Below are 576303 nucleotides of genomic sequence, written 5' to 3'. Positions count from 1 at the left end.
ACATGACTTCATGTTGTAAAAAAAAATTTTTAGTTATTATCAGTTTTGTGGAGTAGCCGAATTATTTAAGTGTGAGTGCACGAGTGTGGTGTGAACAGAGAGCTTTAATTGTGAGAAAACCTTCCATGTAATTTTCATGAACATGTTTATGAGAAGTTAGTTGCTGTTGAGAGGTAACAAAGTGTGGAAGTTAGAACCGTATGAGTACTTTGTACCTGTGATAGTCGCAATTGAGGTGTTATGATGCATGTTTTGTCTGCATTTTGTCTTACAATGTATTAAATTGTTATGTGTGTACAAGACACGGTTGATTTGTGATGTTATAATTTAGGGTTATTTATATTTATTCGTGTCACTGTTGTGTCTGCTTGTATTTGATTTACAAACGAAACATCTTTCTATGCTAATGGTGGAAAAAAAAGCAGTGACCTGTGACTGCAAATCAGCGTCATGCGATAAAATAAATTAGTCCACTGCATAGATATTGTGCTGACAAGAGGGACAGAAATTGGTTAAGCTCCTTTTCCTCTTTATATATTGCATTTAAATCTGTCTCATTATTTTCTTTGTAGAAGTATTATTGTACTTTTTTCAGAAAGTGACAGGTAAATAAAGATTATGAGGTGTGAACATTGCCACCCTTTATTATTCAATCCTTGTGTTCGCCTGAAAACTTACATGAAAGCTTCTCTACAGAAAAGTGTTGTTGAAATTGTTCAAATTAAAGACCATGAAACATGCTAAAACTATTCTTGGGGGAGCTGCAAATAACAGTTCTTGTTAATCAAGAATACATACTGAGAGTTTGAAAGTCAACTGATTTATCTGTATTATTGAAATTTGAAACTAAAATTTGATGTCTTAGAATATTCTATTAAATAATCCATGAAAATTCTTGACGTGGTGAAAAAACTAAAAACAGTAAAGCCGAAGAGCACAATAAACTTAAATTTTGAAGCTATCTGTTCAGCGGTAAACCATTTGTGAGAATTGTTTGGGAGTTATGCAGAAATAATAGCTGTTTTAGTCCTGGTACCGTTTTTAAGGGGTCTCATAGTGGCACCTAATGTTTGTTCGTAATGTACAGTCGTAGGTTTGAGGAAACCACTTTAAAAAAATTGTACATCATTGCAAGCTCAATTGAACGCTGACAAAATTAATATAATTAGGTGTGAAATTTACATAGAGAATATATTATGTACAAACCTGAGAGTGTTAAGCTCTTTACGTAGGGGTGTTTTATACGTACAGTAAAGCCATTTTTGGAAGTTTTGTGATGTGTAATTTAAATATCTTTAAATTGATGTTATGCCAAATTAATGTAAAAATGTAATTTTGTTGATCATTGCTATACCTGCAAAAGAACTTAAATTAGTAGTAGATGAAATTATCGAAAAAATTCAATACTCGTGCATATTTTTGTCATGGTATGATTTCCAGTGGTAGTCTTATTTATTTGTGAAGTTGAGTGTAATGGTATGGCTAATGGAAGCACATTAGAGAAAAGGATCAGAAAGAGCTGTGAGCACTGGGTATGGAAAAAATAAAGTATTGGATGGTTGCAGTTCCAGATATTGTACTGGAAAGTAACCCATTTTTAAAATAATTTTATCTGTCAAGGGCATCACCATCATAAATGAAATATCATGTTTATATTATGTTAAAATTGTACCCTGCTCTTTTTACAACACTCTGTAGTAGGATGTTATTTGTCAATGATAGGAATTTTCTTTATCCATATTACATAACCAGTACAAAATACCAGACATTACTTGCATAAGATTCATTTTCATGAGGACATTCGAGAGACAGGTATCTCAAAAGCTGAGTCTCTTCATTGCACAAAGAATTATGTGACATGACCCTAAAACCAAGATGATATATCACAGTTGCTTACTTTGTCAGCAAGTGTTGAGTTACTTGTCAGAAACTGAGTAGCTGTTATGTTGTTTGATTGTGTCCTATACAGTGGGTCAACTTTGATGATTCTTTTTTTTTTTTTTTTTTTTTTTTTTTTTTTTTTTTTTTTTTTTCTTTTTTTTTTTTTTCCATTCTGTTATGGTGGAACATGAAAAAGGTATAAAACATATTGATGTTTTGCCCCAGATTTGGCTCCATTGTAATAGTCCTGTTGAAACTGTTTCCAATAACTCTGGCTTGAAACTCGTTTCCGAAAACTGTTCTAAATTGTGACTTAGCTGCTTGTACATCACATGTATGTAAGATGTTCAAAAATGCTTTTCATTTTTTTGAGCTTATGACATAGATATTAAACTGAATTTTGATTTGGGAACATATGTAAGCAAAAATTCTCACAAATTACTGTAGTGCAACATATGTCCTAGTCATGAGCAATTTTAGTATAGTTGGCATTTTCGTGACTGCTTGTAAAGTCCAGTTTGCATTGTGGTTCACTCGTTAGCCTGTCTTGTTGCTGAACAACTTTACTTACAGTTTCATGCGTCACAAAGCACATCAGTGGTGCACCCAACCTTCAGGTTGATGATTCTTACACTCTTACTATTTACCCTAAAGAACTGGAGTGTGTCATACCAATTATGTTAGAGAAAGGAGGTAAGCATGGCTGGGCAAATTACAGAAGGGCACATTTCATTATATGTAATTGACTGATATGATATAGCAATTTAGGCACCAGATTTGAATTTGTGAGGAGCTGGGATGTTTATAAATGTTGTGCTTTGCCATTCCCCGGGTGCTGTGGACATGTGTAAACACACCACTTAGGTTTCCCTACTGTGCTATTGATGTCTGTCTGCATGCTAAGCTGCCAACCTCTCACTGCTGCGGATGAGTTACTTCCGTGTCTCAGTGAATAGAAAAGTTTGAGTATTTACCATGTAACATATGTCTCTCTTTGCATACTATCATTTGCAAAAAGCCTTGTTGCAATATCTTGAATCATTTATGAAATAAGACTATTGTTTTGACCATGTGATTCACGATGTGTTAACGCAAAAATGGGCTTGTCGCATGCGACTGTCCTTTGGATTTAAATATCAGTAACTTGAAAACAAAATGAAATGTTCTTCTCTTTATAATATATAAAATTTTGGTATCTTATCTACATTTCATTCACTGAAATGTATGAACTAAAATCAACCATACACAAAGTTTACACAGTGCGTTTTTACGTCTACAAATTCTTTAAAATTTCATGCATTGTTTTACTGAGTTTGATATAGCACAGTAAGTATGATGTATAATGGAAATAAATTCAGCTCTTTATCAAGTGAAGATCTCAGACTGTAAGATTTACAGAAATCAGATTTTTTTTCATCTAATAGTTTTCTCAAAGTTGAGTAAGTATTTCATATCTGTCACAACACACTCTCTCAGTAGAAGCACCAGCATTTGGTGAGCAGTATAGCCCTCAGGGTAAAATGCAGAGTGCACCAAAAGGGGTTAAATAGAAGAAGCCGAAAGAACAGAGTGAAGTTTGTTTCACTGGTATTGTCCAATCCTAGTTTTTGCTCAGCCCTTATGGCTTCATTGATAGAATGTTAAACCCTTATTTTCATTCCTCTTTCTCTTGTGTGTGAAGTTTGAGAGGAATTTGGAAAGTAACTTCCGCATAGTTATGAAGAAAACATTAACATGTGAAACAACTTCCCAGTGTACATAAAATCTGCAACCTTAACCACGCTCTTAATTTCCTTAGGTATTGAGCACTTCTACCAGTGGACAAGCCGCTTGTGTACAATTTTGTCATTGAATACTGGTACTGTAAGACATCTTAAAATCATGGTTATATCAAGCTGCCCCTTATTTGCAAAACATTGTAAAGATGCCAGTTTTTCATGTTATAGAATAGGTAGTCATTTGAGGGTGGCTTGATGATGGCTGGTTTTTCACGTTATAGAATAGGTTGTCGTTAGAGGGTAGCTTGTAGCTATCAATTGGATCACTGCTAAGACACACCAAAAAGAGTTGAAGTCGGAAAATAGGATATGTGCAACCATTTGTTTCATTCAGTTGTGATATACTCGTACCCTTCTCATCAATTTTCCTTTTTATTCTCAAAGTAAATTTGTAGGGTCACATCGTCACCTCAGCACTTGGCATAAAACAAAATGAGCCAAACATGCTGAAAATTTCCTTAAAACATAAAAATTTAAGAAAAGTTATATTGTTAATAATACACACAACTTCTGTAAGATAAATGAGTTTTTGCTTAAAACTTCTATTTAAGAAAAACACGACATGAGTGAACATTGAACTTTTTTTCCCTCCAAGAAGTAATTTGTTAACAGCTGGCTATTTTTTATTATCTTCAGGAATCTTTTAAACAAATTGTTTCTGTTCCAGGTTTTATGAAAATATTATTGAAATACTGGACAAGTTTGATACTTCTTTCTGCATCAAACTTTTGTCTTTTGAATTTTTTCAGTTCTACTTTCATAACCTCTATATTGACAGGTCCTCGTTGAGTAAGTTGTTGCTGATGTAAAATATCCTCCTGCAGATAGTTTCTGTTTCAGTAGTTACCAGATACAAGAATTCATTGTTTTTATGGGAAGAAAAATAATTTTCATGATCCAGACTGTACCATTTCACTTGCACTCCCCTCCACTTTCTTGTGCTTGCAGCACAAGTTGTGCTGTTGAAACATCACCGAATGAAAGTAGAGTCACAGTGTCAAGAAGTAAGTATCAATATTGCTGTAAATGTTCCTCCCCCACCCCTCCTGACATCTTTCCTGATTTCCAGAAAAACATTTAATAGGTTTTCAATTGACCTATGAATAGGAAATCGTGGTGACCTATTTTAATTCCTTTCAGTGACAGAAAGTCTGGCTCCCACATCCATTCAAGGAAAGAGTTCTGCATATGAGGGAACTGAAATATCTTGAAGGAAGCAGAGTAATTGCAAGGTCATGATTAAACCACTTTTTTTTTTTGACAGGCACCATTTAATGAACCTGTGTTGCTTGCTGTCTTATCACAATAAAATGCATGAATTTTGTTGGTTGTAACTCATATTTTCCAGTGTTTAGTAAACACCCATGATTTTGCTCTTACCACTAAGATATTGGGGTGCCCCGGAAATGTACTCTGTAATTTTTGCTGAACAATAACAGCTGGCTTTCTGCTGCATTAGCAGCATCACTGCTCACTGATAGAAATTTTTTGAGTCCCCAAGTCACAAGTGTCAAAACATTCCATTTTGATCTACACCAGAGGCTGGTTGCCCTTTTTGACACTGAAGCGGTAGAAAATTTTTATCTTCTTATTTCACCTGTTTTAAATCATCTTTGAGACTTGTCAAAAAGATTGTCCATAATTTGCACTTTTTTTTACCTACAATTCTTATCAAATTTCCATTCATCATAGAATTTGAGTAACGTATCAACACTGTGATTAGTTCTTCTATAGCATTTTTATCAAAAAATGGAAACTTTTTGAATCGTTCATCGTGCTGTCTCCTTCGCTGTAAGCTTTACAACTTAGATTGTAAAATTTACTTATATTGTGTATCATGTAGCTACATAACTAAAAACTAATATTTACAATTATTTAAAATTGCAAAATAATATCCAGGCAATGAATTTTACCTATTGATCCCTCTATCTGTTGGATCGCCAAGGAAAGCTCTTGAACTACATAGTGGACATTGTGCTTTCCAGTGCCACTGTCACAACATGGAGAAGTTTTTTTCTTCCCCTTGTGCAGAGAATTGGTGTACCTGCTAGTGTTGATTCTTACTTGGTTATGAAGCAAACAGATCTTGGGTGACACTTAAAAGCCGAATGCCTTGATCAGTAAACATTCTTCTGTCCTAACAGTAATCTATCATATGTCTCTCCAGCACTTATTAGTATTAAAGCTGCTGCCAGTTATAAATCATGCAGTTTATAGGGGTGGGTGATGGGAGTGAAGCCTCCCTTTACCGGGGGGCGGGGGATGTCTGCATGAGCAGGGAGGTGATGACATTTCTGTAGCTTTATGTACTCTTGTACAAGTGTACCTTATGGCTGGGAACTGGGAAGAAAATGGTATTTGGCTAAACCAGATAGTGACAAAGTAGGTGTAGGTCTTATTGCATCAGATATAAGCTGCATAGCATGTTTAAGCTGTGTGTTGATGTTTTGTGTGAGTACTATTCATCCAAGGTATGGGGCGGGGCGGCAATATTTGGCGAATGAGTAAACCAATCCCCGGGCTGAAAACTGGTGTGTTGATGCCACAGAGTTCCTGCAGACTGTTATTCTGAATTTTTATTTTGGCAGCTGTTTATGATAGATCATGTTTGTAACGGAGTGATCTAGCAAACATGATCCTCAGATACTACAGTTTCTGTGATATATTAGTAGCCTTCCTTCACAGTGACCACAAGCTCTTTGTTGGTCAACTTGTGTAGGTGGAATATTGAGACTTCTGTTTCAGCAACATTTGGCAGCAACTTTCACTCATGGAAGTATTCACCAGTAATTTCAAGATCTCTGTGCCTCATTGCTAGTGCCCTGTGGTTACCATAGCCAACCTTTTTCTGATGCGGTTTCAAGCATGCTTGGTCTCTACTAACTGAAGAAGAGAGAGGCCAGGACAGAGTCTTATCACCCAATTGTTTACCTTCATCTGTGACCTTATCTTGTTGCCCACTTGGAAACATTGGTTACTGAGCATTTAATTGATGAGACTGTCAAATTTTTAGGCTTGGGATGACTTATAGAAGTTTCAATATGATACCTTGGCTCCAGACAGTATTAGATGCAGCTGTCAAATCGACTTCTCAATTTTCAAAGCTAGCTTATATGAAGGTTATTAGGGAGAGGACTTGTTCTGCTCAGCTACGTTTAGATCTGATTCCTGCCACAACTGGTGTATTCTTTCCAGGAACTTATATAGATTACTAAGTAAAGTTAAAGTCAATAACCTTCTGGCTTGTCATTTGGTTTGTCTTATTTCAGTAAGGCTACAGCTTCTCGTATAATTTCATATGGTATGCTGCCCAATTGCAGAGCATTTGTGAAGAACACAGCCAACTACCTGTTCACATACTTGCCACAGTACAAAAGAAATTCTGCCCAAATGCCATCAAAGCCTGGGGAATTCCCTATTTTTGTTTATTTTATGGGGGCCATTACTTCTTCAATGGTGAATGGTAGAGAAAATTCAGTTTCAGCTTTACAATCTGTTTTAAGTGCCTTTAATTTCTTGTTAGCCGCAGTAGTATGTGCTCAGACTTGAGGAATTCTGAAAATGGGTCACGGTGTTGGCTGCTTCTTGATTGTGGGTAACAGCATCATATGAGGTCTGTTAGGAAAGTATCCAATTGTAGGCCAGGAATAAAAACTGGCTTACCTGGAACATTGGACACCTAATCACCCTCAAAGTAGTTTCCTTGGGACTCCACATACTTCACCCAGATTTGCCACCATTGTTGGAAGCATACTGAAAAAGCTTATTTGGAACTGAGTTTAGCTCAGCTGTCATTGCTGCCATATCCTCTCTTGTCGGAAATTGCATTCCTTTCAATGGCCTCTTGAGTCTGAGAAACAGCCAGAAGTCACAGGGGACTGTATCAGCAGAGTAAGGAGCCTATTGAAGCACAGGAATCTGGTTTTTCACCAAAAATGTTGGAATCAAGTGCAAGGAATGTGCTGGAGCATTGTCTGATGATGACGCAAATTTCGTGCTGACTGCAAGACTGGTCTCTCACGCTGCATAGCATCATGTAGGTGACGGAGAACATCCCTGTGTGATATGTACTTGTGCACCACAATGTGAGAGTCAAAGAAAGCAGTCAGCATCACTTTGATGATCCTGTGCACTTGGTGGGCCACCAAGAATGCTTCTGCTGTGATGACTGGGGTTTTGTTTCTGGCTCATACCTGTATGCCCAGGACTCATGCTTTTGCTCCGATATCAGCAGCTTCAGGATGAATTTCACTGACACTCTCTTCATGGCAAAATCTTTGGTCACAATGGAATGTGCCAAAAAAAGTGCTGATGCCTGCTTCTTCCACAATTTCTCTGACAGTTGCATGATGGTCCTACATCAACACAGCAGTCAGACTGACTGGTCATGACCTGGTCATTTTGGCATGTTGATGGCTGACCAGAATGGGGCTCTCTCTCCACCAATGTGCAGCCATCTTTCAACCAATTGTACTACTCCTTAATCTGTCTAATGCCCATAGTATCATCATTGAAAGGCATCTGAATATTCTGAATGGTTTCCACGTGGCTGATGCCCAGTTTCTAGCAAAATTTGATGCACCAGTGCCGCTCTGGTTATTCTGTCAATTCTCTTGCAATGAAAAACTGATGTGAGCACTACATACTATCTCACTCAACTGCTGCTTCCCAGCATCTGATGCTATTGACAGGTGGTGAAAAATTCACGCATGCGCATGAAGGTTCAAAGTCGACTAGATTCAAATCCAATCAGAAGAAAAAGTTGGATACCTTTCTAACACACTGCATATGTGTAATCTTGTGGGGTGCCACCACTTAGTTTTGTGAGTTAAGACTAAGATTTCCTAACTGATCTATGGAAGATTAGGTATTCAGTAGGTTTAGTCCACTTTATACATTAGCTGTGTCAATGATACTCAGCAACTTGTCTACTGTTTCACATTTGTTACTTTCACTTTTGTGTAGGTTTTTCCACACTTCTATCCAATCAAGAATAGATACCTTGCAGTAACCTCTTGTAATGCACTTCTTTGCTGTACTAGTTGTGGCTTCAACAAACTGTTTGTAGTATGGACTTGATTGTGAGATCCAGTGTACATGATTATCCAAATTAATTTTTCCATTCATAATTTCGAAAATTCTATCATGGACTAGGAAATAAGCTTATTAAAGCAAAACTAATCCCAGATTCAAGAAACATTGGGTGGTATTGGTTGTGTGAGAATGAGAGAAAGCAAAGATCAGGATTGTGATCTGTTTTCTATGTTCCAGATTATAAAGTGTTCTGATCCTTAGCATCAAAGATTAGGTAAATATTGTGCTCTTTGCCCAAGTCCATCAAAGTGTGTCCATTTTCATTACTCAGCCTATAATTTCACATTCCCCCCCCCCTCCCACCCCCCCCCCCTCCCCTCCCCATGGACCTTGCCATTGGTGGGGAGGCTTGCGTGCCTCAGCGATACAGATAGCCATACTGTAGGTGCAACTGCAACGGAGGGGTATCTGTTGAGAGGCCAGACAAACGTGTGGTTCCTGAAGAGGGGCAGCAGCCTTTTCAGTAGTTGCAGGGGCAACATTCTGGATAATTGACTGATCTCGCCTTGTAACACTAACCAAAACAGCCTTGCTGTGCTGGTACTGGGAACGGCTGAGAGCAAGGGGAAACTACAGCCGTAATTTTTCCCTCGGGCATGCAGCTTTACTGTATGGTTAAATGATGATGGCGTCCTCTTGGGTAAAATATTACGGAGGTAAAATAGTCCCCCATTCGTATCTCCGGACGGGGACTACTCAAGAGGACGTTGTTATCAGGATAAAGAAGACTGGCATTCTACGGATCAGAGCGTGGAATGTCAGATCCCTTAATCGGGCAGGTAGGTTAGAAAATTTAAAAAGGGAAATGGATAGGTTAATGTTCGATATAGTGGGAATTAGTGAAGTTCGGTGGCAGGAGGAACAAGAGTTTTGGTCAGGCGAATACAGGATTATAAATACAAAATCAAATAGGGGTAATGCAGGAGTAGGTTTACTAATGAATAAAAAAATAGAAGTGTGAGTAAGCTACTACAAACAGCATAGTGAACGCATTATTGTGGCCAAGATAGACACGAAGCCCGCACCTACTACAGTAGTACAAGTTTATATGCCAACTAGCTCTGCAGATAACGAAGAAATTGAAGAAATGTATGATGAAATCAAAGAAATTACTCAGATAGTGAAGAGAGACGAAAATTTAATAGTCGTGAGTGACTGGAATTCGGTAGTAGGAAAGGGGAGAGATGGAACCGTAGTAAGTGAATATGGATTGGGGCTAAGAAATGAAAGAGGAAGCTGCCTGGTAGAATTTTGCACAGAGCACAACTTAATCATAGCTAACACTTGGTTCAAGAATCATAAAAGAAGGTTCTATACATGGAAGAAGCCTGGAGATACTGACAGGTATAATGCTAAGACAGAGATTTAGGAACCAGGTTTTAAATTCTAAGACATTTCCAGGGGCAGATGTGGACTCTGACCACAATCTGTTGGGTATGAAATGTAGATTAAAACTGAAGCAACTGCAAAAAGGTGGGAATTTAAGAAGATGGGACTTGGATATACTGAAAGAGGTTGTACAGAGTTTCAGGGAGAGCATAAGGGAACAATTGATAGGAATGGGGGAAAGAAATACAGTAGAAGAAGAATGGGTAGCTTTGAGGGATGAAGTAGAGAAGGCAGCAGAGGATCAAGTAGGTAAAAAGACGAGGGCTAGTAGAACTCCTTGGGTAACAGAAGAAATGTTGAATTTAATTGATGAAAGGAGAAAATATAAAAATGCAGTAAATGAACCAGGCAAAAAGGAATACAAACGTCTCAAAAATGAGGTCGACAGGAAGTGCAAAATGGCTAAGCAGGGATGGCCAGAGGACAAATGTAAGGATGTAGAGGCTTATCTCACTAGGGGTAAGATAGATACTGCCTACAGGAAAATTAGAGAGACCTTTGGAGAAAAGAGAACCACTTGTATGAATATCAAGAGCTCAGATGGAAACGCAGTTCTAAGCAAAGAAGGGAAAGCAGAAAGGTGGAAATAGTATACAGAGGGTCTATACAAGGGCGATGTACTAGAGGACAATATTATGGAAATGGAAGAGGATGTAGATGAAGATGAAATGTGAAATATGATACTGCGTGAAAAGTTTGACAGAGCACTGAAAGACCTAACTCAAAACAAGGCCCCGGGAATAGACAACATTCCATTAGAACTACTGACAGCCTTGAGAGAGCCATTCCTGACAAAACTCTACCACCTGGTGAGCAAGATGTATGAGACAGACGAAATACCCTCAGACTTCAAGAAGAATATAATAATTCCAATCCCAAAGAAAGCAGGTGTTGAGAGATATGAAAATTACCTAACTATCAGTTTAATAAGTCACAGCTGCAAAATACTAACCCGAATTCTTTGCAGACAAATGGAAAAACTGGTAGAAGCCGACCTCGGGGAAGATCAGTTTGGATTCCATAGAAATGTTGGAACACGTGAGGCAATATTGACCCTATGACTTATCTTACAAGCTAGATTAAGGAAAGGCAAACAAACCTCCGTTTCTAGCATTTGTAGACTTAGAGAAAGCTTTTGACAATGTTGACTGGAATACTCTCTTTCAAATTCTGAAGGTGGCAGGGGTAAAATACAGGGAGCGAACGGCTATTTACAATTTGTACAGAAACCAGATGGCAGTTATAAGAGTCGAGGGGCATGAAAGGGAAGCAGCGGTTGGGAAGGGAGTGAGACAGGGTTGTAGCCTTTCCCCGATGTTATTCAATCTGTATATTGAGCAAGCAGTGAAGGAAACAAAAGAAAAATTCGCAGTAGGTATTAAAATCCATGGAGGAGAAATAAAAACTTTGAGGTTTGCCGATGACATTGTAATTCTGTCAGAGACAGCAGAGGATTTGGAAGAGCAGTTGAACGGAATGGACAGTGTCTTGAAGGGAGGATATAAGATGAATATCAGCAAAAGCAAAATGGGGATAATGGAATGTAGTCGAATTAAGTCGGGTGATGCTGAGGGAATTAGATTAGGAAATGAGAAACTCAAAGTCGTAAATGAGTTTTGCTATTTGGGGAGCAAAATAACTGATTATGGTCAAAGTAGAGAGGATGTAAAATGTAGACTGGCAATGGCAAGGAATGAGTTTCTGAAGAAGAGGAATTTGTTAACATCGAGTATAGATTTAAGTGTCAGGAAGTCGTTTCTGAAAGTATTTGTATGAAGTGTAGCCATGTATGGAAGTGAATCATGAACGATAAATAGTTTGGACAAGAAGAGAATAGAAGCTTTCGAAATGTGGTGCTACAGAAGAATGCTGAAGATTAGATGGGTAGATCACATAACTAATGAGGAGGTATTGAATAGGATTGCGGAGAAGAGAAGTTAGTGGCACAACTTGACTAGAAGAAGGGATCGGTTGGTAGGACATGTTCTGAGGCATCAAGTGATCACCAATTTAGTATTGGAGGGCAGCGTGGAGGGTAAAAATCGTAGAGGGAGACCAAGAGATGAATACACTAAGCAGATTCAAAAGGATGTAGGTTGCAGTAGGTACTGGGAGATGAAAAAGCATGCACAGGATAGAGTAGCATGGAGAGCTGCATCAAACCAGTCTCAGGACTGAAGACCACAACAACAAATTTCACAGTTCATGATGGCTATTGAAGCCTCCCCCCCCCCCCCCCCCCCCCCCCCCCCTCAAAGACATATTTTAGGATGATTTAGAAAGCTAATTGATGTGAAGAAGCTTATAAACATTAACTACAGTCATTTTGCCTGTTCTTGTGATAACTTCATGAGTCCCACCAGCATAACTTATAGAAATAAGATACGTGTTCTCTATATTTTATCTGACATGTTGCCACATCATAAACACTTTCATTGGGAGCTCCCAGTAGGCCATAACCAGATATTTTTCCTCTTGAATTAGGCTGAGATTCATTTGCTGAATGGGTTTCCTGGATTTCAACTAGATCAATTTTGTTGCAACTACGACCTTGTGTAGTATTTGGCACTTTGCTATGTTAATGCTGTCATTATTCAACTGACAAGCTCTTGCAAACTGTGCTATCTTTCTAGAGGGATAAAGTTGACTCATTCGTGGTCTGATGTGTGATTTACCACACTGTAGGAGAAAAAAATTTAGAACTTGCTGGTTTTGGTGTAATTTGGGAATATGCGTACGAGATCGATATTTATATTTATGTAATGACCAACTGGAAGGTGCTTATGTGTTCTAATGAGCCTCTTCATAAAATTGACACACTGTTTGAAACAATATTTGAGAAACCACCTACGAAAGACAACTCCATATATGGTTACAAAACACTTAAATCAAGCACGTAACATAACATAGCATGGTAACGTACCTTAATTAAAACTACTAAATGACTGACAATTCAGCAAGTCAAGTGGTAGAGGCCAGCTACCAGCCAGTCGTAGTTCTTTCTCGAGCGCCACATGCTCGTTATTTTGCCCATTTTGTAGGTAGATGCAGAGCATTCCCTAATGTGGCTGGCTGCATGCCGGCAACACTGCCCCATGCCACTGCAATCTGTCGGTCAGAAAGTAATATTAGTCAGTGTAGGTATAGTGTAAGTCTAATGATAGTAACAGTATAAGTTTGCTTACTAATATTTATGAAAAATTGCATAACATAATTCACATGATAATCTTTTATGTTTTCATATTAAATTATCACAAGGTATTGATTCCACATATTCATTAAATTGATGAAAACATGCCCATTACGAATAGTGGTTTCTACAATTGCAGATGAAATAACCAAAAAAATCTGATAAAATGACATTCCAGGCAAAAATTTCAGAACTTCATGGTTGTTTGGGTCATCTTGCAGTTATGCAACGATTATTTCTTTGTTGACGGAATGAGATCAAGTAGTGGGGTCCCTACCTGAGTCAGCAAAAACAGAACCCTTATAGTATCACTTTGCTAAAAATGCTTTTTCACAGGAACTGGTAGATGAACCAAGTTTAGATGTATGCACTAATGTCTACAGCCCCTTGGTGATGTAAACAACTCAAGCTTCTGAGTTACTGCAATTAAAAGGTTCAGCCTTTTTATACGTCACATACCAGGGTTAAATGAAAAGTAATGCCTCCACCTTCATTAATTGGGTTTGGATGGGAATATTTTAATAAATCAAATGCAGAAATAATCATTAGAATGTGATCTTTAATCACCAATATTCACTTTTCCATATCATCACCAGCCAATTGGATACATTTCTGCCAACGATGAAAAAGTTTTCTGAAGCTGTCACGGAAGAAGTCTACACACTGTTTCTGCAACCACAGTTTCACTGTTCTTCCGATAGCCAAGCAAAGCAATAATTTGACCCACACGTTCTTTTGAAATGGCAACTGTGCTTGCAATTTCTCTCTTAGTGACGCAACGATCGTCCTGAATCAATCTGTGAACATTTTGCTTGTGAAACTCAGTGGTTGCTGTCACAGGACACCCAACTCTTTGTCTGTCATGCAGGTCAGATGTTCCTACCTCAAGCTCTTTAAACTTACTCACCCAACGACGCACAGTACTCACATCAACACAGGTCACTATAAACTGCTTTCATTCGCTGATGAATTTCCTTTGGGGTGACACCTTATGCTGTCAAGAATTGAATGACTGCATGTTGCTTAAATTGCACAGACCAACTGTCTGCACAGGGTTCCATACTTTACACTGAACAACACAACCATGCAATGCTAAGGCTTCCCACCAACTGGAGCGGTAGAGTAGAGGCTACGGAACAAGCCAGTACCAGCCACACCAATGTCGCCAACTGTTGAAGAGTTACAAAGGTGGAGGCATTACTTTTCAGTTAACCCTCATATTTTGATAGAAACAAACTCAATCGTCAAAACCTACAGGCTACTTCTCATTGACCTGGCAGCTTGAAATTTGGCAAGAAGCAAGGTTGAACAGTAAAAATAAAGGAAAAAACTGAATAGTGTTAATTTGTGATTAGATCACATGAAAGACATTTCTTTGTCATTTGTTATGTGACTTAAAATGGAAACATTCTTGGAAGTCTTGAAATTTGTGGGACTTATACTATGCCAGTTTCAATGTTGACAACTGGCAAAAATCAAGATTCTTGATCCTACATAATTAAGTTTGCACAGAACCCTCATACTATGAGTCTTATTCACACCAGCCCAATTTTTTTATTGCTAATCATTGTAGTTCTTTATTGTTTTGTTGTGTTATATTGGATGGATTGGTTGTTCCACTTTCCATAAATTGGATCAGCAGTCTGTTACCTCTTCCAAATCACATATTCTTCAAAGAGAACATGTGGCATTTCACAGGTTTCCATGGTGAACTTACATAGCATATGCTGTAGGCTCGTTCATCTGAGGCGGCTGTTGCTGGATCTCTTCTGTCTGCAGGAACTCTCGAATATTGCTGAACGCGCCCCCCCCCCCCCACCCTCCTGCTTGGCGATTAACGGGCTCTTTATACAACATTGAGGCTGTTTGCTTCCAGATGATACGTGATTGCGTCACATTTTACGTCCAGCTGAAAATTACTCCGTGTGAAGTCAGCTGTTTTTCAATAAATGTGACCTCTTAATAGATTGATGAAAGTGGATAGCACCGTGTGCCTCTATGCAAATCGCAAGGCTTACTGCTAATATTCGTACTTGGCTGATTTTTTTTTTTTTTTTTTTGGGGGGGGGGGGGGGGGGGGGGCAACCTTTCATGATTCAATCATTAGAATAATCTCTGAGGTTGTTGTTCAGCTTTATTAATGACTATCTTAGTAAAATCAAATTTTAATCACTTTTTATGTAAGGATTTACTCTTTTACTCACTATAGAACATTGCCGAATTTTAATTCAATGCTGAGTATTGAAGATTGTTTAGTTGTGCACGAGGTCGTATTGAGATAAAGAGAATAAAAATTTACGATCGACAATGGCTTTTCTCCTATCTTGGCTCTCGTTAATACGGTTGTTGAGCACGCTGTTCCAGATAGAAATAAATCTGCAGAATGTTGTAATACTTTCAACTATTTGTTACGTGTTTCCCAAATTTCTTTTTGTAAGTATTTCATTTGCTGAGGATGTAATTTAAATAAACGACATGTATCTGTATGTTCTTCCAAAAATCAGGACTACAAAGTAATAAATCTACATATGAAATGAAAATCGATCATCTACAGTACAGAACAACAGGAATGATTTGGTCTGTGGATTTGTTTGCTAGCCTGTCTTGGAACTGAAACATCCGTGTTCATTTCATTTGCAGAAGTTTTATCAGTTATAAATATGACTTTAAGCACCGAGGCAGTGTTTTCCCTCTGCTGCATCAGGATGTTGATTATTTCTTACATGGGGTACGTTTCACACAACATGAGAATATCTGGTACTGTAGCTCTTTCAATCAAACTTTCTGGAGGAAATGTTATTGTAGCTTTTATTGCACCAACTACATTGTGGATATCATTTACTTTGTTTAACTCATGCACCACTCGATTGAGACAGTGAGAGGAACTGTGAACGAATATCGCTTTTGGGCAGTCCTTTCTAAGTTTTGCTCATATGTCTCCTTTTCCTGCCATCACATAGTAACTGTCAAATTCGTAACCAACTGAATTCTTCATATTTATTTCAAACTTTTGACAAGATTCTATAATTTTGTTGGATATATCAACTGCACTACAGCTGACATAGGTAGAAATCTGATATGTAGTTCTCCATTAGTATGTTCAGGAATTTTATTTCTAGAAGTTGTTCCTCTACCTCTGCAATATCAAATGTTTCATCAGTTAAAATTAAGAATCTATCAGTAACAGTAGCCACTTTGTTACCTTGAATATTGTTTTTACAAGTATAAATAATATCATTTGGGGTTCTTACACAACAATATTTGGAATTTTTACTGTCCATTTCCAAGTGATTTCTTAAAACTTCATTCCCTGCTTCAACTCAAAAATACTATAAATTCTAGAAGATCCTAGTTGAACTTGATTTGCCCTGACGAGGAATGTTTTTGTTCTAGAAAAAACTACTGTCGATACAACTGAATGCAGTTTTTTTTTCTTTTTCCTTCAATGAGCGATGTTGCGGACTTCAATACTGCAAAATTTATGCCATGACGATTTGTATGAGTTCATTCAGCAGCATGAAAATCTTTATGTTTTATAAATGTAGTCATTTTTTTTTCTTTATTGTTATTCCATCGCCCCTTGCCCCATGTGGGCAGTGGTACAAAGTACCTGTACTCCAACGAGTAAAACTTATGACTAACTTAGATGCTAAAACAAAAAAGAAACAAGGAGACATATGTACCATGAAATTAAGATTATGAGGAGAATGTAGGTAATATAACACTGACTTGATGGATTGTTCAAAAACAGTGATAAAAATGTGGACAGACAGCACAGTTAAATACACTTGAAAAATACTTGAAGGACACTAAACACCAAAAACGACGAAAGATACACTGAACACTAAAAAAAGATCACTATCCACTTTCATTAAAAGCCGGCCGAAGTGGCCATGCGGTTAAAGGCGCTGCAGTTTGGAACCGCAAGACCACTACGGTCGCAGGTTCGAATCCTGCCTCGGGCATGGATGTTTGTGATGTCCTTAGGTTAGTTAGGTTTAACTAGTTCTAAGTTCTAGGTGACTAATGACCTCAGCAGTTGAGTCCCATAGTGCTCAGAGCCATTTCATTAAAACTTGAAAAGGACCTGCCCTGGGACAGTAGATTGCGGATAAAAGGAAAGGTGGATTTGGATCGAAATAGGAGAGAGGGCTGAGGACTGGTAAGAGGTGGTGACGAGACAGTGGTGGCTGTGGGGTACAAGGAGGGAGGGGTAGCTGGCTAAAAGCAGTGCAGGTCTGGGCGTATGGGACCCTCAGCAGAGAGGTTCGAAAAAAGGTGACTCACTATGAGGTACAGGAGTGGCACGAATATGATTCACCAGTGGCTGTAATCATTAAAAGACATCTCTACAGGATCCAACTCAAATATGTGTTTGAATGGATAGAGTTGATACCAAATTTGGGACAGCAATTCGGACAGCATTTCTGCCTGAAAGCGTAACACTATCATGACCTGTGCCTGTAGACTGAAGACCACTTTTTACGCAGGGTAATGGTAACAAAGGCATTACGATTGTGTTCTTAATAGCGCAATCCTTACACGAAATGTATATCTTGGGCTGTAGAATCCCTCTGTGGTCAGCTTCAGATGTCATTTCTCAATAGTGTTCCTCCATGGACTTCCAGTTGTCCTACTTGGCGAGTGTAATCCGACAGCTGAAAAAAAAATTACTCGCCATACAAAGTGACTCTCATGATCAATTTAATTAATTAATTAGCCAGTCAAATTGATATCAATGATGTGCCGCCTGGTGGGTGGAAGAGATGGCTAGGGCGCCACGGAATGATTCTTGACAAGCGGTTTCTTTCTTTTTTTTTTTCTCTCGTTGTAGCGATATATTTTAATGAAATTTCAATCTCCCACCTACACAGTACGAGACAGGCTCTTTCGGTTTGTTTCGTAAACGCTAGTATGATATAACATCGCAGTGGTAAAAGGGGTCATGGTGTACAAAACAGCTACATTCTCTTGAATTATAGTTTCTTGTTGTCAAACGTAACATGAATGTGTTCTTTCCCGGCATGTGTGCCAATGGCATGAAATATTGACTGAAATGTGATACACACGTGCATGACAGTTTATTTGCAGACACTGAACGTGAGAGATGCTCTCGGGTCGTGTAATTTGTTCATCAAGCTGAAAGAAATTGCAAAATATAGATTGTTTTTCTGCAGTCGAACGTAAAAACTATACTGAGTTTGCTCATAAAACTAAAAGAAAATGGTCTTCGCCTATTTTCGTGGAAGGAAGACGTTTATTATGGTCGCAAATATGTTTTCCTTTTTCTTAAATACATGCTCGATGATATATGTGTTGATGTCAAATGAAAGTGTTTTCCATCACAGAACGAGAGGCCTATAGGAGGCGTTGTTGGCCTGCCTAGTATGGCTCTGAGCACTATGGGACTTAACTGCTGTGGTCATCAGTCCCCTAGAACTTAGAACTACTGAAACCTAACTAACCTAAGGACATCACACACATCCATGCCCGAGGCAGGATTCGAGCCTGGGACTGTAGCGGTTGCGCGCTTCCAGACTGTAGCGCCTAGAACCGCTTGGCCACTCCGGCCGGCGCCTAGTATGTGTCAGGTCGCCACTGCAGGTGTGCTCCCTAACCATTAGGGGTGGCTGTGTCACTATACTTCAAATGAATAAGTTGCATTGAGACGGCCGTCCCTTTATCTCTATATACACAACTGTGTTGGTGCAGGAGAGTCGCGTTAAGGTGGCGGCCATATGGTGGAAGTCCGAGTGCTGCGGGTCATCTGGACTGTTCTCCAGATGGGCGGGGTTATGCTACTAAATTTCCCTTTTGTGCTAAGTGGCGCCGCATCAAGGCATTTCACGTATATCACGAGAGACTGCGGAGAGTAGCGGAATGCCTAGTGCAGCCAGCGGCCTTAGAGGGGTGGTAGCGCGGTAGCGCGGCCGCGAGACGCTCTGCGGGGCTTCTGGCCGTCTTAAGAAGCTTCTGTCCCCCACATAGGTGGATGATGTGAAGCGGGGGGGGGGGGGGGGGGGGGCGAGGGGAAAGGGCCTCGATATTCGGCAGTTTGTGGACGCCTATCGAGGAGAACGCACGTTCAACTACCGCCCCCTTTGCAGTCTTTTAGGATGACGATTTTCCCCAGTAAATGTACTGCATTTTGGCCCGTTCATTACGAGTGCTGGTTTTTCACTACAATTTCGAAGTGTAACTAGAACTGTGTCGCACTGTTTTCCATCAGTTGTGAATGTGTATTGGCTTCGATTACCTGGGCTGTAGATGCTTTTTGAGCAGCCATCTGTAGCGAACTCTGATGTCAAATAGCAATAGATACTGTATACTTACAGGTAAAGCACTAAAAAAACTTCTCTGTGTCCAACACCAGCATCTCGTCAGAACATTGTTCCTGTCAAAAAGAATAAAGATAGTACCTTACACCTCTGCCTTTTTCCCACCAGCTTGCAGGTGAAGGGCAGAGTTTGCGTGTGTCTGTCACTAGTTTGGAGTGATATTGCGAAATTTTTTCCCAGCACCCGTCCTTGTGTAGCATTATGCATGTAGTTGTGTAATTAGACCCGATTTTTGTGATTAATTACATAATTAGGATCGATCTTTGCGTCAGTTTCCTGACCAAAATGAATGAAGTACACCAACACCTAACCTTCCTCTTCCGCATTTGGACAATTTCCGTGTGTTTTGGGGGGGGGGGGGCGGCGGCGGTTGGACTTGGGCTTTCCATCCATTAGGATCAGGGTTCGAGTCCCAGAAAGGGCACCGATATTATTAATTTCCTGTCAATTCCCTGATTTTTTTGTGGGGGGGGGGGGGGGGGGGGGGAGCGATGTGTGCACAGCCCTGGGACGAAGAAATTCCCGCCAAATTTCGAAATCACTACGAAAGTTCGAAATTTTCGGCAAAATTCTAAATTTCCGCCAATAGGGTAGGTTGAGGGAGGGGTGGGGGTGTGGGAGGGCTAGGGCACACTTGCAGGCTGAGAAAAACACGTGATATCATTTGGGGGTGGGGGGTGAGTGGGAGTGATTAATTGATCAATTTAATTAATTTGCATATCAATTTCATATCAAAATTGCACTGACAATCCCACTACCCTACTACTCACATTGACCACCATTCCACGTCGAATATCATCTGCCACAAACCACCACTCACCGTCATTCACTGCCACTGGGGCCCCCACGTGACACAGGCACACAAAATAGTCCAACTGGGCTATTAGTTTACTACTGAATTGCGAGTACAACCATATTTATAAGGTATGACTAGAAGATCACGTGACTGGAAGTTCTGCCATCTTCGACCTTTAGAGTATAAAAGGAGGTTTTGGGAGCCACAACCATGCAGTCTTCTGTGGTAGTGGAAAGTGTCGGCATGGATTCCTCCAAAGTGCTAAACATCCCTCAGTTTTTAGGTAGGAAGATAGGGGCCAACGATGAACGCTTTGGTTTGTGGTTATTACTGGAGAACATGGACAATCTCGTTACTGGTATTGGTGGTATAAATTATAGCGAAAGTGCATGCTCCTTGGCAAGAAAAATTTAAATGTGCTTAGAGCCATTACAGAACCGTTCTGCACTAAAATTATGGTTGTTAATATCTGTGATCAAGTGGAATGCCAGGAGCAATTAGAGAAGGGGCAGTCTGTAATGTTAAAGAAGTAGATGTATGGATCGTTTAACTATTATGTACATAATAAATTCTTCAGGTTTGGCACTGCGAGACATGGTGTCAAAGCGAAGCTGCATGGGAACAATACTATGACAGCAATAGGAATATTGGGAAAAATGGGTAAGGAAGCACTGGAAACCATATTGAAGAAATATGAAAACCCTTTGGCTATACCATATAATGTGGAATTATCTGACATTAAAATGGGTACTCTAATGGAAAAGCTGCGTCGAATGTTGCACAAGTTTGTGTAGACAACATTCCCTTTTGTATTTGGGTGTAACAAATGGTTTTGTTGGGATTTTTAACACAATGGGTATGTGCGACTACTTAATATCAAACAACAACTTTTGCATGGAAGGAGACAGCCAGGGAAACAGCTTTGCGATTGTGGAAGACGTTAAGACATTTGGGATTGAGATTTTAATGTGGATGAGCTCCAAATGTAGACCAAAGACGTATAACAAATTTATATATGACAAATCACAAGTCCAGGAGTAAACAAAGTATCGGTAACCACCCTTAGAATTTATAAAGTGTCCAGACACCTGACTATGAAAAACTATTAAGTCTTCTTTGACTGAGGAGCACAGCATTACCAGGCTGGAGGCAACAATATATAGAGCTGCAGAGTGGATCGTGTGTTTGACCTTGTGGAAGATTATTTAAGTACATTAGACTCTAACAGGTTAGGTTAGTGTTGTTTAACGTCCCGTCGACAACGAGGTCATTAGAGACGGAGCGCAAGCTCGGGTTAGGGAAGGATGGGGAAGGAAATCGGCCGTGCCCTTTCAAAGGAACCATCCTGGCATTTGCCTGAAACGATTTAGGGAAATCACGGAAAACCTAAATCAGGATGGCTGGAGACTCCAACAAACAGTATTTACAATGTGCGCCTATGTATTCTGTGCTGTCACATCCATGTGGTGTAAGCAAACAAATAACTTTCAGAGCAGCTACTGAATGGTGTTTAACAACGTTGTGCAGTTGGTCTACAGAGTCAGAAGAAAACCCATAAATTTACTGGTGTACAAGTAAGTCTGCCAGCCTCTCAAGACCAAGAAAAACTTAAAAGTTATGTTCTGTTTCCATACAGTTTTAGTTGTGTATCAGTAAACTATACAGAGTTCATTAACACTAAATCCAATGACAGTATACATGTTATACAGAAGTGTTATATTAAAGCAGGAGAAACATATTTTTCTAGGATACTGTCCACAATACCATCAAACATAGATATTGCAGGAGAAACATATTTTTCACAATATAGGACACTATCCACAATACTGTCAAGTATAGATATTGCTGAATTGGCTCTAGTTCCCACACACAATGTTATTCCACAAGTGTTAAGGAAAATAACTAATGTGTCGAACAAACTTAAACCATTCCGTATTAAAGAAATCACTCTCCTAAGTGTGGTTAATGTGTTATGTGGATGAAAAAGAAAACTGGAAGTGGAGGGCATCGAAGTCAAGAAATGGAAACTAGAGTAGATGGCAAAGAAATAGAAAGAAGGAACGAAGATTGGGTTTAACGTCCCATCGACATCAGGGTCATTAGAGACTGAGTGCAAGCTCGGATTGTGTCAAGGGTGGGGAAGGAAAGCGGCTGTTCCCCTTCAAAGGAATTGTCCCAGCATTTGCCTGGAGCGGTTTAGGGAAATCACAGAAAACCTAAATCTGGATGGCCAGATACAGGTTTGAACTATCATTCTCCCATATGCATATCCAATGTGTTCACCTTTGCGCCACATCACTTTGCAGAATCGCCCAAAGAAGAATATTAACTGCAATTGGAAAAAGAAGTACGAAGGTCGTACCAAAAGTAACGCATCCTATTTTTTTGTGGTGACTTTGGCTGTCATCACTAGATATCATTGGTGTAGTGCTAATGCATGAACCTTCCTCTTTTATTTGCAGGTGGTTCTGTTGTTCTGTGGTAGTTGGCAGTATTGGGACAAGGATGGTACGAGCGCACTCTGCATTGTTTCCAGATATATCGAAGATGGCAGCGATGACTTCATCCAAGATGGCAGCGTGTAGACTTGGCAACAGCACATGACGTCATACAAGATCACGAATTTTAGTGGGAAATTTGAATTTTGGCAGGAACATAAGTCAATTGGGCTAACTCCGCTAACCTAACCCCTCCCTCAGAAAATGGCGAGGACTTCAAATTCTATCAGAATAATGCATTACACCACAGTTACCTCTATTAACCTAAGGAAATGGTGGGAAGATAGGCCACTTGGACTGCCCCACTAACCAAAGTCATCCGACTGCCACATCATCCTATGAACTGCCGGGAAGTTTGAATTTTGGCAGGAAAATAGGTCAATTGGGGTATCTCTACTAACCTAAGAAAACGGCGTGAAAGAAAGGGCACTTGGACTACCTCCACTAACCTAAGTCATCCGACTGCCACAACCTCCTATGAAATGGTGGGGAGTTTGAATTTTGGCCAGAAGATAGGTCAATTTGCATATCTCTACTAACCTCAGAAAATGGCGAGAAAGAAAGGGCACCTGGACTACCTCCACTAACCTAAGTCACCCAACCGCCACCTCATCCTAGGAAATGCGTGGGGGAGGACTCAGCTTGTGCTGGACATAAGTCTTTATTATTTTGCATGCACCAGTCTTTATTTAAACAATTTGATACAGTACAACCACCCAAGGTGTTCTCAATTAGGTTTGGACTCCAACTGACATACTACACAGTACTACCACCAGAGGATGCTGTCGTCCTTTCTATGATGTAATACAAGATGACAGTCATGACGTCAGCCGATGACACAAGTACTGTTATCCAAGGTGGTGGGAAACAGTGTGTTGAAAATGAGGTCTGGACCTAGTACACAGTACCCCCACCAGAGGGCACTGTCATCATCCATTCTGTAACAACCCAAGACAGTGGGGGAATATGGTGGGAAAAGAACTCTGCCTATGCTGGACATAAGTCTTTATTTTGCAGGCAGTGCCTCCACCACGAGTTCAACTGACCTAGTACACAGTACTGCCACCAGAGGGTGCTGTCATCTCTCCTGTAACGTAATCCAAGATGGTGGTCTGGAGGGGGATAATGGAGCGAAAGTGACTCAGCCTGCGCTGGGCTGCTGGAGGGGACTAAGGAAGGAGTGTACTTTATTTGTTTTGGAACAACTCATATTTATTGCATCGATACATAATACATGCTCTGATATGCTTGGGGACATGCCACACAGCCCACAGACCTGTAAACTACTCCTAAATAACGCTCTGCAGACACGCAAACAACTACTAAATTACCTAAATAATTTCAGTACAGACACGCAAACACCTCCTAAATAATGCAGTATACTGATGTACAAACACGAAATCAACTCATAAACTGTCCAAATAATGCATAGCACAGCCTACAAACCTACTAGCAAAATAATGCAACAGTCACGCAATCAACATGTGCAAGCACTGTCCACCACCCCATGTCCACTAGACTGCACAGGAGGCTACTAGCAGCCCCCACAGAGTGATGTGGCTGTCAGCTATGAAACCATGCACAGGTGCCCTCATGCATGAGGTGGCGACATCCCTTTCATACTTGACACCTGAGAAATTCCTCTCGAAAATACGTGATCACCTAGGCACCATTGCTGACGCGACTGGATGGGAGCGAAGACCTATTTGCAGAGGCCACCGCTGGACACAAGCACCCTGAGCCATTGCTCTTACGCCGCTGCTGCCTGCAGCAAGCAGGTGAAAGTTGCTTCTATTTCTGGGTATACATCCTGACACCTCTGGGCAGCACGTGTGTTTTACCATTGCTGATGCGATGCCTGGGGATAATGTCGTCACCGAATAGCACAGAGTGCACTGTTCCTAGCGCGACATGTGAGATGCATCTACCTGTGCATAACTGCCCAGCGTGACCTAAAAAATGTCGTGACGTGCGCATTCGTATCTACAAACCTTTGGAAGCACATCAGACAAGGTTCTCAATCTTATACTGATGTTACATGGCTATGTAAAATCAGAACCAAGTCGACATTTCGGAAATTGGATAGTGTCCCTGAAACACTTAACGCTCGCTTTCTTGATGTCTCCGATTGTATGCATAGAAATTCTTGCCCTAACAGTACCTGTTTACGAAAATAGCGCAGAATAACATCGAATGCAGTCTTCCTCGCGATTCTAATGTGGTACCCTGTCCATCACATGTTACCCTTCCTGTGTTCCCACCGCTATGTAGGGACTCCTATATCCCAGCACAACAGAATGTCTTGTCAATGGGTTGGGTTGTTTGGGGGAAGAGACCAAACAGTGAGGTCATCGATCTCATCGGATTAGGGAAGGATGGGGAAGGAAGTCGGCCGTGCCCTTTCAAAGGAACCATCCCGCCATTTGCCTGGAGCGATTTAGGGAAATCACAGAAAACCTAAATCAGGATGGTTCGGACATGGGATAGAACCGTCTTCCTCCTGAATGTGAGTCCAGTGTGCTAGCCACTGTGCCTCCTTGCTCGGTTTCTTGTCAATGAGTCAAACATTATGATCAGCTCTTATCGAATTTATCTGCCAAATTACTGACGCCACCTATATCGAAGCACTGTCTGGATTTTCTTTCTTTCTGCAGACAATACTTTCAGTGGGAAAAAACTATTTTACACACATCGCGATATTGCACCAACAATTAAACCCTGCAAATTGCCCCTACCTATCGTCAAATACAGAAAAACTCGTACTCAATTACACTGCTCTCCCACTGAAGACAGGAGTTGAATATTAGAGTGTGAAACTGATCTCCAACCCAGCAATATATCACCGTGTACTGTGGCAATGTAGTAAACACAATTCCTATCCTGCGCCATATAAAACCATCCCTTTTACATCATTTGTACATGTACTGCGAAGACAGACTGCACCGTATACACTCCTCGCAGTACTAGATATTTCTCTGTGAAGTCAGCGATCATCCATGTCCGACGGGTGACCACAGCACCCTCAGTGGACCAAAGTCACTCTCAGAACTGTTCTACAAATTCGGACTCACTCCTCCACAGCAAAAACGCGTTACTGTTTCTGGTCTGGACCTGCTTGCTTGCTTGCTTTTCTACACCCATCACCAGACTCTGTGATTACAAGAACACATGTATTTTCGCATGGTTTGCCAAAATATTATACCATTTTCGCGGTACTTCTCGATATCAAGCACACAGCTGTCGCCTCCCGATCCCTCACGCAACATAATTCCGAAGATATAGACGGAAAATTATTTCTTTACAAACCCACAACTTTAGCGCTTATCCTGCCTGCGAAGACCTTTACGTGAGAACTCGAAACAAATAAAGGAAACTTATATTTCACTCATGAACGGGCATGGCTGTGTGTGATGTCCTTAGGTTAGTTAGGTTTAAGTAGTTCTAAGTTCTAGGGGACTGATGACCACAGCAGTTGAGTCCCATAGTGCTCAGAGCCATTTTTTTCACTCATGAATACCGATGTCCATAATGTAACAGATTCCAAATCATCCCTATAATTTACGTTGTCAACTAATGTGTTTTCAAGTCTAGAGAACCATCAAATGTGTCTTTCACCTGCTTCATGCACACACCACAATCCATATTCCCTCAACTAAATAAAGGCGCGAAATGTGCAGGAGCAGTGAACCGAACAATTTACAAGGGGGGAGATAACGGTCCAGTATGAACACATGCACTATGTTTGAAGTTTGATCCTCCAGCGGGCAGACTGGGTCCTGGAGCCTTCTGCAACACATGCATATTACACAGACATACAGAAAACAGAGGAAACGCTCTCAAAATGTGGAGGTGGCTGGATACAGTGGAGTACAGTGCTATACTACACCCCGCGATCAGTGCATTTGGGCTAGGTGTTGGCAGCTGTGCAACATTTACAAGCAATTTTAGAACACAGAAAGAGAGTTTAGGTCGTGATCTCATGGATAGAACTGACATAAAATCGATAGAATTGAGAAAAATGACGGGGAATAGATATAAATTGACGGAATATACACCGAAATGCGGGGAATTGAGGAAGTACTTGCCTGTCTTCTGGTTCACACAGAACAATTCGTATATGTGAACAAGTATGTGGCAGCAAGAGGAATCCGAGAAAACGTCGACATGGAAGCAAAGGGAATCAGGGAAGCAGCAATTTTTTTTTGTTGAGGTAGCTTTATACTGTATGTCTATTGAGGTACCAGTGATACACGGGAGTTGACTACTGTATTTGATGCTTTTCAGGACAGAGAACCATTCACCTCTAACTTACTTGCATCTGTGTTAAAGGATAACAGAGAATGGACGGGGTTATCGATTGAGATGGAGTTGTAACGAGGTATGATATAATGGTGAATTGAAGATACATTCTAGAGAAGGAGAAGTTGCTACAGGTCAATTTTCCCACTGTTCTGTCAGGATGCATCAGTCGCGTGACATAGCCTGCGTTCGACTCGTACACAGCCACGTGTTCTGTATGTGATTTAAAGCACCGTCTACTTGCGATCGTTAACGGTAAACCTGTCGGTCTTCAGAGGACTTCCATCTCATGTGTGATGAAACGTGACACATTCCTGTAAACGAACTTTGATTTATGTCGTATACTCCATCCCCCTGTCGCACATTGGGTGTAAAATCGAGACTTCAGCTTCATAAATAAGTTAGTGATCGATGCTTGTGAGGAACTGCAATCCCCGTGTATACATTTGCCCGACAGATGTGCTATTTACAGAGTTAGTGGCGGAATGACTTCTAATTTCCACATGTCGGATGCTTCTGCTATGCGTTTATCTTTTTCCTTGTAAGAGCTATTCGCCATTACTAACGATCATTCTGTGATGTAGGCATAGTATAATTTCCTAACTGTGATCAGATGTGAACAGTGGTCTCTATACATCCCCGGAAAGCTATATTGTACTTGTATCACACAGAGCCAATGTTTTAAGGAAGTAGTTTTTCCGTTTTACCATTCGATAATATAGTTTACCGTAGAGAAACCGAGAAGAAGGATGTATGTCATCCGCTTGAAATATATTTCTTACGTTGGAATATTAACAGAGCCACATTCCATACGACTGATAGGTCGGAAACGCATGCGGTCTAACATTATAGCCCGTTTTAGGTGCAGAACGTTGTAGCCTTAGGAGTACGTGTGTTTATGTTCTCTCTTACCAGTACCTTCCAACTACTGATCCTAGACTCTAGAACAATACTTTAGAGTTGGTAGCTTGGTTGATTTACGTAAAAATGCGTCGAACTCCATCCGCCTGGAGCTCCATCGTACATAAAAATCATCTGTTTCTTATTCTTCGTAACTGTCTGCTACTACATCACGCCACTTTGAAATATGCTACTATGCGTCAATAACGAGTGCTAACCTCCTCAACATGGGCACATCTCGAGAAGTCTTGTGCACTTAGATGGGTGAGGACTCGGAAAGCACCATTCATTCACAAGACGTGGAGTGTAGTGCCCTACTTCTGATCGGTTGCAGATCAAATCGGTAGCGGTGTTGCAGGGCAGTTTGGTCAATGACAGTGTGAGGAGGATCTTTCACTTTCTAATTTTACCCTAAGACATCGAGAATGCTCTTTGACTCCCATATGCAGAGAGATAGATCGTAAATGCTCGAGGTGTTAGAAATATGTAGAACGTTGTCTGATATACTTTCACGGTGTATGTGTTCGATAATTAACAATGAATGGACATACTGCACAGTCATCTATCCATGTTCGCAATGACACTAGCAATGTGGGGAAGGGGTGGTTTAGCTATGATACTGAAATTGGGAAACATGCTGTTGCATTATTGGTCGGTGTCGAAATTACTCTAAAATAGCTAAAATTGTTTGCACTATCAACTGTGATGCTTATTATCAGAGTACATCGATGGGTTCTTTTCCACCCTGGCACGTTGTTGCTTACCACGTAATGATTAACTAACATCGTTTGTTTGAGTTGGAGAAAGAGTTTTAGTGGATGGACAACACCTGGGTGGATAGCACCAACACAGTGATCGTGTATATGACTGCAATATGATGAATCAGTCGAAACGGAATTGTAGGGATGACTTAAAATCTTTAGAACAGGCTCTCACTTTTGATTAAGGAAGAACTAGGCCCAATTTGCACATATAATAAATTTTATTATAGTGTAGTTCCTCAGCACATGTTCACATTCCTTGGTACTCAAAAAAAATATACTGTACAATGTACATTCATTCTTTATCCTTTAGCAAACAAATTTTGAAATAAATACGATCACTGTCAAATTCTCTTTAAACCATTTCAGTAACACCAAAAATTTAAGCAAAGGCTTTCGAAGTGAACTCAGAAAGAAACTCGCCTCACAACCAGGTTAAAGTTTACCTTTCCCTCAAATAAAATATACTAAAAAAACTCAACGTTAAAAAGACACCAGCATAATTGCATTTAAAAAAAGTATTTACCCAATTAATAAAATTATTGAATGTTCAACATTATCTTAGCAAACCTTGAACAAAGCAAAATTTCCGCAAGCTTAATTACCACACATTTAAGCATAAGCTACTCAGACAATTATAGCTCAATGAGAGTGCTAAATTACAGGAAGAAAATACAATTTAGAATTTTACAGTCCTGCTCTGGACACATGCCCTTCTTGCTCTCCGAACGGATCCACACGACCCACATACTCCTCCGTGGCAAGGTACATAAACATTGAAACCAGAACAAGAAAGCCTTCTAGAACACACAGAAATCTGCTATTAGAAACATTTCTACCCACTGCCTTATACTTACGTTGCAGTCTTTAACATGCAAATAAAACACAATAAAATAGTGGCCATACAATTAAGAAAACAACCCTGCAACTTAATTACGAGTTAAAAACCTTTACAATTACACATCTCTCTTTAACTAATAAAAAGAACATTCACTGATATACACATACGAAAACAAAAATGCCTCTTTCGCAACCAACTAGCATGTCCTGGCTTAGTCGAATATTAACTAACGACAAGTAATGAGCAGCACCAGTATCATAATCTGAATCTGAACCGAGAAAGTTTTTATACGACGAACGAGCTGGCGCAGTTCTTTAATTTTTGCGATAACCACGGTTGTCGTTGGAATGATGCTCACTAGAAAGATTATCAGTAAGACTGAAACTCCAGCAGATGGAAACGGAGCCCCATAACCAACGTCTGAGGGCCGGAGAGCAGATCAACCTCAGGTGTTAACACCGAGGCAGTCCAGCCGTCACTCGCTTCTCTCACACACTGTGCTCCAGCCGCAGCGCACGACAGTTGCGCCTCCTGGTCGCTCAGTTCCGTCAGCCACCACTGCTTGCCTCGGACATGCCCTATATACCCAACCAGCGCGAGACAAAACCGATACTGGCTAGCTTACATAGTCTTTGAACCAGAGGAGATAGATTCTATTACCTCGATGTGAACACATCAGGAATGTAGTGTCATCAGCTATTCCATGACTATGACAGATGAGTTTAAATGTAGAGCTCATGAATCACTTTCAGACTGTGCTGGTCTGATAATAGACGCTCCTGCGATCTTGGTATTTGTCCGGAAAAACCATGTGATTCGTTGGTAATGCCATACCTCGATTTATAAAGCCAGTGTAGCTTTTAACATGGATACTTGTTTGCACCTGTAGAACCAAGACTGCTTGTGACAGTAACAAACAGTAGTTGTTGCGATTGGGTTTCTTAACATCTGGCCGATTACACCTCTCTTTCTAAGACACAGTGGTAACACTCACAAGAAAAACTTTCGAGACATGTCCACCTATCGCTGATTTTCTCTCAGTATTATTTTGTATCATGTGGAATAATTTATTGGTCAAGTATTATACTTAGTAGTTGTAGGGGATGCGTGATAGGTTCACCTTGAGTGTCAGGCTTATAAAGTATATTTTTGTGTTCCGACATGTGCAAAGGAGATGACTGTGGAATACTGTGACACCAGAGGGAGGAGTATGTCAATTCATAAGAATGGTAGAGATATTTCTATTTCCATAGCCATGGGCATCAGCGTGATGTATTTCTGATACTTCATTCATTGTAAAATATCATTCATTTAAGACCAAGATCGTAACATTTAATTGTAAGTATACCAATCAAATATATATGTGTCCAGCTTCATAGGATGATTCCGTGTATGCGTGGCCTGTGGTGGGAATTATTCACATTTCCAGCTAACGGTAGGGTCTGACCAAATGAAGAGGCCTTCTGGAATGTGGGAATGTAGATGACTTAACAGAGTAGTCTTCTAGACGACTGAATGGCGAACTAATACTTAATATGTGTTGGATAGCTTTCGTGATCGCATGGAAAATTGAGAAGATTGAAAATGGAGGTGTGTTTGCGCCGGGCCATTATTCCCCCCCATGTAAATTGTTCAGTTCACTGCCTCTGCACATTTCGCGCCTTTATTCAGTTGAGGGAACATGGTGTGCTGTATGCATCTAGCAGGTGAAAGACATGTTTGATGGTTCTCTAGACAAAAAAATCCATTAGTTGACATTGTAAATTACAAGGATGGTTTGGAATCTGTTACATCATGGACATCAGTATTCGTGAGTGACAATCAGTTTCCTCTATTTGTTTAGAGTTCTCACGTAAAGGTCTTCGCTGGTGGGATAAGCGCTAAAATCCCGGGTTTTGTAGAGAAATAATTTCCAGTCTATATCTTCAGAATTATGTTCCGCAAGCGATCTGTAGGCTACTGCTGTGTGCAAACCATGTGAAAATACATGTATTCTTGTAATCCCAGAGTCTGGTGATGGGTGTAGAAAAGCAAGCAAGCAAGCAGGTCCAGACTAGAAACAGTAACGCGTTTTTGCTGTGGAGGAGTGAGCCCGAATTTGTAGAACAGTTCTGAGAGTGACTTCAGTCTGCTGAGGGTGCTCTGGTCACCCATCGGGCGTGGATGAGGGCTGACCTCACAGGGAAATATCTAGTGCTGCAAGGAGTGTATACAGTGCTGTCTGTCTTCGCGGTATATGTACGAATGATGTAAAAGGGATGATTTTGTATGGCACAGGATAGAAAATGTGTGTTTACTACATCGACACAGTACACGGTGATACATTTCAGGGTTGGAGATCAGTTTCGCACTCTAATATTGAATCTCCTGTCCTCAGTGGGAGAGCAGTGTAATTGAGTTCAAGACTTTCCATATTTGACGAGATGTAGGGGTACTTTGCAGGGTTTAATTGTTGGTGCAATATGGCGATCTTCGTAAAATAGTTTTTTTCCCACTGAAAGTATTGTCTGCAGAAAGAAAGAAAAGCCAGACAGTGCTTCGATACAGGTGGCATCAGTAATTCGACGGGTAAATTCGATAAGTCAATCATAATGCTTGATTCATTGACAAGACATTCTGTTGTGCTGGGATATAGGAGTCTCTACATAGCGGTGGGAACGCTTGTGTGTGTTGAAAGCAGAAAGGGTAACATGTGATGGATGGGGTACCATGTTAGGACCGCGAGGAAGACTGCATTCAATGTTATTCTGCACTATTTTCGTAAACAGGGTCTGTTAGGCCAAGAATTTCCTTGCATACAATCTGAGACACCAAGAAAACGAGCATTAACTATTTCTGGGACACTATACAATTTCCGAAATGTCGACTCGCTTCTGATTTTACATTGCCTTTTGACATCAGTATAGGATTGAGAACCTTGTTTGATGTGCTTCTGATGGTTTGTAGATAAGCACACGCATTTCGCGAGGTTGGGTCAGTGACGCCAGGCAGTTAAGCAGGGTTAGGCATGTCTCGCATGTCGTGCTAGGAGCAACGTACCCTGTGCTATTTGGTGACTTCAGTATCCCCAGGTATTGCATCAGCAATGGTAAAACACACGTGCTGCCCAGAGATGTCTATCATATGGGGCCGGCGTGAGTGCGCATTTGAGTTATGTGATGTCAGTATAACACTCGGAGAACTCTAACTGTATAGCCAAAAATAGAAGCAACTTTCACCTGCTCGCTGCAAGTAGCAGTGGCGTGAGAGTGATGGCTCGCGCTGGCTTGCGTCTGGCAGTGGCCTCTGCAAATAGCTCTTCACTCCTGTCTGGTTGCGTCAGCAACGATGCCTAGGTGATCACGTATTTTCGAGGGAAATTTCTCAGGTGTCAGGTATGAAAGGGATGACTCCGCCTCATGCATGAGGGCACCTGTGTATGGTTTGATAGCTGATGGACACGTCACTTTGTAGGGGCTGCCGGTAGCCTCCTGTGCAGTCTAGTGGACATGGGGTGGTGGACAGTGCTTGTGCACGTTGAATGCATAACTGTTGCAGTATTTTGCTAGCAGGTCTGTAGGCTGTGCTATGTGTTATTTGGACAGTTTAGCAGTTGATTTCGTGTCTGCACACCAGTGTACTGCATTATTTAGGTGTATTTTACATGTCTGTACTGGAACTATTTGGGTAATTTAGGAGTTGTTTGTGTGTCTGTAGAGCGTTATTTAAGAGCAGTTTACAGGTCTGTGGGCTGAGTAGCATGACCCCTAGCATTTCAGGGCATGTGTTTTATATCGATGTGATAAGTATACTATCTTTCAAAATCCATCTGTAAATAAATTGTTCAAAATAAATAAAGTACATTCCTTCCTTACTCTCTACAGTAGCCCAGTCCTGGCTGAGTCATTTTCGCTCCATTTTCCCCCTCCAGACCACTATTTTGGATTACATTACAGGAGATATGACAGCACTCTCTGGTGGCAGTAGTGTGTACTAGGTCAGTTGGATTCTAGATCCCATGGTGGAGACACTGGCTGCAAAATAAAGACATATGTCCAGCACAGGCAGAGTCCTTTTCCCATCACATTCCCCCACCATCCTGGGCTACGTCACGGAATGGACGACAGTACTCTCTGGCGGCAGTCCTGTGTTCTAGGTCCAGGCGTTGTGGTGAACACACTGTCTGCCGCCATTTTCCTCTGCCATCCTGTATTACATCACAGAACAGATGACAACAGTGCCCTCTGGTTGTGGTACTGTGTACTAGGTCCAGACCTCGTGGTTAACACTCTCTTTCCCGCCATCTTGGGTAACAGTGGTTGCGTCATCAGCTGACATTGTGACCGCCATCTTGATTATGTCACGGAATGGAAGACAGCATGCTCTGGTGGTGGTACTGAGTACTAGGTCAGTTGGAAAGTGGACCTCATTGAGAACACACTGTGTGGCTGTACTGCATCAAATTGTTTAATTAAAGACTGGTGCATGCAAAATAATAAAGACTTACATCCAGCACAAGTTGAGTCCTCCCCCATGCCATTTCCTAGGACGAGGCAGCAATCAGATGACTTAGGTTAGTGGATTTAGTCCAAGTGCCCTTTCTTTCTCGCCATTTTCTTAGGTTAGTAGAGCTACGGGAATTGACCTATCTTCTGGCCAAAATTAACACCTCCCGCCAGTTCATAGGAGGATGTGGCGGTCGGGTGACTTAGGTTAGTGGAGGAAGCCCAGTTGATCTATTTTCCCACTATTTTCTTAGGCTGGTAGAGATAACTATCGTGTATTGCATTATGCTGACGGAATTTGAACTTCCCACCATTTTCTGGGGAAGGGCGTTAGGTTAGTGGAGGTAGCCCAATCGACATATTTTCCCGCCAAAATTCAAACTTCCAGCCAAAATCTGCCATCTTGGATCACATCATACACTCTTGCCAAGTCTACCCCCCGCCATCTTGGATGATGTCACTGCCACCACATGGATATATCTGGCAACAATGCAGAGTGTGCTCATACTGCCATTGTACCAATACTGTTGACGCCATCAGAAGTGTGTTCCAATATGGTGTATCATATGGACTCGCGTATGAAACAGCGATCTGTGATTGAATTTCTCACTGCTGAAGAAACTGTGCCGATTGAAATCCTTTGACGCTAGCTAAAGGTGTATGGAGATGATACAATAGTCGTGATCAATGTGAAGCGATGGATGCCGCCTTTTTAAGGTGGTGAAAATTGTGTGTATGATAAGCCACAGCCCGGTTGCCCTGCACAGCTGTCATCCCTCGCAATGAACAGCGGTTTGATAAACTCATCAGTGCTGATCAGAGGATATCGACCAGAGAACTGTGTGCAAAGCTGAATGTCAGCTGTATTGCCTTGGAAACAATGCTGCCACATCTTGGATATCGCAAAATCTGTACGAGATGGGTACGGCGGCTGCTTACAGAAAAAATAAAAGTCATCAAATGAAAATTTGTCAGGACCTACTGGACCGATACAAAGCAGAAGGCGACACTTTCTGAATACCATTGACACCGGATATGAGATGTAGTGTCACCACTAAGAACCAGAATCCAAAAGGCAGTCCATGGAATGGCGACATGCTAATTCTCCATCAAAGACGAAATTCAAGATCTGCAGGCAAAGTGATGTGCACAGTCTTCTGAAATAGCCATGGTGTGGATCTTTTAGATGTCCTGGAGCCTGAAGAAACTGTCCATTCAGCACGCTACAAGACGGCACTAACTAAGCAGAAGTCCCGAATTTCCAGGGTAAGGCCAGAGAAGAAGGCTAAGTTACGCTTGCAACATAATAACGCCAGGCTCCACACCAGTTTTGCGACTATACAACTCATTGTAAAATCGGCTGGACTGTCTTACCACATCCATAGTAAGTCCCGATTTAGCGCCTTCATACTTACGTCTCTTTGGGCCTTTGGAAGATGGACTATATGGTGAACATTTTCAAGACCCAGATGCTGTTGTCAGTGCTCCAAAAAAGTGGTTAGCCTCAGCTGGTTCCGATTTTTACAAGCGCGGCGTGCAGGCTCTGGTTCAGTGTTGGCGAAAGTGCATAACGAATGGTTGTGACTGTGTGGAAAAAGGACATAGCCGAAATATTGCTCTGTTTAGTTGTGCTGTTGTGATTTGTGCATCTCCTGTAGTTTTCATGAATAAAGATGGGAGCATTACTTTCGGAAGACGCTCGCAGCTGTTGTACGAGGTGATGTCTAATTGCGGCTGGTCCTGGCGGTGGTTCGAGTCCTCCCTCGGGCATGGGTGTGTGTGTTTGTCCTTAGGACAATTTAGGTTAAGTAGTGTGTAAGCTTAGGGACTGATGACCTTAGCAGTTAAGTCCCATAAGATTTCACATACATTTGAACATTTTGATGTCTAATCAAGGTTTACAAATGCCTTTAAACACAGTGTACGAAGAAATCTGGCCACGAATATAAAATATCTGCATGGGAATAAAAATATCTGCATGTACAGTAAATAGCTCTGGGAAGTGGCCACGTGTTAGACTGCTGGCCGAAATCAATGGTATCGAAAATATTTTCTACATTAAAGGATACACGAAAACTTTTCTTATAAACTTCCATTCCCATTTGGGCTGGCTTTAAAAAATGGATGATTATATCTAAATGTGGCGAACTGATGTTATGCACGTAGCAATAGAGCAGGCATTTGTGCAGTTTAAAACCGATGTACATTTAATGGACACTTGTTTGCAAAAGTTGTAAACTTTAAATTGTATGCAGAAATTCCGCAGGCCTGTGTAGGAGAAAAGCTGTTGACGTACACACGGGAAAATGTGGAGTGCTTTAACAATAGTTTCATGGATCAAATAAGAAACAAAATTAAATTTTCTGAATGCCCTCGTCTAGAAGAATTGCAAGAAGGAGCAGAGTGGATTCTTACAGCCATAAAGGATATAATTTACAGGAACAAAAATAGGTAGGTATTAACAAATTACTTTCTGGAGAAAGATATATCTGATTCAGACGTGTATTTAAATTATAAGTTAAAAATTAAGCTAGATATTATTTAAACTACACTCAACAAACATAAAGAAATGATTGATTTCTGTGAGTAAATATGTAGAGAGAAATTAATAAAGATTTTGTATGAGAATAATTGTTTGCCTTATTGGCTAACCTGCCAAAAATCCTAAGACATTTCCTATTTACAGTGATTTCCATGCAGTTATTACGGGTGGGGGAAGTGTGTAATTAGACGATCTTGAAAAGTTGCCAACACCAGGTAGCTGAAAGCGTAGCGACCCCATTTTCATACCTATATGAGAACTTACTGCAATCTTTTACTGCATTCACCTTCGAGTCTGTTACTTGAATCTATAGAACCAACGTAGTACTAATACTCTGTCCACGAGGATTCGCGACTTTTAGAGCTACCATAGCGCATTTTCATGCAAAAACACCCTTGTAATTAACCAGATAGAGAAAGCTTTACCACAGGTAGGTTAAGCAAACAGGGGACTTTTACATCATATTGCCGCTAAAATCCAGTCATTTCTGTTGTAAATACATCTACCAAAAGTCATACACTCTGGTGTCACCTCAGTATTATCATCTTTCACCAACTGCCGAAGAATTTCACCACCGCCTGAGAGATGTTAATTCATCATCAGAATGTCCAGCCCTGGTGTTAAAAGTACAACTCGACAACCAATTCGTAACAAAAACTGGGCAATGCCAATGGATGCCACATACAGGCTTTCATGCAGCCCAAGTGTTAACTGGAAATAACGATAAATTCTTGTTGGTGGCGCGGTGTAGTGAGATTGGGTTTTGGGATATATTCATTGTAATCATCACCGACTCTTTTAAAAAATTCATTTGGATAAATAGTGCATGAACTTAGTAACTTTGTGATGTAGAAAAGAAAAGGATATAGGCAAGCAGTCAGCAGGAAAAAAATCATTCCTTATGTGTAGACTTCGCCACTCGTATATTGTGGTGTTAGGTATGTTGGGCACTTGTATATTGTGGTGTTAGCTATGTTTCGCGCCGATAAACATAAAATCTGAGCACCTGTTCAATATAGTATGTCATAAACCCAACTGTGGATTTCATCAATGTATGTGATGGATTCCAGGTCTCTGGACACATATTTCTCTTTTGCTAGCAGTTTTTTTTCTGTAATTAGACTAGCTGATCAAAAGTATGCAGACAACTATAGTGGAAATTAATGTAGGGTGTGTACAGCCTTCGCCTTCATGGCTTGAATACTGATGGGGACGCTTTCATTGAGGCATCTGAATTCACACGGAGGAATGGCAGGCCTTTCTTCCTCAGGAGCACTGGGGGTCTGGAGCAAAGTCAACGTTCTCACTCAGCCCGAAGGTTTTGTACTGAGGTCAGGTCGGAACTCGGGGCAGGCCATTCCATTTCAGGAATGTTATTATCCACAAGCCATTGCCTCACAGGTGCTGCTTTTTGACAGGGTGCACGGTCATGCGATTGCAAACTATCAGCACCTCAAAACTGTACCTCTGCTGAATGCAAAATGCAAATCCGTGAAATATGATCATATCCTTTCGTATTTGGCGTTTCCTTCAACGCAATAAGAGAACCACACCCTAGCAAAACACTGCCATTCCATATCATGACCTCCTCTGTACTTCGCTTTTCCACTACACATGATGCCAGGCCACATTCTCCAATTACTCGCCAAACCTAAACGCTTCTATTGGTTTGGCATAGGGTATAGTGTAATTCATCACTCCATATCATTCAGTATAGCGTGGTCCATCACTCGAGATCATTCATTTCCAACAATCCACTGTCCATTGGTATTGCTATTTTCACCACCTCAAGCATCAATTAGCATTGACTACAGAAATAAGTGACTTATGAGGAGCTACTCGACCATTGCGTCCCACTCTTATCAATACCTATGCACAGTTATTGTGTTAGATGGACTGCTGGTAAGATTCAGACTCTCAAACATAAAGTTGGAGGTGTACACGAGGGACTAGAGCCACATTACCGGGCGCTTCTGAGATTGACCAACACATTCAGTCCTACAGCTTGCATGCAACAATATTCACGGCATTCGAATTGGGATACGGTGTGCATTTTGTTCGTTAAGTGGTGTAGGAATCAAGGGTTGTGCTACTGTGAAACACTCTATGCTAGCAGTATTTCACAATGTGTCCAATGGATTATAAGAATATCACACTATCTATTGTGTGACAAAACCGAGTCATTTCATTATCAGCAACATTCTCGTTTTGTGTAGCACTGAGTAAAGATATACCATCAAATCTGATATACATTTATTCAGTTTAGACACAAACCAAATCAGTCAGTTTCCAGGTCATATCTGACATCATATTTTCTCCTAACTTTCATTGAAAACATACAGTAGCAAACTGTCATGTCAAAGCACTACTTTCAAATTTTGCCAAGATGTCAAGTTTTACTGTGATTATAGCTATTAAGAATAAATTGTGCATTTTGTAACATGAAAGCAGTTTAGCAGTGCAGAAAATTATTGTAGCCATACCCTTAATTCTTATATTTTAGCTTGACTGCTACTGTATAAGAAGCTGCTGTGTTAGTGGGATTTACAGACTAGCAGTTAATGCTATAGGAGTGTGACGTGATCATTTGATAGTGACAGCGGTGATGATGGCAGCTGCCACGTATTGATGATTATTTTCCTACAGACTGAACGTATTTTGTTTGAGGTTTTGGTTCAGTTAGGAGATGGTTTGACACAATGTTTCTCCCTGTAAGGTGTAGTGTCTATAGGGTAGGTTGGTTGGTTGGTTTTGGGGAAGGAGACCAGACAGCGTGGTCATCGGTCTCATCGGATTAGGGAAGGATGGGGAAAGAAGTCGGCCGTGCCCTTTCAGAGGAACCATCCCGGCATGTCTATAGGGTAAATTCACCACTGACAAATATAATGAAATATTTCAGGGTCAAACAATATCTTACAACGAACTTTCATCATGACCTGATCTATGTGGATGTACAAATTATAAAGACAGATAATAGTACAGACATGATGAGGCTGAGGTTACATCATGCTTCCAGCAGCAGCTGTACCACTTCTGCAGATTTGTGATGATCGCAAATAAACCTGTCAGTTGAGTGTATGATTGAACAAACAATATGCCATGTAATGACGTGATATCACTTTTTCAATTATTTCTCTGACAGTATTTATGTGGGGTTCGAAAACTGGGAGAAAGCTAGATTGAATCCTAGATGGGCTCTTATTCCTAAACTTATGGCAACAGTTGTTTAAAGTCTGATGTCAGAGAGGTGGAGTGAATACTGAATGATGGTCGGCAGTGAATGATGGTGTGTGGTAATTTGTGGCAGATGATGTTCGATGTGCAGTTATGATCAATATGGAATGTTGGTCATCGACACTTTCATTAAATATGGCCACACTTGATGACAGACATACGAATGGACATGTGCAAGATCTGTGAAGCAACTCCGCTAGGACGAGTGGTGCGATTATGCACTAGAGTGGCCGGCACGAAAGTAGAGTCCTCAAGGTCATGGCCGCTGACTGCTGCCAGCAGGGGCTGCTGGCTGTGATTCGCCCACCACTCGGCTTTGTTGCCATGTAGGCACCGTTAGCGGTGCGGTAGATCAGAGCAGCTCAAAGCTAAGTGTTATTGTACTATATCGAGTGTTCACATCTGATCTCAATGTCTTTAGAAAGGTGCTTTGAAGTGTGTTCGGTGGTGAACAAAAATGCAGTGGTATTCCTCTGGTCGGTGTGCATAAAAGGCGGAAAGACATTCGTAAACAATCGAAAATTATCATATCGAATGTACTCAAATTTTTTACTGATATGGCCGACAATGAAGAAGCGAGGAATAACTTAAATTTTGCGCAAATTCATAAACTTACTGCTAAGGCGTGTGGTGTCTCCAAGTCAACTGTAGGCTGTATTAGTAAATCTGTGTCATTAGCAGAATCTCCAGACATGAATGAGTGTTTCGTCTCTCCAAGAAAGGGATACGAACGTGAACGGAAATCAACCGACTTGACGATTTTAATAAAGAGCTCGTGCGTTGAACTGTACTTGGATATTTCGATAGAGGAGAGTATCCAACGGCTAAAAAAATACGGACTGACCTTCGTGAAAAAATTAATTACTCGGGCTCAGAGACCTCCGTTCTTCGTCTTCTCCGCTCCATTGGTTTCCGATTCAAGAAGTGTAACGACGGAGGAAATTCTTAACGGAACGCAGAGACATTGCAGCAGTAATAGCGAAGTTTTTGCGTACAATGCATGATGAAGACACCAGGCCTATCTGTAGTGAACTTGGATGAAACTTGGGTTTCACAGAAACACACCAATAAGTATACATGGCACGACTCCAAAGGAAACGGCGGTTTGAAAGTGCCTACTGGTAGAGGAGGCTGATTAATCATCGCCCACGCTGGTTCACTAATCACAGGCTTTATACCAGAGGCCAAACTTGTTTTTCGTATGGGAAAAGTTCTTGCCAATCCGATTACCATTCAGAAATGAATGGAGAAGTTTTTAAGAATTGGTTTATTCGACTGTTGTCTGCACTGGAAGAAGGGTCAGTTATCGTGATGGATAACGCCAGCTACCACTCCATTCAGATAGAAAAGCTGCCACGTTCAAATTGGCGCAAGGCAGATATTATGGAGTGGTTAAAGAGAAAGAATGTTTCATTTTGAGTCGATGAAACGAAGACTGAACATCTCTCTAAGTAAGAAATCGTAGGTGCCAAAAAGACACGAAATCAACTGGAAACGAAATGGGACACTACGTGGTACGTCTACCATCGTATCACCGCCAGTATAACACCACTGAATAGATATGGGCCGAAGTAAAGCGAGAAGTAGCGAAAAGAAATACTACTTTCAAACTTGCTGATGTCGAGAAGCTAACACACGAAGTTCTTGACAATGTTACTCAGCAGGACTGGGAGAGGTGCGTAAAACATGCAGAAGCATTGCATGAAACTGATTTCTTGAACCACGGTTTAAGAGAAACCATAGTGGAATCTGTGATAATACACCTGGCTGAAACAAGCGACAGTGAATCCGAAGACCAGAAGATCCTTCAGTTCAGGTAAGTGCCACCGATGTAAAAAGCTGACTTGATTTAAATGTTTGTCTATTCATTGCAGTTACAGAAAACATACTGCAAATATTTTTCGCTTACATTAGACGTCTGATAAATTTATCACAAGTGGTGGCGATTAGTTTACTCGACAGTAACTGTTAATTAAAATAAGATTGTCAGTTCTGCATTAATTAACGACAGTTTTTCCTGAAAACCTTATCGAATGACTTTACATTCGGATATAATCTTACTGCATTCGATTTACTTGTGCATTCGAAATTTAACTCTTTTCTTTCATAGAAGGATTTACTGGCTGTTTCGTAGTAAGGGTAATGCAGTTCATAAAATTACAAGACATTGTGGTGCTTCTGTATCTTCTCTCCGAGAAGAGCATAGAAATCTATGATATTTGACGACTTTTACAAAAAGCTAGAACGTAGAATTGTATTACTTTGGTATGAAAGAGGATAGTGTCCGGTGGCTAGAGAAATACAGGATAGTGTCCGTGGCAAAACTGATTATTCTGGCCAGTCACTTCAGTGCACTATCTTCTCCCTCCACTTTGTTTTTAATTCAGAAACTGTAATGTGATGGACGAAATTTGTAACACAAGACAGGGACATTGCAGTAGTAAGAACAAGGTTTTTGTGTACCAAGCACGTATTGCGTGCTGAGAGTAATAGGCTTACAGCAAATGTAGATAAATCTTGGGTTTCACAAAATCTTTCGAACAAATATTTTTCTCGAATTCAGTGAAAATATTGGCTTCAAAATAACTACAATTATTTTTGCGCAGCGTATATTGGCGTTTTGAGTGATGGATGCAATGACGAGGGATATGTATTAGCAGCCAGCAAAATATTTTTGGGAAGTAGGGAATATTCTCGGTCATATTAAAGCGAGCTGTCCGAACAAAACTCTTGGCGACAACCTACAACGACTCGTGCGCTGCTGCGCACGGAATATCGTGGATGTAATTTGCCTCTCTACGTGATACGATACAATAACGATGTCTGAAATGTTATCAAAAATCATTTTGTAGTTTTCTTAACAACATACTAGCAGGAAGTTTCTTCGCAGTCCTACAGAACGAAAATTCATCAGCGACTGCAGCTTTCGCTACGCAGTCGGCACAGTGTCACACCTCTTATAATATTTTATTTTTTATCTCAGAATACTTTTATGTTTCCGAAATAAAAGACACAGCATATGCATCTGTAAACTTTGAAGATGTTCATATTTTTTCCAGTCCAATTACATTAGTGATTCTGTTACTATCACAGGTTGAAGTAAAAAATTATTTTCCTCCAAAATTTCTTGTAACGTTAGTTTTCATTTTTTCCCCCTAGCAGGTAGTGAGAATTTTCTTTTGGAAAGTACTCCATCATATTCTAGACTAAAAATGGAGTTGCCCAATGTTTTTTTTTAATTTTTACGAACATTTGAAATTATCAATGTAAAAAAACTGGCAATGTTGTAAGACGGCGAGATGACCTTGAAGCCCCATTTTCGTGCCAACCACTATAGTGATACCCCAGCCCCTGTCAGATGCTGCCCACGACTTGCAGCAGTTGCATGTCAGAAAAAAATACAAGACAGTAGATTTAGCCTTATTACATGGAAATCCATTTGGAATGTAAAGGATAAACTGGATAAATTTAAAGATATTTTCGAGTCACGTGAAATGCACCACTTCATAACAGATGTTTATGTTGATGATCTGTAGCAGTGTAATTATATGTGAGTATTATGCAGTCTATTTGCATTGCATCTCTGCAGTAAGTTTTTTGATCTAGATGTTTATTTTGATGATCTGTAGTAATGTAATTGCACACTGAGATCTTCATGTAGGTATTGCATACACGCATGAAATTTTCAAAAATTAAATAATGAAGATGAAGGTATACATTACACACAGCCTTCTAGACCAAGCCCTGTCTTGTCTCCCTAAACTGATTAAATAAAGAGTATGCAAATTTAATTTTTTATATAAATAACGATTTTATTATTATTTTGTTCTCTGCAAGGTAATCAACATTAACTTTAATTCTGAATTTTCCTCCGATTTTGTGTCATGAGAGCCTTCCAGCACTGCAGCTCAGCACACACTAATGAGCGATTTTTCTTGCAAATTTTTTGTTCTGGGAAGTATGTGGAGAGATGAGTAGAGGTGGGAAAAACCCTTGATGTCACAATTTTGAGTGTCCTCTGCTGGCAGTTTTGAGAATGAGGTCAGTTGGTCTCATGTTGTGGAAGAGAACAAGTCACTGCAACCACATCTGTTTGGCTCCATACAGCATAGCGCCTAAGAATAATATTATCTACCTGCCGGATAAGTGGCAATTACTTCTTGCACTACTAAACCGCCAGCAGTTACCGCAGGTGGTGGGCAGCCCTGGGTAACATGTGTTTTCTGGCACCGTGCATCTGCTTGGAGCTGTTATCAGGCGGTGCCAGTATTACTATAGACTCCATTTGCAGTGCATGTTATCTGTGTTGGTGTACTGTTTCCAGGATCTTTATAGATGCAGCTTAGACAGTGTTTTTGATATCTTTTTTCCCAATATGTTTGCAACTTTACATATGACGTTTTGGTACCATTTTCTGCAATATTTCTGGATCTTTATAGGCGAAGTTATTGTTACCATTTTTTGCAATGTGTTACTGGAACTGTAGATATGCTTTCGATTTCTTTAGACTGGTGATCTTCAGCAGTGTAATCACATAATTAGCGCATGTAGTTGCTGGACAGAGTATTACATGCACCTTCCTGAGCTTTTCCCACCAATTTCGAGTGGTATTGGAAAATTTCCCAACAGGATAACACCCATAATCTCAAAACAAAGAATAAACTACCCTATGTCCTTCCACACTGGCAGCTTAGCACAGACTGTTTCCTGCCTTTTCGCAAGTTGTGGAAGGGAGGGAAGAGGGAAGAGGGGGATGAGGGAGTGGGGTGAAGGAAGGGGGGAAACTCATGACATCATCCTGTGACGTCGTCAGTTCCAAGTTGTCACATCTAGCGACACCAAGTTGAATAAATTTGGCAACTGTGTAGACTGCACCAGCTTTGGTTCTACCCCACTACTGGCCCTGCTCATAAAGCTCCAAACATTCTCAAATGAGGGAGATCTGTTGGCCTAGCTGGCCAAGATATGCTTTGGAAAGTATGAAGACAAGCAGTATAAACTCTCACCAAGTATGGGAGGGCATTACCTTGCTGAAATGTATGCCCAGCATGGCTTCCCGTATAGGGCAACAAAACGAGGCATAGAATTTCGTCGGTGTACTGCTGTGATATGAGGGTGCCATGGATGACAACGAATTGGGTAGTGCTATGAAAAATAATTCACCCCCCAGACCATCACTGCTGGTTGTCAGGCCGTATGGTCGTTGATAGTCAGGTTAGTATCCCATGGGTGTCTGAGGCACATCCAGACAGATCTTATTGTTGACTGGAGTTGAACCATGTTGAGTAATGAGTCTCGATTCGAACTTAGACCTGATGTCCATGGAAAACGTGTTTGGAGACACCCTGTACAATGGTGTGGTACAAAGCTGAATGTCACCTATCATAGTTTCTGACAACCAGTGTGTTATTAAAAAAAACTCAACAGATGGAGGTGTAAACTGTATATGACAATGAAGCACTTGTCCCAAGTGTAACATCCTTGCACTATTTATTTTACAACGTTGATTTTATTGTCTCCAGAGTCATGAACTGGAATACCTTTCACAGTTCGAGAAGTATAAAATGTATCATCCCAGTCTCAGCTATCTCAACATCTGAAAAGACCCAGAGGCTTAAATTATCTCCCTCTGCAATTGAAGTAGACCACATAGGTCAACGAAAGTCAAGCAATTTATTACAGTAGATTCTGCTCTAGATTTGAATATGATCAGTCCCATTCCATCAGATATATTCACACCTATATTGAAAAATATACTGTGATCCTCCCCCCCCCCCCCCATGATCCATGGACCTTGCCGTTGGTGGGGAGGCTTGCGTGCCTCAACGATACAGATAGCCGTACCGTAGGTGCAACCACAACGGAGGGATATCTGTTGAGAGGCCAGACAAACGTGTGGTTCCTGAAGAGGGGCAGCAGCCTTTTCAGTAGTTGCAGGGGCAACAGTCTGGATGATTGATCTGGCCTTGTAACACTAACCAAAATGGTCTTGCTGTTCTGGTACTGCGAATGGCAGAGAGCAAGGGGAAACTACAGCCGTAATTTTTCCCGAGGGCATGCAGCTTTACTGTATGATTAAATGATGATGCCGTCCTCTTGGGTAAAATATTCCGGAGGTAAAATAGTCCCCCATTCGGATCTCCGGGCGGGGACTACTCAAGAGGTCGTTGTTATCAGGAGAAAGAAAACTGGCGTTCTACAGATCGGAGCGTGGTATGTCAGATCCCTTAATCAGGCAGGTAGGTTAGAAAATTTAAAAAGGGAAATGGATAGGTTAAAGTTAGATATAGTGGGAATTAGTGAAGTTCGGTGGCAGGAGGAACAAGAGTTTTGGTCAGGTGAATACAGGGTTATAAATACAAAATCAAATAGGGGTAATGCAGGAGTCGGTTTAATAATGAATAAAAAAATAGGAGTACGGGTCAGCTACTACAAACAGCATAGTGAACGCATTATTGTGGCCAAAATAGACACGAAGCCCACGCCTACTACTTGTAGTACAAGTTTATATGCCAACTAGCTCCGCAGATGACGAAGAAATTGATGGAATGTATGATGAGATAAAAGAAATTATTCAGGTAGTGAAGGGAGACGAAAATTTAATAGTCATGGGTGACTGGAATTCGGGAGTGGGAAAAGGGAGAGAAGGAAACATAGTAGGTGAATATGGATTGGGGCTAAGGAATGAAAGAGGAAGCCGCCTGGTAGAATTTTGCGCAGAACATAACTTAATCATAGCTAACACTTGAAAGAAGGTTGTATACATGGAAGAACCCTGGAGATACTAAAAGGTATCAGACAGATTATGTAATGGTAAGACAGAGATTTAGGAACCAGGTTTTAAATTGTAAAACATTTCCAGAGGCAGATGTGAACTCTGACCACAACCTATTGGATATGAACTGTAGATTAAAACTGAAGAAACTGCAAAAAGAAGGGAATTTACGGAGATGGGACCTAGATAAACTGAAAGAACCAGAGGTTGTACAGAGTTTCAGGGAGAGCATAAGAGAACAATTGACAGGAATGGGGGAAGGAAATACAGTAGAAGAAGAATGGGTAGCTATGAGGGATGAAGTAGTGAAGGCAGCAGAGGATCAAATAGGTAAAAAGACGAGGGCTAGTAGAAACCATTGGGTAACAGAAGAAATATTGAATTTAATTGATGAAAGGAGAAAATATAAAAATGCAGTAAATGAAGCAGGCAAAAAGGAATACAAACGTCTCAAAAATGAGATCGACAGGAAGTGCAAAATGGCTAAGCAGGGATGGCTAGAGGACAAATGTAAGGATGTAGAGGCTTATCTCACTAGGGGTAAGATAGATACTGCCTACAGTAAAATTAAAGAGACCTTTGGAGAAAAGAGAACCACTTGTATGAATATCAAGAGCTCAGATGGAAACCCAGTTCTAAGCAAAGAAGGGAAAGCAGAAAGGTGGAAGGAGTATGTAGAGGGTTTATACAAGGGCGATGTACTTGAGGACAATATTATGGAAATGGAAGAGGATGTAGATGAAAATGAAATGGGAGATACGATACTGCGTGAAGAGTTTGACAGAGCACTGAAAGATCTGAGTCGAAACAAGGCCCCGGGAGTAGACAACATTCCATTAGAACTACTGACGGCCTTGGGAGAGCCAGTCCTGACAAAACTCTACCATCTGGTGAGCAAGATGTACGAGACAGGCGAAATAACCTCAGACTTCAAGAAGAATATAATAATTCCAATCTCAAAGAAAGCAGGTGTTGACAGATATGAAAATTACCGAACTGTCAGTTTAATAAGTCACAGCTGAAAAATACTAACGCGAATTCTTTACAGACGAATGGAAAAACTGATAGAAGCCGACCTCGAGGAAGATCAGTTTGGATTCCGTAGAAATGTTGGTACACGCTAGGCAATACTGACCCTACGACTTATCTTAGAAGAAAGATTAAGGAAAGGCAAACATACGTTTCTAGCATTTGTAGACTTAAAGAAAGCTTTTGACAATGTTAATTGGAATACTCTCTTTCAAATTCTGAAGGTGGCAGGGGTAAAATACAGGGAGCGAAAGGCTATTTACAATTTTTACAGGAAGCAGATAGCTGTTATAAGAGTCGAGGGACATGAAAGGGAAGCAGGGGTTGGGAAGGGAGTGAGACAGGGTTGTAGCCTGTCCCCGATGTTATTCAATCTGTATATTGAGCAGGCAATAAAGTAAACAAAAGAAAAGTTCGGAGTAGGTATTAAAATCCGTGGAGAAGAAATAAAAACTTTGAGGTTTGCCGATGACATTGTAATTCTGTCAGAGACAGCAAAGGACTTGGAAGAGCAGTTGAACGGAATGGACAGTGTCTTGAAAGGAGGGTATAAGATGAACATCAACAAAAGCAAAACGAGGATAATGGAATGTAGTCGAATTATGTCGGGTTATGCTGAGGGACTTATATTAGGAAATGAGACACTTAAAGTAGTAAAGGAGATTTGCTATTTGGGGAGTAAAATAACTGATGATGGTCGAAGTAGAGAGGATATAAAATGTAGACTGGTAATGGCAAGGAAAGCGTTTCTGAAGAAGAAAAATTCGTCAACATCGAGTATAGATTTAAATGTCAGGAAGTCGTTTCTGAAAGTATTTGTATGGAGCGTAGCCATGTATGGAAGTGAATCATGAACGATAAATAGTTTGGACAAGAAGAGAATAGAAGCTTTCGAAATGTGGTGCTACAGAAGAATGTTGAAGATTAGATGGGTAGATCACATAACTAATTAGGAGGTATTGAATAGAACTGGGGAGAAGAGGAGTTTGTGGCACAACTTGACTAGAAGAAGGGATCGGTTGGTAGGACATGTTCTGAGACATCGAGGGATCACCAATTTAGTATTGGAAGGCAGCGTGGAGGGTAAAAATCGTAGAGGGAGACCAAGAGATGAATACACTAAGCAGATTCAGAAGGATGTAGGCTGCAGTAGGTACTGGGAGATGAAGAAGCTTGCACAGGATAGAGTAGCATGGAGAGCTGCATCAAACCAGTCTCCGGACTGAAGACCACAACAACAACAACAACATACTGTGATTGTGTGGCTCCACTCAGAGCAACCCATCCTACAAGCGCCAGAAGTTCCTTAACAGAAGAGATTTATTCAGTTTATCAGTAACGCACTTAATGGAGAGAGAAGTGAAGTAATTTTCCGGCCATTCATTAATTCACCACCAGCTGACTACAACACACTTATACGGATTTACAATGTGCTGTTGACAGACAGCAGCAAGGTGCCACATTTAACAAGAAAAGTTCTTTTCCACCGACACTACAAAGGTAATTAGCAACAACACGCTCACAAATTAAGCACTTGTCAGTCGTTGTTTATAGGAACGTATTTCACTCAATACATCACTTAACAACTGTAAATAAGAACTGATTTAATAAACTGAAAATAATTCCCCTGTATAAAAACGAGCTCAGTGAAGTTTTTTGTCTACTCACGTAAGAGAACTGGAAAGGACATGCTGGGGAAGTATACTCTGCCTGTAAACAGAAAAGCGAGCAGCGCTCGTGGTGAGCTACAGCTGTCGTGCAGAATGACTAAGAATCATTTTCCCTTCTAGCAGTGTAGAACAGTGTGCATATATTTACATAGATTCTGTACATAGGCATTTATTGCTTTAATTAGCATTATTAGTAACTCAAATCTGTACTATAAGTAGTGTTAACGAACTTTGTGGAAAAGCAGCACCACTGCGGTGCCAGTGATTCGAAAGGTGCGCAGCGGAGGATCGGTATAACTTTTTGAAACGCCCCATGATTGCTTCTTGTAACGGAGTGTGAGGGTGGGGAGGGGGGCGGGGGGGGGGGGGGCGTTAGTTGTGGAGTGGGCAATTACCTGCTCGCTTTTCAGTCTGCAGACTTATGACAGAGGAAGGTAAATGATCGCCTCCCGGTGGCGTACCTTCCCTCGCACTTCTACCCTCCAACTCCTGCACACTGCTTCACCCCCCAGAACACAGTTCATCCCTTAATACGGCTCTACTGCTCGTAAATGTGAGACACGCACTTAATATTTCATCTGAACCCATTTTATTTAACAATAAACGTTAGCTTTATAACATTAAAATGCTATTTTTAATAATCTACGATTTTTCAATCCCCTGCAACACGGTAACTATTAGTCCTAGAGAAAAAAAAAAACGAATAGGATCTTAATATGTTTGTCTGCATGGCCAACTTCCACGGCAGCTGTCAAAATCAGTTATTACTGGTTTCCCCGTCTTAAGCTTACTTCAATTAATTGGGGAGAACTGTACACCAGATGTGTTTCGCTTTAATTTACAAAACGTCTTCTGCGGCCATTGGTGTTTCTGCCCCTTCTTTACATATATTCCAAACTACTACTTCTTCCCTCTTTGTTAGCAGAGAAGTTTGGAGAAAATGTAAACAAAAGGCTGAAACACCAGTGAACAAAGCAGACCCTTCTGAAATTAAAGCGAAACGCGTCTAGTGTAAAATTCTCTTTAATTAATTGCAATAAGCTTAAGTCGGAGAAACCAATAACAATTGAATATGACCTTTTTGTAGGAAATTTAATGACCAGTAGTTTAATTTTATACTGTGAAATATTTTCGCTAGAAGCACAGTTTTCAAGTTATTCAAAAAGATGATAAAAAAGTGAACTTTAAATATCCCTTACCCGCACACCCTTAGCCAACCGGTGGGGATTTTTAGTATGTACTTGATGACGCTTCCTTCTACGGCTGTACGAAAATTTGAGACCATACAACTCTTCCGTAGTTTTCCCTCGTTGACTGGATTAATATTCGAGTACAGACCCTTTAAATTCACCCAGCAGTGTTTCGTGAGAATGTTGTCGTGTTTCCTCCAGTGATTCCTATGTCAGTTTCCCGAGAATTTCTGTTACACTTTTGTATGCGCTATACCGACCTATTACGACCTTAACAGCGCGTCTCTGAATTCGGCTCCTGGGGCAGCAGTATACAGGGTGTATAAAAAGAACCATCCGTTTTGGCACGTCTATATTTCTAAGACTAATAAACATATACAATGAATTTGTTTCTTGATGAGCGGGAAACTCAAAAAGTTTCTTTTTTTCATACATTTTCATAGGTGTTCAATGTGCCCTACTTGAGATTCACGGTACATATCAATGCGGTATTCATATTGTTCCCGCACTGCAGCGAGCATGTCTCGAGTTACGGCTTCCACAGCTGCTGTTATGCGATGTCTCAGTTGATTCATTGTTGTCGGTAACGGAGACACATAAACAGAGTCCTTTATAAACCCCCACAAGAAATAATCACATACAGTTACGTCTGGTGACCTTGGAGGCCAGTAATGTAAGGCTGATTATTTGGTATAGTGCTGTAGGAGGAGTAACCCGTTGACTTTAAAATTTCCCACACTTCTAGATGCCAGTCTGACGGTGCCCCATCCTATTGGTAAACGAAGGCGTTCGAATCAGTCTCCAACTGTGGAAAAAGAAGGATCTCAAGCATATCGAGATATGTGTTTCCTGTATCAGTGTTCTCGGCAGACAAAAATGGACCATACACATTTCCCGTGAAACTGCACAAAACACATTAAAATTTTGGAGAGTCCCTCACATTATGACGGTTGACCTTTCCATTTAAATGGAATGTTGCCTCGTCACTGAACACTAAGTGTGGAAGAAAACTGTCAGCGCCCATCTTGCCAAGACCGAAATTACAGAACTCCACACGTTGTTGTTTGTCACCTCCACGAAGAGCTTGCAGTAGCTGAATTTTGTATAGTTTCATGTGTGAACGTCGACGTAACACACCCCAGGCGGACGTCGGGGCACGTTGAGCTGTCGAGCTGCTTGGCGAACGGTTTTTTGTGGATTCCTTGTGGATCTATGGCAGATGCGTTCGACGCCTGTGTCAGACACTCGGGGATGGCCCAATGATTTGCCTTTACACAAACAGCCCGTTTCTCGGAATTGTTCATGCCATCGTCTACTGTTCTGAGCTGTAGGAGGATCTAAAACCATGCCTAGTACGAAAGACACACAGAACAGTTATTACTGACCCGCACTGGACAAAACGTAGAACACAAAACGCTTTCTGTTGTTCCGACACCATTTTTATTAGAACTGAAGTTGGCGCACACCGCTGCTACCTAGCGGGAATCATGTAAAACTCGAGAGTTTGCTCTTTCTAACAGGACACTGCTCACGCACATATCTCAAACAACATAATAATTATGATTTTTTAAAAATCGGATGATTCTTTTTGATACACCCTGTTTTTTTCGCAGACAGTGAATCAAACGTAAAGCAATTGTGGTTAAAATTTCTGGATGCTTGATGTCCACATCTCCACCTTCCCATACCCACTCCACACCAAGCTATGCTAATGGTGTCTCAGACAAACAGTATGTTTGCTAGTCAGTGAGTCACACGTGTACCAAGTTTGACTGGTATTTCCGCAGGCGTTCCCAACTCTAGACATGCTGTTCCGCCGGCCGGGGTGGTCTCGCGGTTCTAGGCGCTCAGTCCGGAACCGCGTGACTGCTACGGTCGTAGGTTCGAATCCTGCCTCGGGCATGGATGTGAGTGATGTCCTTAGGTTAGTTAGGTTTAAGTAGTTCTAAGTTCTAGGGGACTGATGACCTCAGAAGTTAAGTCCCATAGTGCTCAGAGCCATTTGAACCATGCTGTTCCTCTATTAAAAAGACGTTGTATTGACGTTTCACCGAGCCGAGTGGTAGGGCCCGGCGGCCAGCCAATCGCATTTGTTGCTCTACCACCACTTGCTCTTTGTTGTTCCTGTTTCGCAGGTGCATGCAGAGTCTTGGCAATTGTGACTGGCCAACTCATCCGTTGTTGGGAAATGTTTGTCAGTTTGATGAATATGTAGAGATGATAAAACATTATGACTAGCACTCGTACATGAATTTCCTCGCCACAGCCACACTCTGGGAATCTTGTATACACTCTCAGGTCTTATACAGGTACGTCGTTTCTCCCAGACGAGAGTTAAGGATCCGTCCTCTGAATTATTCATCATTTTTGTTTGTAGTTGTTGCAGCGATTTATAGTTACGGCTATCCGGCTATTTTGCTTTGTCTGACCTCAGGAGAAGAGAGCGGGGAGGGGGGGGTGGGGCGTAAAAACAGTTCATAAGCCTCATTAGTAGCGTTTGTTCCTTTTGTGTCTTTCGCGTGCTGGTTTCCCCCGAACGGGCTATTCTGTTTCATTCAAACTGCATATCTGAGTTAAATAATCGCGTCCTCAGCAGTCGTTACAGGGGACGCCGATCTTAATTTACTTCTCTCGGCAATTTCCCACATTTCCTCTGAGGAGCTCAAGCTGCTAGGAATCGATGTCTTTAGGGTAACGATGTATGAAATTATAATGATAAAATGTGACACAGTGGTAAATCAAGCGACTCCTGAGGGGAAAAGGCCCAGATGATATCTTCCACGAGGTCTTTCACAGTTACATTGAACGCAGTTCCCTACAATTACTGCAGGTATATGTTGAGGTGGTCCAAACAATAGCTGTGAGTCAAACAGAAATTTTAATGATAAAGGAAAGTATGCTGAAATTTTTCTTGTATTTGCCTTAAGAATTATGTCCGATACAACTATAGGAAATACACAACAATTATATTCAATTACGAGTACTTATGAAACCACTCAACTCATCTGGGTGCGAAGAAATGTGAACTATGGTTCTGAAGACTATTATGCCATATATAGAAGCCGTATTCTGTCACCTCCGCAACGTGTCTTCCAGGTGAGAAGTCGCATACAACAAAGGGAGAAACGGGGAATTTGTAGACTTACAATTCAGTTTTCTAACATCCAGTTTTTTTTAAAGCCATTATAAAACAAATGATACTCGTACATATTGTTATGATTCACGATTTTCCTTTATGAAAAGATCATCAACAGCAGATGCACTGAATAATTTTCTATGTATATCACTTATACTTTGTGCTAGACAGTAAGTCAGATGTGCAACAAGTTTGGCCTGATTAGTGGAATGAGCCCTGACAATAACCTCTCTGAAGTCTTCCAGAGTTAGATTTATTGCCCTTCCTTGCAATTATTCCAGTCGGATGTTGATATTGTTCCGATCAACAGCTGATGTGTCATATCGAAATTTTAATGATAAAAGTAAGTAAGCTGAACTTTTACAAGTAGCCATTTTAAGAACTATGTCTGATAATGCTGTAGGAAATAAACAACAATGATAGATTGAGAACAGTATGTATATTTTTCTGATTTAACAAAAGCAACTGACTGAGCATACTGTACCACAATTTTGCACAATTTGGAGTATTGCAGAATTGGGAGGAAATTTCATCGTTAGTTTCTTTCATATCTAGTAAGCAGGAAATGGAACGTTATCCTCTAATCTCAACAAAGAGTAAACGGAGATGGAATCTGATTTGGTGGCTGTAAAGTGGAGAGTTGGATATCATACAAGTGTCACTGCAGAAGAGGTGGAATGTAACACAAATTGTTTAGCAGATAAGGCAGAAGATGTTCAAGCGTTTGGCTTACAAAGAATAGGTTGTCACAGAAATGCATCAAAGTACGCTGCATACAGTTACCAACATGGTCATGTTGTAAAAGTAACATTGTACTGTCACAAAGTGGCTCTCTTTGGCTCCAATGGTCCTACTTACATTGAGACACTGAATTAAATAAACACAAACACACCGAACGATTGCTCTTTTTGTAGCTGTCTCACGTAGGAAAATTGTGGTCAGTGAATAAGGTACGAAAGTCAAATGAAATAGAGAAAGAAAATGAATCATCATTCAAATACCACTGTTAATACGTTTATTTGAGTTCATGCTCCGGATTTCTATCTCTCAATGTCATTATCAAGTGTTTCATGTGTCATTATGTCAGACAGCAAACATTAGGCAAAGTGATAAAGCGTAGCTAAACGTTGTAGTTTCCACATCCGACAAAACATTTGATAATAAGATGTAAAATCTCTGAATTGGTAGTATGAATGACCTCTTAGTACTGACTGCGACAGGATCATGCCTTCCTAGATTATTTCAGTCTGTAACGTGACGAGGCTGGAGAGAAAGCTCAGACTGTCATTGGGGGTTATTTGTGAAAGCTGGAGAAACCAGGTAAGACTCCACTGTTGCGGGAACAGCCAGAAGTGTGTACAATAACAGACGGTCTGCCAAGAGCGTTATGGAAAGGCTGGAGCCGCGGAGGAGCATAACAATTAGTTTAAGCTATTGAAGAATGACAGGGATGTTTCCCTTTCGGGGAATTCGTTCGACACAGAATCACTATAGAAAACTGTTGATTGTGCTGTGTATATACAATCGGAGTCTGGGTAAACGGAAATGAGTTCTGGGGAGGTAGGGATGATGAGGGCGTACAGACAAAGTAGGGATTAGCAGGAGTGACCGTCTGGTATTAAATGGTGGGCACTTACTGGTAAAAGCAGAGAGGGCTGCTTACAGCTGCAGATGGCTGATGCTAAATGTTGTTACGAAATATCAAGACTCTGAACAGAACAGACACTATAATAACTTAGAATAAGACAAGGAATATTGATGCAGTAAGCTTAAGAGTTAAACGTGAGTCAAAGAAAGGCAATGCTGTGTACAAAAGCACTAACTGTAATTGCAAGCATCACTAGAATCTGCATCGTAAACCTTTACATACTACAATAAAAAACAACGCTGTCTTACAACGTAGACCTAGTGTCAGATAATGGCATTGCACAGTAGCCATTATCACTAGTAACAATACAAATTACATTGTTATTAAATATGTTATGATAATAAGTGTCTACATTAAGTGTGTCAGACCAGAAAGTACTCTGCACACACACTTATAAATGAAACAGTATATCGTTATTACGAGGGTTGAATGAAAAATAATGCCTCCCCCATCGTTATTTGGGTTTGTATGGGAAAATTTTAATAAATGAAACACAGAAACAATCGTTAGATGTGATCTTTAATTACCAATATTCACTTTCCCACATAATCACCAGCCAATTGAATACATTTCTGCCAACGATAAACAGGTTTTCCGAAGCCGTCACGGAAGAAGTCGACACTCTGTTTCCGCAACTACAGTCTCAAAGTTCTCTCAACGTCTTCATCAGAAACATAATGATGTCCCCGCAGATCGTCTTTCATTATCGGGAACAGGTGGAAGTCAGACGGTGCTAAATCATTCTCGTAACTTGAGAGGAGTTCCTGGCAAATTTCAAGACTGTGTGCCTTCATTTCAGGAGTCAGCATCCGGGGTACCCATCATGCGCAGATCTTCCGATAGCCAAGCAAAGCAATAATGTGACCCACACGTTCTTGTGAAATGCTGATTGCCCTTGCAGTTTCTCTGTGAGTGATACGACGATTGTCCTGAATCAATCTGTCAACATTTTGGTTGTGAAACTCGGTGGTTGCTGTCACAGGACGTCCAAATCTTTGTTTGTCACGCAGGTCAGATGTTCCCGCCTCAACATCTTTAAACATACTCGACCAACGACGCATAGTACTCACATCAACATAATCATCATAAATTGCTTTCATTCTCTGATGAATCTCCTTTGAGGTGACACCTTCTGCTGTCAAGAATTCAATGACTGCACGTTGCTTAAATCGCATTGACCGACGGTCTGAGCAGGGTTCCATACTTTACACTGTAACAACCCAACCGTTCAATGCTAAGGCTTCCCGCCAACTGGAGCTGTAGAGAAGAGGCAACGGAACAAGCTAGTACCTGCCGCATACCAATGCTGCCAACTGTTGATGAGTTACGAAGGTGCAGGCATTACTTTTCAGACAATCCTCGTAGTATATCAAATTAACTGACTGAAAGTGCAATAAGCACACATTCTTGTCTATGTAAATCTTACATCTACACTCCTGGAAATTGAAATAAGAACACCGTGAAATCATTGTCCCAGGAAGGGGAAACTTTATTGACACATTCCTGGGGTCAGATACATCACATGATCACACTGACAGAACCACAGGCAGATAGACACAAGCAACAGAGCATGCACAATGTCGGCACTAGTACAGTGTATATCCACCTTTCGCAGCAATGCAGGCTGCTATTCTCCCATGGACACGATCGTAGGGATGCTGGATGTAGTCCTGTGGAACGGCTTGCCATGCCATTTCCACCTGGCGCCTCAGTTGGACCAGCGTTCGTGCTGGATGTGCAGACCGCGTGAGACGACGCTTCATCCAGTCCCAAACATGCTCAATGGGGGACAGATCCGGAGATCTTGCTGGCCAGGGTAGTTGACTTACACCTTCTAGAGCACATTGGGTGGCACGGGATACATGCGGACGTGCATTGTCCTGTTGGAACAGCAAGTCCCCTTGCCGGTCTAGGAATGGTAGAACGATGGGTTCGATGACGGTTTGGATGTACCGTGCACTATCCAGTGTCCCCTCGACGATCACCAGTGGTGTACGGCCAGTGTAGGAGATCGCTCCCCACACCATGATGCCGGGTGTTGGCCCTGTGTGCCTCGGTCGTATGCAGTCCTGATTGTGGCGCTCACCTGCATGGCGCCAAACACGCATACGACCATCATTGGCACCAAGGCAGAAGCGACTCTCATCGCTGAAGACGACACGTCTCCATTCGTCCCTCCATTCACGCCTGTCGCTACGCCACTGGAGGCGGGCTGCACGATGTTGGGGCATGAGCGGAAGACGGCCTAACGGTGTGCGGGACCGTAGCCCAGCTTCATGGAGACGGTTGCGAATGGTCCTCGCCGATACCCCAGGAGCAACAGTGTCCCTAATTTGCTGGGAAGTGGCGGTGCGGTCCCCTACGGCACTGCGTAGGATCCTACGGTCTTGGCGTGCATCCGTGCGTCGCTGCGGTCCGGTCCCAGGTCGACGGGCACGTGCACCTTCCGCCGACCACTGGCGACAACATCGATGTACTGTGGAGACCTCACGCCCCACATGTTGAGCAATTCGGCGGTACATCCACCCGGCCTCCCACATGCCCACTATACGCCCTCGCTCAAAGTCCGTCAACTGCACATACGGTTCACGTCCACGCTGTCGCGGCATGCTACCAGTGTTAAAGACTGCGATGGAGCTCCGTATGCCATGGCAAACTGGCTGACACTGACGGCGGCGGTGCACAAATGCTGCGCAGCTAGCACCATTCGACGGCCAACACCGCGGTTCCTGGTGTGTCCGCTGTGCCGTGCGTGTGATCATTGCTTGTACAGCCCTCTCGCAGTGTCCGGAGCAAGTATGGTGGGTCTGACACACCGGTGTCAATGTGTTCTTTTTTCCATTTCCAGGAGTGTATGTTTAAATAAATAATAATTAGTATCAGGAAACACAGTATCAAATAATGTTTCACGTAACATATGTAAATTAAATGTAGAATCATTAGCGTGGGAATAATGGACTAGTTCCATTTACATTTATATTTCCAGTTCGTTTTCATTCCATTTCAACTGCACACGATGTGTGAAAGTGTTGTAAGAAGTGCGTTATGTTGTGGGGAGCTACTTGAGATTCCACTGGCTTAGGTCTGATAGGGCCGGTGGATGTGGTGGTCGGATATATGCTCTTTGGAGCTGCTGGAAAATTCAAGGAAACTGTTTCTGTTATGGCCATCGAAAAGAGAAGCCTTATCTGATTTTTCTGATGTGCGGCTGGATATTGGGTTACAACAATTGGAGACGTGCTTTTTGCGATTAGGAGTTCAGCAAAGTGATATATTCTGAAAAGGGGCTTGTGATTGTGACTTCGGCTGTTGGAGCACGTGACTGTATTTCGTTATATGTGGACTTCGGTTTACGCGTCTGAGTGTGGATTTAGAAGAAATGGTGTATAAACGCACTTAGTAATTTGAGCATATTAAGTGGAAACTACCATCACTCGTGTGCTGCTAGAAAAGTTACAAATGGGGCATTCTTAGTAGGTGAACTCATATTTTATTTCACGAAGGAACACAATTAAGTGGGAAGCTATATCTTGCTGAATAAACCAGTTATGTAAAATAGAAATCTGGAGAGTAGCTTGTGTTATTACTGTGACTTCCCTGATCTTTTGTGTTTAACAATCTTTAACTCGCATGACATGTCGGCCCTTAAACATTTGACTGCTGGGTCACCATTGTAGTAGGTGGATCGGCTGGTTACTGCCATACCATGGTGTAAAGTAGATGATGTATGGCTCAACCCTGAGACAGCTACAAGCCAAGTTTTTAATACACAGAGTCGTGAATTAGCCGAAGGAAGTTCAGTCGCAAGCTGCACTAGATGTCAAATTTCGCTACGATCAACATAATTTCATTTTAACTATTTTAAGCTTGTAAGTAGGCTGTTTATGTTTTCTTATTGGTAGCGCCACGTAGCGCTCTGTATGAAAATCACTGGCTGTGCTGTGTGCAGTCTGTGGCTAGTTTGCACTGTTGTCCGCCATTGTAGTGTTGGGCAGCTGGCTGTGAACAGCGTGTAGCGTTGCGCAGTTGGAGGTGAGCCGCCAGCAGTGGTGGATTTGGGGAGAGAAATGGCGGAGTTTTGAAATTTGTAAGACTGGATGTCATGAACTGCTATATATATTATGACCTTTCAACACTATTAAGGTAAATACATTGTTTCTTCTCTATCAAAATCTTTCATTTGCTAACTATGCCTATCAGTAGTTAGTGCCTTCCGTAGTTTCAATCTTTTATTTAGCTGACAGTAGTGGCGCTCGCTGTATTGCAGTAGCTTGAGTAACGAAGATTTTTGTGAGGTAAGTGATTTGTGAAAGGTATAGGTTAATGTTAGTCAGGACCAATCTTTTGTAGGGATTTCTGAAAGTCAGATTGCGTTGCGCTAAAAAAATATTGTGTGTCAGTTTAAGCACAGTCATGTATAATTTTTCAAAAGGGGACGTTTCATATGGCCCTTAGTTTAGCATCTGAGCTCAGTAGATTTAAGTTAGCTTAAGATGGGGTAGGCCATATGTGAGAACGAGTTGTGATGAACTGGAATAAATGCATTGTGAAGCTATAAGAAAATGGTTTGGCCAAAAAAGAATTTTGAAAGAGGATGTGAACAGAATATAGAAAGCACGCTTGGATAGGATTTTTTTGGTGGAAACAAATGTTGAAATAAGAGGAAAGATCTACAGAACGAAGGTTTGGGTTGGACTGCAGTACCAAATGTCACACTGAAAACGAACCCTGTCTTTCCTTTTGTATTATTTCGCTATGTTTTTGTGTACCCTTGTGTATTTGTGTTCTTCCTGTCTTTATGTGTTTAGCTAATAAGATTTATGTTGTAGAATTTCTCTAACGTTCAGCTACATTCACTCTGATGAGGAATACTGTTATCCTCAAATATAATTTGCATTTATAATATTTTATTTTCTTTGTAAAGATGTTTAGACATTATTAATTCTGTTCTATTTCAATTATCATGTGTGAAATTGATGTTTCGAAAACTATTCTCATTATTTTATTTATTTACTTATTTCATAAGTCCTGTAACACTGATGTATATGTTTATTTCTATTCTTTTGTAAAGTCTGTGTTACTACAAATGTTATCTGTACTGTTACGTTCTTTAATGATGTATTTTGTACCTTTGTAATTGTATTCTTATGTTGTAATTGTATAGACACCAGTTCTTCAAATTAAGTTACATTTCACTGCACACGTTTCTGTTGGTCATAGTAATGCACAATATGTGAGAAGTAGGGACTGTTAGTGTTTGCACGTGTGTTACTGATTCAGCAAGGGACTGGATAACAGCATTGCTGGTTCTAAGGACAATTCCAAAAACTTTGTGAGTGCACAAGTGGTGGTTATGGACTTGCTATATTATCCGCAAGACTCTTCAATGGTGATTGTGCACCTGCACAGTCACAACAGATGGCTGCTGGCCATCTCTACAAGGACTACAGTGGGTCTACACCTTTGCTGACTCACCAGTACCATTATTTCTACAAGGGCTGCAGTGGGTCTGCACCTCTGGTGGCCCACCAATACCATAATCTCTACCAGGACTACAGTGGGTCTGCTCTGTGATGACCTACCTACCAATAGTCTTCAAAACTTCGAATGACTCTGTTGTGGGTTTGCTCTGTTGTGGCCCATTACCTGTCTGCATGTCAAGAGTCAGCACTGTCTTTTCGTTGGAAGGACAACACTATTTCTTCAAGACTGCATGGAAATCCACTACTTCCGTGTGCATTTTCTTCTACTGCTCAGACTTTGAGAAAAACACTGCTATTTTACTGTGGTGAACGATCAGGGCTGTCTACACTCCTGGAAATTGAAATAAGAACACCGTGAATTCATTGTCCCAGGAAGGGGAAACTTTATTGACACATTCTTTGGGTCAGATACATCACATGATCACACTGACAGAACCACAGGCAACAGAGTATGCACAATGTCGGCACTAGTACAGTGTATATCCACCTTTCGCAGCAATGCAGGCTGCTATTCTCCCATGGAGACGATCGTAGAGATGCTGCATGTAGTCCTGTGGAACGGCTTGCCATGCCATTTCCACCTGGCGCCTCAGTTGGACCAGCGTTCGTGCTGGACGTGCAGACCGCGTGAGACGACGCTTCATCCAGTCCCAAACATGCTCAATGGGGGACAGATCCGGAGATCTTGCTGGCCAGGGTAGTTGACTTACACCTTCTAGAGCACGTTGGGTGGCACGGGATACATGCGGACGTGCATTGTCCTGTTGGAACAGCAAGTTCCCTTGCCGGTCTAGGAATGGTAGAACGATGGGTTCGATGACGGTTTGGACGTACCGTGCGCTATTCAGTGTCCCTCGACGATCACCAGTGGTGTACGGCCAGTGTAGGAGATCGCTCCCCACACCATGATGCCGGGTGTTGGCCCTGTGTGCCTCGGTCGTATGCAGTCCTGATTGTGGCGCTCACCTGCACGGCGCCAAACACGCATACGACCATCATTGGCACCAAGGCAGAAGCGACTCTCATCGTTGAAGACGACACGTCTCCATTCGTCCCTCCATTCACGCCTGTCGCGACACCACTGGAGGCGGGCTGCACGATCTTGGGGCGTGAGCGGAAGACGGCCTAACGGTGTGCGGGACCGTAGCCCAGCTTCATGGAGACGGTTGCGAATGGTCCTCGCCGATACCCCAGGAGCAACAGTGTCCCTAATTTGCTGGGAAGTGGCGGTGCGGTCCCCTACGGCACTGCGTAGGATCCTACGGTCTTGGCGTGCATCCGTGCGTCGCTGCGGTCCGGTCCCAGGTCGACGGGCACGTGCACCTTCCGCCGACCACTGGCGACAACATCGATGTACTGTGGAGACCTCACGCCCCACGTGTTGAGCAATTCGGCGGTACGTCCACCCGGCCTCCCGCATGCCCACTATACGCCCTCGCTCAAAGTCCGTCAACTGCACATACGGTTCACGTCCACGCTGTCGCGGCATGCTACCAGTGTTAAAGACTGCGATGGAGCTCCGTATGCCACGGCAAACTGGCTGACACTGACGGCGGCGGTGCACAAATGCTGCGCAGCTAGCGCCATTCGACGGCCAACACCGCGGTTCCTGGTGTGTCCGCTGTGCCGTGCGTGTGATCATTGCTTGTACAGCCCTCTCGCAGTGTCCGGAGCAAGTATGGTGGGTCTGACACACCGGTGTCAATGTGTTCTTTTTTCCATTTCCAGGAGTGTACATGGACTGTGAGCAAATTTTAGCTTTTGACCAACATTGTATCAATAAGTGTGTGCATTTGATATCTTTGTTATTGTAATTATGAAAAATTTTATCAAATCGTTATTGGCCACTGCCCAAAACAATTTGTAAATTTTTTTGTGGGGAGCATGTGGGGTATGTAAGTAGGCTGTTTATGTTTTCTTATTGGTAACGCCACGTAGCGCTCTGTATGAAAATCACGTGGCTGTGCTGTGTGCAGTCTGTGGCTAGTTTGCATTGTTGTGTGCCATTGCAGTATTGGCAGCTGGATGTGAACAGCGCGTAGCGTTGCACAGTTGGAGGTGAGCCGCCAGCAGTGGTGGATTTGGGGAGAGAAATGGCGGAGTTTTGAAATTTGTAAGACTGGATGTCATGAACTGCTATATATATTATGACCTTTGAACACTATTAAGGTAAATACATTGTTTCTTCTCTATCAAAATCTTTCATTTGCTAACTATGCCTATCAGTAGTTAGTGCCTTCCGTAGTTTCAATCTTTTATTTAGCTGACAGTAGTGACGCTCGCTGTATTGCAATAGCTTGAGTAACGAAGATTTTTGTGAGGTAAGTGATTTGTGAAAGGTATAGGTTAATGTTAGTCAGGGCCATTCTTTTGTAGGGATTTCTGAAAGTCAGATTGCGTTGCGCTAAAAAAATATTGTGTGTCAGTTTAAGCACAGTCATGTATAATTTTTCAAAAGGGGACGTTTCAAGCTGCCTGCAGCAGTGACAGACTTCACGAAGCTTATTACACGGTTCAAATGGCTCTGAGCACTATGGGACTTAGCATCTGGGGTCATCAGTCCTCTAGAACTTAGAACTACTTAAACCTAACTAACCTAAGGACATCAGACACATCTATGCCCGAGGCAGGATTCGAACCTCCGACTGTAGCAGCAGCGCGGTTCCGGACTGAAGCGCCTAGAACCGCTCGGCTACAGCGGCTGGCGCTTATTACACCCTGAGGAGCACAATATACACATTTACTCACAGAAGCAGTCACTGCAGGATAGTTCTGTAAATTACACTCGGGGCTGGTTTAAGACCCAAGCGACTCAAGGTCCCACCGTAGGCACCAAGCTGAGAAGAGGGACGTGCACCAGGAGTGCCACAGTTGTAAGGCTTCTGTGTAGCATGTATCAAAATTAGAAGCGGTCGTCTGGGGTGCCAAACTGAAAGGTGTGTCCAACTGCAAGATTTGTATACTATGTGTATAAAAATTAGTAGTAAAAACTATGACGGATGGAAGTGTATGGGGAGGAAGGGGGAGGGGGGGTAGGGGAGGCCCAAATGACGAGATGCTTGTGTGGAAAGATGTTCTCGTGTTCTCGAACTGGCCTTGATTGTGCTATAGTTCGACTGCAGTTCTTGTATACGAAACTGACATTGGAAGCCAGGTACAGTAGTATTGAAATCAAGATGTCAGTTTCATTCTGGCACCGGAAACCAAGCATAGATCAACTGCATTGATTTTTAATATTAAGTCTGTGCTACAACACTGTCTTTCATAGTCATGTAATTGACAATGAAGCTTTTGTTGGACAAAGGTTTTACGTTTGTGAAATCTGACTGGGTAACATTACTAAAAGAACCTGCGACATCCAGGGTCTTTTCTTGAATACTGAATCCCATTGTTCTCGTGTTGAAAGTGCGTCTTGACCTGTCCTCCATACCCAAAATGATGTTAATAATGTGCTATATTTTACATGATGTCGAGCCCCAGCTGAGCATTTCATCGCCATCGTGGTGACATTACTGTAAATTTTTGGTGTAATTTTCATGAAAAGGTTATTGTGTTAAATAAAAAGTATTGGTTTTAGAGTTCCTAATTATTATTAATCACTTACATAATCGTCACCAAACATTTATGCACAGAGATATACTGATTGCATTATCTTTTTCAATCACATTGGGCTGTTCAGAATACATTGAAATGAACAGAGGACTGTGCCTGTTATTTACTTGGGACACTCACTACTCAATTCCCCCCCGTCCCCCACCCCTCATGAATCGGACCTTGCTGTTGGTGGGGAGGCTTGCATGCCTCAGTGATACAGATAGCCGTACTGTAGGTGCAACCACATTGAAGGGATGTCTGTTGAGAGGTCAGACAAACATGTGGTTCCTGAAGAGGGGCAGCAGCCTTTTCACTAGGTGCAGGGGCAACAGTGTGGATGACTGAGTGATCTGGCCTTGTAACAACAACCAAAATGGCCTTGCTGTGCTGGTACTGCGAACGAAAAGGGAAAACTACACCCATAATTTTTCCTGAGGGCATGCAGCTCTACTGTTTGGTTAAATGATGATTCCGGAGGTGAAATAATCCCCATTCAGATCTCCGGGAGGGGACTACTCAGGAGGACGTCGTTAGCAGGAGAAACAAAACTGGCGCTCAATAAATCGGAGCGTGGAATGTCAAATCCCTTAATCAGTCAGGTAGGATAGAAAATTTAAAAACGGAACGGGATAGGAAAAGTTAGATATCGTGCGAATTAGTGCTGTTCGGTGGCAACAGGAACAAGACTTCTCGTCAGGGTTTTAAATACAAAATGAAATAAGGGTAATGCAGGACAGCTACTACGAACAGCATAGTGAATGCATTATTGTAGCCAAGATAGACACGAAGCCCACACCTACCACAGTGGTACAAGTTTATATGCCAACTCCGCAGATGCTGAAGAGATTGATGAAATGTATGATGAGATAGAAGAAATTATTCAGATAGTTACGGGGGACGAAAATTTAAGAGTCATGGGGTTCTGGAATTTGATAGTAGGAAGAGAAGGGAATGTAGTAGGTGAATGTGGATTGGGGGTAAGGACTGAAAGAGGAAGCCACCTGGTAGAATTTTGCACAGAGCACAACTTAATCATAGCTAACACTTGGTTTAAGAATCATGAAGAAGGTTGTGTACGTGGAAGAGGCCTGGAGACACTGGAAGCTTTCAGATAGATTATATAATGGTAAGACAGAGATTGAGGAACCAGGTTTCAAATTGTAAGACATTTCCAGGGGCAGATGCGGACCCTGATCAAAATTTATTGGTTATGAACTGTAGATTAAAACTGAAGAAACTGCAAAAGGATAGGAATTTAAGAAGATGGGACCTGGATGAACTGAAAGAACCAGAGGTTTTAGAGGGTTTCAGAGGGACCATTAGGAAACAATGGACAAGAACAGGGGAGAGAACTGTGGCACCTCGAAGCCAAGGGGTCCAAGTATAAAAAACATTATTTCGAGATAATTGAAGTTAAATTAAAAAAAATCCAGTAGGTAATATTTGGAGTCAGGTAGTTTTGTTTACATTACCATGTATCTCAAGGATATAGTTCATCATAAAAGCATATTAAAACATTATTTTAATTATATATAAACATATTTTTATATACTGAAAGTTGACCATGTTTTGCATGCTGCACTTGGATCTCTTGTACACTTGCACTTGGACACTTTGCCTTCTGCATGTAGGTCAATAATGAAATCGTTTTGAAAGTAGAAAAGCACTTATCTTTATTTTTAAGACCTAAAAACTGGTATTACAAACAATAATGATCAATTAAAAAACATACGATCTAAAAGATGGAAAAAAATACAAATTTTCATTCATCGTCGTCAGTTCCATAAACATTGTCCAGAGCTTCATCTTCTTCATCTCCATCGCTTAGTTCCGCGTCTTCATCACGCTGACTTGCTGCTTGGGTTTGAGGCCGTGCGGCTCCAAAGGGATTAACTCCAAGTAAAAGGGATGATGGATGAGTGATACAAACTGGAGTATCTCAATCAGGTCTTTTATTTTTTGTGGTTTTAGTATAAGCTTTATTGTTGTTGGTAATAGAGTTGGGAGCTTTGCAAGTTGTTTTCCAGTCGCGCTTTGTTTCAGGCTAAGTTGACTGTATGGCTCCAGGTATCCTGCCTAGAGTACTCTTCTTAAATTTCAGAATTTGCATTTTGCTGATGCCTTTTACCTTTTTGGGGAAAACATTGTTCAGGGCATCAATATCGACAAAGTCCTCATCTCTCATTTTAGTTACACTAAACTTCCGATTTGCTGATGCTACAAGGTTCACCCAGTCGTCTGGAACGTACATGTCTCTGTTTTTTTTTTCCTTTTTGATCTCTATGTGCCCAAAGTCTCGGTCACAGTCATTGTACGAGTGGCCAGGGACAAAGTAACGCTGGGTGACTGTCTCAATGCCTGTGTTTCTTACTAAGTACAACCAAAATTTTGATGTCAAGTGGCTCTTATTCTGGCCTCCACAATTGTCGGCAAATGCCACACAGTTTCTAACTGGAGGCGTTGGTGCCGTGCTTTGAAGGTCAAAAGAAATTGATGCTTTAGCTTTTGCCTTATTTTTGGAGCTTTTTTCTTTTAATCCTTTTATAGCTTCAGCTTTTCTCAAGTGTAATTCTTTTTGTTTCATCGCCAACTTTTTTCCTTTTTCTGCGTCATGCAAAATTTTTGTTTTGTTTTTGAACTTGTCGCAAGTGACACAAGTATCTGTGTGAGGCCCACAAATATAATAGAAGAAGAATGGGTACCTTTGAGAGATGAGATAGTGAAGGCAGCAGAGGATCAAGTAGGTAAAAAGACAAGGCTTACCAGAAATCCTTGACACTGAATTTAATTGATGAAAAGAAAAAAATACAAAAATGCGGTAAATGAAGCAAACGAAAAGTAATACAAACGTCTCAAAAATGAGATCTACAGGGAGTGCAAAATGGCTAAGCAGGGATGGTTACAGGACAAATTTTTGAATGTAGAATCATATACCACTAGTGCTAAGACAGATACTTCTTACAGGAAAATTAAAGAGACCTTTGGAGAAAAGAGAACAACCTGTGTGAATATCAAAAGCTTAGATGGAAAACCAGTCCTAAGCTAAGAAGGGAACGCCGAAAGGTGGAAGGAGTATATAGAGGCTCTATAAAAGAGCGATGTACTTGAGGGCAATATTATGGAAACCGAAGAGGACGTAGGTGAAGAAGAAATGAGAGATATGATACTGCGAGAAGAATTTGTCAGAGCACTGAAAGACCTAAGTCGAAACAAGGCCCTGGCAGTAGACAACATTCCATTAGAACTACTGATGGCCTTGGGAGAGCCAGCCGTGACAAAACTCTACCATCTGGTGAGCAAGATGTATGAGACAGGCGAAGTATCCTCAGATTTCAAGAAGAATATGATAATTTCAATGTTAAAAAAAGCAAGTGTTGACATATATGAAAATTATCGAACTATGAGTTTAAGAAGTCACGGTTGCAAAATATTAACACGAATTCTTTACAGACGAATTGAAAAACTGGTAGAAGCCGAGCTCGGGGAAGATCAGTTTGGATTCTGCAGAAATGCTGCAACACGCCAGGCAATACTGACCCTACGACTTGCCTTAAAAGATGGATTAAGGAAAGGCAAAACTACGTTTATAGCATTTATAGACTTAAAGACAATTTGACTGGAATACTCTCTTTCAAATTCTGAAGGTGGCAGGGATAAAATACAGGAAGCTAAAGGCTATTTACAATTTGCACAGAAAGCAGATGGCAGTTATAAGAGTCGAGGGACATGAAAGGGAAGCAGCGGTTGGGAAGGGAGTGAGACAGGGTTGTAGCCTATCCACGATGTTGTTCAATCTGTTCACTGAGCAAGCAGTAAAGGAAACAAAAGAAAAGTTTGGAGTAGAAATTAAAATCCTTGGAGAAGAAATAAAAACTTTGAGGTTTGCCGACGATATTGGAATTTTGTCTGAGATACCAAAGGACCTGGAAGAGCAGTTGAACGGAATGGACGGTGTATTGAAAGGAGGATATAAGATGAGCATCAACAAAAGCAAAACGAGGACAACGGAATGTAGTAGAATTAAATCAGGTGATGCTGAGGGAATTAGATTAGGAAATGAGACAGTTAAAGTAGTAAAGGAGTTTTGCTATTTGGGGAGCAAAATAACTGATGATGGTCGAAGTAGAGAGGATATAAAATGTGATTGTCTATGGCAAGGAAAGCGTTGCTGAAGAAGAAAAATCTGTTAAAATCGAGTATAGATTTAAGTGTCAGGAAGTCCTTTCTGAAAGTATTTGTATGGAGTGTAGTTATGTACGGAAGTGAAACATGGGTGATAAATAGTTTAGAGAAGAAAAGAATAGAAGCTTTCGAAACGTGGTGCTACAGAAGAATGCTGAAGATTAGATGCGTATATCACGTAACTAATAAGGAGGTACTGAATAGAACTGGGGAGAAGAGGAATCCATGGCACAGCTTGACTAGAAGAAGGGATCGGTTGGTAGGGCACGTCCTGAGACGTCAAGGGATCACCAGTTTAGTACTGGAGGAAAGCGTAGAGGGAGAGCAAGAGAAGAATACCCTAAGCAGATTCAGGAGGATGTAGGTTGCAGTAGTTACTCAGAAGAGGCTTGCACAGGATAGAACAGCACTGAGGGCTGCATCAAAACAGTCTCTGGACTGAAGACCACAACAATAACAACTACTCCCTTCTTTCATGCTCTTTTGCAATCGTTAGTTTTGGTCAGTTCTGTGATTGCATTATCGACCTCTCTTGGCTCCTTGACCCAGCTCTCTCTCCCGTCCCTCTGGGACCTTCCGCACCCTCGTGCGATCCCTTTAGTGCGGTGTCTCCACTTGCCCGACCCGCTATGATCACGTGGACACCATGCAAGGGTTCACAGAAGCAAAACATGCGTTCCTCAGCTGAAGTCTGACGGGCGAGAAACTATCCTAAACGTTTCATTTTCACCGCGATTCTTGTTGACCAAAGAATTAAATCAAATGTGCAATAACAAATTCCGGGGAAATGTAGGAACACGCCAGACAATACTGTCCCTGCGACTTATGTTAGAAGAGAGGTTAAGGAAAGGCAAACCTACAATTATAGCATTTGTAGACCTGGAGAAAGCTTTTCACAGTATTGACTGGAATGCACTCTTTGACATTTTGAAAGTAGCAGGGATAAAATAAAGGGAGTAAATGCCACCCACATGTGCAGAAACCAGTTGTCTCTTAGAAGAGCCGAAGGGCATGAAAGAAATGATGTGTTTCAGAAGGAGTGATCCCAATGTTATTCAATCTGTGTGTTGAGTAAGCAATATAGGAAGCCAAAGAGAAATTTGGAGACGGTATCAGAGTTCAGAGAGAAGTAACCAAAACTTTGAGGTTTGCTGATGACGTTATAATTCTATCAAAGAGAGCGAAGGACTGAGAAGAGCAGTTGAGCGGAATGGACAGTGTCTTGAAAGGAGAATATAAGATGAACATAAAAAAAGCAAAACAAGGTCAATTGAACGTAATCGAATTAAATCAGACGATGCTGAAGGAATTCGATTAAGAAACGAGACAATAGAAGTAGTAGATGAGTTTTGTTATTTGTGCAGTAAAAAAAACTGATAACAGCCAAAGTGAGGAGAATATAAGATGCAGACTGGCAATGAACAGAAAAGCGTTTCTGAAGAAGAGACATCTGTTAACATCGAATATAGATTTAAGTGTTAGGAAGTCTTTTCTGTTGGTATTTGTCTGGATTGCGGCCCTGCATGGAACTGAAATATGGACCATGAACAGTTCAGGCACTTTTGATGGGTAGCACGCGTAACTACAAAAGGACACTGAAGATTAGATGGGTACCTCGTGTAACTAATCAGGAGGTAGAGAATAGAATTGGTGGTGGTGGTGGTGGTTAGTGTTTAACGTCCAGTCGACAACGAGGTCATTAGAGACGGAGCGCAAGCTCGGGTTAGGGAAGGATTGGGAAGGAAATCGGCCGTGCCCTTTCAAAGGAACCTTCGCGGCATTTGCCTGAAACGATTTAGGGAAATCACGGAAAACCTAAATCAGGATGGCCGGAGACGGGATTGAACTGTGGTCCTCCCGAATGCGAGGAGAATAGAATTGAAGAGAAGAGAAGTTTGTGGTACAACTTGACTAAAAGAAAGGATAAGTTGATGCGGCATGTTCTGAGACCTGAAAGGACCACGAATTTAGCATTGGATGGAAGTGTGTGAGGTAAAAATTGTAGAGGGAGACCGAGAGATGAATCCAGCAAGCAGGTTCAAAAGGATGTGGGTTGCAGTAGTTACTCGGAGATGAAGAGTCTTGCATAGGTCAGAGTAGCAAGGAGAGCTGCATCAAGCCAGTCTTTGGATTGAAGACCACAACAACAAAATTAAAAATTAATAAAATGGCTGTTAATGAAATCTGTGATGACATCTGAGCTGTTTGAGGATATGGTGACCTTAGATACCGTTGCTCTTAAAATACTTGTTTTCATAATTCTCTACATATATTTGTGTCGACTTAAGTCTAAAAAAAAAAATTAATCTTTGAGTCTGGAAATTGACACAACATGATAAAGCAACGCGAACACTGAATCAAATTGACGTTCAAAGAAACTACATAAAACATGACTACCGCACGCAGTGCCCTGCCTCTCTAACCAGAAATAATTTTAGTGAACCATAACTGATCTATCCCACAGTTCTTGCACAAAATAAGTGACGGCCTTGCAATGTAAACACAAAATGCGATATCTTCCTTAAAAGCTTGGCTGTAATTCATTTAGAAAGCAAAAAGAAAAAAAATTAAATACTTAATAGGAAACTGACAACCAGGAGTCATATCTTCCTTTGGGTCAAGTACAGAACTTTCTGTTGCGAGGAAATTGAGTAACAATTTCCTGGAAAGTAGAGTAGGTGGCTAATGTGATTTAACAGAATGTGTCCATCATTTGATGTGATGAATTTGTCAGGCCAGTAGTAGCAAAGGAAATAGTATTTTCTGGAGTGGATGCAGATAATGTGGAGTTGCTTGTATGAAGGTGCTAATTAACAAGATGGGTGTATAGAGTTAACTTAGATTAGAAAAAGGGTTTTTAACTCATACTTATATATTAGTCTGGATGTGGTGTGTCTCCACTAAATGCCATAGACAGCATTATTTTTGGAGGGCACCACACGCCAGGCAGCAACAGCGTGGCACCTCACATACGAGTATCGCCAGGCGTCTCTTAGATGGCACTCATACTAGGACCTACTTTATGCTTTTGCACGAGTCATTCAAATAGGCCTTTCAAACATGTCTGCCATAATAGAGAGAGAGCTCAAAAGCGGAACTATTTTCGTGCATCTGCGGTAAAGTTCACAGAATGACATACGGAGCACGTTTAAGGCCGAAGCAACACGAGGTGCCGCTTGGGCACCAGGCCGAGAGCGGCGCCAGAGCTGCAACAGTTGGAAGATTTCTATACAGGACGTACCACAGTTAGTGGTGGCTAGGGGCGCCAAGCTGACAAGGATACCTAGAGCACCATTTGTGTACAATGCTTATCACAGTTAGCAGCGAAAACTGACACGAGTGAAAATTTGGGAGTGCAAAGAAAGGGGGAGAGGCGGGTTCCAAACGATTACTCACTTGTGTGCAAAAAATGTCCTCGAAGCGGCCCTGATATATTCCGAGTACATAATTTAAGCGTCCACACACCGACACTCAGGCAGTTCTCATCAGTTCAACAGTTTCAATTCAGCAAGCAGGTCAAGTTCTTTAGTTCTACAGTTGCCTACAAGCAATCTTCAGTGCTGACGAGTTTACTCCGAGTGCCGAACTTTAGTCACAGAGACAGTCACAGCGTTTACTTATTGACAGACTGAACTCAAAATCTGTAAACTGCAGTTCATACTGAATTTCAGTCAAATCGGTTAGGACACATCTGCTGTGTTAGGTTAGGTTATGTTTAGAACTTAACTTCAGTGCCATGCCTTCTCTCCAAGAAAGAGTTGAGTATACAACGTGTTCCAGAATGAGGTTTTAAAAATTTGAGGACAGGTTCCTTGCACCAAAACAAGATAAAAATATCCTGTAAACGTGCATGCTTTAAGAGCCATGAGAATTTGTTCACACTCGATACCATGAAACAAATCTCTTCTGCCAAAAGCTCTTTGCTTTCCATATTTTGGGAGAGGTAATATGGACCAAAGCAAGAATAAAATGCCCATAAACATGAGTAAGGGGGCCACTTGACAGATGTATCAAAGATGGCGGCGAAGACGTGGCAACAGTGCATGATGTCATCCAAGATGGCGGCGATGACGTCATTCAAGATGGCGGATTTTGGCGGTAAGTTTGAATTTTGATGGGAAAGTGCCATGCCCCCTCCCCCCCCTATAAAAATGGTGGGAAGTTCAAATTCCAACAGGATAAAGCACAACACCTCTACTAAGCAAAGAAAATCGGGGGAAGATAGCTTACTTGGGCTACCTCCACTAACCAAAGTCACCCGACCGCCACTTCCTCCTATGACCTGGCGCCAAGTTTGAATTTTGACAGTAAATAAAGGTCACTTTCCATTTCCCTACCAACCTAAGAAAATCGCGCGAAGATAGGTCACTTGGCCTACCTCTAATAACCTAAGTAACCCGACCGCCATCTCTTCCAAGGAACTGGCGCCAAGTCTGAATTTTGGCAGTAAAGAAAGTTCACTTTCCCTTTCGCTACCAACCTAGGAAAATGGATGCAAAGGAAGCACACTTCGACTAACCTCAGTCACACGACCGCCGCCTCTTCCTAGGGATTCGTGGGAAATGGAATCAGCCTGCAATGGGCTGCTGGAGTGAGGAAGGAGGTATACTTTATTTATTTTCAAACAATATATTTAGGGATGGAGTATATTTTATTTACTATTAATAACAGTTTTGATCACGATTTATTTATTAAGGTCTCCGGTTTCGACCAGTACTGTGGTCATCTTTACACCATTGAGTAGGAACCTCTTTCTGCTGGAGAATTCTCCAGCAGAAAGAGGTTCCTACTCAATGGTCTGAAGATGACCACAGTAGTGGTCGAAACCGGTCACCTTAATAAATGAATCGTGATCAAGACTGTTTTTAATAGTAAATATTTGTAACACATTGATCACTGTCACTCCCATAATGTATTCAAAAGTAATGGAATATATTTTGTCACATTGACAGAGAACACGCACTCTGATATGCCACACAGCATAACAGACCTGCAAACTACTCCTAAATAACCCATGTATAATGCTCTACACACATGGCTGCTAATTGTAAACACTCAAAATAACGCATTGCACAGACCACAGACATGCATACCACTCCTAAATAATGCAATACATTTACGTTCAGAGAGCCAAACAACTCCTAAATTGTCAAAATAATAATCCATCTAAAAGACTCTGCAAACACCCTCGATAATCGTCAACTGTCGAAATCATGCACCAGTCTTTATTTAAACAATTAGAGACAGTACCACCATCCAGTGTGTTCGCCAGGAGGTCCGCAATCCAACTGACCTAGTACACAGTACAGGCACAAGAGGGCCCTGTCGTCCAAGATAGCAGCCATGACATCAGCTGATGATGCAAGTACAGTTATCCAAGATGGCTTCAAACAATGTGAGAAGGGTCTTTAACTCTCTAACTTTACCGTAAGGCAGTGGGAATGCTCTTTGACTCCCATATGCAGAGAGATAGATCGTAAATTAAACACTATGCTCAACGTGATTTTTTTTTTAATCTCATTTTTGTTCGCTATTGTTCGTTGCATCTGCTCGGGGCGGACGTCGTAAGACATCCGTTTAAGTTCGTTGTTGATCGGTTAGCTCAGTTTTTTTTTATTACAGAGGGCTGCTAACCCTCAGACCGAACACGCTGAGCTACCGTGCCGGCTAGGTGATAGAAATATGTCGAGTGCTGTCTGGTATACTTTGATAATTTATGTGTTCGAGAATTAACACTGAACGGATCTACTGCACAGTCATCTATCCATGTTCGCACTGATACTCGCAAAGTGGAGAAGGGGTGGTTTAGCTATGATACTGAAATTGTCGAAAGATGTTGTCACATCACTGGCCGGTGTTGAAGTTACTGTAAAACTGTTCGCACTATCAACTGTTTTGCTTATTATTAGAGTACATCGATGGTGTCTTTCCCATCCCATCCGTGCAGTGGTTACCACATAATGATTGACTGATATTACTTGTATAAGTTGGGAAAAAGTTTTGGTGGGTGGAGAGCAACTTCTGGGGTGGATAGCACGGAAACACTGATCGCGTACATGAGTGCAATATGAGGAATCAGTCGAAAGGGAACGCAGAGTCATTAGCTATTCCGTCAGTGTGAGAGATGAGTCTAAATGTATAGCTCGTAAATGACATTGGGACTGTAGTTTGGAGACCTCCGCCAATTCGTCAAAACTCTTTTATTTAAATTCTTTTATTTAAAATCAAGTGATGTCTGGTATGTTATGCTATCCGCCGTGAGAATATGATTTACACAATGCAAAGTCTAGTTTCCTACGAAATTCTTAATGTCAGTTTAGAACCTGACACTGGCCTTGAAGTCGTGGCAGAAAAACGAAATGTTTGGCATTGTACAAAAGCGTGTTAGAAAACAGTGTTTGAACCAGGACCAGAGGAAGCGTCTCTTGCGACTTAGTGTAGTTTGTGGGATACGATCATTCGTCTAAGTGATCAAGCTTTAAAGTGGCTTCTGCGGTGCCTGTATATTTAATAGGCGGGAGTAGCAGCATCAGTTTGAGGTTGTAAATTCGCTGAGGGAGGAGATATACCGTTAGGAATGCTTGGATGGACGTACACCACGCTATTTTGTGAAGCATCGCGGAATCTCCATCTCCGCGCTGGAGGCCCACAGCAGCTTTGCGTTGGCATCGATGCCTAGATGTCTTCTAAATCGGATGAGCTTTCATAGTTAGTAATTTTTCTATGTTGCAGGGTAGAGAATAACGATGATAGCATGTTGGGCTGATTGACTGGAATGGACGCGGATCTGTAGTACTTGTATCTAGTTTGGGACGTACCACATTGCGCGCATTTCCTCCGAATGGTCAAAACATGCTCCTGTTGCACTAACTCAGGTCGATCTGTTTCTACAGGGGTTGCAGAAGGTGGTGGATATGTCTTTCTCCTACTTCTGCTCAGTTCCGACTTAAATTGGAACGATCACATGTGCGAAGCTGTAGAAATGGGAGCAGTTGCAAGAGGCATAGGGATTGACTAAACCCATGTTGGAAATTTACTGTAGCGGCTAGGTTCAGGAGAGGTGACTCGTTTTGAGATGTGCGAGTGCCAGAAATATGATTAACTTGTGGGTGTGAGCAGATGCATGTATGTGATTGAATGGAGAGACCTGATTGCAAATCATTAACATCATTTCTAGTGGATAGCGTACTACTAGAGATCTGAGAAGATAGTGTATATTTTTCTTCTTACAACCTCAATTGGCACATCGTCTACTACTACTGTTTGTGTTCCTTCTCAATCAGTCATCGCCTACAACTCAGTGGATATATTGCAGAACCTCTGATATGGTATCGAGGCAGAATGGACTACGAATAGTATAGAATTACCGGTTTGATGGAGTGGCAAATACCGCTTACGTACCACATTCCTTAGCCGAACCACTTTCAAAATGCAGTAATTTTGTAACAAGGTGGCATTGTGGTCTGGTAATACGCATTCCTACAATCACTGTCACGGTATTTGTCTGGAAAAAAAAGTCAGCACATTCAGAGGTAATGTCATACGTCGATTCGTAAAGCGAGTAAAGCTTTTAACATGGATACTTGTGTGCACCTGTAGAACCAAGACCACATGTGACAGTAAGATGGTGTAGTTGTTGGGATCGAGTTTTCTTCACATCTGGTCGATTACGTCTCTCTTTGTAGGATACAGTGGTAGGATTCGCAAGAATAAAAGTTATGAGGGATATACAGCCATGGCTCATTTTCGGTCAGTATTATTTGGTATCATAGGCAATCAGTTATTGATGTAGTATTATACTTACTAGTAGTGGCGGGTGCGTGATATGTTCGCATTTGAGCATCAGGTTTATAATGTCTGTGTTTGTGGAATTGAAATGTCTATGTCCAGTCGTAAGGAGTATATGGATTTGACTTGGAGTACTGAGATACCAAAGGGAAGAGTATGTCCAGCCGTAAGGAAGGTACGGATATTTCCATATCCAGAGCGACAGCCATCAGCAGGGTGTATTTCAGATACTTCGCTCATTGTCGAATGCTGCTCAATTGAACACGAGATCTTAACATTTAATTGTAAGTATAATGATGAAAGATATATGCGACCAGTTTTCCAAATGGTTCAAATGGCTCTGAGCACTATGGGACTCAACTGCTGAGGTCATTAGTCCCCTAGAACTTCGAACTAGTTAAACCTAACTAACCTAAGGACATCACAAACATCCATGCCCGAGGCAGGATTCGAACCTGCGACCGTAGCGGTCTTGCGGTTCCAGACTGCAGCGCCTTTAACCGCACGGCCACTTCGGCCGGCCCAGTTTTCCAGAATGATTTCGTGTATGCATGGCCTGTGGTGGTAATGATTCACATTTCCTGTTAACGGCGACAGCCGTCCGAATGCAGAGGCCTGTAAGATTGTAGGAATGTATCTGAGTTAACTTTGGCCTCGTCTAGACGAACGAATAGCGAACTAATACTTAGTATATGTTAGGCGGCTTTCGTGATCAAGTGGAAATTTGAGGATATTGTGTATGGAGGTGCGTTTGCACTGGACTGTTATTCGCTCCCATATAAATTGTTCGGTTGACTGCTTCTGCACATTTCGTACATTTATTTAGTTGAGAGAAGATCGATTGTGTTGTGTGGAAGACATGTTTACCTGTTCTCTAGACACTGGAAAGAGTTTAGTTGACTTGTAAATTATAGGGGTGATTTGGAATATGTTAAATCACCAACTTCGGTATTCGAGAGTGGAAATATCAGTTTCCTCTATTTGTTTGTAGTTACTCAGTGGTTTACAGCATGCTGCACCTCCTTGGAGTTTGTAGAGAAATAATTTCCAGTCGATATCTTGGGAATTATGTTGCGCTAGCGATCGGTATGATGCCGCCTAGTGCTTGATATGGAGAAGTACCACGAAAATGGTGTAATATTATGACGGAAATAAGCGTGTTCTTGTAATCCCTGAGTCTGGAGATGTGCATAGAAAAGCGAGCAAGCGAGGAGCAGAAACAGTAACGCGTTTGTGCCGAGGGGAAATTAGTACACGTTACAGAAAAGGCTGACGGTGATTCCCTAGGACTGAGGAGCATCGTGACATATAGCCGGTGTGAGTGTAGGTGTACCATAATTTTTAGCAGGTGCTGTACAGATATAAGTGATAACTTCACTGTTTCTGTAAAATGTGTATATATTTTGTTGTAAAGTTCATTTGGCTTACGTTATGTAAAATGTGTATATATTGCATTGTAAAGTTGATATCGTTTATCTTATGGCGTGACTAGAGAGGATGACTGTGTGTCCTGTCGTGAGGGACGTATAGATTCAGCACATCAATAACTGTGAGGGTATGAGAGAGATTTTTTACGTGGAAAATTATGTGCGCTATAGATACTGAGTTTTGTTCCAGAAGCACAGTTGTCAAGTGGAGACATTACCTGTACATCGATCGGTGTCAGACTGTGGCAGCAATTGTAACATTTAATTGTAGCTGCACTTGTAAATATCTTCCTGGCTTCCAATATTCTTCTGAGTCTCGTATGTATTTGATGATCTGTAGACAATTTTGCGGGTTTATCTGTCAATGCAATTTACCGGTCTGTGCAAAATAATTTTACCACTGGAAGTCCTATCTGCAGAGAGAAAGAAAAGGCGGGTTGTGCTTCGATACTGGCGGCATGAGTAATTCGGCGGGTAAATTCGATAAGAGCCAATCATAATACTCGATTCATTGACATCCTTTGTGCTGTGATATAGGAGCCTCTACATAGCGGTGAGAACATTTGCGTATGTTGAGAGCAGGGAGGCTATCACGTTAGGTACGCGAGGAAGACTGCATTCGGTGTTATTTATGTAAACAGGTTCTGTTAGAGCAATAATTTCTGTGCATACAACTGAGACATTAAGAAAGCGAGCGTTAACTATTTCTGGCACACTATACAATTCCCGAGAGGTCGACTTAGCTGTAATTTCTTAGAGCCATGTGATGTAAGAATAACATTGAGAATGTTTTAGATGGCGAGTCGACACGCGGAGAGATGTCAATGATGCTGGGTGTGCTGGCACGCTCAGCAACTAGCTCTTCGCCAGACCGTGGGGGAAGGTTCACGTCGGCAGCGTTGACCACACGTGCACGAGGCCCTGCTTGGAGCACCTGCTCTCTGTAAATAACTCTTTGCTCCCATCCAATCGTGTGATCTACAGCGTCTCGGTGATCACGTATTTAGAGAGAAATTTCTCAGGTACCATGTATGAAAGGGATGTCGCCGCCTGATGCTTGAGGGCAGCTGTGCGTGGTTTGACAGCTGACAGGTGCGTCACTTCGTGGGAGGACTGGGGGTGGCAGAGGGTGCTTGCGCGTGTCTGTTGAATGCAACAATTTTACGAGCAGGTCTGTAGGCTGTGCTATGGGTTACTTGAAGAGTTTACGAGTACTGAGCATGTCTACACATCACTGTACTGCATTATTTAGGAGTAGTCTCCAAGTGTATACTGAAACTCCTAAATTGGAGTTGTTCTCGTGTCTGGGGAGCGTTATTTAGAAGTAGCTTACAGGTGTGTGGGTTGTGTGAGATGGCACTGAGCACGTCAGAGCGTGTGTTTTGTATCAGTGTGATAAATATACTCCATCCCTAAATAAATTGCTCCAAAATAAATAGAGTGCACTCCCTCCTTACTTTCTCCAGCAGCCCAGAGCAGGCTGAGTCATTTTCATGCCATTTTCCCCCTATAGACCACTATCTTGGATTACATCACATGAGGGGTGACAGCACTATCTGGTGGGAGTACTGTGTACTACGTCAGTTGGACTCTAAATCTCATGGTGGAGGCATTCCCTACCAAATAAAGACTGGTGTCCAGGATAGGCAGAGTGGTTTTCCTGCCATTTACCCCAACCTTCTTGGATCATATCACGAAACGAACGACAGCGCCCTCTGCTGGTGGTACTGAGTACTAGACCTCGCGTTCAACACACTGTTTGAAGCCATCTTGGATAACTGTACTTGCATCATCAGCTGATGTCATGGCTGCTATCTTGGACGACAGCGCCCTCTTGTGCCTGTACTGTGTACTAGGTCAGTTGGATTGCGGACCTCCTGGCGAACACACTGGATGGTGGTACTGTCTCTAATTGTTTAAATAAAGACTGGTGCATGATTTCGAGACTTGACGATTATCGAGGGTGTTTGCAGAGTCTTTTAGATGGATTATTATTTTGTCAATTTAGGAGTTGTTTGGCTCTCTGAACCTAAATGTATTGCATTATTTAGGAGTGGTTAGGGTTAGGTTAGTGTTGTTTAACGTCCCGTCGACAACGAGGTCATTAGAGACGGAGCGCAAGCTCGGGTTAGGTTCAAATGGTTCAAATGGCTCAGAGCACTATGCGACTTAACTTCTGAGGTCATGAGTCGCCTAGAACTTAGAACTAATTAAACCCAACTAACGTAAGGACGTCACACACATCCATGCCCGAGGCAGGATTCGAACCTGCGACCGCAGCGGTCACGTGGTTCCAGACGAAGCGCCTTTAACCGCACGGCCACACCGGCCGGCTCGGGTTAGGGAAGGATGGGGAAGGAAATCGGCCGTGCCCTTTCAAAGGAACCATCCCGGCATTTGCCTGAAACGATTTAGGGAAATCACGGAAAACCTTAATCAGGATGGCTGGAGACGGGATTGAACCGTCGTCCTCCCGAATGCGAGTCCAGTGTGCTAACCACTGCGCCATTTAGGTGTGGTTTGCATGTCTGTGGTCTGTGCAATCCGTTATTTTGAGTGTTTACAATTAGCAGCCATGTGTGTAGAGCATTATACATGGGTTATTTAGGAGTAGTTTGCAGGTCTGTTATGCTGTGTGGCATATCAGAGTGTGTGTTCTCTGTCAATGTGACAAAATATACTCCATTACTTTTGAATACATTATGGGAGTGACAGTGATCAATGTGTTACAAATATTTACTATTAAAAACAGTCTTGATCACGATTCATTTATTAAGGTGACCGGTTTCGACCACTACTGTGGTCATCTTCAGACCATTGAGTAGGAATTCTCCAGCAGAAAGAGGTTCCTACTCAATGGTGTGAAGATGACCACAGTACTGGTCGAAACCGGACACCTTAATAAATAAATCTTGATCAAAACTGTTATTAATAGTAAATAAAATATACTCCATCCCTAAATAAATTGTTTGAAAATAAATAAAGTATACCTCCTCCCTCACTTTAGCAGCCCATTGCAGGCTGATTCCATTTCCCACGAATCCCTAGGAAAGGCGGCGGTCGTGTGACTGAGGTTAGTCGAAGTGTGCTTTCTTTGCATCCATTTTCTTAGGTTGGTAGCGAAAGGGAAAGTGAACTTTCTTTACTGCCAAAATTCAGACTTGGCGCCAGTTCCTAGGAAGAGGTGGCGGTCGGGTGACTTAGGTCAGTGGAGGTAGGCCAAGTGAACTATCTTCGCGCGATTTTCTTACGTTGGTAGCGAAACAGCAAGTGACCTTTGCTTACCATCAAAATTTAAACTTGGCGCCATTTCATAGGAAGAAGTGGAGGTCGGGTGACCGAAGTTAGTACAAGTGCCCTTTCTTTCGCACCTTTTTCTTAGCTTAGCAGCGAAACCCCATGTGATCTTTGTTTAACATCAAAATTCAGACTTGACGCCAGTTCATAGGAGGAAGTGGCGATCGGGTGACTTAGGTTAGTGGAGGTAGCCCAAGTGAGCTATCTTCCCGCGATGTTCTTTGAATAGTTGAGATAACCGTGGTGTGGTGCATTATCCTGTTGGAATTTGAACTTCCTGCCATTTTTCTAGGGGTGGGGAGGGGGTGTGGCACTTTCCCGCCAAAATTCATATTTACCGCCATATCCGTCATCTTTAATGACGTCATGGTCGCCATATTGGATGACATGATGTGCTGTTGCCAAGTCTACATGACGCCATCTTGGATGTTGTCAGTCATCGCCACCATGTTGGATACATCTAGCAACAATGCAGAGTGGGGCCATACACAGGTTGGCCCGATACTAAAGTGTGATCTAAGTTGCATACCTTAAGAATTACGAGCACTTGTGCATCTTCGCTACAGTGAAACACATCTCTTCTACTGAAAAAGTGCTCATAGCTCTTAATGTATGCCCTTTACAGCTCATACTTACTGGAAATTTTTTTCTTTTTTTGATGTAAGGAACCTGTCCCCAAATCTTAGAAATATCATTTTGAAACACCCTGTATTTTGATATATATTATTTCAATAAATGATTTTATTGTTTCTCGTGTGTTTGCTAGTGATTCTGTTTTAGAAATTTCGCCAAATGAAGAGGCTGTAGCGAGTATGCCAGCTGACCATTCCTATTTAACTTCAGATATCTGTGTCAGGATTCAGGCTACCTTTATATTGGGCACCTACTTATGATGAACACTACATAACTGGAGACGAGGGAAAAGCAGAAGCAAAGTCTACCCAATAACAATCGTTGGCCCTAAAAAAAACCGCCAAAACTGGAGACAAATTTCAAGAAAATTTTAGAATAGTACTTCCGGCACTGCAATAATAACTGACAAACAAATTTTTTGTGGCAACATTTAATTAAGTGTGGCCGTTTACGTGGACTGCTAATGTCGTTTTCCTGTCAGGGCGATTTACGTGAATTTTGTATTTCGTCCTAAATTATTTTTTTCAGACATGGCCTAATCAGAACTACTGCAGCCGATGATTCTTCTATCACAAAAGTTTCCTGGAATCCAAGGGTGCCTGTGGCGTGACTGACCATACTAGTAACTGAGGATCAACGTGACTAAGAAACTTTTTTAAGATTGAAGAATGAAATGTTCAATCTGCAGCTGAGTGTACGCTGAAACGAAACTTCCTGGAAGATTAAAACTGTGAGCTGGGACCATGGAGCTACCTAAGCACGACTCACGACCCCTCCTGACACCTTCACTTCCGACAGTGCCTCGCCTGCTACATTCCAGATTTCACGGAAGTTCTCCTGCGAAACTTGCAACACTAGCACTTCTGGAAGAGAGGACATTGCGGATACATGGCTTAGCCACAGCCTGGGGGATGTTGTCAGCTTTTAAAATGCCACCACCAACGGCAATCAGATAAAAACTGGAAGCATTGGCTGGATTATATCTCCTGGCCGAAACAGTATTTCATGGTGCATCAAGTATCAGTTGCTTTTCTTGTTGCTAATGCAGATCCTGCTGTCTTTCAACTAGCGAAAACATTAACCCACGGGAGCTGACCCAGTGACTGTGTCGTGTTCAGAAATTAAATATAAATTGGAATCATATTTTAACGTTCAAATACATGCGGCAGCCGCTAAGCATAGATTGTTTTTTGTTTTTTTCGATGTTTCAAGAAGCCGAATTAAGATTTTAAGGAGTGACTTGCACAATTACAGGAATTAACTAGGACTATAAATTTCAACGCGATAAATAAAAGTATAAACAGTCATACGCAGAGTTTCTCATTCAAAATATGCTGATAATGCTCTTGTCAGTCAGTAAATTAAACAAAGACCTGCTTATCTTAACTAATCCGCCGTTACAAGACTGTCTGCCATTAATTTGGGTACAGCGCACTACATTGCATGGACAACCACTCCATAGCGTGGACAACTCTGTTTTTGCACTGCAGTGGCAAACGCGTCGTGACTGGGAACGTAATCAAAACGACGACGGAATCTGCATTCCGAAGTCAGGACATTATCTAAAGCTGTAACATTAAACAAATCAGGCAACGACATAAGACACTTAGCCATACAAAACTGATTCAGAATAAAAATTTAAATTATGTTTACAAAGAAAATGCAAAAGTCAATAAACTTTCACGATCAAAACTTAAGGTGAATTCGATCTTCTCAGTGAATAACAAGGCTTTATCTATCTACGTCTACGCCATACTCTACAAGCCACCTAATGGTGTGTGGCGGAGGGTACCTTCGGTACCACTGTCTGACCGCTCCAACCCTGTTCCACTCGCGAATAGCGCATGGGAAGAATGAATGTCGGTAAGTCTCTGTATTGGTTCTAATTTCTCGAATATTTTCCTCGCGGCCAATAAGCGAGATTTATACAGGGTGAGTCACCTAACATTACCGCTGGATATATTTCGTAAACCACATCAAATACTGACGAATCGATTCCACAGACCGAACGTGAGGAGAGGGGCTAGTGTAATTGGTTAATACAAACCATAAAAAATTGCACGCAAGTATGATTTTAACACAAACCTACGTTTTTTTAAAAATAGAACCCCGTTAGTTTTGTTAGCACATCTGAACATATAAACAAATACGTAATCAGTACCGTTTGTTGCATTGTAAAATGTTAATTACATCCGGAGATATTGTAACCTAAAGTTGACGCTTGAGTACCACTCCTCCGCTGTTCGATCGTGTGTATCGGAGAGCACCGAATTACGTAAGGATCCAAAGGGAACGGTGATGGACCTTAGGTATAGAAGAGAATGGAACAGCACATTACGTCCACATGCTAACACCTTTTTATCGGTCTTTTTCACTGACGCACATGTACATTACCATGAGGGGTGAGGTACACGTACACACGTGGGTTCCGTTTTCAATTACGGAGTGGAATAGAGTGTGTCCCGACATGTCAGGCCAATAGATGTTCAATGTGGTGGCCATCATTTGCTGCACACAATTGCAATCTCTGGCGTAATGAATGTCGTACACGCCGCAGTACATCTGGTGTAATGTCGCCGCAGGCTGCCACAATACGTTGTTTCTTATCCTCTGGGGTTGTAGGCACATCACGGTACACATTCTCCTTTAACGTACCCCACAGAAAGAAGTCCAGAGGTGTAAGATCAGGAGAACGGGCTGGCCAATTTATGCGTCCTCCACGTCCTATGAAACGCCCGTCGAACATCCTGTCAAGGGTCAGCCTAGTGTTAACTGCGGAATGTGCAGGTGCACCATCATGCTGACTGATACCACATACGTCGACGCGTTTCCGGTGGGACATTTTCGAGCAACGTTGGCAGATCATTCTGTAGAAACGCGATGTATGTTGCAGCTGTTTGGGCCCCTGCAATGAAGTGAGGACCAATGAGGTAGTCGCCAATGATTCCGCACCATACATTTACAGTCCACGGTCGCTGTCGCTCTACCTGTCTGAGCCAGCGAGGATTTTCCACGGACCAGTAATGCATGTTCCGTAGATTCACTGCCCCGTGGTTTGTGAAACCCGCTTCATCGGTAAACAGGTAGAACTGCAACGCATTCTCTGTTAATGCCCATTGACAGAATTGCACTCGATGATTAAAGTCATCACCATTTAATTGCTGATGTAGCGACACATGAAACGGGTGAAAGCGGTGACGATGCAGTATGCGCATGACACTACTTTGACTCAGTCCACCGGCTCTCGCAATGTCCCGTGTACTCATGTGTAAGTTCATGGCAACAGCAGCTAACACACCAACTGCACCCGCTTCTCCTGTGCGGGCCTGTTACGGACCCGTTTGCGTGCTATGACCATACCTGTTGCATACAGTTGGCGGTAAATGTTTTGCAATGTGCGGCACGTTGGATGCTCTCTGTCCGGGTACCGTTCTGCATACACCCTGCAGGCTTCAGCTGCATTTCGTCGACACTCGCCATAGATGAGCATCATCTCCGCCTTTTCAGAGTTCGAATACACCATGGTCACAGTTCCTACAACACTACACTATCACAGACGCCTGGTAACACGGTGTACTACAGTTGGTCTGCGTGCGGAGACGAATGCAGAATAACAATAGCAGCAAGCGCTACATGCGGACACTGCGACAGCTAGACCAAACCACAACAGTGCACTACAGCCACACTCGTAAACACGGTCGTCATCGTAAACATGTCCCTGCAGATGCTGCTCGCCGACCGTGGCCCGTGTTTGTTACAACACGCAACTGAACGTCGGAGGTTTCAAGCGTCAACTTTAGGTTACAATATCTGCGGATGTTTGGTTCAAAGGGCTCTGAGCACTATGGGACTCAACATCTGAGGTCATCAGTCCCCTAGAACTTAGAACTACTTAAACCTAACTAACCTAAGGACATTACACACATCCATGCCCGAGGCATGATTCGAACCTCCGACTGTAGCAGTCGCGCGGTTCCGGACTGAAGCGCCTAGAACCGCTTGGCCACCGCGGCCGGCATCTCCGGATGTAATTAACATTTTACAATGCAACAAACGGCACTGATTACGTATTTGTTTATATGTTCAGATGTGCTAACAAAACTAACGTGGTTCCATTTAAAAAAACGTCGGTTTGTGTTAAAAAACATACTTCCGTGCATTTTGTATGGTTTGTATTAAACAATTACACTAGCCCCTCTCCTCACGTTCGGTCTGTGGAATCGGTTCGTCAGTATTTGATGTGGTTTACGAAATATATCCAGCGGTAACGAACGTTAGGTGACTCACCCTGTATATGTGTGTGTCGGGGGGGGGGGGGGGGGGAGTAATATATTGTCTGACTCATCCTGAAAAGTGCTGTCCCGAAATTTCAATAGTAAATCTGTCCGCGATGCACAACGCCTCTCTTGTAACGTCTGCCAGTGCATCTTCATAACATTCTCTCGCCAGCTAAACGATCCCGTGACGAAACGTGCTACTCTTCGTTGGATCTTCTCTATCTCCTCTATCAGTCCACCTGATAGCGATCCAAGATAGATGAACAATGTTCAAGAATCGCGCGAACAAGCGCCTTATAAGCCACTTCTTTCGTAGATGAGTTACATCCTTAAGATTCTTCCGATGAATCTGAGTATGGCGTCTGCTTTTCCCACTATCTGTTTTATGTGGTCATTCCACTGAAGGTCACGCTGGATAGTTACACCTAGATATTTTTGCGGCAGACGCTGTCTCCAGCTGTTTGTCATTAATAATGTAGTTGTACGGTAGTGGATTTCTTTTCCTTCAAAAATCAAATGGCTCTGAGCACTATGGGACTTAACATCTGAGGTCATCAGTCCCTTAGAACTTAGAACTACTTAAACCTAACTAACCTAAGGACATCACACACATCCATGCCCGAGGCAGGATTCGAACCTGCGACCGTACCTGTCGCGCGGTTCCAGACTGAAGCGCCTAGAACCGTTCGGCCACTCCGTCCGGCTTTCTTTTCCTATGTATGCGCAATATCTTGCATTTGTTTACGTTCAGGGTCAACTGCCAGAGTCTGCACCATTGATCAGTTCTCTGCAGGTCATTCTGCAAATTCTTACTATCTTCTGGCGTTGCTACTTTGGTATAAACAACTGCACCATCTGCGAATAGCCTTAAAGAGCATCCGACGCTTTGTAATAGATCATTTATATATACTGTAAACAGCAACGGTCCTATCACGCTTATCTGTGGTACTATTACCTTTACATCTGTCGATTTAGTTCCGTTAAGAGCGACGTGTTGAGTTCTATCTGCAAGAAAGTCTTGAATCCAATCGCAAGTCTGCTCCGATACTCCGTAAGCTCGTATTTTTTTTCATCAAACGGCAATGCGGGACGGTGTCAAATGCCTTACCGAAATCAAGGAACACGACATCAGCCTGAGCGCCGTTGTCCACTGCGCTGTGGATCTCATGGAGGAACAGAGCGAGCTGAGTTTTGCAGGATCTCTGTTTGCGGAATCCATGTTGATTTTTATAGAGGAGAAGTTCATTTTCCAAGAACGTCATTATTCTTGAGCATAAAACATGTGTCATAATTCTACAACAGATTAACGTCAACGATATAGGTCTATAATTGTGTGGATCTGTCTTGCGGCCTTTCTTAAAAACGGGAATGACTTTCGCTTTTTCCAGTCGTTAGGTACCTTTCGTTGCTCAAGTGATCTACAGTAAATTACTGCTAGAAGGAGAGCACGTTCTGTCGCTTAATATTTATAGATTCTTATAGGTATCTCATCTGGACCTGAAGCCTCTCCACTACTAAGCGATTGTAGCTGCTTTTCAATTCCGCTCTCGGTTATCTCAATATCTGCCATTTCGACGTTCGCTCGACGATTGAGAGGAGGGACAGTGTTACGATCTTCCGCGATGAAACAACTTCGGTAGACCGAATTCAGTATTTCGGCCTTGTCTGTTATCTTCCGTTTCGGTACCGCTGTGGTCGCTGAGAGAATAACTATGTGATTTTAAACCACTTACTGATTTTACATACGACCAAAATCTCTTAGGGTTATTACTCAGGTCAGTTGACAACGTCTTACTTTCAAAATCATTGAACGCTTTTCTCATTGCTCTCCTTACGCTCATCTTCGCTTGGTTCAGCTTTTGTTTGTCAGCTACGTTTTTTCTTCTCTTGAATCTGGTAGATCTATCCCATCCCTTAAAACCTTACTCAGAACATACCTGTCTTGGGCATATTGGACGACGTCTCTGAATTTTTTCCATTTGCCCTCCAAATCTACGTCATCTTCACCGAATATTTCATGCTGATTGTTGAGATATTCTGAGACTTGTATCCTGTCACCCTTGCTGAGCAAGTATATCTTCCTACCTTTCTTAACATTCATTGTAGGCTCCGTCGTCATACATGCTGTCACAGCCTTATGATCATTGATACCTCCCTCTACGTTAACTGACTCGATAAATTCAGGTCTGTTTGTTGCCAGGAGGTCTAAGACGTTACCCTCACGACTTGGTTCTCTAACTATTTGGTCAAGGTAATTTTCGGGCGAGACATCCAGAACAATGCCACACGATTCCCTGTCTCTGGCACCAGTTTTAATGGCATAACACTCCTAGTCTATACGTTGCAAGTTGAAGACACCCTCTATTACAACGGCATAATCAGGAAAATTACTAGTGATGTACTGCAAGTTCTGTCTGAAGCGCTCTACAACTACGGATCCTGTCCAAGGTTTTCTATAAAAGCACCCGATCACCATTTTTGACCGTTCTTTGATACTCAGTTTCACCCAGATTAATTCACATTCGGAATCCGTGATAACCTTGCGAGATTTTATCGAATTTTTTACTGCAATAAACACGCCACCTCCATTGGCGATTGCCGGTGGCTGTGGCCGAGCGCTTCTAGGCTCTTCAGTCTGGAACCGCGCGACCGCTACGGTCGCAGGTTCGAATCCTGCTTCGGGCATGGATGTGTGTGATGTCCTTAGATCAGTTAGGTTTAAGTAGTTCTAAGTTCTAGGGGACTGATGACCTCAGGTGTTAAGTCCCATAGTGCTCAGAGCCATTTGAACCATTTGAACCATTGGCGACTAACGTATCCTTACGATAAACATTCCACTCTGAACTTAAGATTTCGTTTTGATTGACACCTGGCTTCAACCAGCATTCTGTACCCAGTACTACCTGTGCATTATAACCTTCAGTAAGCGACATTAATTCTGGGACCTTTCCTTGATGCTCCTGCAGTTTGCTAAAATCATATTAATCTTTTCTATTTCTGATCTGCGAGGACCAATATTCTCTGAGGTCGCTGTGGCTGATTTAACAAGCAAATTGTCTTTGCTCCCAAGAGAGGGGTCCTCTAACCTAAAAAAGCCCCATGTGCACGCCACACGTAGTCCGCCAACCTAGTTGCCGCTCCCTGTGTGTAGTGCACGCCTGACCTATTAAGGGGAACCCTACAATTCTGCACCAGATAGCGGAGGTCGAGAAATTCGCATCCGATACCGTCTCACAGTCTTCTGAGCCTCTGGTTTAGATCTTCCACTCTGCTCCAAACCAGAGGACCGCGATCAACCCTGGGTACTATGCTACAAATAGACAGCTTAGCCTGCAGGCCGCGTCCGTTGCTAGTTGCCTTCACCAAATCAGTCAGCCGCCGAAAGGAGCCGAGTATAGCTTCAGAACCCAAGCGGCAGGCATCATTCGTGCCGACATGTGCAACTACGTGCAGCTGGTTACACCCAGTGTGCTCGATATCTGCCGGCAGAGCCTCCTCCACATCACGGATGAGACCTCCCGACAAACATACCAAATGCACCCTGGAATTCTTTCCCCTCCTAACATTGGAGCTCCCAATTAGCATACCCCCCCCCCCCCCCCCCTCTGTACTTGTCCGGACTGGGCAAGAAAATCGACTGCTGGCCCAACAGGAGAGGCATCCCGTGCTGGCTCACAAGGGGAGGCCGCCAACTGTGAAATTCAGATTCGATTCATACTGCCCATAATAAAAACTCGTGGCCAGAGGTGTAATGTGGCAAAGCACCAAGACGCACTTCTCAGCCGTTGTCGAGAAAATCGACAGTTAAAAGAAACTGTTGCAGTGAAACACTCTCTTCGATTAATAATTTTCCACAGCGTCGTGGCGCAGCGGTAAACGCTCTGGTTTGTAATCCGAAGGTCGCCGGGTCGAATCTCGCACCATGCAACTTCTTTTTTAGTATTTGTTTTTTGTAATTCAAATGTATATATATATATATATATATATATATATATATATATATATATATATATATATATAATTCCCGGCAATCAGTTGCAACAATTATGCATATAATAAGTTGTTGAATGTCGTTTGTCGTGGAAAAACTGGCGACTTCGAACATCATTATGTTTTCCGCAAACAAAGTTGTATTTCACAAATGTTATTAATTGTCTTCATAATGTTAACCACGTATAGTTAACGGAAGACGTAGAAACGATATTCCGAAACGAAAACGTATAGCGTAAGTCAAACGTTCGAATTAGAATAGAGACCCCACGAACACTAATTCGCTGTGGCAGGTATGAAATATAAACTCCGTTACTCGCTCGTTACACTTGAAGGAGAGATGTTGAATGGGCCGAAACGAGCCGCCGCATAACAGCGTAGTTGCCTGCTAACTTCGAAAGAAGGTAGATGCGGTCCCTAGCGCAACTTATAACATCGTCGAAAATCAGTGCGGACGGGAGAGCTTTGGTACACACTGTTAAAAAAACGGAAAAATGGAGGCGGTACAATTGGAGAGCGATCCGCCTTCACCAACATGCATAAGCAATTCATTAATATATATATATATATATATATATATATATATATATATATATATATATATATATTTGAATTACAAAAAAATAATAATAAAAAAAAATTGCATGGGGCGAGATTCGATCCGGCGACCTTCGGATTACGAACCCAAGCGCTTACCGCTGCGCCACGAAGATGTGGAAAATTGTTAATCGTAGAGAGTATTTCACGGCAACGGTTTCTTTTAACTGTCGATTTTCTCGACAACGGCTGAGAAGTGCATCTTGGTGCTTTGCCACATTACACCTCTGGCCATGAGCTTTTACTATGCGCAGTATGAATCGAATCTGAATTTCACAATTGGCGGCCTCCCCTTGTCAGAGTTATCATCAACACTGGGAAGCGCCTCGTACCTGTTGTTAAAGACGTAGGGAGCCAGCCGCACGGCCTGCTCCCTCTTTCACCTTCTGCCCAGTGAATGACGATCCCACCACTGTCTGCCACCCACTCTGGAGTGAGGACGGACTGGTCAGAATTTGCGTGTTGGGAGCCGGAGCTACGTCTGAGTCACCAGGGGATTCCAGTGGCGCAAAAGGTGTCGCAGGTCTAGTCACTGGCGCCCCAATGTCACAGCAACTTCGAGCATTAGCTTGAAACTTGTCAACGGTAGTCAACGCATCTTCCAGCTGTTTACGGAAGTAGTAAAGCCAGCTCATTTGTAGCACATTTTGTTAGTGCGAGTTGCCTACATCAGGGGCAGGTATGCACTAAGGAGTAAACCTATTGTTCTCCTTTGATTGACAGGTACTTAACCTATTGTTCTGCTAAAAGGATCCTTCCTTTTAATTGACAGGCACTTATCCTATTGTCCTCAGAGCATCCTATTAGTCGGTCAAATCGATGGAACATAGTTCAAACAAAAGATCGCTAGTAAAAAACACATCACACCACTCGATGCCCGACGCCAACACCGCCAACTCCGCACAGGTCCCCAGGAGTCAGAATGCACTGGCGCCCCCCTCGAATTGACGACGTGCTCTTCAGCTGCCAGGGGACACCTTGGTGTCACTTCGGGTCCCACAAGGATGAGTCGACAGTATCTCTTTCATACTTGACACCTGAGAAATTCCTCTCGAAATGTGTGCTCACCTAGGTGCCGTTGCTGCCATGGAGATGCACAGCTGCAGTGCAGGTCGAGCACGGAGCGAGATGTTCCAGTGCTACCCAGAATAGCACAGGGTGCATTGTTCCTAGCGATCCTAACGGGACAGCCCATTTGTCACTGAATTTACCTGTCAAACTGCTGCTGCAGCCGGTGTGTGAGCACTGTCTGCCATTATTTTCTGCAGATGATACTTTCAGCGATAACATAATTTTTGCATAGATCGTTAAGTTACACTGACTGTTAAACCCCACAAAGTTGTCTATGGTCACCAAATACATACAAGACTCACAAGAATATTGCCAGGAACATATTTACAGTGTAACTACAATAAAACATTATGATTGCTTAAACTTCACCTCCTTAGCAGCACTCATCTTCAGCAAAATGGTTCAAATGGCTCTGAGCACTATGGGACTAAACATCTGTGGTCATCAGTCCCCTAGAACTTAGAACTACTTAAACCTAAGTAACCTAAGGACATCACACAACACCCAGTCATCACGAGGCAGAGAAAATCCCTGACCCCACCGGGAATCGAACCCTGGAACCCGGGCGCGGGAAGCGAGAACGCTACTGCACGACCACGAACTGCGGACTCTTCGGCAAAACTACCGCCATTTGAGACATGCACAGCCTTTATATACATATACATACATAATGCAATAGGGGATAGGGTTTTTTTACAAATAACAACAAAGACGTATGGTGAATAATTTTTGTCTTGCTTTATTCAGCTCACACAAATACAATATAGTTCTTGAGGTACAATATAATTCTTGAGGTACAATATAGTATTCTTGAGGTACAAATTGACACTGCTATTCCAATGCAGAAATTCTTTTAACTTACACCCTACAAGAGTAACCCAGATAGGAAATTTTCATTTTTTTATATAAATCTACGCTAAAGACTAATACAGGGATACTCTCTTTACTACCACAACTAAATTCCACAGCACCAGTAGCATAGCTTTTACAATAATTCTGATGGACTGCGGATGCTTAGAATCTAATTTCAACAGTCCACAATAGCAAAGGTTTTATTACAATAACAATTCTGATGGACTGTGAGCTATATACACTTAAAAACTATTCTGGCTTGGATGGCTAGCAGCAGGTGAAAGACTTAACAGCTATACTCTCTCTCTCTCTGTCTCTGTCTCTCTCTTTCTCTGTCTCTCTCTCTCACACACACACACACACAGACACACACTATCACTCAATGAGATTCCTCCACCCCTTCTCTCGGTACAAATGGCCCTTTTTTTGTCATGAGGCGACAGACTGATTTTAGACTGCAGCACAGTGTACACCTCGTGTCCTCTCGATCGAATACTGGTCTGCCGTACCATATGCGGTGGTTGCGGTGCAGCACTGCGAACGTCACTGCACAGGTACCGCAAACAGTCTTCGATAGAGAGGGCTCTCAAAGTCATACAATGCACTCCCTTAGCCCACCTCTGGGTGGCACCTTCCAATGTGTGATACGCATATATTTTGGAGTGTAGACCTACAAACTCCACAGTCAGCAATCCATTCGCCTCATCTTTCACAAGGCCGGTAACTTTCTTGTTCTGAGGAATAATACCATAAGGATTATTGGCCATGTATGAGGACATGTCAAATTCATTACCATGACACCTAATTACTTCATATGTATTGCAGTTCTTCACCCAATAGATGAGGCTATCTGTATCCATATAAAGTAATTTAGGATCTGCGAAATGAGTTTTCGCAAAGTCATAACGAAAGGGGTACATGTGGAGTTTGGATAGGTCTAATATGCACATCCCCACATAAATATGTTTCGTAAACTCTACTGCAGTCTTCACCATCTCCGCAGCAACACAGATCTTATTGAATATGGTGACCCGCTTAAAATTTGGTTTAGCAATGCAATGCATTTTCTTACGCCATAACGTCCATCCCATTCGGTCCTAATCAAAATTTGACGTTGTTCCGTCAAATTCTCCATTGTTTTACCGAAAATTGAATTATTCATTAATTTATAAAAGTCTTTCTCAAAGAAGCTCTCTGTCTCTTATTGAAATCAATATACTCCTTCAACCAGGGGGCTGCTTGAAGGAGATAGCCTGGTTGATTCTAACCAGCTCCATACCCAAGCTGGGTATTGCTGAAGATTATGATAATGAATAATATCCCTCTACTTATCCCCAGTGTTGTCATCAGTTTTGGTGTGGAGCCTCCTTGCGGAACTAGTTGCTCTGGACACAGCACCAAATCGGTCTGCACATCATCAAATTAATAGAGTATGTGAGATCTGCCTCCACCACATATCCTACATCAGAATCAGCTGCCATACCGCCAATGATTTTTCCACATAATCCCTTGCATTCGTCTTCAGACCACCATCGAAACTCACGAATTGGCAGTGATTGCTGCATAGTGTGCTCATGTAAGTTATTTACGTCCCTCGCTCAAAGAAAAAAAAAGCATGTCAGCATCGGTCAATAATTCAATGCTGCACTCCGTTTTCTTGAGCGTTGCATCCCAAGACAACCCAGGTGGCGTGTAATAAAAGGCGGGATCCAGAGAATATGTGGTCATGAATAGACCCCAGGATTTCTCGAAAAGGTGCGCAAGCAAGCACACGTCTGTGTACATGTAAAGCTGTGCGTACTCTCCTAAAGTGGAGATGTTGAATTCCCTCCAGACATTCATGGCATGCTCATACTCTGCATCCTTAATGGCATTACCTGTAATGTTTCTGGAGAATGCAGTTATGTGGGGTAGCCTGCTTTCGTTGAGTTTTGCCATACTATCCACATACTCATATGGGAAAACCCCCTTCCTTGTCACAAGTTGAAACTTTTCCTCGTTGGGAAATTCAGCTCGAGTGATATGCATATCCCTCCCGAGGTAGAGTTTCAACGAGTTTCTGAAGTGGTGCCTGCATAAAATGTAGCGCATCAAAGAAACGGAGTGTGATTCTTGGCGTCATTCGTTTGGAGAATGAAATGTATTTCTTGATGCTCTCAGGTCGGACACTGACCTGATTTTTCTCCCAACTGAAATCAGCCAAGTGCTCAACTAGAAAGTGAGCATCATACCTGCTTAAATTGTGAAAGAAAACAGATATGCATCTAAGTAGCTGGTGCTTCAAATTGCACGCGTTGTGAGCTGCACCATGGAACATAACGATAATACGACAGTGGTCCCTACGAGAGGTTTCCACTTTTCTGTCTAACGGCAGCCAACAAATACGACAATCAGTAGCGTCATTATACAAATCTCCATTCTCCTTAGATTTGGTCATGGGCACATTGTTGCTGTAAAGCTTATCAACCTCCTGCAAAAATTTTTCGAGTTCAGTGAGCAACCAAACCACAGGGCTGTCCCCGACATAAGATTTGTAGCGGTTAAGACCGGAATCATACCACGACACAATTTGGTATGCTGCCGCGTATGATGTTTTTCAGTAAAGGTGGTATGTGGCGCTGTAGGGTCACCTTCACAGTGGGTCACAGGAGCGAGGAGGCATTCAAAGTCGGCGTACACTACAAATGGGCATCGCACCTGGTGGTGAGCATTCTTAAACTTTATGAATTTGTTGTCCTCAGTAGGCATAATAACAGGTCCTGATTCTTTGGATGCACAGTCTACCAGATGCGCAGCTAATTACTTGTCTGATGAGAAATAATCGAAGCACCTTAAGCAAATACGTTGCTTATGTTTATGTTTGTTTATCTGGGTGGAGAGGAGTCGGGACATGTCATTGATCCAAACGTAGTGATAATTATCACCTTCAGAGAAGAGCAGCCTGTTTACATGCAGCTCACACTCACTGGTAAATTTTGAGAAATGGAGGGGGCCGACGACGATATGCTTGTCTTGCTCACCTTACTTACTTTTCTTCTCCGGGTCATAAACATGCACCGATATGCTGGTATTCTGTGCCTCAAATTTAGGTATGTCCTGGATGTTGACGGGTAACTCTATACTATAAAAGTTATAACACTTGTGAATGTCAATGCGTCTGCCATACTGAGTTGTTCATTGAGGATTTTGTCTGTAATTTCTCTCGCAAGCCAGGATTGACCGTGCAAAACAGCCTGATCGTTTGTATTTACGACATTAATGCACACATGCTTACACTCCTGGAAATGGAAAAAAGAACACATTGACACTGGTGTGTCAGACCCACCATACTTGCTCCGGACACTGCGAGAGGGCTGTACAAGCAATGATCACACGCACGGCACAGCGGACACACCAGGAACCGCGGTGTTGGCCGTCGAATGGCGCTAGCTGCGCAGCATTTGTGCACCGCCGCCGTCAGTGTCAGCCAGTTTGCCGTGGCATACGGAGCTCCATCGCAGTCTTTAACACTGGTAGCATGCCGCGACAGCGTGGACGTGAACCGTATGTGCAGTTGACGGACTTTGAGCGAGGGCGTATAGTGGGCATGCGGGAGGCCGGGTGGACGTACCGCCGAATTGCTCAACACGTGGGGCGTGAGGTCTCCACAGTACATCGATGTTGTCGCCAGTGGTCGGCGGAAGGTGCACGTGCCCGTCGACCTGGGACCGGACCGCAGCGACGCACGGATGCACGCCAAGACCGTAGGATCCTACGCAGTGCCGTAGGGGACCGCACCGCCACTTCCCAGCAAATTAGGGACACTGTTGCTCCTGGGGTATCGGCGAGGACCATTCGCAACCGTCTCCATGAAGCTGGGCTACGGTCCCGCACACCGTTAGGCCGTCTTCCACTCACGCCCCAACATCGTGCAGCCCGCCTCCAGTGGTGTCGCGACAGGCGTGAATGGAGGGACGAATGGAGACGTGTCGTCTTCAGCGATGAGAGTCGCTTCTGCCTTGGTGCCAATGATGGTCGTATGCGTGTTTGGCGCCGTGCAGGTGAGCGCCACAATCAGGACTGCATACGACCGAGGCACACAGGGCCAACACCCGGCATCATGGTGTGGGGAGCGATCTCCTACACTGGCCGTACACCACTGGTGATCGTCGAGGGGACACTGAATAGTGCACGGTACATCCAAACCGTCATCGAACCCATCGTTCTACCATTCCTAGACCGGCAAGGGAACTTGCTGTTCCAACAGGACAATGCACGTCCGCATGTACCCCGTGCCACCCAACGTGCTCTAGAAGGTGTAAGTCAACTACCCTGGCCAGCAAGATCTCCGGATCTGTCCCCCATGTTTGGGACTGGATGAAGCGTCGTCTCACGCGGTCTGCACGTCCAGCACGAACGCTGGTCCAACTGAGGCGCCAGGTGGAAATGGCATGGCAAGCCGTTCCACAGGACTACATCCAGCATCTCTACGATCGTCTCCATGGGAGAATAGCAGCCTGCATTGCTGCGAAAGGTGGATATACACTGTACTAGTGCCGACATTGTGCATGCTCTGTTGCCTGTGTCTATGTGCCTGTGGTTCTGTCAGTGTGATCATGTGATGTATCTGACCCCAGGAATGTGTCAATAAAGTTTCCCCTTCCTGGGACAATGAATTCACGGTGTTCTTTTTTCAATTTCCAGGAGTGTATTAGCTATGTCTTTAGGGAGCTTGATATGGCTTGATCGCCCGCCGCGGTGGCCGAGCGGTTCTAGGCGCTCAGTCTGGAACCGCACGACTGCTACGGTCGCAGGTTCGAATGCTGCTTCGGGCATGGATGTGTGTGATGTCCTTAGGTTAGTTAGGTTTAAGTAGTTCTAAGTTCTAGGGGACTGATGACCACAGATGTTAAGTCCCATAGTGCTCAGAGCCATTTGAACCATTTTGACCCATAGCTTGATCTTCCATTTACCGGATCGTAGACATGTGTGTGGATGTCCAGGTGTAGAATTCTGCTGAGTGCTTTAGCTGACCCTCTCACTTTCATCTCGGAAAACCGGTCCAATGGATTTATGAAACCACCCGAGTTAGCGTTCGAGTGTGGATCCGCGTCCTAACATCTCTCAGGATATGATGTGCAGCGGACCCACACTCGAACGCTAACTTGGGTCTACAGTTATGTCCCCCACATTGACTAAAAGTGGACGTAAAATTATCGTGAAATTTTACGTTCAGTTTTGTCGAATAGGAAAAATTTCACAACCAACTGGACACAGGCAGCGCTCGCAGACTCGTCCAGCGTGGTCAGACTGGCACCGACCTGTCCAGCGCGCTCAGACGAGCATTCACCTGCTGCTGTGGTAGCATGCTTCGTTGCTATTGGCTCCCTGAGGGAAGTGGTGGGTTGATGGGGCCGAGGGTATATAAAAACCATTCTACCCCCAGTCGTCCTCATTCTTTCGTCAACCACTGTAGTGTGAAGTCGATCTTGTTCTCGCTCGTGCGTCAGTTTGCTCCTTTCTTGCGTGCGTGTTACCAGTTCAGGTACAGAAAATGAAACGTTCAGCAGCGGCATCAAGCACCGTCGGTAGTGGCAGTGGCGGCAAACAGCAGAGACCGTTAGAGCAGGATGGGGAATTGCGTGGTAAGTATAGCTTCAAATCAGAACTGTAACTTTTCTCTTCCACTGAGAATTTCATAGTATTGAATCCATTTCTTCTTCTTATTGTTTCTGCGCATATCCACCCACACAAAATCGTGGACTATATGAACTCTGTCATACAACAGCAGACACAGTGGCACCAGCTGTTCCATCAGCGGCAGTAGCAGCATCGGCAGCATTATAAGTATCTATGCCATCTTGGTAGTACTGGTCTGAGCGAGTCCGTAGATTATTTGGAGAGAGATCAAAATCGATAACGATAACTTTTTTTTCACTAAGACTTTCGTATTGAATACATGTCTTATTGTTCCAGCATATATCCAGCGGGTAATTGATGAAGCTGAGAGGCAACAGCAACAGCAGTGGCATTAACAACAGTCATTGCAGCTGCACCAGCAGCAGCAACTGCAACAACAACAGTGGCTGCAGCTGCAGCAGCAACAGCAACAGCAGTGGCATTAACAACAGTGATTGCAGGTGCACCAGCAGCAGCAACTGCAACAACAACAGTGGCTGCAGCTGCAGCAGCAACAGCAACAGCAGTGGCATTAACAACAGTGATTGCAGGTGCACCAGCAGCAGCAACTGCAACAACAACAGTGGCTGCAGCTGCAGCAGCAACAGCAACAGCAGTGGCATTAACAACAGTGATTGCAGGTGCACCACCAGCAGCAACTGCAACAACAACAGTGGCTGCAGCTGCAGCAGCAACAGCAACAGCAGTGGCATTAACAACAGTGATTGCAGGTGCACCACCAGCAGCAACTGCAACAACAACAGTGGCTGCAGCTGCAGCAGCAACAGCAACAGCAGTGCCATCAGCTGCACCAGCAGCAGCAGTGGCATGAACTGCGGCAGCAGCTTCAGTATAATCGTAAGCAGTATATATGTCCTTCATTGTATATGTAATTCATTGTGAACAACGAGTCTGAGGTTGTTGTAGATGATTTAGAGGAACCAAAATCGATAAATGTTACTTTTTCACTATTAATTTCGTGTTCGTTAAGTATATGTCCTGTATACGCAGTTTCTTTCTAAAATTTTTCACCGTTTGCGTAATATGTTGTAGCTGGTATTGTTGTTGTAGATGATTTCGAGGATCAAAAACAATAAACGTTCGTCTTTTCTTTTCATAGGAATTTCGTATAGTACTGTGTATAGGTAATTAAACTCCACCGTATATGTAATATGGTGTATATTCTTTGTTGTAGATGATTTATTGACATATGAGGACGGGGGACAAAGAGGGGTATGTACTGGAGATATCCAGGAGCCATGGCAGATCTCATGTAAGTATATATTCTAAATATATACACATATATATTTTGTTCCCTATAGTTTCTGTGTGTGTATGTTTTGTTATTATTACATCATTATGTTTCAGGTGATATAGGGGAAATGAATCTATGGATCTTCCCAAATTCAGGCGAGGACGAAATGCCACAGTGGGTGGATGAGAGGGAGGGAGACCTTCGTCATCGCGAGGAGATGAGGGAGATGCAAGGAACTAGAGCGAATCAGGTAAAATATATATTCACACTGCTTACAAATAATCAGTATCCTTTCTTTCTATGCAGTTGTAGCGACAGCTGGCGATGTCTAGAACCTTGTATTTAATTTTGTTTTTATTATTCTACAGCAGTCGACTCAAGAAAAAGATTCCAGCAATGCGCCGTGGCTCGGGTACCGGGGACGGCGAAGACTATAACATCTAAACGAGGTCCTGTGAGGCATGCTTCACCTATAAGGGCACCGCCCGTCACCCCGCGGGAAGCGGCCACCGCCACCGCCACCGCCACTGCACCTAGACCCGATCCTGCCCCAGCCGCGACTGCCACAACATCGCTCTGGCGTCCCTGGGCCACCCTCCCGGAGGCTAGCGGCTTAGGGCTGCAGCAACAACGCTGCTCGCAGCGGCCCAATTTCGCAGCGTCTCCTCCTGCGCCGTCACGTCCTCGCCGATCACGTGAGGTACAGCACATACCCCTGTCCACCTCGCCAGCTCCATCGACTAGTTGTAATTATAGTATTAGTAATACAGAAGATCCTATGGCTAGTGGCAGTTCCCTCTCCCATCCTTTTAGTGAAGGACATCAGGTCAGTGAGACCATACCGCAGTTAGAGTACAAAGTTAGATGTATTTGAGGAGCGAATCTCGTTCACGAGGATCGAGAACCCGGCAGGAGCATACCGCGACCCTGTTGGTTTTCTAAGAGCGTGCCTTCCTGTTGTGGAAATGGAGCTCCTCAAGGTATTCAATAATCTGCGGTATCCCGCCATTAGATGCAGTGCGGTGCTTTGCATCGAATTATCACCCCCCCCTCCCCCTCCCCCGCCCCCCAAAGTTGAGTCTGGTGTTGAAGAGACAACATTTCACTATCTTTGGAGGGGAAATGGCCCGATAACACGGAGCACGTCAATCGCCGAGTGGTTTCGTAAATCCAACTTAAGTGCTATATTCGACCGGTTTTCCGAGATGGAAGTGAGAGGGTCAGCTTAAGCACTCAGCAGAATTCTACACTTGGACATGTCTACGATCCGGTAAATGGAGGGTCAAGCTATATCAAGCTCCCAAAAGATATAGCTAATAAGCATGTACGCATTAATGTCGAAAATACAAACGATCAGGCTTGTTTTGCATGGTCAATCCTGACTTGCGAGAGAAATTACAGCCAAATTCCCAACCAACAACTCAGTACGGCAGAGACCTTGACATTCATAAGTGTTATAACTTGGATGGTATAGAGTTCCCCGTCAAGATCCATGACATACCTAAATTTGGGGCACAAAATAGCAGCATATCAGTTCATGTTTATGACCCGGAGAAGAAAAGCAAGTCAGGTGAGCAAGACAAGCATATCGCAGTCGGCCCCCTCCATTTCTCAAAATTTGCGGTGAGTGTGAGCTGCATGTAAACAGGCTGCTCTTCTCTGGAGGTGATAATTATCACTACGTTTGGATCAATGACATGTCCCGACTCCTTTCCACCCACATAAATAAACACGAACATAAGCAACAAATTTGTTTAAGGTGCCTCAATTATTTCTCATCAGACAAGTTATTAGCTGCACATCTAGTAGACTGTGCATCCAAGGAACCAGTACGTGTTATTATGTCCACTGAGGACAACAAATTCATAAAGTTTAAGAATGCTCACCTCCAGGAGCGATGCCCATTTGTAATGTACGCCGACTTTGAATCCCTCCTCGCTCCTGCGACCCGCTATGAAGGTGACCCTACAGCCTCACATACCACCTTTACAGAAAAACACGTACTATATGCGGCACCATACCAAATTGTATCGGCATATTGTCGCAGAAGAAGCCAAGTAGCGCAGTCGCCATAGTGTAATGGTTATCACGCGAGGTTGTTGCATGGAGGGTCGTGAGTTCACAACTCACATGAACTATAAAATTTTAAATTCTATATTTGGTTCGAGTACATTCTAGAAGTATCCACAAATGGCAACAATAATTGTACTAGAATGTTAGGTAGCTGTATTTATATACCGTATGTGTTCTGACCGGAGGCAGTTCGCTCCGCGCTCTTGTATGTGCAAGTGCTGAATAAACCTTCGTTAAGTGAAGTTAGTGTTCGTCATTCATCTACTTAACACCTCCCTCTACGTGACATTTATTCTGGTGGAGGCGCTAGGTATTGGAACCCATGGTACCTCACACTATCGACGACACGGTGGCTCCCATCAGGCCACGACAGAGCCGCCGTTTACGTGGCGAGAAACCCAAGTTCGAGCCACATTCAACAGATCGCAATCTATCGGATACAGAAGAAGAAGAGGACATCACGATGACAGCAACTGTTTGCCACCACATGAGACATCCTTCCGGGTTTTCTGGTGACGATGGCCAAGATCCAAACAAGTGGCTGGAGGTATATGAGCGTACAGTCAAATTTAACAAATTTGGCTAACGTATTTTTCTACTTGGAGGGCACTGCGAAGCAATGGTATGAGAACAACGAGGAGAAGTTCACAAGCTGGGAAGTATTCCAGGCGGGAAATGCGCAAGTATTTCAATGACACGCAACGACAGAAGTGCAAAACTGAAGATAAATCAAAGTGCAGGGCACAGCGTCCAGGATAGATCGGCAAACTCGTTCATTCTTGGGAACTAGTTCACTGGTGATCTTTCTTTTTTGGGAACAGTTCATTTTTACTCGTTCATCGTTCATTTGTGGTTGGTATATGGTTCCTATGAAGAACTGAAAACTAGTAGTGTAGGTGACTGAAAGATGGAGGGCACCAAGAGGGGGCACTTGCATCCCCCCTGGAGTACAGAGTTTTTGTTCATTACATAATTCACACACACTTATAGAAGTAATTTCCGTGATTCTGCAGAACCTCTCTTTTAGCCAACTGTAGCGTTGCGTGGCTGATAGCAGGGAAATAATATAGGGTGGCGCACGGAAAACCGGCCCCGAGTACAGACTGCTCGTCAATTACGCACGATTTGTTGCCCGTTACGAGCAGATACAACAAACAGATAAACATGTAATAATTAGGCAGTGAAGAAATAACAAATAAGCTAACGCAAGCAACAACTGCGAAACAATAGATGACGATTGTTGGGGGACAATGGGCAGTCTAGTACTCGGGGCCGATTTTTCGAGTGCCAGCCTGTACCACTGAAATAATATTGTAGAAGTTATCATATTCTCTTTACAAAATCTGACAGCAGACACTCGATTATGGAGCGCAGGCTTCATTCGGCCTACCTTCCATAGCAATGAACATGCCGTTTTCACTTGGATCAAAGAAAGACGGAAAATAGCCGCTCGTTTGTGCCGTACCGACTTCCTTCACTGCCTTTTTCGAAATATTGTGGAGTTGCGTATGAGGCGTTTCACCGTCGTGGAATCGAATTCCCCGTCACAGTTTTCTTAACGTAATCAGCAATAGCTGAAGGTAGCGCTCCCTAGAGCAATGTTTTGTTTAACAGAATACCGTGTGCGTTTCGCGATGCCTTAAATTTTTTTTCTGCTTTATCTCTTTCGAGAAAGATTAGTCAAATGTTTTTTATGGCTGGTTCATTTTTGTTTCTAACCAATGGTATTCTCATTTCTGATCGTTTCATACTACAGATTTTTCGCTTTCAGTATCAGTTTGACGTTACTAGTACTTGATAAAAATATGTTTTCTATATATTTTGCTGTTTTATTTCGTAACTTACTGGTCATTGCATTATAAATGTTATCGTAAAATGATATAATGTTAGATCGTCAACTTGAGAAATGTGTCATTTCTAGAATCATATTAATAACGCAGAAAGGTTTACTTCAAAGAAGGTAACCGTGAATCATGCCTGCCTTATAGGTATCAAAGTAGTCTACCCATAACAAATACGAATATTGAGTCGACATCCATCATTTCGCGGAGAGCTCTGGTGGCATGACACATCTCAAAAGTGATCAATTAATTTATATCAGAAATGGCTATTTTAGAGCCTTTCACCCCTCCTTGGAAAAATTTCTGCGGACACTCACGACTAGTAGCATTGTACCCTACAAACACTACGTTTTACAGTGTTGGATAAAAGTTGTAGAAACAGTTTTTTAGAATTACAATTCATAAATCTTTCTTTCATGACACAGACTCATTTCCAACAAAAAAAAAGTATTACAGGTACTACAAAAATGGTAGTATTTGAATAAATAATATACATTTCATAAACTCAAGTAGGATCAGACGTTTTCGAAACACGTGCTATTAAAAAAATTGGTGACTTGAGCGAATGTAAAGGAGATTAGAATGAACTTAAAACAGACTGCCCTGCAATTCCTCCAAAGGATTACCAACCCAATTTGAAATGTGAAAATGGTACAGGGGACTATTTGTATAAATTCATTTCACTTCATTGTAAAACTCTATTTAACAGCTTTTACAACACATATGTACAAACTTAAAACATTGCCATCGATAAATATAATTTCTGAAATTTTTGATGGCCCCAATCGACTTCTTTTTTCAGTCAGTGTTTGTTCTGCTTTCGGAAATATCCTCTCTGAAGTGACTGAAGTCGCTGGTACGCACAGCCTATTTAGGGCCAATGAATATAAATGTGGGTGAAGAAGTTTCCTACGTTCCCACCACAACAGAGGATCACCATCCCTCGGGAGCAACATCTCAGAAATGTATTTGTCCATTTCAGTTACAGCCATAGCCTTAAAATCACAAGTTTGTGTTGTTTTTGCCACTTCGTTGTCAAAGGCTTTCCACAAATTAAAACTTGTTAATGTTGGAAAAGATGATGATGATGGAAGTCCCTTTGAAATGGAACTCTCCGCGAAATGATGGATATCGACTCAATAGCTTTTTCTTGTGCTAATAGTTGATGGACTTCACTCACGATTCCATCGTATGCCTGCATATACTTCGTGCTTCCTGCTGTGAACACGTTTAAAAAAAAATTAAAAAAAATCTTGAATGAAGTAACGTCGCTTGGCCAACAACATACGACGTATTAACAAGCTGCTCTTCGGCAGCCTTTATCATCGTCTCAGACATTGCAACTATTACGGGGGCAACCCTTCCTGGGTTTTAAACGTAGGCATGAAGTTTAAAAGCGTCCAGGTTAAAACCTCCGTTTTGGGCAACGACACAGTTTGCTTAGCGCTCACCGCTTTAGTTACTTCATAAAAGATTTGAAGTAACGTAATTGAATGTTCTATGGTATCCCACTCCTCTGGAATCGTTTCCGAGAACAGCTAAAGCGGAAATTATGGGCAATTTGTTTCCAATAACACGTACTAGCATGTCTAAAAGTGAGTTCCATCGCGTGAGGACTTCTTGTTTTAGTTTCAGTATCGGCAGATTCATTTGCACTTGCGTTTCCTTTAGTTTATTCATTGCAAGTGAACTTTTTTTGAAAAATTGAACGATACATTTAATTTTTTCGACCACTCTCTCTGTTGGTTTTATACCCGATTTGAGAATTAAATTTATAGTGTGGGCAAAAAAGGGGATGTGAGCCCATTTACCAATTTTGACTGCAGCAACCATGTTAGCTGCATTGACGGTTACAGCTGCCACTATTTTGTTGCTTATTCTCCAGTTGGTCGCTTATCTTTGTAGAAAATTACCTATATTTTCTGCAGTGTGTCGAGGCGAAAATTCCAGGCAACTCAGTACATTCGAATGAAGTCTCGTGTTATCATCCATATAGTGTGCAGTAATCGCAATAAAACTTTGATTGGTCGAGGAAGTCCACCCGTCAGTTGTCAGAGCGACTGCTGTTGTCGAATTCAGTTTTCCTCGTACATTATCCCGCAGTTGACTGAATAGTTGTGGCAGCAAGCTGGTCCAAAGGGTTTTCCTGCTTGCAAGCTGGTAATTGGGGCAGAGCAGGGAAACAAACTTCCTAAATTCTTTGTCTTCCACAATGCTGAAGTGATGATATTCCTTACAAATCATTTTAAGCAACTGTAAGTCGATTTCTTTGTTTTTATAAATTGAGAGGGGCTTAATAATACTGACAAAATTTGTCAAAGATGACTGTCCTCCTCCTATTGAAACAGGTTCAAAGGTGGCAAATGCAGGCATCCTGCTGACCAGATTGTTCGACGATAGCGAATCAACATCGCTGACAGATTCGCTCACAGAGGACTAGGAGGTAGAGGCTGGGGTGAATCGCTGGCAAGACGCAGTTGACGTCGTAGCACTTGTTTCTGCAGATGTTGACGATGGAGACCTAGATCGAAAATCCGTCCTCTCCAGTGGCACTGTGGGGTGTTTCTTTATAAGATGCCTTTTTAAATTAGCCGTGTAGCCTCCAGCAATATTAATGATGACTGCAATATTTGCATTCTCCTCTATCCACCTCTATTTTCTTGTAGTGATACTACAATACAGACGTTGAAAATCTTTGCATCTTTAATATTATTATAATTTCGTAACTAATTCACCTTAAAAAGTTACCTTGAAAAGTTTTAAAGAGAATCTCTGTATGCATTGTACAAACCATTACAAATAAATATTGATACGTAAAATTACACATTATTAAAATAGTTGGAAATTGAATAGTAGGGAATGGTGTCGATAAAGTCAATGATAAAAGATTCGAAGTATAATTATGGTTGCTCTTATGACAATTTTAAAAGTTATGTTTTTTTTTTCTTGGGCTACCACCCTTCTCTCTCCTTTCGCCAACTGGGTTCCATTCCATGTAGGAACGAGCTGTGAAATTTGAGCTCAATGAGATAAGAACCCTTGACCACAAAAATTTGAAAACCTTGAAAAAATATTACGTCCACCCAAGTATTACTTCTGCACGACTGCATGATAAATGCCGGCCGGAGTGACCGAGAGGTTCTAGGCGCTACGTCTGGAACCGCGCGACCGCTACGGTCGCAGGTTCGAATCCTGTCTTGGGCATGGATGTGTGTGATGTCCTTAGGTTAGCTAGGTTTAAGTAGTTCTAAGTTCTTGGGGACTGATGACCTCAGAAGTTAAGTCCCATAGTGCTCAGAGCCATTTGAACCATTTTTGCATGATAAATTCATTAATTGCCTAATGTAGACAGGTTGTTTGCTTAGACTTTCTTAGCTGAATGCGGTTTTCGCATCGCAATATTCGTGTGAGGGGGCAGTGACTACAAGCAGACAAAGATGTTACTCGGTGGCCACATGGCCAGGTAAAGACTAAAGGCCGGTTCCCACTAGGGCTGCCGCGCGTCAAAACGGCGCGTCAGCGGCGTGGTTGCCATGGAAATGGCGTCAGCGGCAAGGCGCGGCGGGCTCTGCGTCGCGGTTTGACCATGTCGAACCGCTTCCGCTGCCGCGTGCCGCGCTCCAGGTGCGCGCCGCCAATCACAGAACGCGCTGAGCGTGACGTCAGGTACGGACTCCCGGGCCACACGAACTTTCGCCGAACCGCTGGCGCGGACGCGGCGGCAGCTATGAAATACTTATCATCCGATTCCAAGGAAACTATTCGGTAGAAAAATTTGATTCTTGGGCATGTTACAGCCTGATATCTTCTCTCGATAAAGGACCGAATTTCTTTTCGTTATTCGTCGTGGTTACTTGCTGTATCGCATTTACGCAAACCTTTACACGAAATTTTAATGAGTGTGCAGAGGTAAAAACGCATTGCGTGGACTTTGCGTACAGTTCATTTTAGGTAATACATTATTGCGTATGAAATTTAGTCAACATATCGAAATTGTTTTTAAAGCTGAGAGCAGATCGATAGCTATCACCGTTCTCGAGATATTGTCTGATATGTCGGCGGACGGGCTATGCCGTGACCGCGCGCGGGTTGCTCGGCGACGCGACCGGTACTTCGTCCTGCTCGTCGTAAACCATGTGGTTGTATCAACCGCAAATTTCGTAAACGGTTCAAGAAATCGAAATTTTTTTTTTCTAACGATAACTCGTGAAAAGTCACGTATTTCGTCGCATGATAAATATCCTAAATCTGTTTATCTACCAAGATATGAAAGTAACTACAGTTTTTCAGAAGGGATAGATGAATTTTTTTTAAATGGCATTAATAGCATGTCGAATGAGAAGTTAAACCGAAACTAATTTGCTGGTATGTCATAAGATGTAATTTACTAAATATGTAGAGCTATTGATTATTTCCTTTCTTTTTTCTTTATCCAGTGTACTTTACTGATTCAAGACGCGTTTCGCCTTTTACTTTAAGGCATCTTCGGTGGAATCTAGAATGGCTCAGTTTTGTTTTGATCTGTGATACTTGGAGATTATAAAACAGTTCACATCTTTGTTTACGTGAATGATTACTTACAGTGAATTGAGTTTTTGGCGGACATATACGTTTCCCCTCACCTGCTCACGTGCTGGAGGTTGAACTAAAACTTAGATTATGGAACGTAAGCACATTTTCATGTTCGCTCTTTTTTCTTCTGTCACTAGCAGTAGACGTTTTACCGAAAACTCTGATTTAAAGTCGTAACTACAGTGTGTTCACCTCATGTCCCTTCCTGTCTGGTTTGTTTATGTACATGTTGCCAACCTAAAGAATTATATGCTGAAAACTAATGTTTGTTTATTTTTGTTCTCCTTATATCTGTATGTGTGTGTGGCTAGCCAGTGATAGTTATAGAAAGTTGAAAGTGAATCCAGTAGTTGTCAGACAGTGGTTGAAAGATTTGGTGTTCAGCTGATTTCAGTTTTGGTTTAAATGTTTTAAGGAGTGCATGGAAGAGTAAATTCACTGCTTACATTAATAGATAAAATAGTAGAATAGTATTTCAACAGATGATTATTATCAGAATACTATCACCCAACCCCTTTGTCCTCACTCTTTGACGCCCCAGAATACGCCCTGTCAGCTAACCCCTATTGTCGTCAAAGTTGTACCGTAATTTCCTCTTCCTCCTCTATTTAATTCCGTACCTCTTCTTTAGTCACACGATCCTCGTATCTAAAGTTCAGCATTCTTATGAATCACCACGTTTTGAAAGCGTCCATTGTCTTCTTGACAGAAGTGTTCATCGTCCACGTTTCACTTACATACGAGGCTGCACTCCACACAAATACCTTTGTAAAATAGTATCCAACCATTAGCATTTATATTCGGTGTGAACAAATTTTCTTTTTCAGAACGCTTTTCTTGCTATTGACAGTCTTCAGTCACGTTTGCGTCTGCACCAGGAAATGCCTTACAATTTAAAATCTGGTTTCGAAAACTGTTCCAAATATATATTATTCTTTCGTGATTCTTAAGCAAGGTGCTGGCGATGATTACATTATGCTCTGTGGGAAATTCTATCAGGTGGCTTCCACTTTCATCCCTTCCACCTAGCCTTTGTGTTCTTACTGTTTTCGTGTACCTGCTACCGTATCACATTTTAAATTTTTGTCTCGCTTAACTATCTGAATAATCTCTTTTGTCGTACATTGTTTCAATGTGTTAGGAGATAGTGAACAATCGTGAACGGTAGTCATGAAATCTGTTTATGGTGAAATGAGAAAACATGAATAATGAAATATGTGAAAGAGTACATTGTACAGAAAATGAAAAATTGGTATGTCTTCACCCAACTTCGTCTTTCCTTCATGTAGGTGTAAGATATAGCTAATCAAACGCACCGCGCGTTTCAGTGGGTCCTGCCCCGTACCTCAGTGGCTGTCCGTCATTGGCTACCGCTAGCGTCTGCCGCTTCCAGATGGGAACGCCAATTCCGCGAGCCGCCGCGTCAAAGCGGAAAATGCTTGCCGCTGCCGCTGCCGCACGACGCGCTGCCGCGCTCTAGTGGGAACCGGCCTTAACAGATAGGCCGGCAGGCTCGGCGCGAACGGAAGTACGGCTTTACGGAACTAAAACCTGTTTATGACCCAGCACGGCCGCCCCAGAACACAGTCGCCTTTCCTTTTCGAGGGAAGACCGTAGCAAGTGCAACGTCTTTGTTTTCTGTTCGTTAACGTAAAATAATTCACATTCGCAAAGGAATTACTCGCATTAAATAACTGGGGAGTAATGAGTCGTCTTTCAAACCAACATTAATAGTTTTCTTTTGTAATTTGCTGGTGTCTACATCACATCGTCTGCACATCAAACTGCCATACTAACTGTGCGGGAACTGAGGATTTATTTATATAAATCATAACTTCCGGCACAGTTACTAAGAAGCGGCATACTAAAATTAGAAGCTTGATATCAGCAACAGCGACAACTACATAAGGATGCTGGAATATCGTCTTAACTTTATATGTGAAAAGAAAGAAGATGGGGGAAGGTTTCGTGAATGGAGTCAGTCATCAGTTATTTGAGAATTTCTGAGAGAGCAAGGGCAGTCGGGCAGCCATTAACAGACGAGAGTGAAACGAATATGAAATTTTACAATTACGTTTTACTGTACTTAATATGAACTTTACACAAATATATATGAATATAAAATAAAAGCGAAATCTATTACTAGTTCAATGCTGATAATTGTGTTTAACGTAATACGGAAAAGATTTCAAAGTCACTTCTCTACGTTTTTCTTGAATAAGTGGAAAACCTTTGCCTCTAGCGAAAACGTACCCCGGTATAATATTTAACTACATTAAATTTCCTACAAAAAAGGTCCTACTCATTTTTTCTAGCATTAATAGTTTGCGTGTAGAGAGCTGGAGAAGAGAACATGAAAATCTCACGTGACGCGCATGGGCTATAGCTCATTCTTGTAAACCTGTTGGTGGCTGTTTCCCAACTTAATAGACCAGAAGTGTCAAGTATAAAATTCTTCGTCTCGACTTCCTCTACACAGCTATGCTACGTTGTAAACAATAACCGTTTACGCCCTATATATACTTACGTTGTCTCTGAGTTCCTAGGCGAAGTAGAGACTTAATGGAAGAATAAATAGTTTTAAAATAAAATGTGGTTTTCTCATCATACTTGCCTCACACGCTTAGTGAACATTAGGTTTTTATGTTGCATTATTAAAGTTAATGCAGCAGTAATAGTAATTAAGTTCGCAGTAATAAAGTTTGTGGTTTGAAAGGTCCTTCTGAGCAAATGTTTTTGAGATAATAGCTAAATACGGTTTTATGGCACTCTATGTCTTTTCAAGTGGAGAGGCACCCCTTTTCCTATTGAGCCAAAATGACCCACAACCCACTTTTTTTTTTTTTTCAAAGAAATCAAACTAGCAGGTAATGCAAATTGGAAACAACCAAATTTAAAAATAATTAGAGCCTTCCTAAATGTAATATTTTGTACATGAAAGATACACGAAAATCGTTTTATATGATTTTTCTTACACTACAAATTAAGCAAATTATTGAAAGTTAGTTGCTAAATCAAGTCGATGAAGCCAAAAAATATACGAATAATAAAAAAAACTTGTCATGTTATAAGTAAAGTGCAAGAACAGTTTGAAACACATGTAAAATGAGCGAGTGCAGTGAACGAAGCGAACAACTGGATGCGGAATTAATTAGGTGCTGTCGGCAGTGGAACTGCGACAGGTGGTCATGTGAAGAACGAGGAGTGCGGCCGAGCGAGACCGAGACTGAGACAACCGGGGGACTGAGGCTGAAACGAGAACTGCCGAAGTGACCGCCGCGACCGAATGAACTAGTGAACTATGAACCGATCGCCAGCCAGTGTGGCCGTGCGGTTCTAGGCGCTCCAGTCTGGAACCGAGCGACCGCTACGGTCGCAGGTTCGAATCCTGCCTCGGGCATGGATGTGTGTGATGTCCTTAGGTTAGTTAGGTTTAATTAGTTCTAAGTTCTAGGCGACTGATGACCTCAGAAGTTAAGTCGCATAGTGCTCAGAGCCATTTGAACCATTTGAACTAGAAGTAGACCAGCACGGCCGAAGTGAACTATGAAAGACAGTTCCTTGGAATTCGTTCCTCGATCCTTTCCTCCATCTTGGTGATCCGTTCCTTTAGACCCATTTGTTCGCGAACTACCCATCTCTAGTCCGCGCAGTACAGACACTTGTCAAGATCTAGGGACTGTGCGAAGAGCAGTGGCCGATCGAACCCAGTGAAGAAGTCTGGACGCATATTGCAACAGCTGTGTCATAAGGGACCATCGGGAACCGTTTGATTCAGCAGAATGCCTCCGGCCAGGCTACCACTGATACCAAGACACCACCAAGCATGGGTATTGTTGTGTCGTATGGTGATGTTTGGCTTGTGGGGCGCTCAACTGCGCGATTATCAGGTCCCGTACGAAGTCCCAATTTTTGCACAGTCCAAGATTTGCACGGTCCAATCGAACAACTGTCACGAATGATGATGATGATGAAATGATGAAGACAACACAAACACCCAGTCCTCCGGACAGAGAAAATCCCCAACCCGACAGGGAATTGACTCGGGACCCCGTGATCCAGAGGCAGCAGTGCTAGCCACTATACCACGAGCTATGGACTTCTGATGTCGTAAAACAGTTGACTGAGAGTGGAATGGCGCCCCGTTGTCTTCAGTGAAGAGAGTAGGTTCTGTCTGTGCGTGAGTGATAGACGTGCACGTTTACGGCGTAGGCCTGTTGAGCTGCCTAATCCAGAGTGCATTCGCCCACAAATCACAGGTCCCATCCCAGGCTTCAAGGTGTTTCTGTAGTGTCCGCTACACTGCACAGGCTGCTATCCCCGCGCTACTGCCATTGCTTCTTCTTGTTTCAGCAGAACAATGCACGTCCACATACGGATGCTGCTCGTTGTCGTGAACAACAATTGCCTTGGCCAGGAGGATCACCAGATCTCTCGCCAGCTGAACATGTATGGGAGACGATGAATTGGGAACCTACTCGTTCGTCAGAGACTGCAAGAATTGCAGAATTGCGAAGGTACAAGAAGCTTGGGAAAATCTATGGGAGGATGCCATTCGGCACCTTTATGGTCGAGTCGAGGGGCATGAAAGTGAAGCAGCGGTTGGGAAGGGAGTGAGACAGGGTTGTAGCCTGTCCCCGATGTTATTCAATCTGTATATTGAGCAAGCAGTAAAGCAAACAAAAGAAAAATTTGGAGTAGGTATTAAAATCCATGGAGAAGAAATAAAAACTTTGAGGTTTGCCGATGACATTGTAATTCTGTCAGAAACAGCAAAGGACTTGGAAGAGCAGTTGAACGGAATGGACAGTGTCTTGAAGGGAGGGTATAAGATGAACATCAACAAAAGCAAAACGAGGATAATGGAATGTAGTCGAATTAAGTCGGGTGATGCTGAGGGAATTAGATTAGGAAATGAGACACTTAAAGTAGTAAAGGAGTTTTGCTATTTGGGGAGCTAATAACTGATGATGGTCGAAGTAGAGAGGATATAAAATGTAGACTGGTAATGGCAAGGAAAGCGTTTCTGAAGAAGAGAAATTTGTTAACATCGAGTATAGATTTAAGTGTCAGAAAGCCGTTTCTGAAAGTATTTGTATGGAGTGTAGCCATGTATGGAAGCGAAACATGGACGATAAATAGTTTGGACAAGAAGAGAATAGAAGCTTTCGAAATGTGGTGCTACAGAAGAATGCTGAAGATTAGATGGGTAGATCACGTAACTAATAAGGAGGTATTGAATAGAACTGGGGAGAAGAGGAGTTTGTGGCACAACTTGACAAAAAGAAGGGACCGGTTGGTAGGACATGTTCTGAGGCATCAAGGGATCACAAATTTAGCACTGAAGGGTAGCGTGGAGGGTAAAAATCGTAGAGGGAGACCAAGAGATGAATACACTAAGCAGATTCAGAAGGATGTAGGTTGCAGTAAGTACTGGGAGATGAAGAAGCTTGCACAGGATAGAGCAGCATGGAGAGCTGCATCAAACCAGTCTCAGGACTGAAGACAACAACAACAACAACAACATAGTTGTTATCACGCGAGAATAGACGTCGCCGTCGCCGGCAGAGAGGGAAGAATGGAGTTGCACTTTGTATTGATGCGACGGTTTCGGCATCCTTTATTGTGATACGTGTGTTTCATTTGGTCTATCATATACTCCTACAACGATTAACCATCTGTTACGTCACTTGTCAATAAAACGACCTAATCCTTGAGAATATGGTTCCGGCAATATAATACCAACGTCGCTCTCCGAATCGGTCCCCGTATTGCTGGAGCGGCGGGATATCAAAATTTTAATTTAACATCTTGTCGACGATGACGTCATTAGGGACGTAACACAGTCTCGGATAGGGGAAGGATCAGGAAAAAAATCGGCCATGTCTTTCCAAAGGTACGCTACCGGCATTTGTCTGAAGCGGTTTAGGCTAACCACGGAAGATCTGTGTTTGGATGGTCGGACAAGGAACCGAACCACCGTGCAGTGTCATATAAGTATCTACTTCGGTGATTACTGTGAGGGGTTTTGTCAAACAGTTAAATTCACTTACAAACAGAATGGACGATCCCAAAATAGAAAACAAGTACTGTCGGTGTTCTACAATGCACGAGTCTCTTCTCGCATAATAAATGTTGTTTAGTTTTGTTTTGTATTAATAATAAAATGTAAAAATCTATTGAATAGTGCAGTTGTACAATTTTTTACAACATATATGGAATGGCAGGAGACAATCGAGAACCAGAAATAAATAAGTGGATGGTAATGTGTTACATGTAGAAACTGGAAGCATATTTTATATTCAAGGTTCAGCATGCTTCCGTAATTTTAATAGGGTGCACAAATGGAAGCTTACCTGTCTGAGGCACTTGCTAGTGAGAGATTTCAGAAAAAAATTGTTATAGTGATATAAACCACGTATTTTACATTATTACAAGAGCAGTGAGCACATAGTAGAAAAATGGAAAAAAAATAATTGGGGTAAATAAATAATCAAGTCATTCAAAAACGCCCAAAGCAACAAAAGGCAGTGGTAAATCTACAAAAAACAATGCCCCCAAAGGTAAACTAGAAGTTAAATATTAAAGAAGTATTTTTTAAAAAACAAATGTCCTATTACCCTTTCCTACTAACATTATCGCAAGATCACTCTTTAACGTGTGCCGTCATTCTATACGCCCAACGAACTTCACACTTCAAGAGTTGAAATCCCATTTTTATCATTCGCAATTAGTAACTTCAAAGACACTTGGGTAAATGACATTTCGGTATATGATTCTTCATCGTGCTTGTAGAAGACTGTCAGATATTTGACATTTACGAAGGTATGTGAGTATCGGTATTACATCTTCTTGAGATAAATATAATTCTCATTTGTACGGAATATTCTCTTTGAATCAAGATAACTAATTAACGGTAGCAATCCTCGAGCCTCTTCCGAAACTATTGATCCGCTTGCTTATTTATCGTCTTCCTACATTTGAGTACTTTTGTAAACTCTGTGTGTATCGATCGTAAATCTTTATCCGAAGAGACTTTGCTTTGGTAAACAGGTGAAAGTTTCTGTCGGTGTTACAAATACGCTTAATTACGTCCCTGTGATCCACGATTCTCTTTAATCTGGCCACTCAGCAGAGGACAAAGTTTGTCAGAGTGGTTGTAGCGTTATGCCGGGAAACGTTTAATATTAACCGACTGTTGTCGCTAGGTATCGCAGATGAACGAGGACGAGATATATTGGCGGCTGGGGGAGTGTGGGGCAGCGGCATTTGTTGAGCGGGGTCGGACGGCAACTTGGAGACGGCACCACCAGTTGGTGACAGAGACAGTAACAGCATTTGGCCGCAGGCGATGGAGACTTCGCGGAACGATCACCGGGAGATGGAGTCTGGGAGGTTAGTCTTAGTCATGGAGAAAAAATTCTCTTTGCTGATGACAGAAACATTGTAGTCACTGAGAGAACGAGACAATTCCTTACAGAGAAAGAAAATTACACCCTCAAAGGAGAATGCAGCTGGAGAGGACAGCAGAAGAAAGTGCTGACCCACGAGAGCGTAATTTTGTATTTATATTATACGTTGTCTGTATTCAAAGAAAATAACACACATACAAAAAGACAAAATAATTAATCTCGGAGACACTTATTTTTAGTTGTACAACTGGAAGAACACGTTACAAGAATGTGGTGCATACGAAAAAACAACAAATACCGGGATCACACTAATCTTTTTCTGAGGTTAACAGATTTTTTCGCAGACCTTTTCAAGTGGTCAATATACAGGGTGGTCCATTGATCGTGACCGGGCCAAATATCTCATGAAATAAGCGTCAAACGAAAAAACTGCAAAGAACGAAACTCGTCTAGCTTGAAGGGGGAACCAGATGGCGCTATGGTTGGCTCGCTAGATGGCGCTGCCATAGGTCAAACGGATATCAACTGCGTTTTTTAAAATAGGAGGCCCCATTTTTATTACATATTCGTGTAGTACGTAAAGAAATATTAATGTTTTAGTTGGACCACTTTTTTCGCTTTGTGATAGGTGGCGCTGTAATAGTCACAAACATATGGCTCACAATTTTAAACGAAAATTTTGTAACAGTTAGGTTTTTTAAATTAAAACACAGAACGTAGGTAGTCTGAACATTTTATTTCGGTTGTTCCAATCTGATACACGTACCCTTGTGTACTTATCATTTCTGAGAACGCATGCTGTTACAGCGTGATTACCTGTAAATACCACATTAATGCAATAAATGCTCAAAATGATGTCCGTCAACCTCAGTGCATTGGCAATACGTGTAACGACATTCCTCTCAACAGTGAGTAGTTCGCCTTCCGTAATGTTCGCACATGCATTGACAATGCGCTGACGCATGTTGTCAGGCGTTGTCGGTGGGTCACGATGGCAAATATCCTTCAACTTTCAGATTCGGTAAACGTGCGGGCCACGGCATGGTGCTTCGACGACCAATCCACCTGTCATGAAATATGCTATTCAATACCGCTTCAACCGCACGCGAGTTATGTGCCGGATATCCATCATGTTGGAAGTACATCGCCACTCTGTCATGCAGTGAAACACCTTGTAGTAACATCGGTAGAACATTACGTAGGAAATCAGCATACATTGCACCATTTAGATTGCCATCGATAAAATGAGGGCCAATTATCCTTCCTCCCACAATGCCGCACCATACATTAACCCGCCAAGGTCGCTGATGTTCCACTTGTCGCAGCCATCGTGGATTGCCCGTTGCCCAATAGTGCACATTATGCCGGTTTACGTTACCGCTGTTGGTGAATGACGATTCGTCGCTAGATAGAACGCGTGCAAAAAATCTGTCATCGTCCCGTAATTTCTCTTGTACCCAGTGGCAGAACTGTACACGATGTTCACACTTGGATGATGTCGTCCAGGATACCGAGCAGCATACATAGCACATGCCCGTTGGGCATTTTGATCACAATAGCCATACATCAACACGATATCAACCTTTTCCGCAGTTGGTTAACGGTACATTTTTAACACGGTTAATGTATCACGAAGCAATATCGTCCGCACTGGCCGGAATGTTACGTGATACCACGTACTTATACGTTTGTGACTATTTGAGCGTCATCTGACACTAAGCGAAAAAAGTAGTCCAACCACAGCATTCATATTTCTTTAGGTACTACATGAATATGTATTAAAAAATGGGGGTTCCTTTTTAAAAATACGCAGTTGATATCCGTTTGACCTACGGCAGCGCCATCTAGCGGGCCAACCATAGCGCCATCTGGTTTCCCCCCTTCAAGCTAGACGAGTTTCGTTCTTTGTAGTTCTTTCGTTTATGCTTATTTCGTGAGATATTTGGCCCGGTCACTATCAATGGACCACCCTGTATAATGAAGTTACATCGAACATAAAGAAAACAAATTCCATGAGTTGTAGTTTGAAGAGGGAAAATACCATATTAAAATTATATGTAGATGACGTGTCTGCTGCGTTGTGGTCTTCAGTCCAAAGACTGGTTTGATATAGCCGTCTATGCTACTCTATCTTGTGCGAGCCTCTTCATCTCTGAATAACTACTGCAACGTACATCCTTCTGAATCTACTTACTACATTCATCTCTTGTTCTCCCTGTACGATTTTTACCTCCCACGCTTTCCTTCAGTACTAACCCGGTGATCCCTTAATGTCTCAGAATGTGTGTTACAGCCAATCCCTTCTTCTAGTCAGCTTGTGCCACAAATTTCTTTTGTAACCAATTCTTTTGAGTAAAACTCCTCCCGCACAGGCCATGAAGACCTAAAGGCTCCGACCGGCCGCCGTGTCATCCTCAGACCACAGGCGTCACTGGATGCGGATATGGAGGGTATGTGGTCAGCACACCGCTCTCCCGGCCTTATGTCAGTTTCCGATATCGGAATTCTTTTGAGTACCTTCTCATTAATTACTTGATCGACCAACTAATCTTCAGCATTCTGCTGTAGCACAATATTTCAAAAGCCTCTTTACTCTATTTGTCTAAACTGTTTATCGTCCAGGTTTCACTTCCCTAAATGGCTACACTCCATACAAGTACTTTAAGAAAAGACTCCCTAACACTCAAATCTGTACGCGATGTTAAAAAATTTCTCTTGTTCGGAAAGACTTTTCTTGCCATTGCCAGTCTACATCAGTTATTCTGCTGCCCAAATTGCAAAAATCATCTACTACTTTATGTGTCTCATTTCCTAATCTAATTATCTCAGCATCACCTGATTTAAGTCGACTAAATTCTATTATCCTTTTTTTTCGGTGTTCATCTTGTATTCTCCTTTCAAGACCCTACCCATTCCGTTAAACTCTTCTTCCAAGTCCTTTGAAATCTTTGACAGAATTATAACGTCAAGGCAAAAGGCAAAGTTGTTACTTCTTGTCCCTGAACTTAAATTCCTACTCCAAAGTTTTCTTTGATTTCCTTTAATGCTGCCTCACTGTACAGATTGAATAGCAGTGGGGATAGGCTGCAGCCCTGCCTCACTCCCTTCTTAACCACTGCTTCCCTTTTATGCCCCTCGACCCTTATAACTGTCGTCTGGTTTCTGTACAAGTTTTAAATACCCTTTCACTACCCGTAGTTTACCCTTGCTACCCTCAGAATTTCAAAAAGAGTGTTCCAGTCAACATTGACATAATCTTTCTCTTAATCTAAAAATGTTACAAACGTAGATTTGCCTTTCCTCTACCTATTTCTATTCTTCTGCAAATAATTCGTGTTAGTATTTTGCAATCATGAGTAATGAAACTGGGAATTCAGTAATAATCATAGGTGTCAGTAGCTGCTCTCTTTGGAATTGGAATTATTATATTCTTTTTGAAGTGTGAGGGTGGTTCACCTGCCTCATACACCTTACGCATCAGGTGGAAGAATTGTGTCATGGATGACTCTCCCAAGGCTATAAGTAGTTCTGACGGAATGTCAACTACTCCCAGGGTCTTGTTTCGACTTAGATCATTCACTGCTCTATCAAATTCTTCTCGTAGTGTCCTATCTCCCAGCTCACCTTCATCTACGTCCCATTCCATTTCCATAATATTGCCCTCAAATTCATTTCCCTTGTGGAGACCTTCTGTACAGTATAGTCCTCCCACTTTTCAGCTTCCCCTTCTTTGCTTGGGAATAGTTTTCCATTTGATCTCTTGATAGTCATGCAGCTGCTTCTCTTTTCTCCAAAGGCCTCTTTAATTTTCCTGTGGACGGTATCTAGGAATGAATATTAATTCTCAGATGAAGTCCTGTGAACATACAAAAATACTTATAAACAGAATGACATCATCATGTTACGCCCTTAGAGCTGCGTCATCTTTGTATAACAGGGTTTCTTATTAACAAACAATTGATCACTGCACTCCGTTCTTAGCTATGAAATTCTTTTCTGTGGAAAAAATGCATAAAAGATGAAAACAATTTTCAAAGTACAGAAAGGGCTCATAAGAATAATAACCAAAAATAGTAGTCAGGTTCATTGTAAAGATCTGTTCAAAACACTGGAGATTTTAACTACATTGTGAGAGTGCATTTACGAAATCAGTTACGCACATCTAAAATAACCGTGGTAATTGCCGCAAAATCAGTTCTGTACATGACCATGACAATACTCAAAACAGCGTTTTCTATCCAGGAATAAAATTATAAAATAAATTCAAGAGATTACTGAAACGTATTTACTTAAAAAGGCAGCTAATAAATACCTGTTAAGCAATACATTCTACATAGTGAATTATTACATTGTAACACAGACGAGGAGATGGGTAACAATTGTAAGACAAGTACTAACATCTTATCCTTTTCTGAGATCAACATCTCACTCATTATGAGGGGATGATGACTCAGTTTGCAGGCTAGCAAATGAGAAGTTGCAGTCACAATATAGAAACAGAACATAGTCAACTAATGGTGTACGTAATGTCATATTATGAGAAAAATATGGGCATATTGTGTGTAGCTTGTGCGGTGATCGGTACTGAGAAATTTATTTATTTATTTCGAGTCAAAAACATTACAACAATATTTACAATATATACAATATAACAAATCAGGTCAAATCATAAAAGAACAAACTAAACGGTATTAGCCCAAAATTGTGCAACGGCAGCAGCATTGTCTGAAACATCAACAAGCTCTTGTGTGGAACATGATACAGGACATCTAGGACAGTTAATTAAATGTTTGGTTGTCTGTTCTTCTCCGCAGTCACACAAGGTGGAAGATTCCTTCATGAAGCCCCATTTAAACAGATTGTCCTTAGTTCGTCCGACGCCACTCCTGAGCCGATTTAGAGACTTCCACACTGTCCAGACTTGATTTCCACCAGGAGGAAGGGTCTCAGAAGGAGTCATCCAATCGTTACTGTCGGATTTTGCTGTCCACTGAGATAGTCTGGCTGCTCCAGTCCGACCGGTGAGGGGTGTAGTAGTTCTCATGAAGCTCCTCCTAGATTTGAGTCTACTAATTGGTAGCTGGTATCCATGTAGCAGGTGATCGGTGTTATGATCTGCTTTATGTCTCTCAAGTTTGGCTGCGACTTCACGCCTTATGTCTGGAGGAGCAATACCTGCTAGTTTATGGAGTTTATCAATAGGTGTAGCTTTGAGGCATCCCGTTACTGTCCTGCAGGTTTCGTTCAGGGCCACATCAACCTGCTTTGCATGAGATGACTTGTACCATACAGGACATGCGTATTCAGCTGCGGAATAACACAAGGCCAAGGCTGATGTTCTTAGTAGTTTGGGATCTGCACCCCAAACGCTGCCAGTGAGCTTCCGCAGGATGTTGTTACGAGCAGCAACTTTCTGCTTGGTGTTAGTGCAGTGTTTTCTGTAGGTCAACGTTCGATCTAAGGTGACACCCAGATATTTGGGGTAGAAACAATGTTCAAGCTCTTGATCTTCCCAAAACACTGTAAGTTTTCTATAGGCCTCTCGATTGCGTAGGTGGAAAGCACAAACTTGAGTTTTAGCAGGGTTCGGTCTTAAGTTATTGACTCTGTAGTACTCAGATAGGTCCTTGAGAGCAACAGTAAGCTGGTTTTCTACTGTGTCAAAATCTCTGGCTTGTGTGACTAAGGCAAGATCATCTGCATAGATGAAACTCTTTGTAAGAGAAGGTTGAGGCTGGTCATTTGTAAATATGTTGAACAATATGGGGGAAAGGACACTACCCTGAGGCAAGCCATTCCTTTGACTTCTCCATCTACTCTTTCTTCCTTGGAACTCCACATAGAATCGCCGGTTTTCCAAAAGTGTCTGCACAGTTCTGGTGAAATTAATGTCTCTAGTGATGTAGTAGACTTTGTGCAATAATTGTCGATGTTGAATGGTGTCATATGCTGCTGTGAGATCCACGAAGACAGCCCCGGAAATGTATCCTTTTTCATATCCCTCTTCAATATGTTCAGTCAGATTAAGGACTTGTGCTGTACAATTCTTTCCAGGTCGGAAACCTGCTTGTTGAGGTATGAGTTGTTTTTCAACAATGGGAGTGAGTCTATTTAGCAACATTCTTTCATAGATTTTATACAAATGGCAAAGGAGCGAAATCGGTCGGTAGTTCTTGGGATCAGCTGCACCCTTTCCAGGTTTTAGTAAGGGAATAACTTTAGTTTTCCTCCAGATGGCAGGGATCTGTTTCCGCTTCAGACAACCATTATAGAATTGCAGAAGCCATCTTTCCGTGATGGGACCAAAATGTTTAATTTGCTCAATCATTAGGTCGTCTAGACCAGGCGCTTTACCATTTTTGCATTTCTGAATTGCGGTTCTGAGTTCTTGTAAGATGAAGTCATTTGATATATGGTTGTTTTCACGTTCAGGTTCTCTTTTGAGTTTTGTTCTATCTTTAGAACAATTGACCCTTCCATTCTGAACTAGATGATGAGCAATTTGATCTGGTGCAATGTTTGCATAGCCATGATTGTGGACAGGGTCGTTGTTCAGGCGTCGCAGCAACTGCCAGGCTTTCTGACTGCTTTTAGACATATCAAGGTTCTCGAGTAGCTCTATCCATCGTTCTTTTTTGGATTTGGCTAAGGCTGAGGATAAATTTTGGCCAGCAGTTAAGGTTTCAATGCTGTAAGGATTATCATTGAAAAGTTGGATATAGTTATGTAGATGCTTCACGGATTCTTCTGTCAAGCCAGGTATGTAGTTAACTCGACAGCCTCTGGGAGTTGAGAGTCTTGAGCATCTTTTCACGGCTTCTACAAACTCATCATAGTTGGAAACTGAGGGTTCTATGCGTGAAACTTCTGAGTCAAGGAGATCAGCAAACTTCTGCCAGTCTGCTTTCTTGAAATTGTATCGCCTTCGGAATGATGTGATTCTAGGAGTAATGGCTGCAAACACTTGGCAGCCTATGGGGCGGTGTTGAGTATTTGGTATCGGATTTAGAACAGTTTTTCTGCATTGGTGAGCTATGTTCTCGCTAACAAAAATTAAGTCGGGGTTATACCCACGTTTCCAACGCCCACTGTTAAAAGATGGTGGGAGTTTATTATCATGGACAAGATTAAGATGGTTGGTATCAGCCCAAGTCAAAACTGCTTCACCATTACTGTCGTCCTCAGCATAACCCCAAACACTGCTATGACTATTGAAATCTCCAACAATAAAGTGAGCTTGTTGATTGGTGTAGTTGTCTGTAGGTGAAAATTGGAAGACTGCTCCTGGGGGTTTGTAAATTGACGACACAATACAACCATTCAGTTCTACAGACAGTATTTCAATATTGTTGAATTCTGTAAGTGAGGTAGAGAGAACAGCTATATCGTTCCTCACAAAGATAGCACTGCCATATTGTCTATGGGGTCGCTCAACTGCCAGTTTCATCCCAAGGATTTTTGGTCTTCTCATGGTGTCATCTCGATGGGTTTCTTGTATACATAAAATATCACACCTAGGTTCCTTGGCAATATGTTGCAGGAGTTCTTCTTTGGCAACAGACAATCCTTCTATGTTGATTGATACAATCACAAGGTGAGGTCTTGATAAAGACCTTTGGTTTCCATTCATAGTGAAACCTATAATGCAATGCTTTTGGAATGCTGACGTTCAGTTCAGTACTGGAGAATCTAGTCCAGTACCTATGCAGGGGCACCACGTGCAGGAGTCAGCTTCACCCCCGGTACTGAGAAATGAACGAATAGAATTTGGTTGCTCTGTTTTAAAGAGACGATCCTTGAATTCAGGTGGATGGAGTCTGTAGCCTCCATTCGGAGAACCTGGTCCTGCATGCCTGTCCGGCCACTATAGTGTATGGGAGAACGTGTTTCCGAGATCTGGTGAAAGGACGCTTCTGCCAGTCTGGAGTCAATGGGCTGATGTTTCCCTAATCCTCCTAAATGTTTCGTGGCTTGAGCCGACTGGGGCCGCTGAAGGCCTTGTGATATCTCACGACGACCGGTGTTTTCCGGCGACTGTTGGAAAAGAACGGAAAGTCCTCATGGGTATCAGCACAATACAGAAGCGCAACCAGCGGGAGAAGGAAATGGCTAATGAAAATGCCTACCTTCTGCTCCCGATTGTGATTAGCAGAAAGGTCTAATTGTTAAATAATTTTGTGAGGCATTTTGGAGCTCACGAAGTTGGAAGTAAAACGACAGCTCTAGTGAGGGAAGGGGTTGAATCGTTGGCCCTGTGGGGCGGAGCTGAGGTTTCAAAAGCGTTGCGTTTGTGAGATCGGTAGTAAGCGATCCTCAGTAAGCAAAGAAGTTGTTCCTTTGCTATGGAAAATTGAAAGAGTTGACAAGGCGCGATGCTGTGCACAAGTGCGAAGGGCTCAGCTGTTTTCCACTTTCCTGTGACATAGTGAGCGAACACTCTCACGGTGGGCAGCGGCTTCACATCAGTACCTGGAGACATCAGCTACCTGCAGTTGGTATCTGCTAACAACGAGACGGCTTGAGGAGAATAAACTCGATTTGCTCGAGTGGAAACTGGAAGTTGCTGTTTTCGCGTGTATCCTTCTCCTTTTTTACTATTATCCTGTTTTATTTGTGAAGAAGATGCTATAGACTGGTTGTAGATGCCGTATAGACTTGCGGTGCTAGTTTTCAAATACAGTGGTGAGATATGAGAATCTTTTTATTGCTACAGGGGACTAAGTAGTGCTACAGGAGTAGTTGAAAGCGAGACTGGCGACACTCATTTAGAATAACAATATAAGTTTGGCACTGTAGAGAAATAATCCGTGTTTGCCAACAAATGGTTACAGGCAAGTCAGCAGAGCAGTAACTCGCGTGGTTTGTGATGCGCGCCGACCATCGCCTAGAGTCTTTATACACCGCTGAGGAAGCTCCCAGGACAGGGGAAAGGAAAAATGAAATTAGCCCAGAAAATACACTCTAAAACAAGGGAAGAAACGACGCACCACGAAAGAGATATCCGAATGGGACGGAAATAAGTAGATGTGACGTACATATATAGAGAAACAAATGATTACAACTTCAGAACAATTCGATGGTTTATGCAAGAGAAAGAGCTTCACAAATTGAGCAAGTAGATAACGCGTTGGTCCACCTCTCGCTCTTTTGCAAGCCCCTTTCTGCTTGGCATTGATTGACAGAATTGTTGGATGTCCTTCTAAGAAATTCAATTGGCGCATTAGATCATCAAAATTCCGAGCTTTTTGGAGGGCCCTGCCCATAACGAAAAACAGTTTCAATCAGGGAGAGATCCGGCGACCTTGCAGGCCAAGGTAGGGTTTGGCAAGCACTAAGACAAGCAGTAGAAACTCTCGCCGTGTGCGGGCGGACATTATTGTGCTGAAATGTAAGCCAGTATCACACCACTGTCCAGCCCGTCTCCAGACATGTCTTCTGCGACCATCGAGGCTCATTTTCGAAGCGGGGCTCATCAATGAAGACAATTCTACTCCAGTCAATGAGATTGTAAGCCGAAGACGAGACGCCTTGGCCAGTAATGTGGCCGGATCTCTCCAGAATTGAGAATGTTTGGAGCACAATGGGCAGCCCCCCCCCCCCCCCCATTAAGTTCGGAATTCTGACGATCTAATGCACCACTTGGATAGAATTTGGCACGATATCCCTCATGAGGTCATCCAACAACTTAATCAATCAATACCAAGCCGAATAACTGCTTGCATAAAAGTCAGAGGTAGACCAACGCGTTATTGACTTGCTCAATTTTTTTGAAGCTTCTTCTCTTGAATAAATAATCCATTTTTTCTGGAATTGTAATTATTTGTTTGCTGTATATGTACATCACATCTACTGCTTTCCGTCCCATTTCGATAAGTCTTTCGTGGTGCACCGTTTCTTTTTTTTCTTTTTTTCTTCTTAGATTTAATTTATGAGACTGACATGGAACAGACCCTTGTTAATGAACAGAACTGCCCAGCACAGAAAATGCTGGAAACTGTGATTTAGATGCGACAATTGTCTGCGCATGCGTATCTCCCGCACGCTCTTTGCCGAGCAGTTCGCTATGTCATTATGTTTGAGTGGGTGAGAGGAGCAGAGGTGCCTTTGAGTGCGACACAAAATGGTGCTCACGATAAAATAGCACATGTTCATTGTGATTCGTATAAAACGTGTGCGGAACTGTTTGTGCAAGTGTTTAACAATGGAACTGTTTTGACGAAACCTTCAGCAAAGTCTGAAATGCAGAACTTAGAGGCAAAATGGCGCGACCCTGACTTTGTAGCGAATAAGAACGTAACAACCTGAAAAGGGTTCGAACACCAAAAAACATGGCTCGAGTGAAGGAAAGCCCTGAACAAAGTCAGACATCACAATACTGTTCATCTGTGCAAGTAAGAATTAAGAGATAGTCCTTTCAAAACATTGTTAAAGAGGACCTCCATCTGTTTCTTTACCAAATTACTTTGTGCATTAGTTAAAGTCTGGAGGCGAACTATCGCGTGTTGAGGCCTGCCGCTTGTTTCTAAATGAGGTGGAATCAGGACTTTTGGATGCTCAGTTTTTCATTTCGTCAGATGAGAAATGGTTTCGCCTATCTAGGTATGTGAACTCTTAGAACATGTGCCATTATGCATTAGGAAATTCCGGTCAGTACTTTGAGGACCCGTTGCATGATGTCAAGATTGGTGTTTGGTGGACAATGTTTGGCGTCTGCATCGTAGCTTGATTCTTTCACCAAGTTGTTAATGCTAACTGGTATGTCCAGAAACGGTTCAATCCGTATGTGGATCAACTAACAGCAAATAAACAATTGCATGGATATTTTCAACAAGGTGGAGCAACAGCACACATCGCTTTGACCATCTTGTCACATGTGCGTAAAGCGAGGAGAGGATACCCATCATAGGTAGTGCAATCTCCTGCCTACTTCGATTACCTGGTCTTTCACCTTGTGATTTTATTTTTTGGGCAAATTGAAGGGTCAGGTGTACTCAAATGATCCTCACACGCTGGAAGAGCTACAGCAGAGCATTGGAAACGCTACTGTTACCATCCCTCAGGCGGAATTGCTACGTGCGTTTCACAGTTTGATAAATTGAGCACGGCACTGCATCGACGTCAAAATAGTGGCAACTTCCAGAATCGTCTTTGAAGCTCATTAACAGAGGTGAGTCCTGCGTCAGTCCTATTGTAAATATTTTCCGAACCAGCTTTACTCGTATTTTCCTCAGCCTGTATAGGAAGACCACGGCCGACTTTCTGCCCCAGCCTTCTCATTTAGACCCGCGAATATGTAAATGCTTGTATATGTGAAAAGCAGCTTTTCTTCTTCTACACCTATAAGATTACTCTGCAATTCACACTTAAGTGTGTGCACAGGATTCACGGAACCATTTTCAGACAGTTTCTTCACCGTTCCACTATCGAATAGCACCTGGCAGAAATGAACACCTAAAATGTTCCCTTTGAGCTCTGATTTCTCACAGTTGTCTTTACTTCTCAAGCAGATGGCAGTTTGTAAGCCACATATCCAACCGTTGGTGACAGATGTGACAGCAAAAACGGCGAATTTTGCGTTAAAAAGCAGTTATTTATGGTGCGTGTATGCACACGTTTTGCGCAGTAGTGTCGACAGCACGCATGATGCAAAAGATGGGCCGAATTGTGCGTGACATAAGCTCACATCCTCCGCCATCTGCCGCACAGCGGGTACGTAAGCAGTAAGATCATAATTCTGCTCACAAATAGGCGATCAGTAGATTTGAGTGGTTGATTGTGAAAGACTCGGATTCCTGTATAAAAGCAGCATGCGGATGTACAGCCCTGACAAGCAACTACTTGAGTATATAGAGAAAATTTCGTTAGAACTGTGCACCGTAATTGGCAATGCGCGTATAGAATCCACTCATTCCCATTGTCTTGAACCTTATAGGGCGAAGGGTGACAAGATGCCGACTACAAGCTTCCGAATTTTTTTCATCCTCATGCTTTAGACCTGATGCCTAAAATAACAGGCTATACTTTAGAGCCATCATTATAGTTTTCTTTACAAGTATTGATTTCGTAGTTTTCCTAAATGTAAAATTTACGGCAAATTCTTTATATTTTTTTGAAATGATGTCAAATTCGTCTTTTTATACTCATTTCCGGGCAATATGACGTAAATAGGCGAGTAATCTGGCGAAGGAAAACACAACTAAATAAATATAAATAATCACTTTGCACACATATGCTTTGCGCTTCGCTTCTGCCACAGTGAGCCCAGAACAAGTAGCAGAGGCCCGTTTATGGTAGCAAGAACACAAATACCAAGTCGCTGATTTACCATAGTCATTATAGATTTCAGGAACTCCTTCTCCAACGAAATCACGATGGCCACCTTCTTCAATGTAGTTGACTGATATCGAGGAATCTAAGGAAGCTTCCAAAAAGAGTTCCTTATCACATTCCTTTTTTTCTCCCCATAGCCCCCTGTTTGGCATTATTATTTTCAACTCTTTTCTTTTGGTTTTCTTCTTTCTTATTCTTTTTGGCTTTCTTTTCAGCTTGTTTATTTTCTAAAGCTCTTTTGACAGGGCTGCTTGTGGTGTACAATGAGAGGAACTCTCTGCTCTGTTTCCTTTCTTTTGGAGCAGCGTTAGGTAAAGGAGGTAGGGCAAAATAGGATGGTTCTACACAAGGTGGTCCAGGTATTGCAGTTTCATCAGATGGTCCAGCTAAGCCTACTTCGTTGTCTTCTGCGTTACCTCCAGAGGCATCACTACTTCTCTTTCACCCAGACTAACCACTGAGGCATTATGTCGTCTGTCTGTTGTCATGGATGGCTCAAAGTCAGAAGCATCGAATATTTCCGAATTTAGTGGAACTAATCGACTTGCTTTAAAGTCTTTTATGGCATTCCTTATTGTAACAACCTTGATGTATGCTACATTAAATAACCCAGCAACCAGTATCAACTCAGCAACATCTTTAATAGTTATCAATTATCCTGGCTCTACCGTTAAGTAACCACCACAAGCTCAGCTGTAGGCTATTTTATATAGGCTATAGAATGCCGTGTTCAGCGTTGCATACGATGGCTGGTAGCAGGGGAAAAACAGTAAACTAATATCATTTTCTCGACATGAATTGATAGTTTTCAATGTAACATGTGATCTGTGGTTATTCATCAACAGAAGAATTTGGTTTTCCTTGCTAGGCCTTACACTTTTTTATGAAATGTTATAGCAACTTGTTAAAGGTTTCAGCTTTCATCCACATAGATTCATTACACACGTCAAAAGAACCGGCTGTACAGTGTTCGTAAAGAGCTGCTGCATACACACCCTGGGGAAAATGAAGAAAGGCGGGGACGTAATGACCAACAGCACTAAAACTACGTATTATACTGATGCTCACACCCCTTTCAGAGAAGATAGTTTGATAACTCTGCGGTTTCTCTTTGGGCTTAAAATACTCAAATTTTTAGTTGGAGCAGTTGAGCAGCCAGTCTCATCTACATTATAAATCTGATAAGGCCCATATTTTTTTCAACTAAAATCTGTGAGTGTAGATTAAGGAACGCTTCAGCGTTCGTTTTATTAAAAGTATCCATTCTAGTTGCAGATGTAGCTTCTGTGGTGTTCTGAGGGAAAAGTTGAATTTGTCCTTAAAGCTCTGTATGAGATCTTTTTTTTTTTCTGTGTTGAAGCCGTGTTTATCTTCAGTGTTTCGGCGCAATTACAGGCGACTTTTGTAAACTGTTCCCTTGTTAAGCTGAATGCTTTTCTGTCCAAGTCGTGGACGTATTCCTTGTGTTTTCTCTGCCAATCAGTGAATGTACAGTGAAACCGACCGGCGCTAGTCAAAAAAGTCTGAAAAAACTTTTTTTTAAACGTAATACATTAATTATATACCCACGATATTTAGTTCCTTTGGTGCCTGAATAACTTAAACTGTACTATTACAGTTAAACATACTTATTTCTGCCATTATTTCTTGACGTAGCGCCACAATCTGGTTTCAGGCATACTATTTTTTCAAAATCGAATATACCGCTGCAACCATTCGAAGTTCTTGCACAGTAAAGGTAGTCGATTCTCATGGCCCTTGCTGACTATAAGTCTTCCTTTTGTACTTGTTACCCACTCTGAATCCTGAAAATTAAACTGAAAATCTTATTAAAATGACTAACGGATTGTTCGTGGAAGATGACGAGTTCGTCGTCTTGTCCTTCTAGTAAATTCGTCACCTTACGAGAAGCGGCGATTTATAATCTAAACCTCAGAACAACACTTCGTTAAGTTTTTTTTGGAGACTACTGCATGCATTAGAGAAACAGCGTACTTTGTAGTCTACGGAAAACCAGAAATCAGGTTGAAAAAATTTGTAACACGTGCTCCAGACGATATTTCGATGCGCTGAAATATTACAACGAACATGAGTGTAAACACAAATGATGGGGGTTAACTTTAGTTCGTTTTGTAGCACTGCCCACTAGCAAGACACGTCTTTCAAGTGTTGCTCTCTCTAGGCAACCCCATGAAATTAATGATTCGTCATCTTACCCTCCTCTCCCCTACTGAACGAGAGACCCGCCCTGGCTTTTTTTTGTTTTTCTTTATTGAATTTAGATTCCCTCTGCCTTGCAGCAGCGTACAGCGTAATATGCCGCTCTGCACCCTACAGAAGAGTTTAAAAACATAATGAGTAGAGAATAAAGAATAAAAACAGGCGATAAAACGGTCTGGTTAAAACTGTAACAGGGTGAAAAGTGGCATAAGTTAAAATGTAAAAGCAAAACAAAGGGTTGGGTGATGCTGATTAAAACACATAGAATTAGACAGGCATAAAAAAAACATGGTGACAGTCTGGTTTCTGTACGCAAGAGTTAAAAAAAAAGAACTCCTAGTGACAGGATGGTGTCTGTTCGCGACACGCAAAAAACGGGACACACATCACTTAAACACTGCACTATAAAGTAGCCTCGAAGGCAGCTTGGGGTGGGTGGACCCGGACAGGAGAGGGGGGAGGAAGAGGGGAGGACAGGAAAAGCAAAAGGGGGGAGCTGATTGAGGGAGAGGACACAGAAAAAGGGGGGGCAAGTCGGATGTGAGAAGGAGTGGGGAAGGCTGTGGAGGGGAAAGCAAAAGGACTCGAGGGAGAGAAAGGAGTCAAAGAGAGGATAGGTGGGGAAAAAGGAAACAGGATGGAAGGGGGAGGGGGAGGTGAGGATGAGAGTTGACAGGAGGGATAAATGGAGGGAGAGAGGGCATCATCTGTGAGGAGGAGTTGACGGAAGCCACCTTGGGAAAGGAGATGAAGGGTGTAGAGGTGGAGGGTAGGGGAGACACAAAGGGGGAGGCACGGCAGCGGGTGGGGGTTGGAGAGGAGAAGAGCAACCAGGGGATGGGGGGGATCAAGTCGGCGGGAAGTGTAGAGGACTCGGATATGTTCGAGGAAAAGGAGCAGATGGGGGAAAGGAAGAAGGTCATAGAGGATCCACATGAGGGACGGGAGGCATATACGGAAGGCAAGGCAGAGTGCATGGCGTTCGAGGATCTCGAGGGACTTACAGAATTTGTGTGTGTGGGGGGGGGGGGGGGAGGGACGGATATCCAGGCGAGACTCATAACAGAGGATGGGTCGGATTAAGGATTTGTAGGTGTGGAGGATGGTAGAGGGGTTCAACCCCCATGTCCAGTCAGAGAGGAGTTTAAGGAGATGGAGGGGGTTGTGAGTTTTGGATTGGATAGAGTGGAGATGAGGGATCCAGGTGAGGTGACAGTCAATGGTGAGTCCAAGGTATGTGAGAATGGGGGAGAGGCAGACTGGATGGGCGCAGATGTAAAGGAAAAATCAAGGAACTGGAAGGAGCGAGTGGTATGACCTATGATGATTGCCTGGATCTTGGAAGGATTGAATTTGAGGAACCACCTGGTTTGGGGAACCTCAGAATAGGGGAGGTTTTCCACAGGTTGGGGTAGAATCTGGTGGCAAGGATTACACCTTGTGGCAAAAAGGTCAAGGTGATTCTGGAGAAGCGTTGGGACTGTTGAAGGGCAGGAGCAAGGGCAAGGAAGGTGGTGTCATCAGCATACTGCAGGAGTTGGATTGGAAGGGGGGGGGCGGTTGGGGCATATCTGATGTTTACATGAGGTAGAGGGAAGGGGAGAGGACAGAGCCATGGGGCACACCCAAGGACAGGTAGAAGGTTTGGTAATCGGCGTTATGGATAGGAGGGGCAGTGGGAGAGGAAGGGGGCAACCAGATGGACATAATTGACAGTAAGGGTGTAAGTCTGGAGTTCAAACAGGATACTGGGATGCCATGCACGGTTGCAGGCCTTTTCGCGGTCTAGGGAGACAAAAATGGCAGAGCAATGGGAGTTAAGCTGAAGGGAGAGGAGATGAGTGAGGCATAGGAGTTGGTTGTCGGCAGAGAAGGAAGGTCGAAAGCCACATTGTGTGATGGGAAGGAGGTGGTGTCGGTGGAGATGATGATGGATGTGCCGGGTAAGGATGGATTCCAAGAGCTTGCTGAATACTGAGGTGAGACAGATAGGGCGATAGGAAGAGGCATCAGATTACAGATATTATAGGAGGGGGAAGAGGCGAGGTTAGGGCAGTTCTTCAGAATGGTTCAATTGGCTCTGAGCACTATGGGACTTAACTTCTACGGTCATCAGTCCCCTAGAACTTAGAACTACTTAAACCTAACTAACCTAAGGGCATCACACAACACCCAGTCATCACGAGGCAGAGAAAATCCCTGACCCCGCCGGGAATCGAACCCGGGAACCCGGGCGCGGGAAGCGAGAACGATACCGCACGACCACGAGCTGCGGACGGCAGTTCTTCAGGAAGTGGGAATATTTTCATTGTGGACAGGTAGGAGGGCTCTTGCAGGCGGTAGTGACATGGATTGGAGAGCGGAACGGGAGGGGTCAACTTTGTGACGCCACGCATTAGCCTCTCCACAGGTACCACCAAGCATGTACACCCAGCAAGCATGTACACCCAGACAAGTTGTCTGGAGTAACGATATTTTTATTCGTGGCCTAACGCATAGAGTTATGATTAAAACTCAGATAAGAATGTAAGGTAACTGAATATCATCAGTTTCATTTAACTTAAACGATTTAAAGTTTGTTCTTATCAGCTTAATATCGGATACGCCCTGCATCGCATGTCACTTGGGAAGTCAGCAAAAGTCCTTGCTCATACTAGTGCCAGCTCCCGCTAGTGGCAGCTCTTGCAAGCCTGCGCTGCCCTCAGGCAACCTTATGCAATTTCAATGAGTTCAGCCATTCACTGCTAGATGGCAACGGCATCGTTTTCATCATAGTTACGCGTATTTCCACGAAATATTTATAAATTATTTACACAAATCTTCCTCATGGAGCAGAGCATATATTAATGAAAACCATATCAAAATCCTTACAGCAGTTCCTTAGATTAGCTCAAACATGGGGAACTTTGAGTTGTGTATGTACAAAGGAGAAGATAGTATATGAAACGTTTCGGCATAGCTGCAGTCAAGTTGTTTTGGAGGAAGGAGCAGCCTGCGGTGGATCTGGCAGGTAGGTGGGACTGGCACACGGTTGTAAAACATGAAGTCTCTCTCCAGGTAGCACCGTATACGTATCAGCCGGACCACTTACTAGTCAACAGGGTTCAGAGGAGAAATTTGGTGATTGCGATTTCGTGAAAAGATCTCGCCCGCAACGAAAAACGCTTTTCTAAAAACATTTCTCGAATATTCAGCCGGTGGAATATCCGAAAAATACTGCAAATTTTCCTGCAGCGGGAGAATCTAAAATCACACAAAAACGTTTTTGTTTTAATGATTACCACTCCTGCTCGCTTATCATACCAGTTACACACTCTCCCCTGTTTGGTGATAGTAACTCGTCTTTGAGCAATGTCGATCTCCTCCATAACCCTTTCTGGTAGAGATCCCGTAACACGCTTCAATACAACAGAATAGAATCGATAAGCAGTGTGTAGGCAATCTCTTTAGTACATGTACTTCAAAGTGCTTTGCAAATATAACGAAGTCTTTGATTTACCTTCTTCGTAATCTTATCTATGTGATGCTCCAGTTTAAGTTGTTCGTAATTGCAATCCCTAAGTGTTTTGTTGAATAAACAACCTTTAAATCTGCATGATTTATTGTGTAACCGAAATTTCTCGCATTCATGTAGAGGACCTCACACTTTTAGTTGTTCAGGGTCAATTGCCACTCGTCGCACGATACAGACATCTTGTTAAAATCATTTTGCTCTTCTGACAACTTTATTAGACAGTGAGCGGTAGCATTATCTACGAATAATCTAAGAGGGTTCCTCAGATTGTCTTCTACATTATTTATAGATTTATATAGATTAAAACATCAAACGGCGTACAAGCTTCCTCAGAGGACACCAGATATAAGCGAAGTTTCACTCTGTACCATGACGTGTACAAGATATTTGTAAAGGCAGTTCATTACATGTTCAATAGATCACTTGAAGGATTTTTATATCGAAATGCTGTGGAACAAGTGTGTTTACAGAATATGTACACACTATTAGTTTAGATGTATTACTACATACTGGCCATTTAGAAGTTCATAAATAGTACATTGATCTAGATTTAACAATAATGAATGTGTAATTTTTCTGTCCTACTCATGCAAATAGGCTTAAGACTGGGCTGGCTTTTGCTACAAGATGCGACTTTTTAAATAAAAATACGTCTCTGGAGCAGAAGGAATTACCTGGGAGAAATGATTTTAGGTTAGATACAAAAATTGCTTTACTAACTGTCAGTCATTTTATGTTGTTGCGCAAATCATCAAAAAAGTTTGCTGGTGTATATTGAACTCTTTTCTGAGCCACTGACAGGTTTAATAAGGAGTAATATAAAACCTTTTTTCTTCTAGTCTTGTAGATATGGACAGCACTGTTGTTGTTGTGGTCTTCAGTCCTGAGACTGGTTTGATGCACCTCTCCATGCTACTCTATCCAGTGCAAGCTTCTTCATCTCCCAGTACTTACTGCAACCTACATCCTTCTGAATCTGCTTAGTGTATTCATCTCTTGGTCTCCCTCTACGATTTATGCCCTCCACGCTGCCCTACAATACTAAATTTGTGATCCCTCGATGTCTCAGAACATGTCCTACTAACCGATCCCTTCTTCTACTCAAGTTGTGCCACAAGCTCCTCTTCTCCCCAATTCTATTCAATACCTCCTCATTAGTTATGTGATCTACCCATCTAATCTTCAGCATTCTTCTGTAGCACCACATTTTGAAAGCTTCTATTCTCTTCTTATCCAAGCTATTTATCGTCCACGTTTCACTTCCATACATGGCTAACTCCATACAAATACTTTCAGAAACGACTTCCTGACATTTAAATCTATACTCGATGTTAACAAATTTTTCTTCTTCAGAAACGCTTTCCTTGCCATTATCAGCCTACATTTTATATCCTCTCTACTTCATCATCAGTTATTTTGCTCCCCAAATAGCAAAACTCCTTTACTACTTTAAGTGTCTCATTTCCTAATCTAATTCCCTCAGCATCACGCGACTTAATTATACTACATTCCATTATCCTCGTTATGCTTTTGTTGATGTTCATCTTATACCCTCCTTTCAAGACGCTGTCCATTCCGTTCAACTGCTCTTCCAAGTCCTTTGCTGTCTCTGACAGAATTACAATGTCATCGGCGAACCTCAAAGTTTTTATTTCTTCTCCATGGGTTTTAATAGCACTATTCTTCGCAAATTGCGGTGGTTTATTTAAGACAAATATCATTACCGAGTGTATACAGAGTATTTTCAAAGCCTTTGCATCGAACGTCTAGGTGTGATAGATCGCGCCATGGGGAACAACTTTCGCCAGAGACAAAATGTTCGCGTCCTTTTGCAATGGTTACGCCCCTGAGAGATGGCAGGGCACAAGCACACTGCGGTGTGTGTATGCCTCTTTGTTGCCTATTATCCAGTCATTTGCTTCGTATGAAGGGAGATAAGAAAACGAAAATTAAAATTCCTAATCCACCACTAAAATATCTTTCTCCGGTCCTTAAGATTTGTTGACAGCAAAGTGGCAGTGGTGCATCGGAAACAAGCTACATGACTCCCTGGAGAAGTTCCATACGTTGACCATAGGCGCGTTACTTGCTCGGGGACAAGTCGGCACGGATCCTTTAGTACTGAATAGCGACACAATTTCTGTGGGGTAGGTAGTATGCAGTACACCTGGTTTGTAGTGTCTGCTATAATCCATTTATGATAAGAATAAAACTGATGTAAGCATTGCACTGTGTATTCTTCCGCGTTTGTTGAAATCTCATTGGATTTCCGTTTCACGTGGAACTGCAGCCAAGCTGTCTCGAGTACTGTCAAGTACGATAATAAGGGTACTTGTCGTGCTGTGCGTTACGCGCACGTCGACTCGCGATAGTACGGGACAAGAGCTTTACCGGCGCATAACTTGGACAGCATTGGCCTGTCAGCTGGTACAGCTAGCCTGCAGTGACGAGCCAGCTGCAATTCACACGTAAAAAGAGACGAGCAGAGGAGCAATGCGGCTACGAATGCCATTTAATTTTTAAGCAGAATGAAATAATACACTGCAAATCTCCAGCAATACGTTCCGTAGACGTCTAGACGAAAAGCGCAGCACGTTATAGGTTTTAGCTAACGTACAATTGTAATTAAAAACAAGAGCAATGAAAATAGGGTATTTTTTCTGCGTAAGCTGTGTGTAACGTAAGAGAGTATTGAAGGATTTCACCGTACAGTTAAATATTGAAACCACTGAAGGTATTACTTACAGTCAGTCGTCTGGTAATCTCTTAGCTCCTTTCTTGTCCGAATCCGAGAAATACATTTCAGTTCTGGAAGTGTCACCTGCTACGTTGATAACGAGCCTATCAACAACAGAATCCACGAAGCCAAACAGGCGCAGCATTTTCTCTTCTTCTTTTATGACGAACCGTTCTATATCCCACCAGCGCTCGGCGGTGATATGTGAAAAACCTGCGTGGCGGTGACGTGTGAAAAGCTGCGTGCGTTAGTTCCAGTACGTCTACCAGCTAAACAGTTTGTTTACTTCTCGGGCCAAATCCCATAGCTTGGCTCCAGATCAGTTCTGTTAGGTTCATATTGTAATGGTACAGTAGCAAACGTAAAAATGCATTTGTCTGATGTACTCCATACTGTGAAAATGATGGTTTTTCATGTTTCTATGATACTTATCTACATCTGTGGTATAAGACGATGGACATAGTCCAGATAAAGAGGATTTGGTTTTCATTTGCCTTAAAAAATTAAATTGTTTTGTTTTCTTAATTTAAGCAAGTTTTATGAACGGGAACAGTCTTTCATCGATAATTAAGAATTTTTATTTGAAATGGAAACAAATTTCGCGTCCAATATGTAATTAGAAACAAGAAGACGTGCATTATTCATAAAAATGATGATGAGTTTTATAAATATGAGATGAAGGTATTTCAAATTGAACGAGAAAAAAATATGATACTGGGGGGGTCCCGTGTTCCACGCTCGTGTTTCACTACGAAACAGAAAGCAGCCTCAACCATTTTCATACTGCGCATTAACAGCGCGACAATCAGAGCACAACGCTGCAGAGGCTGTGACTGTACACGATTTTTGAAATAAAAGCTACGTAGTTGATGGCTGTTAATACATTTGAATATCTTATAATTTCATTTAACGTAACTCAGTAATAAGATATCTAATACATAAGTAGGACCTACTTCCAAGAGTGTAACAACACCAGTGTAGTGTGCTACAGCTTCTGACCAATCATCGCGTTTGTGTTTGTTTACTTCAGGTTTATTCTTATGATGAACGGTTTATAGTACGGTGAAATTTATTGTTCCAGAGTCGGTGAATATTAAAGCACGCCTAGCGTCGCTGGAAAGTGTCAGTGAACATTTTCTCTCTAAAAAGTTTTGTTCCCCATGAAGAGATCTATCGCTTCTAGACCTTTGACGCAAAGGGTGATTCATTTGACCCTACCGATGTTGTTTTACGCAACCGCAAAATTACATATATGCCTTTCAAAAGCCATGCGCGAGATTTTCATATTCTCTAGCTCGCCACACGAAAGCTGTTAATCCTACAGAATAAATGAGTAGGACTTTTTTGTATAAAATTTAATGTATTTAAATTTTGCACTGGGATACGTTTTCGACAGAAGTCACACTCAGACCCCACCGGCCAGCACTTTTAGTATGATGTTCATGGCAATCCCTCCTACCTCTCTGTAAAAATGTTCAACCTTTTCTGGTCTTCAGTGACTGGCCTTATTACTCCACTGGCACATTAGATCACTTATTAACTGTAAAACTGACGCTCGTGTAAATTTTATGTAACAATTTTGTTAATTTTAACAGCTTGAAAGAAACAATTATAATGTTTTATTCGGGCCTTCTGACTACCAAACTACCGTGCTTGTAAGGGTTAAGTTTGTCTCGAATCATCAAAGTAAATAGTTTTAGCGTAGCTTTTATAAAAGTTGTTCCTTTCATTTCTCTGATAGGTACATTTGAATCAACAATGTTAACGAAACAGCCGACTGTGCTGGTGGCGTAATAGCCCAGGCAATAGAGACCGAAAAAGATCAAATATCGGGAATAATTCGTACAATCGGAAGAGCAGGAAATTTTTGTACATTGTTAGGAGGGAGTGCCATGAGCAACATACTATAAATCCTGCCTGGTGCTGGGGTGGAAGTGCGGTTGGAGGTCACTTTTGTACTTTTTTTTTTATAACTCGAAAACAGTGGTCTCTAACGAAAACACATCATCCCAGGACAAAATTTAACTACATGTAATTTCCTACGAAAAGGTCCTGCTCATTTTTTCTACAGGACTAAGAGCTTACGCGTAGCGAACAACCAAATATGAAAATCTCGCAAGTGATTTTTGAAGGCCAGATATAGAATTGAGGGTTGCGTAAAACGACATCGGTAGAGGCAGCTGAATCACCCTTTAGATTGTGATGGTGCAGTTAAAATGCCTGAAAATGATAGGCGGATGAACAGAACTGTGACTGCTACTGCTACAGCAGGTGTACAAAAATATGGAAACAGCAAGATAAACCCAACACATTACCATAGCTAATACGATATATGAAAACTGCTGGCATTCAAAACAGCTAAGACAACCTCCTGTTGTCTCGTGAACGGTAAAAGCAGGTTCTGCATTCTTTTCAAAAGTATCTTATACCACTCCGACTGCAAAATTGTGGCAACTTCAGGTAACGATGATCGACATGGATAGCGATCACGCACCCTTCTCTGCCTTAGTAGACCACAAAGGCTCAATAATATTGACATATGGTGACGGCCGTGGCCTGGGAATATGCGGCAATTCATCCTTGTTCTCACGTAACCAGTCCTGAACTATTCGAGCTGTCGTCTTGAAGCACAGCATGGGGGAACAAACACTGCACCATCAGATGTACCCAATCAGCCAAAATGGTCACATAATCCTAGGTCAGCGGTGCGACCTCGCAGAGCAACCATGGGGCCCATGGAATACGACGATATGGCTGCCCAAATCCTCACCGAACCCCCGCCATGTTTCACTCTTGGAATGTAAACTCGGCCAGAATTTGAAAACAGTGTGAAACAAGACACATCTGACCAAATGACGTTCTTCCATTACTACATGTGCATCACTGATGTATGGTTTTGGAATTCCAGTTCGAACTGCAGTTCCCTATTGCTGGAGCTCCTTTCGTGTTGTTCCGGTGCTGGCAGGCATGGCGAGTGCGACATTCAGTTCAGCAATGACTGTTGCAGCAGTTGTTCTCTTTTCGTTCGTCACAATCCTCTTCAACGAACTTCCGTCACTATCACTCAACAAGCGCTTTTGTCCGCGTTGTGACCTAGCTGAAGTTGCTTTACATAAATGACGTAGTAAATGGTAGTATTACCGGTAATGTTGGTAGCATTTCTAGGGCAAGAAACATAAATGAATGTGCAACAGAGAAGTTGGGAGGCTACGATTCCTCTTTGTTTGTTTGTCTGTTTGTTCTGCACATAATTAGAACCGCACACCAGTCATTGTAAGTCCATTGTTTACTTTATATCCTTACAGAATATAAACTGCATTTTATAAGTAACAAAAATTAGTTGACCACGTAACTTCTGCGCTTTCATGTAACCAAAGCACTTATTTTTTGTGTAGGTGCACTTTACATACTCAAACACAGGGTGCACAGCGTGAATCATCTAAAGCTTGCACTGCAAATATTGCAGAAATGGACAGAGATACCGATGTGCGGTTTTCACAGAATGGATTGGTGTGCAGGAGCTCGTATTGTTAGCCAATCAAGATATTGTAATAATATTTAGAATGTGTATTTTTTGTAGAAAGCCGGCCGCGGTGGCCGTGCGGTTCTAGGCGCTCCAGTCCGGAGCCGCGCTGCTGCTACGGTCACAGGTTCGAATCCTGCCTCGGGCATGGGTGTGTGTGATGTCCTTAGGTTAGTTAGGTTTAAGTAGTTCTAAGTTCTAGGGGACTGATGACCACAGCAGTTGAGTCCCATAGTGCTCAGAGCCATTTGAACCATTTTGTAGAAACATACACTGTTCTAAATAGAAAAATGCCTATTGACATTAATAAACTAAAAAGTCCGCCTCCGGTAGCTGAGTGGTCAGAGCGTTAATCCTAATGTCCCGGGTTCGATTCCCGGCTGGGTCGGAGATTTTCTCCGCTCAGGGAACTGGGTGTTGTGTTGTCCTAATCATCGTCATTTCATCCCCATCGACGCGCAAGTCGCCGAAGTGGCGTCAAATCGAAAGACTTGCATCCGGCGAACGGTCTACCCGATAGGAGGCCCTAGTCACACGACGTTTATATTTAATAAACTAAAAGTAGGGTAAATTAGAAGGACAGTGGAGTTTGTTTCAGGGTTCTAGTGCGAGTCCCTTACGAGATATCGTATTTCGAAAAGTTCCCACGCTCACACTTGTACAATATCTGTGACAGCACACACTAAAGAACAATAGAAGTGTATACACCAGCTATGTGGATTATGAGCAGTAACGAGAGAACTGACAATTACAGGTTGTGTTCAAAATGACCACCGGCAGTGGCAATACACCATTTCAGTCTGGTATGGAACAACTGTTGCACATGTGCCAGCGTTTCAGCAGAGATGTCCAAGTAGGCTGCAGTAATATGTCGTTGCATATCATCGGGTGTAGTCTGTATGCCGTGGCAGACTGCGTCTTTCAGCTTTCCCCCTGCAAAAAGTCTACAGGCGGCAAATCTGGGGAAAGGGCTGGCCAAGGCACTGGTCCTCTGCCTCCAGTCCAACGATCTGGAAACAGTTCGTGAAGACGTGCTGTAGTACTTCGTGCACTATGGGCTGGACTGTCATCATTATTCAGGTTGAATGGCACAAACAAGTGCCGATGTGGAAACTTTTCAAAATACGATATCTCGTAAACGACTCGCACTAAGAGTCCTGCAACAAACAGCACTGCCATTGTAATTTACCCTACTTTTAGTCTGTTAATGTCATAGGCATTGTTCCATTTAAAAAATGTATGTCTGCACAAGAAATATACTTTATAAGTATTATTACAGTCTGTTTATTGGCTAACAGTACGAGCCGCTGACTACCAATCTATCCTGTGAAAAGCGCACATCCTTAGCACTTTCCATTTGTACAATATTTGCGGTGTAAGTTTTAGGTGATTCACCCTATATATATAACTATTATTGTTATTTTGTACTCGACAGAATGTTCATCATATCAAAGACAAGCGTTTCTACTTATTACTGGTAAATGCGGAAGCTGCTTATGAATAAGAGAAACATGTTTTATACATGTTCGACGGACTATTGAAGAGATATTTGATATGTTTTTGTGTTCTGGTTTTTTTTCTGTTTCATCTTTTTGTTGAGGAAATAGCGTTTCTAGCGCTGTATGATAAATCCGTATCGTTTTGTTTGTTTTTACTACAACATCCCTCTGTTCCACGTTACAAATCAACAGTTGTCGAATAAAACCTGATTTAAACACTGACAATTTCAATATTACTATAGATACTATATTTTTTAAAGTAACTGATATGAGGGTAACTATGTAGAACAAAAATGTTCCTTAGGTTGCCGGGTCCTATATATATCCTCATTCAATTTCTAGATGGTTCACCATTTCCAATTTTTAGGGAAATCTAGCAAGACACTGATCGCATATGTAAAGAAAGAGATCGGTATGAGGTAACACCCAATAGGTATGCAGTGCACTTAATGTACAAGCAACACGGGTACAGCTGTAACTGATCAAAGCTAGCAAGAAAACTACCATAGTCTACACTCACTTATGATAGCCTAATGTTGTCTACGCTAGTTTTACAACTGTAATTTACAGACAAGGACAGAGGTATGGAGTCCAGTCTATGTTCGACGTCATCATGCAATAATCACTCACAGATGGCAGGTGGCAGCAATAGCAGTGGAAGAAATATAAAGGGTGTTGGAGGATGCAGAAAACAGTGCTATGGTTACAGAAATGCGGAAACAGAGGGATTTATCTGCTGTCCAAAAGGATATGGTCATTGGCTTTCGGGTCATGGGTGGAAGCATTTTCGAAACGGCTAAGTTTATAAACTGTTCGCAAGCCACTGTTATTAAAGTATACAGTGCACAGCAAAATGGCGCTTATCCGAAGCCGACGCTGAAGCAACTTTGGTGCATCACAAGCCGCAGATGACAGGCACGAATGATGGCTGCGGAGATGTGTATGGGAGAATAGACGTGCAGCTGTTGAGCAAGTGACTACCCAGATGAACCGAGGGGATAATAACGGCGTGTCCTCGACGACTGTTCAATGAACATTGCTGCATATGGTCCTCTACAGCAGCTGCCTCATTCAGACATCCGTGGTCACCGCCGTTCATAGTTGACGAACGCTGAAATTTGCACGCCGATACGGCAACTGGACGTCGGCTGAGAGGCGACAGGTGACGGCAAGAAAGGAAGAACGAATTGATTGTTGGTGTTAATAACGATCATCCTCCTTTACCTCCTCTGCAGATGACGTGTCACTGAGCACATTTGCTCTGTGCATGCAGTACACGTGAGACGGGTAGTTGTTTCCACTGCACTGTGTGGAATACGAAGGTTCTGTTATAGTTCACTAACCTGCTGTCTTCAAGTTGATGGCCGGCCGCGGTGGCCGAGCGGTTCTAGGCGCTTCAGTCCGGAACGCACGACTGCTACGGTCGCAGGTTCGAATCATGCCTCGGGCATGGATGTCGTAGGTTCTGTATCTTGAGGCTGAAACTGACTTTTAGTGAGGTTCTGTTCTGAAATAATGTATTACTTCTTTGGGATGCCATTCGTGTATTTTAATATAGCCACACGAGAAGACTACATGATCTTAATACAACACCTTCTGATACAGTAAAGTACATGATCAAACACAATGTTTACGAAAATGTATCTTTACACTATTTGTGGCACGTGTCTGTGTGTGCCTCATGACTACCGGAGTGAATCTTTTAATACTGAATACTGGCAAACACATCCTGCGGGGAAAGACAACATCTTCTCGACTGCCTGATCAAGAGTGACGATCAGCCCGAAACACTTCGCACGCCGTACCCGAAAAGGCGTGACCCGAACGCTTCCGAAGCACTTCGTCTGCAATTTCGTCAGTCTTTTGTTTTTGATTTAAATTGTTTTTAATAATTCTAAAATGACTGATTGATAGTCAGCTGTTGAGAGATATTTATATCAAAAAGTGAAGTCATTCCAATGAGTAGTTTAACTAATAATAATAACTATACTTTAACGTTTTGGCGCCCTTGCTCCGAACACAGCAGCTAATCACAGAGCAGTAGCATTATGCTGGCGGTCTTTCTCACGGGAATGGTACCGAATCTAACATCTGTCACAGGTACCTCACACCACATTTCGTCATCTACAGGATGCGTCAAAAAAATGTATACACACTTTGAAGCGTCATAGAAAATTTATTTCCCGTTCTACGATGTTAAAATTCTGGAAATGGAAAGCTTAAAGTCCAATTGGAAAAATAAATGTACTTTGCAAATGTGATTAATGTTCAAACTGGTGGCCTTCAGCATCAATACATTTCTGAGTACGAGTCACCACTGATTCCGTACATCGTACCAAAGTGTCGAATGAGATTTCTGTGCACACTGCCTGAATCTCATTCCAAAGTGTGTCCAGGTTACGTGGTTTACGTTTGTACACTTCATCTTTTACTGTGCCCCATAAGAAGAAATCCAGCGGCGTGAAGTCTGGAGAGCGTGCAGGAAACTCGATTGGTCCCCTGTGTCCTATCCACTGGCCTGGCACATTGTGATCCAGGTATGCTCGTTTGTCCCTATGATAGTGTGACGGGGCGCCATCTTGTTGGAAATAAAACTCATCATTACCGTACAATGCACGAATGGCAGGGAATGTGGAGTCAGCAATCATTGTTAGGTACGTTTCTCCAGTAACAGTACTTTCAAAGCAGAAAGGCCCTTGCAGACAAACCACACCACACATTTACACCAGGCAAATTCACAGCCTTTTCAACTGTAATCTGAGGATTATCTTCAGTGCAGTACACACAATTGTGCCTATTGACAGTTCCATTGAGTTCGAATTGGGCTTCATCCGACCAAATTATGCTACCCATAAATCCCGGTTCACGTCTCACCATCTCCTGAACCCATTCACAAAATTCTAACCTTCGATCTGGATCGTCGTCACTTAGCTGTTTCACCAGCCTTGGAATGTACACACGAAACTTGCCTTTCTTCAGAATGAGTAGCACGCTACTAGCACATACATTACTCTCATGTGCCGCTCGCCTTGAAGATTTTTTAGGCGAACGCTGAAACAGCTCCAAGACCGCAGTTGTGGAATCATTACTTGTAGCTGTACGAGGTCGCCCTGATCGAGCTTTATGCACATCACACACTGTTCCACGAATTTCGAATTTGTCTCGTAGACGTGTAATTGTTAACCTCGAAGGTGGTTCTGTACCACACTGACCTCTCCACTGCCTTCGAACCGCAGCTACATTCTCAAACTTTGTAACATCCCCACAAAAATTTAAAAGGAATGTAATGACAATACTTAATAGAAATGTGAGCCAAACGTAACCTCCCTGCAATTAAATTTAATGACAATAAAAGTGAGAATCGCAATCTGACTCAAGTATAAGTTCTTCATAAAAAAATTAAGGTCCATTCAGTGATAATGATTATTCAATTAAACCGAAATATCGGTCTTTGGCCCTGTGCAAAAAAATCAAAATTAAATTCTTACCTCATTGCAACACCTAGTCAAATTTCTGCTCTTGTTGTTGCGCACCGCTTGGAAGAACTGCATTGTAAATAATAATATTCCTTTTTTTGTAATCTAATTGAAAACTGAAACCTTTGTTTAGGGGAAGTGGAACGAAATAGTTACTTCAATAAAAAATGAAAATTTTTATGTAAAATTGCTTTTGAAATCAAAGTTATTATTGGGGGCACTTGTTGAAAATTAGTTACAATAATTAAACTTTACATTATCCGATGATTATCTTAATTAACAGTATACCTCATTCAGCATCTTGACCAGTGTTGTCGCCAGACCACATCACGCAATCCCACTGGACTGCTACCACTGACCGACCGCTCTGCATGATGACTACTAGCGTACTGCACGCCACTGAACAGAGCTACTGCTCGCGACGCCTACTGACAGACTACTGCCCTCAACTAGACAGAGCTACAGACTCGCAACGACTGACTGACAGACTGAGAACCGCTCGCAACACTCGCGCGGTCAAGCGCATACTCTCTGGTCACAGATGCTACAATGCCTCGCCATCGCTGCAATGTTACATACGTGTTTCATAACCCTCCACTGGGGGGGGCAAAAATTTGGCAGCGATGGTGAGTCATTTGGACTTGCCAAGCGCGGCAAAATTTTTCTTTAATTAACAAAATTCTACAACTTACAGAATATTTAAATGTTGTGCACACGCACTAAGTACAAAATATATCAGACAAAGACAAAATGTGAGTACAAAACATAGTAGCAAATCAGAAAAATGTATATACAAATTATTTGACAGATAACAAAGTGCACAGGCACTGAAAAAAAAATTCTTTAGCATATTCAGAACAAATAAACAGACTGGCAAAATATTATGTTGACAAGTGACATGAGTGCCCATGCACTGCAGTTGAGAACATATCAGTAATTGATGAAATGTATGTACAATTAGTAACAAATGACATAAGTGCATTCGCATTAAAGTATTGAATATACATAATAGTAGAAATCATATTGAAAAATGAGAAAAGTGTACAGGCACCGAAGTTCAGTAGAAAACATATTAACACCTAACAGAAGTGCACATGCACTGTAGTTCAGAAGATAAAAAATGTATATACAATATAAAAGACAAAAGTGCACATATACTGTACTTCAGAACAAATCAAAAAAATGTCTTTAGCATTTTGGCAATAAATAAACATAATAGCAAAAAAAATCATGTCGACCAGTGACATAAGTGTACTCGCACTGGAGTTTAGCGAATTGAAAAAATGTATAGCCATGAACATAAATGATGTTAGCAAAAAATGATTTCACTATGTGACAAGAATTAGGATAGGAAAGGGAAGGATTGCATCATGGTTGTAGCACTTTAGATTGCACACAGCTGTTCTGAAAGTCCATATCTTTCCACAGAAGTACAACACCAAGTGACACAACTTGAAGTTCTTTTCCCATCAGAATTTATCAGCGTAGCCAAGACACTGAATTGTCGTAGTAATATTCCATGTTTTCATTTTGGAAGTACATTAGGTACACCAAACAGTGGGACCATAATAACGTCTTCATCGCTCACGGTGGTGGACAGCATGTCGTGTCAACACCACGCTTTTACAAGGCACGCCAACGTAGAATTAGTGCAGAACCAAAGATAGTGCTCCATGATCACTAGGATAAACAGGACAAATGGACATCGCAGTAATTCAGGGTAGTTAGCTCATGAGGTGAAGGACATTAAGTCACATAATTTTGTCAATTACAGTAGTAGTTTGCGGCATTCATAGCCCAGTTATTGAACATTTCTGTACCATGTATGTAGTATTACAGAAAAATGTTCATTAATTGTTTTACATAGAATCAGTAATCTTCTTTTCCTAGTTACAAAGCATTATTAAATAATCGCATTCTTTTCCAGTTACAAAGCATAGCATAGTTAATTAATCATTTGTCATTCCAATATAGTATTAATCATTAACCTTCTCCTAATTACAAAGCATCATGAAACAATCGCATTCTTTTCCAGTTACAAAGCATAGCATAGTTAATTAATCATTTGTCTTCCAATAGTAATAATCATTAGCTTTTTCCTAATCACAAAGCATTATGAAACAATAGCATAGTTAATTAATTATGTGTCATTCCAATCTAGTAAGAATCATTAGCCTTCTTCTAATTACAAAGCATTATTAAACAGTCACATTCATTTCCAATTACAAAGTATGAACATTGAAAACAAGAGCTAATTAATGGCATAATTAATAACAATTCATTAAGTGACACTAATTATTGGCACTCAGTGGCCATCAGGTATCGAATAGTATAAAGCATTGTTCCTCATTCAGTATTATTCAGATCATTACGAAGTCATTATTAAAAATCAGTTAATTATAGTCATAACATTAATAATCATGGAGATTATAAGTAGTCTCATTACAATAACAGTGGCAATTACTAGCCAGTTACTAAGCGTTATTTTATATATATGTGTATTTTTGTTGTCTCATTAAGAAGACATTACTCAAGTGACATACTATTCAGAGCTAATCAGTATTATTCAGAATTTTCTCAAACTGGTATCACTATTTGGGACTGTTAATACATTTTTTTTTGTTAGCAATGCATTGCGTTGGGATCGATAATTAATTGCTGAGGCATAACACTTTTTGCTTTTGACCTATTGCTGCAAATGAGGATAGGTAACGTCATTCGTCATGAGTCAGCTGTAGCAAGGTTATGTAACAAGGCAGTATATGTGATTACATTTATAAATGGTAAACACAAATGGGTAAAAAAAAATAAAAATGCAAGTACTAGAACAGGTATAATAAGTAACAGTTTTAGTAAGTATCATGACAAGCATCTCCTGGAAAAAATACAAAATGGATTATTGACCTGAAAGAAAAAACGCACACTATGCTGAAAAGTAGTGAACTTCGAATTAACAGGTAGTGAAATGTGTATAAAAATGTGTTCCATAGCTGTCCTTTCCAAAACTTTCCGTCATCCTACTATGCAATATAACACCTGCTGTCAAAACAAACTGCAACAAATACTTAAATAACTACATAGCATAAATATAAAACTCCAACATTATCCTCATCTGTAAAGAAAAAACTTCATTATCAATCACTTCATTATCCATATTATCATAACTTCACTATTATCATCACCTGTAAATAAAAACTTCATTATTCATAATACCATATCCTTCATCATTATTCATCAGTATTCATTATCATCTGCAAAAAATCACTTCATTACTCATTATACAACTATTCCTTATCTCTATCATATTTCATCACTAAAACTAAGATGTGTAGTTCAGTCTGACAGCCTGCATCAATCACCTTGTATTCTGAAAGAAAAAATTAGTTAAGACTGCTATTCTACGATGAGTATAGTATATTCTTGTTAATGCTTGTTAATCCTGATCCATTTACTCTTCCTCATAAAGTTATTGCATCTTCTTTCGTTTATTCCGTAGGTGAAATTCCCATTTCTGTTGAATTTATTTCTTACACGCATCATTTCTTTCTGAAATTGATGAACAGAGATTAATGTCTTGCATTTAAATCATATACCCACTAAATAATGACTGGTTTATGGTAACATAATTAACCATACAGCATAACATGACAGAAAACGTAATATGTCAAAGACATTGACAGTGTTCAGATGCAAAATGTACAGATAATATCACAATGCAGCAGCAAAAATGTAAAACAGTCACGATGTTGAGATGTCATAAGGCAAAAAATGTCAAAGTCAACAGGTGTGTTATATCTTAACTATTTCACAGTGCATACAAACAAAACTGGAGTACAATCATATACACAAAAAAAAAATGGAAAATGTGCACAATCTGATGTGTAACGACAAGAAAAGCGACCTGCTAACCTTACCTTGCCGGGCACTTGCCAAGAAAAAATGCGATAATCATCAGTAATTAGTCAGGTGAAATAATTGCATAAGTAAATGGCATCATAGTGTGTTGAATCATAAAGTGTCTTCATTCAATAAACGGTTTAATGTTTGAGATATGGTGGTTGCCTTTCGATTTTCTAGTTCTCAAAGTTTCGACGTGTACAACATTGGGGTGAGGGATGCTGCGAATCCGATATGGACCTGCGTATAGAAGTTCAAATTTGCTGCACTTACCTTTTAATTTACTGGATAAATAGTGTGTACGTACTAATATCTTCTGTCCAACGTGAAAGTCTCGGCGTCTACAAACCTGTTTTTGCTGTCTTCTCCGGCGCTCTGCGGCACGTTTGATGTTGTTCAGTGCAATGTCAATTATTTCGTGGTGTCTTAGTCGACGACATTTAGGGAAGTTTACTAATTCTTTAATTTTGTTTGGTGGTTCAACGTTTTTCAGTATAACAGACGGAGATAACATAGTGGATTCATTTGGAATGGAATTAATTACTTCTTGGAATGAGAGTATGTGTGTATCCCAATCAATATGTCTTTTGTGGCAGTATATTCGGCACAGCTTACCAATTTCTTTCATTAATCTTTCACAGGGGTTCGAAGAAGCATGGTACTTGGATATATAGATCGGAGAAATGTTTCTGGCTCGTAACATGCGTGTCCATACGCTACTACGAAATTGAGATCCATTGTCAGAAATTACTTTCATCACATGCCCTACATGAAATAGAAAATGTTTTACAAATGCTTTCGAAACAGTTTTAGCAGTAGCTTTACGTAACGGAGTGAAAGTAACAAATTTTGAAGTGAGCTCAACAGCGACAAAGATGTAGCAAAAACCTCTGTTAGTTCTCGGAATCGGACCAAAAATATCTACAGCGGCCATGTGTCTTAATTTAACAGGTATAATGGGATATAATGGAGGAATATGTGAAATGGTGTCTGATTTAGCTTTCTGGCAAATTTTACAAGACGCTAAAACTCGTCGTATACGTTTCTCCATGTTGGAAAAATAACAGTTCTGTCTCAGTATAAGAAAACATTTTCGTGCTCCGTAATGTGCGTAACTTAAATGAGTGTACCAAATTAATTTGTTAACCAGTTCGTCAGGAATGCATAATAACCAATTGTTGCTGTCAGGATGAGAGCGGCGAAACAGAATGTCATTGCGTACAGTGTAGTGGTTCCTAATCGTAACATTTTTCCTATCTTGCCAAAGGTGTTTAATTTCTTTCCACACATTGTCCTTATTTTGCTCTTGCGCTATGTCCTGTAGTGACGATGAAATAAAGTTTTCAAATGCGACTTGCTGAATGTACATGACACTGAAATTTGTTTTGCAGAAGTTGGTTGCTACGTCTTGCTGATTGTTGCCGAGAGAACGCGATAGTGCGTCTGCTATAACATTTTGTGTGCCGGGAATGTGAACAATCGTAAAATTAAATTCTTGCAAATAAAGTTTCCATCTGCTTAATCTGTCGTGAGTAAATTTAGCTGAAAGCAAAAATTGTATTGCTCTGTGGTCTGTGTAGACGGTGGTATGTCTGCCATAAAGAAAGTGCCTAAATCTCGTAAAAGCCCATACAACACATAATGTTTCCAATTCTGTAACAGAATAATTTCGCTCAGCAGGTGACAGAATGCGGCTTGCAAATGCGATGTTTTTAATTACTGTTGAACCATCTTCTTCAATTTCCTGGAAAATATGTACGCCTAAAGCGGTGTTGGAACTGTCGGTGGCAATGGAAAAATTTCTAGTAAGATCTGGGTGCGATAAAAGTGGTGCATTCAACAAAGCATGCTTCAGGTTCATGAATTCAGAATGTGCTTGCTTATCCCAAGACCAAATAGTGTTTTTACCTGTCAATTGGCATAGTCTAGGCGTGTCTAAAGCGGAATAATGAATAAATTTACGAAAAAAGTTAATTAAGCCCAAAAAACTGCGTAATTGCTTCTTCGTCGTAGGAACGGTAATGTCACGTAGAGCTTGAAGTTTTTCCGGATCAGGTGCAATGCCTTCTGCTGAAATCACGTGTCCAAGAAATTTTATGGAAGTTTTGCCAAAGTGCGATTTACTGAGGTTAACTGTAAGTCCTTGTGCATGAAAAGTTTGTAACAGTTGTTCAAGAATCATATTGTGTTCAGACCAGTTAGCTTCTGCGATAAGAATATCGTCTACGTACGTCGTGATTCTGTCTTTAAGTTCTGTCGGAAGTATTGTGTTCAAACCGCGAATAAAAGCTGCAGAAGAAATAGTTAAGCCGAACGGTAATTTGCAAAATTGATAACAGTCGCCGAAACAAAGAAATGCTGTGTATATTCTGCAATTCGGATGAAGTTGAATTTGCCAAAATCCCGATTTCAAATCTAGTGTAGAATAAATAGCAGTACCGTGAAATTTCTGTAAAAGTTCCTCTAGTGTCTGTGGTCGATCAGTTTCATTAATAATAATGTCATTAATGTGACGTGAATCAAGTACGAGGCGAAGTGAGCCATCTTTTTTCTTAACAATATGCAACGGGTTTATGTACGGACTAACTGCTGGTTCTATAATTCCTTGATCAAGCATATCCTGCAATTCTTTTTTAACTTGTTCTCTATGAATATACGGAATAGGATAATGCTTAGCTTTAAATGTATCGTGCTGTTTGACTTGAAATTCATACATAAAACCGGACATAGTACCAGGAATGTTGTCAAAAACTGGAGCTTGCTGTAAAAGAATTTCGTGTAATTGCGTTCGTTCGTCGTCTGTAGTTGCACTGCTTTGTCTAACTTTATCGGAAATCATTTGCATTACGTCGTAGTCAGCTTCGTCTGGAGTATTATAGTTGTGTACGTACGTATCCGTGAACAATGTGGGATTACAGTCTATGTTACGTGTTGCGGAAATGACCTCTGTGTGGTTAATTGTTTGCTCTTCCGCAGATAGTGAGTGCTGAAATTCTATAGCAAATTGTATATTTTCATCCTTTAACATTAAATAAGAATTCTGAAAATCAATGACTGCGTCGTGTTGTACCAGAAAATTCGTACCTAAAATTATGTCTGTTGTCAATAAAGGAACAATCCAAAAATTAGAGTGGAAAGTATGACCTCCAATACAAAATGATAAATGCGTCTGTAATTTAACGTCTACACCTTTACTCGATACTGCTCCTTTTACTTTCGTCTTGCCTAAAGGTAATGTCGGATACGTATTCTCTTTGTTGCACTCGTTGAAAGTCTCCTCATTTATTACTGATATAGGTGATCCGGAATCAATTACCGCTGAAAATTTCGATGAACCAATTTTAATTTCGATAACAGGATGTGAAATAGTTTTCTGAACAAATGGTCTTTCCTGCAAGAGAGTGTCTCTGATGTCGTCAAAAGTAATTACATTTTCGTGAATAACATTTTGCGTGTCTGAAGTAGTGCTTGTATTATTGGAAGATGCGATCTGTACAGTATCTAGTCAGATTCTATCTGACGTGTTATTATTATTAGGAGGATTCTGCGGCTTTCAACTATTTGAACTGTCCTATTACTTCTTCCAGACGTGTTACGCTCTGGATGGTACCTACTGTCGGGTTCATTCATGAGAATAGGTTCTTGCGTATGATTTTGCTGTTGGTGAGACCGACTGTGGTTATATGTACGCTGATAATTGTGCTCATCGTTTTTACGTCTGTCGTAATAGTCATTCCTATACGGTGCATTACGATAGGAATTGAAATACTGACTTCTTTGTACGTAGTTGTTTCCTTGCTGCCGTACGTTACTATTTCTTGTATCAGGGACTATACGTGCACGCGGCGAAACATTAAAGTTTGGTTGACCTTGTAGACTGCATTGTTGGTTAGGTATGCTAAGCGGTTGACTTTCATGCTGTTGTGGTGAAAAGGTCTATTGTTACCAAAATGTAGTTCCTGTTACTAATAATTTTACACATACTGATGATTACGATTTTATCTGTTATTAAAATTACGGCAGTAGTTGTCATTACGGGAGTGCCTACTGAATATTGTCACATTCGGTAAAGATTTGTCATATCCGGTTTTCATTACATATTTTTCTTAATTCTAGGTAGAGCAATAGTTAAAGAGCAATTTTGATAGATATAAAGGATAGAAGAAGAAAAGCCAGCAGTGCAGAAAACTAAAGATGAAACAGCACTACTACAGCTCGGGGCCCTATGCTCGCTACGGCACATATTCATTAAAGCGTAATGAATCCCCTGAGGTCATTTACGCACTGCAAATAAATTTTAGCTTTTGTGTTACACGCAATAGCGGTAAAAATTCAAAAGCAAATTGTTGTATTCTTGCTAATTCCAGTTTCTGCATAATACGTAATGCTGATGAAAATGCAATAGCAAATTGTCGCATCTGGTTCAAAGCTAGTTTCTGCATTACACGCAATAGCGGTGAAAGTACAAAAACAAATTGTCGTATATAGCTCAAAGCGTGTACCTGTGTTCTGTCATTATTAAATTCTTTACATTTTCTTACAAATACAAATTGCTTATTATCAACGCTCTCGCCACTGAATTTGAGAACTCGTTTAGGCTTGTGTGTGAATCCGCTCGTCTGTGTCATTTCGGATTTCAAGTTGCGTAGCTTTTCAGATTTTAAGTCGCGTGGTTTTCGGATTTTAAGTCGCGTAGTCTCTGTAAATTGTTCACATTATACACGCTGCGTGAGTCAGACAAATGTTCGCAAAGTGGCAGATTCTGTGACGTATTGGTGACTGAAACAGTTTTTAATTCTGTTACTGTAACACTTTCGTCAATTTGGTTGTTGTGTCGTTCACTTTTATTAACAACTTCCGTATTCACAGTGTGTAAAACTTCCACTGACTCTAAATTAACTTCGTCGCGAATCTGTACTGCGTTTTTAGGGCATTGTTCGGTGACTGCATTAATTTCGTGTATCTGTGTTTCGTTCGCAGAACATTGTTCAGTGACTGCATCAATCTTGTCTTTATGTGATTCTGTTGTGTCTACACGTGTACCACTTAATTCTTGTGCAACAGTGCCAACTTCTTCATTACTGTTATTAGCACAAGTCTTAGTATCCACACGTAATTGTCCTCTATTATCATAATAATGCGCGGCAATGGCTTCAATCTGTTCATTAACCTGTTCATTCCGTTCACTAAGTTGTTTGATTTTTTTATTAATGTTGTCTTGTTCTTCATTCGATTGTTTATACCTTCCATTAATTAATTCACTTTGTTTGAAACCGTTTTCCAGTCTTTCAGCCATTAGTCGTAAAATTGCTATAATGTGATCCCGGCCAAAATCATCTACTCTGTTATCTGTGCTGTTTAATGGTAGATCTGGAATTGTTTCGCTTTCTGTAACCATTTGGTTATTTTGAGATTTACAAAAAGGTTTGTCAGTCAAATGTATACTATCAGTCATTGTTTCGGAATTAAATAAATCTGTCCTACTTTGTGTGATCTGTTCATTTTCATTAGACAAATTTGTCTGCTCGTCACGTGAATTTAGTAAATCGGTTGTGTTAAGCAGGGCAGCGCTCATTACAATAGTGTGCCCCGCGTCATCAATTGTCGTCAAATCAACACAAGACACCATCGAGTTCGTTTGTTCATCATTAAGGTCTACATCATTACTAATTGTTAGAACGCACTGATTGTCAGTGAACGCAGGATTGTCATCATTACACTGCGTGTCATAATTACTATCGGTCACGCTGTTTAAGTGGGTAATTTCATTCAAAATACCTCGCGATACACTATTCACAGTCTTTCGCGGCATTTTTACAATAGTCACAATTGTTCACAAAAGAAATAAGCACAGATGCAAAAAGCAACAAACACAAATACAACAGAGTAACGAATTGCCGTTGACCTGTAGAGAGAAAGTCACAAGATTAGTAAAAGCGTTGCGCCAAATCCTAATTATATCTAAGCAAATAAGAGCAGATATCTGACTGTTGCTCAAAAGACTCTCAACGAAATACGATCCTGGGCTGGGTGTCGCCAAGTGTAACCTCCCCACAAAAATTTAAAAGGAATGTAATGACAATACTTAATAGAAATGTGAGCCAAACGTAACCTCCCTGCAATTAAATTTAATGACAATAAAAGTGAGAATCGCAATCTGACTCAAGTATAAGTTCTTCATAAAAAAATTAAGGTCCATTCAGTGATAATGATTATTCAATTAAACCGAAATATCGGTCTTTGGCCCTGTGCAAAAAAATCAAAATTAAATTCTTACCTCATTGCAACACCTAGTCAAATTTCTGCTCTTGTTGTTGCGCACCGCTTGGAAGAACTGCATTGCAAATAATAATATTCCTTTTTTTTGTAATCTAATTGAAAACTGAAACCTTTGTTTAGGGGAAGTGGAACGAAATAGTTACTTCAATAAAAAATGAAAATTTTTATGTAAAATTGCTTTTGAAATCAAAGTTATTATTGGGGGCACTTGTTGAAAATTAGTTACAATAATTAAACTTTACATTATCCGATGATTATCTTAATTAACAGTATACCTCATTCAGCATCTTGACCAGTGTTGTCGCCAGACCACATCACGCAATCCCACTGGACTGCTACCACTGACCGACCGCTCTGCATGATGACTACTAGCGTACTGCACGCCACTGAACAGAGCTACTGCTCGCGACGACTACTGACAGACTACTGCCCTCAACTAGACAGAGCTACAGACTCGCAACGACTGACTGACAGACTGAGAACCGCTCGCAACACTCGCGCGGTCAAGCGCATACTCTCTGGTCACAGATGCTACAATGCCTCGCCATCGCTGCAATGTTACATACGTGTTTCAACTTCCAGTACCACTTAATTATCTGCTTCCGCACTTCAAAGCTCAAACGCACGTCCGCCATGTTGCAGTTACTTCCTTGCCACTGCTGCCACCTGTTCATGAAACATAACATTACTTTCTCACAGATATTTAACCTTGTAGAACGGGAAATAAATTGTCTATGACAGTTCAAAGTGTGTATACATTTTTTTGACGCACCGTATATATACTTCTTGTATCTCCACTGCTCTGGGAACAGCATCTTGGAGCCTAATATGATGGTTGACTAAGCCAGAAATATTACAAGGTGTCCTGTTCAGATAAATTTCGTTTAACGGTGGTGTGTACGGCACGAAACGTCTGAAAGCAAACACTCCGGTCACTTATCTTACGGAAGGACTCACCGTATGAGCACCGACAAATTGCCCACATTCGCATACACTTACCCCCTCACAGTGCACCCACAACTAGTCAGAACACTGTTATGACCACCACTGAGACTTGTAACGTATTGAGAACACTGCACAGGTGTCGTTCGCTATGAAAGTGCAGGCTCGGCTAGCACCTGCACGGACTTCTCGCGGTGTTGGCATACTTTTGTCTAACCCCTGCAGGTGTGGAGAGGAGCGCGTGGTGACGTGGCGCGGCGCGGCCGGCTCGGTGCTGAAGCACAACGTGCGCTTCCTGTGCCTGCTGGGGGTGTGGCCGGCGTGCCGCGGCAGCGCCTACCACGCCTTCAGCGCGCTCGTGGTGGCGCTGTGCGGCACGCACATGGCCTTCGTGGTGCTGGGCGTCGGCCAGGGCTCGGAGGACCTGCAGGAGACGACGCTGGCGCTGACCAACGCGTTCGCCGTGAGCGGCGGCGCCGCCAAGGTGGCTCTGCTGCTGCGCGGCCGGCGCCGCTTCTACGCGCTCGTGCGCCGCCTCGACCGGCTGGTGGCCGCGCAGGCCGAACACCGCCGCGCCGACGCCCGCCGCCAGGCCGCGTTCGACGCGTTCCACAAGAAGGCGGTGCGCCTGACGTTCCTCCTGCACACCTACCTCTTCCTGCTGTCCTTCGTCTGGTTCCCGATGCCGCTGATCGCCCAGCGCGGCGAGCGGAGGCTGCCGTTCGTGCAGCTGTCGTGGCTCGACACGAGCCAGCTCGCCGTCTACGCGGCCACCTACACCCTGCAGTGCGCCGGCACCTTCCTGCTCGCCTTCGCCACCGTCAGCGTCGACTGTTTCTTCGTGGCCATCATGGTCCACGTCTCCGTACAACTGAGAATTCTATCGTCCCGCATAAACGCTTTGGAACTTCGCACTAACCTCGCCGGGTCGGCGAGAAACTTCGAAAGAGACGTGAGTGTGGAGGCGTCGGATATTCAGCGAGACATGTACACAGAGCTTCGCTTGTGTATTCAGTATCACCAAGATATCTTAAGGTATGTTAGTAAGTAATTTTTTTATTTATTTCTTTACTCGTTGCTATTTACGTGTAACAAGCACCTAGGAGGGAAGACAGGTATGAACTTTCACAATATGAAATTATACAGGGTATTACAAAAAGATACTGCCAAACTTTCTGGAAACATTCCTCACACACAAATAAAGAAAAGATGTTATGTGGACATGTGTCCGGAAACGCTTAATTTCCATGTTAGAGCTCATTTTAGTTTCGTCAGTATGTACTGTACTTCCTCGATTCACCGCCATGATTTCATTCGGGATACTCTACCTGTGCTGCTAGAACATATGCCTTTACAAGTACGACACAACATGTGGTTCATGCACGATGGAGCTCCTGCACATTTCAGTCGAAGTGTTCGTACGCTTCTCAACAACACATTCGGTGACCGATGGATTGGTAGAGGCGGACCAATTCCACGGCCTCCACGCTCTCCTGACCTCAACCCTCTTGACTTTCATTTATGGGGGCACTTGAAAGCTCTTGTCTACGCAACCCCGGTACCAAATGTAGAGACTCTTCGTGCTCGTATTGTGGACGGCTGTGATACAATACGCCATTCTCCAGGGCTGCATCAGCGATACCATGAGACGGAGGGTGGAAGCATGTATCCTCGCTAACGGAGGACATTTTGAACATTTCCTGTAACAAAGTGTTTGAAGTCACGCTGGTACGTTCTGTTGCTGTGTGTTTCCATTCCATGATTAATGTAATGTAATGTAATGTAATAAAATGAGCTCTAACATGGAAAGTAAGCGTTTCCGGACACATGTCCACATAACATATTTTCTTTCTTTGTGTGTGAGGAATGTTTCCTGAAAGTTTGGCCGTACCTTTTTGTAACACCCTGTATATTTATTACCTAGTAGAATTTAAGTAGTTAACCATTTGCTTCAATCAATCCGATGAACTTCTGCTGTGTTTTTGCCTCGCAACATTAGTGTTACTTAATGAAATAAAATTAATCTCGACTACTGGCCATTAAAGTTGCTACACCACTAAGATGACGTGCTACAGACGCGAAATTTAACCGACAGGAAGAAGATGCTGTGATATGCAAATGATTAGCTTTTCAGAGCATTCACACAAGGTTGGCGCCGGTGGCGACACCTACAACGTGCTGACATGAGGAAAGTTTCCAACCGATTTCTCATACACAAACAGCAGTTCACCGGCGTTGCCCGGTGAAATGCTGTTGTGATGCCTCGTGTAAGGAGGAGAAATGCGTACCATCACGTTTCCGACATTGATAAAGGTCGGATTGTAGCCTATCGCGATTGCGGTTTATCGTATCGCGACATTGCTCCTCTAATTGATCGAGATGCAATGACTGTTAGCAGAATATGGAATCGGTGGGTTCAGGAGGGTAATACGGAACGCCCTGCTGGATCCCAATGGCCTCGTATCACTAGCAGTCGAGATGACAGTCATCTTATCCGCATGGCTGTAACGGATCGTGCATCCACGTCTCGATCCCTGAGTCAACAGATGGGGACGTTTGCAAGACAACAACCATCTGCACGAACAGTTCGAGGACGTTTGCAGCAGCATGGACATCAGCTCGGAGACCACGGCTGCGGTTACCCTTGACGCTGCATCACAGACAGGAACGCCTGCGATGGTGTACTCAACGACGAACCTGGGTGCACGAATGGCAAAACGTCATTTCTTCGGATGAATCCAGGTTCTGTTTACAGCATCATGATGGTCGCATCCTTGTTTGGCGACATCGTGGTGACTGCACAAAAAAATGGCTCTGAGCACTATGGGACTTAACATTTATGGTCATCAGTCCCCTAGAACTTAGAACTACTTAAACCTAACTAACATAAGGACAACACACGACACCTTTCTTTCTTTTTTTTTTTTTAACGTAATAAACTTTTATTTACAAAATAACAAATACAGTGTTGAGATTCGAAGGTACTTTCAATATCTATTTCTGTTAGTTATCGAGTCTTTTTCTTTTCTTTTCTGATACGTAATTTTGTTGCAATTGTCTGTTTCGTTATATGTTGCACGTTTGCAGGTTGATTTACACTGTTGCACTGATTTGTAAGTCAGAGGAGCAAAATATTTCATTTTTTTCAGTTTTGTTTGCATTTTTGTTAATTTTATGGGTTGTTGATTCAAACACTTCTAAGTTCTTTGAATTTAGGTAGAGTTAAAGGTCTGGTGCCATTATGTGGGCCGGCCGCGGTGGTCTCGCGGTTCTAGGCGCGCAGTCCGGAACCGTGCGACTGCTACGGTCGCAGGTTCGAATCCTGCCTCGGGTATGGATGTGTGTGATGTCCTTAGGTTAGTTAGGTTTAAGTAGTTCTAAGTTCTAGGGGACTGATGGCCACAGCAGTTGAGTCCCATAGTGCTCATAGCCATTTGAACCATTTTAGCCATTATGTGGCATGTAACTATTTGTAGAGTTGTCTTATTGGCTAAGGCTTACATCTAGGAAACAAAGGACAATGACAAATATGTATGAACGAATATTATATATATATATATATATATATATATATATATATATATATATATATATATATATATATAGCGAGGTGTCCACGAGATGGTGGTTGAGGGGAAGAGAGCGAGAGAGAGAGAGAGAGAGAGGGAGAGAGAGGGAGAGAGAGAGAGAGAGAGAGGGCGATAAGGAACACATTTGAGACATAATTTTAAAAAAAAGAACTCTATAAGTGGACAAACAAATTCTAGGTATGCTTAACATGATTAGATAGGAATTGCAGAGAGATGTTTCTTTTGTTAGTGTACTCACATAGTCATGTTCAGCGTAGCGAGTGATGTTTCGCACATTTGTATGAACGCTACCTGGGTATGCGCTATATGTGTAGCCGTAGCACTCATCTAATAATATTTACACTTATATATATATATATATATATATATATATATATATATATATATATATATATATATATATTCCATTTGAGACGACGATATTTTCGTCGTGTCGCACTATTTTGCGTTGCAGACACTGCGATTGCACTGCACAAATTTTACACCGCACTCACTTTTAGCACACAACACTTTGGGGGCGTTGGGGGGTCTCTGCATCAGCGACGACGGAGGCGTGGAGGGCTAGGGGGGCCGTGGTGTGGCGGCGTCGGCGTCGGCGGCGGCACCCAGTCATCACGAGGCAGAGAAAATCCCTGACCCCGCCGGGAATCGAACCCGGGAACCCGGGCGCGGGAAGCGAGAACGCTACCGCACGACCACGAGCTGCGGACATGTGAATGCACATTGGAAGCGTGTATTCGTCATCGCCATACTGGCGTATCACCCGGCGTGATGGTATGGGGTGCCATTGGTTACACGTCTCGGTCACCTCTTGTTCGCATTGACGGCTCTTTGAACAGTGGACGTTACATTTCAGATGTGTTACGACCCCTGGCTCTACCATTCATTCGATCCCTGCGAAACCCTACATTTCAGCAGGATAATGCACGACCACATTGCGAGGTTCCGTTTGGGCCTTTCTGGGTACAGAAAATGTTCGACTGCTGCCCTGGCCAGCACATTCTGCAGATCTCTCACCAATTGAAAACGTCTTGTCAATGGTGGCCGAGCAACTTGCTCGTCGCAATACGCCAGTCACTACTCTTCATGAACTGTGGTATTGTGTTGAAGCTGCATGGGCAGCTGTACCTGTACACGCCATCCAAGCTCTGACTCAATGCCCAGGCATATCAAGGCCGTTATTATGGCCAGAGGTGATTGTTCTGGATACAGATTTCTCAGGATCTATGCAACCAAACTGCGTGAAAATATAATCACATGTCTGTTCTAGTACAACATATCTGTCCAATGAATACCCGTTTATCAACTGCATTTCTTTTTGGTGTAGCAATTTTAATGGCCGGTAGTGTATTATAACTAACGTTACTCTTCGTGAAAATACGAGAGCGAGACGGTAGACTAACTAAGAGGAAAAAGAAAGACGATAGAGAATGTAATGTAAAAGAAGTTCCCACTACCTTAGCCGATCAGGCGGGAGACCTTGAAAAGCTTCAAGCCCTGCATTCTCGTTCGCCTGCTGCTCTTAATGTACGAGGGGCCTTCAATAAGTAATGCAACACATTTTTTCTCGGCCTATTTCGGTTTAAAAACTGCGGAATTTGTTGTAAGACATTGTGTAATATTCCCGCTTCAGCCTCTAATACAGTTTCATGAAGTTCCGATAGGTATAATCTTAAAAATAATGTCTGTGACGGGGGAGGAGTTTAGTGTTTAACACCCCATTCACAACGAGGTCGTTAGAGACGGAGCACAACCTCGGAACAGGAAAGCATGGGGGAGGAAATCGGCTGTGCCCATACACAGGGACAATTCCAGCATCTGCCTGAAGCGATTTAGGGAAGTCACGGAAAACCTAAATCAGGATGGCCATCGCCGGTTTGAAACAGCGTCCTCCCGACTGCGAGTTCAGTGAGCTAACCACTCCACCACCTCGCTCGGGGTCTGTGATGGAGGTGTTTATCAACAAGAGAGGTGTCATCGACTTTCTTTTCCCGGAAAACCAGAGCATCGCAGGTATTCGTAGATTCTTGCACAACGTCTACGGAGATCTGGCAGTGAAGAAACACACGGTGAATCGTTGGAGCAGGCGTCTGTCGTCGTCGCAAGAAGGTCGCACAAACCTGTCTGTTCTCTCACGTGCTAACCGGCCACACACAGCTGACTCCTGCAGTGATGGAACGTGTGGACACTCTCATTCGAGCTGATCGACAGATCACAGTCCTTGCCGCCTAAGAGAGGACCATAAATAACCATGAAGGACCATCTGTGTGGAATTTCTTGCGCGTTGCTTTTTTGTCAAAGACCATCACGGGCAATGATACGTGGGTTCATCACTTTGAACCGGAAACAAAACAGCAATCCATAGAGTATCCCACCACCGCTCACCCAAACAAAAAGTTCAAAGCAGCTACCTAAACCGACAAAATCGTGGCGATGGTCTTCTGGGACTCAGATGAGGTTATTCTGTTTAACGTGTGCCCTCATGGTGCAATAATTAGGAAATTGGAGAAACGGCTTCAGCGTGTTCGTCAGCACAAAAATGCTAACGAACGTGTCCTTCTCCATGACAAAGTAGGCCTCACACAAATCTGTGCACCCGAGAGCAGTTCACAAAACTTCATTGGACTCAATTCACCCTACAGCCCGGATCTCGGACCTTCCGACTTCCAGCTGTTGGGCCCAATGAAGGATGCACTCCGTGGCACGCAGTGAGTGGATGATGGGGATGTTATTGGCATAACAAGAGGCTGGCTTTGACGTCGGCCAGTGGAATGGTACCACATGGGCATACAGGCCCTCTCAGAAAGGTGGTATAAGGCCATCACAGTGAATGGAGATTAAATTGAAAAATGCTGTTTTTTAGGAGAATGAGTGGGGAATAATATGGTGTATTGGAATCCTGAATAAAATCAAAGTGCTTTCGGGGAAAAAAATCTGTTGCATTACTTTTATTGAACGCTCCTCGTGCTAATGCATGTCTAAGGCCGATGATGTAATGCCATTTCTCTAGCGCTAATAATACAGTACAGAGATCTGAAGCATAATGTATCAGTTGAATATTTGTTTTTGTTTTGATTAGGCCTACATGTTTTCCGTGGCAAATGTTGGCTGTAGACAATTATGACCTAGTCTGTCTAAACTAAATTTACATTTAGTGTTATCCACATCTGCGTCCGTGTCAGTAATTTCATCACTTTGAATACGAGCGTCCTTCATTCGTGCTCTTCGGTTTCGTTGTCTGTATGGCCAAGACTTCCTATAAACGCTATAAAGGTCGCAAGTTCTGAAATGCCCGTCATTTGTGTCCTAGTAAGTTGGCATTACTCTGTGTCGCCCGATTTCCATCTGTTTTCTTTGTGGTTAATAAAGGGGCACTTCACGACAGAACAGCGAGATGTTATAGTGAAAATTTATTACAAATGTAGTGACTGTTTTGCACAGTGTGTTCGCAAACTCCGCGGAATGCTTGGACAATGTAATGCACCATATAAGGTAACTGTGATGAAACTGGTTCTTGAATTTGATAAAACGGATTTTGTAGTGGTCATCAACCCTCGAGACGTCCTCGTGTTACACGTTCTATTTAAAACATAAGTAGAGGCACACTGTGCATACGGGCAAGAATAAACTCGGGCAATGCTTTAGTTTAGCTGACGTCAACATTAGCACTATGTCTTACCACCAAGGTCATTCCAGGAATCCTACCATGCTGAGGCAGTAGTGCGTGTTATATTCTGCTGACATCAGCATCAGCACTTCCTTATCTTCAATGCCATTCGTTTCCATGCTGGGCCGACTCCCACGCGCACGCTCAGCACCCACCTACATACAGTGCAGTAGAGAAACTGTGATCTGGTGATGTCACGACAGTGATTTAACATGTAACGCTGACGTAATCGCCAAGTACAGTAAAGTATCAGAATTGCATAAATACCGAAAATGTTGTCAACTAAGTTTGCACAGTTGACTTCGGAATATTCGTTTAAGGACTGGCTCACCAATCATTTCGGTAAATTCCCTTCAAAGCTATACATAATTCGCCATGGAATACTGGAATGAGTAGAAAACATTTTATTATAAAATACAAATCATGAATTAGGAATACATACTTGTTGAACGTGAGTTTTACCTTAAATACTATCCCACTATCGAGAAATAAAGTCAAGTCCTGTACCATATACCAGTTCCTTACTGTCACCAGCAGACAGCTGTACTGTAGAAAACGAGTCTAGTTCGAATTTTGCACCACAAGAGACGGCTACCCGCACTGTAGAAAATGTGCACTGTTTCTGTGTTGTATCATGGGTTCCTTACTGTCGCCAACAAATGGCTGCACTGTAGGAAACGAGATTTGCACTGCGAAATGAAGATAATTGTTCCTGTTGTGTACAGTGCTTGGTTTAAGACGCAAAAGAGCCATAAATTAATTATTTTCCACGTCCATGATGCTTCTCAAATGCTACAATTTTCTTTCCAACCAATCTCCACATCAGTGATGCTTGTCAGGTGTCACATTATTTTAAACTGTCTATAAAATTACGTCTGAAATGTGAAGAAAGTACAAACGTTGTAATGCAGATTTCCACGAATACACAGTCGGCAAATTAATGCCCAAAATTCTAAAGTATATATTCTAAAGCTAGATTTCCATGCTTAAAACAGTAAAAATGTAGAAGGTAGGCCTAAGGAATATATGTGGTAAAACTAGCCTGACCAAGCTTATGACGGCAGAAAACGACGTGTTAGCTAAAATACTACACTAAGCAGGCAAGCACACAAGCAAATTAACAGTCTGAATGTAATTAATTAGGCCTACTCTTGATGTAAGTCACAGCACACCCTAAAATTAAATATTTCAGCATTTAAATTGTTCCCAGACACCATTTAAAAGGGACAAACATAATGCATCATATTATTCACTGGAAAAAATATAATCAATGATATTCATTGCTAATTATTGATATTATTACAAATGACACAGGCCTACTGGAGGCTTTGTACAATAACAATTTTCGCCGAAGTTTGCAATCAGAACTACGGTGGCAAGTCTCTCTAAAAGCTTTATATACTATATATCCTATATTATTTTGCACATTTACGAGTACAATAATCTAAAATATCTGCAAAATAAGTCGGCAACGTGAAAAGTGCAATGTTCCTACATCAAACATCTAAGACCTAGTTGAGGTCAAATACAAGAAAAAACTCTGTATTAACTCAGTCACCTATCCACTTTTATGACATCACAATATGCTAAAATGCGTAAGAAAATGTAATGTTTATGTTGCAGTAGTATCTAAATACGTAGAGTGTGTGACGTGGCATTTTCAAAGACAATGTCAGAGTCTATACCACGGAAATAAATAAAATTACTTACCATTTATTGTGAGACATCTCACACTTTGCAAGCACATTGAAGCTCCAAAAATTAAACATTGCTGCATCCAAATTGTCTGTGTAACTCATTAGAATGCGTGTTTATCGTAGTATTTAGGATTTTTTTGGAAAATTCGTGCAAAAATAAAGTTATATTATATGTAAGGTTTAGTGCACCTTGCAAGCACAATGAGCCATTAAATATGCTTAACGCCTGATATTCTCTGTTAGAACACCGTTGTATGACCAACGACCATTGCTGTACATGCTAAACAAATGCCGCAACATAGATTAAAATGATATTCTCTATAACGTGCAGACATGTAGACGCAAATGCGGAAATAGTTGTGTTCTAAAGTTTAGTGGGTCACAACTGAAAATGACGTCAGAGATTCTACCAATCCTTGATGCTGTCACAGCTGAAACATACAGTTAATAGCAAGTCCTCAACCATATTCTTCATGTTCAGGCCTAAATAAGCAAAGCTTAAACAAAATACATGTAAATATTACGAGGTATAGATATTAAACATTGGAGCGTGACAGCATGATATTGCTGGTTTGCAGAGACGATGATATCGACGTGTAATACGCAGAAAAGAGAGACGAAATAATGTGATTATACAGCAGCAGTAGCGGTGGGGAATTACCAATAACTGTCCATACAGAGTAGTTGGAAAGGAAGATACAAGTCGTCGTTTACAGGGACGAAAGATTCTATCCATTCCGCAATGGCCTCCAACCTGGTAATGTCATGTTCTTTAACCAAGGAAAACGTAAAAGTTTCCCATAGTCACATGTCTGGACACCTTATAAAATCTATAAAGTGTTTACCAATAACTTTGATTACTTCTGGGCTTGTGGTTTGACATTTAAATATATTATATAAGTACTACTCTACCGTTGGATGCCACCCACGTTTAACAGTCAATCCCAACTGTCTTATGGGATAGTATGACCCTAGGTGTCGTTTTATATGCGAGATGTCACCTCCAAGGGAACATTTGGCTCTATCTAGGAAACTTTACAGAACTACTAAAGCATCATGGTTCCTATGACTGCTACATAGCGACAGATTTATAGAGTAGAATAGTATGTGAATCCGACGTGTGGTTAGTATACATTAATGATGTCACAGCATATTCTGCAAATTTGCGGAGAATAATAATTTAACGGAATAGTTTAATGGTAAATTCCGCGTTTTGTGACAGAGTGCTAAATCGCGACTGACAGACTGTGGCACTGGCAGTTTTGTGGAGAACAAAGTTCCCCCCAGGTTTAATATAGCACTTCTGTGTCGTATTTATAGTAGTCGTAGTAGCTTATTATAGCAGTATGGAGGCAGAATATAGTTAATGGTTTACCTGTAAACCTGTAGACAAACAGTAAAAATGTTGCTAAACATCACACAGCGCCTTTTCTGTAAGTTATTCGTTGATGACACCACATGGGAGCAGTTTGCGGAGAGTAGAGTGAAGCATATCGTAAATATTATTTTATGGTATTTAATACTCTTAAGGAGTCTTGCACAGTGTCAAAACGCACGATCTATTCTATTTCCACCCTCTCCGCATATAGAAATATTCAAATCTGTGTTCTGCAGTTTGTGTACTGGAATAATAAGGCGGTGAGCACGGTTAGTGTGCTATGTACACGAAAAAAAAAAGAAAACCGAAAACGTAGGACCTCGGAGTCAAGAAAAAAAAACCTGTAGTATATGGCATAGACAACAGCCGAGTCGATGCGTTGCTTGTAAACACTAAAAAACAAGACCACTAGCCATATTCTACATTCTAGCACAGTAAAGTGATACCTGCAGCATAAAAAGGTCCATATATCTACTTAAGTATAGCTTTTAGATGTCTTTTTGTATGCGGGATGTCACGTCCAAGAAAACATTACGCCTTATCTAGCGAAGCAAACTGTTTTTCTCGGAAGTCACCATAGCATGCGCTAACTATAATATATGGTGCCATATAACAATTTTGTTGTAACAAGATAATGCGTGGAGCAATCGGTAGCATAGACTCCACCATAAGGATTCTACAACACTTGATTCTGCGGATACTGGTTCAGCACTATCATTGTCCAAAGAATGGAGAGTTTTTCCTACGATTTCGAGCGTATATGATGTTCGAACAGTAGGAAACAGTTCGAATTCATTTCTCTCCAACATAATGCACCGTATTGAGGACAAAAAACAACAGCGCAACCCGCCCTACACATGCTTAGTGGTACGTTAAACTACTAGGGAGCTCGTGACTATGAGAAGCCTACAGGTCATGTTTTTTTAGACGTTTCGGTCAGTTTAGAACCACACGTCTCTGCGTGTCTGAGACGTGGCCTATGCTGTAGCAAACATTTTGGTATACGAACACGATCAGATCTGCATATCGGTCCACAAATCAGCTTAAATCATGGAACACTACTGGCCATTAAAATTGCTACACCACGAAGATGACGTGCTACAGACGCGAAATTTAACCGACAGGAAGAAGATGCTGTGATATGCAAATGATTAGCTTTTCAGAGCATTCACACAAGGTTGGCGCCGGTGGCGACACCTACAACGTGCTGACATGAGGAAAGTTTCCAACCGATTTCTCATACACAAACAGCAGTTCACCGGCGTTGCCGGGTGAAACGTTGTTGTGATGCCTCGTGTAAGGAGGAGAAATGAGTACCATCACGTTTCCGACTTTCATAAAGGTCGGATTGTAGCCTGTCGCGATTGCGGTTTATCGTATCGCGACATTGCTGCTCGTGTTGGTCGAGATCCAATGACTGTTAGCAGAATATGGAATCGGTGGGTTCAGGAGGGTAATACGGAATGCCGTGCTGGATCCTAACGGCCTCGTATCACTAGCAGTCGAGATGACAGGCATGTTATCCGCATGGCTGTAACGGATCTTGCATCCACGTCTCGATCCCTGAGTCAACAGATGGGGACGTTTGCAAGACAACAACCATCTGCAAGAACAGTCTGAGGACGTTTGCAGCAGCATGGACTATCAGCTCGGAGACCATGGCTGCGGTTACCCCTGACGCTGCATCACAGACAGGAACGCCTGAGATGGTGTACTCAACGACGAACCTGGGTGCACGAATGGCAAAACGTCATTTCTTCGGATGAATCCAGGTTCTGTTTACAGCATCATGATGGTCGCATCCGTGTTTGGCGACATCGTGGTGAATGCACATTGGAAGCGTGTATTCGTCATCGCCATACTGGCGTGTCACCCGGCGTGATGGTATGGGGTGCCATTGGTTACACGTCTCGGTCACCTCTTGTTCGCATTGACGGCTCTTTGAACAGTGGACGTTACATTTCAGATGTGTTACGACCCCTGGCTCTACCATTCATTCGATCCCTGCGAAACCCTACATTTCAGCAGGATAATGCACGACCACATTGCGAGGTTCCGTTTGGGCCTTTCTGGGTACAGAAAATGTTCGACTGCTGCCCTGGCCAGCACATTCTGCAGATCTCTCACCAATTGAAAACGTCTTGTCAATGGTGGCCGAGCAACTTGCTCGTCGCAATACGCCAGTCACTACTCTTGATGAACTGTGGTATTGTGTTGAAGCTGCATGGGCAGCTGTACCTGTACACGCCATCCAAGCTCTGACTCAATGCCCAGGCATATCAAGGCCGTTATTATGGCCAGAGGTGATTGTTCTGGGTACTGATTTCTCAGGATCTATGCAACCAAATTGCGTGAAAATATAATCACATGTCAGTTCTAGTATAATATATTTTTCCCAGGAATACCCGTTTATCATCAGCATTTCTTCTTGGTGTAGCAATTTTAATGGCCAGTAGTGTATATTAAAGTAGGTGGTGAAACGCCTTACATATTGGTAAACTGTGGGGAGTTGGTCGACTGACTTGTGTCCCTTGCGACATGCGTATCCACGTAAGAGCACTTGGCGGAAGCACGGCTTTGTATACCTAGTCGTCAGGCGACGGACTACACACTGAGGTCAAAGTAATGGGATAGCGATATGCACACCTACAGATTGCGGTAATACCGCGTACACAAGGCATAAAAGGACGGTGCGTTGGAGGAGCTGTCATTTTTAAACTCGTCTGAAAAGATTTCCGACGTGATTATAGCCGCTCGACGGGAATTAACAGACTTTGAAGGCGGAGCTAGACGCTTGAGACATTCCGTTTAGGAAATCGCTAGCGGATTTAATGTTTCGAAACCCACAATGTCAAGAGCGTGCCGAGAATACATCAGTTCAGGCATTACCTCTAACCACGGACAACGCAGTGACTGACGGCCTTCACTTGACGACCGAGAGCATCGGATTCCGCGTAGAGTTTTCAGTGCTAATGGAAGAACAAAACGCGGTGAAATTCTCACAGAAATCATTATGGGGCGTACGACGAACGTATCCGTTACGACAGTGCGGCGAAATTTGGCGTATGGACTATGGCAGCAGATGATCGACGCGAGCGCCTTTGCTAACAGCACGACATCGCCTGCAACGCCTCCGCTGGGCTCTTGACCTCGGAACCTAGACGACTGGAGAACCGTGGCCCAGCAGATGAGTCCCGATTTCAGTTGTTAAGGTCTGATGGCAGGGTTCGGGTGTGTTGCAGACACCACGAAGCCATGGACCCAGTTATCAACAAGGCACTGTGCAAGCTAGTGGTGGCTGCATAATGATGTGAACTGTGTTTAGATGGAATGGGCTGGTTTCTTTGGTCCAATTGAACCCATCACTGACTATAAATGGTTATGTTCGGCTACTTGGAGACCATTTGCAGCCATCCATGAACTTCAAATTCTCAAACAACGATGGAATTTTTGTGGATGACAATGCGCCATGCCACTAGGCTACAGTGTTCGTGATTGGTTTGACGAACATTCTGGACAATTCGAGCGAGTGATTTGGCTACCCAGATCACCCAACATCGAACAATTATGGGACACAATCGAGAAGTCAGTTAATGCATTAAATCCTCCACCGGTAACATTGTCACAATAATTATGGACGGCAACAGAGTCAGCATGGCTGAATAATTCTGGAGGGGACTACCAACGAGTTTTTATGGCCATACCACATCAGATCGCTGCAGTATGGCGGGAAAAGGGAGGTCCTATACCATAGTAGGATGTATCCCACGACTTTGTCGCCTCAGTGTCCAGTATATTCGAAGTTGCACGCTTAGGTACATGTGCCGTTCCGGCCCACATTTTTAACCTACCAACGTTGAAACACATACGCGTGTTGGATGTCTAAAGTGTGCATTAAAGTATTCGGTAATTATGTGCAGGTTCGTGCGGTACCTGGACAGCGTGATGAGTCCGCTGGCCATGACACAGTTCATCTCCGGCGTGCTGCTGGCCTGCGTCGCTCTGTTCCAGGCCACACTTGTAAGTGCTTTACCGTAACTACTCAACTAACACTGTCGTACCTACTAAGCAAATACTATGTTCCATACTTCACCGTTTTACAGTATTTAATAGGCTTGGATTCGCCAACAAAGAAGAGATTTTTCATCTCGTATTTCGATAGCAATCAGAACTGTTCATTTTTCATTGCAGTACATTTATTCTTGCTGTTTTAAAACTCATTCCCTGTAAGGTTGTCTGTGCTGAATATGCAGGGTGAGTCACTAACTATTGCCACCTAGAATAACTCCTAAAGTGTGATAGTAGCTGAAAAGTTTGTGGGACAAATGTTGCATGGGACAACGGGGACCACAATATAACGCTGGATTTTTGTTGCTAGGTGGGGTCGCGTCAGAGATATGAAGGTCAACTTTTTTTTTAATGAGGTGCTATAGTTTGGTACTTATTTTCTGATAGCGGCTATCAAGACGAAGCCAATGATGTGTAACAGTAAGGTCACTGAATGTCAACGAAGGTCACAAAGGTGGCATGAACGTCCATTTACAGGAGGTGATCGAACTGATGACCATTGGTATCGATCCAGTGCTGCAATCTTCTCATCATGGAATGAGTGGTATTCCTTATCACTTCGTCACTTATCGAAGCACATGCTCTGACAATTCTCTCTCGTATATCGTGAAGCCGGCCGAAGTGGCCGTGCGGTTAAAGGCGCTGCAGTCTGGAACCGCAAGACCGCTACGGTCGCAGGTTGGAATCCTGCCTCGGGCATGGATGTTTGTGATGTCCTTAGGTTAGTTAGGTTTAAGTAGTTCTAAGTTCTAGGGGACTAATGACCTCAGCAGTTGAGTCCCATAGTGCTCAGAGCCATTTTTGTATATCGTGAAAATAGTAAATATTCGCCGAATACGGCGTATCCATTGACATGTAAACACTATTCGACGGTTTCTCAATACAACACTAATAGGAACCGTAAGACTAGTATCGTCGAATCAAGCTAATGTAAATGATTTATTCCTTCAAAGAACAAGTCGATATGCTTCTCATTTACGGAGAATGCCAACGAAATTCAGTGAGAGCTACAGACTTATACGCTGAAAGATATCCTCAAAGTACTCACCCTACACGTCGTACTTTTAATTATGAGCATGATAAATTGAGAACAACTGGATCTTTAACGCATCGGAAACATATCCGGCAAAGGAAAGTTACTAACGAGGAAACGGAAATTGGTACTCTTGCAACTGTGGCTCGAGATCCTTGTGTTAGTTCGCGTCAAATCACAAGGGAATCTGGCATGAGCCACAGGAGTGTTGTTTGTGTTCTGCATCGCCATAAGTATCATCCTTACCATATCAGTCTCCACCGAGAATTAACTGGTATGGATTGTATGCGTCGCATTGAATTCTGCCGTTGGGCTCAACTTCAGATCCAGAGGGATTACACATCTATTAATTTGATTTTATTTACTGACGAGGCTACATTCATGAATCATAGAAATGTTAATTTTCATAACATGCATTATTGGGCAACTGAAAATCCATGTTGACTGCGGAAAGCTGCACACCAAAACCCGTGGTCGGTGAATGTATGGTGTGGGGTTCTAGAGGACAGAATCATAGACCCCAATTTCATTGAAGGAAATCATAATTGTAGGAAGTAGACCACATTCCTGCAAGAAACATTAGGTCTATTACTTGGAGAAATACCTTTAGGAACAAGGAACAGAATGTAGTATCATCACGATGAGTGTCCGGCACATTTTTCGCTGATAGAAATGAGTTTCAGAGACTTCCCAAATCGTTGGATTGGACGCGGAGGAGGTGTGCTGTGGCCAGCTCGTTCGCCAGACTTGACGTCTCTGGATTTTTTTCTTGTGAGGATTCGTAAAAGACATTGTTTATAAAGATATTCCAATTACACCTGAAGATATGCAAGAGGGAATTGTCAGAGCTTGTGTTTCGTAAGTGCCGATGTGATAAGGAATACCACTCAATCCATGATAATAATATTGCAGCACTGCACTGATACCAATGGTCATCACTTCCAACACTTTCTGTAAATGGACGTTCATGCCAACTTTTTGACCTTCGTTGACCTTCAAAGACCTTACTGTTACACATCATTAGATTCGTCGCGATAGCTGCTATCTGGAAATGAGTACCAAGCTATAGCATTCCATTTAAAAAAACAAAGTTGAACTTCATATCTCCGAAGCGACCCCACCTAGCAACAAAAAACCAACGTCATATTATGGCCCCCCTGGTCTCATGCAACGTTTGTCCCACAAACTTTTCAGCTCCTATCATACTTTCGGTGTTATTCTTGGTGGCAATAGTTAGTGATTCGCCCTGTATATTACTGGTGGAGGGACACCGCGTAGGTCATGAAATTGATGGAAACACTTTCTCCAGCTACACTCTTACGAAGCCTGTCATCTCGTCCGTTTGTTTTTGGGTCGTTCGTGAAGACTAACAGGAACGTCTGCCGCCATCTTAGCTAGCAGCATGTTCTGACCTCCATCGCCACGGTGTTAGATGAGTGTAGTGTAATCATGGTAGGACTCCGGTCACGTCGCTAGAGGATGCACACGGCTACCTGCGATCGCCAAAACTACGCGCGCACGCAATCTGCTCAGCGAGTCGACTGCACACAGCTTGCCGCTGCTATTCTGGTAAAGGCACGTTTACGCGGACAATAAAAATTGCATATTACCAACAACAAATCCCGACAATGATGTCTGGCAACATTGCACGCTACAGGAATTTCAGCCACATGTTCGGCAACAAAAAAATTGGAAATTTGTGGTAAGGTTTTACGGGACCAAACTGCTGTAGTCATCGGTCCCTAAGCTTAGGCACTATTTAAGCTAACTTAAACTAACCTACGCTAAGGACAACACAAACACACCCATGCCCGAGGGAGGACTCGAACCACAGACGGGTGGAGTCACGCGGACCGTGACGAGGCCCCCTTAGGCCGCGCAGATACCCCGCACGGCCTGTTCGGCAACACTGCATGCCAGTGTGGCCCGACAGTGTTTGCAGCATCATGTTTCCGGGCCAGAAGTGTTCGCTTACACGGGCCACGCCGTGACCGCCAAATGGACAGGAACTAGTGGAAGGGGGTGCTGATCTTCTGCATAATATGCATTCCAAAAAGGAAAAAAAGTTGACAAGGAAAATAGAAATCGAGCCAAAGCTATTGCGTTCCTTTTTAAGCGAAGTGCTTCCGAAGATATAGCTTTTTTCAGGATGCTGAAACACGATTTCAGTATATCGCTTAAAAGTAATGCGTCCGAGAAATCGTAAGATCAATACATGACAGACTGTATACCAGTTGCTATCAGACTGGCGATCAACTTTTATTTTTTGGCTACTGGTAATTCATACAGAAGTTATCTAACGGATATTTCTCATCGCTAAGCCTCTTAGCACAACGCGTTTGCAATGCTTTGGTAACGAATTCGGTAAAGTAGTTTCCAATTACAGCCAAATATTAATGTTAATATTTTATTGTGGTTCACCAGTACATGGACAGAATCATGAATGTAAATACAATTTTCTCTCCGTATTGCAAATCATCTACTACAGTGGTAGGAAGGAGAAGGTCCTTTTCCAGATTTCAGACTTTGTATATACTGTGTCACCTCTTGTGTTCCATAGCTCTGGTCTTAGACGTTATAATTAAAGTGCAGCTACTCAAAGAGTTCCAGTGTGGGCTGTAGTTATCGTATGGCAGAGAAACTTGGTACATATTACAGTGCGATAATGCGGAACAGATTTACTCTGGAAAAAAATTGTTCCAGTTTTAGCCACCAGGTATAAATCTGGCGTTGTGAGTGCAAGAAAGACGCACGAACGGGGCATGGGCAGAACAGGTCAGACATGTGAGAAAGGCTTAAAGTTGATTTTATTATAAACTGCCGCATAAATAATTTGTTCCGTATGAGCACCGGAGACGTAGAGGAGATGCTACACCCATAAAACTACTTGATCAATAATTGCTCGCAGCAGTTCTGGTGGAATCTGAGCAACGTGTTCCTGTATGCTGGCCTTCAGATCAGGTAGAGATCGGAAGAGTCCCCGGTAAACGCGTTCTTTTTGATACCCCCAGAGCCAACAGTCACATGAATCCAGATCAGGTGATCTTGCATCTGGAAAACCCCTGGAGACAATACGTTTGTGAAAGATAGCATTAAGCATATCTTTCACTGTGCGAGTTATATGAGGTGTCGCCCAATCTTACATGAAAACTGTGGCTTCCATATAGCTGCGCTCTTCCAAACAAGAGTCCCATGCTGTCGAAGGATTTCTCGATAGCGTTAAGCTGTCACGGTACACCTGGACAGCCTCTCTGAGTGTATCTTCAAAGAAGAACGGAGTGAGAATAAAGGTGCTTCTGAATGTTCACCACACAGTCATATGCGGCGAATGCAATGGCTCTTCGTGCACGACACGTGGTTTAACAGCACCCCAAATTCGGCAGTTCTGTGTATTCACTGCACCCACGGTACTCCATAGAATATTGCCTGGCCACATGTCATCAACTTCGATCTGTGCCATAAACAAAAGAGCAAATTCAGAAGTTTGCTGCGGATCGTGAGGTTTCAGCTGCAGATTTTGTACGTGTACCAGTGTAAAACAGACATCAATACTTTCCGTACTGTTGACCAAGGGATCGACAATTCTCATGTCACTCCAGGGGGCATGCGCTGTGTGGTTAGCTACAGCAGCAGCAACCTCGTCAATAGCTTCCACCGGCATAGGACGCCTTCCTCTTCCGGGTGTCACGCCAAGCTCACCAGTGTTTTCGAATTTCGTTATCATCTTCTTTCAGCCATTTCATGACACTGAGCCCCTCCTCGGACCTTTCAGTCGGCGATACTTTCTCAGTGCTGCCAATCACAAAGAACAGTTTCACTAACAGCGCATAGTCTCTCTTCTCGATAGCCATACTGTTCATTTACGTTTCGGCTAGTCAAATGGCAGCGTGGGTGTCATAAAGTCATACAAACAGCGCAAATCTGTTCCGCATTTACGTATTAGAATATCTACCAAGTTTGGCTGACATACGGTAATTACAGCCAACACTGAACCTCCACAGACGAAGGAAAATGATATTGCTTAACTGCTCAGATTACGCGCCGTGGGACTGCAGCGCCGTCGGCTTGAGGAAGAGGAAGCAAGTATGACGGAGAGGGAAGCAGTTACAGACAAGGACAGAGAGATATGACCGGGCGACACGAAATATTCTCCACACTTGGCAACACCTCGACAATGGGCATCTATCTGCTACACCGTGCTCCTTGAGCAACACTGCCCGGCCATACAGCAAAGCAGTCACACTAAAGCAATGTTGACGGCAACGCTTTTGCGGAGAAACATTGTCACAAAACATGGCCCCTGAAAACGCACATTAGAGTTGCCGCTCATGCCGCTCTTTGCATCCGAAACACATTCATTCTCACGGTCGACTAACGCCTCCCATTTTTTCTCAGATCAATTTCCCACTCTTTCTAACCAATTAGAAGTCTGTAGGGTCAGACGAAATTTTCCTTTATCTTCTATATTGTTCTTTTATGAATTCGTAATCCCATGGAGGACTAACGATTAGCCGGCCGCGGTGGCCTCGCGGTTCTAGGCACTGCAGTCCGGAACCACGGGACTGCTACGGTCGCAGGTTCGAATCCTGCCTCGGGCATGGATGTGTGTCATGTCCTTAGGTTAGTTAGGTTTAAGTAGTTCTAAGTTCTAGGGGAGTGATGACCTAAGATGTTAAGTCCCATAGTGCTCAGAGCCATTTGAACCATTTTTGACTAACGATTGCAACGGACTATCCAGGATTGTTGACTGACGTTTCCCACTCCGTACCGGCTGCCTCGCATTTCTTTTGTATGTATGCTTAACTCATAAATATAAAAATATGGTTTAATTTGTACAAAATTTACCCTGTCCCTAACTCGGCAAATACTTTCCGGCTGAAACACCTGTCGTAGGTTCCGTGTTCCCATGCCACCAGTCAATGCGACAGTAGTTTCATTCAGATAAGATATTATTTATCTGGAGACAGCGGAAGGCGGCTACAAGGAAGGCAGCAAGTCCGATAGTCAGCATCAGTGCTATTCTGCCATTTCATTTTACTATCTTTTCAATGTGATTCTACTGAGGCAAACGTACCCACCCTTCATCAAAAACTCGCCTCTTGAGTGGGCGACTCAGTGACGAGTCACTCACAAATCAGTCAAGTTTATATACAGTGAAACAGCCACAACAACGTACATCCACTCACACAAACACACACACACACACACACACACACAAACACACACACACACACACACACACACATAAACACAAACACACAAGAAGCGAAAATAGCCAAAGAAGTTAATAAATATGACGGCAGATGAATGTGGCTGGCTGATAATTAAAAAAATGGACGAATCAGCCGTTCTGTAACATACTAAAGCCACCAACCTAAACGATTTGTGCCCAGAGGGCACACAAAATTTTTAAATGCCTCGGCGCCAACGAAATTAAGAGCGCTGGTCCACATTTATGTTTATTGCTGCCCCTTCTTCAAAATAGACAGTGCATTTTGTTACAATATAATGTCCTGAAATACGTACGCTATGTGCCCCACAGTTTATTCCAATACATCGTGGCGCTGTGCCACAGCAATCTTCTGTTGTGATTAATATTAAAAGACTGTCCTAGGTTAAAAAAAAATGGTTCAAATGGCTCTGAGCACTATGGGACCTAACATCTGAGGTCATCAGTCCCCTAGAACTACTGAGACCTAACTAACCTAAGGTCATCACACACATCCATGCCCGAGGCAGGATTCGAACCTGCGACCGTAGCGGTCGCGCTGTTCCAGACTGAAACGCCTAGAACAGCTCGGCCACACCGGCCGGCTGTCCGAGGTTGCAGAACGCTCTTTATTGACTCGAAAATGACGCGGTTCACCAGGGTAGAGCATCATAACGTTATTTCGTACGATGTGGGTCATCAGTCCTAGCAGCACAGAGCAAGGCCACATTTATGAACTGCATACATGGACCCGGAACAAAATGGCGGTGATCGATCCGTGGAGGAGAACGCTTCTGCTGCAGCTTATTGTCCAACACTTTCAGCCACTCTTGCTCCCTGTGGCTCATGATACTGACTCAAAAGTGTCATAAAGCTTCGCAGGGGGTCAGCAGATTGCACTGTGTATCAGTGATAAGACGATACAGCTATTGTGTCTGTTTACTCGTTACCATAGATGCCTTAACGCCCAGCAGAATGCTGCGTTTCCCCGCGTTTGCAGCAAGAAAAAAGAGGCGTGTATAATTGAACTTTTTCTCTGTTAGATACATCTAAGTTGTCTGGAGAGCTCTCAGACAAACGGAACAGACGAGAGAGTGCTGTCCCATATCGTTTCACAGGTGCTCCAGTGCCTTCACTATTTCATATAAAGGTAGCTCTGCACTGGATACTGTGAATATTTCAGTCAGGCGAATCCTGATGACAAGCGGAGGGAAACTACAGAACAACCAAGAGATTCCCCTGCTCGAACCAATGATTGTATTGCTGTCGTTGAAATACATCAAGTCATCTCCCACTCCTAGTGATACGATGAACCGTGTCCCTCCATGCACTAGCGGGCATTATTTTCGTCCTCATTTCTTCCAGAGCCATTTGTGCTTTCGGTCGTGTCGTCTATCAATACTTGGTTTTCCTCTACATCTTTAACCTTCTGTTCTTACGACCATAACAGCTTTTCCTACTCAGTCTTCTGCTCTCGTGACATGCCCAAAACACATTAATTTCAAATGGTTCAAATGGCTCTGAGCACTATGGGACTCAACTGCTGTGGTCATAAGTCCCCTAGAACTTAGAACTACTTAAACCTAACTAACCTAAGGACATCACACACATCCATGCCCAAGGCAGGATTCGAACCTGCGACCGTAGTGGTCGTGCGGTTCCAGACTGTAGCGCCTTTAACCGCTCGACCACTTCGGCCGGCAGCCCATTAATTTCATCTGCAGTATTTCAACCTCCAATATATACACTGACGGCAAAAAATCACAACCCCAAAAAATAATTAATCGTAATGAAATTTCAAGAATACTGTTGTCTGGGTAAAATATTTAAGTGATTGACATTGCGAGATGTCAAATGCTGGTGCATTAATAGCCGGTTTAACCACCGGAAATGTTGAATTTAAGGATGAAAAGGTTCATGGTCAGATAATGGGATGGAGTTCCATTCCTGTTGCACTTGGTCGGTCAATACAGGGACGGTTAATGCTGTTTGTGTATGACAATGGAGTTGTCATCTCGTGGTGTCCCATATGTGCTCGACTGGAGACAGGTCTGGTGATCAAGCAGGTCAAGACAACTTGTCGACAGTCTGTAGAGTATGTTGGGCTACAACAGCGGTATGTAGGTGAGCGTTATTCTGTTGGAAATCACCCCTCGAATGCCGTTCATGAATGGCAGCACAAATCGAATCACCAGATTGACGTACGATTTTTGAGTCAGGGTGTATGGGATAACCACGAGAGTGCACCTGCTGTTACGAAATCGCACCCCAGACCATTACTCCAGGTGTGTGTAGCATGCAGACAGGTGGGGTGCAGGTCCTTAACAGGCCTCCTCCTGGCCAACACATGGACACCAGTAACACCGAGGCAAAACCAATTTTCATCAGAAAATATAACAGACCTCCACCCTGCTCAATGGGCTCTCGCTTGACACTAATGAAGTCGCAAATGGTGGTGGTCTGGAGTCAGTGGAATGCACGTTAAAGGGCGTCTGTTTCGGAGCTGTCTTTGAAGTAACAAATTGTTGTGCCACTATGGTGCCAACTGCTGCACAAATATGCTGTTGCAGATGAAGTACGATGCACCAGAGCCATACGACGAACACGACGGTCTTCCATCTCGGTAGTGCAACGTGGCCGTCCTGAGTCCGGTCTTCATACGACCGTACATTCTCGTGACTACTGCTGCCAGCAAACATGCATGTACAGGGGCTACATTCCCGCCAAGTCTTCCTGCAATATCGCAGAAGGAACACTCAGTCTCTCATAGAACTATTGCACGACCTCGTCCAAACTCAGTGAGGTCTTAATAATGGCGTGTCTGTCGCCTTAAATGCATCCCTTACTAACATGAACTCACTACGTCCAATTTCGAAGGTAACTAATGCTCACAACCGTTACAGCGTGTGTTTCAAACAAACCTGATTTGCATCCTCATAGTGGCGCTACTAGCGCTACTCATATGCGAATGACGCGAAATTTGAACAGACATCATCTTTCAGATGTAGATAAACACCTACCAACTTTGACTTATGTCGCATAACTACTTTATGGTGCTGCGATTCTTTTTTTTTTTTTTTTTTTTTGCGCCATTGTACTTCTAGGACTGTTTTATATGTTACTTTCTCAGTCGATGAAATCCTCAGCCGCCTGCTTGCTACAAACCCACATTTCAAAAGAATCGAATTTTCTGCAATCTTTTTTGTGCCCACAACTTACATTCATACGAAACTATGGGGAAGATCAAAGTTTCAGTCGTTTTTATTTTGGACAGTAGTGTCAGTTTCCTTTCCTTCATCAACTAGCTTAATTTAATTGCAGAGGGTTCTCCTATTTATACTAGTCTTATTTCCTCAGTGCACGGGCTGCTTTTTGCTAGCGTAGATCCAAAAAATATTTATCGACTTTTTCAATAATATCTCTTTCTACCAACACATTAGTCTTTATTTCTGTTGTCAAGATTTTTGCTTTATTCAAATTTACCCTTGGGTCAAGTTTTCGCTTCCTTTCCTTTGAATGACAGAAAGACTGAATGCGTCTGCATATTAGATTTTCATAGTATCTGGTGGCAGGAAAACTTCTTGTCTGTTACTGCGGCAGTTTGGCCAGCTCTTGTGTAGGCTTGGAATGGGGCAAAGAGGTTTCGTTTCTTCTGGTTGAAGTGCTGTTGTGCTTAAGTTGGCAGGGTGCAGAAAGAATTTTTCGTGACGACTTCTGCTACATGTGCGGATCCCAATTTGGTTTCGTAGCTCTACACTCATTCCTGGGATTTTGAAAAGAGAGGTTGCTCATCGGAGTTCGTTTGCAGAAGTGAGTAAGGTAACGGAGTTGGTGTAATTTTCAGCATGGCTGAGGCATTAACCCATTTATAAGAAAACTTTTCGGGTTTTTTATATGTTTTATTGGTATGGATTTCTGTAGTTAGGGCCACTTGAAAAACGAAGCAGCCTCCAGCTCTTCGTTTTCAGTTCTTGTTCTACTCGTATACTGGTAGGGCTTAAATTACATTGGCTTCACGTGCGTGTAGTGCCTTACATGCATTACCGATCTGATTTACGTTTCGTATTGTAAATTTCGTTCAATTTCACGGCTTGAGTTTTCCGTGTATGCATTAGGCCGGTGGAGCAATCCTTTTGCCGTGTTTGTCATGCGTACTGTAGTTCTTCTAGTTTTTTTTCTGTTTTCTGCGTGGTGTTAGTGTGAATGCGGAGTGCGTGTGTGATTCCTTGCCATTGAGTTATTCCTGTTTTATAAGACCCTAATGATTTATAAACCGATCTGGCAAGGCGTCTTACTATTCGTTGCACTTCTGTAATTATTTAAGACAGGCACCAGCAACCATTGTGTTCTTAATATAAATGTGCAGCGCTTTTCTAATTGTTTACGATAAAATAAATGTTCAGTACAAGTTATATGGAGTTTCACTATTACTGCTAGTAATTTATCTCACACATCTCAATCTTTGCTCCGTAGGATACATCCTATACTATTTTCCCTTATGCATATGTACAGAGATCTATTCATTTATTTGCTTATTAAAGAAAGTTTTATGTTTTTAAAGTAGTTAACTTAGGAACGGATTGGCTGTTTGATTAATGGTATGTTTAGGTTATGAGTCATCTACTTCGAACCATGCCATACCCAAAGAACTAAAATTTTGAGTGTGCGCTATTTTCTGATGAGAGGCCTACCCTCTGTTTATTGAATGCAAATTTATTTACTGTTGACTAAGAAAAGTATGTGCTACTGAAGATATTTTGAATCAACGCTAAGACTTATCCAGCAATTGCACCACTATATTATTTAAACTATTAATTTTAAATAAAATATTTGATATCATCTATTATTTTATTTTATTCTGAACTAAATTCACATAGAACCCAGTTTAAATTTAGGCTTTAGCAACAGATACAAGGTGCTACCCAACGTTGATAATACTCCTGAGGAAGCACGGGATGCCTCTCCTGTTGGGCCAGCTAGTCTTTGCAAGCTCCAACATTAGGACCGGCCGCAGTGGCTGAACGGTTGAAGGCACTTCAGTCCGGAAACGCGCTGCTGCTACGGTCGCAGGTTCGAATCCTGCCTCTGGCATGGATGTGTGTGATGTCCTTAGGTTAGTTAGGTTTAAGTAGTTCTAAGTCTAGTGGACTGATGACCTCAAATGTTAGGTCCCGTCGTGCTTAGAGCCATTTGAACCATCCAACATCAGGCGGGTAGTGGAGCGCCTTATGGAAATGACATTCACGGTGGGAAAGAATGCCAGCGTGCAATCAATATTTCTGTCGGGGATCACGTCAGAGGCAAGGAGGTGGCTATGGAGTGCAATGCAACCGGCTGTAGATAGCGGGTCATGTTGGCACGAATGACGCCTGCCGCGTAGGTTCTGAGGCCATCCTCGGCTCCTTTCGGCGGATTGCTGAAGACAACTAGCATCGCACGTGGAGGGCATGGGAAGCTTACTGTTTGTAGCATCATACCGAGGGTCTATCGCGGTTCTCTGGTTTGAAGCAGGGTGTAAGATCTAAATCAGAGGCTCAGACGACTCTGCAATGGTATCGTATGCAACTTTCTCGATATCCGCTATCGGGCGGAGAATTGTAGGGTTCCCCTTAATATGTCAGACGTGCACGACACACATGAAGCTGCTACTAGGGACGCGGAGCACAAGTGGTGTAAATATGGAGGTTTTTTAGGTTAGAAAAACCCCTTCCCATTAGGATCAAAGACGAACTGCCTGCCAAAACCGAAGATACATCAGCCGCAAACTGTTGCATCTGCAACGCAGATTGTGTATCTGAGTACCGTTTGAATCTGTTTCGGCACGTAATGCAGTGTTTGACTGCAATATAGTGGTTTCGTTACTGAAACTATTACGTCTGCTACGCGTAATTTGTGGCTGTGTAGCATCTGTTGTATTTAAAAACAAATTATTTTGTACTAATGTCTCATTATCATTTGGCATTTCGGAAGTTGACTGTTCGCCAAAAGATTCCATATTATTACTACTCTCGAATGTCTGTTCACCTAATGTTTCACTATCGGGTTTTTCACACGTATTATTTCTGTCTATTCCTGAAAAGTATTTCTCTTCAGTATTTTCCACACTTTTATCACTTTGAGAACGAGTGATTATTCTGCGGGACATTGTCTATAATTAGCACACGCAACAAAATATATCAGTGTTTAAAGCGGATTCAACACTGGACAAACACTTTTCAACGCAGAATCAATAGAGCAAACAGAATTGCCGATGGGCTGTGAATTAAAGGCATACACAAGGGCGTACCCAGGATCTGAACTGGTGGGGTGGGGGGGGGGGGGGGGGGGGGAAGGGTGGGCCAGGTCATACTAGTCTTAGGAAACAAGGACTCGAGACAACATACAGCACTTCTTATTAAATAAAACAGTAAACCAGTGAAAAACTGCTTTTAATAAACATTTTAAATACAAGAATGCACTTGTACAATCCGAGAAAACATGCAGCATTTCTTATTAAATAAAATGGTAAACTAGTGAAAAACTGCGAATATCTTCTGGGGGGGGGGGGGGGGTGGCAGCTGCCCCCCCCCCCCCCCCCCCCCCCCCCTGCCCCTCGCCTGGTACGCCCATGGGTATACAGTTTAGTATAAGCGTTGCGCCACTTAACACTAACTTATTCATATAATTGTCAGAGTCAGTATATTCATTTTCACAGTAGGTTCACTAAAGAGTCTTATGATTGGATGCCGCCAAGTGAAACCTTCCCGTCTCCTCTATATCTCTTTTGTTACGCAATAACCATCTCTTCTATATCTCTTTTGTAACGCAACCTTCCCTTTTACAATAAGCTATGAAACCTTCCCTTTGGATTTCTTCCTCTTGCTTAATAATAACAAATGAAATGCTCCCTTTGAAATTTATTCTCTTTCTCAATCTTCGCTTACAAATTTAATTGCTGCTTATTAAAAGTGATTTTCTGATTATTTCGACGAAACATAGAATGTGTCGTCTTCGTGGCCCTCAGTCGTTATCTGCAATAACACAAAACTGTTCCTTATATTTTTTACTGTTACTGGATCGCCATCTGACCGCTACATCGAACTGCGACATGAATATACTTACTCTGGTTTACTATATTAACTGCTGGTGGCCTGTCATAATAAGTGGCTGTATTTATTACCAACCCTGACGTTATTCTTTAATAGCAAAGCTGAAGTTATTCTTTAATTAATTTGACTGAAGTTACGTAATTCATAGCTACACTTTTTCTTGACAACAATAAAATTTTTGCAAAGTTTTACGTTGATGGTTTTTGGTATGGATTATAATCAGTAATGCAACATTGCAAAAATTAATTATATTCTGAAAACGTTTCTTCAAATATTTACTGCCGGTAATGAAATGATTGTACAAACGTTCAAATGGGACTTACTTTTTACAATAATCTGACAACTAGCATTGGCGGCCGGAGTGGCGAGCGGTTCTAGGCGCTTTAGTCTGGAACCGCGAGACCGCTGCGGTCACAGGTTCGAATCCTGCGTCGGGCATGGATGTGTGTGATGTCCTTAGGTTAGTTAGGTTTAAGTAGTTCTAAGTTCTAGGGGACTGATGACCACAGCAGTTAACTCCCATAGTGCTCAGAGCCATTTGAACCAACTAGCATTGCGCAAACATACCTTCAGTAGTCTTGAGTTTCGCAAAGAAAATAATTCAATAATATTAGTTCCTCTTATGATAATAGTTAGCTGATGCCTCTGTACATCCGTTTATAATCTCTTGTAAATCATAGCTGGTGGCTGGCAGGCACACTGCTCCTCTCAACCCCTGCAGACCTGCTACCAAGTCGCTTCACTTCTCGCTTACTACTGACTTCCTACGAACGCTAAAGTGCTGTCTCTCCTGCCAACAATGCTTTCTGGTGCAGACAATCCCTGCTACCATTACAAAATGTATCAGTGCGCGGTCTTTTCCGCTCTTTTCCTAAAATGTATCCATGCGCTGTCTCTCCCGCCCTTTTTAAAATTATATCAATGTGCGGTCTCTCTTGCCAACAATACTTTGGTGCAGACATTCCCTGCTACCACAATTATTCCCAACATAACAAATATTTCTACTTAATTCTATTAATAAAATATAAGCATCTTTCATAAATTGTGGTTTGACAATAGACAATAGAAATATACACGTCTTACAATTCCACACAGATTTTGCGAAAGAACTTGCCCCCCTACTAGCAGCAGTTTATCGTAGATCGCAGGAGCAACGAAGGGTACCTAGCGACTGGAAAAAAGCGAATGTCATCCCCGTTGTCAAGAAAGGTAGCAGGAAAGATGCACATAATTGTAGGCCTGTATCGTTAACGGCAGATTGTTGTAAAATTAAGGAACATATTTTATGCTCATGTATTATGAAGTTTTTGGAGAACGAAAATCTGTTCTATAAAAATCAACATAGATTCCACAAACAGAAATCCTGCGAAACTCAGCCCGTTGTGTTCCTTCATGAGATCCATACGCTGCAGACAACAGCGCTCAGTTTGATGCCGTGCTCCTCGACTTCAGAAAGGCTTTTGACACCGTCCCGCCATGCCGTTTAGTTGAAAAAATACGACCAGAGTTCGACATTCAAGAAGTCCTTGCAGATATTTATTTATTTATTGTTCCGTTGGACCAAATTAAGGAGAAGTCTCCATGGTCATGGAACGAGTCAATACATGAAATTGCAACATGATAGCAGAAACGGATAAAATGAAATACAAGAAACGCATTCAGGCGACAATTCGTAAGTTTAAATAAAGAAAATCAACAATGTAACACCGGAATTTGCTTAATTTTTCAGCTCTTCCAGGAGCTCCTCGACAGAATAGAAGGAGTGAGCCATGAGGAAACTCTTCAGTTTAGACTTAAAAGCGTTTGGGCTACTGCTAAGATTTTTTAGTTCTTGTGGTAGCTTATTGAAAATGGATGCAGCAGAATAGTGCGCTCCTTTCTGCACAAGAGTCAAGGAAGTGCATTCCACATGCAGATTTGATTCGTGCCTAGTATTAACTGAGTGAAAGCTGCTAACTCTTGGGAATAAGCTAATATTGCTAACAATAAACGACATTAAAGAAAATATATACTGTGAGGGCAATGTCAGAATTACCAGACTATTGAATAGGAGCGACAAGAGGTTCTGGAACTTACAACACACATAGCTCGAACAGCCCGTTTTTGAGCCAAAAATACCCTTTTTGAATCAGAAGAATTACCCCAAAAAATTAATACCATATGACATAAGCGTATGAAAATATGCGAAGCAGACTACTTTTCGTGTTGAACTGTCACTTATTTCAGATACTGTTCTAACGGTAAATAAAGCAGCATTTAGTTTCTGAACAAGATCCTGAACATGTGCTTTCCACAACAGCTTACTATCTATCGGAACGCCTAGGAACTTGAACTGTTCCGTCTCGCTTATAATATGCCAATTCTGTCTGATCAAAATATCAGTTCTTGTTGAATTGTGAGTTAGAAACTGTAAAAACTGAGTCTTATTGTGATTTAGCATCAAATTATTTTCCACAAGTCACGAACTTATTTCATGAACTATATTATTTGATAATGTTTCAATATTACACACAAGATCCTTCACTACCAAGCTGGTGTCAACAGCAAACAGAAATATTTTTGAATCAGCTGTAATACTAGAAGGCATATCATTTATATAAATAAGAAACAGCAGTGGCCCCAGCACCGACGCTTGGGGAACGCCCCACTCAGCACGTCGCTCTTCAACGGAACAAAATCATCATATGAAAATGCAATATCGGGATTACCCCAAGGAAGTGTGACAGGACCGTTACTCTTTAAACTGTAAAGCGTCGGAAGCTTTTTAACACTCTTTGCAGATGCGGTTCTTCATAAGAAAGTAGCAACGCCAGAAGACAGTATCGATTTGAAGAATGACCTGCACAGCATTGATGAACAGTGCAGTCTCTGGCACTTGACCCTAAACTTAAATAAATGTAATACATTGCGCATAGACAGAAATGAAATCCACTACTGTACAGCTACAGTATGTACCTTAAAATATCTAGCACTAACTGTCCAGAGTTACCTTAAGTGGAATGACCACATAAAATAAACAACAGGGAAAACAGATGCCAACTGATATTCATAGGAAGAATCGTTAGAAAATGTAACTAATCCTCGAAGGAATTGGTTTTCAAGGCACTTGTTACATCGATTCTTGAGTATTGTTCATCAATGTGGGATTCTCACCAGGTAGCATTGCTAAAAAGAGGCAGAGAAGATCCAACGAAGAGCGGCGTATTTCGTCACGGGATCGTTTAGTCGGAGAGAGAGGCTCAACAAACTCGAATGGCAGATGTTTCAGGAGAGGGGCTGTGCGTCACGGAAAGGTTTAGTATTGAAATTTCGCGAGAGTATTTTCGGGGAAGAGTCGGACACTGTAGTATTTCCTACCATATACATTTCGTAAAATGAGCACGACGATAAATGAGAGCGAATACAGAGGGTTACCGACAATCATTCTTTCCACTTGCCATTCACGAATGGAACAGGGAAGGGGAGGTCAGTTAGCGGTACCAGAAGTACCGTTCACCGCATACCGTTAAACGGCTTGCGGTGTAGTAGATGTAAATGTAAAGGTCTTCCTCCACGCCAGCGTGGGCATGAAGCAAACCTGAGCCAAAGAGATCCTTTCCTTTCATGGTCCACGCCATCTTGGGGCGGATATCAAAATTATTTTCATCTTAGCATCCGATGGTCCTATGCTTCAGAAACACATCGGTGGGTCCAGAATACCTAGCAAACTTGATTTTATAGGGGAAATTTACATATTAAGTTCACCAACTGCTTTAATATGCACAGTCTGTAATCGACCTGTGATCTAGGTCGTGCGATCTTTAATTTCCCATTCTGTCTGTATCTTTATTTAAATTTTATGTCAGTGGAACATTTCGGTACTGTTTTCTTGTAAGGGCAGAACGAAACAGTCACTATGGCCTCTCCATCAATCCATTTGGAGACGTCCAGGAAAAGTCTCTGGTTTATAGTGTGTGTGTGTGTGTGTGTGTGTGTGTGTGTGTGTGTGTGTGTGTGTGTATGTGAGTGAGTGAGTGTGTATTTTAGTAAAAGTTGTGTATATATTTTAGTGGCACCCTAACATTTCCCCATTTTATCCACATCCATCTCGCAGCATTTCAGTATGTGTATCAAATACCAAGAAGCTGAACGCCCCAAAATCACTTTCATCGTAATCGACGGATTTTTTTACGTCTGTTCGTCGACGAGTTCATATATATATAATACAAATTTGGCCGTTAAAGACCGTGAATACAGTTATTTCTTGCACTTCTGGGAAGTCTTCTTTCTCTCAGTCCACACTTCTTTCATTCTTGCGCTGAAGGCGGCTTTTCTCTCTTCAGACCATTTAGTTCCACAAGTCTTCTTAATTTTCACACCGAAACCCGTGAATGAATTCAGTTTTTTTCTAAAAAGGTTTCTGTTAAATATTGTTTCCTGATCTATGTCCATTTCTTTTAGATCTCTTTCTATGTTGATAAACCATAAATTTTTATTTTTTAGATTTGCGATGTACGAAAATATTTGTTTTGTAAGCCTATTCGGGTTCATCCTCATGATGTGAGCATAAAAGGAGCCTCTTCTTTTTCTAATTTCGTCTCTAATTTTGCTGCACTTCGTATACACTTCTTTGTTGCTTTTTAGTCTGTATACAGGCTTGCCTTGATCATCTGTTATTTTCCTGTGTCCAAGAATTGTCCTCACAATTCTTCTTTCACGATTTTCTATCTGTTCTGCGTATGTAAAATTTGCCAGTGTTTCTGATGCATATAGTATCTGCGGTCTAATGACAGTCTGGTAGTATCTGAGTTTAATGTTTTTGGACATACATTTTTTTGAATACATTTGTCCGCAGTAGTGAGTTCCTGTCTCTAGTTTTTGTATTCTAGCCCTGCAGGCTGGATGACCTTTTGCCACAGGCTGAATTAGTTCACCAAGATATTTAAAATGTTTAGATACCTGTATTTTCCCGTATTTCGTAGTTATTTTCTTTGGTGGATTTTTGATATTTGTAATGATTTCTGTCTTTTCAAATGAAATTTGCAAGCCTGCTTTTTCAGCAGTTTCTTTAAGTAATTCTATTTGTTTTATTGTGTCTTTTTGTGTGTAAGATAAACAGGCGAGATCGTCAGCGAAGGCAAAACAGTTGGTTTCAATGGCTTTGTAGCACTTCCCTCCAATTTGGACTTTCTCAACTCCATGTTTTTGCGTGAGTTTTCTCCATTCTGCTATGACTTTATCCAGAACACAGTTGAAGAGTACCGGGGTCAGCGCATCTCCTTGTCTGACGCCGGTTTTGACCTCGAAATGCCATGAAATTTCTCCTTGGAATTTTACTTTTGATGTTGTATTTGTTAATGTTTCTTTGATTATGGTTATTGTTGTTTCATCTATTTCATATTCTCGAAGTGTTTTGATGAGTGTGTGCCTATCGATTGAGTCATAAGCTTTTTTGAAATCAATGAATGTTATGAAATATTTCTTGCTCCTTGTAGATAAATAGTTCATTGTTGTTTTGAGGTTAAAAATTTGTTCGGCGCAGGATCTTCCTGGTCTGAAGCCAGCTTGATATTCTCTAAGTTTTCCCTCTATAATTGGTGATACACGATTGAGCAGGGCTTTTGATAGAATTTTGTATGGGACTGGGAGAAGCGATATTCCACAATAGTTATTAACATCCCTTTTGTCACCTTTTTTAAACAAAGGGTGAATTAGGGCAGTTTTCCAGTGACTTGGGATTTTCTTGGTTTCCCATACTTGTTCAAGTTCTTTGTGTAGTGCTTCTACTGATGTTTCTCCCCCAAGCTTGAGCATTTCTGCTGTAATTGTGTCTTCTCCACATGCTTTCCTGTTTTTGAGATTTTTGATTATGTTTGTGATTTCCTCTCGTGTTGGAGGTGTTGAATGTGTTGGTAATGTTTCTGGTTGCGTAAAACTGAGAGTCTGGATGGGTGTTTGGCAGTTTAGGAGTGTCTTAAAATATTCAGCCAGGATTTCACAGTTTTCAGTATCGTTGGTGGCGAGAGTCTTATTATTTCTCATAAGGTTTAGGCAAGGGGACTGGTTTCCTCAGAGTTTCTGGTTGAATGTTTTGTACCAAGCTGCCGTGTTGCATTTCTTGAAATTCTCTTCGATTGAGTCCAGTTGTTGTTTTTCATATTGTCTCTTGGTGTTGCGAATAGTTTTCGAGGCAAAGTTGTTTTCAGTTTTATGTGAGTTCCACTTTTTCCAGGCTTTAAGTCTTTCACGCAGAACTTCATTACAGTTGCTGTCCCACCACGGGTGTCTCGGTTTCCTCTTTTTTGGAAAGGTTGTTTCTGTTGCCTCAATCAAGTTGTTCTGAAATTCTTGGAGGTTTGGGAAGGGGAGAATGTCTTTAGTTTTTTCTGAAAATCCTTGAGGTTAGAGTTGGACTTAAGGTTGTAATTTCTCAGGGTTGTAAGATCAAAATTTATTTTATTTCTGTTTTTATATTCACCGTTTCTGCTTTTCTGTTTGTTTTGTGAGATCAGTTTAGTTTTTATTTTCGTGAGATAGTGATCGGAGTCGAGGTTTAGAGATTTTCGGACACGTGTGTTCAATATTTCTTTTTCACATTTGGAGGAGATGGCAACGTGATCTATTTGAAATTCTCCGATACTCTTTATCGGAGATACCCAGATTTTTTGTTTTCTGGGAAGATGTTTAAAACGTGTTGACATTAGCTTGAGTTTAAACTGCTTACAGAGCATAATTAACCTTTCTCCATTTTTGTTGGTTCGTTTGTGTGCGGGAAAGTTGCCGACAATATCGCGGAATTTCTTTTCTTTTCCAATCTGAGCGTTAAAATCTCCTAGAAGTATTTTTGCGTTGTTTTCTGGGATTTCTGATATATGATCCTTAAGGTTTTCCCAGAATTCATCTGTTTCTTCCCTATTTTTAGCATTATTTTTGTCATTTGTGGGAGCGTGAACATTGATTAATGTGTATTTTTTATTTGCACATCGAAAAGTGAGGAAAGATGTTCTCGATGATGTTGACCAAAAATGTTCGACAGAGTTCAGAATTTTTGTGTTTACAGCAAAAGCTGTGCCAAGCTGAGGGCATTTCTTCATTACAATTTTTCGAGGTTTTCCTTTAAATATTCTGAATTTGTTTGATTCAAATGTGTTTTCATCAGTGAAGCGAGTTTCTTGTAGCGCCACAATTTGTATGTCTTCCGTGTGTAACTGGTCTGTAAGGTGCTTAAGTTCTCCCACTTTGAGAAGGGAGTTTATGTTGAGAGTTGCTATGTTGAAGATTTTTCTGGGTTTAATCTTGTTGGATTTGCATGGTGTTGCAGACTCCCCAGAATCCATGGGTCTGCTTGCGTCGTTGCCGACGGTGGATTGGCCACCTGGGGTAGTTTCGTTATTGAAAGACATTTCCATCATGCGTTAAGATTGTAACTGTTGAAATTCTTCAAAGTTGGGGAGATTACTTGCGTAACCTACCAGGAATACGACTAACGTTGTTAGCGTTAGGAGGTTTCTTGAAACAGCCGCCTATAACATGAGGAACAGACGCTGCCCACAAGCCGCCCAATCTGGGTACAGACGCTTGCAGTTATAGATTTTTGGTTTCTCCGCTCTCTCAGCCGTTGGGAGTTAAAAATTCCTCATCCGCCTATGAGACCATTGACCGGTTTTCACCCGCAACCCTAGGCAGGGGCCCTCACAGGGTGCTACCATCCGGAGCCAGATGGACCCAGGTTTTTTTACGAGGTTGTTACTCCTCCCCCTCCTCCTCCCTCATCACTTGTAAGATGAGGATCCGGGCTTGGGACCGGCAATGGAGGAGTTTTATATATATATATATATATATATATATATATATATATATATCAGGCTGCGGAGGACGGGGATCCGACAGCGTCCTCTTGAAAGAAACCATCCCAGGTTGCTCCATTGGCGATTTAAAGAAAACGCAGAAGACCTACAGGGTGCGGCTCTTAAATCCGGCCAAATTTCAATTTGAATTTCCCGCCGAATGATGATTGGCATTCTTGAAAGCCGTAGGCACCTAGTCAACAGTCAGAACGTCAAAACGACCGAGATGTTACGGACAAATGCGGAATACAACCGAAGACCCTCGATCATCGAAAGTCTTTGGGCTGGGCGTTCGCCCACTGAAGTAGCTCGATTCTTCGATTACCTGAGATCAACTGTTTATATATTGTAGCCAAGTATAATCCTTCGGAGAAGTCAGAGGAAGGTTCTGCTATCCCGGCGAGGAAACCTCATTCAAGGAAAGGCGTGTCATGAATTGCGGCCATCATCGAAATGGCTGAGGCGCTGATGTCGGAGGACCCCCGGCAATCGCTGAGGAAATTGGCGTCAGTATTGAATATCAGCGAGCGGACAATGCGTTGGTGGCAGAGGAGGACCTCATATGAGCCATTTAGTCCAAAACTGGCTCTCGGATAACGTTGATATGTCCTGGTCAAAGGCGTTCAGGCCCCCGAATAACCTGGATTTCAATCTCCTCGACTACTATGTTTGGAGCATAGTCGAAAGAGTTACCAGTAAGACGAGGCACCCTAATGTCGCATCTGTACGCACCGCTATCCAAGCAGCATTCGCGAATACAGACAGCACTGTCTTGAAGAGTGCATGCGATCGCTTCAGGACAAGATTGGAGGCGGTCACTGCGGCTGAAGGGGGTTGTTGTTGTTGTTGTTGTCTTCAGTCCTGAGACTGGTTTGATGCAGCTCTCCATGCTACTCGACCCTGTGCAAGCTTCTTCGTCTCCCAGTACTTACTGCAACCTACGTCCTTCTGAATCTGCTTAGTGTATTCATCTCTTGGTCTCCCTCTACGATTTTTACCCTCCACACTGCCCTCCAATGCTAAATTTGTGATCCCTTGATGCCTCAGAACATGTCCTACCAACCGGTCCCTTCTTCTTGTCAAATTGTGCCACAAACTCCTCTTCTCCCCAGTTCTATTCAATACCTCCTCATTAGTTATGTGATCTACCCATCTAATCTTCAGCATTCTTCTGTAGCACCACATTTCGAAAGCTTCTATTCTCTTCTTGTCCAAACTATTTATCGTCCATGTTTCACTTCCATACATGGCTACACTCCATACAAATACTTTCAGAAACGACTTCCTGACACTTAAATCTATACTCGATGTTAACAAATTTTTCTTCTTCAGAAACGCTTTCGTTGCCATTGCCAGTCTACATTTTATACCCTCTCTACTTCGACCATCATCAGTTATTTTGCTCCCCAAATAGCAAAACTCCTTTACTACTTTAAGTTTCTCATTTCCTAATCTAACTCCCTCAGCATCACCCGACTTAATTCGACTACATTCCATTATCCTCGTTTTGCTTTTGTTGATGTTCATCTTATATCCTCCTTTCAAGACACTGTCCATTCCATTCAACTGCTCTTCCAAGTCCTTTGCTGTCTCTGACAGCATTACAATGTCATCGGCGAACCTCAACGTTTTTATTTCTTCTCCATGGATTTTAATACCTACTCCGAATTTTTCTTTTGTTTCCTTTACTGCTTGCTCAGTATACAGATTGAATAACATCGGGGACAGGCTACAACCTTGTCTCACTCCCTTCCCAACCACTGCTTCCCTTTCATATCCCTCGACTCTTATAACTGCCATCTGATTTCTGTAAAAATTGTAAATAGACTTTCGCTCCCTGTATTTTACCCCTGCCACCTTTAGAATTTGAAAGAGAGTATTCCAGTCAACATTGTCAAATGCTTTCTCTAAGTCTACAAATGCTAGAAATGTAGGTTTGTCTTTCCTTCATCTATTTTCTAAGATAAGTCGTAGGTTCAGTATTGCCTTACGTGTTCCAACATTTCTGCGGAATCCAAACTGATCTTCGCCGAGGTCAGCTTTTGCCAGTTTTTCCATTCATCTGTAAAGAATTCGCGTTAGTATTTTGCAGCTGTGACTTATTAATATAATAGTTCGGTCATTTTCACATCTGTCAACACCTGCTTTCTTTGGGATTGGAATTATTATATTCTTCTTGAAGTCTGAGGGTATATCGCCTGCCTCATACATCTTGCTCACCAGATGGTAGAGTTTTGTCAGGACTGGCTCTCCCAAGGCCGTCAGTAGTTCTAATGGAATGTTGTCTACTGCCGGGGCCTTGTTTCGACTTAGATCTTTCAGTGCTCTGTCAAACTCTTCACGCAGTATCATATCTCCCATTTCATCTTCATCTACATCCTCTTCCATTTCCATAATATTGTCCTCAAGAACATTGCCCTTGTATAGACCCTGTATATATTCCTTCCACCTTTCAACTTTCCTTTCTTTACTTAGAACTGGGTTTCCAGCTGAGCTCTTGATATTCATGCAAGAGGCTCTCTTTTCTCCAAAGGTCTCTTTAATTTTCCTGTAGGCAGTATCTATCTTACCCCTAGTGAGATAAGCCTCTACATCCTTACATTTGTCCTCCAGCCATCCCTGCTTAGCCATTTTGCACTTCCTGTCGATCTCATTTTTGAGACGTTTGTATTCCTTTTTGCCTGCATCATTTTCTGCTTTTTTATATTTTCTCCTTTCATCAATTAAATTCAATATTTCTTCTGTTACCCAAGGATTTCTACTAGCCCTCGTCTTTTTACCTACTTGATCCTCTGCTGCCTTCACTAATTCATCCCTCAGAGCTACCCATTCTTCTTCTACTGTATTTCTTTCCCCCATTCCTGTCAGTTGTTCCCTTGTGCTCTCCCTGAAACTCTGTATAACCTCTGGTTTAGTCAGTTTATCCAGGTCCCATCTCCTTAAATTCCCACCTTTTTGCAGTTTCTTCAGTTTTAATCTACAGTTCATAACCAATAGATTGTGGTCAGAGTCCACATCTGCCCCTGGAAATGTCTTACAATTTAAAACCTGGTTCCTAAATCTCTGTCTTACCATTATGTAATCTATCTGATACCTTCTAGTATCTCCAGGATTCTTCCATGTATACAACCTTCTTTTATGATTCTTGAACCAAGTGTTAGCTATGATTAAGTTATGGTCTGTGCAAAATTCTACCAGACGGCCTCCTCTTTCATTTCTCTCCCCCAATCCATATTCACCCACTATGTTTCCTTCTCTCCCTTTTCCTACTCTCGAATTCCAGTCATCCATGACTATTAAATTTTCGTCTCCCTTCACTACCTGAATAATTTCTTTTATCTCATCATACATTTCATCAATTTCTTCATCATCTGCAGAGCTAGTTGGCATATAAACTTGTACTACCGTAGTAACCATGGGCTTTGTGTCTATCTTGGCCACAATAATGCGTTCACTATGCTGTTGGTAGTAGCTTACCCGCACTCTTATTTTTTATTCATTATTAAACCTACTCCTTCATTACCCCTATTTGATTTTGTATTTATAACCCTGTATTCACCTGACCAAAAGTCTTGTTCCTCCTGCCACCGAACTTCACTAATTCCCACTATACCTAACTTAAACCTATCCATTTCCCTTTTCAAATTTTCTAACCTACCTGCCCGTTTAAGGGATCTGACATTCCACGCTCCGATCCGTAGAACGCCAGTTTTCTTTCTCCTGATAACGACGTCCTCTTGAGTAGTCCCCGCCCGGAGATCCGAATGGGGGACTATTTTACCTCCGGAATATTTTACCCAAGAGGACGCCATCATCATTTAACCGTACAGTAAAGCTGCAAGCCCTCGGGAAAAATTACGGCTGTAGTTTCCACTTGCTTTCTGCCGTTCGCAGTACCAGCACAGCAAGGCCGTTTTGGTTAGTGTTGCAAGGCCAGATCAGCCAATCATCCAGACTGTTGCCCTTGCAACTACTGAAAAGGCTGCTGCACCTCTTCAGGAACCACACGTTTGTCTGGTCTCTCAACAGAAACCCCTCCCTTACGGTTGCACCTACGGTGCGGCTATCTGTATCGCTGAGGCACGCAAGCCTCCCCACCAACGGCAAGGTCCATGGTTCATGGGGGTAGGTGAAGGGGTTACATCGAATAATGTTACTCTTGAAAGGTACCACTACTTACATGTAAAAGGGTTTTCATTTTCATTTGTATTTTGTTTTAATAAATTTGCTTTAAAAAATATTTCATTTGTCTGGATTTAAGCACCGCACCCCATTCACCTGGATAGCTCGACGGTTCTCTCGGGATAATTACATCACATGCTAAAGTCTAAGATATTAGCGAGTAACTAATATTGCTAACCGAGTCATTTGATTTCAGCAGCAGTAACACTTTTCTACATCTATATACATACTCCGCAAGTCACTGTATTGTGCGTGGCGGAGGGTACCTTGTACCACCACTAGTCATCGCCATAATGATTTCGTGTTGTTAGAGCCTACCGATAGCAAACTGAACAGCCCACCTATGAGTTGCTTCGCTGTCTTCCTATAATCCTACCTGGCGTGTATGCCAAATACTCGAGCAGTACTTGATAATGGGTCGCACTAGTGTTCCATACGAGGTCTCCTTTACAGATGAACCGAACTTTCCTAAACTTCTTCCTATAAAATGAGGCAACCATTCGCCTTTCTTACCACGTTTTTCATACGCTCATTACAGTTCACATCTCTTTGCAACGTTACGCCTAGATATTTAATCGACATGACACTGTCAGGTAACACACTACTAATGTGGTATTCGAACATTACGCGATTGCTTTTCCTGCTCCTGTGGATTAATTTAATTTTTTTTTTTTTTACCATTCGTCGCACCAACTACACACACAAAAAATTTTTACATTACCCCGGTTCCCAGAACTCCTGAAGATAGACGTATCACAGACACAGTTCTTTTGACTGTTCAGAGATGTCACTAAACCCGCCCAAAGATGTAAACAACCATGCTTGAGCAGCGCCTATTAGACGGAGGGGGTCCGACGGCCGACCAGTTCGAGTCATTTGTGTTGTCAGTAGTTCAGCCATGCCTAGACGGTCAATACCATGGTTCGATCGTGTCCGCATACTTACTTTGTGCCAGGAAGAGCTCTCAACAAGAGAAGTGTCCAGGAGTCTCAGAATGTCAGAATGAACCAAAGCGATGTTGTTCGGATATGGAGGAGATAGAGAGGGACAGGAACTGTCGATGACATGCCTCGCTCATGCCGCCCAAGGGCTGCTGCTGCAATGGGTGACTGCTACCTACGAATTATAGCTCGGAGGAACGCTGACAGCAAAGCCACCATGTTGAATAACGCTTTTCGTGCAGCCACAGGACGTTGTGCTACGACTCAAACTGTGCGCAATAGGCTACACGATGCGAAACTTCACTCCCGACGTCCATCTTTGCAACCACGACACCATGCAGCGTGGTACAGACGGGCCCTACAACATGCCGAATGGACGCTCAGGATTGGCATCACGTTCCCTTCACCGATGAGTGTCGCATATGCCTTCAACCAGACAATCGTCAGAGACGTGTTTGGAGGCAACCCGATCAGGCTGATCGTCTTAGACACACTGTCTAGCGAGTTCAGCAAGGTGGAAGTTCCCTGCTGTTTTGGGGTGGCATTATGTGCGGCCGACGAACGCCGCTGGTGGCCACGGAAGGCGCCGTAACGGCTGTACGATACGTGAATGCCACCCTCCGGCCGATAATGCAAGAATATCGGCAGAATATTGGGGAGGGATTCGTCTTTATGGACGACAATTCGCGCCCTCATTGTGCACATCTTGTGAATGACTTCCTTCAGGATAATGACATCGCTCGACTAGAGTGACCAACATGTTCTCCAGACATGAACCCTATCGAACATGCCTGGGATAGATTGAAAAGGGCTGTTTATGGACGACGTGACACACCAACCACTCTGAGGATTCAAACGCCGAATCGCCGTTGACAAGTGGGACAATCTGGACCAACAGTGCCTTGATGAACATGTGGATAGTATGCCACGACGCATACAGGCATGCATCAGTGCAAGAGACCGTGCTACTGGGTATTAGAGGTACCGGTGCGTACAGCAATCTGGACCTCCACCTCTGCAGGTCTCGCTGTATTGTGGTACAACAGGCAATGTGTGGTTTTCATGAGCAATGAAAAGGGCGGAAATGATTTTTATTTTGATCTCTATTCCAATTTTCTGTACATGTTCCGGAACTCTCGGAACCGAGAGGATGCAAAACTATTTTTGGTTTGTCTAGAAATTTGTCTAAGACATCTTTTATTCTCGTACAGGCACTCAACGATGACACCTCTCCGGTCACCATAATATCATCGGCAAACAGCCGAAGATTGCTGCTCACCCTGTCCATCAGATCACTTACGTATATAGATAATAATATCGGTCCTGTCACACTTCTCTATGGGACACTTCTGACGATACATAGTCTCCTATGAACACTCGCCATTCATAACAACGTACTGAGTTCTATTACTTAAGAAGTGTTCGAGCCGCTCACGTATCTGGAAACCTAATCGGTATGCTCATAGTTCTTGGACAGTCTGCAGTGGAGCACCGTATGAAAAGATTTTCGGAAATCTAGAAATATGGAATCTGTCCGTTGCCCTTCGTCCACAGTTCACAGGCTATCATATGATAAAAGGGCAAGCAGTGTTTAATACGAGCGATGCTTTCTAAAACCTTGCTGATTTGTGGACAGAATCTGTCCCGTATGGAGGAAATTTATTCCATCCGAAATGAGAATAATTCAAGAATTCTACAGCAAACCAATGTTAAGGATATTGGTCTGTAATTTTGTGGGTCCGTTATTTTACCTTTCTAATTTACGGTAGTCACCTGCGCTTGTTTCCAGACGCCTGGGACTTTGCACTGAGCGAGAGATTCACGAGTAAAGCAATCAACATAAGGGACCGATGCCGGTGGGTACTCTTCAAAAACCGAACTGGGATACCATATGGACCTGGCGACTTAGTTGTTTTCACCTCTTTCAGCTGTTCCTGTACGTCAATGATGCCTATTACTGTGTCCTCCGTAACTGAGTCAGTTCAGTGCTCAAACGATGGTATGTTTGAACGACACGCCTGCGTGAACAATATCTTAAATGCGAAATTTAATGAATGTGACTGGCATGCTGCATACCACGGATGTTAGTCTGCAGTCAGTTCCTTAATCATAATAAACCAGCCGGCCGAGAGAAAATTCCTCACTTACGAGTTCTTGCACTTTAAACAGTGCAGTATGTATAAGACGGCAGTTGGTGCCTGTATCCTTCTACAGACACCGGCTATGACTTGTGCTCCTCTTCTCTCTCTAGAGCCCGGACGTCAGCGCTGTGTTCCGGTGTGCGGCGGCGCTGCCGACGCCCACGATGCAGATCTACCTCTACTGCTGGGGCGCCGAGGACGTCGTGCAGCAGGTCAGCGGTGGCGGCAGCTTGTTCTGCTCCACTTCAAGCGTCTGATTTTGGGACTGTACAGATAGTTATTTATAAAAAAGAAAACAATGTTATTGACGTTCTGTAGATTGTAGCGACAATGATAAATGTGTAACACGGCCTGCAGTTAATTTCAGGGTGCAGGTCATATGTAAAAACAGCAACAAATGAATTATCAATATGAGAACACCAGTCACAGTGGTAGGTAGTGCAACCCTGCAAGAGAGCAACCTCCCAGGCCATCACTTGCCCCACACCATTCCTGAGACCAATCAGCCTATACGGCGTCACTATCTTTGTTAGATGCTCTCATAATTAATTGAAAACTGTTTCTTTTTCCCAAAAATAAAAATTGACCAGGTGCGAGTAGGGGTCGCGTTCTGAGAGTTCCGTGCAAATTTCGTTACGTACATAGAACCCGCCCGGCTCGCCGTGCGGTCTAACGCGCTGCTTCCGAGCGGGAAAACGTGCCGGTCCCCGGCATGAATCCGCCCGGCGGATTAATGTCGATGTCCGGCCAACCTGTGGATGGTTGGTTTTTAAGGCGGTTTTCCATCTGCCTCGGCGAATGCGGGCTGGTTCCCCTATTCCGCCACAGCTGCACTGTGTCGGCAATTGCTGCGCAAACACCGTTTCCACATACGCGTACACCATAATTACTCTACCACCCGCGCGGGATTAGCCGAGCGGTCTTAGGTGCTGCAGTCATGGACTGTGCGGCTGATCTCGGCGGAGATTCGAGTCCCCCCTCGGGCATGGGTGTGTATGTTTGTCCTTTGGATAATTTAGGTTAAGTAGTGTGTAAGCTTAGGGACTGATGACCTTAGCAGTTAGGTCCCATAAGAGTTCACACACATTTGAACATTTTTTACTCTACCACGCAGACATTTGGGGTTACTCTCGTCTGGTATGAGATGTTCTTGGGAGGAGGGGGGTGGGGGGGGGGGGGTCCAATGGGGGCCGCACCGCACAATAACCCTGGGTTCGGTGTGGGTCGGCGGTGGGCTGGGTGGACTGCTGTGGCCTGTTGTGGGGCTGTGAACCACTGAGGACTAAGGCTGGACGAAGCCTCTCCGTCGTTTCTAGGACCCCGGTTTAATACATTACAATACGTATACAGACAGTTCATCCGTCGGGGAACCAAGTATCTTGACGATTTTACCTCTTATTGACATTGATATTGTGTGGCAGCGGGTGGATTAATAGAATAAATGCTTTCTGTTTATGCTGTTTGCCGTTCTCAACTCTGGCTCTCTAACTACAATATTGGCAACCAGAAAGTGATTAGCAAAACGTGAAGCCTGTAATTAGAATTCCTAGTGCCCACTTCATCTGAGAAATACATTTATAGCTGCAGCTTATAGCTCTGAGGAATTAGGAGATTGTCTGGTATTCACAATCAAAAACCATTCGCTCTAAAATGTTCACATTATTCTGAAAGTCACAGACCAAGAAGAAACCACACAATCCAACTACCAGAGCAGTTCAGAGTCTAATGCACTGATGCCACTATAACTGTTCAAATTAAATGTTTAAGTGAATGCTCGCCATAATTTGATGATAATGTTCATCAAACGCCACGCTAATAATGGTAGAATGTCTGTCCTGCGGCGGCACGTGAAAATACGACATACGCAAACTAAAGATAGATCATTAACGTCATCCCAAAATTAACACTTCACTCGAAAACGATTTCATGGTTACGTGTATCCCGAGTAACTTATTACTGCATCCGAGGCTGTTTATATCAACGATACCGACGCGACGCGACTCCCGGTACAGGTGGTGCGCTAATCAGCGTCTGGAGAGAACTGGGGCCTTCCTTTTATCGCGCAGCGTTCTTACATATCAAGCGCGGTGCGAACGGCTAAGGGAACGCCTGATCAAATCTACTCTCCCGACTAGCCGCTGGGCTAGTAATGCACCACTTTAAGTTATCGAATAAATCATTGCTTCCTTTGCTGATGGCCAATGAAGCTTTCAATTTAATTGTGCAATCAGCACACGAGTAAGTAATCATAATAATAGTTTGACATGGCTAAGTCAAATATTTTGGGCGAGAGAATTAATTTAATTACACTACACGCAGTAGACGAGCTCTGAACTTGCTCTTTGGATATACACTATAGTTTTATAGTTATTCTGTTGAAACTTCTCACATTTTTATGATTATAGCGGATCTCCCTTCTACTTAAATTTAAACATTCTAGCTTTATTTATTCGCCTACTTAATCTATCTAGCTCCCTTAATTTCTAAGACAAAAACCAGAAAATCATGAATTTCAACTAAAATTTTAATTTGTGAGATCCAGAATACTGTTTCTACTAAATTATTATGCAAAAGGAATCTAAATATAAATTTTTGAGTTTCTAGCTCTTTTCTGTTGCGCCAATGATTTTTACAGAAAAACATCCAAATTTCGAAAATGGTTAAAGTTATTGAACTGATATCCAACACATATTGATTTTGTATTACTCCTGACATGCTAGAAACGTTTCAGGTTATTTACTTCATTTTAAAGTATTACGCAATATTTATGACGTTGGAGCTAGTTACAGCAGACTAGGCTGGCACACAATGGAAGGACTGATGTGAATTTTATAAGGCATGAGTATGCTGCTTCCCTACAATGTGACAAGATATCATGTCTGAGAATTTTGAGGTTTTCCTGGGCGTTTTAATTTTAAGTTTGAAGTCGAATGGCAAAAGACTGAGAGGCACCCACATGCCTTGCTCACACTGTGGCTTCAAGCAGTCAGGCCTGCAAGATGAGTGGTCTGCCAAGCGAGAGGATTCATTCTTATTTATCGAGTAATATGAATTCTCGTACTCTCAATTAAGTTACAAATTATCCTCCTGCATGAATAATACGCAATGGAAACGCACATCTGACTATCAGTAATTTACAGAACTCTTTTCTTTTTGTCTTTTATTTAATGGCTTTTATCAACATGTGGCCACCGCACTGAATATGAATGGCGCACACATTATAAATTCGGGACATCATGACAACATACAATTTGAAGGAAAAGTCCACCAATCTTTTTCTTTTCACTATCTTATTTATTCCGATAAATTCTATAACCTAAACACACAAATTCTATAACCTGCAACAATAACACATGAGAAATTCCGCCCAGTGGGCATGGCTTTACATTGCTGATTCTCTACCTTATGATCTCGCAATTATTTAACGCTACAGTGCACTTTCTGGATAGGATGGTGGATCTTTTATTATATCTCACACTTCGACTCTCACAATCATCATCACGAAACTTTCCTCCAGATCGAGCGGTACAGAAGGAACAAGCATAACCCACTAATCTTTTGAAACTACCTTGCTACTCTCCCATGCAAACCACACATACCAAAATTACATGACATACACCACACTACAACATGGAATACAATACAATAAATAGTCACAACACTATCACTTTCAGCTTTCCCACTTCAATTAGTATTTATCCCAGTTTCACACGACACTGCCCCACTTTGTAATTCTACTTTCCTACTATTAACTCTGGAAATATATGCACGTCTTCCTGTGCAATGCAACCCAAGTGGCATTGCTGGATAGACGGCCGACTCACCTTGCTTCTCTCTCAGAGTTTTAATCTAGCGTCACACGGAATCATATCACGCAAAGTAATATTAAGAACATATTCATCACACACGCGAGTCCTCAACTGATACCATGGACGAGTACTTCTCTTTATCCTTTGTCTCATACGCAGATTGAGACTCACACAGTACTCACCACGTGGAAGTACTCGTCTCTAATTTCAAGTCCTGCACACGCCATTTCTTAAATATTTCAACTTATGGTACACACACTATTTCTTAAATATTTCAACTTATTGTACACACGCTAGTAATTCAGCTTAACTTAAGCACACGGAAGTATTTCAACTAATTGCTACACGTGGTTTCATTGTGACCGTTGGTCACTTCTGAAGATTACTATGATCCCATTAGTATTACCTGCCTGACATTTAATTCTCCCCACAAAAGTTCCTGAAATAGAGAAATTATTATTTCTAACTACTCTTAAATATTCCACATGCATACCATGTCTCCACTCTTTTGTCTTTGCGGAGCACAACTAAGACAGGTCTTAACAGCACAAGATCCAGCGGCAGAGTACCGAAACATGGCCGTTCTTCAGGTCCTCTCACACCTCTGTCGAAGTGGGGGAGCACCTTGCTACCGTATTGGTCAGCCACATTTCAGGTGCTCAAAGCTCAGGTACATTTCATCTCTTTGGTCCCACCAAAGGTGGCCAAAGGATCGTCTCAAAGATGATCATATATTCACATTCACTATCTGCGGTTAGCAGACGACCATACATTCATTCATTTCACAGATCTCACCAAACTGGATGTAGGGATTTATTTTGAGGGAGTGCACATGTGATCAATTAAATAAATAAATTGTCATTCTTTCCCACAATGGTATTCGGCTTCGCTGTATTAATTGAAATTGAGTTATTATACAAAAAAATGTGTTGTTCTGACAAAAATAATGAAGTATGTTGTACCTATTTTCAATGTCGGCCGGTACTGTACCCTTTCAAGACAAAAGAAATATTGTTTTCATGTGATTTAGTTACAAATTAACACTTCTGATTTTTCCTCTACTTGTACTGTGAGACCTTGCTTCTTGCCAAATTTCTGTTATAGGTCAACAGGAAGTACCTTATAAGTTTTAATGAGTGAATTTGCAAGTTTCTAAACATGTGACATAAATAGCCTTATCTTTTGACCGCATTGACTTAGAAGCTTACGTTTCTTACACCACCAAGGGGCCTCAAACCTTAGTGTCTTTTATAAATTTCATCTTTATACGTCTACCCATTCCTAAGGAACAAGAGTCTTAACAGACGGACGAACAGACAGAGAGTCTGACAAGAAATGATAAAATTTTGTTTTTCGTGGGAATAATTACAAATTCACAATATTTGAATTTTTTCCTTTAGTTTTATAGTGAATATTTGCACCTTGCCAAATTTCATGATTGTGGATCAACTGGAAGTTTTTGATTAGTGAGTTTGTGAGTATCAAAATATGTGACGTAAATATCCCTATCTTTTGACTGCATTGACTTGGAAGATTCAATTTTTTACACTTCCAAGGGACAGTGGACCTTGATACATGCCATAAATTTTAACTTGATACATCTACCCGCTCCTGATAGAAAGGATTTTTAAATCGCAGAGACGGCCAGTCAGTCAGACAGACAGACAGACGGTTCTGTTTGAGATACGGAATCCTAAAACCAGTTATAAACTACATGAGCAGTCAGCAGCGATCTTACAGTCATAGGGAAGAGAATGAGGACGATCTCTGGCAGAAACCCAAGGGAACTTCAGATCATGCGCCATATAAATTGCTGCCATGCAAGATAGTGAGCGATGGGAAGATCCCACCATGGTTCAATAATAATACCAGGAAGCTACCACGAAAGCAGAGTTGCATGCCAGATTCAAATTAAGCTGAGATCTCGCTGACGACGTCATAATAAGCATAACAACAGCTACATGAGAAGCATCCAGCTCGATGGCTGAGTTGTCAAAAGAAATCTAAAAACTTCCGTCCATTGTAGAATCAGTCAACTGAACGAAGACATTCGTCCAAATGCTCGTTGATAATGACGGCACCGAAACGGAAGATGAGGAACCGGAAGCCAGAATACCGAATTCTGCCTTCTGAAACTGCTTCACCGAAGAAGACACCAGCAAATATATTTTTACTATTACCCTGGTGCGAAATGAAGGATACAGAAATAAGTGTGCGTAGAATTGAAAAAGAGTCCATATCGTCCGGTAGAGGAATGGCCACAGATTCTGATCTGGTGCCGGTAGATTTTACACTGACTACGAGGAGAAACCGGCCTCCCTCTTCTAGGCTCAGTTTATCATAAGCTGTAGGAACAACGAAGCGCGTGACGCAGGTCGTTTGAATGTATAAGAAACGTCGCAAGACGGATGCGCACGATTATAGACCTCACATCAGTGGAGTCAGTTTCTTGTAGAATTATGGAACTCACGATGTGCTCGCGTATGATGACTTTGCTGGAGGCTGAACAACTCTTATTTGTAGAACTGTAAAGGTAACGACTAAATTTTGTACGGTATGTGTTCGGTTTTGTCGAGACTTGTTGTGGTCTTCGGTCCGATGACTGGTTTGATGCAACTATCCATATTACACTATCCTGTGCTAGCCTTTTCGTCTGAGAGTAACTACTGCAGCCTACATCCTCCTGAATCTGCTAGCTGTATTCATTTCTTTATCCTTTACTATTTTTACTCCCTACGTTTGTCTCCAGTACTAAATTGGTGATCCCTTGATGTGTCCTACCAACCAATTCCTTCTTCTATTCAGCTTGTGCCACAAATTTCTTGTCTCCCCAATTCCATTCAGTACTTACTCATTAGTTACGTGATCTACCCATCTAGTATTCAGCAGTCTTCTGTAGGATAGTATCTCAAAAGCTTCTATTCTCTTTCTGTTTAAACTGTTTATCGTCTATGTTTCTTTTACATACATGGCTACACTACATACAAGTACTTTCAGAGAAAACTTCTTGACACTTAAATCTATACTCAATGTTAACAAATTTCACTTCTTCAGAAACGCAAACGTCGAAGTTTTTATTTCGTCTCCCTGGACTTAAATTCCTACTCCAAATCTTTCTTTTGTTCCCTTTACTGCTTGCTCAATGTTCAGATTGAATAACATCGTAGATAGGCTACAGCACTGTCTCACTTCCTTCTCAATTACTGCTTCTCTTTCACGCCCATCGACTCTTATAACTGCCATGTGGTTTCTGTACAAGTTGTAATTAGCCTTTCGTTCCCTGTATTTTACCGCAGCTACACTCAGAATTTCAAAGAGAATACTCAGTCAATATTGTCAGAAGCTTTCTCTAAGTCGAAAAATGCTAGAAACGTAGGTTATCTTCTAGGAGAAGTCGTAGAGTCAGTATTGACTCGTATGTTCCTACATTTCTCCGGATTCCAAACTGATCTTCCCTACGATCGGCTTCTACCAGTTTTTCCATTCTTCTGTAAAGAATTCTTGTTAGTATTTTGCAACCATGACTTATTAAACTTATAGTTCGGCGGTTTTCACATCTGTCAGCGCCTGTTTTCTTTGGAATTGGAATTATTATATTCTTCTTGAAATCTGAGGGTATTTCGCCTGTCTCACACATATTGCTCACCAAATGGAAGAGCTTTGTCATCACTGGCTCTCCCAAGGCTATCAGAAGGCGTAACGGAATGTTGTCTACTCCCGGGGACTTGTTTCAACTTAGATCTTTCAGTGCTCTATCAAATTCTTCTCGTAGTATCTTATCTCCCATCTCACCTTCATCTATGTCCTCTTCCATTTCTATAGCATTGCCCTCAGGTATATCTTCCTTGTATAGGACTTCTATATACTCCTTCCACCTACCAGCTTACCCTTCTTTCTTAGGACTGGTTTTCCATCTGATCTCTTGATAGTCATGAAGGTTGTTCTTTTTTCTCAAAGGTCTCTTTAATTTTCCTGTATGAGGTTTCCCCTAGTGATTTATGCTTCTAAATCCTTACATTTGTCTTCTAGCCATTCCGGCTTAGCCATTTTGCATTTCCTGTCAGTCTCATTTTCAGATGTTTGCATTCCCTTTCGCCTGCTTCATTTATTGCATTTTTATATTTTCTCTTTTCATCAGCTGTATTCAAGGTCTTTTGTGTTACTCACTGATTTCTACTGGTTGATCCTCTGCTGCCTTCACTATTCCATACGTCAAAGTTACCCATTCTTCTTCTACTGTATTCCTATCCCCTGTTCTTGTCAATCGTTCCCTAATGCTCACTCTGAAACTCCCAATAACCTTTGGGTCTTTCGTTTTATGCAGGTCCCGTCTCCTTAAGTTCCTACTTTTCTGCAATTTCGTCAGTTTTAATCTATAGTTCATAACCAATAAATTGTGGTCAGAGTCCATATCTGCCTCTGGAAATGTCTTACAATTCAAAGTCTATCTTACCGTTATGTAATCAATCTGAAGCCTTTTAGTGCCTCCCGGTCTCTTCCACGTATACAACCTTATTTCATGATTCCTAAACCAAGTGTTAGCGATGATTAAATTATGCTCTGTGCAGAATTCTACCATGTGGCTTCCTCTTTCATTCCTTTCCACCAGTCCGTATTCACCTACTATTTTTCCTTCTCTTTCTTTCCCTGCTATAGAATTCCAGTCCTCCGTGATTATTACATTTTCATCTGCCTCGACTATATGAATAACTTTTTTATCTCATCATACATTTCTTCAGTCTCTTCATCATCTGCGGAGCTAGTTGTTATATAAACTTGAACTATTGTGGTGGGTGTGGGCTTCGTGTCTACGAGCTAGTTGTCATATAAAGATATACTACTCTGGTGGGTGTGGGCTTCGTGTATATCTTGGCTACGATAATGCTTTCACTATGCTGTTCATACTAGCTTTATCGTGTTCCCATTTTCTTATTCATTATCAAACCTACTCCTGCGTTACTCCTATTTGGGTTTTTACTTACAACCTTGCATTCACCTGACTAGAAGTCCTATTCCTCCTGCCACCGAACTTCGCTAACACCTTCTATATGTAACTTTAAATTATCCATTTCCGTTTTTACATTAACTAACTTACCTGCCCAGTTAAGGGATCTGACATTCCACGCTCCGATCCGTAGAACGCCAGTTTTCTTTCTTCTGATAACGACATCCTCTTGAGTAGTCCCCTCCCGGAGATCCAAATGGGGGACCATTTTAGCTCCGGAATATTTTACCCAAGAGGACGTCATCATCATTAACCATACAGTAAAGCTTCATGCCCTCAGGAAAAATTACGGCTGTAGTTCGTCCTTGCTCTCAGCCTTCACAGTACCAAAACAACAAGGCCGTTTTGGTTGATCTTACAAGGCCAGATCTGTCAATCATCCAGGCTGTTGCCCCTGCAACTATTGAAAAGGGAGCAGACTGTTCTCTGGCCTCTCAACTGATCCCCCTCTGTAGTGGTTGCACCTACGGTACGGCTATCTGTATCGCTGAGGCACGCAGGCCTCCCCACCAACGGCAAGGCCCATGGTTCATGGGGTCGGGGGGATCAGTAAGTTGAGACATACTGACCGTTATTAATGATGTAACCGTACACAGAAATACTTTTTGCTATCGTAGGAAGTTGTGGGTGTAACCATAATTGTGAATGCGGCATCTGAGTGGGCATTTTTTTTCTTTCCTGGGTAGATTTTTCTCTCTTATATACTGATGACCAGTCTCCATGGCTGTACTGGCAGTGATTATAACAGCTGAAGCTACAAGAATTGAACTCTTTGTGATGGCAAAATATTTTTCAATTGAATCGACAAACCACTGCAGGCGGTTACGGCATTTCTATAGTTCAGCAGCCAGCCTCCGAAGTGGCAAGGCAGAGCGATGCAAGTATGCCGGCAACCGTAGCGTGTGAAACTGGAGGATTACGAATACTCTGACTGAAACTCAGTGGGACACAAATTGCTTGAGGGAAAGAAAACATAGTGCGGAGTAAAATATATTCTTCCGCTTAAAACAAGTAGAGGAATACGGAGTAAACACTGAGTCAATTCTTACGGGAAAGAAGACAGACGAGTAGGGCATAGTTTCCGTTACTCCGAATCCGCTGTGGGTAACGAACTGGCGGAATACGAAAACTACCGACTTGGCCCGTCCGTTTCTCTATTCTTTGCATTAAAGGTTGTTGCGAAAAAGGCAAAGGACATTTAACACAGTTGGCGTTGCACATATTCTGCACGCTCTTAAATGCGGCTTACATATACGTCGACGATAATCAAGATTGCTACACAGGCACAAATATTCGTAAAAACAGGTACAGTTTTGCTTGTAACGGTTTAATTACATTATACAAACTCGCGGCTAGATCAAAGATAATCAGAAGTAGCATGAAACAATTACTGTTATTGCCCGTTAAATTAATTGTTGCTAAGAGAGAGGCGATGTAACCACCAACGTAGCGTAAGGATTTGTATTCAAGATAAATAATTTCATTGATATCACACTGGCTTCATTTTAGGATAAGCGTTTTCCTGTCAGTTATAAATTTAAATGCAAACTCAAAGATATCGTGAAGCAGACCTAAGCCTTGTTGCCTACTGCAGTTTAAATCTATCCATGCAATTCCGTAAAAATTCTCATGAAATGAGCTTTGAAAATATTAATGCTTGAAAATATTATCAGTATGGATGACATCGGAAGTTCACTGAGGCTTTTTGCAGATGATGCTGTGGTGTATCGAGAGGTTGTAACAATGGAAAATTGTACTGAAATGCAGGAGGATCTGCAGCGAATTGACGCATGGTGCAGGGAATGGCAATTGAATCTCAGTGTAGACAAGTGTAATGTGCTGCGAATACACAGAAAGATAAATCCTTTATCATTTAGCTACAAAATAGCAGGTCAGCAACTGGAAGCAGTTAATACCATAAATTATCTGGGAGTACGCATTAGGAGTGATTCAAAATTGAATGATCATATAATGTTGATCGTCGGTAAAGCAGATGGCAGACTGAGATTCATTGGAAGAATCCTAAGAAAATGCAATCCGAAAACAAAGGAAGTAGGTTACAGTACGCTTGTTCGCCCACTGCTTGAATACTGCTCAGCAGTGTGGGATCCGTACCAGATAGGGTTGATAGAAGATATAGAGAAGATCCAACGGAGAGCAGCGCGCTTCGTTACAGGATCATTTAGTAATCGTGAAAGCGTTACGGAGATGATAGATAAACTCTAGTGGAAGTTTCGAGAACATATCTTCTCCGAAGAGTCAAGCAGTATATTGCTCCCTCCTACGTATATCTCGCGAAGAGACCATGAGGATAAAATCAGAGAGATTAGAGCCCACACAGAGGCATATCGACAATCCTTCTTTCCACGAACAATACGAGACTGGAATAGAAGGGAGAACCGATAGAGGTACTCAAGGTACCCTCCGCCACACACCGTCAGGTGGCTTGCGGAGTATGGATGTAGATGTTGATGTATTCAAAGTATTTATTATGTTAGCTTGAGGGTCAAGCCCAATATTTAATATTTTAATTAAATTCCTCGTAATGGCCGCCTGTGAGCCATTACAACATAAGAAAGCCAGATGGGCAGTCTTCTACACAACTCATTTTAAATAACTATTTTCAGTTAAATATTTCAACAGGGATGGAGAGGTTTTGAATAAGAACAGGAGAAATTCACTTTTGACCATATATTGTAACGGAACATTCATACATCAAACACTTAGTTCATCAGAGCAGCTAAGCAACTTAATTCTCCAACAGCAGAGACAAAAGTAGTATCCGATCTTTGAACCAAGTCTTTTCTAACTTTAATGAGATAAGATTCCATGGCTACAAATAATGTCTTTACATTGTATAGTTACTCTTTGATACTAAACTCCTTTTTTTATTTAACCATTTTAATGCAAGAAATATCAAATTAATCAGTTGAGGTTTTATGCTTATATGGCGTATTAGCTAAGGTCTTTATCGGCAGAAATACACTCAGTTCCGTACTTTCTTCACACTTCACATTTACACGCCTGATATAGGTTTAATTTAATTTTTATAGGGCTTTCCAGGAGACATCACAACTGCCTGCGACGAAGTGTTTGAGGCGGTAACGAAATGGTACTTCGAGTCTCGTGGAATATTCGTTATTCGGTAACGAACACATACGACATGCAAAAGCTCTGCCAGTGTACAGGGTGAGGCAGTGAAACGGCACGATTTTGTAAAACCACCAAAGATTTATTTACAAGTAAAATCATAATAGTTGAACATGGATCTCAAGTACAAGAGTGGAAATTAAAGATTTAACTTAAAAACAATCATTTTTTAAATATGGTGTCAGTGAGGTGTCGTCCTTGGTTTTGCACACATTGTCTAAGCCTGAGATGAAATTGTCCCATGACGTTTCGTAGCATCTGTACTGGAATGTTGTTAATTTCCTGTTGAATTCGCTCCTTCAGGTCTTCTTTTGTTCTTGGTGGATTTTCCTGGAAGACTTTGCACTTGAGGTAGCCCCAAAGAAAAAAGTCTGGTGCCGTCAGATCTGGTGAACGGGCAGGCCAGGGGAAGTCGCCATTCCTGCTGATTAGACGTCGTGGAAATGCAAGTCTGAGCAATTCCATTGAGACATTAGCAGTATGGCTTGTTGCACCATCTTGCTGGAAGAGTGTTTCAGCATCTGGATCATGTCGATCAATTCCAGGCAGACCAAAAATGGTCAACATGTCAGCATAACGTCCAGAGTTTACCGTCACTGTGTTGCCATCTTCATCTTCAAAAAAATAGGGCCCCACGATTCCACGAGATGACATTGCGCACCAGACTGTTACTTTTTCAGAATGGAGAGGTTTTTCATGAAGTTCGTGCGGGTTATCTGAGGACCAATATCTGAAGTTTTGCTTATTTATGTACCCACTAAGATGAAAGTGGGCTTCATCACTCATCCATAAGTTATGCACTCTTTCTTCATTTCGTTCAATAACGTTAAGCATTGACTGGCAAAAGCATATACGGTTATTGTAGTCATTAGGTTTAAGGGCTTGCACTACCTGAATTTTGTATGGATGATAGTGAAGGTCACTCTTCAAAATCCGTCTTACTGATCGATTGCTGAGACCAAGTTCTGCGCTGTGCCATCTCGCGGATTTTCGCGGACTTCGTCCCAACGCTTCGCGCACATGATTAATGTTCTCGGGTGTCCGGATTGTTTTTGTGCTGCCGCCTCTTTTCTTTGTTGTGCTAGCAGTAGCTTCAAAGGTTTTAACCCAAAGGAGAATGGCTTTCCTTGATGGCACGGGAGCCCGTGGCGGCAGGTTGAATTCACGACGAAAGGCGCGTTGTGCACCAACCACACTATCCGCGTTTTTGTAATATGCCTTTACGGCATGTGCACGTTGCGCACTAGACCAACGCTCCATGGCTACTGAAACTTCCACCACTCTAGACGCACAAGGTCACTTCCCCCACTCTCGCAACCCCCCTCCGCGCCCGACAACCACTATCGAAATCGTGCCGTTTCACTGCCTCACCCTGTATAAATCAAAATGGTTCCCGCAAGGCCCATTCGCATGAAATCCAGTTTGTTCTGTACATCCATGAGATCAAGAAGATGTACGTTGGTGGCAGTAGGATCGTTTTGAAGACAGTCGCAGACACTGGTTCCCTAAACTTTCTCAATATCATTTCGTGAAAAGAACGTCGTCTTCCCTCCAAAGATTCCCATTTCAGTTCAAAAAGTATTTCTTGAACTTCTTGTATGCCCAGAAGATATTGAAAATTGTGAAGTAATAGATATTAATCACAGGGATGAAAAAGTTACATTTAAAGGATTATAGATTTGCATCAGTTTCGTGTAGAGTTCATATGGAAAAAGGAGTTCCAACGTATGTAAAAGTTGGACACACAGTCAAAAATATTCAGACAAACAGTTTTTGTGTTGATCAGAATCTAGAAGCATGTGCTTGAGGGTTGTTATTGCACAATATTTCTCTGATAATTGTAACGATGTACAGATCCCCTATAGGAAACTTTCATCTATTTATGAGAGATTTAGATGCATTATTGAGCTACTTGTCAGACAAGAAGAAACAGTTAGTAGTATGTGGAGACTTCAATGTAGCTTTCTTAAAAGATATGGACAGGAAAAACGAATTAGAATTATTATTTGGATGTTTCAGTCTAATTTCACCAGTCACTTTTCCAGCTCGTGTATAGCAAGGTAGTAGGACACTGATGGATAAGATTTTTATAGACAGTCTAAGGCTGAAACAATTAATATGCACCCAACTGCTAATGGAATATCTGATCATCATGCACATTTAATGGAAATAAACAATATGTCACTTCACAACTCTGAGGCAGGTTCATACAAAGCAGTGAGGTTTATTGATGAGAACAGTATACAATGTTTTAAGAATAAGTTAAATGGGGTGTAATGGAATGATGGGTGTATAGAAAGAGATGCTAACGTCAGATTCAATTTAGTCCATAGTACACTTGTGTCAATATTTGAAAGCTGCTTTCCAAAAAAATTCTCCAGAAGATCTATTAAAAAACAAGTAAGCTGTGGATATCTAAGGGAACTAAAATCTCATATGAGAAGTAGAGGGAAATTTATATAAAGGCCAGAGTAAGTCAAGACCGGATATTACATGCATACTACAAGAAATAGTGTAGTATTTTAAGAAAAGTCATTAAAATGTCCAGAAGTATGCGAGTCCTGACTTAAATAATGCAGATAATAAGGTTAAAACTATATAGGATATTGTCAAATGGGAGACAGGACAGCCAGTGTACAAGACACCATAACAATTAAACTAAATTACAACATTGTGATTGATAATTCACAAGTTGCAAATAATTTCAACAATAACTTTCTAAATGTTGCAGCAAAAATAAGATTAAATTGTTCACTTGAAAAAGTAAGAGCATATCTTAAACTCGTCAGTCCACAAAAGAGGCACTTTTTCCAGCTTAATAAGTAACGTATGCAATGCACCACTGGCACAGAGAATATTTGCAGACGGTTTCACAAGAAACGTGACAAGACAGATTTAAAGAGTTATCGTCCAACTTCCTTACTGAAATCTTTTTCCAAAATATTCGACGAAGTAATTACTGAAGTGTAGTCTCACACTTAAGTGGAAACAGCTTGGATTCCAGTAGGATTGCTCGACTGAAAATTTTATTTATATATTCGCTGGTCAAATAGCACAAGCCCTAAATAATAAAATATGGCCAGATGTTATTTTTTGTTGTCTTTCCAAGATGTCTGATTATGTAGATCATGTTACTCTCTTAGAAAAACTCATGTTCTGTCGAACTGAAAGCATTACGCAAAGATGGTTAAATCATGCCTAACACACTGAATGCAAAAGGTTGTGCTCGATAATTAAAACCACCTTGAAAGCGTAGAAAATTGTTAGTGAGTGGGGATAAACCACAAAGGGAATGACACAGGGTTCAATTTTGAGTTCACTTCTATACCTTATATGTGTGAACGACCTACCACATAATATTCAGCAAGCAGAAATCGTACTTCTGCAAACATTACTAGTGTTATAATAAATTCCATTATAGAGAAAGCAAGAGAAGAAATGGTAAATGACATTTTTAAAAGAATTATAAAGTTGTTCTTAGAAAATGAATTTCGCCTAAATATTGAAAAAGACCCACTACATACATTTCTGTACAACAAACAGAGCCATACCAAGAATTGGTGGAGCACATGAGTAGAAGTTAGTAAACAGCGCAAAATGCTCCACATTTTTGGGTATAAATGTGAATGAAAACTTGAACTGGAAGAAACATATTACTGAACTTGAGTTCCTAATCTCGGAAACAAACTAATCAAACTCCTAACATATTTTACATATTTCCATTCAACAATGTCTTATGGAATAATTTTCTGGGCTAATTCATCACTTAGAAAGGAAATATCGATTGCACAAAAGCAAGCAATCAGAATAATATGTGATGTTAACCCACGGACATCACGTCAGTCACGGAGATAGGCATTTTAACTGCACCATCACAACACATACAGGGTGTTTCAAAAATGACCGGTATATTTGAAACGGCAATAAAAACTAAACGAGCAGCGATAGAAATACACCGTTTGTTGCAATATGCTTGGGACAACAGTACATTTTCAGGCAGACAAACTTTCGAAATTACAGTAGTTACAATTTTCAACAACAGATGGCGCTGCGGTCTGCGAAACTCTATAGTACGATATTTTCCACATATCCACCATGCGTAGCAATAATATGGCGTAGTCTCTGAATGAAATTACCCGAAACCTTTGACAACGTGTCTGGCGGAATGGCTTCACATGCAGATGAGATGTACTGCTTCAACTGTTCAATTGTTTCTGGATTCTGGCGGTACACCTGGTCTTTCAAGTGTCCCCACAGAAAGAAGTCACAGGGGTTCATGTCTGGCGAATAGGGAGGCCAATCCACGGCACCTCCTGTATGTTTCGGATAGCCCAAAGCAATCACACGATCATCGAAATATTCATTCAGGAAATTAAAGACGTCGGCCGTGCGATGTGGCCGGGCACCATCTTGCATAAACCACGAGGTGTTCGCAGTGTCGTCTAAGGCAGTTTGTACCGCCACAAATTCACGAAGAATGTCCAGATAGCGTGATGCAGTAATCGTTTCGGATCTGAAAAATGGGCCAATGTTGATATCGATCGACATTTTTCGAACAGGTAGTAGCTAGTCTTCAGGCAACGCCTTGTAATGTCCTTCAGCTGTACGTAGTAGAGTCTTGGAGGCATGGATTCTGCAGATTACAGCTCTTATGGGCCTCTCGAAAGCTGAGCTAGCAGATGCTGAGGGTGTCCTACCAACTTCCACATGATTTTCACGTTACGCTGCTTACATCAAAGGGGTTTCAAATGGTTCAAATGGCTCTGAGCACTATGGGACTCAACTGCTGAGGTCATTAGTCCCCTAGAACTTAGAACTAGTTAAACCTAACTAACCTAAGGACATCACACACATCCATGCCGGAGGCAGGATTCGAACCTGCGACCGTAGCGGTCTCGCGGTTCCAGACTGCAGCGCCAGAACCGCGCGGACATCAAAGGGGAATGAGCAGAGTGTCTGGAACTTCGCTGTCGAATCCCTGCCTCTACATGTCATTGATGCTTCATTAATCGACGTTTATTAATAACGCTTAGGTAGTAGTTTAGACAGTTTTTAGAGCACCATACCTTAGTCGCTAAAAACGGAACCCTTATAGGACCACTTTGTTATCCGGGTGCTTGTGTGTGTGTGCCTGTCTCTTAAGAACCACTTTTGTCGGGAACAGGTAGATGTTATCACGTTGAAATTTATGTTACCCACTAAGAACTATGGCAATGGCAACTTGATGGTGTTAAAAAATTTAAGGTTGTAAAGCAATGCAGTCGATAGATAAAGCCATTTATGTCACGTATTTTGATGCAAACTCACTCGTCAAAATCAGAGGGTACTTCCTGTTTATCTGCGATCATGAAATATGGCCAAAAGGAAGGTTCTACAGTACAAGTAAAGGGGAAAAAATCCGAAAATGGTTGATTTGTGATTATAGCACACGAAAAACTTTTTTTTTTGTCATTTGTTATCCGATTGTTTGTCTGTCCGTCTGTTAAGACCCCTTTGTCTCAGGAACGGGTCCATGTATCAAGTTGACATATATGTCACATATGCGTTGCGTCGAGTGTCGATAGCGGCGCAAGAAATGTCGACCACAGCAGAGATACTGCACAGCAAAGCAGTATCACGAGGCGCCAATGAGATACTAGGAAGAAGCCTTGCCTCCCGTGCTTCCGAGGCGCCTCCGCCCTGAAATAGCGTCGCCAGATGCCAGGAGGGCAGTTCTGTTCTAGGTCGGATCTGCCCACCTCCAGGAAGTCCCTGTCGGAGTTACGTCGTTGTGCCACCTATTCGCCGTGGCACAGCCCGTGTCAACCGTCTGGGAGCGAAGAGATTTCCATCTCCTGTGAACCGCGCCTACGCATCAACGCTATTAGAATTGTGTCAACAAGTGTCTACGAACTGTAGACTGTAGGGAAGCCACAGCAGCACGACCATTTCAAACTTCTTTCAATTCACTATTCATAATCGTGGCTCATTTGGTCTATTCTGAACCGCAAGTCCACGTGTGCAGCTTCACAGCTACAGGCGAGCCTGGCGAGCAAAGATAAGTTTTGTTGTAATTAATAAAGTATTACTTATTCTGAGTGTTCTGATTAATTGTATTAGTACTAACCACCTCAATGTCCAAGAAGTCGAACACAACGACATACTAAAGGCTACGGTCCCCTGGCGGCGTAAAAAAATTTGAAGCTGCTACGTTAAGGTAGTCAAAAGATACGGCCATTTGCGTCAGATATTTTGGTGACTTGCCAGTATCGATATCGACAACAGGCAAAGATCGTCCAAATTCTCGATCCCCGGGACCGTTGAACTATCTACATATATGATTAAGTTTGTACAGGTCCCTCGGTGCGCGAGTCCTACTCGTACTTATCCGGATTTTTATTGTTTCTGTCATTGGCAATTCTATCCGCTGTAGTAATAAGTTTGTAAACGTCTCGCCAGAGAGCACTAGAATACAGTGATAATAACGTTAAGTTTCACGGTTTAGCGGGAGATTCACGAGTGAATAGAGGAAACACGCGAGCGAAAAATGTCTCGTTGGCGTCATTAGCATATTTCCTTTTGGGAGTGTATTGCGCCTGAGTCAGACTAGCCCGGATAGCAGTCCGTGTTTGGCCACCGTGGCGTGCGGAAGTCCGTTACGGCTGTGTACAGCGTGGCGCATGTTCACAGCGGAGTGTCTTTTGTACTACAGGGTGTGTCACCTGAACTGTGAGACCTTGAACTTTAGTTTTCAGTGGTCCACAGAGAGGTCTAATCCTCTCGCTTTCGGAGATGGATGATTAATGAGGTCAAGATGCTTGATGTAGGTCTTTAGATTGACAATACGGTGGATAGTGTGTGTGCAAAATGCATAAATAGCGAGTCTGTGAATGAATAGTCAGGGACACCAACGGTAGGGTAAAATGTAAGCATAATGATGGACCTGACAGTTTTGAACACGACTGTCTTTTCAGCAACCGTATGCAAGTTTCAGCGGAGGAGTAACGCAGCCAACTGGTTGCAAGTAGCTGTCTAATACATTGCCCTACGTTTCAGTAGAATGAAAATTTAAAAGCCGTAAAGTTACACTGCGGGAAGGCTGTACAAGGTGTACGTCACAAAGACTGGGATCTTTTTAATTTTTCACTTGAAGATGTCTACTCTAAACTCTGACTATTGCTTTCTCACAATGTAACTTTACTGCTTTTAAACTGCCATTCTGATGAAAGCATCCTTAGAGTTTCGAAACCTAGGTCAATATATTAAACAGTTATTTGCAACCAGTTGATTGTGTTATTTCTTCGTTGAACGATGGCTCTGTTAGCACAGTATCAATAACGCTCGCAAGCCTTGGCTTATGATGTGTGAGAGAGTATAATTTATCATTGAAAGTGACCCTCAAAAAGACCGGAGGAATACTTACTTTATGTGGGACTTTTTGCGGTAACAGAGAAGAAGAATGGTCAGAAAACAATGGCAGTAGAATAAATAACTGAAGTGTAATTGTAAAAGCACATATCCTCTTATGTGACTGTATGCCGTCATAGGGCGTATATTGTGTATGAAAACCACCATCAAATATGCTCTATAAGCGATTCCATTAAAAATCTTAAGGGGAAATTGTAACTGTACAGTTGCACATTGAAAAACGTCCACTTGAAGTAATAGCATATGCAACTCTTATGTCAGAGTGGAGTGAGCCCATTATGGGTACATTAGGGTCTGCCAATGGGAGAACTGTAAATGAGGAAGTTACAGGATCCATCAACGATCAGCAAGGGAACCGAACGGAGAGCAACAAATGTGATAACACAGTTAACTCAACTAAGAAGGCTGGTAGCAGCATCACGTGACAAGGAACGCCAGAATGCACCTATGGATGTGGAAGAGAATGCAGAAGATGGCAGTGAGCGTCAGTAAAACTACGGTCGCGACAAGGGAACGGAATAGAGAGCGCAATAACGAACGATCAAAGTAAATCAACAGACGAAACTGCTGTCACCGTCCCTGCCAATTTACGGCAACAAGAACATCAGAATGCGCCCCTGGAAGTGGAAAAGGATGTGCAGATGGCAGCAAACGTTGGTGACTGAAAAACATTGAAACTAGGTATTCCGATTACGCAGAAAACTAATGCGATGATGAATCTATGACCGAAGTAGCCACCATGATGGAAAAATACGTGGAAAATGGACGCCCTATCAGACAGTATTCGCCATATTTCTGGCGAAAGCACAAACTAACAACAGCACCTTGTTCAAAACAGATACGGCAAGCAGCGAAGAAGTAGATCAAAGAAACACAAACTCCAATCTATAATCTCAAGAAACATAAAAGGGGAAAGAAGGGTAATAATATTCCGCCGATCTCTGTGTTACATGCCAAGGGATTTCATGAGCTGCGAGAAAAAGCCGGCGAGCAAAATATTGCATCCTCGGCAGACGAACCACGGGATAAAGTCTAACTTCGACTGTGCAGTAGAAAGCAATGATACTCTGTGTCTTAGGTTTTCAAATTGACAATACTGTAAATAGAGTGTATGTAAAAATTATAAAAACAACGATGTTTGTGAACGAATAGTCAGGACAACCAATTGTAGTGTCCAATTTAAGCCTAATGATGGGGCTGTTAGCACAGTTTCAGGTCTTAATATTGAAATAGTTTGTGTTATTCACCGAGAGTAATGGAACTCAAGTGAATGTGTGAAACACGGGCACACTTTTCTTACTCAATGTGAGTGTTCCAGCGGTGAATGGAAGTGTGGGTCATGGCATGTTCCACAAATGTCCTACCGAATTTAAGGGACCCTTGGCCTGCTGTCTACGACTGTTTAAAAAGTAGCCGTGGGTGTTAAATCGCCTCTTCCAGGACAGGTAGATGCGCCGAGCCTGGATCGAGAGCGGCGCTGCGGATTAACGACAAGTATCGGTGTGCCCGCCAGCCTTGGTGTGGTTTTTTGGAAGTTTCCCATGTCCCACCAGGCGAATACTGGGCTGGTACCCAACTACCACCTCATATACACGATTCGCAAATTCACTTTCATATGAATAACACTGCACTGAGACAGTTGGCGTACACATACATCGTGCCGGAGCACCCATGTGCATGATACGTACGTACTGCGTATCACAGTTAGTAACGAGAACTGACGCAAGTGAAAGTGTATGAGGGAAAAGGGGGAAGGGAGGAAGGCACCATCTGATACGTAGCTTGCGTGGAAAAGTGTCCTCGAACTGGCTCTGGCCTTAGTTGTAATGAGTTTCATCTCGTTCGAATAACTGTAGCATATCACGAATCTGAAAACAGCACGACATGAATTCAATGTGCCGTTTATGAGACGAAACTTTGGTACATGATCTTGAAAAAGAACTATTGAACCGTCCAAATTTTAATGAAGTTGTCATAGACTTCGATGCAGCGCAGAATGGTAGACGTACTAATTTCGTCAACAAAATTAGTTAGGGTAAGCAAAACGTACGTCAACAGGTGACAAAAAGCAATTCATTTGCTATAACTACCTTTTTAGCCTACCAAATGAAGTGCTTAAAAATGGATGGTAGCATTTTTTAAACCGACGTCACGTTTTCCGATACTTCAGCACAACGAACCATACACAAAAATGAGGCGTTTCTGAGAGATCTTTAATGCCTTGCAACCACCCCATCATCCACGTACTGCTTCCTGCGGAGTTCAAACTTCAATTACCTAACAGACGAACGTCGGAAGGTGAGTGATCCGGGCTATTGGGTGGATGAGGAAGAACAGTCCAGTGAAGTTTTGTGATCTGCTCTCGGGTGCGCAGACTTGTGTGAGGCCTTGCACTGTTATGAAGAAGGAGAAGTTCGTTTGCATCACTCGGAATGAGACGTCTGCACGTACCAACACTGCATGAGTCGCAGCTGTGTGCGGCTGGCCGGTACGCGGGATACCGAACAAGCTGGCGTGGCGATGTTGCGACGACTCCCCGTGCTGCTGTTCACTGCCGCGTCCCTCTAGACATTCTGCAAGTGCCTATGAATACCGCCAAAAGAAACTGAATGATAGCTCTGTACTTGGAACGCATCTCCATTACAGACGTCATTTTGAAGGATGCGTATAGCGTAATCACATATTGGAAATTCATGAAACTATAGGGGCTGAAGTGAGAACATTCCACGATGTCCCACAACAAATACCGCATTTCTTCAACCGAAATTGACCCAGAAAACAAAACAAAATGCGCGTTACTTATTAAATGCCCCTCATAGTTTGCACAACTGATGGGGAAATATAAATTATTTGAGATGGTCTAGCATATGGTGCAATTTCATTATCGTATGTGTTGTAGTTTTTTTTTTCGCGGGCCTTTGAAATGTGGGAGGTTTCAAAGGGATACCCTGTATTACACTGGACTCGCATTCTGGAGGACGACGGTTCAATCCCGCGTCCGGCCTTCCTGATTTAGGTTCTCCGTGATTTCCCTGAATCGCTCCAGGCAAATGCCAGGATGGTTCCTTTAAAAGGGCACGGCCGACTTTCTTCCCCGTCTTTCCCTAATCCGATGAGACCTCGCTGTTTGGTTTCCTCCCCCAAAGAACTCAACTCTCTGTATTATTTTTGATGACAATAGACTTCTTTTGACAATGAAAGCTCTAAAATGCTTTATTATTCCAGTCTCTGATCACAAATGAATTCTTTAGACGATGACCGGTTTCAGTCTGTAACGACCATCTTCAGATCTAAAATATATAAATATATACATCTAATGAGCAGTGTGTCTTTTAACATAAAACAGCAATATGTATCACAATATACTGTCATACATTAGGGAAATGTACAGATAAAATATGGTATAAAGTACCTTTTTTACACCATGTCCTAAAGTGATACGGCCATAATGGTATAGTCAAAACATATAAATATAATCAGCATAGCATCGTCACATAAATTTAAAATATGGTGTAGAATAGGGCACATCGTCCACATAGTGGTTATTGCCAACTAGGTACTGAGGTACAGTAGCATCTAGAAACCTGTTTGCCTACACCTTCCCTAGATGTCGCTACTGTGGATTTGCTTATATGTAGTCATCATTTACGCAAAAACATAATCTGATAAAAGCACATTTGATAAAATGCATGTAGCAGACTTATTAACATTGATGACTATAGAATCCAATTGTGATACATTAAAAGATGAATGCAGTTACCTATGTAAAATTATTAAAGAAATATATGAAGAGTATAGGTCCGACCGTTTTTTATGGTGAATTTACGGTCAACAATTAATATAGCGTAATACATTGCCTGTGGCAACCTATAAATTACTTACGAAAGATAAAATGTCTATATGACAGCTGAAAAAGAGACAGATCAATGAACAGCGCTCTCTGTTGGGTCGGCCGCTAGGATCTTATGTAGGCGCGACCCGATCGTAAGAACTTAACCAATAGAGGGCTTTACATACATCGTGACAAGTCTCCCACAGAAAACTTTTAAACAACGTATAAGCATTTAATAAATAAAATTATATAGTTTGGCTATACATTCCATGAGTAGGTAGGAGATAATCAGTTACAAGATTAGACCGAATACTGTGCGGAAGTAAGGGAAATATCTTCTGTTCTCAACATAACTCATCAAGTAAGGCGATTATGTCGCAGTTAGTGAAAATGAAAGCTCTCTTTGATTGTACTAGACTGCTTCTTATGTCCTGTTTGCTTCGTCCGACAGTCGTTTTTCCTCCAAGAAAGCAGATGTTTTTTAGTTCCTCAGTGAAAAGAAAAGGTGGCATTGGGCGAGTTGTGTCTGCGCAGGGCGAGGCGGTGTCGCTGGCGGCGTACAGCTGCGGCTGGCACGAGGCGAGTGGCCGGTTCCGGCGTGCGCTGCGCATCCTCATGAGCCGCGCCCAGAAGCCAATCCTGCTCACCGCGGGCAGGGTCTACGTCATCAACAAGGCCACCTTCATCTCGGTCAGTGGCACAGTATGTAGTATGCAAGTAGCGAAACGCTCCCTAGTTCACTGGACAAAATGTTAGTCACCCCCTTAAAGGAGGACACTGGTAGCTTTATAGCGTTGTAGGTGGCGTAGAACTAGTACTAGGCAGTCATGTGACCCTCCAGTGCTGATGTAATTCATCGCAGTGAAATGGGGTAATAAGCACCTGTTTATGGAATCAGCACAATAATACGGCTCGCCGTTGAGAGGTGACGGAATAGCGGAAAGGACCTATCGTCTCTGGACGTGGATGTCAAATGAAAACGAACACCCTCCACAACGGGTACATGGAATAATTCCACTCAAAAATAATCATCACACGCTTTAAGACATTTATCTCACTTGGAGACTAGACAATCAATTCTTGTTTTCTAGAACGTGGTCAGCCACTGACGGATCCACAACCACACGCACTCTTGGACTTCCTCGTCCGACTGAAACTGGCATCCAGGCATGTCTTTTTTCTGGTTGCCAAAGATATGGCAATAAAATAAAGTGTTCAATGATCTGGGTTGTACGGAGGATATTGCAGTGTTTACCAACCGAATGGCCGAAGCGTATAGCCTTCGTCCAACTGCCAATGTCGGGGCGGCCATTATTGCACAGCAGGATGATTCCGTGTGAAGCATTCCGACAGTCCAAGGGCAAATGGCAAAGCCCACAGTGTAAACATCCACTTCTCCCCTCCCCCCCGCCCCCCCCCCCCACCCAATCCAAAGAAATCCGAAGCTGTTCACACAAGTTCCGGTAAGATCATGATGACCTCCTTCTTCGACTACAGGGGCCCTCTGCTGGTCGACTTCCTCGAGCGTGAACCACATCAACGCGCAGCACTATGAAGACCATTTGCAGAAGCTGTGAAGCGCCATAAAGTCAAAACGCCCAAGAATGTTAGTAGATGGAATCATCCTGATGCATGATAACGCCCACTTCCATATTGCTAACTGCACTGGCCTTTTCGTAGGTAGCCGACACCAAATACTCGTTGTATGTGGTTTCCTTTCCAATATTCGCTCGGAAACAGGAATTGATCGTCTCGTCTCCCGGTAGGATAAAAGTCTTAACGCGATTACTTTTGAATAGTACCATTCCATGGCTCCTTGATTCCGGGTGTTCAGTTTTCATTTGACTGGACCTCATTTATTGGTGTATCAACAAGGACACTCTGGTGTGTCTACAAGGAATGGATTACTACTCGTAGCCATGTAACGTGGAGCCAAGAACAAACTGACACGGACCGAAAACGAGTGTCCAACTTTGTCAGTGACAATAGGCTTCAAACCCAACAAGAATTATTACTGTCAGTGAATACAAGTCCTTCTGAGCCAGTTTCCGAGCGAATATAGCAAAGGAAACCACATACAATGAGTATTTGGTTCGGATACCTACGAGAAGACCATTGCTCACATCAGGACATGGAGGTGCCCATCTCCTGTAGGCTAGGCAACGCATTGCCTCAATGGAGACAAGTAGTGTGTCCAGAAACTTGTGGTATTGCCTCTTTCCAAATGATGTAAGGCGTCCTCCAGTACACCGGCGACTCAGTGAGGTATACAGGGTGTTACAAAAGGTACGGCCAAACTTTCAGGAAACATTCCCCACACACAAAGAAAGAAAATATGTTATGTGGACATGTGTCCGGAAACGCTTACTTTTCATGTTTGAGCTCATTTTATTACTTCTCTTCAAATCACATTAATCATGGAATGGAAACACACAGCAACAGAACGCACCAGCGTGACTTCAAACACTTTGTTACAGAAAATGTTCAAATGTCCTCCGTTAGCGAGGATACATGCATCCACCCTCCATCGCATGGAATCCCTGATGCGCTGATGCAGCCCTTGAGAATAGCGTATTGTATCACAGCCGTCCACAATACGAGCACGAAGAGTCTCTAACATTTGGTACCGGGGTTGCGTAGACAAGAGCTTTCAAATGCCCTCATAAATGAAAGTCAAGAGGGTTGAGGTCAGGAGAGCGTGGAGGCCATGGAATTGGTCCGCCTCTACCAATCCATCGGTCACCGAATGTGTTGTTGAGAAGCGTACGAACACTTCGACTGAAATGTGCAGGAGCTCCATAGTGCATGAACCACATGTTGTGTCGTACTTGTAAAGGCACGTTTTCTAGCAGAAGTCAAAATTACCTTCCTTCAATTGGGCCAACTGGCGGTGAATCGAGGAAGTACAGTACATACTGACGAAACTAAAATGAGCTTTTACATGGAAATTAAGCGTTTCCGGACACATGTCCACATAACATCTTTTGTTTATTTGTGTGTGAGGAATGTTTCCTGAAAGTTTGGCCGTACCTTTTTGTAACACCCTGTATAAACCGCAGTGTTTGCAGGGTGTCATTCATGTCGGTGGTAGGTGCGTGAGCTGTGTGATTTTTGGGGTGTACCATGACTTCGGACCATTCACTCATACTAGCGTGAACATCAAGCAGGACGTTTATTTCAACATCTCGGCGACGAAGCGTTGACCCTTCTTCTATATTTTGACGATAAATATCCTGTGGACACTCCCATCTTCCAAGAAGACAACAGCCATGTAAACACGGATGCAAGCATACGTTCCCTGTCTGATGAACACTCAGACAGTCTACCGCCACTCGACTTGCCCAATAGGTCACATATTGTTAATGCATAAGTTTGCTTGGAACAGCACTAAAATGTAGCCGTGATTATACCTACAAGGTGGTATCTATACAGGGTCCAATTATCGATGAGTGGTTTCAGCGAGATATGCCTTATCTGAAGAAATATGTCGACTTTCTTCCTCGCCGAACTGTGGCGATTATCACAACTAGAGGCGGTGTTACGTGGCTTCTGGTGGAGAGTAATGTTTTTGTCTGGTATATTTATAATTAATTATTTTTTGAGCGCAGTGCTCCACACTCCGTACTGAGAGTGGCACTTAGTAACGAAAATATGGTGTCCCTCATAAATAACAGCTACACTGCCTGACAAAAAAAGTGAAGCACGCAGAATACATGGTCGCATGTCAGTGCACACATAACACCAGTGGCTGGTATGAACATGAACAGAATTGCAATTATCTGTGAAAGGTACAACAGTCACCACAGATCATTACTATTGTTTGTGTTTGGCTTTGTAACAAGGCCTGGAAGGGTAATAAGGGGTGTCAACAAAATCAGATGTTGATGATCGCTATGAAGGAAACGGAGATGCCACATGCTCGTGTGAAACAGTCTTATAAGTAACTCACCCAGTTTGAAATGGGCCTCATTGAGGCTCTCAGTTTGGCCAGCTGACCGAATCGTGCAATATTCAGATTTGTGAGGTATTCGGATGTAACAGTGTCCTTCTATTGGACAGCATGGGAACATGAGGTCAGGCATATTCGTCGTCAAGGCTCTGGTCAACCAGGTCTGACCACCAGTAGGGAGGATCGCTATATTGTGCACCAAGCACATCGTAGCTCCTTCACATCTGCGCTGCCACCCGAAAACACGTAATGGACTCGCTGAAACATTCTGTGTCACACCCCACGGTTGGTGAGAGAGTAACAGCAGCCAGACTAGGGGAATCACCGTCCCATTGTTGTGCTGCGGTTAACATAACAACGCAAACGGCATTGTTTCAAGTGGTACCATGCCCAGGAAGTTTGGGATGCTGATGAACGGCATCACATTGCGCTCAGTAATGAATTTGGGTTATGCACCACCCCGATGACCATTGTCAGCGAGTAAGATAGCGACGTGTGAAGGTCGTATTCCTCCAGTGTTCTGAAGAGGCATAGTGGTGTTACTCTAGGTGTCATGGTAGGGAATTAATCGGGTATGACATCAGGTCATGGCTGGTAGTGATTGAGAGAACTCCGAGGCTACAACGGCACGTCGCAGACATACTGTGTCGACATTGTTATTTCTTATGCGACATTACTGTGATGCCATTTTTCAACAGGAGAATACTCGTCCACACATGGCACGGGTCTCTAGGTATTGTCTGAGAAATATTCAGATACTTCAGTGGCGAGCAGTATTCCAAGATCTGTCTCCGATAGTATATGTGTGGGACCAGTCTGGATGTCAACTGCATACCTGTGCCAGCATCCAGGGTATAAAGTACCAGTTACAAAAATTGTGGGACACTTTGCCTCAAGAGAGGATGCAATGGCTTTGTGACATACTTTCCAACCGAATCGTGTATGCATCCTGGACAGACTGGGTGCAGCATCATACTGATAAGTCGGCTCATATTGCCAAGTTCTTTGTAAATTTTAGTCCATTTCGTACCACTTAAAATAACATGACATATTTTCCCAAATTGTCAAGTTTCATTTCGTTTCCACTTCCCCTCCTGCGTCAGTTACTGTTTTTTGCTAGGCAGCGTATTTGATTATAAGATATTGACCACACCATGTATGTTTTCACTTCAGTAGTTATTTATTTTATTTATTTATTCCAGTGTGTTATGTATGATGGCAGAGTGACTAACTCCACATCAGGACAGCACTTTTCCATTCTCTTTACCGACCTCGTATTTCGGCTAGTTGTGCACGTATCTTATTAAGATGATACCATACGTTACTTTAACCCCCCTATCATTTCTGGAATATAATATGCTGTAAGCGTAACTATCGTTATTGTGACGTAGTTTCATAATGAGCAAAGGGGTGAAATTAGCTAATTGATATTAATGAAATAAAGTGCTTAGTTTAAAATAAAAGAACAGCCTACGGAATTAAATGACTTATTTTAAAAACAAATTTCATCTGTGGGTACAACTAGGAAACAACTGCATTGTATGTTAAATGACCTATGGATAGACAGAACTCATTTTTCATTTCATGTTGTGTAATGCAATATTTAAAGAAATGGAGCCCACCCACACCCACACTTGCGTGGTGTCCACGAAGTTGTACTGTCACATCTTCGAAAAGCTTAGTGTTTCCATTGAGGAGTTACAGGATGCGGGACTGTCATGTTCTCCGTACATCTGGTGCGACGCTCCACTAATACGATTCAGCCTAGGAGATAGTAGACAGAAAGTGGTTTGCGAATTGCAGGTGTAGGGCAGTGGAAAAAAGTACCACATCAAGTGCCGTGGAAAAAAGTCCTCTCCTGCAGTCTGGACGGGTAGTAGGGCTATGGGCGATTTATGCTGCCAGCGACAGTTCACGTACAAATGTAGGGATGTAGGGATATGTTAGTGGAGGGCAGTTTACCGCTGTTGCTAAACACCGACGACGTCTCCTGAACCCGTTTCTGGGTCATCCTGTCTGTAACATTTCAAAGTCATCCTAAGAGAACTCAATTTGACCGTAAAATCAGCTGGTCGGTACAGAAAGACCTGTGGAGTGCATTGAAAAAAAAAAACTTAATTAAGTTGAATAGTCGCATATTGGTGAGTTCCATAATTCTCTCACAATGATTTTTGTCACTTTTAATCATATATCTGAGTCCTTCTGTGAAATCTTTGACATGCTACTGCCGTTACTTTTCACATCTTTGGTTTTTCAGTCTCAGTGTTACTTTTGAATCATCCAGTAGAAACACATTGCCACAGGGACCGACAAAGGCAGCAGAGCGGGTGACACCTCTTAGGAAAGGATCCAGATTTACAAAATAAATTTATCTACTGTTCATATAAATGCTGTAATAACAATGTACTGACAAACAGTCTGTACTGGTGACGTGTTTTATCTCTTATGATATGTCAATGTGCATTGCGAGTTGCTAGGAGCGTTCAATAAATAACGCAACACTTTTTTGCTGAAAGCAGGTTGGTCTTATTCAAGTCTGCAATACACAACGTTATTCCCTACCCTTTTGACTACAAACCCCTGTTTTTAACCTTATCTCCGTTCAATGCGACGGCCTTACGCCACTTTACTGGAAGGGCATATGCGCCCACATAGTCTCACTCTAATAGTCGATGTCGGAGCCAACTTCTTGCTGCGCCGCTAACCTCCCCATCATCTACGAACTGCTTCCTGCGAATGAGTTCTCCATTGAGCCAAAAGGAATGGAAGCTGGAAGGTGCGAGATCCGGGCTTTAGGATGGATGAGGAAGAACAGTCCAATGAAGTTCTGTGATCTCCTCCCGGGAGCACAACTTGTGTGAGGCCTCGCGCTGTCATGGAGAAGGAGAAGTTCGCTTGCATTTTTGTGGCAAGAAACATTTGCGGGGGTCACAGCTGCGTGCGGCCGACTGGCGCGAGGGAGATCGGACAGGTTTGCGCGACGTTGCTGGGATGATGTTTTGTTTTATGGCGCAGAAACGTTGTTGCGATGACGACCGACGCCTCGTCCAACGACTCACCCTGCTTTTCTTTACTGCCAAGTCTCCACTGGCATTCTACAAGCGCCTACAAATATCTACGATTCTCTGGTTTTCAGCCAAAAAGAAAAAAAAAGAAGAAAATCAATGACAGCTCTCTGCTTGGAATGCACCTCCGGTACAGGCGCCATTTTAATGGCAGCCACCTATCGGAAATTCAAGAAACTATTGGGGCTAGAGCAGGAATATTCCACGATGTCCCAAAACAAATTTCGTATTTTGTCAAGCGAAACTGGGCGAGAAAAACAAGATGTTACGTTACTTATTGAACGCCACTCGTATTTTTGTGACATGGCTCAGCTACTGTCCTGTACAGTACTTCGTGTGAGCAATTTTTCTTTCAGAGGCACCGTGAATATGTGCCAGAAGTAAGGGTAAATTCATAGGCATGTTTGCTCCTATAGATAAGTAAGATTTAAGGCCCTGGTTTTATGGTTTCCTAAATCCAGCAAGAGCAGTAGATACCAACAGTCCAATCTCTATAAAGGCCACTGTTTTTAATATGTTTTCTTTACTTCTTTACTGCGTACATCGACTTTTTGACTGAATGTACTGACGGGTCTAGTCAGAATGATACTCACTGCGTCTGTGCTATTTTTCCCGATATTCACCATCTGTCTTCCAGAGGCTTTTACAATTTATGATGCAGACTGAATGAAATTCAGAGGCCACTGCAACAAATGAGAAGACTTCACAGCTGAAGTATCCTGACACAGGGAAAGTTCCACACCTGTGGAAGATTGTATAGTATAGTATATTGTTGGTCATGCCATGCTCAAATATGCTATCGTCTGTCTGGAAGAATGAAATGCCCATGACTGAAAATACAAAACGACAAGCTGCTGAGACGAACCTCTTGCCAGCCACTCTGATGGCAGCGACTTCTTCTGACGAGACAAAAAAGAGGCCATTGCATTATTACACATATTGTCCTTACAAAGTGACGACCAACTAAAATGGGAAATTTGGGGTATTTTAGTTCTGCCACAGCATATTTTATCTAGATTCGTTTTGCGTGATAACGAGAGGACGAATCTCAGGTTACTGTAGGACCTAACTTGTACCTTTTTTTGACACTGTGAGAAGTGTATGCTGTATTTTAAAATTCTGTGTTGTGTTAGATTCCTCCATAAGACGACAGAGTGGATTTTTTTATTCTGCTCTCTTGAGGCTATCGCATATTCCTGTCAGTAGTGAGCTCGCGTCATATATCTGGCGAATTAACTCAACTTTTTTCTTGTTCTTTGTGACAGAGTTTACATTTTAAATGGATGACTTTGAGGGCGTGTATGTGTGGGGGGAGGGTGTGTGTGTAATGCTTGGGAGGGATCGTATGGTGTGAGTGAAGCGACGCTAGTTTTCCTCTATGCCGCGTTTTTAATCTCACGTATCCCAGGCAACCATTACATCAACATAGGTGCCCCTAACTGTGCTGCTGAATGTACTTAATGGACATAATCATCATTTTTATATATAAAACTCCAATGCCTCACAATCACGAAATATGCCTTAAGAATAACAATTTTCTTTAAGCTTCTCATGACAGCATTAAGTTATGAGAAAAAATTTTACTGATCTTATCTCTCTTGCAGCTGATGAACGCCGCGTATTCGTACTACGCACTGCTTAGGCAGTTGAACAGCCGCTGAAGACGGGGAACAAGTCGTGATCATTTCCGTAGCACAAGAAATTCACGTAGGTGTTACCAACTATTGGATGCGCGTTACACGAAATATATTTCTGTGGTAGACAGAATGAACTAGTGTCAGATTTATTGAGATTTTTGCCGATGCTTGTCAGAAGATGATCATTAACACAAGGACGAAGAAAAAAATAGACATTATACAGGGTGACTTTTTCCACCGTGTAAAAACTCTAGGGATTGATCGATGAGAGGATACGGAACAAAAAAGGTCTAATGAATGTCCGGAAGTGCATTGTTTCCGAGCTAGAGACCATTCATTCAGTCATACATTGTTACAGACATTGCGGTCCAATACGCGCTGTACCATGCAGCCACAGTTACAGTATGTGTTGAAAATGGTTTCCATGTGCCTCAACGCATGCATGTACGCGCTGTAGCGTGTTCTGTCTCACACATTCACATCGGCCAGGCCGAATGCGAACAGTGTCAAAGGCGGCATGAATACGCTGCTCCAGTGTCTCCAGTCTGGAATGGGCTCTGCATACACGATACTTTTGAAATGGCTCCACAAGCGGAAATCGCACGGGTTGAGATTCAATTAACGAGCAGGCCATGGCGGATCCCCTCGTTCGATCCATCGACCAGGGAAGACATGATTGAGATGTGCCCGGACGTTAACGGCGAAGTACACCAGTTAGACGACGTGGAAGGAAGACTGGTGCCAAAATACTGTCGCTAAGTATCGCAGTGCACACATTCTGGCTGCACTGATGCTGATGATTCTGCATACTATCTCACATATGACTGTTATGAAAGCTGAAGATACAACTCCGCTTAAAGGTGGCCTCATCTATAAATACGATGGATCACACAAATCCCGGAATCGAGGTTTCCTGGTGAAGAAACTATTTACAAAAATGCTCCCGATGTGGAAAGTCTCGCTAGTAAGCCCTGCACACGCTGTTAAGTTATAAGGGTAGTAATAATTACGGAGAATGTTCCACACGGTCGTCTGGTTTACTCTATGCTGGCGGACCAACTGCATGGTACTGACACGGCGGTCATCTTCCGCAATATTAATCACATTTTCTTCCAAGTCTGGTGTCCGAACATTTCGGGAACGTCCTTCATGATTTACTGCTTTCTGAAACGATGCTGAACACTGTTGCAAACATTGAATGCTGCGATTGTTGTCGGCGGGGATAGGTCTCCTGATACAACCTTGCTGCCCACCGCCCGTTGCCATTTGCCTTTCCGTAAGTAAACACCATGTCGGCAAACTCGATTCTAATACGGAACCATTGTGCACAACGCTGTATCGCATCCACTACAAGGAGAGTCAGCAAGAAAAACGAATGGAACACAACTTCAGCAATTAGGCGATAGGACATGACGTATAAGGAGCAGTACCACCCTCTAGGAGAAACTATGCTTACGGTAACTGTGGCTGCATGGTACAACGCGTATTAGACCGCAATCTCTGTAATGAAGTATGACTGAATAAATGGTCTCTAGCATGGAAACTATTTTTTTTATTTCCGGGCATAAGTTCATTAGACCTTTCTTGTTCCGTATCCTCTCATCAACCAGTCCCTAGAGTTTGTACGCGGTGGAAAAAAATCACCCTGTATAACAACACAAAATACTTCATTTCCAGTTAAAGTTGATTTAAAATTATACTTACCTGTGTTTTGTAAACTGTTCATAAATTAAGCTACTAATGTTACATTATTGTTAATGTAAGTGTTGATATATTACCTATGTTAACATAAGCCAGAATACTATGTATCATGTGGTGAGATGTTTTGAGAAGCAAGTAACTGAAGGGTATTGAGATATTATACTAAAATTACTAGATAATGAAATGTACAATTAAATATACTCGTAGTTTAAAAGAGTGAAGAGGGAAATGAAATTGAAATTTTACATTTAAAACTACGCTGACACTGTACGCTAATAGATAAATAAATAATCTTAAAAATTAATAGGTGTGTTGTGTTTAAAGAACATTACTTTCTGACCATATAAATGTCACCAAATCATAGCAGAACAGAAAGATTTTAACACACAGTTTATATTTCTGTCAGCTAAAAGTTCAAAATCTTCATTTTTCGAAATAGTTCAAATGGCTCTGAGCATTATGGGATTTAACATCTGAGGTCATCAGTCCCCTAGAACTTAGGACTGCTTAAACCTAACTAACCTAGGGACATCACACACATCCATGCCCGAGGCAGGATTCGAACCTGCGACCGTAGCGGTCGCGCGGTTCCAGACTGAAGCGCCTAGAACCGCTCGGCCACACCGGTCGGCCTTCATTTTTCGTGCCGTGTTCTAAATAAAGTAGCTACAAAAGAAATTATCCAGAAAACAAACAGATACTTATTGTTTCCAAAACTCTGTAGTATTTGAAGAACGTCAAACATTCCTTTATCGCCGCAAAATCCAAATTTTATTTCTTAAGTTCTTCCTGCTGTCTACCCCTGCAACTGTACAAATACTTCGATGTTCAAAACTCTTAACACTTAGAAAATCCAGAAATATTTTGAAATTATAATCTGAGAGTAAATAAGTTGAGTAATTGTTGCTTGTGTTTGGGAGAAAATGACACCAAGGCCCAAAACCACACAAAACAAGGGTTGGCACTTGAGTAACAGACTGGGGACTAAAACCCATAAAGTGATGATATACTCCTACAATACTGTGAAAGCATCATTTCTGGCACTCAAATCAACGAGATGAGGGTAATGTGATACGAAAATTGAAGTACGGCACGCCTTTGGTACTAAGAAATTTGAAATTAAGGGAGACACTGCCGTAATAACGAGAAATTGCTATAAATGTGCAAATTATTAAAACCTTTCTCAAAAACTGCCAAATTATCGAAAAATTATGTGAAAAATAACAAAAATAATGAAAACTTTGAAAATTACCTTGAACAGTGCTCGATCGCATGCTGTATGTGTTAAGCGTAAAAATGCCAAAATTGCGAAGATCTGTGACAATACTAAAAAAATTGGAAAACTATCGTCCATGGAATTCGAAAGACGAGCGAGGGGGAAGTATTGTGATATGCAATTGTAACATAACACACTTGTAAGAGACTCAGAAAGTGCAAAATTAGAAAAATTATAGCATCGGATGTTGTCTCAGTTGACCTTGCTGGTTATAATCTACGGTGGAAGCAATTTGGCCTGCCGAGATTCGCTTAGTGGGATGATAACGATCAAAGGTATGAAACTGTGCCTGAAAGTGAAAGAGAGCAGCGTTGGACTTGCCTGCTGCGGAACAAGTAGTCGGGAACACCCACGAAGCTATTATCAGTAGGGTCGAAGCTTCCAGGCTGCAGCCGAGTGTAGCAGAAAAAGCACCACACTTGTCAGCTATTTCAGGCACGTTATTGGGAACGGCTAGTCAGTGCCAAGTAGCGCCAACGAGCTGCCTTACGATTCAGGTAGTTGTGTGGAAAGGGGACCTCGAGACCACAGGGCATTTTGGAGGAATCAACGGGGCATCTCAGGTAAGTCAAACGGCTGAGATCATAGCAAAGAGATAGAATACCAAAGAGAGCCGACAAGGCGACCAGAGTGATGGAAACTGAATAATCCTCTGCCATGTTTCAGGAAGTCAAAAGGAAATTGCGTGACATATGACAGAGGAAGACAGTGTGACAAGTAATTACGAGCCAATATCCAACCGTCAAATTACAGCAGCTACATCGAGAAGAGAAATTACACCAGACAATGAGGGGCGAACATTTGATGAACATAATCTTTCAGCAACCACTATAAAACGTACGTACAAATACTCCAGTCCCAGGCGTTCCGTTGTGTCACATTCAGAATAAGAACACATGCTCTGAAAATCCATTTTAGAATTAGTCTTCGTGTAGTTTAATACATCCTTCACTATACGTAAGACACATCCAATAGAGAAAAATCGCAAAATTAGCTGGAGATATCTCGTTCCAGAGAACAGAATTAAAAGAAAACGTTCTGGAAAAAGTTTGCTTTTACATAAGCTGTGTGTAACATATGGTTAAATTTGTATTTGACATCAGTGAAAAAAACTGTATCTTATATGTGAATGACATAGCTGGACTCCAATTCACGGATCATGTACATACGACCTAACCCATCCAGTCGAAAATATAACGAAGTTGTTGAAAGATCGTAACTTAATTAATTCAATACTAAAGACATTCGCTAGCTAAACTAACTATTTCCTCAGTTAGTTTAGCATCTGCTCATCATGTAGATTCAAGCTTTGGAAAATGGCGATCCATGTATAACAATGTACCCAACTTGTTTCATAGAGCAGTTTTCACATTTTACTTTGCATAAAAGGACTCCTATAGTAACCTGAAGTTAAAATTTAAAACAAGTAGCTATCTGTCTACAGGACATTATAGATCTTTCTGTTTGTAGTCCATATTACCTAATGTAAAATCATATTTCATTTAAAACCTCCAAAAGGAACAAAAGCAATTATTGGAGTAATGCCCATTGCAACTGAAAGACACTAAATCCCTTATTTAATATTTACAAAAGAGACTTAATTCAGCCTACGTTCCGTCCAGCAACTAAGTTTTCACTCACAACGAAAACTTACGATCTTATGCTACGGGCGTTTCGGAAATGTTTACAGACTATGATGAAAGTCTTCGTTACAAAGTTCTTGCGAATATCGTATGGCTTAAGGTACATGCAACGGAGAACTTGGATGAACAAACTTTATTACACAAGTAAACAAATACATCGATGCACACAAAAACACAGCACAGTTGCAGAACATACGTGAAAACATGTACACCAATCTTCGATGTTTTTTCGAAATGTCTGCGTGCTCTTACACTCTGAAAATACGGTAGGCACTATTCCGAAAAGAAATTCAGAAACTGCGTAGAGCTTATAAAGCCATACACACACTCTCGCTTTCAAAACAACCGCAGAAAGACTTTCCGAAATGTGGCGGCCAATAGCACGACGTGGCATCAGAGAGTATAAACATCTATGGATACGGAGAACGAGAATTCTATCTGCAGCATCTCCTGCAGGTCAATTCAAGTGATTCTACGACGGCGCATTTTAGCCCGTCCAGTGCTTAGCGTATATTGAGTGTTATTACTTCGCCGGTACAGATCAATCACCTTCAGAGGTACCGTTTCATAGATTTTTAACAGTTTGATACCTAGAACTGAATTTAGCTTAAAAATGTGAGACGAAAGGGTGTGCTTTATCGCCAAAGTGTCATAGCTCAGATTCCACTTTACTTACGTTTTTTTCCGGTTACGGGAGGATGTGATATCCAACAACATTTTTTTACGTTTTTCGTTCTTCCTGTTGTCAAATCTCTATTTTAATTAATTATGCTACATTGGCATCGCATAGGGCGCCGAAGTGTCACGAAAAAACAACGCATTTGGAAGTATGAAATTGTTCCAGTAAATAAGCGATTTACACCATTATTTTCAATTTTCCTTTATTCACTCTTCTCCTTTTTACAGAGAAGTAAAATATCTAAAAAAAATTCGTCATCTCATCAGGAAAGTAAACCCATACACTAGGTACAAAAAAATAAAAGAATACACGGTGAGGCTCGAATTTTTAAGGAATAAAAAGAGTGACAGAGAAAAAATTTTTTTTCATGTTTTGTATTACACTTATTCATACTTTCGAATCTGTTTTAATGAATTGCATTACAGTGAAACTGTATAGAACATCGAAATGTTACAAAAAACAACTCATTTACAACTTTGAAATTGGTACAGTAAATAAGCTGATTACACCACCTATTTGTCCATTACTAATTTCAATTTTTGACTCTTTCTTCATCTTTCAGGAAACTAGAATACAAAAATCATGTAATGTAGGAAATTGTCTTTTGCAGAAGTACTTAGACACACACAACGATTTGAGAACTTGCAAAAATCAGAGAAAATTAATCAGTTTGTTACACACAAATTTTATTTGCACGTGAACAGAGCACAACTGTGTGTACGTTGACTGCTAGTTTACTTAAACACACTTGCAATTTTATATATCATTTGTCTCGTAAGCACATGGCCAAAAAATTGCAGAAATTAGCTGTACAGTACAAGACTTTATAATTCCGTGTCTCGATAGCATATAAAGTGCCTCATATCAGTATGAAATTTACAGATACACATTTGTGGCACATACGTATGAAAAGTAACTGCTCCTCCTTTCACATACTTCTCTTTACATGCAACAACAGTACTGCACCATAGCTACCTAATAGTCAAACGTGCAGAAACATATATAAAACGAGGCGAATACGTGTAATATGTAAGTTTGGCTATAACGGCAAAACGTAGACAAGCAGAGCTGGCCCAGTTTGATGTTGATGTTGAGGGCATGCGCAGTAGGCTAAGCTCACTCCATAGATATACAGGGTGAGTCACCTAACGTTACCGCTGGATATATTTCGTAAACCACATCAAATACTGACGAACCGATTCCACAGACTGAACGTGAGGAGAGGGGCTAGTGTAATTGCTAAATACAAACCATAAAAAAATGCACGCAATTATGTTTTTTAACATAAACCTACGTTTTTTTAAATGGAACCTCGTTAGTTTTGTTAGCACATCTGAACATATAAACAAATACGTAATCAGTGCCGTTTGTTGCATTGTAAAATGTTAATTACATCCGGAGATACTGTAACCTAAAGTTGACGCTTGAGTACCACTCCTCCGCTGTTCGATCGTGTATATCGGAGAGCACCGAACTACGTAGGGATCCAAAGGGAACGGTGATGGACCTTAGGTACAGAAGAGACTGGAACAGAACATTACGTCCACGTGCTAACACCTTTTTATTGGTCTTTTTCACTGACGCACATGTACATTACCATGAGGGGTGAGGTACACGTACACACGTGGTTTCCGTTTTCAATTACGGAGTGGAATAGAGTGTGTCCCGACATGTCAGGCCAATAGATGCTCAATGTGGTGGCCATCATTTGCTGCACACAATTGCAATCTCTGGCGTAATGAATGTCGTACACGCCGCAGTACATCTGGTGTAATGTCGCCGCAGGCTGCCACAATACGTTGTTTCATATTCTCTGGGGTTGTAGGCACATCACGGTACACATTCTCCTTTAACGTACCCCACAGAAAGAAGTGCAGAGGTGTAAGATCAGGAGAACGGGCTGGCCAATTTATGCGTCCTCCACGTCCTATGAAACGCCCGTCGAATGTGTACCTCACCCCTCATGGTAATGTACATGTGCGTCAGTGAAAAAGATCAATAAAAAGGTGTTAGCATGTGCACGTAATGTGCTGTTCCAGTCTCTTCTGTACCTAAGGTCCATCACCGTTCCCTTTGGATCCCTACGTGGTTCGGTGCTCTCCGATACACACGATCGAACAGCGGCGGAGTGGTACTCAAGCGTCAACTTTAGGTTACAATATCTCCGGATGTAATTAACATTTTACAATGCAACAAACGGCATTGATTACGTATTTGTTTATATGTTCAGATGTGCTAACAAAACTAACGAGGTTCCATTTAAAAAAAACGTAAGTTTTTGTTAAAAAACATACTTGCGTGCATTTTTTTATGGTTTGTATTAACCAATTACACTAGCCCCTCTCCTCACGTTCGGTCTGTGGAATCGATTCGTCAGTATTTGATGTGGTTTACGAAATATATCCAGCGGTAATGTTAGGTGACTCACCCTGTATACACTCTATACGTGGCACTGCAGGAATTGCTATATAACGTGATGCAGCCTCTCTACATATTCTCTATCTCTTTGAATCAGAGTGAAACATGAATGCCAACTACATCTTCGTAATTTTCAACTGAGTGTTCAAAGGAAGTTCTGAACAAGTTTCACTCTGATTTATGTACTATATTTTCAAATATGGATCCCTGATAAAGCAATCCGACTTAATATTCTTTACTAACATGGTAGAACCTTCGCAAGTGCAACAGAGGTTTCTGTGAAGCATCTCTTACGAGCACGGATTAAATTTGAAGTACACATGCGACCAGAGATTACGTATGCAATGAACTTTGACTTATGGGTTCGGTTTGTGCAGAGAAAATATGCTTGTCATCCGTTATATTTATCACTTGAAAAACTATTGAGCAATAAGCTGTGGTGGTGGAACTGAAGTTAGTCAAACTACATGTGACACTACGAGCGCATGGCTCTCGGTGCAAGAGAACCGATGTGTGCTGCAGTGTGCGGCCAGCAAGTCGGTCGAGGCGGCTGGGCTGTGGCAGAGACAGGTAGGGTGGCCTGGAGAAAGAGTTCCAAGATGCTACCCCAGGTGGGTGTAAAAATGAATGTGCGCAACGTAAAATATTGAAAAATGAAGATTTGGCCCTGTCTGACTACCCTATGAAGCAGGTCTTAGGATCTCTTAATGGTGATATTATTTCCTCCTTGTTGCTCTTTAACATATAAATTACGTAACTGAATAATTACGGGAACTAGTAACTACAAAATGATAAATGTTGATTCTGCTTATACGTTTACTGTAGATTGAAACCCCATTTATACATTACAAATGTTTATAGATCAATGTCCAATGGACTTAAAGAGACACAAATGAATTTCCTAACTAATATTACTGATCAATTGCCCAAATCTGCCCCTTTTTATGGCTACGCGATCTAATATAAATAACGCGAAATTACTGACATCATCTACGTACCAAACACTAGAAGACACTACTTTCATAGATGATCTACAGTGGTGTGCAACCTCAGTGGAAATACAACTTAGGTAATCGTAGCTATTTAGCTTTATAGCCCCAATAAGCCGATGCAGTTAGCAATATCACCATATGTTTTGCGTCTGGTGCGTCGGAGTGATAGTTCTCGTACACGTCTGCGACGATGGAAGAACTCCAGCCACAAAGTAAAAAACTCTTTCAGACACTAGGATGGCAGAAGGCGGTCCTCTGACTAGGATGATCTATTACTGTCTTCTCCTCTCTGTGTCTTACAGGCAAGAAACGCGAACTCCCAGCCACAAGGACAGAATTCAGATAACATCTCTACGTGAGTATAGACAGAGGAAGTGTTCTCAACCACTGAACTCTGCTTACTCATCGACGACTGCCTACCCGGAGGCGAAGTCCAGCATCGTATAAGTTCGCAACAGTAGAGTTCCTAACAGTTCTAACTATAAAATCTCCTGAATGCAAAGACAGCAAATCCACCTGTACCAACAAAAACTGATACTAAGCGACCCTCAAACACGGGCGCCCAAAACGGAAAACCTCATTCTCTCCACCGCTGGCTTCCCAACAAAGCTCGGCTCCCCTGCCTCGTAACTACAGAAGGCGAATCATCTTCATGAAACCACGGAATATTCTCCCTCTCTACAGATTCTTCCGAACGCCGACCATCCATATTTGAGCCTTTTGTCGTCCAGCGCGGAAAGTTTGCGAGGAAATAACTATCCCCGTTAATTAGGAATTCATACAGTGGTACGCTTCTCAGAGTAAAAATCCTCGGAAATAACCCAGCCTGTGTGATTTCCGAGGTAACGCTTCCTTGTTCCTCTCTGCTGCGTCGAAGATTTTCAGAGTTTCCGGTTATTCTTCCGGCTTAGCTACAACACCGCCCAGCCGCCACTGTATTGTGCTTCAGCACTCAAGTGCCCCGACCGTCCGGCTAGGGCTACATCCTGTGTTAAGCAGTACCAACACACCTGTGCAGGCTTTTCCACGCAGGGCCTGAGTTACGCCTGCGTTCCAACCTCTACTAATATACGCAATCATTCATTACGCCGTTTGAATAATAAAAACACTCCACCAACTTTCATGCAATAAGCATTAACAGCTATTTACAAGGTGTACGTAACAATGTCAGTCTTATTTAAATATTCATATATACGATGTACATCCTATCAAATGATACCTATTTCCGGTTGTAAATCACGGCAGATTATGTAGATGAATGCTTGTAAGGTGCAAAATTATAGTCACCTTACAGAGTGACTAAGCTCAGGGAGCACCACGTGGACGGGAAATCCAACCGCACGAGATACAGCAGGCACAATGCCGGTACCTCAGGGAATGTGCTGGTTAACATGATTTGCCACTGCATCGTTCTCTGGCAGCAGCTATCGTCTACATCTGGCTTGGAAACTACGCAGTGCGCTTACGAAAATGTACACACATAGAATTCCTACGCTACCTCCATTAATACGTACATTTACTCTCTTGTCCATATGCTAGTCATAAGGCCCTGACTGTAGTATTCAGAAATAAAGACTTCAATATCCATGAACACGTTCTAAGACAAAAAGGGAAGATCCATGTCCAGTCAGTATAGACATCAGCTTATAAAACCTCATAAAATGAAACTGAGTAATTTTTGAGAAAAAGAGTGCCCACTTATATTTACATGACGTCGAATATTGCAGAAAATATTTTTATTAATTTAATAAGGAAGTCCTAAAAACCTTTAAGAAACACCAAAAACGAAAAGAAATTAGGATACAGCAGATCCAGAACCCATTATATGTTGTTTTGTAAACAGGCACCTCTATCGATCACACTATGCAGAACTGCTGCAACAAATGACCTTTTATTTTGTGTTACGATTTATATATATACACGCCAAGTTCCATAGGACCAAATTGAGGAGCAAATCTCCAAGGTCATGGAACGTGTCAGTACATGAAATTACAACATAAAGGTAATAACAGGTAAAAATAAAATGTTTATGAACCCAAAAGAAGTCAGTTCATAAGTTTAAGTAAATGCAAACAACAATACAACAAGAATCAGCTTACTTTTTCAAGGAACTACTCGACAGAATAGAGGGAGTGACCCATGAGGAAACTCTTCAGTTTCGATTTGAAAGCACGTGGATTACTGCTAAGATTTTTGAATTCTTATGGTAGCTTATTGAAAATAGATGCAGCAGTATACTGCACACATTTCTGCACAAGAGTTAAGGAAGTCAGATCCAAATGCAGGTTTGGTTTCTGCCGAGTATTAACTGAGTGAAAGTTGCTTATTCTTAGGAATAAGCTAATATTGTTAACAAGAAATGACAGTAAGGAGTATACATATATATTGAGAGGCCAATGCCAAAATACCCAGACTCGTGAACAGGGGTCGACAAGAGGTTCGTGGAGTTAAACCACTTATTGCCCGAACCGCCCGTTTCTGAGCCAAAGATATCCTTTTAGAATGGGAAGAGTTACCCCAGAATATAATACCATACGACATAAGCGAATGAAAATAAGCAAAGTAGACTAATTTTTGTGTCGAACGATCACTCACCTCAGATACCGTTCGAATAGCAAAAATGGCAGCATTTAGTATGAAGAAGATCCTGAACGCGGGCTTTCCACGACAGTTTACTATCTATCTGAACACCTAGAAATTTGAACTGTTCAGTATCGCTAATCATATGCCCATTCTGTTAAATTAAAACGTCAAGTTTTGTTGAATTGTGTGTTAGAAACTGTAAAAACTGAGTCTTACTGTGATTTAACGTTAGTTTATTTTCTACAAGCCATGAACTTAGGTCATGAACTGCACTATTTGAAACCGAGCCAATGTTGCACACAACGTCCTTTACTACCAACCTAGTGTCATCAGCAAACAGAAATATTTTAGAGTTACCGGTAATACTAGAGGCCATATCATTTATATAAATAAGGAACAGGAGTGGCCCCAACACTGACCCCTGTTGCTAAAATAAGGGGTAAACCAATTGTGAGCTACTCCCCATATTCTGTAATGGTCCAACTTCTGGAGCAATATTTTGTGACCAACACAATCAAGGCCGTGCGGTTAAAGGCGCTGCAGTCTGGAACCGCGAGACCGCTACGGTCACAGGTTCGAATCCTGCCTCGAGCATGGATGTTTGTGATGTCCTTAGGTTAGTTAGGTTTAACTAGTTCTAAGTTCTAGGGGACTAATGAGCTCAGCAGTTGAGTCCCATAGTGCTCAGAGCCATTTTTTGAACACAATCAAACGCCTTAATTAAATAAAAACATATGCCTAGCCTTCAAAACGTTTTGTTTAACCCATCCAGTACCTCACAGAGAAAAGAGAATAGAGCATTTTCAGTTGTTAAGCGACTTCTAAATCCGAACTGTACATTTGATAGCAAAGTGCGTGATATAAAATGATCAATTATCCTTAGTACACAGCCTTTTCAATAAATTTAGCATACATTGATGGCATAGAAATAGGTCTAAAATTGTCTACATTATCCTTTTCTCCCTTTTTATAAAGCGGCTTTACTATCGAGTACTTTAATCGTTCAGGAAACTGACCATTCCTAAAGTAAAAATTATGGCTTTAATCATCAATATGCTATTAATCGACACGTAATTATAAGAAATCCTACCAAAAGCGCCCATTTTAGATGAATATTCAATGTGTTCTTGTGTTAAAATTGTGTACTTTCATAAAATGTGAGTTATAATATGAAAGTAAGTACCGGTAAATACGAAAATTCTTTAACCACCAATATGACGTTCCCGTCACTTTATTATAACAAATCCTCCAATAATGATGCGTTTTCATGAGATCCTCAATGTGCTGATCATTAGAAATAGTCATTGGATGTAAGGTGTATTTATCAAATGTGGACTCCACCTAAAAGTGCCAAATACAGTGTAGTACGTACAGTATAGCACGCCGCAAGCTCCACTGGTGACATAGAGAGCTTTCTTGCTTCTTATTGGTTCAACTTTTCGTAGTACATGCCGAAATATCGTCTGGCATACATACTTCGCGTTTCAATTGTGGCAAAGACTCCTCAACGTCAAAAAACAGGAATTGACGTCACAAAACTTGTACAGCTCCAAACGATCAGTAGTTAACTGATCCCATTTCAGGACGGCTTTACGTGACAGTGATCACACATAACTCATAGCTATGTTCTTTGCCTTACATCTGCTGAACGTCATTATGTTTAATTATAACAATTCTTACCAATACCGATACTTTTTCGAGATATCATCAACGTGCTCGTGGTTTGTAAAAGCATATATTCGTAGGACGTAAGTTATAATATAAAATCCATCAAATATGAGCTTCAACTAAAACGACGATGGTGATGTTTGGTTTGTGGGGCTCTCAACTGCGCGGTCATCAGCGCCTGAACAAAGCCCAAATTTTTACACAGTCCATTTTTTTTTACAGAGCCCTGTAACCTCCCCACAAAAAATAACAAAATAAATATTAATATTATGGATAGTCATTCTAATTTTTGTGTAACCTCAGAACAAAATTGATTAAATAATAATATGATTCTAATTTTAGTGTAACCTCAGAACAAAATTGGTTCTCATTTATAACCTCCGTACAGGAATTCATTCACATTTAACCTCCACACAAAATGCTTTTCTCATTTAATGTAAGCTCGAAACAGAAATGTTCTTAAACCTCGTAATAAAAAATAAATTCAGTAACCTGGTAAATTTTGGACGACAGCAGTGCTGCGTCATGGCCCTGTAAGATCATTCTGAATAAAAAAAGCAAAAATTCTTACCTCAATAAAAACGGCGAATATATCTGCTCTTACCTAAAATTTTTCCGGCACAGCTCTGTGCAATGCTGGCCGATAGATTTGTCATTTATGAAAGGAAGCAACTGATTTTTCTTTTGCAACAATAGGAATGATCATGGATTGAAGAAATTAGTAAATTCTTTAAATTGAAATGAATGTTTGTTAGAAATTACTTTATATCACGAAGATTATTATTAGGACATTTTTTTTAAAGATTTACATGGGAGTTCATGTAACATTACTAGCTATGCGCGAGGCTGCTTTTTACCTTATACAATAATACTCAAGCTCCGGCATCGCTGCACCGCGACCGGCCCAGCCAACATGATACACTATACCAGACCAGAGCAGACTCCAGACCAGGGCAGACTCCACACAAGCGCAGACTAGCGCAGACAAGGGCAGACTAGCAACTACTTACTGCTACACAGTTCCAACTGCAGCCAACATTGCTCTCTGGTCAGCGATTCTCTTATACCTTGCATATTGCAGGCAGCGCATGAGCAATACATCGAAATTACATCTGCTCGGACCTCTTACATAAAATTACATCTGCATTTCATCTGCTCGGACCTTTTACATAAAATTACATCTGCTCGGACTTCTTACAGCCCAATCTAGACACTGCCACGAATGATGATGATGATGATGAAATGATGTGGGCAACACAAACACTCATTGCCCTGGCAGAGGACTAAAACGACGAAATCCAATGCGGCGCCTCCCACTTCTCAGACCATGAAAGTCCCCAGCAATCGAAACTGTACACGTACACATCACAGTAGCGTTACAGAGAGGTGTTACAACAGACATCAGTCTCCCGCTCCCTTACAGGGCAGAATGGGCAATGGCGTCCACCGCTGGTTGAAAACAGAATGAATACTGGCGTCTCTATCGGGTTCGCCTTCGATACTGGCAACCCGCAACGCGTCCGTACTTGGCGGGTTATCGTCATCGCGACCTTGAGTTCAGGCTGGTTTCCGCGGTATTCGTCTCAGCCCCCAGAAGGCCTGCTACCAGCCAGAGGGTGTAGCAATAGCGGTCGCCCCAGACGTACACCTCTTGCTGCATCCGTTCCAACTTCGGTAGCCAATGGCAAAATTTTAACCTTCCGCCGCGAGAGTATTTCTGCCCGCGAGAAGCCGGCTAGAGCGAGAACGCAAAAATACGACATAGAACAGCCGCCTAATAAACTTTAGCGGCAGATGACTGGTAAGAACCATCATACGAACTGTATGCCCCCGACGAACCCAGTATATACCTACGAAGCAGAGGACATCTTAAAAGGGATCCACCTTGACGTAAACGAGGCCTCTATAAGGAAAATGTCCTCAGACTATGTACCAGTTGCCTTTACCATCGATCTGACGGAATCAAAAAAGAACATAGAGGCATTAATCTGAAGGGCATAAAGTGGAGAACCTACAAGCACACTGGAAAATACACCAGCTACAGCCCCCGAAACAGCAACGGCAGAGACAGACGCCTCGGAGCCCTAGCACTGGAAGCAGCAGCCGCTGCGGTCTCTCCCCCCCCCCCTCCCACCCGCGCCATACACCCACCAAGAAGAGAACAAGAAAGGAACAACTACAGGCAACTTCCACAAGCAGTGCTCGACAAAACAAGGAGCAAAAACCACCTGATAAGAGAGTGGCAAGAAACAAGACTGCCAGCCACAAAGAGGGAAATTAACAGACGCCAACGCGAAATAAAGTAACATAGAGTGAGTAGATAAAGTCGCCACACTAAATCCACAGGACCAAGCTTCATGGAAAGCAATAAAACATCTGCTGAACAAGACGATCACAATAGCGCTGTTAACTGTTGGAAACGACATAGCCTGCTAACCAGGCGCCAAGGCGGACGCGTTCGTACAAAACTTCCATCCAGTAAACGATCCAATAGACCCAGAACACATCGCCCTCGTAACAGAAAGGCTCCCAATATACCTCGCAAATCGTGCAGAATAAGATGTCATAGACAAAATAACTACAGCAGAAGTTAAAACCCGATGCCTCAACACCAAAATAGCAGGAGAATCAAATCGACTAAGACGACAAATTCCGCCAACCGGAATCCCACTATTGGCAGCTGCATTCAACATCATCACGACCGGTGGCTATCCAACAGCATGGAAACGCGCAGAAATAGTGGCTATACCCAAGCCGGGAAAAAACCACAAACTACCAGCGAGCTACAGACCCATTAGCCTCCTGCCTAACATATCAAAGATGTTCGAAATAATATACGCGGAGAGGCTAATGAGACACACTGAAGACGAGAGAGCGCTCCCAGACGTCAAATTCTCATTCAGAAAAGGACATGCGACCATCCACCAACTAGTAAGGCTGATCGAAGAAGCATTCGACACCATCGAGAGAAGAGAATACTTTGCTGCCGTGTTTTTGGTCGTCTCACGAGCGTTTGAGTCGATGTGGCACGAGGACGTCCTGTACAAACTCTTACTGCTGGGATACCCGTGTTACACGTAACGCTCCTGAAAAACTACCTTGGAGGGAGGACATTCCATATCAGAGCCCAAGATGAAACATCCACAATAGGACACCTCAGCGCAGGAGTACTATAGGGCAGTGTCCTGGTACCACTCCTGCACATCATGTACACAGCCGACACACCAACAATAGAGAGATCACATCTTGCCGTTTATGTAGATGACACTGCACCCGAATGAACCTGAATGAAAAGGAATGATTGTATGCGTGAATTGGTGTATATACTCCCCTTGCAAATGCCCCACTAGATCATAGCTACTTTAAGAACCAACAAAATCTTAGGATCACTCATACGCATCACGCAGAACAGTCAGTGAAATTGTCCGCTGTAGGCCTTACGAAAACTGTAAAGCTAAAAGGTAAAAAGGCGCCTCAAGCACATCCTAGTCTAAGTACACACCGTTTCGGACAACCCCCCACCCCCTAGCTATTAGTTAGAATAAGAACCTCGGTCAAAGAATCACTCGTACCCATCAAACAATATAGACAGCCAAATTGTCCGCTGTAGACCGTCCGAAAATTATAAAGCCAAAGCCTTGAAGGATATCTCACGAACATCCACAATCATCCCACTATCACTACTCTTCACCATGACATCATCACTACTCATCACCATTACATCATCACCACTCACCACCATTCCATCATCACACACAAGAAAAGAAACCAATTTAAAGATCACAGAACAAGATGACCGATGTACTTAGTAGCACCCAAAGAAACAATCGAACAGTAAATATAAAACATCGATGTATCCACTAACCGTATGTATATATTTCCATGCATGTAAACTCTATATTAGAAGGCGAAGCAGCAATGCTAAAACACTTCACATCCACCAAGGACAACAGAGAAGTCTTCGATGATGTACTGCAGCAGGCTAGAGCCAGTTCCGCCTTCGCCAACCAGCGACTGATGTAATATCATCGTATAGGACACCGTCTCAGATCGGGCTGGCCTTCGCCACCGGGACGGCTGCGCTCCCGGGAGTTGTGGTCTGAGCCTTGCTGTTCTCTGCTGTGGACAGGTCATTCTGCGCATGAGATAGAACTTTGAATACATACTTTGTTTTGAAGATGTCATTGGTCGAAAGAACGTAATATACGCTCTCAAGGATCTATATCGTTTCGTTGAAGGACAATCATTTGTGACGAACTTCTCCTTACATTACTCATTTCTTTTGTTGTACTGCATCAGAAACAGCAGACTGTTTGTGTTCGAAGTTTACCTGTTCAAATAAACAAAGTTTTATTACATATACTTGCGATCTTGTGGAAGTATTCAGAGTGAGGGATACTTCAAATTCTATTTTTTTTAAGTGTGTAAGATGCCTTACAGACATGCTACGATTAAACCAGATACATCGGAGAAATTGTGGCAATGAGAAGAATTTATTGCAACTTCAAGATTAATTCTAAGCCTAATACTTTAAAAGAACTAATTTTATGTGCTACTTTTACAATCAGACTTGTGTATTAATAATTAAAGAAAATTTTACTAAATTCGTGTTCAAATTGTGCCATCACTACGAATTCTCCACACATAAAAGTAACATGACAACAACATGAGTGTCCCAGATCATTATCTGATGTTCCCAACCATATTTCTATTATTTAGGAAATATTTATAATTTAAAGTTGAATTTAACCATGTTGCAGTGTGAGATGTGGGCAAGCATTTGTGTAATTTATTCATAACTTTGCTAGCACTGGGTACATATTTTAATGGGAGGTGGCAAAGAGATCTGAATCTCCTGTATGTCAGATAGTATTGTGAGTATATGTACTGGGAACTTTAAAACTGAATGGTTGTCATTTTTTAAACGCTTAAGTTAAATATAACAGTAAAGACATCACAAACTGCATTTAAGCACGAGCAGAAACATTTGTGAGGTTTTGGACTTTTGTCTGCAGTTGTTCACAGTGATGGGTTGGCAGGCATAGCGCCACTTGGTTTGGATTAGCGTTCGTTGGAGTTTAAAAATTCCCTGAAGGTACAAACTGAGTACTTTGAAATTTTACGGAACTCAGAAAAATTCCATGACCATGAAATCCAGACTACGAAATCTGGTGGGTCTTGGAATTATTTGTGTGGTTTTTCGGTAATTATTTGTGTAACAACACAAACTTTAAGTAAATGAGGCAGATGTGAACTGTAATATTTTGCATAATTTATCCTTGATATTAGTGCGTGAATAGCTTTTAGATGTCTTGTCATGATAGTTATTTTCTTAGTGACTGCGAGTGAGATTTTACACTATCGAACTTGAAGTATCTGCTACAGATTTCGAGAGTCAGTGTGCGTTTGTATGAGCTTTGTTCGTGCATGCTGCTGCGCTCCGACGCTCTGCTCGAACTATATGAGAGCATTTTTTGCAGTGCACTGTTTTGTTCAGTCCGAAAACCTATGTGAAGCCTGCGTTATTATTCCACGCAATTTTATCAAGATATTTGATTATTTTTAGTTTTTTTAGTTCATAATTTCGATTGATTTCACTAATTCGTTCTGTTTATTACTTAAAGGTTTAGTAAGTGTGTTAAGTAATTGGGCTTAAAACTGACGGTGCACGATCAACATCTTCTGACTTACAGTGAATCAATTTAACAAACTTTCAGGTTCTGCATTGCACCCGTGCAAATACTAATAAGTTATTTTAAACGGTAATGCGCTTGTAACTGCTCCAAGCTACATCTCAGGAACAGTATCGCGTCATCCGTACCCGATCGCTGACAAATGCGAAAAAAGAACGAAGTTTAATAAATGCCATTTCGAAACAAACCACACAGGAAAATGAGACCATCTCCCATGACGCAACATACTATTAATGTGAGGAAAAAGACACGAAGTTGTGCATATGAACAATGAAAATCCTCTAATGCAATAAGTATTCGTACACAAAATGTATTAAATCGGTAAATGGATGTTATAATGTTCAAAGTAGTTGCACAGAAATAGTAGTTCTACAGGGACAATGCAAATCGTCAGTATCAGTGCTGCATAAACTTGCGAATTAAATGATCATTTGATGAGACCCAAAACGAAAGCTACAAAGTGTTTTATATGTGGTGTCGGTTCTTTCGGACGCGTGTATAATACTCATGAACAGATACCATTTATGATCCTGCTGCCACTATGAATCAAGACACAGAGGAATTAAATACATTAGCTGCCAGGGTGCACTGATTTAAATCAAAGAGGAAAGTTGAAACTCTGTGCCAGCAAAGTTGAAACTCTGTGCCTGACCGGGATTACAACCTGGGGATCCTGTTTACTAGGCAGATGTGCTGACCACTAAGCCATCCAGACACAGTGGTCATTGTACCTACCGTGGCACTACTGATGTAGTGTGTGGGTAAGTTGAGAATTTGAGTCCGTCAGGAGGAGTACTAGGGTAATCCGCGCAGTTACGATGACCGCTGTGTCTGGATGGCGTAGGGGTCAGTTCATCTGCCTGGTAAGCAGGATCCCCAGGTTGGAATCCCAGTCCGGGACAAATTTTCAACTTTCCCCTTTGATTTAAATCAGTGCACTCTGGCAGCCGATGTCTTTAAGGCCTTTGTGTCGTGACACAACACGTTCCTCTTGCTTGTTGTGACAGAGTGAAAGAGATGTTACAAGCCTTTGACATTCACAGATGGATACTTATAAATGGATACTCTCACCAGTGTGTGCACGTGGATTCGAACGGATCACAAACGAATACTGAAATGGAGCAACCAAGCGCCACTAGAAGCTATTCTGAATAAACACAACTAGAAACTATACTTGAAAAGCAAGAAAGATAACTGAATTGCGAATGAAAAGCACGGATAAAACCAAACAGCAGGCGGCAGTCTCTCGCAGTTTTACCATACGACCTTCTGAGACAATGCAACAGTCGCCTCCATCCACGCAAAGCAAGAATAGCACCAGAATCAAGTGTCCACCAGAATGCCAGGCACAAACTGAGTTTCTTCTTTTGCAGTATGCGGGTTCAAACGAACCTTGGAGGTCTGTGTGTGGCTTTTATGCCCCATTTCAAGCCCACGATCTATCACACTTTATCACACGGTGCATACAGGCTCACCCTGCTGCCAAGTTAACGAGCAGTAGTACGCCTTACCCCACAAACGACAGGATGAAGAGCGTGAGAACGAAGCCAAGTCATGCATAAAAAAGCTGTAATTCACCTATTAGCATTGGCACCAAACACATAACTTTTATTATTTGTTTTTACTGTTTAAATGTTTATGTAGAGCATCAACCATGCTGACGACATTATCCGCACTGACAGCTTTCTAATTATGATTTCAATAACTCTAATTTCATACCGAAAGCTCATTTAAATAAATCATTTAATGTTATATACCACTGGTGGGCTGAACCGAGTGATTGTATCACGAACATTAGTTGCAGTTTCTATATATCAACAAACTCAAGTGATCAAAGTTGTTAAACAGTATCATAAGTGATCATTAGATTCCGTGGTCTTTGATGCAGACTTTAACACTAGACTGGCTCTTAGAATATGTTCATTATAATATGCCGTTTCCTCATTTTGAGAATGAAGTAATAAAAGTTCAGCTGAAATTCCAGTATTTTGAACTTTCTTTATTGTAGTATCGAAATATTTCCACGTTTCATTGTTTTTGCAAGCATGTTATGATCTATGGCCAACGGAGAAGAAATCCAGACGGTATAGTGAGACAGCTGCAGAAGACATGAAGTAAGCATAGCTCGCCCAACTCTCACTAGGAGACGATCTGGGGATAATGCTGGTGTGTTTTCTCACGAAATGCTCAATGTAGACCTCCACATGCAACAATTTGCAAAGAACAGCTTGCATTGTTAGCATATCCGATGCAATAATGTGACATGGCAGGAACATTCTGTATCTCATCTTATTTAGTTAATTAGTTCAGGAAGGGTAGGAACCGTTACACTTAGCATCCCTGGTGGGGAAACAGCAACTAAAAAAATGTATATTGGGTGTAATAGGAAATATTCTCAATATTCGATGCTGCATGTGATCGTCGAAAATAGCCAATAGACAGTGTGTATTTGGCGTGACACAAAATACTTTAAACAATGATTACTATTCTGAACTTTAGAAACTGATGTTAGACAGTGAATAATTGATAATGATAGAAAGCATTTTAATAATTTGTATTGTATGGCAAAGATTAAGTTGAACATTCTGTATCTCATCGTATTTAGTTAATTAGTTCAGGAGGGGTAGGAACCAAAACATTCAAAGATAGACTCTGATTTTATTGAGAGGCACCCACATGCCTTGCTCATACTGTGGCATCAAGCAGTCAGGCCTGCAAGATGAGTGCTCTGCCAAGCGAGTGGATTCATTCTTATTTGTCGAGTAACATGAACTCCAGTACTCACAATTAAGTTACAAATTATTCTCCTGTATGAATATTACGCAACGGAAACGCACGTCTGACTATTAGTAATTTACACTACTCTGACTGTTCACTACGCACTGGCAATACCACATTTTTTTTTTTTTTTTATTTAACGGCTTTTATCAACTCGTGGCCATCGCACTGAATATGAATGGCGCACACATTATAAATTCTGGATATCATGACAACATACAATTCGAAGGAAAAGGCCACCAATCTTTTTCTTTTCACTGTCTTATTTATTCCGATAAATTTTATAACCTAAACACACAAATTCTGTAACCTACAACAATAACACATGAGAAATTCCGCCCAGTGGGCATGGCTTTACATTGGTGATTCTCTATCTTATGGTCTCGTAATTATTTAATGCTACAGTGCACTTTCTGGATAGGATGGTGGATCTTTTTTTTATATATATCTCACACTTCGACTCTCACAACCATCATCACGAAACTTTCCTCCAGACCGAGCGGTACAAAAGGAACATGCATAACCCACTACCTCTGAAACTACCTTGCTACTCTCCCATGCAAACCACGCATACTTAAATTACATGACATACACCACACTGCAACATGGAATACAACATAAGGAATAGACACAACATTATAATCACATCACTTTCAGCTTTCCCACTTCAATTAGTATTCATCCCAGTTCCACACGACACTGCCCCACTTCGTAACTTTTCTTTCCTACTACGAACTCTGCCCCCCCCCCCCCCCCCCCATGAACCATGGACCTTGCCGTTGGTGGGGAGGCTTGCGTGCCTCAGCGATACAGATAGCCGTACCGTAGGTGCAACCACAACGGAGGGGTATCTGTTGAGAGGCCAGACAAACGTGTGGTTCCTGAAGAGGGGCAGCAGCCTTTTCAGTAGTTGCAAGGGCAACAGTCTGGATGATTGACTGATCTGGCCTTGTAACAATAACCAAAACGGCCTTGCTGTGCTGGTACTGCGAACGGCTGAAAGCAAGGGGAAACTACAGCCGTAATTTTTCCCGAGGGCATGCAGCTTTACTGTATGATTACATGATGATGGCGTCCTCTTGGGTAAAATATTCCGGAGGTAAAATAGTCCCCCATTCGGATCTCCGGGCGGGGACTACTCAAGAGGATGTCGTTATCAGGAGAAAGAAAACTGGCGTTCTACGGATTGGAGCGTGGAATGTCAGATCCCTTAATCGGGCAGGTAGGTTAGAAAATTTAAAAAGGGAAATGGATAGGTTGAAGTTAGATATAGTGGGAATTAGTGAAGTTCGGTGGCAGGAGGAACAAGACTTCTGGTCAGGTGACTACAGGGTTATAAACACAAAATCAAATAGGGGTAATGCAGGAGTAGGTTTAATAATGAATAGGAAAATAGGAATGCGGGTAAGCTACTACAAACAGCATAGTGAACGCATTATTGTGGCCAAGATAGATACGAAGCCCACACCTACTACAGTAGTACAAGTTTATATGCCAACTAGCTCTGCAGATGACGAAGAAATTGAAGAAATGTATGATGAAATAAAAGAAATTATTCAGATTGTGAAGGGAGACGAAAATTTAATAGTCATGGGTGACTGGAATTCGAGTGTAGGAAAAGGGAGAGAAGGAAACATAGTAGGTGAATATGGATTGGGGGACAGAAATGAAAGAGGAAGCCGCCTGGTAGAATTTTGCACAGAGCACAACATAATCATAACTAACACTTGGTTTAAGAATCATGAAAGAAGGTTGTATACATGGAAGAACCCTGGAGATACTAAAAAGTATCAGATAGATTATATAATGGTAAGACAGAGATTTAGGAACCAGGTTTTAAATTGTAAGACATTTCCAGGGGCAGATGTGGACTCTGACCACAATCTATTGGTTATGACCTGTAGATTAAAACTGAGGAAACTGCAAAAAGGTGGGAATTTAAGGAGATGGGACCTGGATAAACTAAAAGAACCAGAGGTTGTACAGAGATTCAGGGAGAGCATAAGGGAGCAATTGACAGGAATGGGGGAAATAAATACAGTAGAAGAAGAATGGGTAGCTTTGAGGGATGAAGTAGTGAAGGCAGCAGAGGATCAAGTAGGTAAAAAGATGAGGGCTAGTAGAAATCCTTGGGTAACAGAAGAAATATTGAATTTAATTGATGAAAGGAGAAAATATAAAAATGCAGTAAGTGAAACAGGCAAAAAGGAATACAAACGTCTCAAAAATGAGATGGACAGGAAGTGCAAAATGGCTAAGCAGGGATGGCTAGAGGACAAATGTAAGGATGTAGAGGCCTATCTCACTAGGGGTAAGATAGATACCGCCTACAGGAAAATTAAAGAGACCTTTGGAGATAAGAGAACGACTTGTATGAATATCAAGAGCTCAGATGGAAACCCAGTTCTAAGCAAAGAAGGGAAAGCAGAAAGGTGGAAGGAGTATATAGAGCATCTATACAAGGGCGATGTACTTGAGGACAATATTATGGAAATGGAAGAGGATGTAGATGAAGATGAAATGGGAGATACGATACTGCGTGAAGAGTTTGACAGAGCACTGAAAGACCTGAGTCGAAACAAGGCCCCCGGAGTAGACAATATTCCATTGGAACCACTGACGGCCGTGGGAGAGCCAGTCCTGACAAAACTCTACCATCTGGTGAGCAAGATGTATGAAACAGGCGACATACCCTCAGACTTCAAGAAGAATATAATAATTCCAATCCCAAAGAAAGCAGGTGTTGACAGATGTGAAAATTACCGAACTATCAGCTTAATAAGTCACAGCTGCAAAATACTAACACGAATTCTTTACAGACGAATGGAAAAACGAGTAGAAGTCAACCTCGGGGAAGATCAGTTTGGATTCCGTAGAAACACTGGAACACGTGAGGCAATACTGACCTTACGACTTATCTTAGAAGAAAGATTAAGGAAAGGCAAACCTACGTTTCTAGCATTTGTAGACTTAGAGAAAGCTTTTGATAATGCTGACTGGAATACTCTCTTTCAAATTCTAAAGGTGGCAGGAGTAAAATACAGGGAGCGAAAGGCTATTTACAATTTGTACAGAAACCAGATGGCAGTTATAAGAGTCGAGGGACATGAAAGGGAAGCAGTGGTTGGGAAGGGAGTAAGACAGGGTTGTAGCCTCTCCCCGATGCTGTTCAATCTGTGTATTGAGCAAGCAGTAAAGGAAACAAAAGAAAAATTTGGAGTAGGTATTAAAATTCATGGAGAAGAAATAAAAACTTTGAGGTTCGCTGATGACATTGTAATTCTGTCAGAGACTGCAAAGGACTTGGAAGAGCAGTTGAATGGAATGGACAGTGTCTTGAAAGGAGGATATAAGATGAACATCAACAAAAGCAAAACAAGGATAATGGAATGTAGTAAAATTAAATCGGGTGATGCTGAGGGAATTAGATTAGGAAATTAGGCACTTAAGGTAGTAAAGGAGTTTTGCTATTTGGGGAGCAAAATAACTGATGATGGTCGAAGTAGAGAGGATATAAAATGTAGGCTGGCAATGGCAAGGAAAGCGTTTCTGAAGAAGAGAAATTTGTTAACATCCAGTATTGATTTAAGTGTCAGGAAGTCACTTCTGAAAGTATTCGTATGGAGTGTAGCCATGTATGGAAGTGAAACATGGACGATAAATAGTTTGGACAAGAAGAGAATAGAAGCTTTCGAAATGTGGTGCTACAGAAGAATGCTGAAGATTAGATGGGTAGATCACATAACTAATGAGGAAGTATTGAATAGGATTGGGGAGAAGAGAAGTTTGTGGCACAACTTGACCAGAAGAAGGGATCGGTTGGTAGGACATGTTCTGAGGCATCAAGGGATCACCAATTTAGTCTTGGAGGGCAGCGTGGAGGGTAAAAATCGTAGAGGGAGACCAAGAGATGAATACACTAAGCAGATTCAGAAGGATGTAGGTTGCAGTAGGTACTGGGAGATGAAAAAGCTTGCACAGGATAGAGTAGCATGGAGAGCTGCATCAAACCAGTCTCAGGACTGAAGACCACAACAACACGAACTCTGGAGGATATATGCACGTCTTCCTGTGCAATGCAAGCCAAGTGGCGTTGCTGGATAGACGGCTGACTCACCTTGCTTCTCTCTCAGAGTATTCTAGTTTGAATCAAGCGTCACACGGAAACATAACACGCAAAGTAATATTAAGAACATATTCATCACACACGCGAGTCCTCAACTGATACCATGGATGAGTACTTCTCTTTATCCTTTGTCTCATACACAGATTGAGACTCACACAGTACTCACCATGTGGAAGTACTCGTCTCTAATTTCAAGTCCTGCACACGCCATTTCTTAAATATTTCCAACTTATAGTACACACGCTAGTAATTCAGCTTAACTTAAGCATTCGGAAGTATTTCAACTTATTGCTACACGGGGTTTCATTGTGACCGTTGGCCACTTCCGAAGATTACTACGATCCCCTTAATATTACCAGCCTGACATTTAATTCTCCCCACAAAAGTTCCTGAAATAGAGAAATTATTATTCTAAACTACTCTTAAGTATTTCACATGCATACCATGTCTCCACTCTTTTGTCCTTACGGAGCACGCCTAAGACAGGTCTTACCAACACTAGATCCAGCGGCAGAGTGCTGAAACATGGCCGTTCTTCAGGTTCTCTTGCACCTCTGCCGAAGTGGGGGAGCACCTTGCTACCGTATTGGTCAGCCACATTTCAGGCGCTCAAAGCTCAGGTAAATTTCATCTCTTTGGTCCCACCAAAGGTGACCAAAAGATCGTCTCAAAGATGATCATATATTCACATTCACTATCTGCGGTTAGCAGATGACCATACATTCATTCATTACACAGATCTCACCAAACTGGATGTAGGGATTTATTTTGTGGGAGTGCACATGTGATCAATTAAATAAATAAATTGTCATTCTTTCCCACACTGGTATCCGGCTCCACTGTATTAATTGAAATTGAGTTATTTTTACAAAAAATGTGCTGTTCTGACAAGAATAATGAAGTATGTTGTACCTATTTTCAATGTCGGGCGGTACTGTACCCTTTCATTATTTCTGGCTGGTTTGATTTGGATGTTTGTCTAACAGTCTGCAAGTGATTATCGAAGGGATCGCTTTGTTAAAAGAAGTCTAGAATACCAGTGACTATATCCTGCCCCCTATTTTAATTGTACAACAGATGGGACTCTATCTAAAAGTCGGATGTCGTAATGTAACGCTGAAACTGGTAGCAAAAGTAGAATAAAACTTAAAATTAAGACAGGTAAAGTGTTTTGGTTTGACACTTTATATGAACTGTCAAGGTTCCGCAACCATTTAGTATAAATATGGACTTTCAGAGGCTGTTAGCCCTAAGGCCAGCTTATGTGTTCAAGCAGCACCGGTGAAGCAGTGGAACTGTAATGAACTGTGAGTATTCATTAACTGTCACGCTGTTGACGTGGTGAGAGAGTATAAAGTGGAATTGAGTGAGTCTAATTTCAAACTCGTACCCGACTCATTATTGAGCTTATAGAAAACAGGAGAGCATACAAAAATGCAACTGATGAACAAGTAAAGGCTGATTACAGAAGACTAAGGAATTTAGTTAATAGTTAAGTTAATAGAGAAGCTAGGAAAGCGAAAGAAAATTTTCTTAAAGAAATGTGCAGAGAAGTGGAAGAAAATATGCAAAACCGAAGAACTGATTTAGCTTACAGAACAGCAAATCAATTTTTTAAAAAACGTAGAACATCACTCTAGGGTACAATAGAAAATAAAGAGGGAAAAATGCTGTTTAGTGAAGACGTTGGGAAGAGGTGGAAAGAATACATAGAGGAGTTGTATGCCGAAACACCTCTTTCGGAGGAAGTAATAGGAAGAGAAGACGAAGATGACAAGGGAGATGACATTCTACAAGAAGAATTTAACAGAGCTCTAAAAGGACTACGGGACAACAAAGCTACGGGTATTGATGACATCCCTGCAGAACTAAAGGAATGCTGGTGACAACATGAAAATGATGCTGCTTAAACTTATTAGGACCATCTGTAACACAGGGCAGATACCGACAGACTTCCAGAAATGTATCATTGTTCCTATACCAAAGAAGGCAGCAGCTATAAAATGCGAACAGTACCGAACTCTAAGTCTAATATCATATGCATCAAAAATTCTCATAAAAATAGTTCTGAAGAGAAGGTGGAGGATATGCTGAGTGAAGATCAGTTTGGTTTCAGAAGGGGATTGGGAACAAGAGAGGCGATTCTGGCACTGAGACTCGTTATCGAAAAGCAATTACAGAAAAATAAACCAACTTATATTGCCTTTGTAGACATGGAAAAGACATTTGATAACGTTATCCGGCAAGAGATGTTCTGAGTGCTGAGGAAAAGTTGAATAAAGTACAAAGACATCCGTATGATACTCAGTTTCTGTAAGAATGAGGTCGCAGTGATTAGGAACAAGAAGCAAATATTAGAAAAGGGGTAGGGCAAGGATGTGCTCTCTCTCTCCTCTTATATTCAATGCTTACATCCAGGAAGGTATAGACCAAGTTCGAGAAACTACTGAGGTGCGGATCAAAATTAATGGGCAGAAGATAGACATCCTACGTTATGCAGATGATATTGCTATAGTCACGGAGACAAAAGAAGATCTAGAGGAAGTCCTCAGAACAATGGAAAAAATTCTATGCAATCAGTATGGAATGAGGATGAACAAGAAAAAGACTAAAGTGATGGTATGCAGCACAGGAGCAGAATATGAGCCTCTGAGAATGAGAATTGGAAGAGAGGAGCTGGAAGTGATAGAGGAATTTACTTACCTGCGAAGCAAAATCACAAGAGATGGTAGAAGCCGGAAAGAAATTGCGACCAGAATACAAAAGGCCAAAATTGCATTTAATCGGAGCAGGAACTTACTCACCAGCAACAACATCCTTCTGAAAATAAGGAAACGTGTCACGAAAGGTTTCGTTTGGAGTGTGGCTCTATACGGGTGTGAAACTTGGACATTGGAAGAGAAGAGAGAAGACGGCTAGAGGCCCTGGAGATGTGGTGCTATAGAAGGATGATGAAAATCAGCTGGAGAGACAATGTAACAAATGAAGAGGTGCTTAGAAGAGTACAGGAAACCAGATCTCTGTGCAGGCACATCCAAACAAGAAGAGAAAAACTTGTAGGGCACATCCTACGACATAACAATATCATTGGAACAATAGCAGAAGGAGCTATTGAGAGAAGGAATCGGCGGGGGCGACCAAGGATATCATGCACGTAACAGATCATGAATGACGTTGGATGTAACACATACGTGGAAATGAAGAGGAAGACAGACAGAAGAGAGGAATGCCTCTCTGCTGCAAACCAATCTCAGGGTTGAACACTAAAAGAAAAGACCCGACTCATACAATTATAGTTGGTGGCGATTTCAATTTATCCTCGATATGCTGTCGAAAATACATGTTAACATCCGGAGATACGCATAAAACTTAATCCAAAATTGTGGTACACGCATTCTCTGAAAATTATTTCGAGCAATGGGTTCATGAGCGCACATGAATAGCAAACGGTTGTTAAAACACACTTGCCCTCTTAGCAACAAATGATCCTGAGCTAATAACGAGCGTCAAAATGGTAAACTCAGAGTTGTCGCTGCGAGACTGACTATTGTTAACTCCCAAATCTACCGAAAATAAATGAAAAATGTACCCATTCAAAACAGCAGATAGAAATTCGCTTGATGCCTCCAGAGAGGCAACCTCTACTCCTTCCAAAATAACATTGTATGTGTAGATCAGATGTGGGGTGAATTCAAAGAAATAGTATCGACAGCAGTTGAGTGATTTATACCAAATAAATTAACAAACGATGGAGTTGATCCCTCATTGTACACAAAACAGGTCAGAACACTGTTATAGGAACAACGAAAACGAACGCAAAATCCCCAAGATTAGCGATCTTTTACAGGAGCTCGAACTTAGGTGCGGACTTCAATGCATAGTTTCCACAACGAAACTTCGCCTCGGAACCTGGCAGAAAATCCAAAGAGATTCTGGTCGTATATATTGTATGCTAGCGGCCAAATACAATCAATACCTCCTATGCGCGATAGCAATAAAAGTACTATCGATGGCATTGCTGCTAAAGCAGAGTTACTAAACACAGCCGTCCAAAATTCCTTCACCAAAGAAGACGAATATTCCAGACTTAGAATCAAGAACACCTGCCAACATAAGTAACTTAGAGACAGATATCCTCGGAGTGGTGAGCACATTAAATCAATTAATGAAAGCAAGTCTTTCGGTCCAGATTCTATACCAATTAGGTTCCTTTCAGAACATGCTGACGCATTAGCTCCATACCTAACAATCATATACAACCGCTCACTCGACGGAAGATCCATACTCAAAGACTGGAAAGTTGCACAGGTCACACAAATATTCAAGAAAGTCAATAGGACTCACAGGCCCATATCATTTACGTCATATGTAGCAGGATTTGGGAACATATATTGTGTTCGAACATTGTAAATTACCTCGAAGAGAACGGTCTGTTGACACATAGTCAATACTGGTTTAGAAAATATCGTTCTTCTCAAACAAAACTAGTTCTTTACACACACGAAGTGTTGACTGCTGTCGACAAAGGATTTCAAATTGACTCTGTATTTATAGATTTCCAGAAGATTTTTGACACCGTACCTCACAAGCAGCTTGAATCAATTTGCGTGTTTACGGAATATCTTCTCAGGTATGTGACTAGATTCGTGATTTCCAGTCAGAGAGTCACAGTTCGTAGTAACTGACGGAAAATCATCGAATAAAACAGAAGCGATTTCTGGCGTTCCACAAGGTAGTGTTATAGGCCCTTTGTCGTTCTTAATCTATACAAACGATTTAGGAGACTATCTGGGCAGCCATTGTAGTTGTTTACCGATGACGCTGTTATTCATCGTCTAGCAACGTATCAGATCAAACCCAAATGAAAAACTACTTAAAAAAGATATCTGAATGGTGCAAAAATTGGCAATTGACCCTAAATAATGAAAAGTGTGAGGCCATCCACATCAGTGATAAAAGGAATGCGTTAAACTTCGATTACACGATAAACCAATCAAATCTAAAGGCCGTAAATTCTACTAAATACCTAGGAATTACAATTACGAACAACTTAAATTGGAAAGAACACATAAAAATGTTGTGTGGAAGGCGAACCAAAGACTGCGTTTTATTGGGAGGACGCTTAGAAGATGGATTTTGTGGACGCCAACCTACATAGAGAGAAACGATCATCGTAATAAAATAAGAGAAATCAGAACTCGCACTGAAAGATATAGCTGTTCGTTTTTTTCTACGCGCTGTTCCAGAGTGGAATAACAGAGAATATTGTGAAAGTGGGTCGATGAACCCTCTGGCAGACACTTAAGTGTGATTTACAGAGTAGTGATATAGATGTAGCCGTAGATGAATGTAGGCAAACTGTGCTTAGGACAGTACGCCAGTGACTTTGAATGCAGCGACTGGAGGCAACACGTGCTGACTGAAAACGGGAATGCGGCCAGTAATGCTTTCTGGAGCGCTTCGCTCCAAAATCCGCGCCAATAGCAGTGAGCGTGACTTGGCGTGATTGACTTCAAGTTTTCAGCTTCGATAAATACAGGAAATTAAAAAAGAAAACATTTTGGTTGGGAAAAATCTGGCACTTATGCTCCATTTTAGCCCACATTCTATTACATTTCATCACACAATGAGTGAAGACTCACACTGCTGCAAGCTAGGAGCGGTAATATTAGTAGAACACTCTCGCCCACGAACGACAGATGGCCAGAGAAAATGAGAACGAAGACAAGTAGTGCTGCACCTTGTACAGGAAGCTGTGATTCGCCGGTTAGCATTGGCGCCACCTGCATAAGTTTGATTATTTATACTTGCCGTTTAAATGTTTGTGCAGAGTTCCATCTATGCTGATGGCATTACCCACACTGGTGGGTTTCTAATTATGATTTTAATAACTCTATTCCATCCTGAAAGCTTAGTTAAGGATTTCATTTAATGTTGTATACCATTGATGGATGAATCGACCAATCATGAGCACTCCCTGAGCAGGCAGGCACGGAGCTGTAGGCAAGTTCACTGGACAGACTGTGACTAGAATGAGAATTTCACTCTGCAGCGGAGTGTGCGCTGATATGAAACTTCCTGGCAGATTAAAACTGTGTGCCCGACCGAGCACTTGCCCGCGAAAGGCTCGGTCGGGCACACAGTTTTAATCTGCCAGGAAGTTTCATATCAGCGCACACTCCGCTGCAGAGTGAAATTCTCATTCTGGAAACATCCCCCAGGCTGTGGCTAAGCCATGTCTCCGCAATATCCTTTCTTTCAGGAGTGCTAGTTCTGCAAGGTTCGCAGGAGAGCTTCTGTAAAGTTTGGAAGGTAGGAGACGAGATACTGGCAGAAGTAAAGCTGTGAGTACTGGGCGTGAGTCGTGCTTCGGTAGCTCAGTTGGTAGAGCACTTGCCCGCGAAAGGCAAAGGTTCCGAGTTCGAGTCTCGGTCGGGCACACAGTTTTAATCTGCCAGGAAGTTTCAGACTGTGACTAGTTTTCCGAGAGGTAAGATAAAAATAAACTATCAATTAAAACTGTCTTGAGAATGTTTATGCACGGTTTCTATATGCCAACAAACACGTGCAATAACAGTTGTTACATATTACAAACGTTCTCAGTCAGTGATAATTAGATTCCGTGATCTTTGATACAAACTTTAATACTAGACTGGCTCTTAGAAAATAATGCTCATTATAACATATCGTTACCTGATTTTGAGATCGAAGTAATAACGAATCGGTTGCCATCCCAGCATTTTGATCTTTCATTATTATGATGTCGAAACATTCTCACTTGTTACTCCAGAGATTCATTGTTTAATGCATGAATCATAGCAACTGCGGCAAACGCCCAAGAAATTCCTTGGGGACAGTGAGACAGCTGTACAAAACACAAGGTATGTATACCTCTCCCATGTACAGTAGGGGACGATCAGGGGAAAACGCTAGAGTATTTTCTAGTGAAATACTCAATGTAGCTATCCACATGAAACAATTCGCAAAGAGCTACTTGTACTGTTAGCGTCTCCAGCGCAGTATAATGTTACGACAGCAGCATTCCTATCTCATCTCAATTAATTATGGAGGGGTAGGAACAGCCACATGTGCTGTCAGTGGTCTCGCAGGTCAGAGACCCTGGAGTAAACGAGAAAAGTTGTATTACACGGCACAAAGATAGCACGCGCAGTCCTGTCGAATTGCCATATACGCGATACTTTGAAAACAAGTAGCTTGGATGGGGCGTGCTTGCGCGCTATATGAAGCACGGCGGTGCACTCTTAATCAAAGTGTTTCGAAGGTCGTGTAGGATAGTAGTGTGAGGGTTTCTGATAGAGAAATGGAGAAAGTTAATGCAACACAGGAATTAACTATCATTAGACGAGCAGTAATCCAGCTACTTCTGTACTCTACGAATCACAACAGAATCTATAACAGAGACAGAAAACTGTTATTATTAACTTCAAGATCTCTACTGGGTCGACATGTAGAGGGCTGATTAATGTTACAATTTTCAAACTAAAAGGAGGTTGTAGAATCTACTAAGCTAGAATTCGTGAGAAAAGTACTAATTTTCCTCGAATGGCTACTAGTTGGGATTTTTCAGCATTTCCGTTAGTTTCTCAAAAGTCTGACAGGCATGGGATCTTTAGCACCAGCCTTCTTCTTGTATAGTCTCGATGCTCTGTCTTATTATGCCCTGATACAGATTGCAAACAACTGGGAAGTATTATAATGAAAAGCGTACAGGTATTTGAGTTGTCTATTTTGTAGCCCAACTACATTTTTTGCAGAGCCCCCAGTAAAGTGAAGCCTATCATTGCTCCAGAGGTTGGACCATTACAGAATCCGGGGAATAACTCATAACTGGTTCACCACTTGCTTTACCAATAGACAGCAAAAGGTCATTATTCACAGTGTTGAGAATGGCTGTGATGTGGGGTCCGAGGGGGATACGGTCAAGTGGCGGTTGCCCCAGGGATCAGTGCTTGGGCCACTCCTGTTCCTTATTTATATAAATGATATATCCTCTAGTACTACCGGTAGCTCTAAAATATTTCTGTTTGCCGAAGACACTAGCTTGGTAGTAAAGAACGTTGTGTGCAACATTGGCTCACTTTCAAACAGTGCAGTTCCTGACCTAATTTCATGGCTTGTAGAAAATAAACTAACGCTAAATCACAATAAGACTCAATTTTTACAGTTTCTAACACTCAATTCAACAAAATATGGGGTTTTAATTTCACAGAATGGGCATGTGATTAGTGAAACTGAACAGTTCAAATTTCTAGGTGTTCAGATAGATACTAAACTGTCGTGGAAAGGCCGCATTCAGGATCTTCTTCAAAGACTTAATGCTGCCATTTTTACTATGCGTACGGTATCGGAAGTACGTAATCGTTCGACACGAAAATTAGTCTACTTTGCTTATTTTCATTCGCTTATGTCGTATGGTACCGGGTCCCGTGAGATCACCGAAGTTAAGCGCCGTTGGGCGTGGCTGGTACTTGGATGGGTGACCATCCAGCCACCATGCGCTGTTGCCATTTTTCGGGGTGCACTCAGCCTCGTGATGCCAATTGAGGAGCTATTCGACCGAATAGTAGCGGCTTCGGTCAAAAATATCATCATAACGACCGGGAGAGCGGTGTGCTGACACCACACCCATCCTATCCGCATCCTCCCCTGAGGATGACACGGCGGTCGGATGGTCCAGGTAGGCCACTCGTGGCCTGAATACGGAGTGCTTTTTATGTCGTATGGTATTATATTTTGGGGTAACTCTTCCCATTCTAAAAGGATACTTTTGGCTCAGAAACGAGCGGTTTGGGCAGTAAGTAGTATAGGTTCACGAACCTCTTGTCAGCCGCTGTTCGCGAGTGTAGGTATTTGACATTGGCTTCTCAATATAAATATATTCCTTACTGTCATTTCTTGTTAACAATATTAGCTTACTCCCAAGAATAACCACCTTTCACTCAATTAATACTCGTCAGAAATCAAACCTGCATTTGGAACTAACTTACTTAACTCTTGTGCAGAAAGGTGTGCAGTATACTGCTGCATCTATTTTCAATAAGCTACCACAATAATTCAAAAATCTTAGCAGTAATCCACGCGCTTTCAAATCGAAACTGAAGAATTTCCTCATGAGTCACTCCTTCTATTCTGTAGAGGAATTCCTTGAAAAAGTAAGCTGATTCTTGTTGTATTGTTGACTGTGTTTACTTAAACTTATGGCTTGACTTTTTTTCAGGTTCATAAATATTTTATTTTTACCTGTTATTACTTTTATGTTGTAATTTCATGTACTGACACGTTCAATGACCTTGGAGATATGCTCCTCAATTTGGTCCTATGGAACTCGACTTGTAAATAAATAAATAGAAGTGACAATATAAGCTCACCAGAGGAAATATTAATCACCCCATCACAAGACTGGTGTGCTCTACGTACACCGCTTGACAAACAAAGGGAAACACCAAGGAGCGGAAGGGGAAATGAAATTTCACGGAGGATGTGAGATGTTATTTCAGTTATTATGATACGAGATCAATTTTATAAATAACTTGGCAGCAAGAGCTCACTTATCAGTTTGACGTTGCTCCCCCTCTGACATGAACGCATGGACTAATTCGGTTTCGAAGAGAGTCGTAAAGCCGTTGTATCCTATCACGAGGCAAAATAGACCACAACTGTTGTAACAGGTCCTTGATACCTTGGGTAATGACACTGGGATGAAATTAACGTCAGAGCTGGTCCCACACATGTTCTATCGGTGACAGAACTGAGGATCTTTCTGACCATGAGAGTACCGCAACATCACACAGAGAGTCCACGAATACGCGTGATACGTGCGAACGAGCACTGTCCTGTTGAAAAATGGCACCACTATACTGCAGTATGAGAGTTAACGCATGAGGTCGTAGGATGCCAGTAACGTTTTGTTGTGTTGCCTGACTTCCTTCAGGCACTACCAGTGTTGGTTCAAATGGCTCTTAACACTATGGGACTTAACTTCTGAGGTCATCAGTCCCCTAGAACTTAGAACTAGTTAAACCTAACTAACCTAAGGACATCACACACATCCATGCCCGAGGCAGGATTCGAACCTGCGACCGTAGTGGTCGCGCGGTTAGAGACTGTAGCACTTAGAACCGCTCGGCCACTCCGGCCGGCACTACCAGTGTGACATTAAGTCATACAGGATTGCTTCCCTCGTCACAACACCCTGAGTACACTGTTGTGCTGTTCCGAAACACTGAAAGAATGGGACCTCTCTTAAGTTATTGCTTTACTCGCAAACGATGGTCATCCAGGGTAGGGCAGAAACGCGATTTTTCACTGAACACAATGCGACCCCATTCGCCAACAGTCTACGCTTCTCGACCATGGCACCGCTCCAATACCAGCCATCTTTGTTGTGGTGTTGACAGCAGCGTATGCATAGTACAGCAATTCCTAAGCCCGGCTGCTCGTAGTATCCGACCAACGGTGTGGGACGAGACAGAATGTTGCAGAGAATCCATTACTTTTTCTCAAATGATAAGCGTAGGTGAGAAGGACTTAACGACGTGCTTACTGCACAACAGGGTGATCCTCCTTTGTGGTGGGCAGATGTGTTCGACAGAGGTTTTGACATCAAGTACACCTGTCCCCACGTTTCCATGCAATCCTGCATTGGGCCATTGTCACATTCAAATGCCCCACAAATCTGGATACAGCACAATTCGACCAGCCAGTCAGATGGAGACCCGCAATGAGGCCACTATCAAAATCCTTCAGGTGTTCATAAGTCTGTTTCACATGAGTACATTGAATCTCCATGTCCTTCACAGTGACACTGTTAGCATCTCTTATACATACAATACCAGGGTTGGTAACAACACTAAACACGAGCATCACTAATGCATGCTGGCGGATATTCTATGTCACAGAGAGTTGCAACTCTAATCGTTTGTATTGCAGCCGATAGCGTATGCGTGTACGAAGTTACAACGACATCCAATTACGTGTTTTGAGTGCTTCACTTTTTTTGTCAGTGATTACAGTTTGTAACTGAAACCAGGAGGTCATATAAGCCTCTACCGCTGATGTAAGACATGGCAGCGAATGAGCCACTTAGGTGTAGGGAATCAGCGTTCTAAGATGGGTCGACGTAAGATGTAAAATATTCACTGAGAGTAGGTATAGTGTTTGGGTGTGTCCATCACTACACCACTGACGTAGTTGCCCAATGTGTTGATGCACCAAGGTAGACTGTCCAATGTGTCTTCAAAAAATGGAGTACCACCACAGTCTAACATAACAGTCGCGACACTTCGCCTCGATTTTGTTGCCTACCGCGCGAGCACCGCCCCAAGCGGCCAGTAAGTTAAACTGTGAGTTCGGCGCGATCGTGAAAGCGAATAGTGGTTGTTTATCTTGATTTCTACAATGGTTTTTACAAGCGGGAGCGTTTGTAGCACAATAAATTGCATTAACAACAAGAAGAAGACACCACAGCTGTCTCTTTTTAGGTATCCTAAGGATCCTGAGAGGTATATACCATCATGTTACTGAACTGTATCGTCAGGATTCATTTGCAAACTACATGTGTATTAAAGATTAATGTTTCGTTTTAGGAGCAGAAAATGGCTAATTAATAGCAGACGTGAAGACCTTAAGAAAAATCACCCAGTTTACCTGTATAATAATACTAGGTTTTGTCCGCTACATTTCGAACAAAACCAGTCCATGAATGCAGACAATAATAAAGTCGTGTGGAATTCAGTACCCACATTGTTTGACATCCCAAATAAGCCACCTATACTGACGATGAAGAGGAAACTGCCACAAAGTTTCGACAATCCATCTAAAGCTGTAAAACAGTCCTACGACACAGATGCAGCCAGTTCAGCTCTCCGTGTATTCGTGTGAATCGTCAACGCACATCTGCTTTGACGATGAAGTGGTTAGATACTCATTGAACTAAATATGTTCCTAAGTATGGAATTGCTGATAATAAATTAGTAATTACTGTTGCACAAAGCGTGTTAAGTGTCAGAATGTGCAGATCGATAGACTTCGAGCAAAACCATTACAGGAAACGGAAAGTGTCTACAGACAGCGACAGAAACTGTATCAGAAGGATCAAGTGAACAAGGACAAACGAATATTGAAGTCTGTAGGTATGTATGTCATTCACTTCTGTTGTTAGTCACCTAATTTCTTTTGCTCTCTTCATGTGATGACATTTTGTTAGCACCTTGTTCACTGACAGTGTGTTTTAAAATTATTCAAATATTTGATTTTGCCTGAAATGTAATGTAATCAGCTCATTATAAAGTTTTCAACATATTTCTCCCACTATTTGGCAGCTGCTTGGCCCACTTAGAATAATATAAAGATGAAGGTCGTACTTGTGACAGCAGGCGACAATGACAAACACAGTAGGCCTACAGAACGATAAATGAGCTGTCGATCGCTTTCGCATGTCGAGGTGCATGTCTGTGCGTCTTACGTGTGAATCTTTGTGTTTATATTCTTTTGATATCAGCGTGGTAAGTTGCATTTCTATCCAACGTCACAAGTGTTTCTTCACGAATGCCTTGTAGCTTTCCTCTCGATTCATAGTTTTTGTCCATACTTGTGCTAATTTTAGAAACATTATGTCTTCTGATACTACGCAAACCCTTTGAGGCAAGAAAATAACTCATATTATATTTCGTAAATTACGTAGGAAATGGGTGCAAAACAAACATTATGCTTACGACGCGTCTGACGTTCACCTTACTCTCCGCTTGGAGCGCTGTCAAATGGTTCAAATGCCTCTGAGCACTATGGGACTGAACATCTGAGGTCATCAGTCCCCTAGAACTTAGAACTACCTAAACCTAACTAACCTAAGGACATCACACACATCCATGCCTTAGGCAGGATTCGAACCTGCGACAGTAGCGGTCGCGCGGTTCCAGACTGAAGCGCCTAAAACCGCTCGGCCACACCGGCCGGCTCCATCTGCCAAACGGCAACAACTTTTACAGCAGTGTCGTGACTGTTATGTTAGACTGTGGTACCACTCACAGTCATGTAACATGGCGTAAAAACTGTGATCGTAAAAAGATCCTAATCGACACAGACGAGTGTCACGCCTTGCCAATGACTGTTGGTTTCAAACCCGACAGTTATTGCTGCCTCCGGTGAATACAGTGACCATCTTAACCAATTTACAAGTAACATTGCAGAGGGAATTGCTTGCAATGGATATTTGGAGTCAGGTTTGAGCTGTTATTGGTACTAGAGGTCTGTGTATTAAATTTTGCACCGTATATATTCTCGAATCACCCACGAAAGAAAAAAATGGATTCTTTCTACTATAATGTATATGCACAAAAAGTAAAATTTAGTGGAGCAAACGTCAGCGTTGCTTTTGTTTAATTTGCATATGAATCTTGGGAAGAATGCCTGTATGCGCACTGTTAATAGTATTCTCTTGCCTCCGTGGTCTGCAAGTAAGCTGTACTAAGCGGTTTATAGTATACTGCTAGATCCTTCATTCACTACCGTTTCTTGAAACCCTGTAAAGAGGCTTCCGCGGGATAACGGTCGTCATTCTTCAGGAGCCCGCCATTTCAGGATTTTCCGCATTCACGTAATACTCTCCAGTGAGTCAAGCAAACATGGTCATTCCTGCTGCCCTTTTTATATACCTTCAAAATGGCCTGTTGTTCCTTCTTGGTTCGGCTCCTACATATTTGAGTAACATTTTAAGAAAGGCTGACTGCATTTTCCCACTATCCTATCAATGAAAAGTCTACCACCTGCTTTATTTACGATTGAGACTGTGTGATCATCCCATTTCACATCCTCACAAATTGTTACACTCACGTATTTGTATGAGTTGACTGATTCCAATTGTGAATCACTGATATTGCAGCCTGCGTTTTTGGAGCACACAGTTTTACATTTCTATTCACTCAAAGCATGTTTCTAATATCTGCACCTCTTTAAAATTTTATTAGGTTTCACCTGGATAACTGTTCGTTTCTTTTCAAATTATGCTTCACTATACGAGGGGCGTTTGAAAAGTCCGTGCAAGTCCGAGAGATGGCACCACCGGCGCGTATCGAGGTCCTGTTTAGTTAGTAGCATCTGTGGAAAGAAGGCACACCAACTTCCAGCCATATTGGTCTATTTCTTTGTGTTCGGCATGCGTGTGATTCAAGGAAGTCGTGTGACTCTCAAAAAATGTACTAAGAATAATTTCGTGTGGTGATTAAACAGTACTTCATGAAAGGCAAAACGCCTAAGGAGAGTAAAGATAAGCTTGATAAACATTACAGTGACTCTGCACCTTCGATTATAACAGTTTATAAGTGATTTCAAAATTTTCAGAGTGGCGCCATATGGGCACAAGTGATGCTGAACGTTCTGGACGCCCTGTGGAGGTTACGACTCCAGAAATCATTGATAAAATCCATGATATGGTGATGGATGACAGAAGAGTTAAGGTGTGTGAGATTGCTAGTGCTGTGGGCATCTCGAATGAATGGGTACATAATATTTTGCATAAACATTTTGGACATGAGAAAGCTATCCACAAGATGGGTTCTGCGATTGCTCACGATTGACCAAAAACGGAAATGTGCGAAGTGTTGCAAGGATGGTTCGCAGCAGTTCAGGAAGAATTCCCAGGACTAAGTGTCGTTTCGTCACTGTGGATGGAACATGGACACATTACTATACTCCTGAGACCAAACAACAATCTAAACAATGGGCTACCAAGGGAGAATCTGCACCAATAAACCAAAAAAGGCGAAGACCAGTTCTTCGGCTGGAAAGGTTATGGCGACTGTCTTTTGGGATTCGCAAGGGATAATCCTCATCGACTATCTGGAAAAGGGTAAAACTATCACAGGTGCATATTATTCCTAGTTACTGGACCGTTTGAAAACGGAGCTGCAAGGAAAACGCCGGAGATTGGACCGCAAAAAAGTCCTTTTCTATCATGACAATGCACCAGCACACACCTCAGCAGTTGTGGTCGCAAAATTAATGGAAAAAGGATTCCAGCTCGTTTCGCATCCCCCGTATTCTCCAGACTTGGCTCCCTCGGACTACTATTTGTTCCCCAATTTTAAGAAGTGGCTGGCGGGACAAACATGTTATTCAAATGAGGAGGTGATTGCAGCAACTAATAGCTATGCTGCAGACTTGAACAGTTCCTATTATTCAGATTGGGGAGTCAAAAAATTAGAACAGCTTTGGACAAAGTGTATAAGTCTTAAAGGAGACTATGTCGAAAAATAAAAAAGGTTTACCCCAAACACATAAGTAGTTTTTATTTTTGCACAGACTTTTCAAACCCCATTTATATATACAGTCCACCTCCTATGTTTGATGGCAACGTATGGTAACCACTCACAGGTGGCAGTTGGCAGCAGTAGCAGTGAAGGGTATGTAAAGCGTGTCGGAGGGATGCAGAAAACGCTGCAGTCGTTGACTTAATGCTGAAACAGACCGATTTATCTGATGTGTAAAAGGCGCATGATAGTTTGCTTTCGGGCCAAGGGTGGAAGCATTTCTGAAACGGCTAAGTTTGTAAACTGTTCATGTGTCGCCATCCTTAAAGCATACTGTGCATGGCAAAACGGCGCTATCCAAAACCGGTGCTGAGGTAACTATAGTGCACCATGGGCCATAGATGACACTGGTGAATGAGGGCTGTGTAGATGTGTACGAGCGAAAAGACGCGCACCTGCTCAGCAACTGACAGCCCAGCTAAACTAAAGGGCTACCAGCAGTGTCGCCCCAACAACAATTTTGTAAACGTTGCTGCGCATGGGTCTCCGCACCAGGGCCCTAATTCATGCGTCAGTGCTGACTGTTGTTCATGGCGACGAAGACTGGAGTTTGCACACCAGTACCGCAACTGGACGTCCACTGACTGGCAACAGGTGGCTTACCCATGGCACAGAGGGCCATTGGCGTGTAAGCATTCCCTTGATCTCGTCATTCTGGAAACCGCAATCGATCAACACAAGTATGCATCTCTCCTTGGGGGCCATGTCCACCCCTACATGCAATGTGTTTTTCCTCGACGCGATTGTATCTACCAGCAGAACAATGCAACAGTTCACAGAGTTTTTAACAGGTGGTCACATTAATGTGACTGAACAGTGTACAACATGAGCAGCGGAGGTCCTAATACACATCCATGGGGCACTTCTGGAGCTATGTCACTTTTGTTGATGTCCCTCCTTCGAAGATAACACGTTGCATCCTCACTACCAAGAAATTTTCAGTATGGTGGATACAAAACTTTTCCTTCACAACTCATATGATCGTGCATTAGATTATAAATGTAGTTGTAACAACGAATCAACTGTCTATTTTATGTCAAGAAACATTGCTTCCACCGGATTGCCTCAGTCCATGACTCTCATGATATGTGAGAAAACCGTGGGTTGCGTTTCGCGTGGTAGATGTTTTCGGAAAATGTGCTGATTGGTGAGGAAGAGCTCTTTCCATTGAGCTCAGAATGTATTTCAAGATTTTATAGCAGATAAATATCAGTGATACTGGACGGTAATTTTATGGCTTACTTCTGCTGCCCTTCTTGCATACTGGTGCGACCTGAGCTTTCTTCCAAAACCAGTTACAGATTTTGTGTAGAGTCTGAAAGGCATTCCAATGGGCCCTCGATCCTTGTTTAATATAAACACTTTCAGCTGTTACTCAACGCCACTGATACTAATACACACATCCTCATCTTTTCAGCGGTTCGGAAATTAAACTAAGGCAGTACTTCGGTATCTTCCTTTTTAAAGAAATATTTGTAAATGTAGTTCACCATTTCTGATTTTGCTTTCCTGCCCTCAATTTTAGTTTCTGTTTCAACCATAAATCTCTCGACACTAACTCCGGTGCGACTGACTGACTTTATACAGGAGCAGAATTCCTTTGGGCTCTGAATGTGAGCTTTCGGTAAGAGTCTGCAATGGTAGGCGTTGAAGGCTTCGTGCATTGTCCATCTGACAGCCAAGCACATTTCATTCAGTATTTCTCAAGCTACAGCACTATGCAGTGGTTGTTGCTTTTTACAAGTTCATTTACAGTGACTGTACACCAAGGAGGGTACCTCCTATCATAAACTGTTCCCCTAGGTACATAGCAATCTGTCAACTACTTGGCCTTCTTCTAAAACTGAACCACACTCTGTACGTGCTCCTAACCAGAGCTAAATGTTTCAAAAATGGCTCTGAGCACTATGGGACTTAACATCTGAGGTCATCAGTCCCCTAGAACTTAGAACTAGTTAAACCTAACTAACCTACGGACATCACGCACATCAATGCCCGAGGCAGGATTCGAACCTGTGACCGAAGCGGTCGCGCGGTTCCAGACTGAAGCGCCTAGAACCGCTCGGCCACACAGGCCGGCCAGCTAAATGTTTAGACTTCTTTACTCAAATATGATACTACTTAATTTCGAGAATGTAAGAATGTAAACATTTTTAATCATTTGTAATCGTTGACCTTAAGAACAGTGATAGGGAAAAGATAGTATCCGAGTTTCACCAGAAACAATTGGCAACAGAGGAGGATGAATGAGTCGAAAGACTTTATAATGGGGCGAGGCTCCTTCCATAAGTATCAAAAATGTTCAGATGTGTGTGAATTCCTAAGGGACCAAACTGCTGAGGTCATCGGTCCCTAGTCTTACACACTACTTAAACTAACTTTCACTATGGACAACACACACACACATGCCCGAGGGAGGTCTCGAACCTCCGGCAGGAGGAGCCGCGCAATCCGTGACATGGCACCTCAAACCGCGCGGCCACTCCGCACGGTCCGTAAGTATCATTAAGGCGACTGGACACTAGCAACTTCAGACTGTCGACAACTCATTCCATCGAAAATTCGCATTCATAATAAAATTACTCACAAAATTTATATTTGCGCGTGAGACGCACTCTTCCGGCGTTGTGGAGAATAGTGGGCCCTAAAAAGTTCATGTTCTGGCCATAGCACGACATCATACAATAGCCATGGATGGCGAAATGTATCTTTATGTTGGGGCAGGACTGAAGTACATATAAAAGACAAAGGGATATATGATGTTATTATATCGTCCCGTATTTGTTTCGTATAGTCAGGGTAGAGGAGAGATGTGTCACAGTTTTGGACTCTGGTTGTGTTATGTTCAAATGAACAAATTTTGCGTAATGGCTCTATAATTTGAACAAGATTTGCCTGATCGTGAATTAGAGTTTGTTGCGATAAAAAAAATGTTTTGGCTTTCATTGAGAAGTGTCATTACGTTGTATTTTTAAATATCCTTCTTTTTATATAATCTTGTTGAAGTTTGTTGCCAGCCGCTTTGGCCGAGCGGTTCTAGGCGCTTCAGTCCGGAACCACACGGTCGCTACGGCCGCAGGTTCGAATCCTGCCTCGGGCATGGATGTGTGTGATGTCCTTAGGTTAGTTAGGTTTAAGTAGTTCTAAGTCTAGGGGCCTTATGACCACAGATGTTAAGTCCCATTAGTGCTTAGAGGCATTTGAACCATTTTTGAAGTTTGTTTCAGTTACAAAATAAAGCTATATCGTGAGAAAATATTCTGTTCGTAAATGAAACTGCGTTGCTCAGACTTAATAATTTATAACAGGTTATCGACTCCGGCCATGACTAAATGAACAAAATACAGTTTAAGAAAAGAAAAGGTTGATTAAATCCAGTATGTGTTGGTAGAAGAATTTTTTATTGAAACTAAATGTACGGCAAGAACATGGGTAGAAATGGAAATTATAAAATGAACATTGATAAACTTGAAGGGTCTGACGATTGGGCAAAATGGAAATGGCACATCTTTATGGTGCTCCGCTCATATGAACTCGAGGACATTATTATCGGTACGCGTGTTGCCTCGGGAACCTACTAGTGAACAGAAAGTAGCTATGCATAATTGCAAAAGAATGGCGCGAAGACAGCAACTCTGATAGCAAGTCTGCTAAGCAAACCAATTGCTGAACTTATGCTGATGTGCAAAAATGCAAAAGAAGTTTGGGACAAACCACGTGCGCGATTTGAGCGTAGGAGCACGCAACGGTTGAACGTGTTATTTGAAAGCTTTTTTCGGGTCAAACGCGACGAAGCAGAAGATATTAGCATACGTGTAGCTAAGCTGGAAAAGTTATTTGTAGATCTAAATGATGAATTAACGAAACATGAAGAGAGTACATCGTGTGGAGTAATATTAAAATATCTACGCAGGGAAATGGATACGATAATTTTAAATATCTCTGGATCACAACACCAGCAGAAAATCAGAGATTGAAAATATTTATTGAAATTTTTTTTGCCACTGGATTGCATGAGCAAAATGCAACGAACGTAACTGAATTTCTCGTTTCTAAAGCGCAGAGGAAGATATAAAAAGAGCGAGCAAAAGAAAAATTTCCTTGCAATAAATGAAAACAGTTAGGTCACTGGGCAGCAAAAGTGTCCACTGAACGCTCGTGACTGCAGTAGCGCTAGGAAAGGAAAGAAGGTGAGTGGTACCGCTGTATTTACTTCATGCGCCTTTTGTTTGTGAACTAGAAATTATACTGACGTAAATAAACGGTACTGTGATACGGGTGCTACGAAACATATGATGCCAAATAAACAGTATTTCGTTTAGTACAGCGAATTTTATGCACCTGAAGTGATTTCATTATGAAAACAAGATACTAATATGCGTACATTTGGTCAAGGAACAGTCTACATCTACAAAAGGCGAAACAGTGAATGGTACACTGCTAGAATGGAAAATGTTTTATGCGTGCCCGATGCAAATGCTCATTTACTCTCGGCCGGAGCAGCCTCATATAACGGCTACAATATAACGTTTGACAGTGGAAATGTTAGGATTCGGGAAAAGCTAGCGGCAACATCGTCATGACAGACTATGTGGAAAATGAGCTGTGCGTGTTGAATACGCTTGTTGTTTAGAATAGAGAAGAGTAATCAAGAGAACTTAGTGGCATCTTCGGAAACATTACAGATGTACCACGAAAGATTCGGTCATCAAAATAAACAGCACGTCAAGAACGCATTGAAGAAACTTAACACCAATGTAAAAAGTTCTGTCTTCAAGAAACTTAACGTCAATGTAGAAGGTTCTATCTTAAAGAAACTTAACATCAGTGTAGATGGTTGTAAGGATGAATTTCGTGATGATTGTGCTTTAGGAAAGATGCACAGACTGCCATTCAGACAACGAGCAAATCGTTCCACAGTTACAAGCGAATTAATCCATGCACGTGTCAATGGATCAATGAGTACAGAGTCGTTTGGAAGTGCTTTATATTATGTATATTTTAAAGACGATTACAGTAAATTTTGTTTTTGAAGCACAAAAATGAATTTTTAAGTGAAGCTCAAACCAAAGGACACGCTGTTAAACAGTTTAGATGTGAGGGAGGTAAAGAATTTAAGAGCAAGAGAGTTAAGGAATTGCTCATAAACAAGGAAACAGAATTACTGATGCCTCCACACTATACTCCTCAACAAAATGGTGTGGCCGAACGTGAAAACAGAACAGTTATTGAAGATGCATGTTCGGTGCTGAATGCAAGAAAACTACCAAGATCATTCCGGGCAGAAGTTTGCAATACGAAAGTCTATATTTTAAGTCTTACTGGAAGGTCTCCGGTTCCAAAAAAATTTCCATATGAGCTGTGATAAACCGACCAGTAGGAAAACTTGACTACCTCATAATTTTTGGCTCAGGTTTCTACGTTCGTGTAAACAAACATTTTTATTCAAAGTTTGATGATAAGGCTGTTTTTGGACAATTTGTTGGGTATATCAATGACAAAGATGGATTTAGAGCCTGGATTCCGTCCAAAAAGAAAATGGTCTTGAGTCATGATGTAAGTTTTAAGCCAGAGGTAGTTTGTAGTTTCTGTAGTGTTTATGTTACATTAGACATTCCTTGGCGGTCTGCTTCAAGAGAAAGTCGGAATAGTGAAGAAAAATTTAACGCACTTGATTCTGGTGGAAGTCAAGTATCAGATGACAATAACATAGACTTAACAGAATTCCTGAATACAGAATCCTCTGAAATTTCTGATGAAGATGAACTGGAGAGCAGAAGACGACGAAGAAAACTATCATGGATGAAAAATAGCGAGTTCTTGATACTAAAGAAAGTTAGTACTGGCGAACCTAAAGATCCAATCTGGTTTTCTGACTTATTCCAGTCAAATGAAAATGGAAAAAAAGGATACAAGCTACTAATGAAGAAACAGAGGCACCAACGAGAAACAATACGCGGGGGTTACTTCAACATTCCACGAACGCCACAGTATTGCAAAACCGCTGCGTTCCACTTCGAAAAATTTCAGTTGATGAAAGCACTCGCTTCAAAGCTCGATTAGTTTCTGAAAGGTGTAGTCAACAACAGAAAGTGATTATGATGATACAATAATCCTGTTGCACGTTAGAACACCATTCGAGTTTTGCTAGCGGTAGTTGCTTCAAAGATGATGGTGTTGAAATAATTTGATGTGAAAACAGCCTTTTTGAACGAAATACTTCAAGATGAAGTGTGCATGGAACAACCAGAAGGCTTCGCAGATACTCTGTCCCCTATCGCGAAGCAACTGGATGTCTTAGGTATCTCTCAATAACAACTCGTCCCGATATAACTTTTGCAGTGAATAAAGCAACTCGAGCTATGGAAAAACCAGCTACTGGGGACTGGAATCGAGTGAAGCGCATATACCGGCATGTGAAAGGTACATTAAATTATGGTTCTATTTATGATAAAGAAGAAAATTTGAGAAGTTATAGTGATGCTGATTTCGCTGGGTACAAGCGGACAAGACGTTCAACAACCGGTATTGTGGAAAAGTACTCTCTGGTCTGGCAATATCACAGAAAAGTCAGTTGCGCAAAGTAGTGTTTACATCTACAAATGAAGCAGAAATTATTTCATCAAGTGAAGGAGCCAAAGAATTAATTTGTTTACTTCGTTTGTTAAGTGAACTAGCTGAAATGCCAGTGCATTAATATTGACAAATAACCTTTAGTATGATCGTCAGTCAAAACACAGAGGTCCGACGCTTCTATGTTTGTGAATAATTAATTACTGAATGGTGAAATTATGTTAGAACATATATAAAAGAAAGAACCAGTTCGTTGATCTGACAAAGCCACGTGAGCGAGTTCGATTTAATTTGCTGCGTACAGAGATTGGTGTACGTGAACTCGAACACTAAATCTTCATTTGTTTATTTCACTGATTTTTTTAAATTATTTTTCCTTTCGGAGTAAGTGCTGCGATAAAAGGAAAAACGCGTCAGCGTTCACCGTAAAGTATTATTCCTTGATATTTTTTAAAAAAAATATCCTTGTTTTATGCAATCTCTTGAAAGTTCTTTTAGTGACGAAATAAGGTTGTATCCCAAGAAAATATGCCGTTCATAAATGCAACTATGTTACTCGTAATTTTTTTTACAAGAGATCTGTTTGATTTCAGGACTGAACGAAAGCTCTGCAGTGTCCAGAGGAATGTATAAACAGGAGGGAATAGCAAATTGATCTCCATTAATAATAAGGTACGTTGCAAAATTGGATGCAAATGTCGAATAACCCGAAAACTCTGTGAGAAAAATTTCAAAGGAGATAAGAAACAACTACGTATTTAATTTAGTAGTCACAACCATGGATTGACTGGAGATTGTTCTGGGGACTCTATACCTAGAATCAGGTCAGTTAAACAATGAAAAACCTGGATAAAGTTGGTCAGATGTTATGTGAAATTATTTGTCCAAAAGGAAGCAATCAAATAATTGTAGATACATTTGACGCACCTCGCTTGCTGTACATGATTTCGAGCATCATTCAAAGCCACGTCAAATGTTTCTTTAATTTGTTTTATCTCTTACTTTTAGACAAATCATTTCACAACAATTTTTTTCAATTGTTTTATTTGGAAGTTTTGTTCGGAAGTCATGATCGTAATTGGCACTTCATTTGCTTTCCTAGCGTTTTCTGTTCTCGAAATGTTCTGAATTTAGTACTAGATCAGAAGGAAACCATTTGAACAGTTAAATATCATATCAGTATGACTGTCTATGTGCAAAATAACAAAACCTTCGAAGGATAAACTTTTTGACCTTCATTTGTGTTTCTAGTGTCAGCTGTACTCGAAATGTCCCGAATTTAGTACTTGATACGAAGGAAACCATTTTAAAAATCAAACATCACATCAATGCAACCTTTCTACGCCATAAAAACTAGGTCCTGAAGAGATGAAAATTTTGACACTTCATTTATGTGGCTAGCGGCAGTTGTTCGTGAAACTGTTCATTTTTCTTTACTGTACATCACTAATTAAAGTTTTATTTATTACCCAAATTAGTTCCAAGCAATTAAATTTTCTCTGCAAAACTACACCTCACACTGGTCAATTTGCAACCTATCTGTCAATTTACTACTCTACGTTTGGCTATGACAATTGGAACAAAAAACGGCCACGCTGAAGTTAGATTGGTTTTCCTGAACGGAAATCCTTCCCTCAAATCTCACAATGAAATAATCTTAACGTGAACAAGATTGATATGCATTCTCCCTTTACAGTAGTATCTAACGAGATGGGCTTAAGCACAACCATGCAATATCAGGTGTCAGACTACATTTTCAAAAATTAGGAAATCAGGTCTTCCTTTTCATTTCCTGTCAGGGGCGTAATTACCGTAATGAGGGCCGTGGGGAAAGTACCTAAAGTGCGCCTCCCCCCCTAACCCCACCTTCCTACATTGTTCCTTACAGACAACAGCACCTTCCGTACCCCTCCCCCCCCCCCCCTGGTCCACCCCAATACGACGCACTACATTACACCGCTCTCCTCCTACTTGAATAAAAAAGTGAAATAGGAAAGAGAAACTTAAAAGGCAGTCTATTTCATAATAATGGTAATATCTGCAACCATTTTCCCTCAGTTGAAGCTTCAGTTATGTTTATCGAGTAGATTTTAAATAATTTGGTAAAGCGAAACATAATCTTAACGATTTTTCCTTCCATTATCCATACATGAAACAGATATTCATCCATACATTATTGCACATAACAAACACTTCACACTACCCAAGGCACACTAAATAAATACAAACCCAAACTGTTTCTTATGAGAGTCGTTATTTAACTAGTAAGCCAAGCTTCTTACATCCAGAATTAAAACGTTAAAAATTAATTATTACTAAAATGAACAATGTCACTAAACGTAAAACAATCTAATACTATATTGTAGGACAAAACATGAACAAATAATTAAAAGAAATACGTAAGTTCGAATACCCATGTCAAAATGAAAAACTGCTAATGAAATGCCTGTTCTTAGTTCCTAAATTCTTGCGTTACTTAAATGAGGATTTCCTTGTTCTTGCATGTGCAAAATGTCCCATTATTTTAGAATAATCAGTATTCCATGCTAAATTCGCGGATACCTCTTATCTACGCAGTACTCTGCAAATCATTGCAAACTGTATGAGTGAGGATAATTTTATTGAACGGCACATTAAAGCATGTTTTTATTCCATTCACGGATGATGTGTAGGAAGACTATTTCTACCCACCTGTGGGAGCTGTTATTTACATAATTGTATTTGCACAATCTCTTTGGCGTACAAACGGAGGGGGCTGAAGAACGTTCGTGGTTTCTGCCCTGAAAGAAGGTTCTTGAAGCTTCCCAATCACGTTGCTGAGTGATACACATCTTGCTTCAAGTTCTTCCTGTTAAGGTTTTCAATATTTCTATTACAATCTCTCATCAGTCAGGGATCCATTGACCATTCGCACCTCACTTCTCTTACAGATAGTACTGCCGAACCAAATAGCCGCTCCTGTCTCACTGTAGGGCACACACATTCAAAATACAGGGTGAGCATAAAGTCTTGCCCTGATTATAAAAATTTATAACGGAATAACCGTTTGACATATTAAGTCACATTTGATGGCGCTACATAGGTTAGTGTTCCTACCCACTTACGTTAGTAAACCTCAACGTGTGCTCCCTTGGTAGCTCGGAGCAGCTTTTGTCCTAGCCTTCAGTTCGTCGACGTCAGCAACTGGTGTGACGAAGACTCCGACCTTGATATAGCCCCAGAAAAAAAGTCAAGGGGCGTAATGTCTGGAGAGTGGGGTGGCCAGAGGGTTGGACCGTTCCTTCTAATCCACCGATCCGGACATTACTCCCCTCTCCAGACATTACGCCCCTTGACTTTTTTTCTGGGGCTGTATCAAGGACAGAGTCTTCACCACAACAGTTTCTGACGTCGACGAACTGAAGGTTAGGATACAAGCTGCTGCGGGTACTGTGACAGAACACATGTTACGAAACACCTTGCGGGAACTGGAATACAGCCTCGACATTCTCCGAGCTACGAAGGGAACACACGTTGAGGTTTACTAATGTAAGTGGTCTTAAAAACAACTACTAACACTAACCAATGTAACGGCATCAAATTTAAATTATTATGTCAAACGTTTATTCTGTAATAAATTGTTATAATCAGGGCAAGACTTTGTGCTCACCCTGTACAGATTTTTAGTTTCGAGAAAGAATGCTTAGGTTTTACAACAACCGTAGGTTCTGTTATGCTCACCGTGTACAGATTTTTAGTTTCGAAAAAGAATGCTTAGGTTTTACAACAACCATAGGTTCTGCCATGTACATCAGGACGGCTATGCACAGTCAGGGTAAACGTCTGCAACGTATTGTACACCATACGTTTTTTGTATATATATTTTAAATAGAGTTCGTATCGAGATGGTTCAAATGGCTCTGAGCACTATGGGACTTAACTTCTGAGGTCATCAGTCCCCTAGAACTTAGAACTACTTAAACCTAACTAACCTAAGGACATCACACACATCCATTCCCGAGGCAGGATTCGAACCTGCGACCGCAGCGGTCGCGCGGTTCCAGAATGTAGCGCCTAGATCCGCTCGGTCACTACGGCCGGCTCGTATCGAGATCTTCAGTGCTGGAAATAGAGGGAAAATGTCACGAGGAAACATCATTGAAATGCTTAAGTGCCACATTTTGAAAATCTTCGTCCATAGTGGTAGGTAGATATGAAAACAGGTTGTATTGCAACGTGGGGATCCAGAACGACTTAGATGGGAAAAGCGAATAATAGCTTTCTATAAAAATTTGACGACTGACAGGAATATAGCCTTTGGCTCACTTGATAGCTTCTGGTGTACACTTTTACCTTAAGCCATTAATCTTTGTCTGCTTCCATCTGTTGACGTTAGACGTGGAAAACCATTTTCGAAGTCAATGAAACCAATATATCTGTAACAAAACTTTTAAAATTGTGCGGTGTTGATTATTGGTGTGAAGATTTACTGTCATGGGGAGATCTTATAAGACAAGTCGTTAAATTTATAACAACATTTTGACCACGTGTTTGTCAGTTGTCGAGGTGATGACCGATGAACTTCTGCTGAGGATGGTTCAATGACACAGGAATACGTCGTTTTGTAATGCTTCATCATATACTCTATCGACTGTTGAAGTGCAGTGTATCTGTTTATAAAAAGTTTATTAGAAACTAAAACAGTAACTACCCACATCAAATACTATTCTAAGTGCATGCAAATAATTTGCCATAAATCTTGGTACATTTTACTAATGCATATTGTTAATGTTTTAGGAGTATACTTCTAACACTTAACTAACTAATGTATAATTTATGTTTATGATACGGTTTACGCTTACATAAACAATTTATTAGTAAAAATAACGGAGAAAAAGTAGTCATTTTGCTCCAGAGGGTATCTCAAATATCACGCTGACAACATTTTTGAAATGTCAGTTAGTAGCGAAACCAATTAGGTAACTATTATCTACCGAATTTTTTATACATTGCTGCTTTAGAAACATCAATCTAATGTGAAATTGCATTTATATAATTTCAATTGGCATAAATAAGCTGTGAAAGACAATTCAATTTGTAGCATCTAATTTTGGGCTCCTTTCACCTGTGTGTCCATCACTTGCAAATAACTGGAAAACAAGAGTGAGCGCACTTTCAGCCCAGATACGAGTCCTGTCAGCCTCTCTTACTCGCAAAGCTCGTCGAAGTACTTCTCTACGGCTGTAATTCGCTTTTTTCAAGTAGTTATACATATGATCCTTTTCCGGAGAGCAACCGATTGAAATTTTGCAGTCGCAAGACACAGGACTGGAATTCGGGACGACGGCGATTCAAATCCGCCTGTCTACCCAGTTTGCCATTTTCTGTGCTTTCTCCTAAATCGTTTGAGGCAAATGCCGGTGTGATTTCTGTGAGAAGAATACGGCATACTTCCTTACTCATAAATTCCCTGTACCATTTTATACCCTGTCTCTAATGACTTCTTTGCCAGCAGGGCGTCAAACATTAATCTTCCATATTTGTTTCTGAAAGCGATATGCACAAGAAATCATATGCAACTACAACGTCGATACTGCGAAACTCAAAGGCCTTAGGTGGTGTATTAATTCTTTCTGATAGTTTGAATTGAATCTGAAAAGAGTACGATTACGTTTTTAAGACCTATTGCTACACTTCGTTCACCACATTTCTTACTCGTAGGGACTCTGTTTGTGAGAGCCTCTAGAACGTCAAAGAATCTTTATACACTACTGGCCATTAAAATTGCTACACCAAGAAGAAATGCAGATGATAAACGGGTATTCACTGGACAAATATATTATACTAGAACTGACATGTGACTACATTTGCACACAATTTGGGTGCATAGATCCTGAGAAATCAGTACCCAGAATAACCACCTCTGGCCGTAATAACGGCCTTGTTACGCCTGGGCATTGAGTCAAACAGAGCTTGGATGGCGTGTACAGGTACAGCTGCCCATGCAGCTTCAACGTGATACCACATTTCATCAAGAGTAGTGACTGGCGTATTGTGACGAGCCAGTTGCTCGGCCACCACTGACCAGACGTTTTCGATTGGTGAGAGATCTGGAGAATGTGCTGGCCAGGGCAGCAGTCGAACATTTTCTATATCCAGAAAGGCCCGTACAGGACCTGCAACATGCGATCGTGCATTATCCTGCAGAAATGTAGGGATACGCAGGGATCGAATGAAGGGTAGAGCCACAAGTCGTAACACACCTGAAATGTAACGTCCACTGTTCAAAGTGCCGTCAATGCGAACAAGAGACGTGTAACCAATGGCACCCCATACCATCACGCCGGGAGATGCGCCAGTAACGATGACGAATACACACTTCAGCGCAATGTCGGCAAACACGGATTCGACCATCATGATGCTGTAAACAGAACCTGGATTCATCCGTAAAAATGACGTTTTGCCATTCGTGTACCCAGGTTCGTCGTTCAGTACACCATCGCAGGCGCCCATGTCTGTGATGCAGCGTCAAGGGTAACTGCAGCCGTGGTCTCCGAGCTGATAGTCCATGCTGCTGCAAACGTCGTCGAACTGTTTGTGCAGATGGTTGTTGTCTTGCAAACGTCCCCATCTGTTGACTCAGGGATCGAGACGTGACTGCACGTTCCATTACAGCCATGCGGATAAGATGCCTGTCATTTCGACTGCTAGTGATACGAGCCCGTTGGGATCCAGCACGGCGTTCTGCATTACCCTCCTGAACCCACCGATTCTATATTCTGCTAACGGTCATTGGATCTCGCCAATGCGACCAGCAATGTCGCGATACGATAAACTGCAATCGCGATAGGCTACAATCCAACCTCTCTCAAAGTCAGAAACGTGATAGGTCGCATTTCTCCTCCTTACACGAGGCATCACAACAACGTTTCACCAGACAACGCCAGTCAATTGCTGTTTGTCTGTTTGTGTATGAGAAATCAGTTGGAAACTTTCCTCATGTCAGCACGTTAGTAGGGGGACAACCTACGCGTCACCCCACTCTCCATTGTTGCCAAATTTATTCAAGATGGCGCCGATGACGTCATCCAAGATAGTGGATTTTGGCGGGGGAATAGTCCAATTGTGCTACCTCCTGGCCAGCACGCGGAGACACTGCCTACGCCTGTCACGTGAGGCACCCGGCCACTAGCGCGGGTGGCGAGCCCAGCGATTGGTACCACATCGTAAACATGTTTTCACTGAACACGCTGGAACTTGTCGAGTTTGACGTCACAGCAGCCCCTTGTCCGCTCACCACGTGTATTCGTCGCCTCCGCACGTTTCCCGCCAAAATTGTCTGCCTCGGAGCTGAATCACACAACTGTCGACCATTCCCTGAGCAAGTCCGAACCGGCAGATACCGACCTCACACAGCCGTTCACCACGATCGAGAACGCAGTGCTTCACTTTTGGCGGCAAAGTTTGCTCGACAGTGGAATGCACCATGACTATATAACATCACGTTTGGACCTCACTAGAACGCCCGCTAGTTGACTCGCTCTCGCGCGCACGTAATAACTGTACAATCGCTGCGCCACAACCCCGCTTACGTCACACACCCTCCATACACGCGACGGACATAGCCTTCTGTAAATACCTGGAAAATGACTCTATTTTTCAGACATTACGGTCATGCAGGTGTATTCCAACTGACTTCTACATGCTCACACAGCGAAACTCCAGAGCGCAGCAGACGTACGCGCGGCCGGCTGAGTCCGCTCCCTGGCCGGCTGATGACAAGTGGTTTACGGTGTCCGCCCAGTCCCCACAGCCGGCGTGCCAGGTAGACAGCGGCGAGCGGCGCCACCAAGGTCGGCCGTGCCCGCGAGCACTTAACACCGGACACGATGTTACATATCGACTGCGTGACACACAAAGGAAACGTTTGGCGCCAGACTTTGACCGACAGTGGAATCCACCATGACCATATAACAGCGTGTTTGCTCGTCGCAAGAACGCTCGCTAATTCACTCTCACCACCCCACTATATTAAATAAGTCCATTTATAATTTCATATACATATTCAAACGTGGTCAGCTCCCTAATATCAACTACTTTTCGAGGACCAGAACGCCACCTCCTCCTCCTAGGAACCAGCGCCAAGTTTGAAATCTGCCAGTAAACAAAGCTCGCTTGTGCTTCCGCCACCAACCTAAGAAAATTGTTTCAGACTAAGCCACCAGCACTCAACCTCTTCCTACACGTTTCTGGTAAACGGACTCACCCTGCACTAGGTCCACGGACCGAGGAACGAATTTACTTTATTTAGGAATGGAGTATATGTATCACGCCAACATGTCCCACATCATACAGACCTGCAATTCTACACACACGCTTGCTAATTGTAAACAGTTAAAAATAACTCATAGCACAGCCTACAGACATGCGAACCGCTCGCAAATAATGCAAAACATTTACCTCCAAATAGCCAAACAACTGCTAATTTTCGGAAATAATTTCAGTGCATAGGCTGATGGAAGGAGGAACGAGTGTACTTTATTTATTTGCAACGTATCTTTTTGAAACTTTACTTCTCATAGGTTTCGATATGTATGGCTGACATAAGGCAGTTTCTGAACTCCAGTAGTGCATTGCACTTGGCAACACAACCACACCCATCAAGATATTCATTCCAATCCAGACCTGTAACTCCTCTACAGATAAATTTGTCCAGTTATTTGTCTACTCACTCACATTCTGACCAGATTGCCGTTATTGCACAAAAACAGCTCAGACTGTGCTGTGCTGCTCGGGGAAGTAAGGAAGGACTGCACTCTATTTATTTGGAGCTCTTTTATTTAGTCGTGGAGTATATTTGTCACAAAACACCCGCACTGATCCCACTGTGGTCATCTGACACAGGCCATAAACACGTAAACAACTCCTAATTTCACCGCACAATACCAAACAGCTCTTCAACAATGCAGTACACAATATCAGCAGACGAGCTCTGTACTCTTAAACTCTCCAAATAAAGCACCGCACAGTGGACAGACATGCTCGCAAAATAGTCCAACAGACGCGCCCGAACACCACCAGCTGCCAAACCGACCAAAACGTCTCGGCTAGGCCTCCCCCAAATATGACCTCAACACAGTCGCATTCGCACCTATCACCGGAGAAATTGATATCACCTATGTGCCTTAGATTACGCTCGAAGGCAGGCCGAGCGCGCGTGCGGTCGGTGGGAAGGGGATTCTAGAGTCTCCAGTCAAGTTCATCTTCCGAGCGCTCGTGACAGCCGAAACAAGTGAAAGCTGCATTGTTCTCCTCATGTATACTGCCGGCGTCTCAGGTCTGGACCTGCCTTCACGTCTATTCTCAGAATAGCTCATAGCTCATTGACACACTCGATTAACGCGGCCGGGAAAACATTTACTACTCGCATGCAACCGAGATGGTGACTGAAAAACCAAATCACTCTGATCTGCGTTGCAGGCGCGTGTAATCATTGAGAACACTATTTATTTTTTTCGAACAACTTATTTAATCATACATTGTATCTATCATGCTATCACAAAAAACCCACCCAGATGTGCCCTGGGCCCTGTTGCACAGCCCGCAGACACGCACCCAATCATAATTTCATTACACACTATAGCAAACTGCTACTAAATAATATGCTCAGTACTCGTAAAATATCCCAATAACGCATGGCAGAGCCTGCAGATCCGCTCGCAAGATAACTCAGCAGACGTGCGCAGGTACCACCCACTCCGCACCCCGCCCACAGGATCGTGAAGTGACCCATCTGTCTGATTTCAGACCTCACACAGTCCCTGCTCGGCTTCCGCAAGCGTGAGTCGGCGCGGTCAACGCGCTCGTCAGCGGTCAAAGCACACACATACGTCCGTCCAGGACCGCTTTTCATCACAACCCCAAGCCGCTACCACCGAACGCGGGTGAAAATCAACTTTATATCAACGTAGCATAATTATCAAAGCGCAGCCTCCATACACTAGATACATCATAGCAGTACATGTCTTTACCTCCTATGACCCTGTAGCACACTGCGCTTTGCTCCTCACACGACATTACACGGCCCTTTAATTAAACATAACTACACATCCCTGCTCTCGCCTCGGCATATGCCTAGCCATCTAAAACCTTCTCAATATTATTCTTACTTAAAAAAAAAAGATCTAATTTACACCTCCCACCGCACCTAACCTCACATCTGTTCCACATTCAACATACGCAAACGTCCTCAACCCTACCTTGACACTCATATATCACCCCACAAACCATGTCCATCAATCAATCTACCATTCTCATCCCCTCTTTTCGAATTACAAACGTAGCCTCTATCTAAACACCAATGAACTCATCTTTCTCGCACTTTCAACAGTATAATTAATTTTACACGCACCCAGAAATACCAAACGCTATTTAAAGAGTCAAACTTTTATACAGAGCATCAAGCACATACGACAATATTCAAAGCATGGTCCATATTTACCACCTCCACCTTGAATTAAATATTAGTACCATTGCCTTAACATTCTGCCAATTCTCGTTTTGTACTTATTTTTTCCGCTCTTAACTATTGTCAATAGCGGTCGAATATCACTATCTATAGATTACATAAATTTCCACATAAAAAAAAGTCTCGCCCCGCCGTTTACAATCCCGTATTTCCGAACACATAGCATCATTCAACTATCACTTGCTCTTAATTAATAACGCATTCATCAGGTCTGGGGCTAAGGTCACCCCTTTCTTTCTTTCTTTCAGCAGCAGACAGCTATCTTTTTACAGTGGTAGCTAAATTGCGCCATCAACTTAGCATCACAATTCGCTAAACATGTCTTCAAATAAGTAAACACACTTACTCAATTACACAGCGGTTCCGTTGAGAACATGACCTTCAATATTACAGTTCTTAATCCAATAACCACCGAAATAAGTACTAAATGCTCAAACTAATCCCAAAGCGCCTTACAAAGCGAGTGTCCGAGCGCCGCCGGCGGCATGTCAAAGTCACATACCTGTCCATCTAAACAGCCGTCCACTCAGCCCCAGGTCCAGAATGCTGAAGTGGGCGCTCCCTATACCTGCTCTCCAGCTATTGTCTAACGACATACAGTGCACAAATGGATTCCTGAACAGCGCAGATCTCTATCTCCCCCTTGCATCTCCAACAGGACATGTAAACAGTGTCTTCTCCAGCCAGCGAACGCGACGTCATTCACCTTTCGCTGACAATATCCACTCATTAATCTTAAACATTCTCATATATAAAACCGTATTCACTCCTGCCAAAACTCACTTAATAATAAAAAAGCATTCTGCCTTTCTAAGCATTGGTGAGTATGCATTTATCTTCACCCATCTGATCTCTGCAATTTAAGTCGGAGAAAGACATATCTATTACCTTCTGCAACCTGCCTATAAACAGAACGATCTCAGTTACTAGAACAGGACCTTGTTTTAACCATTCGCCGGAAATGCGCGCAATGTTGTACGCCTCAAACTAGGTACAAGTACACAGATCCTCAACACCCTGTCATCTTTATCCTCTACCATGAAACAGTGAAAAAGTCACGAAGTCACTAATGCGATCCACCTTCGAAAAAAATAAATAGTTTTCTCAATGATTACACGCGCCTGCAGCGCAGATCAGAGTGATTTGGTTTTTCCGTCGCTATCTCGGTTGCATGCGAGTAGTAAATGTTTTCCCGGCCGCGTTAATCGAGTGTGTCAACGAGCTATGAGCTATTCTGAGAATAGACGTGAAAGCAGGTCCAGACCTGAGACGCCGGCACTATACATGAGAAGAACAATGCAGCTTTCACTAGTGTCGGCTGTCACGAGCGCTCGGAAGATGAACTTGGCTGGAGACTCTGGAATCCCCTTCCCGGCGACCGCATGCGCGCGCGACCTGCCTTGGAGCGTAATCCAAGGCACATAGGGAGTATCAATTTCTCCGGTGATAGGTGCGAATGCGACTGTGTTGAGGTCATTTTGGGGGAGGCCGAGCCGAGACGTTTTGGTCGGTTTGGCAGCTGGTGGTGTTTGGGCGCGTCTGTTGGACTATTTCGCGAGCATGTCTGTCCACTGTGCGGTGCTTTATTTGGAGAGTACAGAGCTCGACTGCTGATATTGTGTACTGCATTGTTGAAGAGCTGTTTGGTATTGTGCGGTGAAATTAGGAGTTCTTTACGTGTTTATGGCCTGTGTCAGATGATCACAGTGGGATCAGTGCGGGTGTTTTGTGACAAATATACTCCACGACTAAATAAAAGAGCTCCAAATAAATAGAGTGCAGTCCTTCCTTACTTCCCCGAGCAGCACAGCACAGTCTGAGCTGTTTTTGCGCAATAACGGCAATCTGGTCAGAATGTGAGTGAGTAGACAAATAACTGGATAAATTTATCTGTAGAGGAGTTACAGGTCTGGATTGGAATGAATATCTTGATGGGTGTGGTTGTGTTGCCAAGTGCAGTGCACTACTGGAGTTTTCAGAAACTGCCTTATGTCAGCCATACATATCGAAACCTATGAGAAGTAAAAGTTTCAAAAAGATACGTTGCAAATAAATGAAGTACACTCGTTCCTCCTTCCATCAGCCTATGCACTGAAATTATTTCCGAAAATTAGCAGTTGTTTGGCTATTTGGAGGTAAATGTTTTGCATTATTTACGAGCGGTTCGCATGTCTGTAGGCTGTGCTATGAGTTATTTTTAACTGTTTACAATTAGCAAGCGTGTGTGTAGAATTGCAGGTCTGTATGATGTGGGACATGTTGGCGTGATACATATACTCCCTTCCTAAATAAAGTAAATTCGTTCCTCGGTCCGTGGATCTAGTGCAGGGTGAGTCCGTTTACCAGAAACATGTAGGAAGAGGTTGAGTGCTGGTGGCTTAGTTTGAAACAATTTTCTTAGGTTGGTGGCGGAAGCGAAAGCGAGCTTTGTTTACTGGCAGATTTCAAACTTGGCGCTGGTTCCTAGGAGGAGGAGGTGGCGTTCTGGTCCTCGAAAAGTAGTTGATATTAGGGAGTTGAACACGCTTGAATATGTATATGAAATTGTAAATGGAATTATTTAATATAGCGGGCTGGTGAGAGTGAATTAGCGAGCGTTCTTGCGACGAGCAAACACGCTGTTATATGGTCATGGTGGATTCCACTGTCGGTCAAACTTTGGCGCCAAACGTTTCCTTTGTACATCACGCAGTCGATATGAAATATCGTGTCCGGTGTTAAGTGCTCGCGGGCACGGCCGACCTTGGTGGCGCCGCTCACCGCTGTCTACCTGGCACGCTGGCCGTGGGGGCTGGGCGGGCACCGTAAACCACTTGACATCAGCCGGCCAGGGAGCGGGCTCAGCCGACCGCGCGTATGTCAGCTACGCTCTGGAGTTTCGCTGTGTGAGCATGGAGAAGTCAGTTGGAATACACCTGCATGACCACAATGCCTGAAATAAAGAGTCATTTTCCAGGTATTTACAGAAGGCTATGTCCATCGCGTGTATGGAGGGTGTGTGACGTAAGCGGGGTTGTGGCGCAGCGATTGTACAGTTATTACGTGCGCGCGAGAGCGAGTCAATTAGCGGGCGTTCTAGTGAGGTCCAAACGTGATGTTATATAGTCATGGCGCATTCCACTGTCGAGCAAACTTTGCCGCCAAAAGTGTAGCACTGCGTTCTCCATCGCACAAGGACACGTGGTGAACGGCTGTGTGAGGTCGGTATCTGCCGATTCAGACTTGCTCAGGGAACGGTCGACCGTTGTGTGATTCAGCTCCGAGGCAGACAATTTTGGCGGGAAACGTGCGGAGGCGACGAATACACGTGGTGAGGGGACAAGGGGCTGCTATGACGTCAAACTCGACAAGTTCCAGCGTGTCCAGCGAAAACATGTTTACGATGTGGGAGCGATCGCTGGGCTCGCCCCCCACGCTAGTGGCCTCACGTGACAGGCGTAGGCAGTGGCTCCGCGTACTGGCCAGGGGGATTTGAACTAATTCAGTTGGAGCGCGGCCGTCGTGGTAACTGCACTGCGATATCAAAGATGTGTGTGCTGACTGTGTTGGAGAACAAGTGATGACCGTACTGCTTGAAGTAAAGTCTTCAGTCCCTTGCCCCCTGCAAAATCAAAGGACGTGAATTACGTTACTATAAGTGCAGTTTATTATTTGATGCGATTATGATGGGCTACCAGTGAAAAAAGATAAGTGACGGAGAAAGCTCGTACATGTGATGTGGTGTTGGGGATTTGAACTTGTGATAGATTTTTGTTATGGATATAAGAGAAAATCGGACATCTTGAATAAATAATAAATGATAATAATACATAGAAGTACAGTTTTCGAGAGAATATCGCGTTGGAATTTAAATTTGGCGTAATTTTCTAGTGGAGGTAGGCCTATAATAATAAATGAAAATGAATGATAATAAATGATAATGAATGACAATGAATGTTAATACATGATAATGAATAATAAACAAAAGTAAGGTTTTGCAGCCATTATCATGTTGGAATTTGAATTTGGAGGGAATTTTCTAGTGGAGGTAGGTCAATAATAATAAATGATAATGAATGATCATAAATGATAATGAATGATAATAAATGATAATAAATGATAATAAATGACAATGAATGATAATGAATGATAATCAATAATAATAATAAAGACAAGTACGGTCTTTGCATGCATTTTCCTGTTGGAATTCAATTTTTCCGCCATTTTTTCTTCTTCTGGAGGCTTAGGTTAGTGGACGTAGTACAGTTGGGACTATTTTCCCGCCAAAATTCAAACTTCCCGCAATTTTTTCTTGAGGTTAGGTTAGTGGAGGTAGCACAATTGGACTATTCTCCCGCCAAAATCCGCCATCTTGGATTACATCATGCGATGCTGCCAAGTCTACATGCCGCCATCTTGGATGACGTCATCGCCGCCATCTTGAATAAATTTGGCAACAATGGAGAGTGGGGTGACGCGAAGGTTGTCCCCCTACTCATGTTGTAGGTTTCGCCACTGGCGCCAACCTTGTGTGAATGCTCTGAAAAGCTAATCATTTGCATACCAAAGCATCTTCTTCCTGTCGGTTAATTTTCGCGTCTGTAACACGTCATCTTCGTGGTGTAGCAATTTTAATGGCCAGAGTGTAGTTAGTTTCTTATGCCACAGCCAAGGCACTGTATTTAATGCCATTAGCATTACCTTGAAAGTACTCTGTAGTATGCTGTGACCAAAAATTTTTGGATAACCCCAGCTGTTTCGAAATACAGATCTGTTTCTTTATTAGCGTCTTCTTGTCTACAGCACCCTTATGGACTAGATTTACATTGCGACTTGATCCCCGCCTAGCCATCCACATTTTGGTTTGCTGCGATTTCTTTCCAAATTTCTTGAAGCCAATGACGGGATGGTTCTGTTGACAAGACAATGGCTTATTTATGTACCCATCCTTCCCCTAGTCCAATTTGCACTCCATAGCTAATGATCTCGTATCAACTGGATGTTAAACCCCAGTCTTACTTTCTTCATTCCCGACAGTGACATTCTTAAGAGGTTACATGCCACTGCAGAGTCTGTAGTCTGAGACTGCAAGCCCTTTGGTGCTATTTTGGTTCCTTCTTTCTGGTTCCTTACACTGAATCTTATAAGGATAACAAATCAGCAAGATTGAACTATGTGTCTTAGACCTATGGCTACATTTTATTTGTTACATTTCTTACTCACAGGACTTGTGTTTGTCAGAGCCTTAAGAGTCTCGGCAAACATCTTGTTAATAGTGATGTATCAGCCCAAAGCATCAGATTTAGTGTCCTCCATTTTACATTGAAAGTACCGGCACTCACAGAACAAATTTTTAAATCCTGCCATTTAGCAGACTGTGACAAAAAAAATTGTCGATGGTCTCAACTGTCTCAAAAAACATAACTGCTTCTTTACTAGCCTCTTAGCCTCCACAACGTCTTTAAGGGCTAGATTTAAATTGTTATTTGATATTTTTTGCACACTGTTGTACACACCACTCATGACGGATGCTCCAAATAGCCTTGCCCGAAAAAGTTGTCCACATCTAGACAATGAGGTGTTTATCACTGGTATAGGGAGACTTTTGCCTTCCTATATTTGTACAGAGAATTACTGCACCCCAGGATAACTATGAGAAATACATAAGGATTTTAGAGCAGGTGGAACTTCTGCATGTACGTTTTGGCAGCAATAAGAATACGCAACAAAGAAAAGATAGTGATATGCCAGTATGTATGATGCACTGCTGAGATGGGCATACAACCTCACATAACTCACACTCCAACTGGAGCCATAGTAAGGGGTCAGAACATGGTAGTCACCATATTTCCACTGAGCCATTAGACTAAACAGTATCATGGTAAAGGGATTGACTAGACGCAAAGAATTCTGAGGTCCCAACATTTATGCACATATAAAAGATGAAGAAAAAGGTTTTATAGTGGGTGGAAAGGCAGTGCAATGGAGTATGGAGATGAGCATTTAAGGATTTGTGAAGCCCATTTCCTGTCCAGGTAGACCATCTTGGAATTCCCAGCAACTCTTACCTTGGTGACACCATGGTTAACTTTGATATGTGGAACTGGGAGCATCCTGATGTGAGCAACTCGTGTGCACCATAGGTTTCGCCCCCTGGATGACAATGCCACACACCAAAATGTTTCTGACAAAATTAAAGGCGGCAATATTTTCAGGATTGCAATTTTATTCAATGAACGTGAACAAAACTTAGTAGGACAGAAAGTCAACGGAAAAACAATTAGTTCACAAATATGGGATATTTTGGCTCTTAAAAAGGGCTTGGGAAAGGATGTGGCTGAGACTTCTTTTGTAGGGTAGAACTTGGAACAAGATAAAGCAGAAAAAGTGAAACACACAGAAGTGTCCATTGAGGAAAGTGATAATATATACAAATTTGTATTCGACAGGAAATCTGAATGCGAGCTATCCATCAGGCTCCACTTCATTTGGATGCAGATGAAGAGTGTTGAATGGTACAGCATCTATGTGACATCATTTCGTTACAGTTACTTAACAAGTTTCAGTTTTACCCCTGCTGAATGTGCAAACTGAACATTCTCCCAGTAAGCAAGATCCTGATTGCAGGGGGATGACTGAAGATTTATTGCTTGAAGACGATCTGATACCCACAAATATTACATATAACAGTTTAATGTACAGGCATCCACAGCCAAACTTTTGCATGTTGGATAAAAACTGCTGCAACTGTTGTAAATCCTTCATGAAAGGCCTAACCAATTTTGTAATTTAAATTACACCATCAGGCGCAAATCTGATTAAAAAGAAGAAAGTTACCATAAACAGTGCTACATAAAGATTGTGTCACAGTGATAAAACATGTCCACAAGACTGAAATATAATAGTGGGCAATCCCAACTCCTTCTTTAAAATTGGGGAAGTTCCACAAAAAGTGATAGTCATGGATTAAAATGTAGCAATGGAATCGGAACCTATGAATGAATGGGATAAGAGAATATATCACAAAAAGCATGGGAAAGAGGGGGGAGGGAAGACAAAATATAAAATAAACAGTACCTCAGCTGAAGCAGCACTGGAATGGAATGCTGCCAGTGCCATACACAAACTGCTCTGATCCAGGTTCAACAGGATATTTCATCTACATTATTCCCTGTGCTGGATAACAGCCATAGGGTCGTTTCTTATCTTGGGATTCTGTACTATGGAATGGTTTCAACAGAGTGGGTGTACAGCTGCTACAAAAAGTATTGTCCCAGCAAATTTCATTCCTACGAATAACGGATTGAGGTTTAAACACAGGTAGAGGTTTGAACAGGAACCACACAAGTCATCAGCTGCATTCAACATCACCAGTGATGATTACTAGTCTAAGTATATAGGCCAGACTGGAAGTTCCTTTGAAGTTGGATTTAAGGAACACATTTCTGGTTTGGGTTCCAGTTCTGCCTTGAGCTCATGGTCATCTCAATTGAGTCACTCAGTTTCTTACAATTTTGCATGCACAATGCAAGAATAACATTCTTAATATCATGAAGAGCTGTAGACCTTCTGTGTGTTAATAAAATGTTCAAACCCACTTAATTCTCAAACTGAATTAAGGCATAAAGCCATTTTGGCCAACTTTGATTACTCAAATGAATGACTCGATTCATTCACCCTCTCTTCCTTACTTCGTCTTCTTTGGAGTCTTCACTGAAGCTATTCACCTTTTTAATTTTTTACAATTAAAAACATTATTTTTTTCGAATTTGTCAGATCTTTTAAATTTTAAATGTTATGTTTTGTAAATGGCCCCCAACAGGGTCTAGGCTTTTATCCCTTCATCTATGAGATATTCACTTGACATTTGCTACCTTTATTAATATATTTATCTTTCTACACCTGGTTTCCAGCCATTTCCTTAAAGGTTATCAGATGTTATTTATGGTTCCACATGTTGTTGTTGTTGTGGTCTTCAGTCCTGAGACTGGTTTGATGCAGCTCTCCATGCTAATCTATCCTGTGCAAGCTCCTTCATCTCCCAGTACCTACTGCAACCTACATCCTTCTGAATCTGCTTAGTGTATTCATCTCTTGCTCTCCCTCTAAGATTTTTACCCTCCACACTGCCCTCCAATGCTAAATTTGTGATTCTTTGATGCCTCAGGACATGTCCTACCAAGCGATCCCTTCTTCTAGTCAAGTTCTCCCCAATCCTATTCAATACCTCCTCATTAGTTACGTGATCTACCCACCTAATCTTCAACATTATTCTGTAGCACCACATTTCGAAAGCTTCTATTCTCTTCTTGTCCAAACTATTTACTGTCCATGTTTCACTTCCATACATGGCTATACTCCATACAAATACTTTCAGAAACGACTTCCTGACACTTAAATCTATACTCGATGTTAACAAATTTCTCTTCTTCAGAAACACTTTCCGTGCCATTGCCCATCTACATTTTATATCCTCTCTACTTCGACCATCATCAGTTATCTTGCTCCCCAAGTAGCAAAACTCCTTTCCTATTTTAAGTATCTCATTTCCTTATCTAATTCCCTCAGCATCACCCGACTTAATTCGACTACATTCCGTTATCCTCGTTTTGCTTTTGTTGATGTTCATCTTATATCCTCCTTTCAAGACACTGTCCATTCCGTTCAAATGCTCTTCCAAGTCCTCTGCTGTCTCTGACAGAATTACAATGTCATCGGCGAACCTCAAAGTTTTTATTTCTTCTCCCTGGATTTTAATACCTACTCCAAATTTTTCTTTTGTTTCCTTTACTGCTTGCTCAATACACAGATTGAATAACATCTGGGAGAGGCTACAACCCTGTCTCACTCCCTTCCCAACACTGCTTCCCTTTCATGCCCCTTGACTCTTGTAACTGCCATCTGCTTTCTGTACAAATTATAAATAGTCTTTCACTCCCTGTATTTGACCCCTGCCACCTTCAGATTTTGAAAGAGAGTATTCCAGTCAACATTGTCAAAAGCTTTCTCTAAGTATACAAATGCTAGAAACATAGGTTTGCCTTTCCTTAATCTTTCTCCTAAGATAAGTCGTAAGGTCAGTATTGCCTCACATGTTCCAACATTTCTACGGAATCCAAACTGATCTTCCCTGAGCTCGGCTTCTACCAGTTTTTCCATTTGCCTGTAAATGATGCGTGTTAGTATTTTGCAGCTGTGACTTATTAAACTGATAGTTCAGTAATTTTCACATCTGTCAACACCTGCTTTCTTTGGGATTGGAATTATTATATTCTTCTTGAAGTCTGAGGGTATTTTACCTGTCTTGTACACCTTGCTCACCAGATGGTCGAGTTTTTCACAACTGGCTATCCTAAGGCTGTCAGTAGTTCTAACGGAATGTTGTCTACTCCCGAGGCCTTGTTTCGACTTAGATCTTTCAGTGCTCTGTCAAACTCTTCACGCAGTATAATATCTCCCTTGTATATATCCTCTATATGCTCCTTCCACCTTTCTGCTTTCCCTTCTTTGCTTAGAACTGGGTTTCCGTCTGAGCTCTTGATATTCATACAAGTGGTTCTCTTTTCTCCAAAGGTCTCTTTAATTTTCCTGTAGGCAGCATCTATCTTACCCCTAGTGAGATAAGCCTCTACATCCTTACATTTGTCCTCTAGCCATCCCTGCTTAGCCATTTTGCACTTCCTGTCGGTCTCATTTTTGAGACGTTTGTATTCCTTATTGGCTGTTTCATTTACTGCATTTTTATGTTTTCTCCTTTCATCAATTAAATTTAATATTTCTTCTGTTACCCAAGGATTTCTACTAGCCGTTGTCTTTCTACCTACTTGATCCTCTGCTGCCTTCACTACTTCATCCCTCAGAGCTACCCATTCTGCTTATACTGTATTTCTTTCCTGCATTCCAGTCAATTGTTCCTTTATGCTCTTCCTGAAACTCTCTACAACCTCTGGTTCTTTCAGTTTATCCAGGTCCCATCTCCTCAAATTCCCACCTTTTTGCAGTTTCTTCAGTTTTAATCTACAGTTCATAACCAATAGATTGTGGTCAGAGTCCACATCTGCCCCTGGAAATGTCTTACAATTTAAAACTTGGTTCCTAAATCTCTGTCTTACCATTATATAATCTAGTATCTCCAGGGTTCTTCCATGTATACAGTCTTCTTTCATGACTCTTGAACCAAGTTTTAGTTATGATTAAGTTATGCTCTGTGCAAAATTCTACCAGACGGCTTCCTCTTTCATTTCTTAGCCCCAATCTGTATTCACCTACTATGTTTCCTTTCTCCCTTTTCCTACTCTCAAATTCCAGTCACCCATGACTATTAAATTTTCGTCTCCCTTCACTACCTGAATAATTTCTTTTATCTCATCATACATTTCTTCAATTTCTTCGTCATCTGCAGAGCTAGTTGGCATATAAACTTGTACTACTGTAGTAGCCATGGGCGTCATGTCTATCTTTGCCACTATAAATAAAATAGAAAGAAACATTCCACATGGGAAAAATATATTAAAAACAAAGATTCCATGTCTTACCAAATGGGAAAGCGCTGGTAGATAGGCACAATAAAAAAACACACAAACACACACACAAAATTTCGAGCTTTCGCAACCCACGGTTGCTTCGTCAGGAAAGAGGGAAGGAGAGGGAAAGATGAAAGGATATGGGTTTTAAGGGAGAGGGTAAGGAGTCATTCCAATTCCGGGAGCGGAAAGACTTACCTTAGGGGGAAAAAAGGACAGGTATACACTCGCACACACACACATATCCATCCACACATATACAGACACAAGCAGACATCAAATGTATAGGTATACACAGGTATACACTCGCACACACACACACATATCCATCCACACATGTACAGACACAAGCAGACATCAAATGTCTGCTTGTGTCTGTATATGTGTGGATGGATATGTGTGTGTGTGTGTGTGTGTGTGTGTGTGTGTGTGTGTGTGTGAGTGTATACCTGTCCTTTTTTCCCCCTAAGGTAAGTCTTTCCACTCCCGGGATTGGAATGACTCCTTACCCTCTCCCTTAAAACCCACATCCTTTCATCTTTCCCTCTCCTTCCATCTTTCCTGACGAAGCAACCGTGGGTTGCGAAAGCTTGAAATTTTGTGTGTGTGTTTGTGTGTTTTTTTATTGTGCCTATCTACCAGCGCTTTCTCGTTTGGTAAGTCATGGAATCTTTGTTTTTAATATATTTTTGCCACTATAATACGTTCACTATGCTGTTTGTAGTAGCTTACCCGCACTCCTATTTTTTATTCATTATTAAACCTACTCCTGCATTACCCCTATTTGATTTTGTATTTATAACCCTGTATTCACCTGACCAGAAGTCTTGTTCCTCCTGCCACCAAACTTCACTAATTCCCACTATATCTAACTTTCACCTATCCATTTCCCTTTTTAAATTTTCTAACCTACCTGCCTGATTAAGGGATCTGACATTCCACGCTCCGATCCGTAGAATGCCAGTTTTCTTTCTCCTGATAACGACGTCCTCTTGAGTAGTCCCCGCCCGGAGATCCGAATGGGGGACTATTTTATCTCCGGAATATTTTACCCAAGAGGACGCCATCATCATTTAAACATACAGTAAAGCGGCATGCCCTCGGGAAAAATTACGGCTGTAGTTTCTCCTTGCTTTCAGCCGTTCGCAGTACCACAGCAGCAAGGCTGTTTTGGATAGTGTTACAAGGCCAGATCAGTTAATCATCTAGACTTTTGCCTCTGCAACTACTGAAAAGGCTGCTGCCCCTCTTCAGGAACCACACGTTTGTCTGGCCTCTCAACAGATACCCCTCCGTTGTGGTTGCACCTACAGTACGGCTATCTGTAACGTTGAGGCAAGCAAGCCTCCCCACCAACGGCAAGGTCCATGGTTCATGGGGAGAGGTGCTTCCACAGATGCACTGCTTTTCTCAGGACTCAGGGCATGTATTTTGATATCCTGTCAGTTCGTGTGTGGCAGTTGCAGTGCCCATCCCAGTGTGGCTTCAATGGCGGTACTGTTTACTCTATATTTCATCTTTCCCTTCCTCCTTTTTGCTGTGCTTTTTAAAATCATTTTTCTCTTACAGTTTGCTCATAGGTTCCCTTTTCATTGTTGTATTTTAATCCATGACTATCACTTTTTGTGAAATTTTCCCAATTTTAAAGAAAGGGATGGACTGGAATGCAAAAGTGGCTTGACCACTGTAATGAAAGTATTCAGTCTTTCGGACGCATTTTTGATCAGTGTCATATGGTCTTTGCATAGTACTGTTTATGGTTTGTTTCTTCTTTTTAATCAAGTTTGCACCTTATGATGTAATTTAAATTATGAAACCAGTCATGCATTTAATAAACGATTTACAACAGCTGCAGCAGACAAGCAGAAAATTTAAAACTAGTTTCAAAGAGCATACAGAAGAAGGGAGAAAAAAGGCAGACAGGAACTCTACCATTGCTTTTCACTTAATTTCACAGTTTTTCATAAAATGGAGAAAGGTGCCCATATGGACATATCTGAGGAAATTGAAATCAACATCCACGAGCACCACAATACGAGCAATACTCTTAATGAACAGAAAAGCCTGAAAACATTATTTTCATGGCTGCCTTTCGGAATGAGTTTGATGTATCACAATGAATTAATTTTGGTAGTGTTACATCTCATTACATAGAACAGCAGACCCATTTATTGTAAACAGCAGACCTTGTTCAGTTCATTTTGGGTACATATTGTATTAACATAGTGTTTGCATGCAGAGATATCTTTTGCTGCCTCCATTTGCTTAGTATCATTGGTATCCAAATTATCTTTTGGGACATCACAGATTCTCTGAGCGTCATCTTTTGCCGGCCGTTGTGGCCGAGCGGTTCTAGGTGCTCCAGTCCGAAACATCGCGGCTGCTACGGTAGTGTACTGCTTGATACAGTCACATTGATTAAATATCTGCAAATATTGCAAAGTAATATGAAATGGAATGAGCACATAAGGACATGAGTAGAGAAGATGAATGGTCAACTTTGGTTTACTGGGAGAATTTTAGGAAAATATGGCTCATCTGCAAAGGAGATTGCTTATAAAAAAAACTATTGACAACCTTTCATGTGTGCTGCTTGCATGTTTGAGAGCCGCACTAGGTCAAATTAAAGGAAGACATTGAAGCAATTCAGTGGCGAACTGCTAGATTTGTTACTGTTAGGTTTGATCTACATGAGAGTGTTCTGGAGATGCTTCATGAACTAGAGGGGGAGTCCCTGGAGGGAAGACGACATTCTTTTTATGGAAGACAGTAGCGCAAATGTTGAAATCATCTGTGACAGCATGACATAATTACAGACCAATCAGAAACCATCTTTGGGCTATGTAAGACCATCACTCCAACAGTTTTGACAGTCAGTTGCTCCTGACAAAGATGATGGAGGTAATTGTCTAAACCTCAAAGTTTTTCCTAGAAGTGACGTGGCAAGAAGTCTGAGATTATTTTATACAATAATAAAATATTTTGCCCATTTGGTTTGACATCCAGAGACGATCTCTCCACTACTGGTTCTGTTGTTATGCAATTGTTGTCAGCATCACTATGTATTGAATTGCTCACCTCAAATACAACCAGTGCCATTTTCACCTGAGCTACTGACATCACAGTAGGAGAATTTAAAGCAATTTCATCATCATACTGAACATGAGTAGAATATGTATCAGGACTGAAAACTTTAGTTCTGCTGGCCTCCACTTGAATTCTGTCATGATCAATGTTATCAACTGCATCACTCTGTGACATAAAACCTAAGGGTTCCCTACTTTTGGCCAGTCTGTAGTGGTATTATACAAGAGTGTGCAGCAGTTGCAAAAAGATTGATTTGACTTATATATCTTGATAAATTCAAGGCGTTGCTCTTTCAACACATTGCCAGCAACCATGGAAAAGGGGCGATGTCATGCAGCATGTTCTTGGAGTCGCTCTGTTGCTCAGTGCTTCACTCTAGCACAGGAACCACCAGCTGATCTTATCCAGTTAATAGATTTGTGAGCCTCAGCTGCCTTGTTGTCTTCTCAGCTGTTTGTAGCTACCTGTACAATTTCCCCAGATACAAGTTGATGGAGGGTAGTAAAGCTCTCCCTTCCTCTCTCCTTCTGGCTTTTAAGAGGACCAGCTACCACCTGACTGTGCTATATTTGGTATTGCTTTTAAAGCTCTTCATCATGCGGGGTAGCCACACGGTCTAAGGCGTCTTGTCACAGTCCATGGGCTCCCCCTGTCGGAGGTTCGAGTCCTCCCTTGGGCATGGGTGTGTGTGTTGTCCATAGTGAAAGTTAGTTTAAGTTAGATTAAGTAGTGTGTAGGCTTTGGGACCAATGACCTCTGCAGTTTGGTCCCATAAGACCTTACCACAAATTTCCAAAGCTCTTCATACATAGAGAATGATATGTTACTTCTCTTACCCCCAGTGTGTTCTAGTGCAGGTTTCATACCACTATTTTTCATATTTAACTTTGCCCATTAATGTTCATGCATCAAAAAGGACAAAGCAAGCAACATCTGTGGAAAAGGACACTTGCAGCTGTAACTGGAGGACTAACAGGTGAGCATGATTTGGTACTACATTGGATCCACCTAATGGTTTTTGCATATCAGTTCATATCCATGACACTGCAACTGGTTACATCTTACCTACCCTTACCTGATCTGCAACTGTTCAGTCATCGTCCTCCAACTGGTAGCACATATATAATCTTTGAATTAAATGATGGGCGTGGGAAGCATTTAGTAGGCCAGCAAAGAAGTACCCAATGCATCTGGTAAAAACAGGCTATACTGTCAAGGCCCTGTGTCCTGCCAATTAAGCTGGTGCATGCCAGTAACAATTTCAAATCGAAGATAAATATCCCTCACACCAGAATTCACAGAGTGTTCACAGAAGCCACCAGTTCAAAGTAATGACCTTCCCAATATAACTTCGTGAAATAGTGATCCCAGTGGGATATTAAACAAAATATGCTGCTATGTGGCACTTTATAAGACAAATGCCGGGATAGTTCTGATGCTGCATAGCACCTCAATTGGTAATATTCTCCACTACTATTAAATTTCCACAGGCAGTCATGACCAAAAGCCCTCTGTGAATATCTATCAAGATACCAAGTATTCTCATACACACAGAAAGAGAATAATACCAATGTGAGACATGACGTAACTGCCATACATACGCTCTGTTTATCTGAGCTGACAATATCTAAATCAGTAGTTATTGTCACAATTAAAAAGATAAATAATGAGCTCCAATTAAAGTCTTGTGATTGCTATACTTCAAAAACTTCAGCAACACCCTTTGCAACCTGCCACAAAGAAGGAGATGCTACCCCCATGTGTAACTTTTAGAACACTGTGACGTCAGACAAGTCAATTTTCCTAATATTCATAATTTATTTACTTTGATCAGCCACATCTGTAACTCTTGCATAAACTCACTCCAACTCTTTCTTGCATGTAATAATTTTGCAGTCAATCTGTCTTCTACAAAATGTCTTGTTATAAGAGAACTACATTGTTTCTTTCACCTTTCTTGGCCTGGGACCAGCCTGTCCTGCTGTTGCTTGCACTAAAGCTGTGTGTTACTTTTTATTTTTGACAAACATATTCTTAAGCAAAGTTTCTGGAACACTGGAGATGCCCCACTGTTGCCTGTCACCAGAAAAGTGCTTCCACTCACTTAATGGACTCGTGTCTCTTGCAGCTGTGCCTAGCCACTTTCTGTGACAGTGGTTGACCATGGCTGCCACTCATCTCCCCAAATTCTAATGGGCTGCTCGATCAAAATTCACATAACCGAATGTAGGATTTAGATGCAGGTTGCACAAATAAAGTGCAAAGTCTGTGGAGCCCATTTTATACTCTGTTTGAATATGAGTTACAATTATCCTTACCTCAAGAGACTATGTAATGTTATGTTTGGAAACGGACATGGATAGGGAAATATCGTGTCACTGCCATGACTAAAATTGTCCAAGTTACTATGCTTTTATTGTCTGAATTGAATATGATTCTGTCATTTGTGGGTATCTTTGCTGCTAGCAACACCTTCCTGTTTATTCTTTTGTATTTTACATAGTAGTCTAGAAGCTCTGGGGCACTTTGATTTCATTTTAGTATGCTGAGGAATTAAAGAGTTTGGTTGGTTGATTTTGGCAAGGGCACCAAACAGTGAGGTCTTTTGTCCCATCATATTAGGGAAGGATGGGGAAGGAAGTCGGCTGTGCCCTTTCAAAGGAGCCATCCCAGCATTTGCCTGAAGCGAAGCAATTTAGGGAAGTTATGGAAAACATAAATCACAATGGCCGGACATTGGTTTGAACCATCGTCCTCCCAAATGCGAGTCCAGTGAGCTAAACACTGCACCACCTCACTCAGTAAAGAGCTTGGGATGATTTCATAACTGTCTTGTTACCCCACATATTATTTTTGTTGCCTTCAACAAGACACAATACAGGGTGACCAAAAAGTCTTTTAACATTTGAGAATGCGCTAACTCATGGAATAACATAGGTAGAGAGGTAAACATTGACAGTAAACTGAAATGACATAGCATTTCACTGAAAGCAAAAACGAGTGCAAAAACTGGTCAACAGATAGTGCTGGAAGCAACACATCAGTGACATCACATGAGAATTGTGTATAAAATGAGCTGTGTAGTGAGAGCGGCAGTCGCATCATGCCTAGCCCGGCTGATAAACACCTGCTGGAAGGTGTGACTTTTATGCAGGATGGCGCTGCACCCCATATTGCTACACATGTGAAAGGTCTTTCGCGCACGTCATTTGGTGAGGATTGCATGCTGAGCTGCTGTATCTATCATACTTGGCTTCCCATTTCTCCAGGCCTCAATTCATGTGATTATTTGTTGTGGGGTTACAAGGCTGCTGTGATCGTGCAACCTCATTAGGGGTGCTAAAAGACTCCAATAGCAATTTCTCATCATGCTTACTGATATGCTGAGTAGTTCTTTTCACATTATCCCTCGACTACAGGTATTCTTTATGAATGACAGTTGACATGTTGAAAATTTTTTATAAAGAACATTGTCTTTGCTAAAAATCAGTTGTATGGTAATTATTTCTTTTGTATCCTATGAAGCACCATTGTTGCTCATTTTGTGCACTTTGTTGATTTCCATCAAACCCCACATCATTTCATATCTGTTTGTCAATTTTTATCTCCCTATCTACATTATTCTATGAAGTATTGAATTTTCAAATGTTAATGGACTTCTGGGTCACCCTATACTTTTGGGAATGTTTCTTCACATTTATATTTTCTTCAGCATACACTTCCTACAATGTATGGTGATGTAGGTGCTTTGCAAAATCATATATTTTTTGTTTGGAAAAAACTTTTTTATAAAAGCGATTATTCTGTACTTAAATTAAGGTTCATAATGTGGCAGAGATTCTCTGAAAATAAAGAAAGAAAACTTTTACAATTACATCACACTTGGCTTTATCAATATCAATTATTTTGTGATATAAGGCTGATGTTGTTGTTTTAGTTATTCGTGTTGCACTATTTCCCAATGATGTAGTAGCAAAGTGCTGCAGAATGTTCAGCAAAGTGATAGCCTACTAACTTGTCAATATCTGTGTTAATATTCATACACCCACATAAAGTAGCATAAGCCTTAAAGTTACAGGCTGTGTCCAGAACTTGGGTTAATTTGCTGAAGAAAACATCCAAATTTCCACTATGTGATTTGTATATACATAGTAGGTTAATTTCTTTTTCTGTCCTTTAATTTTATTCCAGCTATTTCAAAATACTTATCCTCACTGAGAACACCATTATCAGAGCTGTCTTTAAAATGTAAATGATTTTTATGTAGATACAAGATCCTTTACCTTTCAGGGATTTCTGCAATACAAAATGCTCTTTGACATAATGTTAAAGCTACATCACTATTTCTGTTCCCTTACATCAATGCTTTGAAATGCATACTACTGATATATATGAGGAAAGATGTTCAACCTCAACTTGCTGGATTTTATTACTCACTGACTGAATATTTTGGTGGAGAATTGTTAAACCAGTAAACTTTTCATCATTGCTTACCCTGGAGGTTTCTCCTTTTCTCTGGTCAATAAATATATCCTTCAGGTGTACAGAAAGCATTGTTTTCCTTTTTCCTGCTACACTTATTCGTTCAATCCCATCTGTCGCTGACGTTTCTTCTTTGTCTGGTTCGGCTACTGCTATGGATTTGTCCTTTGTTTCTGATGTGTCCATTGTATTCCATAACCAGTAGCTTTGTTTCTCTTGTCTGTTGGTCTGGATGTTGTTTCTGCTTTTTTGGTTGCCTGCTTGCTTATTTTGATCTTCTGGCAATTTTCTACCTTCTCGTTTTTCTACCCCATCTCATGCTGCTGATGCTGATTTTCCTGTAATTAGATATTTATCTCTGGCTGGTAATGCAATTAGGGCCAAGGATGCTGATAACTGTATGGCTTGAGGCTTTTTAAGGAAAAGTTCACTGTTTTCTTTTAGGACTTCATCATACACACCTTTCTCCTACCACATTTCCTATGCAGCCCAAACTTTGTAAAATAATCCCTCACTGAAGACAATACTTGTATGAATGCTGAATCTCACATACTGCTACAAAACTTCTTGGATTTGCTATTAGTTGTAATTAAATCTGTGTTGACACACAACTTTTCCATTAGATCATATCTCTGTGGAATGTATGCCACAACATTCACTTCTGTGTTTCCCTGCAGTTTATCTTTTAGAACTCTTTCTGTTTATATGCTTTCATTATGGTAAACACTGTGGCAGACAATTTTTTGTGGATTTGAGCATCATAAGATTAGCAGGTGGTGCACATGAGCTCTGACATGTTTTGTGTTGTTATCTTCCAAGCTTTAGAGTTTAAGTTTGCTTTTATCTAATGTCATTTTATCTTCTTCATTTGGAAATTAAAAAAGTAACTTCTGTATGTTCCAGAGCATCATGTGATTATTTATGCAGAGAAATTACAAGGCCATAACACCACCTGCTGCTAGACAGTGCTTACATTAAACTAAAAGAACACGTGATTTATTGCTGCACAAAGCCCATCGTCCTCAGAGTCAGACAGGTACTATACCAAGAGAAACACAGTGACAAGACACTGTCAGGGTTTTGCAGGCATCTGCGCAGTCATCTTCGCAGTGTTCGACAATTTGTTGCTCCATGCTTGTCAGCAAAAATTACTGACCAAAGTATGGGTAGCATTGGCAGTATAAGATAATAGCACGAAGAAAGTTTATGTAACACTCGAGCAGCTTGCAACAATTGCCACGACATCAGTATACTTGCTGGATGGAACTGACTGCTGCTGACCAGAATCAGAAAGCTCTGGACTGCGCAGCCATCATGCCATGACACCCATTAAGCGTTTCAGACAATATTGGAGATTTTAGAGCCATGATGGAAGCACTAGAAAATCCAGCTGAACATGTAGCAACAACAGCAAGGTGCCAACAGTCCAAACTAGGATCAGTTCAAGCCAACACCACCACCGGTCAACCACGATGACAACAGTAAGAATCTAACAAGGTATGCTGGTACCATAAACATTTAGGCCAATAGGCTGCAAAGTGTATGTTGCTATGCATTTGCTCAGATGGCTAATTTCTCTTTAATAGTAGTGCAGTTTCTACACGCCATCAGCAGCAACCACCCCATACACACATTGTTCCATGTCAAAAAGACAGTATGTGCCAGATAGGCATACCAGCACAACGTTCCTTGTAGACACTGGCTCATACATCAGCATGCTGCCTGTCAGCCATGCAATGCATAACAAGCAGGATGTCCAGCCATGGTTGATGGCAGTTAATAACTCCACAATCTTCACTTTCGGACGCAAAGTGCACAACATTGATTTCTCCGATGAGTTCATATGGTCTGTTGTTGTCACAGAGTATCTGAACATACATTAGATGCCAACTTCCTAGCACTTTTTGCATTAGCAGTTGATCTGCAGGGAGCACAGTTGCTAAGCTTAGGGGTGAACACTATAGCAGCAGTAGATACAAGCCATCCAGCTGATGGTGTGCTGCAGAGGATAGACAATGAAAATCCCTCAAAGGAATATTGCACAGCTGCAACATAGAAGCCTTCTGACAGCCACACAAGAAGTCAGCAAATGAGTTGCAAGCACAAGTTCACTGCAACAGAACCAAGCACAATACCGTGCACTACACCTGCACTACGCCAGAACTGCTTGTCTCGCTACACAGTCACAAAATCACAGGGTAACAGCTGACAGATGATGGCGATTTTTAAGGAAATGTTAATCTGGAGTTATTTGCTAGTTGGACAGCTCCTCTCCTTTGCCCCCATTCCTGGTTCACAAGAAATATGGCTTGTGGAGGCCATAGGGTGATTACAGGGCTTTAAATGCCTGAAAAATCCCAGACGTGTTTCTGGTTCTCAACATACAGGACTTCACCTGTGCACTGGCTGGCACAAATGTTTCTAGTGTCTTTGACCATAAAAAAGCATACAACCAGCAACATCTCAAAGGCTGCAGTGATCGTGCCGTTTGGTTTATTTGAATTTTCATTCCTGCCTTTTGGACCAAATAACACCTCCCAGACTTGGCAATGTTTCATCGACGAAGTGCTCAAAGGACTTCAATTTTAGTTCATGTTCTTGGGAACATTTTGGTGTTCCCCCTTAGTGCTCCAGTGCATGAACATCATCTGTGCAAAGTAAGCTGCTGGTTGTTTGAGCATGGAGTAGTACTAAATGGAAAGAAATGCTGCCTCTGACAGCATCCATAGTTTATCTTACCTGGGGGCCAGCACTATGATCAGATTACTTACAGATCATTTTCCGTGCCATTCTAGGAAGAAAGACGCACTTGCATGGGCACGCTAGTGCATTCCATACCAACGAGGTATAGTGGGCTGTTACATACATACCAACATCAGCAGCTTTCAAAGTACACCATGTTTACGTTGACTTGATTGGCCATCTTCTGTCCTTGGACATTGGAGCGATATGGGTCTGACTGTAGCAGTAGATAGATGTATGTCGTATGCGGAGATAATTGTGATCACCGACATATTGAGGGACACTACGGTGAATATGTTTGTGTGAGTATATGGACTGCATATTTGGATGCTCTCTCCACATTACAACCAATCAAGGCTCGCAGTTCTGAGTCTACACTATTTCAGAAACTGGCCAGACACTGTGGTTTTCAATGACACAACACAACCAGTATTACCCTGCTAATAATGGTGTGGTACAATATTGGGACAGAACCTTAATGACATTGCTAAAGTGTCACAAAGAAAAGTGGACACAAGCATTCCCCTTAGTTCTACTAGGTCTTTGAATGGCACACAAACCAGTCATTGCTGCATCTAGTCAGAGATGGTTTATGGTGGATCCCTACAAATTCCAATGGACTACTTAGCACTAGTACCACCACCGGACACAGCAAACTCCCATAACTGGTGTAGGAGTTAAAGCATCACTGCACCAATGTGTCCTGCCCATCCCATTCTCACCATTGCACTCATCAGTGTTTGTACACAAAGATTTGCACAGCTGCTCACATATGATGCTGCAATTGAATAAATCAGGTTGCCACTACAGTCTCCATACACTGATCCTTTCCCAGTGCTCAGCAGAGACCATCATACCACAGACGTACTGCATAATGGTACACCATTGAAAATATAAATGTAGCACATCAAACTAGCATGGATTGTACCTCCAGTAATCTCAAAACATCTCACAGGCACATCACGCCACAACTAGTCCAGAACAATGAAATTGTACTTCTCAGCCACCAGACAACCCTTCCTAGAGCTGTGGGACACACTGGTGCTTTAACCGACACTGTCGCAATCACTGTAACACCCTTACCCACAAAAGAACTGGTCCGCAGATCAAGCACCAAGACATCCCAGGTGCTCCACATTACAGGATGGTGAGGGGGGGGGGGGGGGGTGAGCTGTGAGTGGAAGTCATACAGTGTAGTGTACTTATAGACCAAAAGCTTAGCAGATGATGCACATGAACTCCCTCATATGTATTGTGTTGTTATCTTTGACACTTTATAGAAGTTCTCATGTTTTGGAATTTAAGTTTTCTTTTATCTAACTTCATTGTACCTTTAACTTTTAGAAATATAAAAAGTAACTTCTGTATGTTCTAGTACTATGTGTGATTGTTTATGTGGAGAAACTATGAAGCCACAGCACCATCTGAGCCTCCCACCATTTTGCAGTTGCATCCTGGACTAAGTGAACCTTCAGTATTTCATGTAATGGAGCTCCTGGGTTTGCTATTTCACTTGCTTTTACTTTGTTATTTTTATTTCGCATGCTGGCAGCAACTCCTTTTCCATGGTTATCTGAAAGTACAAGTATTTCTCTCTCCTGGATCATGTTTTCATGTCTGCACTTAAGACCTCTCTGTTTTTTGCCACTGATATTTGTAAACACTCATGCCCCTTCTTTGTTTTTAGTCACTGATATTTTTTAGTCACTGATATTTGTAAACACTCATTTCCCTTTTTCTTCCTTTCAGCAGAAGCACCTATTTGTTCAAGGTTTTGAGTTCAAGGCATAAAGAGAAGTGCTTCATCCAGAGAACTTTTTTGCCAAATAAAGCTGTTGTTTTTCTCTGAAAGCTTGTTGCTTCAGATTTTTTGAAACTATCCATCATTATTTCAAGCATTTCATGTCCTTTTTCACTGCTTCTACATTGCACTGCAACACTTACGAAACACACTGTTAATGATCGCCACTGTATTTACTTGCTATGGAATCATGCAGACTACAGTAAATAGTTCCACAATAACTAATTGAGAATTGTTTCACAGTTTTTATGCCCTCCAAGTATATCCACTTGTGTGTTTATACTTTTTAACAATTTTTCAGCACACTTTACACAATTTAGGCACAATAAATTGTCATTATTTATGGAGCCATTCATCACAATGTCTATAGTGTTTATGACTTTAATGCTTCATACATGCATTCATGTGCCTTAATAATAATAATAATAATAATAATAATAATAAAGGGCTACAAAATGTACCTTAAGTTGCTTGTGCAGCCAAGTCAGTAAGCAAAGCAACCTCTTACTGTAATAGTACAATTCCTCAAGGGGCGAGTTTAAAAAAGTATAAAAGATAAAAAAAGCTATCAATATTGTGTACATTTTCTGCAATGATGTAGACATTTGCTTAATGTTGCTGTCCCCAAAACTTTAATGAGTGATAAAGTACTTTTTTGTTATATTTTAATGTTTGCCTCACACACTGCCATATCATCATTATATGATTTTGACCTATTTTTGACAAGGAACATTTAGAACCAAGTATTTGCTTTTGACACTGTCTCACCCATATTTCAAACAAAAGCAACCTTTTAACCTTAATTTGAATTCACCATTAGTCATCAGGGCTCGTTCTGGAAGGCATTCGATACAGTTTCGCACTGTCGCCTGATAAAGTAAGAGCCTACGGAATATCAGACCAGTTGTGTGGCTGGATTGAAGAGTTTTTAGCAAGCAGAAAACAGCATGTTGTTCTCAATGGAGAGATGTCTACAGACGTTAAAGTAACCTCTGATGTGCCATAGGGGAGTGTTATGGGACCACTGCTTTTCACAATATATATAAATGACCTAGTAGATAGTGCCGGAAGTTCCATGCGGCTTTTCGCGGATGATGCTGTTAGTATACAGAGAAGTTGCGGCATTAGAAAATTGCAGTGAAATGCAGGAAGATCTGCAGCTGATAGGCACTTGGTGCAGGGAGTGGCAACTGACCCTTAACACAGACAAATGTAATGTATTGTGAATACATAGAAAGAAGGATCCTTTATTGTATGATTATATGATAGCAGAACAAACACTGGTAGCAGTTACTTCTGTAAAATATCTGGGAGTATGCGTACGGAACGATTTGAAGTGCAGTGATCATACAAAATTAATTGTTGGTAAGGCAGGTGCCAGGTTGAGATTCACTGAGAGCGTCCTTAGAAAATATAGTCCATCAACAAAGGAGGTGGCTTACAAAACACTCGCTCGACCTATTCTTGAGTATTGCTCATCAGTGTGGGATCAGTACCAGGTCAGGTTGACAGAGGAGATAGAGGAGATCCAAAGAAGTGTGGCGCGTTTCATCACAAGGTTATTTGGTAAGCGTGATAGCGTTATGGAGATGTTTAGCAAACTCAAGTGGGAGTCTCTGCAAGAGAGGCGCTCTGATCGCGGTGTAGCTTGCTGTCCAGGTTTCAAGAGAGTGCATTTCTGGGTAAGGTATCGAATATATTGCTTCCCCCTATTTATACCTCCCGAGGAGATCACAAATGTAAAATTAGAGAGAGATTCGAGCACGCACGGAGGCTTTCTGGCAGTCGTTCTTCCTGCGAACCATATGCAACTGGAACAGGAAAGGGAGGTAATGACAGTGGCACGTAAAGTGCCCTCCACCACACACCATTGGGTGGCTTGCGGAGTATAAATGTAGATGTAGATGTAGATAATGCTATGCAGCCTAATAACCAGTGTATGACTCAACTTTTTTACACTACTTTTGCTGCAGTAAAAGAAGATATTTTTTTTAGTATGTGTGCTGGGACTTTTATTGTATAAAATACTTATAACTGAGTAAAGACTTTATTTTTCATCAATAATTTAAAAACATAAAAATAAAATTTCAAAATTTAACAGCAAATATGTACAATAGTGGCTGAATGTACAAAAAATTATAACAACCTTTACTGTCATGCAACAGCTACAGATGGGAAAAAAGACACTGGCACTACATAAAAGATTCATAGTATCTGCAAAGGCATAACTGTCGGCTTTGATGTCATCTGCCAAGTTCCCTGGCTAGGACGAGCAAACCAATACTTGTCATGAGGAAAAGGCTTGCTGGAATCGAAGCAAGGAGTCGATATCGTTCATCTGAAAAATTCAGACAAAAATTAAACTCGCCAAATAAATCACTTTAAGACACAACAGATCTTAACATTTTCATACAGGTGTAACAAAAAGACTGAAAAATTAATGGACAGTATGTGTCCTTAAGCACAGCATAATTTTCCAGTCTTGTAGAGTTTTTGTACAATAAGAAGTATGATTTTGAAACAATAAGTCTTTGCCTGTTTCCAGTATTTCATTTTTATCTCTGTAAATGAAAATTAATAAATATTAAATGAGCATGAAATTTGTTTTCCCACATCTGCGTCTGTACTCTACAAACTATCATATAGCATGTGGTGTGGGATTCACTATGTAGCAGAAGCAGTTTCTCTTCTTCCTTTTCCATATGTTGAGTGAGTGAGTGAGTGTGAGAGTGAGTGTGAGTGTGTGTGTGTGTGTGTGTGTGTGTGTGTGTGTGTGTGTGTGTGTGATGAAAAATTGTTGGTATTGCTCTGTACACCTCTAAAATTCTCTAATTTTGCTCTTTTGAGCATTTTGATAGGTATAAGTTGGAGAAAGTAATATGCTTCTTGATCTGTGAAATGTCTGCTTTCACTATGGAGAAAGTTAGTATTTAATCCATGACTGTGAAAATGTGTTAATTAGGAACTTTATGCTACTGTCTCTCTGTTCCCCTTGTCGGGCAAATATTAAATTTCTGCCACCTGCATTCAGATTGGCAATACTGAGTTGAACACCAGCAATTAAGCATGCTTCAATTATGAAGATAGGCTCTGCATAATGGTACCATAGTCAGAGGTACTTAACTGGTGGCCCTGTTCACATTTAATGCTACAATTGTCACTTTATTTTACTACATTTCTCTTTCTTAGATTTTTGTTGTGTTCTGTTTGTGCAGCAAACAGAAGACAAAATATGTTACCTTAGCCATTTTAACTGGCTTCTGACAGTACAAGTTTCTATCTCTTTATCAGTAAGTAAAATCAAAATTGGTAGAGCAATGCTGGATGTTTGTTTTGAGGCAAGGGGAGAGGTGCAGAAACTGGGTCATTGGTTCCATGTGGCTGCTTGAAGGGCAGCTGTTAGCTGTATCAGCAGTAGCAACAAGTAACCAGACACTTGCCAGAAAAATTCTTCTGACAACCAGAAGCTGCCAGATTCACGTATGCGCAGAGTCCTCCTAAATGAGTCAGGTGTGCACTACGCATCAGAGGCTGCTATTCAGGTAGCTGGCTCGCTCACGTGTGCACGCACACACACACACATTTTTAGGTTGGTGACTCTCGATCCGATCTGATCCAATCCAATCCAGATAACAACAGCAGGAAACCCAGAAGTATCAGTGTAAGATTGAAAGAAATGGCTCCCACAGTTTAGAGTATTAAAATCCTAATCGTAAACTGCCGAAGCAGTCACAACAAAGTGTCAGAGATTGAAGTGCTTATGAGAAGAAGTGAAGTTCACATAATACTAGGTATACAAAGATGGACAAAACCTGAAATTGATAGCACTGAGATTTTTGGGAAAAATTTAGGTGCATATCAAAAGGATACGCAAATGGGAAAAGTAGATGGTTTATTTGTCACTGTAGGCATGAAATTCCAATTCAACAAGATAGAAGTTGAAGCTGCATGTTGAGACTGTTTGAGCAAGAGTCATATCAGGGGTGGGCATAAAATGATAACTGGCTCCTTGCGTTATCCACCAGACCCATCTCCTGATGTAACCAAAAACTACAGAGAACACCTCAGTCCACTTGTACGTTAAGTTCCCCAATCATACTGTAATCACTGGTGGAGACTTTAATCATCCAACAATTAATTGGGAAAATTACAGTTTTGTTAGTGGTGGACATGAAAAGACAGCCTGTGAAACACTAAATGCTGTCTCTGAAAACTACCTACAACAGATCGTTAGGAACCCCACTCACAATGGAAATACATTGGATTTAATGGCAACAAACAGACCTGACCTCTTTGAGGATGCCCTAATTGAAATTGGTATCATTAAGCATGAAGCAGTTGTGGCAACGATGATTAACAAAGTACAAAAGACAACTAAGCAAGCAGAAAGATATATATGTATCACAGAGATACTGAAGGAACTGAACTCTAAGACTGTTGAAGATAGACACTAACTATCCAGAGAAAATCTATTAACAAAGTTCCAAGAACTAGCTTTAAATGACAACTCCATGAATGTACTACATTCGCCCATGTATCACTCACTTAGGGATCATGAGGATAAAATGAGAATAACTACTGCACTTGCAGATGCATTCAGACAATCATTCTTCCTGCGCTCCATACTTGAATGGAATGGGAAGAAACGCTAATAACTGGTACAACGGGTTGTACCCTCTGCCATGCACCTCACTGTGGTTTGCAAAGTATAGCTGGAGATGTAAAATTAGATGACTTGTGTGTACAGATGCGGTACCAGCTAGCTCCAGCGACCTATCATGGCCTCACTGCTTTGGTGCCATGATGCGTCGCCGCTTCCTCAGGCACTGTTGATTTTGAATGAAAAGGCTACTCAATTTGTCAGTCCTAGCACTCAGTCGTTCAGAACCCTAACAGTAGGTGTTTTAATGCTTAGTAGAGATTCTTCTTGTCTGACAGCATTTGAAATCAATGGACCAGAGGTATTAGCATGGAGTTGTTTGTTTGGAGTCAGGGCAGTGAGCACACATTACAACACAGCTAACAAAACAAAAACAGAATAAAAAAAAAAAAATAGGAGTGCGGATAAGCTACTACAAACAGCATAGTGAACACATTATTGTGGCCAAGATAGACACGAAGCACATGCCTACTACAGTAGTACAAGTTTATATGCCAACTAGCTCTGCAGATGACGAAGAAATTGAAGAAATATATGATGAGATAAAAGAAATTATTCAGGTAGTGAAGGGAGACGAAAATTGAATAGTCATGGGTGACTGGAATTCGACAGTAGGAAAAGGGAGAGAAGGGAACATAGTAGGTGAATATGGATTGGGGCTAAGAAATGAAAGAGGAAGCCGCCTGGTAGAATTTTGTACAGAGCACAACTTAATCATAGCTAACACTTGGTTCAAGAATCATGAAAGAAGACTGTATACATGGAAGAACCCTGGAGATACTAGATTATATAATGGTAAGACAGAGATTTAGGAACCAAGTTTTAAATTGTAAGACATTTCCAGGGGCAGATGTGGACTCTGACCACAATCTATTGGTTATGAACTGTAGATTAAAACTGAAGAAACTGCAAAAAGGTGGGAATTTGAGGAGATGGGACCTGGATAAACTGAAAGAACCAGAGGTTGTAGAGAGTTTCAGGAAGAGCATAAAGGAACAATTGACTGGAATGCAGGAAAGAAATACAGTATAAGCAGAATGGGTAGCTCTGAGGGATGAAGTAGTGAAGGCAGCAGAGGATCAAGTAGGTAGAAAGACAACGGCTAGTAGAAATCCTTGGGTAACAGAAGAAATATTAAATTTAATTGATGAAAGGAGAAAACATAAAAATGCAGTAAATGAAACAGCCAATAAGGAATACAAACGTCTCAAAAATGAGACCGACAGGAAGTGCAAAATGGCTAAGCAGGGATGGCTAGAGGACAAATGTAAGGATGTAGAGGCTTATCTCACTAGGGGTAAGATAGATGCTGCCTACAGGAAAATTAAAGAGACCTTTGGAGAAAAGAGAACCACTTGTATGAATATCAAGAGCTCAGATGGAAACCCAGTTCTAAGCAAAGAAGGGAAAGCAGAAAGGTGGAAGGAGCATATAGAGGGTCTATACAAGGGTGATGTACTTCAGGACAATATTAAGGAAATGGAAGAAGATGTAGATGAAGATGAAATGGGAGATATTATACTGCGTGAAGAGTTTGACAGAGCACTGAAAGATCTAAGTCGAAACAAGGCCCCGGGAGTAAACAACATTCCGTTAGAACTACTGACAGCCTTAGGATAGCCAGTTGTGAAAAACTCGACCATCTGGTGAGCAAGGTGTACAAGACAGGCAAAATACCCTCAGACTTCAAGAAGAATATAATAATTCCAGTCCCAAAGAAAGCAGGTGTTGAAAACTGGTAGAAGCCGACCTCGGGGAAGATCAGGTTGGATTCCATAGAAATGTTGGAATACATGCGGCAATACTGATCTTACGACTTATCTTAGAAGAAAGATCAAGGAAAGGCAAACCTATGTTTCTAGCATTTGTATACTTAGAGAAAGCTTTTGACAATGTTGACTGGAATACTCTTTTTCAAATTCTAAAGGTGGCAGGGGTAAAATACAGGGAGCGATAGGCTATTTACAATTTGTACAGAAATTGGATGGCAGTTAGAAGAGTCAAGGGGTATGAAAGGGAAGCAGTGGTTGGAAAGGGAGTGAGGCAGGGTTTTAGCCTCTCCCCGATGTTATTCAATCTGTATATTGAGCAAGCAATACAGGAATCAAAAGAAAAATTTGGAGTAGGTATTAAAATCCATGGAGAAGAAATAGAAACTTTGAGATTCGCCGATGACATTGTAATTCTGTTAGAGACAGCAAAGGACTTGGAAGAGCAGTTGAATGGAATGGACAGTGTCTTGAAAGGAGGATACAAGATGAACATCAACAAAAGCAAAACGAGGATAATGGAATGTAGTCGAATTAAGTCGGGTGATGCTGAGGGAATTAGAGTAGGAAATGAGACACTTAAAATAGTAAAGGAGTTTTGCTATTTGGGGAGCAAGATAACTGATGATGGTCGAAGTAGAGAGGATATAAAATGTAGACTGGCAATGGCAAGGTAAGCGTTTCTGAAGAAGAGAAATTTGTTAACATCAAGTATTGATTTAAGTGTCAGGAAGTCGTTTCTGAAAGTATTTGTATGGAGTGTAGCCATGTATGGAAGTGAAACATGGACAATAAATAGTTTGGACAAGGAGAGAATAGAAGCTTTCGAAATGTGGTGCTACAGAAGAATGCTGAAGATTAGATAGGTAGATCACATAAATAATGAGGAGCTATTGAATAAAATTGGGGAGAAGAGGAGTTTGTGGCACAACCTGACAAGGAGAAGGGACTGGTTGGTAGGACATGTTCTGAGGCATCAAGGGATCACATATTTAGCATTGGAGGGCAGCGTGAAGGGTAAAAATCGTAGAGGGAGACCAAGAGGTGAATACACTAAGCAGATTCAGAAGGATGTAGGTTGCAGTAATTACTGGGAGATGATGAAGCTTGCACAGGACATAGCAGCATGGAGAGCTGCATCAAACCAGTCTCAGGACTGAAGACCACAACAACAACAACAACAACAACAACAACAACAGAACCTGAAGACGATTTGGTCAGTTGTCAGAATATCATACAGAAGAATAGAATCAACTACTTGGTTAAACATCCAAACATACACCACTGATCAATGACACTGAGAATATAAGAAAGATCACAATCTGATAACACTACAGTATTCCAATTACCCACTTGCATAGAACAAAGACAACACTACTACAATCATCTAAAACTGAGGTACTCGAGTTGACATTTGACTTTTGTTATTGTGCTACATAACAAACATATTGATACCAATGTCTTCCTCTGCAAGGCTGAGGACTTTTCACTTTCTGCTTATATTTTGATTTGGTTCTTTTGAATAGGAGTACAGATACAAACCTGTCATTGCAACAGATTTCTTTGTTGTGACCCATCCTAGGCTTCTCTGAACTGCCATTTTCCATTTGTTGTATCTATGGTCCCGTTCTGTGGAAAAAAAAAATTAAGTTCAGAAAGCCATGTAGTTAGAAACATTATAATAATATTACATCCGACTGCATTGCTGCTGTTCATTACACATTAAAAATAATGTAATACTAGGTGTTCTAGGTTTCTTCTTTATTATTTTCAACTCTACAAGGGGAGAGCATGACTTGGGAAATTTAGATTGAAGTGAGGCTTGTGTGGCTTTCAGTTTACCTAAAGAGTGTTATCTTCTAGCAGTAGTAAAATGCACAGGCCAGCCAATCCACAGAAAAAAGGTTTCAAAGTTTTACCCACACTATATATATATACTAGTTTAATGAACACCACAACTCATATAAAAATAGCTCACAACACTTTATTTTTAACCTGCTGATCTGGATTCAATCTGAGCTTCAGCCAAATTTTTTTTTTCCATTTGGTAATAACCAGAAGGGTTTTTAAATAAAATGAATAACAAAAACTATCATAAATGAAATCATTAATGATTTTAGTTTATACATAATGCAACTGTTCGTTAGGCACAAGGAAACGAGTTAAGATTGATATTGTGTGGTTTCAATTGCCTTAGACTGCAGTCATGTGTCTGGGTTGCGTTTGCGTTTGCGTTTGCGAGAGAGAGAGAGAGAGAGAGAGAGAGAGAGAGAGAGAGAGAGAGAGAGAGAGAGAGAGAGAAAGAGAGAAAACTTGCACACATTGACCACAGTCTCTGGCTGCTGAGGTCTGGTATTGGCATCCAGAAACTGTGGTCACGTGTGCATGTCTTTTGGGCCCAAGCCTTACATGTTTGACAGTCTTTTTTGTGCCTATCTGCGGCTCTGCATCACAGCTATATAGTGAGTACCAATTATCCTTTTCATAATATTTTTGTATATGCTTTATAAGATTTTTTATTTGCTGATAAAAGTAGGTATCACAAGACTAAACATGAGGACATTTTGGAGGCATCGCTTTAATCATGCACATTGGTGACTTTTTCTCATCTTGGAAAACCTGATCATATAATTTTGGCTTTGTTTGGCCACTCCAAGAGTCAGTAATCAACAGAAGCTTCCTTTCTCGGCACTAGGCATCAGACAATGGTTAAGGAAGTCAATGAACAATCCAGTTATTAGCTTTCCAGGTTTTGATGACATCTGTATATCTTTGACAATATTCATTTACTGTGTGCTGTACTTGAGAGCTGAATTTACCAGTTGCATCTTGCAAACAAACAAATGCTTTTGGTAGTAACAGATGAGCAGTTAAACTCTACACAGAATAAACATGTTAAATAAGGGTTCTAATGAACAACTTGCTCCTATTCACGTATAATAATAGTTAAAAACCTGACGACTTTTTAATGACAACAGTATTGCATTAATATTTACTTCTCCTTTAAAAATGGATTTTCTATTACCTAACTATTTTAAAATACAATATTAACTTTGTCATTTCATTTGATCTAACAAACAGTCGCATCAAATATAAATTAAAATCATTAATGATTTCATTCAGATAGTTTTGGTTATTCATTTTACTAAAAAATCCTTGAAATAATTACTAAAGGGGGGGGGGGGAATATGGAAGCTGGGATTCAACCAAGATCAGCAGATTAAAAATGAAGTGTACTGCCAATGAGCTATTTTTATCCAAGTTCAGGCATTCATTAAACTAGTATGTAAAGTGCAGTTAAAACTTTGAAAAAAATTTTCTGGGAATTGGCCACTGTGTTTTAGTATTTATTACAGGAGTTTCCGAGTGTGTCGACTGGAGAAATTGATGGTAACAACATTAGTCACCAAGCCTAAGTGGAGACAAGAGGCAGCCAAGACAGGATTATTTAGTTAAATTGATGCAAGGGAGTTATATTTAGCATACTGCATTTATGAGTAATGTAAGTAAAACAATAATTAAATTCTGTAAATTTACAAATACGAAAGAAGTAATTTTCACTAAGAAACCCTAAAACTAAGCTGGAATTATCTTTCAGTTTCTTTCACACAGATGCTGAAGTATTACTAGTTTCTTTTGACATGCAAGACAGCTACTACTATTTACAGTTTTTCATGAAAACTAATAACACTACTGTACTGAATGTATACCAGCATTTATAACAAGAAATGAACGTACGTGAATGTAGTAACCTCAGGTGTAGGACACGTGTGTAATTTACAGCTAAAAATATTAAGAATTCAGGAAAATGCTCAGAAGTAAACATGTAGCAAATATGCAGTTACAATTTGTACAAATTTAAAATCACACTACCACACACTTTTCCTAGTCATTCCTGGGTGGAAAGCACAATTATCCAGAAATAACAGTATATTATTCTGAAAGATCACAAACTGAGTGTACCTAGTACTGCATACTGTTAAGTTACAACTTACACAACTGGAAAGGTGCTGTAATATGTAATTTAAACATCCCTGGTGGCCATTGAAGCCAACTAATCTGAAATGCATTCGAGCAGAAGCTTCCAGAATTTATTCGCATGTTGCATAAAAACTAAAGTCAAAGCAGTGGAAGCATAAGGATTGAAATGATATCAAAAAACACTGTGTGAAATACAAATAATGAAAGGATAATTCCTTTCATTTGGACTCTCCAATACGGTTTCGGCTCCGAGAGGTCAACAGGCATGCAAGCGAGACTGATAACAGCTGGGCTTTTGAACAATGGATAAGGATGTGCGATTAAGTTGTTTCAGTTAGGACTTCAACTAACTTTCATCAGGCTCTAACAGTAGTAGCATCTTTCCCAAAATCTTTTCCATGTGTCTCATAGTAGTAGTCTGCTGTCAACCCAACTTACAAAATATCCTTGTCATCCTTGTGCCACACCACCTCCCAACTCCTAGCCATATGGGTCAAAAGTGCAAGACCTGGCTATGCACCCTCCCCCCAGTATGTCCTCTTTCAATCTTGGCACAGTTATATTGTGTGTTTACTGGGCTTTCAATTGTGTTCTGTAATCTTCTCCTATGGTCCAGCTGCCAATTGCTGAGAGTTTTAAGTGAGCTTTAAATAACTTTACACAATTCTCTCAAAGTGGATCTTCAAATTTATGTACTCAATCAGCTTTCATATACTTTTAACACAACAGATCAGTACTGTCACAGATTACAAAGAATCTAACAAAATTTTAGAAGTGCTATGATGAACTGTCCATACTCAATAAACTGTTCTTATTGCTAATTTTTCATAAATATCTTACTGAACTTGAATCAATGACAACAGCACATATTTTATTGCACATACATCACACATGTTGGCAATTATACAGGGTGTTACAAAAAGGTACGGCCAAACTTTCAGGAAACATTCCTCACACACAAATAAAGAAAAGATGTTATGTGGACATGTGTCCGGAAACACTTAATTTCCATGTTAGAGCTCATTTTAGTTTTGTCAGTATGTACTGTACTTCCTCGATTCACTGCCAGTTGGCCCAATTGAAGGAAGGTAATGTTGACTTCGGTGCTTGTGTTGACATGTGACCCACTGCTCTACAGTACTAGCATCAAGCACATCAGTACGTAGCATCTCGATTGGGCCCCATGTTCTTCCAGCTACGCTCAATGGAGCACGTTATCATGATTTCATACAGGATACTCTACCTGTGCTGCTAGAACATGTGCCTTTACAAGTAAGACACAACATGTGGTTCATGCACGATGGAGCTCCTGCACATTTCAGTCGAAGTGTTCGTACGCTTCTCAACAACAGATTCGGTGACCGATGGATTGGTAGAGGCGGACCAATTCCATGGCCTCCACGCTCTCCTGACCTCAACCCTCTTGACTTTCATTTATGGGGGCATTTGAAAGCTCTTGTCTACGCAACCCCGGTACCAAATGTTGAGACTCTTCGTGCTCGTATTGTGGATGGCTGTGATACAATACGTCATTCTCCAGGGCTGCGTCAGGGATTCCATGCGATGGACGGCGGACACATGTATCCTCGCTAACTGAAGACATTTTGAACATTTCCTGTAACAAAGTGTTTGAAGTCACGCTGGTACGTTCTGTTGCTGTGTGTTTCCATTCCATGATTAATGTGATTTGAAGAGAAGTAATAAAATGAGCTCTAACATGGAAAGTAAGCGTTTCCGGACACATGTCCACATAACATATTTTCTTTCTTTGTGTGTGAGGAATGTTTCCTGAAAGTTTGGCCATACCCTTTTGTAACACCCTGTATACCTCTGAAAGTGCATTACTATAGCCTGCCTGGACAGACTGACTGTGGTGTTGTTCACAATGTCCATTTAAAGACATTTGTAACACTATTTCTACACAATGATAAAATACATAGTTATTGAATTTTATATATTAACATAAAATACAAATGATTTTATGTAGTGTAAATTCGTGCAGGCACTGATCTACATCTACATCTACATACATACTCCGCAATCCACCATACGGTGCATGGCGGAAGGTACCTCGTACCACAACTATCATCATCTCTCCCTGTTCCACTCCCAAACAGAATGAGGAAAAAATGACTTCCTATATGCCTCTGTACGAGCCCTAATCTCTCTTATCTTTGTGGTCTTTCCATGAAATATAAGTTGGAGGCAGTAAAATTGTACTGCAGTCAGCCTCAAATGCTGGTTCTCTAAATTTCCTCGGTAGTGATTCACGAAAAGAATGGCTCCTTTCCTCCAGCGACTCTCACCCGAGTTCCTGAAGCATTTCCGTAACACTCACATGATGATCAAACTACCAGTAACAAATCTAGCAGGCCGCCTCTGAATTACTTCTATGTCCTCCCTCAATCCGACCTGATAGGGATCCCAAATGCTCGAGCAGTACTCAAGAATAGGTCGTATTAGTGTTTTATAAACGGTCTCCTTTACAGATGAACCACATCTTCCCAAAATTCTACCAATGAACCGAAGACGACTATCCGCCTTCCCCACAACTGCCATTACCTGCTTGTCCCACTTCATATCGCTCTGCAATGTTCCGCCCAAATATTTAATCGACATGACTGTGTCAAGAGCTACACTACTACTGGAGTATTCAAACATTATGGGATTCTCTTTCCTATTCATCCGCATTAATTTACATTTATCTATATTTAGAGTTAGCTGCCATTCTTTACACCAATCACAAATCATGTCCAAGTCATCTTGTATCATCCTACAGTCACTCAACGACGACACCTTCCCGTACACCACAGCATCATCAGCAAACAGCCGCATTGCTATCCACCCTATTCAAAAGATCATTTATGTAGATAGAAAACAACAGCAGACCTACCACACTTCCCTGGGGCACTCCAGATGATACCCTCACCTCTGATGAACACTCACCATCAAGGACAACGTACTGTGTTCTATTACTTAAGAAGTCTTCGAGCCACTCACATATTTGGGAACCAATCCCATACGCTCGTACCTTAGTTAGGAGTCTGCAGTGGGGCAGTGAGTCAAATGCTTTCCGGAAGCCAAGGAGTATGGCATCCATCTGATACCCTTCATCCATGGTTCGCAAGATATCATGTGAAAAAAGGGCGAGTTGCGTTTCGCAGGAGCGATGCTTTCTAAATCCACGATGATGCATGGACAGCATCTTCTCTGTCTTAAGGAAATTCATTATATTTGAACTGACAATATGTTTGAGAATCCTGCAACAAACCAGTGTTAAGGATATTGGTCTGTAATTTTGAGGATCCGTCCTTCTACCCTTCTTGTATACAGGCGTCACCTGCACTTTTTTCCAGTCGCTCGGGACTTTACGTTGGGCAAGAGATTCACGATAAACGCAAGCTAAGTAAGGAGCCAATGCAGTAGAGTACTCTCTGTAAAACCGAATTGGAGTCCCATCAGGACCTGGTGATTTATTTATTTTCAACCTAGTCAGCTGCTTCACAATCCCTATCACTGTGTCCTCCATATGGGAATCTGTATGCGACTCAAACGGCGGTATGTTTGTACAATCCTCCTGCATGAAAGATTTCTCAAATGCTAAATTTAAAATTTCAGCTTTCGTTTTGCTGTCTTCCGTTGCCATGCCAGACTTATCAGTGAGTGACTGGATGGAAGCCTTCGACCCGCTTACCGATTTTACGTAAGACCAGAATTTCCTTGGGTTTTCAGCAAAATCTTTTGCTAAGGTATGACGGTGGCAGTGGTTGTATGCTTCGCGCATCGCTCTTTTTACAGCAGCACAAATCTCTACTAACTTTTGCCTGTCCTCATTCTCCCGATCTTTCTTGTACGGCGAGTGCAACTGTCTTTGTTTTCTGAGCATTCTCCGAATTGAACTGTTAAACCACGGTTGGTCTTTTCCATCCGTAACCCACTTTTTCAGCACATACTTCTCCAATGCGTGATTTACAATGTGTTTAAATGTGTTTAAAATTTGCCCATAATTCTTCCACATCCATCGTACCAGAAGTAAATGAAGTCGATTCATTTCCTAAGTGGGATGCTAACAACTGCTTATCTGCTCTTTCAAGTAAGAATACTCTCCTAGCCTTCTTGACCAACTTTTTAACTTTCATAACCATAGTTGTAATGACAACATCATGATCACTAATTCCTGTTTCAACACTGACACCGTCGATGAGGTCTGGTCTGTTCATGGCTACCAGATCTAAAATATTTCCATTACGCTTTGGCTGTTGATTTAGCTGCTCAAGACAGTTTTCGGATAATGTGTTCAAAAGTAATTCACACAACGGCTTGTCTGTACCACATGTAATGAATCCATAGACATCCCTGTCTATACTAGGTAGGTTGAAGTCGCCTCCTGACTAATATAACATGATCCGGGTACTTCCGCGATACAGAGTGTAGACTCCCTTTGAATGATTCTAGAACTGTCACGGTGGAACCTGGTGGTAGGTAATAACACCCAACAATTAACTTTATTTCTCCTAGCCCTGTTAAACGTGTCCAGATAACTTCACAATCACACCCTACTTCAACCTCAGTAGACACAATATTTTTGGCAACTGCAATGAAGACACCACCTCCTACGGTGTCTAATCTGTCTTTCCGATACATGTTCCAACCCTCACTAAATATTTCAGAACTTCATATCTCAGGGTTCAGCCAGGTCTCAGTCCTGAGAATAATTTGCACGCCACACACTTCCTGGAGGGCAGTAAATTCAGGAACTTTATTCCGAACACTGGAAATTTACTGCTATTGTCTTGATAGCTGAAGTGTCTTTACACTGAGCATGTCCTGATTTCCCTGCCTGCACTTCGACTGGTGTTCATCAGGACACCTCTCACTACTGCCTAGCCTAAAAAATCCCATGTGCATGCCACAAATACTCTGCCACGCGAGTAGCCGCTTCCTTTGAGTAGTGCATCCCTGACCTATCTAGGGGCATCCTACAATTACCCACCCAATAGTGCAAGTCTAGAAATCTGCAACCAAGACCGTCACAGAGTCGACGAAGCCTCTGGTTGAAATCCTCCACTTGGCTCCAAACCAAAGGACCTCGATCCACTCTGGGAACGATGCTGCTGCTAAAATATTTTTCAAAGGATTAGATTCTAAGGTTTAAACAGTCTGGAAACCAACAACTTTAGTAAAGATAACTTTTCAATTGCACTCTTTTCAGAAAAGATATCATCATCTTTAGAAATAACAGAATTGTGACTTTCGTGTAATGTAGGCAGTTTTTACAAATTATGAATTTTTAATACCTTTTTAAATAAAACGTATCTAAATGAACTATTACACTGTTGTGATCAACTACCTGTAGCCTTTACAGTGAATATCAAAGTTTGAATAATAATTTGGAGATTTCTTTAGTACATGCTGTATGTATTATATTTATGGGAAAAAAACAGAGGCACTACCTGTGAAATCAGCCATGTCACATCAACCCTGCTGCAACATTTGCACATTCTTATGTGACCATTATCACCAACCAGCTGTCAGCTGCATTAATAGTCATCACCAAACTGTTGCCAAATGCAAAGAGTTGATTACCCAGTGGGCAAATAGCTGCTACAAATAAAGTTGGCCAACAGGAGAAAGAACATGCTGCTACGGACAACATGCTTATATTCAACAGCTGCTTTACAACTCGCAACAATTGATTCATTCCCCGCTGTCACCACAATACCAGCGTCTCTGAATTAGGTAGATGCAAATAGGTTTTACAATATATCTTTCAATACCACAATCCTCCTAGCCTCAATCTCTGGTGGCCCTTATCTCATATCCCTTCCATCCCCCTCCCCACACCTCTTTCTTCACTTTATTAATCTAAACTCAGACTTCTCTCTATCTTATCTCCCTCTTCTTCAGTTCTTTCCCCCTTCCCACACTCCGCCGTAAATCCTTTACTCCACTTTATCATGTATTACGCACACCTCTACTCCACTTCACTTCACCATGTATCACACGCAACAGATCTGCCTGCACCAGGGTGGGTTCAACTATGCCATTCCCTTGCACACACTCCCTTTTATCCAACAGCTTCCTTTCTCTCTGACCCTTCCCACCTCCTTGCTCCTCTTACTGATTCCACCTGACAGCAACCCTCTCCCCAGTTGGCCTGCAGTCCTGGGACAATGTAGTTGGCCCAGAATAGGTTGTCATGTGTCTGTCTGTCTCTCTCTCTCTCTCTCTCTCTCTCTCTCTCTCTCTCTCTCTCTCTCTCTCTCTTCTCTCTCTCTCACTCAAATGAAGCAACCACCACGACTATTTATAATAAATTGTATAATAAAATTAAAAAGACCTTATCTTCTGCCAGAACTTTAGAGTCAATATGTTTGCTCATAGCAGTGTCTGACAACATTCTAACATGGTTTTATCCCTGCTTAGTACAGATACAAAGTATGATTCATCTCTGAAGTATAATGACCTAACGGGGAGTATTTATTAATATTTAGTGAAATTATTTTAATGGAAAAACTGTAAAATTACTTAAAAAATTTTTTTCTTTACCTTCATCAGACACATGCGGTTCAAAAATTTTACTGGGATGTGAACTCTGGCTGATATATGAGATCTTCCAAACACCAATCCCTTCAGCCTGACCAGCTGCAATTGCCACTCCCAGTGAAGAGACATCACGTTTACTTGAGCGGGCTGGAAAAAACAAACTCTCGAAATAAGTGAACAAAAAACATGTCTAAGTGCAAAGATCCCATGAATAAATAAATCAAACACTGAAGCTTAGTATTAACAATGTGTAAATAATGAGGTTATTAGAGATGTACCAGAAGCTTGGACAGGACAAAGATCCAGCAATATGATAGGAGGAGAGGAGGCTGAAAAAAAAATGTGATTACAGTTTGATGGGGCACTGAATGAAGCTAACATAATTTCTTCTGACCTGTTTGGTCTCAGGTCAGAGTTACTTAAATCAGTGGAAAATGTATGAACCAGAGTTATTTCATCTGGTGACCAAAATGTGGACACCAGACTTAGCCTCAGATTTCCTGAAAATATTTAATCATGTTACCAAAGGCACAGCACCACTGGGATTATTTGGCAATTGGCTTGGTACACAGTGTGGTACAAGGCATGCATCTAGCCCTGTAACTTTACATGAAACACCCACAGTCTAATGAAACAGCACCTACCAGACTGAAATGACATAACGGAATCTGGATCATATGGTGTTTCTCACCACTGCCAGCTGATGTGGCATGCACCACGTTTTGCTATGCACCATGTCTGTGCTACTTCAAGGTGGCTACTTGAACTTGGAAAAAAAAGAGTCCCTGAGAATTCCACATATGAGAAGGAAGATAGTGTCAAGAAGCTCCTGATGAATTAACGGTGAGCGGGGATGTAGCATACCATAATAACAATTTGTCTTTCCTCTTAGTTGGGCTGTACACCAGCCACAGGCAATAGTTTAACTGCAGCTTTCAAGGTTTGATAATTTATACGGAATAATATTAATATAATTAACATGCTTTGCAATATGAAGTACGCTCATGTTCAGAAAAAAAGAACACCTTGAATGACTAGAGATAGGACGTTCATGTTCACAGAACATGTACATTAGTATATTCAGCAGAAATGATTAGCATTTGAGCCATCTCGCCCCACAGGTTCGGGGTCAACATCAATATCATAGTGTAACACCACCAACCAGTAAAATGTGCCTGAAGCTCTCATTGTCACTATAAACGAAAGGCATTGGATCAGTGTGACTTAAGCAGACATGCAGGAAGTCTCGCAGACGTATGCACAAACCATACTGTCAAATCAGTGAGTTTGAAAGAAGGCATGTTATTGGCATGAGAGAGTGTGATGCATCTACCCAGGAAATTGCTGCTAGTGTGGCACGAAGTGTTTCAGCAGTGCAACAGGTGTGTGCAGAATGGTTCATGGAAAGCCGTAGAACACAATGAAATGGGTCAGGTTGCACCACCCTGAACCCACCCCCCAAGAAGATCGACACGTCACCTGAACCTCATTGCAGGACAGGCTGCAGCCACCTCAGCTCTAGCACAACTGTGGAACAGTCTAACACATCATATACAATCAGGGTGTGAAAGTCTGTTGCCGTTCATTACAGCACGGGTTATTTACGCCTTCTCCACTTCTCCGTCTACCTCTGATGAATGTGCAGAAACATGCTAGACAGCAATGGTGCTTGGAGTAACATGACTGGCATCAGATAGTGTTTTTGGACGAATGCAGGTTCTGTTTGTTTGAAAATGATGGCCGCAATTTGTTTCGCCACAGACGAGGGGAGCAGCATCATAGTGACTGCATTCCTACTAGACAGAGTGCCAACTCAAGGCCATGTGATGTAGGGTGCTATTGGGCACAACCACAAATCACAGTTGGTGCATGTCCAGGGCACTGTGACCAGTGTGATCTACATGAAAGACATCCTGCAACAAGTAGCCATACCCTTTCTGCACAACACCCCAGATGTCATTTTTCAGCAAGACAATGCACAACCACATGGGTCTGCATGAACATGTGCCTTCATGGTGTCACAGGATGTCAGCCTTTTGCCCTGGTTCACCAGATTACCAGACTTTTCATCAGTTGGAAATGCATGGGATATGGTGCAACAACTGGTATTGTAGTGGTGTGACAGATTAACTTTGGAACCAGGTGAATGTAACATGAATGCTATACCACAGGATGCCATTTGCACTTTATACGTGGCAATGCCATCACACATGGAAGAAGTTATCAGGGCCTATGGCGGACCCTGTGCCTGCTGGGCAGCAGGACGTGTTATGAACCAAGGTGACTGAAATACTAATCATTTCTGCAGAACATACAAATGCACATGTTCTGTGAATATAAAGCTCCAAAGGTGTTCTGTTTTTTATGAATATCCAATTTTAAAATTTATGATTTACAAAATTCAATAAATTCAATCTCAATGCTATGCTGAAAAACATAATTCCCTGAGATTTTACAAAATTCCGGAAATTCCCTGTGGTTTTCCTGACTTTCCAAGGTAAAATCTAATTCCCTGAGAATTCCAGGTTTTCCAGGAGAAATGCTACCCTGTACTTGCAGTTTATAAACATTTCTCCTTTGGTTGTGCAATTGTCTCTGTACCCAGGAAAATGAGGAACAATTTTGACTTCAGTATTCATTTTTGTCAGTCTACTGGAGGCTGTTCTAAACCATACGTCCACCCGAGAGAAGGTAGGCAGATGTGACATGCAGGATGTCTTGCAGCCTGGCCATAGCTTATTCACCTTAGTCCACTAGTCAAGCTCAGGTGGCAGGGTGTGGCCAAGCAGACTGCACATGTGAAATATCATAGATGCTGGAATTCATGTAATTTGTTTGTGGGAGAGAATTAATATACAGAACTAAACAGTATTACATAAAATGGCTTTCTATAAAGCACATCTGCAAATCTCTTCACTGATTTCCTGGATCTAACATAATAACAGAACGTACTTCATTCTGACAAGACAATGCTCCATTTGGGCTATGAAAAAATTTGTAGATTGGATTACTCAATTCCAGACCATTGTTTTAGGTCACTGTTTGTTTTCTGCGTTTTGATGTGAGTTCGTAGTAGGGTGGTCCACACTGTGCTGCACAGATGACTTATAATATACACCACCAAAAATCCATGTAAAGTATATGAAACAAATGACTTGATCTACCACACCGATTTTATTCCTGTCACAATTCAATGAAGCATCCAATACCAGGATCTTCGACTCTTAACATTTCAAAAGAACTTTCCATAGTCCTCTTCCCCTGTGGATTATCCACAGTTAAAGATACTCCTTTCATAAGTTAACTGTCTATGAGGATGTAGTCTTATTATGCATTTCATGATAGTGAAGTTTTAGATTCTGGAAAAGGAAGCAGATGTTCTACCAATGTTTCGCTAAAACTAACTTCTTTTAAGACTCTCCATCACTGTTATGGTCATACTCTCCACCATCAGCTGATAAAAAAATAATACATCTGCAACTGAAAATAGCTAACAAGACTGGACTGTTGATCCAGATTTAGCAGGCACTTTACTCCTGATGTGCTTTCCATCTAAGTCACCAATACAGTTACTTTCCAGTAACAATCAGCTCATTTCTTCTAGAATTACTGAGTCGACATTGGTAAATATTTAAACTGCATGTATTCTCAGTATTTCCACAGATGTCTCGGCCACAAATTCATTGACAAAAATGACCCACTATATAAGGTAAGTGAAATACTAGAATTTATATTTATTATGATAAAGTGTGTTTTTAATAAGATTTGAAATACTTATTTCTTTTGTCAATAATTCCATTCTATTTCATAATATCACAAAATATTGATGTCACATACTTCTACAACAAACAAACAAAGATAATGGAAGAAACACCATAAGATTGGAGTTAACCACAGGGTGCAAAAATGCGAGACTGTGCTGCTATTTGCTATGCTACTTGCTCACTCTCCATGAGAAGACTGACACAGCAGCGACAAAACTTTGTCTTTCCTCAGAAACTATTGTGTGCCGCCATTGCATCTTTGTTTCTTATTGCTGACATTTCTTATTTTTTCATCCAAGTTTATGGGAATTCAAACGCTTTCGCAGTAAATGTGTAAAAGTTGATGACGTCCAGAACACAGAATATGTTAGTTATATCAATAGCAAAATCCCATTTCACATTCATTGCTTGCTGGGACACATGCCATTTTGTTCAACAATATGTGTAAAAAACAATTATTGAATGTTTTGTGGATAAAACTTAGTGCAAATGGGAAAAATTGATGTATACGGCCTGTAGTTAACTAAGCTAATCTGTGATTGTGTACCTCTGGTTTTACAATGAAAACAACTCTTAATGCAATGTTAACTTAAAATGTAACTGATTTCATAAACCATATATGAATGCAAAATACGAGCCATAACTCCACATAAACATGAGGTCATAATGTCAAGTGTGGCAAATCGTAGCTTGTCACAGTCAAATATTAAAATATATCACTGATTTACTCAGAACTGAAAAGAGGTATGGTTAAAACAGTTTTGATACATTACCTACATTTTGTGTGTGGCAAGGAAGGACCTAAAATGCACCAAATGTAAACTGGCCAGCGATTACATTTTGCACTGCAAGCTTTTCAAATTATGTTTGGTACTTGCTAAAATTTGAAATATCAAATTAACTATAAGGAATATAAAAAAGAGAGCCAGTTCATTATCCAGTTGTATCAGACTGTAAGGTGTGAAACAATCAAAAAATTTTATCGATAGGTTCCCCAAAATTGAATGCGAAAGGTTGTTACAGAGATGGCTGTAGCTTTATGTTATCTAAAACTGAGTAAAGCCAGAACACCACTATCTGAAGGTGCCACAGTGCCAGATTACTTCTACTGGCATCATGTCATGTGACTGGCACACCGTTTCTATGTATCTGCTGTGGCAGACATCACATTGCTTGTCACATTATGTTGGTGGGTGCGCTGCCTAAGAAGACAAATAAGTAAAGGTGAAAGCTATTGGATAATCAGTTTGACATTCCACTTCTGACTAGAATAATACTGAGATAAATTTAACATTACCAGACAAACATCAGCGTGCCTTCAGAAAAAGTGTAAGTACCATAGAAGTAATTCCGACCTTACACTTGGTAATGTAAGTTGTTGCCACTATGTTGCTTTGTATGTTAGAGAGACAATGAAGGAAGTAAAATAAGTCTCAGAACAGAGCTAGCAATGCAATAGAAACATTAAGGTTCACAGGCACATAGCCTCTCTGATTGAAATTATGAAGGTTTATAGTAAATGTTAAATGGTATGGGCACCTTTTCAGCACAGAATCTTGTGTAAGGATAAATAACAGACAGAATGTGATGAAATTTAATGGAAAATAAAATAACCTTTGTAATGAATCAGAAACAACAGGCTAGAAGTGAATGAATTCTGCTATGTAAGACACAAAATTACAGGTCCTTGTGTCAGCAAACACACTGATGCCAGAAAAATCAAACATTTTTCACCGAATGAAATTTATTGATATCACATATTGAAACATAATTATGTAAGAAACCACTGAAAATGTACTTCCTGAATATAGCAATGTATAGATGTGGAACATGAACTACAGGAATACCCAAGATGTCAAGAATGATGAGAAAAGACAAATACTCTAGATTTCCTCCTGGGCTTGAAGTGATATATGCATTAAACAATTCCTCCCCCCCCCCCCCCTCTCTTTCTCTCTCTCTCTCTCTCTTTCTCTCTCTCTCTCAGCCCCCCCCCCTCCCCCCCCCAAAAAAAAAGATCACTATCAGATATGGCGAAAGAGCAACTAATCATCATATAATAGCAATAAAGTGTATCAAACGGAACACACAAAATCTTGTTTTGTTAAATATGGATTTGTGAAATGAAAGGAAACATCAATGCACACAGAATCCATTATAAAGGGACTGTTTCCTTGTAACACTGAAATGTGGATACCGTCTACAAAAATTTTAATAAGTGTGTCATTAAAAAAAATGTATCAAGTGTCACTAATTTTAAGTAGTGCAGGTGACATTCTCATTTTAGTTTTAGTTTTAAGTTACAAGAAGTCTTACATGATATGTAACAACTACTTATTTTGTCCGTTATAATTATTTACCATGCTCTAGCATTAATAATTGACTGCCAACAATTTCAGAGAAATTGTTTTGCAGCAAACAAGAGTTGGTTCACAGTCCAAATATAAAGTTATGTCACAGGATCAATTTGTAAAATTCCACAGGGGTTTATTTCAAATGATACATTCCTAAGCTTCTTGTTTTGGTTGGGACACTAAACATTGTTCTACAAGTGTTTTGTAAATATGTAATAAAGTACAAAGACACTGAAAGTAACATAATGTTCCCTCAAAATTTTGATGAAATTTGCAATGGTGTTTATGCTACAAGTTAAAGTAACTTTGTTATATCTTCAACTATTTATTTATTAATATTATGTTGCCACTCAATATATAGCGGAGATGCTGAGTTGCAGATAGACAGCAAAAAGACTGTTGGATGGTGGTGGTGGTTGTTGGGATGTTGAAGGGGGACTAAACAGCGAAGGTCATCAGTCCCCCATTCCAAAATCAGGCGAGCCGAAAATCAACGGAGCAGGTAAAAACCAAAGGGGGAGGAGACGTCCCCCCAGGCGCTAAAAGAACACACATGCAGCAACAAACACTACAGACAAGAACAGGACAGAGGAACACCAGACAGAAAGAAACAGAAGAAAGGAGGATGGCCGGAGACTGGTTGACTGACCACGAGAAAAAAAAGGGAAAGAGTCAACCATCTGACGGCACACCAGAACAGCAACAGACACAAGGACAAAAGACACAGAAAGGGAAAGGCGCAGGACCTCCCTAAATCGAACCATAAAAAGGACTACTACGGATAAAATGTAAAACATTGTCAGCCATGGAGGCATCGTCGGATAAAACCAAAGCCAAAGTGCCCGGGAGATTAAAAGATTGCCGGAGTGTGAGCAGTCGAGGACACTCCAGCAAAATGTGGCCGACTGTCAGCCGGGACCCACACCGACACAAGGGGGGATCCTCCTGATGCAACAGATGGCCGTGTGTCAGGTATGTATGGCCGATGCGCAGCCGACATAGGACTACCGAGTCCCTGCGAGAAGCCCGCAGGGAGGAACGCCACACATCGGTCGTCCCCTTGACAGCCCGCAGTTTATTCGGGGCTGTCATGCCACGCCACTCAGCAGCTCACATCCCAATCAGCTTACGGCGCAACACCAGCTGCTGGTAGCGAGCCGTAAGGCCGATCTCCAAAGCCGGGGCATCGATCGCCCCTTTGGCCAGCCTGTCTACACGTTCGTTCCCTGGGATGCCAACATGACCGGGCATCCAGACCAAGACCACCGAACGACCAGAACGGGCAATGGCGGAAACAGACTCCTAAATGGAGGACACCAGAGGAGAGGAGGGATAGCAGCGGTCGATGGCCTGAAGGCTGCTCAGGGAGTCACTGCAGATCACGATGGACCTACCTGAGCAGAAACGCATATGCTCAAGAGCGCGCAAGATGGCCACCAGCTCTGCAGTAAAAATACTGCAGCCAGCCGGCAAGGAGCGTTGCTCAACATGGGCAGAGTGAGCAAAGGCGTAGGCAGTGCGACCATCAACCAGGGAACCATCAGTGTAGACAGGCTCACAGCCCGGAAATGATTCGAGGAGCGCAAGAAAACGGCGACGGAGGGCCACAGGCGGAACCGAGTCCTTAGGTCCCTGTGCCAAATCCAGACGGACAGACGGCCGGGACAAACACCAGGGAGGCGTAGGTGTACGGACCCGGAAGGGAGGCAGAAAAGGGAATGACCCCAGTTCTGACAGCAGGGACTGGACACGGACAGCTACGGAAAGCCCAGACCTAGGTCGCCGTTCGGGCAGATGGAGGACCATGGCAGGGAAAAGCAGGCGATGATTGGGATGGCCTGGCGAGCAATGGACGTGGACAGCATAGTCGGCGAGCAGACGATGGCGGCGAATCCGCAGCGGGGGAACCCCGGCCTCCACCAGTAGACTATCTACGGGGCTGGTACGAAAAGCGCCAGTTGCAAGCCGAACCCCACAGTGGTGTATGGGGTCTAACAACTTCAACACTGAGGGTGATGCAGACCCATAGGCCAGGCACCCATAATCAAGCCGGGACTGCACAAGGGCTCTGTACAATCGCAGCAGCGTGCAGCGATCTGCACCCCAAGACGTGTGGCTAAGGCAGCGGAGGGCGTTGAGGTGCCGCCAGCATTTTTGCTTCAGCTGAGTAACATGAGGAACCCATGTGAGCTGGGCATCAAACACAAGTAAAGACTGTTGGAAAGTGAGCTTTTGGCCAGATTGAAGTCTGGCTTCAGCTGCCACAGATTGTGGTCATGTGTGTGTGACTTGCATTTGCATGCATGTGTGAGTGTATGTTGTTCATTTTTGACAATGCCTTGTTGGTCAAAAGCTCGCTTTCTGGCAGTCTTTTTGTGGTGCCTATCAGCGACTCAGCATCTCCGCTATATGGTGAGCAGCAACTATTCCTTTCATAATATTGTTACATTCCATTCTGGATTTACTACTATTTATTTATTTATTTGTTGTTATTAGTACTTATCACTAGAACACCATAATATTACTCACAATCAACTCAATGCCATATCAGACCATGTTGGAAATGTGCAGATCATGTTGAGGTATTACACCTTGAAACGTGTACAATGGACTGGTTACGATATATACTAGTAATTTCTGAACTATTGTATTGCCTTATACAGTCAAAGTAGGCAATCTCATAAGTCTCCATCCAAAGTTTTGATGGATTTGCCAAGACAAGTGCACTTCACAGCACATCATGCAATATTTATTTATTTCTAATGTGTGATAAAACAATAGAAACACATACATGAAGTATGCTACAGAACTGCAATAATTAACATAAAATGCTGGAAAATAAGCCACTGGGGCCAGTTCACTGCAGATTACAAAATAACCTCATCGAATTATCCTCAACACATACTGACACAAACAGCAACATTTTCCAGATTTGGGAAATTTTTCCTCAGATAATGAGAGAAGTAGAACAATAAAAAAATGTAAAGGGTATATCAGATACAAAGCAACTGATGCATATAATTTATATTCCAAACAATTGTTGTCAATGAATTCTTTATTTGCTTCTAGCCTTTATCTTTAGAAGGTATTGTGTACTAACCATGGAGCTCTATGATTGCCATTTAACATAATCTATTATGTAGACTGTCATAATGCCGATCAAACTACTACATGTTACAGAACTGGAAAAAAATTCTACAGCAGATTAGGACACATAATGAAAATGAAGAATGTTTTAAAAAGATATTTGAACACTGGTTAATTCTGAAGTTCATAATGGAGTGAACTTATATTACTTTTTTTAAATAAGTAATCCCACAAGTAAAAACTTTGGTGCTAAATGTGACAAACTGGTAATATAACGTGGTTTGATTATTCAATTTACCCAAAGGAGTTCTACGGCTCTCTTATTTCTTACAACCTCTGTAAATGGATTCAGTGTAATATAAAAAAGGTAAAATAGAAAATTAACTCCATCTTTGTGCACTTGTGTAGTGGTGACAGTTTTAGAAGAGAGAACAATGAGAAAATTTTGCTGCACCAGTTAAACTGCAGATTTATTGCTTATCAGTGGTTCACAGATGGGCAATTATCTTTAGTTTCAACACTTGATGAAATATTGTTAATATCTGTAAGTCTAAGTATAATGTTCAGCTAAATACATGCTTTAAATCCAGTGCTCAGGCTATCAGAAAAACACCCAGCTATTTCTTTATCCTTTTCTCCTGCAAACACATAATCAGATACCACTACCATTAAAATGACCATTTTCAATCTGTCTATTACATGTTTGAGCTAATCAGATTAAGTTTATTCCTGTCTGTTTGAAAATGTCTGTATTCTGCTGGCAACTAGAGAGTTAATATGTATGTTCACTGTGTAGCAGTGGCACTTTACACAGGAATAATGGTCAAACAGCGGCAATATTTGCTGTGTTAATCACATGATACAAGATGTGTCACTACTTTCTCAGTCGTTTTGCTACTTTCTCCTAGCATTTCAATTATGTCTGAAGTATGTGATGTCTGTCTAGCTACAAAAATGCCTAACTTCAACAGTAACATCCATAATTCTTATGTTTCTTTTCATGATATACTTGCGTAAATGCTAACCAATCATGGATCACATTAGGCAATTCAGTGTTCTTTCTTCGAACATGCACACAGTGTTCTGTGAAAAATCATGTTTAATATCTGTAGCAAAAATGGAGGAATACCATCCACAAATATATTAGAAAAACTAATTCAGTTTTATAAGAATTCTAGTCACTACAAAACTGAAGGAAATTTAAACAGCTGAAATAACAATATTTCCATTAATTTATGAAAAAGAGTTCAGTTACATAAGCAGCCTTTATTTTTAACTGCATATAGATAAAAAAGGTTGTCATATTTCAGAGAGAGGAATTTCTGTGAAGCTTGTTCAATTGCCACAAATGAGAACTAAGTTTAAGTAGTGCGGAAGCATCTCGACCACGCCATAATAGCTGGAAGTGATTTTAACCTACAAAGTATAGACTGGGACTTCTATGGATTCAGTGAAGGTGGTAAGGGTAGACAATCTTGTGAAGTAGTTCTGAACACATTTTCCAAAAACCATCTTGAGCAGCTAGTTCGACAACCCATATACAATATAAATATTTTAGACCTCATGACTCTGAACTGGCCTTATGTAGTCACAAGGGTTACTAACAATAATAAAACCATCAAGAAGGGCAGGAGAGCTTTTGTCCTGGAAAGAGTAGACAAGCAGTTGTTAGCATCCTACTTAGACAATGACTGGACAGAATTTAGCTCCCATATGATGTACACGGGGGTATGGGCAAATTTTAAATCAACTGTGAATTGCGCTCTGGAGATGTATAGTACATGCAAATTAAGTAGATGATGGACAGAAAAGACCCACTGCAGTTTAATACCAAAATTAATAATATTCTGAGGAAGCAGAGTAGTTGCAATCTCAGTTAAAAAAAGAATTCAGAAATGTTGACAGGCAGAAGTTATTAGACATTCTTGTGCCTATATAAAGATCAAAGCATGGAACAACATCCACTGTCATACTAGCAAAAGATCTCCCAGAAACTTGAGGAAATTCTGGTCCTATGTAAATTTGCTAAGCGGGTCAAAGACTTCTGTTCAGTTACTTGTTGACCAATCTGGTATGGCTGTAGAACCCCTCAAAAGGAAAGCTGAAATTTCAAACCTTGTTTTTAGAAGCACTCATTCACACAAGAAGATCATACTAAAGTACCTCTGGTTGACCGCTGACAGACTCCCACGTGGAGGACTTAGTGATAGGCATTCCTGTTACAGCATAGCAACTGAAAGAGTTGAGAACAAATAAGTCATCAGGTCCAGATGGAATCCCTAGTTTGGTTTTCCTCAGAGCACTCTTTGGCATTGACTCCTTACTTAGCTTGCGTTTATCACAAATCTCTTACCTAGCACAAAGACCCAAGTGACAGGAAAAAAAGTGCAGGTGACTCTTGTATGTAAGAAGGCTAAAAGAATGGACCCACAAAGATACAGATCAATATCCTAAATGTTGGTTTGCCACAGTATTCTTGAGCATATTCCAAGTTCAAATGTAATAATCTTCATGAGACAGAATGTTTCTGTCCACAAATCTGATTTAGAAAGTATCACTCATGCAAAACTCTACTTGCAATTTTCTCTCACAATATCTGGTGAACCATGGATGAAGGGCAATAGGCAAATTCAAATTTCCTAAATTTGTGGAAAGCATTTAACATAGACCCCCACTGCAGATTTTTAGTGAAGGTCTCAGCATGCACAACAGGTTCTCAGATATGAGAATGGTTCAAAGACTTCTGAATGAAGTATGTTGTCTGGGGACAATCAGCATCTACCTTGTTCATCAGAAACAAGAGTATTGTCGAGAGTGCCTCTGGGAAGTGTAACATACACGAATGATCTGACAGACAGGGCAAGTGTGATGAATAGACCTTGTTATAAATTTAGAAAAATTTAAGTTGATGATGATGAGTACGAAAAATAATTCCATAATCTTTGAATACAGTACAGTAGTGTGCTGCCTGACAGTCACATTGATTAAATACCTAGGTGTAACACTGCAAAGCAATACAAAATGGGACAGCGTGTAAGGGTGGTAGCAAATGGTCACTTCTAGGTATGTGTAGCTCATTTATATAGGAGACCATGTATAGAACACATGTGCAACCCATTACTAAATACTGCTCAAGACTTTGTGATCGCCACCAGGTCAGGTTGAAGTAAGGTATCGAAATCGAAGCAATTCAATGGCATGCAGCTACATTTGTTACTAGTAGGTTTGATCAACATGCAGATATTACAGAAATGCTCCACATACTCAAATGGGGATCTCTGAAGGGATGACAACATTTTTTATGCAAAACACTACTGAGAAAGTTTAGGTAACTGGCATTTGCAACTGACTGCAGTAATATCCTATAGCCACCAATGTACATCTTGTGTAAGGAACATGAAAACAAGATAAGAGAAATTATGGCTTGTACAGAGACAAGTAGACAGTTGTTTTTCTCTCGCTTGAGTGTAACAGGAAAGGGTACAAGGGAGGGAGAGGGACAGGAGGGGGAGGGATGGAGGATGAGGAGGGGAGGGGAGAAGGGGAGGAAAAGGAAGGAGTTATAGGTTTTACAGTATCATCGCTGAGAAGATTACTGGAGGTGGAACACAAGCTTGGATTGGAAGAGTACATGCGCTTTCAAATGAATACTCTCAACATTTGCCTTAAGTGATCCTGAATAAGACTCCAATGTGGAGAACAGAGGTAAGTGAAGGGGAAAGAGTGTGAACAGAAGAGAGAGCTAGTGAGGTGGGATGGAGGCGGTGTGAAAGGGAGTTAGTGATGGAGGGGGAGGGCGTGAGGGTAACAGGGAGCTAGTGATTAGGGGGAGGGGGGTGACTGTGAGCTTGTGAGGGGCAGGTGATGGGGCGCTTGTGAAGGCCAAGAGAGAGCTACTGAGTTGGAGGAGAGAAGGCAGTGATGTTGAGGCGGAGGGGCGTGGGTGGGTGGGTGGGTAGAGGGTGGATTGGGGGGAGTTACGTATGTATTTATGGAGGGACGGGGAGTGAGATGGGGAGGGAGAGAAGGAAGATAGTGACAAGGAGGCAGCGATGGGGACGGGTGTGGATAAGGTGAGGTGAAGATAGAAAGGAGGGTCAGGAGGACAGGGAGGTAAGGAGAGGAGGAGGAGGTAGGGAAGGCGTAGGACATGTCAATAAATGTTCCATGTGTAGTATAGCTCTGGCAGGAAAATACCTGTAATTCAGCATGTCATAAAGGATCTTTCACATCAATAAAGTATCCCACAATTTCTTTTTTTTTCTTTTTTTTCAGAAAACCAGGAAAGGTTTTCCTATTTCATATTATTGTCTTGTTTTGTCAACAACCAACAGAAAATTCAGTTAATATCTCATAAAATAACTTAATAGTATGGTACAAAATCAAAATATTTAGAAGGCTGTGTTAAGGCGAAAAAATGAAATAATTATTGGTTGCAGAAAGTTCTGCAGCAATTTTTGCATTTATTACCTCCCTCATCATACCATCATGTATCATTCAGAGTTATATCTTGAAATTGGACAGCTTTAACAGGAAGTATATTTAGCACCGCAACATTAAATTTAGATAAAACTCAGACAAATAAAGTATAATTTTAAATGCGTATCCCTGAATGATATATCAAACTTCACAGATTTAATCATCATAATAAGATTATGCCCATTTCTTCACAGAGTATTGCTTGTATCATATTTATACCATAATGACAGCAGCTTCACTTCAAAATGTCAAATAGTAAGCAGAAACAGCATGCACCACCTCTACTCACTGCTAATCCTTTAGTTTCAATTGAAGATACTGATCATTAAATGCTCCACGATTCAGGTACTGGAACAATCTGTCTTCATGCTTGTTGGGGCAGCGACCAACTCATTTCCATACTATCAAACAAAAGTGCTACTAAATACTACAGCGGAAAAGTCATCTAAATCATTCAAGTAAATAAAAGATCATATACTGATACTATAACAGCTGCTAAGTAGCTGGAATTTTCGTGGAATAATGGATGTAAATGAAAATGGATGCAAGTAGTAATTATTAATATCAATATAAGAACTATGTATTTCATGTCTTGCATCTGAGACAAGAAGGTTAAATGATGTATTCCTTTCCTACTTTGTCTGTTTTATTGATGCTAAATAAACGCATGCCCATCATAAACAGAGCCAGTGTGGAAAATGATGAAGTCTTAATTTCTTTTCCTTTTTCAGTTAACCCAGAATTCAAAAATTTAACAAGAGGATAATTGTTTTCAAAACGTTGAATCATTTAGAGAAAAATAAATACCACGATAAATTACATTATTTATAATTATGATGTTTTGCATACCAAAGAATACTTCATTGTTGCAGTAGAATGTGAAACATTATGAGATAACTAAAATAAAGAAGCCCAAGACCAATAGAACTTTGAATTCTCATAATATAATTGGATGTCGTGAGGTAATCAATCTGCTTTATTTAAACTTCACTAACATTTTTAAAAGTCCCCTGTCTGTAATATAATTTCAATTCTTGAACAAATAATCTCATTTATAGAATGCATGATTTGTCAGTATTTAAACTGTTTCCAATGAGCACCAACCCATTCTTTAAGAAATATGAGACATTAAATCCAAGTTGTCTTGAGAAGAAGCTGCATAAACTAGGTTAACATCCAGACTGGCAATATCTGTATGTAGTATGCACAACTGCGTATTTTCAGCACTGGCTCATGCTCCCTCTTCTATAACCAAAAGAATTTTGCATGACAGTCTAATGATGCTTAATGCTAGCTTACATTCGTAAATTTTCCCTGTGTAAACTTAAAATACTATGTATGTGATTTTTCTGTAACAGTCCCTACTTCTCTGTATGGCTAAATCATTCCATTTAATTCCTATAATCTGATGGTTACCCCCTGGTAACACATTATTTAATTTCTGTTCCACTGAAAGCTTTGACTCATTACAATCTGCTTCACTTCTTTGCTTTCTAGTAATGATACAGTCTCTCAAACCAGCACAAGTAGTACCATGTGAATGACTTAGGGAGAATAGATATCTCAGATGCTGAAGTAAGTTCAAATAATACTCCTCTTTTAAGATACTCAACGAAAACTGTCCCATGCGGGGAAAAAAAAAAAAAAAACAAAAACTGATGCCATGACCTTGCCTGCAGTTGGAACTATATTTGCCTTCTTTGGAGCCAATTCTCTGCTTTCAGTCCACTGTTCCTTCATCTCAGGTGTCAAGTCATGGACTCAGGTTTCATCCATGTTTACACTGATGCCTTACGGCTTTGAAACATTGCCACACACAAAACTGAATCATCCTCAAGATGATGTTTTTGTTTCATTGTGAGTAAACACAGTACCCACCTTAGGCACATCCAAATTTTCAGACAGTATGTTTACAGTACTTCTTGAAACATCTAAAATTTCTGCTAGCTCACACACTTTCAGGTGACAGTTGTCTAATAACATTTTGTGGATTTTCTTCAACGTTTCTGTTGTGCTTAACTCATTTGGTAGACTAAGATGTTCGTGTTAGCCTCACTTAAACACTGCCATCTAATATTTTACTACTGTAAACAAAGGAGTGGACTCGCCACTGAATAGAGTCTAGCTCAGATTTAATATCAGTTGGACTACTTTTCAAATGAAAGTATTCAATAAGGATGACTAGTTTCATCCATGTTTATAAATTCACGGAGAGCTGCCAAACAAATACTACACAACATAGCATCATCAAACTTCAAACTTAAGGCTTCATAAAGCTGATACTTTCAACTATAATCATTTATTTGAAACAACACCTGCTGTCTACAGGTCAGGTCATGTATTTCTGCAACAGCTGTCATAACATGTCGACTTGTTCAATTACTCCAAAAACTGTCAATGAATTTTACAGATGACACACAAAAACCATATATTCTGTTTTGCGCATCCATGCTTCAGACTTTATTATTAGGTTGTGTTTTAACTGACACTGAGGTACTGAGGTAGATGTGGACAGAAGAATCTCAAGCTGGAAGAAAGATTTGTCCCAGTTCTTGCTTATAAAATCCTGAAAGATTTAGATCATTTGTCAAAAAATAAAACAAGGAAAGTTTGGGTTTTAACATGCCATCTATCATTGTGACCAGCAGAATGTCACAGTCTACTCAATTTCATTCCTAAATTTCTCGTTTGATTTCATTACGCAGCACAATTTTACACAAAATCTATTTAACATGCTGCACATGGGTAAAAATTCTTTGTTAAGAGAAATATTACTAGAAGTCGTCCATAAATTTTTTTTTTACCCCTATGTGTTCCTGGCACAAAAAAATTTATCTGGATTTAATGCCGACAATCACTGTGACTTATACTGATTTGGCATAATATGGAGAAGAAAACAATTAATATATAACTCAGTTTGCTTTATACACAGAGATTTACATCATATTGGCATCACAATGAGGTTAAATTCCTGTAACTAAAATACACTAATGCAGCACAATATGGTCAGTTGAAGGGGTTGGTGGAAAAAAGGGCTAACATACAAGAGACTATTTTGAGTTATTTACCTACTAAATGTTTGGTTAAGTTCAAAGACAAGAACATTGATACAAAAGGACAAAACAATTTATATGATAAAAGGTGATTTCTAATGACACACATGGAACTAATTGTTATAAGCATGTGGTGCACACACACACAAAAAAATACTGTTTATGTGATCAGATTAAGTCTTACTGTATTGACTGTTAGCACTTCCTTCTGATTACCCATCCAATTACTTTCTGCTCACGCTAAGTGAAGTTCTCTGTTTATTTACCCAGTGAAAGGACAAAACATTGTTCTCCCAAACTCATAGTGAGAGGTGCATATTTCAGTTACATATCATTTTAAATATAGCACTAGGGTGCAGTCACTTAAGGAAAGATTAATACTCTGAGGTGATACCTTTAAAATTATGGCATCAGTTGACGAGCCAGAAAGTATGCTGCCTGTAATTTAATAGGTGTAATTCCTCAATATTTCTCTTATTCCTGAATGTGCTTTCATCATTTTCATGTAATTTGGTTTCTCAGTAGTGACTGTAGTTCAAGTATATGTTGATACATAGTTGAACATACTGAAGAAGAAGCTTGTATATTTCCTTTTGATATGTGGGTTTTAACAGTGACCGTGTTCTGCTATGCACTCAGTTTCATCGACATGGTAAGGTGTGGTGTGATCAATGAGGATATTTCTTTTGTGTATATTCTGTGTAAGATGGTTATACTGATTTCTTAGAAGGTGGTGGTGGTGGTGATGCAGACTGTGTTCAAATAGAAATTTTGGAACAAAATACTTCAATACATAATTCCAAAGAGGTTTTATTTTCAAATACAACACTTTACAGTAGAATCAAAAGAGGAGATCAGATGAGGCACTTAGGGGCAAGTGGTGGAGTTATTCCCATGTATAACATTTTTCAAGAGCTTGGAAGACCAAGGTTGAGGGCACACACTGAGGAAAGCTGGAAATCTATTGATCATGTTCCAAATTCTGTAATATCTTCAGGGCAATCCAGACAATGCAATACTATTTTAGGCTGCCGCTGCCAACCCCCCCTCCCCCTGACCCCATTTACAAATTGGTTGGTTGGTTGGTTTGGGGGATTAAAGGGACCAGACTGCTATGGTCATCGGTCCCTTTTTCCAAAGACAAAGAACACCCACAGAGAATAAAAACGAGGAACAAAAGAGATCACAGACGATACAGGACAAGAGAAACAGACAAAGACAAGACAAAACGAACTAAAAGCACACAGAGTGTGACGGTGGTTGGCCGACCAGAGAAATAAAAAAGGAAAAGCCAACCACTGGAAACACATTAAAAAATCAGTTTAAAACCGGAGGCCAAAGGCCAGAATCAACACAAAACAATAAGATAAAAACAGAAACACTCAGAGTAAAGAATAAAAACCCCCTGCCCGAATAAAACGTAAAACTAAGTCAGCCATAGCCGGGTCATCTGTTAAAAGGGCAGGGAGCGAGTCAGGCAGTGCGAACGACTGCCTGAGCGCAGCTAAAAACGGACACTCCAATAAAACATGAACCACGGATAAAACGGAGCCGCAGCGACATAGAGGCGCATCCTCACGGCGCAATAAGTGGCCGTGGGTAAGCCGAGTGTGCCCAATGCGCAGCCGGCAGAGGACAACAGACTCCTTGCGAGAAACCCGCAAGGAGGAGCGCCACACACCGGTAGCCCCCTTGATGGCCCGAAGTTTGTTGCGTGAAGGCAGGGCGCGCCATTCAGTGTCCCAAAGGTCCAGAATTTTGCGGCGTAGGAACGCCCGCAAATCTGTCTCCGGGAGGCCAACGTCCAGAGATGGTGCACTAGTCGCCTCTTTCGCCAGCCGGTCAACATTCTCGTTGCCGGGGATCCCAACATGGCCTGGGGTCCACACGAAGACCGCAGAGCGGCCGCAACGCGCAAGAGTATGCAGGGACTCATGGATAGCCATCACCAGACGGGAACGAGGAAAACACTGGTCGAGTGCTCGTAAACTGCTCAGGGAATCGCTACAGATAACGAACGACTCACCTGAGCAGGAGCGGATATACTCTAGGGCTCGAAAGATGGCGACCAGCTCAGCAGTGTAAACGCTGCAGCCAGCCGGCAAAGAACGTTGTTCGGAATGGTTCCCTAGAGTGAGCGCATACCCGACTCGACCAGCAACCATCGAGCCGTCGGTGTAAACAATGCCAGAGCCCTGATACGTGGCCAGGATGGAATAAAAGCGGCGGCGGAAGGCCTCTGGAGGGACTGAGTCCTTCGAGCCCTGTGCCAAGTCTAGCCGAAGGCAAGGGCGAGGAACGCACCACGGGGGTGTACGCAGAGGTGCCCGGAAAGGAGGTGGAACAGGGACAAGCCCAAGCCCGGAGAGAAGCTCCTTGACGCGTATGGCGATCGGACAACCCGACCGGGGCCGACGTTCCGGCAGATGGACGACTGACGGCGGGAACAGGAGACGATAGTTAGGATGCCCGGGCGAGCTTAGAACATGGGCAGCATAAGCGGCCAGCAAACGTTGGCGCCGGAACCGCAGTGGAGGGACACCTGCCTCCACGAGTAAGCTGTCCACAGGGCTGGTGCGGAAAGCACCAGTGGCAAGGCGTATCCCGCTGTGGAGGATTGGGTCCAGCACCCGCAACGCAGACGGGGATGCTGAGCCATATGCCAGGCACCCATAATCCAGACGGGACTGGATTAACGCCTGGTAGAGCCGTAACAGGGTAGAGCGGTCGGCTCCCCAGCGGGTGTGGCTCAAACATCGCAGTGCATTGAGATGCCGCCAACACGTCTGTTTGAGCTGCCGGATATGAGGCAGCCAAGTCAACCGGGCATCGAAAACCACCCCCAAAAACCTGTGTGATTCCACCACCGAAAGAAGTGCGCCGTTAAGAGAAAGCTGCGGCTCCGGGTGGACAGTACGTCGCCGGCAGAAATGCATAACGCAGGTCTTGGCTGCCGAAAACTGAAACCCATGCGCTACAGCCCAAGACTGCGCCCTACGGATAGCGCCCTGGAGCTGACGTTCAACAGCTGCAATGCCAGTAGAGCTGTAATAAAGGCAGAAGTCGTCAGCATACAGGGAAGCAGAGACAGAATTTCCCACGGCCGCAGCAAGCCCGTTAATGGCTATTAAAAACAGACAGACACTTAAAACAGAGCCCTGTGGCACACCGTTCTCCTGGACGTGGGAGGAACTACACGAGGCCGCGACTTGCACGCGGAAGGTACGACACGACAGAAAATTGCGGATAAAAATCGGCAGAGGACCCCGAAGACCCCATCCATGAAGCGTAGAAAGAATGTGATGACGCCACGTCGTATCGTACGCCTTCCGCATGTCGAAAAAGACAGCGACCAGGTGCTGACGGCGGGAAAAGGCAGTACGGATGGCCGACTCCAGGCTCACCAGATTGTCGGCGGCGGAGCGGCCTTTACGGAACCCACCCTGAGATGGAGCCAGAAGGCCCCGAGACTCCAGTACCCAATTCAAGCGCCGGCTCACCATCCATTCAAGCAACTTGCAAAGAACGTTGGTGAGGCTAATGGGACGGTAGCTGTCCACCTCCAGAGGGTTCTTTCCAGGTTTCAAAACGGGGATGACAATGCCTTCCCGCCATTGCGACGGAAACTCCCCCTCGACCCAAAGACGGTTGTAAAGATCGAGAAGGCGCCGCTGGCAGTCCACTGAAAGGTGTTTCAGCATCTGACAGTGGATGCCATCTGGCCCAGGAGCGGTATCAGGGCAAGCAGCGAGGGCACTGCGAAATTCCCACTCACTAAATGGAGCATTGTAAGATTCTGGGTGGGTGGTGCGAAACGAAAGGCTCCGACGTTCCATCCGCTCTTTAATGGAGCGGAAGGCCTGGGGGTAATTCGCAGAAGCGGAACTCATAGCAAAATGCTCTGCTAAGCGATTTGCAATGACGTCGGAGTCAGTACAAACTGCTCCATTCAGTGAGAGCGCAGGGACGCTGACAGGTGGCCGATAGCCGTAGACGCGTCGAATCTTGGCCCACACCTGCGAGGGAGTGACATGGAGGCCAATCGTGGACACATACCGCTCCCAGCACTCCTTCTTGCCTTGGCGGATAAGGAGGCGGGCCCGCGCACGCAGCCGTTTGAAGGCGATAAGGTGGTCGAGGGAGGGATGTCGCTTGTGACGCTGGAGCGCCCGCCGGCGATCTTTAATCGCTTCAGCGATCTCAGGCGACCACCAAGGCACAGCCTTCCGCCGAGGGGACCCACAGGAACGGGGAATGGCAGATTCGGCGGCAGTAACGATGCCGGTGGTGACAGATTGAACCACCGCATCAATGTCATCAGGAGAGAGAGGCTCAAAGGCGGCAGTGGAGGAGAACAAATCCCAGTCAGCCTTATTCATAGCCCATCTGCTAGGGCGCCCAGAAGAGTGGCGCTGTGGTAGTGACAAAAAGATCGGAAAATGGTCACTACCACACAGGTCGTCATGCACACTCCATTGGACAGACGGTAAGAGGCTATGGCTACAGATGGAAAGGTCAATGGCGGAGTAGGTGCCATGCGCCACACTGAAGTGTGTGAAGGCACCATCATTTAACAGCGAGAGATCGAGCTGCGACAATAAATGCTCAACGATGGCGCCTCGACCTGTTGCCACTGACCCACCCCACAGAGGGTTATGAGCGTTGAAGTCGCCCAATAGCAAGAAAGGTGGCGGCAATTGGGCGACCAGTGCAGCCAGGACATGCTGCGAGACATCACCATCCGGTGGAATGTAAAGACTGCAGACGGTAACAGCCTGTGGCGTCCACACGCGTACAGCGACAGCCTCTAAAGGCGTCTGGAGAGGGACAGACTCGCTGTGCAGAGTGTGAAGGACATATATGCAGACGCCACCAGACACCCTTTCATAAGCTGCTCGGTTCTTATAATAACCCCGATAGCCACGGAGGGCGGGGGTTCGCATTGCTGGAAACCAAGTTTCCTGGAGAGCAATGCAGAAGAAAGGGTGAAGGCTGATAAGGTGGCGGAGCTCAGCTAGATGGTGGAAGAAACCGCTGCAGTTCCACTGGAGGATGGTATTGTCCATGGCTGGGAAAGGCGTGACGGGACTGGGAAGGCAGATTACGCCACTGGGGCACCTGCTGCCTCCGATGGAGCATCCGTGCAAATGCCATCCATTGCGTCCGCGGGACCGGCAAGAGCGAGGTCCTCAGCGGACGCCAGAATCTCCACCTCGTCCTCAGAGGCAGAGCTTGTAGGGAGCGGCGGGATCGGTGCCACCGCAGTACCGTTGGTCTTGGGGACTTTCTTCCTTTTCTGCTTATCACGCTGTGCCTTCGGCTCTTCAGGCTGCATGGGCTTCACCGGGTCAGTCTCAGGGACAGACGACGACCGCGAGGCCCGACGACCAGGGACTGGCGGTTGTTTCAACCACTTGCGGGCGTCCGCTTTGCCACTGGTCGGAACTTGCGAAGGTAGGTCCCCAAGGGATCCCTTCCTGGCGAGAGCAGCCGAAGAAGTCTTACGCTTCTCCGGCTGGGAAGGGGGAGCTGATGTCCCCGAAGGTTGGGAGGGTGTTGCTCCTGAAGAAGATGGAGCAGGAGCAACAGGGTGTGAAGTGCCCCCCACGAGCAAGGGGGCCGGTGGATGCTGACCGATCTTAGAGCCGATTCGTGATGACGGGAGAACCGTCGTTGCAGCAGCGGCGTAGGTCGACGGCATTGCCACAGGATGGAGCCTCTCATATTTCCGTCTAGCCTCGGGGTAGGTCAGCCGGTCCAAGGTCTTATATTCTTAAATCCAAAACAAACAGTGCAAGGAAGTTACAAAGCACAAACTTCTCTTCTCCAACCTGTGCACTATGCACTATCAAAGTTTAAGGAAGCATCATTGCTAAGCTCTCTGGGGGGGGGGGGGGGGGGGGGGGGGGGGGGGGGAGGTGGCAAAAAGATATGAGCTACAGTCTACTTAGTGCAAAGTCAGCATCATTTATTGTATGCAGTAGACAATAGTTTCAGAAAAGATCCTCGAACATGGTAACTGAACATAAGACCAAATGTATGCTCATTATTAAATTTGTTTGTAAAATAATCAGGCAGCTTTCTGAAAAACCTGTATGAACTCTTGACCAATATTTCCTTGTTTAGAAAACAGTATTGTAAAAAATAAAATTCTTTATTGACATACATATTAATTAAATAGCATAAGTATTAAACACCACTTTAAGCAAGTTTTTTTTTCATTAACTACCTTTGAGTTATTATTATAGCCGAAAATATGGTAAGAACAACCAGTGCAAGTTTCTACTCTACAAATTAGGACACAAAGTGTTAAGCGATCATTCTCTTTTTGAACTATAATATCATATCATCTATCATCATGCCAGTATCCACATTCAGTTACAAACTTACTTCCCAGTGTAAAAGTACTGTACAAATATCAATTATCTACACGTTAGGACATAACAAAATTAAGTGACATCAAATTTATTTAACATCTAGCAAATATTTTTCAGTGCCATGGAAGTGTGCATTTATGTTTCTCTCTCTCTCTCTCTCTCTCTCTCTCTCTCTCTCTCTCTCTCTCTCTTTTCTGCTTCTCTTCATCAGACATCAGAGTAGAAAATGGGGCTAACATGTTTAAATCCAAGCACTATACATTGTTACCAGTGTAGATAATATATGAAGGAATGGATCATTTTACAATATCAAGGAATAGCTCTGTATCACATTTCATCAACAACCCAACACTGAAATACCAGTCTATAACCACGAGGCTACTGTGAACATTTTATAAATCCCATCTTCAAAATGCTGAAGCCAGTTTTTAGCAACATAAAATCTGGCGAAGTAAGGAGAATTACATAGCTGTTCTAGTTAGTTATTTACAAAAAAAAAGTTCTTTGTTGTGGCTGTCATAGGTAAATTTAAGCCTCCATTAAAAATGCTATGCAACAACTACTGAACTAGAAATTATAAAAGAAGTACAGGGTTATTACAAATGATTGAAGCGATTTCACAGCTCTACAATAACTTTATTATTTGAGATATTTTCACAATGCTTTGCACACACATACAAAAACTCAAAAGTTTTTTAGGCATTCACAAATGTTTGATATGTGCCCCTTTAGTGATTCGGCAGACATCAAGCCGATAATCAAGTTCCTCCCACACTCGGCGCAGCATGTCCCCATCAATGAGTTCGAAAGCACCGTTGATGCGAGCTCGCAGTTCTGGCACGTTTCTTGGTAAAGGAGGTTTAAACACTGAATCTTTCATATAACCCCACAGAAAGAAATCGCATGGGGTTAAGTTGGGAGAGCGTGGAGGCCATGACATGAATTGTTGATCATGATCTCCACCACGACCGATCCATCGGTTTTCCAATCTCCTGTTTAAGAAATGCTTCTGCTTTAGCCTTCTCCGTAAGTTTTCCAAACCGTCGGCTGTGGAACGTTTAGCTCCCTGCTTGCTTTATTCGTCGACTTCCGCGGTCACGCGTGAAACTTGCCCGCATGCGTTCAACCGTTTCTTCGCTCACTGCAGGCCGACCCGTTGATTTCCCCTTACAGAAGCATCCAGAAGCTTTAAACTGCTCATGCCATCGCCGAATGGAGTTAGCAGTTGGTGGATCTTTGTCGAACTTCGTCCTGAAGTGTTGTTGCACTGTTATGACTGACTGATGTGAGTGCATTTCAAGCACAACATACGCTTTCTCGGCTCCTGTCACCATTTTGTCTCGCTGCGCTCTCGAGCGCTCTGGCGGCAGAAACCTGAAGTGCGGCTTCAGCCGAACAAAACTTTATGAGTTTTTCTACGTATCTGTAGTGTGTCGTGACCATATGTCAATGAATGGAGCTACAGTGAATTTATGAAATCGCTTCAATCATTTGTAATAGCCCTGTAGATCTCGATCTAAAGGAGTATCTCAGTTTCTCAAAGGGAAATTTTGAACACTCTGAAATACTGTGGCCTAATTGCAATCTTATTAGAGGACAAACTGAAGCAGAATATAAAGAATATCAACAGCAGCACATTTGTACTGTCATCTTACTTCCAGTTTCAAATTAATTAAGAACCCCACAAAGAGGTATTTGATGCCTAATCAAGTGACATTATGCCTGGGTGTAAAGTTCAGAGAAAATTTACAAGCCCTAGAAAGAACATTGTTACACATTTCACTTAAAATTGTTTTTAAGGACAGAATAAAATCTGCTAAGATGCCATCATTTTGACAGAAGATGGAAAATACATTTAAAAATATCATGTACATACCAACAGGGATTCCACAAATATCAGCCTGAAGCTGCATAAGCAAATCATTTTGTGTCATTGTTCCATCAGCTTTCAGTTTCCTCAGAGGAAATCCACAATCTTTTTTCATTGCCTCTAATATGTCTCGTGTCTGGAAACAGACAGCCTCCAAACAAGCTCGAATAATATGGCACTTTGTAGTAAACTGCGTCAATCCACAGAGGATGCTGTTAAAATGAAATATCACAATATACTGCATGAATCCTCTAAATACATCAGTGAGTGAATGAAAGTATTTAGAATCAGGATAAACTAAACTGAATAATTTTAAAAATTGGTTTCCACTGTTAAATAACTTGCTTACTATGGTGTGGTGTTGATGAAACAGTACCACTGACTGTTAACCACATCTAAATCTATTATGGGGCCGCATGAAATAGTCTGATATTGAAAGCGTTCTGCATTATATCAATTACTGAGAATTGGAACTGTCATTCACAGTTGTAACTGCTTAGGTACACAATCATTCCACAAAACAACCCTGAGAAGATCTTCAAGGATGTTTAACATTGTCAGAAAAAAATTGCATGCTACATATTTATAAAGATCTGATATGCTAATACTCCTTCTACAGGTCGCAAGTAAAACTGTCCTCAAGGATATCAAAAAAGTCAAAATTTTTTTTTGTATTTTTCTGTTATACGTAAAAACCTGACCCCACGCATAAAATTTACACAACCTAAAATCTCATCCCCAGAGACCATTGCCCAAGTTATATTTAAGAAAACCACTGATCTGTACCTTGTCTTTTCTTATGTAAAACATTAGGTCTCATTATATCAAATTTATTTGATTTGAAACATATTTAACAATTAACCTGAAACAAAAACTTCTGAATGAGACAAGGAACGTAACAAGATACTACTCTGTGGTAAGATGATCTTAAATGACTGCACAGAAATATAAGAAACTTCACTATGGCATAGTGTGTTTGCAAGAAAGCACTTAGCTGGCTTTGATGTAATTGTAAGGTACAAAGTATTTTCATATCTTATAACTAAGTGGAAGTGGAAAAAGAGACATACAGTTAAACATGGAAGATATGCCTTATGTGTGTCTGAAAACACATCACAACCCTGAAAGTGGACAAATCTTTCAGAGATGTTATTCATATTCTCATCTATTGTATTCATCTTCATTCATTCATCCACACACTGTGTTGCATACATTGCATCATGAAGGAGAGTCTTCATGGATGTGGAACAAATCAAGTTATGTATGACAGCTAGAAGCAACCACTGCTGGCTATTTTTGTAAAGTATACTAAAACAAAATAATGCCAATCCCTCAAACAGATAATTACCATAATTACTTTGTACATGTATGTTAGGAGAAAAACTCCTACTTAAAAAAAAATGCACTGCTACTCCTCCTATACTACTCAGTTGCAGTCCCTCTAATACTTCAAAGAAAGCTTCTGTATAAATTTACACAGACCACTATCAGTTGCATATATACTAGATGATTCAAGCTCTATTACAAATGCCAAGAGGTTATAATTAAAGTGCAGTGAAGGTGCAGTGAGGGCTGTAACTGTTGCATGGCAGCAAAACTTGGCAGATGTGCTAATGCATTAATCCTGAACTGATTGATGCTGAAAAAATTTACTTCCAATTTTGACCACCAGGTGCAAATCTGGTGCTGTACAGCATCCCATCAACACCCCCACTGCATTGTTGAGCCCAGTATCCTGATAAATTGTAGGAGTGGCTAATTAGGTATTCATAAATATTTGGGGATCTTCAGTAACATGCCTGATTTCCAGTGGCATCCTGCTATTGTCTTTAGCACCAGAGCATAAACTCCATTCTGAACCCTAGAGAGGGAGATGTACTCTCCATGAAAATTGTTTCTAGTTCTAGTATTATGGTTGTAAAGTGCAAAATTCATTCAAAATTCACTCTTGTTATTTATGACAAATAGCATTATGGAGTATATAAATCGGTATGCGAGTGAAAGAATCCCCGTATTCATGAAGAGGCTCCTGCAAGACTTTCAGTTATCAACTTTACTCAATATTCTTTTTGCACACTTCTGAAGAATAAATACTTTTTCTCACTTTGGTTGCAGTGCTCCAAACGATTCTGCCGTAGAACAGAACTGAGTGAATGTATGCTAGCATTCCTGTCTGCAGTCAACACAACGAGATATTTCTGAGTGCAAAGTGGGCAAAAACTGAGCTTTTTGGCTAACTTATCCACATGCTGGGGCCTTATCAGTTCATTATCCACTGGGATGCCCAAGAACTTGTGCATGAAGCCTCACTCAATGTATGCCCTTTGATCTCCACTTCTCGTACCTGTAAGTTATTTTTATTTGTGTGAAATTATATCATATGAGTTTCCGTTAGGTTAAGGATTACACAGTTAGCTGTGTACTAGTTTTAAGTCTGTTCCAATATTCTCCTGGCCTTGTCTAGTATGGATGTATTTGGACCAGTCATCACTATACATGTGTTATCAGCAAACATTGCAGCTTTTGAAGAGTCCTGCTATGTCTTGGATAAATCACTTATGTAGGTGAAATACCCTCAGACTTGAAGAAGAATATAATAATTCCAATCCCAAAGAAAGCAAGCATTGACAGGTGTGAAAATTACCGAACTATCAGTTCAATAAGTCAACGGCTCCAAAATACTAACACGAATTTTTTACAGACAAATGGAAAAACTGATAGAAACCGACCTGGGAAAAGATCAGTTTGGATTCCTTAGAAATGTTGGAACACGTGAGGCAATACTGACCCTACAACTTATTTTAGAAGATAGATTAAGAAAAGGCAAACCTACGTTTCTAGCATTTTCTTGGAGAAAGCTTTTGACAATGTTGACTCCGCCAAGGTATATGAAAACATCCTCGAGGGCAGAATCCAAACAAGGGTAAAGTACAAATTGAGAGACCAACAGCGTGGCCTCAAATCTGGGACGTCAACAGTTGACCTCATATTTGCAATGAGGCACCTCCAGAAGCACCATTATGAATTTGGGGAAGACCTTGTGAGGGCTTTTCTCGATACTGAAAATGCACTTGATATCATCTTTAGAAAAAGGGTATAGTAAGCACTATAAAAGAAGGGAGTGGAGAAAGAGATGACAAGCAGAATGGAGGATATGTACTGTGGAAGTCAGAGTTGTGAGAAAGTCAGAAATGAAAGGACACACTGGTTCCAGCACACAAGTGGTGTGAAACAGGGTAGTGCATTGTCACCTCTCCTCATTGTGGTCTTGGATGAGATAATGACCAAGGTAGAAGAAAAAACTAGATATGACAAGCAATGGTGTCATGGATGACTTGATGATCTGGGGAAACAGGTGGGAGGATATTCAGGAAGCGTTGGATGCTTTGGAAGAAACTGTGAGACAGTAGGGAATGAAATTTAATGTGAACCAATGAGAGATCATAGTTACAACTAGAAAGAAAGATAGACTAATTAGAATGAGGACTGGAGGTGAACAACTGAAGAAGAGGGAGAGTGTCAAGTGCTTGGGATGTGTGATGGAGGCAAATGGAAGAAATGAAAAAGGGATCAGCGAACATGGCAGACAGGCAGAGGTATTCCTGCAAATTGTTAGGAGCCTGGTTTGGAATAAAGACATTCCACAAAAAACAAGGAAGTACTGTAAAGAAGTTTACTACATCCCAATACTAACACATTCATCTGAAACATGGATGATGAAGAAATGACATGTAAACAGATTACAGGTATGTGAAATCAAGTTCCTCAGAAGTAGGGTAGGAGTAAACAAAGGAGACAGGATGAGGAGTGAAATGGTAAGAGAAATAATGAAAGAGGAACCCCTGCAGAGCACGATAGAAACCTCAAGGCTAGGATTGTATGGGCACTTAATGAGAAAGGAAAACAAGAGGGTTCTCAAGAATATAAATGAAATGGGGATGCGAAGGGAACAACCAAGAGGAAGACCAAGGAATAGACGGCTGAAAGGTGTAGACGAATATGTTGAAACAAAAAAGGCAGGGACTGGACCAGACTGAACAAAGAAACAGGGTGGGAAAATAGGACTACATGGTGGGGCTTATGTTCCAAATAGACCCAACCTGGGACTGAAAACTGTTCAAGATGATAAAGATTTAGTAATAAATTATCAGTTGCACTGTACCTGTACAGAATATTACTCTGTGTTGTGTGTGTGTGTGTGTGTGTGTGTGTGTGTGTGTGTGTGTGTGTGTGTGTTTAACCACAACTGGACATTAGCAACTACATTGCTTATTCACATAAAGCCCCAAAAAAAAGCCATGTAATTGTGTAGGTAACCTGAGGAGCTCCGTCAAACTAGGAAAAAGTTGCAGGCATTAAGAAACTGTATGAAGCTTCAACAACACTGTAAAGATAAATATGGATTTCAAAACATTTACCATATTCTGCTAAAAAAGAAATCTGAAGTGTATGAAAACCAATCAATAATTCACATCTGTAAAGGAAAGGTAATGAGCTCAAGGAGCCGTAATCACGAAAAAAGCAGCACTCAAAATCACAGAGAAAAACAAAATTTGAGACCCAACTATGAATGTCCAATCAGAATTCAAACTGAACACTGTAAGCAAAAAAAATGTTGCTGAATGGAAAATTAAAGTAAAACTATCAAGGTCTACACTCAAAATCAGTCAGATATACATACAACATAAACAAGATGAAAGTGATGAGAAAACTGTTTAGGCAGTGGGTTGTGTATCATATTTAACTTGAGTAAAGAATAACTTTACTTCAATTGGTTAGCAGTATTCTCTGGAAAAATTTCAGAGGTGCATGTCTAAACTAATACAGCACATATAAGAGAGGCAAAAAAATTAAAGAAAACAAACAAAAGGAGAATATTAACAGTATGAGGAGACCAAAGTTTTTTTTAGACAAGCAAAAAGTGTCATAAATTAGTAACAATAAAAATGGAATTTCATGAACATACACCATTTGTAACTCTTAAGTTCCTCCAAGAATTGATGAGAGAATAAATCTCAGGCTTACAGCTGGATCTCGCATATCGTAAAACACCCAATATTAAATGAAATTATGATGTTAATTGATTAAATGCTATTACCAAGCATGAGGTTTTGATCTCCATGCTCCCTTTCCTGAAATGTCTGGTCCATTGTTGCTCTGACTGAAATTAGCATCTGGTGATGTGTTAAAGTATATGCCCACTTGTGCTCGACTTTCATCACAAATTGGTTCACTGTTGCTGCAGAGCATCTCTTTCCACCTTTTAATAAGCCCAAAGCTTTGGTAACATTACAACAGCAGTCACAATTAATTAATTAGCCCCACACTTATGACAAAATTATTTCTTTTATGTCACAAATGCAATACTCTGAAGTCAGTGGCAGAATCTTCACGTGTGTAATTCTTTCTATGTAACAGAGAGAACACTTTACCCTGCATATTTGCTGTACTGAAGGAAGTAAGTAGGCCGACCACTGGTGTTCACAGCAGTGAACTTCAACTGTGTTCGCTGTTTCCTGCATGAATGTCATGCCACATTGACATAGGGTTTGATAGACCACAGAGATCATCATTAACACTGTGAAGTAGTTTGCCTGCTTTGTAGGTAGGTAGGAAACAACTGTGTAATCTGCTAGCTCTTTGTGATTGGTCCAGTCCACCCCCCCCCCCCCCCCAAAAAAAGCCAAACCATATGGAAGAAACACAGTAGCCTTCTCAGGTTCCTCTTCTGTTTCTTTCCACTGCAGTGTCCGTGTAGTGTGCATTGAATCAGTTGTCCTGTGTAGCCATTTTCACAAAAGAAGCCTTTTAGGTTTCTCAGTTCCTTAGTGAGACATTTTGTCACTGGGGGCACAAGCCTTGTGTAACAGGCTTCTGACCACTCCATTCCCCTGTGACAGTGAATGACAGCTGTTGGCTTTTAAATTGAAGTCGGTACAAATCTCCCATTTTTCCATCCACTGGTCAATTGTGCCATCTGCTCTTTTAATAGGACATCAAGGATTTCTTGGAGTTAATACGTCAGGATTTAGATGTTAGTACTACCAACCTCTTCAGGTAAGCTCTGACTGACCAATTTACTTACTGACTTCCTTACTTCCTTTTCAACAGAATATACTTACAGGGGAGCAACGAAGTACCAACTTACACCTGTTGTGGCCCATGTGTACCGTTGGAACCCGACATATTTCTTCCATTACATTGTAACAATATCGTGCAAAGGGAAGTTGCTACTCACCCTATAGTGTAGATGCTGAGTCACAGATATGCACAACAAGAAGACTATAACAAATATAGCTTCTTTCTGTTGTGCCTAAGTGCGACTCAACATCTACGCTATATAGTGAGTAGCAACTCTTCTTTTCACAATATTGTTTAGTCCATTCTGGATTTTCCGTTGTTCCATTACACTGTTTGTTATATGGCAACATGCAAGAAATATGCTGAATGATTTCCTTGTACAGATCAACTTGATAAATCGTAAGATCAACTCCACTATGAAAACTGAAGTGAATTGAAGAGCGTCTTTCTACATATCATGGCACAGAAGATAGCAGATGGCACAGTGGGCCTTAAGGTTTACAGGAGAAAGACAAACTGACCTGTGTTTTAAAATCAGCACATGGCACAGATGGATAGAGTGCTTAGAATGCTGTTTCAAGGGGCTGCGTTCCGAGATCATCATCTATCAGAGTTATACTGCATCAATTACAACCATATGAAGATTATGCCACATACCTCTAATTACTGGGACTGTGTCACAATATACACAATTGATGTATAAGCATGGGTGGTTCAAAAACACTTTTCCACAGGAGCGACTTATCATTTGGCAACCCCCACCTCATTTTCCCTTGCACACTTTCACCTTCGTCAGTTTTTCATAGTTAGTCATGATAGACATTGTGTACAAATCTTAAACTTGGGCACCCCTCTCAGCTTGGGGCCCCAAGTGGCTGCAACAAATTGCAATACATCCTGCATAGAAATTTTACAGTTGTGGTGCCTCTGGTGCCCCTCTCATGTTGGTACCCCAAGCAGCATCGTGTGTCACTTGGCCTTTAAACTGGTCCTGGATATAAGGGCAAGTTAATCAATTACAACTCCAACTACTACATACAAAGACCTGGAAAGCTGCACTTACATTAACTAACATTTCTACGGCAACCGTTAACATCTATATAGATCATGTTTGCTAGTAGCTTCTCTCTATCACTATATAAACCTTTGACAGCTATTTCATATATCTTTGCTAACAGCACGTATGTTATGGAATGGATAACAGGCAGCCTAGACTAGATTATTTTAAGCTAATTATTTACTACAATTTACATTTTCTGACAGACAGCTCTTTCATAGCAACTTCCTGGCAGATTAAAACTGTGTGCCGGATCGAGACTCGTACTCGGGACCTCTGCCTTTCGCGGGCAAGTGCTCCACCCAGCTGAGCTACCCAAGCATGACTCACGCCCCGTCCTCACAGCTTTACTTCTGCCAGTACCTCGTCTCCTACCTTCCAAACTTAACAGAAGCTCTCCTGTGAACCTTGCAGAACTAGCACTCCTGAAAGAAAGGATATTGCGGAGACATGGCTTAGCCATTCTGGTATTTCATAGCAATTTTATGATGTATTTTAACTATAACTCTTCTTCAGATCTTAGTAATATAGACCATTTTAATACATTTTATGCTAATAGTATACACTGTACTTCTGATTGGTTAACACTGATGTCGTACACAGGACGGTGAGTGGGACTAGTGCTATTTAAGACCACTCCCTGCCTATCCATTTAGCAGTCAGTTCAGCATCGTGGGTCGGTGCAGCCTGCTCCATGGAAGTCCACCTGCCATCTGTGTACATGTAGTTTGCAATTTTATTTCAGTGTATATATGTTACTGTAAAGATCCCTCTATCTGTACGTGTGTTATTTCAGAATCTGAAGATGATCCTTAAAGATTGAAACCAGTCACTCCGATGAAAAGAAATTTGTGATCAAGACTGCTTTTTAATTATCATATTAACTGGTAAGTGAAAGCAAACACCTTACAACAACAATGAACTGACATTTGATAAAGTCAGTGTGTTAGTGGATATGTTGTGCATTTGACACACACTCAGGCTTTGTGGAAGGGAGAAAAAATGTAAAAGCAATGTACTCATATGTATGGCTTCAACCAGCCTGATAAGGTGAGGGCAATATGGTTGTGGATGAAATATTGTGCTCAATGGACAAAGATATACAATAATGTGCATAAGAATCTCTCTTTATGTGCTTTCTCTCTCAACACACAATAAATGACATTATGTTTCCAGCATCAAGAGTCAATTTTTATCTCAATATGTTCCTCACAAATAAAATATTAGTGCTTTTACAGTTTAAAATTTTTGAAATAATGTCTTACCCACGAGCATCTTTTCTCCAATAAGGTGCATAAAGTCCAGAAAAAGCAGGAACAAAATAAACATCACCAGTAGTCCTTACTTCATCGGCTAATTTCTCTGACTCAGCAAACGTACTTATTAGATTCATATTGTTTTTCAGCCACTTAACAGCTGCTCCAGCTACTGCCACAGAACCTTCCAAAGCATAAACTGGTTGAGCCGATTTGCCCATTTGATAGGCAACTGTTGTCACTAATCCATGGCTAGACTGCACTCGCTGCCAATTATAATTTACACAATTAGGAACAAAAGCAAGTAACAGTATTAATAATAAACAAAACCAAGTAATTACATTAATTAATAATGAAATATACATAAGGATTCTAGCAAAGAACTACTTGCCGAGTATGATGAAAACATATTTCACAGATCACTCAGGCAGAATTAAAAAGATCTTAAAAAAAAAAAAGACCATAAATAATCCCAGAATTTAATCAAGTTTAGCCTGACATGTTTTGACACTGAACATCATGCTCTAAGAACCATCCCAAGGTTTCTGAGGGACAGCAGAAAAAACAGAAAATAAACAGAAAGGAACAACAAATAATCAGGGGGCTAGGGTGGCTCTGTGCCTGGAAGCGTCTGAGACAGAGGCGGTAAAGAGTGTACTGGAAGATATGAGACTGGGGGACAGGTCGCACATCATGTTTGCTGATAAGCCACAGTCATTTGGGGACTTACATGGTTTAGTGATTAGTATAGAGAATATTAAGCATGCTGGTGCTAAATGGGAAAAAGCTGAAGGGTTCGCAGGGGTACAGGAAGGCAGGGGTCAAATTCCTGTGGTGTAAAAAGGGATATGCATAGAGATGAGTTTTGTTTCATGTGCAGTAGTATGGAACAACTGATAGGGGATTGTAAAATTTTGCATGGAGCAGGCAGCACAATTAGCTGTCGCTGGGAACCCGCAGGGGCTTCTGGAAATAGGAAGCTGCCATGTGGATGCAAACCGTTTGTGCTTTAAAACACCGGGACATTGTCACTTGTGTGCATGAACTTGGGAAGAGCACCTGTGTGTGCACTTATTGACCCTGGAAGTATTATCTCCATTATTGATTATGAATGGTTGAGGGCTAACGGAAGTCTGACTGGGATAGGGAAGGTACAACCAGGAAGTGAGGATTGTTGCAATGTATCCAGAGACCCATTGACAGTGGTATGGTCAGTCAAGTACAGTGCAAGATTGGGATGGACGAATTTACCTGACCAATGAGGTTGTACAGAAATTAATGGTTAAGATTACCTTAGGATGCGATTTCATAGAGTTGGATGTGTGTATGGTACCATTTTCTAAGGACTCTCCCAATGAATCTCAACCTGGTACCCAACTGATATGGTCATGAGCCCAGGAGAGATGTTGCAGGTGATGTCATGTTAGCAAATACACATGCTTCAGTTGTCTACTGCCATAGCCCATTAATGCCAAATTTTTCTGCACTGTCCTAATGGATACATTCATTGTACATCCCACATTGATTTCTGTGGTTATTTCACACTTAAGACTGTTGATTATATTTTCATTAAAAGCTAGAAATTAAGAAACCTGCATTGCCTTCTACCTGGTCAGTATTGCATAATTTTCTCCACTGTGAAATGAAGATTTCTTGTCATTTGTGGTGTTTTAAAAACCTGTGATAAATTCAATACACTTTTCAGTTTCAGTGCCCGTTTACTAATTAAATTAACAACCCACATTTTGGTAGCATTCTTTCAAGCTTACGTACCTCATTTTAATTTTTCACATTTGCATTTATCATTTTGTGTGGTAAAGGAAAGTCCATAGTGATATATAACTAATGGAAATTCAATATAACCTGCTGCATATCTGAGGTGTCATGTTTGATATACACACACAGAAGATACAAAACATTATTAAGTTTTCAGACAATGACCTCCTCCTTCAAAGTTCTCTCTCACACACACACACACACACACACACACACACACACACACACACACACACACCTGCATAGTTACCTTGTCCTATACCCTGGCCAACTACATTACACCAGCACTGCGCCTCACCTGGAATGAGGGGTCTAATTGGGTGGAGTAGGTGACGGGAGAAAGGAGGTGCAGAGCAGGAGAGGTTGTTGGTGGCAAGGGTACCCAATGACAGGAAGGGGAAAAGCAGCAAGTGTGCATAATAGGAATGTCTGGTACAGTTAGGGGGAGTTTCGTGTGGCACACAATGATGTAGACAAGTGGACTAGGAAGAGGGGATAAAACAGGCACTATACAAAGAAAGCTGCTACTCTGGTAGCAGAATACGTGCAGCACACACACAGTGGATTTTTTTAATATGCAGTCAAATGAAAAAAAGAGGCATGTAAGAAAAGAAAATAAACTGTTCATTATTTCAAAAATAATCACAACTGTTAATACAATTATCCCACTGTGAGACAAGACTGTCAATGTTTGTGGTTTCTTACAGAACCATAACCGTACCCTGGCATGCACCGCTTCATCCGAAGCAAATTGACTGGCGCAGATGTCTTTCTTTAGTGTGCACAAAATATGAAAATTGCATGGAGGGAGATCGGGACTGTATGGAGGATGTGTTGGGGCCTTTCAAGCTCAACTTCTGCAGTGTAGTCTAAACAACCCTGGCAACACATGGGAGGACCCAATTATCAAAAGAAGTAATTATTAGTTGCAATCTAGACTCACTGTTTTGTTATAAACTTAAAGAAGATTGCTGTTGTTTCAATATGACCACAAAAATTATTAGTTAATTTACTACCCAAACAGCAAAACACACCTACTACTGTTGTGTCTGATTTCCTAATCCAAATCCTCAGTGTTGTCCAAGTTAATTCAACTAAACTCCATTATCTTTTTTTTTTCCTTTTGTTGATGTTCATCTTGTTCCTCTTTTCAAGACCCTGTCCATTCCATTCATCTGATCTTCCAGGTCCTTTGCTGTCTCTAAGAGAATTAAAATGTCATCAGCAAACCTCAAAGTTTTTATTTCTTCTCCCTGAACTTTAATTCCTTCTCCATTTTTTCTGTTGCTTGCTCATTGTACAGATTGCATAACGTCATGGCTCGACTACAACCTAGTCTCACTCCCTTCTCAACCACTGCTTCCCTTTCACGGCCTGCAACTCTTATGATTGCCATCTGGTTTCCGTGCAAGTTGTAAATAAACTTTCACTCCCTGTATTTTATCTCTGCTACCTTCAGAATTTCGAAGAGTGTATTCCAGGCACCACTCTCAAAAGCTTTCTCTAAGTATACAAATGTTGTAACCATAGGTATGCCCCTCCTTTAACCTATGTTCTAAGTCATAGGGTCTGTATTGTCTTTCATGTTAAAACATTTCTCCAGAACCCAAACTGATCTTTCTTGAGGTCAGCCACTACCAGCTTTTGCATTCTTATATAAATAATTCTGTCAGTATTTTGCAACCATGACTTATTAAGCTGACACTGTGCTAATATTCACCTGTCAGCACCTGCTTCCTTTGCCACACAAATTATTACATTTCACTTCAAGTCTGACAGTATTTCCCCCATTCTTATATTTCACACAACAGGTGGAATAATTTAGTCACAGTTGGGTACCTATCTAAGGATATCAGCAGTTCTGAGGGACTGTCATCTCCAGGGGCTTGTTTTGGCTTAGATCTTTCAGTGCTCTATCACACTCTTCTCACAGTATCATATCTTCCATCTCACCATCTGCTTCTGCTCCCTTTCTATAATACTGCCTTCAAGTTGATTTCCCTCGCATAGTCCCTCTATATACTCCTTCCACCTTTGCTTTCCATTATTTGCTTGGTATTTGTTTTTCATCTCAGGTCTTGATAGTCATACAGTGCTTCTCATTTCTCCAAAGGCTTATTTAATTTTCCTGTAGATGGTGTCTATCTTTGTCTTTTTCTGTAGCTGAGTGGGCAGTATAGAAGGCTGCCCTGTGCAGGACCCAGGTTCAACTGCTGGTACTCCCACAGATTTTTCCTTGGTGGAAGGACTGGTATGGGATGCACTCAACCTTGTGATGCCAACTGAGGTGCTACTTGTCCAAATAGTAGTGGCTCCACAGTCTGGAAAGTCTGGAAAACAGCTGGAAGTGCAGTGAGCTGACCACGTGCCCCCCCCGTACCATACCCGCACGACACAGTAATGCAAATTATGACATGGCAGCCACTAGACATCCTATGTGTCTCCTAGTTATACAAGCTTCCATAGACCTGCACCTGTCCTCAAGCCATCCCCATCAGGCATTTTGGACTCATCCCCCCCCCCCCCCCCCTCTCTCTCTCTCTCTCTCTCTCTCTCTCTCTCTCTCTCTCTCTCTCTCATATTTGTGTTCCCTTTCCCCTGCTTTATTTTCTGCTTTTTTGTATTTACCTGTTTCATCAATTAAATTCAATATCTCCTGTGTTAGCCAAAGATTTCAACTAGGCCTCGATCATCTACTACCTTCACTATTTCATCTCTCAAAGCTACCCATTCTTCTTTTACTGCATTCCTTTCTCATATTCTTGTCAGTCATTGCATAACATTCCCTCTGAAACTCCTGAAAACCTCTGGTTCTTGTAATTTCTCTAGATCCCATCACCTTAAGTTCCTACCTTTTTGCAATTTTGTCAGTTTTAATCTACTGTTCATAAACAATAAATGTGGCCAGAGTCTACATCTGACCCTGGAAATGTCTTACACTTCAAATCTAGTTCCAAAATCTGTCTTACCATAATATAACTAATCAGAAACCATGGGTGCCTCCAGGTCTCTTCCACATATTCAACCTTTTTCCATGTTTCTTGAGCCAAGTGTTCATAATAATTAAATTATAATCTGTGCAAAATTCTACCAGGTGGTTTGCTCTTTCATTTCTTTCCCCCAGTACATATTCTCTTATTTTTACTTCTCTTCCTCTTTCTACAACCAAATTCCAGTCACCCATTACAATTAAATTTCCATCTTCCATAACTATCAGAATAATTTCCTTCATCTCATCAAACATTCTTTAATCATTTCATCATCTGCATAGCTACTTGTCATATAAACTTTTACTATTGGTGTTGGCTTTGTGTCGATATTGGCTGTGATAATGCAGTCACTGTGCTGCTCACAGTAGCTTACTCCCATTCCTACTTACTTATTCATTATCAGACCTACTGTTGCCTGATTTCTATTTCATTTTGCATTCATAACCTTGTACTTATCTGATCAACATTCTGCTCATCCTGCCACTGAACTTGACTAATTGCCACTGTATCTCAATTTAAACTATCTGTTTCCCTTTTTAAATTTTCTAACCCATCTAGCTGATCAAAGAATCTAACATTCCTCACTTCAATATGCAGATCATCAGTTTTGTTTAGAAAAGGCATCAGAACATGTTAATGTGTAGGGACTGGAAAAATTCACATTTTGCAATAAATGCAAAAATGCGAAATTACTGTTTCATAGCAAATTGTATCCACATCAGCTATTTCTTGGAGATAGTTTGAAATAGTTTTCTTTTCTGCATACAATATCGAAAATGTTGGCAGTTACTGGCATTGTACATCATCTGGTGAAGCCCAATATGGAAGATAATGTACGCAACTTCCTTGCAAAACAAAATGTACGAATGCAATGATGTATCAATGTGCTGCCATGCCAGTTGTGGACAGTTGAATGGTCTATTGAAGATACACGTCACATAATGCAATGTAGTACTTAACCATGGTACCTAGCATTTTATCAGAAAGACATGCATATATTTGTTTGTTAGCTAAAGCTCAAAATATAGAATAATGCAGACAGTTTTAGTATGGCAAATTAGGAAGCAGATGTTTTGAACTGTAGTTGCATTAAATACTGCTAGAGGTTGGGCTTGAACTATGACATTAACAATGCTTTGCTGACTTCAACAAACAATTGTGCAGTAGCCATCCCCGAATGCTTTGTGTTGTGTGTTGTTTGTTTTCTTTTCTTATTTTGAAATAAGTGAAGCGACTAATCCTGGTCCATCATGGATTTTGATTACAACCCCAACAACACCAGAAGAGATCGGTGATCCCTGTGAAAATGTGTTAGTTCTGCTGTAGGCCGCTGCCCTGCTGGGCAAAATGGAGGTGAGGTTTGTTTCCCTGCACCGATCCTTCCCTTGTGGCAGTCAAAATTCTCATCTGTTTATGCTCACGGCCATCTGTGCAATAGTGATTGGAAAACAAAATCTGTAACTTTTTAATGGAGCTGAAATTCGTCCTCTTAAAATCGAGTTGCTGTATGCTCAGTTCTACTACTACACTAAGTGATCTGTCAGTTCTATCTGTAGCATTGTCAAACATGGGTCAAAGGTATATGAATGTCCACAAAAGGTCGAAATTAGTAGTCTGCAGATTTTTTAATCTTCAAATTGAGCAAGAAAAGACAAATAATGTCTAGAAACACCTTATATCGGAGATGCATTCACTTAACTGGCAGGAAAATGCTGCTGCTTTTCAATAGAACAATCATTTTTGAAAGATTAAATACAGCCAAATGAAGAAAACAGGCCATTTCAGATAAAAAAGTGTTGAAGTTTTTGAAAAAGCAAACATTCCACTCAAAAAGTTCCCAATCAGCACTTGTTCTAACAGTCAATTTCAAAGAACTGATAATTTGTTTGTTCACTCGTGTAGCACGACAATCATTTAAATTTGTGCATCTAATCATTTTCAAAGAAAATAGATGCAAATTTTTGACAAAAATTGATGTAAATTTTAGAAAAAATAGATGCTACATTTTCTGGTCCCTATTAATATGTGTAAGCTAAACGAACTTGGAAAGCACCAATTGGCACATGCATAAGGTACAAAAAAGGGCCCATCCATTCAGCAGTATTGAAACAAATTTTTAAAATCAGATTGATTCTTTCATTCTTCACTGGTGTGTAGGCTAATATAAGTCTTACACCTCCTAGTCTCTTACTTTGCTAGCCCCCTGCCCCACATTGCATGTCACCTTTAACTTATCCTGGACTCATACCCATTTTCCTGCAGTCTCCTCTTCCTCTCTTCTGTCCCCACCATCTAATCCACTCCTTCACATTATTATACCCTGCATGAGCTCACATGGTACAGTGCCTGTCATCATTCCTACAAGTGCACCTTCTGTTTCACATTCCTGCAACCCCATCCATTGCATCTGCTGCCTCATAAATACATCTCTTAGGGGTGGACCAATTTACACTAATTTATGTGTCTCCTGCAGATCAAAAGGTCAGACATCTTCAGTCCAAGCAACATCATGAGTAGAAGATGAATATTACTATACAATTGTGAAGTATCAACGTATGGGAATAATACACAGATGTAAATCATTATGCTACTGAAATGCAAACATAAACTTTACTAGTGGACAGTAACATGAAATTTGTTATGTGTAGCAACATTTACTTTAGTTAAATACATTACTATTATCTTTGAAAAAATTATATACCACAGCACATCTCAAAACAAAGTATTTTTAATTATTTTATAAAAGTACTTTGGCTTACTGTTGTTCCGGTGTTGTACATGAGGAAACAGCCAGACCGATAGGTATTTTTTGCCTCTCCCTCTTTCAAACACATTTCTCCAACCAATGCAGACTGCTGGTTCCCTAAAATCTAATAAATTTAAGCATATATAATAAAAAGAAAGGTACTGATTAAACAAAAAAGTAGTTTTTCTATTAGAAGATACAAACGTGTTCAAAAAGTATCAAACCGTCTCCCTCTAACAATGAAAAATCCAGGATGGAATGTAACAATATTATGAGAAGGAAAGTTGCTACTCCCATACAGTGGAAATCCTGAATCGCAGATAAACACAACAAAAAGACGCTAACAATTATAGCTTTTGACCACTAAGGCCTTTGTCAACAATAGGCCCACCCACACGCACGCACGCACACACACACACACACACACACACACACACACACACACATGCAACTCCCACACACAACTGCAGTCTTAGGTAACAGATACCACACTGCGAGGAGCAGCACCAATGCATGATGGGAGTGGTGATTGGGTGGGGGTAAGGAGGAGGCTGGAAGAGGGGAGGGAGGGATAGTATGGTGGGGGTGGCAGACAGCGAAATGCTGCATGTTAGACTGAGGGCAGGGAAGAGTGTCTTATCTTTCCAGTCTCCCATCACCTTACAAAGTGCCACTGTCCGGTCACAGAGGAGCATTCCAGCCATAGCTCAGTACCTCACAGCACTGAAGCAACTGAATTGCATTCTCCACCAGGGTTTCAATTACCTCTTGTCGTGCCCTGAAATGAGAAATGTCGTGCTCACTACCCTTCCCACCCATCCCAAAGTGGTATTCCGCCATCCTCAGAACCTACACAATATACTTGTCCATCCCTACACAACCCCTGTTCCCAATCCCTTACCTCATGGCTCATACACCTGTAATAGGCCTAGATGCAAGACCTGTCCCATTCATCCTACCACCACCACCACCACCACCACCACCACCACCACCACCACCACCAACTCCAGTCCGGTCACAACCTATCCCATCAAAGGCAGGGCTAGCTGGAAACCAGTCATGTAATCTACAAGCTAAGCTGCAACCACTGTGCTGCATTCTATGTAGGCGTGACAACCAACAAGCTGTCTGTCTGCATGAATGGCCACTGACAAATTGTGGCCAAGAAACAGGTGGACCATCCTGTTGCTGAACACACTGCCAAACATGATCTTTCATTTCAATGACTGCTTCACAGTCTGTGCCATATGGATCCTTCCCACCAACACCAGTTTTTCTGAATTGCGCAAGTCGGAACTTTCCCTGCAATACACCCTATGTTCCCATAACCCTCCTGGCCTCAACCTTTGTTGGTCACTGTCCTCACCCATCCAGCCCTTCCCTCTTCCCATTCCAGCACTACATATCCGTCATCCCACCGCCATACCCAATCTTTTTATTTCTCTCTTTATCCGCTACTTTCCCCCTCCCCCCACCTCTCCCCTGCCCTCAGTCTAACCTGCAGCACTTCGCTGCCTGCCATCTCCACCATACTATCCCCCACCCCCCCGCTCCAGCCTCTTCCTTGCACACCCAGTCACCACTCCCATCATGTACTGGTGCTGCTGCTTGCATTGTGGTTTCAATTGCCTGAGACTGCAGTCATGTGTGTGAGTTGCATTTGTGTGTGTGTGTGTGTGTGTGTGTGTGTGTGTGTGTGTGTGTGTGTGTGTGTTGTTGACAAACGCCTTAACAGCCGAAAGCTATAATTGTGTCTTTTTATTGTGCCTGTCTGGGACTCAGAACCACCTCCTTCCCTGTGTAAACCAATGAACTGCAGCAGGTTTCATTTGGTGGAGATGTGGTGGCGTACATTCACATGCAGTGACAAATTTTCTCCCACCACCAGACAATATCTGTCAGTCTATGAGTGAGTGAGGATTTGTAAGAAGCACTCATACAATACCAGCAAGATGTAAAATAACTGAACAAAATGAGCAGTGATGTTGCATCAAATTGCACCAAATGTCTGGTGATATCCAAGTCAAAAGCATTCGCAACATTCAACAGGCTTTTGGTGGCTGTGCCTGAGCAGCTCACAGATAAAGAAGTGATACCATCACCTCAAAAGATGGCTGCATATCAGTGGCCACTGAATCACATACAGGTAGAGCCTTAATGGGGCAATGTGATGTAATTTGAGTATGTGCAGAATTTGGTCATGGAAAACCATCTCATCACCGTACAAGAACTAACAAGATAGAAGCAAGCACTGTATCATTACATTGAATTTCAACCAATCATATATGCACAAGCAGTGTGCTGATAAAGTTCATACCAAAATTGCTGACAATGGAGCAGAAGTAGCACTACCTGGAAACATACACTGCACACTGGACAAAGCAAACAGTATACCCTAACTTTCTGAACACTGATCAGAGCAATGAGAGAAGAGATTACAGATAGAATCTGGAAACCAAGATGAAAATCATAACAGTGGAAAGTTGATACATTCAACGGGGGTGGGGGCATTGCAGGTTTGCAGGAATGTGAAGATCATGGTGAACATTTTCTTCAAATCTCATGGGGTGGTGCATTATGAGTGCACAATGCAACACCAAACCATCAAAAACGAAAATGACAAGGACGTCCTTCACTGCCTTCACAAAGCTGTGTGACGGAAACAACTGGATCTGTGGGCAGCAAAAACTTGACAGCTGCGTCAGGACAATGCACTAATCCATTCTGCATATCTGATTCAGATTTTCCTTGCCATATAAAACATTTCTGTGGTTATCCAGGATCCCAACTCCCCTGAAGTTGCTTCATGTAACTTCTGGATGTTTTCGAAGATGAAAATCCCCCCGAAAATAACAGTATTTGAGTCAAGAGGGGATAACATACAGAATGGAATTGTATTCAAAAGATGCATTCTAGCAGTGTTTCCAAAAACCAACCAAGTTTTGACAGAAGTTTGTTCATTACCAAGGAGACAACAGTGAAGGGGATTACAGTTCTTCAAAACAATTAATGTAGTTCTGCCAACCAAAGGTTTGATACTTTCTGAACACCCCTCATAAAAGTGGTGTTAAAATATGGACATGTTGTGAAGAAAAGCACAAAAAATTACTTTACATTTGGAGTTAAGGCTCTACTTCTATTTACATACTTTAGGAACATCTCTTAGGTGCCTTTGTGTTTGTTCCCCACTTTTATCTACATTATCTCCCCCTCCCCCTTACCCCAGCTGAAACAAAAGAAAATAAAAATTTTGGATCAATGACAGCATTCAAGGTGCCAATAAAGAAAAAAATTGAAGAAAGAAGATTAAGGTTTAATATCCCATAAACAACAAGAAGAATTATGGGTATTTAAGCCCCACTCTTCCCAATTACAAGTCCATAGCTTAACATTTTATCACAACTCTTGAACATTGCTCTCATATTTAGTTACACAAAAATTATTTGATATTTTATCTATGTACTTAAAACACACACACACACACACACACACACACACACACACACACACACACACACATGAAATGGAATTCTTAATTCACTATACAGTAATAATTTTTTATATTCATGGAACATACCCCTGATATTGGAATTCCTCGTAGTGGGTTTTCTGTTATATACCCATATATTTCTGATGAACTGTGAATTTTAGGTAATATGTTCATAGGAATTTGCAGGTACCTGTAAGAACACAAAGAAAAGTTAATCATCTTTCTGTGCACTTATTGATTACAGATTGACGTAAGAGCAAGAGAGTTCCACTCTTTTCATTTTTGAACGTTTTTATCAGAATGCTGAAAGGTTTTAGTTTTTGCTTAAGCTCCATACAATTTCTATTAATTTTTTTCCTCCTCCTTTTGAGAACTTCAACAAGAAACTGTACACACTTACATGCCTCAAGGCAGACAGTTTTTTTCTTTTTTTTTTTTCTTTTTTTTCTTTTTTGTTTCTTTTATGCTGTTCACAGCCTCTGTATAATTATCACTACATCTTCACTAGGTATGAAATATTGTTCACAAAGACATTCAACACACCTACATCTGGAGGTAAAGTGATGTTTGCATTCTTCTTTTATATGAAAAATGTTGCTCATTACACAGTGCACAGCTAAACTTCTAAGTGCACAGTAGATTATATTATTTTGATACTGAGGACTGATTAATACATTATTTGAATCAATTGGAGGTACAAATCATTTTTCATGTATTTCCTTTCATCAATTGACTCACAGCAGTAATTTTCTTGCTCAACATTAGATTGTGGAAAAGTCTAGAGTGAGTAAGCCTCAAGTTATGCAGAGCTCCTACTATAATTGCAGTGCAGTTTTACATCTGCACAGTCTGTATGCACAGACTTCATAGAAGTGTAGAGCAAATTCTCAGAATATTGCTGTAAGTTTCAAACTTTCATGAAACAAAGACAATCACGGCATAGGGGTGACCTCGATTACATATATCATACTTGGAAATGTGTACTGCCCTACTTTTCAATAAACAAGGGGAAGCTCACTCTGTTTAGTGAATGTAAACAATACCTGCTCCATGTAGGAAGTGGAAACAGAAGTTGAATTGTGTATAAGCTAAAAGCTTTCAGCATCCCATTTGTATTTAACCTTAAGCAACTTATGAAACATACCTACACAGTATTGGATCCCACTGAAGAGTTTCTATATTCATAAGCATTGTCCTAGAAGCATTTGTCACATCTGTTATATGCAAACCACCTTCACTGCCACCAGTCAAATTCTGCAATACATTGAACAAAAATGGTAAAGAATTTTGAGAAGTGAGGGAAAATGAATTTATTTTCTTCAAAACAATGTAACACATTTAGAATAATTTTGTCTGTACCGAATGCCACTTAATTTTTTTAAGTTTTACAATGAACTATGCATTTGAATATAGATTTGTTGGCACATATTCAGTGGGTGAATCTGTAACCTGTATGGATTAAAATATCCAACAACAAATACATTTCAGTATACCAGTTTCAAAGATGATGATTATGGACAGGCCCACTGGTCTGATGAAAAAAGTCAAATACTTTCAGAAATGACATAAATCATTTTTAAAAGCATTCTAATTTATATGCTGGCTAGACTGATAAGAATTGTCCAACTTTCCACAATTTATTTTTAATACCAATGCCACTGGTCAAAATCTCAGATATAGATAAGAGTTTCAAAACATGTATTCCATAAAAACCATCAGTTTGAAATGAATATTACTTCCAATTTAAAGCAGGGCTTTCATTCTTGTTCAAAGCCCAGTGTTACATAAAATGAGATCCCTGAAGGTTGCTTTTACACATGTATACATACTATAATTTAAGCTACAATTTGATCTCCACTGCCACATTTTGCAGTCTGTATGTGATGGATAATCGCAGGAACTACTGTAGAAATTTTGATACAGCTTTTACTTCTAGACTGATTCACAAGCAGCAAGGTTTGTGTGTGTAAGTCATCTGGCTGTAGATACTTTGTGCTACTTGTGAAGCTTTGGCAGATTGCTAGTTAGCATATTATAATGTCTGGCTTAGGAAATGAGAAGAAGAAAGTGTGTCTGTTCAGCAACTCTTTCCTGTTCTTCTTCTTTTTCTTGGAATATGTGTACCTCAACTGTCAGTATGCAGTGTCATTCACATGAAAACGAGGGAAAGTGGGAAAGGTTTCTAAATGTTTGCAAATCATGTAACTGGAACAGTATTTAGATAGTAGCCCAGTATTTCCTAGTGGAATAGGGGAAAATCACCTAAAAACCACGTCCAGGGAGGTCGGCTCTCTGACCCTTGTTGTTAATCTGCTAGAAAGATTCAATCCAGGGTTGGTGCAGCCCCCTGTCCTGGAAGTAGAACCTTAATGCAAACAGCTATCTATGAAAGTGAATCTTCTCTTTTGTTCAATTTCTTTGAAAATGTAACAGCAAAATAAATATGGTCAGCTGATGTAACACACATTAAAAAGAGCTTTGTACTGCATTTACATGTACCCATTCTATAAAACAGAATGATATTGAAAACAGTGAATTTTTCAAACATCAGATGCTGACTTTGAGATCAAGTGACTATAAGCAGATAAAAAAAATGATAAAAGTTACAGGATGACTGACAACCTAGTACGTAGTTTTTCAGTAGTGTCCAAAAATCTGTGGATGTGTCATGTCACCAAATACATAGCATCAGTAATTTTAGATACAATGAGTAAATAAAATGCTGTGAATGTATTTCTTGTGTGCATTAGGCAACATGTTGCCCTTGACTGTGAAGCATGGATTTATGCAACAAGGATAAAATCAATTCTGAATCTTACCCATATTATCCAGGAGTCTACTGTGCCAAACATGCATGTTTGTTCCCTAATTGCCTTTCTCACTCCAGGTACATTCTCTATCAACCACCTAATTTTCAGTGCACTAAAATATGGGCTAATTGGAAGTCCACATAATGGCATCAAAGCATCCTTGCTGTTGTCAGGAACTCTTGCCAAAACATGATCTACTATTGAAGCTGTACGGATATCTGACCATGCTGAAAGTAGAAAATGTTTTGAATGCCATTGGATGTGCAAATAAAATGAAGAGTAACAGTGATATGAAATAATTTTTTTAATTTCAATATCAATTTTCTGGGGCACTTGTACAGTAGGCTCTCGACTGTCCAGCCTAATGTAGCAGAAGGTCAAGCTGTGCAACAAAAAAGCCAGAGAGGCCAAAGTTCTATAAATTCTCTGTTTTGAACGTAGCCATAACATTCAAAACATCATCCTTTTTATAGCAAGATCCATTTTATTAACTTTTCTGATTTCTTACATAATACATCTTAGTTACAAGTGTGTTTTACATGCATACTGCACAATCAAAAATTATTACAGGAAACATAAAATGATCTGCATTGTAAAGTATGAAAGTGTGATTATGCACATGTAAAATGCCAAGTCTAACAAAAAGGCTTTCATAGATGACTGTTTCTTTCCTAGAGTCCTCTTCCTTGCTGAAATATCCCTCCACTTATGTAAACAAATGATAGCAGATAGCTTTGCTTCCCCCTGCTCACTAATGTACTGCAGCACTGCTTCAATCATCTTTAAGTCCTCTGAATGCCAGATGAGATTTCTCCTGTCACCTATGTTTGCCCCCTCCTTTGCGTTACTTTCCCTAGTATCACCATTTCTACAATATCTTTGTCAGTTCAACAACTTCACCATTTGCCATCCATTCTGTGACACCCTTTACATTGACATTCTGACTGCATGGTACATTTTTGAGCAATGAAATGATATGATTGTTTCCATCTTTGACTTCTGTTTCAGACAAGGATTCAGTGTTAAAATGCCCACCTGAGGACGTAGAAGTGATATGTTTGGAATCTCTTACTAAGTTTTGGCCAACCATCTTATGACATCTCGCAAGAACGGTTACAGTCTTCATCATCATCAATCACTGATTTTAATGAACTGAGGAGAAAGTGGTGATACTACTACTTTAGTTTTTCAAGGGTGTCCTACACCATCAGTTGACAAAGAGAAGCCCCATTTGGTGGTAAAAATGATGCTTTCATCAGTGACTTCACCACTGGCAGTATGTGAGGCAACGTTATCAAGAAGCAGTAGAGCTCTCCTCAATAAATTGTTGCTTTTCAAATACATCTCTACAGCTGGTATGAATTCATTTTGGAACCAGGTTTTAGAGGTTACTATTTTATTCATGCTTGCTTTGGATGAGTGTAATGTAGGAGCTGTGATTCATGATTTTTCAGGTTTTTGAAAGCTCTAGGCTTTCATTACTTCCCTACTACAGCAAGCCAAAGCTTCTGGTTGTCAGTTGTACTACTGAAAGCCACTATGGTAACTCATTTGTTACTTTTCTCATATGTGGGTCCTGCAGCTTCCTTTTCTGAACCAAGAATTTTCGTAGGGAACACCTTTTAATTTAACCAGCCATCATTGCAGTTGTAGAATGGTTTGCCAGATATTACCTCCTCGTCAATTAACTTTGAAAGCTTCTTGGCCAATGGATAAAGCCTCTCACTAATAGTAATCTGGCGAATACCAAATAGTTTTTCTGTCAATCCAACCATACATTACTGGCAATAAATTGTGAATCATCTCTTACTAATTGTTGCGGAAACTGCTCCTACTAACTGTTGCTGAAACTGCAATGTTTATTCCTGCAATACTGCCCCAGTAAAGGGCAAACCTTCTCCTCTTAAGTGTTTGTGCCACAAAAATAAAGCTGCCTCAACTTCTTTATGCTTACTTTTCAGCATTGTCTTCCTTCCCTTTATTCCACTTACACTAGCTTGGGAAGCACACTAGTTTTCTTTCAGTCATTTTCCTACCTGTAGCTCCAAAGCAATAATTTTGGCTGTTACCCCAGAATCCAATTGCATTACAGCAAATAGTTTCTGATCCATAATCACTACAAGTTGTTTTTGCTTACCACACACTTTGGAATCTTTAATTAAAACACAATGGATTGTACAAAACAACAATTTAACAATGACCACACCTTGGATGTTTAGATTTTATTCAGTTTTTGTTCCATGAGATGCTTGTAGTAGGTGTGGAACACATCAGATATGCAGCTGAAGAAACAAGGAACACAGAGCTGCCAACAGAGCTGACCTCTGCGTGTTCACTGTTGTTTGTGAAGAACTGTTCACTGAAGAGTGCTTTCGATAATTTATTCGATATTAACAACACAGTATGTATCTTATAACTGTCATTCTAAATGTGCCCAAAGAACGAAAGACACCCAACATTTTGAAAGGCCACAAAGCATTGTAGCAATTGCTAAAACTTCAGAAAAGTACAGTACATCATCCTCATTTTATCACAGAGAAGTATTATTATAATATTAATGAAGTAGGCTGGATAGTTGAGAGTCTACTGTACTATGCATTCTAATAATACTATAAAATCCAAATCAGAAACAAAAGCACTGTAGTGAAAGATAATAATGATCAATCAAACAATATAAGTAATTGCAACTGCTCTGAATATAATATAAAATACAGTGGTGAATCTTGGAATTGCAGATAAAGACTCCCTCTGCTCCCTCTAAGGCAATAATACAAATAATGAAATGTAAAGGCGCAGTCATATAACAAAGGTCACATCAAGGTATACTTACAAGATAGTGAGAGGAAAGTATGCTGCTACCTATGTTTTTATTGCAGAACATAAAAATAGAACATTTACTAATGTTGCCATAGCCTTTCAAAAATTCCAGTCTTGGTGTAAAAAATTATTTTTTTTTTTTCCTTTTTCTCCACTTTATTTGAAGAAAAGGTCAGTACAAACACATATCTCAATCAGAAAAACTTACCAATTGCATTAAAAAGTGGCCGCCCTGTGACTGAATGCCATAGAACAGCAGTCTCCCTTTGATTTGTAATTCCAATTGTTACTATCCTACGGCTGTCAATATTCTGTGCTTCCATTTTGAGAATAGTTTTATTGATACATTCTCTAACAGCTCCAATAAGTTCCATTGGATCCTGTTCTTGCCAGCCATCGCGTGGGCATATATGTCTAACTTTTATGGAATGATATGCAATTTCCTCTGCAGTGTCTGGGGAGATAACCTGTCAATATGTGCTCTATCAGAGAAACATATTTCCCAAAAGATATAAAATTAAAATTCCTATGGGCAACTGAACAGAGACTTAAAAACTCACCACAAAACTTGCAGTATCAGTGCCTTCATTTATCACTCCAATCAAAGGCGAGGACGATTCATTTGATGTTTCAGGCATTTCACCTGCAATTCAAAATTATTACACCTTTTATTGAAGAATTAATAGTCATAAGTGGAGCATACAGAACTCAGTTTACAATACATTTCAAACAACAGCAACCAAAATTAAGCTAACGTCCATACAGGAGCCATGAATATGCCAGCTGTCTAAATCGAAATAAAGTTTCTTGTGTTTTAGTTTCAAATCTTTTGTACAATTGATTAACTCAGAGAAAAAGTTGAATATTTAACTAAATGGGTATGGACAGGATGGTTAAAGTTCCAGGCTGGCTGTCATTAACAGAGTAACCTTATTGTAAAGCTAAGTGTATATATTTAGAAACATTTTATTAACTCAGTGCATTATCTACACGATGATATTTCATGTTTTTACTCTTTTTCTCCTACAGAAAATATTGCCTGATGATCGTTCTATGCTTGGTTAGTGGCTCATTGTCAAACATTTGTCTCTACAGACTTTCTTCAACATAACTATCTGCTCTAAATGCTGCTTTTAAGACGAATGCACCATTCTTGAAATGTTCCACATCCTGACACTCACAGGAACACATTATGTGTCTCTCTTCATCATTCATACAGTCTGTTAACAAGCATTTCATCACTTGGCGATCTCGTAGAATTTCTTCTTCAGATTTCAACTCACATAAAATCTTTCATATAATCATTTGCAAAACAGTTAATAAAGTCATCATGTGTTCCTTGCCATGTAAGATCATAGTATGTGTGGTGTCACCGCCAAACACCACACTTGCTAGGTGGTAGCCTTTAAATTGGCCGCGGGCCGTTAGTATACGTCGGACCCGCGTGTCGCCACTGTCAGTGATTGCAGACCGAGCGCCGCCACACGGCAGGTCTAGAGAGACTTCCTAGCACTCGCCCCAGTTGTATAGCCGACTTTGCTAGCAATGGTTCACTGACAAATTATGCTCTCATTTGCCAAGACGATAGTTAGCATAGCCTTCAGCTACGTCATTTGCTACGACCTAGCAAGGTGCCATTATCATTTGCTATTTATCTTGTGATGCATATACCGTCAGACCGATGTTCACCAATTATGGATTAAAGTTAAGTATTCCAGAAGCTACGTACTTTTTTTACTAGACTCAACTCCTTTAACTGTTCCAGACCTCACGCCAGCCTGCGTGAGCTTAAACGCGTGCCCTTCGGCCTCCCTTCCTAGTGTATTGGCTGTCTTGCCAGTCCACAAAAGTATGAGCATGACTTTTGGGAAAGCGCCCCCCCCCCCCATATCTCTCTCTCACAAAAGTATGAGCATGACTTGTGGGAAAGCGCCCCCCCCCCCCCCCCATATCTCTCTCTCACAAAAGTATGAGCATGACTTTTGGGAAAGCACCCCCCCCCCCCCCCCCATATCTCTCTCTCACAAAAGTATGAGCATGACTTTTGGGAAAGCGCCCCCCCCCCCCCCCCCCATATCTCTCTCTCACAAAAGTATGAGCATGACTTTTGGGAAAGCGCCCCCCCCCCCCCCCCCCCATTTCTCTCTCTCTCTCTCTCTCTCTCTCTCTCTCTCTCTCTCTCTCTCTCTCTCTCCCCCCCCCCCCCTCTCTATCTATCTATCTATCTATCATCTTCAATAGTAGGTGAAAAGAGACAGTAGCCTTTTCAAAATGTCATGCACATAGAGATCAAGAAATGTTGTGCTCCCCCTGATCTTTGCAGCAAGAAATCCACTAAGATTTTATTGCATTGACACACCATGAAAACCATCGTAGACACTAATGATGTAGTGCTTGAAAAACCTTGGCTGCTAATCAAATTAGTAGATAGATAATAGCCTGTATATCTCACCAATTTCTTTATCTTGTAACAACTTTTAGTGTTCAGGCCCTCACAAGAAAAGATTTATTATTGCATTACAGTTGGCAAAAGTGAATTCAAAAGAATGCCGTCATGTAATACTTGTTTTCAATTCATTGCACAGATACAGTAATGTTCCTTCTGGATACCATTTTGAGGTGTCAACCCCCGAATATTATCATGGAATGGTCAAACAAAAAAATCATAACATGAAAATAAATATTTCTTACTTTATTTTAAACCAAATAGGAAAAAATCTACAGTGAGACATTGGAAGTATAATGCATCTTTGTTGGTGAGTAGGAATCCATCCTTTTCATATTTTTTTTAAAAGACAGAATAACTATGTATACCACTCTATTTATGTTATGCTTTAATATAAGCTTTCAGGTTTGTCAACAACCTTTCTTACATGTGTTTGGAAGAAATCAACTAAAATAACATTAAGAAAATAAATTAACACATGCTGGCCAATAAGAATGGATATGGAAATGCCCAGAGTTAAATTCACTCATATCTGAATTTTATTTTCAAAGGACATTTACAATATTTTCCACATACTAAACTAGCAATGCAAAGTAACTGTGATACATTAGTGATTCAATTTCTAAACATTATTTACAAATAATGATCATTCATGGTACAGATACTACATAATAACAAAATTTAAATGCCATAACATACTTTAATAGAATTACTTATTTGATATTGAATTTGTCAACTAACTTGTATAATTTTAATAATTTTAACTGTCAGAAATTATGATATATTTGAAATGCCTAGGTACAAATCAGTACATGTCATGACTAACAATGCGTATTCCTAATGTGTGTTGCATGAATCACTGCAGGTTTCCCTTTGTCTCTGGAGTAGCACCTGCCAAATTGTACTATACGTCACACAGCTTGAATTACTGCAGACAGCAACAGATGGGGAATGTGGTGTCTCACCGACATAACAAATAGATACTTAAAAAGATGACAGCAGTGAATCCTTTTGATCCTTGAATTCACTGGCAGTGTGCCACCACAAGGGTATGCAGTATTGCGTAGGGCGTGTTTCAGAGCCGGTGTTAAGGCTGGACCAACCATTGTGTGTGGTTTGGACTTAACACTTCTGAAAACACTACATGCAATAAAACAGCAAAATGTATTTATTACATGTGTGTGATTTTTTTTTTTTTTATCTTCTGCTGCCCCTGCTTCACCTTGTTTCTTTCAATATAAGAAAAAACAAACAAGTATAAACAAACGAAAAACGATTTAATTCTTTTCAACAATGTTGAGGAAATGGCATTTCTATTTAATAATTACTTATTACAAATAATATATGTGAAAAATTCTTAACACTTACATGTAATTCTTTTTAATTTTTCCTTTCTGCCAACATCAATTTAAATCTGCTACAAACAATTATTACTTTTACAGACAGAAACCAATGCAGTAGAAAAATATTGTTTCCGCAGTATCTGTCATTTCATTAGTTTCACCTTTATGAAATATTTAATTTCATCAGGAAAAACAAAAATTCATTTTCACTGTGGATGGAAAAACTTCAGTATGATGACAGTACCAATTAAATATCAGCTGTGCAAGATGATCCCTACAATTTGTACTTGCATTTTTTTCACTTTGAATAGCAAGTTTAATAAAGCTTGTAGATTTTTTAAGCTATCATCATCTTATCAGTCTTAAAGAAATAATCAGGTATAAATCTACATCTACCTGTCACCTATACTCTGCAAATAACTGAAACACGAGGCTGAGGATATTTCACATTGTACTAATTATAAAGGCTTCTTCTCATTCACTTCTCACTCAGGATTGCTTAAAAATCTCTATATGTGCTGTAATTCATCTGATTTATCCTATAGGAGCCATATGAAAGGGATTGAGTATATTGAGAAAGAAAAATTGCTACTCACCTTATAGCGGAGATGCTGAGTCGCAGCTAGGCACAGCAAAAAAAATATACATGCGCACACTCTGCGGCCTCTTGCAGCTGAAGCCACACTTCTGACTCCAGATACTAGAGACTGCAGTTTGTGCGTGCGTGTGTGTGTGTGTGTGTGTGTGTGTGTGTGTGTGTGTGTGTGTGTGTGTGTGTGTGTGTGCGCGCGCGTGCGTGCGTGCGTGGAGGGGGGACATGTGCGCAGGTCAATTATTTTCAACAAAGTCCTTGTTGTCCAAAAGCTTATGTTGTGACTGTCTTTCTGTTGTGCGTAACTGCGACGCAGCATCTCCACTATATGGTGAGTAGCAACTTTACTTTTCATAATATTGTTACATCCCATGCTGGATTTTCCATTGTTGGACTGAGTATATTGCTAGATTATTCTCTTAATGCTGGTTCATGTGACACTGCAAGTAGGTTTTTGCTGGCTAGTTGGTGTCTGACTTCAAATGTCTGGCAGTTTAGAGTTTTCAGCATTTCTGTTACTCTCCTGCATGGGTCAAACTAACCTGTGACCATTTGTGCTGTCCTTCGCATGCATTCAATGTCCCCCATTCATCCTATTTGGTATAGGCCCCAGACACTTGAGCAACATTCTACGATGGGTGACATGATTATTATAGTAAGCAAAGTAGCCTGATTACATTTTCCCAGCATCCTACCAATGAACTGAAGTCTACCACCTGCTTTATCTACAACTGAACACATGTGATCATTCCATTTCACATCCCTACATTCGTTTCACTGAAGTGTTTGTACGAGTTGACTCTCTGATATTTTAGGCATAGGATATGACACTTTTTTTTATTTTTTGAAGTGTCCAATAAATAATAGCTCACTGAGAAACAAGCTATCATTACAGTCTTGTGAACATGTCGTCGTTCATCAGCTAACATTTGTTGACAACTTTATAATAGGAGACATAACTCTCTTAAGAGACCAAGACTGGCATATCTGCCTTTCACAGATTCCTCAGTCAGTCATAAGACATCAGCAGAGCACCTGTTAACAATATACACTGCTTTCTCTTGTGAAGAAGTTTGTTTGATACTACCTGAAGTTGTGACTTTCACCGATCTTCAACCAAAATTCCTCTAACACAAGATAAATAGTTAATTCAGGATGAGGTTTATCGATTCACAGTAAGTCACATACGTGCTCAACAAGTCGTTGAGTGAGTGCCTGTCATGGTTTTTGGTGCCACCAAGATCCACCTAAAATTCTGCTCTCTGTACACTGGTTGGTCTCTCATCAGTTAACCATAGATCTAATAATTCATACTGTGGCTGAAAGTCTCTTTTTTGTAATACCACTCTGCTGTGATACTTCTGTATGATGATAATTTGTCTCAAAACACTGAAGAGATCATCTATGAACAAAGAAGGCTGATCCTTCCTTGGCCTCTACATTTACCAAATTTTATCACCGACTGAATGTGTGTGGAGATGAGATGGTTTATTCAGACTCATACACCAAGTGACATGACAAGAAGTTATCAGTGAAATGTGCACTCTCTTTGAAACAGTGTGACAGAATTTATTCCAGTCTATGACATGCAATACAAAGGCTTGTATGCCAGGAAATTGCCCTTGCTATTAATCTTGTGTTCAGCACAAGATAGTTTTATTATGTGGAAAATGCTGTTTATTTTGGACTAGGGTTAAGGTGTATGAACTTGTCACTTCCCATTATGATTATTTACAGGGAATTGAGGTTACAGTTCAATTATCCAATGTGAACAAAAAGTCATTTTTTCGAGCTGTGTGATGTTTCTTCACAAAACACCATTGTATTTGAAATTACACCATATGTATAAGAAGTGTGCTGTCTTGATTGGTTACTGGTGTGAGCTCTTTTGCTGATTGTCTTAATGAGGTCCAGCACACAAATATCTCGCAAAGGTGAAAACAATCTGGTATTAATCGGCATTGATTTCTGTAAATCTGAAATGACAATGATCAGATCAATATTTCAATCATCAACTCAATATTTCCACCACATCACTCTCAGTTAAAATGTATTCAAGTTTATAGAAATATTAAAGAGGGATGGCACTTTACAATAATCATGTTTCATCCTATAAATTTCCACAAAATTATGTACAAACAGATTTACGTTCATTGGCAAGTTGATGTGCCATACAACTCTTTCTTGTTACAGTTTAACACAGTACCAACATTGAGGTAAGTAAAACCAGAGTGTTACCTGAATATATACTAATGGAGAGAGGGGCTGACCACAGATCTGTGAAGAGACTATCACGAAATTCGTGTCAAACAGCGCAGGCAAATTTAAGAACACAACAGGTCATGACCTGGGCCACAAACCTCTCAGTAACCCAGGTCTGCAGTTAACATTTTTAAATATTTCATAGTAAATTGATAATGCAGCAAAGTATCCAAAGCCAAAATTAGCTTTAATGTCCCACAAACTACCATTTCAAGAGAGCACAGAGATTGGGCATGGTTATACAGTAGCACTTTTAATTGTTAATCAATTACAGTGTATTGCTCTGGATTCCGATAAAAGCATGTTTATTTGGCAAGACAAGTTGCAAATACTTTGTGTCACTGGTAAGGTACTAGAAAAATGCATTGAGTGTACAAAGGAGATTGCTTACAAAATACTTTTTTGACCCATCCTAGAATATTTCTCAAGTGTGTTGGACCATACCAAATAGGACTAACAGGAAATATTGAACATACAGAAAGAAGGGCAGCACAGGTTATCACAGGACAGGAGAGCATCACAGAGATGCTGAAAAACTGAACAGGCAGAAACTTGACAACAAATGACAACTACCCGGTGACAACTTGCATACGACAAAATTTTAAGAACCAGTGCCGACGAATATTGATATTTACACACACCCCCAATGTATCAGGCTCTTTGGGACCACAAAGTCAAGATTAGATTAATTAAAGCACACACAGAGGCATTCAAGCAATCATTCTGCCAAAGCTCCATAAGTGAATAGAACCAGAATTAACCTTAATACAGAGTGCAGTGGGAAGTACACCATGACATGTACTTCACAGTTAATATGGAGTAGTTTGATCACAAATTTTGTTGTTTTCTTTTTCAAATGCATCACACATTGATAACATTAAGTTCTATTTCTACTGCTAGACATGTGACCCTCCACAACTGATGTATGTCATAGCTGTGAAGTGTGTGAATGTGCCAGTTGGTTCCACAGAATTAACAGAGAATGTGTCTACTTTAGACATGACAGGAAGGCAGAAAGGAGATGATGTGTTTGGATGTGTCTATGAACACATGCTGAACAGAGTTGCCTGACTTACTGGAATGTGAATGCGGACTATCTGCCCTGTCTACCAGAATAATGTACCACTGGCAAGCTTGTAACATCACATAAACACAGTGGCTGGAACACATATACAACCAACAGAGAAGAGTGCCACACACTACCAGTGACAATCAGTTTCACACTTGACAGGAACTGCTCCTGCCAGTCAATACAGGTCTGTCTCACCATTTTCCAACTCAGCACTGCAAAGGGAACTGCATGCAGTGGGCATCTGTAGTCAGGTATCTCACAAAAAACCATTGCTTATGATAACAACACAGAGCTGCACATTATCAAAATGGGAGAAACAACACAGAGACTGGGCAGTAGCTGACTGAAGGTATGTAATGTGGTCCAACAGGTCATGATTTTGATTCTCATCATATGGTGCAAGGTGTCAATTGAACCAAAGGCCCAATGAGGCCTATAACTAAATGTGTGGAGTATATAGTGCAGGCCAGAAGTGGTCATGTGATAATTTGCAGATGTCACATACCATGACTGGCTCACTCATTCAGTTTACCTTGAAAATGAAGTAAGATGTGTGTTTCAACATTTTCGGTGACCAAGTGCTACACTTTATCCTACATGTTCGTGACGAGTATGTTGTGGACACTCGTGTCTTCCAAAATAAAAACTGCATTTATTGCACTGCATGCATACATGCTGTGTGACGAATAGTGTAGCACCCTGCATACCTTGAATGAACTTCATCTTATAGAGGTCCAGAACTATTTGGGACAACAGGTAAAATATAACTACACTCCTGGAAATTGAAATAAGAACACCGTGAATTCATTGTCCATGGAAGGGGAAACTTTATTGACACATTCCTGGAGTCAGATACATCACATGACCACACTGACAGAACCACAGGCACATAGACACAGGCAACAGAGCATGCACAATGTCGGCACTAGTACAGTGTATATCCACCTTTCGCAGCAATGCAGGCTGCTATTCTCCCATGGAGACGATCGTAGAGATTCTGGATGTAGTCCTGTGGAACGGCTTGCCATGCCATTTCCACCTGGCACCTCAGTTGGACCAGCGTTCGTGCTGGACGTGCAGACCGTGTGTGAGACGACGCGTCATCCAGTCCCAAACATGCTCAATGGGGGACAGATCCGGAGATCTTGCTGGCCAGGGTAGTTGACTTACACCTTCTAGGGCACGTTGGGTGGCACGGGATACATGCGGACGTGCATTGTCCTGTTGGAACAGCAAGTTCCCTTGCCGGTCTAGGAATGGTAGAACGATGGGCTCGATGACGGTTTGTATGTACCGTGCACTATTCAGTGTCCCCTCGACGATCACCAGTGGCGTACAGCCAGTGTAGGAGATCGCTCCCCACACCATGATGCCGGGTGTTGGCCCTGTGTGCCTCGGTCGTATGCAGTCCTGATTGTGGCGCTCACCTGCACGGCGCCAAACACGCATACGACCATCATTGGCACCAAGGCAGAAGCGACTCTCATCGCTGAAGACGACACGTCTCCATTCGTCCCTCCATTCACGCCTGTCGCGACACCACTGGAGGCGGGCTGCACGATGTTGGGGCGTGAGCGGAAGACGGCCTAACGGTGTGCGGGACCGTAGCCCAGCTTCATGGAGACGGTTGCGAATGGTCCTCGCCGATACCCCAGGAGCAACAGTGTCCCTAATTTGCTGGGAAGTGGCGGTGCGGTCCCCTACGGCACTGCGTAGGATCCTACGGTCTTGGCGTGCATCCGTGCGTCGCTGCGGTCCGGTCCCAGGTCGACGGGCACGTGCACCTTCCGCCGACCACTGGCGACAACATCGATGTACTGTGGAGACCTCACGCCCCACGTGTTGAGCAATTCGGCGGTACGTCCACCCGGCCTCCCGCATGCCCACTATACGCCCTCGCTCAAAGTCCGTCAACTGCACATACGGTTCACGTCCACGCTGTCGCGGCATGCTACCAGTGTTAAAGACTGCGATGGAGCTCCGTATGCCACGGCAAACTGGCTGACACTGACTGCGGCGGTGCACAAATGCTGCGCAGCTAGCGCCATCCGACGGCCAACACCGCGGTTCCTGGTGTGTACGCTGTGCCGTGCGTGTGATCATTGCTTGTACAGCCCTCTCGCAGTGTGCGGAGCAAATATGGTGGGTCTGACACACCGGTGTCAATGTGTTCTTTTTCCATTTCCAGGAGTGTATAAACATCCCTACAACTTATGCCTCTATGGGATCAAATCATCTGTTAATGACTTCAGCTGGATATGGAAGACATGAAGAAACTTGTGGACACACTTTCTCACTGTACTGAGTCCATTATCAAGGCCAGAGGTGGTGGTAGACAGTATTAGCATGATGGCTCCTGTGAGTGAAAAAACTCTTTATACTGTGAACTTATTTAAGCAAACAGATACAGTACCACAATACATGACATGAACTTCCAACAGTGTTAATTATTTACCAAGCAGTATTATTACACACAAATTTTGTTCACAATGTAGTACTAATTTTAAAAAAAGGTCTCTGTATTGTTTGCCAATGAGAGACGATGGCAGACACTTCAGAGCTTTCATTTCACCCCACATAAACAGCCTCCATATGAGAGTAACTCTGTTGCTTGCCTTTTGGGTGACTTTTTGATCAATGGGGTGCACATGATTTTCACCTGGCCTTGGTATCCTGTTGGCAAGCAGGAGGGATCATTTCATTTAGTTTTCAGTGCACTCTTATGCCACAATTGGTGATGACCAGTGTGTACAATGGTGCACCCATCCAAGTGACCTCTTACTATGCTTTGAGCATCCAATGGTAGTATCACTGCACCTGTGATCTGTGGTAACACTGTCTAGTGCTGTCTACTATATAAATTGAGTTGTCTGATTGTGTTTCTGTTCTTGTCTTTTTAACTTAACCAAAATATGACACACAGTTAAAATGTGTGCTTGTGCATTATGACTTCCTTCCACTGACCACTTCAATTTTATCTTTGCAGTCCAAAGTGCAGGTACTCATTCTGCAACCCTTTTCTAACTAGCCTATAATCACAAGTGCCAACCTTCTTTATACAAATTCAATATCCCACACAAATGTAATATGATACAGGTTCCACACAGTACTCTCATAAACAACATACAGATATTTTGTAAGCAGTCTTCCACAACAAGCTGAATTATTCTTGAATATCCAGCCAAGAAACTGAAACCCTCCATATTTCTTTTCTGAGAGATGTACCAGCCTGAAGTAAATGCTGTTATGGGTATTACTGCAGCTTTTATTGGGTGGTGTTTACTCACAGATAACCAAGACATTTGCTGTGAAAACTGCAACTAATCCTGTCTGCTCAAACATTAATACATGATCTGCACAGTGCTGCTCATATCAACCACTAGTAAGTCCAAAATTATCCCCATGTATGATGCTGTATCTGTATTAAAATGCTGTCCTTTCATATAAATAAGTCTGTGACCCTTTGCAAATCTTAGACATCCCCAACAAATCCAAGTGTTTCTATGAACATAATCTGAGGTAACAAATCTCATAATAATAATGTGGCTGATTGTCTGTATATGTTAAGGGCATACTACATGACATAGTTCACTGTACAAGGAAGAAATCCTACAACTCCCACTCCCAGACTCAACAAAAGGTTCATGAATGGGGTATCAACACTTCAGTATTTATACAGTCAAAACTGGATTCTAGATATTACATTCTACTATCTTGATGCCAAACCAAAATATGGAGGAATATTACATTTATTTTGTGCTTCCACTAGAGTCATACACACTTTCTCTTTCTGTAACTTTCCCCCACATTGGCGTCCAACATTTGTAAAAATGCTATTTAACCCTGTAAAGATTTCAGTAAACAGGTATCAGTGACACATAACTGAACCTGAAAAAGTTCTCAGGTTCATCTGGAAGTGTTTTGCGAAAGCAACAGAAAGCTGAGAACTAATTATTGGCTGGAATCAATTCTCTTTTTCATAGTGACGACATCTGTGACTATCACAACCACTTCCTTTATGAGAAATATTTTGTGAGCTGATTCTACAAACAACATGACAAAGGTTGCAATTCAACTACTGCATGACAGGTAAGTTACAGTGAAAGGAGCTTCAGCTCTGCAGTTCAAAGACCACTTGAGCATGTGGTGCATTGCACTGAAGTGCCTAACAAATAAAAAAGAAAAATAAAGGCTATAACAATGGTATACAGAAATGACGGCTCTTTTGATACTGTTTATCTACAAATACAGCACCAAGAGAAGACAAAAGTCTATGGACATTTGATTTACTGCCTTCCTGCTAAGGGTTGGAATTCGAAGTCACCTAAGAATGGTTTCTTATGATTCATCAATCAACCATGTAGAAAAGTAGCTGGAGTTCTTAGATATTTGCTTCCAGCATTTTTCATGGGCAGTGTTTGAAGTCAACATAGATAAAATTTGAAGAACAGTGTAGAAAATTAACAAATGTTGATCTGTGCAGGCAACTACTATCTTTTAGAAATGTTTCAGAGCTATTGCACTTCTATGTGCCCTCATAATTCAAATATCATTAATTTGAAATTTATGAATAAGGCTTTACTTTAAGCTTTCTGGCAGATTAAAACTGTGTAATGGACAAAGGCTTGAACTCTGAATCTTTGTCTTTCGTGGGCAGTGCTCTACCAACTCAGTTATGCAAGCATGACTCATGACCCGTCCTCTCAGCTTTACTTCTGCCGTACAGTTTTTCATGGCTTTAGTTGTTTGGCATGAATTACAGCACTTAAATATAACCTATTTTTCTGTATTTTCAACATAGTTTTGATTCCATCAATAAAGCTGTTTTCAGAGATGAGGTATTGAAGAAGTTGGAATCTGAGATAATTATTATTCAACTTTTATATGATGATTAAACATTTTAACTGCAATTAGTATCTTGGTTGGCTAGCAATTTGGCTACTGTGTGAAAGTATCACAACTCATTTGTAAAATAGTCTTTTCTATCAGTGAAAACAATTATGAGCAAGAGATTTACGGTATATTGATAATTTTTACTTTTTGACCATCTGACTACAACTGAATACAACACAATTTTCATACCATTCACATTTTGCCTTTATTCTCTGCAAGGCATCTTCAGTGGCAGGTTGCATGGACGATTTTTTGCATATTACATTTCCGTTCCTTTTTTGATGCCGTTCCTTCTCTTATAACTGCCACTTGGAGATTTTTCCACATTTCACAGCACTGGGAACTGAACATTTGTTTTATGCAGTGTTTCAGTTCCTAGTGCTGTGAAATGTGGAGAAAACCCCAAGTGGCAATTATAAGAAGAGGAATGGCACCAGAAATGAAACAGAAACATAATAAGTAGAAAATCGCCCACACAACCTGCCACTGAAGATGCCCTGCAGAGAATAAATGCAAAATACATATGGCATGAAAATTGTGTTTCATGCAGTTGTAGTCAGACAGTTGAAAAAGTAAAAATTATCAATATACCATTATATTACATGCATCTGAGGGAGACAGGACTACAAGAGTTGAAGATATGAGCAAGGGATACCTGCTGTCCTGGAGAGGGAGTGCACTACTGTAACCATAACAAATGAGATAATTTGGTGTGTAATATGACAGATCTTGGACTGACTGTCAGCATGACAGTACATCTGATCACAGGCAGATTACAGGTGCCTGACATATGAGTTTCTCCATCTCCCCCCAAGTTGTACTGGCAATGGGCTTTATACATGTCAGCATGTGAAGAGTGTACTTTAAACATCTGATTCAGGGAAAACCAGTCAGCTTGCATGGTCAACACCATGGGCTCTCATAGACTACTGTGGCTTTTGAAATAGGATATGTTTGCCTCTATGCAGCAAATCAATTACCCGTTCAATCCTGGATAACTAAAAATGGTGAGCAGCCATACCATCCACAAACATCTCCCAAATATGTGTAGAGAAGTCACCTCACATCACGATATTATGGTTGTGCCCAGTGTTGTCCGCTGTCAGAGGGGTAGGCCAGCAATACGAGAAAAGTGTATTGTTTGTATGTGCAGCACAAGAAATGGAGTCCTGCTCTCAAACTTTGGCTATCTCTCTGATTTTATCACAATTGGTGTAATGTTGCTTGTTCAGACCATATTATCAGCACCAACTGACTTTGCTCCAAAGTGTAGCACACTACAGTTACCACACAACACAATGTGCAGTGATACTATCATTGAATGCTCAAAGCATAATAAGAGGTCACTTGGGCAGGCGAACCATTGTACACACTGGTTATCTCCAATAGTAGCATAAGAGTGCACTGATAACTAAAGGCAATGATCCCTCCTGCTTGCCAACAGGACGCCAAGGGCAGGTGAAAATCATATGCACACCACTGATCAAAAAGTCATCAAACAGACAGGAGCTATCATGCTAATACTGTCTACCACACACCTGGCCTTGATACTGGACTCAGTACAGTGAGGAAGAGTGGCCACAAGTTTCTTCATTTCTTACATATCCAGCTGAAGTCTTTCACTGATGATTTGATCCCATAGACAGGTATTTTACCTGTTGTTTCAAATAGCCCTGGACCAGATTACGTGCCTTCAGTCAGCTACTGCCCAGTCTCTGTGTTGTTTCTCCCATTTTGTTTATGTCCAGCTCTGTGTTATCATAAGCAATGGTATTTTGGGAGGTATTCACCTACAGATGTCCACTGCATGCAGAGTCATTTGGAATGCTGACTAGGAAAACGGTTGAGTATGACTGACAGCAGCAGTTCCTGTCAAGTGTGAAACTGTCACTGATAAGAGTGTGGCACTCTTCTCTGTTCCCTCTTGGCTGGGATATTTGTTACAGCCACTGTGCTTATGTGGTGTTACAAGGCTGCCAGTGGTACATCATTCCTGGCAGACATGGCATAGTCCTCAATCACACTCCAGTAAGTCAGGCAACTCTGTTTAGCATGTGTTGATAGACACCCTGTCCAAACAAACCATATCCTTTCTGCCTTTCCATCATTTTTAAAGTCAAGCATTTCTCAATGTTAATTCTATAGAAGCTATTGGCACATACACACATTTTACACCCAAAATATATGTCAGCAGTAGAGCGACACATGACCACCAGGAACCAGTTCTATGCCCTCTGCAGTACTTCAAAGCAACCAGTTTGCTCTTTTAAGGGGGTGACTCATTTTGTCTAGTGAGCTTTTGGCTACTATATACTTTACGATACATTATACAATCACTAAAGAGCAGCCAAATCAGAAATACCTACCAACAGCTTGTAGGCACCAATCTTCGCCCCAATAATGGCAGACACACATAATGATCCAAATTTCAGAAGATACCAAATGTATTAGGGGGGCATCCTGATGTACTACTGTTACCCATTGCCCATAACTCAGAGAGATTAATCAGGACCGAGACTGACGTGTACACATCTCATTCAAAAACGTTCCGAATGCACTCAGTAAGTCAGATGATCTGCGAGGACTTCCAAGATCCTTGTGTCTTTGCCTCTTCCTCAAACTATGCACTAGCAATCGAACTGAACCGCCAATGAACATCAGTGTTCAGGCACCAGTGCTGAGCTCCACCTTTATGACATACAGTGAGCAGAAGTACACATATGAGACATTGGCTTCTGAACATCATTCTGAGGTGTTTGTTCTGGATGGTATGGCAGACCACTGACTTATTTTTGTCCTGCATTTAACTTGTAAGTGACATCCTGCACAGCCAACACTGTAAATGATATAATACAGGGAACTCTATGCTGACCCAATTGTCTACATGTTGTTACCTAAAGTAGTCCAAAATGGTCCAGTGAGAAGATACACCCTTGACATGATGCCACATGGGAAGTCCAGTTATCTGCATGACCCAGAAATGGAGTGCCCAATAGATCAGGCACACATGGGCAAATGTGGGAATGCCAGTTCTCTTACCCATTCCACCTATACTGTCATACCAGGTTGCCAGTACCAACTCTGATATCATCCCAGTCATCTGCAATAGTTTCGCACATATTTTTGTGCTATGAATAACTAATGTGTAAGTGTAAAATTTGAAGAAAAAGAAGCATTATTCAACAACATAATAACAAACGGAACCACACAAAATATTTTGTCCAGTATGTGGCAGGTTGTTTTGAGTGTAGTAACATGCTAAGACAAAGAATTTATAAAATAGCTACCAGCCAACAAAATTAAATTTGATGTAAATAATTTTACTGTCTACTGCAATTGCTGGTGCCTAATATTAAGATCATCATCAGATGGGACTGCAGATCACTTAAAAACATGACAAGGCACCAATGACAGTTCATTTTGTAGTGTCCTAGTGCTATTGAAACAATTCCATTTTTGCGATGCTTAGAACTGTAGCATCAAAATATGACGGTTCATCACATGGTCTTGTTGTTGTTCGCAGCAACAAAAAACGAACTACTTTTTTCCGGCTAAAATACTGAGTAGGAGATATGTGAATAGAACAGGAACACCATACAAAGTTTCTGAAGGTGAATAAATGGCTGTTCTTTATCCTATGCAAAGTAAACCAATTTTCTGACATTTGGATCACCAAGATAAAGAGTCGGAGTCAAAGCTGAAGTTGCTGAACACGTGACGACAATTTGTAGTAACGCTGGTTTTCAACCCACTTCTTATCAACAAGACAGCTTGTATATTTTGCAAAACTGCCTTTCCCTCCTCTTCTACTGTAACTGTCATAATTGCGCCCTGTCTAGTACACAACCGCACTAAGTACTTTTTCTCTAAAACTTAGTGATGATCCATTTGCAGATTACCAATCACTTATTTTACTTACAAGGGAACCTCCCCATCGCACCCCCCTCAGATTTATTTATAAGATGGCACAGTGGATAGGCCTTGAAAAACTGAACACAGATTAATTGAGAAAACAGGAAGAAGTTGTGTGGAACTGTGAAAAAATAAGCAAAATATACAAACTGAGTAGTTCACCGGAAGATATGCAACATCAAGGACACTGGGACCGCAGGAGCGCCGTGGTCTCGTGGAAACGTGAGCAGCTGCGGAACGAAAGGTCCTGGGTTCAAATCTTCCATCGAGTGAAAACTTTAATTTTTTATTTTCAGTTTATGTGACAAACGCTTATGTTTTCATCACTTTTTTGGGAGTGATCATCACATCCACAAGAAAACCTAAATCGGGCAAGGCAGAAGAATCTTTTTACCCATTCGCCAAGTGTACAAGTTAGGTGGGTCGACAACATATTCCTGTCATCTGACGCACATGCTGTCACGAGTGTCGTATAGAATATATCAGATGTGTTTTCCTGTGGAGGAATCGGTTGACCTATGACCTTGCGATCAAATGTTTTCGGTTCCGATTGGAGAGGCACGTCCTTTCGTCTTCTAATCGCACGGTTTTGCGATGCGGTCGCAAAACACAGACACTAAACGTATTACAGTGAACAGAGACGTCAATGAAGGAACGGACAGATGATAACTATACAAAAATAAAGAAAGTAAAATTTTCACTCGTGGGAAGACTTGAACCAAGGACCTCTCCTTCTGTAGCTGCTCACGCTACCACAGGACCACAGCGCTCGTGAGCTCACTTTTGCCTTGATGTTACCTATGTAGCCCATGGACTACTCAGTTTGCATCTTTTGCTTATTTTTTCCCAGTTCCACACAACTTCTTCCTGTTTTCTCAATCGATCTGTGTTCAGTTTATCAAGGCCTATCCACTGTGCCAAGTTATAACTAAATCTGAGGGGGGTGCGATGGGGAGGTTCCCTTGTTAGAAACAATCCCTTTCTTTGTCAAAGTATATGCTGCGTGGATAGTAGTGCAATGCCAGAGAAAGACAGGCTCAGGTTTAAATCCCAATCAGAGAAAGTTTTAATTTTTGACAAACTGAATTAAATTTCATTTGGCGTTTCCTCTGTTGACATATCTTGTCATCTTGGTTTTTCAGCAAAGAAAATTATTTTCATTTTGCTACTAGAGGATGGAAGGGCACTTATATATTAAAAAATAGTAACTGCCTCATTCTTTAACCATGTGGTACACCATTCGTGATTTGTCATTAATTAGGCACTTGCATCAGTTTCGATCTGAAATCATTGTCCTATATGACTCACACTGTTTTTATTATTTCATTATCAATAGGCGGTGATTTCCTTATCCACCATGTGTAACGTTTAAGAGTGAAGCTACAAAATGAGCGGTAACAAACGATGTGTCAGTGATTTTTCACTGACTTTTAACTCGGCGCATACACTCTAACACCCACACACGCACATGATACAATAAAACAGGTACTATCGGTAAATCAGAACTTCGTCTTTTAACGCTGAGGACATCGCTGCAAGTTGGTCTGGCCATACAATTAATGTGCACAGGTTGCGTATTCGTTTGAAATCCACAAGACACCGTCAGTGTTTCGGCCGGGGTAACTAGACATTGCAGAAGCAACATGGGTGCATCGCTTGACGACGACAGTACCTGTCAGTCATGTCCCGAGCGAGAGACCCAGGGTTGGGTGGCGCGCGCACATCGGCCTGCGGTTGTACCGGCTCCTCACGCGCCTGCTCCCCGCCGAGTACTGGCGCGGCTGGTGGCTACGCGCCGCTATTCCCGTCCTGGCGAGACACTGACCCGCGCGTGCCCTCGCCGCCGCTGCCACCGCCGCCATTCCACAGACACCTGACTGCCCCCTGCGTCTGCGGTAGCTTCTAGCTGGCGCTGCGCCACCACGTGCAAAGGGCGCGGAGACCGCCCGGCAGCACTCGCGCTCGTCTCGAAATGAAGCGTTCGCAAATCTGATTCCGCGGGGCACGAACTTTTGGAACAGACCAGTGTGGTTATTCGCTTGTCGCACAAGAGAGGTGAAATGAGGCGAGATTACGCAGGGCCAATTCCAATTCTCGTGCTGGATTACCAGTAGAAGACCTATACAGTGATCTTCATACACTCATACACAGAGATGGTGGAAGTTTCAATTATCACATCAAATAAATCAAGTTAGGACTATGAAAGCTGGTGACTGTGTTAGTTGTTCTCTTCTACATGTTGTCAGTCTGCAATGGAGACGTCTTATAAATCCAATATGAAATTTTCACTATGCAGCGGAGTGTGCATTGGTCTGAAACTTTCTGGCAGATTAAAACTGTGTGGACCGAGACTCGAACTCGAGACCTTTTCCTTTTGTGGGCAAGTGATCTCCGCAGTATTCTTTGTTCCATGAGTGCTAGTCCGTTAAGTTTCACAGGAGAACTTGGTGCAGTTTGGAAGGTAGGAGACGAGGTACTGGCAAAAGGACAGTTGTGAGGACGCGTCGTGAAACGTGCATGGGTAGCTCACTCGGCAAAGCACTTGCCCGCGAAAGGCAAACGTCCCGAGTTCGAGTCTCGGTCTGGCATACAGTTTAAACTGCCAGGAAGTTTGCTTATAAATCACTAGTGCGTCCCATCTCAGAATATTGTTGAAGTATGTGGTACTCATACCAGGAAGGACTAATGGGGCATACTGAACATGTACAACGAAGGGCAGCAGGAATGGCCGGGGGATTTTTTGAGTCTCGGTGGCGTGTTCGGGAGCGTACTGAGGGGCTTCCACGCCCCTGGTAGAATGACCAATATCTGCTCCAACTTCTTTGCTTTCGTCCTCCACCATCGTGTCACGCTCCAGTTCCCAGTCGGCTGGTGGTACACCAAACCATTGGTCAAACAGCATGTTGCTACAGCACCCGCTCTCCGACATTTGAGTTTCTACAAAAACGTAGCGAAGTTGCAACAAGAATGCTACTGTTGAACCAAAGTGAGCTGTTTAGGAGGGAGCTGCGTGAACAAGCGCGCTTTTGCCACATAAACAGTTTTATAGCGATAGACGTCTGTTTGGTAATAGTCGGTTCTTAATGGTGGTACTCGGACCAAATAACACTGTCACAACAGCGTGCTTTCGAAATCTAGGGTTGGGTTGTTTTGGGGAAGGAGACCAGACAGCGAGGTCCCTGACACAGCTGCAACATTTTCACTGCTGCCTCGTTTTGGGGGCTTTTTAAACGGAAGTAAGCAGTCGTAGAACCCAGCGATCGCCACACTGTTGTACAACGTCAAAGCTGTTAAACTGTTTTCACCTTTTCCACTGTCGCTTTGAATCTAGTCCCTCGACTGTGGTACGGAGGTTTTCGTGCACCGAGGTTTCTACTTGCGATTCCCAGTTTTTCACGGAGAGATGGTCTGCCACTTCGTTCTTCGTCGTTCGGATATGTCTTACCACATTGGAAGCGTCTCTATCACCTAGCCCTGTGTCATGTGATGGTGCACCTACATCAACTGAACATGGATTGTCGCAGCGTTGTTCCCCTTGAAATGCCCAAAAATAATCAGTGCACAAAACTCCACTTTTATCAGTGGGGCGCGCCATTATACACATATCAAAAAAAGTTTTGCATCACCCCGGTTCCCAGAACTCCTGAAAACAGGCGTTGACTGTGGATATAAACAACCATGCATAAGCAGCGTCTATTAGACGGACGGGATCAGACAGCCGATCAGTTCCAGGCATTCCACGTGGAAACAAGTACACGGCTCGTGTTGTCTGTAGTTCAACCACGCATAGACGGTCAATACCGCGGTTCGATCGCGTCCGCATTGTTACTTTGTGCCAGGAAGGGCTCTCAACAAGGGAAGTGTCCAGGCGTCTCGGAGTGAACCAAAGCGATGTTGTTCGGACATGGAGGCGATACAGAGAGACAGGAACTGTCGATGACACGCCTCACCCAGGCCGCCCAAGGGTTACTACTGCAGTGGATGACCGCTACCTATGGGTTATGGCTCAGAGGAACCCTGACAACACCACCACGTTGAATAATGCTTTTTGTGCAGCCACAGGACGTCGTGTTACGACTCAAACTGTGCGCAATAGGCTAAACGATGCGCAACTTCACTCCAGACGTCCATGACGAGGTCCTTCTTTGTAGCCATGACACCATGCAACGCGGTACAGATGGGCCCAACAACATGCCAAATGGACCGCTCAGGATTGGCATCACGTTCTCTTCACTGATGAGTGTCGCATATGCCTTCAACCAGAGAATCGTCAGAGACGTGTTTGGAGGCAACCCGATAAGGCTGGACGCCTTAGACACACTGTCCAGCGAGTGCAGCAACGTGGAGGTTCCCTGATGTTTTGGGGTGGCATTATGTGGGGCCGACGTACTCCGCTGGTGGTCATGGAAGGCGCCGTAACGGCTATACGATACGTGAACGCCATCCTCCGACCGGTAGTGCAACCACATCGGCAGCATATTGGCGAGGCATTCGTCTTTATGGACGACAATTCGCGCTCCCATCTTGTGAATGACTTCCTTCAGGATAACGACATCGCTCGGTTAGAATGGCCAGCATGTTCTCCAGACATGAACCCTATCGAATATGCCTGGGATTGATTGAAAAGGGCTGTTTATGGACGACGTGACCCTTCAACCACTCTGAGGGATTTACGCCGAATCGCCGTTGAGGAGTGAGACAATCTGTACCAACAGTGCCTTAATGAACTTGTGGATAGTATGCTACGACGAATGCATGCATGCACACACACACACACACACACACACACACACACACACACACACACACACACACGAGGGAGAACTCGAACCTCCGCCGGGACCAGCCGCACAGTCCATGACTGCAGCGCCTTATACCGCTCGGCTAATCCCGCGCGGCGTGCTACTGGGTATTAGAGGTACTGGACTGTACCGCAGTCTGGACCACCGCCACTGAAGGTCTCGCTGTATGGTGGTACAACATGCAATTTGTTGTTTTCATGAGCAATAAAAAGGGCGGAAATGATGTTTATGTTGATCTTTATTCCAGTTTTCTGTATAGGCTCCGGAACTCTCGGAACCGAAGTGATACAAAACTTTTTTTTTATGTCTGTATTTGGCTCCTGTACCGGCGTGCTGCGATACTATCGCTCGGGGATTCCAGAGTGTATCAGGACTGCAGACATGCATCTGCAAATAAATAAGAAAGTTAATTACAGAACTATTTTTACGAAATGGTAATTAATACTTTATGATCTCACCCCTCGTACAGCCTGAGCATGGTTTAGATAATGAGACCATTTTCAGTATGCACTTCAGACTCAACACTAAATCCAAATAGTTTGCGTCTTGGCATTTGTAATTGGGGTTGTAGAGGCTATGACTTTTAATCCGGAAGGGAAAAAATGAACGTTTCCGCATAAAGTGTGAAGTTGATTACCGTCTGATATGGTTCGATTCAGTAGTGAATTTTTTTACCGATATATGAGTAGCATACTCGCAACCTTTCCCCATAAGAACTGGATTCAGAGAGAGAGAGAGAGAGAGAGAGAGAGAGAGAGAGAGAGAGAGAGAGAGAGAGGCACTGTCATGCGTACTATTTAAGGTCACCCTCGACAAAGTCTTAAGAGAGCGAAGTTGAAGAGTGTAATCGGTTACGAATGGAAGATGGCAGCTTTCATGTATTTGCTTACGGAGACAACATAGCGTCAGTTGACAGAGAGTAAACAAGATCTTGGGGAGATGTATAAAAGCATCGGCACAGTGGGAAGTAAAAAGGGACTACTCATCATTAAATGAAAAAGGAACATTTGCAAGTAGGCAGAACTAAATAAGCACAACGTCACTTCACCATTGACGCAGACAAGTTCAAGTATGCTGATGAGTTTAAGTACCTGGCGGGTTGGTTCAATTATTATAATCAAATACCCGTAGATGTAAACGAAAGAATTTCTGCTCACTCCAGATATCTGTATTTCCTTAGAGATACGTTCAAGTCTAAGGCTTATCACATTCTGCGAAAATGAAGTTCTACAATGCCGTTATAAGCCCCACTGTCTTCTATGGTTCAGAAAGCTGGACACTAACTAAAAAGGAGACGCAAAAACTTCTAAAATCTGAAGGAAAGTCAATGAGAAGAATCTAGGGGTCTGAAGTAAAATAGGTCACAGTGCGGCGAGCCTTCACAGCCGAGCGAGCCCTCACCGAGCACGCTTACCATTTGATGCGGCTGGATTATGGCATACATTATTGCCCACACTCAATAACAGGCTGGCTAGGAAGCCCACGACGCGCTAGCAAACCCACTGACCTTGACGTCAGTTGCTCTCTGGTTGAAATCCACTGACAAGAAGAGCTGGTGTCTCAGAGGCAGCAAATCACGTCTGTCTCTGAGCAACTTTCTTACAAGGGAACACCATCGCACACCCCTCAGATTTAGAAGTAGAGACCCCAGTGGACAGCCCGTCAAAAACCGAACACAGATCAAGCATGAAAAAAAGGAACGTGTACTAGGCTGTGAAAAAAAAGCAAAAGAGAAACAATGAATTGCCTAAGGACAGGAAGTGCAATATAGAGCAGCCTTGATTGATTTTAACAGGAGAGCTAAAACAGCTTGGGTCTAACCCGCCACTGCCCGCACCGAAACTAGGTTTATTGTGCGGTATCGCTCCCAGTATATCTAGTAAAGCCAACCAGTGCCCTTAAATAGTGCAAGGAGGTCCCTCTACCAGTTTTTTGTTAGACACAATTTCTTCAGGTCTAGTTGTTCGGAAGATTCTGTATCTTTTACTCTCCAATGCCATGCATTCAAAGATTAGGTGTGATGAAGTTTCTTCACCCTCATCACAGATCCTACATTTAGGGTCCTCTTCCATTATACCCATTGTGTGTAGGTGTTTTTTGAGGTTCCCATGGCCGGTCATCAGTCCAGTCATGAGTTTGATCACTTTCCTGTTCAATCCCAGGATCACAGAGCTTCTTTTAAAACCTGGGTTGGGCATCATTACCTTGTTTTTGTTTGTGGACCTTGGTCCAATATCCTACGTGCTGTTTCCTAAGCCAGTTCCGTAGTTCTAATTTGATCATAGCCTTGGTGATTGTCAAGACAGGTTCCGGTCCAATAAAAGGAGTTATTGCCCCCATCCTACTCAATCTATCGGCTTGTAGAGCAGCCTTAAATTGCAACGGCGTCATGGTTAAGTGGGACGACAGAGAATGCGAGCACTGTGGACGATGTGTTACACCCGGACTGGCACTTGTTCCCTGCCGCGAAGAGCAATAGTTATACCTGGTTCCTCGGACAAATTTCTTATTTGCACTTTACCTCACAACTGAGTGTCATTCCACATTGTAGAATTCACGTTCGGGAAAGCAACTTACACATAGCTGAGGAGCGCAAGCGCGACGAAGCCACATGTACACACGCCAGTCAAGAAAACTGTAAATAGTCAAAGGAGAAATGTTATATAATTTGTTGGAGAAATCTTTTTGTTTGCTTTTATTTTCTTGATATTAAATTGACGGTTACACATTGCTGAGAAGTAAATTTCATTTCCACATGATCAAAAGCTACCACCCCAGAGGAAGCGACTTTCTTTCCATTTCCTTATGTTTATTTGTTATGAATAGCATTCATGTGCAACATTCATTTGGATATTAAAACAAGAAACTCACTACATGAATGTGATACCCTCACATTCTGATGCCCCCAAACTGGGAGAAAGAATCTTTCAGAGCGTGATGCTTGGGACTTCAGAGAAGAGAAACAGAGAAACCGAAACTCGGGAAACGAGACTGTGTATACATACGTGACACGAAACGGCAAACCAAGAAACTACCCTTCCAGAACACCAGCTTGAAGCAGTCACTAAGCTACGATTTCTCGTGCTGCGAAGGCGAGCATAGACGGATACGGCTACACTTCATGCGCGTAGAATACCCACCTGATTGACGGCTGTCCGTAAGAAGCAGCCTGAAGCTGTACATCTGCAGCGATCACGATCTTACAATGAAATAATGGAATGAATAATGGATGTCATGTACAAGTGTACTCAGTCTGCTGTTGGCTACTCTCGAACTACCTTCACTTTAATGGTAGAAGTTTTAATACTTTTAACGTGGTCAAGCTCTGTAATATCGTTGGTGTGAATAAGCCAAGTTAAAAAAAAAATAAAAAAATAAAAAAGTGGTTATGGTGTCTGACTGCCAAGCGGTAGAGCCGCTTCCACAACATTTTGAACTATCCGTCCGGTCATTGAAATGTTTGTTCTCCATCTGAAGCCTTGGCAGTTGCCATACTATACATTGGTTATGAGCCGTGATAAGAACACGTTACCGTCGCAAGCAAATGTGACGAATAGTGAGACCAGACGAGACACCACCCAGACGTCTCACAGAAATGAAAACAACGAATAAACGGATGTGAACTACGTTACAAAAAAGGAATTCAAGGGTCAAACAGAACGCAACTTCAAAAATGTTAAAAACACATGTTTTGACAGAGCACAGAGAAACTCTGTGATTGTGAAACTGTTAGGTTCATCTGTTGCAGTTTATGTGACAAACTATTATGTTTTCATTTCCTTAGGAGTGATCAAATTCACATTCATACGAACATCTATATCGGGCAAGGAGGCATATCTCACTCACTCACCAGTCGTACAAATTAGAGATCCCTATCATATGACACGTACTAGACTAATACTGTGTATGACACACCAGACATGTTTTCCGGTGGATATTTCAGCTGACTTGTCGTCTTATCATCAAAAGTTCGCGGTTCCCATTCGAAAGCCCCTTCTTTTCGGCTGCTAATAGAGTAGGTGTGCAGAATCAACTGTCATTATAGGTGTCTCTACCTTACACCTCACGGTTGCAAACAGATGTTACATCACGACACAAACACAAATTTTAATAAAGCGAGCAGCGGAGGAAAAAAAAAAAAAATGCACGAGAGAGGATCAAACACAGCTTGCGCGCGTGGTAGTCCAAAACCGTAACCACTTAACCACGACGCCATTCCTCGTTCCGGCTGCTCTATATTGCACTTCTTGTTCTTGGACCGTTCACCGTTTCTTTTTTTTCTTTTATTTTCTTCACAGTTCAGTACACATTCTTCCTGTTTTCATGCTTGATCTGTGTTCTGTGTGTGCTGTTCAATGAGCCATCTTACGACTAAATGTGAGGGGTCTGCGATGGGGGAGTTTTCCCTGTTAGACTGCGTAGCTGAACTTAAAAGCTAGCGTCGTCTCTCTCTCTCTCTCTCTCTCTCTCTCTCTCTCTCTGTCTCTCTCTCTGTCTCTCCCGCGCGCGCAACTGTGGTCTTACATAAGATTAACGTGTACTCCCGAATACTTTGTTACTGTGACAGCACTCGCGCAACACATTAATAAAAAAATGGCTCTGAGCACAATGGGACTTAACTTCTGAGGTCATCAGTCCCCTAGAACTTAGAACTACTTAAACCTAACTAACCTAAGGACATCACACACATCAATGCCCGAGGCAGGATTCGAACCTGCGACCGTAGCGGTCGCGCGGTTCCAGACTGTAGCGCCTAGAACCGCTCGGCCACTCCGGCCGGCGTCAGACTACATTGCTACTCCTTTGACCGGTTGACAGATAGCAATTTCTACAAAAACGCCTATCCTAGTACGATTACTTCTCGAAGGTTTTCAAGCTGCGTGAGTTGTTGAGAGTTAAGATAACGCGAAGGTAACTGAGATAACGATTATGGATGTTGAATATCAGTCATGAAATTAAATTGTTGATGGAAGTGATGCATTTTTCTTCCCTTTTCCAAATTTGCTTGGAAAACTCTTGAGCTTTAAAGAGAAATGCTCGCCAACATGAAATAACACAGACACGACTTGGTATTGACAAACGGAAATCTGGAAAAAGTGGACTGTATGCGACGAAAATTACTTGAAGGAATTTCAGTGTGGTCAACTGAACATGGATTTCTCTCACGCTGACTCACAGCTTAAATGGCTAAGTTGTTACGGACACTGTGACAAGACGTCTTGAATATCAATTAACATGTGCATGTAAAAATAAATATTTGTTCACGAAAACAAATCAGTGCTTGGTAAGCATTACAAGCTTATTGTCTCTCCTTTATTATGAGTTTTGTACCTTGTACGTGCATCTTCAGCTAATCAAATGTATTACGTGATGCACTTAAAAAGAAGCGAGCGGAGGATGTCAAACGAAAACCGTCGAATGAATCGTAATGCCACTGCCAACGGAAAAAGCAGTGGTCCCTATAAGAGCGGTGGACGGAAACGCGTGTACACACACGTGACGATAGAGCTAGCCCGTGCACGCGTAGACCGTCCACTGTACTCCAGTCAGTGTGGCTGTCGTAGCGTTAGAAACAGAAATTTCCTTCTAACTGTGACCTTGGTGCTTCAACGCCCTTGCAAGGACCACAAACTCTTCCGCAGACACTGGCATTACGATCCATTCACGGGTTTTCATTTTACAGCCTCCAGCTCGTTTCTTTTTGAATGCACCTTATACTTAGTCGTCCCTATGGTTACTGCATTCGTGAGCACGATAGAGACAAGACGGGTTGGAGAGATGTATGGTGTAAGACAGCGGTAATGCACTAATTGCAAACTGAAGACAATTTAATAATTGATATACCATTAACTGAAGAACGCAATAGAAATTTAATAAAATAATGGTGTGCAAAAATGACTGGATCAGAATTAAATTAACAGTCCTCTGGAAGTTAGAATTGTTAGACGAAGGAGAAACCATGGAATAAACACGAATGGAGTTTTCTTTCATGGAACAGAGAGATCCAACGCTGAATGGTCAGACAATATGGTACCTGTGACAACAGAGAGATTGCAACTTCGTGCTCTTGTCTCAACTATTGACAGCAGGAGTATACATACTTCAATGTACAGCAGGAGTATTCATACTTCAATGTCGGTATTCTGGAGTCTTCGCATAAGCAGAGGAAACAACAAGAGTCGAACGCTTGCGAAAATTCTGAGTGTAATTAAAAAATGACAGGATGTATAGCGTTACAAAAATTGGACACTAAGAAACACATCAAATTAAGTAAAGGCTTCACAGTAACACAACCGCGAAATTTACGAATGGGTAAAACAAACACTTGCCAATGCACTATTTCAAATGCTTCTGGCAATTTTATTTTTTTTATATTTTAGACAGAACCACTAGATCATATTGCACGAATCAAGAGTCTTACAACTTCCTAATCAAACGCTGATTACTGAATTCTGCTTCAATTTGCTGATCGAGTGGTTCAATTGATCGTCCGCTACAGGCGCCAAAAATAAATTACGCTTAAATGTTTTCAAACTAATTGGCAGAATATCTCCCGGAGCAAAGAAGTTGCTAACTGGGATATCATAATAGGTTCTGCCTCTATGAACAGTTGTCGACTTAAATTTCAGACGCAAGACCGCTACGGTCGCAGGTTCAAATCCTGCCTCGGGCATGGATGTTTGTGATGTCCTTAGGTTAGTTAGGTTTAACTAGTTCTAAGTTCTAGGGGACTAATGACCTCAGCAGTTGAGTCCCATAGTGCTCAGAGCCATTTGAACCATTTTTTAAATTTCAGACTGAAAAAGAATGAGGCATGCATGCCACACAAGACAAGCATCTTTTTGAGAACGAATCCGTATCTGAATGCGAAAAAGTAATGAGAGAATCGCAAAAAGAATCAGTCTCATTACCGAGGCCATGTAATGGTCGGTGAGATAACTGATCGTCAGCGAAAGATACAAGGTGAAAAACATTTTGAGCATCAGAAACGAAATAACATCTTCCCTATTCTACAAACTGTACTGCTGAGCTCACAGAATTCAAGCGCATTAGTAACGTGCACTTGTAGACGAAAAAGTTGTTTTGTATTAATTAAATTGTTCATGTGATTATAAGAAGCTGAAACTGAAGCACCTAGAAAAAAAGAAGAAAAAACAGACATAGGTAATGCATTATACATATAGTAGTGGCTTCCCTCTGTGGGAAGAAACAAAGAGAAAATCATTTTATGTCCGTTGGGGTCTACATCCGACAATAATCGATTGAAGCTTAAAACCACGGTACTATCGGGGTTGTTAACTTTTATCCAAGATAAACATTTATTAACATCTGTTATCTGCTCCGTCTGTTACGCCGTTGTTATGAGGTATGATACATACGAGCTTTGAGCTTAAACATCATCTGCTAATGACTATTCTTCCATTTCAGCATACGTGTGCATTAAAAAAACGAACACACACACACACACACACACACACACACACACACACACACACACACACACACACGGACGAGTGTGTCAAGAAGTGCGTCTACGTTGACAGTCTGTAATACTGTCAATCACATGTATAATGAACAGGCTGACTAACTAGGTCATATTAGGTTACATGTGAACACACTCCTCGAGTACAAGTGAGAAAATATACGAGAATCTATCGGCAACGCCTCAGCTTGTAGTAGAGAAAGAGTGCTTCTAATTAAAATAACGCTGATGGAACTTACTGGATGGATTACTCTTAACAACTACCCCTCTTATCCACTGAGGTGACAGGAGACGTGGAAAACAACTCTACATGGCGTGGACTCAACAAGTCGTTCGAAGTCCCCTGCAGAAATATGGAACCATGCTGCTGCTGCTACATACATAGCTGCCAAACTACTGAAAGTGTTGGAGTTTACGCATGAACTGCCCTCTCGGCAATGTCCCATAAATATTCGATGAGATTCATGTCTGGAGATCTGGGTGGCCACATCATTCGCTCGAATTATCCAGAATATTCTTCCAGCCTACCGCGAACAATTCTGGCCCAGTAACGTGGCGCATTGTCATCCATAAAAATTCCATCGTTGTTTGGGAACAAGAAGTCCACGAATGGCTGCAAATGGTCTCCAAGTAGCCGAACATAACCAGGACCGAGTCCTTTCCATGTACACAGCCTATACCATTATGGAACAAAATGGTTCAAATGGCTCTAAGCACTATGGGACTTCCGAGGTCATCAGTCCCCTAGACTTAGAACTACTTAAACCTAACTAACCTAAGGGCATCACACAAATCCATGCCAGAGGCAAGATTCGAACCTGCAACCGAAGCAGCAGCGCGGTTCCAGACTGAAGCGCCTAGAACCGCTCGGCCACAGCGGTCGACCAATATGGAACAACCAATAGCTTGCACAGTGCCTTGTTGACAACTTGGGTCCATGGCTTCGTGGGGTCTGCAACACACCCCAACCCTACCATCAAACCCTAACAACTGAAATCGGGGCTCATCTGATCCGACCTCCGTTTTCTAGTCGTCTAGTATCGATCTGATACCGTCACGGCCCCGCAGAGGCGCTGCAAGCGAGGTGCTGATAGCAAAGGCACTCGCGTCGGTCGTCTGTTCCTACTGCCCGCTAACACCAATTCGCCGCACCGTCGTAACGGATACTATTGTACGTTCCACATTGATTTCCCCGGTTATTTCATGCAGCAAACGCCACTGCGCTCGGTCGTTAAGTGAAGGCCGTCGGCCACTGCGTTGTTCAAAATGGCTCTGAGCACTACGGGACTCAACTTCTGTGGTTATCAGTCCCCTAGAACTTAGAACTACTTAAACCTAACTAACCTAAGGACATCACACACATCCATGCCCGAGGCAGGATTCGAACCTGCGACCGTAGCAGTCGCACGGTTCCGGACTGCGCGCCTAGAACCGCGAGACCACCGCGGCCGGCACTGCGTTGTCAGTGGTGAGAGGTAATGCTTGAAATTTGTATTCTCGGCATACTGTCGACACTGTAGATCTCTGAATATTGAATTCCCTGATGATTTCCGAAATGGAATGTCCCATGCTTCCAGCTCCAACTACCATTCCGCGTTCTAAGTCTGTGAATTTCCGCCGTGCGGCCATAATATCGTCGGAAACCTTTTCACATGAATCACCTGAGCACAAATGACAGCTCCGCCAATGCACTACCCTTTTATACCTTACATACACGATACTACCGTCAACTGTATATCTGCATACAGCCTATCCCATGACTTTTGTCACCTTTGTGTATATACTGTGGTTATTTAGCCTTTGAGGAGAGCACCGAAAACATTTCTGTAAGACTGCCTTATTGGCTGGTGACAAGGAAAAGCAGGCAGATTATTAGGAAAGGACCTAAAGAGGTATTTAAAACAGTTATACCGGCGGATCAAGATTTAAGATACCAGTTTAATTAGTGTTGTCTATTTCTAGTGTCACAGCTAGACACGCAACGCACAAAAAAAAGTTACATTTTGTTTTCGGCAACGTTAGAAGAAAGTTATATTTATAATGTACCAGAAATAAATATAGTTCATTATCTTAGTAGCGAAATGTTACACCGACGAAGAATTACAATGGTTGTTTTTTAAGCCACACATACGATCAAATTTTGGAAGATACGTTGAATTGCTCTCTTTGATCTGAATATGGGAGAGAGATAAGTGGCGCCTTACTTGGCATAACGAGGGTTCACAATAAAAATGAGACATTACAAGTGCTTTCATAAAATTAAGGTCAATATCGACGCACGCCTTCGCGAAAATCGAAATACTATCCCATAACGACCCCGATTCCAATAACACAACGAACAGGAGACTATAATCGGGACTGCAGTTAAATGACGGCAATTACAATAATGGCTAGCAGACGAGGCTTACATGTGCGATAACAGTTTTAGTAGAATTTGAAGCCATTTTGTGATCATGTTTCCAAGTTACTGCTATGTTAGTGACAATTTGTGAACAGTGACCAAGAGAGCCACGGAAATGGAAACACCTCAGCGCCTCACAACGAGACTGCCACGCCAGAAGAACAAAGATGGCCACAGCATTTACGAAAAGATTATGTAACATCAGTATGATCTTACTGTAAATTTGTTTTTGTAATGCCATTTAGCCTGAAGATGAGGTAGCCCCTCGAAACATGTCGCTAAATAAGTAAGTAATATAATAGTTGACGAAGTTTGTGACTGGTGGGGGTAATTTTAAAAAAACCGTTACATAAAACAGTTATAGTGTCTAAGACTTCTGGTCAATTTGAAGCTACTACAGCGCTTACCGATATACGTTGTTCATGGTTTTCTTTTGTCCAAAAATACGGAAGAAGCAAAAGTGTGGACGACACTTCATGTATAATACCAATTATTAGACAATACACTTATAGAAAACAATCGATAACTTCCATTCGGGAACTACTCATCTATTCACAAGAGCTGAATACCATTAAGATCCATGTTGCAAACGGACGTTGCCATACACAGATAGCTCATCTGAGGACGAACACCCTGATGGAGACTTACTTCAAACATCCACACGTCATTTACTAGTGTAGCCGAAGTCCGAAAGATACCGTTCCGCAGTGGTCATGAACTTAAGCGTCAAAGGCAAACGACAGCCTGGCCCCTAGCCAAGCCAGAGGTTAACAACCAGTGACATGTCAACACTGCTGATAAAACAATGACGCTGCTACCTCTTATTTACAAACAAACACTGTGTCGAGATTCCTAGAGCAAAGGCACTGCGTCGAATGTAAACATTGCCTGCCAGAAACGGTATCGTAGCACATAATATATGTTGCGAGTGATCAACGGTACTATGACGTCGTGCTGTAGTTGACAGGAATCGCCCGGGCGGCAAATGTGTGTATACGTAAGCGAACACCAAAGTTCGTGATGCTATAAGCGCTAGCTGACTAGAATATAACTTATTCATCACCATTCTGAAAAGGGGCTTCTCCTGTTCATATTCGTAATGGTATTTGGGTCAGGATCGACGGCATTATTCTGAATATAAAATATTGTAATGTTTGTAACTACTTATTGTAACAATAATCAACTAAACCTTTAAATGTACACTGAATTTCATACTGAATATAAAACTACTACTAGTTAAGTCTAATTTACGACGTTCCGTCGATGTTCGTAATCTATTAAGGTTGCCAGAAACTGACCTTTACAGCTATGGAGCCCTATTGCTGCCTTCGTTAGAAATAAAGGAATTTCAGACACTGCAGTTATTGCACATTTGTCTAACATCACTATGTTACGTGTTTAGTTAAAAAAGTTTTGCTGTGGGTTTCTCGTTTGGAACTACTTCCATTGGAAACTTCACACGTGGGTAACACATTTGGCATGCACAGAGACGCGCCTTACTGCGATACGCCCTTTACATATAATTTACGTGACTTGGTGTACACAAGTTTTGGATGTATCTGATTACACATTACGTCTGGTTCTATAGATATTACAGAAACTTTACTGAATCGTGTATACTTTGAGACTATAGACGGAGGCTGCTGGAAGCTGTTTCGAATGCCAACGGGTTCCCTACACCGCATTAGGCATGGTACTGTGTTGTGTTTTGCTGTTTCTACATTTTTGTAGAACCATTGTACATGACTCCCTTGATCCATGGCTTTCAGGCTGTCATGTAAGAAAAGTGCGAGTTGTGTTTCACATGATCGTTGTTTAAGGAATCCGTACTGGATGCCATGGAGGAGATCATTCTGTTAATGATACTTCATTACGTTTGTTCTCTGAATATGTTCTAAGATGCTACACAAATGGATATCAAGGATATTGGACGGTAGTTTTTTAGGCACGCGTGATCGGTGCTTTCTCCCAGCTACTGGGTACGGTTTTTTGTTAAAGGAATCTACGACAGGTTATAGTTGAAACAGGGGGTATATCAGCCGAAGATTCTTCACAGAATCTGATAGGGATTTCATCGGGCTCTGTAGCTTTGTTCAATTTTAGCAGTTTCAACTATTTAACAACACCATTGACACTAATGTTTATATTGCTCATCTGTGCAGAGGTGCGAGAGTTAAATAGGGCTGATAACCCTGGATTTTAATTTTTTAAGGCAAATTTGAAAACGGAGTTCAGCGTTTCTGCTTTTGCTTTGCTACCTTCAATTTCAGTTCCTGTCTCGTTAATGAGTCGCTGGACACTAATTTTGTTACCATTAACAGTATCTACATATGACCTGAATTTCTTTGGGATTTATTAGAGATCTTTTGATAATTTTCTGCTACGGTAGTCGTTAAGACCCCATGCATTATCATCTTGACAGCCAAACTCTTTTCATTCAGCATTTCCCTATATAGAGATCTAGGCTCTATTTTTACACCTGTTATGCAACACTCTTTCTTTAACAGTTTCTTTACAGTTAGTGTATATTATGAAGGGTCCCTTCCATCATGAACTACTCTACTAGGAACATATCTGTCAAATGCATAACCGACTATTCTTTTTAACTTGAGCCACAGATCTTCATGTTATCGTCCAGTGCTAAATGGTTACTTATTGAGATATGACACTACTGACCCTTTATCTCGTTTGCTGAAATTCTGGTAGTGACCCTCCGTACAATTAGCGGTTCAAACATGAACATTTTTATTTGGATATTAGCACGAAAGACTATTCTCCGCCTACGCCGTAATTCGGTCCAATATTACAAAGGGAAGTTAAGATTTGAACCCGGCCGATAATTACATCTTAACACGATCCCCTTACGGAGATTTAGAGTCCGCTCTTCTCGAATAAAATATCAACTCTGTTTCACTTTGTCTCTATTATTCATTCGTTTTGGAAATCATCGTGGCTGGTATTTCTCGTAGTGGCTGAGTCTGATTGCATCGTTTATGAAAATAGGTACTTCTATGAGGAGTAGACTTTCGGGCGTGAAACTGACAGAATGTGTGCTATTAAGGTTTGCTCGTCAGATCTAAATGAACGGACCAAGAACTTTACTGCTCACTATTTTTTTTTCCCAAGAGCCAACGCTATGCGCAATAAATAAAGGTTTCATGGGAAGGTCTAGCTATCGAAATATTAGCTCTCTAATCAGTATAGTCTCGCCACTGCTGTCGTAGACATTTGCTACTCGCATGAAGAGCAGCTAACGGATTTAAAACCTGGCTTTATTTTTGTATGTGTCTTTATGGAAGCGGATATTTTGGTGAACTGACCTTGCGCTGCTATTCGAAGAGCAGTAGGAGGAATATACTGGCACTCTCGCACAACGTCCGCTGATGTTGAATCACATGGCAAAGCTGTCTAGCTCCGGTATGCGTAGCCAGATCCTTGGCTTTCTCGGGAAGCGCTCTGCCGACTGAGCCATCCGCGCATGCCTCACTGCCAGACGCAACAACCCCAATCTACGAGCATCCGCTCTCCCTCACTAATCGAATAGCTCGACTGGCAGTGTGTTGCTCTGCCGCTAATACCAATCAGGATCACAGTTTTAGTTGTCAATTACTTCACTAAAATATATCATTTACCCTGACGACGGGCGATGTGGAGAAAATTATTCAAACCGACAGTGTTATTGTACGATCCTTCTTTACAATTACTTTATTGGAATCTCTCAGAAATTTTTTCGCATACAGCTTTCAAAACGGCGTGCAACTATTGATCATTGTGTCTGTTATTAAGGACAAATATACAATTAAAAACACTAATACCTATTGTAATACATGCGTCACTATTGCAAGAGTTCTCAAAGAAATGTGCTTAACCAATAACAAGAGTAAACAGCACACAATTAGACTGTATCAGACACGTTCTGCGAATGTCGAGGACGAGTATTTCGAAGCAAATTCTGCGTTACGCTCTTTTAGGAAAAAGGTGTGGCGGAGCCACTGAGGACAATATGATACAAAAACTTTGAACAAGCTATCCATGTATAAGTACACTTAGCACGCCAGATGAAGGAGAAAGCGTTCAAAGGTCGTTTTACAATAACTTAGACTGATAGGGGTGCTTTGCACATCTTTTAATTCCCTGCAATATATCTGTTGCGTAAACTTTTTTCGGGTTTGTTACCGCAGTGAATCATTTCCAAAGCCAAAATGTCTAAGCACTCCTCATACTTTCCAGATTAACACTTCACTGATTCCGAAACAAGAAGTCCAGGTTAATCGACACACGACCTCAAGTATAGTTCACGTTGATGCCGCCTCTAACATTGAAATTGCCTCTGTTCGATAATGCTGAGAGTCCAGGTACCCCACATCCAGCTGACGCCACTCATTGAAATTATATGCGGCAGAGCTACCAAATTCCCGGGTAGTTGATCACTGCGTTTCATCCGCTGTTCTCAATAGCCCCAAACATTTTCTACGCAGTTACGGTTGGACGATTCACTGCACCAATCGAAGTACTATAGGGTCCCTAACTGTACGCCAAACCAGAAACGTATGCATGTAGCCATGGGAATATGGATGCTGTTCTCTTAACCTTAGTAAATGAGAACTAAATAACAATAAAATGTCACGCTAACAAACGCGCAGCGCCGGTAATCGGAAAAAAATACGCTTGTAGCACTGTAAGACAGAACGAAAAGCTGTGACTATGCTATTAATTGAATGGTGTGAAATCTAGAGAGCTCAGTTGACACCTGACGCCTCGTTGGCCCATACGTCATCCACAAAATGACTCATCGAGGAGCGATCGTATATCTCGATCGTAGTGAAATGGTTTAATGTTACAGTGAAAAAAAAAAAAAAAAAAAAAAAAAAAAAATGTCGTTCTTCATTAAGTTGGTGGGCACATGGTACAGTATTTTCCTGAAACATGAGTAATTCACTTGATGAATTATTTCAATACATGAAGTCATCTATCTCAGACATACTGTGTCAAAATGATTAACCCGTTATTCTACCACCGTTCTTTTATATTTCCACGCCTCAATCTGTAAACACACAGGATCGCTTTATTTTCCGTCAGTCTGTCTGTCCGACTGTTAAGAACCCTTTTTCTCATAAATGGGTAGATATATCAAGTTCAAATTTATGTCACATACTAAGGACTATGGTCCCTCGGAGGTGCAAAAATTTTAAGCTTCTAAGACACTTCAATCAAAAGATAAGACCATTTATGTCACATATTTTGATACACTAAAACTCATCAAAACATACAAGGTGCTTCCCGTTTACCTAGAATCATGAAATTTGGCAACGCAGGGTATAACTAAAGGAAAAGAACCGAAAATTCCTAATTTGTAATCATATCACACCAAGCAAATGTTTTGCCATTTTTCATCCGTCTTTTATGACTTACCTTTTAAGACCCATTTTTCGTCGGCGTATCAGGTTCAAATTTACGTTACATGGTCCCTTAGCGGTGTGAAAATTTTAAGGTAAGTCAATTCAATCAAAAGATTCCTGTACGGTACTTCCCGACGACCTAGACTCTTGAAATTTTTGGCAAGAAGCAAGGCTTCACAGTATGCTTACAGAAAATCTAAAATTCGTTAAATTCTAATTATACCACATAAAAATATCTTTTGCCTTTTGAACATACATTGCGTTCATCACCCGTCGAAAGTATGACAGACGAACATTAGGCTACTGCATGTAAACACAAACTGTAAGCTTGTAGTCAAGTTTTGGTAAGTGAGTAAAAATGTTTTATTACATCTTCTCCCTCTACATATACAAACCGAAGTTCCCAGTTTGCGTCTTTTTGTATGTCCGGGCTAGTCTGACGAGCTCCTTTAGAGATTTTGATACGGTCTTGAAATTCCCAGTATCGATAACGATAACAGCCAACTCGGCGAGAACCTTGACTCTCAGGATTACATTATTAAGTCTGTACGGAACCTCCAGTTAGCGACTACTACTCGCACTTGGCTAATTCAGCGTACATAATGGCTGATAAGGCACGAAGGCTGAGCATGTATACGTTGGTTACAAACCAGTTTAGCTATCATTTATTCTCTCAGCTATTGAAGCTGTGTATTTTAAGCATAAACCATTTATGACTTACCTTTTGACTAAATCAAGTATATTTTAAAAAAATATTGTTAAGGATTTTTAGTTCAGTAGATTTTTACTTCAGTAGAAAACAATGAAACGGTAAAACCTTGCATAAAGAGGGAGATAAGTTTCTTTGTCCAAGTTGCTCCAAATACTCTCCGCAAAGCAATAAACAAACATTCCTGAGAGAAAAGACGCTCTAGAAACTACTTTTGCATTGAATACAGGCAGATAAACATTTCTAACATTGTGACAGCTACGCTTAAACTTTCTTCAGAAGCGTTAGTCTGTCCTATATGCTTCGATGGGCACAATACTCATCGATTTCCATACATCGGGAAAATAGGAAGAAAGCTACAGATCACGGAAACGTGGCGTTTGACAGGTACGTTGATTATGTTGTAAGCATGTCAGTAAGACGGCAGCTTGGCGCCTTTAGTTTACTTCTGCCATTCTACGAACACCAACTTCGTCAACAGCGTTGACGCATCACACGACAAACTGAAAGCAATATGAGCTGACAGAAGTCGTTAAAAGTTGGTCCTTCCGTCGTTCTCTGACTGCGGCAACAGTTTCTTACCACGGGTTTGACATACAACAGCTCTAGCTAAAAATGAACGTATGCACAACGTGTCACGAATCTGCTAATCTTTCACTTCAAGTTTTCGAGAAATCAAGGCCTGAAGTGATGAGAATCCGTCGAATAACATACGAAAGCGCCGGGCGTCATCCAGTAGACCACAAGTCTGCCCGAAATGCGTTCGAATCTTTCTTTCTTCTAAATCGTGTGTAGATTCAGTGAATTATCTTTCTTCGGAAAGCGACTCTGGTGTAAACCAGTTAAACTGGTCTCAATGGTTCTCAGCACACTGGGAGTAGTACCGAAAGATATTAAGTGCGCACTTGAAAACCATTCGTGCTGCGCCATCTGCCAACTACAGTAAGTCAATTTACTGCTGTCTGCGAGTATTATCCGCTGAAACATCAAGAACTCTATACGCTTGGGGCAAGTGCGAAACAGCTTAGGAAAGGTTTGAAATTATACTTAAAATTTGTTGGAAGTCGCTAAGTCCTATCAATAAACACCGGACGAATATAGTCTGCGTGATTTCTCCATTTTAAGCAAAAGCAAGTTTTTCACGTAGCTCAATGATCATAATGTTTATGACTATGTGTCGTACAATTATATAGTTTTGCAGGTTCTTTCTGTCGTATATGTGGATTCTGTCTGCATACTGCGTTGCAAAAGCAAATACAGTTGGCTGTAAAAAAGCAATAAATTAAAACTTCATGTGTGATGAAGTTTTATTGCACGAACAGTACAGTGCAGTGTAGTGTAGTGTAGTGTAGTGAGCGATAAAGTTTTCCATTCATCATTTTGTGTGTTTGGGTGTGTGTGGGGTGGGTGGGGGGGGGGGGGGGGGCAAGCGAGAAAAAGTTTCGTAAAGGTTTGAAATTATGTGTAAAGTTCGTTGGGGATCGCTAAGTGCTGTCATTCTCAAATGCTGGATGAATAAGGCCCGGGCATTTGTGGGTCGTCAGTTACGCTGTCTCAAGACGAACGCAGTTTGTAACTGTAATATAAGTCTTATAGTGTTAACATTTTAATGTAAGATTAGAATAGCATTTTAAATTTTTCAATTCGTCCAAGCAACCTGTGACTACTTCTGGGTTCCAGGACAGTCGGTTAGTAATATGGATATATATTATAACGATCACTGTGGTACGTTCCTAGCGAGGCATGATCAAGATATAATGCGGAATCATGTTGAAACAGTCATTCATTTATCAATAAATTCATGCACCCATCGCAATGATGTCAGGCCTGACAATAACTGCCATGATTAACGTACACTGTACCTGCGAAACATGAATGAATGTACAGATAAATGAATGTTCATCATTACTCTTTATTATCTCTCGACTCTATCTGGGCAACTCCACCTACTCCAGCCCTTTCTCTCCGTCCACCTGCTCCTTTTCCCCTGTTCCATCTCCTCCTCTTCCTCTTCCTATCAATCTCCTCCTCTCTCTGTCCATCTCGTCCTCCCCCTCTCCCTGTTCATCTCCTCCCCTTTCGTGTCCATTTCCTCGCCCCATGTGTCTGTTCATCTCCCCCTCCCCCATCTCTCTGCCTGTTTCTTCCTTCCCCTGTCTCTGTCCAACTCATCATCTTTCCTCTCTCTGCCCATCTCCTCCTCGCCCCTCTCTTTGTCCATTTCCCCCTCCCCTATGTATTCATCTCATCCTTCCCCTCTATGTCTGTCCATCTCCTCGCCCCCCCCCCCTCCTCTCTTCAAATTATCACACTCACCCCAATAGGAGGCTGGTGGTTCTTACCCCCACAGTATTTCTTTCCAGACTGCAATTAATGCGTGTACCAAATTTGAAAGAAATCGTTCCATGGGGTTTGGAACGAGATCTTTCTTTACCCGTGGCTTTGCCCACATACGCACGTATGAAATATATTTCACCCGTATGTCTAGCGAATTTCGTCCTGCAGTTTCATTTTTAGGCAGCTCAACGTTTATCAAACGTATCTTCTGAGCTGTACGCTGTGTAACGATACAATTTTGCAGGCACATCCAGTGGTATATATGCCTGAAGTCTGCGACATGTACTGTGAATAGAATTAGTAGTAAATAAGAAATAAATTCAAATGTCATTCACGATGCGGAAGTTCCTCATGCGAATCAGTGTTTATGACGGTCTTCATTACGTTTAGATCGATTCGCTTGCTATTCGTCTGATACTTTTAACTTGACTGCACGTGAAACTCACAGTATTCATTACTTTCTCCCTTTCTTTGCTGCAGCATGAGGTTTCTTACAGAGTTCTTTCAGGACTTCAGCAATAGAAGAATCGCCTCAATATGAAACTTGCTTACACACAGCGGCACGTGAGTGCTGTGGATGACGAAAAAAAACCAACCGGTATTTTACTTACAAATAGCCGATATTTTCCGGTATTTGTTTGGTCTCTGTTATAACAGCTGTTTCTATTGTTTACTGATAACCGAGCAAAAAACCGAAAAATCAATTAGCTACAGCAGCAGTGCTATTGTTTGTTTTTAAATAAACCTTTTTTTTAAAAAAAAGGAGTAATTTTTATTCGTAAAATTTGCACTGGTTTGAAATATTGCGTTATTATAGAAAACTGGGAAACTGATCAATGCTATTTTAACAACAATACCAAGAGAAACTAGCAACTAATATATGGCATCAGAATTGGTACAGCATTGCTGATACTGTCGTGTCCCTGTTGCTGTGTGTCGAGGTTTAACGTACGCACGTACGTGCAATGTGCAAAACTTGTCTTCCACCTAGTCTATACAGTAGTCTGTAAATATTTACACGATGTGATGTAGCAATGAAGCGCAATGCTTCATTTACTTTAAAAATTAAAGATTTGTTTGGCAGTTATGTGAAGTAATAAGAATGAAAAATCGAAAATCGGTTACCTCAGAAACCAGTTATTTTGAGCGGTTTTGGGAGTCAGGTTAAGCTGTCGTGAAGGAAAATAAAAAAAAAAAAAAAAAAAAAAAAAAAAAAAGCGATGTAACCGAAAACCGGTTGTTCCAGCGATAACAGTGAGAAAGCGTGTGCGCTGTATCACAGAATTCTAAAGCATGCTATTTACTACAAACATTGGCATCATAAACACAAACCTACAATGTAGATGCATAATACCTAGTGGCTGCCTCACAACAGTGTTCACAAAATAATACAACGAATGCGCTTTAGAAAAATACCTTTGAGTAGGAAACCTGTGTGGTAGGAGTATCGCGGGCTGGCCCGAGCACGAGATTGAGGTAGCGGCGCAGCGGTCAGCTATCACCGCAGCGAGGGTATTCCGTTTCACATGAGGCCGGGGACGGCCCGCAGCGCTCAGCATGCCGAGACAGCGGGAAATGACGCACACGTTACTGATGCGGCGACATCCACACTCAAGGCTATGCACCTGCCGCTCTAGGCTCGATTGTTTGAACAGCTGCCGACAGCCAAGATCAGGCGGAATCATTCAGCTTACGTTTGACAGTCCACGCGAAGAACCTCTTTCTTTCTGACGGTCATCTACTTCCCTTTTCTTATGCATATCTTGAGTATTAACTATTCCGCGGGTACTGTACGTCGTTTTGTTAACCCGGCGTTGCAGCCGCAGGTAAGCGACCAAATGAAATGATCACCTGAGGCGATAGGATGCGTTATGGAAATGAAGTGTTTTTCAAAATCACTCACTCACCCGACTTCTTGAAACCATATTTTCTGCAAAAATGAAGATACAAATAACTTACGCACAGAACTGTGATGTTTTTGTTTTAAAAGAACCATCCGATTTACATTTACGCACAGACAAGCGGTACTTTTAACAATTACACTGAAGGTCAAACCTTTCATTTACTTTTCACAAATGTTCAGTATGCCCTCCAACTGATGATACGGGACGATACTAAAGCTCGTCCAACACATTTGGGAGCACATCTGGCGTGACTGCATTCACTGCTGTTGATATGCGACGTTGCGGTACATCAGAAGTTATCGCAAGGGTAAGCATGTATAAACGGAGTCTCTCACAAACCCCCATCCACAAAATCACAGACCGCGAGAACGGAAATATTTGGGGGGGGGGGGGGGGGGGGGGGAGTAGGCGTCCAATAGTGCAGTGCAAGATCCGTATGAACCTTAGGTCAATTTATGGTTGAAACAGTTGTTAAGAAATGTTACAACGTGCGGTGCCAGCGTAATGGTGCTCCATGCTATGCTGTTCGGGGAAATATTTTGCATGTTTTCGTAATTGTGGAAAAAGCCACAGCAACATATCCAAGCACCTGATTCCTATAAGCATCTTTTCCGGAGAACAGAATGTGACGTAAATCTTTGCTCAGGAAACGGCGCAACACACAATTTTTTGGAGAGTCGTGTCCGACCATTGTATGTGACTGCAGTGTTCCCCACATTCTTATGCTGCACAGTGCACTTAATCACTTAAATGCAGCGTAGCCTTATCAACAAACACTAAATGTTAAATGAATTTGTTAGCTTCAAATCCACACTCAGAATGAACTCTCTAAACTCTTATAAGTTGTATATCACCTTCATCAAGGACATTATACAACTGAATACTGTATGAAACTTACTGACAGACAAACTGTGTGCCAGACCGGAACTCTACTCCGGGACCTTCGCTTTGCGGGCAAAGGTCCCGTGTTCGAGTTCCGGAGCGGCACACAGTTTTAATCTGCCAATAAGTTTCATACCAGCGCAGAGCGAAAACACGTTCCAGTAACCCTGTGTAGCTTGAAACACAAACGTCGCCACAAAACAGTTCAGCCCGACACATGAGGATGGGTAACCTTAGCCGTGCTATAGGGTTCGATCGGAGGGAAAGCTTAAGACGTTACAACACAAGTGCCTCCAAATATTCTTTGACAAACGATGCTGTTTATTCGCACAGTACCTCATTGTGACTTTCCGACGTGCCAGATATATCGATATTGTAGTTGCTGTCATATCGCACAGCTATTACAAGAGGACACGTGCAATTTCCAGATTGAGATTTTTTTCACAATTTTGGGATATCTTTCTGTGGAAACTTTTGGGGAAGGAAATTTCGGTACAGAGGAAACTGGGGAAGTATTTTATCTCTTACTACTAATGTCACCTCTGATATTTTAGTTCAAACAACACATACTTAGTTTTCTAGGTATCCGCTAGATGTAGCTTTCTCCAAATGTGGGAGACGTTAGTTTCGCTACGCTGATACCTCTCCGTGACATCACTACACGGCCAGTTTCGACCGTTTGGAATTCCATCGACTTTCGTGAACATATCGAGTTCTGGGGTGACGCCATATTGGATTTCCTTGTTTTGGATGAAGCTTTTATTTCATGGGTTTTATAACATATGTCCAATGAATATACGCTGTTTCAAATACTGAGGATCTCTCGGAAACAAGTCGGTATTGGTATGATTTGTCGTAATTAATGTAAGATAATGACAGATCAGCGGTTAACAGCGCTCAGAAGGTTTAAGTCAAAACACAGAAATGGATTTTGTGTGTTCACAGTAACGTTGTGGATAGAGGTGCCGAGGTGCGAAGTGAGACATAGGCGGTGCGCTAGTGGTAAATCAACAGAACAATGAAAAAAGCTTGAAATACGCAAATGTGGTGTCCCTCGAGCAGGATTTTGTTTTTCTGGTCAGACGATTGTTTTTGTATACAAATTTAAAAATTATCTTTATGTACTATAATTTTGTGCTATCTACGATAATTTTACAGCTCTAAACACACAATTCCACCTCTTCAATCTTCTAACACTGATAACATATAACAGTTTACAGTAGGCAGGTTTATGATATTTGAGGAAAAGTTGGCGAAATTGGGGAATTTATTTGTCTGTTATGGGGGAACTTCGTAAACTCAATCTGGAAACGCTGTTTTTTCAAGTCATTGGAAAGATGTCCTTTGACAAGTGGGAAGTCGAGCGCGAGACAGTGATCTATTATAATACGACATAAGGGGAGATAGGCTCAGGGCCTGGTCGGTTCGAGAGCATTACTTCCATACAAGCGACTTTGGCACCAGCCCCTCCCCTTTTCCCTTGTACACTTTCACCTGTTTCAGTTCTCGCCGCTTACTGTGATACACGCTGTAGACTAATCTTGTAGTTTGGTGCCACTGGCGCCTCTGTCAGCTTGGCGCCCTATGCGGTGGCTTGGGTCACTTAGGCCTCAAACCGGCCCTGATAGACAAGCGCCAGTTTTAATGCCCAGAGTCAAAATTTGTATACAGGGTATAACAAACAATGAGGTGACAAAAGTCATGGGATAGCGATCTGCACATATAAAGATGGCTGTAGTAATGCATACAAAAGATACGAGGGCGAGTCAAATGAAAACCTTAAATTTGTAATAACAAATCGAAATTTCGCGCCGTTATCCTGTAAGTTGGTAAGCGTGCTACAAACAGCGTGCAGAATGGCCTGTAGGTGGCAGCATAGTCCAAATGCACATATACCGTCGCAGTATCAGTATAAAGATGGCCGCCCCACTTGCGACTTGCACCAGGGAAGAACAGCGTTTTGTTATTCGGTTTTTGCGTAGTGAAAACTATTGAAATTCATCGACGAATGAAGGTCCAGTACGGTGATGCATGTTTGCTACAGCAGCAAGTCTATGAATTTAGAAGGAAGTTCGCAAATGGTGTGATTTCAGTGGAAGATGCTCTTCGTCCAGGTCAGGCACAACGGGTTGTGCCTCCACAGAACATTGCAGCAGTTGAAGCCACAGTGAAGGAAAACCGCCGAGTGACACTGAATGACATTGCAGCATGTTTACAGATTAGTTCATGGGTCAGCACATCACATTGTGCATGATGTGCTCCAGTTTCACAAAGTGTCTGCAAGATGGGTGCCACAGCAGCTGACTCCTGAAATGAGAGAACGACGTATTGATACTTGTGAAGAACTTCTTCGGCGCTTTGAAAGAGAAGGTGATGGCTTCCTTGCAAGATTCGTTACTGGGGACGAAACCTGGGTTCACTTCCACCAACCGGAAACGAAGAGAGCGAGCACGGAACGACACCATTCCTCATCACCAAAACCAAAGAAGTTTCGAACAAAACCATCAGCAGGGAAGGTTATGCTGACTCTCTTTTGAGACGAAAAAGCAGTCATTTTGGAGCATTACATGCCTAGAGGGACCACTGTCACCAGTGCATCATACACAGATCACCTAAAAAAAATCATCTGCGGCCTGAAATCAAATCAAAGCGACGTGGATTGCTTTCAGCAGGTGTCCTTTTGCAACATGACAATGCAAGGCCCCACACTGCCCGTACAACAGTTGCAACCATCACAGACCTGCAGTTTCAGTGTCTTCCTCATCCACCATACTCACCAGACCTTGCCCCAAGTGATTTCCACATGTTTGGACCACTCAAAGATGCAATGGGAGGAAAGAAGTTCCATTCTGATGAAGAGGTACTTCACGCGGTGCATGAGTGGTTGCGCGGACTAACAAAAGAATTTTTTTCTAAAGGAATTTATGCACTTTATAAGCGCTGGAGGACTTGCACTGAGCGTGGCGGAGATTATGTTGAGAAGGGATACTGCTTTGTACCACTTCTGTACAATAAATAATATTTTAAAAAATATTTAAGGTTTTCATTTGACTCACACTGGTATAAATGGGCAGTGCATTGGTGGAGCTGTCATTTGTATTCAGGCGACTTACGCAAAATGGTTTCTGAAGTGATTATGGACGCACGACAGGAATTAACAGACATTTAACGCGGAATGGTAGTTTGAGCTAGACGCATGGGACATTCCGTTTCGAAAATCGTTAGGAAAATCAATATTCTGAGATACACAGCGTCAAGAGTGTGACGAGAGTACAAAATTTCAGGCATTACCTTTCACCAATGGCAATGCAGTGGCCAATGACCTTCACGTAACGACGAGCAACGGCATTTGCTTAGAGTTGTCAAGTGCTAACAGCCAAGCAACACTGCGTGAAATAAACGCAGAAATCAATGTGAGACTACGTATCAGTTATGACAGTGTCGTGAAATTTGACGTTTATGAGCAATGGCAGCAGACGAGTGAAGCGAGTGCCTTTGCTAACATCATGACATCAACTGCAGCGCTTCTCCTGGGCTCGTGACCATTGGCTGGACAACTGGAAAACCGTGGTCTGGTCAGATGAGACGCGATTTCGGTTGGTAAGAGCTGATGGTAGTGTTCGGGTGTGGCACAGACACCACGAAGCCATGGGCCCAAGTGTCAACAAACCATTTAACAAGCTGGTGGCTCTGTAATGGTGTTGGCTGTGTTTACATGGAACGGAGTGGGTCCTTTGTTCAAACCGAAGCGATCATAGACTGTAAATGGTTATGTTCGGCTATTTGGAGACCATTTGCAGTCATTCATGGCTTTTATGTCCCAAAGCAACCGTGGAATTTTTATGGATGAAAATGCGCCATTCACCGGGCCACAGCTGTTCGCGATTGGTTTGAACATTCTAGAAATTTCGAGTGAGTGGTTTGGCCACCCAGATCGCCCCATATGTGACATTATCGAGAGGTCAGTTCGTGCACAAAATCCTGCACTGGCAACACTTTCGCAATTATGGGCGGCTATAAGAGGCAGCATTGCTCAACATTTCTGCAGGGGACTTCCAACAACTTGCAGAGTCCATGCCACGTCGAGTTGCCGTACTTCGCCGAGCAAAAGGAGGTTCGACACGACATTAGGAGGTACCCCATCACTTTCGTCGCCCCAGTGTAATTAGCAGAAGAAACTGGTTAGAGTGAAATACAATAACAGAAAGAGAAACGTTCCACTGAACATAGATCCAAATGCGTGGTTTCCGGCCGCCACCGACTTCACGATGAAATACTGTACTAGGTAGCATAACTGTACACTTTTCGGTTAATTTTCTGTCTAATTAGACACAAATTTCACCCAATGTCTACCTTAATAAGAAATATTTCCTCAGTACGTTACACATTACAATTCACGGTACACTCATATCTACTACAGGTGGTGTTCTACCTGTCGACCTCACATTTTCAGGCAGCACTGCACTCGTGGCAGACAGCCCAGGAGCCGAAAAATACAGCGCTTCTGTGCAGAAATGTTCAGAAACCGATCCTGGATACACAAAATCAAAACAGAACGGGGCTACATTGAATACTAGTGAATATTAAGAAATATCTTTAGGGACAAGGAACAGAATGTGGTATCAACACGATGGGTGTCCAAAACATTTTTCGCTGATGGCTAGAAATGAGTTGCAGAGACAATTCCCAAATCGTTGGATTGGACGCGGAGGAGATGTATCGTGGTCGGCTCGTTCGCCAGACTTGACCCCTCTGGATTTTTTTCTTGTGGGGATTCGTAAAAGACATTCTTTAAATCCAACTATACCTGAAGGTATGCGGCAGGGAACTGTCAAAGCATGAGCTCCGATAAGTGCCGATGTGATAAGGAATACCACTCAACCCATGATAAGAAGATTGAAGTACTGCATTGATACCAATGGTCATCACTTCGAACGCCTTCTGTAAATGGACGTTCATGCCACCTTTTTGACCTTCGTTGACCTTCAAAGACCTTACTGTTACACATCATTGGATTCGTCTCGATAGCCGCTATCAGAAAATATGTACCAAACTATAGCATTCCAATTTAAAAAATAAAGTTGATCTTCATATCTATAACACGACTCCACCTAACAACAAAAAACTAACGTCATATTATGGGCCCCGTTGTCCCATGCAACATTTGTCCCACAAACTTTTCAGCTGCTATCATACTTTCGGAGTTATTCTAAGTGGCAATAGTTAGTGACTCACCCTGTACAATAGAGCTGTATTCAAATCTACACATGACACTGGATTCGTACTAGACATACGGCTACTACTCTTAACCTTCCGTGGTTTAAGAGTTCAACGTCTCACAACCAAATAATGCCTGAATCCTTAATCAAATGTGTGATCACCAATAACTGAAATAATCGCGGGGAGGAAGCTTACAAGGTGCTCATACAAATCTGTGACTCATACAATCACGCTCTAGGGACAAAAGTTATTAAAGAAAAGATAACTTCGTATACAAATATTCGAACACTCAAAGGAATATGTTTTTATGGAATCCATATTTTATTCTACACGTTTAGTGAGAAGTACGGTTGCATTATTCGGCCTTTCAGTGATCTACGCACGCCGCTGCAAGTATCTTCGTCATTACTGCAAACTGTCTTATCCTCTTCTTCTGGCGACTGCCATTCTACCTTAAAGTCGGCGGCGAAACACAGAAACTGAGGGCATGCTAGAACTAGAACTGGACATGATTCAACTGCTGTACATCCATTTCCGGGGAAGACTGTCTCTGATCGCGTATTCTGCAGGTTTGGCAAATCGTATTTGGTTATTATTATTATTATTATTATTATTTAGTGGTTGAGGCGTTAAACGACGAGGTCACCAGGGCTCCGCAGACCGTATTCGAGTCATTAGGCAGCAGGATGACACAGTGAACTCATTTGGATGACATTATACGTGGCCGGATCACTGACGAACGTCCACAGCCATTGAATGCTACCCGTACCGTCTTAACAACTGTCGAGAAGATTCTGAGTAAGAAGAAACATTCAACGTCGCACGACGGACCAGCACAGCATATGCCCTCGTTATAGATCTCGCAACACGCTCTGCGACGCAAATTGTCCTGTCAGACTGTAACATCAGCTTGGAGAGACTGCTATAGATACAAGCCAACCAAGCGGATGCTGCTTCTTGCACAAGAGCAATGCGTGGATCAGTGATTGTAATGTCATGCCCACTGTAAGGCGCCCTAGGGAAACTGGAGTAGTATTTTGTTTGCAGATGAACGGAAGTTTAGCCTAAAGACATATTTACACTGTCCAGTCAGCTAGCATGGCCTTGGCTCACGTCACAACGCTATCAGTAATGTGGAACGGGGTCCACACAGCAGTTTATGCCCTTGTCTGGAGAATGAGACATGGTAAGAACACGTACGCCACTGCGCATGTTTCCTAGGGGCTATATGACGACTGTTCCCTACAGTCGACGCAACAGCATGTTCGTCATTCTGTTCTCATGCGACATGCCGGATGCGCGTTGTTTCGCAGCGCTAGATTACCTATCCCCACAGTACAATTTCGCTTGAGGGATCGACATATTTTGCAAAATCATATTATCTAAGTATTTATTTTAATTAACAGGCACATACGGTTAAAGTGCTAAATGTACCTGTCACTTCGGAGAACCCAATTTTCTTTCTACTCACATGTGTGTTCCTACTACGCCGTATTCTCTTACGACATTTTTCTTGCATACGAGTACAGGTTTAGCGTAACCTTTTGCTTGGTCTTTAACTTCTGGAAGACTGTTTTATTCTTTGACGGCGCCAGGAAACAACCGCAAAGGCGGTGCGCAGCGTGTCCCGTTGAAAACCATAGGAGCAATGGAATCTGCGCTAGACACCCTAAAACTAAGTAATATCGCGCAACAAAATGACAACTCGGCTGCAAACTCAAACTTGTGATACTTAGACTTTGCCGGAGAAACTGGTGATTTGCTGTTCTCTGATTCTATATTACCCACTAACATTTAATGAATTGAGAGGTTTTATCATCCGAATTCTAATCAGTACATGGTTTCTTTTAATATAGATTCTTGAAGTTGCGATTTCTACCAAAAAACCCTATCCCTTATTATCGCATAATTTTTATAACAAAGTTCCACCAGCGGACAGATTAGCTGTTCGGCTTCAAGAAATTGATTTAATTCAACCAAGAAATATTTTGTTACGTGTGTGTGGTAATTCTGACCATCAAAGACATACTTATCCATGATCGCGCATGGAGATCTGAATGTCATAAATCTCGAATAAGAGTCGACTGTCCGAAGCATTGCGCCACCTCTCACACCCACAGTCTTGGCAAAGCGTGGGGAACATAGAAACTTATCCAAGCTTTTGATCCGCTATTACAATATATTTGTTGCCTTGAGCCACAAATCGTTTCACATCATGAATAAAATCATTTGTGATGTAAAGGCTTTCTAAGGATTTGACGAAACATGCTTTCTGTTATGGGAAAGGAAGCTATGGGCGCTCGTATGTCCATTTAGTGTTGTTTTAAAGTTTCATCAATACGAGACATATTCTCATAAGAATAAAACACGGGTACATATTAACTGTGTTTCTATAGCTACTTATTTCGGGAATGGAAGAGTCGCGATAATGGCCAACACTGTTTTGACTGAACTTTTATGGGAGCTTCAGGATATATTGGAAAAGAATGAGAATTCGATATAGTTAGACCGAGAACAAAATCCTTCTGGACTGCTCTACATTACTGAGCTTCTGTGAAGTTTGGAAGGTAGGAGACGAGGTACTGGCGGAATTAAAGCTGTGAGGAAGGGGCGTGAGTCGTGCTTGGGTAGCTCAGTTGGTAGAGCACTTGCCCGCGAAAGGCAAAGGTCCCGAGTTCAAGTCTCGGTCCGGCATACAATTTTAATCTGCCAGGAAGTTTCGTATCAGCGCACACTCCGCTGTAGAGTGGAAATTTCTTTCTAGTGCCAGTTCAGTGTTCGTAAAAATTTCAACGCTTCAGCTAATGGCTCAAGTGAATATGGCAAATAAGCTGCTGTTGGTGTTCATCTTTTCGCCTCAATTAGTTGACTTAGCGACCTTGCATGAAATCAAGTGCTTCTGCGGAGGTCCCGACATACGTGTGCGCCTTCTCTCGGTGTAGTTGGGAGTTTAAGCGACAACGAGCAAGCTCAAGTAGCTGTGGCTTAATCCCGTTAGCGAAGATGAGATAAACTGATTCCACAACCAGATTCCGAAGTATCAGTAGAGTTCCGTATCTGATACACACACCTGCACACTAAGCCAAGAGCAGATACGTGCCTGATTGTTCTTCGAAATTTACAGTGAAGTGCCGGACTGAACCCAATCCGGTAACGCTCTAAGGACTGATGCAAAGCGTCTACTTACCATCATCTTCCGTGTGCTCTTTCAACCTTCAACATTTCAAGAATTAATATACAGGGTGTTACAAAAAGGTACGGCCAAACTTTCAGGGAACATTCCTCACACACAAAGAATGAAAATATGTTATGTGGATATGTGTCCGGAAACGCTTATTTTCCATGTTAGAGCTCATTTTATTACTTCTCTTCAAATCACATTAATCATGGAATGGAAACACACAGCAACAGAACGTACCAGCGTGACTTCAAACACTTTGTTACAGGAAATGTTCAAAATGTCCTCCGTTAGCGAGGATACATGCATCCACCCTCCGTCGCATGGAATCCCTGATGCGCTGATGCAGCCCTGGAGAATGGCGTATTGTATCACAGCCGTCCACAATACGAGCACGAAGAGTATCTACATTTGGTACTGGGGTTGCGTAGACAAGAGCTTTCAAATGCCCCCATAAATGAAAGTCAAGAGGGTTGAGGTCAGGAGAGCGTGGAGACCATGGAATTGGTGCGCCTCTACCAATCCATCGGTCACCGAATCTGTTGTTGAGAAGCGTACGAACACTTCGACTGAAATGTGCAGGAGCTCCATCGTGCATGAACCACTTGTTGTGTCGTACTTGTAAAGGTACATGTTCTAGCAGCACAGGTAGAGTATCCCGTATGAAATCATGATAACGTGCTCCACTGAGCGTAGGTGGACGAAACTAAAATGAGCTCTAACATGGAAATTAAGCGTTCCCGGACACATGTCCACATAACATCTATTCTTTATTTGTGTGTGAGGAATGTTTCCTGAAAGTTTGGCCGTACCTTTTTGTAACACCCTGTATGAACAAAATGACTTTCCCCACAGTGACAGTATCACGGTGACTGCAGTTCTCGACATACTGTCTTTTACATCGTTCTAACGAAGCATTTTTCGCAGATTCTGGAATAACACTGTTGCTTAACTATCATGTGATTCAGCTGTAGTACAAAACTGACTTCTAAAACACGGACACCGACGACGATTTTCACCACCTAAAATCCAATAAAGTGGCTGAACATTGTACGGTGACGTTAAGGGTTTGTTCAGTTCCACACGAAGAAATACGAATTCGGTTCGCGAGAATTGTAGACTTTCCTTCGCGAAACGCGAATGGTGTCTAAGTAAAACTATTCAATATGTATGACTGCGACTTGTTAGCCTGTAGTGTAACAATGTACTGTTGTTAGCGATTAGAAAAGAAAGACTACGACATTTTCTGCCAAAATATAATCTCTTCTTATTGAATAACTTTAGGTGTAAGTTATCATTTGACAGACTGATCACCACCAACAGTGGCTAAAGCCCTTATAACAAGGGAGACTGAGGGGAGATTTTTGATTTAATTATCGTCCTTACGTACGTATTGGAGCGTGCTAGATGCAGCAAGATTAGTAAAAGATCACTAAGTTCGACAAAGGGCGGCCATTCGATCAATTTTTGGGTAAAACACTGGCACGCACTACAAATCTCCAGTCGTAAAATTCGCTTGATAGCAGCAGCCTGGTTGCTAGACGAAGCACCATCAGATTACAACTCCGAATCTCATGATCTTTAAAACTATTAGAGTAAAAAATAAAAGAAAAATCTTTAATGGCAAGCAGAAATTCCTAATATTGAAATTCTTTATTGTTGATGTTAGAAGTGTTGTGGCCTAGATATCACAGACGTTGTGCTCCTGCAGCAGATACGTAGATAAGTCGTTCGAAAAGAATTCAGCTAGGGTTCACACATCCCACATGCGCTAAATAGAAGCCAAAACATTCTCATCAAAGCGTGACCATGGTACTCAGAGACTTTTTACACTGAGGCACCAAAGAAACTGGTATAGGCATGCGTAATCAAATACAAAGATGTGTAAACAGACAGAATACGGCGCTGCGGTCGGCAACGCCAGTATAAGACAACTAGTGTCCGGCGCAGTTGTTAGATCGGTTACTGCTGTTGCAATTCCAGGTTACCAAGATTTAAGGGAGTTTGAACGTGGTGTTACATCGGCGCACAAGCTACGGGACACAGCATCTCCGACATAGCGATGAAGTGAGGATTTTCCCATACGACGATTTCAAGAGTGGCCCCGGAATATTCGAAATGGCCAGTAAAACATCAAATCTTCGACATCGCTGCGGCCGGAAAAAGATCCTGCAATAACGGGACCAACGACGACTGAAGAGAATCGTTCAACATGACAGAAGTGCAACCCTTCCTCAACTTGCTGCAGATTTCAATGCTGGGCCATCAACAAGTGTCAGCTTGCGAACCATCCAACGAAACAACATCGATATGCGCTTTCGGAGCCGAAGGCCCACTCGTGTACCCTTGAAGACTGCACGACACAAATCTTTACGCCTCGCCTGTGCCCGTCAAAACCAACATTGGACTGTTGATGACTGGAAACATCTTGCCTGGCCGGACGACACACTTCATGTCAGAAGAGGGCTGTTCAAGCTAATGGAGGCTCTGTAATGGTGTGGGGCGTGTGCAGATGGGGTGATATGGGACCCCTGATGCGTCTAGATACGAGTCTGACAGGTGACAAGTTCGTAATCATCCTATCTGATCACCTGCATCCATGCATGTCCATCGTGCATTCCGACGAACTTTGGCAATTCCAGCAGAACAATGCGACACCACACACATTCAGAATTGCTGCAGAGTGGCACCAGGAACACTCTTCTGGGCTTAAACACTTCCGCTGGCCTCCTAACTCATCAGACATGAACATTATTGAGCGTATATGGGATGCCTTGCTACGTGCTGTTTAGAGGAGACCTACACCCCTCGCACTTTCACGGATTTTTGGACAGTCCTGCAGGATTCATGGCGTCAGTTCCCTCCAACACTACTTCAGACATTAGTCGAGTCCATGCCACGTCGTGTTGCAGCACTTCTGCGTGCTCCCGGGGACCCTACACGACATTAGGAAGGTGTACCAGTTTCTCTGGCTCTTCAGTGTAGTTCACAGTGACAAGGTTGTTGAAGACTGCACATTCCATGGCGATTTCTTTAATTTCCTGAAAAGCTACAGTTAGTCCACGAGATTATAATCTAGCTGATAGTTTAGTTATTACGATTCGTAGCGTTCTTATGTATAACAGCAAAGATTTCAAATACGCCACCTGGCCAACCCAGTGATGTGGTCCGATCGTTAAAACTCCGGTGACATAGTCGGGAAAAATGAAGTTAAAATCTCCGTCTGGCCATCTTTATTTAGATTTTGAGTGTTTTCCTAAAATCACTTTGGGACGAACGCATGGACATCTCCTCAGGCAATGCCACATCTTATTTCCTTCCCCCATCCTTGTCCAGTCGGTGCATCTGCTTCGTCTCTAATAATCTCGACATTTAAGAGATGTTGAACTAACGGTCATTCTTGTTCTTCGGAGATGCCACTGCCATGTAATGATAAAAATTATCGTACCCTTGATAATACTAATCTGCTTCCAATATTCGATTATTCAGTATTTGTCTAGTAGAAACAGTTGCTTCTACTTCTGTCTGATGCTATCCACAGACCGTAGCGTTTTGGTCTGAGTTACTTGAAGAAAAACAGGATGCGATGGCATTGCGTGTTACTTGTTGCGGCCTCGAGAGAAACTACAATTCAGTAATTACTTCGCTCTGAGGAACTGTGTTTAAAAGCGTTCTGCAGACTGCTCGCAGGTCCAAGGAATGTTGTTTCTTTCATTACAAACTTCTGTTGATCACGTTCACTTCATGTAGTGTGATCAAAAGCGTGTGTAGTTCTATATACTAGCGTAGCCCAACCTTTGCAAAATAACAGTTTTTATTTTTAATTTATGGCGCGGTTTTTGGGACATAAAAAACATTATTTTGCTAAGGCCGACTTACGCTTATATGTTTTAATTAGCTACAACAGAATCAGAAAAAAAGGTTACTTACGCTCGAAACGGTTTTGTATATGGAGGTTTAACAAATACACCTAGTATAAATACCGTGGTGAAAACAGGTAATATTCGTAGTTTATTTTCAGACTGATTTAAAAGGTAACATATCTCTGGGAGTATTCTGAACTGTCTGTGCGTCTTCAATCGTTATGCTGATGTGCTGATCCAACGTCATCTTTGACTCCATAGTATATGGACACGAGTGCAAAGTTTCGCTGCCCTCTTTCAGTTTACGATCGTGACACCCGTCGTATATCTATCACGCGCCTGTCTTATATCTATCACGGACATCTAAAAATATACTGAAACAGCACGTAATATAAGAAAAGACAACCATCTAATATCCAAGCCTATGATTCCGCCGAAACTCTTTACACATTAATTGTTCTATCACATGCGACCAAATACAACTTGTAGTAGGGAAGGCAAATGTCAAGATTCATTGGAAGCACTTAAACACTTCGAAATGTGTTTACCACAATTTCTTTATTCCAATATGTCTTCAGCGCTTCGACGTAACGCCATTTTTAAAGGCTATAAAAGCACATAGACAAAATTGGTGTCAGTAGAAATAGAAGTGATGTCACATTTTCGGTAGTTGTGTGGAGCTGTAATATGGGAAGCACAAATATAGTTGAAGTGCAAAGGAAAATGTTTGAGCAACTTATGGGTTCCACATATTGGTCTGGGACTTTACTACGAGAGGAGAGGGAGGGAAGGAAGGAGGGATGACCCGAAGAAGAGTATTGCCTATCATAACCGGCTCATTTTTTAAGAGCAGGAGCTCCCGGACATGCTCCGCCAACTTAAATAGCAGACGCTATATAAGAAATGCTTCGTGCATCACTGAGAGATTTACTTTTAAATATTCCGAGAGCGCACATTCTAATAAAGGCCGAGCAACGTATGTTACTTACTTCCTCATACGTATGTCTACCGACAGTCACTTCAGTACAAGTGAAGTCAATTCTGAATGTGTGAAAAATCAGCAAACACAGTCACACGATTGAACTATCTCCGTGCTCAGTATTTTGCATAAAGTATGATGCGCGACAAACAGAGCCAAGAGTTGCGTTAGAGCCTTAAACGGATATTCACTGATCTACACAACATTTGCAACTTAGAGAATAAATAAATGCGTGCGGAAATTGCGCGAGACAAGAGCGCAAAAGTGTCATCCTAGTTATTTTATTGTTAACACTCTTGTTAGATAAATACAAATAGGAGATGTAGTAATTAGCCCAATTCCTGAGCAATGGAAATATGTAACGTGGGAGAACAACTCTGCACTTTTCAATACTGTAGAAGGTGTTTATGAACAGCAGACTGTCTTCTTTCGCCTATGAAGGTAGTATTGGTTAAGCTATAATTTGAGTAATTATTTCATGGAAAGGAAAGACAGAGATTGACCATGGGACCATTTTGCGTGCGTCTCAATTATATAGTGTAGCCAATGCTAGCGGTAGGTGATTTCATCTTCCAAAGCGGTAATGTCCTCACAGCTAGAAATATTCATATTTTTCTTCGATAAGCCCGCAGCTCGTGGTCGTGCGGTAGCGTTCTCGCTTCCCACGCCCGGGTTCGATTCCCGGCGGGGTCAGGGATTTTCTCTGCCTCGTGATGGCTGGGTGTTGTGTGATGTCCTTAGGTTAGTTAGGTTTAAGTAGTTCTAAGTTCTAGGGGACTGATGACCATAGATGTTAAGTCCCATAGTGCTCAGAGCCATTTCTTCGATAAGGATAAACACTGAAGCAACATAATTAAAATTTGTGCCACAGGTGCGACTTGAGCCCAGGTCTCCTGCTTACTAGCCAGATGTGTTAACAACTACGTCACCATAGCACTGTGGCTATCACAGCTACACCGACTACCCCAGTCTATGCCCTCCCTACCGCAATCTTCAGTTCACACCTTCAATCTACAGGGTAACAGAATAATAGCATGTTTGAAATGAGTAGTGGAAGCCATGGGCAGGTGGCAGCACTCCGGGTTCGTGACAGCGAGTAAACAGTCCGCCATTTCAGTAATCATGAATCAGTGGAACAGACAACAGGTTGCGTCAGCCATAAAAATGTTTTATAAAAACAATGATAGTTTGGTAGCGGCGCACAGGGAGTTTCGACGTTTTTATAATTTAGGACGTCATGATGCCGTTCCGTCGAAACAAGCGATAAAATGTTGGATTAATAATTTTGAATAGATTGGATCTGCCCTCAAGAGGAAACCAACAGGACGACCAAGAAGTGTGCGTTCTCCAGCAAATATTGATGTTGTACGCGAGTCTGTCTTACGGAGCCCACGGCGTTCAATCCGTAAGCAAGCAGCAGTGGTTGGAATGTCCCGGGAGTGTGTTCGCAGAATTTTTCATCTTGATTTGCAAATTCATACGTACAAAGTACAGATGGTGCAACAATTGAAGAACAACGATTACCGATTACGATTATGATTCTGTCAACAAAAGGTAACAAAAATAAAAAAAAGACGGCGAATTTCTAAACAAGTTTTCGATGCCAGATGAGGCACATTTTCATCTCACAGGTTACGTGAATAAACAGAACTACAGTTACTGGGCAAACACAAATCCTAATGACGTTCGTGAGCGCCCTTTACACGCTAGTACAGTGTGGTGTTTCATCACATGGGATTATCGGCCGTATTTTTTCGTATATGAACAGGGAAACACAATAACTGTCAATGTCGATCGTTACGTGGAGATGATACAAACTTTTGTTACACTTGCACTGAACAACTTTCCGAACGGTCAAGAAGCCTGGTTTCAACAGGACGGAGCGACATCACAAACTGCACGGCAATCAATGGCATATGTACGAGAATTGTTTGGCAACCGTGTTATCGCACGATTCGGTAATATTCCCTGGCCCCCTCGATCGCCAGATTTAGCCGTTTGTGACTTTTTCCTGTGGGGCTACCTCAAGAGCAAAGTCTACACGACTCGACTAAGAATCCTGGACGAGTTGAAACAGAGAATTCGGGATGCCGTTCACAGAATCCCAGCTGAGATGTTGCAGCGGTCAATGAGAAATCTCATCAGCAGATTTCACGAATGTATTCGTACAGGAGGACGCCATCTAAGGGACCTAATTTTTAAAAAAATGATAAATGCCACCAATGTTTCGTAAATGGCAAAGTTTTAAGGTTTCAATTACTATGAATGCAATTTCTTTCCGTCATCGCTTCTAGTTTTATTGGATTGTGGAAATCGTCAGCATTGTCAAGGCTCTCCGACATTGGAATAGCACCCCAGCTTTGTACGTAATGGGGAAATCCTGCCTGAACCCCAGACGAAGGTGATCTATTGAGCTAATGGATTTACCTCTTCGTGGTGACATGTGAGTCTCAACTTTATCTTCGTTAAGGATAAAAGCTGAAGCTGAAGCTCCTATCCTTATGAAGATAAGCTTATCTCCTTTTTTTGTCATCAGTCTTCTGACTGGTTTGATTGGACCCGGCACAAATTCCTCTCCTGTGCCAACCTCCTCGTCTCAGAGTAGCACTTGCAACCTACGTCTTCAGTTATTTGCTGGCTATATTCCAATCTCTGTCTTCCTCTACAGTTTTTGCCCTCTACAGCTCCCTCTAGTACCATGGAAGTCGTTCTCTCACGTCTTAACAGATGTCCTATCATACTGTCCCTTCTCCTTATCAGTGTTTTCCACATGTTCCTTTCCTCTCCGATTCTGCGCAGAACCTCCTCATTCCTTACCTTATCAGTCCACTTTTGAAGAAAAAGTTGAGACTAAGTCCATCAGATCAACAGATCACCTACATAAGAGGTACAGGCAGGATGTCCACGTTTTACATACAATGCTGGGGCGCTATTCCGATGTCGGAGAGCCTTGCCAATACTGACAATTTAAGAAGGGAAAAACGGGCTGAAGGTGTGAAATGAAGTTTGTTAAGGGGGCACTGGAGTAGAATATTAAGTGCACTGTAGCAGCCACAATTCTCCGGTGGTGTAGTGGTTAGCACAGTGTCAAGGCCATTTTAGAACGTTACGCAGCCTTGAGTACCGGTCGCAGGTATTGACTCAGCAATGAAGCCTATTTAAACTTCTTATGCAGAACATGACTCCGCTGCGAATGCTGCGGGCATCACAGAGTGGAAGCACGTTCCTCATGAGTGTGAACCTGTGAACTACGTGGCGAGATAGCTGGTGGGTGGTAGCGCGTTGCCCTCGGTCTGGATGTATCCGTTTAACCACAGGGCGCAAGAAGTTGCCTTACAAGAGGACTAGAAGTGCTTCCATTCATAATTAGTAGATGGTGCGCTAGTGACCTTCGTGAATCTCATTATGCTTGCGCCCTGTCGTATTGCGAGAAAATTATCAAACACACGATCCATGCGAAGAGTGACACGTATGGACAATACGCAACGTTAGAGATCCATAACTTTCGCCTACAACTGTCAGTACATTTGAAAGATCAGTGATGCAATGTAAAGAGAAATTTTAAAAGTAACAACTTTACTGCATAAAGGGAAATATAAATGTCATGTTGCTGTCAGAGAGGTGTTTGTCAATTTGATGCTGCATCGGCAGTTTGCGCGCCAGTATCACTGATTGTTTATTCGAACAGCTTCTCATCAGGCCATTTAAGGCCAAGTTACGCTCGTTCCAGATGTCCGCACAATGGAAAAATCTTAGGTGGTAACCGGGAATCTACAAATCTGCTTCAGTAGGCAGTTACCAAGGAGGCGTAAAAGCTGTTTATTGGTCAATTTGTCTAGTATCGTGACAGCTATAAAATACAGATGTATGCTAGAACAAGAGTAATAAACCGCGAAACGTCATGTACAGGTTGTACAGATCACTGCCTTTCACATTTTGAACAGTAATTAATACATTCATTAGTTTGTAAATTATGCACCTGTCAGGGACAGAGAATAGTAATGAATTACTACATATCAGTAATAACTTTTTACGTAATAATACGCTGGAAATATTACATATATCTTATTCAATGGCCATCCAACAACATGAAACAACACCATTTTTGTCGTGTTGCCCGCTTCGCTTTCTATATAGGCATTTTATTCTAATATTCATACATATTAGAAACAACAACTCAAGAATTGGTAAGGTGTCAAAGGGAGTAGGTTTACAACAAATGCAGCTGAGCAGTGGAGCTGTTTGACTGAACATATTTAAACGCTTCATGCAACAACGTACTCATATCGAGCAATAGTCAATAACCGAGAGTCATTACCAGAGTTCCGAGAAAGTAATACACACACCAAATTTTTTGAAAAATACTTAGTTATTTCCTTTCAAACTACTACTCTCAAATCATTTACTAAAGACTCCACACCATGTCTTTGTGGTAAGGCTTGTTTGTTGTTGTTGTGGTCTTCAGTCCAGAGACTGGTTTGATGCAGCTCTCGGTAAAGCTGCATTCCCTCGGGAAAAATTACGGCTGTAGTTTCCCCTTGCTTTCAGCCGTTGACAGTACCAGCACAGCAAGGCTTATCAAGGACAAAATCATGCAGATGGTAGAGAATCCTGAAATAAAAACTTTGAGATCAGGAGCTAGCGGCCGCAAAAGGATATTTAACATTTTATAGACATAAACAACTTACACACTGTAAAAAGCACTTTAGTTCAGAGCGACAGTAGCAAAGTTGATGGACAGTTGTCTTTTTCCGTTATTCCTTATTTGCTTCAAAAAAACAAATCTGCCATTCAGTTGGTTGCAAAGACGGAACATACGTCCATGATGGACAGTTATTGATGAATATTCTCCCAATAGGTCCAACGCAGTCTCCTCAAATTTTACTATGCGAACAATAATTTGTCGAGAACCTCAGCCAGTTCTCACTGTCTTGAAGAGCAGGGTTTGACTCAAGTGTCTATCCGCGGCGATAAACTACTCTTAATTAGGATAACGCCTCAAGCGAAACTTCACTCTGTATACCCATTTTAATAAAGCAAGATAAGGCAACGCGCTCTGTGGAATGCTTTCGTTTACAGTTTATTTCAAAATAGTGTTTGTGGAAATGAATATACTTTACTAAAAGTCCTTATTTTAGGCGGTTTATCACCAACAAATTCATTCCAAGATGGCAATGGTTTACAAGGACTCTTCCTTCAGCAGTTAAGAAACAGGCGTTGAATTCAAACGAGACCCGCCTTCTATAAGCGATAATCCAGATGAAAGACATTCCAAATGCTCATCACAGATGAAAACACCGAGGAAGTGAACACTACGGCGTTGATGAGCGCCTATAAACCGTGTATGAAGCAGCTGAAGCAATACCCCTATCAGAAGAAAGAATACCCTACATTTCCCACGAAGAATTAATTGAGTTGATGTCATCTGGTGAAAAGGTTTTCTGAGCTGCGTATTAAGTTTTTTTTTCATTACCCTGTAATGATAGAACGATAATTAGCACATACTAAGAAATTCTATTAAACCAAACAAACATATATGAAAAAATATAGGTGCAGAGGACTGGACCACAAAAGACAATAAAACATCTTTCATCAGCGCAATGCATTTATGTACAAAAGTGTCTTGGTAATGGGAAAAACTGAGGGATTATAAGTCCTGGGTGGTTACTAATAATCACAGCGTAGGCTGTGATTATTGTATAAGCGTCCGCAGCTCGTGGTCTTGCGGTAGCGTTCTCGCTTCCTGCGCACTGGGTCCCGGGTTCGATTCCCGGCGGGGTCAGGTTTTCTCTACCTCGTGATGACTGGGTGTTGTGTGTCCATCATCATTTCATTATCATTGACTCGCAAGTCGCCGAAGTGGCGTCAACTAAAAAAAAAAGGGACTTGCAAAACGGCGGCCGAACTTCCCCGTATGGGGCCTCACGGCCAACAATGCCGTACGATCATTTCATTTCATTGTATAAGCACCGAAACTTGGTAGATATGGTAATGTGTTAATGTGGTACCGACCCCGCCGGAAAAAAATTAAAGGTGCGTCCACGCGACGCCTTTTGTGTGTAACTTTGCGCGAGTGCATAAATTTGCAGCAGCGCAACTACGCATGCGCATTTGTAATTTCCTGGAAATGGAGGTCGTGCGTAAAAAGCATTGCTACTTAACTTTCGGTGGGAATCTTTGCGCTCTTTAGCAGACGACATGTAGCTGGGGCCTATATGTGTTAAATTGAATGGTGTGTTGAGGTTATGCTGTGAAGCGATTTATGTGCAATAACGTTTGTTGACTCCAAAGGACACAAGCTGACGATTACACAAAGTAAAAAGTCTATGGAACGCCGATTCTGAAGATTATATGAAAGACAACTCGAAATGTCCTAGATAAGAAGTTTACTACCATATTTCTCAAAGGAATATGATATCGTAAATTTCGAAGTAGGAAAACTGAGAAGAACAAGTCACAAATTTATGAAAAGTGTATATGAAATCTGTAGACGAATATTCATGCTATGGCGACTTAAAAGCACAACTACTGAGGAGCCTAACATCTCAACAAAAGAAGTGATGAGCTTTGTGTAGCTCCTCAACAAACAACTAAAAACAGAAATGAAGTATACTGATGGTGCAAAAAATACAAAACTGAAAAACACGACCTCCATTCTCGTGGATTTTGGCGTTTAAGAAATTTCCAAATTTCTCGAGTCCGAGACGATTAAGAACGTCTCTCGAGTATTTCTCAAATTTAGGAATAATCACTGAACTGTTTTGTTTTGAAATGAGGAAAAATAGTTCATAAATGTATTTAAGTAGCCAATTTCTAGCTAACGAAATATTTTTGCCAGCCTTATCGCTGCAGTTTCCCAAGCAGGATATCTTTAAAATCTGACCTCCTCCTGAAACTTGCAGACAAAACGTCGTCATCGTTTTCTATTTCTAATATCTCTGTTACTTACATGGGCTTACTTCTTAAACTCCAGTCACTTCTGCGTTTTTTACTGTCGCCTTTTCATCACAATAAATTCAACACACGCTCCCAAGCAAAGGAGGGGATTCACAGCAGACAGTTTGTGCAATGAGACAACGTGTGGACACTTGAACGCCCATGCGTACACGCTTTCTTTCCACAGACATTTGTACATGCCCTTTTATTTCCGTGCGTCTGCGATTGCGCATGACGAAAGTCATCGTCTGGACATACCTTAATTCCAGTTTTGGCCACCATGCATATCTGGCGCTGTACAACGTCTCGTCGTCGTCTCTGGTGTTCATATTGAACAAATTGTGTAAACCGGTGGTTTATAATAAAATCAAAATTCTGTCTCACTCACTTAATTGACCTTTTCTGCTCAATCCTAATCGATTACACACGAAAATCGCCAGCGGTCTGCTCGCTATGGGCTCATATGTCCCTCGAAAACAAAATCGCGCAGAATGGGTGAAGAAATGAATTATCGAAAGGCGATATTTCTATCATATGGGCCTGAATCAGAAGCGTGGGCACTCCTCAGAGAATCGTGAAGGGTCGATATGCTACGAAGAGGGCGATTTTGATCCTTTTTTAAGTACAGTAACTGGTAACATCTGCGATACAATGGACAAAAGACAGTTATGAAGTACAAGCAACTTTTCATTGTCACTCACCATAGTATTGGTCTATAGATACAATTTAACCCTCAATCTCTCTCCCCCCCCCCCCCCCCCCTTCCTCACCGCCTTTCCGCTTTTTTCAAGGCCAACACCTTTCTAAGCTCTTTTCTGTAACTATCTCGAATTTTGCAGTTTAGTTTTTATTTAAATTTGATGTACAGCTAAAATACTGTCTAGAAGTATTTCAGCCGTCTCCTCGTACGCCCTATATTTCCCATTCTTGTCTGTATAACGTCCACGGATTGATGCCCATAAACAAGGTCTTTCGCGGTACAACTATATAAATTTTTCGATGCAGTCATAGATCTCCTCCTTCGCCGTACTTGAAGCAAACGAAACTTGCTGCCTTGTGAAAACCACAGAAAACTCCGGACTTTCTTAACATGGCCGGTAGCAGAATTCTGCTAGTGTGCCCCACCTGGGAGTGCGCCCAGCTGAGAACGCGGTATTTCCTGTTCGGAGAACTTAAGATCGTGTCTCCACTAACGCACAGGCGGCACCTGCTGGTTATGCAGAATCCGTTGCTAAAATCCGATTATGTAGCTTCAGTTATTGGTATTTCGCAGACCTTCCAGAACCGCGCTCTATAGATGAAATCTGTACATTGTAAGTTGCTGAAAAATGCAATAAATTAAAATAGGATTTTGTCGGAAAGCAAACGTTGCATTAAATACGGGCTTGGCGGTCCTGAAGTGCTTAGTGCGTGTCTGGAAATCCAATTGTCGCGGGATCGAATCTCGGTCGGAACAGTGAATATTGAATTCTGCCTTTAACCAAACTTTCGCCTCTCAGTGGTGTGAATATTAGCAAGGAATGACACGTGGTTCGTATTTCACGTTAAACTGTACGTTCGCTTTCCCCAGTAGGATTACTGGGGTCGGTAAGGGGCAATCAAGTCACCAAAGTGGCATCAAATTGAAAGACTTGCGCCAGGTCGTTAAGCCACACGGGATGATCATCATCATCATCAAGGTATAATTTTATGGGCATATTGTGGATTCATGTGTCACGGTCATCGGCGATAAGACGGCACTCACGAGGCTTGTCTGTATCCCTTCTACTTTTCTCTCTAGACATTAGTCGAATTTAGAAGTGAACAGTGATTGGAACATTCATTCTAGGATACAACCAAGCTCCACCGACGAGTGCAGATTCCTGTTAAACAACTGCAGCCATTTGAACGGGGTCACACTTTGGGCTTTGGGAAAGCCGGATGGACGCATCAACGGATTGCTGCATATGTTGGGCACACTGTATCGGTGGTGTGTCTCCGCTTTCAACAGTGGTTGCGGAACATTTCCACACGTGCACAGAAGCACGTTAAGGTGTGCGCATTTCTAGAGCAGCGTTAGCCGACTATACATCATCCAGGCAAGAAATTCGGGAATATGTTGTACCTGCTGTGTCACCGAGGACCATCGGGAACCGTCTGCTTGCAGCAGGAGAAAGATCATATGCGCTTCTGGCGAGGCAGCCACCGACACCTCGGCACCGCCAAACACGGCTATGGTCTTGTGAAAGAGTCGTCTGGAGTGTAGAGTGGCGATCTGTCGTCTTCAGTGATGAAAGCACGTTCTCTCTGTATGCGAGTGATGGACGTACACGTGTACAGAATGGAATTGGTGGCTGCCCAATTCCCTAGTACACGCACCCACGACATATGTCCCACCCTAGGCTTCAGGGTGTAGGGGCCCATTAGTTACAACGGGCGGTCACACTTGGTGTTTCCTCAGGGTAAACCAACCAGTGGCCGCTACACGGTACAGGCAGTTATACCCTTGCTACTGCCATTTTTTCGACAGTAACATGATGTGCTTCTTTAGCAGGAAAATGCGCGTCCACATACGGCTGCTGCTACGCAACGTGTTTTTCGTGGTGTAGAATAACTGCCCTGGCTGGTAAGAGTGCCAGACCTCCCGCCAGCTGAACACTTTGTTTTTACATGGTGAAGTGGGAACTCACAAGTGCTCCACAGCCTGCAAGGTCCATTGCCCAGTTGCAAGAAAGGGTGCAAGATGCGCAGGACAATCTTGATAGCAGAATATGATCGTTTGCATATGAGAATACACCTGCATTGTTCCCAGAGGGGCGAAATGTCTATTGATGCGATTGCTTGGGCGCCCTTTACTGTAACATGTGTGTTTCATTCGACCTGAATTTGTTGCCATATACTCCTACAGTGATGAATTACCTGTCACATCACTTGTTGATAAAATATTCTTGTCCTTGTGGTGATGCACTTTTTCAGCAGTGTATTATTTTTTACAATTATTATTTACCATTTTCCACCGCTTTGTTTTACAATAATGTGCCTCTGTTACGAAAACAACCAAAGGCTCAGTTCCAGGGAATCACATTTTCAATGGTTTTCACTGATATCGAGTAGTAGACCTATAAGTCATCCGTTTCCGAAATTGTCTCATTGAAATTTTGTAAATCGGCGCTGTAATATCGTAGCGGGTACTATCGCAGCTGCTGTGTCTTCCCAGAAGCGCAAGTGAGACGTAGAGCGGCTTACGTGGCACCCAGCCGCGCGTGGGCACAGCGGCAAGCTGATGGATGAGGCCGTGGCCGATGCACACGGGGCAAACAGGAGGCTGAAAGCTGCCACCGGAAATTGGCGCCTCCTTGTCAATATATACAGTCCTCCTAAGCGTAGTACTCCAATTACCCGCATTACTGCTCATAACACTTACTGAACGGTTGCGGCAATCTCTCACGTCGAAGTCCAATCAATGACCCTTCTTCTAGGAGCCGTATACCCCTTCCCGTTTCGTTAGAGCCTAATAAACTGCTATTGATAATGTGACGGTGGAGTCTTTTTATCCTGACGAAACAAACAGAATACACTACACAGAACGGAGACATCGTCACCTGAATAGGACTTCGTAAGTCAGTGCAGAGAGTATACTGTTGATGGGGGGCAATACGCCATTTTAATGGTGGTGGTGGTGGTGGTGGTGGTGGCGGCGGCGGCGGCGGCGGCGGTAGACGCAGCTGTATTCACATGGCCGGCCGGAGTGGCCGAGAGGTTCTAGGCGCTACAGTCTGGAACCGCGCGACCGCCATGGTCGCAGGTTCGAATCCTGCCTCGGACATGGATGAGTGTGATGTCCTTAGGTTAGTTAGATTTAAGTAGTTTTAAGTTCTAGGGGACTGATGGCCTCAGAAGTCCCATAGTGCTCAGAGCCATTTGTATTCACATACGTATCGTTAAAAACATCGCTTTAGACGTACTTAATCGGCACTGCTCAGCTTAATGGTCTGTCCAATTCGTTACAAAGCCTAAGTTATTTGTTGCTTTGGTTACTGGCCGCCATGATGCCTGATAAGCAGTTACCAAAAGTGTTCATATGTGTGAATTCCTAAGGGACAAAACTGCTGAGGTCATCGGCCCCCAGACTTACACACTACTTAAACTAACTTATGCTATAACTTTTGCTAAGAACAACACATAACACACCCATGCCCGAGGGAGGACTCGAACCTTTGGCGGGCGTGGCAGCGCAATCCGTGACATGTCGCCATAGACCGCGCGGCCACTCCGCGCGGCTAAGCAGTTACCGCTGAACAGTGAGTATACAGGTGTGCGCGCTTGAAGGAATAACGCGGCCAATGATGCAGGAAGAGAGACACGACCGCCATACCGAGACCTGTAATGTATACAGGCCGCACCTGCAGCGCTCTGCGGGCGCCTTCCACCCTCGGCAACTCCTGCTGTCAGTTTCCACAGTTATATTTTCTGCAGTCGGGCTGTAGATGTCTTCCTTCAAAGCCATCAGTCAATGCTTGTACGAGTGAGGCAGCGAACACGTGCCAACCCACACATGTTCATAAAGAGTAAATACACTTCCTGAGAAAAGAAGTGCCAAAAGAGTACAAGGAAACGAAATGAAACTTCCCGGGTTGACTACTGACTACAAAATCCAGTTACATTTACAAAGAACGTAGCAGTATGAGCCCACTTATCAGTATAACGCTACATACCTCTATCCTGGATGCATGCACTGATTCGACTGGGAAGGGTGTCTTAAAGTTTTACCCTCTCCAGAGACAAGCTGGCCCACAACTATTATAACTTGGCCTTGATATCCTAGATACTGACAATGGACAGCGTTGAGTACAGCCTGGTATTCGACACGTTCTATCTTGCTGGCCACAGGAGTACCTCAACATCACGCAGACGGTTCATAGACACACATCCCACACGTGGACCTCTTGAAAGATGGCATCATGATACTGTCGCACAACAGGTTACACATGAGGATGCGGGATGTCCGAGACGTACCGTTGTGCCGCCGGAATTCCTTCAATCACTACCAGTCGTTACCTGAAGTCACATCCAATGGCTCCCCACACAATGATGCCAGGAGTAACACCGCTGTGACCCACCAAAACCTCTTCTCAGGTCGCCGCCATAATTGCCGACGAAGATCATCCGCGAACTGCAAAGCCGCGAATCACCGCTGATCACAATGCTTCCCGGCCACGCCACTAATCCTAACACAGCCGTTTGTACTGTGATATTCCCTAGTCCGGCAGTCGTCACCCTCCTATCGATAGCGTGGGATGACACATTATCGTAGACAGTCTATTACTTGTTCTCGGATGGCAGGCGCAGATATGGAGGGGTTACGATGTGCTTGGTGCTCAATACGGCGATCCTACCTTGTAGCGGTCACATGTGGTCGACCGGAACCTTAGTACTCAGCATCTCCATGTTTCTCACGGTGATCACTAAACTCTCTCACTGTTCAAGCACGTTTTATACCGTACTACGGTTGATAACACACAAAACGCAGAATGATAATGTACTCAGGTCACCGTTCAACCTGTCTCAGAGAACTGCAACTCTAATCATTTACATATCGCGCCGATAGTGTGTCCGTGTACGAAGTTACACTGACACCCGACCAGGTCTCATGGGTGCTTCATTTTTTTTCCAGGCTTAGTTTATAGAGGTGTATTTTTCGTTCGTGTGCTTCCTGTCACACTAAGTGCTCAAAAATTTAACCTTGAGCATTAGTACATGCTGTCAAGAGATTCCATACAGGTGATACAGCACCCTGAATTTTATCTCGACTGCAGCACAGGCCCACGTTTGACAGTTTTTTTTTAACCAATGGCAGATTTAATAATGAATAACACAAACTAGCTACCAAAAGTCACGGCTACACCTAATACAAAATAAATTTCCTTTATCAGAAACGAATTACAGTGCTTCCATCACACACGTCTGATTGTAATAAGAAGATCTAGTATAGTCTCCAGTTTGTTGGTACCCTCTCAAAAAAAAAAAAAAAAAAAAAAAAAAAAAAAAAAAAAAAAAAAAAAAAATCCAATATAAATATTAGTTTTGTATACAAAATAAAACATGGCTCCAGTTGCTAAACAAAGCTAAATTAAGTCTACAGTAGCAGGCCATTTGCCTGAAACTAGACACGCGGTTATGTACACTGAAAACGGTTGAAGCTCGTGCACGAAAGAAACAACCAACCTAACACATTTACAAACTTTCATGCACAAAATTATGCAACCATACCATCTACATAAGGAGAAAACAGAAAGCGAACAAACCGGAATTCTTAATGCTTTCAAGAAACTGGCTTAAATGATCCCACAAGTTGTAAGCTGCTCTTTGATCGTATAATTTCCCGTAGTACTATAGTAAGAAAACAACAGTTTTGGACCAAACGAAAAGGTGTTAGCTGGCCGCTATGACCGAGCGGTTCTAGGCGCTTCAGTCCGGAACCGCGCTGCTGCCCCGGGCGTCGATGTGTGTGATGTCCTTAGGTTAGTTAGGTTTAAGTAGTTTTAAGTCTAGGGGACTGATGACCTCAGATGTTAAGTCCGGGTACCTAGAGCCATTTGAACCACTTTTTGAAAGGATGTTGTTCCTGCCGTGTGCACACAGCAGACGAGAATATAAAAACAGCTGCACATGTTAACATAACGGGCATCTGACAGCCTGATATGCTCTCCGAATACAGAACTAAATAAACTCGTACTTTGATAATATTTCAAATGACAATGCTAAGGTGGTATTTATCATAATAATGTATTTTATGTGGGTGATTTATATAAATCGGAAATTATGATGCAATGCGTAAGTAGTAACTGCCTTTATGATGTTACACTATTTCTGATCGAGTTTATTGCCTTTTTTTGGGGGTAACTTCTACCATTTCTTGTAAGCAGCCATCGTGCAAGACATCCCTCAACTAATGTGGTCCAGAAGTTTAGTTAACTTGCGGTTGGGGATGAAGATTTGTGCCTACTGCCAATGCATCAAGCAATGCTTCTGTACGCTTACTGTGGTAGCTATGTAACTAGCTGAACAAGACTTATATTCAACACACAACGAAGTAGTCAACGTATTACACCAATAGGCCGTGACGACTACAAAACAAAGAAACGCTGAATCGTTCTACCTTAAATACAAACCATCCTCTAGCTGCAAAAAATTATATTTTGAAAACTGTTGACTGTACAGTTCTAACTCCCAGCTCAGTCAACACAACCGACCGGAAACGTTCTCTTCATTGACATAGCTGGCTCAGATAACGAAAACATGCAAAACTCTCAATACTACGGGAAAAACAGGAAATGTACTAACTTGGCATTTCAAACAATTTTGTAAAAGAAAACATTGTGCGTAGTAGGCTGTATCGTTATCCTTTATTTGCTGTGGAACTGGCCAATTTCGACTCTGTCATTTTCCAGCACTTATTCATAAGTAGTATTGCAGTCTGAGAACGAAATCTTCGTACTAGAAGCACATAACCATTTCAGCTCTTGTGGAAACCACAAGACATTCTGACTTCTAGGACGTTTCCGATCTCAGACTGCAATAAAGATGTTATTCCACGTATGGATGAACATATGGAATGGTTTTTTTTTTTTTTTGGATCGTATGTTACAACACGAAGGGCATGTACAGTACTGCTCAGTCATAAGAGCTAGAAAACGACAGAGTCGAAGTTTGCCAGTCGCACAACAGATAAATGATAACTGTACAGCCTACTCTGTTCTTCGAGGCTGTGGACCCACATATCAACAAAATATTTTAAACAATGAAGCAGCGGAAGCTAGTGAATATTGGAGTTCTCTCAGTCTTTATAATATCAAGCACTGGAATCATCCCTATAGTTTCGTTCGGAAAAATCTGAGAATAGCATTAAAATGCTCATTCAGACGTCCATTATCCCAAGTATGTCATATCGTCAAAACTTATTTTTTTTTTTTTACAATGAACCTGCGCTGTACATATTAACGTTATTTTCTGCATTGTCTACGTAACAGTATTATTGTGCTACAAATGTCTTGCCATCTTTGTCGACAGATATCAATGCGTTTTTCGTACAAAAAGTACGTGTTTTACAATAAGTCTATAATTTCTCGGATGTATTGACTTAGTAATTAGGACAACAGTGAGGAAATATACTGAAATAAAAACAACTATGATGAGGATAACGATAAAGAAAAAGTGAGCTATCTTCCTTTGCAACAGATTCAAACAGCTGAGTTCTTAATGTATACGCCATAATAAAATATTATGAACCTAGTAACGATATCAAACACTGGGGCTATTTTTAGATCTTAGTAAAGCTTTTCTTTTCTCACCGCTTGGTACAACAGTCCTTGTGTTACTCCAGTGACGGTCTTAAACCATTTGCTTGATACGCTCTCTTCAGTCGGCAGCTATCTGAGCACTTATCATCGACTCGAGCAAAGTTCCATTTCTCACGTTTTTTTCGTAGTTTGGCTGGAGGCTCTCCGTGAACCTTGTGTGAGGTCTACATCACTCCCATCTAGGAATATTGCACGAAACCTAGACGCTGTGTTCTGCACTGAGTTAACATCTACATCAGTAGAAGTAACACCTGTCCTCTTCAGTTACTAGTAATACAGTCTGAAAGGTACTACGAAGTTCATAGAATGTACCCGGTAAATGTCTGGCAAGCAGTGACTAATTATCATACGTGACAGATTAAAACGTTATGAGACTGTTACTTACGGGAGTTGCCTCTCTGAACGCATGAAGATTAGGTGATTTTCGTGATATTTTTCAAATAAGGTACACTGAAGAGTCAAAGAAACTGGTACGCCTGCCTCATATCGTGTATTGCCCCCGCGGGAACGCAAATTTGCCGCAGCAGGACGTGGCATGGACTCGACTAATGTCTGAAGTAGTGCTGCCGGGAATTGACACCATGAATCCTGCAGGGCTGTCCACAAATCCGTAAAAGTATGAGGGCCTGGAGATCTCTTCTGAACAACATGTTGCAATCCATCGCAGATATGCTTGATAATGTTCATGTCTGGGGAGTTTGGTGGCCAGCGGAAGTGTTTAAACTCGCGACTCTGTAGTAATTCTGGTCGTGTGGGGTGTCGCATTGTCCTGCTGGAATTGTCGAAGTGTCAGAATGCACAATGGACATGAATGGACGCACGATTATCAGACAGGATGCTTACGTACGTGTCACGTGTCGGGGTCGTATCTAGACGTATCAGGGGTCCCATATCACTACAACTGCACACGCCCCAGACCATTACAGCGCCTCCACCGGCTTGAACAGTCCCCTGCTGACATCCACAATCCATGGATTCGTGAGGTTATCTCCATACAAGTACACGTCCTTTCGTTCGATACAATTTGAAACGAGACTCGTCCGACCAGGCAACATGTTTCCAGTCATCAACGGTCCCCTGTAGGTGTTGACGGACCTAGGCGAGGCGTAAAACTGTGTCGTGCAGTCATCATCGGTACACGAGTGGGCTTTCGACTCCGAAAGCCCATATCGATGATGTTTCGTGGAATGGTTCTCACGCTGACACTTGTTGATGGCCCAGCATTGAAATTTGCAGCAATTTGCGGAAGGATTGCACTTCTGTCACGTTGAACGATTCTCTTCAGTCGTCGTTGGTCCCGTTCTTGCAGGATCTTTTTCCGGCCGAAGCGATGTCTGTGATCTGATGTTTTACCGGATTCCTGATATTCACGGTACACTCGTGAAATGGTCGTGCGGGAATATACCCACTTCATCGCTACCTCGGAGATCCTGTGTCCCCATCGCTCGTGCACCGATTGTAACACCACGTTCAAACTCACTTAAATCTTGATAACCTGGCGTTGTAGCAGCAGTAGCCGATCTAACAACTGCTTCAGACACTTGTCGTATATAGGCGTTGCCGACCGCAGCGCCGTCTTGTGCCTGTTTACATATCTCTGTGTTCGAATACGCATGCCTGTACCACTTTCTTTGGTGCTTCAGTGTAAAAAGTAATGTTAAATATGATAAAATACTTTTATTCCTTATGCTTTTTTTCTTTAATAAATCACTTTTGTATCAACATCGGACGCTCCTTGTATCTGCTGCAACAGGCGGAAGGACCCCTTGCAGCCGGAACACTGATCACCGCCGGAAATTCCCGAATCCTTCCTATTGGACCTCCTGCAAAACAGTTTTGTGTAAGTCATTTTCAATCTATTTTCTATTAGTATACAAAGAATAACTGAAAAATGTTATGCCCTAAGAAAATTGTGGCGTGTTGAAAGAAATATTACGTTCTTCGCCCGCAAAGTTCAAAATCGCGACAAAAGCGTGCATTGGAAACAGACATTTGAAGATATCGCAGAACGGCTATGTACGCTGGTAGAGAATTTAATTTCGAATACCAGCATTAACTCCGATCAGAATCGTATGTACCGTTCTCAAGTTATGTTTCCCGCCAATTTGAAAAATAGTTTGAGAAAAACGCTTTTAAAATTTTGGGTTACATGTTGTGTAGTTAAGCTAAAAATACCTCTTCTCAGCGAACCCTACACCATAAAGCAATCCTTCCAGATCCAAAAGGAGGTCCTCCTCGATCTTCTTCGTAGCCACGAAGGTGTTGCTGGGCTCTTTGACAGCTCCTGTCATCCGCTGCTCTGCTCCCTCGATACGCTTTTCGTCCGCTTTTCTGCAGGAGTTGTTACAGGAAGGTCCGATCTCAAGTTCGAGCACGTTCATAAATTCCATAATTCCTGTTGGGCCGTCGTTGAAATTACATGTCAACTTTTTTTCCGCTGTGAACGCTTTTCGTAGACTTTTTCAGAAACCGCCTTGCAGCTTGATAAAGGAGTTTCTGACGAACTTGCGATGAACATTGCAATGCAATAGTCATCGCAGAGAACATTTGAAACAAAAAAGTCTATTTTTTTAAAATTTTCGTAGAGGACTGACTACCCCCTTAGATATGGCCTTGTGCGCGACGGGGCGATGCACATCATCATTTATGTAGGTAGAGCTGTTTCCTGCCGCTTATTCGGTGCTGCGCAAGCCACTGTAAATTGCACGGCAAGAAGTATGTCTTTTCATCACCAGTCGGTACTTTATAGTAACATCCAACTACGGCAAGAAAAATTACTTGTTTGTTTCAGCGCGAATACTAATTTCTCAGACCGAGCGAGGTGGCGCAGTGGTTAGACATTGGACTCGCATTCGGGAGGACGACGGTTCAATCCCGCGTCCGGCCGTCCTGATTTAGGTTTTCCGTGATTTCCCTAAATCGCTCCAGGCAAATGCCGGGATGGTTCCTTTCAAAGGGCACGGCCGACTTCCTTCCCCGTCCTTCCCTAATCCGATGAGACCGATGACCTCGCTGTCTGGTCTCCTTCCCCGAAACAACCAACCAACCAACTAATTTCTCCGTCTACTTCTCCGACGCTTGCATGAAACACATGACGAAGACAGCAGTTTCTTCCACAGTCTATTCGAAGCACTGGTCGTTGAAAAAAAAAATAATTAGTGTGTTGCCCAGTAATTCTGTTAACTGATGCACACGCCTCTTTCCTTAAATTAGGGAATAAGTCACCAAACGGTGGTAACTTAACAAATCGTGTCTAGCATGATACAGAAGTATAAATTAAGATAAAACAGACTGCAGTCGATGAACTGGGGCGCTAGGCAATACTAATCCACATTACGTAAACAGAGCCATAAGCATATTCAAAAAATTTCATAAATCATGGACATAAGAGTTCTGTTTATTTTGTTATAAGGTACTACATACAATGTGGTACTCTTGTGGCCCGAAACATAACATTTTTAACTATTACACGTAGTGAATTCAGCGCAGATATGTCAACCAGTTTGTTATGCTGTGTAGGAATAGGGTTACGATATTTGTGTGTTAAGGTCGTAGTCCGCGATGTCTACAAGGACGGCTACGCTTCTCGACATTAATTTCGTGGAAATCTTCGTGAACAACGTGCTTCTGGAAAACTGAATAGGATTTGAGGCAAGAAATTTGAACAATGTAGCTTCTAGAAAGTTAACAGGATATCCATCCATTACTATATTTCTTTATGTTAGGTTTTAAGTCTGCTCCTTATGGAATCCAAAATTACTACTATGATGAACGAAATCATACTAAACAATACAGCAATTTAGCAGCTATACAATGGGAAGCCACAATAATCCCTATAGCATGCACTTAGTGATGTGCATCACAAATCTGACAATCGTTTATGGTTAATGGGTTCTAGATAAATACCTAATGAATTGCCCCATAGCTCTTGGTTCCATTAAAATTAGTAGTATTTAAAAAGTACTACAATATGTGATCAAAAGTATCCGGACACCATCGGCAATGCTGGAATTCAGTATGATATTGGCTCACCCTTAATCTTGATGACAGCTTCCACTCTCGCAGGCATACGTTCAATCAGGTGCTGGAAGGTTTCTTGGGGAATGGCAGCCCATTCTTCACGGAGTGCTGCACCGAGAAGAGGTATCGATGTCAGTCGGCGAGGCCTGGCACAAAGTCGGGCGTTCCAAAACATCCCAAATGTGTTCTATAGGATTCAGATCAGGGCTCTGTGCAGGCCAATCCATTAGAGGGATGTTATTGTAGTATAACCACTCCGCCACAGGCCGTGCACTATGAACAGTTGCTCGATCATGCTGAAAGAGGCAATCGTCATCCCCAAATTGCTCTTCAACAGTGGGAAGCAAGAAGATGCTTAAAACATCAATATATGCCTGCGCTGTGATTGTGCCACGCAAAACAACAAGGGGTGCAAGCCCCCTCCGTGAAAAACACGACCACACCATAACACCACCGCCTCCGAATTTTACTGTTGGCTCTACACACGCTGGCAGATGACGTTCACCGGGCATTCGCCATATCCACTCCCTGATATCGGATCGCCACGATGTGTACCGTGATTCGTTTGATGTTTACGTTTGGTTTGTGGGGCGCTCAACTGCACGGTTATCAGCGCCCGTACAAATTCCCAACCTCTGCTCAGCGCAATCTCACCACATTCATGAACGATGATGAAATGATGAGGACAACACGAACACCCAGTCATCTCGAGGCAGGTGAAAATCCATATCACATCGGAAACAGTGGACCTAGGAATGTTCAGTAGTGTGGAAATCTCGCGTACAGACGTATGACGCAAGTGACACCCAATCACCTGACCACTTTCGAAGTACGCGAGTTCCGCGGAGCGCCCCATTCTGCTTTCTCACAATGTCTAATGACTACTGAGGTCGCTGATATAGAGTACCTGGCAGTAGGTGGCAGCACAATGCACCAAATATGAAAAACGTATGTTTTAGGTGGTGTCCGGATACTTTTAATCACATAGTGTACATGTACCACACTGCCCTGATAGGACACATAGTTACATGGTATAATACAGCATACCACATAATTACATTTTTGTTGTTGCTTACCTCTGATGGATGCAATATCACATGGATTTGGCTGATAATACACGTCTACGACCATATTATAGCTCGCGTATTCTCTCTCAAAACCACCTGCTTTCGTAGCGGTTTCACAAGGCTTTCTCTTTTTCCCTGTCTGAACAAGTCGCAATGTTTCCTCTGCAAGACGTCATCTTGCTGTGGCCTTTCATACTAAAGCACAAAACTGGCGTGCTGTGTCTTGGTGTAATAAATGACAAAAGTGTCTTCTGCAACCTTTTGGTTTTTTAAAATACAAATACTAGTTCACCAACGGCTTGCAATCCTCCAGAAGACAAGAAAAGTGAACAAATTTCAGTATTATTCAGTGTGTGGACGTCTGTTTATAATTTTAATCATGGCTGTCAGCTGTGATGCATGTTGTAAGAATAGATATAATCAATTGGCAGCTTTTTATAAATCAACTCCCTGACTAGTTTCGGCAAATTTGCCAGCCTCAGAAGGTCATACAATTAAGCTTACATCAGAAAGCAGTCGTGAAACAAACTCTGGGCGACAGAGTCCTTCGTCAAAATTTTTACACAGGACTGTCAAGTAGCTAAAAAGTAACGTAAAAAATGAGAAGATCTGGCGACCAAAAAGCTTCAATTTAAGTTAGTACTGAAGATATATATTTGTAATTGATAAACTGAAATTGATAAACTGGTTGCGTCTGCAGCTCGTTTAGCGACCTGTAGTGGTGGTAATTATGCACCAGCAACATTCACGCGACGAGAGCCGTATGGTTGAATGTTGTCATCTTACAGGACATACTATCACCTAGATAGCTGATTTTTATTATTATTTGTTGTTGTCGTTGCTGCTGCTGCTGCAGTCTTCTTCCATTCGAAAACTGGTTTGACGTAGTTTCATCATCTATGTGTAACAACTGCAAAGTATATCCATCTGAAGCTGGTTATTACATATAGGCCTTTGTGTACCTCAACAACTGGCAACCCCCTCCTCGAACACAATTTTCTCCTTAACAAAATGAACTATCTGATTACTTCTTATTCTAGTCACGTTGTGCCATAAAGTTAGTTTGTCTGTAGTTTCATGCACTAATTGATTAGTATACCATTCTACCCATCAGCAATCCTTTACATACAGCTAAAGAGACACAGCACAGTCACACACGCATCCCTTTCACGGATGTTTTGTCTTGCAATGAGATTCGTTTCTCTAAACACACCTTCTGTGTCCTCGCAAGCTAAACCGAGAGCCATCTGTGAAAGGAACGATCTTCTTAAGATGCAGCACATAGGCGTGTCCACTCCATAACTTCTCTTTGATCCGGGTACGGTGGTCGTATGGTTCTAGGCGCCACAGTCTGGAACCGCGCCACCGCTACGGTCGCAGGTTCGAATCCTGCCTCGGGCATGGCTGAGTGTGATGTCGTTAGGTTAGTTAGGTTTAAGTAGTTCTAAGTTCTAGGGAACTGATGACCTCAGAATTTAAGTCCCATAGTGCTGAGAACCATTTGAACCATTTTTTGAACCTCTCTCTGAGGCCATCAAATTATATGACATCATCTGCAGTTTCCTGTAACACATCTTACAAATACATGTGTGTTTCTGCAGCATGATAATTGACTATATCAACAATTTTTTGAGATTTTTCAGCCTAATACAAAAATAAGTGACAGTAATAAATACATAACATAAATAAACATACTAAAATGTCCTAAAACAGAGCCTGGGAATAAGCCTCCACCGGTTCTACAATTAACTCTAAACGAAAACTCTTCTGCCGCCCGGTTTTGGGATGTCCTAAGAAAAACTCTAATCACAATCTTTGTACTACCTATTCAGGATTTCTATTTTGTCCATAATACCCAATGGTTTTGTTGGCTCGCTTGAATTCTAACCATCGTATCCCAAGTGAGTTGTCACTTGTTCAATAATTTGATAAAAGTGTGAAATAATATTATTACAACATATTACTTATTACCTACCTACCAACTAAGTCTGCAAGTAGAAATGGCACGTAGGTAGCAGTTGCAGTTGCGCACACCAATACACGAAATAAGTGGAGAAATGAACCAAATTAAACATGTGTTTTCAATATATTTATTTGTCAATAATTTAAGACGAAAGCATCGACGCACAAAACTGCAATGAGTGACAGGCACTTAGTAAATCGTCTCGTACACTTTACACCTTCATGAAATCATCTTTGCGTAGTAACTAATGACTTTACATTTCTGGGGGTTGCAGCCAAGGCAGACTTCAGGATGTGGACGCGATTCCAAAAACAGTACGCCCTTTGCCGGCCTATCAAACTTCTGGATAACCGAACTGTAGTTTGAAACTGACACAGTTTATGAACAGGACAAACAATTAGCCAACTGGCTACCTCTGTCTATGTATGAGCAGCTTCTAGTTAAAGATTCTCTATCGCTGTAAGTGATGCCTCGACGCCCTTGTGGCTATCTTAATCGTTGTCTCAGCAGTAACTGTCGTCCTGTCAGACACGCAGTTTACTGCTACTTACTGTCTTCCTACTGTCAGACACACAGTTTACTGCTACTACTAGCTGTTGCAAGCGGATTTAACACCACTTCTGTGCAGAGCTAGTGTAACAAACATATGCATATTACATGTCAACTGTCTTGTTTTCGCAGATTATAGTTTGTGAGAGTATACACTAATTTTTAGACCTCTGTATATCTGCTGAAGGATTTAACATTCCAACAACGCTTGTTTAGGGTACGTTCACCACCTCATTTTTGCTACTAGGAATTACGTATGGGTTTTGTCCAATAGTTCTGCGAGCTGATCATAAATTTTTAACGATATTATACACGACAGTACATCTTGATGATAACGTTTTCCTGAGGACGGTATCTGTTTATGTTGTTGTCGTCGTCGTTTTCCCCTTGCCCATCATCAGGCTAGGTTAGGACATTTATGGTTACTTCTCCCCGTCCCCCAGTTTTCCAACCATTCTTCTTCTACAGCTGTTTTGTTCCAGTCCAAATTCATTCTTAAACTGTTTGTATGAGTTCACAATTTGCAAGATATAATGTGGAAACAGAGACCAAATTTTCATAAGAATGGTGATATATTACAAGATCCAACAAGCAGACGTTATGAATTTTGCCCATCTGTTCTTTTACCGCTTTTATTGAATGGAGAGACATGCAGGGTCGACGGTCCCCATTTGAACACAATTTATTTGCGAACTTTTATGGTGGCCAAATTGCGTTTACGTAGATCGATACTGGGGGAATGCACTTTTAAAAGCGGAATTAAATACATAGGTTTCCCTATCTTAGGTTTCTATACATTCCTTTTGGAACGTGGTAAGCAAATATGTCCTACTTTCTCAATTTATTAAGACAAGCCGGATGTTTGTCGTCGTTTATCACTTTGTTGGCGACAGTCGTCCAGGACGCGATCAATCTTATCTTTAAACTCGGATCAATCTCTTCTGTACCTGTCTAATTATATACAAATATTTTCGTTTCCTCCTCTTCTTATTCTTCGCAAATATTTTGCGACCCTTTTTCTACTTACTCATTTCAATAAGATTTTTTGCTTTTGGTAACAGTCAACAGTATAAAGCATCGTAGTCGAATGTCAGTGTGTGCCTTTGTTAACAGCAATTAACTGCTGAAGAGAGAGAGAAAAAAAATCTTGTTTTCTGTGAACAGTCGGTCGACATGTTAGACTGTTTTTGGTTGATACGTTCATTATCATTTCACAAGGCAGTCCTTACTGTCAGCAGTGATTGCGCAGTTGGTCCAATTGATACTCGGCACGGTGAAGCGACATTTCGCTGCTATTACGTAATACGAATATTTATGTGATACTGGCCGTAATTTGTTTCTGAATGAGCCCCTAAGTTAGTAATTAATTTTCCACTGCCCAGTAAAAAGTATCGAACTACCAACCTTTGTCTAGTAGGATCTATTCTCTGTTATTAAGTTCGCAATCAAATTCCGTTTCGACGTTGCTAAATGTAATATTACTGTTTGTAGAAATAAACACTCCGTCCCATGGGGAGTCCAAACTGAAGTTACATCTTCTACCTCTAATTTTAGGCGTATGTTCCACTACCCTTGGTACAGTTGACTACTAGCACTTAACGATTCCCATTTCTCGCAGTCAATTTACGAAACGGATTTGTGAGGGATCGGAATCTAAGGATTTATCCTAACGTTCGAAATATTTTTAATACAAGTTCAAGGACTTCTGTGACGCCAACCCTGGAATTTTTGAATTCGCAAGAAAATCCCGAAACCAACATAGCCACCACTGAGTTCCGTACAGATACCAAATCCTGTGGAGCGTCTACATAAATCTACGTGGGAGTGTGCTCAGTCTGTCGATGAAGAAGACGCATTTTTGCAAGCGGTGCCCATCAGTAGTTTCAATTGCGCTGTAAATGACCCGGATAAGTGGCTGCTGAATGATCTTACGGCCAAAGCAAACTCGATAAGACGTTATTTTTGAACGGGATGTAAGTTGCTGAGGTACTATCGCCGAGGACAGGCGACTAGCGGGGCGAGATAAAGTGTTTCGTAACTGCAGACCGCTTCAGAAGCGTTAAACGGGCACAGTGGGTTTAGGATTAGCGGTACTGCCGGTGCCCGGAGGTGCTGCTGTTCATCTTTTAGGAACAAGTATACCTGCTTCTGGTATTTACAACCACAAATTTTTCATTTATTTCGGCCTCTAGTCACACAAATATTACCGGTTTCTGTTTATTAGCAGGTCATCATCAAACAGTCTGTTTAAGAAGGAAGAAAAAGGGGGTAATAAACTACTAACAAACTAAACGCCTATCACCATACATTCTGAACACAACTGCACGAACCTGAACATGTTGCACAGCAACTCATCAACTGAACAGGCCCAAAGAGGCAGCCATAATTTAAACGTACCTGAGACCGAATTTTTGGAACTGAAGGATACAGTTAACAACGTAATAGTTGCAAACTCTTGAACTGCAAATATGAGATTAAAAATAGTCACACTGTAATTCTGACAAAGAGTTCTTAAAAGTGAAAAAAATTAATATATTGCGTAAATTCTAGCTTAGAAATGCTAGACGTGCACAAGGATGAGGACCGACGACGGCCGCTAGCAGAAACGACCCACGAATAACAAGCGAGTAAATGGCGGTCGCAAGTGTATACCAAACAGCCAAAATGCATCAACTGTTAAATCACACTACTATTCGACCATGGCCCAAAGAAACAGGGATGTGCCACTCAAGCTGACGAACTGCTGGTATACGCTTGACGCCACTCGCAAGATAATTGCGTACCGTCGCTCGCGCAAAAATAACGACGTAGAAACTCCTCTAAGTCCCATTTTTTCGCCATATGTACACAGTGCGAATGTTGCAAAAATTAAAATTACAGAAGTATTCTGAGTTTTACGTCAAACTACGATTTAGGTATCTTAATCTATTGGTGCAATCGTGCATTTTTTTCTACAGGTCGTAAACTACGAAATTCTATTTGTGTAAAAATTTCAAGCTCTTCGAACATATTTACGTGGGTTACTTTAGAAACATAACGATGAAGTAAGACGCATAGATCAACATCTCGATAAGTATGTCCACTTTTCTTTTTAAAAGAATAGAAACATATTGCAACCTACCTTACAAAGTTCTCTAAATGGACACCGAAACATCCGCCCGTATGGCGCGAATAAAATTTCAGGTAGATGCCATACTATCTTACACATACCTGACAGTATTTGTAATAAACTACTCTTTCTCTATGACACATTTTGCGTCGAAGTCAGCACAGAAAAGTACTCTCGTTGTATCCTTTCGGAAAGAACGAGGAATATGTTCAGACCTTTTTTTAATATCGTGTTCTTTATCTGCACAGATCGTCCACTTATTAATTTTATATATGTTAATGAGATCTTTCGCTTTGTAACTGTTAGCTAAAAAACTTGTTTTAATGTATCAGGTTCGTGATGAGGTCACTGTATGAAGGCAGTTCGGCTTATCTCTCTAACGAAAAATAAATAAGAAAGGCTATTCGTCAAAAGTCAAGTGCGAGGTCATCCTGTCAACTGTTGCAGAGCATTTTGCTGCAGCTTCAAGTATAGCTGCCAGTGGCAGAACGATTGGTCGTGAGGTGACTTGACACATCATTGACGTGCTGTTTCAGCGACCAAGTAACAGCAACAATGCTTTCGACGAAGTTGTTACTGCCTGTGAAGCAAGGGTGATTGAGTTGTGGTACATTCGGATGGACACTCAAGAGGGGCGTGTCTACTGACCAGATGCCCTTCAAACGGTACTTTAAGAAAAACATCGTAGCATCAGTGAAAACATGTAGAGGTAATACGACAGTCTTTTTCTTTACTAGCGATCGAAAACTTAAAACAACTCGCTTCCCAAGCGATAACGAGAACGACTGTGTAACTACATTTTTCCTGTAAGAAATAGGTATTCAGTCCGAAACAGCTCTGTACTAGGCATGCTTCTATTGGAGAGGGTATGTCTTCACCTTCCTCTAATATTTGAACTGACTTATACAACCATGTATAGTGGCAGGGATCTACAGTTTACCCCGAAGTCCAGAACCATGGTGAAACCCTGAATTTTTCACATATACAAAATTATTGCAAGAAGCGAAAAGATGCGGTGACACAAAAAAGTTTTGGTACCACTTAAAGCCTGAACTCAGGATCTTTGGTTTGGTAGTCTGACATTGCTGAACTAAAGAGCCATGCCGTCAAAGCAGCCATCCACAAACCACTGAATCATGGTTCAAAGAAAACCAGTAGTGAACTACTGGCAGAACATACGCAATCTCCACAGAACGTCTATAGAACGAATTGCTGCGTCGGACGCGTGCTGTATGGAGTGCGCATAAAATATGCCATCACTGTTTATCATTCCAAGCAGAGATCGAAAACATATTCAGTCTTTGGAACTTGGCAGAAGACCTTCCGCGAAGACTAAACTGTCACGATGGAAAGGATATCTAATACGATATTAATAATAAGGCTGGCGTCTATGGAACCATGAGTATTGGTGTCCACAGACTCTTGAACATGCTAGTTGTAACGGAGATGCTTAAAACGGAACCAAGGAATAATACATTCTGTGAAGAAATACCATAAAATGTAACTCATAAGAAAACCATCATCTGACTAACTGTACGTGTAATGGAAAGGAGTTTTGCGCCCAAACCGCGTTCATTGGACAAACACACGAGCGACTACAAATCTAACGCATATGAGAAAGCAATAGAACACTAATAATATTTTATAGCCACGGTCCGAGTACATTTAATAACATTTCCTTGACGGGCAGACCATAATAACTGATACTGTGTATAATAAAGGAGTTTTTTCCCGGCACGTAACAGGCGACGGCTGACCGCTTAGACTGTTAATTAGAGATAACTGTTTCATTTGCAACGCGGAGCGCTTTCATTAACTGTTATGAAGGTCCCTGCTGTTCTAACAAGAGGAAACAATTTAGAGTTCTGCACTTTCAAGCCCTCACAATACATGCATTAACTTTCTTTTGCCCTTAGTTCCCTTCTACTTTTCCTTGTTTCTTCGTAAAGCGATGTCTAACGCCGACCAACGCCGCTTCCTTACTGCAGCACGTACACTACATCGAGCCTACATTCAAAATAGTTACTGCTACTATGAAAGCGGCCACAGTCTATTTGTTGCTACAGGCTTGCATCAGCTGTGCAACTTGTTATAGTGATTTGCTATTAACCTTTTGTAATGAACCTGATTTAAAATTTCGTTCAAGTGTGAAAGCAATCCACAATATATTTATTGGCTAATCTTAAGATTTTTAAACATTCAATGACACTTCGTACTGCAATTAACCATTTTCTGAAGTATAATTAACCTCACCCCAACCAGTAACCACAACTCTGAAGACCATAAGTTACATTAACAAAATGGCTTCATCTTCGTGTATCTAGAACCCTTTCTTCCAGTACCCCGGAACATCAGTTATATTAGGTTGCTTTCCAAATCCACGCAACAACATGTTCTTGGTCCGTCAATGGGCACGTGTTCCGTTATTTTTCCTCCACCACACCTGTGGACACATTTTTTTAAGGCAGTCCTCCCGCATCTTCGGTGCACAGGACATGGGTTGTTCTCATGATGATTGTAATCCAACGTCCACCGATCATTGCATATAATACTTAATTTGTACTCTGTACCTTCTCCAATTTCAACAGGTGCGCACGTTGCTGAATGAGGATCGGCAGTAGACAACCAAACGACAGCGTTAATTGCGATTGCACTGGGCATTGTCTCATTGCGTCTCGACCGTAGTTCAATGGAAATGTGACGCTTCGTCGGACACATCATGATCCTTGTTTCACCAGATCGATCGATGGTCGTGTCCGGCTAAGCCATCATCCAGGACGACGGCTGCTCGGAACAAGAGGGACGATGGCACTGCTATGCTAAGGTGGCTTCACCTGGACTTCCATGGGATGTTGTTGTGGTCTTCAGTCCAGAGACTGGTTTGATGCAGCTCTCCATGCTACTCTATCCTGTGCAAGCTTCATCTCCCAGTACCTACTGCAACCTACATCCTTCTGAATCTGCTTAGTGTATTCATCTCTTGGTCTCCCTCTACGATTTTTACCCTCCACGCTGCCCTCCAATACTAAACTGCCCTCCAATACTAAACTGGCGATCACTTGATGCCTCAGAATATGTCCTACCAACCGATCCCTTCTTCTAGTCAAGTTGTGCCACAAATTTCTCTTCTCCTCAATTTTAGTCAATGCCTCCTCGTTAGTTATGTGATCTATCCATCTAATCTTCAGCATTCTTCTGTAGCACCACATTTCGAAAGCTTCTATTCTCTTCTTGTCTAAACTATTTATCGTCCACGTTTCACTTCCATACATGGCTACACTCCATACAAATACTTTCAGAAACGACTTCCTGACACCTAAATCTATAATTGATGTTAACAAATTTCTCTTCTTCATAAACGCTTTCCTTGCCAGTCTACATTTTATATCCTCTCTACTTCGACCATCATCAGTTATTTTCCTCCCCAAACAGCAAAACTCATTTACTACTTTAAGTGTCTCATTTCGTAATCTAATTCCCTCAGCATCACCTGATTTAATTCGACTACATCCCACTATACTCGTTTTGCTTTTGTCCATGTTCATCTTATATCCTCCTTTCAAGACATTGTCCATTCCGTTCAACTGCTCTTCCAAGTTCTTTGCTGTCTCTGACAGAATTACAATATCATCGGCAAACCTCAAAGTTTTATTTTTCTCCATGGGTTTTAATTTCTACCCCGATTTTTTCTTTTGTTTCCTTTACTGCTTGCTCAATATACAGATTGAATGACATCGGGGAGAGGCTACAACCCTGTCTCACTCCCTTCCCAACCACTGCTTGCCGTTCATTCCCCTCGACTCATAACTGCCATCTGGTTTCTGTACAAATTGTAAATAGCCTTTCGCTCCCTGTATTTTACCCCTGCCACCTATAGAATTTGAAAGAGTATTTCAGTCAATTCCATGGGATATGTGGAAATAAGCGAAGGCATCACAACAGCTATTTACCACGTGCACATTATTGCGGACCATCTGCATCCCTTCGTGCTTTATGTCTTCCCCGATGGCGATGGCGATGGCATCTACCAGCAGTTTAACTGTTGTGTCATAAGGACGGAACTGTGCTACTAGGGGTTGAAGAGCATAACCGTGAACTGACATTGTCTCCCTCACCAAATCCGCCTGATCTTAAACCAACGGAACAGTTTGGGCCACTGTCGTGAGCCAGCTCCACGCTGACAAACCACCGATCCGTAATTTACGGAAGTTGCGTGATCTGTGCGCAGACGTCCAGAGCAATACCTCCGGTAACCTTCCAAGGAGCTGTCGTACGTATAATCACCACTGCGTTGCGTTCCATATATGGACCAACACGATATGAAGAAGGTGGTCACAATGTTTTGAATCATCAATGTCACCGAGCGAGGTGGCGCAGTGGCTAGCACGCTGGTCTCGCACTCGGGAGGACGACGGTTCAATCCCGTGTCCGGGCATCCTGATTTAGGTTTTCCGTGATTTCCCTAAATCGCTCCAGGAAAATGCCGGGATGGTTCCTTCGAAAGCGAACGGCCGACTTCCTTCCCCGTCCTTCCCTAATCCGATGAGACCGATGACCTCGCGGACTGGTCTCCTCCCGCAAAAAAACCAACCCAATCATCAGCGTCTACTCACTGCGCAAAGATAACTTCTTCGAAATTCCATAATTATTTTCCATTGTGACGTACAAGTTTGAAATTTGGCTCAAAGGTGCTTACAACCTTCCTCTGTAATGATGCAAAAGCGTGAAGCCCTGCGTTGCTGCCCACGACGCCTTTAGAGAAGGATTGAAATGTCTATGCCTCTATGGGGTGCCAGAAGTCTCCCAGTTTCTCAAGAACGTTATCCCGTTGCTCAACAAACAACTTTTTCGATCGCGAAATTTGTGGGAATTAAGTTCACAAAGAAAGGGGTTGTTTCACTGACACCCTTTCATGTCAGTTCTGAGCGGCGGTGTATCTGAAATGTTTTCGTCCGCTGCACATAATAAAACCGTGAGATTTCAGTAGTGAGAGTCGCGGTTCTAACTTACATCGCAGAGATGTCGAAAGAACGAGTGGCACGTCCACGGAGGCGTTAGGTAGAATTTTGCGGAAAGTTGGTGCCACTGTGACATCATTAACCCAACTTACACCTCGCATGAATTTCTGAGGTCTGGCTTTTTTTCCGCATGTATCGACATTTTGCTGTTTGAAGCGATGCAGGGCACCACGCTTCTGCATCATTACAGAGGAAGGTTGTAGGCATCTTTGAAGCAAATTTGAAACTTAATACACTACATTGGCGTTCGGTAGAAAAGCGTTCAAGGATACTGATTTTCAACAGCAAAGGATGTGTGAGAGAAGGTACAATACGTTCTCGTCAGCAGTCTATAAACCATGGTACACCATGTTTTTGGTTACAGCACGTAAATGGAATCTATGTAACCTTTATCATCATACAGATAAAATTAATTATGGCGTCCTGTCATAAAAAAAACAATGGCTCTGAACACTATGGGACTTAACTGCTGAAGTCATCAGTCCCCTAGAACTTAGAACTACTGAAACGTAAGTAACCTAAGGACATGACACACATTCATGCCCGAGGCAGGATTCGAACCTGCGACCGTAGCGGTCGCGCGGTTCCAGACTGTAGAGCCTAGAACCGCTCGGCCACACCGGCCGGCGTTCTGTCAGCCTTACATCTTTCGGCTACGCTGCTAAGTGACGCTGATGGTATATACTGCAACTAAATTTGGTACGCACGTGTTGGACAAACAACAGCAATGATAAAACAAACCATTATTATTATTATTATTATTATTATTATTATTATTATTATTGAGATTGGTACTGGCCGTCGATGTCACAGTTCCGTACAGGATGGCCAAGACGAGTGCTATCTGAATATGTAATCGCAGCCAGATCGTGGATAACCGACACATGACACACTCAGATCAATCCGGTACAGTGCTTTTCACGTGCCGTCCTCTTAGATTCGGGAGCAGACCGCCTCAGCCAGTGAACTGCCGTAGACAACTACGATATAATAACAGCTGTCGTCGTCGTTGTCAGCTATCGCACATTGCTGCTGCGGATAGATTAAACACAGAGCAGCACATTAAATGCTGGACGACAACAACCAGTCAACAGTCGTATCATCCAACTCTTCCCTGGTTACGAATCATAGATACGAGCTCAAGGACGTCGACATCGAACGCACTGAAGATGAGAAATAAATGAAATGTATTCGCACTTGCAAATATGGACTACCATAAGCTACATAATGGAATGACAATGAAAATTTTTTCCTGACCGGGACTCGAACCCGGTTTTCCCGCTTATCGCCAGCGATCGCCTTACCATTTGGCTATCCGAACACGCCTCACGGCCACACTCAAACTTTCACATGTCGTCAACCATGTGTCAACAGCCAATACTCTTACATCCATTAGGCCGCTGTGTACGAGCGTCGTTCCGAAAGTAATCTCTACTATTTTTTTGTGGTGACTTTGGATATCCGCGCCAGATGTCGTCGGTCTAATGCTTGAACCTTCCACTTTCATTTTAAGGTGGTTTCGCTGTTCTGCGGTAGTTGGCGCCGGCAGAGGAGTGTTCCAAAATGGAGTCTGATATGGACGCGCTTATGAAACAGCGATGTGTGATTGAATTCCTCACTGCTGAAGAAATTGCGCCGATCGAAATCCGTCGACACTTGCTAAAGGTGTATAGAAACGATACACTAGACGTAGTGTGGCGCGATGGTACGGCATTCTCAAGGTGGTGAAAAAGGTGAGCATGACAAGCCACGGCCCAGCCGACCCAGCACAGCTGTCATTCCTCGCAAGGAAGAGCGTCTTTATCAACTCATCCGTGCTGATCGGCGGATAAGATCAGATAAACGTGTGCAAAACAATGTCGGCTGTAATACCTTGCAAACAATGCTGGAACATCTTGGTTATCGCAGAGCCTGTGCGAGACGGCTCCCGCTGATGCTTACAGACGAACAGAAAACTCGTCAAATGGAAATTTGTCGGGAGCTGCTGGACCAATGTGAAGCTGATGGTGACAATTTTCTGAATAGCACAGTCACCAGAGACGAGTCGGGTGTCAGCTTTACGAGCCGGAATCCAAAAGACAAGCAAATCCTCTGTCAAAGTAATAGTTCATGAGACAGCCATCTGCAGGCAAGGCGATGTGCACAGTTTTCTGGGATATCCAGGGTGTGGTTCTTTTGGACGTCCTGGAGCCTGGAGAAACTGTCCATTCAGCACGCAACAAGACGATACTGACTAAGCTGAAAGCCCGAATTTCCAGGGTAAGGCCACAGAAGAACACTTTCACCTGCAACATGATAACAAGCCTTACCATTTTTGCGACCATGCAACTCATTGCACAATTCGGGTGGACTGTACCACATCCACCGTACAGTCCCGATTTTGTATCTCCAGACTTCTTCCATCTGTTTTGGCCTTGAAAGATGGACAACGTGGTGAACATTTTCGAAACTCGGATGCTGCTTTCAAAGCTGTAAGGAAGGGGTTAGCCTCGGCTGGTTCCGATATTTACAAGCGCGGCATGCAGGCTCTGCTTCCCCGTTAGCAAAAGTGCACAACGAATAGTGGTGACTATGTGAAAAAATGATAATCTGTAGCTGAAATGTTGTTCTATTTGGCTGTGCTTGCTAATTACTTGACAGTCGCTTGCCCAATGTCGTTGGATAAATATGATATTGCAGTGCCTGTGTTTACATCTAATTCGGATTAACGCGGGCACTGCAATATCGTATCGTAAAGATAGGAAAAGTTCGCCGGGACTGATGTGCCCCGGTACACGCTGATGACGCAATACGAGAACGCCGAAATGGTGTCTTTCAGCGATGACGTGGAGTTATTCTCGTGTGGGGGCGAGTTTACATGGGATTGAATGTGGGCCGTGGAAAGTCTGACATCGTCCTTCACCAGTGCATAATATAGGAAACTACTGCACTGTTCCATATGTGCATCCGTTTGTTCGACAACTGCATCTTGCGACGATCTGTAAATTTCATTTAAATACACCAGGTCATCGTTTCCAAACTGTAAGAGTGGCATGAGGGACAATCCACGTAGATGAGCGTGCTTGTGTGGGCTCCAGGGTCACATGACCACAATCCTGTTGAGCACACTTAGGATCCAACTTGGCCTAGTCTCAGTGACTTTTGAGCGGCGATCGAGCGGTTATTGATCAGGATATTATCCCAATCTTTACCTGGTCTCTCTCTTCGAAAAATGCTAGCAGAAACATGTGGTTACTAAACAGCAATTTAAAATCTAAGTTTTTCGTTAAAGCAAGTACAATGCAATATTTTATTACGCTGTTGATTATGTATATTTCTGTTGATTCCAGTGAACCTCAGTTTCTATGACAGATGTTAGTTAACAAGTCCTTACATATCCAGAACTGTTTTTAAAGGAGTAGAAGGAGAAGGAGAACAGTATCTATGAAGACAGGAAATTTCAAGTGCATCTATCTCAACAAGCGAAATATATTAAGAGAACCATATTTAATATGCATTTTTTCAGCCAACCCTCGATTTTATTTTGCAAAGGAGAGTTAACGTAATAATTAACAATTAGAATTTTTAGTTTTCCAAACTGTCGTTATATCTAATACCCAGGAAGCAACACATACAGAGTTTAACATTTCATTCTTTTACATTCTCATATTTTGAACTTAAAATGAGGTGTGATGGATGAAATAAGCTCATTACAACATCCTAGTAAGTTGAAAACCTATTTGTAATACGTAAACCACTGTTCAATTTTTAATTTCATCTGAAAATTGGACGAAGTTATACTTAATAAGCTCTTAAAACTGATAATTTACAGTTGACTAGACCTGTAAGTAATTATATGTTTGTATATTTGTTTCTAATTATTTTTATTGTTATATTTATTTGATGTATCTCATTTCGTTGTCAAATGATCTGTAGAAGACTAAATAACAACAACAAAATTCTTCAGAGTGATGGATTTTCCTTCAAAAGTCTAATGCCTATATTATATATTTGATATAATTTCATCAAGCAGGTTGGAGCTAAAGGCTTTCCAATTATATGTTTGCTTATATTGAGATGAAATCTGAAATTATAAAGAAAACATGAGCATTCAATGACCAATATTATCTTTACTTTTAGAAAATAAATCTAAATATGAATGTTAAAACGAGAGAAAAATATCCTTTCGATAGATGTGGGATTGTAAAACACTAAATATTTTAAAAACGAATAACTGAACATAAATTACAAACTTTTTCCTATAACTGTGATGATCAAGGCTCGCAATTGTCAATAACTGATGTGGCTTGAGGGATGTAGGGATCACTGTGCTGTTTTGCAAACAAATAACTGAAAACAATTATATAAAGATGAAATTTGAAATAAAAGTTCCTTCTTTTATTTTTAATACCAAGCCCATCATACGCTATTGTCTAGCAATTTGTTTCTCTTTGAGGGATAGAAGGGTGACCAGAAAGCTACATATCTGCTGATGTCACCTAAAGAGGCCAACAGCACCACGCGAATGCTCGCCGAATGCCGTGTCATGGGAAGGGGCTGTGACATCTGCTCGCCCTTTCCCGCACCGTATCGGTTTTTTGTGCCATATCAAAATGAACGAATGTTCGTCTAGACGTACTCATGAACGCTGTCGATACATCGGATTCGCTCGCAAGCGTTCTTGGGCAAGTAGTTTTTCATTAACTTCATTATCTTTATTGTATTCGCTCTCTCAACGTAACTGATTATCTTAATTTGTATTTCACCGGTTTCTTTCACTGGAAATTACCTTGATTTTTGTTATCATTCACAATTTCTGATTTGAATGATTCATTTCTTCTATCGATTACCTGTCTCTACATCTTCACACATATTAGTGCTTGGCGGAAGGTGCTCCCTAGTCTATTCCACTCAGATATGGTTCTCGGAAGAAAGTGATGACGACATACCTCCGCGTGATTACTGAAACTAAATAATTTACAAAATTTAAAACATCTTTTGTGACAAACAATTGATCTGAAATAAAAAAGAACAGTATTTCCATGACACTTTCATTGTTAGTTATTATTAACGTAACTAAATTCCTCATTAGACATTCTGCAAAAAATTTCAAATTTTCCTGTCTGCCAATGGGTTTGCGCCATTGTATCTACAAAAAGAACAACAAATTGAACATAATTCTCATATATGCACAAAAAGTGAATTAAACAATGAAGTTCACTTTAAATAGTAAGTTCTGAACATAAATTTACTTTAGATTGCTTAAATTTGGTAATATCATTCACTGTCTCTCTTCTGGGCATAGCACACGACAACGTCACAGAAAGGACCTGCACTAAAAGGGAGTAAGATAGGGCTTAACGTCCGGTTGACATCGAGGTCATGAGAGACGGAGCACGAGCTCTGATTGTGTCAACGATGTGAAACGAAAGTGGGCATGCCCTTTTCATTCCAGCATTTGCCTTGAGTGATTCAGGGAAAAGACGGGAAACCTACATCTGGATGGCCCGACAAGAGTTTGAACCGTTGCCCGTCCAAATGCGAGTCCATTGTCCAAACCAGTGCCTCAACTCGCTCGGTCACCTACACTAATTACGAGTTCCGAACAGCTTTCCTTTCCGCAGGTCAGCTCACCGGCGAATATTATTTATTCCCAGAGTGCGTCGATGAACAGCAATGCAAGCATAATATCTGTTCAAGGCACTCGGCATGAGGTGAGTACTCTTCGACACCTCGGCTATTCGGATTTCGATGAGCACTCCCTCGGTGTTCGGCGAATGCCGTATGTCTCGCGCCGCCTAATTCTCACGCACATAGCAATAACATGATTATGAAGAGAGTCTAGGAAGAAATGATTCCGTAGTCTCTTTCGAGTAAGTCGCGAAGCATCAATTCTCAGATGGCCTCCCATTGGATTCATGTCTAAGAGACTGAGGCCTTTCCATCGTCGATACTCTGGGATGAAGTTTGGCCACTTTTTGTTGTTTGTTTGGATGTTTACATGTTGCTATTGTCGTGCATTAAGACAAGCGTCTGTTCTGCTGCATAAAGAGATCTAATTCTTGGCAACATACGAGAGGCGCTATGGTAACGAATTTTTTTTTTTTTCTGAAAGCTGGTTGGTTTTATACTGGATTTCAATATGGGATATTATTTACCAATCTTTTGGCTACAAAACCCTATTTTTCAACATAATCTCCTTTCAATGCGACGGCCTAATGTCACCTTACTGAGAGGGCTTGTACGATAGCCGCATGGTACCACTCTACTGGTCGACATCGGAGAGAACGTCTTGCTGCATCAATAACCTCCCCATCATTCATGTAGAGCTTCGTAGAGTGCATCCTTCGTTGGTCCAAACACATGGAATTCGGAAGATGCGAGATAGGGCTGTAGAGTGGCTGGGGAAGAACAGTCCTATGAAGTTTTGTGAGGTCTTCTCAGGTGCGCAGACTTATGTGAGGCCTCGCGTTGTCATAGAGAAGAAGTTTGTTTGCATTTTCGTGGCAACGAACACGCTGAAGTCCTCTCTTTAATTTCCTGAAGGTGGCACAATACACTTGAGAGTTGATCGTTGCACCATGAGAGAGGTCATCAGACAGAATAACCCCTCCAGATTCCCAGATGACCGTCGTCATGCTGAGTGTGCAGCTTTTAACTTTTTCCTCGGGAGAAATGTGATGTGGCGCCACTACAAGGATTGCCGTTTTGTTTCCGATTCGAAATGATGAACCCATATTTCATCGCCTGTGACGATAGTCGCCAAAAAATTGTCAACGATCAGCCTTGTAAAGCGCAGACATCTCCGTACAGATGATCCTTCGTTGCCCTTTACGTTCGTCTGTCTGCAACGAGAAACTCAGCGGGCACAGACCTCTGAGTACCCCATCTGATGGACGAGTGTGTCAGCTCTGCCAACAGAGACGTCATGCTCTCCAGCGAGGTGTCTGTGATCCGATCACCTCGAGTCGGCACCTCCCAACATTGCAGGAGTCACAGCTGTGTGCGGCCGACTTCCAAGATCGAGATCGGATACGTTTGTATGATCTTGTTGTGATGATGACATGCCTCGCCCAACGACTCGCTGTGCTTTTGTTCAGTGCCACGCCTCCGTGGACATACTGCAAGCGCCTATGGGTATCTGCGATGATCTGGTTTTCCGCCAAAAAAAACTAAATGACAGCTCTCTGCTTAGAACGAATCTCCGCTACAGACGCCATTCTGAAATCTACGTATAGCGTCGCCACCTATCGGAATTTCATGAAACTGTCGGGGCTGAAGCGGGAATATTCCACGATGTCCCATAACAAATTATGTTTTCATCCGAAACTGACCAGGAAAAAATTTGTTGCTTTACTTACTGAACGCCCTTCGAAAACATGATTTTGTCGTCCGAGTCTATTCTGGATAAAATTGCAACCAATTATCTCACTTACGCTACAGTTAATTCTTACTGTGGCAACAATTTGATCTGGAGGCTAGCGGATGTTAAATGGTCTTCATAAATAGTCTGCCATTCTCGCCTGAACAAAGAATGTTGTTGTCGGAACATATGAAGAAGTCCTAGATGTCTTTGGCAGCTTTGAGGTAAAATAGACAGGGTGCTATGTACAGACGTGTTCAAATTATTAGACTAAACTATTATTTTTGATACTCTTATGTTTTTTGTTGTAAAAATAGAGCGAAAGGTGTAATAATTGATTTGTTTTAATGGTTTGATTGATCCCACGAAATTTTCCTTCCAAGCGACTCAAAGATCACTGAATTTTTCACAGTTGGTAACACCTGTAATTTTCCTTCCAAATCGTGTTGGTGTTCATTGTCTGTGTACATGCTTTGAAACTGTGTTTACTGTAGTGTTTTATGTTTCTGTGGTATATTTCAGCTTGTTATTTATTCCATAAACTTCTTGCTATGTTAACAACACATTATATACCCTGTGAATTTGCATGTTTTTAGCTATAGGAATAAATCGTGCAGTTTCCAAAGAAAGTGAGGTTATGTGGAAGACTAAAGATGTTTCACCTGTAAAAGTTTCTTGCTTAAAATCGTTAAACGCAGGGCTGAAAATCGTTATACACAGCGCTGAAAATCGTTATAGAAGTTGCTGACAGAATGAGAATACCACAGAAAACTGTCAGCAGACTCAAACTTTCAGTGCAGAAAGGTGGTGAATAAAAGCCAAACAGGAAAGGAAAATGTGGACGTAAAAGAAAAAAATCACTCCTAGAACAATGAAAAAAATTACAAACATGGCAACAATGAACCGTAAACTTACTTCTACAGAGATGAGCAATCATCTGAAAGGTTTGGGTGTTGAAGTTTGTGGTTGAAAGGCTTGCCGACCGAGGAAAAAACAGAATCACACCTGCCGTGAAAACCAAAAGATTGTAGTGGGCTAAACAACTTCAGGAGTGAACAAGTGAGGACTGGGCTAAGGTATGTGCAATGATATGGTAAATTAAGTGGGTCTGGTCTCCACATTTAGGAGTTTTGGCTTGAAATTGCGATGTTTTATTGATACTGAAGAAATGCGCATTTGAATTTTGGGACTGTTGAGGTCTCCGATGCTTCTCTTCCCAACTTTCCTAACTTACAATTTTGTACACATGCTCAGGTATGCTTCAGTGACGAATCTGTATTCACTGTGATAGAAGAAAGCAGCCGGCATGTTCGTCGCAGACCTGGCGAACTGTTCAAAGCAGAGTGTGTGAAGCAATGTGTGAAGCATCAGACTTCCATTATGGTCTGGAGTGTAATGCCTGTGAAAGGTCCTGGCAGATTATACATTGTTGAAGGACAATGAGGCAAGAATACTATAAAGAAATCCTTGAAAAGAAACTTTTCCCCCAAATAAATGAGTGGTTTCCTAATAAAGATGTAATTTTTATGCATGATGCGGCACCTTGCCACAAAGCCAAAAGTGTTTCCAAGTACTTGGAAGAAAAGCAACTGAAAGTGTTGCCCTGGCCAGGGACTAGCCCTCATATGAACCCAACTGAAAATTTATGGGCTACTGAGAAACAGAATAAGGAAATTTACAATAACCACCAAACAAGATCTCATGGAGAAACTAGAAATAAATAAATGGAAATGTCGTGTGGCTAGGGCCTCCCGTCGGGTAGACCGTTCGCCTGGTGCAGGTCTTTAGATTTGACGCCACTCCGGCGACTTGCGCGTCGATGGGGATGAAATGATTATGATTAGGACAACACAACACCCAGTCCCTGATCGGAGAAAATCTAAAATCTGGTACCATGACAATGATATTAAAATGTCGTGTGAGAAGTTAATAAACTATGCCAAACAGGATAAAAAGTGTTGATTAAGAACAAAGGCAAGCATACAAAGTATTGAATGTACAAATATAATCTGTATGTGGAAGTAAATGTGTAATAAATATAAGGTTTTGGAAAAAAATGTCTTAAGTCTAATAATTTGAACGCGTCTGCATGCCTCTAGATGACGAGGTGTTCACTTGCGGTGATGGGACGCAGCAGAATAAGGCGTCGGCGGATTGTAAACGCATGGTTCTGTCCACTTTTCGAGCTGACATAAAACGGGATATAATCTTAGTCCTTAGCAGTTGCTTAGGGCTTATCTGCTTTTTGAAGACTACGAAAACCGTCCTGAAATCATCTTATGCACATATTCACAATTACCGTCAGTGCGATCCCAATTTACCTCAAAAGTAACAAAAACGAAGAAGATTTGAAAAGAACTACATCCACTTACAGATTTCCTCATCTTTAGACGGCTGTGGATACAACTCTCGCGTAATACTTTAAGTCTCTTGCAGCAACGCCGAAAGCAATGAACACGCGGAGCTTGCTTTTACTGACAAATCCGAGCAGGAAGGAGGGTTGTCCACTGTTGCGATTTCAGAGTTTTCGTCAAAAAATACCAAGCACTACACAGGCTCACCCACCAAGAAAACCATCTACCGCTGTGCAGAAATCAGTAAAATGCTGCCAGTATGGGTCTGCCAATATCAACGATTTTACTTCTACTGAATCTGTTATATACACATCAAAAAAGTTTTCCATCACCTCGGTTCAGAGAGTTCCAGAACCTGTAGGGAAAATTGGAATAGAGATCAACATAACCATCATTTCCGCCCTTTTTATTGCTCATGAAAACCATACATTGCACGTTGTACCACAAAGCAGCGAGACCTTCAGAGGTCGTGGTCCAGATTGCTGTACACACCAGTACCTCTAATACCCAGTAGCACGTCCTCTTGCATTGATACATGCCTGTATTCGTCGTGGCAAACTATCCACAAGTTCATCAAGGCACTGTTGGTCCAGATTGTCCCATTCCTCAATGGCCATTCGGCATAGATCCCTCAGAGTAGTGGGTGGGTCACGTCGTCCATAAACAGCCCTTTTCAATCTATCACAGGCATGTTCGATAGGGTTCATATCTGGAGAACATGCCGGCCACTCTAGTCGAGCGATGTCGTTATCCTGAAGGAAATCATTCACAAGATGTGCACGATGGGGGGCGCGAATTGTCGTCCATGAAGACGAATGCTTCCATGACCACCAGCGGCGTACGTCGGCCTCACATAATGCCACCACAAAACAGCAGGGAACCTCCACCTTGCTGCACTCGCTGGAGAGTATGTCTCAGGCGTTAAGCCTGGCCGGGTTGCCTCCAAACACCTCTCCGACGATTGTCTGGTTGAAGGCATATCTGACACTCATCGGTGAAGAGAACGTGATGACAATTCTGAGCGGTCCATTCGGCATGTTGTTGGCCCCACCTCTACCGTTCTGTATGGTGTCGTGGTTGCAAAGGGACCTCGCCAGGGACGTCGGGAGTGGAGTTGCGTATATGCAGCCTATTGCGTGCAGTTTGAGTCTTAACACTACGTCCTATGGCTGCACGAAAAGCATTATTCAACATGGTGGCGTTACTGTCAGGGTTCCTCAGAGCCATAATCCGTAGGTAGCAGTCATCCACTGCACTAGTAGCCCTTGGGAGACCCGGGCGAGGCATGTCATCGACAGTTCCTGTCTCTCTTTATCTCCTCCATGTCCTAACAACATCGCTTTGGTTCACTCTGAGACGCCTGGGCACTTCCCTTGTTGAGAGCCCTTCCTGGCACAAAGTAACGATGCGGACGCTATCGAACCGTGATATTGATCGTCTATGCATGATTGAACTACAGACAACACGAGCCGTGTACTTCTTCCCTAGTGGAATGACTGGAACTGATCGGCCGTCGGATTCCCTCCGTCTAATAGGCGCTGCCCATGCATGGTTGTTTACATCCTAGGGTGGGTTTAGTGACATCTCTGATCAATCAAACGTACTGTGTCTGTGGTACAGTATCCACAGTCAACGTGTATCTTCAGGAGTTCTGGTGACCGGGGTGATGCAAAACTTTTTTGATTTGTGTATAAAAATATCTGTCCTAGGCTTACCTCGATACCACATTCAGATGTAGGAACGGTAAATGGACGATTACGACTTATTTGGAGTATTCCGACAGGGATCAACATCGCTGTCAAGGGATCTATTATAAAAGATTCTTCTACGAGGAGGATAGCGACAGAAATCAGCGGAGTGGTGCTAGATTCGTAACCGAAAGGTTTAGTCAGCACAGTCTTACGGAGATGCTCAGTTATCTTACATGAGAGTCTCAAGAAGGAAAAGTTCTTTGCGCGAAAAACTGTTTAGCAAGTCGTATAAGTCACAGAAGGAATACAAGGAGGGAGATAGAGCGCGTACTGTCATTTCATCGTGCTAGATTCATAAGTGGAACAGGTAGTTAATTTAATAACAACACTTCTGTGGACTTTCTACGATACACTACGTGGTTTACTGAGTATATGGGCAAATGTAAATAATAACAAAAATAATAATTTTGTACTGAACTACTGCAGTTGCTAAAAGGTCCTTAATTTTATTCCACGACTTTCATTTTTAATCCGTTTTCGCAGATTTTTTTATTGGGTCGCTCCAGATTCCACTAGAAAATGGCTTCAAAATATAAGTCGAAACCAGTAGTGGAGTAAAATACAAGACTTTAGCAACTGGAGCGGTTATTCAGCCAAGTTAATTCTTTTCATTTGATGTTTTATTTTCCTCTAGTACTCTACCATATTTTCACCACGTGCCCTTTTTTCCTATTTTCAGATAACTAACATCTGTTTTCTTCGTGCTTCTGCCTTGGGATCCTTATCCTGCTACTTCTGCTTTTGTGTATGTCTGAATCTTCACTTGTCGGACCCAGCTGCTTGTTAATTGCTTTTTCCAGAGATACTTTGTTTTGTCCACTAACTGTAATTTGTCCAATACAAATGTCCAAAAATCAATCTTCTTTGCTTAGTGTTTATTTTTCCTCTATTTTGATGTATTTCCTAGTTTCTATTTGATTCCACGTATCCCTGATTCTTACTGGTCCTAAAATTTTCCTCGCGATTCTCCTAGCTAATGTTTACAGTTTGTCTTATTTATAATTTAGTGATAGAGATTCATTTTTGTAGAGGTTTTCTACTTTCCCTACCGTATTGTAATACATTACATTTGTGTTCCTTGCTACATACTTTTCACTGTAAGCATTATTTTTAATACTTCATACGCCGTTTTCATTTATTGTAGATTTTTCTAACCCTTTTTCTTTAATTATCTCTGCTATATCGTTGAAATTTTTGAACTTTTCTGTTTGAAAAACGTCTGTAAAAAAGGTTGGTGTATTTTTATGTTAATGATAATTTTTGTTTCTGTTGTAGAGAGTTTTACATTGTTCTGTTGGCTATCCATTATTAATTTATTACTACACCCTTCATCCAAAGACAGGCATACCTTCTGCCCTCCTTATGCATCTAGCTACATAGATGAATGATGATGATGACGATGATGATGATGATTATTATTATTATTTCCTTCACTTTCTCAGACGTTAAGTCCGGTTAAAAATGGAGTGACGCGGACCTTGATCAAGCGTCACTTCCTTTTAACTGTACGGTATATGTTATATTGCATTTAGGAACTTTCGGGTAATTGAACATGTATCAATAATTACGGATTTCTGTAGTTGTATATATATTTTTGGATGTAGCTGTATTGCATTGATGTACCGGTGGATATTGTGTGGTATGACTCCTGTAGTTGATAGTATAATTGGTATGATGTCAACTTTATCCTGATGCCACACGTCCTTGACTTCCTCAGCCAGTTTGACGTATTTTTCAATTTTTTCTCCTGTTTTCTTTTGTATATTTGTTGTATTGGGTATGGAAATTTCGATTAGTTGTGTTAATTTCTTCTTTTTATTGGTGAGTACGATGTCAGGTTTGTTGTGTGGCGTTGCTTTATCTGTTGTAATGGTTCTGTTCCAGTATAATTTGTATTCATCATTCTCCAGTACATTTTGTGGTGTATACTTGTGTGTAGGAACGTGTTGTTTTACAAGTTTATGTTGTAAGGCAAGCTGTTGATGTATTATTTTTGCGACATTGTCATGTCTTCTGGGGTATTCTGTATTTGCTAGTATTGTACATCCGCTTGTGATGTGATCTACTGTTTCTATTTGTTGTTTACAAAGTCTGCATTTACCCGTTGTGGTATTGGGATCTTTAATAATATGCTTGCTGTAATACCTGGTGTTTATTGTTTGATCCTGTATTGCAATCATGAATCCTTCTGTCTCACTGTATATATTGCCTTTTCTTAGCCATGTGTTGGATGCGTCTTGATCGATGTGTGGCTGTGTTAGATGATACGGGTGCTTGCCATGAAGTGTTTTCGTTTTCCAATTTACTTTCTTCGTATCTGTTGATGTTATGTGATCTAAAGGGTTGTAGAAGTGGTTATGAAATTGCAGTGGTGTAGCCGATGTATTTATATGAGTGATTGCTTTGTGTATTTTGCTAGTTTCTGCTCGTTCTAGAAAGAATTTTCTTAAATTGTCTACCTGTCCATAATGTAGGTTTTTTATGTCGATGAATCCCCTTCCTCCTTCCTTTCTGCTTAATGTGAATCTTTCTGTTGCTGAATGTATGTGATGTATTCTATTTTTGTGGCATTGTGATCGTGTAAGTGTATTGAGTGCTTCTAGGTCTGTGTTACTCCATTTCACTACTCCAAATGAGTAGGTCAATATTGGTATGGCATAAGTATTCATAGCTTTTGTCTTGTTTCTTGCTGTCAATTCTGTTTTCAGTATTTTTGTTAGTCTTTGTCTATATTTTTCTTTCAGTTCTTCTTTAATATTTGTATTATCTATTCCTATTTTTTGTCTGTATCCTAGATATTTATAGGCATCTGTTTTTTCCATGGCTTCTATGGAGTCACTGTGGTTATTCAATACGTAATCTTCTTGTTTAGTGTGTTTTCCCTTGACTATGCTATTTTTCTTACATTTGTCTGTTCCAAAAGCCATATTTATATCATTGCTGAATACTTCTGTTATCTTTAGTAATTGGTTGAGTTGTTGATTTGTTGCTGCCAGTAGTTTTAGATCATCCATGTATAGCAAATGTGTGATTTTGTGTGGGTATGTTCCAGTAATATTGTATCCATAATTTGTATTATTGAGCATGTTGGATAGTGGGTTCAGAGCAAGGCAGAACCAGAAAGGACTTAATGAGTCTCCTTGGTATATTCCATGCTTAATCTGTATTGGCTGTGATGTGATATTATTTGAATTTGTTTGGATATTAAGTGTGGTTTTCCAATTTTTCATTACTATGTTTAGGAACTGTATCAATTTAGGATCTACTTTGTATATTTCCAATATTTGTAGTAACCATGAGTGGGGTACACTATCAAAAGCTTTTTGGTAATCAATGTATGCGTAGTGTAGCGACCTTTGTTTAGTTTTAGCTTGATATGTCACCTCTGCATCTATTATCAGTAGGTCTTTACATCCTCGTGCTCCTTTGCAACAGCCTTTTTGTTCTTCATTTATAATTTTGTTCTGTGTTGTATGTGTCATTAATTTCTGTGTAATGACTGAAGTTAATATTTTGTATATCGTTGGTAGGGATGTTATGGGGCAATATTTTGCTGGATTTGCTGTGTCTGCTTGATCTTTAGGTTTCAGATAAGTTATTCCATGTGTAAGTGTGTCAGGGAATGTGTATGGGTCTGCAATGTAACTGTTAAATAATTTAGTTAGATGTGAATGTGTTGAGGTGAACTTCTTTAGCCAGAAATTTGCTATTTTATCTTTTCCAGGGGCTTTCAAATTGTGAGTAGAATTAATTGCTTGGGTGACTTCATGTTGCAAAATTATCACTTCAGGCATTTGTGGTATCATCTTGTATGTGTCTGTTTCTGCTTGTATCCACCGTGCATGCCTGTTATGTTGTACCGGGTTTGACCATATGTTGCTCCAGAAGTGTTCCATGTCTGTTATGTTTGGTGGATTGTTTATTTTAATGTGTGTGTTATCTATTGTCTGGTAAAATTTCTTTTGGTTTGTGTTGAATGTTTGGTTTTGTTTCCTTCTATTTTCACTTTTTTTGTATCTTCTGAGTCGTTTGGCTAATGCTTGTAATTTCTGCTTCTTTTCGTCTAATTGCTCTGTCGCTTCTTGTTGTGAGATTTTACCTAACCTTTTTCGTTTTTTTCCGAGATTTCATTTCTTATAAATTGTGTTAGCTGTCCAATGTCTTTTCTCAGTTTTTCTATTTTGATCTGTAGCCTCTGTTGCCATGCTGGTTTTGTGGGTTTCTTCTGTGTGTTGGTTGGTTCTGATCTCTGCCTAGTGTGTATATTTAGTGTAGTGAGTGCTCCTATATAAACCAGTAGTTGTAACTCTTCCATAGTTGTGTTTTCATTTATTTTGTTGTGTATGATTGTGTTGATAGTTTTTATTGTTGTTTCGACTTGTGGGTTATTTGGTGGTCTATGCAAGAATGGTCTAATGTCTGTATTTGTGTCTTTGTATTCTATATATGTTAGCTGAAATTTTTCTTCTATATGTAACATCTGTGTCACTTCGTGTTCTATTTGTGCTTGTTCTGGTGGCTGTCTTAAGATTTCGTTTTCCTCTGATTGTTTAATTGGTGCGTGTTGTTCGTTGTTTGTTTGCTCTGGGATGTTTGAGTCCATTAGTGTATTTTCTTCTTCTTCTGATTGCACATTATTTTGTTCCAGTATTTGTTGTACTTGTTGTTTGATGTTTTCTAATTCTGACTGGGGTATCCTGTTATTTTTTATTATTACACGGATCTGATCAGCTAGTCGTTGTTCTGTTAAAAATTTTAATTCTGGGTATCTGGTAATAAATGTTGTGTATACTTGTGATCTGTATCCAGTTGTGTTGGTTCCTAGGTTTGTTGCTTGGTAATAACAGAACATGAGGTGTCGATTAACTTCATCTGACCATCTCATCCTCTGTCTTTGTTTTCCTTCTAGGGTGGTTGCAGGAAGCATATCCTGCAAAACACCTCTATTTGGATTTAAATCATTTTCCAGTTGGCTAGCAGGGTCGTTACCATTGTGGGCGGGTCGTCCCCGACCATGACGGCGCTTGTCCGAGGCTTCTTTAGTTCTGTCCTGAACCAAGTAATCACACTAAAAGGGGGGTTAGCCCTATTAGTAGTTCTTTTCGTCGCCTTTTACGACTGGCAGAACATGCCGGAGGCCTATTATTTTCCCGGGCCTCTACGGGGATTATTATTATTATTATTATTATTATTATTATTATTATTATTATTATTATTTTTATTTATGACGGAGACGCGAAACAGAAACGTCATCAGCGCCAAGCTACAAAGATACCAATTTATGGCGGTGGTAGCATGAAATTTAAACGCTTGAAAGTACATGATCCACTGGAGAGAGCACTGATAATCGATACGTAAAAACCATGTGATTCATAAAAGAAACTGCCCCACTTTATCTGGCTGGCAGTCCGTTAGTACTCTTACGTGATTACGATCTGGCTTTCAAGAGCGGTGAGGTATTTCTGATAAGAACGGAGCCAATAACCACTCAAATGTTGAGAACTTGCAATTTTTTGCATAGTGTATGGTGCTGCAGAATCTCTGAAGAGAATAAGACTAACTGACCATTTGGATTCTCCGTTTCGGTAACTAGTTTGTGAATTCTTCAGCCATTAAAACTGCAGCAGTAGTCAGGGACGGGCTACTAGTGGTGAATTCGTGTAGTCACTTCTTCACCGGAAGTTTTTACAGAAACCTAGAATTTGGGGATTTTACAAATAGAGAATGTCACGCATGTGACAAGATTATCTTGTGTCGTACCTTCTTTCAGTCCGTTAAGCGCCCGGATCGTTTCCCCCACCATCCGTAACACTGGATTGCTACTTTGTTACAAAACATTGTGCTGCCATTTGCGATAGAAATACTAACATCGATTCTATGGGCCAGTCGTATCTGAGAGCACCCTTATAAGGCAAGTGGGGGCGAATAACACTATCTGAATTTAAATGTAAGACTTTCTCCCTGGTACAACATTACAGAATCAGTTGAAGAATCGAGATCGACAACAGAGCCGCTCGAGACGGAAGACAAGCTTGGAATCGACAAGAGCAAAGCATGAAACAGACCGTGGATTTCTTTAAGGAATCATGTAACCATTCACCGTACGCGATTCAGGCAAACCATGGCATCCTCAAATACAAACCTTTCTCCTCGTGAGGGAGTCTCAGCTGAATTTTTTTATTCCAACTTCCATCACATGTACGATCTTTCATTGCCCAATGCATGCAGCAGCCCGATATTACTAATGCCATCCGCACACGGAGCGACTCGAAAGCCACTAGTTGCCGACGGGAGTTGGTAACGTGTCTGCAGCGAATCACTTCCTTTGTAGTTAAATAGGGCTCTGCAGACAGAGTGTAGTTAAATAGGGATCTGCAAACAGTGCGAGTGCAGAGTGATCACCAATCAATCGCTTGCAACGCGTTGCCAACCAGTTGCTACCGAATCGGCGCCCGCGTTGCCAAGCGATCTGAGTTGCGTCGGTCACCGAACACAGCTCTGTATTGGTTTAATTTGAAGATGAACGAGCCGTTTGTGAACATCTGCTTTGTACTGCCACTCGACAACCATCTCATTTGATACAACTGCAAGCTCCCAGACTACCTAAAGAGAGATTTGACAGAGAAACTGGTGTGGGAAGGGGAAAAAATTTCGAATTACATGTGTAGAATACTGTACGTCTATTGTTTAAAATAAGATTCCCGGTACGCCAATGGACCCAGATGTACAAAAAATGATTGTAAAACACGTCGACAGTATTTTGTGAGACTAGCAGCCTTTTCCGTTCTGCAAAATTACACAGTCAAATTGAAGCGAACAGTGAAATGTCACAATGTCCGATACGTATAAATATATTGGTGTTCACATGTAAATGAATTAACGACCACAAAGCTCCAGCACCACATTTCCGTGCATATAAATCTCAAGATATTTAGGTTTTCAGAATTAAGGTCATGATGTGTTGTGGTGCAAGAAATCAACGGCACCAAATCACTGTAGCACTGTTTAGTCGTTCTATAAAAACTATGAATTTCGAGTACGTCTGTTAGACCTCCTTGGCTGTTACTTGCAGCATGTTGTTTACGTTCCTTTGGACGTACTAATAAATCCGGAATTGTCTTTGTTTTCTTATTAAACAGAAAACATCTTCCTCTGAGCTTGAACCTGTTGTCGACATGGCGAGTACAAGGAGAAGATGCTCTCCTCTACGCTTGCAACCGGAGTTTTTCATTTCTGAGTTGCTCCGTGTGCGGAACTGCTTTGCCAGCTAGTTGGCAACCAGTTGTCGGTGCAGGTCGCCTGCCCGTTGCGTTCTTTTGCAGTCTCTCCGTGTCCGGACAGCGTAATAGTTAACAAAACTGATACAACCTACGAAAGAGCACACAACGAACAGGTCTCGTATCTCGACAAACTCGAGAGAAAAGGAAGATAACGCATCACATCATATCTTGCACTGCCATGTATGAGGCTTCAAATTCTTTGCCGATAGAAAGTACAAACTGATCCATCACATTTTCGGAACCATTCCGAAACTCTCACCGTATGGATGATTTTGTCATACAACTGAAGTGATATCTTGCCTGCTGTGCGCACAGTGTCAGGGGAAGTACATACATCGTATGCACTTATGCACTCACCCCTAGGAAACGCCACACCACCACGGCGCAATATCGTCGACGAGGAAGAGAGCCCACAAGTTTCTTTAGGTACGCCATATCCAGCTGAAGCCACTATTCGAAACAGTAGCAGACAGTTTTTCTGTGTGATTAAGATCCAGTGGTTTAGTGGACCAGTCAAGATGCGACAGGGTGCCAGACTGTTGGTCAAACCAAGAGCGTATGCGTGCAGCCCTGTGAACTTGGGTGTGGTCATCTCATCTTGGAAGACAGGAGTATCCTAACCACACTCATCTTTAAGTACAAGAAATGGCAACACTTCCGTCACCGAAAAATGTTCGCGGCAACCATTATGAATATTGACCCACTGTCGTCTGAAATCACTTGCCGTCACAGAAATGCTCACAGCGTACACAATCAAATTTGTCAAGCTGGTGGCTAATTAAATATTCAGTTTAACAATTATCTGGCCAACTCATCATCGATTCAGTCAGTTATTTCTATGTATTACCAATCTGGCGACGATGTATCAGCACCATTTCACATCTGTCCCAGTCAATTGTCCTGACATCCCAATACTGTTTTAATCAGGAACCAAGCCACTACACTAGCACGCTAAGTATCAGTTTCAGTGAACGCCGCTTGTCAAGAACGGGATATTACAAAAGAACAAGTTTGGTATCAGTGTCAGCCCTCAGAGCTTGTTAGATTGTGTGTAAACAAAATACCCAACGGACTCCCCCGCAAGTAGTCTGCGGAAATGAGTCGCGTGGGTTGTAAACCATTACAGACTATTAAAGCAACACTGCCAGAACCGTGCAATAGTTTTCCTGATCACCCCCACTCCTCTACCTACAAATGCCACCAAACACAATCGGATTGTCAAGTTATATTATTGTCACATACTGAGTAACATCATAAAATATAGCGATTATTACCATGCGCATTCCGCTTGAGACACAGTTACTTGTTTCGGCCCTGAAAACAATCTTTAGGCTGTGTTTACTAGCTTCATTGATGAAACTTGCACTGCGACGCATTAGTTACGTCAAAAGTGGCCGTGCGGTTCTGGGCGCTGCAGTCTGGAGCCGGGCGACCGCTACAGTCGCAGGTTCGAATCCTGCCTCGGGCATGGATGTGTGTGATGTCCTTAGGTTAGTTAGATTTAATTAGTTCTAAGTTCTAGGCGACTGATGACCTGAGAAGTTAAGTCGCATAGTGCTCAGAGCCATTTGAACCATTTGAAGTTACGTCAAGCCCTAAGACAAATAAGGAAGCACGTGAAGATTCTGTAGATCTTCGTGCATGACACAACGAAGAGATCCTAACACAAGATTTTAAGTCTGTCAAAAAATACCACCAGAAGATCGATTTTGCAGGTCCGAAACAGGTCATGGTGCATCTTTGCATTAAGGTGCAAATGAATTTTGTGGTAATATCTTTTTCTGAAGTTAAATTGCTAACATATTGTATTGAGCTACGTTCTTCTACTAGTGCGAGTAAGCGTCCATTAATGTTGCGTCTAAGACGAATTGTAAACTATTTATGTGGCTTAATGGACTTTCGACGAAATTCTCTGGTGTGAAAGTGTGTTTCTTTAGATTATAAAATAAAATCAAAGTATCAATGTACACACAGAAACATGTAACTTTGCTATTTGACTTTTTTTTTAAATTTTGAATCTGCAGATCATTCTTTGAGATTTGTCCCTGCCGTGGCCCATGTGCAGATTTAGTTTAGTAACAGCGGCGAAGCAAACGTGTGGAAGAACTCCCAATGTAACATACCCTTTATTTCCAATATAAGAAAATAAAAAAAATAAAATCTGTAAGTGGCTTCGTCGCAAGTACAGCAATTTCCTGAACAGGAAACAACACTGGCGCGCATTTTGGTCGATGTAATCAACTCTTCACAGCAAATTAGTTCCTATCGGCATTTCCATGATTGATTAGCGCTGTATACCGCGCCCAACACAGGCAGAACGTTCGCAAGGTAAAACTTACGAAATGTGTATATAATAACTACACGAGGTCGATCAACCCAAAGGTCAGTAAATATTTGTAGCAAAAATTAACACTTGTTCTATGGTTACTACGTGACGACACTTTTTTAAACAAGAAACTCGTACGCAGTCACCTTTAATTTACAAACAATTACATTATTTATATTTTCTTCAATTAAGTAGTTCTCGCTCGCGCAAGCAGATTATGGATTTCGCAAAATTCTTCGAGTGATTTTCTCAGGCTGCCTCTGACTGATACATTATTAAGTAGAAAATGATTAGGCTATTAGCTGCTGAGGAGGCTGAACCTAGAGACTGCCTCTGAACGAGAAACAAGCCAGTCTTTATACCGTAACAGTGCTGAGTGGGTGAAACACAAAGTTTAACATTTAAGGTGATTTCCTTGGAACTCGTGAAATCTGGAAGATGGAAGCAAACAAGTCTAGCGGGACCAGGACGGGAGCTTTCAACACGAGTTTTGATTTTCATTTTTCTAGCGTTGGTGTCTGATTTTACAGCAGCACTTTTACATTTGATCTGGGAGCTAACAGATGATATGTTAGACGAAGAACCAGACTTGTCGATGCTTAACAGACCGCATTATTTCCGTAAAAACTCGATTGGTGCGATTTCCTGTCCGTTACATCTTAATTGCTATCCAGTCTTTGCATTTGTGCATTGTATGTGGAAGTCGCAAGGAACCAGTTCGAGGTAATGTGTTAACTGTTAGCGGTGAATTTTTGTTAAGGCCGTGCTCTGAGCTTGAAATGTTTCTAAGAGCAGTTATATCGTTATAAAGCTTATTTCCATCAACGTAGAGCGATAATAGTTTTTAACAGTGTCTCTCCGGGTAACTCGAGGCTGGCGTCCTTTATCAAGACATTTACAGATGTAGCAGTAACCAGAATTGATCTGGGTACAACTATAAAGATTTTCTTAACCAGTAGGAGGCGGCATACGTCGCGCGATTTAATTAATGCGCTACAAACTGCTAAAAGCGCGTGGGTTCTGCCAAGACCACTCGTAGGAGAGTGAAGAAACAGTATAATATGGCTAGTTTTGGAGTAAACCAAATCAAATTAAAATCACCGATGACAGTTCCTTCTTACCTACGTAATAAACGGAAACAAATTTCTAAATGAATGTGATACAAGTTAAAGAGGACTGCTGTCTCTAAAAAATGTACTGTCTATTGAGTGGCATTATTACACATATAAATTCCAGTTCAACAAAATAAAAAGTGAAGAAATAAAACAGTGTGAAATCATCACAATTAGCAAAGCGTTTCAAGACAGCCAGTAAACATCATACAGGCTGATTACTGAATTCTTGTTTTCAGATAGTTTTTTTTAATAATATTCTTTATTCGAAGCTGGTTATTTCCTCCCTGTGAATGTAGAAGTGACACGGGTGATTATAAATCACATAGGATACACAGCTTGAACAGGGTAGGAGGAAAAGGAGGAGAACTGACCTGTTGATTACAAACCATGCAAGCGCCTAAGAACGAGACAGACGGAGCCAAACCTAAAGACTCTAAAAACTATGGCGAGTACTATAGAACTGTGACCGGCCAGGTGCAGAAGCCACAAACTTCACACACAAAAACTGTAGATGTTCAAAGCGAATTTTTCACTGAGGACGTAAGAAGGACGCCGTCTGATGTATTACACAATATTAATGATTTCATGTGAAGAAACGACTGTTTACGTAGATTCATCTAATGTCTATAAAAAGCAGACCGCTTACTGGAATTAAGTAATATGGCACTATGCCCTTTCTTTAGAAATAAAACATCACGATTAATGTTAATAGTATCTTTTATCGGTTTTCGCCCGAACGGAGTTTCCCTCGAAACAGAACTACACGCAAATTAGAACAGAGGAATGTTCTTTAGATCTGCGACTCACGGGGAAAATAATCATTGGGCTGAAAATTCCCAAGCCCCAAGTCCAATATTATACACTCCTGGAAATGGAAAAAAGAACACATTGACACCGGTGTGTCAGACCCACCATACTTGCTCCGGACACTGCGAGAGGGCTGTACAAGCAATGATCACACGCACGGCACAGCGGACACACCAGGAACCGCGGTGTTGGCCGTCGAATGGCGCTAGCTGCGCAGCATTTGTGCACCGCCGCAGTCAGTGTCAGCCAGTTTGCCGTGGCATACGGAGCTCCATCGCAGTCTTTAACACTGGTAGCATGCCGCGACAGCGTGGACGTGAACCGTGTTTGGCGCCGTGCAGGTGAGCGCCACAATCAGGACTGCATACGACCGAGGCACACAGGGCCAACACCCGGCATCATGGTGTGGGGAGCGATCTCCTACACTGGCCGTACACCACTGGTGATCGTCGAGGGGACACTGAATAGTGCATGGTACATCCAAACCGTCAGCGAACCCATCGTTCTACCATTCCTAGACCGGCAAGGGAACTTGCTGTTCCAACAGGACAATGCACGTCCGCATGTATCCCGTGCCACCCAACGTGCTGTAGAAGGTGTAAGTCAACTACCCTGGCCAGCAAGATCTCCGGATCTGTCCCCCATTGAGCATGTTTGGGACTGGATGAAGCGTCGTCTCACGCGGTCTGCACGTCCAGCACGAACGCTGGTCCAACTGAGGCGCCAGGTAGAAATGGCATGGCAAGCCGTTCCACAGGACTACATCCAGCATCTCTACGATCGTCTCCATGGGAGAATAGCAGCCTGCATTGCTGCGAAAGGTGGATATACACTGTACTAGTGCCGACATTGTGCATGCTCTGTTGCCTGTGTCTATGTGCCTGTGGTTCTGTCAGTGTGATCATGTGATGTATCTGACCCCAGGAATGTGTCAATAAAGTTTCCCCTTCTTGGGACAATGAATTCACGGTGTTCTTATTTCAACTTCCAGGAGTGTAGAAGTCTTCATGTTTATACTGGGTAGTGAGAGTGAAAGAAATGACTTTAGATGTTAATACCCGAGAGAGATCTTCAGTCGACAACATTGTGCAACGAAACACTCAGCTGCGACAAAGAGAGGTGAGCCAGCTGCTGATCATACCTTCACGCCTGATTAACGACAGTTTAGTCTCCCACAACTCCCTAGGTCAGTGATTTCCAAATTACTCCTCTGACTTTGAGAATCCTAGTACTTTGAGGAAACAACTGATTTATTGTTAAGTAAACAAAATTTTTCGATGCGAGAAAAACTTGTTTTAATCAGTGATTAGTTCATTATTAAATCATAACTAATAACACATAAATTTGAATGCAGGTTTATTCTGAATGATGGATCCATTTTCAAAATTCGTATTTATTCAAGTACAAATCCAAAATGCGCTTTATGTCAATGAAAAGAGGAAGTTTCAAGGTTTTTTCATAATGTTTGATATCAATTTAATAATTAGAAATGAGAAATGATTTAAATGTTAAATGTGGCCACCATTGGCTGCACGGCCAATATCGACGCGGTAGTATCTGCTGTTACTGTGTGCACGGCAGCAGTGATCCGGTTCCGCAGATTATTCAGAGTGGTTGGTAGAGGCGGGATTCAGAGTGGTTGGTAGAGGCGGGACGTAAACAGCTTCCTTCACATAACCCAGTGCAGAGCCAGCTTCTGAAGTCCCCAGCGACCGATCCAGCGCTCAGGAAGGGAGTCATTCAAAAAGCCTCGTACATCACGGTGCCAATGGGGCGGAGCTCCATCCTGTTGGAAAATGAAATCTTGGAAATCTTCCATAACTTGATGGAACAACCATTGTCCCAACATGTCCAGGTACGTGATTCTCGTTACAGTTCTTCCGCAGCGAAGAATGGTCCATAAACCTTTGTGCGGGATACGGCACAGAACACGTTGATATTCAGTGAGTCTCTTTCGTGTTGAACTGGTGAATGTGGATTTTCCAAACCCCATATGCGAACATTGTGTCTGTTGTCTTTTCCACGAAGGTGGAACGTCGCTTCACCGCTAAAAATTACAAGCGTCATCCTCAATATTTGCTAGGACATAACCACAAAATCCGAGACGCTTCTCTTTATCATTGGGGTTGAGAGCCTGCACAAGTTGTAATTGGTAGGGCTTTTGCAGCAAACGTCGTCTCAGAACTTTCCATACAGTTGGTTGGGGTATTCCAAGTTCTCGGCTTGTTCTATTGGTAGACTTATTGGGACTGCGCACAAAACTTTCATGAATCCGTCGGACATCATCCTCTGGCACACGCGGTCGACCTGTGCTTTTTCCTTTGCACACATTCCCAGTCTATGTAAATTTCTTAAACATTTTGCGAGTTGGTGGTTGAATACCGAATTTGGTACGAAATGCCCGCTGCGCTGCAATGTGTAACTCACTTTTCGGGAACTCAAGAATGCAAAAAACCTTGTGCTTCAAAGTCGCCATTCCATTCAACCGACAGGCTCTCTAGACGGCCCTATTGCCGCGCGAACTCTAGCGGCCGCTTCTGAAACCATCACCGCCCGCCGCTGCCCGCCAAAAACAAAAAAAACTTCCTCTTTTCATTGGTATAAAGCTTGTTCATTTTGGATTTGTACTTGGATACATACGAATTTTTAAAAATGGGTCCATCATTTAGAATAACCGTGTATTTTTAAAAAATAATTGTTATCCTCAAAATGTCGGAGAATACATCACGTTATTAATAGTTTTTCGCGGAGCACTTATTCACTTCTTTGGAACACATTTTGGGGAAACCTGCTCTAGGTAATTGCTGGGCAGGTTCCCACCCCTTCTTTAACACCGTTACAGAAAAGAACGGTTAAAACACGGAGAAAAATCACGCTTTTGCGGATATAACTTTCCCTTCCATCTTAGGCTCGAAAGAATATAGGATTGATACGTGGCCACGAATTTTAATAAAGGCTGATTACTGTACCATTGTCGATTTAGTTGTACGTAAGACAGTGAAACAGAAGACTTTATTTAAAAAATTTCACACTAGCTCTTTCGACCGTCACATGTTTTTGTCTTATAAATTAGGCCATAATATATGAGCGGACTAAAAAAGCAAGTTATAGTTTACAGATCGTTGTGACAGGCAATATTCAATGTTGCAATACACTCAAAAGTGAGGCTGATACACCACAGCATGTTTTCAACATAGTCAACGAGTCGTCGTAAACAAAGACTCCAAACGTTCTACCAATCTTTCAGTTTTTCGACGACAGAGATCCACTCCGCGTGAACGTCCTCAACGTTGAAAAATCTGCGACTGCTACGATGCAGTTCCTCGACCGCCAGAACACTGTTGTCCGTGGTCGATGTCTATGGCCTTATACGTCTGCGCGGCCTTTGTAAAATTGTTGGCACCATGCGTTTGGTATATACACTGCCAGAATTACACGGTGAACCAGTGTGTAATTTAGACGGTTTGCCCACAAGAATCGTACAGTCTCACATACTTCCACTTTGGAGCACGTTTCCAGCTGCCACTCCATTTCCCTCCCATACTGTTGTGCACCTGTTATCCGTACTACAGGAGAACTAGGTCTGCAGGAAACCTATAGCGTACTCTCTTCTGACAATGCGCCTCTTGATGCGCAATGGTCTTGGCGTGGGACGAGATGTGTAACCCACGTTCTGAAGACCCTCCTTCGTACGTATAACTTAGGGGGGCGTCATGGTGGTAAACTGCACGTTTGTAACAAAGTTTATGACAACTGATGCAAGGCCGTACTGAATTGGTCGATGCACAGTTGGCTAGGAGATGGTTTCTCAAATGCAATAACAAAACGGGAAAACCAACGGAAATCATGTGTAAATTGCAGTGAATACCCTACCAGATAACAAGCATTACCCACTGCTGTACAAGTCTGCACTGAACGGCCTCGGTTCCATTCGGCACACTCCTGAAGGCCGACCGGAAAATCTGAAAGTTAGCAAGCGATAAATTTGAATGGTAGACGGTGGCTCTAGTCACTTCCAAAATAAGCTGTATGAAGCAAAGACATCCATTTGCCATACTACCTGCAGAGGAATCAAACGCGTAGGGTTAGCGAGGGAGAGCACCAACAAATGTGGGCCGTCGTGGGGAAGGGAATAGCTTGGAATCTCTTCAAAGGAATAGTTCCAGCATTCGCTGGAAGCAACTGCGGGAAACAGTACAAAAAGTAAATCAGCATCTCCGGAACACCCTTCACTTCCAGTTTTTTCTTGGCCACTGTACAGACTGACGGTCCCCTACTGAAGCAGCTCCGATAACGTCGACCCAAAACAAGCTTTACGTATTTGAGAGAGACATTAGAAAAGCAACCTCTGCTACAGCAAACTCTTCGATAAGTGAAAAACGTTCTCAATACTTATGCTTTGCGGCGAATAAAATTGTAAGCTCTTACTATTTGAGCAACGTTGTTCCAGCTACAGTGATGACGAGTCAAAGGCAGTTCCACAATATAGTAGTTTTCAAAACATGTTCGTACAGAATGGAAGAAAATTAGACTTTCCCGTCTCGTCGATAACGGCGTCCTTAATTACAACACGAGGGGCGGAAGAGAATGATGTTCTTGCCTTCCTCCGACCCATGGCGACGGACTGTCAGGCAGTTATGGAAAAAGACCTTTTTACTAAGTAAGAATCAAGGTGCAAACTTAAGTCTTTCACATATAGCAGAGGTGGAAATCACGGTATGACCTACAGGCAAATACCAGATCCAAAAGATCCTGTTTTTTCAAGAGCTCTCTGCAAGATACTCTTGAATTAATACAAGATATACTTCTTATCCAGGCGATTCATTAATTCTAGGTGTGGATTTTCCAGTTGAGGTTGTGATCTATCTGGGGTACTAAAACTTAACAGTTACTATGTGCTATACTTCATCGTTTGAGAAACTTAATTTTATCCCTTGTGGATTTCTATAAGTAGTACTGGACTGTATGTACTACTTGTCAACATTCAGTGATACTTCATTTACCTTGAAACATCTGTTGATGTTTTCGGATATTTCATTAGCTGCCTTTTCAATAAGGTGACCGGTACTATTTTTATTCCAATACTTTTATCATCTGCAGAAAGTACAAAATTTGCCTCTTCTGAATAAGCAAGATGAAGATCATTTACGTATATCAGGAACAAGATGGGACCCAGAATCTAATCCCGTCTGATGGCTTCAAATTCGCCATGTGACTTCCATAGAACGGGTGCACATTGCTTTCTGTCAGCTGTAACACATTGCTCGCACATAACTTATCCGATTGGGGGAAAAACTCTGAATTTGTTAAAACTGACAAGCAAATTTTAACGCAGACGTTAAAGCATTGGGTAATAGTAAATCACCTTCTTAATGTCACAAGTTTCCGATTTTGTCTAAAAAAAAAATAAATAGAAGTTGCTTTTTACTACCATAGTAATGAATATGTGTAATTCGTTTGCAGGCAATCACGTTAGTAAAAGCATTTAAGTACGTTACTAACGTCTATGGTTCAAGCCACTGGCAAGTTAGTTAAGGAATCAGTTCTTAATTGAAAATAAGCACCAGCACCACCAAAATTTCTCCACTATCGGTCTCGGCCGTCAGGCCATTTCAAAGCGTTCAGAACTAAAGAACAGGAGGATCTCTGCCACTTGGAGTGCGCCAGAGAGCGCTCTTCAGTTGCGAATACTAGGAAACGGCCCGAGTGCCGAGACCGGAAGTGGAGAAATTTTGGTGATACAGGTGCTCCGTTCCAATAAAAATATTGCTGATGTTTGCGGATGCTCTGTGTCCCAAGAAAACCGAACAGTGAATCTTAAGCTGAATCCTAAATGTGCACCTGATTCGTGCACGGAGGTGACAAGCGGACCGACTTCTGTAACACACACACACACACACACACACACACACACACACACACCAGCGTTAGCGCTTGCAGCCGACCTTGCTGTGTCCCGCCGCCGGTTCTGGCTCGCACGTGGTCGGCGTCCTGCGTCGGCAGCGTGCGCGCCACAACTGACGTGGCCGCCGCAGCGGCAGGGACCGTCGGCGATACAACTGCCCCCACCGGGACCGCCAGCAAGCGCCCAGTAGCGTCGCGTTGTTTACGCTGGCGCCGCGCCCGGCACTAGACGCTCCTCCTCCGGTGCTCTCTCCTCGTAACGAACCATCACTTCTAGCTCTCGATTTTTCTGAAACAAAACCAAACAGAGGACTCTGCCATCTACACCAGTCACTAGCTGTTAGGGGCGTTGGAGGAATCGCCCAAGGCATGATACAAAAAGCGAGTCAAACACATCAGTTTGCTTAACGCCCAACAGTGAAAGCCAGGTGTAGTATACGACAAGTACTACTATAGCGTAGGAATTTTGGAAGTAGCAATGATAGAGTTTACTGATAACCAAAGAAAACTTCATAACGAATGTTCATAAAGGTTGTACGGTAAATTTTTCACACTGCTGACAACTGAAAGAACACGAGAAGTGTCGTTGGACATTTCAGTACATTGACATTATCTGCTCTAGTATATACTTAACTCTGTGGTGCGTGAATTTCACTGCAGTGGACAACTATTAATGGTCAATTCTCTAGCGCAGAGTTTCCCAGCGTGTGGTCCGCGGACTCCTTAGGGGTCCGCCGGCTCTTTCTAGGGGATCCGCGGCCACCTTTCACCAAATCGTGTAAAATAATGAGTAAAATTATTGGATAAAAATGTGAAAATCAAATTCATCACTATTTTTTGTTTCCTGTGAAAAACTTGTGTACTTCAGATCGTCTTCCCTAGCAGCCTTTGCGGTTCCTAAGTGAGAACGCATGCACAGTTTAGTGCCGGAGAATGCGGCTTCTCTGATCGACTGTTTCGCAACAATACGAGGGTCGTTTTGTGCGCCGGTTCACGGCGCCAGATGCGCTGAAACCTTTTATGCATACGCGGAGCGAGCTTTGTCGACCAATCACAGCGCTCGGTGGTACGTATGCGGCTGCTGGCATCATTATATGTTAAACTTGGCTTCGTCAGTGCACTACGTATTTCATAAGTCGATTTTTGACCTTCAAGTTGTTTTCATTCATCTCTAAACCAAAGACTATTGGGCATGGTGTGGGGGGGGGGGGGGAGGGGGGGAGGGGGTCATTGGGAACATGGCACTTGCATTAAGAAGCTTTCAGTTCCCATGGGCTTCGGTCTGAAATTTAAAGTTACTGTGCTCTTGACTGACTAGGGGTCCGCCAGCTGAAAAGGTTGGGAAGCCCTGCTCTAGCGGTTTCAATCAGTCATGAGGCCGCAAATGCATGCAGGACACATCACCAGTAGGGAGTGCCTACTGCAGTGAACGGTGTACATTTGCAGCCTCAGAACTGATTGAAAACGTCAAAGACGCGACCATTAACAGCCGTCCACTGTAGTGGACACTATGCGCCAGAGTGTCAAAGGCAATACAAAAGATTCTTCCGGGCATCCTTGACGTCGATGTTCCATTCCACTGACGGTTTGTGTGAATGCCGCTTTTTGAAACGCATTGTGGAGTGTTCCGATGTTCCGTTCCATTGCGTCCAATGTGAGTCGACCTTGAAAATTCGAGATATGACGCCAGTAGCCTATTAGTTCGCAAGCTTTTTCCAGTTGTGTGTCACAGGTCCAAGGAGTGAAAGCATCGTGGAGAGTGAGTAATACTGGTACTGAACCAATGTAAAGAGGGTTGCCCCATTAACAACCGAACAGCATACAGGTATTCTGCTTATGCCTACTGAAGGCGTGAACCTACTGAAATACGTCTGAAGATGAGGATTCGACATGACGATATCCGTCTTTCCAACCAAAGATCAGTAATTAGCTGGCAGAAAGTTCAATGTCTTACTACTTGCTTCTATTTGGAAGTGAAGAGTGGTTTCTCTTGTTTCTCAGTCTTCAGTACTAATTTAATGTTTCTTACTTATTCGTTTGTTTTACGAATGTTAGGTTCTGCGTCAAATATTAGCAATGTACAATAGCTCATCCAGTTATATTCGTATAAAAGCCCCAGTTCTTTTGACTATCACAACAGCTGTAGATATTTTTAAATAATTCGCGTACTTGACTGTTTCTTCCCAATTAATGAAATCAGTCTTGGGTCTGTGCCTATTGTGTATGAATGTTGGGGGAAGGGGGGGCACATTTCCCAAAACGCTAGAAACCGCGTTAGCCGCGGTCGACAGCCTGTGGCGACGGTGCGAGCGGGCCCTTCGGGCGACGGCTTTGCACTCCACACAGAATTGTCGTCGCCTAGACACGTCTATATAGTCTGATATTCACGCAGGGTTGAGCACTCGTCGTACACCTGTCTACTACCAGATTAAGAACACTTCGAGGAGTTGTCCATCGCTGACAGTACGAACGATCCAGTAAGAGAACTTCACCAGTTGGGACTGCGGCAGTTCTCCTTGCTACACGCTGACTTTCACAGAGAACTGACATTTTACAATTGTCGGGCAGCCATCGATACGGCAGAATGTACACGGTCGTGGCACGGAAAGCCATATGGCGGTTTTCGCATATACGCGGTACGGACCGTTGCCGTTCGAACGAAACACGGCAGCCGTGCCGTTAGCACGGTGACCCAATGGGATAGTGGTTAGGGACCTAGTAAACACTGGCGCCTCCAGTCTTTCAAGCACAGCGCGGCATTCGTTCTGATGTTATTTGCCGTTCTTTTTGTTTTCATAACTTATTTTCGTAGGTTGTAAGGTGCCTCTTACGTGACGAAGACATTTTTACCAGTTTTAATAGATTATTGTCTCTTATTGATGTATTCACGATAGTTAGGAAGTGCTGTAGTCCGTAGCCGGCCATGAATCGGAGAGCATTTCCCACGCTGGCTTGGTAGGTGACGAAGCGACCCCATGTCGCGCTTAGTGGGGTGGGGCTCGGCGCTGGACCACAGCAACAAGCGTCGGCCTGGGAAATATACATGACGGGAAGCACCGCCATCTTGGCGCCAAAGTCACCGATTTTGTTTATTTATATTTAATAATTAAAGTCATTTATGACAACATGAATACTAGGAGGAGCCTCTGGATGTTTAAAACTATTTATCATAATTTTGCCTCGTTAAAATTCACACCCGTTCATTCACAAATGCGTATCTTAGTAAGTACGAACTTGATTGGAAACCCACGAACTGTGACGAAACTAGTAAGAGATATGGACTGCGCGCCAAAGTCGGCAGTCGGCGTTAAGAGCTCTTCCTGTCTTGTTCGATGGTAGTCATGCTCTCGGTTACGAGTAGTTTGTGACACGAGTGTTTCATTATTGATCTAATAGGAATAGAAGTGATATTACCGTATTCTGAACGTTAATTTCGAAAAAATAGATACCCCAAAGTTGATCGATAGCAGTTTCAGATAATTAGCTTCCACCGACAGAGACATCCAATGTGCCAATGAAGAATCTGCACGGGACGACATTTACGAGAGCTGTACCGCGCCCAGGTTTGAGGAAATCCGACGACACGACCCACCAAGGCGGGTCAAGGAAGGTCCGACTTACACTCGCAAATTCCGGGTGGAAATGCTGACCAGTTATACTGTGCGTCACATATACCACCCTCTACGGACTCGCGGCTAAGCTGAGTAATAACAGTATCAGTTTAGAAGCGAGGGGATCTCGCAAGGTCTAAACATGGCTTGGGTCACAGGCATTTAATGGAAGAATGGCGAGTTTCGCGGGCCAAACCTATAAATCAGTGGCCCGCGAGCCGCATGCGGCCCAGATCATGTTTTCGTGCTGCCCTCGACCCTCCTCGGCTTCGCACGGGTAGCATTAGTTATCTACTTGTCTGGCGTAGCGGTGTTTTGTTTACAGAAACTGCGTAGAATTGTGATTAAAGTTGGGGAAGTGATTAGGTAACTGAAAACCATCCACCACTTTCATTTAACGCGCCACTTGCCGGTGTTCAGCAGCGCTAAAGGCGTGAGCGGCCTGCTAGCCAACAACGTGAGATGTACGTCAAACGCGCCTTGTGCCCACGGCCACTCGTTTGTCGGCTCGTTTGTCCCGCAGCCGCCTCATTGTTAGCTTTGTCTTGTCAGTCTGTCAGTCGTGGACTAAGGAAAAAATTGCTCAACTAAAATCTACCATTCGTCGTCAACAAAAGTTGGGCAGTGTGAGGCTGTGACAGGAGCATCATACCAAGTATGTAATATTCTGGCAAAAAATACGAAAGCTTTCACTGATGCTGAATTAGTGAAGCAATGTATGATGACTATTTCTGGAACTTTGTTTCAAAATTTCTCCAACAGTAAACAAATATCCGCTGAAATAAATAAGCTTACACTTTCAGAATCTACCTGTCGACGTCGTATAGAAGGTATTTCAAAATACACTCCTGGAAATGGTAAAAAGAACACATTGACACCGGTGTGTCAGACCCACCATACTTGCTCCGGACACTGCGAGAGGGCTGTACAAGCAATGATCACACGCACGGCACAGCGGACACACCAGGAACCGCAGTGTTGGCCGTCGAATGGCGCTAGCTGCGCAGCATTTGTGCACCGCCGCCGTCAGTGTCAGCCAGTTTGCCGTGGCATACGGAGCTCCATCGCAGTCTTTAACACTGGTAGCATGCCGCGACAGCGTGGACGTGAACCGTATGTGCAGTTGACGGACTTTGAGCGAGGGCGTATAGTGGGCATGCGGGAGGCCGGGTGGACGTACCGCCGAATTGCTCAACACGTGGGGCGTGAGGTCTCCACAGTACATCGATGTTGTCGCCAGTGGTCGGGGGAAGGTGCACGTGCCCGTCGATCTGGGACCGGACCGCAGCGACGCACGGATGCACGCCAAGACCGTAGGATCCTACGCAGTGCCGTAGGGGACCGCACCGCCACTTCCCAGCAAATTAGGGACACTGTTGCTCCTGGGGTATCGGCGAGGACCATTCGCAACCGTCTCCATGAAGCTGGGCTACGGTCCCGCACACCGTTAGCCCGTCTTCCGCTCACGCCCCAACATCGTGCAGCCCGCCTCCAGTGGTGTCGCGACAGGCGTGAATGGAGGGACGAATGGAGACGTGTCGTCTTCAGCGATGAGAGTCGCTTCTGCCTTGGTGCCAATGATGGTCGTATGCGTGTTTGGCGCCGTGCAGGTGAGCGCCACAATCAGGACTGCATACGACCGAGGCACACAGGGCCAACACCCGGCATCATGGTGTGGGGAGCGATCTCCTACACTGGCCGTACACCACTGGTGATCGTCGAGGGGACACTGAATAGTGCACGGTACATCCAAACCGTCATCGAACCCATCGTTCTACCATTCCTAGACCGGCAAGGGAACTTGCTGTTCCAACAGGACAATGCACGTCCGCATGTATCCCGTGCCACCCAACGTGCTCTAGAAGGTGTAAGTCAACTACCCTGGCCAGCAAGATCTCTGGATCTGTCCCCCATTGAGCAGTTTGGGACTGGATGAAGCGTCGTGTCACGCGGTCTGCACGTCCAGCACGAACGCTGGTCCAACTGAGGCGCCAGGTGGAAATGGCATGGCAAGCCGTTCCACAGGACTACATCCAGCATCTCTACGATCGTCTCCATGGGAGAATAGCAGCCTGCATTGCTGCGAAAGGTGGATATACACTGTACTAGTGCCGACATTGTGCATGCTCTGTTGCCTGTGTCTACGTGCCTGTGGTTCTGTCAGTGTGATCATGTGATGTATCTGACCCCAGGAATGTGTCAATAAAGTTTCCCCTTCCTGGGACAATGAATTCACGGTGTTCTTATTTCAATTTCCAGGAGTGTATATGTTTGAGGCAGTAATTAATAAAGTCAAACTATGCAAACACTTCAGCCTTGCATGTTAGTCTAGCACAGATTAAGCTTCGATGGCTCAGTTTTCATTATTTGTGCGTTACTGCACAAATGATGGGGTAATGGAGGAAGATTTTTTAGCAATTATAACCATGAAGGGTCACACAAAAGGATGCGATTTTGTGGATACTGTGGTGTCACCGCCAGACACCACACTTGCTAGGTGGTAGCCTTTAAATCAGCCGCGATCCGGTAGTATACGTCGGACCCGCGTGTAGCCACTGTCAGTGATTGCAGACCGAGCGCCACCACACGGCAGGTCTAGAGAGACTTCCTAGCACTCGCCCCCAGTTGTACAGCCGACTTTGCTAGCGATGGTTCACTGACAAATTACGCTCTCATTTGCCGAGACGATAGTTAGCATAGCCTTAAGCTGCGTCATTTGCTACGACCTAGCAAGGCGCCATTATCATTTGCTATTTATCTTGTGGTGCATGTACCGTCAGACCGATGTTCACCAATTATGGATTAAAGTTAAGTATTCCAGAAGCTACGTACTATTTTTGCTAGTTCATTTCCGTGTCCTGTTCCAGACCTGCGTGAGCTTTAACGCGTGCCTTTCGGCTTCCTCTCATAGTGGCTTGGCTGTCTTGCCAAGTTACAACAGATACAATTAAAGAATTTGTAAAAAAATTACTTATCTATGAGCAAATTAATATCAGAATGTACAGATGGTTGTCCGTCAATGACGGGCGTCAACAATGGTTTGATAACACTGATTAAGAAGGAATGGAATTTGCCAAATTTACTCTCCATTCACTGCTTACTGAAGAAAGTTTGGCATGTCAAATTTCAAATACCAGATGTAAGAATGTTATTCAAACGGTTATAAGCATTATAAATTTCATTCATGCCCGTGGACTTAATCGCCCCAAAATTTAAAGAACTTCTGCAAGAATTGCAAGCTTGTTACAGTGTTGTTCTCCTACATACTGCTGCCAGATGGCTAAGCAAAGGAAAATTGCTGGAACGGTTTGTCAATTTGAAATCTGAAATTACTTTATTCTTACAACTAAGTGGTAAAAACTATCTTTAACTTGACGATGAATGGTGCATAATTACAGCTTTTTTGACTGATACTACATAAAAATTCAACACACTTAACTTGGAAATACAAGGACCAAACAAGATAATTGGGCAAATGACTAACAAAATATTTACATTTGAAGCCAAGCTGCAATTATATATAAATGAACTCTAAGTAAAAGATCCGTCTAATTTTCGAACTGTTGCTATGCTCAGATCTGGCATCGCCGAAACTATTTACCAAAACGTGAAAAAATATTTGGACGACGTTTTGGAAGAAAGAAAACATATTTGGAGATGTTAGAAATATTCGGAGCTGTTTCCTTCACGTAGACAACCCTTGACATGTTGGACATGATCTCAAATTATTCTGCTAATTTGGATTTCCTAAAGCTAATTTGCTAAATGAAATAAACGAATTTCAGCATGACACACAGCTTAAAGTCTGTATATAGAACATCGTGAAACACAACAGCACACTGAACTTTGGAAATGTGTGCCTAACAAATATAAAAATTTACGAGACTGTGCACAGTTCATTTTAACGCTATTTCCTTCAACTTATCTTTGTGAAGGTTCATTTTCAAAAATGAAATACCTGAAAAATAAATATCGTAATCGGTTTTCCAGTCATTTAGAAGACGCAATGAGGCTTGCATGCAGCCCAAGCGACGCAGATATAGACGACATATCAAAAAAGTTCAACATCACAAGTCACATTAATGAAAAATTATATATTTGTATTTAAATTTGTTTTGCAATTATAATGAATAAAAACCACATTCAATAGGAGACTTGCTAGCTTTCTTATATAGCCTGTTGCATGTGCAGTGCATCTGTCCTTTTCTTATTTTTTAAATTTCTTATTTATTTCTACATTTTTTGGAAGTTTGAGATTAATGCAATTATAATAAAGTTTTTGTGGCCATTTGAAAAATGTAATATAATATTTTAATAATACATCTATCTCATCTTGCATGAAAGTACTTTGAAATAAATTTCAGGAACAAGATACGCTGATCCCAGATTAGTTTTTGGTACTGGCTCAAAATTACCAATGATTCCCTTCCTTTCATCCTTCATATGCTCCTGCCTATGCAAGTCATGTGAATGTTATTTTCAATGACACAATTAAACTGGAATGAATTAGTCAGATGTACTGTATGCTTTTTCCAGTTTACTGAAATTTGATCAGCAGCATTTTATGCAGTTTTCAACACTCGTAAACATGGTGACAGTCATTCTGTGAATGGCACATGTCATCATTTACTCACGCTACCACAACGATTATTCCAGTCGGTCTTAACACTCGACCCCTGTGAAGACCGACTAAAAATTTAATTGTTGACAACGTGACAAGTACTCGTATGTCTCCTACGAATGTTGTTTTGTGGTCTTAAGTCCAGAGACTGGTTTGATGCAACTCTCCATTCTATCCTGTGCAAGCTCCTTCATCTCCCAGTACCTACTGCAACCTACATCCCTCTGAATCCGCTTAGTGTATTCATCTCTTGGTCTCCCTCTATGATTTTTACCGTCCACGCAGCCCTCCAATCCTGAATTGGTGATCCCTTGATGCCTCAGAAATGTCCTACCAACCGATCCCTTCTTCTAGTCAGGGTGTGCCACAAATTTCTCTTCTCCCTAATTCTATTCAACACCTCCTCATTAGTTTTGTGATCTACCCATCCAACCTTCAGCATTCTTCTGTAGCACCACATTTCGAAAGCTTCTATTCTCTTCTTGTCCAAACTATTTATCGTCCACGTTTCACTTACATACATGGCAACACTCCATACAAATACTTTCAGAAGAGACTTCCTGACACTTAAATCTATACTCGATGTTAACAAATTTCTCTTCTTCAGAAACTCTTTTCTTGCCATTGCCAGTCTACATTTTATATCCTCTCTACTTCGACCATCACTAGTTATTTTGCTCCCAAAAATAGCAAAATCCATTTACTATTTTAAGCGTCTCATTTCCTAATCTAATACCCCTACTACGAATATATCCCTCATAATCTAATAGTTGTCAAACCGGTGGGCGGGTATTTACAAATCTTTTTCCCCTGTATTGCAGAATTTCAGTGACAAACATGGCTTATTGTTGTCAGCAACTGCACAGCTATGTTATTTGGCGAAGGAGTCACATACATCCAACAGTTGCGAGTGGTTTGTTTCCGAAAGTACTATTTCACTTTAACAGGTGCTAATGTTTACAGTTTCTGAAGAACGATAAATGATATATCTCCAAATCCGGTAAAAAATAATTGGTTAGCAGCTGATCGGCTGTACCTGTCTCCTTCGTCAAATGAAACCTTTTAAGGTGCCACTTGGTACAGGAACAGATTTGTTGTTGCGGTGGGAGGGGACATAACAATGGAAATGTTTTCTTGTTTGTTTCTCAGTGCTGAAAACAAACGGGTGCGTGTGCCTCGTACTAATTATTTGCTATTGTATCAATCTTAAATGAAAGTGCGTTGGATTCCTGAATTATGCATTATAGCGACGGTCATATGCGGTACATATTTGTTGAAAGAAATAATTAGTCATTAGCTCTTATATATATATATAAGTGTGTGTGTGTGTGTGTGTGTGTGTGTGTGTGTGTGTGTGTGTGTGTGTGTCTCCTAAACACGGATCGATTTCAACCACATTGATACAGCTATTATTTTCAATCTGTAAAGAAATATTGTGGGGTAAGCAAAGGCAACGTCTTATTGGGGCGGGGGATGGTAATGTGGAGGGAGAAGGGGGAGGAGGGGGAGGAGGACATGGGTACATATAGGGGGAGTGCGACATGGACAGATGAAGGGGTGAAGAGATGGTGAGTGAGGGAATTCGAGATGGATGATAGAGTGAGGGAAGGAAGAGACAGAATAGCATAAGATTGGAAGAAATACATATCTAGTCAATGCCAGGTACCTCATCTAGCATGAAATACAATTAAGGCTGTTGCAGTTCAGTCACGAGAGTTGAAGAAAAATGACTCAAAACATGTAGAATACATGTTGTGATCGTGTCTCATGTTACATAATACGTTACTTATAGGTCCATTTGCTGTTATTAGCCATCTGTTCACAAAGACAACAGCAACATTTCGTCGGGCAATTACAGTGTTACAATTTACGGATGATTGAGGGTGGCAACAATCTGAAACAGAACATTCTACATGTAGTGGTCCGAATGGTATCGACTTTAACGTTACGTGCTAGAAAGTCAGTGATAAACCTCTCGCTTCTTTACTATAGCTAGTCTATTGGAGGTTCATAGCACACCATTTGCGTGATTTGCCAGTTAATAAAAAGACCTGGAAATCTGCGGCGGTGCCACTCATATTTTTAGTTTTGGCCCTTGAGCAAAAAAGTTTGACGACCACTGCTCTAGATCATTACTAGTATAAGATTTAGGAGGATAGAAAACACAAAAAATGCGTAGATCAATATATGCATAGGAACTTACAGGGTATTTCAAGAAACGAACGGCAAGGGAAAAAATGAATATGGTACGTGAGTCATTCTACTATTTTCAAAATTATGTTTACACTGAATGGAGTAATAACAATCCTTCGAAAAGCTATGTTTCACAAAACTACTAGTTTGGAGACCCAGTGAAGTCAACAAGTAATTCAGCATTATGTTTCTCACATTATTTGCTGAAATTCTTCCCTGTACCTGTCTAGCTGCCTGTTACCGATAAAGTAGCTGTCTGACAAGTGGAACTCACCATATGTCACTGACACTGTCGAAACTTAGCATGTGAAAGAATGGTGAAAATGTACATCTATTTTGGCCTAGTTTCGACGCCACTTCATCAGTCTGGTCGCAAGGTGTAAAGCCAAGTGAGTCATACCACAGTCGCTGAGAGCACTGTTTCAAATTTTCCCATGTTTAAACATAATCTTATGAGAATTCAGTTTTTTTTTGACATCGTGAAATACGATGGAATTATTGACAAATAAAAATAGATTGTTCTTCACTTATATAAATAACAGTAACTGAAAATGAAGTAAATTCTCGTATTTCAGTTTTTGTTCCGATGTTTACTTTTATACTTCAAGAGAGCCAGTGCATTCTCCAGGATGATACTGATCATAAAAATATTCAAAGCATTCAAATTCGGAGCAACGTACGAAGCCACATAACCGCCTAAGCAAGACACAATTTTTTAGTTTAACTATCGTTAGGAAAAGGTACATCGTTGAAATTGCTAAATATCTTGCAATCTGGCGATAATTTCGCGGCAGAACATGTATATCGAAACATTTTCTCGACACTGGGGCGTGAAATAGATAACGGAGGAAGGTTTCTACCGTAACTGCATCGCTTCTACTTGTGATGTCTCTTTGTTGTGTGTTGAGAATAGGACACTTCTGTGATCTGCGAATGTAATTCTTCATCTGGCAATATTAGCATACGTCGCAGCGTTGACAGAACGGTCTATACTTTGGCGGAATTACTTTTAATGAGCAAGTTGGTATTCCGATGTTATCGAAAAAACTATCGATCATATAAGGACGGACCTTTGCCCACGCCAAGAGTCAATACTGTACAGAGCGGCTATATTTTTACGTGAAGTTGCACAAGTTTGTCCAATACCTCGTGACAGGCATTTTTGTGAGCTTTCCTGATATTGTGACTGCTGCGTACATAGTCTGATGCCGTTCCAATAAACTGGTTTTTGATTTGTTGGGCTCAAGGATCAAATTTGCCGTTGACGTCTTGAAGATGAACGAAAACTGCCGTTACCCCTTGCATGGTATCGGCTCTGGAAAAACATGTCTGGGGTCTTTTTTGGCCCCAAAATGATACTAGCAACTTACTAGCGATAAAATGTAAAATATTTTCATAAAAATTACACTGATTTATTGAGAGCCCGATGCACAATGTTGTAATTTCAACTCCATTGTTGCCTGCTATAAGTTTCATATAAGTTGTAGTTATGTAACAGCTATGTTGGATATTTGAAAACATATGTATTATTTATCTCCAAAAAGTATTTTAACACAGAATATTCACATACCACTCGCTTTGTAACAATATTGTAATTAATGTATTGTGTAGTATCACTTACAAGGAACTGTTTTAGAAATAAACTCCCTTCCACTCATTCTCCACATCGTATGATGAACACTTATTACACCGAGCGAGGTGGCGCAGTGGCTAACACACTGGACTCGCATTCGGGAGGACGTCGGGTTCAATCCCGCGTCCGGCCATCCTGATTTAGGTTTTCGTGATTTCCCTAAATCGCTCCAGGAAAATGACGGGATGGCTCCTTTGAAAGGGCACGGCCGACTTCCTTCCTCGTCCTTCCCTAATCCGATGAGACCGATGACCTCGCTGTCTGTTCTCCCCCCCCCCCCCCCCCCCCCCCCAAATAACCCAACCCAACACTATTTACACAACACTCTTAACGAAATAATGCCTGCAGTTCTGAAGGGTGAAGTTCAATCCAGCGTTCAAGATGAGAGTGTCGTCTGTACGATTATTGGTATGCATTACTATTACATTTTGTATGTGATGTCAGACAGTCTGCCATTTAATGTAATAGTGGTCTAAGACGATGAGGAATATGTGCAGTTTGGCATATTACATTCCTTGAAACCTGCTTGCGCACCATCAGGTGGTACTATGTCACACGTTATTTACAATTAATAAAATATTCCCGGCTATTATGTCGTGGTCTGAGGGATTATCTTCAAAACCCGATGTTTCGTCCCCATATGCAGAGAAAGTTTTCATGGAGCATCGTAGTTTTGTTGAATGTCCGATTCACGCCCTGTCTCGCTACTGACTACTGCAAAATTCCGCTTCCGCGCAGTGGCGGGACGTCACACGTCTTGGATGCGTGAGCGCAACTGGCCGTTGTCGACTGCCGTCGTCCGCTGTTACTATCGCCCTATGGTGGAAGACTGGTTGGTATACATCATCTTTAGCACCGGAATCCAAATTGCATCCAATTTCACGTCCTCCTCCTCACTAAAATTCCTGGGGTGTTTCACAATCTGTAAGACCTCTTTGAGCAGCCTCCCCTCCCGTGGTGTCCGTTTGTGGCTGCCAGTACTTGAGTTCCGGTCAAATTGGATGTGGTGGTCTCTTGGCTGTAAAGCATGTTCCGCAACAGCTGATGTATCAATCTCTCCTCTTCTCCAACTGCCCTTGTGCTCTGCGGGTAGTTTTTTGACAGTTCTTGTTGTGGATTGGCAAGACAGCCAACCCACTATGAGAGGAAGCCGAAAGGCACGCGTTTTAGCTCACGCAGGCTGGCGTGAGGTCTGGAACAGGACCAGGAAGTTAGACTTTAGCAAAAAAAGGACGTAGCTGTTGGAATACTTAACTTTAATACATAAATGGTTAACATCGCTCTTGACGGTACATGTTTTACAGCATCAATAGTAACTGGTAATGGCGCCTTGCTAGATCGTAGCAAATGACGTAGCTAGCAAAGGCGGCTGTACAACTGGGGCGAGTGCTAGGAAGTCTCTCTAGACCTGCCGTGTGGCGGCGCTCGGTCTGCAATCACTGATACTGGCGACACGCGGGTCCGACGTATACTAACGGACCGCGGCCGATTTAAAGGCTACCACCTAGCAAGTGTGGTGTCTGGCGGTGACACCAAAGTTCTTTTTGTAGTATCCACTTACACTTCCCCACAACAACACGGAATCCCATAAATTCCAGCTTTCTCCAGCATTTGGAGATAATCATTGGTCAATTTTAGATAATTTTTTAACTTCCATGCGACTATGTAAATTACCGCAATGTTCCGCTTGCTCAACGCTTTTCCTATGGGGTCAGTCACGTCCTTAATGAATGGCAGGAAAACTTTCGATTTCACCGACGCTAGAGCATCACTATGATTTCTACGCGCTGGTCTTAACGCCGTTTTCTCCTCACCGTACGAATAACTATCCTTGAGCAACGCAGTGCTGAGATGTTTTAATTCTGCGTCAAGCAGCTCTGGTTCACAGATTTTCCTTGCTCTATCCGCCAACGTTTTTATGACGCCTCGCGTTTGTAGTGAGTGGTGGTTCGAATCCCGCTGTAGGTAACTGTGTGTGTGTGTGTGTGTGTGTGTGTGTGTGTGTGTGTGTGTGTGTGTGTGTGTGTGTGGGTGGGTGGGTTTTCGGTACACTGTGTGGCCCAAGCTACCATCATCTTTCTTGAAAGCTAGTACATCAAGAAAATGTAATCTGGCTCCTCCTCCTCCGTAAACTGAATCTTCGGATTGATCCCGATGTTTGAGGAAACGATTCAGTTCCTCCCTGCCATACCGCCACAAAACAAACGTATCATACACGTAACGGAAACAAATATTCCGTTTCTTCTTCGCAGTTCCAATGCCCGCTTCTCGAATTCTTCCATAAAGAAGTTCGCTATAATCGGGCTTAAGGGGCTTCCCATAGCAACACCATCCGTCTGTTCATAGAACTCTTCGTTCCATTTGAAATACGTGGTTGTGAGGCAATATTTAAACAGTTCTGCAACATCAGGAGGAAAAATCCGATTCAGCTGTTGCAACACTTCGTTAATGGAACCATAGTAAATAGCGACACCACATCAAAACTAACTAATATGTCCTCCGGCTGTATCACTACACCATTTAATTTACTGATTTACGATCCCCCTTGAAAATGTTCTCCGCTGATGGGGACAAAACGTCGGGTTTTGAAGTGAAATCCTCTAGACCACGGCATAATAGCCTGCTATATTTTATTGATTGCGACAATTCCGGATGTGAAAGTTTACATTTTACGTATGTTATCTGCCCACTTCTAGATCCAAGAGTAGGCGCACAAGTTTCCTGAATACCACTATAATCATCTTGACGTTCACTTACATTCACTTTATCTCAGACGTGTATATATTCCTGCATAATATCTACATCAGCATCACTCCCATCCTCGTTTCCAAAAACTGATTCACTATCGCTTCTCTAAAGCTGCTACAGCCTGCTCGAGAGTGTAGCCCCTTACAAAGCGTGTATCATCCAAGTCGAATAAAACACAACATCACGTCTTATTTCAACAAAACGCAATTCCTAACAGTGAATTTGTTACAACAATGTACGTGTATGTACAGGATAATTATTGAACTATACGAAATAAAAAATTCATAACTTCCGAACGGTTTGCGTAAGGACGTTCGAACTGCACGTTTTGTCGCGGGGCATGATGGGGATTAGTATGTGCATTGTGTGGTTTGGTTTAGCGAAGCGCACTTTCATTTGAATGGGTTCCTCTATAAGCAAAATTGGCGCATTTGGGGGTATGAAAATCCGCATTTCGCGATCGAGAAGTCTCTTCACCCTCAACGGGTGACTGTGTGGTATGTAATGTCCAGTCACGGAATAATCGGTACGATATTCCTTGATGGTACGGTGACTACCGAACGGTACGTGAAGGTCTTGGAAGATGATTTCATCCCCATTATCCAAAGTGACCCTGATTTCGACAAGATGTGGTTTATGCACGACGGAGCTCGACCCCATCGAAGCAGGAGAGTGTTTGATGTCCTAAAGGAGCACTTTGTGGATCGCATTCTGGCCCCGGGGTACCCAGAAGCCGCTGGCATGGGCCTCGATTTGCCGCCATATTCTCCAAATTTGCTTTTGTGGGGGCTATATTAAAACAGGCAAGCATATCAAACATTATCATAACCTAAATCCGAATGTCTGTAGTGACGTGTACATGTGTTGAATAAAGTATGTGCAGGCTGCAGTTTGTAACTAAGTTACTTTTTTTCTTTTTTCTTTCCATGTAGTTCAAGAATGTCACACATGGGTGGGGGAGGGGGATGAGAAAGGGAGAAAGGGGGGGGGGTAGATTGAAAAGAGGTATTTTACGCTGCCCCACAGACAAAAGTCATAAGGTGTGTTGTCTGGAGACCTGGGAAGCCACCAGCGATGTAGTTCATCTTCTGCTCGCCCTCTTTCACTCCAACGTCCTGGAATGGTGTCATTCAGATAACGTCGGATGTGCTTAGAGAAATTGTGACTTATCTGTGGGGTTACGTAGAAGAAGCCGCCGCCGCCGCGGCCGCCGCTCCCGCGGCCGCCGCTCCCGCTCCCCCTCCCCCCCCCCTCCCCCCCCCCCCCCGGCCATCCCTTTATGTCTGACACACTTGTCTGGGACATCGCTGTGAATTCGATAACGAGAGGTTAGATGCTTCGTTTGTGGCAGGAAATGAGCCACCATTTTGATATTTGTCGTGTAACACATGGAAATTTTGAGTAAAGACGAAGAGGTAGTGTACAAAGATCGTGACGATGTCCTCCAGAGATGGGAAGAATATATAAAAGAGCTATATGACACAAATAGCAAACCAGAAACTCTGGAACTTGAATCACACAACAGTGTAAGTGATGAAGAGAAAGGACCGACCATCATAATGGAAGAAGTAAAGTCTGCCATTGCTGCAATGAAAAATGGCAAAGCAGTAGGTACAGATACAATACCGGGAGAAATACTAAAATGCTTGAACCACAATGGAATAAGAGAAATATTGAGGTTATGTAATAAAATATATGACAGTGGTGAATGGCCTGAGGACTTTTTGACAACAGTAATGATTCCATTACCGAAAAAACAAGGAACCAAGAAATGCAGCGAGCACAGGACAATCAGCCTCATTTCACATGCAGCCAAAGTGATGTTAAGAATAATTAATAAAAGACTTGAAAAAGCAATAGAGGAGAATCTCGGCGAGGAGCAGTTTGGCTTTAGACGGAATACGGGCACCAGAGATGCAATAGGGCTCCTACGAATCTTGGGAGAAAGGTTTATTGAAAAAGGAAGAGACCTATATATGTGCTTCATCGATTTAGAAAAGGCATTTGACAATGTGGTTTGGGACAAGCTGGCGACTATTATGAGGGAAAAGAGAGTGGACTGGAAAACCAGAAGACTTATAAACTCATTGTACCTTAATCAAAAAGTTTCAGTTAAAGTGAGAGGAGAAAGTACAAACTGGATCAGACTAGGGAAAGGAGTAAGACAAGGATGCTGTTTATCACCTACTCTTTTCAACCTGTACTTGGAAAATATGATTGACCAATGCTCATTAGATGACAAAGGAGTAGAAATTGGAGGAAGAAGAGTAGGGTGCTTGAGATTTGCTGATGACATGGTCCTTCTAGCCACAGGGGAAAAAGAATTACAGGATTTGGTGGACACCATTGCAACTAACGGAAAAAAAATATGGAATGAAAATTAACACAAATAAAACAAAAGTATTGGCAATAGGAGGAAATAAGGAAATAAAAATTGTGCTGAATGGAGAAACACTAGAACAGGTGCAAAATTTTAAGTATCTTGGAAGCAGGATAGACACCGACTGGACGTGCACCACAGAAATTAAAACAAGGATAGCAATGGCAAAAGAGGCGTTTTATAAGAAAAGGAGAATCTTCTGCAGCGGTCTGGACAGAGAACTCAGAAAGAGACTCATAAAATGTCTTGTATGGAGTGTTCTTCTATATGGCGCTGAAACATGGACTATGAGGAAAAAAGACAGAGAAAGGCAGGAGGCTTTTGAGATCTGGACATGGCGGAAGATGGAAAGAATAAGTTGGATGGACAGAGTAAAAAATGAAGTAATGAGAAGAGTGGGAGAGAAAAGGCAGTTACTAGATGTAATAAAGAGAAGAAAAAGAAATTGAATTGGGCATATATTAAGAAAGAATGACGGACTGATAAAAACAGTTTTAGAAGGTTATGTAGAAGGGAAAAGGAAGCGAGGAAGGAAGAAATTCCAGATACTGGATGACATGATGGACGGTACAACATACAGCAGCCTTAAGAAGGAAGCAATGGATCGCAGAAAATGGAGAGGCAAAGGACCTGCTAATATAGCAGATAACTGATGATGATGATGAACACATGGCGCTCACATCGAATGCATAAAAATTCGAACTTTTCTCTTTCCAGGTACGTTCGAATTATGTTTCTATCTTTTATAGTTCGGACGCAATAATGTTTGAAATATGTTTCTACTTTTTGAATAGCCCTGTATTTACAATTCTCTTTTTGCCATGTTAAATTAAGCTTCTTTTGTCAAAACACAGCAGATTTTAACAGGTCAATGGCTTATGAAAAGCTCATTATTAGCATAAGAATAAATGAGTAATTTTTTCACCATATCGTTTCAAACTCTCACTAATTCTTGTTTCGTCAGCTTCCAATGACCCTTAAAATATTAGATTTTCCCACTGGAAAAAATCTGTTGTTTCCCATACAGTGTGGTGTTAGCCTCATGGCAAAATAGCTTCTTCTTTGCCTGCTACAATCTGCCACAAATTTCTTGATATCTCAAACCGTTTATGAGATACGAGGGATGATATGAACATTTAATTTTCAGTCTACCGTTTGTGCGTGGCTGCAGAAGTGAGTTCGGTTCATACAACCCATTTTCTCGAAACTGTAGACAGATAGTGTTGTGACTTGGCCAGACAGCCAAGTCACTATGAGGTGAAGCCGAAAGGCACGCGTTTAAGCTCACGCAGGCTGGCGTGAGGTCTGGAACAGGTAAGGGAATTTATATTAGCAAAGAACGTAAGTAACTAGTGGAATACTTAACTTTAATTCATAATTGGTGAACATCGGTCTGACGGTACATGTATCACAAGATAAATAGCAAATGATAATGGCGCCTTGCTAGGTCGTAGCAAATGACGTAGCTGAAGGCTATGCTAACTATCGTCTCGGCAAATGAGAGCGCAATTTGTCAGTGAACCATCGCTAGCAAAGTCGGCTGTACAACTGGGGCGAGTGCTAGGAAGTCTCTCTAGACCTGCCGTGTGGCGGCGCTCGGTCTACAATCACTGACAGTGGCGACACGCGCGTCCGACGTATACTACCGGACCGCGGCCGATTTAAAGGCTACCACCTAGCAAGTGTGGTGTCTGGCGGTGACACCACAGATGGATCTCTTGCTAAGTTTAAGGAAAAATTAAACGTGTTAGCGTCATTTCGTATGAAGCAATGTATGATCTAACATGCATCAAACGTAAACTCGTAGCGACTCATTTTTCATGGTAAACAATTCTAATTTTGTGTGATGGATTACTTAATCTGGAAATATATTAAATATTATCATTAACGAAACTACAGGCAGTTCACCTTGAAACTGACAAATGAAACTACAAGATGTGAATGAATCAAACACTTTTAAAGAATATTTTCTGTAACGTCGTGTGAGAACGACTCCAGAATATCCAGTGTGCTCTGCTGCCGTTCTAGCAGTGCGACGCATCGTGCAACTGCGACGCTGAGGCGGAAAGAGAGTGTTTCATTCATACCTGACAAAACGCACAGAGCAGCAGGACGATGTTTCTGCGCATGGGCCCGAGATTTTGGTGAGAGTTCTATCTTCAATCTGTGGAAAAACGGTAACTAAACATTTTCTTTGTAACTATCAACACAATCCCTCGATATAGTCAAAGAGGAGTCTCTGCAGTCCAAAAGGCTCGTCTTCCGTGACAGAAATAAGAAATCTTCAGTCGTCCATGCAGTTCATAAAGTGTTGGTACACCTTACTCATTGGTACGTGCTGAAATAATTTCTCTGGATCGCTACCAGCTCTTTAAACTGGACGTGAAACGCCCTTTCTTTGTACCTTTAAAAATTAATTGGATGACACCGCCGTATTCTGTTTCTCCTTTTTTTAATGACAAACCTATGGAAGGGGGCTGTGCTGAGGGACTGGGAGGGAATAAAGTGAAAGGGACTGCCTTGTCGTGCCGTCCGCAAAAGCAACCGGCAAAATTTGAAACCACCGTGGCGACAAGCTGTGCACATTCTGTCGTTTAGGCCCATATTACAGTAAGTTCTTTCACAGATCTATTCCAACTTTTATGAGACACATGATATAATTAGCCCAGTATACTGTCAAAGACTTTATAAAATGTCAATTATATCTGACAAAGCTTGTTTACAGGAAGTCCGGCCACGACGTGCCAAACTTGGCGCGTCCAGCAAGTATGGGCCGCGGGCGGGCCAAGACCCAAGACCCGGCCCGTCATACGGCTTTGCTTGGTCCTTCACGGAAGTACCGACACTTTGAGGACGGCACAATTCGTCAGAATCGTGATGTCAGCACCGTTTACCCTTCGATATTTGTTCGTGGTATGATGGATGTTCACAGGTTCAGTGGCTGTCTACACAAAATGAGGCAGTCTAGCGATATGTCGTCATAATCCTTTAAAATGAGTGGGAAAAACGGAAGAGAGGGATGAGAATTCTCATAAGCGACAGGTACTTGTTATATGCTACGAAACGGCATTATAGTACCGTGCAGAAAGAATTTAAACTTTTAGATGACAGTGAAAGTGCAAAAAATTCAAACGATCGACAGATGGGATGCACTGTTCTGTACATCAAAAAGCACTTTGTGCTAAATTTGTAGGCATGGAGCACTTTAAGAAACTGATGGTACGAATAGTAAAATTTCCAAAGTCACGCCCATTATTTTCCTTTCAGTTGAAACAGTTTTCAGTGGACATGAACGAGGATTATGGAGACTCATATATTACTGCAAAATACGTTGGTTAAGTCAACTGGAACGTTTTTTCGATTTAAATCTCGCCATTGTTGAATGTATGAAGGAAAAAAAAGAGTTTGGGAACGATAATTAGAAGATCCAGAATGGATAGCAGACTTCGCATTTTATGCGGACTTGGCCGCACACTGGCCACAGCATGACAAGGCAAGATAACTTCTTTCTGATTCGATAGAAATTCATTTAGAAAGAAAATGTGACAAAGACAATCCAGTTCACTGGCATAAGAAAGCGCGATGTTTGAAGAGTTCATTGTTGCCATGCAAGAATTACAACGGTAGTTTTATAAAGGTTTTGAGGATACTGTCTATCTTACATATGTTTTCAAGGTTTTTTCGAGACCGTTTGCTGTTTCTGTTGAAAGCGCCCCCTGTGCATGCGCAGATGTTAACTGACTGACCTGCAAGGTAACTGTAGTTTTAATTACAAATCGTTTTACGTTAAACCCGTCCAGGGCTCCTCAGGTAGATTTTCAGTCTCCACAATGAGGTTGCAAAAGTGCTACAATATTTCGATCGGCATAGTTGTATGAAAGAGCTGTTTTTCGATATGAAACTAAATAAGTTGCGATTACGTGGGAACTTGAATGACAAACTCAGTGAAATTGTCTGCGTCTGTCCATATGTTAAGCAGTTTGTACCAGATAAAAATTATATTGTTTATTCAACTCGCCGAATATAATTAATACTGAAAACATTTCGTTTGGTATCTATGCTGCTGAAAAACGTGAAATATTAAATGAGACGTACGCAATACGACTGTATAGCCATTTAAATGCGTCGCGTTCGCTGTTTTCCCCTCTTCCCCCCACCACTCATAGACAGCAAGCGTCGCGGTGGGGGAAACTTGAAGCGAGGCTGACCACTTACGACCCCCGGGCCCGGGTATGGCCCAAAGCCGAAACCGTGGCCACCCCTGTTTTACAGGGTGTCCGGACAGTTGCCACGCCGGACATTTGCCACGGTTTTACCTGCTTCGAAGGGTCGGGTCCCTTGTCACCACCACCACCACCACCACCACCACCACCACCTCCTCCTCTCCCGCCCAACCAGTTTGCTTTCGAAGTTCCTAACGTGACAATCAGTATTCAGTATGGAAGTTATTACAACGAACAAGGGCAGGCTTCCTGCTCATTAGAAAGGCTACGCGTATCTTAAACAGAGGGAATCTAAAGAAGGTGATCACTGCAAGGGAAAGCTGCTTTCGAGGAACAGAGAAGTGTTGAACATATTAGAACGTCTCTGTGGACCGCCTGACGAGAAAGCAAGTGGAAAGAGCGAAGAGAAGGTCTCGAGAAGAAACTACACAGTTATCGGAGATATACGCGGATGAAATGGGAAATCTACATAACAAAGTTTATGACTTTGTTACAGTGGTGCCTAATTCAGATTCTATGAAGAGAACCATGCGTCGTCGATGGAGTCAAGAGCGTGAGAACCAACAAGAGCCTAAGAACTCTTATGAAACTGATCTTCATGAAGATCTATTAAAAATGGGAGATGGCAGTAGTTTTCTTCTGGAAGACGATAGATTAAAGGTGAGAATAATGATTTTTAGTGGAAGCAAAGGAAAAGAAAGTTTGAAAACATATTCCCATTTTTTTTTATGGATGGAACATTTAAGAGATGCAGCAAGCAGTTTGCACAGATCTACACCATACACGTAGACTTAGGAGGCCCGATTAAATAAAAAACATTCTTCCTACTGTATTTGCACTGCTCCCTAATAAGAAGAAAGACACATATTTTCGTCTGATAAAACAGGCAGTCTCTGAGTGGCGTCCTAAACAAGTAAAGGTGGACTTTAGGGCAGAAGGAAGCAGAGCTCATCTCAAACTGCATGTACATGAAATTGGAAATGAATCTTGAAGGTAAGAAGAGGAAGAAGTAGTACTTGAAGCTGGACGACAGGATAGAGAGAATCGTAAAGAATTATGAAGAGACTGGCAACATTAGACCTTGCTAGAAAGCCATTGACCATATTCAGAAACTGGACTAAAATACTTTAAAAATAATGTATTAAAAACTATGAAGACCACTGAGTCCTCGCAGATTACTGAGATAAAATTATTAAAACATTGAAGCAGCATTATCGGAGCTAATATTAAGTTGTAATTGTAAACAGAGTGTACATTAGTTCAGCGTGTTTAGGCTGATTTTACACACGCCAGAATGGTAGATGGTCATTTATAATTTTCACGGTCCAAAGCCTGCACAAAGTGTGATGCGAATCAGCCTTTAATGTAAAAATTAAGGAGTGTTTCAAGCCTCACAAAAGTATCCCTATTGTTGTCACGTTAATTTTTTTCTACCTTCCAATATTATGGCCATACTATTAAATAATTGCGAGTTCTAAAATAATTTTCTGCAACTTCAGAATCGCAGCTATCACCTAAAATATCATGGTTTGTTAAACTGATAGTATACGCTTTTGTAAAAGAAAATGGGAACTGAACCTTTGAATTGCACCTAAAATTGACATCCCAAAACTGATCTGATCCTAAGGTTGGCCATTTTGGCCCCTCAAATATTTTTTATTTCAGTTTAGCTCCAAACATTTATAGTATATGTAAATCTACTTAAGTACATTTAGATATAGTCCTTTAAAAATTAAAATTTCTTACTAAATTGTTGAGTAAAAGCAAGGAGCTTACTACTGAAAATTAATTGTTACTAAAGAACATTAGAAACAAATGTATTAGACCTACTTTTCTTATACATTAGAGACTTTCTGAAAAGATATTTCATAATTTCCTCTGCCACTGACAGTGTTATTTCAGTTGCTTTGCAACACCAGGGATATCTACTTCTAAATTATGTTTGCAGCTGTTGTCATTTCGAATTCTGGAATATTTACTTCGTCTTCTTTGGTGAAGGAATTTCGAAAAATACATTTACTAACTCCATTTTAGTTGCCCTGTCATCATCAGTAACATTACCGTCGCTGTCGCGCAGTGAAGGTACTTACTGAGCCTTTCCGCTTGTTTACTGAACATGGGACCAGTATCTCTGTGGATTTTCCGCCACATTTATAGAGCGAGTTTCGTTGTGGAAACTATTAAATGTATCAAGCATTGAAATCCGCACCAAATTTCTACCCTCAGTAAAACTTCACCAATCTTGGAGATTTTGCGTTCGTCTAAAATATAGGTGCCTTTTGCAGTGCTCCTGCAAGAGCTTTCTGTCGTGTTCGGTGTACCATGGGGGATTAGTTCCGTCTCTTGTTAATTTATTTGGTATGAATATCTCGAGTGCTGTTGATACTATTTCTTTGAACTTGAGCCACATATGGTCTTCATTTGCATAGTTTGGAAGGATTGGAGACTATCTCTTAGAAAGACGTCATCCGAATTTTTAGCTGTTTTTATAGATATATTTCGCGTTTAGTTCTGGTGAATTTCTTTCTTACGGAAGTGAGCCTCGCTACGATTGCTTGTTCACTAATCCCTATATCCGTCGTGATGCTCAGGATTATTTGTGGCTAAGAGGTCAAGTCTGTTTTCGTAACCATTTACAATCTGAGTGGCCTCGTCAACTAATTGTTAAAAATAATTTTAAAAAAGCATTTAGAACAATTGCGGAAGTTGTTTTCTATTTACAATAGGGTATGAAAATGTATATTTGTTAACATGCGGAAGGTAGATTGAAGTAACTGCCAACTATAATTGTATGAGTAGGGTACCTATTTGTGATGAGACTCAAGTTTTCTTTGAACTGTTCAGCAACTGTTTCATCTGAGACAGGGGGTCGGTAAAAGGAGCCAGTTATTAATTTATTCCGGTTGTCGAATATAACCTCTGCCCATACTAAGTCACAGGAACTATCTGTTTCAAAGTCGATTGTGAGCTTACATTATTTTTCCTTAAGTTGTCGTCCTTGTTTCTCTTGCAGTGCAGATAATTACAATTACGGCTTTTCCCTCCAGAACCTAGGATGCTTTCTCTGTGACCCTGTAAATACCAGTGCTAAACAATGTAGAACAACAACGTACGTTACAAGCGTAGCATTCTGTATTACTTCATTTCCTTATTTCTAACATTTTAAAATTGTAAGTCGACTTTAGATGACATGTCAATCATAGATGTTCTTATCTCTATTTAGTGAACGTGTTTTCAGTTATGTTTTGAACATTGTCCCGCTACACTTTATTAACTAATGTTTTTAGAGAGTAAATTAATATGGAGTATGTCGTTCTCCTTTTCAAACATTCACATACCCATTTATTCTTTCCCTCTTGTCTTTTGGGTATGCAGTTGTAGTAATTAAAGTAGTCACAAATGCAGTGATCAAAAAGAAATGATTAGCGTACATTCGCATTCTCGTTACATCGATCCTTTCTTGTTGCTTCCATGCCGATGGACTGTTTCTATCGCAATCATTAAGTGTGAAAGGAAGCTACCGTACAGACAGAGGAATCTATATTTATACTTAGCAGAACTAATTACATACTGACATAATCGTCGGTATTGCTTTCGTTTCTCAAAAGTTATAAATATTTCGATTTCGGAAGAGAAGTTCTGTATTTCGCCAAGATGTCGAAGAAGAAGAAGAAGAAGAAGAAGAAGAAGAAGAAGAAGGAGGAGGTCCCTTACGTACTGATTGTATCGAGTAAGATGTGGAGACGGCGGTTTGAAAACAGACAGAGGTAGTACGGGGAAGGGCGTCCCTTACCTGAGGGATCGCTACTCAAGCTACCTGGCGAAAGGGCAAATATCCGGCGTGGCAAATGTCCGGCGTGGCAAATGTCCGGCGTGGCAAATGTCCGGCGTGGCAAATGTCCGGCGTGGCAAATGTCCGGCGTGGCAAATGTCCGGCATTCGGTTTACAGTGTAATTCGCGCCTTAAGCATTGCCGGACATGGGTGAATGGGCGTTAAGACCCGACTTACAACAGCGTCAAACAGACACAAACGCGACGCGGTGTCAAGTCACTCGACATAGCAGTACATTGTGAACGAAGCATCAGTTTCGCATGACGTCGCATGCCGCACTGTCGTCGTCTGTTTTTGTGGCTCAAAAATTGTGTTGCCTGGTGCCCAGGTCGTACGTGTTCTGGTTTGCTGCGGCATGGGTCGCGAGATTGACGATGAATTGTACGTTAATGAATTAATAAACTCTTACAGGCGTGCGAAAGTTTACCGAAATGTACAAGGGCACAAGAACGTCTCAGAGTCTGTTTTATTAAGAACGACGTTGACGACCAGGAGGAAAAGATCGCAACACAACAGGTAAAAATGGGCACCAAGAATAACGAGTAAGTTCTTTAAAAGGTCTTTGAGCCAACCGACAGAGGGGCTGTGGAACTGTGCGAGATTTCTTTCATGAATGCTATAGATCCAGAAGATAAGGAAGCAAAAGCTTTCTTCAAATCCTCCATTCCAGTTGTTTGTACTTTTTAACCCTGACCAGAAACTGAATTTTAGCAGTGGTATTTGATTCCGAGACCCTGCAAACATATTATACGACCTCCCGTTCCCTTTGTCTGATAAATACAATCAGTACATAATTAGGAGAGAGTGTATCCATACAGCAATAATACAGTTTTTTTCCCCTTCTTTAGGGCCAGCACCATAGTATGCCTGATAATGACATGATTATTAGAAAGATGCGCTAGAAAAGTTGCATATAACAACTAATCGTTATTCAAGACAAACTGTTTTGGCATTTATCACCACGTCGTTAGTGAACCGTCTTATAACTGTCACCGTTTTCAATAGATGGTAAATGACGAAAATTATTGAAAATAAAACGTTAATTACAGTTTGATAATTGAACTGTCTTAGGAAAACAGTGACAGATATAAGACATTTCATTAACGACATAATGTGGACGTCTCATCAGTTTATGGCGATAAATGCCGAAACAGTCGGTCGTGAATAAATATTATTTATTATTACCAGCTTTTCTGATGTATATTTCTAATAATCATGCTACACAGTTGGTTTATCTTAATGCTTCCCCACTTCAAACATATCGATATTCTATTTAGTGTGTCCGTGACTACTCTGTACATATTCCATTGAAGACTTAACTGATGCAATATACTTCTTCCAGACTCTGCAATTCAAAGAGGCCGAAAGTCCGATTTGGGCAGGCACTAGGGCGGATTTGCTCAGGACAGGCACGTTGTGTGTAGCTGTGTCTGCTGAGGGATCACTTGTGCTGTCCTCGTCAGGTGCCCGCACCATGCGACCGCATCACACCATCTGTGGCGCTGTCTTGTGCTAACGCTCGACAGTTGTGCTGCGGACCTGGCCGTGTGATGGCCGTCCTTAAAGTACGTGCATTACAAGCGTCACTGTTGCCGCTGAGCGCGGGGTCATTAAGCAGTTCTTAGAACTCAGCAACGGCTTCAAATGTTTGTGGACTACTTCTGACTAGCAGTGTTGCAACAAGGATGCCTTCATTGTACTCATTAGGCAAATGTCGATTCGGCTGTTCCAGCAGTTTGGAAATTTGTGGTTAGGGCTATGGTGCCAAACTGCTGAGGTCATCGCTCCCTAGGCTCACACACTAATCTAACTTAACCTAACTTACGCTAAGGACAACACACACCCATGCCCGAGAGAGGACTCGAACCTCCGACGGGGGGGCGGGGACGTTACCATGACAACCGAGCGGTTTACAGGTGACCGGCCTGTCGTGTCCGGCCCCCTTGCCATTCGCTTCACGCTTCCATCTGCTTTAGGTTGGCGCTAAACCTTCGCACTTTGACTTGCTCTCTGGTGCTGGTGGCTTAGAAGAAATAACATGCTAACATTTTTCGCGCTCACTGACAAAGCTGCATGAAGGATTAAAAAAATAATTGCTACTAATACTACTTTTACTACAGAAAAGTGATTAGGTCCAAGCCCCTCTCATCAGCTGCTACAGTATTCGCAGTATCATGGATAGACCATGTTGACATATTAGCGTATACCATGATTGACTTCATTAGCCCCGTAGTGATGAAACAATAGGCTTTTTTACCTACCAGTATCCCAATTTTTTTTCGTTCAATTTCAAAGGAGGCTGTCCTCTTTGCCACGACGATTTTCAGATACTTCTGGCCATAAATGCGAATGAAATTTCGAACTTCATACATCTACCGACCTCTGTAATATTGTGTTCTTTGGTCAGAGAGATTACTTCTTTTGAAGAGGTAGCAGTGTATGTTGGGCAGTCTGACTATGTACTTTGAAAAGGATGGAAGCTGGCCTGTTGTGTAGTGAAGGCTGCATTACTTAAAGGATTTTGTGCTAATATATTTTGAGGAAAGAAAATGAGATTATGTTAGTGGAAAAAAGGCCATTTTCGAGGAATCCAGTTTTTATGTTTTTTTCTAACTGCGTAGCTTCTTATGTTAGAACATATTGTGTGTGGTTGAAGTTTACTGTAGAAGCCTTATAATGTGTTGTGACTTGGCAAGACAGCCAAGCCACTACGAGGTGAAGCCGAAAGGCACGCGTTTAAGCTCACACAGGATGGCGTGAGGTCTGGAACAGTTGAAGGATTTGAGTCTAGCAAATAAAGTACGTAGCTGTTGGAATACTTAACTTTAATCCATAATTGGTGAACATCGGTCTGACGGTACATGCATCACAAGATAAATAGCAATTGATAATGGCGCCTTGCTAGGTCGTAGCAAATGACGTAGCTGAAGGCTATAACTATCGTCTCGGCAAATGAGAGCGTAATTTGTCAGTGAACCATCGCTAGCAAAGTCGGCTGTACAACTGGGGCGAGTGCTAGGAAGTCTCTCTAGACCTGCCGTGTGGCGGCGCTCGGTCTGCAATCACTGACAGTGGCGACACGCGGGTCCGACGTATACTACCGGACCGCGGCCGATTTAAAGGCTACCACCTAGCAAGTGTGGTGTCTGGCGGTGACACCACATAATGCATCAGATGGTTTTGTTTTATAATTGAAACCTTTGTCAAGGAAAGCAACTGTACACAGGAGAGATATTAAGAAATAATTGTTAATTTGTCTGTGTGTGAGTACTTTACGAAAGGGGTATATTGTTGTCATGGCTTAATGAAACACAGGTAAACTGAGTGTCTTTGTTCTCTTATTATTCGTTAAGATTACTTCCACATTTTCATTTTACTTTCATAACATTGTTTGAACACTTGCATTGCCCATCGCGATTTATGTACTGAGAAGCATTTTTATGAAAATTGATAAAATACCGTCTTGTATTGCACATCGCAAGTACGGCCAACGGCATTTGATTTTTGACAGTCACATTATTCTTACTAGCAACAGTTTACAGAGCAGACGAGCATTCCATGGGCACCGGTATGTCCGTAAATTTAACCTCCATCAAGGTTTACGTCCACTGTAAAGCACAGTAATTGTCAGTGTTTTTATGAAAATCAGTAAAGTTCTGGGGCTTAATACCAGTAAAATATTTCAGTGAAGTGCTATCTTGTGAATTTTCAACGCAGTTTGATCATAAAGTCAAATGCATTAATCTTTATGTTTATTTGTTCTGTAATTACAGTAACAGTACTGGCACAGTGATTGTTTACAAAGGTTAGCCATATTCAGGGGTAACAGTTTAATCTGAGTCATTTGTTTTGCAGTCAGATAGCACATGTAAATGTTATTGAAAACTGATTGCTTACTCGCAGGCGAATTGTTTCGTGTACCAGATAGTCTGGATTTCGCATCGTGCGGCGTTGACTTCCTTATATTTCTGTTCAAAATTATACTTTCACGTAGTTATTTTGCTCTGCACCGAAATTTACACATATCAAAAAAAGTTTTACATACTACTTTCAAGTATGTTTTTCAATCGTATGATACAACCAAATGAAACTAGTCTCTGTGGCCATGACATATATATGAACGTTTTTTACTTACTATACAGTGGTTTAACTTAGGCTAAACACAAACTGAGATGCTTAAAGCACTTTTGAATCGACAATACAGCGCGACGCGCACGTTCCGCGCGGGTCCGGCGCATATTGTAAATCCTACGTATTCTTTGCTCGCGCCGGTTTGCGATGCGCTGCGCTGACAGAATCTAAGCGCAGCGCACCCTGTTGTAATCTTCCTTAAAGAATTTTACAGTTGCTATTCGGTAAAAATATTTGACCTTTGCCTTACTTGTAGCGTTACATGTCAGCTTCCTCATGAAGTGCCCAGCAACTCCCTAATGGTCATACTTATTGTGATACACACATTTAAGTAAGACACTGCGCAAAGTTCGAAAACTTTGCCATGAAAAATATGCGTCGCTATGATTTAGTAGTATTACACCATATGCTGCTACGTATTAAAAATTTAGCTAATATACTGAAATTTTCTTTAGACTTTGGAGGTGGTCTACCTGTTTTCGATCTCGAGGAAATTGATCTATGTATCCGTTTCACTCACGATCACACGCCTGTGAGAATGAAATATTCACAACATCCCTCGTATCTCCTAAACCGCTCGAGACATCGAAGCGAGATTTTGGCGAACGATAGCACACAAGCAGGAGAGTATGTTGCCAATTCGTAAACACACGGAACTTTCTTGTCTATGGCAATATATCAGAAGTTATACTTTATTTTGTTCACTCCAATTTTTTGAGTCTTCGACTACGGTAATTTCGTAGTATGAAAATAAACGTTTAATTTCTTAAGTTCCTGCAAATCAACACAATTAGCTTTCTCATAAGCTATTGACATCTCTGATCGCCAATTGCTTGTTTAATGAGACACTGTTTCAGAATTCTGTCACAACAGTTGCTGCAAGATGAGTTTGTTCATATTATATTGTGGTTTTTGGCAAAAGAAGCACTATTAAACCTGTCACTAAGAGAACTGTGGCCGTTACTCATAAATGGCGATGCTTTTTCGAATGAGAAAACGTTACCAATTCACACAAATAAATCGCAAAGTCTGTTGCAGTTTTGGTTGCCTCTCAGTAAATTTTTAACACTGAACGAATGGAATTGAAACTTACCAAAGGATTCTATTCCTTTTCTTCATCTGAGCAGTATTAAATTAATGACGAGCGTATTCTTCAGACAGAATGACGCGCACATGCCAGATGCTGGTTACTCACCTACGGCTTGCCAAACTGACAATGTGTGATTCACGAATAAAATAGTTCTTATTGAGAAAAGTATACAATTGGTACGTTGCACATCACAATGGTCAGTGTATTGTCATCAGCAGAGAATATTGCACGCGACAGGAATGCGGACGCTAGCCATGTGTACCTTGAGAGAGGAAGCGTTCACCTTGTTCGAAAAACATTGTCATGAATGTAGGTTTGCCTTCGTCAGCAAGACATTTCAACATCTTAAATATATCAAATCATCACACTCTTTCAGGATACTCATTGTTTCGGAATAATACCGACCACTTCTCCATTGGTGTAGCCTGTTACATAATTAGTTTATTAATGCTGACGCTGTGTATACAATCACTGAAATGCTTTTTCTCGTCTCGACGAGCCAGTTAAAACACTGTCATTTGCAGGGGTTTCTCGACTGTTTCTAGCTTTCAGTGGTAATGTGATGTCCACATGTATTTACTATAACGTCTCTTATTATGTCCATATCCAACTAATCGTAGTGAATCTTGTATGCTTCAGACCTTGGACGACCGGCAGCACAAAGGCGTCACACCTATGGAAATTACTCCTTTTCGAATATTTGCGACATCGTACCCCAGCATAATATGCACCACGTAGATAACTTTTTACTTTCCTGCCTGGCTTGTTGATCACATGATTTTATAATATTCCTTATTTTCTTATTCACTACCCTCATAAATAACTGAAGAAAATTATGTATTAATGAAAAATTATGGAGCTGTCAGTGACAAAAATCAATATACATTAAGGCTATACTTTTCGGATTGGCAGCAGTACCATTGGCGCGGTGCTGAAGGCAGCATATGGGAGGACTGCTTTCTCGCTCGCCACCTCACCTCACCCCTCTCGTAGGTTAGAAAACTGCCACAACCACAGAGCCGCGCGGCCTGGCGCAGACTCGTGTCGCGTCCGAATTTACGCGATCCCATTTGAATCTGTGAAATTACAAAACTGCGCGCCGTTCTGGGCCGCACCACACGCGCTATACTCAATTTGCGCCTAGCGTTAACGTGGCTCAAAAATGGCTCTGAGCACTATGCGACTTAACTTCTGAGGTCATCAGTCGCCTAGAACTTAGAACTAATTAAACCTAACTAACCTAAGGACGTCACAAACATCCATGCCCGAGGCAGGATTCGAACCTGCGACCGTAGCGGTCGCTCGGTTCCAGACTGTCGCGCCTAGAACCGCACGGCCACTTCGGCCGGCGTTAATGTGGCGCAACCGACTGAAAAGCGTCGGGTGTTACGTGAATGTTGTCATTCTGCCTCCGGGTTTGAGTGGTTTTGCTTACAAAGTTGTTCAGCCTCTGCGGTTATTCATGACGCAAGGCGAGGATTGCCAACTTCCTTAGAGACAAATAACGTATCTTACTTCAAGAAGAGGTAAATGAAAAGTACATTTCTAAAAATGAAGTATTTTCAAATTTTATGTATTTACTTTAATATGAATTTTTCGTAATTCTGGCATTGAATAACAATTTTTGTTTAAAATGAACAATTATATTTTTTCATTTAAATTCATTGAAGTTCGGTCTCTCCCCCGACTGGTTTGCAGTAACCATAACCTATAACTGTCTTCCGGTAAACTCTGAGGTGATGTGAGCAGAAAACTTAACACACATTTTTAAAGTGTATTAATCACTTGTTTCTGAACTATAAGTATTTTTCGCAAAAAGTAATTGTCACCATTCGTTAATTTTCTTTGAATCTCTTTAATACAGTTTCAGAAAATGAATCTGTCCTTTCAGGTACTATAAAGGCTGTAACAAAAATGTATGGCACAAATTGCAGTACACATTCCTTACACGTAGAAAGAAATTATGTTACATGAACGTGGGTCTGGAAACGCTTTGCTTCCATGTTACAACTTATTTTCTTCAACTCGTTAATCACGGAACGCGCACACGGACAGAACGCACCAGCATACCACATGCAGAGGCCAGAAAGATATACGGGCCCTGCAACGAACTTTGACGACACACTAATAGTGCTTGTCCGCCACAATTCGCGAACGGTCGGTTCAGTTGCACGGCCCACGGGAAATCGGTATTTAATTGAAAAGGTACACGCTATAGGTCTTTACTTTGTCGTATGCTATTGAGGACTTGCATTTAAACATGCAGTCAAGAATTATTAAACTCGTCTTGCCTCCGGAGATAGCTGCTGGCATTCTTAAGACCTGCAGTGTCAGTCACCTGCAGTGACGTACGCGCCACGGCCTATCTTCCTCGTGGGCATCCACCACATGCAACTCTTTCTCACAGGAAATGTTCAATATGATCTCCGTGCGCATTGATACATACATCAGCACGCCGTCGTACTGAATCCCGGATGCGCTGATGTATCCCTGGGAGTATTTTGTTTGGTTTCGCAGCTTTCCCGGACACTGAACATCTTGTAAAGAGTTCCACACATAAGAGCTTTTTCGGATGCCCGACAAATAAAAAGTCCAATGGGTTTAGGTCCGGAGAGCGTGGAGGCCAGGCACTTGTCCATCTTTACCTATTCATCCGTCACCGAATTTGTTATTTAGAGGCCGACGGACATTAACACTAAAATGAGGTGGTGCTCCATCGTGTATGAAGTACATGTTTTATTGCACAGCTAAAGGCACATTTGCTAACAGGTCAGACAGAACATTCTCTACGACATTATGATAACTTTGGCCGCTGAAAGAAAGTGGGGACCTACCAAAGTCAGCAACAATGCCGGGCCGAACATCGGCAGAAAATCTTTGTTCGTGACTTACTTCAACCGTTGAGTGAGGACTGACGTCTGCCCATACATGTCGATTGTGAAAATTTACTCTCTGATTTCGCTGAAACGACCCTCATCTGTGAACAGCACCGTTGCACTAAAATTAGGGTTGACAGTTTGTTGAATACCATTCGCAGAAGAGTACCCGTGCAGGAAAATAAGCCGCTGATAGTGCCTGCACACGCTGTGAATTATATAGATACAGCTGTTCCTCTTGATACTCGCCAGGAAGTCATGTGGCTAACATTCAGTGTTGCACTGCAGGTCTTGTACCGACACTAAGGTCGTCGTCAACCGCATGACGAATTCCGCCTCAAAGTACCCTCGCGCCTTCCCGTGCCCCGCTCGCCGCTGCCCCCCCTCTTCCAGTCACGAGTATGATATTTCGTAAGACGACGATCAATGACTTCAAACGTTTTCCTGTCGGGGCACCTTCGTCCTGGTAATCCCTCCCGGTACAAACGATGAGCGCGGGCGCCGTTGCCGTCAGCTAATCCATAAATCAAATGGGCATCTGCCATCTCTGCATTTCTGTGCACTTCCATTGCATGAGCCAAATCTTTGATTAACTCTACGTAGTAACCGTGTGCTTTCAACGGTCGTTTTGATTGCTGGAACAGTAACTGATGTTACCTACAAACAAGCAATGACGTTACGTGTTCCCCATGATTCTAACCGTCTGTTCTTATGAGTTTCCCATGATTAGTGAGTTGGAGAAAATGAGTTGTAACATGGAAACAAAGCGTTTCCAGATCCAGCTCGTATAACTACTTCGTCTACGTGTAAGGAATGGGTCCTGCGATTAGTGCCGTACATTTTTTTATTACACCCAGTATACGGCATTGAATTTACCTTACAATAAATTTTATATGATTTCTCTCATTCCCATGTTACCGAGGCCACTGCTCTAGCTCAACAAAAAGAACTAGACTACATAATTGTTTTACGCCGACGAATTAACCTACAGCTCAGTCACCTAACACACTAATAGTGGCTTCAGTTGAAAGAACAAATACACGAATCAACCGACAGAAAAACTACGCACTGGTTTTACTTGAAAGAATGAACAGTTCATCCAGTGTGCGAGGCTACAACAGACTGATCAATAGTTTTCATTCGAGTGCTCCCAAACATTCGTTTCGCTGAAGAGAACGAGTGAATAATTCAACCAACATGCGAAACTACAACCATATGAGTTGATTGCTTTCCAACAACCAGCTATTTTTTTTTCCATTCGGTTGTTCCCATCCCCAGCAGCCACACTACAAGATGACAAGCGTGCATTTGTAAGAATGGCCCAATCCCCATCACGCCCACGCAGTCCAAGCAAATTTTTATAAACATTAGTTTATGCTTCGAATACAGGGAGTTCATACATTTTGCTGATGTGTGGTGCAAAGCCGGGTTAGTGAAATGACAAACTACCTCATTAATATGAGATAAATAAAGATATATAATGTCTGGTTCAATTATTTCGGGATAAATGGGGTACATACTTAAAACTCTCATCACTCTTTCCACAACAGTTTAAAAACAGTGAAGAGGCTACAAAAATTCAAGCAGCATTGATACACAGCTTCAATACGCGAGTGTGTGTGTGTGTATGTGAGAGAGAGAGAGAGAGAGAGAGAGAGAGAGAACTTTTGACTTTCGACTTAATGCACCTGAAGCAAGGCTGACTTCCATGAACTCTTACAAACTTTTCTAGCAATTTCAAACTGACTTGCTTTACGTGACAGCATAGATTCGCTATGATGATTTCCTCAAAACTGAGGTTTGCATGCACCTTAACTTTGAGTGGTTTCCCACGCCACCACGAATGAGTAATAGGGTACAGGAGCTAGCATAGCGTGAGAGAGACGCTGGACCTACTTCTACTGCACGAGCGCACTGCACAATTACGCGAGCGATGTTATTGTTACTGATAATGATGGGACTAAGTGAGCAGTCGTCGATATGCAGTCAACGACCAGCGTTAGCAGTATTGTAACTATTTATTTTCACAATGAAAGTATTCTAAATGCACAATGTTTGAACAGCAATTAAAGCAATACCACAAACAAACGAAAAAAAATTTCATGGTTGGAGGTAATTGCTTCACCTTATGGCTTTTCCGACAATGAAATCTTACCTGATGTCTCACTTTTTTTTTTTACCACATAGTGGTCGCCATAAACGAGAAAATAAGTACAATAAATATAACTGGAATGTAGGTTATTTCATTTTTCAATTTGAATAATGCTTCAATCGACGTCTACAGATGACCAAAATCTCTATTAAATACAAACTGCTTGTCCAGTGACTTCTACTTCCTACTTCCTTCTTCCGTTACATCATCTTATACGCGTTTCTCTCCGATGAATTCCCTGTCATACTTCTTGGTGAAGTGACCTACCGTAGTCTCCCATCGTACTGATATTCCAGTGGCCATGATAGTCTCCCCCCCCCCCCCCAATGAACCATGGACCTTGCCGTTGGTGGGGAGGCTTGCGTGCCTTAGCGACGCAGATAGCCGTACCATAGGTGCAACTACAACGGAGGGGTATCTGTTGAGAGGCCAGACAAACGTGTGGTTCCTGAAGAGGGGCAGCAGCCTTTTCAGTAGTTGCAAAATAATAAATAATTACATTATTTATATTTTCTTCAATTAAGTAGTTCTCGCTCGCGCAAGCAGATTATGGATTTCGCAAAATTCTTCGAGTGATTTTCTCAGGCTGCCTCTGACTGATACATTATTAAGTAGAAAATGATTAGGCTATCAGCTGCTGAGGAGGCTGAACCTAGAGACTGCCTCTGAACGAGAAACAAGCCAGTCTTTATACCGTAACAGTGCTGAGTGGGTGAAACACAAAGTTTAACAATTAAGGTGATTTCCTTGGAACTCGTGAAATCTGGAAGATGGTTGTGGGTCCTGTAAGATGGAAGCAAACAAGTCTAGCGGGAACAGGACGGGAGCTTTCAACACGAGTTTTGATTTTCATTTTTCTTGCGTTGGTGTCTGATTTTACAGCAGCACTTTTACATTTGATCTGGGAGCTAACAGATGAGATGTTAGACGAAGAACCAGACTTGTCGATGCTTAACAGACCGCATTATTTCCGTAAAAACTCGATTGGTGCGATTTCCTGTCCGTTACATCTTAATTGCTATCCAGTCTTTGCATTTGTGCATTATATGTGGAAGTCGCAAGGAACCAGTTCGAGGTAATGTGTTAACTGTTAGCGGTGAATTTTTGTTAGGGCCGTGCTCTGAGCTTGAAAAGTTTCTAAGAGCAGTTATATCGTTACAAAGCTTATTTCCATCAACGTAGAGCGATAATAGTTTTTAACAGTGTCTCTCCGGGTAACTCGAGGCTGGCGTCCTTTATCAAGACATTTACTGATTTAGCAGTAACCAGAATTGATCTGGGTACACCTATAAAGATTTTCTTAACCAGTAGGAGGCGGCATACGTCGCGCGATTTAATTAATGCGCCACAAACTGCTAAAAGCGCGAGGGTTCTGCCAAGACCACTCGTAGGAGAGTGAAGAAACAGTATAATACGGCTAGTTTTGGGGTAAACTAAATCAAATTAAAATCACCAATGACAGTTCCTTCTTACCTACCTAATAAACGGAAACAAATTTCTAAATGAATGTGATACAAGTTAAAGAGGACTGCTGTCTCTAAAAAATGTACTGTCTATTGAGTGGCATTATTTACACATATAAATTCCAGTTCAACAAAATGAAAAGTGAAGAAATAAAACAGTGTGAAATCATCACAATTAGCAAAGCGTTTCAAGACAGCCAGTAAACATCATACAGGCTGATTACTGAATTCTTGCTTTCAGATAGTTTTTTTTAATAATATTCTTTATTCGAAGCTGGTTATTTCCTCCCTGTGATTGTAGAAGTGACACGGGTGATTATAAATCACATTGGATACACAGCTTGAATAGGGTAGGAGGAAAAGGAAGAGAACTGACCTGTTGATTACAAACCATGCAAGCGCCTAAGAACGAGACAGACGGAGCCAAACCTAAAGACTCTAAAAACTATGGCGAGTACTATAGAACTGTGACCGGCCAGGTACAGAAGCCACAAACTTCACACACAAAAACTGTAGATGTTCAAAGCGAATTTTTCACTGAGGACGTAAGAAGGACGCCGTCTGATGTATTACACAATATTAATGATTTCATGTGAAGAAACGACTGTTTACGTAGATTCAGCAGACCGCTTACTGGAATTAAGTAATATGACACTATGCCCTTTCTTTAGAAATAAAACATCACGATTAATGTTAGTAGTATCTTTTATCGGTTTTCGCCCGAACGGAGTTTCCCTCGAAACAGAACTACACGCAAATTAGAACAGAGGAATGTTCTTTAGATCTGCGACTCACGGGGAAAATAATCATTTGGCTGAAAATTCCCAAGCCCCAAGTCCAATATTATAGAAGTCTTCATGTTTATACTGGGTAGTGAGAGTGAAAGAAATGACTATGGATGTTAATACCCGAGGGAGATCTTCAGTCGACAACATTGTGCAACTAAACACTCAGCTGCGACAAAGAAAGGTGAGCCAGCTGCTGATCATACCTTCACGCCTGATTAACGACAGTTTAGTCTCCCACAACTCCCTAGGTCAGTGATTTCCATATTATTCCCCTGACTTTGAGAATCCTAGTACTTTGAGCCCCCCCATGAACCACGGACCTTGCCGTTAGTGGGGAGGCTTGCGTGCCTCAGCGATACAGATAGCCGTACCGTAGGTGCAACCACAACGGAGGGGTATCTGTTGAGAGGCCAGACAAACGTGTGGTTCCTGAAGAGGGGCAGCAGCCTTTTCAGTAGTTGCAAGGGCAACAGTCTGGATGATTGACTGATCTGGCCTTGTAACAATAACCAAAATAGCCTAGCTGTTCTGGTACTGCGAACGGCTGAAAGCAAGGGGAAACTACAGCCGTAATTTTTCCCGAGGGCATGCATCTTTACTGTATGATTAAATGATGATGGCTCTTGGGTAAAATATTCCGGAGGTAAAATAGTCCCCCATTCGGATCTCCGGGTGGGGTCTACTCAAGAGGACGTCGTTATCAGGAGAAAGACAACTGGCGTTCTACGGATCGGAGCGTGGAATGTCAGATCCCTTAATTGGGCAGGTAGGTTAGAAAAATTAAAAAGGGAGATGGATAGGTTAAAGCTAGATACAGTGGGAATTAGTGAAGTTTGGTGGCAGGAGGAACAAGACTTTTGGTCACGTGAATACAAGGTTATAAACACAAAATCAAATAGGGGTTATGCAGGAGTAGGTTTAATAATGAATAAAAAAAATAGGAGTGCGGGTAAACTACTACAAACAGCATAGTGAACGCATTATTGTGGCCAAGATAGACACGAAGCCCACGCCTACTGCAGTAGTACAAGTATATGTGCCAACTAGCTCTGCAAAATGCGAAGAAATTGATGAAATGTATGATGAGATAAAAGAAATTATCCAGACAGTGAAGGGAGATGAAAATTTAATAGTCATGGGTGACTGGAATTCGATAGTAGGAAAAGGGAGATAAGGAAACATAGTAGGTGAATATGGATTGGGGGGTAAGAAATGAAAGATGAAGCCGCCTGGAAGAATTTTGCACAGAGCATAACAATCATAGCTAACACTTGGTTCAAGAATCATAAAAAAAAAGTTGTATACAGGAAAGAATCCTGGAAACCAGGTTTTAAATTGTAAGACATTTCTAGGGTAAGATGTGGACTAACCACAATCTATTGGTTATGAACTGTAGTTTAAAACTGAAGAAACTGCAAAAAGGTGGGAATTTACGGAGATGGGACCTGGATAAACTGACTAAAATAGAGGTTGTACAGAGTATAAGGGAACAATTGACAGGAATGGGGGAAAGAAACACAGTAGAAGTAGCTTTGAGGGATGAAGTAGTGAAAGCAGCAGAGGATCAAGTAGGTAAAAAGACGAGGGCTAGTAGAAATCCTTGGGTAACAGAAGAAATATTGAATTTAATTGATGAAAGGAGAAAATATAAAAATGCAGCAAATGAAGCAGGCAAAAAGGAATACAAACGTCTTAAAAATGATATCGACAAGAAGTGCAAAATGGCTAAGCAGGGATGGCTAGAGGACAAATGTAAGGATGTAGAGGCTTATCTCACTAGGGGTAAGATAGATACTGCCTACAGGAAAATTAAAGAGACCTTTGGAGAAAAGAGAACCACTTGTATGAATATCAAGAGCTCAGATGGAAACTCAGTTCTAAGCAAAGAAGGGAAAGCAGAAAGGTGGATGGAGTATATAGAGGGTATATACAAGGGCGATGTTCTTGAAGACAATATTATGGAAATGGGAGAGGATGTAGATCAAGATGAAATGGGAGATAGGATACTGCGTGAAGAGTTTGACAGAGCACTGAAACACTTAAGTCGAAACAAGGCCGCGGGAGTAGACAACATTCAATTAGAACTACTGACAGCCTTGGGAGAGCCAGTCCTGACAAAACTCTACCATCTCGTGAACAAGATGTATGAGACAGGCGAAATTCCCTCAGACTTCGAGAAGAATATAATACTTCCAATCCCAAAGAAAGCAGGTGTTGACAGATGTGAAAATTACTGAACTATCAGTTTAATAAGTCACGGCTGCAAAATACTAACACGAATTCTTTACAGACGAATGGAAAAACTAGTAAAAGCCAACCTCGGGGAAGATCAGTTTGGATTCCGTAGAAACACTGGAACACGTCAGGCAATACTGACCTTACGACTTATCTTAGAAGAAAGATTAAGGAAAGGCAAACCTACATTTCTAGCGTTTGTAGACTTAGAGAAAGCTTTTGACAATGTTGACTGGAATACTCTCTTTCAAATTCTAAAGGTGGCAGGGGTAAAATACAGGGAGCGAAAGGCCATTTACAATTTGTACAGAAACTGGATGGCAGTTATAAGAGTCGAGGGACAGGAAAGGGAAGCAGTGGTTGGGAAGGGAGTAAGACAGGGTTGTAGCCTCTCCCCGATGTTGTTCAATCAGTATATTGAGCAAGCAGTAAAGGAAACAAAAGAAAAATTCGGAGTGGGTATTAAAATCCATGGAGAAGAAATAAAAACTTTGAGGTTTGCCGATGACATTGTAATTCTGTCAGAGACAGCAAAGGACTTGGAAGAGCAGTTGAATGGAATGGACAGTGTCTTGAAACGAGGATATAAGATGAACATCAACAAAAGCAAAACGAGGATAATGGAATGTAGTCGAATTAAGTCGGGTGATGCTGAGGGAATTGGATTAGGAAATGAGACAGTTAAAGTAGTAAAGGAGTTTTGCTATTGAGGGAGTAAAATAACTGATGATGGTCGAAGTAGAGAGGATATAAAATGTAGACTGGCAATGGCAAGGAAAGCGTTTCTGAAGAAGAGAAATTTGTTAACATCGAGTATAGATTTAAATGTCAGGAAGTCGTTTCTGAAAGTATTTGTATGGAGTATAGCCATGTATGGAAGTGAAACATGGACGATAAATAGTTTGGACAAGAAGAGAATAGAAGCAATCGAAATGTGGTGCTACAGAAGAATGCTGAAGATTAGATGGGTAGATCATATAACTAATTAGGAAGTATTGAACAGGACTGGGGAGAAGAGAAGTTTGTGGCACAACTTGACCAGAAGACGGGATCGGTTGGTAGGACATGTTCTGAGGCATCAAGGGATCGCCAATTTAGTATTGGAGGGCAGCGTGGAGGGTAAAAATCGTAGAGGGAGACCAAGAGATGAATACACTAAGCAGATTCAGAAGGATGTAGATTGCAGTAGGTACTGGGAGATGAAGCTTGCACAGGATAGAGTAGCATGGAGAGCTGTATCAAACCAGTCTCAGGACTGAAGACCAGAACAACAACAACAATTCTCACCCAAATTATTAGGAGGAAAGCAAGGTCGTTATTCAAAATGTTGAGCCTCAGTAGACTATCTTCAACTTTTCCAACTCATCAAACTAATTTCAATTTTGCCAGCATGTTGGCTACGAAGTAAGTAAAATGTGGGTCGTCTTGTTGACCAAGAACTAAGTAAAAGCCTCAGTGAATGACACCGAAGTTCCATCTCACTCATTCGTTTTTGATTCACAATTGGAATCAATCCTTTATGGAATGCCATGTCCAACAATTACACCGTCTTTCGATTTAGTTTCTTATAGACATGGAAAAGTCTTTCGGATGAACTAGAAATGCTCCACAGTTTCACTGTGGCCAAGTGAATCCTCATACGGAGTTGAGGTGTCCTTTACGATACCAGTGAAGCTGTACACCTCTGCTATTTCCTCTTTTAGTCATTCTACTTCCCCCCCCCCCCCCCTCTCATTTCCATACACTGGTTCTGTATGTGTCTTCACGAGAGATATGACAATGTTTGAAGTGTAGTGGTCGGTATCTACCTGGTTCAAATTGTATCGATTATTTCGATAGTGCGGAAATTTTCCACGTTTTTAATTGGTAGAGTACAGGAAACTGTTCTTGGACTGAACTGTTTTCAAAATCCACAGTTTGAAAAGTGCAGTAACTGGTCTGCGGCATGAGTAATAATTATTACCTGAAGTTTGTCAGAGTCGGACTCCTCGTACTTTGCGTGCGAAAGGTAAAGTGACTTTAAACTGGTGCTCGCTTAATCAAGAGTGGCTTGTACGCTGTGTAACTATTTGATAGAATTAGTAAGTCGTTATAATACGACGACACTGAAGTTAAGACTTCATTAATTTTGTCCGAAGTGGTCAGTGTTGTGTTGCCTGTGATAGTTTTTAGTGCACATGTCAGTGGATTTGGGTGTTGCAAATGGTTAGGACATATTTACGAAGGCGCACCCTAAGGCAAGTTGAGTGTCAGTGGTGACGTTTTATTTTTTATTTGTTTTAAGGTGTAAGGTCTTCCTGGCGGGGGGGTGGGAGTGGGGAAAGGGGGGGGGGGTAGTCACGCGAGCGCGCCCCCGACCACTATTATCGAAGCTTTTCTGGGCCGACGAGTCAAGGACAGGAAAATACAGATCTGAGGGGAATCATTATAGACATGGTATTTCTCCAGTATGTATTGTTAGTGACGTAACCATTGAGACCACATTTTGAAAGTGGAAATTCCAACTGCTACCATTATTTCTGTAGTAAAAGTGACGAGTGGCATTACATTCACGATTTACTAGTAGGTACGTGAGAGTTCAACACCTGAAGAGGCTAATGTTCTGCAAATCTGAAATTTGAGACGTAAGGCGATGGTGGCGCCTAGGATTTATTTTGAGTCCCTTTTGTATTTTTCATGTCGCTTGGTGAGGTGCTAACAGTTTTTTGCAGTCACTCGTTCACATTCGACGTTTGGTCATTGTACAGCCCCTACCTTTAAGAGGATGGAAAATAGACTTTCAGGTTAAAAATAAATTTTAGTCCCCGAATTGTAACTTACCCACGACAAAACAGGGGACAACTATAGGATGGGAAGCAGCTCGTCGGCTTTGGCCAATGAATTCATATTTTAGTCATATGCATTAGTTTATTTTCGAGCTGTAGATAATAAATCGTCTATCTTCTGTGGGGAAGCATCATAATCACTAATAAAAATAAATGATGGAGTTATTAAGAGACAGATATTGTGCATGCTTTTTGTCGCTTGTCGTAATTTTAAATTATTTGTTTACACATTTTGAATTATTCCTTTGTCAGATAGTGAGTCGTTCCAATTGCTGTTTCCTCTGCAACTGATTCGTATCCTGTACTATGTAGGTCAACTAAAGACTAGAATACTAGTAATAGCGAAAAAAAGCGACAAACATAACACTGACATCTTTTACTTCAGTTGAACTACGAAGGTTGTATCCTATTCTTTGGTTGATCTATACAAGTCAACTGAAGTACACGGTACAAATTTTACGTTTGCCACGTTTTTCACCTTCTCCAGTAGTAGTAGTAGTACCCTATTCGTCAGTTGACCCACACAGGTACGCTGATGTACAAGACACAAATTTTAAGTTTGTTGCCTTTCGTAGCTTATATCCTGTATATCAGTTGACCTGTATACGTCATCTGATGTACAGGATACAACCTATATACGAGTAGCCTAGTTGCAAAGGCGGCTATGTGACAAGAAATCGAAAATTGAATTAGAGGCACTTCCTTGTGCAGGTTTTCACGGTCTATGTAATAATGTATCGATCCAGCTTCACAATAGGTTCTATTTTAAAATGCGGTGCGAAAATCGCGTGCGGGTGCAAAGGCGGCTACGTTTTCTACGCGTTAGGTTGCAAAAGCGTCAAATCCTATTCGGTTGCAAAAGCGGCAGAGTCTTAACGGGATAATGGCAGCCGACAAAGGGGGCAGATTCGGACATATCGTCTTGGCACACGTAAGACTTTTGAGAAGTTCCGATTTTTACCCACATGTGACAAAGGTTTGGGTTGGCAGTACTGGGTAGATTCTTGTATGTTTTCGCTTCTGTTGCTGCATTGTAGGAAGAAAGTGCGAGAAGGCTATGATAGAAAGACCTACCAGCACACTCGTTCCACTGTGTGTTTTAAAACGACTGTGTAGGCAGTTTTATTGTAGCACAGTTCGAAATGGACAAGGATAATGAAGAGGAAGTTTCTACTATTTATGTACATCTCGACGAACCCGACCACAATAGAGCTGAGATTAGCGTTACCGGTAATGATGAGAGGGAAGATGCCATGAGAAACTCTACATCTAGGAAGAGAATACGGAATGTACAGCAATGGAAACGAAACGTCGAGAAAAGGAAGAGGTAAGGAAGACCACTGCTTATACAGATATACAGATATTCAAATATTCATTACAGGTTTATTGTTGTTGGAATTAATGACATAGCAGCATTACCTAACCTTTTCTCGAAAACATTTCTTGTAAATTCGACGTACTTGGAAATAGAAATGCTGAACTTCTGATTACATTGACATAAAACTGTCGGTTTTCAATTTCAACCAAAGGTTTTCGACAGATGCCAAACAGTAAACAACCAGATGGAAAGCTGAAATGTAAGAACCTCACTATGCAGGACGTAAGACGGATCCATCAAAAATTTTACGAACAAAATAACGGAGAATGGCAGAGCAACTATAATCGACAGCATGTCACTGTCATCTCCTCGAACATCTAAGCTTACAGGTGACAAAGTATCAAGAAAGCAACTAATTACCGAGTCTGTGTTAAAAAAAACGTGAGTTTCTATAAACATCGGAATTTGCAGAGCAGCTTTCGTGGGGATTTTGCAGATCAAAAAGAGGAGATTCAACAAAATTTGTCAGAGTATAGTGAACTAGTCCTCACCTGCAACCGCTGAAAGAAGTGGTGGTGACAGAACGAAGTTGTACGAAGATAGGAAACAGGCAGTTGTCAGACGCACTGAACAATTCAAGCCGATCGAAAGTCAACATTCTAGAAGAAAAATGCTACATCGCCAATATTTTCCCAGTGAATTAAATGTAAAAATAATGTGGGAAATGTTCTGTGACAAACATCCTGATCTGGACGTAATTATGACGACTATCGGACAATATTCTGCGATTTTAATTTTGGCTTCGGAGCACCTTATTTTGACATATGCTCTACATGCTCGTCCCTACAAAGCACGATTTCATTGGAAAATCGGCCAATGGAAAAGAAAAATTTGGAACATCAGCTTACAGCTCACAAAGTTAGGAGCTATTTTCTTCTTTTTTATGGAAGACTGAAGGAAGACAGCGAAGGTCAACTAATTTTAAGTTATGACTGCTGGAAAATTGAGTCCTTCCAAAAGTCCCAGATCAGGCGGCTTATTATTCCAGACAGATGTACTTACATAATTTCACGGTTTGTCGAGGTTCCTCTACGAGCAGTCAGACTAAAGACATTGTTACCTCGTATGTTCGACTGGAGAACGAATTTGCAAAGGGGTCGAATCAGATTGCTTCACCTCTTCATCATCAACTGCTTAACACCTATTTGCATGGTGTCACCAAACTACGCCTCTTTTTCGGGTGGATGCTGTGGGGAAAAAAAAAAAACAAGATTACAACAATGATTGGGACGTTGATGTACTGGTTCCTGTACGCTGCTCCAGTACACGAAGAGAGCGTTGAAGTATGGTGCCCGATCGTCGGTCATTCTTTTATACCACCTGATAATAGTTTTTGGAAACATGGAGAGAAAATTTTCAAAATTGAGCGTAATCAAAAACCCTGCAGTATACGTCGGCATAATGTTGCATTTGGGGTCGGACGACTGCAAAGTGAGACTCTGGAAGATCGCCACTGACGTTATCAAAGCTCGGGGGATCCTGGCACTTCCAGTTTCAAAAGTCGAAGAAAATCATCATCATCACGAAGACAGCAAACTGAAAATTGTCTTATGCAAGGAGAAGCCTTATTCAATTTTGAAAGTGGAGGGCCGAAATCTATTCTTAAATGAGGCAAACGTATCACGATAGAAACTCTTCCTGAGGAGATTCCAAAAGGCGTCCCACTGAAAAACGCTAAAATTACAGACGTCAAGCGGCTCTTAGAACTACACTGGGGAGAGACATGGCCCGAGGAGGAAAAGTTAAAATTCCACACTGGTGTTTTTGAGCAGCAGCAGAAGATCATGGAACGAGACGAATGTCTAAACGGCGAGGATGAGGCAGTTGATCCTGAGCTCTTAGATGACGATTCCCTGAATATAGCCTGAACCTTTTCTATCTCACTTTACTTTGTGATCGTTTCTTTGCAATATTTCATTTCCCCAAGATTTGTTTCTACAGATTTCTCAATTTCATAGTGATGAAATCTGAGTAATATTGATATTGTACTTTGTAGAAGTTAATGTTTAGTTTTTTATGTAAAGGTTTCAATCTCTTTTAAATATTTAAAATAAAACACTATTTCAGCACTTTCTTCGTTTAATTTTCTTCCATTGCATTATTTTAGTATACTACTGCAGTCTGCCATTCTTACCGACATAGCCAAATAAACACCGGAATTAATTTTTCGGCCGGTTTTGCAACCGACTGCAATCCATCATGGCCGCCGACGCGGTTGCATAAGCGGCTAACTGGCCCATTCGGTTGCAAAACGGGGTAAGTACTAACTTTTACATAAAAATACTAATAAGAGGTTAATGTAGGATTACAGAGACATTTATGATTTAGTTGCTGCGTTTCTTTCCTGTTCTTTGAGCCATTAACAACCGTTGTAATATTGCTGTGAGAACAAGGCTGGTTTTTTTGGCTTTTCCCAAATATCTTTTAAAACTGACTTTGCCGCTTTTACAACTGGGCTACTCATATGTCAACGGAGGTATTCCATGCCAATGCTACGTACGTCTTTTTTTCTTTCTTTTTTCGCTAGCACTTGTGTCCGCTCGTTCAGTTGATCTACATAGATCAACTGAATGGTTCAGTTGATCTACATAGATCAACTGAATGGTTCAGTTGATCTACATAGATCAACTGAATGGTTCAGTTGATCTACATAGATCAACTGAATGGTTCAGTTGATCTACATAGATCAACTGAATGGTACTCGGGCATTCTACTGTGCAAAAAGCGATGTGTGTAAAACTACATTCGAAATATGGACATACGTGGTATGTTTACCATCTATTTTCTCTGTCCTGCATTCCTTCGTTTCTCAACATTCGTCTATGTTAAATGGTCTATGTCTTTGCAATGCATCATCTGTGGTATCTTGTGGCGTCATTTTTCAAAGCTGACGGGTTGTATCTCATTCTTCAGTATTCCCGATTTTTCAGTAACTGATTTTGTAAAGCGGAGAATTTAAAAGGGAAGCAAAAATTTTAGTTCTGACATTTAGTAAGTAGAGTAAGCACACACTAGTCACCGATTTATCTTGACAGTCGAACTGAGAATAGTTAAACCAAAGAGGGTCATTTCTAAGACAAATAATGCCTTATGGCTTAAGAAGACATTAAAGAAATTTCATAAGCGGTTGGCACCGAAATGTTACGATTAATTAAATACTGTAGTTGGCGAGAATATTTCAAAAAGGTTTACCAAAGGAATGAATTGGTATATATATCCAAAAATTGTAAAAAACATTACTCACGGAACAATTAACTAGAAGTGATGCCTAAAGAAGTTTATTTACGTTTTCCTACTAACACTTTGTACCTCTGGATTTGGACATCAGAATACATTACGAAAACAATTTGATACTGGAACTTCAACACTTCCGTGGTTTGCAAGTGATTGATGGCATGAAAACGTTAAAGGCTTAACTATCATGATACTAAAAGTCCTATTTTAATGCGAGAAAAAACAGTAGTGAACTGGTTAGTGCACTCCCTACATTATATGTGAATAAGCTTACACTAAATAAGGTCCTTTTAATAGAAGGTATTCGTTAGTGCTGGGAGATAGAATTACCAATTAAGTCAAGCATACAATTGCTTATTGGTCACAACGTTGCTCGTACAGTGTTTCTAGGAATCTATGTTGTTCTGAGAGGTGGGATAGAAATCTGCCACCCCAATCCACGAGTAATTATTAAGCTTATTTATATGCTGAGGAAAATGTAGAAGAGAATGAGAGGTCATACAGTCAGACTCACGAGGAATATTTAACATCTGAATTACTTTGCTAGGTTATGAGATGGGCCTGTTGACAGCGGTGAATGGTGATGCACCACCTAGCACCTACACTGAAGCAATGTTTTTTAGTCATGCTGAAAATTGGAAAGATGTCAGTGAGAGAGCTGCAAGTCCTGGGAGAAAATACGCAGGATTATGTATGTAAACCAAATAGCTAATGTTATTGATGCAAAGTGGGTTTTTTAGGCGAAAGAGAGAGAGAAGGTAATCTTTCTTACAAAGCTCGTCTTGTAGCTAAAGGTTTCCAAAAAAGATTGACATATTCAGAAATATACAGTCCACAATTAGCTCAGTTTGACTTTTTTGTAATGAGAATGTTTTTTCCCATTTATCAACTAGGGTTTGCAGTGCTTTTCTCTATGGAGAAAGAGAGAGAGAGAGAGAGAGAGAGAGAGAGAGAGAGAGAGAGAGAGAGAGAGAGAGTGAGTTTGAGACTTATGTTAAAGTGCTACTAGGTGTTTCAATAAAATGAAATAGTAAAGTTTGTAAACTTAGAGAGGCTATGGTTTAAAGGTCTCACTAAAAAATTGGAACATTAAATTCCTCACACTATTAACTGGTTTAGGATTTATAACAAGTGACTGAGCATTGCTTCTATATAAAGACACAAAATAACCATGAAGTGTACTTACTTGTTTATACTGGTGATTCACTGAGAGCTTCAATTCTCAGTGAAATTGACAATTTAAAGTTAGTATTAAGTGAAACTTCAAGCCCAAGGATGTAGGTCTGATTAGGAACCATTTGGGAATAAATATTTTCAAAATTTAAGTGCAGGAACTATTGCTATTTGCCAAAGTATGTATCTTGAAAAACAGTAAAATTTTTTTTATACATTTGAATGTAATTCTGTTTCAACTCCCATGAGTAAAATTTTGGTCACAATGTGTTAAGCGGAGAAATATCTGAAAATGAAGGTATTAAGATGCAGAAAAATCAGTCATTGATGCATGCTGTGTTACATTCCAGAACATATTTGTGTAGCAGTATTCTACACAGGTACCAATCATGTCGAAGTCTGGACTTATGGAATGCTTTTTGCATTATATTAAGGGAACCCTAAAAATTAAGCATTACATTCTAGAAATAAAAATTGCACCAGTACTATAACTGGTCATGTAGACCATGTCTGGGCTGGTGACTGTGGAAAGAATATTCACAGGCAGTTACCTTTTAGAAGTTTATGGTTATGTTTCCTGGGCATCTAAGAATCAGCCCACAGTGTGTCACTAACAGACTCATAATTTTTAACCTCTAAGCCCATTTGGCTTCATAGCTTGTATTTAGTCTTTCTGCCAGTCAAAGAGTAGTTGTACTTTATGTTCACATCAGCAAGTAAGCCTTAGCAAAAACCCAAAGTTTCATCATAAACTGAAGCATATATAGATGTCAAAATTTTATTTGTTACGGAGAACGTTTCTGCTATGGAAGTTGTGTGAAAGCACAGTAGCACAAATGAGCATTTGAAGAAGCCACTAGGTAAGACAAAATTTGGAAAGTTTGGAACTTTGCTAGAACTGACTTAAATCATGTAATATAGTTTCTCTAACACTGATAATTAAGTGATGTTAGTGGTATGTTGTTGTTGTGGTCTTCAGTCCTGAGCCTGGTTTGATGCAGCTCTCCATGCTACTCTATCCCGTGCAAGCTTCTTCATCTCCCAGTACCCACTGCAACCTACATCCTTTTGAATCTGCTTAGTGTACTGATCTCTTGGTCTCCCTCTACAAATTTTACCCTCCGCGATGCCCTCCAATACTAATTTGGTGATCCCTTGATGACTCAGAACATGTCCTACCAACCAATCCCTTCTTCTAGTCAAGTTGTGCCACAAACGTCTCTTCTCCCCAATCCTATTCAATACCTCCTCATTAGTTATGTGATCTACCCATCTAATCTTCAGCATTCTTCCGTAGCACCACATTTCAAAAGCTTTTATTCTCTTCTTGTCCAAACTAGTTATCGTCCATGTTTCACTTCCATACATGGCCACACTACATACAAATACTTTCAGAAATGACTTCCCGAGACTTAAATCTATACTCGATGGTAACAAATTTCTCTTCAGAAACGCTTTCCTTGCCATTGCCAGCCTACATTTTATATCCTCTCTACTTCGACCATCATCAGTTATTTTGCTCCACAAATAGCAAAACTCCTTTACTACTTTAAGTGTCTTATTTCCTAATCTAATTCCCTCAGCATTACCCGACTTAATTCGATTACATTCCATTATCCTCGTTTTGCTTCTGTTGATGTTCATCTTATATCCTCCTTTCAAGACACTATCCATTCCATTCAACTGCTCTTCCAAGTCCTTTGATGTCTCTGACAGAATTACAATGTCATCGGCAAACCTCAAAGTTTTTATTTCTTCTCAATGGATTTTAATACCTACACCGAATTTTTCTTTTGTTTCTTTCACTGCTTGCTGCTCAATATAAAGATTGAGTAACATCGGGGATAGGCTACAACCCTGTCTCACTCCCTTCCCAACCATTGCTTCCCTTTCATGTCCCTCAACTCTTATAACTGCCATCCAGTTTCTGTACAAATTGTAAATAGCCTTTCGTTCCCTGTATTTTACCCCTGCCACCTTCAGAATTTGAAAGAGTATTCCAGTCAACATTGTCAAAAGCTTTCTCTAAGTCTACAAATGCTAGAAACGTAGGTTTGCCTTTCCTTAATCTAGCTCCCAAGATAAGTCGTAGGGTCAGTATTGCCGAACGTGTTCCAACATTTCTACGGAATCCAAACTAATCTTCCCCGAGTTCAGCTTCTACCAGTTTTTCCACTCGTCTGTAAAGAATTCGCGTTAGTATTTTGCAGCTGTGACTTATTAAACTGATAGTTCAGTAATTTTCACATCTGTAAACACCTGCTTTCTTTGGGATTGGAATTATTATATTCTTCTTGAAGTCTGAGGGAATTTCGCCTGTCTCATACATCTTGTCCACGAGATGGTAGAGTTTTGTCAGGACTGGCTCTCCCAAGGCTGTCAGTAGTTCTAATTGAATGTTGTCTACTCCCGCGGCCTTGTTTCGACTTAAGTGTTTCAGTGCTCTGTCAAACTCTTCACGCAGTATCCTATCTCCCATTTCCATCTTCATCTACCTCCTCTTCCATTTCCATAATATTATCCTCAAGAACATCGCCCCTGTATAGATCCTCTATAAACTCCTTCCACCTTTCTGCTTTCCCTTCTTTGCTTAGAACTGGGTTTCCATCTGAGCTCTTGATATTCATGCATGTGGTTCTCTTTTCTGCAAAGGTCTCTTTAATTTTCCTGTAGGCAGTATCTATCTTACCCCTCATGAGATAAGCGTCTGCATCCTTACATTTGTCCTCTAGCCATCCCTGCTTAGCCAATTTGCACTTCCTGTCGATCTCATTTTTGAGACGTTTGTATTCCTTTTTGCCTGCTTCATTTGCTGCATTTCTATATTTTCTCCTTTCATCAACTAAATTAAATATTTCTTCTGTTACCCATGGATTTCTACTAGCCCTTGTCTTTTTACCTATTTGATCCTCTGCTGCCTTCACTACTTCATCCCTTAGAGCTACCCATTCTTCTTCTACTGTATTTCTTTCCCCCATTCCTGTCAATTGTTCCCTTATGCTCTTCCTGAAACTCTGTACAACCTCTGGTTTACTCAGTTTATCCAGGTCCCATCTCCTTAAATTCCCACCTTTTTGCAGTTTCTTCAGTTTTAATCTACAGTTCATAACCAATAGATTGTGGTCAGAGTCCACATCTGCCCCTGGAAATGTCTTACAATTTAAAACATGGTTCCTAAATCTCTGTCTTACCATTATATAATGTATCTGATACCTTCTAGTATTTCCAGGATTCTTCCATGTGTACAAGTTCCTGTTATGATTCTTGAACCAAGTGTTAGCTATGATTAAGTTATGCTCTGTGCAAAATTCTACCAGACGGCTTCTTTAAGGTGCGTTTACACTGCCATTTGTATCGGCAGATGTATGAGATACATGTATATGCGACTTTGCGACATGTATCGCGACTTGTATGAGTTGACAAGTATCAACCTCATACATGTATGAGCGTGCGTTTACACTGGTTGATATGTATCACTGTGCGATAGCTTTCGACGACGATTTGGAAGATTTCACATTTTTATGTGCTGGTACATTTGCTCTTTTGGAAGATAATAGGAAGAAAAGGCGGAGGAAGCGTAGATGGTGGCAGAGAGTTTCTCGCGAATTAACGCTAAAGGATGGCGCATATTTTAGAAATTATGTTAGGATGAGTATGGAGGATTTCCGCGGTTTGTTATCACTTGTGACTCCTCTTGTGTCCAAAACCAACACAAACTTTCGGGAAGCGATTCCACCAGAGGATCAGTTGGCAGTAACACTCCGTTTTTTGGACATTGGGGATTCCTCTTGAAACGAAGATTTCATTACAAAACATTTGCATTGTCGCGCGATTGCTAATACCAACGTCTCACACACGATTGTCGGCATCCGTTGTCAACATTATCACGCGAGGCCGCCTGAATAATAGCAAAAAATTGATATACGTGCCAAATGCATGAAAAAATTATAGAATGTATTTTATATATATATATCAAACTTTTACCTTCACTTCTTGGCATAAAACTTGCACAATAGCCTCGCAAACACGAAGAATAATGTTGCATATGGCACTTTTTGATGTTCTATGCAGATACATTAACGTCGAAACGATAGTCGGCACCTCCAAAACTCAAACAGCCGCCAAAGAGCCTGGTACTACGCATGCGCTAATCGTCAAAATAAGCGGAAGGCGACAAGACGACACGAAATGGTAGTACTGCGCATGCGCGAGTTCTTCAAATGTCGCTCATACATGTCGCGTATATGGCCAAAAAGCGATATACAAAATGTATACGCGGCATGTATGAGCTCGAGGGTCCGCATACAAGTTCCGTGAATTTTTGTATGTGGTGATGTATCGCGACATGTCAAATTGACCTGTCGCTCATACATGTCGCGATACATGTATCCCAGTGTAAACGTACCTTTAGTAGTATAATGTTAATGATTTAAGGTGGCAACATTGCCTTTTTGGTTTATGTTAACTTTTGATGCTTTTGTTTTATTTTAGCCTTGGTGTGAATCCTTTTCATCCATCAGTGAGTTGTACGCCAAGTATATTTAAATTAACACTATACAAGCAGACTTATTATTGAGCTTCATTTACCGCTCCTGATTACAAGGATGAACTTCGCACATGTTCATAAGCTAAGGGATCACAGATGTATGAAAAAAACATTGCACAACTACTATGCTGTGAAGAAAGTGATATTGACGGCACACCAATACGACACTAATTTGTGTATATGCAACAGTCCGAGTGGGTAGAGACCTTGTTTAACGAGTCCAATGTGTGGCAATGCATTTATGTCTTAAAGGAAGCAGGACTACCCAACTAAACATTTTGATAATGCTATGCATCTCCGAACCACTGGCAATTCAGAGGCCAGCCAAAATTTGCGTGATATCGGCCAGGAGTTCAATGTTGACTGAGTCATTTCACTTCTGTGGAGATTACGGGGAGGGGGGAAGAGGAAACTTTCAACAGTACTACACTCAGTATCACAATCTTGCCTTCATATCCCAAAGATGACCAACCAATGAAGCACCCATCTCCCATCAAGCTGGCTTGTCAGTTTCTATAGATTTATATGCATGCTTAGCAGCTTGTCAGATACAATGTCCTCTCACAAACGCACAGTGTTGGTTGATGAATTCAGTGCCTTGCTCACTATGAGCAGATCCAGGAACAATGGGGTAGCGCATTGTTCATGAATCAGGGAGAAGTGTTTCTTACAGTACGATCACTTTGCACACTTCAAGAATTCTTCATGACCCTGCATTTATTGTGGAAAGAGGACAGTACAGTGACACTAGTGTTCTGTCACCATCATGTAGGCCATAGCAAACGTTTCAGAGGTGCGCTGTGACAACTGTAGTCTATTTGGGCAATTGACAGTGGTACATTTGCATTTGTCATGGTGCATATCTAGCAAGATTCATTCAGACAGATAATACTTCCCCAATTGTGAAGTGGTGGCCTGTTTAAGAATAATTGCAACATGATGGTATCTTATGTCTAGAATGTTAAGTCTTCCTCAAGGACTTAAGTCCGCTCGACACAAATGAGACATTCTAAGCAAAAGGATTGAAGCCCAAACATTATAAGCAATACTGACAACCAGAAACCTTTTTCAGCAGTTGTGTTACCACAAGCCATGCTAGCTAGCCTGATGGTGAGGGGAACTGTTCTACACCTTTTATTGCCATCTGAGCATATCACTTGACCCACATGAAGTTTGTGTGGTCATGGCGGAAGGACACCACATGTTAATTGCAACACAGGTATACCCTGGATCCGCATCACTACATATGTTGCCGTGGCACCTTTGATCACAGACATTAACTTGCTTTATGCTATTTCATGATTCTCTCCAATTCCTTCACTTACAGACATGAATTAGTTACAACAGTTACAGAAAGTAAACATTTAAATTGAGACCAAAGGTTCTTTTTTCGAAAATTTTAATTTATGAATGAAACTTTCTGGAAATATCACCTTGTCACATGCAGTCTAATCTACATATACAATCTATAAATCACTACTATGTGTAGTGCACAGTACTTTTTGAAAGGACATTAATATAAAAGGAAGAATGAATACTTACATCTGTATATGCTAATTATTGTGCTTTTTTTTGCACAATTTCCATAGGATCAGTTACAGAGGGCTGAACAACGTTTGTAGTTTCTACTCTTAAAACCGGTTCTTTGAGTGTTTATACTCTAAAGACGTATGCGATTAAGGTTTTTCAAGACTTCAGTAACACTGGGCAGGCAAGCGTGTGACTAGTCACATTAACATCTGTATACACCCAATGTTTTCAGTTTGTCAGGACATAGTGGATCTCTTACAACTGAGCAGTATTCAAGTACGGGCTGCACAAGTGTTTTGTGCAATTTCTTTTTCATAACTACAGTTTCCCTATCATGCCACTTAATCTAAGCCTGCTATTTGCTTTACCTATGACTAACTCTAATGTCTTCATTCCTCTTCATGTGTATGCATGACTATCATTACAAGCAAATTAGGATAAGTCGCAATGTGTAGCGAGTAATAATAAGAGAATTATTTCAGAATGACAGCAGATGTGACTCATTAATCCTTTGCTCAAAGGACACCACATTTACTTTTGATGTAGTGTGCTGGTTTATAGTCCTCCATGTTAAGAATTGACAGTTTTTGTACAAGGTTGATTGTTTGCTAAGATCTAACTCTACATCACTAAACTTTTAACCAAAAAGAATTTACTTACAGAAAACTGTATCATATTCAAACATACCAACATTTTAACTAATACTTCCTGCTAAGTCAATGTGTAACACAAATAGTTTAGGTCCTATTACACTTCCCTAGGGCACATCAGATTTACTTCTGTGCCTACAGATAGCTTTCCATCTGGGGAAAAGTGCTGTCCTGCCTGTCAAGGAATATTCCATGTAATTGCAAACAGGATCATATATTCTGTAAGAAGATATTGTCTTCAGGATGACTTGAGGTGGTACTGAATCTAAAGCTTTCTGAAGGGCTAGAAAAATGAGAATCAACTCCTTTTCCTTTACCTACGGCAATTATTATATTGTGTTTGAAGAGAGTTGAATTTTGCATGATAATTTGGAACTAATGCTACTTTCCACTGAGTATGTTATGTTGTTCCAGGTAGGTACTTTGCTGTGGCTTTGTTGCATGCATAGGGTGGATAATTAAAATACAACAATTGTATTCACAGTTTAAATATTTAATGATAAAATCTTCACAAGTATGGGATATGCTATGTAAAATCCACCCTAATCTTCATGAGTCCTACCATTTATTTACTTCTAGGTTATAATGTGTTGTTGAGTTTGTTAATCCACCAATTGCAGTTACTTGTTATAAAAGTATCCATAAACAATGTATCTCACAAAATGTGCCATTTGCATCAACTGCACATTTATTAAATGTAGCAGCACAACAAAATCAAGATTGCAATATTTTTTTAAAAATATTACATATTTTGAATGTTGAAGGAGTGTCATAATAAGGCACTTGTAATGCTAAGTGTCAGTGTTCATCGGCCAAAAAAGGAAAAGAAAACTATTTTGTAACATTTTTATTACACTAACTCACTCTGCTTGGCATCATTTTGTTGCTTGTCACAAAACATGCCTTGTAAATGCACTGAATTTTGTCTTCGAGATACTGATGATTGGTGAGCACATTTTGATTTAAATATTTTTAGCAGTTAAGAATTAATATTTGATATCTGCTAATGTGAGACTATAGATAATATATATCCACTTAACTAGGAATCTTCATTTAGATTTTCTTTGTTTTTCCTAAATGCATTCACAAGAAGGACACAATATCTTTCACCACCCTTGTCCATAGTATGTCCAACAAGCTAGGCACCAGTAGAATGTTTAACATACCTTATTTTCTTCTTTATGCGTTTTCACCTGATATGCTGTTGAAATGGTGTCTTTACTCCAAGCTACTGTGCTTAACTTCACAAGTGTATGAAATCTATTTACATCCATCCAGCAACAGGCATCTGAAGGGCATGTTAGTATTTTACCATATGAAATATTTTACAACATAGTTGGCCTTTGATTTTCATTTAGCCTTATTTTTCTTCTGATAATGAAGTGTTCCAGAAAAGTCATGAAAAGGCCCACACAACTGTGATTACTTAATTTCTGGAATGGTACAAACTCTGGAGCAAATACTTCTCACCTTTCTTTAAGAATAGAAAAAAATGTATGTACAAAATATAACCCTTGATAAGAGAAGATTCAAGAATGGCTACATGTGAATAACATGAATATAACTGCTTTCTTTCTTCCCTGTGCCTGGTATCTTTAAAAGATATAATAGCATACCAATGCACCTTTATTTAGTATATGTTAAGGTCTTGTTCATTGATTGATATACTGTGTGTGTGTGTGTGTGTGTGTGTGTGTGTGTGTGTGTTTGGGGGGGGGGGGGGGGGTCAACAAATTCATGATCCACTGATGAAAACTGTGTGACTGAAAAAAATAAACAACACAATCAACTTTCTCTAGGTGTAATTGCTCTACACACTTATTAAGTAAGATTGCCAGTGCCTACTGTAAGTGTTTGGAGTGGTGAGTGATCACACACTAAAGATCATTTGAACAATTTTTTTCTTTTTACTGAAATTATGTTAAAATGAGTCAGTTTACAGGATATGTATACCTGATCAGCTTTAACATTAATAAACATTTTTCGGTCTCACTTGTACAATTACACTTAAAAACCAGGTTTATTTTGTATTACATGCTATCAGTTTTTTTGTTTTATTTTATTTTTTTAAGATAATTCTAACCATGGAATAGGAGTTGTTCAGAAGAAATGATTTTTGGGTTGGATTTAAAATTTGCTTTGCTAACTATCAGACACAATGTGTTATTGGGCAGCTGATCAAAAAATTTGTTAATGTATATTTAACTGTTTTCTGAGCCCCCAGACAGTTTCTGTAAAAGGTAATTAAGATCAACTTTTACTTCTCATGTTGAACGTATATTAATCACTACTCTCCTCAAATTAAAAGGAATTGTTCATACCTTATTTCATAAGCCGATGTATACAGTGACTGACAAAAAATGTGAAGCAATTAGAGGACATGGCCAGAAGTCATTGGAACTTCACACACGCACTCACCATTGGTGAGTACATGAATGATTCGAGTTGCAATTATCTGTTCAACAGAGTGGATTAATACTGTTAATGTTTAGTGTTGTTGACAGGCCTCTTGGGATATATCAGGGGTGTGAGTAGTGTCAGATATTTAATGATCACTGTAAGGACACCGACACAATGCATACTTGTGCAAGACAGCATTATCAGAACCTGACAGTTTGAAAGAAGCTCATTGTGGCTCTCCATTTGACCAGCTCATTCTACAATATCCAGATTTGTGGGGAATTCTGATATGGCAGCAGCTTGATGTTGGACTACATGGGAAAGAAAGTGCAGTAATACTCGTCGTCAATGTTCTGGTCGACCATGTCTCACCACCGAAACTAAGGAGCACTGTATTGCGCACTAAGCACATATCCGTGTCTGACAACCAAACAGAATCCCTGCGAAATTCTGTGTTATCCCACACCACTGGTCGGAGACTAGAAGCAGCCAGACCAAGGAAATACTGTCCCATGTGTAGGAATAGCATTAACACTACAACATAAATGACTGTGTTTGAAGTAGTGCCAGGAGCGGGAAGCATGACTGATAATGAATGATCTCACACTTTGCTTCAGCAGTGAATCATGGTTTTGAACTGTCCAAGATGTCCAAGTGAGCTAGGGATATGTCCCATCTTCTAATGTTTTTGGGAGACAGTCGTGTTACTCCGCCCATCATAGTGTGGGGAGCCATCAGGCATGACTTCAGGTCACAGCTGGTACTAACTGAGGAACTGATGCTACAGCAGTACATCAGAGATTGTGTCCCATGTTAGCTGTCATGTGACAGTTTCATAGTGCCATTTTCAAACAGGACAATGTTCATCCAAACATGCCAAGTGTCTCCATTAACTGTCTGCTTGATGTTTAAGTACTCCCATGGCCAGCAAGATCCCAAAATGTGTGCTCTATATGTGTGGAAGACCAAGAAGGGTGTCAATTCTGTCTCTGTGCCAATATCCAGGACATCAGGGACCCGTTAACAGCAGCTGTGGGCCAGCTTGCCTCAGAAGAGGGTGTAATGGCTTTATGACACCCTTCCCAAGTGAAACAGTGTATGCATGCAGGGCAGAAGGGGTGAATCATCATACTGCTAAGTGGGCTCATACTGCCAATTTCTTTGTAAATTTGACTTGATTTTGTTGTTATTGAAATAACATCACAAATCCCGTCAACTGATGAAGTTTCACTTTCTTTCTCTCTTTCTCTTAACATGCATAACTCTTTGATGAGGTACTTACAGGATGACTGCAGACCAAAACACATTCTTTTGCTCACTTGTGTGTGATCAATACTTTCTACGAAATAAGTTACCCCAGGGAATTATTCCATAAAACAGTATTGACTAAAATCATGCAAAATGTTAGAATGAGGGTTTGTTTCCAAGGCTAGCAATTATATAAAGAGCAAAGGTACCTGACCATGACTGTTTGAGCAACCCAATGATGTGCTGCTTCCAGTTCAATTTTCATCAGTACCTACAACCCAAAAAATCTGGCACATTCTACCATGTTCACTGTATCCTGTTGATGTGCTTCATCAATTGGTGGTGTGATTAGTTGTATTTGTTATACATAATGGATTAGTGTTTATCAAAATTTTGGGAGACTAGGCATGGTTGTGATGGAGGTGATAAGCCATTGCCTTCCTCCACCTTTGAACTTACTGACCCTGTCAGTTACAGGGGGATCAACAGTAACACGGTTTCCAAACCATGGTGCAGTTCAGCATTTTTCACATCAACACATACTGCCAGAGGTGAAAGAAGTGGTATGTTACAGATCAAAATCCTAGGATTGGGCAGGAACTGTACCCAAGCCCTTTGGATTTGTAATCTGGCACTTTACAAGTGAGCCACACCCCACAGTATAATCGGCAAAATTTACCACTTCTGGTTGATTAATGTTAAGTAGGATGTCTTACATGTATATAAGGAATACAAATGGACCCAAAATTAAACCCTGTTGACCTCCCTTTGTGATTTCTCCCCAGTCACTAAAAGCTTTTCTAAGAGAATAATAAGATTTACACAATTAAACGCCTCTGAGAGATCACAAAAACACCAAGTGACAATTTTATTACTTAAGGCTCGTAATTTTTAGCGAGAGAATGTATAAATAGCATTCTTGTCATTTTACGTATTCTCAGTTAAGCAACCCTTCTGGAACTAAAGCAATGTACTAAGTAAATTGTTTCTACTTAAATGTGGGACTACGTACATATCTTTTCCAAAATATTCGAAAAAGTAGACACTAAGGAATATGGACAAAGTATTTCCGTTATTACTGTTACCTTTAATGTATTTTTTATTAAACTTCCTGTTCCACAACAACTCTTCAGATTTTTGTTTGAAATTCTATGAACACCATGGGTGTTTTCATGTACTTTGGTAACTTAATTTCAGAAAAGAATATTTGTTCTACTTCTAGATGATTGAAGTTTTGTGGAATGGCATTCTCTTGTGCACCGATTAGTTGTTCTGTCTTCCATTCCATAATACCCTGTACAGTTTTTTTTATCCTATTATCTATACTATTAATTTCTGTCATGTGCACATTTCTGGACATTTGAATGACTTTCCTTAAAATACTCTGTATTTCTTGTATAAAGCAAGTAATGTCAGTGATTGACTTGTCCTGGACTTTATAGAATTTCCATTTTCCCTTACATATAATCCTTTTAATTATCGATGCCTTATTTTTTTAATTGACTTTCGTAGCTGTTTAGGACAGCTACTTGCAAATATTGAGACAAATTTACTGTGAAATAAAATACTTCACATTGCCATACCTTTCCATATATACCTCTTTTTTAGGTCATTCTTTAAACACTGTATCCTGACATCGATAATAATCACAAGTACTTTCTAGAAACATAACTCAGAGCTTTAAGATACATTGTTTGTTTCCATCAATTGTGCATCGTACTAAATTGGATACACATTGTTACATCTGCAGAACTGTCTAAAAAAAAAAAAGGTAATAATGTTATCAATCAGGGTCCTGCATCTTGCTGCACATGAGCTGCAAATCATTAAAGAACTAAGTTGAAACTGCCAAATAATGATTCCAGTCCATTTTTCCTGTCAGAATCTTAATAAGACCACACCACAAATTACTAATTGTTTCTTCTTATCTGACTGGTAGCTCAATAATGAATCTAGATTTATCATAAATCGTTGAAAGTTTTTGAGAGGGGAATATGTTGACTGTTCAACAGTTTTCTTAGTCACCTATGTAGAATATATAAGGCATACCTTTCAAAGCATAGGATGTTCCTAGTAATGTAAGACTGGTGGTATTCAGTGCAGGTTCGGTGATGTTGGGAGGAGGGTGAGAGCCATTTGTGTTTTTGCATGTCATCTTACAAAATATATACATTTAAGACAAAGCCATCAGTCTTTTGAGTGTAATATATAGGTAAAATATCTGTAGTTGGTCAAGCTATTTATTTCATTAATATAAAATTAGCATTAGAGATTGTGTGTTCAGAAAAAAAACAAGATTAGAAACAGTTACATAGCTTGGCATAACTTGGTTGTTGGTTCAGCATACTGTTTGTCAAATTTGCATGCCTAAAATCATCCACTGAACACAGTGACCAAAATAAAACTGAAAACAAAAATTATACTAGGTCTACAACTTTGCTTCCACCGTTTTTTTTTTTTTCTCAAAGTTTGGGGCTTTATTGTGAAAACTTACAAAAAATTATGATTCATAGTATGCCCATCGCTGGCCACTACACTCCCATCTTTCAGATAGCATACAAATCCTGTGGCGGAAGAACTGGGTGTCTTGTGGGAATCCATGAATAGATTCAATTTTGCACTTGATCATATGATCGGAAGTACTGGTCAGCCAGACTGTATGCCACTGATCGAAAAATGTGGTAGAGAGAGAATACGGCGGGAGGGATAGAACTTCTAATTTCAACGTTTCCATGTATATTCTGACGGGTTTTTGCGACATGGGATTGATATAATGATGTCCTGTGACTGTCTTCATCTGTTTCAGTAACTATGAAAACATTCTGTCTTCCACCGCAATGTGCAATTTAAATAATTTATGTTGTACATTTCAAAGATACTACAAAAACCTGTTCAAAGAATTGGGTGTGTGAATTTTTGTATCACTAACACATCCTTTATGCTTCAACATATACATCGGTTTACAAATTCAGTATAAGTAATAAGAGCAATCTCCATAAAGACGTCAATGCCTTCAGTCTGTTTCAAAAAGGTGTGTGTTTTACACAAGAATACAATTTTTAATAACTTTCCAGCAACCACAAAAGGTTTATTTACTATTTTGGTACTATTTAAGAAGAGTATCCTGAGTGAACTCTTGCATTCCAACTCTTACTCAATGGATGAGATTCTCCACAGACCTAACTAATTTATGTATTACTAATATTAAATGTAATATATCTAAAAACAAAGATGATGTGACTTACCAAATGAAAGTGCTGGCAGGTCGACAGACACACAAACAAACACAAACATACACACAAAATTCAAGCTTTTGCAACAAACTGTTGCCTCATCAGGAAAGAGGGAAGGAGAGGGAAAGACGAAAGGATGTGGGTTTTAAGGGAGAGGGTAAGGAGTCATTCCAATCCCGGGAGCGGAAAGACCTATCTTAGGGGGAAAAAAGGACGGGTATACACTCGCGCGCACACACACACACATATCCATCCACACATATACAGACACTGGTGTCTGGTGTCTGTATATGTGTGGATGGATATGTGTGGATGGATGTGTGTGTGTGTGTGTGTGTGTGTGTGTGTGTGTGTGTGTGTGTGTGTGTGTGTGTGCGCGCGCGCGAGTGTATACCCGTCCTTTTTTCCCCCTAAGATAGGTCTTTCCGCTCCCGGGATTGGAATGACTCCTTACCCTCTCCCTTAAAACCCACATCCTTTCGTCTTTCCCTCTCCTTCCCTCTTTCCTGATGAGGCAACAGTTTGTTGCGAAAGCTTGAATTTTGTGTGTATGTTTGTGTTTGTTTGTGTGTCTGTCGACCTGCCAGCACTTTCATTTGGTAAGTCACATCATCTTTGTTTTTAGATATATTTTTCCTACGTGGAATGTTTCCCTCTATTATAACCATATCATTAATATTAAATGTAAGTTTTATATAGTATTCCACTTCTGCATGTAAGTGCAGAAATAGTATGTTGGTGCACAAGTTTGTAGCATTTTTGTTTTGCAAGCTGGTATACTAATTGCTATGAGTTTATTCATTGATCATCACTTTCTTTGTGATTCACTGTTACTATTTGAGTTTCTCATATTGTCATTTTTTAACTTTAAGATAGTGAGTGGAGCTGTAAAAACTTGAAAATGGAGTGCCAAGTGGACGAATCGGAAAATTTCTGACATTTTCTTCTGTTTGAGTTCAATAGAGGGGTGACAGTAGTAGATGCCATGTATGGGGATAATGCCACTGGATCGAGCATGGCAAGAAGATGGTTTTCTCATTTTAAAGAGGACTGTTTTGACATTTTAATGACTTCATGTTCAGGAAGCCCTTCGAGGTTTGATGAAGGTTGTTTCAACAGATTAATCCATACTGATCCATGTCAGTGTACCAAAGAATTGGCAGATGTGATCATTCCACCATAGTGTGACATTTGCATACCATGGGAAAGGTTCAAAAATCTGGTGTATAGGTACCATATGCTCTAAGCCACAATCACAAAAATCAGCAGGTATGTGCATCTATGCTTGCTCATCATCAATTGGATAATGAATAGCACCAACCATTCTTATTTACGTATCATTACTGGTGATGAGAAATGATGTCTTTATGCTAACATAAGGAAAAGGAATGAATGGCTGAGCCCAAACAAAGCAACAACTCCCTGTACAAAGGCCTGCATGCATCCACAAAAGATAATGTTATGCGTCTAGTGGAACAGACACAGTGTGGTGTACTACGAATTGCTTCATCTAGGTGTAACCACCACTGCTGACATTTATTGTCAACAACTGATATATCTTGAGATGCAATCCAAGAACAATGACCATGAAGACTGTGTGAAGTGATGCTACTCCATGATAATGCCTTCTCACATTGTGCTAGACTTACAAAAAAATGCCATATAGGAGTTAGGTTCGGAAATCGTTCTACACCTACCTTACTCACCTTATCTTGCATCCTCAGCATTTTCACATTTTCTGATCTCTATCAAACAATGTTCGAGGAACTTCCTTTCCGGATGAAAATGCACTCTGGACATGGCTTAATGAAAACTTCGCTTCAAAACCTTTTGATTATATTTGTTACCTATACTTTGCCATAAAAGCCTAGGAATTATTTTTCATGGAAAGGCCTGTTCTTAACATCTTTTTCTATGTGACGATGACAATTATTGTTTCAGAACACGCAGCAACATAGTTATCAGTTCCCTTGCAGGAATATGACTAGATGCGTTTAGTAATTGAACAAACTTTTCCCTCGCAAGTAGTCTTACTGTGAATATATTCCATGAACAGAAAATAGAGACTCTAAAGATAATTTTTAACAATGTCATGTTTGGGAGGGACAAGATGAGCCATCCCTCCTGTCTAGATCTGTGGTGGGAGTCAAGGCCCAACCTTAACAGTGGCTGTCGTTTTCCACTCAGAATGTAGGTCCTTTCACTTTGTTCTCTTTCACTGTTGGGAACACGTAATTCAGATACACATTGTGTTACGAATGATAAACAATTTAATAAAATATAGTACTATGAGGACACAGTACAAGCAAACTATTTGTGAGGGGTGAATAAACAAGTACATCTGATTCCACTTTCATAAAAGAATAAATATAACAAAATTACAAGAGACAACATTTGGTCACCTGACTGCTGAGTGAAGTTTGAGAATATACCAGATGTTTCGTGCCTACCACATAGTTATCAAGGTGTATGGTATGTTTATGTTCTCATTAATGCAGCTAAACGCTCACTAGTGACTGAAAAAAAGCTTGAAACATATGGGAGAAAGTTATCAGGAGATTATAAAATAGAGTAAAAGTATCTAAGCACCGCCAGCCGGTGAGTCCTGTCACTACAGGATGTAGCAAGTGTCAGGTAACAGTGCCCTGTTCTCACTCTTGCTAAGGCAATTTTTGGTGTGTGCCCTAATTTTCTTTTACAACCAGTCACTGAGTTTCTCACTGAAACAAAGCCATTCCTCCTGACACTGTGGCAACTGGATGCATATAAAGATGGCATAATTTGGCAGTGAGTTCTTGGGATGCCTATTTGGCCACTGAGTCAGCTTCTTCACTTCCCTTAACTCCCAATGTGCCTCATTATGCAACAGAATGGAACTTTCTCCCATAATTGCAAATGAAGCATGATGCCCTTAAAGCCCTGGACAATATTTTATGCTTGCTACATCTATGTGACAGCTTGCAGAGCATCCTTTGATCAGCCCTTATGTGCTCCAATTTATTCAGTAGTATACCTCTCCTGAAAAAAGTTCTTTCTCCTGGGAGGCAAGTCTCAAATGCATGATCAACTAAATATCTAGCAGCAGAAAGGAAGATTATAGGTTAACATCTCATCGACAACAACGTCTTCTTAGACTGTGCATAAGCTCGGATTAAGGAAGGATGGGGAAGTAAATCAGCTGCACCCTTTCAAAGGAACCATCCAGGCATTTGCCTTATGCAATTTAAAGAAATCACGGAAAATCTAAATCTTTATGGTCAGACAAGGATTGGAACCATTGTTCTTGCAAATTCAAGTCCAGTGTTCTACACACTTGGCTAATTTTAAAACCACTCACCACTCGGCCTCATTTGTAATAAGGGTGTAACCTCCTGCGATCATATACTAAAATTTTTTGCAACACTTAGAATTCAAAATTGTTACTTTGCTTCAATTGCAAATGACTTGGATGCTTTTCTGTGAGTTGCAATCATGCACTTAACAGGTATTCAACTGACTGGGCAGTCCAATCATCTCTCTAGCATTGACTGCACTTTGTATAAATGTCACACCATGTAAAAAGTTGTCTACTGGTGGAAATGGTGGCTCATCAGCCTGAGCATAGATGCTTGTTTTGTAAGCCCATGTTGACAGCTTATGCACTTACGGTGATCAGTGTTCAGCGCCTTACAGTAAATCAGTCTAACAGACAAAGTGCAAAACCATAGTACTAGCAGTGCCAAATAAAAGTTTTATAGAACTCCTGCACCTCAGGTCCTACCATGCCCTGAATGCCCTTCCCAAAGATGTTTGGCTTATGGCAACAACACGAGTTTCTGATCAGATGACAACTAAGAACTTCAGGTATTTAAAACCAACAATATTGTTTCACCCTCCCAAATACAACTGTGGCAATTTCAAGATCTACCTAGAAGGATTAAAATTTACACATACTGTCTTTTGTGGTGAAAAGCTTTTGCCAGTTCATCTATTTCCAAGGAATCTGCTGTTCTGTGCTAGCCACACTGAAAGGTAGACAGAAAAAAAAATCATCAACTAGTGAGCAATGATTGGTTGGTTGGGGGTTAAGTGACTAAACTGCACGGTCATCAGTCCCTCGACCCAGGTGTAGTTCATCTGGAATTAATGACATCTGCAAATTACATGTTCTAATGATGAAATTATGTAGGCACAATAAGACTGGGGCACTGAAGGCAATAGTGTCTACTAATGCCAGAGCTGAGAAAGAATTTATGGTGAAATTCATGAATAGGCTGGTACATAGGCCAGAGCAGATAAGGGGTCTCCCATGACTCATCCAATGACAAGAAAAGCCCCACCTCTCATCTGACTCCCACCAGCCCAATGAGGGGCAAAGATAAGTTACAAAGAATGTCTTCTGGTCAGCAGGTTGAGAACAGTAAAAGTGAAAGTGAAAAGGCTGAAAATGTAATGGGCATCAGCTGGACCACCAATAATAAAAAAACAGGAGTGAAATAAGTAAGTCAACAGGTGAGCATCCCTGGGGCTCTGCATGCGACGGGATTCACCCCACCCATAGCTATCCTACTCCTGCTCCTGCTGCAGTACAGTCAGTTCATTAAAAGAGCCACCCACTATTCAACGGTGTGCTATCTCTAAAACAAGGGTGGCAGAAAAGAGGACAATCAGAAAAGAGGACAATCTTCATCTAAAAGCAACTGAAACAACAGAAAGTAAGATAATGGTGAAAGAGTGAGCTGGTCCAGGAGGTAGGCTTGGGGACTCCCAGACACAGCATGCATCAGGAGACACCAACCTCAACCATCTTGCCCCTGCCCCAAAGGTAGGTTACAATCTTACATCTGTAAATAGAAACCACTTTTACAGAGAAAACTGAGACCAGTTCGGCCATTGTGAATTGTCTGCCCATATCTGAGAAAGAATTTGTAAGGCTGTGCTTAGCACAGAGGGCCAGGAGAATGGTGGATTCCACCAGGATATGAGTTACTGTATCATAAGGCTCCACAACTACCATATGGGGATGGCTCTAAGTAAAAGGAAACTATGGGTTAGCCTGGTATGACCAATGTGGAGGTGACATTTGATGGTTGATTCCATCCAGGACAACTGAAAGAGTGCCATGCAGCAGTAGTTTCCCTGACAGTGTGGAGTTTATTAGAGGGGCAGTTGCCAACCAGGTATCAGTGAGGAGAGATCTTATTTGCATTTGTAGATCCACACCTGGGGCTGGCAGACCAAACGAGGAGGCAATCACTCCTCTTGCCCAATGGTCGGCCAGTTCGTTTCCTGAGATACCCATATCACTTGCGACCCAGACAAAGGCAACTGAGAGGTCAGGGCCAAGTTCAGCGATAATTGTGAACAGCAGAGATGACAGGGTGACAAACATTACATCGTCCTGGCAACAAAAGGTGTTCCTAACTGGTAAGGAATGTAAAAGCTTATCTCCATCCTATGCACATTTTTAGAGTGGTCTGTGTAAAAGAAGGTAGCACCCTGAAGCTTCTGAAGAAGTTCATGTAGCAGACACTGAAATGTCAACAGACCTTAGGATCTTGAAATAGACCAGTCCTAATTTGTGGCTTGGGCAGGTGCACGAGAAAACATTGGGAGCACATTCCAGGGAAAAGAGGTGGAGATCGTGGCAGACAGCTGTGAGGCACATTTCAAATTCCAGCAATCCCATCTGAGGCTGCTTATCAGGAGGTTGATGTCCCTCATATGCAAAAAAGAGGTGTATGTTGGAATGATCAGTGAACTGTCGAAAGGTGATTCGAAAGGAGACCATAATGAGTTGGAACCTCTGGAACTGAAGAGGTAAGATGACACTTTGGTAAGGAGACCAATTATGGTATTAGTCTAGAAGGCACCAGTGGCCAGACAATCTTCACAATGATGGACTAGGTCTAACAATTTCAAAGCCAAAGGCGCTGCCAAGCCATAAACCTGGCAGCCATAGTCCAGTCATGATGAGATCAAGTCCCGTTCAAAACCGAGAAGAGTAGCACAATCTGCACCACAAGAGTTATGTGCAAAGAAGCAGAGAGTGTTAGGCCTCTGCATGCAACTAGTGTTCAGTTGCTGAATATGGGCAGCCAAGTCAGATTTTTATAAAAAGAAGTTCCAAGAACAAGTCTGCGCACTAACTTCAACTATGTACCCACGTAGAGTTCTGATCAGGATGGACTGTGGTATGACAGAAATGCATCACTGGCATTTTTACTGGAGATAATTGGAAATCGTGGGCAGGGTTCATGTACTGGCCTGCTGGATGGCACATTGGAGATAATGTTTAGCTGAAGCTACTGAGTGGGAGCTGTACTAAATACAAAAGTTGTCAATATACAATGCAGTGACGACTAGCTGCCTGGCAGAGGTCACAAGCCCATTGATGGCAATGAAGAGGTGTGTGACACTAAGAACAGAGCCCTGTGGAATACTGTTCTCTTGGACCTGAGGAGAGCTCTATAAGTACCAATTCAAACCTACAACAATCAACTGGATAAAAAGTGATGAATAAAAATCAGTATGGAAACTCTTAAGCTCATCATCGAGGGTAAGTAAAATGTGATGGCGCGAAGCAGTGTTGTATGCCATATGTAGGGCAAAAAGGCTGCAATGAAGTATTGGTGTTTAGAAAAAGCATGTCAGATGGCTGTTTGTAACTGGACCAGATGGTTGATTGTGGATAATCTTCGTAGAAACCACACTGACATGGGGACATATGACCCAACTTGAGAACCCAGCGTAACATGTGGGCAACCATCCTTTCAAGCAGTTTGCAGAAGTGGATGGTGACGACAATCAGTTGGTAGCTGTCTAGAGACACTTGCTTGGCTTGATGACTGGAGCAATGATACTATCTTGCCACTGCGAATGGAAGACATCTCTGAACCAAATATGATTGAAGATGCTGAGTAGATGTAGCATTTGAGTAACAACCATGTGTTGGATCATCTGATTATGAATTTAATCAGGGCCTGGGTTTGTATCATGAGACAACACAAGAGCCTTGAAGCAGTTCTGAGTCAGTGAAAGATGGATTATATGATTCAGCTTGGCTGGGAATGAAACATAGGTGGATGCCTTCAACCTGTCATTCCTGCAGTAGTATGGCAGCTGGATAAGAAGAGGATGCTGATGATGTCGCAAAATTGATTGCAAGGTGTTCAGCAATTATACAAATACCACCCTGAAGGACAAGTCCTAGAACAGCTGTTGATCATCGGTGGTCCAGAAGACTGGTGCTTTTCCCATAGCTGGGATGAAAAGGCCTACATTTCAAGGGAGGAGAGGCAGTGTTCGCAGTAGTACTTCTTGCTGCATTTAATTAGAAGGCAAGCCATAGCATGAAATCACTTAAAAATGATTAGGCTGGTCTATGAAGGCTGTCGCCTGGAGCACTGCAGAACTCTTAGGTGATTTTTTTTTTTTTTTGTGGGGTTTAAGGGCGCTCAACTACTGAGGTCATTAGCGCCCAGTCACTGTTGTTAGAGCACATGGAATCTAGTAAAACTCAAGGGGATGGGGGGGGGGGGGACACCAGAAGGACCTGACAAAGATGCAGATAAAATAAGTAAAAAGGTTAGATGTCTTTGGACAAGCCAGTCAAAGTTATAAAAACCCAGAATACGAGCAGCTGCTCGAGCGTCATCAGCTAAAACATCTGGTAAAGTAGATGGCAAGGACAGGACAACACGAAATTGACTAAAACGGGGACACGACAATAAAACATGGCGCACTGTTAATGCCTGACCACAAGGGCACTGCGGGGCTGGGTCACCGGAGAGCAGGTAGCGGTGGCTAAACCGGCAATGCCCAATCCGCAACCTGGTCAGAAGGACCTCCTCTCGCCAAGATGGTCGGGAGGAGGTTGTCCAAGCAGTTGGGAGTGGTTTTACTGCCCGGAGCTTGTTTCCTTGGAGGGATGACCAAGCACCCCACCACAACGACACAAGCCTCTTACATACATCCCCACGAACGTCAGATGACGGGACACAATGGGAGGCTGGCCGAGGCAGGACGACTGCAGCCTTGGCTGCAGCATCCGCAGCCTCATTCCCAGGCACTCCTACATGTCCGGGAACCCACAGAAAGCTGACAGGAGAACCATTATCAGCGAAAGAATGCAGGGACTGCTGTATCCGTTGAATCAAGGGATGGACCAGATAGGGAGCTCCAAGGCTCTGAAGAGCACTGAGTGAGTCAGAGCAGAGTACATACGATGAATGGCGGTGGCGGCGGGCATACTGAACGGCCTGATGGAGAGCAAAAAGCTCGGCCGTAAAGCTCGAACATTGGTCGAGGAGCCGGTATTTAAAAGTGGCGGCCCCGACGACAAAGGCACAGCCGACACCATCGTCAGTTTTGGAGCCATCGGTGTAAATAAAGGTGTGACCGGCAAGTCGAGCACGAAGTTCGACAAACCGTGAGCAATACACTGCAGCCGGAGTACCCTCCTTTGGGAGTGAGCTGAGGTCGAGATAAATATGAACCGGAGCCTGGAGCCAAGGTTGTGTCGGGCTCTCACCCTCTCTGAAGGTGGTAGGGAGGGCAAAATCCAATTGTCGAAGCAGGCGACGGAAGCGGACTCCGGGGGGGCAACAGGGCAGACACATACAACCCGTACTGACGGTCGAGAGAATCGGCGAAGAAGGACTGGTAAGAGGGGTGGTTGGGCATAGACAACAGCCGGCAGGCATACCGACACAGCAGTACGTCGCGCCGGTAGGTCAATGGTAATTCGGCAGCTTCAGCATAAAGACTCTCGACAGGACTAGTGTAGAAGGCTCCGGTCGCAAGACGGATGGAGTTGAGCCGGTGTAAGAGGGATAGCCGAGCGGACGAGTAGACGAAGCTCCCATAATCCAGCTTCGATCGGACAATGGACCGATACAAGCGAAGCAGGACAGTGCGATCCGCTCCCCAAGATGAACCGCTAAGAACTCAGAGGACATTAAGGGAACGTGTACAACGGGCCGCCAAATAAGAGACATGTGGAGACCAACACAGTTTCCTGTCCAACGTGAGCCCTAGAAACTTAGTTGTTTCCACGAATGGGAGAACAACGGGACCGAGATGTAAGGATGGCGGAAGGAACGCTTTATATCGCCAAAAGTTGATACAAACCGTCTTCTCTACAGAGAACCGGAAGCCATTTGCCACGCTCCATGAGTAGAGGCTGTCTAGACAACGCTGAAGGCAGCGCTCCAGGAGGCATGTTCTCTGGGCACTGCAGTAGATCGCGAAGTCATCGACAAAGAGAGAGCCTGAGACATTAGGTGGAATACAATCCATAATTGGATTGATCGCGATGGCAAAAAGGACTACGCTCAAGACGGAGCCCTGAGGCACTCCGTTCTCCTGGAGGAAGACGTCGGACAATACGGAACCCACACGTACCCTAAACTTTCGATCCGTTAAAAAGGAATCAATAAAAAGGGGCAGGCGACCGCGTAGGCCCCACCTGTGCATAGTGCGGAGGATACCTCCTCTCCAACAGGTATCATAAGCCTTCTCCAAGTCGAAGAACACGGCTACCGTTTGGCGCCTTCGCAAAAAGTTGTTCATGATGAATGTCGACAAGGTCACAAGGTGGTCAACAGTGGAGCGGCAGCGACAAAAGCCGCATTGGACATTAGTAAGTAGCCGTCAAGATTCAAGAATCCAGACTAGCCGAGCATTAACCATGCGCTCCATCACTTTACAGACACAGCTTGTAAGAGAAATGGGGCGGTAACTAGAAGGAAGGTGTCTATCCTTCCCGGGTTTGGGTATAGGAACGACGACGGCGTCACGCCAACGCATGGGAACCTGACCTTCGGTCCAGACACGATTGTAGGTACGAAGAAGGAAGCTTTTGCCCGCCGGAGAAAGGTGTGCCAGCATCTGAACGTGAATGGCATCTGGCCCCGGAGCAGACGACCAGGACAGTGCAAGCGCACGTTCGAGTTCCCGCATAGTAAAGGGGGCATTATAAGTTTCCAGATTCAGCGAGTGGAAGGAAGGTCGCCGAGCCTCTTCTGCCTCTTTCCTGGGAAGGAAGGCAGGGTGGTAATGGACGGAGCTTGAAACCTCCGCGAAAAAGCGGCCAAAGGCGTTGGAAACAGCCACAGGATCAACAAGGACCTCATTACCTGAGGTCAGGCCAGGTACCGAGGAGTGGGCCTTAATGCCCGACAGCCGGCGCAGGCCACCCCAAACGACGGAAGAGGGAGTAAAACTGTTAAAGGAGCTGGTGAAAGAGGCCCAACAAGCTTTTTTGCTGTCTTTGATGACTCTTCGGCATTGCGCTCGGAGTCGTTTGTATTCAATACAATTCGCCAACGTAGGATGGCGGCGAAAGGTGCGTAAAGCACGTCGTCGAGCGCGGATAGCGTCCCTACAAGCCTCGTTCCACCAGGGGACGGAAACGCGACGTGAAGAAGAGGTAGTACGAGGAATGGAACGTTCGGCAGCATTGATGATAACAGCCGTGAGGTATTCGACCTGACTGTCACAACTGAGAAAATCGTGGTCCGGAAAGGTCGCCAGGGAGGAGTAAAGTCGCCAGTCAGCTTTCAGTATGTTCCAGCGCGAAGGACGTGGGGATGGGGTGTGGTGCAGGAGACGAACGACACAGGGGAAGTGGTCGCTCGAATAGGTGTCAGAAAGGACATACCACTCGAACCGACGGGCAAGAGTGGTAGAACAGATCAAGAGGTCCAAGTGGGAGTAGGTATGAGTAGAGTCCGAGAGGAAAGTCGGGGCGCCGGTATTGAGGCAGACAAGATGGAGATGGTTGAAGACATCCGCCAAGAGTGAGCCTCTTTGACAGGATGCAGGAGAGCCCCAAAGGGGATGATGGGCATTGAAGTCGCCAAACAATAAAAACGGCGGGGGAAGCTGAACGATCAGGTGCATCATGTCAGCCTGACTAACAGCAGATGACAGTGGAGTGTAGATGGTACAAACTGAAAAAGTAAAAGCAGAAAGAGTAATATGGACAGCTATTTCTTGGAGTGGAGTGGTCAATGGGATGGGATGGTAATAGACATCGTCCCGAACGAGCAACATGACCCCACCATGAGCTGGGATACCGTCCACAGGGGTGAGGTCATACTGCTCCAAGGTATAGTGGGTAAAGGCAATACGGTCAGTCGGGCGCAACTTGGTTTCCTGGAGACCAAGGACGAGCGGACAGTGCAGGCGGACGAGCAGTTGTAATTCCTCCCGATTAGATCGAATACCTCTTATGTTCCAATGTAACAAGGCCATCACTAGTCAAAAAGTTGGGGGAACGAGACGGGGGAAGAGCTGGTCACCTCGACGGCCGCGGAGGACCAGGTGCGAGGGAACAACGCTACAACCGGCGGGAGGCGGATCCGGTTCCATCGAGTCGTCACCAGCTGCGGCCGCTGTCCCTGGTTGTGTAGGAGGGGCAGCATCATTTGCCGACGAGAGGCCAGCTGAGCGCCTGGCAGCAGAGCGTCCCGGCGAAACTGAGGACAGCCGGGAGCAGCGACTCACGGATGGAGCGTCAGACAAAACGCGCCGGGGTGGAGAGGGGGATAGAGACTTCTTCTTGGAGGCCTTCTTGTAAGGCCGAGGAGGCACAGGGATGGTGGGCTGGACCCGAAGAAGGTCCAGCACGCGCGGGGTCCGTTTTGGAACGCCGGACCTCGGAAGCTGGGGTCCGGAACGTTTCCCCGATGGACGCCTGAGAAGAGGATCGCTTCTCAGGTGGCGGGGGGAGAGGAGGAGGAGGAGGAGGAAGAGTGGCCCCTGGGGCAGAGGGGGCGGGGGCCACGGGGGAGGAGGATTTGGAAGGGAGGGATTTGGGAGGCAGAGGCAGAGCCCCCTGATGGGCGGAGGAGGCGGAGGGGGGACAGGATAGGGGTGAGGATACCGCGGAAGGAGTGGACACAACTGAGGCAAACGAAGTGGTCAACGGCACGGGATGGAGGCGGTCATACTTCTTCCTGGCCTCAGAATAAGAGAGCCGATCCAAAGTTTTGAGTTCTTGTATCTTCTTCTCCTTCTGATATGCGAGGCAGTCTGAGGATCTAGGCGAGTGGATGCCAGGACAATTAATGCACCGAGGTGGTGGGGTGCATGTATGTTCCTCACGAAGAGGACGTCCACAATCGCCACAAAGGGGCTCAGCCTCACACCGTGACGACATGTGCCCAAAGCGCAAACACCGAAAACAGCGCATAGGAGGTGGGACGTAAGGTTGCACGTCGCACCGGTAGCACATCACCTTTACCTTCTCCGGGAGAACGTCCCCCTCGAAGGCGAGGATAAAGGCCCCGGTGTCAATGCGACAGTCTTTGGGGCCACGCTGGACTCGCCGGACGAAATGCACGCCTTAGCGCTCCAGGTTGGCCCTGAGCTCCTCATCAGATTGTAGCAGGAGGTCACGATGAAAAATAACCCCCTGCGTCCTATTTAGTGCCAGATGCGGGACAATGGACACTGGGATGTCCCCTAGGCGGTCGCACACCTGGAGCGCCGCCGACTGTGTGGCGGAGGTGGTCTTGATAAGAACGGACCCTGAACGCATCTTGCTGAGAGCCTCGATTTCGCCATAGATGTCCTCAATGTGCTGAACAAAGAACATGGGCTTGGAGGTGGCGAACGTCCCCCCATCGGTTCGAGAACAGACCAAATAGCGGGGGAAGTACTTCGCCCCATGCCGGCGGGCCTGTCCCTCCTCCCAGGGAGTGGCCAAGGGGGAAAGGGCAGGAGAACCAGAACTAGAAACGGTACCTTTTCTTTTGAAAGACTCGGCCGCAGAGCGCCCTGATACGTGTTGACGTTTCATCTGCGAAACGTCCACCCCGATACCCCCCACTCCGACCAGGGGCTCTCCCCACGGGCGCCACCCAGCCTCAGCAAGGGCCACCTGGCAGGATGACCATTGCCGGGAGTCCTGATGCCCCAAGGAGACGGGCATCTACTCCTTGGCCGATGTGGGGAGGATGCAGCTCAGGTATCGGCAGTACGATCCCTGTGTTGTCAGGGGGCTACAACCTAGAGGGTACATGACGACCCCACCACAACGGGCTGGCTACCGTGCTGGATTTCTGGTGCCATGGAAAGTCCATCATGATCGCTGGTGCAGATGGGGACGCACTATGGGCGTAACTTGTACAACCCATCAGGCGTTTAGGCCCAATTTGAGGAATAGTGGGTATGGTTACAACGCCGGTACAATGCTGAGTGCCAAGGTCGTAGTGCACTTAGGACCAGTGGTACACCACGTAAGGTGTCCTTCCCCAAAAGGCTCGTACTTCTGTAGAATTTTGAAAAATGGGGGTCAAACCCCAAGGGGGACCATCACATGGAAGGCCGAAACGGTTGAAACTCCTTTTAGTCGCCTCTTATGACAGGCAGGAATACCTCGGGCCTATTCTTACCCCGGACCCGCAGGGGGATAGGTGATTCTGAATAGCTATCACAATGCATCCACCATGGCACTGATCAGAACTGGAGGCCACCATTAGGAATGGGACTAAAGTGTGGGTGATCATGTTGGAGACACCTTGCACAACCCCATCAACACAATCTGACAGAGGGGCCGAAGGTAACAGCAGAGACATACAACTGCCAGTTGTCTGAAGCTCCCAATGTGGCAGTCTGTCTGTCTGGCTAGGACAAGGAGGCAACAAGGTCACCAGAAAGTGGTCGCTGTCACAAAGATTGTCATGTAGTGATCAATGCTGTGAAGCCATACGACTGGAAGAAGAGATCATTACATCAATAGCTGGAAAGCTGTGGGTAAGAGAGACCGATCATTGTCAATAAGAAGCTGGCCAAGTATAAGATCAAGTGGTACCCCTCCACCCCCACTCTCCTCCCTACAGGATGGTGTACATTGAAATCCCCAAGCCAAGAGAAAAGGGACGGAAAGTTGTTGGATTTAGGTGGTCAACTCAAGAAAGTGGCCTACCTGACACGTGTAAATGTTGCAAACTGGTCGCTGAGGTTGTTCGCACTCATACCGCTACTGCTTGCAACATAGTACGAAGGGGAATCCATTCACTGACATCTTTGTTAACCAATGTACAGATTTCTCCAGATACCCCTCAGAGCCAGCAAGGTTCAAACAGAATGCATGATAACCATGGAGCATTAGGAATGATCATCAATGAAGAGAGTTTATTGTAGTGCAAAGCACATTGCAGAAGACAAGGAAATAAGTTTTAGTACCAGCAGATGACAGTAGTATCCATTTTACTGTTCCACTGAATGGTCACACTAGGGAGCCTTGTCCTGACTTGTTTTTCTGCTCCTGCTCCTCCTACATAACGTTTGGTGGCTGGGATTCAAGTGAGGGATTATACATGCCATGTTTGGGGACAGATGAAGAATAGGCCGTCCTGCCACCCACAGTTTGTGATCCCTCAGCCATTAGCTGGCATTGGACATTTAATGTGGGTTTCCAGAGAGCAGGGTACTGAGAGGAAGCCCTGTCACCGGTAGACACCACAGGAGGAGGCTGCTCATCCACCCAGATGTGGAAAGTGGTTTCCAAAGACTGTGCAGCAGGAATTGCAAGAAGGAAGGGCAGTGAGAGAACTGGTTTCAGAGAAGTTGAGGTAGTGGAAGTTATGGCTACAACTTTTGCACACTCGGACACCATATCAACAGGATGTAGGTGTTTGCATTTTTTTATCAGCTTCAATTTTTTTATACAACACAAGGTCAGTAGATTTATATGCCTTCATATTCTCTCCATTATTGAAGACTGGATGACGCCATGAACGTGGAGGACTGTTCTGCTCAAATGAAACACAAAAGTGGTTGTTCAGAAAGACAACCTTCATGGAATGAGTATCCACAGTTATGACATTTTGAATTCTCAGTGCAGTGGAATGACATGACCAAAGGGCAAGCATTGAAAGCACCTCAGAGGTGGTGGGAGGTAAGGTTTCCCCATTATACCTCTACACCATAACTAAGGTGAACATTCCTTTCAAAGGGTCAGAAAAACACGTCTGTATCTACTCTTTAATCTTGGGACCTTTTTGGCTGGACCTGACCGAATGTATGCCTCGCCACTCTAGATTAGCTCATAGCTACTCATCTGAGTATATGGTGTCTGAAAGATGATATCTTTGACTACACTCAAAGTCCTGAATGGGGCAAGGGTCACTGATACATCACCCAGACATTCACATGCCTGAAGAGTTTTAGAGTGTGCAGCAGACAAGGCTTTAATAAATAGCAGCCCACTGTGCATTTTCCCTAATGAATCAGCTTCTTCACATTTTTCATCAATATTCTCCACAAAAAATGGCTTTGTCACAGTAGAAACATATCCATCAGTTCGGATACATACTAAGTATTGGATAAGTTGTTTCACTCCTAGACATCTGGCTTTGCTCTCTTCTGTGGGGTAGCCAGGTAGGGAAAGCAGCAGGGTTGTAACTGTCTGCATTGAGGTTTCGATTTCTGTCTGAAAAGACTGCTAGATCAGAACTGTTTTGTCCTGGTGCAATCTAATGTGTGTCACATACAAAATGCCCACCCTTATGCCACCTACTCTGATCACGGGCTCCCCAAAGGCACCAAGCAGCCACAACAAAAGCTATTGCAGGGAAACCTGATGCTACAGGAAGATCAGTAATCTAGTCTTTGCAGTGTGTGGAGTGCTAGTAGCTCAGGCATCAGTAGTGTTAGCCATGTGTTGTCAGTGGGCTCCACTGATAGGTTATATAACAACCCCACCACCTCACATTGGTTACTGCATTATGTTTTGAAGTAAAAATAAGAGACTACACAAGTAATGTGAAGGCACTATCTAAGATGTTCTTCCTCAGTTGGTCCACATTACAGAAAAATTTGGAAAATGAAGTTGAAACTAGGAGGGGGCCGAGATTACCTCTACCAAAAGTTACTGAATGAAAGAATCTTCCAAGAATGAAAAGCAGGTGCTGGAAAATAGAAGGGTTGACATCGAAGGCTGCCACCATGGTAGAGATCAAGAGAAGGAAGAATAGTCAGACAAAGAGACTGCAGCACAGGAAAGGAAGGAGGTGCTGTAACAGCTTGTGCCCCATGCCCACCATGCACGTACGAAAGTCTTGAGCCCCTTGAGGGCCACTGTTCAGTGGGGGTGGGCTCTTCACAACAGGTGTCACGGTATTTACAACACTACCAAACAAGGTTGAACTTCAAATACTTTTCTAAGGGACACCATTCTCCTCAACATATTTGTCAGATAAAGTCAGAGTTTCTACAGTAGAAAAGATATACAGAAAGAACAAATTGATAAATGTTGGCACTTGTCCATGAAAACACCAGCTATGGCACTTTCTCACAATGCTCGCCATGTCTTTTGGTTTATGAACCTATACTAGACAGAGATTCACCATTCACTCATGAGTCTTCACTACATAACTTGTCAAAGAAACACTGCAATAACTAAATTGAAATGCTGAAATCTTTCCCAGTTTTGGAATTATAATGCCCTCTCTCAAACGCTGAGTAACTTCAATCAATCCATATGTTATTAACATCACGAAGGATCTCTCTGTATCTTACGCTTAGATGTGCCGTACTGAATAGTACCCAGTGCTGGTGCTATATTGTTAGTAATTGATATATCTTAATTCGCAAACAGTTGTATGATTTGTGGTTTAAGAACTGATGTCCAACTGATCCCCATCCACAACTTTTTTATAATCCTGCAATTAGAATCCTGGGCATCACTAGATGTGAGCTGTGGTGGAAAGGGGAGGGGGGGGGGGGGGGGGCACGGACACCATTTCATGTGGAAAGGTTTCAGATTGTCTGCATCTGGTAACCTGCCTGCCTCTATTTGCAGAGTGACATTCTTCACACCATCAAGGCATTGCTATTTTCCTAGCTGACTAAACAATACCTGGATGGCTTTAGCAGCTTGTCTAACCATTCCAGTAATGTGATTCATGTCCTGGGTGTCATCCTGACATTATTCAAGCACAGCTTGTTAGCATTATCCTAGGCGTAAACCCAGAACAACTTTGAAAATTACTTTTGTATCTTCTATTGTCATCATTTAATGTCATTGAAAAATGAGATTAACAGTAAGTGCAAAAAGCAAAGTAGGAACTGCTAGAAAAGAAATGCAAAGCGGCAACAGCATGCACAACTATGGGGAAAATAATTGCAACATGTGTAAAGGAAACTTTGCAGAAAAAGTGTATCAGTGCATATATCAAGAGCTCAGATGGCTATCAAGCAATAAACAAAGAAGTGAATATATAGATGAACTATTTAGATATGATGACAATATTATGTAAAGAGAACAGGTAGTGGATGAATAATGTGACACTGTGAGAAGAATTTGACAGACAACTGAAAGACCCAAACTGCAACACAGTAAGATAATTGAGAATCCCTAAAAATTATGAAGGCCTTTGTTAAAACCTACGACAAAAAAACTATTCCATGCAGGATGTATGGGGTAGTACTGGCCCCAACAACTTATCTTAAAAGAGAGACAGGCAAACCTGCATTTATACATTTAAAAAAATACTTTTCACAAAACTCTAAATTCTGAAGGTAGCAGGTATAAATTACGTAGCAAAGGGTTATCTTCGACTAATATAGAAACCAGATTGCAGTCCTAACAAATGGTGGCACCTTGCGGGAAGGGAGTGAGACAGGGTTGTTACCAACCCCTCATGTTATCCAGTTTGTGTACTGAGCAAGCAATACAGGAGACCGAGGAGAAATCCACAGTGGAGATTAAGGTTCACACAGAAGAATTTAAAATTTTCAGGTTTTCCAGTATAATTTAATTCTGTCATAGAAGGCAAACCTGTTTGAAGATCAGTTGAAGGGAATGACTACCACCTTGAAGAGGTAATGAGATGAACATCAATAAAAGAAAACACGGGTAAAGGGATGCAATCAAATTGAGTTAAAAAATGCCGAGGAAATTAGAGACAAAGCAGTGGACGAGTTTTGTTATTTGGGGAGCAAAACAACAGATAATGGTAAATACAAAATCAAACAATGGAAGCTCCATGTTGGAATATCAACAATATAAGGAAAAGGCGGAGTACTGCAAGTACTGAATGGGCTACTGGCACATTGCACGTGAAACTGGTGACTGACTATTGTCTGAGCTTAACTAGCCACAGCTCATAACTCATGTGAGTATGAAGGCATAACAAGCAAGAAGAAGAAGAAGAAGAAGAAGAAGAAGAAGAAGAAGATAGGAAAAAGAGACTGCTATTCACTATAAAGAAGACATGGCTTGTGGACAAGCACTACAGAAAGACAGTTACACATTTAGTTTTTGGCCACAGCCGTCTTCAGAAAAGGAAAAACGCACATTCACTTGCACAAGCAAGCACATCTCACACACATGAAACTTTAGAAACCGTTCCTGAAAATTTACATTTTATGTTGCATTTTTCCCTAAATCTCAGAAACCACTTCGAATCGAGTATTCAAATTTTCAGGGAAAAATAACACACATATCCTGAGTCTACTGAACTAAAAAAACAACATAATGTTATGTATAATTAAAATTATTTAGGATAACGTACAAAAGAAGTACACAAAATTTTAACTGTGTAATTAAAAAATTATAGCCTATTTCTGAAAGCAGTGGCTGAAATGCAGTTATTTTAGTTCAGTAGACTCAGAACATACAGTTAAATGTCCCGTAAAAGTTTCATGTTAATGGCTACAGTGGTTCCTGAAATTCCGTGGCTGCCAAGTCACTAAATTTAATATTGTCGAGATAGGCCATTCCCGCTCCCATTAAGAAATAATATGAAGCGATGTGGAAAGTTGTGCCTACCATCATTATACAGCTACATCAAACCAGTGTTTCGGCTGAAGATACACACAATCATTGAGTTGTTTATTTCATTATATTATTTTTTTAGAAAAGTATCTTCAAGCAACATGTTTGTTTCAAAACATCTGTGAATAAAGAAGAAATCGTTTCAAAACAGTGGTGGAGTTGCATAATGCTAATGCCTACAATTTCAGATATTTCTGTAACCGAATCATGAAGTACCTTAGCTGGTTGAAAATTTGAACGCTATATTTAGTGAAGTATCCTTCACAAATAAACTTCATGGCAGCTACAGTAACACAAAGAAACTAATTACGTCAGCCACGATTGCATTACAGTACATTGTTCGTTTGTGTTTTAGGCAAACATGACCGCAGTTAAGACACTCACCCTAATACGATGATGTCTAAAAGTAACTGTGCCACACCAACAGTTTACTTATGACTGTCACTGGGATTGCTGTACCAAAGTGAAAATGGTTAAGATTACCGTCACCGTGACTAAATACTCAATGGGGGATCTGGCTTACAAAAGTTAATCTATGCCAAGCCGTTTGCTTTCTAGTATCATCAAATCTAATAAACTTAATTCGGAATGCCAGAGTGCTGAAAACTTTTACGACAGCGCGAGTAAAGACACTTCTGAAGATGCGTCGACTCGAGAACCACATTTTATATAACATGCTTTTTTTCCATCTTACCTGTTAAAGACAACGGCTACTGTACTGCAAACAGCGTTCTTTGCGCAAATTGTACGAAACTGATGGCTTTGGTCACCATACTAGGTCAGTCATACTACAGATTGAATGCTACTGTTTACACGAAATGAATAACAGTCTTCTATCAGAACTACACAATAGGGCACCAACATACGTCCGAACTGTGCAACTGTAAGCATACTAATAATTTCACACGAAAATTACGAATGAGTATCAAGCAAATGGAGTTGTTTTATTAATACATGGCTCAGTCATTTCAAATACCACAGGTCAAGAGAAGTCATACCTTGTGACGGCTGCTCGCAGGGAGACAAGAGTTCACCCTCAGAAATGACATAGATGAAATCTGTAAACGAGCATTTGAAAGATCACACGGCTGCTAAAGACAAAATAAAACCTGCAGTCAGGATGTTGACGGCTGTTCTATGAAATCATAACTAATTTTTGTTAATATTCATACGTTATGCGAAAGTGTCAAATCTAGTCCAATTTATGGAGAGAAAAAGCGAACCGCTTCAACTGTGTAGCGTATAGAGATATTTTAGCGAACCGCGCAATCCTTCCTAAGGTCGATAGATAAAGATAACAATTAAATTTTAGCCCTAGGTGCATTGTCTCTGCATCCTGCAACGTTTTCAAAAGTCAAACAATTCGTTTCAAGTCCATGCAACATAATCTTGCGTTAAAGGATATGCCGTGTTAATAAGTAATTATGCACATACGCTTTATCAACAAAGGCGCAAGTTAGAATGCGTGCAATATTTTTGCGTCTAATCAGGACGGGGAAGAATTCACACACGCAGGAGAACATTAAACTCATATTTGACAGTACATCATTAACTTTCTACACAATAGAATTATCTGATATTATTTTAAAGGCAAGAAATGATTTTATTAACTTTACTGAAAGAAAACACAGAAATTACATACAAGCCAAGAATAAAGATATTGACAGCAGAGTC

The 576303-nt window shown here is 41.8% G+C and overlaps 3 protein-coding genes and 1 non-coding gene across 9 annotated transcripts; 3 read left to right on the top strand and 1 right to left on the bottom strand.

Moving 5' to 3' along the window:
• Positions 1–98197: 98197 nt before the first annotated feature.
• LOC126456268 (antifreeze protein Maxi-like) lies at positions 98198–99154 on the top strand. Its single transcript, XM_050092019.1, has 2 exons — positions 98198–98288; positions 98694–99154. Exons 1-2 carry the CDS (start codon positions 98198–98200, stop codon positions 99152–99154), a joined length of 552 nt encoding a protein of 183 aa, XP_049947976.1.
• Positions 99155–115444: 16290 nt separating this feature from the next.
• Positions 115445–232456, top strand: LOC126456266 (odorant receptor Or2-like). Its single transcript, XM_050092018.1, has 6 exons — positions 115445–115458; positions 156118–156927; positions 170145–170244; positions 198823–198924; positions 222450–222605; positions 230534–232456. Exons 1-6 carry the CDS (start codon positions 115445–115447, stop codon positions 230588–230590), a joined length of 1239 nt encoding a protein of 412 aa, XP_049947975.1. The 3' UTR covers positions 230591–232456.
• Positions 232457–313171: 80715 nt separating this feature from the next.
• On the bottom strand, positions 313172–575894 carry LOC126457625 (glycerol kinase 2-like). 6 transcript variants are annotated; one of them, XM_050094091.1, is made up of 13 exons: positions 575628–575894; positions 493705–493952; positions 378667–378749; positions 378315–378573; positions 375299–375516; positions 373624–373733; positions 372567–372669; positions 369003–369113; positions 361487–361743; positions 353090–353295; positions 328103–328246; positions 319115–319201; positions 313172–313481 (listed from the first exon to the last, which is right to left on the bottom strand). In XM_050094091.1, the coding sequence occupies exons 3-13, from the start codon at positions 378742–378744 to the stop codon at positions 313387–313389; spliced, it is 1668 nt and encodes a 555-aa protein (XP_049950048.1). In that variant the 5' UTR covers positions 378745–378749; positions 493705–493952; positions 575628–575894; the 3' UTR covers positions 313172–313386. The 6 variants fall into 6 exon arrangements, with proteins under 6 accessions (XP_049950048.1, XP_049950050.1, XP_049950052.1 ...); XM_050094093.1 differs by lacking the exons at positions 493705–493952; positions 575628–575894 and adding an exon at positions 449050–449068; XM_050094095.1 differs by lacking the exons at positions 493705–493952; positions 575628–575894 and adding an exon at positions 445757–445814.
• Positions 428384–428458, top strand: Trnas-cga (transfer RNA serine (anticodon CGA)). The gene has a single exon. It is a non-coding gene; the product is annotated as a tRNA-Ser (tRNA).
• Positions 575895–576303: the final 409 nt, after the last annotated feature.

Source organism: Schistocerca serialis, chromosome 2, assembly GCF_023864345.2.
Source record: "Schistocerca serialis cubense isolate TAMUIC-IGC-003099 chromosome 2, iqSchSeri2.2, whole genome shotgun sequence".
Taxonomy (NCBI): domain Eukaryota; kingdom Metazoa; phylum Arthropoda; class Insecta; order Orthoptera; family Acrididae; genus Schistocerca; species Schistocerca serialis.
The sequence above is the reverse complement of the archived record's forward strand: the minus strand, read 5'-3'. Positions and strand labels throughout refer to the sequence as shown.

Excerpts from the sequence above, each read along its gene's own strand:
- LOC126456268 (XM_050092019.1), top strand. The coding sequence starts at position 98,198 with ATGAAACGTTCAGCAGCGGCATCAAGCACCGTCGGTAGTGGCAGTGGC. Across the intron at positions 98,289-98,693 it reads GCAGGATGGGGAATTGCGTG|CTGCACCAGCAGCAGCAACT; the intron begins GTAAGTATAGCT and ends CAGTCATTGCAG.
- LOC126456266 (XM_050092018.1), top strand. Across the intron at positions 170,245-198,822 it reads CTCTGTTCCAGGCCACACTT|AGCCCGGACGTCAGCGCTGT; the intron begins GTAAGTGCTTTA and ends TTCTCTCTCTAG. Across the intron at positions 198,925-222,449 it reads CCGAGGACGTCGTGCAGCAG|GGCGAGGCGGTGTCGCTGGC; the intron begins GTCAGCGGTGGC and ends GTGTCTGCGCAG.
- LOC126457625 (XM_050094091.1), bottom strand. The coding sequence starts at position 378,744 with ATGCCTGAAACATCAAATGAATCGTCCTCGCCTTTGATTGGAGTGATA. Across the intron at positions 372,670-373,623 it reads TGGGATCCAATACTGTGTAG|GTACCTGCAAATTCCTATGA; the intron begins GTATGTTTCATA and ends GTGTTCTTACAG. Across the intron at positions 319,202-328,102 it reads ACCGCATGTGTCTGATGAAG|AACGGGACCATAGATACAAC; the intron begins GTAAAGAAAAAA and ends TTTTTTCCACAG.